General features: G+C 45.2%; 1 protein-coding gene and 1 non-coding gene across 14 annotated transcripts; both read right to left on the minus strand.

Annotated features, from left to right (window-relative positions):
* Positions 1-3,252: 3,252 nt before the first annotated feature.
* RALGAPA2 (Ral GTPase activating protein catalytic subunit alpha 2) lies at positions 3,253-283,821 on the minus strand. 13 transcript variants are annotated; one of them, XR_011466481.1, is made up of 43 exons: positions 283,349-283,820; positions 257,069-257,179; positions 254,571-254,623; positions 236,619-236,676; positions 231,221-231,264; positions 228,213-228,390; positions 225,438-225,553; positions 221,647-221,785; positions 220,769-220,968; positions 209,712-209,942; positions 205,165-205,332; positions 203,803-203,940; positions 198,896-199,044; positions 193,999-194,110; positions 191,635-191,872; positions 188,086-188,256; positions 184,041-184,181; positions 174,993-175,121; positions 173,207-173,304; positions 167,868-167,958; positions 166,463-166,639; positions 155,325-155,518; positions 154,124-154,222; positions 153,737-153,892; positions 132,517-132,645; positions 126,866-126,994; positions 125,739-125,797; positions 119,502-119,610; positions 117,310-117,420; positions 115,772-115,840; positions 115,376-115,513; positions 111,768-111,951; positions 107,716-108,490; positions 106,532-106,603; positions 101,617-101,740; positions 99,462-99,617; positions 93,060-93,218; positions 81,394-81,521; positions 24,875-24,996; positions 22,385-22,437; positions 19,866-21,220; positions 9,586-9,625; positions 3,253-6,405 (listed from the first exon to the last, which is right to left on the minus strand). XR_011466481.1 is itself a non-coding variant. In XM_070381165.1 (42 exons), exons 1-40 carry the CDS (start codon positions 283,452-283,454, stop codon positions 22,394-22,396), a joined length of 5,805 nt encoding a protein of 1,934 aa, XP_070237266.1. In that variant the 5' UTR covers positions 283,455-283,820; the 3' UTR covers positions 3,253-6,405; positions 9,586-9,625; positions 22,385-22,393. The 13 variants fall into 13 exon arrangements, 6 of the variants coding, with proteins under 6 accessions (XP_070237266.1, XP_070237265.1, XP_070237269.1 ...); XR_011466480.1 differs by having other exon boundaries at positions 3,253-6,428; XR_011466482.1 differs by having other exon boundaries at positions 3,253-6,428; positions 107,716-108,487; positions 283,349-283,818.
* A 265,292-nt stretch (positions 283,822-549,113) lies between these two features.
* LOC138990615 (small nucleolar RNA SNORA70) lies at positions 549,114-549,248 on the minus strand. Its single transcript, XR_011466738.1, has one exon. It is a non-coding gene; the product is annotated as a small nucleolar RNA SNORA70 (small nucleolar RNA).
* Between the last annotated feature and the right edge of the window lie 27,468 nt (positions 549,249-576,716).

Genomic DNA, 576,716 nt, shown 5'->3' on the forward strand with positions numbered 1-576,716 from the left:
TCTCTGTTCATGGGGATTCTCCAGGCAAGAATACTGGATTGGGCATAGCAACTATAGTTCAGTTTAAAAAAAAAAAAGACAAAGAGAAAACACCAAGGCTTCCTTTCCTTAAGTAGGTGGGTAATATAGGAAGACGTTGGTCTTAGTTTTGGTTTTTTTAAAGACCCCCAAAGCTGATGTTATAGATTTCTAATAGTCTATTAGGGCTAAAGTTACATCTGCTTTCTTTAATTTTTGGCATACTTTACATTTTTTACTTGAAAAAATAGTGAACCTTAAGAGTTATGAAAGATGTGTTTCACTGTAAACTTAATTACATAAAAAAAATTGAGAAGAAAAATATGAAGATCATTAACAGAGGAGATAAACACACAATTCACAAATATAGATCTATAGTTAGTAAAGAAACATGAGAAAAGATTGAGCTCCACTAAAAATGAATAGGAAGCTAAAGGTAAAAGACTTTTATAAAATTCACAAAGAAATTATATCTATACTCTGCCTTGGTAGTTTCACATTTGGGAATTTATCTTACAGATATAAAAGCAGAGCTATATATCAATCTGTAAGATGAGATGGTGTTGACCACTGGTGCGTTTGTTATAACAAACATTGGAGACCAGCTGCGTGTTCACAGATGGTTGAATAAATAAACTGCGGCTACATGAAGGAATAATACGCACCTATTAGAAGGATTAATTAAGGGAGGGGTGCCCATGACATCTTTCAAAACTTTGGAAGTTACTGAATGATGTGTGTTGTTGGATGCTATTTCTATAAAAAAGGAAAGCTCATGTCTTTGTATGAGTTTGCATTAATCTGCAGAGAATCTGTTTATTGATCAGGGGTGTGACGTGGGGGGCAGATAATTAGTTTTAGAAGGGAAAAAGTACAGAACACACAGTGTAAAGTACAAATCTATACTTTGGCTATTTCATTAAAGTCTCAATGCTGATCAGTAAGCATCTTCCTTAAGAGAGGCCACTGTTTTTTTTTGTTTTGGCCTTATCACTCAACATGTGGAATCTTAGTTCCCCAACCAGGGGTCGAACTCATGCCCCCTGCAGTGGAAATGTGGGGTCTTCACCACTGGACCCCCAGGGAAGTCCTAAGAGGCCACTGTTTTGCATTTTCTTCCTGGCCCCTGCCGTCCCCTTCGAGTGGACAGTGCCAAGCCTTCCTTCTCCCCGTACCGAAAATGAGGATGCTGAGATTTCCCTGCAGGAAAGTGATGCTGGTAGCTGTTTCCAGTGTCCCATAATCAGCCATCAACATGGAGGACAAGACAAGGTGATACTTTTTAAAGGGAGAGGGAGGTGATACCATTCACATGCCATCCTTGCTGGTTCCAAGTGCGGGGGGCGGGGTGGGGTGGGGAAGAGCTTTGTTGTGGGTGCGCTGTGCCCTCTTGGAGGGAGGGAGGCATCCAGCCCTTTGCCTGCACTTAGCCTGGTAGCCTTTTCTGAAGAATATTGATCAAAAGTGCTAACCTCTGCTATTGTAACAGCAGAATGCAGTCCGCGAGTATTTACGGAAAAAGCTTTTCTTCACCAGACTATTTTCTGAAGTCAGAAAGATCCTTTCAGAAGCTCTAATAGCAAACCCCTGCCCACTTCACGCCCGCCTGAGAGCCACACTCCAATTTTCAGGCCCCCAGGACCCCGTGTTGATCTGGAAGCTGGAGAGCATGACCTATTTATAGAAAAGATGCTCTGTCCAACCCGACACGCGTCTTGCTGGAGGGTGAGGTGGGATATGTAAGTGGAAGACTGAAATTATACTAAGACACACAGGGAACCGTATTCTTGTCCCCGAGAGAATTTATTCATTTATTCTTCATTTCTTAAGTTAGTGTTTTAGGCAGAATTTGGGAGACTTCCCTGGTGGTTCAGTGGTTAGTCTGTGCTTCCACTGCAGGAGGTGCTTGTTTGATCCCTGGTCAAGTAACTAAGATCCTACAGCCTCCACAGCATAGCTAAAAATAAATAAAAATTTTAAAATGTTTAAAGAGAATTTTGATCACATAATGTCATCTGATATTTGTGATAGCAATATGTTTGCTTGAATGAATCTAGTCAGTGTTTTTCATGTCTGACATGGTCCAGAAGGGAGGTTACTAAGAATTCCTATATATATATATATATATTTTTTTTTTTTTTTTTTGCTGTGCTGCATGGCTTGTGGGATCTTAGTTCCCCAGCCATAGATCAAATCCACACCCTTGGCAGTGAAAGTGTGAGGTCCTAACCACTGAGAATTCCTAATTTCTCCTTTGTTCTATAAGGAGAAGAATTCTTAGGGGGGAGGTTGAAAAAAACAGATGATGGGCTCCCACCACACCTACTGGTAAGAATCTAGGTGGTGGGGGGCTGGGTAGGACTCAGAATCTTATGAAGGCTCCCTAACAAATAAAATCACCCAGCTCCCTCTTATGAGGAATCAAGCATTAAAGGTGAAGTATACCTTCAAAGTGAGCTCCTGCTAATAGTCAAAAGCAAAAGTCAAAAAAAAAAAAAAAAAAAAAAAAAAAAAGGATTCAGGCTCTACTTGGTTCCCAGGACAGCAGCTCCCCATGGAGGTCACTAAATGTCTTGTAAGTAACAGGGACTCGGCAAATATTTGCAGATGGACGAATGGATGCTTTTTGCAAACCTTGATTGTCTAATGTCCTGGAAGTTCCCTGCTGTCCAGGGTATGGAAGTAGCCCAGGATGCTGGTAGGGGCCACCTGGCCAGGTTGTCTGAATGTGACGGTTGATGGCTGGAGTCCTGAGGTGAGGCCACAGGTGGGCTTCAGCTGCACCACAGGGGGTATCATTACACCCCATCTATCACTTCTTCACAAGACAAAGCCTCCAAGCTGGACCCTTGCTCATTAGGGTCAGGGGCTCCAGACCCCTGGAAGAGTGACTGGTACAGAGGGCTGCTCTGGAGAGATGGGCTCCAAAGCCAGGGCTCACTGTGGGCCTTGATGCAGAAGGGAGGAGCAGGGGGGCATTGGGACATAGGAGAGCGATGACGCTTGATCTTGGCTTCCAGGTTATGAACCAAGAAGTCATTTTTTTACACAACACATCAGCAAACCTCCCTGTATCCATCCTGGCTACTATTTTGGATACTTATTAAGATTTTGGTTTAAAAACATGCTTTTGAACAACTTCATCTGATAAAAATGTAAACCATCTTTTGTTAGATGCCAGGATAAACTTTATTTTCCTTTCAACTATAATGAAAACACGAGGAACATATGGCATGTGAGTGCTGTGTTTCTACTTTATTGAGTCGTCACAGTAAATCAGAATTAAGGAGGGAGGGCAAACTGGGGAGTCAGGAAGTGGCCATTGCTGAGCCGTGTGCTCCTTGGGGGCGGGGCGCCCCTCACCGAGGGGCACTGTGCCAGCCAAGTGGCTCACAGGCACGGTCTACACCAACGTAGGCACAAACCAGGTATGGAGCATCAGGAACATTAAATAACGTGAGACAGCAAAAGAGAAATCAAATGACACCTTATAACTTAATTTACCATATTTATCAAATTCTATCATTTACATGGACTAAATATTGTAGACCTGGAAAACCCAAGAAAACATTCACTTAACATGTATGTCATACATAGGTACTGAGTGCAATGAAGACATGGTTGTTTCCTGTGGAATTTTCCACTGGGTGTGGACATTCCCCTTCAGTCGCTATAAGGGTTACACAGTTACATCTAAGACGTCACAGTCATCGTAAAAGCACCCCTCCCACCTGCAGATATGACAGTAGATAAAGTGTGGGTGGTCACTCCCAAGGAAGGTCAGGAACATGTGACCTGCACTGTCTAAGGATCCGAAGGATCTCGTGGTAAGGATGAGGGTCCCACCAGCCAGCCTCTCTCAGAGTCAAGGCTGAAGCCCCCTTCCTTCCCTGTGGCAGCTGGGAAGCCCTTTCCTTAACCACAGGAAGACACCGTGACAGTCCCTTCTTCACGCTACAAGTCCTCACTGCTGACTAATTAAGGTTTTACTACTTAAAATGTCATCATTTTGTGGAATTACTATTTTTTTTTTTAAGTACAAACACCTACTCAGTGAGACTAGGGATCACCATCTTTGCTTCAGATGGAAATCAATGTGCAGAGAGGTGGGCGGAAGACCTGGGCCTGCCTGGAAGCCCTCGAGTCTTCTCCATTTGGGGCCAGCAAGGGCCACTTGTGTTTACAGATGGCTGACCTACTTAGTAATGTCATGAGTCAGCACGGTGACTCAGGTGGGTGCCCACCAGATAAGTGACCCTTGGAAATTTTGCTGAAAGGCATTTATTACAGAAGCTCAATATTTGCTTTTCTAAGTGAAAAAAAAGAAAAAAACTTGATCATTTCAATTTTCCACCCCAAATAACAAAAGTGATTCAAGTGCACGTGATTGCAAGCAAAAAACCTGGTCACTAGAGTCCCTGTGTTTCTAAACCAAAGCTGTTACTGAGAAGAGCCATCACACTGCTAGCTGTCCTCTGGGGTCGTAGGGTGGTCAGAATCTTTTGGGATTATAGGAAAGTCTATGTATTTGCTACCTACAACCACCTTTCCCACTCCGGGTCAGGAGGGCTGGAATCATGGGGCAGGAGTCCAGGGAGGTGGGCTTCAATATGAGTCCTGAAACCAAGTTTAAGAATTCTGATACAGGGGTTGTCTGGAGCCTGAAGGTGACATGGTCTCCCAAAAGCTAGAGCTTATGTGGGACTCAGGAGCACGTGATGTCCCGCCTGTAGGATCGAGGAACCCACAAGGAGCAGAACCTGACTCTGGGGCCATGTGGGCCAAACCACACCGAGCAGAAACCCAAAGTCACTCAAAGCTGGGGTTGGGGGGCGGTGGGGGGAGTGCCCGGGAGGACAAGAGTTGTGACATTTGCTGATACAACAGAGAAGGCGGTCACTTCCGGTCACCCTTGACGTTGCTATCAAGCCTGCAATCGGTGGACAAACCATTGACAGACCAGCCGGGAGAGCTGCTTCTGTTGGGACGAACTGGGTTCTCTCAGGTCCCAGCAGTGCTTGAGCCGCCCCTGCCTGTGGGCCTGGCCTCAAGTCCTACCCGCCATTCTCTGTAAAGCAGAGAAACAAGCTCCCTGGAGAATCAGAAGTCCCCTCTTTCTAACAGGAAAGCCCTTCTGAATCCCATCTCACAGTCTCCAGGGTCTGCCTGCTCCCCCTGCCATTGTTAGGCACCAGCCCACTGGGCGGTGGGTGGTCAGGGAAGATGGTGACTCTGCGGGGCAAGGGGCTCGGTGGGCAAGGGGTAGGCTGGGGGCACCCGCGGGTGGGTGCAGGAGTGGAGAAGCGACGGCAGGCTGGGCGGGAAGCACCTGCATGGTGCTTCTGGGCCCTTAGCTGGTGGCTCCCCTGTTCCAGGCTCAGGGCTCACTCTGGAGATGGTCCGAGGGCCTTGGTGACTAGCAGAGGGCCAGCCCCCAACACCCCAACCCCAGCAAGGGCACCTGGCAAGCACAAATGGAAAGTGGGGCTGTCCTTCTTCCCTTTCTGAAGAAAAAAAAAAAAGACACAAGAGGCCCCTCTTGGGCAGCCAAATGGATACAAAGTAGGGATCACACCCTTCGCTCGAGTTCAGTCCCCCTAAAGCTCTGTGTGTCGGGAAAAGTGTGGAAGGCCCCTCCCAGCAGGAGGCAGGGGTGCCTACCACAGGGTGAGGCCAGGAAGGAGCTTTTGCAGGGACAGGACTCTGTGTTTCTAGAATCACCCGAGCACCCTGAGATAGGAGCTTCACCATCATCACGTAGAGGGCCTCCAGCAAGGATAGGGTCAGGGTCAGGGTCAGGAACGCTCTCCCTGGTTAGCGGGCATTGGGGACCAGGTGGAAAACACAGCAACAGAGGCACAACTTCTACCGGGCTCGAGGCCCAGGGGAAAGCCAATTTCCATGATGATGAAATTTTGGGCTAGCCGTGAATCCTAACAGAAGGAGAAGCAAAACCAATGCAGGAAGCCCTCCTCCAAGAGCGGGACAGGGAAACATCGGACAGTTTACAAAGCAAAGGAGACTCCTGGGGGACAGAGCCAGCTGCCCCCCGCCCTCCCGGGGAGCCCGGAACCTCCTCCTGTTCCCTCTGCTGGGGGAGCCCCACCGGCGGGTGCGTCTCTGGTTGTTGGCGACTTTTCTTCTTTCACAGTCCAAGGTTCCTGAGATGCTACCTCCTAGTTTGAGAGTCTGATCCGCAGCATTTTGGTGGGATTCCTCCTCAAGTTCAGAAGCCCGTGAGCACGGAGACTTGCCGAGGAAACAGGCAGAGCAGCGAGGTTCCCGGAGTCTGGGTTTGGGGGTTCGGATGGGGAAGTGGGGGAGTCTCCTCCATCTCCTCCTCCCCAAGAGGCACCATAGAGGGGAGCTCAGCCCGGCAGCCAGGACCTGGAAGGAAGCAGAGGGAGGCCCTTGTGGGCACAGGGTGGAGGGGGAGGATGTGTCATGTCCCCAGGAAGAGGGCTGGACCCCTGCCTGGTCCCACATGTGTGCAGGGACGTTTGCTGGATGAACCCACAGACCTCCCAGCCTTTACTCTAGACCTTCCTGCAGCGCAAAAGGAGCTGTGAATCTTTTTGAAATTTATTGGGCCTTACATCCAATCCTCAAGTAAAGAAGGAAGAGAAAAGGCACCATTAACACTGTGGGTGTGGGGCAAGGGCAACAGAGCAGAGCTGCCCCAGAATCAGTGAAAGAACAAGACAAAAAGTCAGGGGCGGCTTGTGGCTCCATCGAGTTATTATTTACATGGATTTACATGTTGATACTTTACACCAGGCTTACAGCTCGATTATTCCCCAAGGGGTCTGAGACGGGAGGTCAGGACTAATTGAACGAGTCCAGAAGTGCCTACAGCTGTTGGGTCCCAGAGAGAAAAAGGAACGAAGCTGAAGCCTGCGCACGCCCCATCCCCAGGGCTGCTCCAGGAACCCAGGCGCCCGCTGCTGCAACACACGGCCGTTGTTGCTGAGGTGGGTCCCCCTGGGCCCAGCTTCGAGGGAGGACCATTTCATCACCCTTCTAATAACCTATTTTTAAACCCTGCTGGGTTTCGCCCCAGCTTCCTCAAAAGCAGGCTCTCTAGCCTTCTCCCAGCATGCTTCACTTCCGGGCTTTGGCCTGACATTTCTCTCATTACCGGCCTTTGAAATTAATTTACGTAAGTGGCCTTATTCACAGACAGCATCTCCTTTCATTTTGGGACCTGACCTTCTTGTTTCTAGGGAAAGCCTCTGGAATCAACACCTGTGAACACGCTTGGACCCAAGGAGACTGCCTACCCCAGGCTTGTTCCCCAAATGGCTCCTTAAGATGTCCCAAGCCTGGCCTCTTCTGTCGCCTCCTTCCAGGCCCAGGAAGGTCGGGCAGAGAGAGTTGTGAGTCTCTCTTCTGCTGTTTTTGTCTTTGAAAACAGGCTGATTTTTGGTAAAAGCAGCATAGCTATACTGTCATCCAAGGTGGAGATGGCACTGGTTACGGACATCACCCCAGGCCCCTGGAGGACGTCGGCGTGTGGTTCATCAGGGCGGGCAGCAGGGAGAACACCCCTGACTCAATCCCAGATACGATTCCAGCTTGAACACCTTCACTTTAAATTGTATAAAATTTCACATCATTAATTAGGAACCAGGGCTTCCCTCATAGCCCAGTCGGTAAAGAATCTGTCTGCAATGCAAGAGACCCAGGTTCGATCCCTGGGTTGGGAAGATCCCCCTGGAGAAGAAAATGGCAACCCACTCCAGTATTCTTGCCTGGAGAATCCCCATGGACAGAGAAGCCTGGTGGGTTACAGTCCATGGGGTCACGGGAGTAGGACACACCTTAGTGACTAAACCACCACCAACTAGGAACCAACCCCACCCACACTGATTTCAGATCCATTGGGAGAGGGAAGCATGGGGGAAAAAAAAGCAAGTAAAAATGCAGGAGATAAAGCGATGCTCAAAGATGTGATATCAGGTGTGAGTATTGCTGGATCAGAAGGGAAATATTTACTCCCCTACTCCAGCCAGGAAGGCCCAGGGGGCTGGCCCTCACAGTCCTGCACTGCAGCATGGCAGGTGGGTAGGGCAATGCCAACTTGGACCAGCGTGAAACTCTCAGTGCAAAGTGGCCTTCAGGCATCTCAGGGCAGTGACCCCACCACTGGCGCCCCAGCAAGGTCATGCCAGAGCAGGAGACCGCACCACAAGTCCCCTGCATACCTCCAGTCCCCACCTTGCCTTTGGCATGTCCCTGGCCTGCGCTGGCTCCCACTGTGTCCCCCATGACTGATGGGGAGGTGGCCACCACGGACAGAGCAGGCTGGCCACAAAGGGGGGTGATCCCTTTCCTGGCCGCTGACAGCCGCTGCCTCCACCCGGCCTTTCCTCGTGCTAGAAGCCAGTGTTCAAAGGACCCTGGAGCCCCACTTGGCCACCTTAGGAGATACAGGGTCACAGCAAAAAAAAAAAAAAAAAAAAGGCTTTTGTGTGAATCCCCACGACTAGGGAAGAGTGTATACTGTTCTGCCTGGCCGACATGGGCTTTGTGGCTCGTGTCACCTTGGGGGCTGGCACCAGTGAGCCCAGGTTGGGACAATTCTGTGGCTGGGGGTCAAGAAAAAGCAGCTGGGTTGGAGGGTCAGCTCCCTGTGCTGTGGGCCTGCCGGGGGGAGGAGGGCAGCGCATGGGATAAACCCAAAAATCCAGACCCTCACCTCCCTGTTCACATAGATCCAGAAGGGAGGGTGTCTGTTCCCCCGGCTCCATTGGGTGATGTGGTTGATAAATGACAGCTCGCTCCCTGATCCGCCTGTCTGAATCCTCATCACCCTCAGGTTCCTGGTCACCCTCAGCATCGGGTCTCCCTTCCACCCATGACTCCAGGAGGAGGTACAGCCTGGGCCACCCCGAGAGGCTCTGCTGCGAGGTGTCTGCTGTCCATCAGGGTACTGGGCAGGGTCCAGGCCCCAGACCCAGGCCGAAAGAGGCCCACAGAGGTCACACCTGCCGTGGCCAGCCTGCCCTCTGGGTCCTAAACCACAGCGATGCCAGGGTTCCCTGCCCTCTGCGCCCCGCAGCTTTTGTCTGCTCTTCCTTTCCCAGCTGTCCCATTCAGCAGCCCCAGGACGACCTGCCCTCCCCAGCCCAGGCCCCCAAGGCCCCATTAAGGCCAGCGGTCAAAGGCCGGCCCGAACGTGCTGCATCTTATCGGCCCATCTCAAGACCCCCACTCCTCCAGGCTTGGCAACAAAAAAAAGGGGGCGGCCCCGGGCCTACTGGCTCCCTGAGGCCCCCCCGCACACAAAAGGGCGGGTGACAAAGACATTTTCTGGGATGGCAGGTGTTGGTGTCGGATTCCACCCGGAGCACGGGGAGCTGGAGAAAGGCTGGGGTGGGTTTCCTGGGCAGGCGGGCAGTGCAGACACGCAGGACAGAGCCCCTCAGGGCTGAGGGGGAGGCGGCAGGAACCCCTAGCCCCGGAGGGAGGTGAGTCAGTGAGTGAACTCTCCCCCACTCCCCCAAGAGCAGGGCGCTGGGCAACTCCACTGACGTGTCAGTTCAAACACTTGTTCTTTGAACTTACCTTGTTCAAACACTGCAGTGAGACCTTGATGCATTTTAATCTGAAGGGAAAGAACATAAAATGGAGTGAATACAGGCCCTGCACACGCACAGCCCAACTCGATAATGAACACGGTGCTAAAAACACATCTGTTCCTGGGCTGCCTGAGTGTTCCTGCAGCTTCCGAGATCATCACCAACTGAAAATTCACCTGAAATTCCACTTGGCAGGACAAAATTCTGGCTGTTGTCACCTGTACAGGTGTGAAACGAAGGCGACATTAGCTTTCCCAGGACGTGTGACAGTTGCTGTGGGAGCCCTGCAGACGCTGGGAGCTCTGACCCAGCGCGTGCGGGTCGGCCTTTGACTGCTGGCCTTAATGGGGCCTTGGGGGGGTCTCAGTGTCCCGTTCCTGCTGCACGAGGGTTCCTAATGTTTTTTCTTAGGTATAGTCAAAGCTAAGAGTTTTCACGACAAGCATTTGGAATTCTCTGGAGGCCCTGAAAAAATAACTGATACCCACTAACTGTATAAGTTCACACATCTCTAAGTTTCATTTTACAGGTTTTTGAGGGGCACGCAGTGTGCTAATGTGGTACGGGCGTCACCTTCTATGTCACGTTTGCCAGGGAGGAAGAGTGAGGTGTACTGTGCAGAGGGCAGCTTCAAAGGGGACCCTTCAGAGGCAAAACTGGACACTCACTCACAGAGCAGCAGGACCCCAGCAGTACTGTCGGACCCAGAGACGCTCTGAGCTCCACCGCACGGACGGTTTTTCTCAACCACTCACTCCTCCACGGCCGTCCTATTTCCCACGTGGTTTGCCACATTGCCAATGCAACGACTTCTTTCTGAGTCAGGCGACAGCTCCTCACCCCGACCCCCACAACACTCCTAGTTCAGTGTCACTAGACCACCATCACTGTGCCGACTAAGGTCTGTCTAGTCTGAGCTATGGTTTTTCTAGTAGTCACGTGCAGATGTGAGAGTTGGACCATCAGATCAGATCAGATCAGTCGCTCAGTCGTGTCCGACTCTTTGCGACCCCATGAATCGCAGCACGCCAGGCCTCCCTGTCCATCACCAACTCCCGGAGTTCACTCAGACTCACATCTATCGAGTCAGTGATGCCATCCAGCCATCTCATCCTCTGTCGTCCCCTTCTCCTCCTGCCCCCAATCCCTCCCAGCATCAGAGTCTTTTCCAATGAGTCAACTCTTCCCATGAGGTGGCCAAAGTACTGGAGTTTCAGCTTTAGCATCATTCCTTCCAAAGAAATCCCAGGGCTGATCTCCGTCAGAATGGACTGGTTGGATCTCCTTGCAGTCCAAGGGACTCTCAAGAGTCTTCTCCAACACCACAGTTCAAAAGCATCAATTCTTCGGCGCTCAGCCTTCTTCACAGTCCAACTCTCACATCCATACATGACCACAGGAAAAACCATAGCCTTGACTAGACGAACCTTTGTTGGCAAAGTAATGTCTCTGCTTTGAATATGCTATCTAGGTTGTTCATAACTTTCCTTCCAAGGAGTAAGCGTCTTTTAATTTCATGGCTGCAGTCACCATCTACAGTGATTTTGGAGCCCAGAAAAATAAAGTCTGCCACTGTTTCCCCATCTATTTCCCATGAAGTGATGGGACCGGATGCCATGATCTTCGTTTTCTGAATGTTGAGCTTTAAGCCAACTTTTTCACTCTCCTCTTTCACTTTCATCAAGAGGCTTTTTGGACCATAAAGAAGGCCAAGTGCCAAAGAATTGATGCTTTCAAATTGTGGTGCTGCAGAAGACTCTTGAGAGTCCCTTGGACAGCAAGGAGATCAAACCAGTCAATCCTAAAGAAAATCAAACCTGAAGATTCACTGGAAGAACTGATGCTGAAGATGAATCTCCAATACTTTGGCCCCCTAATGCGAGGAGCCGACTCATTGGAAAAGACCCTGATGCTGGGAAAGATTGAAGGCAGGAGAAAAAGGGGGTGACGGAGGATGAGATGGTTGGATGATATCACTAACTCAATGGACATGAATTTGAGCAAACTCTGGGAGATGGTGAAGGACAGGGAAGCCTGGCGTGCTGCAGTCCATGGGGTTGCAAAGACTTGGACACGACCGATCAATTGAAAAACAACCATGCCACCATCAAATCTGGACAAAGGACTTTTCTATCAGTGACATGGACTGCTGTCTGCCTGACCACTGTGGTGAATCTGGATAGTCTGCTGACCTTGCCTGCAAGGCTGGTGCAGTGACCACGGCCAATTTCTAAGACGGATGCCGCTGGAGGAGGGACCAGTGACAGATCTTAGGTGGGGCTTTTTGGAAGGAATGTGGGTTTCTCTGAAGCCATATTTTCTAATCTGTCGATGAAATTTCACTCCACCAGACCCCCTAAAGTTACGTGGGGTTGGGAACTCCAGGACAGAGAACAATAGTGACGATGCACTAGACTTGTCTGTCTTCCTTGATTTCCAGACACTGTGAACGGCTATCTTTACATGGAAAGTGAGCTCTAGCGGCACAGCGAGTTCTCGGGCAGTGTTGACTCTTGGCGCTGGACTGTTCTGCTTTCTGTGGGACCTCTAAACACTGCAACGATCAAGATTGCCCCTCTTCCTCGCAATGCACTGTGAGCTCCCGGAAGGTGGCAGTTGTGGAACATCTCCATGAGTCTTCCTCCAGCCAAGGGGCTCAGCTTCCATGCTGTCGATCCTCTCCACTGTGAGCAAAGGGTCTCCCCACGAAGGGCTCCATGGCCCCCTCCCCTGTAGCCCCTAGGCGCTGGCAATGCTGGGTGTACAGGCACCCGATTGGTGGGACTGAGCAAACAGATGGCGCGGCTGACAATGGAGGGCTTGTTTGTAATTGCTGATGAGGACAGGCGGCCCTTCTCCCGGTGCGTCCCCACATGCAGCCGGGTGTGCTGTGCTGGACTGGACAGAAAGTCTCAGGGACTGCCAATCCACTGGCGAGTTAAGGAGATGCAGAGACAGCGGCAGTTGGGGGCTGCCATAATTATTCGGTGGGGCTCAAATGTCACTCGCCCTGACACACAGACAGTGCTCCTGGAGGGCGGGGACCCCCTGCATGGAGCAGAGCAGCAGGCTGTCAGCTTCCTGATGCCTCCCCAGGGGGGGTCAGCATGAGATTCCGACTAACCTGGGCAATATTGGAAGCACCAGGAGACCACGGTGCTCGAAGCTGTGTGATGCCCAGGGACACGGGAGACATGAAGTCTAACCATGTCATTATCTCACTGGCTGGGCACCTGGTGTGTCCCAGGACATGTTCTAGGCTCTGGGTGACAGATGAAACCCCTGCTTTCAGAGGTTTGGGGGGAGGAGTTAATGGCGTGCTGTTGGGGGACAAAGGTGTCTTATTCTCTATTTGTACAAAGCCCCGATGTCAGCATGGAAAATATACAGGTAGACCATGTATCTGTGGTGTTTTGGGGGAGAGGACAAATTAGGAAATAAAAATGTGGGGCAAGAAGGATAAAAGGTTGAGAAGCACTGATTGTATGGTTAATATGCATGTTAAGGATGGAGTTTCCTTACAGGTGAATGGTGTGGGCAGTGGGGAGTTGGCCCCACTACGTCTGAGAGCAGCTGAGCGAGACCCCCGTGGGGAGAACTGGAGGGGACACGGGGGTAACGCGGAACACCAGTGGGCAACGTGCGGCCACTCAGTGGCTCAGACACCCCCAAGGTGGCTTTTAGAGAAGGATATCCTACTTCTCAGTTCTCGTATGACTCCTCTGACACCTGGATAATATCCACCAGGACTTCCAGGGATGAGGAGATCACCAACTTGGTTAGCGGCTCGTGGAGGCTTTTCAAGAGCCGGTGGGCCTTTCCATGGCCTGTTTTCTCTGGCTGCGCTCACTGGCAGAGCAGAAGAGCAAAGATTTGCACCGAGCGTCTTATCTCCAAGGCAAGGCTGCTGTCCAGGACTGCCCCCTGGGACATGCGCTGGGCAGGGTCGGACAAGAAGAGTGGCTGCTCTCCCTGGGTCCTAGTTACTGAGCAGTCAGCATGGGAGACGATTAGCTGTTCAGGATAATTAGAGAAGGGAATGGTTCTGAGAGCTGGCATGCTGAGGGACAGAAAGCAGTGGGCTGGCGTTCTGGCTTCGGGTGAGAGCTAAATATCCTTGAGGCAGGAAGGCGGGCTGAGTGGGAGATCGGAGGGCTGTCTGGGCTATTCAGACCCCTTGGAATGGCTCTGAGGATGCGAACAGGTGCAGCAGTGGATGGGGTGAGCCTACACTCTCAACACTGGCAACCCCAGACCAGTGGGCACTAGCCAGCCTAATTACCATCTCCAAATGGCCCAAGGAAGGCGTCCAGAATTTCCCATCCGGCCGCAGGGGCTGGGTCCTGGCCCCAGCCCTGGCTCTGGACTGGGCTTCCTCTTTTCAGTCATTGGTCTTGCCCATCAGCTTCGGTCCTGAAGCATAAAACTAGGACAGCTGGACTGAAAGACGGGCGGGCAGAGAGAGGGCATGCCCGGTAAGTCCATCCACCTGTGCAGGGACTCGGCCAGCAGGTGGAATGTTTCGAAAACAACTTGTCCAGCATTTTTCTCTTCCCCTTGCATGACTATAATGTATTCTTAAGGATCTATGACTGAATTTAGCTAAACTGAACATTGAACATTAATGTCTTGTTAGGCTGTGGTGGAGAAAGGTGCTTCCAGACCTGCTTACTGTCTCACAGGACATGAACACAGCGATCTCAGTTATATCCCAGCCATGGAGAGAGTGTTCATTTTACCAGTCTGAATGATTCATGTCTCCAAATAGAAAATCAGTACAGAAATGTTTATAGCAGCCATATTCATAATAGCTGAAAGACAGAAACAGTCCCAAATGTCCACCACCTGATGAATGGAAACAAAGCGTGGTCTGCCCTTACAATGGAATGTTATTTGGCAATAAAAACAAGTGAAATACGGATACAGATTACAATACAGATGACCCCTGAAGAGGTGCTAAGTGCATTAAGCCAGTCAGCAAAGATCACGTATCATCTGACTCCATTTATACGAAACGTTCAGAACAGGCAGGTCCAGAGAGACAGGAAGAGACTGGTGATTGCTTAGGGCTGGAAGGTAGGATGAGGATGGACTGCTAGTGGAATTTAGGTTTTTGTTTTTCAGGAGGGATTTTTAAAAAGTCTCTAAAATTAGATTGTGGTGATGGGTGCACAGCTTTGCAAATATAGGAAATGTCAACCTACTCTAGTATTCTTGCCTGGAAAATTCCATGGACACAGGAGCCTGGTGGGCTACAGTCCATAGGGATGTAAAGAATTGGGCACCATTGAGTGGCTGAGCTTTTTAGAAGTTTATTTCCTGGTTATCATTCATATATTCTTCTGGAAAAGGAGAATATAAAATATTCTTTCTTTTCACCATCCGCAGACTTCAGTGCTACTAAGAGAGGTCCCGTTTGGCCTCTGCTTTGGTTGCTGCTTAACAGAAATTCAGGCAAAACCATCAAGGCTTCCAGGAGCCTACCCTGGTGGCTGAAACTGTCCATGTGCCACCTTCTAGAGCCTTCTGGACATGAGGCTCCACTCACAGCTCACAAAGCATGTGAACCTGAAGAGTCAGGGGCTCTGGATTCTCCCAAAACAACTTCTCAAGGTTATTTTGAATAAGCTTCAAGAGTCACTTCCAAAAACTGTCTGGGAGAAAAATTCTTGGTATTTTCGGGCCATCTCTTGGCAACTGCTGTGTGTCCCTAGGGCCATAATTAACACGGAGGCAGGGGCAGGATGCCACTCACACTTAAAACCCTGCAGGACTGAGAACCCAGGGCAAACCTAAGGCAGCATTTCACAGAAAAAGCAGCAGCTTCGAGTTCTTCCAAAGGAACCGATTAAACGTCATGTCAATATTTTGAACAGTCTCAGGTCCTGTCTTTTCTGAGGAACGTGGGACCAGCCTCCACGTTTGCCTGGGGCAGGAGGGTCCCCATGCTGGCGGCTCTGAGGTGTGGGGTCTTCCTCTCTGCATCTCCTCTCATCCACGCCTCTGAGAGTCCCCATCTCAGCCAGCTTGGGAGAATTACAGACCGATGGGCAGGACACTTAGTGGGACAGCTACCACACATCAGGCCAAGTTTCTGTCCTTTCCCGGCTCACGAAGCAAACGGTATGGCCTGGCTCAAGGAAATCACAACCCAACTGACCCAAACCGCTGGCTAAATGTCTTTTTTGCCCCTTGATAAATCTTTTTTCATAGGTAGTTGTGGTTTGGAGCTGACTAATCTGGGTTTATGAAAAATAAGACAACGTTGGTGATTCCTGAGTATCTGCTCCCCAAGGAGACATGAAGCTCTGAGAGGGACAAGGAGAGACAGAACGCAAGGTGTCAGAGCCCCTCGTCCTCCCCTGAAATCCCCAGTACATCCTGCTCGGGGACAGCTCCCCAGGGAAGGCGGGGTTGGAGCAGCGGTGGGACATCTGACAGGCGGCACCATCATTTTCCTTCAGATCAGGTGGAGCAGATGTTCATCACATCCATCTCTTCCCTCTTCCAGAGCTGACACTGGGAGAGTAAGAGTTTTAGAGGGAAAAGGGGTGAATAAACATGAGGCAAGTTCAGTTCAGTTGCTCAGTCGTGTCCAACTCTTTGCAACCCCATGGACTGCAGCACGCCAGGCCTCCCTGTCCATCACCAACTCCCCGAGCTTGCTCAAACTCATGTCCATCGAGTCGGTGATGCCATCCAACCATCTTATCCTCTGTCGTCCCCTTCTCCTCCTGCCTTCAATCTTTCCTAGCATCAGGGTCTTTTCCAGTGAGTCAGTTCTTCGCATCAGGTGGCCAAAGGATTGGGAGTTTCAGCTTCAGCATCAGTCCTTCTAATGAATATTCAGGACTGATTTCCTTTAGGATGGACTGGTTGGATCTCCTTGCAGTCCAAGGGACAAAAGGTGGCGCAAAACAGGGTGACTGAAAATTCTCTTTAAAACCCTCCATACCACTCAGGAAAGCCCCCGACCAAGTCTCAGTTTCCCCGCCTGCATTGTCACTGGGCTCCGGCGGCCCCGCCTCCCCTACACCTGGCCGGGGTCCTGCTGCTCTTCATGGCTCCACTTTCACTGGGAGGACAGGAGGGGCCGGGGAGGATGAGACCCAATTATGGCGTTTGTTCTGGCTCTTGCCTCGGGCCCCACACACATCTGTGACCTGGAGACACACCTGGACCCCTTAAAGCAACAGTCAGCCTTCTTCCTGCCTGCACTGCTATTGTACTCCTGTTGTGTATAAGAAAGAAAGTGCTGTCATTCTTTAAAGAAATTACGGCCAAATATAGGTACAAGAAACTCACACACACAGGACAAAGCTTTCCCTCCATAGGCTGAGAAAAATCAAGGAGTAAGGGAGGTAAGTTAGAGGAAGCTGGACCAGGTCGCCTTTGTGAGACACAGTGGTTCTCAGCAACTGCCTACTTTTTGAAAGGCAGTCCCCATCTCCAGGCCACACCACAGACAAAAACCCCCAAGTCTTTGGTGGAGGGACTTGCAGCATCTGGGGAGTGACCCAGGGCACAGCGGAGCCAGCACCACCAAGTTCTGGCAAATGGATTATGGGTCAAAAAACCTCCTATGAATGCTTTAACATATTTCCAAGAGGAGGTGTGCGTGCTCAGTTGTGTTCGACCCTTCACACCCTAGATATGGCTTATATTTTGATGCCTTCCAAATGTTTGTTGTGTGGGTGGTTGTTCTTTAGTTGCTCAGCTGTGTCCTACTCTTTTATGACCCCATGGACTATAGCCTGCCAGGCTCCTCTGTCCATGGGATTTCCCAGGCAAGGATCTGGAGTGGGTTGCCATTTCCTTCTCCAGGGGATCTTCCTGACCCATGGATGAAACCTGAGTTTCCTGCATTGGCAGGCGGGTTCTTTACCACTCAACCACCTGGGAAGCCCTTCCAAGAGGATACATTTTGAGTTTTTAAAAGAAATGTCATATGCACAGGGGTTAGGCTGAACCGGTGACATTAGAGGGAGGGTGGAATTGGGTATGGGTTGGGGGGTGGTGACAGCTGGTGCAGGGCGATCAGTGGTTCTCAGGCCGGTTGCCAATGACACCCAGATGCAGCCCAGGGCATGTGCGGGCAGAGTGGGTGCCTCCAAGCCCTTGAATGGATGGTGACCTCAGATAACTTGTATTTGGGGGCCACTGTGGATGACCTGAGCAGAGTTCTGGGCTGTCATCCTGGCCTGCAGAGTGGGACCGTCCTCATAGGCGGGGCAACCGGCCAGCATCCCACGGGTGGCAGACCAGTTTGCAGCCCCTCTTCCACGAGACGGGCCAACACATGCAGAAGGGACTCCAGGAGGAGAGGAGAAACTGGGAGGCACAGGGCAAAGTGAGAAAAAACCCAGACGGGCAGGGTGGTGAGCAGAGCACTCAGGAACACTTGCGGAGGTCTCCAGAAGTGTCCTCAGCCCCGTATACATACTGACTCATTGGGCCTTTACCAGTGCCCTTTAGTGGGAACTATCGGGGCTCTACTGAGAAGGTATGCCAAAATGCTGGGCTGGATGAAGCACAAGCTGGAATCAAGATTGCCAGGAGAAATATCAATAACCTCAGATATGCAGATGACACCACCCATGTGGCAGAAAGCAAAGAACTAAAGAGCCTCTTGATGAAAGTGAGAGAGGAGAGTGAAAAAGTTGGCTTAAAGCTCAACATTCAGAAAACTAAGATCATGGCATCCAGTCCCATCACTTCATGGCAAATAGATGGGAAAACAATGGCCACAGTGACAGACTTTATTCTCTTGGACTCCAAAATCACTGCAGATGGTGACTGTAGCCATGAAATTAAAAAGGCACTTGCTCCTTGGAGGAAAAGTGATGACCAGCCTAGACAGCATATTAAAAAGCAGAGACATTACTTTGCCAATGAAGGTCCATCTAGTCAAAGCTATGGTTTTTCCAGTAGTCATGTATGGATGTGAGAGTTGGACTATAAAGAAAGTTGAGCGCCAAAGAATTGATGCTTTTGAACTGTGGTGTTGGAGAAGACTCTTGAGACTTCCTTGGACTGCAAGGAGATCCAACCAGTCTATCCTGAAGGAAATCAGTCCTGAATATTCATTGGAAGGACTGATGCTGAAGCTGAAACTCCAATACTTTGGCCACCGGATGCGAAGAGCTGACTCATTAGGAAAGACCCTGATGCTGGGAAAGATTGAAGGCAGGAGAAGGGGGTACAGAGGATGAGATGGTTGGATGGCATCACCGACTCTATGGACAGGAGTTTGAGTAAGCTCTGGGAGTTGGTGATGGACAGGGAGGCCTGGCGTGCTGCAGTCCATGGGGTTGCAAAGAGTTGGACACAACTGAGTGACTGAACTGAACTGAACTCAGAAGGTACTGCTGTTAGACTCATTTTACAGAACTGGACTCTGGGTGGCAGAGTGGTACTAACTTGACTGAGGCCACAGGCTAGAAAAAGAGGACACCAGAGTCTGGCCCTCTGATGGGACACGTCCCCCCTGCAGTTGGGGAGGCCGGCTCTGGTTGGAAGGTCCTGGCCAGTGCTGAGCACAGGGTTGAGGGGGGACAGGAAGACAGCAGGATCTGAGGATGGAGCCCGGCAGGTCAGTCCAATCCGTCTTCAGCGCCGAGAGAGGAAAATGTACAAAGTCCCGGACAGGAAGGGTGGCCCAAAGTTTGGTGACGGCTCCACCTTCTGCCTCCACACTAAGGCTCTGGGCCTGGTTCCTGCTGTACTCCTAGCACCCTGAAAATGTTAAAAGCCCCTCGAGCCCCACGGCCACATGGAGCCCTGGAGCCTGACCCACACAGGCACCTGGGAGCATCTGAGGCTTGTCTGTTGACCCAGCGCATCCTCTGGGCTTCATTCTCTGATCTGTTCCACATGGTTGGCTAGGAGGGTCTGCAGTTACAACTGCCAGATGACCCCACAGACTGTCACAGTCCCATGAGTGTAGTGGCCAACGAATGCACTGACTGCTGCCATGACAGGAGGTAGTAGAACCCCCAGCATCACACAGCCGTGCTAGGAACCCTGGTTCCTTCGGTCTGGGTTTCTGGTCATGTCAAGGTCTGTTCCCCAACTGAGTTGGCATCTCATGAAGACTTCTTGAAGGACCACAGTGAGGGGGGCAAGTTTTCCCAAGCAGGCTCGGTTCAAAGAGACACCTTGAGACAGAGAGTCTAGACGGTTTGTTTAGAACAACTCCCTTCTCATTGGCTCATCAGGAGCTCTGTGACCAAGGTCACCGACAATCAGGGTTAGGTGACAGCCTACCTGAGAGGACAGCAGTCACACTCTGAGCCTGGGATGCTGTCCAGCTGATCCCACTGTGACAAGGAGAAGGGGGTGGAGTGGCTGAGGCTGGCACCCTGGGGTGTCCCTCACGGCTGGTCCACAGCTTATCAGGATGATGTGAGAACCTGGACGTGGGGGCCTCCTGAAGCCCCTTCTGCCTCCATGGTCTACAGTGCTCTAGGCTGGTTTCAGCAAATGTATGAGGAAGGTGAATACATAAGAAGTGCTCTTTAGCAAAACCTTATTCAGACCACATTTATAGGGAGGGAGGGTGAGAAAGACGGAGGCATAACTGAATGAATCCCTAAAGTGACCACTCTGATTGAATGGGGAAAACCTTTCATCTTTGGACTGGCGGGGGAGCGGTTAGAGTCACTTCCACCTTGTGCTGTTTCTGGGATTGACTCAGTGGCTAACCACCCAGCGAATGTCCGTGGCAGGGTCACTGCGGAATATTAGCTGCCGTGTCCTGGTACGTGCAACCCCGAGTGGGGCTCAGGGGTCTTAGCAAGTGAGAGCTGGGGGCAGCTTCCTGCTCCAGGCGAAGGACCAAGGTGTAATATAGCACACTTGCAGTCTCAGTAGGGCCAGAATGACCCAGGGACCTCCAGGCTGGGTCTTCTGATAGCTTCTGCAAACTTGAAACAGTGATTTTGTGGTAAAAAAGAACGACACGAATTTTTTTATTAGGTAGGTGAGCCTCATAAGCCTTTCCGAGAGGGCACCCATGCTGTTCCAGGCGAGCAGATAAAAGTTCGCCATTTTGCCGGTAGCTGCAGCGGCGGTGGCAGAAGCATCCTCAGACAGACTCAGACTAATCTGCTTTAAGCTCCAAATATGACCTACATGAGACGCGGTGGAGTCTGATGGGGCCTGGCGAGGAATTCCCTTCCACTTGCTCTAAATCCCGAGCCTCTCCCCTCTGGCCTGTCATGAAGGAGGAAGCGCTCCTGGCCAGACCTTGGAGAAATCAGATGTGTCCATTCAGGGCTAACAGGAGAGACAGAGATCCGTGCTCCCTCTGCTGGCTCCAGACGGCAGCATTAAAGCAGAAAGGCTTCTTCTCCAAACTCTGGTCCATTCACGTTTCTGGACAAGGACCCCTCGTTTAACCTGGTTGGAGGTGTTCTTTCAGAAAAAAACCCACCTTTGTCAACTTCTGAACAAAGCACTTGGAAATGCTTCCCGTCAGATATCAAAGTACACATACCAACAGTCCTCCACTCTCAGATGGCTAGCTGTGACTGCAACCATGATTTTGGGATTCATTTATCAACAGACACAAGTGGATTCCTCCAAGATTTTAAGGTCCAGACATGACCTTTAAAGCAGTTCTGGAAAAAAAAAACAATCTGAAGTCCAAGCTAAAGTTTTTTTTTTTTTCTTTCTCTCTCCCTTAGGTAATAAGAACAGCTTCCAAAAAGTAAAGATTTGTACTATTTATAGCCTTTCTGATAATGTCAAGCATTAGACTTGATTTTCCAAATCATTAGCATGCAGAAGAATGACCTCATGGCGAACAGATGCACTTGGCTGTGAGCTGCAGTGATTACATCAGTCCCTCCCCTTCCAATTAACCCTTTAAAGGCCTCTCTGCTACACACACCCCCTTTCCTGGAGACAGTCTTGAACACACAAAATTAGTCCCTCACCCCAGTGTGTGCATGCACACACACGCACATGTGAAATGCGCATATAAATACATGCATAAAACATATATATGAACATGTGCGTGTGTGTTCACTGCAGCCAGTATTTAATCCCTGGCCACCCTATAGAACTTGCTGGTCAGTAAAGAAGGAATCTAAAGGGAAGTAGACTACAGAGCTCAGTGGAAGGCCAGCTCAGATACCTTTCACGCTCTGGACATTAGCAACGTGAGTAATGTGTGGAATAGATATGGGAGGGGGTGGCTTAAAATAACATTTTTTTTCTGACTCAGAAAGTAGTTGTTTTAAACCTCTTTTAATAAACTGAGGACTCACTTATGAGCCTAATAACAGAAGACTATGTCTTTACCTGTGGTCCTGGAAAGTGAGTCCAAATGCCCCCCTGTGCTGCCCTGGGTGACAAGTGCTGGGACAGGGAGCCTGGGAGCCTCAGGGGGGAGTGTTTCCCAGGGCGGCCTCCTTAGGCATAGGCCCCCACCACTGGGCACATCTCTTACTTACACCTAGGACTTAGGACTTAAAGGCTGACCTTGGAGGCCTTCCCTCTAGAGATGGGGCTGCCTGCTGCATAATGCATTGTGGGGCTAATGTGGGGTTCAGGCCACTGTCCCTGTGCTTGACCATAAGGCCCTGTGGCAAGAACACAAAGGAGATTGGAGCCCCAGGTTCCTTGGACTGCGAGCAAGCCTGTGGGCGGGGGCCTGAGGCCCTGCTCTGACGACACCGCTGCAGAGATGGTCTGAGCGAATCCTAAGAGCGCTGTGGGAGCTTAAGCCGCTCAGGGTCAATTTTTCCAGCTGGCTTGTCGCTGCGAAGAGCAGCCCTCACCTCGATTTCTCAGTTTAAGCTGCCTGGCTCGTCTGGGTTTGACTGTACTTGTCCTAGGATAAAACAAACAAACAAAAAAACACTGTGGATAGATGAAAAATGTTTTCATCCGTCAAAGTGGTTAACAGACGGGAACAGGGATTCCTCAGAAGCAAAACTGGTCTGTGAACGAGAGGAGGATGTGGTTCTGACAGAGGGCCTGTGTATGGGATGGAACTGTACCCCCAGATTCCCGGGCAAACCAAGTTGATTTCGAGCTTCTTCCTGATGATTGTCGTGGGCAGATATGCAAAACATTGAAAGAGAACATTATGCCTGGACTTAAAATCGCATCCATGGATTGGTGTGATGAGTGTAGAAAAATGTTCTCAGTCCACATGAAACACCCTGAAGCCTACGGGTTATGGCACGTGATGCTGATGTTAATAAACTGAAAAGAGGAAGGACCTGCATTTGGCTTGGTATCTCATCTTTGGTTTCTCCATCTTTTTGTGCACGTTCCAATACCAGGTCTTATCGAGCAGTCAGAGCCTTTATCAATTCAGTGACTTTGGCCAATGTGACACTCTTAAAGCAGCCAGTCTCCAAATGGTGGGTCTTAAAAAATCTACATCACTCATGGCAGCTCACTTAAGAAGTTACCTACACATGAACTGGTGTAAATAATTAGGAACTTTTGGGAAAGATCAAATTAATTTACATAGAGGCTAAAATATACATAGAAAATAAAGTTTATCAATACTTATTTCAGTATCATCTTAAGAGCCTTTAGAACATAACAGTTAAGAAATGGAAAAAAAAAGAAAGAAATGGAAGCATCTAGCTCTGATTTAATTCCTTTTAATTTTAGAAAACAAAAAGCTTTCTCAAGATTAACAAACAAAAAAAAAACCCTGCACTAAAAAATTCAATCCCAGGACTTTATGAGGGTGGGAAAAAGCTGAATGAGATCTTTACAAAACTAGCTTTGCCATAAATCTTTCGTGTTCTCTCACCTAAAAATTAGAGGTGATTTTCAATCTCTAGCCAGACTGGGTTTGAAATCTTCATTTCCCTTGAAACTGATTTTTTTTTTGCGGGGATTGGGGGGAGGGTGGTGGGGTAGGGCTGGGGGCGCGGGGGCTTTAGATTGAATGTTGGCAGAGTGTATAAAAGAATTCAATTCACAGCTGTTCTACTTTTTTAATGTAAGAAACATTAATCAAAGCTTTAAGTTATAAGCTTTTCTCATGTTGCTTAGTATTCCAGTTCAACAAAGATCAATAGAGGCCATCCCTGTATTTCTGGACGCCTCGCAGGGAAGCAGAGGCGCGATTATGTAAATTTCGCAGCTCCCCGCACCTCGGCGGCCTGCTTATCTCCCAGGCCTTCTGCCTGCTGCTCCTGGCTCCCAGTGCGGGGCCAGCCTCTCCCTCTTATCTCCTGACAAAGCTCGGGGAGGCCAGGCCGGCAGCCAGCGATGTTCAACAGTGATGCATGGCTGGTTTTATTTGTAAGTGATTTATTTCACCGAATTTAATTTTTTTCACTTTGTGTGTAAGATATTTGTTAACAAGTCAGGATGGGAGAAGCCAGGCGGTGATCAGAGGCAACTGACACAGGGTAGAAATCTATTAGGCCCCCCTAACAGTTGTGCCCACCCCAGCGGAGGAAGAGGAAGCCTCTCATGGAGGATTTCAACATGCATAGACTCAATATCCCACTTGCTTTCTGAAAGGCAATTAATCTGTAATTACATACAGAAATTTACCAAATCATTCTATTCTTTGGGGGAGAAAACCCCCACAGTAACCGTATCATCATGGTAAGTGCCAGCACACTTTTTTTTTTTCTAAATTGGAAATATAAAAAGAATAAAACCTAAAAACAATGTTTTTGAGATTTCCCACTGGCCTCATAAGTGGAAGTGCTTAGGAGCCAGTGTCTGAGCAGATCCACACCAGGTGCTGCTCTCGGCGGCTGGTCCCCAGGACGCGGGCCACTCCAGAGAGAAAGCCAGCCCGCCACACTGCTGTCACCATGGGCCAGGGGACACGGTCCTCCCGTTGCTCCCGCATTAATCCCTGACCCAAGCATCCCGGCGGCATAATCCCCATTTAGCATTAGCAGCAACGGCTTCGACTGGGAGGAACTCTTTCTTGATAAGTAGGCCCTGATGCGGGTACCACTCTTAAAACAACGTATTCCCAGCTCAGCAAGAAACTCACCCTTCCGAATGAACCAGAGCATAGGGCTGAGAACAAGTTCATTAACCTCGCTGGAGGCGGAGGTTAACGGGATGGTGGGAGGAAAGGACCAGGCGAACAGCTCGGATACAAAACAAATTAAAATAAATGTCATCACTCCTTTTGTTATTCATTAGTGCATTCAGGGGGGAGAATGCGCTTCTTAAATTTGCGGGCATTTATCTGTGAAAAACAGGTGTACATCTGCGGCTCGAGAATTTGAAGGGTCTTGGGCAGAGCTGAGGGGGAAAACGTGGCCACTCACCAGTTCCGCTGACCGAGTAGCTGGGAGATGGACAGAAGACCTGGGCTGTGAAATCCTCAAATGTCATGACTTCACGGTGGTTCTGAATTATTGCTTCCAGATAGAGAGCTCTCTCCTCGTAGCTGCAGGCGTCAGTTAAGGAAACAAGTGTCCATGCAGGACAAAATGCAGAGCAGTGACAGAGCAGCGAGTTTGTTTTAAACACAATCACACACCTTTTACACTCGGATGGGGAATGGGTACCTTGCAAGTGCATAAGCATCCTATCGGAGAATTAAAATAGGAGTCATAATTCATGAGAACATTCCAGTTTCAGAGGCCTGCGTTTCTTAGACTTCAACTGCACCCAAACCAGTATCGCTGAAAAAATATGTAAACTGATAGTCACAGAATCAGAGCAAAAGGCCATCAACTTGATAGGAACAAACAAAAAGAGAGATGTGGATGATGGCCACATCCCTTCCCATCCATGACTGTGGGACAACACTGGATCGCCCTTTCTAAGCTCCCTGGATGAGATGTTTTTCTTAGCCTACTGATAACGTGAATTGATACTCCAATACTCCAAGTGAGAACCGGTGATACACACTTGAAAATTTCAGTAAGACCATTGGGAAGAGGGAAGGCTAGAAAGGTCTGCTCTGAAGGGCTCCAGAGTCTCAGGCTAAAATAGGCCATGAGCATTAGAAAGTTATTAGTTATTAGTTCTAAATAACTAAATAATACTAGTTATTAGAAAGAACTAATAACTGGGAGACAGGGAGCACACAACACAATATTAAAAAAAAAAAGACTATTGGCTTTTAATTAAAACTGGAGCCCTGGAACACACGCATTCAAATGCGTAATCAAAAGCCAGTCACCAATAAAACTTACAAGCGTAACACGTTGAAGCAACTTTCCAGCTGTCTCAATAGGACCCCCGCGTGCGGCAGCCTTTCATGGGGCAGAAAGCAAATCTTCCCTTTTGTGTGTGGCTTCTGTTTCCTCGGAAGGTGAATCACGCCATCCAATAACAGGATAACGTCGACAATTCGGCAGCGGATGGAGGCGACGCACGGAGGACTCTATGAGTTAGCACTCGGGGGACTCGGCATGCTTGCTCTTCCCCCTGCTTCCCCGTGATCAACGCAGAAGTTAAGGGACGTGGTTCAGTCATTTTGAAAACCGTGCTAATTCTGCAGGAACATGGGGAATGTGGGTTACCACCCATTTATTATCTGCAGCTCCAGAAAGGCCAGAGTAATTCTAGCATTTCTCACTGAATTTTAAAACTATCTTTTCAAAATGGGCTCTTTTAATAATGCAAGTTGGGGGAAAATTATACCCTTCCAAATAGCTGTTCAATAGGCATATGTTTTGAAAGAGGAAGAGTTTTTTTCTACTCTCTTCTGGCAAAGGATGCTCACGAGTTTTCCTGCAAGGGGTCCTGCTACTCCTTTAATTACATTCAGGGAAAGGTTTTCAGCCCACGAGGAGCCCAGAGGCTTTTTGGGGCTGGCTGTGCAACACAGAACCATGGACTCTCAGTGCCTAGCTGCACTGAAGTTTAAATAAATAAAAAATGAATAAATAAGAAAAAGGGTTCTTGCGTCCCACGTGCCGTGTTTCAAGCACACACAGCCTGGACTGTGCAGATGCAGGGGACAGGACCATCACCAGGGAAATCTCTCCTGGGCTGGCCCATTCCAGAATCGCCTTTCAGGCTGGCTCTGGGCAACTTTTCAAAAGGAACAGGAGTTTCAAGACAATGACGGATGACAGTTTGCAGGGACGGTCGTCGCAGCAGCCTGAGGCCTGGGCCGCGTGAGTCTGCACTCCGGCTGAACTCCGGGTGACTCGCCTTCCTGGACAGGCTGCCAAGCGTTGCGGTGCGGGCCCTGTGGCCTGGGGGACCCACTAATGCTGTTCACGTCTCATTATGAACATGCGTCTTCCGCACAGCGCTCGGCTGTTACCGAGCGCGGCCCTCTGAGCCGCTGGGCCGCGAACAGCAGGATGCTGGGCCTGGGCGGCCGGCTGGCGGACAGGCACTGTGACACTGAGCTGGCACGTGCGGGCCCAGCAGGGGCCGAGCGAGGCGTGACAAATGACTCAAAGGGCTGAGCTCCACTTGCGGCTGACGACCACCTGAGCCTGGGCCCCGTCGGCGCCCCTTCCCTGCTTGCGGCCTCTGCAAGCCCATCCTGCTGGGTCCTGAGGCCCGGGCTGCGTCCGGACCCCCTGCACACGGGGCTTGGATGTGAGGACACGCCGTGCTAGAGACACGGTGGAGGCCACATGCCTAGAGGGGCGGCCCGGATGCTGAGCGAGCTTACCGGTCACTGCAGAGGGCTGCCGCATATGCCACCCGCTATGGTTACCCGCCGGGTGGCCGGCAGCCTTGTCCTGAGTGAGTGATGCTCTCCCGCTGTCATGAGCTTGTCTCTGTCAAGGCTGAGTGATCTGGGCTCCTAAGAGCACCTCCATCCAACACTGGACTCCCAGAGCAAAATAATCCAGCTTTGAGGTTCTTGGGTACAGTAAACACAATGGAGTAAATGTAAATATAATATAAATAGAACACAGTCACTCAGTCATATCCGACTCTTTGTGACTCCACGGACTGTGACCCACTAGGCTCTTCTGTCCATAGGATTCTCCAGGCAAGAATACCAGAGTGGGTAACCACTCCCTTCTCCAGGGGATCTTCCTGACCCAGGGATGGAACCTGGGTCTCCTGTACTGCAGGCAGATTCTTCACATCTGAGCCACTAGGGATGCCAAAGGCCTCAACAGAGGCACTCTAGTAGATGGGGTGCAAAGGTGCATCCAGCACGGGGCCCTGGAGCAGGAAGGTTTGCTTCCTAGAAGGTTCTCTGCTATCACGAGAGTAGACACTCCCCACGCCAGGCTGGGCTACACTGCGCTGAACTGGGTGCCGTCATTCAGACAAACACCTACCAGGGATGTGGTGAGACCAGAAGATCGTCAAGTATATTTTCACTTCAGGCCCAAGCCAGGACATGTACACACCATGACAAAGAGAAGACAGACACCACCCCAACCCTGGCACCGTTTAGAAACAGCGGAATACCAGACCACCTGACTTGCCTCCTGAGAAACCTGTATGCAGGTCAGGAAGCAACAGTTAAAACTGGACATGGAACAACAGACTGGTTCCAAATAGGAAAAGGAGTACATCAAGGCTGTATATTGTCACCCTGCTTATTTAACTTCTATGCAGAGTACATCATGAGAAACGCTGGGCTGGAAGAAGCACAGGCTGGAATCAAGATTGCTGGGAGAAATATCAATAACCTCAGATATGCAGATGACACCACCCTTATGGCAAAAAGTGAAGAAGAACTAAAGAGCCTTTCCATGAAAGTGAAAGAGGAGAGTGAAAAAGTTGGCTTAAAACTCAACATTAAGAAAACAAAGATCATGGCATCTGGTCCCATCACTTCATGGCAAAGAGATGGAGAAACAGTGGAAATAGGGGCTCCAGAATCACTGCAGATGGTGAGTGGAGCCATGAAATTAAAAGATGTTTACTCCTTGGAAGGAAAGTTATGACCAACCTAGACAGCATATTAAAAAGCAGAGACATTACCTTGCCAACAAAGGTCCATCTAGTCAAAGCTATGGTTTTTCCAGTGGTCAGGTATGGATGTGAGAGTTGGACTGTGAAGAAGGCTGAGTGCCAAAGAATTGATGCTTTTGAATTGTGGTGTGGAGAAGACTTGAGAGTCCCTTGGACTGCAACCAGTCCATCCTAAAGGAGATGGGTCCTGGGTGTTCATTGGAAGGACTGATGTTGAAGCTAAAACTCCAAAACTTTGGCTACCTGATGCCAAGAGCTGACTCACTGGAAAAGACTCTGATGCTGGGAGGGATTGGGGGCAGGAGGAGAAGGGGACGACAGAGGATGAGATGGTTGGATGGCACCACCAACTCAATGGACTGAGTTTGGGTGAACTCCAGGAGTTGGTGATGGACAGGGAGGCCTGGTATGCTGCGGTTCATGGGGTCACAAAGAGTCGGACACGACTGAGCGACTGAACTGAACTGAACTGAAGGAGCTCACATGTGTCAAGAATCTTCTTTTTTAATTTTTTAAGTAGCTTTAGAAAATGTAGCTGTGGAATCTTTGCTGAATTTGTTAAGAAGTACTAGCCAGGGCCACTAACTAAGAGCAGTGTCTTGAGACATTTTCATACCTAACATCCTTAGGACTTCAATGCTGGCTGCTTTCTATTCAAAAAGGCACTTATAATTTAGACATCAAAGAGTGTAAGCCATGTTAAGATATGAACTGAAGGCTGAAGTAATTCCAGGCAGTGGGTGATCAGTAACCTTTGACCAGAGGAAGCAGGTGGCTACGGAGACACCTGGTCACACAGCCAATACCTGTTTCAATGCCAGCTGTTGCCCTCTGGCTCTCAATAAGTCCACTGACGTGACATTGACATTCTGGCCTGAATTACTATCTCATTAAATACCACACATGGCAAAGCAGTTTTTAAAGAAAAAATTTCCCCTTGAGTACCCAATTCAAAGAACATTCAATTACTAACTAGCAACTCATCTTGGTTTCTGCCTAGTTTTGAGTCATTTAGTTGACCTACTACTCTGTCTACTCAGTATTCCTTCACCTGCATAAAGAAGTAATCAGAGTAAACTTGGGTGTTTACTGGTTACATATGTCTTCACTGGTTACATTTTCTCAAAAAACTCCAAGAGGGACTTCCCTGGCAGTCCAGCGGTTAACACTTCAACTTAGAATGCAGGGAGACATGGGTCCGATCCCTGGTCTGGGAGCTAGGGTCCCGCATGCCTAGGGGCCAAAAAACTAAAACACAGAACAGAAGCAGTACTGTAACAAATTTAATCGAGACTTTAAAAATGGTTCATAACAACAACAATAACAAACAAAACCTCGAAGAGAACTTTCTGAAACCCTCAAGATAAACTCTGCTGGGTTGCAAGAGCTTCAGAATTCAAACCCGAACCCCCAGGTTTACTCTGATTACTATTTGATGTTTAGCAGTGACAGAAGCAGCATGACGATCAGAAAGGAGCTTGCTCTTCTCAGGAAGACTGGCCTGCATTTGAATTCCAGCCACCCCTCTTCCCCTCGGTCTGGGCCCCAACCTAGGCTGCCTTCTGTGCCCGGTGGGGATGGTGATGTCAGCTCTTGGGGCTGTGGGAAGATCAGACAGAATCCTAGGAGGAAGCACTGACCAGGGTTCCAGCGCACAAGAGAAGCACCACGAATGTGGATTCCCTGTCCCTCCTCATCCCCAATGTGGGCGTAAGGCCTTGTCTTCCAGAAAGAACCTAGTGGATAATCTAAGGTGGTGGGGTGCTCTGCATCCAGCTTTAGGCAACAGTCTCCTCTATGCTGCACCCGCCTGAGCTAGGACGAGTCCTGTGGTTTCCATGTTACTAATAGGGAAACAGATGCTCAGAGTTCAGGGGAGTTTTCTTGGGTCACAGTTACTCAGGGGTGCAATTGGAACTAGAACCCTGGTCTTCTAACTTTACTACTTTCAGCTAATATCATAAATTCTGAAACACATGGGGTTAAGTTCATGATCTTGTGCAAGGTTGGGATTTATTTATTCTCTAAATGAGACTTAAACATATATGGGTATAAAAAGTCAACCTACAATGGAAATTTGAATACACAGGTTTAAGCTGCAGACTTTGATGACTTTATGATGGTGGTGGTTTAGTTGCTAAGTTGTGCTGAACTCTTGTGCCTCATGGACTGTAGCCCACCAGTCTTCTCTGTCCATGGGATTTCCCAGGCAAGAATACTGGAGTGGGTTGCCATTTCCTTCTCCAGGGGATATTCCTAGCCCAGAGAATCGAATCCGGGTCTCCTTCCTTGCAGGAGGATTCTTTACCACTGAGTCACCAGGGAAGCCCTGATGACTTTATAAATTCCTTAAATATAACAATGACTTCATTCTTTTTGCTTATTCAGGCTCTTTTTGCTTATTCAGGTCACAGGGACCCAGCGGGAAGAGGGGCTATCTTTGGGCCTGTGGTGGTGGGAGGAGCCCAAGGTCTCTCCAGCCCCTGGGAGAACCACTGCTGGGGGTTCTGAAACAGAAAACAGCCAGGTCTACACTGGGGGTTCTGAAACAGAAAACAGCCAGGTCTACACTGTACTCCTAAGATCATGGTTGGGGGGCAGGAGGGGCCTGTGTGGAAGGGCCCCAAGGAAGGGAAACTGGTCAGAAAGTGGGAGGAGATGCGGGCCTCCAGAGAGCAGAGGTGGAGGGCAGGAAAGTGGACTGCGGATGGCAGGATGCCTGGGGGACATGGGGGCACACGCTCTGGTCAGGCCCCAGGGTCATGCCTTAGGTGGCCTGGAGGGCATTGCAGAAGCTGATGCAGAGGATAGAGAAGCGAAGGGAGCCTGAGGGGCCTGCGTGGGCTCAGGGGAGCAGCGCTGGGGAGGAGGCGGCTGTTGTCACTCAGCAGAGCTCTGGGGGGAGATGAAGAACAGCTCTGAGTTTCCAGCTGAGACATGGTCCTGGAGGAGACCTGGAAGGGATGCACACTGGGAACAACCCCCTCTCCACTTTAGGGGGAGAGCAGAAGCCAGAGGGCAGGACAAGCCCTGGACCATGTGTTTCTAGAGGGCGGGGCCTCCGTTCATGTCTCAGGTCCGCTTCCTTAACCTCTTCTCTGGTTGGTACCTGCCGCTGGGGCCAGAGGGATGCTCCATAGGTGGGCTGGGCTGGCATTTGATAATCCGTAATAAATGGATGTAATTCCATAATAAATCAAGACAGGAGCAGATGCTCGTAACAGCCTAAAGCCATGCATCACTTTTACAAAGATTTTGTTTGTCTTTCAAATATAATGCAAATTTAAATTCTAGGACTGTTTAAGACTCCAAATAAATGAATCATTCAAAGTAAATGTCACCGCCTGGAAACGGATAAAGAGGACAACTTCACTGAACAATGTAACCAAAGAGATAGATGTTTGGGAAAAGGAAATTAAACACTATATAAGATATTAGATTAGTTTTCAGACTGTAATGGTACACTCCTGGAGAGGAGGAACCAGTGCACCACTGCTAAGAAAGGAGAAAAGACCCATGTAACCAAGTTTGAGAATAATTCACAGGAAATGACCAGAGTAAATAGAAATGGGGGAAAAACAGATTTCTTTTTCAGGCTATTAAATTATAGACTTTAGGAGAAGGTCTGTTCTCATCAGTAGAAAGGTCTCACTCTCAGGGTCCGAGGCGCTCCGAGGGTTTGAGGATTGATCTACAGTTTGATTGGAAATGTTCACGTCGGCTCTTCACAGGGATTGATGTGTAAGGAGCACACCCTCAATCATGGGCTTTCCATTTCCATCCTCCCCAGCTCCCTCGTCTCACCTTCTGTAAATCACCAGGCAAGAAAGGGCCCCGTAACACTGTCCCTCCGAGCCTCACATCAGTAAAAACCTAAGTGATGAGAAAATCATATCTAGAGGCTACAACATCCAGTGAGTGAGCTGAGACCCCACTGGCTACTTTGCTGATGCAACAATCCAAGAAGTGATGGATCAATGTGGACCACAGTCTGCCAGTAACTCGGTTTCTGGGAGGAAGGGAGTCAAGGTCACCAGCACTGTCTCTCTTTCAGATTTTCATTCATTCCAGAGAGCTGACAAGTATGCTCTCAATGTCAGTTATAGAAACGACCACTGCCGACAATTTGTTGGCGTTTAACATCGATGAAGTTACAACTGAACGAAACACAGAAATGTGGAACTGTCTCTAAAGGTCTTGAATTCTCTTTGTGGCAAGGAATAAAAAAGGGTCGACCATTAAATAGCAGTGCACCTGGATTTTAAACGCTGACTGTAAGAGGCAAATTATTATTAAATAACATACGTGACAGGTTTTAGTGCAACGTGATTTGAACTGAACCCTCCAATACTTAGTCCCCAACCACTCTCGCTTTGGAGAAGAAAGCAATTCATGTGACTTATGGATTGGTTTTTTATCCAGGTTGCTTCTAAAAATAAAATAGATTTGTGATGATACATGATAGATAAAAGAACAAAATCAAAAAGGACAAAAAAGTCTTCTTTGGCAGAAGTTCTGATTATAAGTTTCCTGAAATATTCTCAACTGTTGCTCCTCACCAACCCATTGGGCCCAGATGAAGTCAGGATGGGCTTAGAAAGAATTAAATTTTCCAGTCCTAGCGCTTCCTTGTGGTCCAGTGGTTAAGAATATGGCTGCCAATGTAAGGGACACGGGTTCGATCCCTGGTCGGGGAATATCCCACATTCCATGGAACAACTAAGCTCGTGGGCCACAGCTACTGAGCCTGTGCTCTGGAGCCCAGGAGCAGCAACTACTGAAGCCCGAGTGCCTGTACAACAAGACACGCTCCACAGTAACAGAAGCCAATGAAGTGAGAAGCCAGCACACTGCAACTAGAGAGCAGCCCTTGCTTGCCACAACCAGAGGAAGCCTGCAATGGAAAGAGCAATGAAGAGCCAGAGCAGTCACAAATAAATTAATATATTTTTTTTAATTAAAAGGATTTGTCCTAAGTATTTGCACCAAACTCTGTACAGATTTTCTTGACTTTTCCCCTCCATTTCTGAAAACAATTTGGGGGGAAATACTCCTTTTTATGATGTTTAAAAACTTTGAGCTGTATTTCAAAATGATAAATAAAGACTGTATCTGCAAACAAAAAATAGTATTTCTATAATTTTTATAAAATAATTATAGCTTAATGGCATCTGAGTTTTCCAGAAAGATACTCATCTTAACACCAAATTATCAAATGACAAGAAGAAACTCCAAGAAAAGTTAGGGGTTTACCAGATGCAAGTGACCTGGAGACTAGGACAGCTGCCCCTATGAGGGGGACTAAATGGCCCCCAGGGCCCATCCAGACCCGGTTCTAGGGGTAAGAGGGTGTCATTCAGAGCACACCTGATGACCACGGCTGCTGACCTGCGCTTGAAACTTGAGACAGCCACAGACTAATCAGTCAGTGAAAAAAATGCCGCCCCAGTGATCGAAACCTAACTGGAAATTTGGGGGAATTCTGCTAACACAAAGCTCCTCCATGAGTGATCAGAGGCAGCAAAACTGTGTTTGCCTCACAATGTTTAAGCGACTGAGTTCCAGCAATTAGAGACAGTGCATGATGCCAACGGCTCACAGAGGCCACACTGAGTGGGCATGAGGGTTGAGCTGTCCTGCGATGGGTCCAGGCAGGCTGGGTACAGACAGCCCTCTGAAGACCTGATTCATCTGTGGGTACAGCTGGGCCTGTCAGTAGATCTGGGTCCTGTGCTAACCAGAGAGGCCAGAGAAGCCCAGAGAACTCCAGCATCTTTTGCGCTGTGACCAGGAAAGGGATTTTGAACAACTGGTGGGCAAAAAGCATCTCCTTTACTCTTTTTACACCTGTCTCAGAATTAGGATCTGGAGAAGGCAATGGCACCCCACTCCAGTTACTCTTGCCTCGAAAATCCCATGGATGGAGGAGGCTGGTAGGCTGCAGTCCGTGGGATCGCTAAGAGTAGGACACGACTGAGCGACTTCACTTTCACTTTTCACTTTCCTGCATTGGAGAAGGAAATGGCAACCCACTCCAGTGTTCTTGCCTGGAGAATCCCAGGGACAGGGGAGCCTGGTGGGCTGCTGTCTATGGGGTCGCACAGAGTCGGACACGACTGAAGCGACTTGGCAGCAGTAGCAGCAGAATTAGGATCAGCGTCAGGTTAAAAACAAAGTGATGATCAAGAAGCATATGGAGTCAATGTAGTGGGAAATGGATATGTTTTGCTTTCAAGGTTGATCACAGAATTCCCAGGGCCTGCTAGAATGACTCTGGTTTCACAGGGACTCGACATGCGGTTCTATGCCCTCTGCTCATCTTAGTTCTAGGCTGTGCAGATAAACAAAAAATACCTACACACAGTTCTGTTACAAGCAATTTGTCTGGAAGTGGACCGCGTCCTCCAACAAAAGGAGGAAAAGGCATTTCCCCACAAGGAAAGCGTGAGTTCCCCCAAAACAGGCTCTGTGTAGACAGTGAGACCGCGGAAACGATCGAGTGCTTTGTGGAATCGGGCACTGTGCGAGGCCTTTCAGAAGCTGTATCTATCTCACTCACCCTCACGACTCTACGTATGGTCTGTACTGTTTCTCTCTTTACACACAGGAGCAACCTGGCAGAGGGAGGCGAGTGTCTGGCTCCAGACCCTGAGATGGTAAATGCCAGGACCTCAACCCTAATCCCAGCGTCTGGATCCCAACCCTAGCATACTGACTTAGGGCCCCAGCTCCAGCCATGGCCCTGCCTCTTCACATCAGAATTCTCCCCTGAAGGGAAAGGACTGGAGTAACCACAGCTAACAGAAGGCCTGGTTCGATCTATTCAGTGATGTTTTTATAGAGACCTGAAGGACAACAGAGTCAACATCTACACTACATGTAAGTAGATCCCTTTGAGTACCTAGAAACTTCCCATTTTTGAAGAGTAATGCAGGAGGAAATAAAGAAACAAGACTGTCCCGGTGGGAACAAACATCAGAATAAGACAGATCTCTCAACAATAACATGTGCTTTGAAAAGATGTGCAGATGAAAAATGATGGGTATTTACATCTTGATGTTATGTGGTTTTACATACTAGGATTATTCCACTTTATACTTTAAACGAAAACTGTCGGCTTTCATACTTTTACGCACAAAACTCCCTGTCAGGGAGTCTGTTCATTCTGACTAAAATACATTCGACACGTTACATGCAGAAACAACCCCAGAACGCCGTTAAAGATAAAATTCCCAACTCACACAATTCTCTGGGACTTTCCACATTTGAGCCTCATAGAGTCACTCAATATCATCTTCATGACTAAAAATAAAACTGCAGTATCACTTAAAATTATAATCAAATCATTCTCTTGCAAATTAAGACACTTACTCTTGGAAAAATAACAAAATTGAATTAGGTGTGTCTTTTTCTTGATAGATCAAAAGCAACTCCATTAAGCCAGCAGTTTTATATTAATGGCATTAGACATGGCCCAGATGAGGAAAATGTCCTTTGGAGCCATTTTATACTTTATTTAAAGAGAGAAGGAGCTGTCCCTCAGAATTCAGAGGTGAAGCAGATTGTATCTCAGGTCCCTGGACCAGGAGGCCAACACAACCCCTGTGAAGCAGTCATGCAGAGCAGAGAGTCTGGGTCTGTCTGCCTTCAATTTCTTATTTCTTCCAATTATCATGCCTTCCACTCACCAACCCATCCATTCATGCATCATCCATCCATCCATCCATCCACCCACTCATCCATCCATCCACTCATCCACCCATGCACCCATACAACCCCCCATACATCCACCCATCTATCCATCCACCCACCCATCTGTCTGTCCATCCACCTGATATTTACTGAGTGCCTCCTCTGTATCCATTATTCTTCCTTCAGCTATAAGAAAAGCACTTCCTTGCTACTCAACTCTCTTTTAAGTCTTGGCTTCAACAATACCTGACCATCACACTGAGTGTTCCAGTATTCTGGGGGGATTCTGAAACACATCGTGGTGAGGTTACATCATCATTAGCTTGAGTTCTGTTGGGATAACAGCTCTCTCAGAAGAAAAGATACAATCTTTACATAACAAGAACAGCCTACCCAGCATTGGTATAGCACTGCCCTTTTTGCAGCCATGAGCCCACTGGACCTTCTGGAAACTTCCAGCCACAGATGGTAAGGCAGAGAGCAGACATGCTTCTTCTGTGTCCATCCAGCTAGAAGTGAGCATGGCTCGAACTCAAGTCCAGGCCAGTCTGATTCCCAGTGCTGGTCTCTGCTTCTCTCTTACATTGTTTCAGTTTAGTATGAATATTAGTCAAGAGTTTGCAATGCTCATGCTAAGTCAACTCACAAATACTGTTGTTTGCTGCTGACAGGAAGGTGAGAAGAGACAAATCAGAGCCTTCTCTCTGTCTCCAGAACCAAGAATGGCACAAAATAAACTGGCAAGTATTACAGCTAATCTGGCATAAGAGGAGACTCCTAGCTGAATTATTATCTGTACGACTGATTTAGGAAGCCAGGATACAGAGTGATAAACTATATGAATTTATCTTCTCATTTAAGTGTCAGAGGTTGGGAAATTTAAGTGAGCCTGTTTAAGCCAGATTGATCATACTGTGCTTATTTCTGTTCACATTTTGAACAATAGAACACTCTAAAGTTTTATTAACTATTTGGAGTGGACATTTTTGTGGAGAGGATGGCTGAGCACTGTCGGGCAGGGATGATGAGGTCAGGGTGCTGGACACAGCAGAGCTGACCACTGGGTGCTCCACAATTGAAACACTGAGCAGGGACTTCCCTGGTGGTCCAGTGGCCAAGACCCCGTGCTCCCAGTGCAGGTGGCCCCAGGTTTGATCCCAGGTCAGGGAACTAGATCTCACATCCTGCAACCAGGAGGTCTCCTGACGCAACTAAAGATCCTGCATGCTGAGATTGACTGGCACAACCAAATACATAAATATTAAAAAACGAAAAAACACTGAACGGCAATGAGAATGGATGGCTCTTCTTCAACTGCTGTTTTCCAAGGGTCATAAAGCTTCTTGGAAAATCCTTATTTTTAATTATGTGCCCACTTGGTGTCACTCAAAAAAACACTGCAGAGGGTAAAAGCCTCTGTGCAATGACTCTGAGGGAGAGAGAGATGAGAAATGCCAGCCTGGTGTTCCGCACCCTGGTGGCCAGCGCGGTCAAGGTCAGCCCTGCCTGGGATGCAGCTCCGCTGAGTGTGGCCTCGTCGCCTAGGAAGTAGCCTGCCTCCTGGAATTTCAGTCCCTCATCTGGAAGAGGGGGCCTCATGGTGACCTGCAGGAGTACATGCCATGTGCATGGAGTCGGGGTGGGCAGAGTACCTGCCCACGAGGCCACTCAGCTCCTGCAACATTCACGAGTGGAATCTACCAGGATGTCCAGCAAAGCAGGACTGGGGTGTGTGGAGCCCACTGTCTCAGAGCCAGGAGTTCCAGGCAGGACAGGCTTCAGGGCCTGTGGGCCGATCCACTTACTGCCTGCTGGAACTCAGGCGACTGGCGCAGAGTCCTGGTCCTGATGAGGGCGGAGGCAGGGGGTCTCCCCTTGTCCTGGGCCTGAATCGCTTCCTCTAACAGGCGAGGGAATATTCCAGGGGACATGTTTTTCTTCATTAAAAACACAAACAGGAGGACCAGGAACTAAGAGAATAGTTATTATTATTATTATTTTTTAAAAGATTGATTTATTTATTGGTTGCTCTGGGTCTTCATTGCTGCATGCAGGCTTTCTCTAGTTGCAGTGAGTGGGTGCTACTCTCTCACTGTGGAACAAGGGCTCTAGGCGGGCAGGCTTCAGACGTTCTGTGCACGAGCTTAGCTGCTCCACGGCATGTGCAATATTCCCAGACCAGGGATCGAACCCAGGTCCCCTGCATTGGCAGGTAGAGCCTTAACCACTAGACAACCTGGGAAACCGGGGAATAGTCATTTCAATGAAGGGAAGTTGGGTCTCCCCTACAGTTGATCCTGAACCAGATCAAGTATGTTCTTTACTTCATAAACTGAGGTTTCTGATAATTTTCACGACAGAAGGTAATGCCTGGGTCATCTTCTATAGAGACAGCCCTATAGCAAATGTCCTCTTGAACCTGTTGCTGAGGGATTGCCTGGGCTCTCCAGTGGTGACAGAATTAATTAGCTGCCTGGTGTCACAAGCCAGGTGGTCAAGTGGGACCAAAACTAGGGGAAGGTGGGAAGTGACCCTGCGGTGGTCCCCTGAGCTTTGTGACAATGCTCATCTTATTAAAGGTGAGCGATGCCACCTAATAAGCTTTACTCTTGAGCTTTTGGAAGAAAAAATTAAAAGGCATCTACCTGGACTTTTTAATCATTTAGCAATGCCATCCAATTACCTTGATTGGAAAGAACTAAAAAACAAAGACCACAGTAAATCCTGTTGTTGACAATTTTATATATAGTGGCATGCATTCATGGGCTTCCCAGGTGGGAGAGTGGTAAAGAACCCTCCCGCCAATGCAGGGGACACAAGAGAAGCAGGTTTGATCCTGGGTTGGGAAGATCTCCTGGAGTAGGAACCCCTCCAGTATCCAGTGTGCAGTCATCAACCCCATCCTCCTAACTCCACTCCTCTTCCCCTTGGGTAACTGTGTTTGTTTTCTATGTCTGTGAGTCTGGTTTTGCTTTATAAATAAGTTCATTTGTACTATTTTTTTGTACTGATGCAAAGGATTGACTCATTGGAAAAGACCCTGATGCTGGGAAAGATTGAAGACAGGAGGAGAAGGGAACAACAGAGGATGAGATGGTTGAATGGCATCACTGACTCGATGGACATGAGTTTGAGCAAGATCTGGGGGTTGGTGATCAACAGGGAAGCCTGGAGTGCTGCAGTCCATGGGGTCGCAAAGAGTCGGACATGACTGAGTGACTGAACTGTACTATTTTTTAGATCCCACATATAAGTGAGATCATATAATATTTGTCTTCCTCTGGCTGACATACTTCACTTAGTGTGACAATCTCTAGGTCCATCCATGCTGCTACAAATGACGTTATTTCATTCTTTTTCATGGCTGAGTAATATTCCATTGTGTATATGGTTTATATACACACACAAACACAGCACATCTTTTACTGTATAAGCACAAAGAACTGTATTCAATATCCTATAATAGATGACAATGGAAAAGAAAAAAATATAGATATATACAAACATATATATATATATATAGTATAACCAAATTGCTTTGCTGTACACCTGAAACTAACACAATATTGTTAATCAATTATACTTCAGTTAAAAACTAAAAATAAAATAATAAGACCAAAATAAAGGCCACAGCGTATCTTTTGAAAACAGTTATGTAAAGTTAATTACTTAAGGGAAACCAGTTGACTAATTCAATGCCAGGAACACAGATTCTGCATGTTGTATGCATATAGGGAGACAAGTAATTATGTTTTACTAAAAATTATTTTGAAAGAACAAATTCTGATCTCCCCCCAAACATCTTTGTCCCTGGCTTTTGTTGTTTTAAAACTAGCTGGCCTCCTTTTTTGGCCAGGGAGATTCATCATTATTGTTAAATGCATAAAGTCCTGAAATTGCCCGTCTCAGAACTACCCATGTGAGAAACAGCTATTCTCTGTTGGCCTCTGCATCAGGGCAGGATCCAGCTCCCTGGGGCCCACATCTGGCTGGTTACTGTGCCCCCCAGATCTCCTAGATGGAGCCCACCCACATTAAAATTTTAAGAAAGACTATCCAAATTTAGGGACAATCCATTAGCCATTTTCAGTTCATGCCACAAACGCAAACATTTTTATCCATCCATCCATCTGCCCATATGTCCATATGCAAACATGATTATTAATCCTATTATGTGCCAACCATGAGCAAAGATTATTAGAATAATTCTTGGAAAATTCTAGGAAGAAAGTGTTAGTTGCTCAGTCGTGCCCGACTTTTTGCGATCCCATGAACTGCAGCCCACCAGGCTCCTCTGTCCATGAGATTTTCCAGGCAAGGATACTGGAGTGGGTTGCCAGTTCCTTCTCCAAAGGAATAAAAAGTATTGTGATTTTCATTTTAAAGCTGAAGAAACTGAGTCTCTAGTAAGTTACGTATTAGGTGAACATTGGTAATTTCATAGTTCAATGTAATAATCTGCCCAGAAATGGTGGGCGGTTGGGGGGAGCACAGCATTCCTCCCAGAAAATATTTGGGGAACGGTGGAAGAGACTAGGAGAGGGATCTAAACTCAGCCTGGGCTGTGGTGTTTGGAGAGGCTGGGCCATGCACCTCCAGGGGCCGCTCAACTGTGAGAAATCAGGAATAAGCTAAGGAATAAACACAGATGCAATTTAAAAATGGAGTCCATTTCTGAAAAACCGGACCACCAACAGTTTAACTTATATCACAAGATGGAAGTATTTCTCTGATGCGGTCTAACAATTGTGAATACTCATGCATCAGCCCACTAAGCTCCTTTAAAGCAAGCTCTCCTAATTAATCTAATCATTAATGTGTCCTTACTTCAGTCTGGCTGGAATCATGCACTTAAAGGACCACCGAGGTCGCCTGTCAGGTTTCCCAGCCTGGGATGTTTTCTTGAGAACGCAGACCACATTCATAGAGTCGCTCAGTCATGTCCGACTCTTTGCGACCCCCATGGACTGTAGTCCGCCAGGCTCCTCTGTCCAAGAGGATTCTCCAGGTAAGAATACTGGAGTGGGTTGCCATGCCCCCTCAGGCTGGGAACCTTGGCTTCAGAGCATCACTGATAAGGGCTAAGATGGCTTAGAAATGCAGTTCCCAGTGATGGAATTCTCACGCTTTCGAGAACAGAACAGAATGTAGATCAAACAAGAAATACAATATTCCGTAATGCGTATTTCATGTAGTGAAGAAAAGCCGAAGAGAAAAGTAGATAAAGATTTTGATGACATTTTTGCACCATCCTAAGCCCTCGGTTTTAACCATAGCATCTGAGACATAGCCGCGGAGCATCCGCAGTGGGAGGAAGTGAGGAGAAATCTGAGGAGTAGGGACACATGGGATGGCTGTGACTTGGTGTCCAAGGAAAGCCCTGAAGAATTGAGCCTTAGGTATTTGGCACATCAGGCAATGAAGAGTGAGGTGTACATAATCACAAGAAAAGCAAAAGGTAAAGCAAATTATAACACGATTAGCCACTCCCCCCGCACCACACACACACATGCACCCCTTCCCCACACACTGGCCTTTCCCAGGGCTTTGAGGGGGAGAAGTATCTGCAGCCGCTCTTAGTGATGCTTTTGGGGAAGCTGCTGTGTTGAGACTGACAGCTAAGGCACCTGGGCTCTGAAAGCAGCAGGTTCAAAGCCAGAGTAGATGGGGAAGGGTAAGAGCATCTTTGACATGAGCACAGATGCTCTCTGCCCCTCTAAGCTCTGCAGGCTCTGCTCCAGGGGCACCCTGAAACTGTAGAGGGCAAATGGAGGATGCCCCAATGCTGGAACAAAGGGATGCTTCTTGCCAAATGCTCAGAAGTGAAGACAAGGGAAGGGAAGGACCTCTCCCCGCTGGGGCACGCTCATTTTCAAGCGAAGCATCAGCACCTTTCATCCCTTTGAGTCAAGAGAACTGTATCTAAATTCCCTCTAGAGAGAGGCACTCAGAGTGAACTCAGGACAGACACACAGGACTGTCTATAAAACATAAACAACAAGGACCTGCTGTATAGCACGGGAAGTTATCAGTATACATAGTAGTGTGTGTCTGTCCTATTGAATGTATTAAATATTTTATAATAACCTACAATGGAAAAGAATCTGAAAAACATGTATGTGTAACTGAATCACTTTACTGTACACTTGAAACACTGTAAATCAACTATACTTCAATTTTAAAAATTAAGAAAAAAACAAGGTGAACTTAGGAACGACTACACAAGGTATCCTTAGGTGTTCCACTCTGACGCTCTGAAACCAACAGGATGTCTCAGGGAGGTGGCTCCCCTGGGGAGTCTCCACCTACTGGTCCCAGGATCCAAAGTGCCCCAACACTCCAGGTGTAAGGGGCTCACTCGATACCAGGAGCAGCAGACACCGAGGCCCCGTCCATGCAGGTGGCCCTGCCCAGCACCTTGCCTGCCTACGCCAGCTGCCGCACACCTGTGAGATGCTCTCCCTGCTGGTGGACTTGCCCAGTTCTCAGCTCAGCCCTGGGTGAGGGCACGGCCAGGGGAGGCAGCGGGAGGGAGAGAGGAAACAAGCAGAGATAGAAAACTTAATTTCACGATGGAGAGGCATCGGAATGACTGTCAATTTATCAGATTCTGTTGTCCCTGAGCTGCGGAGGGGAAAGAGGGGCTCACAGTGGCTCCCATAGCATAAAATACACACAGATGCAGCTGACGAGGAGCCAAAAAAAGAGGGTGAAGAATACTCTGCAGTCAAGTGCAAGCTCACTAAATGATATCTGAGAGGAGAGGGAATCAGGGCTGTCTTCTGACTGTAAAGGTCACTGGGGCAGGGCCAAGGATGCCCCCCAACTCAGAGCAGGGATGGGGAGGGCAGGGAGGTGAGGGGTGGGCATGGTTCTCAGCCAAGGAGTTGGGCCAGTGATGGGCTTGTGGGAGATGATCCTGGAATGCAGGTGGGGAAATGCGAGGACCTTGTTCTCTCCATTAGGGAATGGGGGACCCAGTGTGGGGACCAAGCGAAGCTGTGTTCCATTCCCTTTCCAAGACTGTTCTAGCTTGACCGAGACTGGACAGGATCAGTGAACGTTTTTGGAGATTCCTTGCTCCAAATTCCGTTGAACGATCCCAGAAATGTTGTAGCTGCTGAAAACGGGGTGAGTAATGCATTGGGTTGAATCATGCAAAACTGCTGGCTTCTGACCCACAAAAGTGGCAATTCCCTGTGGTCCAATCTGATTCAGAATCTGAGCACTTTGGGAAGCCCACAGCCTTCGACGCTCCCTCTCAGCTGGCCTGGCCACGGCCCCATCCGTGGCCACCGCTTCATTTTCAGGCCACAGGCCACTCGATCACTAGGGACCGTGGTGGCCTCTAGCACATACCGCTCTCAGAGCCCTTCAAACAGACCCCTACAAAGAACCACAGAACCACTGGAACCCCGTGGTGCCTTCCCGTTCGGCCCTCTCAATTCAAGGCCTTTACAGGCAGGATTTACGTGAGTTTTCCCAGAAGATGTCAGTGTATTTGTAGATATTCCTCCTGCTAAGCCAAACGACTGAATAAGATCCACATTTTCCTTGCTAGAAGGTGTCGTTTATTCCTTCTTCCAAAGCAGTTCCAAACAGGATGGAAGAACAGCCTGGGGGCTGAGGGACGAGGTAGACACAGATGCTGCAGCAATCAAAGAACGATGAGGCACATGTCCCTGCTGGGCAGCCAGGGTCAAGCCCGGCAAAGAGGTACGGAAACAACAGTGTGGGCAGGGAGGCAGACACAGGGATAGCTCTGCAAGGCGACAACGGGATGACATTGTGGACTTTGCTGCCATAAAACTGGAGGCAGAACCACCATCTAAACAGAAGGAAGAAAGCCCTGGCCTCGTCAGGGCCATTGGGTCCTAGGGGAGGAGACGCTGAGCTCAAGTACTGGGAGGGCAGGGGGCAGAGTTCCGTCTTGACGGCTCTGCCCCTCCTCCATCTTGCCAGGAGCCCGCGGCCTCAGAGCCTGTGCATCAGCTGGAGCTGGGCAGGGCCCTGCAGGTACCAGACCCCCAGGTAAGGGCTGACTGATGGGGTGAGGGTGGGGGGCTCCGAGATCTGATGTTGTGTGCCAGACCACGGCAAGTTCCTGTCCTCCCTGTGAAATGGGTATATAACAGAACCCATCCATTAGTTCATGTGTTAAATATAATAGGTCTGATGAAATGTTTGCTAAACAAAGGCTATTCTCCAACAACTGGATCCATACCTGTTTCCTTTGTCCCTGCAGGGTACTTATGTAAAGTGAGGCCTGGAGAATACATCCTTTGAGAAGAAAGGTATGATACGGAGTCATTTTCCATCAGAAAACACCCCATGAGTGGGCAGGAGAAACGGGATTACTTTTACGAAGCTAGCATCCACTGCAGACCCGCAATGGTAGCTTGTACGACCACTGCACTGACCATTCTTTTTCACAGATGTGGCAACTGAGGCCAGGACACGTGACCTGATGTGGTTCAAGCCCCTCTCCTGATTCATAACTCAGAGGCCTGACTTCCCCTGGATTACGAAACACAGAAAACACTGAAGAGCTGACAGCTGTCCTTCTAGGCAGTCCTGATGACTCTGTATGATTAGATGCCCCTGGACAGCCTAGATGCCTGACTGGAAACATTTTTCTTCTATTTTCTAATGATGGAGACTGACCTGGGCGGGGGATTAACCCACAGAAAAGCTACAGGCAACAGTTAAAATCCCTCTGAATCAACAGCCGCACAGAGCCATACAACACAGGTAATTTAATTTCATAAAAGGATCTTTCCAGAGTTTGCTTTTTTCCTCCCAGCCTATTGAAATGTGCACGCCACGAGTACAAAGTACAAGGCACTGTCAGGCTGTAATTTGACTTCTGCACATATTTAATGTGCTGCCGGGGATGAACCATTTCATGGTTCCTGTGCTTTAGTGAATGAAATAAATCAATGTGTTAAGAGAGCGATTTTTTTTTTTTTCCTCCCTGCCATTTGGGGGAAGCGCTCTTTACTTTTCTATTAACATGAACTTAATGAACCGTTTCACATTCAAAACCCCTTAGAAAGGTCGTAATGCCTATTTCTTAATTAAATTTTTTGAAGTCCAATAAGGCTAATTTTCTTTTATACCTCCGCACAGGGGAGCAGTGCTTTAGAGAAATGACTGAGAATAAACGACAGCACAGAGTGAAGACAACTTCAGGTGGTTAAGCACTGATACTTGTGGAGCATTATGAAGGAAGATAAAGAGAAATGGCCAGCAGTTTATGAAGGATGATCAACGAGGCAGGAATTTGGGGTTGCCATGGAATTCAGGCCTCAGTAAAACTTCTCGTGTGGTGACAGCTGGGTGTGAGGCTTGCAAACAGGCAGCATCATCAAGCCAAACGTGAGACAAGAAGCAGGGGTCACTCAGGATGAAGGTTTCTTTCTAGAATTTCTCCCACACATCGATGCTGAAACTTGCCAGCCTGCGTTGAAAGCCTGAGGCTCCCTACGATGCAGAGACAGGTACTTGAGGCTCACTGCTGCCTCGTTCTCAATGGTCTGATCTTTTTTTCCCCGTCCTAATTACAGCAGACAGCATCGCAGCTTTGTCAGCGTTACCTGCTCTCAATAAAGGCGCTCTTGGGGCCCTGGTTGCCGAGTCGGGAAGAAAGCAGGCTCCCTGGCTGGCAGCAGTCTTGGACCCTCGCCCCCGGCCACACTGTGCAATCACGCTGTTTATTCCCCTGTAACAATCAGACGGAGCGGGCAGAGCACCTGGTCCTCCCGGCCGGCCCTTCCTTGGCAGCTGACGGGCAACCTCCCAGCCAGGTGGTCGAGCTTCAATGACATGAGCTAGCCATTCTAGGGTTAACGAGGACTCACTTTCTTCAGAACGCCCCGGGAAAATCAGTTATTCATAAAGGACACTACGCCTTTTGTTGCTCACTGAACAATGTTGCTGAAAACCCATTAAATTAAATTCTCTTTATTGGACTGAATAATGCAATAGCGATAGCCCCAGCGAGAAGTTTGCCCATTTATTTACCAAATTTCTGAATAATTTATACATGGGATCCTGGCTCTTTTTCACTGAGTGGCCAAATGCTTCTTTGGGACAGAACAGCGTAGCCTTGCCTTCATTTTCATGTGGGTTAAGGCTCACACGCAAATGAAAAACAAACAAAAGCAGAACGTAATTGAGTGGCCGGAGAATGAAGTCTCATTTTAACTGAGAATTCACATTCCAATTTTCTTTTGCGGGAGCACTTTCAAATATATTGGCATGAATTTACACCAGAGGCTGTTTCTTTCTTTTCTTTTGTTTTTGGTATGTCTCATAGGACCACCGCTTTCATGATAGAAAATGAAGAGAAGGAAATAAGAGTAGGGCTTGTGAAGGGTCAAGAATCTCTAAACTGGGGAAGGGCTTGGGTGGGAGGTGGTTCTGAGGAGCTGAGTGTGGGCAGAATTTGATGGTGACTTAGACATCCGCTCCGGCTCAATGCAGAGATGCTCACAGAGGCCTCAGTGGGCGGCGGTGGGTCACGGCAGGACTGCGGTAGAAAGTAGACACCTTCCCTCCTCCTCCTCCACTTACCCCCTTCAGGGGTTGACATGGGGTCCCCGATGGGGCCCTCTCTTCCCCTCCTGAGAATGCTTGGTATCCCACAGTTAGATGTCCAGGCTGGCCTCATGGACTGAATGTGCAGAGAAAGATTGAAGTGGAGGAAATATAAGGGAAACCAAGGGGCATAGAGATCAAACCATCGTTTAAATAATGCTGTCCTAGGGATGCAGTCTTCGCTGTTTGGGAGGCCATTTTAAAATAAGATATATATGTATTTTGCATTTGGAGGTAGCATTAATAAAATGTTAGATTCTCCTAAAACACCGATTTGCCATCAAAAAGAACAAAAAGCCAAGCCAAGAAAAAAAAATTCTGTTGGATTTCACTTTCATTTAAGGAGAAAAACCCTGCCTTTTTTTTTTCAGAGATGAAGATGGTCTGAACAAACTTAGAAAGACAGGCGTAGTTTTAGTTGATAAGACAAACTCAGGGTCCTTTGTGAGAGTATTTTTAGCAGCTGGCAATGATGCAGCTAGGAAGTTGAAGATGCGGGCGAGCTCAGGGGTTAAGAGTGTAGATTCCTCTCTGCCGAGAGCCCGGAGGCTCAGCCAGGTGCCCCGGATTCCCTCTGTGCTTGAGATCCCCTTGGAGTAGAATAGGCACCAACCCTAGGACCCTTATCCCCAGGGTGAGTGCCCAGAAGATGCTTTATAGGAACTGCCCAGCTCCCATCATCTCCACTTTACTCCCTCAGTCCTGGCCTGACCTGGGCTGCGAGCATGTGCTTCAGCCCCCAGGCCCTGTTATGCAACCACTTCACAGGTTTCTGCTGCAGTAAAACCTCAAAGGCAGAATCAACTGGAACCCAGGCTCAGAACAAAGCCGGCGCCAAGCAGCAACTTTCTGTTATGTGGCTGATGAAATGCCGAGAGCCCGGGATTACAATCAGACGCTCAGAAATAAATGTTTTAGTTTTGTTTCCTGATCATTTTTGATAAGCGCTCTGGGCTTTGCCTTGGCATTTATCTTGCCGAGGCAGCCTGCCGTCTGGTCACAGTGTACACGCTCTCGTGACATTATCTCTGAATTACGAGACCCACCTGGAACAAGGCCCCCACACAAAGGTATGAGGATGCGCTGGTGACAAGCGGACGCTCTTTTGCGGCTCAGAAACAAAGGCTGACACTTCTGCGTGAATAGACAGAAAGCACATCAAAGGCGGCCTTTTGTAGAGAAAAATTGCGTGATGCCCACTTTAATCTCTCTGAAAAATCTATGCACACGCTGAACCCGATTTCATTTTTCACATAAATGCTGAGGCTTGATACAAGGACATTTTTTTCTTTACAGTTAAAAGACGAGGAGACAAAGACGTGCTAGCGTAGCCTTTGCACTTTCTAAAGCTATTTCAATGGGCCGGGACACTTAACCACTGATACAAGGGCAGGGACTCCACAATAGCTGCATTTGAAGCTCCCTGACTAAAACCAGTCATTGTTATAGATTAAAGAAACGCATTAAGATCGACATTTTCCTTAAAGCTGCATAGTTTTTATACTTTAACCCTTTGATCAATTAACAAAGGTCTGAGATGGTAAGATGCTAATAACACAAGGGCTTACACAAGTACAGTGGTCCAGGGATGTGATCTGAAGGGGATCAGATGCAGCTGCTCCTGGATGAGGAAGACTGCAGAAGAGCACCTCTCCAGGCAGGGATGGGAGGCAGTTCTCCAGCGAGCAGACACCTTGGATTGGACCTGAGGTCAACCAGGCTGTTATTTTTGGGGAGGGGGGGACTATGGATGCCTCCCACCCTCCACCTTCCTCTCCTTGTATATTTGGGTCCCTCTTCAGCCCTAGGTGCCCCAGAAGAGGGGCCCAAGTTCTGCAGCTGGAGCTGTTTGCCTTTCAGAGTTTTCAGCCAACATGCTGGTGGCCCCACCTTCGTCTTCCAGCTGGGCTGCTAGTTCTAGTCTTACGTGGGACATCCTCTCGTGATGGGGGTCTCTGTGGTCACACTGCACGTGCCCTGGGCCCACCCTTGCCATTCCTCCAGCTGTGTGCCCTCGAGGACGGCCTGTCTCCTCGTGGGGGAGCAGTGAACGCAGCGGTCCCACAGGAGGTGCTGAGTATATCACACAGCACAAACTGAGCCCCGAGTCCCAGAGAGATGGGAGCTCCAGGCCACCACTCCCAGCTCTGAAAGAAACCGGGGAGCTTCCTGACTCCATCTTCCACGGGCAGCACAAGCCTTAATCCACCTGCAAAGCGGGAGACACAGGAGACACGGGTTCAATCCCTGAGGTGGGAAGATCCCGTGGAGGAGGGCATGGCAACTCACTCAAGTGTTCTTGCCTGGAGAATCTCATGGACAGAGGAGCCTGGTGGACTACAGTCCATGGGGTTGCAAAGAGTCGGACATGCCTGAAGAGGCTTAACATGCACAGCATGCCCCACTCCAAACCCAGGGAACCAGAACCTGGGAAGTGGGTCCTGGGCCTCAGTGTCTGTGATAGTTCCCCAGGTGGTTGTAGGGTTGAGAACCCTGGCTGAAGGCAATACACACAAGGGTTTCCTGAGTCATCCCCTGGCAAAGGGGCACAGACTGGAGGGTGGGACCTCCAGGGGCCTGGAAGCTGGGCCTGAGAGGCCTGCAGGCAAAGCTGCTTATCTTAAAAATAATGCAAATTCATGGCTCATGTTTACTTTAATAAAAGATGTTGTGAATGATTAACCACCTAGTCCTGCTGATCTGCAAAGGAAGGTTAGGCGTCTATCCGGACTCGCTCACCATGGGGCCATCCCAGGAGTGTGTGAGTCTGGAAATCAGATCCCTAAAGGTAGAGAAGTCTGTTTCACCTGCAGGGCAGAAGTCCAGATGGTGGGGTGGGGGGTGGGGGGGAAGGCAGATGTCAGGACAAATATATGGGGCTGAGGTGGGCTCTGCGTATGAGGGCCACTGAGTGAGGTTCGCTGAGCCACTGGGCTCAGAAGCTTGGGGGAAACTTTATCTTTATCCTGGCTTTGGGTCAGCATGGGGCCTTGAGTGGCCAGCATCTCCTGGAAAGGACTGCTCCTGCAAAGTCTTGTTTTAAAAACAAACCAAAAGCAGAAAAGCCCAGTTGCCTCTTCCCCAAACCCCCCAGACAAGGCCATCTTCCTCAGGGCTACCTGGCTGGATCCTCTCAAACGTACCTCCCCTGCCCAGCACCAAATACTCACATTACCTTGAACTGTCAAGCAGGCCTTAAGACTCACCTTTCAATGTAATCTTTATTATAAATAGATTTTATCAGATTGTCCAGTGTGTTTACCCTTCTGAGAACCTGCCTATAAAGAAGTATACTCTTAATAAGAAAACTGATGAAATCCAGCAATTGCTCAGAAAGCACTCTAAGATCTAAACTTGTAAGCATTTTCCCAAAAAGCTGAAATCACGACCTAGCCAAAGCTAACATAGTCATTAGCATGGAATAATACCCACCTGTTTTGAAAAACCAAACTAATGACTGAATCTACAAATATAGTCTATTTTCTTCTTAGAAGCATCACCTCCCCTGTTGGATAACCTTCTCTCCTTACTCTAACAGAAGCTGTGGTCAGCAACATTTTATATTCTTTCTGAACTACCTGTTTTTTACAGAAATCAAACCTGTGACCACTCTGGATTGTCGAGTGAATGTATAACGCTTTCAGTTAGTAAGAATGCACACTTAAAAACTGAAAATTATAAGATAGAAATTTGGGATTGTTTTCCCCCTCTCAATTTCTCCATTTTCACTTAAAAAGAAGTGAAAATTATTTAGGGAAATAAAAAACAATTCTAAAGGAAACCTGCACTCATTAGCATCTCTTATTGGACTGGACTTACAAGTCCTGTGACTTGAAAATGTTTGGGCCAGGGCAAGGTGGGAACAAGTCACCAATCTGCTGGGCTGGTTGTGCCTGAATGCACACTCCAGGGCCGAATCTTGCCTCTGGCTGCCATGGCTCCGCTGGACTTTGGTTTGATGGCCCATTTGTCATGATTCAAAACCCACCCAAACTGCTCTCCCAACCGACTGGCAGCAACTGTATGGTCTCACTTGTAGATTTTTAATATTTTTAACAAAGAGACTTTTTTTTTCATTTACAATTTTTATTGCAATAATATACAAGTGGTATGAGCTCCCTTTTCATGGGTTGGTAAATAAAGGAGGACTATTCACTGGCCAGCACCAGAAGGGGGTCAGCTGCTGGGGTCTGTGTCAAGAGTTTGCTAACCCAGCAGGCCACGCAAAATTTTCCCAGGTAAAGACGTATTTCATTTGTTAACTGATTTTTCAAGCCCTTATCACAAAACAGGGCTGGAGGCACTGCATGCAAAAGCAATAATGAAATGCCAATCGTTGGGCACAGGGTCCAGAGAAACCAGCCACACAAATAGAAGGTTAAAGGAAAAAGAGGATCCCAGAGAAAGACTAAGATGGTTCAAGATGTAGTGACCTCAACAGCCAGGGGTTCCAGGACCAGCAGCCTCTGGGACACAGCCCTAGGCTCCATCTGGGAGGTGTCCCGGCAGGTGGTCCAATCCTCCTCACAGTCCCCTCCCCCCATGCACACAGATTTCTCTGCACAGTTTATGGAGTTGATGTTCATATATAATACACATTATGGGAATCCAAAAAACTAGGTTGAACTATATAAAAATGCCTTTTTTTTTAACTAGTTCAAACACTGTCAAATGTCAGCAATTTCATGACTGCCAACCCAATTTAAAACAGGCATGGAGAGACTTTCCTGGTGGTACAGTGGCTAAGACTCTGCCCTCCCAATGCAGGCGGCCCAGGTTCAATCCCTGGTCAGGGAACTAGCTCCCACATGCTGCAATTAAAAGATCCTGCATGCTGAAACAAAGACCAGGTGCAATAAACAAACAAAACACACAAAAAACAAGGCATGGAGCCTCATCTTGCAACCTGCCTCTAACTTTGTCTCATCATGAAGTATTTTTCTGAGCACCTTCAGAAGGGACAAGATGGGACAGTTCTGGATGGGGCCTTGGGATTCCCTACCCGTTATCAAGGACGTCTCCACTGAGGTGCCACGTCCCTGACCACATTCCACTTGACAAACGTTACAGAATGAAAAATAGGCGGGCCTCGTTCTAGGTGATAATCCCACTCGTCACCCTCGAGCATCTCCTAGCATCGCGCCACTTACTCTTCCAGCTTTTGATTCCTTTGGTTTTCATGCTCATGTACTGAAGCTCCAATACTTCATGGATCTTCTCATCAGCCACCTGATGCGAAGAGCTGACTCATTGGAAAAGACCCTGATGCTGGGAAAGATTGAAGGCAGGAGAAGGGGACAGCAGAGAATGAGATGGTTGGATGGCATCACCAACTTGATGGACACGAGTTTGAGCAAACTCTGGGAGATGGTGAAGGACAGGGAAGCCTGGCATGCTGTACTCCATGGGGTCGCAGAGAGTCAGACATGACAAAGTGACTGAGCAATACCACCACATGGGTATTTAGTTTGAAACAACGTTAAAGTTGATTTTCAAGTGTATTAGCTTTACAACAACTAAGCAAAAATACAACTGTAGTTTTTCCCTCTAATTCTGATGGAGGCAGCTAAAAATGTTTTTTGAAGAAATGACTTTTCAGACATGTTTTTTGCCATTACAGGAATAAGAGCTCATCCTATAAAGAAAACTGAATACAGTATGAATGTGGGACTCTTATCATATTTCAGGGTGGAAAGAAATGCTAGGATCTGAGAGCTCTTGACAGGGTAGAGAGGAGTTTAATTTCTATATTAAATAGACTTACAGAGAAGGCACGGGAATCATAGGTATGGCTTATCAGTATTAAACCCCAGGCCTTAGTTTGTAATAGATGTTTTAAATGAACATGATTAGTTTCTGACACCTTTTGTAATAGAGTATCAACTTTATCAGGTCTTTAAATAGATGCTAACAAAACACCTCTAAATCCAAACAGAATGTTATAAAACACTAAAAGTAAAAGGTAATGAAGTTTTAAAAATATTTTCCCAAAAGAAATGGATTCAGTTTTTATTGTTACTTTTAATTTTTATTGTTACTTTTATTGTTACTTTTAACTCTATGCTACAGAGTTTCTTAGGTAATTCTCTAAAACAGAGATACTGGAAAATAGTAATGATATTTTTGGCATTTGGGCATTTCTGTAACTTTAATCTCAGAAGGGAAAAATCTCAAAATAACAAGTATATTTTCACTGCACTGAAAGGAACTATAGCTTTTATGTGGGTTATTTTTTCACTCTCACCGAAGAGCAAGAAGTTATAAAAAATGATTAATAATTTACTTACTCAAAAAGCGACTGACTTTGGGTTTATGAATAAATAATGAAAGAAAAAGTAAATGTGCTTTCAAGTCCAGACTAACAGAAGTTAGTGAGTCCACAGCTAGTGCTGAGCACGTGGGCTTTCTAGGATCTTGACAGAGAAATCTGGAACGTGGGTCCCATTCAACAACCCGAGAAGACGGAGCTTTTCACAGGGAACGAGCACATGACCAAGTTCATTAATTAAACAGTGCGGGTGGAGCAGATGGATGCTACCTACGCTCCAGCGACGCTAAATTGGGACAGAGGTTGGTCCTTCCTTAATGAGGCTCCATAAAATGAATGATTACATAGTGATCACAAGTAAACAAGCCTGCCCAGGCACTAGATATCAGGCAACAAGTTCTGCAACATGGTAACGACAGGACCAGCGTGAGTGCAAGTATCTGACACACAAAACCTCTGAGGTCTTTGGAGCCCAGCTTGTCCCTCCCTGGAGGCTGAGGAAAGCGTTCCACTCCACAAAGGGTTAAGCACGAAACGACAGTTCCTGGGGGCAATAATACGAAAATGCCTGGCTGTGGAAATGAAGGGAACAGAACCCTTTTTGTCACATATTAAGTGCATTATTGAGAATGAGACACTCAAGTTTCCTTTTATCTTTATAGAAAAACAGAGATGCAAAATGTCAGGTGCTTGGGCTTTTTAAACTAAAAGGCTTAGCAAGAGCCGCCATACAGAAAATGTGGCCCTTAAGATGGTTTTTTAATGATACGTTTTCCCATATCACTAATTAATTCTTTACTTCTTCTGCTATGTCAAACCCTCAACTATTTTTTTTTTTTTCAGGTCTTAATTAGCCTTTGCTGCACATGGACTTGTGTATAAACTCAAAAGATATTTTTTGGACGCGGGTAGAACAGAAATTATTTTCATGTAGAAAATTTGCTCTAAATATATGTTACTGTCTGGAACATAAGATTCTGAAACTCAGAATATACTTCTTTAGAATGATCATTATGTTTTCCAATGTAGACAATTTAATCTCATGGACAGAAACTGCAAACTCTGAAACAAGGGTATTCGGAGGACACTTGGGTAGCTATACATTGTAGTGCAGCTGTGGAGGTCATAGCAGTTAACAGGGACCACTGCTCTGTTGCCACGGACCCACTGGGATGCCAGCCCTGACTTCCTTTGATTTTCTTTCTCAGTACTCATAACCTTTGGAAGAAAGTGAAAGTCGTTCAGTCGAGTCCAACTCTTTGCCACCCCATGGACTGTATAGCTCACGGAATTCTCCAGGTCAGAATACTGGAGTGGGGAGCTGTTCCCTTCTCCAGGGGATCTTCCCAACCTGCAAGTTAAAACCTACTTTTGAAAGAGGTAGAATATACATAGAGTCAACATGTACAAATAGATGACTTGCTTGCAAGACCCAGTGTCACCACGGGAGAACTGTCTTCTCAATCATTCATCAAGGCAAAAAGCACAACGAGTCATGCCAATCAGGTGCCCGTTTTGAGCTAGACTCTGTTGTGAAATAGGTCGTTAAGGATATTTACACTTAGAGTTTTCTTTGCCTTTTAATTTGGAAGCCACGTGTACTTAGGTATAAGAGATGCACATATTGGTATCAGAATGGGTTTCTTCAAATTTATGACAATTTTCTTGGCATCTTCATTCCATAAAATCAAGGTTTAAAGGGCTAAGATCCTCCTGTTAACAATAAGGATAAAACAGACTAAAACTGAGTGCGATTGCTTTGCTTTTTGACAGCTATATACTTTACCCCCATTTTACTGAGAAATTATTGGTACACATCACCGTGTAAGTTAAAACCATACAGTGTGACAGTTTGATTTACATGTACTTGTGAAATGACTGCCACAAAGGTACAGCTACTATCCATCTTTCCATACAGATACGATAAAAAGAAGAAAAAAGAAAGGAAAAAGTTTACTTCTTGTGATGAGAACTGCTACTCTCTGAACAACTTTCTCGTATACTGTACAATGGTGTTAACTATCAGCACCATGCTGTACATGACAAATGAAGATAAAGTCCCTCAGTCGTGTCCAATTCTTTTCGACCCCATGGACTAAACAGTCCATGGAATTCTCCAGGCCAGAATACTGGAGTGGGTAGTCTTTCCTTTCTCCAGGAGATCTTCCCAACCCAGGGATCGAACTCAGGTCTCCTGCATTGCAGGTGGATTCTTTACTAGCAGAGCCACGTACGTGACAACCCCAGCACTTATTTATCTTAAACTGGAAGTTTGTTCCTTTTGACCATTTTCCTCCAATCCCCCCCTCCCCCACCCTCTGTCTCTGCTAATAAGCCTGATTTCCTTTTTTTCTGTAGGAGTTTTTTTCTTTTTTAGATTCCATCTGAAAGTGGGCTCATACAGTATTTATCTTTCTCTACCTGCCATTTCACTCAACATAATGCTTTCAAAATCCATCCATGTTGTCATAAATGGCAGGATTTCCTCATTTCTAAAGGGCTAACATTCCATTGTATGTATATAAATATATATATATATATATATATATATACACATTAGTTGTTTCCATGTCTCAGCTTTTGTAAATAACGCTGCTATAAACAGGGGGAGGGCATGTATCTTTTTGAGTTACTGTTTTTATTTCCTTTGGATGTATTCCCAGAAGTGAAACTGCTAGATGATATAGTAGTCTTAGCTTTAATTTTTTTAATATACAATTAAAAATATTATTTTTTTAGCCAAGCAGCATATGCAATATTTGTTCCCCAACCAGGGATCGAAGCCGTGCCCCCTGCAGTGGAAGCATGGAGTCTTAACAACCGGACCGCCGGGTGAGTCTCTATTTTTAATTTTTTGAGCATCAAAGCTATGTAATTTTGATGGCCTCTTGTTCTTAGCTCAAAAGTGTGGGCCGCTGAGAAACAGCAGGGAGGCCTGAGAGTCAGGCTGGCCTGGGCTCCCATCCTGGCCCTGCCCGGGATGTGGGGCCTTGGCCAAGACCCCTGCATCTTCCAGCCTCACTCCCTCCATCTGTGGTGCTGGAAGAACAGGCCCTACTTTGCTGGGTTGTCACCAAGTGCGGTAACCGTGGACCAGGGGTCCTCGTGCTCCGTGCCTTTGAGCGGGCTGAGCTTTTGCATATCCTGCTCCCCAAACTGCTTTTTGGTTCTGCATGTAGACCTGGTCCCTCAGCTGACAGGAGAACATTTTATTAGTCACTTGCAGACACAAACTACCGACCAAGAGTTCAGTCTCAGCTGTGTCCCTGCTTCCATCCTTGTGCAATTCTCTGGATATTCCAATACATTGCACCCACCCACATTTCATAAACATGAGTAGAAATCGGAAAAAATACTAAACTGCTGGACATACTAACAAGAAATATAGCTCTCAAATTCCATGGAGCAGAAGCAAAACTGGAAATCTGTAACATGGTAAACTCAGGTAAGATATTTTTAAAACTTCAGTGCCTGTTTAGTTTTCATTTCACTGTTATGGTGAATTTTAGTGTTTAACGAATTTTGGGGCTTACAGAATACACACCGACTCATTTTCAATGGTGAGGGCAAGAATGCTAGAAAAGCAACATCAAATGCCAAGATCTAGGAAGTGAGGCACATTTAGGAAGTTTATACATTCTGTTTAATTTTCTGAAGACAGAATGCCTCTTAGAAGAAATCAGATGCACATTTGAATTCCTATCTGTAGAAAAGCAAGCAAAAACTTTGGATTTGACAATATAACCAGAAGAAAATATCAATTTGGTGAGTAAGTCTCCATTTCCCCCCCCCCCAAAGAAATCTTTGGGGGTTGCAAAAAGTAATCAATTAAAAAAAAAATCTGTATCATCCTCCTAGGGTGAAGTTGCTTTAAAAATTCACGCATTCGCCAAATTCTGATTGCAAAGGCTCTCATGTGCCAGACTGACTACAAAACACTCGGTGATTCAGTCCATAATTAGAAACTGTCTAATCATTCCTGTTGGCTATTCTTGACTCTGAAATGTTTAAATAAAATGTTCCATAAAGGATTATTTGTAAAAGAACCAATATTTTGATCATCAATTCAAAAGGAGGCCTGATTATATAAATGCAAATAACTGCCTTATTTCAGTGCATAAGATCTCAGATGACATTTAGACATCTATTAGCACAACTGGTCCTAAATAATTTAGTAGGGACATTTTTTAGAAGATCCCCATTTATTTATAGTTTCAAAAAATGTTCATTTCAATGTAAATTTATAATCTAAGTTTGTTTTGGTAGAATTCAATGATTTAAATAAGCTATGCATTTAGTATGCTAGAGACAAAAGAACCAACATTCTCTTGTAACTTAGAGATATTCTAAACATGGAATGCTCTATGTAGAGCTGATACAGCATCAACAGTAGTTTCTATGGATCTTTTAAATGAGAAAGTTAGTTTATAAACAGTTTCTAGTCTTCAACAAATATAGAGCCTCTGAATGGTTTTCTAATAAACAAGCAAACAAACAAAAAAATCAGTTGCCCAAACCTTTAAGACTCTTCCACTGTGAGAGAGGAACAGAGTTTAAACTTCAAAATTCCATTTTTCTGGAGGAAAGGGGGGAAAAAAAAGGTTCAGAAATTTAAAATTAACCTCAACCCAAAGCCTTTGGATGCTTTCGGTAAGTGTAACACATTTTACATAGTGGTCCGGAGGCCACTTTTCTGGAGCTCTGCAACTGAAGACTTTTCAGCTGCAGGGGTTAAAAGCGTGGGTGTGGAAGTCAGCTTTTGTCTGAAAAATTAGCAATGCTATGAGTCATCATGCATTAACGGCGGAGGAGTTTTGCATCTTGTACGAATCCAGACACCATATGCCATGCGAAGGCCTATTACTTTATTCGGTGCCACCGCTGACAGGCAGCCACGTGGGTATCCCCAGAGGAAGGACGGTCTCCTCCCGGCGGCGGGGACAGGAACCCAGTGGGTTGAACACATTCGACATTGTGCAGAGCAGCAGGAACAGCTGGTAAGCTAGCCAGCTCAACGGCCGGCCGCGCGCGCATGCTAATGAGCCGGCCACAATGCCGGCCTTGAGAGGGGCAGGGGGGTGGCCCGGGTCCCCACAACTGCCTCCAGAGCCGAGCTGCTCCCTCGTGCCTTCAGTCTCCTTCAAACAGAATCCTCTGTTTGCAGTTGATCAAAATTGGTTGTTAAGTCAAACTTAGAAACCCAACCCAACACGCCCGACGTCCTTTATTTACAAAATTGCCCTGAAATGTCTGCATCTTTAGAAGGGACCTTGGGATGGGAGAGTGGGGCTAGGTCCTGGCTCACCCCTCAGACAACTGTGTGGCCTCAGGCAAGTTATTTAATCTCTCTGGGCCATGGTGCCCTCTACTCTGTTTTCAGGGAAGATGAGATACACGGTAGATTGTGTTATAGGGGACACTGGACTAAGTTTGCAAAATATATAAAGGCAGGATGACAACTGTACCTTCCACACAGTATGCTGTAAGCATCAGATGGTTGCATGTACATGTGATGTTCAGAGTGTCTGGGACGGAGCAGGGTGGGCGGGAGCTCTCCCTGAACCCAAGGCAGCAAGTTGCTTCACCCTCTGGCCTGGCTTTTCCTGAAACCTAACGCAGCTGCACATTCCATTATAAGGGGTGGGAAGGAGACTGGCGGACGGGGCAAGTTGCGTTGGCCTTGATGAGGCCAGTGGGATGGAGACTGGAGGACCCAGGCGTGATGACCGGTGATGGGTATGACTGGTCTGGTATGTTCCCAGTGGCATCTGAGTCCCCAGACCATGAAGTTCCATGAAGGTCCCAGGTTTACTGAAGGCTCAGTTTAATCCTTCCTTTGGTCAAATCCTCTGACTCCCAGTCACCTACCAACAGCCAGGGCAGAGCCCCTCCTAGAGACGCCTTCCTTCCCTGGGCTGGAACTCCGTCACAGCCACTAAGAAGCTCTGTGGACCCCTCTTTTCCTTGATGTTTTCCACACTCGTCGAAGAGCCGGCAGAATGGTTATCGGTACCCTGCTTTCCACTCGGAACCTTCAGGAAGCACACAGTTCCTGGCACATAAGACATGGCCAGTGGATACTTTGTTGAATGAGTAAATTAGTGAAAACAACTGCTTTTTAGACTTGTCCTTCTCAGACTTGGGGACTGGAAGTGCGAATGAGATAACTAGAATCTGTTGATCACTTTTTCAGCAAGATTCTTTTTTTTTTAAGCTCAGAGAGTTCCAGAAAAACATCTATTTCTGCTTTATTGACTATGCCAAAGGCTTTGACTGTGTGGATCACAATAAACTGTAGAAAATTCTGAAAGAGATGGGAATACCAGACCACCTACCTGCCTCTTGAAAAATTTGTACACAGGTCAGGATGCAACAGTTAGAACTGGACATGGAACAACAGACTTGTTCCAAATAGGAAAAGGAGTACATCAAGTCTGTATACTGTCACCCTGCTTATTTAACTTATATGCAGAGTACATCATGAGAAACGCTGGACTGGAAGAAGCACAAGCTGGAATCAAGACTGCCGGGAGAAATATCAATAACCTCAGATATGCAGATGACACCACCCTTATGGCAGAAAGTGAAGAGGAACTCAAAAGCCTCTTGATGAAGGTGAAAGAGGAGAGTGAAAAAGTTGGCTTAAAACTCAACATTCAGAAAATGAAGATCATGGCATCTGGTCCCATTACTTCATGGGAAATAGATGGGGAAACAGTAGAAACAGTGCCAGACTTTATTTTTTGGGGCTCCAAAATCACTGCAGATGGTGACTGCAGCCATGAAATTAAAAGACACTTACTCCTTGGAAAGAAAGTTATGACCAACCTAGATAGCATATTCAAAAGCAGAGATATTACTTTGCCAACAAAGATCTGTCTAGTCAAGGCTATGGTTTTTCCAGTGGTTCTGTATGGATGTGAGAGTTGGACTGTGAAGAAGGCTGAGCGCCGAAGAATTGATGCTTTTGAACTGTGGTGTTGGAGAAGACTCTTGAGAGTCACTTGGATGGCAAGGAGATCCAACCAGTCCATTCTGAAGGAGATCAGCCCTGGGATTTCTTTGGAAGGAATGATGCAAAAGCAGAAACTCCAGTACTTTGGCCACCTCATGGGAAGAGTTGACTCATTGGAAAAGACTCTGATGCTGGGAGGGATTGGGGGCAGGAGGAGAAGGGGATGACAGAGGATGAGATGGCTGGATGGCATCACTGACTCGATGGACGTGAGTCTGAGTGAACTCTGGGAGTTGGTGCTGGACAGGGAGGCCTGGCGTGCTGCTATTCATGGGGTCGCAAGGAGTCGGACACGACTGAGTGACTGAACTGAACTGAACTGAAGGAAAAATTTGATAGAAAGACCAGCTCCAGAAGTGCACTTCATCTCTGTGTCCTAGGGTGGTTGTGCTGTGTGTGCTAAGTCGCTCAGTCGTGTCTGACTCTTATCACCTCCATAGACTGTAGCCCTCCAGGCTCCTCTGTCCATGTTGTGGGTGTGTAAAGGCAATGAAGGGACTGCCTGGTACTCGGGCCAAACCTGGTCTCCCCTGAGTCTTCCTGCAAGCTCAACCAGCCAAAGAGGCCAGGGGTCTCCCAAGGTGACGTCTGTACTTTCTGAAAGGTACTTTGCCTGTGGCGTGGACATCAGTGAGAACACCTGCTGCAGAGTCAGAGGCTGTCAAGACTGATGCAAAGATTATATCCCAAGAGAGTTAAAAACTCGAATTTACATAAGTACAATGATAAGGAACTTTGTGTAAAATACAGCGAGGTGTTGATCAACAAATTCAAGCATGTTTTCCTTTGGAAAGCTGTGATCGTGGAGGAAGGCTCTGTTCTCCTGAGTGGTGGTGGCAATGGACTCTGGGCTCTGCCAGCTGCAGAGGCTGCTCCTTGAAGGTCGGGCTGGCATCGTGGTCAGTGCTGACCGCACTCTGAATTTATCTCCTGTGTATCTGCTGTCTTTATATCCAGTCCTTAATTTCTGTAGCTTCCAGAACTCCAGACAAAATCAAGATAAAGAGATATGGAAGTGAGAGTTGAAAGGGGTACTTTCTGACTCCCTGCTGCTTACAGAGGATGCCCAGAGGCATAACATGCATCTGAGATTCACAAGCACAGGTCCCCAGAAGCCCACGATCCTGTTAAGTTTCAGGGAAACAGAGATCCACAGGGGAGATGATAAGGAGCTTCCATGCCACGTGGAGTGTGATCCTTAGGAAGGAGGCTGTGAATCTGAGCCGCAAGCTGTGGCCTACGTGGTCCCAGGACTGTCACCTGAGCACCCTCCTCGCATGACCTGCTGCAGGCCGCCTCTGATTAGAGCTATCGATCGCTCCTGCAGAAGGGTCTCCCTGGGCTCAAGGAAGGTGAGCGGCAGAGCAGAGAGCTCCAGTATTGATTGGTTGCGGTTGGTGTGGGGGGTGATGCTCACCTTCCAGACGAGGGTCAGCGCTCCTTCACGCCACCTGGAAGGGTTCCTGTGCCATGTACAGCAGGGCCTGGGGGCAGTGGGGGAGATGTGTGCATCCAGGGATGGTGAAGCGGGGGAGAAAGGCCAAATGCCAGAGCCTGGGGACCATCTCCTCTCGTGTGGGCGGTTACAGGGCCTCTCAGAGAAGCCAAGGGTGCCAAGTGAAACCTTGGGCTTTTATATGAAAAAAAAAAAAAACCAAAAAACAGGGCAATGGAAGCCTAGAAGGTGCATTCGTGCATTCCTTTGAGGCAGACGGACCGCGACACAGTGAACTGCCAGAGAGCCATGTGCGTGTGGAGAATGCTGCTCCAGAAAGTCCCTCCAGCATTTGAGGGGTTCGCCAGCCAAAAGGACGGCTCTTATTAGAAAACACAAAAACTATTTCCCACTCCAACTTGATCCTTCCCTCCACTCAAAGCAGAGCATTTAAAAACTGGCCCTAACTGACATCCTCCTTAAGGGCATCTCAATGATATAAAAGGCTTTCAAAAGATTTTTGTGAAGACAAACATCCACAGGCATAAACACATAAGATCATCTAAAAAAGCCAAGTAAAATTATGAAGTAGTGCACAATTCATGATTCTCAGAGGCAATATAAAATTAAATTACAGTATTAAAGAGAACAGACTAAAATGAAAATAAGAAACCCAAAGAAATTAAGATGAGGACAACATGCACCCTTTAAATATGTGCTTCTGTAGACACAGAAGCAAGTGAACTCAGTTTTACTGCTTTTATGATTAAATTCTTTGGATTAAGAAATCATTTATAATCATCTATTTCTCTTTGGTACCCATTATAAGTCATTTCCTCCTTGTCAGCATAAAAACATCTTGTGTCATTAAAAAGATGGTACTAGAGTCTGCTTTCTGCTCTTGGAAATTCCTTAAAGTGTTTGCATTTCGGATTTTAACTGAACTAACACCTCCTGAGTTCTTAGCAGGTCAGATGCTGGAGACTAAAAGATGAGGAAGCCAAGGAAGACGTGGTCTTTGTCCACCTGGGGGTGGGGGGTGGGCAGGTGCATCAGGACGTGCCCTGGCTCAGGGGGTCAGACCACATGGTCTGTGGAAGCCGGGCAGGGGTGCCTGCTGGTCACCCACCTTCCCTCACTCACAGCAGGCTGCCGCTGTCCTCAGCAGGTTGAGTGTGTGCCAGCCTGGGGACCTGCCTAGGCTAACAGCTCTAGGACTTCCAAGGTTAGACAGTGAAAAACCTCGAGCCTTTGGCCTGGGTTTATGTGAGCTCCAGGCAGCCATGTGTTCAGTCTGGTCGCTGGGAGGTCATTCTGCTATGAGGGGACCCCAGCTCTCCAAGTGAGAAGGTTGTCAGGGAGTGAGGATGCCTAGCCAGCCCGTGGCTGGTCCAACTGCACCAGGGCAGGCGCCAGACCTGCATGTGAACCACCCAGCTGAGCCCTGCCAGCCCTGAGGACGCACGAGGTCCCCTTCCACCACCACCTTCTCAAGCCTTTGCAGAGGGCTTGACTCTCACCCGCAGGCCTCCCGCAGTGAGAGGACAAGGCCAGGACTTGTAATAAGATTCTAAAATTCTGTTAAAATTAAAATAACTTTGATCTAAAATTGAGAAGCAGGGACTTCCCTGGCGGTCCAATGGCTAAGATGCCACACTCCAATGCAGGGGGCCCGGGTTCGATCTCTGGTCAGAGAATTAGATCCCACGTGCTGCAACTGAGAGCTTGCATGCCCCTACCAAAAAGATCCCTCATGCCACAACGAAGACTTGGTGCGGCCAAACAGACAAACGCCATTGAGAAGGAAATTAGGCTCGCCTGAGTGGGACACCCTTTCTGCCTTGTCACCTGCTATTGGCCAGATCAGAACCAGTCCTGAGGATGAGACGGGGTGGGGCTGAGCCTGGCTCTCTCATTCACCTCATGGGGATGTCTCGAGGGCCACCTGACGCTCTATGCTGAAATCTTGAATTTTATTCTTATAGAGTATTGTTCCTCTCGTCTACTGGATGAGGCAGGTCAGGACACACAAAGCTTTTGCACCATGTGAGGGCTTGATCTTGCTCTCCCAAGAAAGTTCTTATAAAAGCTTGTGGACATAAAGATGAATGACTCATCTTTTTTTTTTTTTTTTAGGAAGACAGATGCTCTCAATTTGATGACCTTTTCTGTGATGACAAGGGGCTGAATTTATGCATTTGCTCAACAACTATTTACCAAACAAAGTGTTGACTCTGTGGCAGGTGTGGAAGCCACACCCAGGGCTGGTATTCACCTGGGGAGTGCCAGCGTGGGCGGCACCCTGGCCAGCACCCCACTAGTGCCCTCGAGATCCCTGAGGTTGGCGATTTCAACTCTTGCTCTTGGAGGCATCAGTGAACCCCACAGACGAAACCCCTGCCCTGGGGCGGGGGGCATGATGTGAGTCCAGTGAATGGACTAGGTGGTAAATTCACACCGTAAATAGAGTGCAGGTGAGCAAGGAGATGGCAGAGGTGTGTGTGCAGGTGTGGGAGCTTGGTGGGGCTGTGCTGAGAGGCTGAGCCAGTGGACATCTGGAGAACAGAGCTTTAGGCTGAGAGCACGGGCACTCAGGCCTCCCAGGAGGACTCTGGCATTGATTCTCAGTGAGGGGGAGCCCTCTGGAGAGGGTGGGCTGGGTAAGCCCTGAAGTCTGACCCACATTTTAGCAGGCTGGCTCTGGCTGCTACAGCGAGTGTAGACTGGGCTGGACATGGGGCAGGAGCCAGAAACAGAGTCGGGAGGCCATGGTCAGCTGTACAGTCTTAGTTGTCACATCAGGGAGCGGGGAGGTAACTGGAGGCTTCTGAACTGGGACAAGCTCTCATTTCTACTTTAGAGGAGAAACTCTGGTTGCTGGTGAGTTTTCCAGGGAGACAGGCTCAGGGAGTGATGAGTGATGGGGCGTCCAGCCCAGAGCAGGGGTGATGGGTGGTGAGAAGCAGCTGGATGTGGGTTATGTTTTGTGGATTGATTCCTTTTATATGTTCTTCCTCCCATACATCCTTACAATGATCTGTCTGTGAGGAATCATTACCCTCATCGTACAGGTAAGGAAACAGATAGAGGTAAAGATGCTTGTTGAAAACCAAGGAAGGAGCCTTCCTGGTGGCTCCGGGGTAAGGAATCTCGCTGCCAATGCAGGAGACATGGGTTCAATCCCCAATCCAGGAAGATCTCATGCTGCAGAGCAACTAAGCTCGTGTGCCACAACTACTGAGCCAGGACTCTAGAGCCTGGGAGCTGCAACTATTAAGTCCATGTGCCACAACTGCTAAAGTCCGCAGGCCCTGGAGCCCGTGCTCCGCAACAAGAGCACACCACAATGAGAAGCCCATGCACGGCAACTAGAGAGTAGCCCCCGATTGCCACAATTAGAGCAAAGCAACGAAGACCCAGCACAGCCATAAATAAATAAATAAAATAATATACATATATATTTTTAAAAAGCTAAGGAGGGATCCCTGGTGGTCCAGTGGCTAAGAATCCACCTTGCAATTAAGGGGATGTAGGTTCGATCCTTGGCCAGAGAACTAAGATCCCACATGCATGGGGCCATGAAGCCCATGTGCCACAACTACCAAGCCTGCAAGCCACAACTACAAAGTCTGTGCACTGCAACTAAGACCCGACACAGCCAAATAAATAAATCGTAAAAATAAAAGCCAAGGAACTTTTTACGGAAACTGAAACCCCAGGTCTGTGTGAGGCCAGCCCTTGGGCATCACCTGCTGGTTTGAGGACCACATCAGAGTGACGCATCTGACAATTCATGCAGCCCTGGTAGGAAAACTGCTGCTAAGGATGGAAGACGGTGGAAGCTTCTTAGACAGAATCAAGCCTTGACCAGAAGAGTCCACTGTGACTGTCAGTGACATTGCCCAACATGAGAGCTAGAGACAGGTTTTAAACTGCTTTTATGCTAAAAAAAAAAAAAAAAAGATCTGCTTTCCTATTGAGTTGTCATCAGTGGAACTCTGGTTAAATAACTGGTTGAATGATAAACCCATTAAGGAAACCAGGGACCCCAGTGTGTGTACCTCACAATCACTCAGGGAACTTGGGGACCCTGAAGCACAGCTTGTCTGCCACCTATGTGTGTACTCTTTACAGCCCAAAGTGTGATAATTGGGGCACATGAATCTAGGAAAAGGAGTGTTTGAACAGGATGGACATTTATCTCAGAGAAAGCCAGTAAATTAAAAGGAGAGCACATCTCATTCTGACCTGAGTTTAAACCAACATTTAGCTCAGGAAATCAACCCCGAATATTCACTGGAATATGACTGTTGATGCAGCTCCAATACTTCGGCCACCTGATGTAAAGAGCCGACTCACTGGAAAAAGACGCTGATGCTGGAAAAGATTGAAGGCAGGAGAAGGAGATGACAGAGGATGAGATGGTTGGATAGCATCACCAACTCAACAGACAGGAATTTGAGCAAACTCTGGGAGACAGTGGAGGACAGAGGAACCTGGCGGGCTGCAGTCCATGGGGTTAAAAATAGTCGGACACGACTTAGCGATCGAACAACAACTAAAGAAGCCTGAGATTCCACAGAAGGTAGTGTATGTGAGGTGTGCGCGCCTGCTAAGGCACTGCGGTCATTTCTGACTCTGTGAGACCCTGCACACTGTGGCACGCCAGGCTCCTCTGTTCATGGGCTTCTCCAGGCAAGAATATTTCAGTGGGTTGCCATACCCTCCTCCAGGGGATCTTCCTGACTCCAGGATCAAACCTGCGTCTCTTATGTCTCCTGCACTGGCAGGCAGGTTTGCTACCACTAGTGCCACCTGGGAAGCCCAGTTTATGTGAGGTGTTTATGCACAAATGCATACGCATTGGGAGGGAGAATTTATAGCACATAAACACAGAAATAATTGGTTTTCCTCACTGAGATCATTTAAATGCTGTTTTCTTTTTTAAGTATTTAAAAATTGTGAACCATTTTTTTAACGTCTTTATTGAATTTGTTACAACGTTGCTTCTATTTTTTGTTTTGTTTTTTTGGTTGCAAGCCATGTGCGATAGCTCCTTGACCAGGGATCGAACCCACACTCCCTGCATTGGAAGGTGAAGTCTTAACCAGTAGACCCCCAGGGAAGCCCCTAAGTGCTGTTTTCTGATGAAGAAGACTTCTAATGTGCACATAGGTGGTTATGTGCAGAGAACATTCATCCTGTTGAGTTCAGTCGCTCCACCGTGTCTGACTCTTTGCGACCCCATGAATCGCAGCATGCCAGGCCTCCCTGTCCAGCACCAACTCCGGGAGTTCACTCAAATTCACGTCCATCGAGTCGGTGATGCCATCCAGCCATCTCATCCTCTGTCGTCCCCTTCTCCTCCTGCCCTCAATCCCTCCCAGCATCAGAGTCTTTTCCAATGAGTCAACTCTTCCCATGAGGTGGCCAAAGTACTGGAGTTTCAGCTTTAGCATCAGTCCTTCCAAAGAACACCCAGGACTCATCTCCTTTAGAATGGACTGGTTGGATCTCCTTACAGTCCAAGGGACTCTCAAGAGTCTTCTCCAACCCCACAGTTCAAAAGCATCAATTCTTCAGTGCTCAGCTTTCTTCACAGTCCAACTCTCACATCCATACATGACCACTGGAAAAACCATAGCCTTGACTAGATGGACCTTTGTTGGAAAAGTAATATCTCTGCTTTTTAATATGCTATCTAGGTTGGTCATAACTTTCCAAGGAGTAAGCATCTTTTCATTTCATGGCTGCAATCACCATTTGCAGTGATTTTGGAGCCCAGAAAAATAAAGTCTGACACTGTTTCCCCATCTATTTGCCATGAAGTGATGGGACCAGATGCCATGATCTTAGTTTTTGATCCTGTCAGAGAGGATATCAATTCTGCTTTCCCAAATTAATGAGTAGACAGTATTTCCAGGACATTAAAAAGATTTGATTTAAACAGGTCAAAAATCCTCTGAAAATATTCCTTAAAAGTAAAACTAATTTCCTTCTCTTCCTTGTATTAAAATTGAGTTCTTGAGAGTGTTCAAAGTATCTCAGTTCAGTTCATATCATTTTACAAATGTGAAGAAAACACACATCCTACTTCCTTTTCACCACCAAGCTAACCTCTCCTTGGGAGGACACAGTGTGATGGCAATTTTCATCTTTGGGGAGAAAGTTCTGGTTCTCGGGGCATTGAGGGCAGAGCACAGGGGTGAGCCATAGAGGCCCCCCTGCGAGGCTGCGCCTTCTTTAAATTCCACCAAGGACGGCAGTTTGGATGGAGACCCCAAAATCTATTCTGTCCATCTGTTTTATTATTCTTAGAACAACTGTCAAAAGTTGCCCAGGGATCAAGTTGCAAACATACTAATTTGCCTTTGAAAAGTAGGCCCTGGGGGAGTTCTGGAACTCTACTTATAAATTCAGAATCCCATCAGCGTGCCTGCTCGCCTTTGTGGAGGTATGAGCCTGCGCTTCCAGGCTCACATCTGCCTCCACGCCGGGATGCGCCCACAGACCCACATCCCACTTCATAGGCAAATGAAGGCAGGACCAAAGGGACTTGGCATCTTAAGGGCTGGCTTAAGATGACTAGCAGGGCCCATTTTTTTTTTTTTTTTTAGGAGGCAGTTCCTTCATGGATCACTGATGGATTAAGGACGAAAGCTTTGTGGTGGAGCGTTTAAATGGGTTGACACAGCGGAGGGACACATATTCAGTGCTCTTTAATGTCCCAGGACTGAATTAGGAAGGTTGGAGACGGGAATGAAGAAGCATTAGAAGAAATAAACTGAAGAGAACTATTAATATCATAAACCACTGTATACTGTATCGTTTCATTTTTTTATGATTCTGATGAAAATAATGAGAAGAGCATTTGGACACCTGTGATACCAGACATGGCTTTCTAAGTCATAATGAGCAACGTCCCAGGAGTCATCAGGTTAAAATAGTGTGCATTTTGGAAACATGCTGCTCTGTTGGAAACTGAGGCAGCTTGTACTTCTCAAGTTAAAGGCATGTGCACAATACAACATGAAGTCCACATGACTCCTGCATGGCTCCCATGCAGGACACATGATCGCATCTTGGGAGGGTAGATGGGGGCCCTGGCACTGATCCTCAGAGCTTCCAGCACCCCCCACCCCAGCCCCAGGGGTCTCTGTCAAGTCCCAGGGTATAAAGTCAAATGCTTTCATCCACGTCTCCTGCACTGCAGGCTGATCCTTTACCATCTGAGCCAGCAGGGAAGACCCTTCAAAGCACAGAACCCAGAAACATATTAGAAGTACAACTTTCAAAGTACTCATTTTAGAGTTTGGTAAAATGCCTCTGAGTAAACAAGAGAGGATACCCTTTCAAGGCCAACATGATGGCATGTGGATTGTTCTCACCTGCAGATGACCAAGGAAGCATTCCACTTTGATAAAAAAAAAAAAATTTACTTGTGTGTGCTGCAGATTGCTGCTGCAGCTAAGTCGCTTCAGTCGTGTCCGACTCTGTGCGACCCCATACACGGCAGCCCGCCAGGCTACACCATCCCTGGGATTCTCCAGGCAAGAACACTGGAGTGGGGTGTTGCAGATTACTCGGGTACAAAACCCGCTGGGAGCCCACTGCAGACACTGAAGTGGACGGGCCCAAAGGGGATCACCATGTGGATTGGTCTGCTTTGTCCCTCTTCGGCCTTGCCCAATCTCTTATTATCATAAGGCATGTATTACCCTTTTTGGAGATCTGAATAACAGAAAGTCTCACCTTCTAATATATTGACTCTAATTGCAGAGACTGCTAAATGCTCTGGGATGCTGTTTATGGTATCGTGTTCCTTTTAAAATGGGACCGATAATTAGTAAACTGAAATTTGATTAACGTTGGATTAAGAGGTTCTGATGTCTCGCTGCAATGTGTGTACTGGGAGAGATCAGCCGTAGGAAACTCGTGTCTTCCCCTCTCCAAGATGAGAGGATAAATTTAAAAGCCTGATTTTTTTTTTTTAAAAAGAGAGTTCAGTTGGTGTGCAACAGTTCATAATGTAGGATTCAGTTTTTTTCCTCACTCTTTTTTGTTTTCTCACTTTGAAGCTAGAGCCAATGAATTAATTATTTGAGAGAGGACAAAATAAACTAGAAATAAAAGTTCTCCTCCAAAAACGCTATGGGTGAGCCCCCTGGTTCTAACAGAGGGACCTGGGGTGTTAGATGGCTCAGGCCTCTCACCAAGCTCAACTGCAGAATTCCAAGACCATGAAGATCTCCTCTGAAAGGTATGCGTGTGTGTGTGCATGCTACGTCACTTCAGTCGTGTCTAACTCTTTGAGATCCTATGGACCATAGCCTGCCAGGCTCCTCTGTCCATGGGATTTCCCAGGCAAGAATTCTGGAGTGGGTTGCCATGTCCTCCTCCAGGGGATCTTCCTGAGCCAGGGATTGAACCCACATCTCTTATGTCTCCTGCATTGGCAGGCGTGTTCTTTACCAGTAGCACCACCTGGGAAGCTCTCTGAAAGGTATAAAGCCTGCAAAAACGACCACTAAATTTTAAATCAATACCACTTTGTGATCTTCAGACTTAAGGTTAGGGATGCCTCTTTATAGTTTCGCTAGGATTATAAAAAGGTGTGCAATGGCCAGAAATTTTTCCATGCTCCATGGCCAGGAGTCCATATTTCTTCCTTGCCTGCATCTTAAAATTCATACTCTTGTTTGCCTACTGCTGAAGAGTGTGGTAGAATCAGGAATAATGGCTCCCTGTGAAGCTGTGCCATTCCCAAAGTAACCACCTGAACTAGAAAGAAATGTGTCATTTATGGAATGACCTTTCACTCTTTGAATATTCCGACATTCATAGATGTTAAATGCCTAGAAATCCTAGCAGCGCTATGGAGAAAGGGGGGAAGGGTCAGCCAATACCCTCTTGCCTGCTCTTGACAGGATGACCGTCTCCACTTTTTTCAGCATCTTTCTAACAGCAATCTGTATCGGGGAACAACAATGGAATTTGTGTCATCATGACCAAACGATTACAGTGCAAACCGAGATTCTTTCGGGGCCCAGCAGGCTGCTGGTCCCTATGGAAACACAACCTCAGACAGTGTCCTCCACTGGGCTGGAGGAGGCGGCGAAGGCTTTTGTGCCTGGGGAGATTTCTTCCACAACCTTCCAGCACCAGACTCCAGAGCTTCCTCTCAACTCTCTTCTAATTGAGATGCAAATTAATCTCTCCGGCTGATTACCCTTCCCTTAAGGCTACCAACACGCGCAGCTGTAACCAGAGTTTGTGAACTCCCCAACAAGTGACTTCAGCTGACAGCCTTGCCCGTGCAGACTGGCCGGTGGCAGGAGCTGGGCAGCCAGGACTTCCCTATGGCGAGTTACTGGCAGTAGGAAATTTACATACAGTTATGAATGAAAATGACAACCCTATACGACCGTATCCCTAGGACTCAGAAACAGACTCTGAGGCCAGTGTCACTTGAGGTCTTAGACTGAAGGACCACACCACTCCTGTGGATCCTGGCTTTCACTGCTTCACCTCCCTACCTCCTTACTGGCTGCTCTTCTGTAACCTGAACACCATTCGAATCCATCTCTCTAACTATTAACAGCTCTAAGAATACAGGATGACTAAACAGCCATCACTTACTTTTCATGGCTCTCGATACACTTCTATTAATTAAAAACCAGTGGATAAGAATCCGTCTGCCAGTGCAGGGGACATGGGTTCAACGATGCCTGATCGGGAAAGATCCCACAAGTCTCGGAGCAACTAAACCCACTGGACATGCTACTATGCCCATGTTTTAGAGCCCTTGAGCTGCAGCTTCCGAAGCCTGTATGCCCTAGAGCCTGTGCTCCTCAATAAGAGAAGCCACCACCATGAGAAGCCCAGGTGACGCGAGGAAGAATAGCCCCTACTTGCAGCAACTAGAGAAAGCCCATGTGCAGCAACAGAGACCCAGCAAAGCCAAAAATAAGTAAATACATAAAAACATAAATAAATTAAAAAATTAAAAAAAATCAGATATAAAGTCACCATTCCAATTGTTGAGATTTCCACCTAAATGTCCTTCAATAACTTTTTGCGGTGGTGATGCACGCGTTATTATTTACAAAGCAACAGAAAAGCAATATGCACAAAACACTATGTTGGGGGATTCAGCTGCAAGGTAAACACTCAAAAATGGGGAAAGGACTTAAAGTGTGTCTTTCTGTACAGAGATATATACTCTATTCGTAGAGCTCTATTTCTTGGAAAATGAAGATTTTCAATTTTGAAAAAGAAATGCTGTTTTATAAAATATGAGTCATTTTTGTCTTGTTTTCCAAAACGTTTTCTTAAAAAAACTGAATGGATCTCTTCTCTCTGGCTCTCCCTTCACACATATGCATGTTTATAAAGTCCTAGGAGGAATGGACAGTGTCTAGTCAATTAGGAGACAGAAGAGGCTAGAGATGGCAGATCTGGCAGGTAGCATGGACAGCTGTGGAATGGGAGGCCCTTGGGTCACAGCAGACAGCCAACCACTGGTGGGGGCAATGGGCGTGACCTGGGAGGAATCCTGTGGGGGTCCACACACCCCCAGTGAGGAGGAACACCCCCTGTGAAGGTTGGGATGAGACAGGGTGGCCCAGCCATGGATCCAAGTGGGAAGTGAGGAGAAGGGGCGCTGCTAGTGCTATTTCACGAAGCAAGGTGTCAGCCTGGCTTCTGTGCACATTGTTAGAGTCACACTAGCTTTTTGTGGAGGGATGTGCTTCTGTCTAACCGTGATGGGTCATGAATCTTCAGCAAAACCAGCAAAGTGGTGTCTTCTTCTCCCTCCTTGAAGGTTCCCCTTGCCACCACCATGTGCCTCCCACAGGCTTGGTTCCTGGTTGGTATGCAGGGATGGAGGTAGTCTCTGCCCCCTTCTTGGGTACCAAGCTTTCACAGGGGGTGAGAGGAGGTGGACCTTCTACACAGAAGGGAGGAGTGGTCTCCAGCCTTCATCTGAGCATATCCGATGGTGAAAAGTACTTCTGAGACCTGATTCCATGGACAGGAGCTTCCACAATTCACAACAGAGATCTGAAACACTGGTATTTATGGGGCCAGGCTCACACTGAGGATGGTGACTGCAGTCATGAAATTCAAAGACACTTGCTCCTTGGTAGAAAAGCTATGTCAAACCCAGACTGTGTATTAAAACGCAGAGATATCACTTTGCCAACAAAGATCTGTCTTGTCAAAGCTAGTTTTCCCAGCAGTCACGTACTGATGTGAGAATTGAACCATAAGGAAGGTTGAGTTCCCAAGAATTGATGCTTTTGAACTGTGGTGCTGAAGAAGACTCTTAAGTCCCTTGGACTGCTAAGAGATCAAACCAGTTAATCCTAAAGGAAATCAACCCTGGATATTCACTGGAAAGACTGATGCTGAAGCTAAAGCTCCAATACTTTGGCCACTTGATGTGAAGAACTGACTCATTGGAAAAGACCCTGATGCTGGGAAAGACTGAAGGCAGGAGGAGAAGGGGACAACAGAGGGTGAGGTGGTTGGATGGCATCATCAACTCAATGGACATGAGTTTAAGCAAACCCCGGGAGATGGTGAAGGACAAGGAGGCCTGGCATGCTGCAGTCCATGGGGTGACAGAGTCAGACACGACTGAGCGACTGAACAAACAGGCTCGCAGTGTGATAAAGACCATGGTGACACTTACTGGGCTCTCACTTAGGACCAGGCTCTGTTTTACCTGTGTGGCCTTCTGACCATCTCATCTCCCCTAGGAGGGGTACAAATGGGGCTCTGGGTCTCAGTGTCAGGGAGACATGGCCCAGGGGTCTGCAGTGAACAGGGGGATAGGCAGGCAGCTGGTTAAGAGGCTGATTGCTGCCAATAACAGAGAAGGCCCTGTGGGGTCAGAGGTTTTGATTCTTCAACAAAAATCAGAAATCTAGATTTTGTAAAATGCACAATCTCCCAACTTCTCAACCTGCCTGACAAACTTAATTTTTACATGACGCTGGAGGCCACTACAGTTCAAACGAAGTCCATCTGAGGGGCTGGATTCAGTTGCAGGTGGCTGGTTTTCAGGCTCTTGGGTTTTGCATGTTTGCTCCAACATTGATCTAAAACCCGCTTCCTGGATGCCTCTGTTCACTGCTCCCTGTTCTGCAGCCCTTGCTCCTCTTTGACGCCCCAGGCTCCTGAGACCATTCCTCCTTGGTTTTGCTCCCTGAGCTGTATGGACCGGCTTCTCTGGACCTGCTCTGGGTTGGTTGGGCTCTTATGATGTGATCCCAGAGTGACACCCCTATTTGCCATGTGACCCAAGAGTGTAAGGGCGCAGGGACCATGCCTGTTCCTCCTGATGCGGTCTCACCCTCATGTCCTGGATCTCAAATCTGTGCTCAGTCACGATACTCGGGTTGCAGACACCACCTTTGGCCACGCGGAGTCACCCTTGGCCTCTAGGAACCCGGCTAAGCCCATGGGTGTGGCTTTTTGGGTTCCCCTTTTGGTCTCATCTGGATGGTTTCAGTTTGGTAGACTCATCTGTTGAGATGATTCTCATTTCTGATGTTGCCTTGGATCAAGTTAGTCCGCCCTCTCAGTTTCCCTTAAAAATGGTATTTACTTTGATAAACAGGTGTTCTAGACCTTTGTGAAAATTGCTGGATGGAAGCGGACTTGAGCAAAGCCTCGGCCCACATGGGACCAGACACTAAGGCCCCGGTTGGTCAGTGGCCACAAATGACTGCATTTATATTTAGCCACAGTAAAGTCACCCAGCTTCTGTAGGCCTGAACCCTCTCCCATTGGCTAGATGGCTATGATTCTTTATCTTGTGTTTAACCAAAATTAAGATGTATATTTACAAGCGTTCTCTAACTTCTGAAATGAGTAATCTTATCAAATATCATGCATGTGTTTGGGCTACTTCATTCTATGTGGACTCATCCTTTTCTGGAGGCTTACACACACAAGGGACTCTGCATTATGCCCCAATTCATCCTTTAATCCTATCTGAAAATGAAAATAGTTTCCTATTTTCAGTTCAGGGTGCATCCTCAATTTACATGACTTCTGAAAAAACAATTCTCCTGGTTCTGAGATCACTGTTGTAAATTTGTTCCACAACCCGATGTATGTGGCCTTGGAGGATGGATCTTACTGGCAGGGGCCAATTCTTTCTTTTTTCTTATTGTGTTCTCAGTGCTTTGAGTCTTCATTCATACACTAAGACACTTTTGCCAGCTCCTAGATGAAAAAGCTGGTGGAAGGTGGGATGGGGTTCACGGTGAAGACCACCCATGAGCACCGTGGAGAGCGACCCTCAGAACAGAGGCCCTGCAGACCCCACGCCATGTGGCTACAATGGGGGCTCCCTCTACCGCACCTCCCCTTTTTCTTTCTCAGAGAAAGTTTTCATTTTCTAATAAAATACCAAATCTCATTTCTTTTCCCCTCCACAGCATCAAGCCATCTCTGGAAACATGCCATTTCCTCACCCGATCTCTACCTTTTGAAATGTGCTTCTGGGGTATCAGAGCACAGATTTGCTTGTGGTTTATTCTGTTATTCTTACACAAACTCTGGGACAAACCGTTACTTTCTATAACATCCAAGTCAGCCTTTCACTGATGCTGAGCAAATGAATGCATCAAGATATAGCTCCCAGTGTCTGCTTCCGCTGTCTTCTGAAAGAGGGTGTGCTGGCCAGCAATTTGTCAAATGCGGACTTCCCTGGTGGTCCAGTGGTTAAGAATCCACCTGCCAATGCAGGCGACGGGTTTGATCCCTAGTCTGAGAAGATTCCAACTGCCATTGAGCAGCTAAGCCCATGTGTCCCAACTATTTTTAAGCCCACACATCCTAGAGCTCATGCTCTGCAACAAGAGAAGCCACTGCCATGAGAAGCCAGCGCACCACAGCCAGACAAAGCCTGTGTAGCCACAAGACCCAGTGAGGTCAAACATAAATAAATTTATCAGATGCTTGCTGCCCTTAGTAGAATGTACTCTGGAGTGGATGTCAAGCAGCTGAAGTCCCTATTGCAGCTCTACTTTGCCTTCAGGCAGCTCAGCAGGTGGACTAGAAAAACACTGTGCATGCCTCACCTCCTCGCCCCCACCCTGCACCGATGGACTGTGACCCCTCACCCCAAGCATGCTCCATCCTGGGCACTCTGACCCCAGCCAGGAGCGTCTCCTCTCCTTGCGGTGCTGGTATTATCTGGCATGTGTTTCTCTTCCCTGAAGCGGTTCAGCTCTAGGTTCCTGTTTCTCCCAGTTCTCCAGGTGAAGGCTGGGGCCTTGGTGCTGAGGCTGAACCCCTCAGGGATATGGATTCTGCTTGCCCGCCTGCCGAGGTGACCCTTCATTCCCCTCCTCCTTGCTCTCCTGGGAAACTGCTCTCTCCATTTCCTCCGCCCATTTCTCTCAGTCCCCCATTCCTCCCAAATCTACTCTTCAAGGGGATGCTCCAAGCAGTCTGGCCTTGATCCTCTTCCCGTCACCCTCCACACCCCTCACATCTAGCAGGCCACCTGCCTGCGGGAGGCGCCCCGTCTTCCCCTGCCGCAGACCAGACCCTCAGGTCTTTTCAGAGCCCCTCCTGTTACCCCTGCAATGCCTTTATCACCTCTGTCCTTCCAGACGTGTGTGTGCATGCATGTGCGTGCAAGTGAATGCGTGTGTGTGTGTCCGTCTGTCCTGCACTCTGCTGGACGGAAGCATCTGTGGGCCTCAAAAGCGATGCATTCTCTCGGAGCGCAGTCCAAAGCAGATGCTGTGCCCTCACTTGGAATATTTGTTCGTATTCCTGTTCTCAGCAGCTAGGACAGTGCCTGGCGCATGGCAGAACCCAGACCATGTTGACAAATGTGTCACTGGCCCCGCACCACCTGGCACCGTCTGCCTCCTCTTCCTACGCTACTCTCAAGTGTGTGAAGACAAATGGAGGGAGGTAAAGGTCTTCTGAGGGAGAGAACAGAGGTCCCGAGGGTGAGGGAAGGAAACAGAATGGTTACAGCTTTAGGAAGGGGGGCCATTTCTGAAAGTGCGTAAATTGAGAACACGACTGAGCAATGATAGGAAGAAGTTAGCAGTCTGAAAAGAGAGGCTCTGAAATCATCAAGTCTCCCTGCTGATGGAAAATGATGCTAAACTTCACTGGTGAAGGAGGGCCAACGTGATAGGTGTCCCCATCAACACTGACAGAGCCATGGGGGAGAGCGGGGGATGCCACTGAGACCATGCTCCCAGAGGGGGATGTGTACTTTAAGAGGCCACAGTCTGTGTGGTTCAGGGAGACCCCCTCCTAGCAGGCTCACTGCCTGCTGTGTGCAGCCTCTCCTAACATGAGTTCTCTGAGCAGGAGCAGAGACGCCCTGGCCTGATGCTTCCAGAAACCTGAGTTAACTGCAGTCTGGTTTGGGAACCTCGAGCTGGCCCAGAACCTGTAAATAAGACACGTGGCAGGTCCTGTACACAGCCCTCCAGGCACAGATCTGGGCCCCCTGATGGCCCACAAAGGATGGGAAAAGCAGAAGACTGGTGAGCTGGCCCACATCTCTCAGCAGGACAGTGGCTGCAGGACAAAGGCCCACGGAGGAAGTGACCAGAAACCCGGGAGGCGGGGGGGCCAGGATGAGACATCACTGAAGGTGCTTTGCCAAACACATCCCTGCCGAATTCACATTCTTTGGGGGAATCCTGGAAGACAGTGCTATTTTTCAGTCTCCTATGAGCCTTCAACACAGTTGCGACTGTTTGATTGCTCAGCGTATAACAGGGTACCCCAGACAGGAACTCCTCTAATGTTGAGTCTAAGCTGGGTTTATTGCTCAGAAAAGATCTCCAAAAGGCACATTCATTCCAACAATGCTCCCAGTCCTCAGTTTAGTAACAACTGTTATGTCTTTTTGAATGCTGTGCTGTGCTTAGTCACTCAGTTGTGTCAGACTCTTTATGACCTGAGGGACCGCAGCCCTCCAGGCTCCTCTCTTTTTCCAGGCAAGAACACTGGAGTGGGTTGACATGCCCTCCTTCAGGGAATCTTCCCAACCCAGGGAACAAACCCAGGTTTTCTGCATTGCAGATGGATTCTTTACTGTCTGAGCCATCAGGGAAGCCCAAGAGTACTGGAGTGGGTAGCCTATCCCTTCTCCAGGGAATCTTCCTGATCCAAGAATCGAATCGGGGTCTCCTGCATTGCAGGTGGATTCTTTACTAGCTAAGCTACCAGGGAATCCCTTTTTCTCGGATATTACTGAACAAAATTGATACAGAACTGCCCATATTTCTACTTCTGGTTAAATATCACCCAGAACTGAATCCCAGTGGACATATTTGAGTTGAGCACTGGTCACTAGCTGGGGTGGGGGCTGACTCCCTGGGGAAAACAGGCTCCCCATCTGAACCAGAACTCACTCTGAGAGAAACAAGCCTATGGTGTCCTAACAAACACAAACCACCAAGGAACCCTATGTGTCCTGAGTTGTGTTACTTCCTTGTGTTAGGCAACAATTTCCTCTAAAAATGATGACACAGAGGGAAAGGGGAAAATGGTGCCCATGGTTCCTTTTCTAGTCAGTCCCGACTCGTCTGTAAACTGAAGTTAAGTTTAGTACATAGGGAGAGTGAAATAAAACCAGATAAGTTTCTTTTGCGCAGTGTTTCCAGTCCTGGCATCTACGTACAAGTTATGAAATATGAACTGGGTAATTCCAGTGGTTCCATACCTGAGTTAGATGCTTTTATGTTTTGCATACTAAACTGATATTACACAATATAAAGAATGAAAAAGTAATGCTAATCATCTAAATTTTTAATATTCCTTTACCTAAAATGATGTTAAATAGCAAATTAAAAAACACCATGACAAGTTAGAGAAAAACTGCCAGAGAATGGAAAATGCTTTATATTTTAGCCTCTTTGAAGGCACTGTCTCTGCTTTTTAAGTAAGGGGCCCACATTTTCATTCTGCACTGGGACCTGGGTTACATAGTAAGCCCAGGTTTCAGAGATATCCAAGGCACTAAGGACCTTCTCAGCCCTTGGAAGGGTTTGAGGGGCTGGGATGGTGGACCCTACAAACTCCCCCCTACCTCTTGCCCTGGCATCGGGCGACCCTGATGCTGTACTAGGATCTGAATCTCCAAGGTGGCCATGAAGTGAGAGAGTTAGGATCCCCTCAGCTCCTTGGTCCTACTCAGAAGACCATCTCTGCTGGAAGCTCGCTCCTGTGTCTGTCACCAGGACCCCGCTGGACTTGACCATGCATACAGTCCTAAAGAGCCCTAGATGACCACTCAAGAACACTGTGAGTCCCTCCGTTTGCTCCGGTGTCCTCTGTCCTAGGACCCGGTCCTGCCACCTGGGGACAGTGCCCCTCACAACCCTCCAGCTCAGCCTACGGCTCTCTCCTTGGCATCTCAGCCCCACTCCCTGGCTGCCTTCGAACTTGGTTAGTTTGCCTGTCTCCTCCAGGCAGCATGGGGCAAGGGCTACACCTGCCTGCTCCCCCCTGGACCCCAAACCCCAGCTCTGGGCTGGGCAGATTCTGAGCCCACAGGGACTGACTGGAGACACCCATGCAAGGAGACACCCACGATTAGGATGTGTTTGGTTATTTGGTGTTTTTTAAACTTCAAACCTAAGGCTTATGTCAGTGAAGCAGTGGATTCCAGACTAGCGGCGACAGCAACTAGGTTAGATTTTTGTTAAAGCATGTGAATGAGAGCGCCAGGATGCTTTAACATAGTGTTAAAGGAGCAGTTCATTATTAATAGCCTAGGTAGATATCTATAAATATTTAAAAAATCTAAAAATTAGTCATTTTTTAAAGAACAAAAATACAAACACCCCCACTTTTCTTAACTTTTCTTCTTCTTATACCTTTGGTTTTTTACCTGAATACTAGCTTTTTTGCAGGCAGAAATTAGAGAATAGAGTAGTTAAGTGATTGCAAAGCTTTCCCTGTTGATTGTATCTCTATAAAGATTACTGATAATGTTTTAAATAATTTATTTGAATTGCACTAATTAAATCTTCTCCAGGTGTAAGGCAAAAGAAAAATGTTTAACATTTTATAATGATCAACATAATAAGTTTATTACTTTCTCTTTGCTAACTTCCATACTAAGCCATCCTCTGAGATGTACACCTACCTATTTTATGAGCAATTTGGGGAAAGAGCACTTCCTCACTCATGTGAGCATCAGTGGCCCTAAGCCCACATCCACTTCAGTTCAGTGTGGCTGCTTGAAGAATTTTTAAAATGATGCTGAATCCTATCCTTTGAACTTTTAAAAATAGTGTTTCCCCTTAAACCTGATTATTCTGAAGCTGCATTAACTCCGACTGGAGAAAGCAGTGTCCAACAACACAACAAAGTGTGGCTTTTGTAATGAGCAGCTCCATAAGTGGAGAAGGTGACGTGACAAAAATCACAATGGACCTCTAGCAAACGGAATCTTCCTGTTTGCAAATGACTTTTTCTTGCCTTGGCCCAACATCCTTGACTGATGAGTGTCCAGCTCATCATGCAAACCCGACCAGCCAATTGCTAAAAAGATCCTTCTCATTTCTGCCAAGAACCTTTCTCTAACAGCCTGTGAAATAAAAACTCCACCGCAGAAGGCTGAATCGGCACCAGCCATGAGATTAAGTCCAGAGTGCAGTGGAGGTCCCTGTTACAGAACGCCTGCTCTGAAACACCACCCCGGGCCGGACAAATCGGGAGGGGGCAGGCCAAGGGGGATAATGCCCCCCAGCCCCCCGGGGAGGGACCAGATGGGATCTAATAGCTCTTTTCTACTACTAATTTCTATGATAATTCTGAGTTGCCACATGGCATATGTATTTTTTTCTTAATCTAAAGACAGAATATCAGTCAATGAAGTGACCAGGATTTTAATGAAAGGTATTTTTCATGAACTGTATCTATTCACATGTGGTATTTCTCACCCACCCCTCGCCCCCACCCTCCAGCAGCGTGTCACTGATGGCAAGGTTGGGAGAAGCAGAGAGACAGAGGTCAAACACAATATGCTTATAATCATTATCAATACTAATTAGAAACAGAGAGATCCTGAGTTGTGTTAGGTCAGATGTGTTTCGAAGCAATTTTATGAAGTCGCCTTAATTTTCTTATCATCAGGGTAAAATGAAGCTTTAAATATGCGGTACCTCCAACACCAACCTGATCAAATGGCTGCTTTTCATGGTTCTTGGCTCCAAAAGATTTAAGATTTAAATTTGAAGATTACAGCAGGCCAACGAATGTTGGAGAAAAAAAAAAAGAATCACACTAGTGAAATTTCTTCTGCCTTTAGAAAGAAGATCAGAAATGAGAGAAGGAGGTATTCAGGATTTGGGGAAATGACTAAAGGATTTCTAGCCACTGTCACTGGCGAGTTCAAGCACAACTCTGTTGAGGGTGCCCTTCCTATCCTCCCAACCAGACACAATGTCCCCTTCCCCTGACCTCCTGGGACACCATTTGTGCTTCTCCAGTGGCACCTGTCACGTTCTCTGATTTATCAGCATCATTTCCTTCGTGGTTGCTTCTGGCAGGTGCTTGGACTGACGCCACTGCATCTTTTCAGCACCCCAACTTACATGCAACAGACTGCAGCAAACAGAGACAAGGAGGAGGGGGGAGGAGAATGAACCTGGGGAGAAACACCCCAGGAGAATGAGCATCTCATCACGGGTGCTGTTCTTAGCACAGACGTATGGGGCTTGATGATGAAAATCAACTCTTCCTAAGTTAGATGTGGCACAAAATTATATTATATAAAAGTATGATGTTTTACTTCAACCCAGACTGAAAAACATCCTTTCTCCCCTCTTGTGCCCAGCTGTTAAGACTTACCTCTTTGCCTGAAGTTGGATGCTGGGCAGGTTAACACGTTACACACTTAACTTAAAAAAGATACAAGCTCTGGTAGAGGGGGATGAGGCACTTGACGGCCCGGCTGGCGTTGATGCAGGTGGCACAGATAAGGCTTGGCAGTAGCTTCCCACTCACGATTGCTCCATCAAACAGAGGCCCAAAAAATGGAACCTGTCAATGCAAAACAGAACAAAACCAGAAGAACACTTAGTATGTTAAAAACAAACAAACAAACAGTAAAAGGTGAACCAAAGACATGAGAACAGCTGCTTGATACACCTCAAATCTGTCAGGACCACGCACACTGCCACCCACAGACTGGGCGCTGGATGTAGGGGACCCAGGTCCAGGGCTTTCGAATCAAGCCAAGCCGGGTTGTGCCACGATGCTCCTCTCCTGCAAACTTATCAGCTAAACTTCTCATGACAGATTGTGACCATGTTCTTCTTTTCTTTCTTGAGCTGTCATTTATGGAAGCAATATTACTCTTTCTGAGCGTTTCCACCGTGTGGATACACTCCAGAGCACACAGCCGGGCCTCAGGGTACACCCCCAGGCTGGCAACCTTCTGAAACTGATTTTAGAATTAGCAATATTTTCACATGGATCCCGATGTGTGTTGACTCTTAAAGGAGATGACACTGTCTCGGCTAACAACCACAAGGTCCTCCTTCTTGAACCTTCTTCCCTCTATTTCAGAGACATCACATCATTCACATTTCCTTCTAATTCTTTAACAGAGACTTGGCTTTCCTTCGCACCTGTGCCACCCAGGGTTTGGGTGCCTGTCTTTTTTTGGATTTCTTTTTCTCTCTTTCACTTTTTTTTTTCCCGTATTTGAATTTCATCAACTCAATTCACTACTATGGAGACTGTCAGCTCCATGAAGTCAAGAATAGGGTCTTCCTTATAACTCCTGTATTTATTCTTATCACTTACTTACTTATTTGTTCAAAAAATATTTATTATCTGACAGATACTGTCCTATTGACTTGGGACACAGCAGTGAATATAAAGAAAAAAATTCCCGATTTCATTGAGCTTAGAACTTATTGGAGGTTTTGGAGAAAAGAACAGTATAAAGACATCAAATATGTAACATGTTAAGCATTAAAGTGGGCTTCCCAGGTGGCACTAGTGGAAAAGAACCCACCTGCCAATGCAGGAGATGTAAGAGACACGAGTTCGATTCCTGGGTCAGGAAGATCCCCTGGAGGGTATGGCAACCCACTCCAATATTCTTGCCTGCAGAATCCCATGGACAGAGGAGCCTGGAGGGCTACTGTCCATGGGGTTGCAAAGAGTCACACATGACTGAAGCAACTTAGCACGCACACACAGGTAGTAAAGTGCTAAGGTGAAGCAGAAGGCAGGGAAGAGCAATAGGACTCTCTAGGGGAGAGTCCTTCAGTTAGAGGTCACACGACCAGGGGGACGAGGGAGGGCGGGCTGACTTCCAGTGTATGAGGACGGCTGATACGAGAGCATTCCAGGCAGAGCAGCAGCACACACGATGCCCTGGGTGGGGGGCGGAATCAGTGTGTTTCAGCAACAGTGAGGAAGCTTCAGTCTGGTTGGAGCTGACCTAACTTGGAGATGATCTTTGCAAATGAAGTGATCAGGAACCTAAATGCCCAAGTCAGACAGGGTAGGATGCATGTTTGTATACTTGGGGTGGGGGCAGGGATAGAGCATTGCAAAAAGATGGGGGTAAAGGGGGCGCCTGTGAAGAGTAATGGCAACCATGATCACAGTCTCTGTGAAAGGAACTTTGTCAAGTTACAAAATAATGTTAGAGTAAGATGTCAGGATGGAGAAGGTAATGGCAACCCACTCCAGTACTCTTGCCTGGAAAATCCCATGGATGGAGGAGCCTGGTAGGCTGCAGTCCATGGGGTTATGAAGAGTCGGACACGACTGAGAGACTTCACTTTCACTTTTCACTTTCATGCATTGGAGAAGGAAATGGCAACCCACTCCAGTGTTCTTGCCTGGAGAATCCCAGGGACGGGGGAGCCTGGTGGGCTGCCGTGTCTAGGGTCACACAGAGTCGGACATGACTGAAGCAACTTAGCAGCAGCAGCAGCAAGACATCAGGAAGAAAAGACAGGAGCGGAAAGCCTCTATGCATGGTGGAAAGGGCATGTGGGGAGACATCAGGGATCGGGGACCAGTGAGAGTTGGTTTTCCGTGACATTCCCCCCGAGAAGCTGGCTCGTTACCCTGAGGTCAGAACTGCCTCGGCACTGATGGACAGGACCGTCCCTGGAGACTTACCACTATGAACACCACTGGCTTCACCCTGAATCCTGCCCACAAACAGGAGAACGGACGTATTTGAGGGCATTTCATGAATACCCATCCCCCAATTAAAACTATCAAGAAAAGTTATCATGAACAATGAGAGGATCAAGTGCCAGACTGGAAATAACCAAGGGCCAAAATGAGAGGTCAAAAGGGAAAGCAGGGACCTCTGTGGTTATTCATAGGACTGTAGGCTCCAGGGATGCTGGTGCACAGACAGGCCGGGCCCTCTCGGGGACTTCTGCACATGAGCAAGGGCTTCCCTTACTAAACCGGTTTGCCACAACTACTGAGAAAGAGCTCTAGAGCCCGTGCTCCACAACAAGAGAAACCACTGCAATCAGAAGTCCAAATACCATTATTAGAGGATATGCCTCACTCACTGCAACTAGACAAAGCCCGTTTGCAGCAACTAAGACCCAGTGCAATCAATCAATAAATATAAAAAATAAAAGATTTCATTTGTTCCTCTCTAAAGCTCTTTCTTTCTAAACTAGATCTGTGTTTCTGATCCATATAATTTTCCTTCTTTTTTGATGAATTTATTGCAACATTTCTTATAAGGCAGGTCTACTGGTTACAAATTGCCTGACTTCTATGCCAAAGAATGCTCAAACTACTGCACGATTGCACTCATCTCACACGCTAGTAAAGTAATGCTCAAAATTCTCCAAGCCAGGCTTCAGCAATATGTGAATGGTGAACTTCCTGATGTTCAAGCTAGTTTTAGAAAAGGCAGAGGAACCAGAGATCAAATTGCCAACATCCGCTGGGTCATGGAAAAAGCAAGAGAGTTCCAGAAAAGCATCTATTTCTGCTTTATTGACTATGCCAAAGCCTTTGACTGTGTGGATCACAATAAACTGGAAAATTCTGAAAGAGATGGGAATACCAGACCACCTGATCTGCCTCTTGAGAAATCTGTATGCAGGTCAGGAAGCAACAGTTAGAACTGGACATGGAACAACAGACTGGTTCCAAATAGGAAAAGGAGTACGTCAAGGCTGTATATTGTCACCTTGCTTACTTAACGTTTATGCAGAGTACATCATGAGAAACGCTGGACTGGAAGAAACACAAGCTGGAATCAAGATTGCCGGGAGAAATATCAATAACCTCAGATATGCAGATGACACCACCCTTATGGCAGAAAGTGAAGAGGAACTAAAAAGCCTCTTGATGAAAGTGAAAGTGGAGAGTGAAAAAGTTGGCTTAAAGCTCAACATTCAGAAAACGAAGATCATGGCATCCGGTCCCATCACTTCATGGGAAATAGATGGGGAAACAGTGGAAACAGTGGCAGACTTTATTTTTCTGGGCTCCAAAATCACTACAGATGGTGACTGCAGCCATGAAATTAAAAGACGCTTACTCCTTGGAAGGAAAGTTATGACCAACTTAGATAGCATATTCAAAAGCAGAGACATTACTTTGCCAACAAAGGTTCGTCTAGTCAAGGCTATGATTTTTCCTGTGGTCATGTATGGATGTGAGAGTTGGACTGTGAAGAAGGCTGAGCGCCGAAGAATTGATGCTTTTGAACTGTGGTGTTGGAGAAGACTCTTGAGAGTCCCTTGGACTGCAAGGAGATCCAACCAGTCCATTGTGAAGGAGATCAGCCCTGGGATTTCTTTGGAAGGAATGATGCTAAAGCTGAAACTCCAGTACTTTGGCCACCTCATGCAGAGTTGACTCATTGGAAAAGACTCTGATGCTGGGAGGGATTGGGGGCAGGAGGAGAAAGGGACGACAGAGGATTAAATGGCTGGATGGCATCACCGACTCGATGGACGTGAGTTTGAGTGAACTCCGGGAGTTGGTGATGGACAGGGAGGCCTGGCGTGCTGCGATTCATGGGGTCACAAAGAGTCGGACACAACTGAGCGACTGATCTGATCTATTTGTCTGAGAAAGTATTTCTTCTTTCATTTCTGAAGAATACAGAATTCTATGTTGGTGGGTGTTTTTTTTTCTTTCAACACTTGAAATATTTTACTCCACTTGCTTCTAACTTGCATGATTTCTGGCTAGAAGTTCAATGTAATTCCTAGGCTGGAGCCTTTAGACTTATTTTTGTCCTCTGGCTTCTTTTAAGATCTTCCTGTTATTTTTAATTTTTGTCTGTTTGGGCTGCTTTAACAAAGTACCATAGACTGCTGCTGCTAAGTCGCTTTAGTCGTGTCCGATTCTGTGTGACCCCATAGACAGGGATTCTCCAGGCAAGAACACTGGAGTGGGTTGCCATTTCCTTCTCCAACCATAGACTGGGTGGCCTATAAACTCTCACAATTCTGGAGGCTGGAAAGTCTGAATCGGATGGCTAATAAATGGATGGCTGTCTTGTCTCTGTGTCCTCACATGCAAGAAGTGGTAAGGAAGCTCTCGGGTCCTCTTCCAAAAGGCCACCAATACCACTCCCAAGGGCCCCACTCTTATGACCTAATCACCTTTACCCCTACCCCTAAATACCATTACACTAGTGGTTAGATTTCAAAACATGAATTCTGGGGTGTGAGGGACACAAACATTCTGTCTACAACGTGTAGTCTGAATGTGACACATCTGGGTGTAGATGCTTTTGTACTTATTCTCCTTGGTGCTATCTGTGCTTCCTGGATCTGTGGTTTGGTATCTGTCTTCAATTTGGAAATTTTTCACATATTGTAAGTGAAGGGAAAGTCACTCAGTCGTGTTCGATTCTCTGTGATCCCCAGGACTGTAGCCCACCAGGCTTCTCTGTCCCATGGAATTCTCTAAGCAAGAATACTGGAGTGGGTTGCCATTCCCTTCTCCAGGGGATCTTCCCAACCCAGGGATCAAACCCAGGACTTCTGCATTGCAGACAGAGTCTTTACTAACTAAGCCACTAAAATACATGTAATATAAAAATGTATTTATGTTATCATTTCAAATATTTCTTCTGTCCTTTCTCTTTCTCTTCTGGTATTCCCACACTAGGTGTATATTACCCTTTGTAACTGGGGCTTTCCAGGTGGCTCAGTGGTAAAGAATCTGCCTGCTAATGCAGGAGACACAAGAGATGCGGGATTGATCCCTAGATTGGGAAGATCCCCTGGAATAGGAAATGGCAACTCACTCCAGTATTCTTGCCTAGAAAATTCCATGGACAGAGGAGCCTGGTGGGCTACAGTCCATGGAGTCGCAGAGTTGGACACGACTGAGCAACTAGGCATGCACACACTCTTTTTAATTATCCTGCAGATCTTGAACCCTGTTCAGTTTTTGTAATCCTTTTCCCCCTTGGCATTTCAGTTTTGATATTTCTACTAACATATTTTCAAGCTCTCCATTCCTTTCTTCACTCATTCCATTTACTGATAAAGCCATTAAAGACATTCTTCATTTCTGCAACCGTGCTTTTGATTTCTAGCATTTCCTTTTAATTCTTTCCTGGAGTTTGCATCTCTCCGCTTCCATTACTCATCTCTTCTTGCATGTTGTCCATCTTTAGAGCCTTTAGCATATTCTTTTAAATTCCTGATCTGATCATTTCAAAATCTTTGCCATATCTGAATCTGCTTTTGATGCTTGCTCTGTCTCTTCAAACTGCGGGTTTTTTGGTGGGTTTTTTTTGCCTTTTAGGATGCCTTGTGATTTTTTTGTTGTTGTTGAGATTGATTTACATGATATGCCAGATAAAAGAAACTGAAATAAATAGATGATTAGTGTAAGACTTGATGTTCGTCTGGCTAGTAGTTAGCCAGTGTTGATGACTGCTGTGTTTATGGTTTGCTGAAGCCATAGATGAAGGCATCAGACTCTAAAACTTGCTCGGATGCCTCTGTTTCCGACTTCCCTATTGTGTCTGAGCTTCCCCAGGGATTTTGCGGATAAGGTCTCAGATGTGCGGCTCTTTTGGATGCTTCCCATTACTATACAAAAGCCCAGCTGATGTTGTGATGAGGTGCGGGGGAGAAGTGTTCTACGGATCTGTCATAAGGTCCCAGCCCTAACCTTAAAAAGAATCCAGTAATCAGTGAGATGGAGCTGTGATTAAAAAAAAAAAATCATGAAGCTAACTAAACAATAAAAATCCAACCACAACGAACAATCAACTAATGAACTTCAAGTACAGCACAGAAAGTGCACGTCTAGTCCTGGGGGCAGTGGGCCTGTGTCCTGATCATGGAGATGTTCTCTATGCTCCTAGCGTCCCGGCCTGCCTTGCCCAGATTTAGCTGAGGGCACATGCAACCACACGCAGGAGCTTCAGCAGGCACTTGGGTGCATGCTGAGTGGTCAGAGAGGAAGGCCCTTCCTGCTGAGGTCAGCTGGGGCAGAGGATGAAAACTGCCCACTTTCTGACACACAGCAGGCTCTTCCAGTGGCTGCTCGCACATTTACACAGGCTGACTCTCGCCAAAGGAGGAGGAGAAGACAAAGGTGGGAAGATGTAAATATCAAAGACCAGCTGAAAAAATGGAAAACAATGCAACTTTTGGGGAAGATCAATTGAGAGGGAATTCTTAATAGCTAAATTGTTGTGAAAGATAAAACAGGAGCTAGGAGTTAATAATAGGCCATAGATTTTTTTTTCCATCTGTACTGAAGCTTATGTTATAAATAAATAAATGTTCATTATTATTCTTTGGCAGCAGTTTTTGGGTGACTCAGACAGTCTTTCAAAACTGGACAAAAGGAATAATATAGATCCTTCTATCCAGGGAATTCCTCTAATTAGGAGTGGCAATGAACTAGAGAAGAAATCTGATTTTGATGTAACATCTGCAAATGACAGCTGCCTTTTCACAAAGTTCCCAGTGTCATTCCTCCACCTAAAAACCTCCCAACAACAATAATAATAAATTACCAAACCAGAACATATTGCAGTTATCCATTTAATAACATATTTAGTGAATTCTAGTTGTTCAGTGTCTTTAATTATCTTTTCAAAACAAATAATTCTTTACATATTCAAAAATAAGCAACTCACCTTCCTTGAGAATGTCCCCAAATTATTTGAAAATGTATGACTTAATCTCAAAAAGGACATTTGGCTGGGGTTGAGAGAAATGTTTAAGAAATATTTGAAATATTCAAACTGCACATTTGAAACAAGAAGAAATTTACACAACCATGTTGTAGTCAAACACATCCCCTTTACAATAAAGTCACCCTAGGAAAATATTTCCTTCCAAAAACGGGTGCCAGCACTGGTTACTCAGGATCCCACATGTGCAAATGTTCCTGTGGCTTCTGGTGCCTGGACCCTAACCAGCATCCCGAGTACGTAACTTGCTCTCAGTGAAGGTCCTGGGTTAGCTGTCTTCCTGGAGACACACACACACACACACACAATAGCTGCTGAGCCTGCAGGAGAGCCACAAACTACAACAGCAGCCTCAGGGCAACTTAGGGAAAGGATGGGCATCTAGGAACAGGAGGTTCCAACAAGGGCCTCTCCTCTTAAAGGGGTGCTTAGAATCCATGGAAGATGGATGCTCCCCAACCTCAGTGTTACAACTGAGGAAGCTAAGGTCCAAAGATGTTGAGAGACTTGCCCAGGACACCCTTGCGGCGGAAGCACAAGGACTGGAACCTTGGGGTCCCAGCTCCTATCCTGTTACCCACCCCTGCCTGTGCTTCTCAGAAACGATGGAATCATCATATTTTCGTCCCAACCCCGTATCTACCAGGGCCAAGTAAGGAGATCCTAGAGAACACCAACGTGGTTTGCATTTACAAAATGGACAATCTGCTTGGGGTGACAAAAAGGACCCTTCCTCAAAGCCTCCTCTTGTCCTAAACTACTCCTGGTCAAGGCTGCTTCGGCTCATCCACCCTTTGGTCAGAGAGTCACCAGCCAATCACTAAGGTCCCTGGAGAGAAACAGCAAAAATGCTAAAATGTACCTTCACAAATTCATACAAGCAAATGAGCACCCACAGTGTTCTGAGTTCCCCTGTTTTTTCCAGTCACTTGAAGAAACAAAGTAGCACGGTATCCCCCTGCTGCAGGAGGTTTTATGAACCACTCTCCTGCGGGACAAATTGAGTGTTTTAACAAACCCTGTAAATCTCACATTCTGCCCTGGGTGTACGTCTTCCCTGACCACCAACTTAGAAAAAAAAAAACACCACCACAAGTCTGGCAATAGCGTATTTCTTTTCCGTGACTAAAGAGGCGATGTCCACAGTATGGGAAAACCTGAGCGAACTATTTGGCCAACCCAATATGTTGGTAAGCACACTGATTTTTCAGTAAATTTATATGTTTTAAAGTTGGATGAAAAGCTCAAGAAGGGAATAGACCCTCTCAGATCCCTGCCTCCCGTGAGCACAGCTACGCTCCTGCAACCTACTGTTTTGTAGAGGCTGTATTATGAAGGCAAGGCGGGTTCTGCCAGGCACATAATTTGTATATTTAAGGGAGGTGTATGGATGAAAAAGCGAAATATGTTCAATTTCAAAGGCCTTGGAAGCAGCGCTGTCTGTGAGCTTGTATTACAAACAGCCCCGCGTTATTACACAGGCCACTAATGAGGCCCAGTGAATGAAAGTACAATTTGAATATGCATGACTCTGTCCAGTGAGCAGGACTTTTGTGTACTGATGAGATTTTTTTTTTCTTTTTTCTTTTTCCCTCCTAAAAAAAACAAAAAGGATTAAAATTATTCTTAGGGAAGTATGGCTACCCGGAGGCCAGTATAGCGTACTCAGAACACAGTCACACCAAGTTCAGATGAAAGATACAAGTCCTCCACAGATGCTCTGATGTGGTCATTGTGGAAAGTTGTACACGTCCTTGTCCTTCAGAGAAGGATTGTTCTTAACTTTGAGCAGCTGCGTCATGACAATTTCTTAGCAAAAATATTGATTTTGGTGGCAATCCCTAAAAGTGGGCAAGGTTAAATAAACCTTTCGAGCACAAAGCCTCCCCTTCCGTGGTAAGGCATGCTGGTTAAAAGACTGAGGAATGGGTAAATTATTGCACCAAATGGCTGAGAATTAATCTCTGCTGACTAGCTGTAATCTAACGAGGCGTCTGTGTCCCCGGGAGCCCACAGAGCGTCCCTGGCGGTATGTGTAGTGTGTCGGGCCTGCCTGACACCCTTTGTCCCCGCTCCCAGGCGGCCTTTCCCCTCATTGTCCGTAATATCCTCATGCATCTGGGACACGTGGAATGCATTCATACTAACAGACTTACCATTGTTTTCTCTCAGAAGCTTTGTTGAGCAAAGACTGCATCGTGGTTACTGATAATTATATTGCTTAATTAATCAAGACAAAAAAAATTTGCAAATCATTGCCCGGTTGCCAAGCAGGGAGATAAAAAATGACAACAATACAAGCTGAAGCAATATAACAAAAGTAACAGCTATCTGATCAGAAATTCTTATATAATGAAGCTATTAATGCTAAATCGGTTAATGTTAACATTGCTCCAGGTGTCTCTACTTAGATGCAAACAAAAAGGCTAACATTATGGATATAAAAGGCCAAATGTTGCCATGGATTCTGTAACCTGATAGAGAGGACAGCCTTTTCATTTGATTAGGGAATGCAATTTAAATACCAGGGACCGAAGCCAAACAAACAGACTTTCCCTCCACAAGCCTCTCGCATTCACCCTGAGGTCAGTGGTTGGCGAACAAAAGGTCAGCCACACTTGCCCTGGAAATGTCTGGATTAATTTTATTACATTGTAATGGTTTGTCCTTTAAATGTGGGGATAGCACTAAATTTCCAGTTGGCCATTATTCTCTTCTTTCCTTTAGGCCTTTTGAACTAAAATATTAAGAAAGCGATTTGCTCGATTCATCTTGTCAGAATTTATGGCCAAATTTATAAAACTTACATATTTTTTAAAAGAAATTTTAAAAGGTATGATAATATTTGTTTTCATGCACTATCATACTTTTTAAAAATCACTTTGACACTATAAAGTGAACTGAAATACCTTTTATATTCTTAATTTGCTCTAAAAATAAAGGTGACATTTTTAAGACATTAAATGACATTTTAGAGGGCCATGTTGAAAATGAACTAATAGAGCCAGTTAATCCATACTAAATATTAAAGAAACACATTTGCCAGTTTGGAAAGCCACAGGATACTAAATTTATCAGTTGTCTAATATTAAAATTTTCAGTTTAATTTTTTAAATTAATGTCCTTGGACACACGCAAATGTTATTAGCAGTAAGAGCCATTTTCTTATACAAAACTTAACACTTCACACACACAGACTTGGACCAAAGATCACACAAATATTTAATATGAAAAACTTTTGGCATCTCCACTCCTTGAAAAGAAAAGAGGGTTCTCTTTATGTCAGGCTCCTCACCAGCCAGAGTGGGGACTTTTCTGAGTTTAGGAGTTGTCCCGCAGTCATTATTTATTCTATTTTCATGGTAGTAACTATAACAAAAAACAATAATAGCAATAATAATAAAAGCTATTATTATTATCATCATTATCAACTCTTAAGTAGCTTTTTCCTCTGGACCAGGCACTGATTTAAACACCTTTCATTTCTTAGCTCATTTAATCTTCACAACTTGAACACTTTTAGGTTATAAATCCCAGGAAAGTTTTGCCTCTTATTTTTAAAGCTGAAAAAGAGTATATTTAGAATAGTAACTTTTAGCTCCTGCAGGAGGACAATTTGGAATGGAAATGAAGGTTGTACTTAGTATCAAGCCAAGGCACGTGTCATTCCCTTGAGGAGAGACAATACACTAGAGGTTTACTGAAAAGACTACAAAGCCCACCTTGGATTAATAATTCCCAAACAAAATCAAGTCACTGTACACAGCGCTGTTAAATCACCACTAAAGGCAGGACAAGGGCGGAAACAGAAGCCAATCTAGGTCCTGCGCTCAGGACACCGAACGGTTCTGGCCGTTCCCATGATGGATACCCAGCTGAACCGATCGGGTGGGAAGACGCATCCATCTTTAGAGCCCCGACATAGACTGAGCCTCAGGGGGGCCCAGCTTTTTAGGACTTTTCCAAGATCCTTTAGGACTGACCCCCGTTAGCAGCGGCAGAGGCAAGGCTGGATCCTCTACCCACAGTCACCCATAAAATGCTAGATGTGACATGGTGCTCATTCAGATATTATTATTATTAATCAAGATGCCCCAGACTTTTAATCATTTCTTTATATTACAAAGTCTTAAACATGAAAAACATTTAAAAAACCATACTGTCTTTACAATATAATTTTCAAAGAATCTCAGCAATAAAATACAGAATTCTGTGCTCCTGATGAAAGAATGTTTGAAAAACCCCAATTCATATTTAATTCCTATACAGCACGTGTAATTCATGTACGTGTCAAGTGGCCCCTTTAACATATCGATTAACACTGTTTTTCAGTAACAGGGAATCATATGGCAAACCGCTGTACAAGTCACAAGGAGAGTGTGGTGAAAACATACCTCGGGTTTCTTGGTTATCGCGATAAAGAACATGTGATTCTTCATGGGGTAGATGATGATTGAAACGTCTCCGAAGGCGGTGGGGATGATCCCGCTGCGGTAGTCCCTGGAGTGCTCGGACCAGACGATGTGGACTTCGTCATTCCCCAAGTGACGGAGCTGCAAGGGCAAATTGGCTCCTTATTAATCAGAGTGATCACAGCACTTTATGAAGGGTCTCGGCTTACAAATTGAATTCTTATACTCAGAGGCAAAAATAATTCACCACCGAAAAAGGCTACAACACTGATGCCTTCTATGAGGATTTTTAAAAAAGCACAAATGCATGAACAAAAAAAACACACAGCTCGCCTTCCACGAAACACACTGGAACCAAGAGAGGCATGTGAGCATCACAGGTACATGTGGCTGCGTGGGGACAGGACCTTTTCCAGGATTTGTTAAAAATTTAATTTGATTCCTGCAGCAAAGCCTGATGCTTTATGTGGCTGAGTGTGTTTCTACACAATGGACAGTATGAGTCTTTTATTCCATATTACAAAAGAGCTTCATAAGGCTCTTAATTTGATACTGATTAAGAAAATAAGATGCATATAAGAGAATAGAAGCCATTATAACACAATCATTACCAAATGTATAAAAACCAGATTTAGGACAAACCTTTAAGAAAAAGTATATATAATATTACCTTTGTCTAAGAAACTAGGGTTGCTGCTGCTGCTAAGTCGCTTCAGCTGTGTTCGACTCTGTGAGACCCCATAGACGGCAGCCCACCAGGCTCCCCCCATCCCTGGGATTCTCCAGGCAAGAACACTAGAGTGGGTTGCCATTTCCTTCTCCAATAACTAGGGTTACTTAAATTTAATAAGAAACTAATATGAAGCACTAGTACCTAGCTTTGAAAGAGTGCCTTACTGCAGAGAAAAGTCTGTTCACACGTACATTTTGTTCTGTCTTTCCACTAATGCTCTGAGATCACCTTTATGTAGTCTAACAAGGAGGCGAGGGGCTCAGGAAGGCAAGCGCCCCACCCCCCACCACAGGTGCAGAAGCAGCGTGGAAGCTGGGCGGGGGCTTGTAATCCATGCACCTCCATTGCCCATGGCCATCTAGGCTGCGCCCCAGGGCAACAGCTCTGTGACAGCGCAACTCCCCTAGCCCTCCCATTTATACACAAGAGGCCATGCGGTCCAAAGCTGACGAGTCAGAGACTCCTGGCCTTTCTGGGGAGGGCTTCCGGTGCCTTCCCGGAAGGGACCCTCTGCGCATCCATCAGGGAACAGCTTGGGCCAATGCAAGAACACCCTCCCCGGAGTTCCTGCACAGTGACTGTGCATCTGGGGCTGGAGGAGTGCAAGTGAGTTCTTGGGGGCAGGCCTGGCTGTGAGTCAAGCAAACTCGATTATAAAAGCTAAAATGCTGGCTGAAATTGAAGTCCTAAACCCATAGGGACTGGCTGGTGAGACCCTAGGATGCCTACTGAGAATGTGAATCCTCGCCCCCGCACACCCGCCTATGCCCGTGACATAGCCTGTCTTGCTTGCGAACTTATTTAACAGGTGAGCCCTGAGCAGAACTAAATTTAGAGGTTCTTAATAAAATAGAGATGTCGTATCAAATCAAGCATTTTGTCTTACAGTATAAAAAAGGATGTTCTCAAATACCGTATATTTAAAACACACTAATATAAATGCAATTTCTTTATAGACTCTCTGACCACAAGGGGAAAACCTGAGGTCATCCCAGCAGGCCTCCCTTCTCTTCACGAGGTCGTAAGGGAGGCTGGTTTCCTGCAATGCCTGCTTCTTCCTTCCTCTGTCATACCTCTGGGGACCACTGTACCCTTGCACCTACAGTAAGGTGAGGTTCAAGCTCGGGCGGCCCCCACGTGAGGCACTTGATTCAGCTGCGTCTGAACCTGGGCTCTGGGACGCACTTTACTGCGAGTGCTGAACACGAGGTGTGATGGGTGTGGAAAAATTCAATGACATCCACAACTTTCTAAATGTAAAATAACCCAGCACATAAGTTTTTCCTTCTCCTCCTCTCTTACATATAAAGACTAGAAGGGTAGCAGGCAAAAGTTGAGGCTGATCCCTTACGTAAATAGTTTTAAAAAAAGACCCTGGGTTTTCACAGTAACATTAGGCATCTCTCTACTTCTAGATATCCATTTTCCTTTCTTTTTCCCTTTCAATAAAACATGCAAGGAGTTCATGACGCACTCCTAAAATTTACTCTTTTGGAGTCAAAACGCAGCAGTGGCTCACCAGCGGCACAATAAAGGCATGTTTTTGAGGGAAATCGGAGTGGTTTCAGATGGAAACTTTGGGAGGAATTTAGAGCAGGAGAAGGTAACTGAGGGCAGGGGCTGCCCGGGGGCACACATCTGCCCTGCTCGCCCCATAGAGAGAGACAACTTTCTGGGTAGTTCTGTGCCCCTCGCTGCAGGGTTGGCACATGCTTCTGAACAGGACCAACACACCCACTGAACAGCCTTCCTGCATGGCCGTCCCACCAAAGGTCGGCACCCCAGAACCTGCAACAGCTCCCTGTCCAGACTCGTGAGTCGCAAGGCATCAGCTCTGAGGTAATACAGTGAGGACTGAGATTTTTGTAGTTAGCCTCCCTTTTCTAAATTAGGTAACTTGATCACATAACCCACAGAAGTCTCCTGGAACTTCCCTGACAGTCCAGTGGTGAAGCTGCTCCCTGTCCAGACTCGTGAGTCACAAGGCATCAGCTCTGAGGTAATACAGTGAGGACTGAGATTTTTGCAGTTAGCCTCCCTTTTCTAAATTAGGTAACTTGATCACATAACCCACGGAAGTCTCCTGGAACTTCCCTGACAGTCCAGTGGTGAAGCCGCCCCCTTTCCAGGGCAGGAGGTGCAGGTTGGATCCCTGGTTGGGGAACTAAGATCCCACATACCCCACGGCCAAAAAAACAAACCAAAAGCAGATGCAATATTGTAACAAATAAAGACTTTAAAAATGGTCCACATCAAAAAAAAATTTTTTTTCTCCCAATTCTGTTTACAACTGTATCCTCAGGACGGACCAAGAAGGATGAGATCACAGGACCAGGTCCACACTTCTGGCGTGGTGACACTGCAAGTGGTCATGACACAACGTTCACCGCCTGAAAGCTGCCTTCATTGTCACTTGCCTCAGACCTCTGCACAAGTCATAGGTTAATTCGCCAATGCGCAGAATTTAGAGCTGAGGCCATGGAACCAGTTGCAGATACATCAGGCGTGAAGAGCAAGGACGCACCCTCTTCCGTCCATGACGAGAACATGGGAAGGAAGTGCAAGTAGGAGTCACCCGGCCAGACTGTCAACCACGTCAGAACACCCAGGAGTACCCCCAAAGCTTCAAAGCGCAACTCCGTCTAAAGGGGGTTTCATTACAGAGACGTCACTATGTGAGTTTTGGAGAATTCCAATGACGGGCCCTCCAGGGAGAAACTCGAGCCCACGGGTCAAGCTGATGGGAGTGGTGTGTCGTCTGCACGAGCCATCCTTCACGCCAGCTACTGCTTCAACTGCACAAGAGGCTCGACAAACGCTCGGGGCTTGAGCCTTCAGAAATCAGTGCCTGTCCTGCCACTTCTCACCCTGACAGGGCTGTGCAAACCCTCTGCCGGGGCCCCTCTGCCCGCTGCTGCCAGGCGGCGCCCACTGCTGACACTGGCCCTGGTACACACCTAATGGGCTGACCTCCTTTTCCGACTAATTGCATTACGTCGCCAGCTGGCTCCAGAAGGAGTCGTCTGTTTGATTGAAGAATTCCTGCTCCTCAGTGGGCCCGGCTGCTACTTTTACTAAGTAACAGGCAGCCCTGACATCCCCATTGTTCGGCCGACAGTATGCCCATCCTAAAATCTAAGTTTTATTTGTAAATTAACCAGGAAACTTCCTGCCAGAGCAGTGCTGCCTGGAGACTGATAATGTGGGCCTTTCATCCCCTCCACTCGTCCTGTATCACTGCCAATTTGTTTTTTATGCGCTGGCCAGCCTCGGGCTATAAAAGCCTTGTAAGACATAAGTGCAATTATAGTCCTGGAGTCAAATGAATTGGACAAATCCAATAGCACAGCTCTGTCCCCACTCTGCAAACCCCTACAGCAGTTAGATTAGCTGTGAAAAATCTAATCGGGCTGGAGCTAACGAATTTCTGCGGTGAAGGATCAAGAGTTCAGTATGGGGTTGCCACCAGATTGCAGGGTTGAAAAAGTGGCCCCGTGACGGGGGCAGAGGAGAGCATGAATCACTTTAGAATTCTGCAGCTCATTTTTAAGCTGTTAGGGACAATTCAGTCGGAATGAGACGAGGAACTGTGGGGCCGCTGTTCTTGTGACTGATTTCTGGTTGAGCTGTGAGACGTCCTGATAGAGAGAGTTTGTCACTAACGATGCTAAATCTTGGAGCAGCAAAAGGGATCAGCTGTGTTTGCCTGATTACAGTAGGGAACCTTACAGCCCAGCCAAGCCTCGGAACAGGATTTATAACAGGGTGTTTTTATCAAGAAAACAGTCTTTTCTCAAAAAAAAAAAAAAAAAAGGCAATCCTACTTAGGAAATAATTCTTTTAAAAGTTTAAAATATAAAGCAATCTTGTAACAAAACAGTTTTCAGTCATAAATAAGAAAATCATAGACTATGGTGACGCACTTGCAGAGTAGCAGCAATTTACATGGTAATAAAAAAAATGATGTGTGGGTCTTGCCTGAGGCTTCCCAGGTGGCTCAGTGGTAAAGAATCTGCCTGCCAAGCAGGGGATGTGGGTTCAATCCCTGGGTCAGGAAGATCCCCCGGAGGAGGGTATGGCAACCCATTCCAATATTCCTGCCTAGAGAATCCCATGGACAGAGGAGCCTGGTGGGCTACAGTCCATGGGGTTGCAGAGTCGGACTGGACTTAGTGACTGAGCATGCCTGAGAATCTTGCCTAGGGTCTGGGTAATCTGAGATCACGTCTCTGTGGGCAGGGTCCCCTCCACTAAGAACACCACCACCACCAAAACCTAAGATGTGGAGGCAGCTCCATAGGCCCTGAGGAGCCGGTATGTGGCCACTGAAGGAAAGTCAGTCAGGCTCTGCACATCCAAGACCCCTGGTCACTGTGGGAGGAGTCTGATCATACCCTGATCTGACCACTGAGGTCCCCTGGTCACTGTGGGAGGAGTCCGATCATGCCCTAACCTTACCACTGAGGTTCCATGAGTACGGCCACCTACTGTGTATGTGGTCCGGATGGCCACGGCTGCAGTGATGAAAGAGCAAAACCACAGAGAAGAGAAAAGAGGCAGGTAGAGGGAAGCCCGCAGGCCAGTATCAATCACCCACCTAACGGGCCAGGAAGAAGAGTCCATCCAACCAGTGGGCAAGGATGAGGGCTGCTGGGTACCAGCTTGGTGCTCAGCAATTTTGCAGGCGTTGCCCACCCACTGCCCAGCAACGCTGGGACATGAACTGTGTTTTTAATCCCATTTAATAGATGGGAAAACCGAGGGAACTGGCTGACGAAGGGAATGACTACACACTTGGAACCCTGGCTATAGACACTTCCCTGCCACCTGACACAACACCGAACTGCCAGTCTTAGCATCAGAATGGTCTGCTTTCCACCCTCCAGGGGATGCCTCAGTTCCTGGGATCCTTGTTGGAAGAGAGGGCTGTCAAGAGGGGGTTCTGGGCTCAGCCCCTGGCACCAGCATGTGAGGCCCAGTTGTTCTAATCTGGAAACACAGACATGGGTTAGATTTCTAGGCTTCCTCCCCAGAGTAAAATGTCCTCTTCTTTTAGGGGCCCCCTCACTTCCTGCTGGTCAGCTGAGGTGTTCAGCCTGCAGGTTAGAACGCACGGGGGGCCCTGGAATGCTGACTCCCAGCTGGAGGATGGAGGTCTCCTCTGAACTCGAGAGAAAACTGCCCGCAGGCCCCATGCTGATGGAGAACAGGAGTTGGGGCCGTGGGCAGTAGCCCACCTGCACTAGCCGTTTTGCAGATGGTCTGCCAAGTGACCCCCTCTGGCAGCCCTGGGGGGCACCAGCCTTCTCCAACCCCAGCCGTAGAGGGTCCTTACGTCAGATGAGCTTGGCCAGCCCGAGAGGTCAACAGCATAACTTTCTCTCAGTTAATAGTCACGGGAGAGAAGATCCAAAGTTAACAACATCGAAGATGCTTCCTTCATCTTCATCCCAGGATTTAAGACTTATACGACTGACCAATTTTCCTGTTATCTTTGTCTAGTTTGTGCCAAGCAGGATATTTCAGATTAATGACAATGGTAGCTTGAGGAGAGTGACCCCAGGGCTGTGTCCAGAGGAAGCCAAGTGACACATCACAGACTTTGCTCTGTCCCAGGACAGCCAAGCGTGGTCCCCAAGGAGGCTCCTTACCTTTTTGGTGAGCGAGTCGTCTGAGTCTGACGGCATCCGAGTTGAGACGTGGAAGATGACTTCCACGGTCGAGGTAGCGTAGTAGGGGGCGGTCTGGCCCGTGCTGCCATTGCGCTGAAGCCCGCCCATGAACCCACAGTGGGTTGACAGGTCCACCTGATGCAGGTCACAAGGGAAAAGAGTGAGGACCGAACAGGAGCTGTTCTTATTCACTAAGCAGGAATGTGCTTGTGAATTTTTTTTTAATCTATTTTCATTTTTATAACTTTCTGCTTATAAACAATTGTAATACAAAGTTAGATGAAATTAAAGATTAAATAAACATTAACTCAATAGTCTGTAATGACCTATATGGGAAAAGAATCTAAAAAGAGTGGATATGTGTATGTGCATGTGTGCATGCTAAGTCGCTTCAGTCATGTTCAACTCTTTGCGACCCCATGGACTGTAGCCCTCCAGGCTCCTCTGTCCATGGGATTCTCCAGGCAACAGTACTGGAGTGGGTTGCCATGTCCTTTTCCAAGAGATCTTCCCAACCCAGGAATCGAACTCGAGTCTCTTGTCTCCTGCACAGTGGCACTTGAGAAGCCACTAGTTCACTGTGCTGTACACACATTATACAAGCTAACATATATAATATATACACATTATATAAGCTAACGCAACGTTATAAATCAAGTATACGTCAATACAATTCTCTTTTAAAAGATAAAAAAATTAACAATGAAAGGGCTCCAAAATCCTACCTACTTTAAAAAAACCACTAGCAAAGGTTTGATGCATATTCCTTCAACTTTATTCCCCCAACACATAAATATGTCTGTATGTAGAGACATGCACAGAGCTCCCTTGTTGATGGATTTGTGGCATTTCTGCTTTCTCCAATAGTCCTGGTGTGGTCAAACTAGAAGGAGCATTCAAAGCAGTCTTTCAGGTCAAAGGGTACAAATGTTCCCAAATTTAATAACCACTCCTAAACTGCCTTTAAAAAGGGTTGTTCAATTTATACAGCTGCCCAAAGTCTCTGACTCATAATTCTTTTTCAGGCTAAGGTATGAATATTCTCTTCTTAGTACTTAGATTATCTTTCAATATTTTGTTTTTACTTTTCATAAACCTCTATTCCTTCAGAAAAGCACCTGTGGTAACACAACTGAAAAAAAAAATAAACAGAAGAATTTCTTCTGTGCCAAAGACAATCAATATATGCACTGAATTAATCTTATAGTCTTTTCTTAAAATGATAGTTAAGAAATGCTTAGTTTAGAAATGTGAGTTACATACTACATATATTCCATGACAAATAAGAAATCATTTTATTAGTAAGACGAACAATTTACTGAAAGTGTAATAACTATTTCAGACTAAAATCTTCTTGACGAGAAAGTACATGGTCTTGACCTTGATATGCTCTTGTCCTGTCTTCATCTCCTTATCAGCCCCTTTGCTAAATGCTCAGCTCTCAGAGGTAAGTCTCACTTAGGTACCCAGAGAGCTTCCCACAGCACAGATGATCAAGAAACCAAAACAAAAGTAATGAAAAGTAAGAAAATTATTTCAGATATGTTAATTTCTATTTTAACTATTCTGGATTCTTTTAGAATATGTTCTGGAGATGTATATGTGTATGTGTGTGTGTGTGTATAAATGTATGGATATCTTTCCGTCAGAAAATCATTTAGCCAAGAAGAAACAAAATTTTAAAATATCAACCACCCTGGGGTCTACCTGAAGGAAACAAGTTGGTAGCAAAACCATCACAGCTACTGTCAAGTCAACTTTTGACTCCATCCAACTCTTCATTTTTCACCCATAAGTCATTGATTTCTTCTCCAATTTCCATACGGGGACCACAGTCATTGCTTCCCTGCCCATGTCTGTCTTCTCTTACTACATACTGTCTACAGTTGGGAGAGCCAATCTGACTATTCAATTCACATAAAAAGCAAATGAAACAATATTAAGAGGAAAGTTAAGGGGGAACAAAAGTTTATGTATAAAGTATGAAAAAAGACTACCACAAGAGGTCAAATTCTATACACCCTTCAACTCCAGAACTATATATGAATGTAAAAACGCATACCATCAACATCTAGCTTACATACATCCTTAGACAGTGCTGATGGGCAAACACCTCCTAGATGAAATTAATTACCTCCCATCCAAGTCCAGCAACAAAGTCTTCATACGCTTGGCTTCCCCTTTCATTGGAAAGGATCGAACACTTGTCTTCTTGACCTTCGGCAATGTAAAACACTGCAATTTTGTGCGTTTCACGGCTGCGAATTTTTAGGTTGGAAGGAGTTAGAATTCTTATGTATAAAGTTTGGTTTTATTGCTGCCACATATATGTCTGCTATACAGCTGACGTTTACCAAGAACTTACAAGGGATCAGGCACTGTTCCAAGAAGGCTCAGCACACAATCTCATCTATCCTTGCAGGCGCCCTAAGAAGACAGGTCTTGTCACCACCTCCTGGTAGAGACAGTTGAAAGGAGGCGCAGCACGTGACACCGCAAACGGGAGGTCAGGAGCTGAGGCAGGGCAGTCTGGCTCCTGAGACCACCTCTTAGATGTGTGGTGTGTGAACAGCATGTAAGAGTGCACGGTTTGACAAACTCTCTCTAGCTTTGGTAAAAAAAAATACTGAGCCTTTCAGATAGATATCAGTGGTGGACAGATCCATGTGACCATGTATATTTCACTTCCCTCACCTTTAGATAAGGAAACTGGGGAGCTCCCTAATTGGGACTGTAACATAGGCCAAGACTACTTGAGAAATGAAAACTACTTCTTCGAAGCAGGACACATTTAGGTACCATCTTTGTGAGGGGCTGTACCCAGCCTGGGCTCTGACTGATCTGAGGGTGCCTGAGAAGTTGGACAGCTGTCCAGGGAAACTTCTTTGGAAGTATAAACTGTTTGTCCACTTCCTCCATGATGGATTTGGGGCACTCTGCTGTTGAATCAGGTAAACGCCAACACTCTGAAGAAAGGAGTTCTGGGTCAACTTTTGTGCGTCTGATATGGTCTTTGGCATGTAGAATTTGCTCAGCTAAATCTCTGTTGAATTGACCTGAGAAACAATGATATACTGGAATATGTCGATAGCCATTTCTATTAATATAAATTATACACTGGAGTACGTGTCAAGGTCACTAGATCTACAAGTGATATGTGCACAGTTTAGACAGGTGACGACATCACTCTCACTGGAATAGAGCTTTAACCAAGAACCACAGCTCCATCACCCAAGACTTGGATTCCAGTCCCTATGTTTTAGATTTTGGATTACCATTTCCAAAGAAGTTCCACTTTTCTCCCGATTTCTACCATATACTCTGGAAAAATCTGTTGGAAAAACTACTGAGCATTTAAGCAACATGGAAATGTTTCTGTTGTCTAATCATTTAACACCTCAAAATTATAATCTGATTAGACTCAATAGTGATAGAATCTGGGCTCCGTATTTTAACACATTCTTCAAGATCTTCTGTATGTGTGCTAAGTCACTTCAGTTGTGTCCGACTTTTTGCGACCCATCAGACTCTGATGGACTGTAGCCCATCAAACTCCTCTGTCCATGGGATTCTCCAGGCAAGAATACCAAAGTGGGTTGCCATGCCCTCCTCCGAGGGATCTTCCTGACCCAGGGATTTGTCTTGATAGCTTACTCCTCCTGCTTCCCCCATAGTTTACATTTAATGACCATACTCAGAGGAAAAATTAGAAAATATAGAAAGGAAAGAGAAGAATTAAAAAAAACCCACTCATGTTCTCTGCATATATGTTGAAATCACAACGGTTACTATCTCAGGATGCGTTTCTGCCTACAAAATGAGACGCCATCAATTTGTGTTTTGCCACTGTTTTTTTCACTTAAAATATTTGTGAACACTTTAAAAAAAATTGTGTAAAATATGCTTAACATAAAAATCATTATTTACACCGTCTCGGAGTGTGAACACTTTTACACCATATGCTTGTGTAACAAAGTTATTAATAATGATTGTGGAATATTCCATTCCATTATGTTACTATTCCATATCCCAAATCCTTGCTACTGGACATCTGGGTCACATCCATTTGAAAGGTGTTTTCACATCATCTTTGATAGTCCTTAAAATAAATTCATAGATGTGGAACTATGATCATTGTCTACTTTAAGGCTTTTGAAGTGAACTGTCATGCTGCCAGCAGGGGAGGTGGGTGTCCTGAAGACCCTGATGGAGCCTTGCTCTGTCATGTTCGTGGGGGTGCCGCTCTCCAGAGAATGGATGTGGGGGGTGGAGAGGGGATTCTGTGCTGATGAATGCTAGTGGGCGGTGCTCCAGCAGAGACCTTGGAAAGCTTGTCCTCAAGCACATGGGGCCCAAAATTGTGACATCATTTCCTCCTGAACTACAGGCAGGGTTGGCCAGCAGTCTGGACTCAGACAAGTTGATTCTAAGATCTGTAATCATGTAGGGGCTTGGATGGTAAGGGAGGTCATAAGCCACGAACTAAAAGACAGTCTCTTTCAACAAATGGAGAGCAAAGGAGAGTCAGTCCATTTCTCTGCAGCTCCATCTACATACTGATAAGTCCTCAGCATTTAATTTTTCTCTATTCTATATACTGGACGTACAAAAAACAATCTCAGGTTTACCTGAAATGTTTTTGTTTGTTCTCCTTAAAGTCCAAGCTTTTTACTTTGTAGTTGCTTAAGGGTCATGGGTCCTCATCAGCTCCTTGTGGAGCAGAGAGATGCTGGGTGACTGAATGACGGATGGAGGTGTGAGCCCAGGTGACCTTTAGCTGTAAACACTCATCAAATTTCACAGCTTCCAAAATGTTAGCACCGCAGAGAGCCTGGGAGGATGCAGACGCTGTGTCTGGCCTTATTAGAGTCAGGCTTCTGAAATGATAATTAGCAACATCAACAGCACTTCATGTCCAGAAGCAGCAGGCCCAGTGCACAGAGGAGCAGGTAGTCCAGAGCACATGGACAGAGCTAGAATTTGTTTTTGTTTTTTTTTCCTTATTAGGACTAGACCAGAATAGCTTGGTTTCCTTGTGTTGTCACATTAAAAAGCCAAAGAAACATGACTGTCACTTTTACTTTATCTTTTGGTGGGGAGAGGCATTAATATTGAAAGGGGGAGCTTTCTTTAATGTGTACATATGTTCATTATACTATTTACATCTTTGCTAGCTTCACAGCATATAGATCCTAGTTGTGAGATGGTCTCTACTTTTCTTGCGTGTATGCTCAGTTGTGTCCAACTCTTCGAGACGCCAAGGACTGTAGCCCACCAGGCTCCTCTGACCACGGGATTCTCCAGGCAACAACACTGGAGTGGGCTGCCATGCCCTCCTCCAGGGGATCTTCCTGACCCAGGGATCAAATCCACGTCTCATGTCTCTTGCATTGGCGGGTGGGTTCTTTACCACTAGCGCCATCTGGGAAGCCATACTTTTCCTAGGAACAGGTTAAGCAGAAACCCTGACTTGATAGCAGGGAGATAAATTGATACCAGAAATTAATAGAAACATCCTGATAAGAAGTTGAGGGACAAGATATGTTCTTATTTGCTAACTGATTGATAACAGGATCTCAAAGCTAAAGAACCCCCCAGCTTATTTCTGTTCTTTTAAAGAACCCTGAAAACATCCTTACTGTAAAATAAGTGGATACCTTTTTAGATGTCAAGAACAGTTCCCCAGGGAGCTATTTCCACTCTACCTCATGCAGTTAAAGTACATTAATTTAATGGGGTCCACTGGAGAAGGGAATGGCAAACCACTTCAGTATTCTTGCCTTGAGAACCCCATGAACAGTATGAAAAGGATACTGAAAGAACTCCCCGGATCAGTAGGTACCCAATATGCTACTGGAGATCAGTGGAGAAATAACTCCAGAAAGAATGAAGGGGTAGACCCAAAGCAAAAGACTCATTGGAAAAGACCCTGATGCTGGGAAGGATTGAGGGCAAGAGGAGAAGGGGACAACAGAGGATGAGATGGCGGGATGGCATCACCGACTCGATGGACATGAGTTTGAGTGAACTCTGGAGTTGGTGATGGACAGGGAGGCCTGGTGTGCTGCGATTCAAGGGGTCGCGAAGAGTCGGACACGACTGAGCGACTGAACTGAACTGAACACTCAACAAACTGGCCACAATCACAAGACACCAATGTTGTCACTCAATAGGAAGGAGCATGGAATAACTCAACCTACACTGGAAAAGATGAGTCTGGAACCCAAGTGACTGCTCATCTCCTACTAGACAGTGGGAGGGAGGGGGCAGTGAATCCACAAGCCCCTTCAGGAAACACCCCACCCTCCGCCCCCGCCCCAGAATTTCCTTCCTCTGGAGAAAAAGCAGCACAACGGCAACTGGGAAACGATGTGGGGAAGGATAGGCTGAGGAGCAACAGATGCAGGTTTTTCTCTCTAAGGAGACGCCCAGTGATGCTTCTGAAGGGAATACAATAGGAACAGAAAGCTGTTTGTAAGTGAGTTTTAAAAAACTCAAGATTAAGGAAGCAGTTTATTGACGACTTCCAAGCACCTGTTATGTGCCCAGCATGACACTTGCCCCAGGCTGAGATGTTTTTGGAAGCCCTTGTTTCCCCAGATTAAACACGGGTTAGAGCTCATCTTCAGAACTGCTTCTAAAATCATTCAGAAGAGAGGTCCATCTGAGATCTGACCTGCTTTGGAGAACGAAGCTCAGGGTCAGGGAGCCCCTGATTACAGCACCCAGGTCTTAACCTAGCCCATGGGATCCAAACCACGCTGCCGCATGATGTGGACTGGCGCCTGCCCCTCAGCAGAACCAGAGGCTTGGCAGAAAGATGACGAGAACCAGCGTCCACTGGCTGAAAGGTTCTTAATCAAGGGCAGAGATTAGAGGACTTCTTCATGTAGTAAACATGTAAGTTTACTCCTCAGGATCAAACTACCAAAGGTATAAACTGCCAGGCCCCTGCAGGGGTGTCACTCCTGCCACCTTATCTGGCACCCCTCCCCGCCAGCACACAAAAGACAGACAGGAACAAAGAGGTTTGATACACTTTCACTTACCACTGCCGGGAGTCCAGATTTTTTAGCTCTCTCAATAATTTTGAATTTTTCTTCAACAGATGGAAGTTCTTCCTATACAGAAAAAGGGTTAAGAGAAAAGTCATGTAATCACAGATCAATTTTGCCCTTCCCAATCAATGCACAAACCTACCGATTCATTCACCCATCCATCCATCCACCCCTCCACAGCCACTCCATTCACCAAAGATTTGCAGCCGAAGCCTAGAGAAGGAACTTCATTCTGAAGATGTTCAAAGGCGTCACAATTGCACTTGCCTCCCGTGACTGTCTGGGGACACTGGCTGGTCACTGAGTGTGTGACTGATGTGTGTGCACATCCTGCTGGTACCACTGTCACCTCTGTCATGAGACTCTTTTCTCACCTCTGCAGCTCAACCCCCCATCTGCAGTCTCCTCCACTGCCCCTCACCTCCCGATGGACCCGCTGTCCTTCCTGAGGTCCTGAGGCACACTGTCTTTTATCAGAGCCATAACAAGTCTTCCTCCCTCACCAGACCTAGGGAGAAACTGTGGCTTACTCGTCTCTGTAGTCCACTGGCATCTTTCATGAAGGCAGAAGCAACAATGGGCAGAGCAGTAATTAAAACACACACACAGAGTAAATGCTTGATACTCCTTAAAATACACAACAGATGTTTGGAATTCAATCTGTGCATCAGTAGAGTAAAATTAGTTCTGTTTTTAGTTTTAATTTAGGGTCTTCCCTGGTAGCTCAGCTGGTAAAGAATGTGCCTGCAACTCGGGGGACCCTGGTTCAATTCCTGGGCTGCGAATATCTGCTGGAGAAAGGAAAGGCTACCCACTACAGTATTCTGGCCTGGAGAATTCCATGGACTGTACAGTCCATGTGGTTGCAAAGCGTCAGACACGACTGAGTGATTTTCACTTTTAGCAGCAGAAAATAAGCTACGTGTGTGTGCTAAGTTGCTTCAGTCATACCTGACTCTTTGTAACCCAATGGCCTGTAACCCACTAGGCTCCTCTGTCCATGGGATTCTCCAGGCGAGAATACTGGAGTGGGTAGGCATGCCCTCCTCTAGCTATTAACGCTGAAACAGAGAAAAATCTCCATTTTCTGTTCTCTTTTTCCCAAACCCCAAACTGAGAAGAACAGTTGCACACACACAAAACAAGACAATTGACGGTCTAGAGAGGGTTGTTACCTTCTGTCCCAAGAATTCATTCCCAAGTCATCGAGCAGCAGCCTACAGAAGTAGAAGGCTCCCCGGGGCTCCACTGGGGATGGCGGCTCCTGGCTGGCGACCCTCATGGCCACATCCGAGTTGCACCTCTGGACATATTCGTCTTCTTGTGTGCTCTGGCGCAGCAGGACCTTGGTGATCTCCTTCTCCTGGTCCCAATTCATGCCACAAGGGGGTGGGGAAGGCTCATTCAGACGGAGCTGGGATGGCAAAAGGCATTCAGGACTCGTGTGGCCAAGGTTTTCAAGTAATTTGTCGAGGACATCCTCTCCCTCCTCAGTCTGAGAAGGAGCCCTCTGAGGTCCAGGGGTTGGGGGTTGACAGCTCGAGATGAGGAACGAGGGGCTTCTGCCCTTGGGGGCTAAGTGGCCTTCCAGGGGTCCGTAGAGCACCTTCCCGTCCCACGAGTACTTCCCTGAGATGTCCCTCACGATCACTCTCACGTCCGAGGGGGCGCCCACTGGCGACCCACTGGCAGGACCGGTCGCAGGCGTCTGCAGGTAGGAGATGAGGGTGCTGTCATTGAACACAAACAGCTGCAGGCTGGGGCTCCTGAACACGTCTGGGGAGAGCTCGGCAGCGTCGGCGTGCACGTTGTCGTGGTGCTCGCCCACCAGGCTGTGCAGCACGGCGGGGCCCCCGCAGAGCGGGAAGTGGCCCAGGTGGTTGACCAGGTGCGCCATCACCATGCGCGCTGTCAGCGGGATCAGCCCCAGGCTCCTTCTCCTCCTCTCTGCTGACAGTGAGATGGGGACACGGGGACACATTGGAGAAGGAAGGTGAGAAGCAGCCACCACCAGACCATGACCCATCCCCAGCAAGAAGGAAGCTATTTTTTTTTTTTTGAGTCTGGGGATTTTTTTTTTCCACCTGTTTTTCTTCTTTGGACATTGATTCTATTTGAATTTACAAGCACAATTTAAATAGATGACTAAAAGAACCAATTTACAGGAAGGTCTCATTCTGAAAGGGACATTTAAAAATGTTCCAGTACAGCTATAAACCAGAGACAGATCCTTTAGCACTGACGGCTCTAAGAGCTCAGGGAGGTAGACATCTGCCCTTGGAGAGCAGGGCAGCTTGGAGGGCTGGGGACCAGGGCTGGGGAGGTGGCCTCGCTCCCTTTGTTGGGTAAAGGGAGACACCGATAAGGGGATGAATCAAGCCTGGGATGGCTTACATATATTTGAAGCAATTTGCTTTAGGATTATTGTGACTATGTTTTGTTGTTAGGGCATTTTAAATATTTAACAGAATCTGATATATTAATAATTCATGGAATTACTTAGAAAGCTTTCACTGAATTTGTAGTTGATTAAATGCCCAGGAGCAACTAATTTATAAAATGTTTAAGACTTCAGATGTATAGAAGGACTTTGACAATAGCAATCAAGGGGGCTGTGTGAAATGCTTGCGATATGATGGGGAAGCAGGCAAAATCCACAAGTAAGGGCTGAAACGATTACTGAAACCTCAAAGCAGTTACAGAAATCTTAATCCACCACGTTTACAAAAGAACTGTGTGTCAACCTAAGAACAGGTCAAAATGAAAACTTTTAATTAAAAAAAAAATCTACTAGATATTTAAATAAACTAAGTTTTCTAATTTGGGCTTAAAGGCTTAATACATACTTAAGAAATACTTGGTTTTTAAATTCATGACATGAAAAACCAAATATTAAAAGTTATCACTAAGTATAAATATGCTTTTGTGTGCTAAACATCCTCCCCCTTAGACATTAGAAATCTAACTGACTTATTTATAAAACATCAATTTTATGATGTAAAAATTCTAGAAACAATCAAATCCTAGCATCTAGGAAATTGTACATGATGACTGAAATCGTCCTAACTTCTTTAGAACTTCTTAATATTTTAGAGGGGGTGGGTGGACAAGAAATTATCTGTATCCGACAATGCAAAATAAAATTTCATTTAAAACCTCAGGTTTCTTAGAAGCAGAGGAGGTCATCTGCATGTGTCCCTGAGATGAAATGTTTCTTCTGGACCCTCTGACGTGTGGACAATTTCCATACAGCTGAGAAATTTAAAACACCTCGACTCATTCCCTCAGAATCACAGTGATGAATGCCTCTGTTTTTGTGTACATATTAACTTTTTCAAAAGTTACAGATGCTTTTTATTCATGCTTATCATCCCATATGAATACACAACCCATCAGAAATGTTAATGCCTCTACAGCAGAGCTGCGGCCAGCTGGGGGCTCAGGAGTCCATAATGTAAGACACTGCATGACGATGACACGGAGGCACAGGCTTCGACACTAACAAGAAAAGTCCGACTGGAAGCAGGCCCACAGCAGAAAACAACTGGAAAAGCAACCCTCTCTACTTTTACTTACGTAGGTTGTACTTATAATCTGAGATAAATACGGATCTGTATTTTAATGAACATGCTTGAATTCTGCAAGGGGAAATTAACCTGGAGTCACATTACTCATCATAAACAATGATGCACCCCAAATATTTTTGGTACCGAAAAGTAAGGAAAGAGAATATTTGTGGAATAAGAACTGTTTCTCCCTGGCAGACTTCACCTGCATCAACTGCCCAGGGCTGCCCTGAAAAATCAAGAGGAAATCTAGACCCCATTAATGAAGAAACAAGCTTGTGACTTCTGCAGGCTATGTAAAATCATATTCCATATATTTATTTCATTTTTCTAAACTTAGAGAGGAAATATAAAAGCAGTAATTTTAGATTGTCCTTTAACTTTCTTTCTTTTTTTTAAGCTCCTCCCGTCTCTTCTTTTTAAGCAATTAGGTATTAAAGATGAGACGAGTGAGCAGGTATTGTACCACTGATGGCTCCTCTTCGAGCTGAGCCAACAGCCACTTAGGCTATAAGGTGGCTGGATCTCTCACTTGTAACTCTGTTTGAAAGTAGTCATTACATCAAATGGTCTATGAAAGAATCATTTTAAAATAATAGACAAAAATATAACATTGCTTATCAGAAACATTTTCTAACTGGAAACAGTTTGGTTATAAATGATGAATTAATAACACTGAATGGTTCTTCGTCCATTTCCCTCACTCTGCCCTCACTCTTTTTTCTTGGAGGATGTTTTTTCCTTCCAGGTTCGTTCTCAGCCCTAGGTTTTTAACTTGCAAGGTCCATAAAATTATCATGGATGATCTAACGCTCTACATCCACATTTTTTTTTAACTTTTACTTTTTGAGACAACTGAAGATACACCTTTACTTGTAAGAAATAACACGGAGAAATTCCAAACATCCTTCACCTGAACGGTAAACATCTTGAGCGGCAACAGGACAATATCAGCATGGTCACCAAGACCGTGCATCACTGTTCAGAGTTTACTAGTTTCACAGGCACTCAATTGTGTGTGTGTATGTGTGCACGCACGTGATTCTATGCAATGTTATCACACATACAGATGACACTCCCCCATATTCTGACTATATTCCAAAGCATAGAGATGGGCTCCCGTCATTTTGGGGAGAAGCATGGTAGAGGAGGACATGCACAGCCTACGTTTTGACCACACCCACATCTATGACAAGCCCTCTGCTGGGAGTAGAACTATCCTGCCTCCATCTGTCTTGGTGACTCCCATCTGGTCCCTCTCTACCAGCTCCTCGAAAAGGCTGCCCTTCCTCCCAAGTCTGACTTAGGCACTTCTCCATGGGAAACTCGTACAGGGCTCCCAGGCCACACACAATGAATCCTTCTGCCTGATTCCTATCTCTGCATGTGATGAAAAACTCCTTGGGGACAGAAAGTGGACTGTGTGTGGGGATTTGTGCCTCTCTCAGGTCCTCGAGCATACAAAACTCAACTCCGATGGGAGAAGAAAGGGGAGGACAGAGAAAGAGGAAACGAGGAAGGAAGGACTTGATATCACAGAGCACTGCAGAAACCCAGATTGCAACCACTAGCTTCTTAGAAAATAACACAGCGAGTACTCACAAACGGCTACCATTTTCCCTTCTGCTGCCCACAGCAATGAATAGCCTGAAGAGCCTTACCCTCTTCAACAGTGAGCAGGTTGCCCAGTTCTGCTGATGAATGAAATTGGACCGGCTCAGAATTCTTCACGTTCGCCAGCGGCAGGAAGGGGTCGTAATCCGAGGACGACAGGTCCGCCAGGGTCAAGGTGTAGCGGCTCTGCTGGCTGTACGTGCTTGAGCCACAGATGCAGCAGTGCAGAACCTGCGTGCACAGGAGGGAGTGTGTGCTGGGAATGCCACCCACCGCCTGCCCCCTGACGGGCTGTCAAACGACAGCAGCCCCTGGGAGGCAGGATTCCTGCTTGATAATTCCTGAGAACATCAAATCCTTTCCGTCCTAAAACACCTTCTTGCTATGAACATGCTTATCTCGCTCCTGTTGTATCGATGGCAAAAGGAAAGCAAAAGTCAGCAAGCGGGCTTTTTGGCACTCTATGTGGTTGCACACGCCTGATGCTGCTCCCATCCACGAAGGCACGAGAGAGGTGACGACGAGGCACGCGATGGGCCACAGGTGCCCCACCACCCACAGTGGCAATCAGAATGAAAGCCATCAGCAGAAACCGCTGACCTAGTGCATAAACGTTCACAGATTTGAATTCATGTAACTCATGACACGAATGAGGACTTGGAAGGGCCAATCTGATATGCTTTTTAAAAGGTATAACTGATGAAGTAAATCTAACACAAATTCTAAAAGTATCCTTACTTTCTTAAGATGAGTTTCCTGAAAGCTCACTGGCTGTTTACAAACTGCCATTGACTGAAGCTGACGCTGTGCCCACAACCGTCTTGAGGATGTCAATGTGTATAGGTGAGCTAATCGCTATACTAAAGTTTCCTTTCAGATCATAAATGTAAAAAACTGAGTTTGAAGAAAATGAAGGTGATACTTTTAAAAACTAAGGAAGGATTGCTTTTAGATGATGAGCTCTGAGGTCAGGCTGGATGTGTCTCGATTCAGTTCCTTCCAACTGTGTTGCCTCCTGGGGACTGGAGGAGGCTGGCGGTAACTGCAACTTTTGTCCATGGCTACAAAGGATCAAGAACAGCAGGGGAGGCCCATCCGAATATGCCCTCTTCCTAGCGAAAGAGCAGTACAGGAAAATGAGGGTAGCTCCCTCGTTAATATAAAAAATTTGAGCTTCTGTCATCGGAAGAGCTAATTTCTATTAGTCAGATGCCATAAATGTATGAAATACAAATGATTAATAAAACCACAACATGATACCATTGCCTACCTAGCAGAGACAAAGTGTCAGCCAGGGTGTAGAGCAGCTGCAGTTCTCAGCACAGTCACCCTGGAAAATTACTGCGTGTTCACTCCTAAGCACAACACACGTGTTCCAGCAACTCCATCACTAGGTGTACATCCAACAGAACGGCATACATATGAGAACCAGAAGGACACGCTGGGCGATTCTGTACACTATAAAGTCCAACAGCCAAAAACAAGTGTCTGCTGTGACAAGACAGTGGTCACCCCCGGATCTGTGTGGGGGCTACACGCATGGGGGCTCCTGGAATGCCAGGATGTTCCGTTTCTAGAATCGGGAGCCCATTTCACCGGTGTGCCCACTTGGTGAAACTCCAAAATTCACTTAGGATTGATGGATGCAGTTTTTTGGATGCATAGGATACTTTAGCAGAAAAAGTTTCCTTTAAAAAAAAAATAAAGGATTATCCAGTAAATGTATGTATCACGTTAACTACAAAGTGATTTTTATGTTGGTGAAGCAATTTTGAGAGAGATGGTTTAAGAAAAGGAATGCTAAACATGAATTTAAATGACTGCAGCTACTTTAGTGCCTTAAGCCAAGCCTCGTCTAGGTTTATAAGTCATAGTGATGACAGAAATATCTACTTCATCTGAACATAGTTACTAAAATCTTTGACCATTCAAGAAACCATTTAAAAGTACAAAATACTTTTTTAGCAGAATTTCAACTATGGTTAAGTGGCTTTTTTGGTTTTAACTGAATGCATTTTAAAATAAGGCAACAAAGCAATCTGTTAATGACTTAAGAAATCTTCTTCATTTTTTGATGTGGGCCTTTTTTAAAAAAAGTCTTTACTGAATTTGTTATATTGCTGTTTTATGGGTTGGTATGTTTCTTTGGCCCCTAAGACAGGAGGCATCTTAGCTGCCCAGAACAGGGATTGAACCTGCACCCTCTGCATTGAGAGGCAAAGTCTTAACCACTGGACTGCCAGGGAAATGCCTAGAAATTTTTTTTTAATTATTTTTAAGTTTAATTACTACAAAAATAAGCAAAGGAATTGCCCCTACCTCACAGTAATCATTCAATTGTGTGTGTGTGTGCTAAGTCATTTCAGTCGTGTCTAGCTCTTTGTGATTCCATGGACTGTGGCCCACCAGGCTCCTCTGTCCATGGGATTCTCCAGACAAAGAATACTGGAGTGGGTTGCCATATCCTCCTCCAGGGGATCTTCTTGACCCAGGGATTGAACCTGTATCTCTTAGGTCCCCTGCACTGGCAGGCGAGTTCTTTACCATTAGCGCCACCTGCGGAGCCCTATTCAATGGACACACAAGTAATAGATGGATGGATATAATAGACAGATGGATAGATAAGGCTTCCATAGGGAGAGCTGTAAGGCCTGTTTGGAAGGAGAGTACCAAGGGTCCAGAGTAAATACCACACCTAGTCAGTGGTAGGGGGTGAAATTCCACTGTCTTAGGTATCATAAAAATGATGCTGCTGATTAATTTGATGTAATATATTGTTGCCTTAATTTATTTCTGAAGATCTTTGAAACCAAAGAGAAGACTGGTATCCTTGTACTTTTTCTTCCCCTGATAAATAGATTTTGGCCAACTAAGGCTGTAGATATTCCTACAATAAAGATTCTTTTCAAAACGAAGCAGGTATGGACCATGTTCCATAAATACTGGGGGAGCCTGAGCAAACTGCAGTTGTTTAACGCTGACAATCAGGTAAAATGCCTGCATTGTGCCTGGGATAATCACTGCCTGTCTGCCAAGACGTTTCAGTCGTGTCTGACTCTTTGTGACCCTATGGACTGTAGCTGGCCAGGCTCCTCTGTCCATGTGATTCTCCAGGCAAGAATACTAGAGCGAGTAGCCATGCCCTCCTCCAGGGGATCTTCCTGACCCAGGGATCGAATCCAGGTCTCCCGCACTGCAGGCGGATTCTTTACTGTCTGAGCCACCAGGGAAGCCCAGGTAATCACAGCTTCTCTGTAATTACAATTATTCTGTGAACATTCCTGAAGTCATTCATTTCTTTTAAAATGTTGAACCCCCATAAATCCTTGTCCAAAGGGCACAAATAAGTACAGGAATGCCTAAGAAGAGCCAACTCATTAGAAAAGACCCTGATGCTGGGAAAGACTGAAGGCAGGAGGAGAAGGGGACAACAGAGGAAGAGATGGTAGGATGGCATCACCAACTTGATGGACACGAGTTTGAGCAAACTCCAGGAGCTGGTGAAGGACAGGGAAGCCTGGCATGGTGCAGTCCATGGGGTCCCAAAGAGTCAGACACGACTGAGCAACTGAACAACAGCAACCTGTTTGGAGGACTGTCTGAGTCTCCAGTCCAGACCCTGTACCCCAAGGCCCAGGGTGGCGGGGGGACTCACCCTGTAGATGTAATCCAGTAAGGGGGCCCGGGCCGGGGCCTGTTCGTCCAGGGCCGCCGTGGACACGGGGTGGAGGAGGGTTCCTGCCGGCAGCGCCATGCACCAGTCCAGGAGGCAGAGCAACAAGGACACGAGGAACTGGAGGAGGAAGCAAACCAGAGCCTCACCCTGCAGCCTCACAGATTCCACCACTGTGTGTCGTTACAGGAAACAGAACCTTCCAGCACCACGGCCGTTCTTCAGGGACATAGGGGTGAAGGAGGCTTTCACATAGAGAGGCCAGGGCCGGTCCGAACAGGGGAGGTTATAAAGCCCTGCGTGTGACAGCATCTGCCACCTGAGTCACGTCTTTAAAAAAACAAATTCTGGGGAGAACCTAGCAGATGGGCCACTTACCTTCTTGTCTGTCTCCACCGAGGAGTACTCTGCACTTGGTAACAGAAAAGCAATTGTGGCCACAAGGATCTGCAGAGAAGACAAATTCCCAATCAGACAGACCATGGTATGGCCCTGGGAGCCGCCAGGTAAGAGGTCCGGGATGGCCTTGCCACCACACCCAGCCAAGGGGCCAGCTCCTGGAGGAAGATGACACAGGTCAAGAGTCACCTCAGTGACCTGCATGACCTGAAGACAGGAGAGGGTGATGGCTGCATTGTCTCCCCTCTGCTGGCGGGGAGATCAGGGCCCAGAGGAAGGAGTGGTTCTGTCTGTGGTCACATGATTTCCAGCATCAGCCTCCACCCTTCTCGTGATGAAAGCAATAAATACTTCCAAAGGTAATTATGAACATCCGCCCATTTACTTTTCTTATAACATACCCCAGATTTCCACCGACCTGCGCTGCTGGGGTGAGTGAGTGAAAGTCGCTCAGTTGTGTCCAACTTTTTGTGATCCCATGGACTGTATAGTCTATGGGATTCTCCAGGCCAGAATACTGGAGTGGGTAGCCCTTCCCTTCTCCAGGGGATCTTCCCAACCCAGGGATCGAACCTAGGTCTTTCACCTTGCAGGCAGATTCTTTATCAGCTGAGCCACGGTAGTAGCACCTATTTCATTTTCAAAGGCATCCCCATTTAGATGATAAATTACACGGTTGTTCTAAAGCCCAACTTTACATATGGCAGCATCTCACATTCCTAAAATCCAAAGCTCTGTTTCACTCTGGGTCCCCTGAGGTCAAAGATCACCTTTGATTTCTGATGTATCTGAGAGAACAAAGTGACCTCATGGGTGACATTTGTTCAGGGTTAAGAAAAAGTAAATCACCTTACTTCCTTTCTCTCCACCGGGTGTGTATGGAACAAGGGCTTATTTAAAGAAGGGATGAGCCTTAGCACCCAGCTCGTGCAGGGTGAGGGTACCTACTTCCTGCAAGATAGCACCCTCTCATGCCACTGACCTCCAGGGTCTCATTGTTGAAGGCATTCTTCCTGTTCCTTCTGCCCCTCTCCTCCACCAATGACCCACTCCCCCCATCCCACCCCAAGGGTACGACAGTGGTAAGCTCATTACAGCTGGGCAATCACGCTGGTGGCAGAACGCACAGCCCAGGCCTTCACTCTGGGAAAGCCCCCCTCCCCCAGCCCCCGCACACAGGGCATCACGACCAGCTGCCTACTCCTTGTTGGCACCATCCAAATTACTCTGGATGAATGAAGCCCAGTCGACAAAAGGTCTCTTTGTTGTGGTCGTGTCTGCCTTTCAAACTCCCCAAGTGTGAGCCTGCCCTGGAACACTGGTGGCTTCTTACTCGGTGCCTGAAATCGCAGCTGAGAAGGGCCAGCGTAATTTACTCTGAAAATGGGTGACTCACATGGCAGTTTAACAGTCGGTGCTCCAACAATTATTGGAGTATCTAGAATTCATTAAATATCAAATATAATAAAAAGAGGAAACGCTGATGTTTGAGCATTATGGCGGAAGAAAAGACTTACTTCTGCAATTTTCCGAGGCAAGGAGGTTTCAAACATCTGAAGCTTTTCCCAGTAGGAGACTAGCAGCTGAAGCACGTCACAGGCTACCTGGGCCACAATTTTGTTAGGAAACTAGAAAAGGAAACAAAACCCCACACTAAATAACCTCACTTCACACGTGCGGCATTCCTAAAGGAGGACACGACGAGGATTTCTTTTCAGTTCCCTCTGGGGACCCACGTCCTTGTTCTGCATTAAATATCTGAAAAGTGTATCTTATCACCAGTTTGTACATGGTCACCACCCTGTTAACTGCCTTCTGTCTACACGAGTTGTGTTAATCTACATAACACTCTGCAGAAACGTTTAATCATTTGGAAATTAAAACCATAAATTCAACTGCCTTATCCAGATCACACAAACGATAGTTTTGACGACTGGAGGAAATTGAAATGTAGTACGTTATTGAGTAGCCCCGGTGTGCTGAACCTCTTACAAGAATTTTTCTCATTTTCACCTTGATAACTCTTCATTAACAACTCCGTAAGGTGGATGTTATCTTCATTTTACACTTGGAGAAACAAGGATTGATCAAAAGACTTTCTGTCCTATGAAATTAAGCTTAACCTGCACAGATAGCATTCTAAGAAATGTGAAAAATGTGGAAGTAGGAGGACGTAATCCAAAGTTATGGCAAATTCAATTATTGAGTCTGTTTTCTGTGTCTGGCAGGTGTTCACAGTTCTCTAGATATCTCAGTCTCTCAGGAGATGGCAGAGTGAAGGGGCAATTCCTGCAGGGCCCATGGACTGGGGGTGCGTGGGAGGTATGAGGACCCCTATTGCTCCTTCCCTGGTCAGACCCTGGGCTGCACGGTAGCCACACCCCATGAGCCAGGGCAGAAAGATTCGTCACTAAATCTGTGTCCTGTCCAGGGAGACCTTTGGATTTGCCTCTCAGCTACTTCCAAGCCAGGAGTGCCCGGCTGCACAAAGCAGACATCAGCTGACCAGAGGGCCACAGAAATAACCAGAGAAGTCAAGCACCTCAGTGACAAAGCACAGGATGAGAAGGGAAAGGTGACCGGCTCAGCTTCTGCACAACAGGTACTGACTGCCCTCTCCTGACAGGCACAAGAAAACTTGGTTGAGAGCACCTGGCCCCAAGTGGCTCCATGGCCTCCTCTGGCCACCCAGGCCTCCCGCCACCTGACCCTCACGGCCTCTGTCCACTCCTCAGATACTCTGGCTTATTTCTGCCCCAGGGCCTTTGCACCTGCTCCTTGCTCTGTCCAGGACACTGGGCCCCCAGGTCTGCATTTGGCAGGTGCTGCCATGTCTTGCAGGTCACAGCCAGAGATGTCATCTCCCCACGAGGCCACCAAGCCCACCCCTTCCAGCTCTTCTGTTTCCTCTTCCTCCCCCACAGAAACTTCTATACAGCCTTAAGGGCTAAGAGCCAATCCTTTCTGTGTGTTTGCTAGTTCTTCTGTGTGTCTATCGTCCTGCATCTTGGTCTCCATCATATTCCTAATGCGCCACACAGCCCCATGCGGGGTCTGAGGGCGCAATGGAACATGGGGAGAGTAGGCCCTGGGGCGGCCCTGTTGCCTCCCACTGGGCAAGTCACACGGTAGAAACACAACGCAGGCATGGCTGTCATCTCAGCCAGAGACAGATAAGGTGACGACGGCGAAGTGAGGGACATAGCAGACAAGACAAGCTACGAGTGCAAAGAAGTGTGAGAGACGGGGGGCGGACAGCAGAGAGAAGCCGCTGAGGGGTGCTCTGCTGAGCTGAGCAGGGATAAGCGGGACAGTTTCCTTCCAGGCGGCAGGCCCAGGATGCCAGGCACTAAGGTTACGGGGGCCTTCGAGGGGGATGGTGTTGCCAGTAGGCGGAGGGCGGTGGGACATGGGGATGAAACGCATCCCTGACCCTCTCATCAGCACGTGGTCACGGGTGCCCAGCCCTGGGCCAGTTTTCCCGAAGCTCAGGCGGCGGATGGCCAGAAGGCAGCCACCTGAGGGAAGCAGCCATTGGCAGCCCCGCCCAGGACCCTCACAGAATGTTCCACGTGGATTTCAGAGAAAGAATTTTTGCATCAAAACTCTCTGTATCATAGAGGGAAATAGGGATGGTGCTAATTCAACCTACAACAGGTTGACTATCTGAGGCACTCGATGTCAAATACACACGATGAACTGGCAGTACCTTCAAAGTGACACCAATGACGTTGACGGCCTCTTGCAGCTGAGGGTGGCCAGTGCCTTGTGCCAGCTCCTCACAGATCCAGATCCCGAGGGAGCAGATGGCAACGCACCTTTTGGAAAAGATGAAAAAGGAAGAAAACCCTTGTGAAGAGATGCATTTTCTTGGTATTTGTCAATGACAAGATATTTTAAACCTTGTTTACAAAGTCACAAAAGTTGTAGCTACATTAACAAAAGGTCTTCTTGAGAAAAAAAGATAAGGTACCCTCAACAGACTGGTTTTCCGGTTAGTAATTAAATACTTAATGAAATACACGGTGTATTTTCTGTGAATTGTCACAGCACTTTACCACTTATTTTTGCTGAAACTAATTTTTTATCACATTTTATTGTAACAGAATATTTTTGAGGAAGAATCAAAAACATGAATCTTAGAAAACTGATGGAAATTGAGTTTATAATTACTTTCCATACAATAAAATACACAACACCTACCACAAACAGGAGACAAATCCTGTATTTCATCGTAAAGAATACCTGAGCACAACTTTCAAAGTTAAGTTTCACTGTTACTTCTCTTAAACAATGTGTTAAGACACTATATTCTTTAAGTTGCATAGTCCTTTAAAAATTACCTTTCTCAATTATAAACAAGACTGGGCAATAATTCTCTTTGGAATTGATACGGGCCACTCTCTTGGGTGCCCACGAGGCCGACAACTCTTTTGGGGCTTCCCTGGTGGCTCAGAGGTTAAAGCATCTGCCTGCAATGCGGGAGACCTGGGTTCGATCCCTGAGTCGGGAAGATGTTCTGGAGAAGGAAATGGCAATCCACTCCAGTATTCTTGCCTGGAGAATCCCATGGGCGGAGGAGCCTGGTGGGCTACAGTCATGGGGTCACAGAGTCGGACACGACTTCATTTTCACTATCTTTTACAATGATCAAAAAGCCATATTTCTCTTAATGTTTCCTGAAGGCACATATATGAAATTTAAATGCTTGAGCCAACACCCGCCCCCCGCCCCCCGCCCAACCTGCTCACTTTCTGAACAAAAAGGGGCTCCAAACCTCTACTTGGAACCAGAAGCTTGCTGGAATGCATGTATGCTGCTCTCTGCAGTAAGAGGCCACACCCAGTGCCAATCAAATCCGACACAGTACCTGGCCCTGCATACTGAGTGCTCTTGAGTGCTCAAAATAATTCAGCAATTAAAATCCATCTATTTTGATGTTTTAAAACCACTGCACTTCACTAGCTTCTCACCTCTTCCGATCAGAATGACTAAGTGCTTCAGAACAAATGAATTAAAATATCCCTTGACAAACATGTCACCTTCTGCCGCTGGGTAACAGCTGTGCTTTTCCGTTGGTTACAAGGTGTGTGCTGGGCCTTTCTTGGTTCTCAGGTGCCAGCATTAGACAGGAGCTCCATGCTTTCCTGATGATCTAGAACTGTCTACATCTCTTTCTCCTCCTGCCTAATTCCTACACCTATTCTCAGTCTGGAAACTGTACTTTGCATCTCACTTTGCAGCCTTCCCCAGGTATTCTACATTTACCCCAAGCCTCTTTATCTTCCCTTGGCCTAACTCAGACTCTGATTGTTCAACTCCCTACAATCTATACAACTTGGAATTATGCCCCACATCATATTTTTACCCTTTTAAGAGCTGTTTTTCCTTTGCATGCATGTGTGTACATATATATGTGTGTGTGTGTGTGTATTCTTTTTTTTAATGACCCATTAACCTACTTGTTAAATGTAATTTGCTAAGAGCAGAGATCTCTCATTTCTAGGAACACCTGCATTTCTCTGTAACTATTAGCCTTGCACCATGGAGAACATAGTGACCCGTAAAATGGTTTTATAACCTAAGCAACACTCACCTGCCTTGAGTTCTAAGCCACACTCATTTTTAACAGCTCTTTCTGATCTTTTCTTGCTTTGAGATCCATCATTTAGCATCCCCATTTAGCATCTTCCTGTTCTTTTACACTCGTAGTGACTCCGCATGTTCTCTGTATCCTGAGGATGTCCTTTGTGATTGTGAAGATTTGTCTACCGAGACTTTTTTTAAGCTAACGGCAGTATCATCTTACTCACAATCTGTATTCCAATACACTCTCTTAATACTGTTTGCTATCATGCCATCTCATCCCACTCCGATTTATATAATGAAACTTACTATTTTTCTTAACTTTTCTGAATTACTATCACCCACAATTACAACTGTATTTTCTCTTAATTCTCCTCCATTTATTTGAAATCTTGCTCATATTTTTAGTCTGCTTCCTTCTCTACACTTATATGACTCTAATTTCACTGCCTAACTCCTTTTACACACAACTAAGAAAGACTGGAGATGGCAAGAGTGAATATCAACATTTTAGGAATCAGTGAACTAAAATGGATTGGAATGGGTGAATTTAACTCAGATGACCATTATATCTACTACTGTGGGCAAGAATCCCTTAGAAGAAATGGAGTAGCCATAATAGTCAACAAAATGGTCCAAAATGCAGTACTGGATGCAATGTCAAAAACGACAGAATGATCTCTGTTCGTTTCCAAGGTAAACCGTTCAACATCAGAGTAATCCAAGTCTATGCCCCAACCAGTAATGCTGAAGAAGCTGAAGTTGAATAGTTGTATAAAGACCTACAAGATCTTCTAGAACTAACACCCAAAAAAGATGTCCTTTTCATTATAGGGGACTACAATGCAACTGGAGAAGGCAATAGCACCCCACTCCAGTACTCTTGCCTGGAAAATCCCATGGACAGAGGAGCCTGGTAGGCTGCAGTCCATGGGGTTGCTAAGAGTAGGACATGACTGAGAGACTTCACTTTCACTTTTCACTTTCATGCATTGGAGAAGGAAATGGCAACCCACTCCAGTGTTCTTGCCTAGAGAATCCTAGGGACAGGGGAGCCTGGTGGGCTGCCGTCTATGGGGTCGCACAGAGTTGGACACGACTGAAGCGACTTAGCAGCAGCAGCAGCACAATGCAAAAGTAGTAAGTCAAGAAACACCTGGAGTAACAGGCAAATTTGGCCTTGGAGTACAAAATGAAGCAGGGCAAAGGCTAACAGAGTTTTGCCAAGAGAACGCACTGGTCATAGCAAACACCCTTTTCCAACAACACAAGAGAAGACTCTACACATGGATATCACCAGATGGCCAATACCAAAATCAGATTGATTATATTCTTTGTAGCCAAAGATGGAGAAGCTCTATACAGTCAGCAAAAATAAGACTGGGAGCCAACTGTGGCTCAGATCATGAACTCCTATTGCCAAATTCATACTTAAATTGAAGAAAGTAGAGAAAAACCATTAGACCATTCAGGTTTGACCTAAATCAAATCCCTTATGATTATACAGTGGAAGTGAGAAATAGATTCAAGGGATTAGATCTGATAGAGTGCCTGAAGAACTATGGACAGAGATTCATGACATTGTACAGGAGGCAGTAATCAAGACCATCCCCAAGAAAAACAAATGCAAAAAGGCAAAATGGTTGTCTGAGAAGGCCTTACAAATAGCTGAGAAAAGAAGAGAAGCAAAAGGCAAAGGAAAAAAGGAAAGATATACCCATTTGAATGCAGAGTTCCAGAGAATAGCAAGGAGAGGTAAGAAAGCCTTCTTCAGTGAAAGAAATAGAGGAAAACAACAGAATGGGAAAGACTAGGGAGCTCTTCAAGAAAATTAGAGATACCAGGGAAACATTTCATGCAAAGATGGGCACAATAAAGCACAGAAATGATATGGACCTAACAGAAGCAGAAGATATTAAGAAGAGGAGGCAAGAATACACAGAAGAACTATACAAAAAAGATCTTCATGACCCAGATAACCATGATGGTGTTATCAGTCACCTAGAGCCAGACATCCTGGAATGTGAAGTCAAGTGGGCCTTAGGAAGCATTACTACGAACAAAGCTAGTGGAGGTGAAGGAATTCCAGTTGAGCTATTTCAAATCCTAAAAGCTGATGCTGTGAAAGTGCTGCACTCAATATGTCAGCAAATTTGAAAAAACTCAGCAGTGGCCACAGGACTGGAAAAGGTCAGTTTTCATTTCAATCCCAAAGAAAAGCAATGCCAAAGAATGTTTAAACTACTGCATAATTGCACTCATCTCACATGCTAGAAAGCAATGTTCAAAATTCTCCAAGCCAGCTTCAGCAGTACAAGAACCGTGAACTTCCAGATGTTCAAGCTTGATTTAGAAAAGGCAGAGGAACCAGAGTTCAAATTGCCAACATCCGTCAGATCATCGAAAAAGCAAGAGTTACAGAAAAACATCTACTTCTGCTTTATTGACTAAGCCAAAACCTTTGGATGTGTGAATCACAACAAATTGTGGAAAATTCTTCAAGAGATGGGAATACCAGACCACCTGACCTGCCTCCTGAGAAATCTGTATGCAGGTCAGGAAGCAACAGTTAGAACTGGATATGGAACAACAGACTGGTTCCAAATTGGGAAAGGCATACGTCAAGGCTGTATATTATCATCTTGCCCATTTAACTTACATGCAGAGTAGATTAACTGAAATGCCGGGCTGGATGAAGCACAACCTGGAATCAAGATTGCCAGGAGAAATATCAATAATCTCAGATATGCAGATGACAATACCCTCATGGCAGAAAGCGAAGAAGAACTAAAGAACCTCTTGACGAAAGTGAATGAGGAGAGTGAAAAAGTTGGCTTAAAACTCAACATTCAGAAAACGAAGATCACAGCATCCAGACCCAGGTCTCCCACATTGTAGACAGATGCTTTACTGTCTGAGCCATCAGGGAAGTCAGCCAGTCCCATCACTTCATGCCAAATAGATGGGGAAAAAATGGAAACAGTGAGAGACTTTATTTTTAGGGGCTCCCAAAACACTGCAGATGGTGACTGCAGCCGTGAAATTAAAAGATGCTTACTCCTTGGAAGACAAGCTATGACCAACCTATACAGCATGTTAAAAAGCAGAGACATTACTTTGCTGACAAAGGTTCATCTAATCAAAGCTATGGTTTTTCCAGTAGTTATGGATGGATGTGAAAGTTGGACTATAAAGAAAGCTGCGCACCGAAGAATTGATGCTTTTGAACTGTGGTGTTGGAGAAGACTCTTGAGAGTCCCTTGGATTGCAAGGAGATCCAGCCAGTCAATCCTAAAGGAAATCAGTCCTGAATATTCATTGGAAGGACTGATGCTGAAGCTAAGGCTCCAATACTTTGGCCACCTGATGTGAAGAACTGACTCATTTGAAAAGACCCTGATGCTGGGAAAGATTGAAGACGGGAGGAGAAGAGGACTATAGAAGATGAGATGGTTGGATGGCATTACCAATTCGATGGACATGAGTTTGAGTAAGCTCTGGTAGTTGGTGATGGACAGGGAAGCCTGGCATGCTGTAGTCCATGGGGTTGCAAAGAGTAGGACACAACTGAGCAACTGAACTGAACTGAAGAAAGACTGACCATATTATTCACATTTCTCTTCCACATTTAGCTTGACAGAAATTTGCCTTTCTATACTAAAGGGAAAGAGGGAAAGATGGTATTGTCAAGACTTGCTGAAGGTTTGAATGTAGCAGGTAAAGGAGAAATCAAGGATTTTCCCAAGCTTCTGGGCAGATGATGGTGACAAATACTGAGATGAAGCCTGAGACAGTGAGGCTCTGGTGAAGACAGCAGACTCAAGGCTTCAGTTATGGCTGTGTTCAGTTTAGATGTATTGGGACACCCAAGTTGAGGTTCAAGCAGGCAGTTTCATACATAAACCTGAATATATAAGAGGCTAGAAGAAGGAGCCAGGAAAATGAATTCAGTATCATCGGCAAGCAGATGGTGAATGATGTTGGTGAATGATGTTGCTGAATGTCTCCTGGGACACAAAACCACTGCCAAGTAAGAATCGCTACCCTATACATACATTGTTTTTATAAGCTTTGGTTTTATTTTTCCATTTTCTTCCGTGTTAAAAATATCTGGGAATATACCCACATATTCACAATCTTGCTTTTTATTACACAGCAGGTGGCATAATCTTCTGTACTTTACACTTTTCACTTAATAATGGCACCTCTTAAAAAAAGTAATAAATGATTCCCCCCACATAATTCGTACTGTACTTCTTAGTCTAACAGTAAAATGGAAAGACAGTATTTTTTAACACTGAGTTCGCGTGAATGTGTAACTTAAAATTCTGAACGAGTTCACCTTTTCCGCAACATTTACCTTGCACACTCACTCGGTTCCTCTGTGGCATTCTTCAGTAAGATACTTATGAGGCAGTGCTAAAAACACAAAATGAAGGAAAGTAAAAACCTTGCTTAGTAGTTGACTTCCCACATGTTCTGCCCATATTTTAAGGCAGTCTGGGGCCATTAAAGGACTGAGGTGGGCAGAGACCCCAGTCAAGGAAACCTGGGGAAGGACACAGAGGGCCTGGGGAAGCGGCATGGTGGTCTCAGATCGGGGAGGGGCTCCCCGGGATCTAAAGCCCACTAAAGAAGAGCGTTTCTGTGTGCACAACAAAAACTGAGCAGAGCAAATGATTCTTTCTGGGCTTCCCCAGTGGCTCAGAGGTAAAGATTCTGCCTGGAATGCAAGAGATCCAGGTTTGATCCCTAGGTCAGGAAGATCCCCTGGAGGAGGACATGGCAACCCACTCCAGCATTCTTGCCTGGAGAGTCCCATGGACAGAGGAGCCCTGAGGGCTGTAGTCCATGGGGTCGCAAAAGGTTGGACATGGCTAAAGTGACTGAGCACGCACACACGCATAGGAAAAAAAAAAATCTCAGTTTTCTTTTTACCTGGATTATATACTGTACACTGAACTACATATTATTCATGTGTACTATAGATACACAAATTGATTGATTTGAAAGCCATCTTTGATTGCCCCAAAGTCAGCTGAGGAAAAAAAACAGCTTTATTCTCCAAGGAATAATTTAGAACTTCAAATATTAGTAGTATTTAATCAGGCCAATAATGGGATTGAATATTTCAATTATTTCTTATAAATTCATTTGATGCACAAATACAGCCTAATTAAACTAATAAAATTATTAGAAAGAATGGTTCATTACAAAATTATGATCCACAGGGATGATAAACAGATCTAAGAAAAAATACCCACAGAACCTAACTCTCAGTTACAACTGTAGCACACTCTGCATCTAGCTCATTCAATCCCACAAAACTAGTATTCTAAAAAAAAAAACAACTATTGATACATATAAAGGACTGACAAAACTTTCAGGGATAAGCAGCAAGAGCTTAATAGTAGAAGAGGGAACCACAGAACCACACAGCTCGAGTGAGAAGACGCTAACCTGAGATTCCGTCACGGCATCACGTACCTTGACATCTTCTGCTCCCGTGGCGACTTCAGCAACTTCAGGTACTGGCTGCCGTAGAGGAATCTCGCGGTAGGTGTTCGGAAAGCAGACCAGAGACCCGAGAATGGTGAGGGCTTCCGAACGAGGTGCCTGCACACAGGAAAGGGGAATGAGACACACACTGGCCTTTTTGTTAGAAACGTTAGATAAGCGACAACATGTTTTACTTTTCCACGACTTACAGACAGCTCTGCTGGGACAATGGTCTCGGGGATGAAGTCACTATATGTTTACTGTTTTACTGCATGTTTTAAATACAAAGATTTTAAACGACTACCAGCAAAATGTTCAGATTTGCTGAAGTCGGTCAGAGAGCTCACAGCTTCTTGTTACACGACCTCCAGAAGGCAAGACCCACACCAGTCACCATCCAGGCCTGGTATCACCTGACCCCTCACGGCAGGGGATGTGGCCAACAGCTCCCGTGCTCCCGAGAGCCCTTCCATCACTCAGACACCTTAGTGGATTGCAGAGGGGGCCTGACAGTCCCTGTGCTCGAACCCCTCATTTCTCAGGATCTGGACTCTGGAGTGCTGAGCCCAGTTCTTGGCCGTCTCCCTTCCTAGATCTACACTCACTTCTCCAGGACATACAGACCTGAGGCTTTAAATGCCTCCTCCATGTGGCTAACTCTCCACCACCACCTCTCTGTAGCCCAGGCTTCCTTCCTGAGTCCACATCTGTACACCCGACGACGTGTCTGCCGTCTCTGCTCAGGGTCCAGAAGGCACCTCACCCCAACAGGCTCGGCCTCACCATGGGGTCCTGTGACTGCGTGACGCCACCTGCCTCCAGTACTGCCCTCTCCTCTGCTGCTCTTACTTTTCTCTTTTTTCATGTTAACAAAATTTCTAAATGCAAAAGTGGAAAAAAATGTGATATCCATGGACCCAACACCTAGACTCAAGATGTTACTACTCTTGCCTCATTCATTTCTTTTTCATTTTTCCATTTCAATATTTAAAATTTGTTAAAACTTTCCACTTTTGGGACTTCCCTAGCTGTCCAGTGGTAAAGAATCTGCCTTCCACATAGAAGGAACATACCTCAACATAATAAAAGCCAAAATTATGATAAATCCAAAGAAAACACTATCCTCAATGGTGAAAAATGGAAAGCATTTCCCCTAAAGTCAGGAACAAAACAAGGGTGCCCACTCTCCCCACTACTATTCAACATAATTTTGGAATTTTTAGCCACAGCAATCAGAGAAGAAAAAGAAATAAAAGGAATCCAGATGGAAAAGAAGAAGTAAAACTCTCACTGTTTGCAGATGACATGATCCTTTACATAGAAAACCCGAAAGAAACCACCAGAAAATTACTAAAGCTAATCAATGAACATAGTAAAGTTACAGGTTATAAAATTAATACACAGATATCCCTTGCATTCCTATACACTAACAATGAGAAAACAGAAAGAGAAATTAAGGAGACAATCCCATCCACCATTGCAATGAAAAGAATAAAATACTTAGGAATAAATTTACCTAAAGAAACAAAAGACCTATATATAGAAAACTATAAAACATTGATGAAAGATATCAAAGATGACACAAATAGAAGGAAAAATATACCATGTTCATGTATCAGAAGAATTCAATATAGTGAAAATGAGTATACTACCCAAAGCAATCTATAGATTCAATGCAATCCCTATCAAGCTACCAATGGTATTTTTTATAGAACTAGAACAAATAATTTCACAGTTTGTATGGAAACACAAAAAAACCTCGAATAGCCAAAACAATCTTGAGAAAGAAGAATGGAACTGCAGGAATCAACCTGCCTGACCTCAGACTATACTACAAAGCTACAGTCATCAGGATAGTACAGTACTGACACAAAGACAAAAATATGGATCAATGGAAGAAAATAGAAAGCCCAGAGATAAATCCACGCACCTATGGACACCTTATCTTTGACAAAGGGGGCAAAAATATACAATGGAGAAAAGACAATCTCTTTAACAAGTGGTGCTGGGAAAACTGGTCAACCACTTGTAAAAGAATGAGACTAGAACACTTTCTAACACCATACACAAAAATAAACTCAAAATGGATTAAAGATCTAAATGTAAGACCAGAAACTATAAAACTCCTAGAGGAAAACACAGGCAGAACACTCTGACATAAATCAGAGCAAGATCCTCTATGACCCACCTCCCAGAGTAATGGAAATAAAAGCAAAAATAAACAAATGGGACCCAATTAAAATTAAAAACTTTGATACAATGAAGGAAACTATAAGCAAGGTGAAAAGAAAGCCTTCAGAATGGGAGAAAATAATAGCAAACGAAGCAACTGACAAACAATTAACCTCAAAAATATACAAGCAGCTCATGCAGCTCAATATCAGAAAAATAAACGACCCAATCAAAAAATGGGCCAAAGAACTAAACAGACATTTCTCCAAAGAAGACATACAGATGGCTAACAAACACATGAAAAGATGCTCAACATCACTCATTATCAGAGAAATGCAAATCAAAACCACAATGAGGTACCATCTCATGCAGTCAGAATGGCTGCGATCCAAAAGTCTACAAACAATAAATGATGGAGAGGATGTGGAGAAAAGGGAACCCTCTTACACTGTTGGTAGGAATGCAAACTAGTACAGCCTCTATGGAGAACAGTGTGGAGATTCCTTAAAAGACTGGAAATAGAACTTCCATATGACTTAGCAATCCCACTGCTGGGCATACACACTGAGGAAACCAGAATTGAAAGAGACCCATGTACCCCAGTGTTCATCACAGCACTGTTTACAATAGCTAGAGCATGGAAACAACCTAGATGTCCATCGGCAGACAAATGGATAAGAAAGTTGTGGTACATATAAACAATGGAATATTACTCAGCTATTAAGAAGAACACATTTGAGTCAGTTTTAATTAAGTGGATGAAACTGGAGCCTATTATGCAGAGTGAAGTAAGTCAGAAAGAAAAAAAACCAATACAGTATATTAACACATGTATATGGAATTTAGAAAGATGGTAACAACGACCCTATATTCGGGACAGCAAAAGAGACACAGATATAAAGAACAGACTTTTGGACTCTGTAGGAGAAGGTGACGGTGGGATGATTTGAGAGAATAGCATTGAAACAAGTATATTACCATATGTGAAACGGATGACCAGTCCAAGTTCGATGCATGAAACAGGGCACTCAAAGCCAGTGCACTGGACAACCCAGAGGGATGGGATAGGGAGAGGGGTTTGGGACCAGGGGACACATGTACACCCATGGCTGATTCATGTCAATGTATGGCAAAAATCACCACAATACTGTAAAGTAATTAGCCTCCATTGAAATAAATAAATTAATTATAAAGAAGGAATCTGCCTTCCAAATCAGGGGGTGCAGGTTCGATCCCTGGTCAGGGAGCTAAGACCCCACATGCCTTGTGGCCCAAAATACCAAAACAGAAGCAATATTGTAACAAATTCAATAAAGGCTTAAAAAATGGCCCATTTTAAAAATAAAATAAAAAAAAACTTTAAAAGAAGGTTCTACTTTCAATAAAGCAAATTCAAGACACTGTGTCATTGCACCTCTGTGCCCTCCAGAGGGAACAGCTGACTTGTGTTAACTCAAAATTTTGACTGAGAAGCTGTGGCCCCATCCAAACACCTCTCACTGGTTCCCTTATGATTTTAAACCTCAAGTTTAAACTAAGGCTGTGGTGGTGGTGGTTTAGCTGTTAAGTCATGTTCAATTCTTTGCTATCCCATGGACTGTAGCCCACCAGGCTCCTCTGTCCATGAGATTTTACAGGCAAGAATACTGGAGTGGGGTGCCATTTCCTTCTTCAGGGCACCTTCCCAAGCCAGGGATCAAACTTGCATCTCCTGAATTGCAGGAGGTTTCCTGCATTGCATGTGGATTCTTTACCGACTGAGTCACCATCTTAGCTGTTATTAATAAGCTGCAGTGATTCAAAGCAATTTGAAGAGGTACTGTCTCTTTATGCAATGCAACTCTTACATTCACATTCTCCTATTTTCTCTCTTTCTCTTTAAAAAATGTTTTGGAAGGCTACTTTAATAACTCATCTAGCCAAAAGATAAATTTTCACTGAGAATGACCGTCATGCATGAAATTATCACTAGAAAGGGCACCTGCATTTTCACAGGAAACTCTCAGAGCAAGTAAATAAAATTTCAATAATGTATGATTTTCCTTCCTCTATCCTCTTTTTCCAATGCTTTTTTTTTTCTGAAGTTTTTCCATTTTTTCCCAAAGATTTTTCAATGCTGATTTGAATGATTAAAAATAAATTAGGAGATTCTTAGTGAATGATTACCCTATAATCTTTTTCAGAAATAAGTATGAAAAGTTGTCAGAATCTTTACAAAAAAAGTTAAATTCAACATTTTCCTTCCATTTTCCACTCATCCTTCCCTTTTGCTCTCATCTCTCTTCCCTTCCCTTTGCTTTTTAATTTATCCTTATAAGAAAAATTGCATGAAAGTGCCAGCATGAAACACCAGTGATACAAAGTATTAAGAAACAATTTAATTTAAAATCCAGGGCTGGAGTTTGAATTTGCCCTGAGAAAAAGAAATAAGGAGAATGAAAAAGTAACAATGTGTTAAAAAAAAAAAAACAACTTAGGTAGCTGGATACTCACATTGATTTTAATACCAGTTCATGACAAACATTAAAACTAATTTATTTACACCATCTGAACTGAATTCATGTCCAACTCTGGAACCCCATGGACTGTAGCCTAGAGGGCTCCTCTGTCCATTGGATTTTCCAGGCAAGGGTATGGAGTGGGTTGCCATTTCCTTCTCCAGGGGATCTTCCTGACCTAGCGATCGAACTCAGGTCTCCCGCATTGCAGGCAGACACTTTACCACCTGAGCCACCAGGAAAGCCGTTTGAAGAGGGGAAAAGTGGGTCTGGACAGGTAACAGCCGTACAGAACACAGATGTGTACAGAGTACAGATGTGAAAGCCTTTAAAACACTCAAAGGCATTAATACCTTGCCCTAATAATAACAGTATTAGGAGGTAAACATTGAGGTTACAAATAAATTCTTTCTGTAGCCCTTAATGCTCATTTAGTCCACTAGCTTCTAATTTTTTACTATACGAATTCTGCCCAAGTTTTAAGCCATATGAATAAAAAGATAAATATCAATTTTTTGCTTAAATATTTTACAGTTCTAAGCTTATATTTTAAGAACATATTTTCTATTAGATTTATAATAACTAAGACTTAATAACAAAAAAAAGCTTCATTGAGTGTGTATACTCAAGATTCTCCCTTGACCACAGACGTCCATGTCTGTGCCACCATTTACTGAAAAATGCTAATGAGATTCTAGGAGGTGAGTCCTGCTTCTCACCGCGCAAATGTGCTGAGATATTAGTGAGGATATGATTTCTCACACTCTGGCCTTTTGATGAAACGCCTTTGCACCACCAGCGTGTCATCTTATCCTACAATTTCACACATCAGCTGCCAGGGAATCTACCCGAGAGCCCAGTTTCACGTTGCACTAATGAGTCAACACCTGTTAGGAGTGGAGAAATCTGAACCTTGTTAGCCACCGGGAAGCCTCCTGGGAGCCGGGTGTTGAGCATTGTCACACTCACCGCCAGCGTGTCTGCACTGAGGACCTTGCCAGCAGCCATGATGAAGTCCCCCACCAGCATGGAGAAGCCAGGCAAGCCCAGGGAGAAGAAGCGGGGCGGGCAGTACCTTATGATGGTATTCAGGATATCCTAGAAGGGGAGAGAAGAAAACACCACTGTAACTTTCAAGACCACAGTTCCAAAGTCATCAGTTCATCTGTACATATGACGGCTCAGTTTCAGTTGTGTCTGACCCTTTACAACACTACAGACTGCAGCCCGCCAGGCCACTCTGTCCATGGCATTTTTCCAGCAAGAATACTGGAGTGGGCTACCTTGCCCTCCACCAGGGGATCTCCGTGACCCAGGGACTTAATCTGTGTCTCCTGTGACTTCTGCATTGGAGGTGGAGTCTTTACGGCTGAGCCACAAGGGAAGCCTGGTACATAAGGCTACTGTGTGATTATCTAAGAGAACACAGACTCATGGGACTTTTTCAGTGAGAAAGGTTCTAGGAGATGAGTTAGTCCAGAGCTACTATATTCGCTTTATGGGTAAGAGAATGGAGATGCTAAACCATTCGTAGGATGACTTGTCTAAGATCTAAATCGTGGCATTAGGACCAGACGCTTCTGCCTTTTTCATGCAGAGGCAAGCTCCGTGGACGAGCTACAGGAGTCTTTGTGTGTGCTGTGTGTTAGTTGCTCAGTCGTGTCTGACTCTATGCGACCCCATGGACTGTAGCCCCCCAGTCTTCTCTGTCCATGGGATTCACCAGGCAAGAATACTAGAGTGGATTGCCATGCCCTCCTCCAGGGGATCTTCCTGACCCAGGGATTGAACCCAGGTCTCCTGCATTGCAGGCGGACTCTTTACCATCTGAGGAGTGTGGAAGTAGATAAATATATGAAACCTGCAAGCAGCTGTCAATTCTCAACTTCTTCAGTTCATGAAAGTCAAAGCACACTATTCTATGACAAACTCCTCAAGTCGACAGAGATGGAAACTTCACTCCTTGGGTGACTGCAAGAGTGAAACAGTGGGAGTGGAGCGGGTATGAGGGCCTGCTGGGATGGATCACATGGTGGGCAGTGCTCTGGGTAGAAGTGGATGGTGAGACAGCTGTGCCCGGTACAGCGAGTGGACGATCTCCCCCGGACACCAGGCTTCTCACTGGTGGGTGGCCAGCTGGCCCCTGCCTGCCAGCTCTGTTCTAAGACTGACACCCCATTCCAGCCCATGGCAGACCGCCGCTCCCCTTCTGGATGGCATTCCTGCCATCCATGGCTGGGCCACATCTCTGAAGCCATCTGTGTGAGTGTTTGTGTGCAAAGAGGATTAGTAAGAAAACCACAAACTGTTTTCATGTTGTTCTAGGCCAAGTGCATTCATCAAATGTACTGAAGTGCTACAGGTATGTGACTTGCAGTTACATAACCTAGAATTAGTCCCAAAAAGTAGGAGTAAGAAGAAAAACACACCAAAAAACATCCCCCAAACCTTACTCAAATTTCAGGGTGGACATTTGAAAATCCTTAAGATAATCCCGATTTAACTCGATTAAATTAGAGTAAAGGAGTAGTAATGTGCTACATCCTAACAGGTTAAGTCCTTTATAATAAAAATAACCTCAGTGAAAAACTTGTAAAAGAAAATTTTCCTGTGTTCACAAAACATTTTTCTATGGTTTCTTCCTTACACAGTCGGCTCACTCAGTGTCTACAAATCATTATGTTTATGTCCTTAAAAAATGACTGCGCAGTGCCTACTCTATTAAAACTCTTATATGGCAAATTACTTCACAACTACTAATGCAAGGTTTTAGCATTTCAGCAGACATTTTCCGATACTGAAAAACAGAGAGATCAAATAGATAAATAAGCAGATAAAAGGGAGGAAGGAAGGAGGAAAGGAAAGAAAAACCCGAACCACGCTTCTCCAGGGTTAATGTTTAAACCTGCTGTAATCACGTCCTTTGATACATTTCAGTGTCCACATCAGCCAAGGCAAACATTCTAGGAGCTGAGCAGATGGACACTGCAGTTTAGAAAGTGTGTGGTCAACTCTCGCTCCAGGAGCGGAACAAAAGATCCACCTTTTTCATAATGAAGCCTCTGATTAATGCCCTGGGCTCCTCACCACACACCTGTAATTACTCACAGAGGTACACTCTGCGCTGGGCCTCGTCGAGGGGTATCAGGCATCAAGGTCTCAGGCAGCAGATGGAAGTGCTCTTCTGTTGACATCTGCTGCCACGAAAGGATTCGTGCAAACCTGGCTTGCAAGGTAGCAGAATGCCATGCATGGGAAGATTAATAATGCAAACAACCATGATGTTAACTTGGTTAGGTTTGCCTTCATTCCATCTGTTGAGAAGAGGAACTGAGCCTTGATCCCTGTGGATTTTTAACATCTTTAGCACATACTTAAATCACAGATTTTTTTTTTAAACCACTGGAATTGAGAGGTTTAATTTTAAAAAAGGGTTTTCTGGGATGAGTTTATGGGAATTAGGAACAAAATCCTTTAACAAGCTAAAGCCAGAATTTATACATGAAATCCATTTTCGCTTCACAAGTTTCACACGTGTCAGGGCAACGAGCTGCAAATGGGGCGTTCCAAAAACTAAGTTGCCACCAGTGCTGAAGACAGCAGAAGTGCGGGCAGCAAGATCAAGTCCCAGGCTCCCCACCCCCTGGACTGCAGCCAGGCTCTTCAACGGAACCTGTTTCTATGGGCAAGAAGATTGGAAAGAGAGGGCAAGATGACAGATGGCTGGCCTGGCCTGCCCGCCACCCATGGAAGGCGGCTCCCAGGAGAAGCGGAGCCGCCAGATACAGCAGCGCTGGGCTGGGGTTAACGTGGGGGTTAAAGGGGGGGGGACTGTGTGGCCAGTTGGCCAACTTAGGGCCATATGCTGGCTTATTCCGCTTACCCACACTGAAATGGAACAGCCTGAAGACTACATCTTAGTGACGACATTTTTTGAAATCAGGAACAACTTGGGGGCTAGAAGGACAGCAGCTGTACCTTCCCAGAAGAGTGGGGTCCACCCAGTGCTCGGCCATTTCCGGGAGGAGCCCTCTCTTGCCTTTCTCTCCACACATCCCGAGCACAGTCATGGCTGCAGCCTTGGCAAAGATGGAAATCCTGAGACTGAAACTTTCCGCTCAGTCAGCAGGCCCTTGCAGAGACCAGACAGGACAGTGCTTCTCAAAAACCAATTATACACATACAACCCTCATGGTTTTTTTTGTCATATTCAAGTCCAAAGGGAACACTCTATCATTTTTTAAAAAGTAACTCACTTTTTTTTCCCCATGTAAATAAGAATGTTCTGGAAAACCAGTATTCTGTGTCATGCATGTGTGTGTGTGCATGCTCAGTCGCTCAGTTGTCTGACTCTTTAAGACCCCATGGAGCTCACCAGCCTCCTCTTTCCATGGGATTTCCCAGGCCAAAATAGTGGAGTGGGTTGCCATTTCCTACTCCAAGGTATATTCCCGACCCAGGAATCAAACCCGTGTCTCCTGCGACTCCTGCATTGGCAGGCAGATTCTTTACCAATGCGCCATCCATGGGAAACCCCAGCCTATGTCATAGATAGGAAATAATCCTTAAATCAGTACAATTATAGTGAACCAAGGACACTGAATTTTTGCTAAAGGTTCCAGTCAGATGCAGGCTCTCCCTGTTAAAAGCGTAGTTTGCATCCTGGGTGGAGAGAGAATTCTGTCCCTGATCCAGCCGCCTGCTGGATCACAGTCACAGAGCTGGCAAAGCCGGGACAACAGCTCCTAGGGTACAACTCAGGGCTATTCCGTGCCTCCTCCTTTGTGGGAAATGGCCCTGTTCTGCAGTCAGACTCTGGCAGTGTAAAAAGAGTCCCAGGTCTGGGGGTCAAGGCCCCCTGCACGTGGTCGTGGACAGATCACACTGTGCTGAGAACTTCTGGTTTCTCTTCCAAGCAGGGGCTGATTTCCCCTGGACTTGAATGTATCAGGAAAGATGTGAACACACGCCTTTGTAAACTGGAAAGGGTCACACAGAAGTAAGTGGAATAAAAACATAAGGGAAGGACTGTGAAGGATTTTTGACTTTCTGTAATTTACTTTGTAGAATTCAGTGAATTACTATTTTGCTGATGCTCAGAAAGAGCTTTTTAAAACATTTCAAAGGTGGCCCCCAAAGCCTCTTAGATTACATTCTCCCAGAAGTTAAAACAAATACAAATGAATGCTCTTAAATAATATCCTTAGCAAAGCGTTACAGCAACCAGCCAAAGTGTATATAATTCACAGGGCAAATGATGAAATAAAAATGGGAAAAGCTCTTTTTTAGATTTGCTAGAGCCTGCTCTTCTAAGGAGTTCTAGAGTTTACCCCAATCAAGTGAGTCTGATAGCAAAAATTAGTTTCTTTTCCACATTTTAAATGGACTGAAAATAATAAGCAAAACAATAAGCTGAATGAAAAATGGACTCTAAAATAGGAATGAAGATTATTCTTGAAAACTGACCAGCAAGAAACTCTTTCATGTGCTTTTGTTCAAGGGAAATCAAATTCAATCTGCGAAAAGCTGTAGGAGGAAGAACAGACCCCCAAACTAGTATTTTCCTCTCGTTTTTGGTTAAAAGTCCACACACATGCTACACTGAGTATGAAAACTAGATTGTAAGACGATAATTATGGATGTACAGCTTATCCACAGATTTGGGTTTATGGGAAAGGAGCTGGTAGGAGCATCTGTCTCTTATCGCTGATCTTACAAAAAATCAGGTAATTCAAACAGAGGCGTGTTGCTTCCTCCCCTCCAAAGCACAGTTCTATAAACACGAACCGCATTCAGCCTAGTAAATGAATCGCTTTAATTGAATGCTATGTACACAGCAACTGGAAAAACCATAAGTGATAAGAAAAACATATGGTGATAGCAACAGAAATTGGTTTATTCATTTTGCATAGTGCTGTTTCTTTAGTTCTCTTATAATTGACCTTTAGAACGATAAATGTGTAAAATAATTTTGTTTATTATGGCTCCAAACCTTCCAACAATTACACAAAATGAAAATTTAAAAGGAAGGATTCATTCTGGAAGCATTTCTATTGTTTACATAATTGCACAGCTATAATTTAGTGCTCGTGTTGTTATGGAAAATAAAAAAGGGCTATTATAGGCCATTTCAATTCAAAATATTGCACAGTGGTGTCAAAAAATGGGGGAAAAACGTTCACTATAAAGCAGTTTAAAATGGATTAACCCTGTAAACAGAAACATTTCAATATAACATTCGATGAAATACAAGTATTCAAGAAGCAGCCATCCTTCACATGGAATTAGAAATGTTGCAACTGTACTTTCACACCAATTACATATATATTATTCACTTAATATTTGCTCATGGCCCAGCAGATGATGGTGGTAACACAATAGCTGGCCATCTGTCTCCCTGCTTCCTTGGCGGCCTCGCGCCCGCTTCTCGGAGCAAATAGATCCGGTTATTCCCCCGAAAGTCACTCAGACCTTCCAGGAGGCCAAACGGAATTGTTCAGAAATAGAATCCATGTGTGCGAAGTCGCTGGAGTCCTCCTTTCACATCTGAGGGAAAATGCTAAACCACTGAATGATTTCCTCACTAGTTTTCAGAAGACACCTTTTCTCTATAATAGTCTATGGAAAGTTCTTCTGTTTGGGAAGATGTGGACTGTTGGGATCCAGGTTATCCCATTAATCTGGTTAACAGATCCCGTCCGTGGAATTACTAATTAGCAGAAGAAGTGAATGCAGAGGGTTACTTGGAACACTACCCCTGGACATAATATAAGCTTTCTTTAACAATTAAAGAGGCAGGCACAATCCTTAAGTGCCTCGACAACAAATTTCTAAGTATCAATGATCACCTTATTGGTGAGGCTGATATGCTGAGTGACAGAAAAGTCTTGGCTTCTGAAGAACCGCCCCCACCAAAGTTCAATCCCTAGGTCCCCTCACTACTGCTGCAGAGTCTCTACTCCTCTACACACCACAAACTGCGACCTGGCCCCACCAGGCTCTACACTGGTTCAGGAAGGGCTTTTGCTGATAAGAAGGCTTTATGACTATGGCCTGTAAGTCGATTTATGTTGATGTATGGCAAAAACCATCACAATATTGTAAAGTAATTATCCTCCAATTAAAATAAATTCATTAATCTAAAAAAAAAAAGAAGGAAAGAAAACATAACAGGGACTTCTGGTGGCCCAGTGGCTAAGACTCAGAGTTCCCAATGCAGGGGTTCGGTCCCCCGTAGGGGAACTAGATCCTACATGCCTCAACTAAGAGCCAGTGCAGTCAAATAAATGAATAAAAATATATATTAAGAAAAAGAAAGTTGTAACAGATCATGTCATAAGCACTGCCCTTACAGAAAGTCACTGGAAATAAACACAGAGGACAAAGCTTAAAAATTACTTTCAAGATCTGGGCCAAGGAATACGCAGTACAAGCAATTCGTTCTCTGCTCAAAAGGCCAAGTGTGGTGTAATCTGTTTGGAGGAAAGGCAGAGATTTTTATGCGTGCTGGACAAATGTGACTTCTCCAGGTGTAACTATGTTACCAAGGCCAGGAGAAATATGACAGGATAGAGTAATTGGGTTCTGCCACTGGAGAAATAAAATCACCTCCTACTTCTCACCGTGAAAAGTGCTTTGGAGAAGACACAGCAAAGGAGAGAGTTACAAACACAAAACAAACTTCTAAGGGTCACAGGCATTGCTGCTTAAACCATATGCATAGGACCAGGGACAGAATTAGAAGGCAGATGGCAGAGAAAGCCACTGCAAACCACAAGCCCTACAGGAGAGACTCAGATTTTTTTTTTTTTTTTTAATGATTGCTTAACAATGAATCCCTCATCTGAGAAGAAACACTCAGCTCGCCTTTAAACTGATGAAGATAGGATGATTGCTCCAGGAAAAGGGAGAGACTGATTGGTTAACTGATTTTAAGAAACACTATATGAATTCTGATACCGGAGTTGACAATGTCACCAGCCTGTCTTACCTGCCTCTTTTTCTGTTTGTTGTCTATAAAAGCTTTAAATATAATTTACCCAGAATAAAAATTCACGCTTTGGAGAGTACAACTCAGTGGTTTTTAATATATTCATGGAATCGTGCACTGTCACCACTAACTTGCGAGGCTGAGAAGGGAGGCTGCAAACCCACCAGGAAGTCCTGGCACATTTACGACTTCAGAAGATGAGGGACGCTGTCGAGAGTCACAGAGAGAAGGGACTTGCCAGCTGCCCCCACCCCCGCCCCCTGGCCCTGGAGATGCCTTGGTCTGCCTCTGTAAGGACTGTCTTAGCCGTGACCCTGATAAGCCTCAAATCCACAAGATGACAGTTTGCACAACAGGCTGGCCTAATGAGGGTGATGCAGGTGCTTCGGAGAGGTGATTAACCCCTCGTGACGAGACTTTAGCAAGTGAGGGCTTCAAGGAGCTGCTGCTGGTAAATGGGGGGAGGGGAGCACGGAGGCTGTGTCGGGCTTCCCTAGTGGCTCAGATGGTAAAGAATCTGCTTGCAATGCGGGAGACCCAGGTTCGATCCCTGGGTCAGGAAGGCATGACAATCCACTCCAGTATCCTTGCCTGGAGGGTTCCATGGACAGAGGAGCCTGGTAGGCTAGAGTCTATGCAGTTGCAAAGAGTTGGACATGATTGAGGTGACTTTCACTTTCACTTGGAGGCTGCGCCAGTCTTGCATGTACAGATTGAGCACTCAGCTCACTGGTCACAGACACCTCGTTCTGGAAGAGGACTGCCCTGGTAGTCAGATCTGTGCAGAAAGGCATCTGTGCATCCCTAGAATCTACCAGGGCCTAGGGGGTGGGGGAGTAGGTCGGAGGATGCTAAATTCTGCTTTCTCTGCGGCTACCACTTGCTTGTTGCAGAAGAGGCTGAACTGAGTCAAGTCTCTCTATGTTCTCCTCCACCCCATCCTTTGACTGTGTTCTGCAGCAGAAGCGGGGCGTCACAGCCTCACTGAGAACAGGCTCAGAAACACACTCAGTTCAGTTCAGTTCAGTTCAGTCACTCAGTTGTGTCTGACTCTTTGTGACCCCACAGCCTGTAGCCCACTGGGCTCTTCTGTCTATGGGATTTCATAGGCAGGAATCCTGGAGTGGGTTGCCATTTCCTTCTCCAGAGTATCTTCCCAACTCAGGGATGGAACCTGTATCTCCTGCGTTGGAAGGCGGATCTCCTTTATTGCCTGAAGATGCCAGGGAAGCCCCAGGGAGTGAAGCACGCACGCATATGTAGGTACCAGCCAGCCAGTCACACTGTCTGCAGGTTCACTGTTTGTCCTGTCTCAGCAATACCTCGCTAGAAACAGACGCTCCTCATGACAGTGAACCAGTCCAACCAGTCCATCCTAAAGGAAATTAGTCTGAATATTCATTGGAAGGACTGATGCTGAAGCTGAAACTCCAATACTTTGGTCACTTGATGAAAAGAACTGACTCACTTGAAAAGACCCTGATGCTGGGGAAGATTGAAGGCGGGAGGAGAAAGGAACAACAGAGGATGAGATGGTTGGATGGCATCACTGACTCAATGGACATAAGTTTGAGTAAACTCTGGGAGTTGTTGATGGACAGGGAGGCCTGGCGTGCTGCAGTCCATGGGGTCACAAAGAGCGGGACACAACTGAGTGACTGACTGAACATGATACTGAAAAGAAATTCTTAGAGAAAACCATAAGCTGAACACACTCAGGTGCCGCCCAAGGCCATGGCCAATGTGCAGGGCAGGTATAATTGTCATCACTACTGATGCCAAGCAGAACAGTTCCTCACCCTCACGCAAAGACCCAGATTAGGCTCCAACACACACGCCTGTTCTCTCAGAAAGAAGTACCGAAATCCACTGCGGGGAAGATTCACTAAGTCTGCGTGACAGTGTATTTAGTGTTCCTTGGGACCACAAAACCTTAGAGAAGGAAGATCTGAAAGGTCATCATTTGGCCTTTCCATTTTATACACAGGGAGTAAGAGGTCAATCAAGGCCAGAAAGAGACCAAGGTGTGGACACAAATCCGAGCATCAGAAGAGAAACCATCAACAGGGACTCCCTGGACATCTGTGAGCAGACAGCCTTGAACATATGACACCACGCTGAGGGCGACATTTAGCTTTCAAGGGCAAAATATTCTTTCACCTTGATCACTCTGCTTAAGAATGCAAATATATTTTTAAAGCTATACTTTCAAGTGAAGTCAACAAGTGGCTGCCGTGGCTTAAAAATGTGCTTCTGGAATGTATACACTAGACATGCAGCCCTGATGCCCATGAAGGTGCGATCGCAGGAGGGAGGCTCCTCTAAGCAGTGACCTCTAAGGGGCAGGGGGCAGCTCCATACAGTTGAGAGCGAGGCCCAGAGCGTAGGGACCCACTGGGGACCAGCCAGCCCTCCAGGGGGACCCAGGGAAGGAAGCAACAGGTGATGGGTCTTCACAGAAGCACCATTCTGCACATGCTCACCCAAGAGTTTAAAAAAAAAGGTATTTTATTTTAACATCTTATTACTAAAAGGTTCTCTTTTGCTAACATCTCTCAAGCCCACAAATACCTACCAAAGGATATTTTTCCAAGGAAGAACAAAAGAAAACTGTTGTTTATTCTTTCTTTAGAAAACAATGTTCTCTCTGAACTGTGTTCCAGTAAATAGCATTAATAGCTGAACAATCTGCAATTACCACCCTGTCACTTATTGTTACATGTTAAAAAGAAATCAATGCACAAAAAGAGATTAATCCCCACAAGGAGAGCACTTCCTCCTAGAAACAAAACTTCCATTTTCAATGCTCTTCTTGACATTGTTTCCCTGTATCCAAGGCCAATCTTGATGGACCATAACTCACAATCATGATTTAAAAATCTCTTATATTAAAAAAAAAAATCCCTCCCTTCCAAATGTAGTTGAAGCAGCCTCCTCCCCCAAGTAACTGTTTAGGATTTGAAACGGGAGAAGCCATCTCATTTCTTCTCTGCCTAAATGAAACATGAATTTTCCCAAGAATCTTCATCGAGTTCTAAATGGTTAAAGAGGATCTCATAGGTCAACAGGCGATATTCTGGTCACAGGGAATCCCTTCTGCTATCTGGCACTGGGGTTTCACTGTGCTCACCTTTCCAAGGCCCCCAAGACAGCCACTAGGACCCTACTTCTTGGGACAAGAACCTGAAGCCAGACAAGCCCGTATGGTCATCCACATGCAAGGTCAGGGCTCAAGCCCCACAGTGGATGCCCCTTTCCTTAGTCTGCTTGTGTGGGGGCCAGGCCAGGTGGCCTAGGACAGATACCCCCAGAGTGTGAGAGGCTGCACATCCCAAATTGGTCACGTGCCTGGTGTGAACTGGACACTGGTGTGAACCAGACACTGGTGTGAACCAGACACCGGGCTGGGAAGTCCCCCAGCCTGATCTCTCACCAGACAGGGCTCTGGACCTCTGATGAAAGCCACCATCTGTGCCCATGGGCTGACCTGCCACCACACAGGCTGTGCTCTGCTCACCTTCTCCCTGTCAGCTCCCCTGGTGGCCTGCATGGGGGAACAGAACCCCCCTGAGCCCCTCCCCACTGTACTCACACCTACAGCCGCATCCTCACAGACAGATTGGGCTCCAGACAAGATACATCTCGGATATTTTTCATGTTGATTCTGAATCAATCAGTTCACTTCATGTGTTACTTCTTCAATTGATTTTTTTTTTTTTTTTTAATTTATTGGCTGTGCTGGGTCTTCGTGGCTGTGTGGGCTACTCTCTGGTTGTGGTACAAGGGCTTCTCATTGTGATGGCTTCTCTTATTGCAGAGCGCGGGCTCTAGGTGCACAGGCTTCAGTACTTGGGGCTCCCAGGCTCTGGAGCACAGGTTCAGGAGCTGTGGCACACAGGCATAGTTGCTCCAAGGCAGGTGGGATCTTCCTGGACCAGGGATTAAACTGTTGGCAGGCAGATTCTTTACCACTGAGCCACCAGGGAAGCCCTCACTTTACAAGCTGAACCATAGGAACTGTACCTCCCTCCTCTTTTTTTGGAAAACCAGTCCCATGTTGGCAATTTCCATGCAGTTCACCTAAAACACCTGCCTCCCCTGCTTCAATCTCCCTGGTTAAACCTTCACGTGTTTTCCTGTTCTTGGTTAAGCTGGGAGCTTCCTTTCATCCTCTGATGGCTGCCAAAATGCATGGATTAATTCACAGGGCCTGGCCCTTCCCCTGCCCCGGCGTCCCTGCACAGCTTCTCTTTGCTGACTCTCCGGGTTGTAGTCTTTGCTGGAGTCCTAGGCACTGTAAGGTGTGACATGCCTGGCCTCTACTCACTAGATGCCAGCATGCCCCACTCCCCACTGTGACAACCAGAACGTCTCCAGACACGCCCAACATCCCTGGAGCTCCTCCACGGCCCAGGAATCCCTGTTCTTCCGTCAAAGGGGGTGAGCTTGCCACCGAAGAAGGTCAATGCCTGCTCTGAAACTGACGAAGCCAAAAGCTCAACCAGAAGGTCCAGCTCAGAGGCCACGGTCACCTGCTCCTCTCCAGGATGCACGTGGGTTCAGGGAGCTCTCCTGTGATTCCTTTGATAATCTATCAATTGACACATTGATGGGAGTGTCGACTCCCCCTGAGAGCCTGCTAAAGAAGATTCTGGAGACCTGGGCTTCGAGAGACCATGGACCTTCCAGAGAGAGACCGCGGGGTAAAAGAACATTTTCTCTGCTGCAAACTGTAGGCCAGCTCATACACTGCATGGTGAGCATATTCAGTAGGAATACAAGCTTTCAATTTTCCACATATATTGAGTTGCTATATTGCATTTTTATTTAATGTATGTCATGCAGATGCTTATTAGACCCTGATGGCTAAACAGATGTAGTTAGTATCCTTCACTGGTAGCATGTACTTGAAAGTCTTGACATTTTCAGCTCAGGAAGGGAAGTCCGACGAAAGCGTAACGCTGGCCTCTCAGGTGGACCGTTCCTCTCAGGACCACCCCCTAGGCGATCACCTTACACCTTTTGAAGCCGTGGAACAAGTTGGCAGCCCACTTGTCACCCTCATCACTGAAGCCTCCACCATCTGCTACCTTTCACATAGCTCTACTTTCCTTAGGTGTCAAGGGGCTTGGACTGCAGCTTAATGAAAATAATTACTGGTTTTTACAGCTGAAAAGAGAAGGAAAAAGCCCCGCAGTCTGTTGTTTTGGTGCAGTTATCTATCTTAAGTCTCCATGGCCATTGAGAAGCTGAACCAAGTTATAACAGAATGTTCTTTGATGAAACTTGACTAATCTATGGCTTGTCCATTCTCACGAAACCCTATGGGAAACACTCAGGAACCAGTGGATGCCACCTAATACAAGACTGACTCTGTGATACAGACATTTCATCATTTGGGGTCTGGACAACAAACACAAAGTAGGAATTATTATTAACTTAAGGATACACGTCAGGAGACGACAGACACACACCAACTATCCTTGTAAATATTTACTCTTCCGTCAAACCTACAACTTGAAGGTTTTGTTTATTGCTACAGCAAACCCTTTTTCCAGTAAAATACCACTCAATTTGACTAATGTAAATTCAAACTAACAGGAATTATATTTTTAGGAAAGTAGAAGTTTGCTTTTAAGCATCTAATTACTTTCCAAAAACAAACAGTAACAAAATGGGCTAAGGCAACATAAAATAACTGAGACTTTTAGAAGTTCTAGCTTAATAACTGTAAATAAATCTACAATTTGCTTGAATTCCGACAGGATTAGAGAACACCTTCTCTCACATGGAGAGAAAATGTGCCTGGAAGCCTTTCCCGTACATTTCTACTTCCCAACAGGTGAGAATTCTTTGGGGACACCCCTGGGTGTACCCTCTGACACATCTGCTGAGTCTGTCCTGGTGCTGCAGTGTGCATGGTGAGGAGGGGGTCCCATCCTGCCCTGCTCCCACTTTTTCTCAATCCATCACCTTGTTTTCCTGAACCAATGCTTGCTTTGAGAAAAAAAATGAACACAGTGCCAGGAGATCCTGCCTTCTCAGGGCACTTAGCATTCAGCCCTACACCCCACTGGGCTGCGATATTCCACACACAAAACACAGAACATACATGCACACAGGTATATAAATACACAGGGCTTCCCCCGGTGGCTCAGTGGTAAAGAATCTGCCTGCCAATGCAGGAGACACAGGTTCAATCCCTGTGAAGGGAAGATCCCCTGGAGAGGAAATGGTAACGCACTTCAGTATTCTTATAGGGATAATCCCATGGACAGAGGAGTCTGGTAGGCTATGGTCCATGGGGTTGCAAAAGAGATGGACATGATTTAGTGATTAAAACAGCAACAACAAACAATATAAATACACACATACATGTATACACACATATAAATAAACTCACACACACACATAAATCCTGACCAGGTCCTCATCCCCTCGCCTGTTTCTGTGCCTCTTGTCATCAGCCCTCCTGGCCATGGTCCACCCCACACAACCACTGAACCCTAAGCTTCCTAACACGCTTGTGCTCAGCTCCCCATTATCCGTTGGATGAACTTGGCTTGGAACAAGGCTCTCTCCAGTGCTGCCTGGAGCCACGTCCACATGTCATGTCCACGCACACATCGGGCACTAGATCAAAACCACCCTGGCTGTTGCTCCTTCAACATGCCCTGAGAAATCCCATCCTGCTTGTCCTCCCACCATCCTTGGAAGTCCTGCCGGATGCCCATTCCCCGTGAGCTGTTTCCAAACCAGCCGATGTCTAGGGGTGTTCAGCACGGTTCCATCTCTGCAGTGTGGGCATAGCTCAGGCAGCCCTTTGCATAAGAGGATGGATGTTACAGACACTCATTGTCTGTGGGTCTCGTACCACCAGATACACCCTCAGAACCACGCTGGTCTTTACTATGGTGGGGAAAAGTGCTCAACGGGAAAAGGTCATTGAAGCTTTTACTGTATTGAGGAAAGGACGACATGGCCCTAATAATAAACTGCCCAATTATAAATCAGAGGACCCAGTAATGCTCAAGGAAGGGCCTCTGAAGTCCTGGGGCCCCCTCATCCACTTGACTGCCTGTGGTCGGCAAGGTCCCCATGGCCAGTGGGGGACAGAGCTCAATCTAGAGCCCAGGTCTGGGAGTTCCCAGTATGAGGCTTGGCATCTATTAAAGTCAAATGCTGAATATAATCTAAAGCCATCTGAAATCCTGGAGTCTTGGAATATACATTTTCCCATTCTTAAAAACCTTAGGAAGAAGGCCTCCAATTCATCTTATTTCACTCATTGTAACAAACCTACAATTTAAAAAAATTGTTTTCTGATGAAGCTTTTAAGATAGCCTTCTAAAGTTCCTCTACTGACACACATCAAGGTTATTATTTAACCTTCCCAACATTAGCTGGACCTTTAACTTTATAAATATGCACTTTATCCTGCTGGCACCAAGTTAAAATCCCATAAATTCAAACCTGGGTAACAATCAATCCCTGTACAGAATAAGAACTTTAGAGATGTATTAGAACTATTTCCTTGGATAGGAGATAAATTAGGTCTCCAATCTGACATGTTAATTCTTCACTTTTTCTAAAACTGAACATTCACTGATGTTTTGCTGTAAATATATTTATAAATTTATGTATAGCTCACATACACAGTTCTAGTTATGTCTAAATTTCCAGCGAAGAACGGTTCTTTGTCTGAGAAAAGGTGATGCAATCATTACGTATCGCTGCATGATACAGGCTGTCTGGGGTTATTAGAAGAAGCAGGTATGGCCAATTTACAAATATCACCCCTGCACCTTGCTTTCAGGGCTCACTGCTGAGCCTCATGCTCACCGAGGGGCCCCTTGGGATCTCCTTACAAATGACTGTTTATTATTATATTATTCCATCATGTATCTCATGAGAGGAGGCTGTAACATCCGTTAAGAAAATCAGGAACTGTTGTGACTTCCATGATAGAATATTCCTTTGTGCGTGATGTTTAAAACTATGTTTTCTTTAGCACTGGTAAGGAAAACATGCACTAAAACGTTCCTAAAACAAGTTAAATACTCTTGGCTACAAAACAAATTAGCGGGGGGCGAGGTGGGGGTGAAGGAAATGCTTCCAGTGCTTTTAGCACCTGAAACACCGAGCCACGTGGATCCCACACCACTGGTGCCTCCCAGGACCTCACTGGGGGAGCCAGGTTCTTACAAACAAAAGATTTCCTATGCTGAGTCTGAGACAACAGGGGTTTCTATCAGGGCATTAGCGGGCTCACAGACTGGCTAGAGGACCCAGGGGGCAACTCTGCCCAGCCAGGCACCCAGCCACTGGGGTGCGGCCCCAGCAGGGTCTGGCTGCCAGCGATGGAGGGGCCGGAGCGATGCAGGCTGCCCCACCTGCCATCTAGAGCCACACGGGGCCCCTGCTGGGCTGGAACATGGCTGGATGTCAACTGGCCGCCAGGGTGTCCAGCCCTCTAGCAGCAATCCCACAGCGGGCACGTGCTGCCTGGGGTGAGAAGTGCCTGGAAAGGGAGCCAATGGCCAGGACACATGAGAAACATCCAGGTCACAAAGGTCAGTGGACACGTCATTTCTCATATCTGACCCACAGCAGGGGAAGTGATTGTTTCTCAGTTCAGTCGCTCAGTCATGTCCGAATCTTTGCGACTCCATGGACTGCAGCACGCCAGGCCTCCTTGTCCATCAATAACTCCTAGAGCTTACTCAAACGCATGTCCATTGAGTTGGTGATGCCATCCAACCATCTCATTCTCTGTTGTCCCCTTCTCCTCCTGCCTTCAATCTTTCCCAGCACCAGGGTCTTTTCTAATGAGTCAGTTCTTCACATCAGGTGGCCAAAGTATTGGAGTTTCAGCTTCAACATCAGTCCTTCCAAAGAATATTCAGGACTTATTTCCTTTAGGATTGACTGCTTGGATCTCCTTGCAGTCCAAGTGACTTGCAAGAGTCTTCTCCAACACCACAGTTCAAGAGCATCAATTCTTTGGCACTCAGCTTTCTTTATAGTCCAACTCTCACATCCATACTACATTCTGAAATTCCAGGATGCCTAGTGACAGGTTTTAGTCAAATGGTTATGTTCCAAAGTAAGAGAATATATGGGTGAGGGGAAAAAAAAAACAAAAAACAACCCAATACCTAACACATCAGAAAAATAAAATGGGCTCATCTGGCCGAGGGGCTGCCCTGCCTTCCTCGGTATCCTTGGTGTCACCGCGAGGGTCTGTGCTCACCAAGTGCAGTGGCGGCCTCGAACTGAGTGCCTTCCTCAGTCTACCCCCTCAAAGTCTCCCAGGGGCCCCCTCAGGGCGGCGCTACAATCATATGCAGGTTAGGGGGCCAAGGTGCAAGGAGGTCGGATCACTTGTCTACTCAGAGGGACGCCAAGCCTGGAGCACAGAAGGCTGGGAGCCCAGGCTCCTAACTGTCACCCCTTATACTGCATCCTGACTTCACATAGCGAGGGCCCAGAGCTGCAGCAGACTTTGCTAAATCTATTTCCCCACCTGGGAGTGGCCTCGTGCTTTTTGGTTTGTTACCAAATATGATAACACGACTTCCCTGGTGGCTCAGTGGTAAAGAATCTGCCTGCAAATGCAGGTTTGATCCCTGGCTCAGGAATATCCCCTGGAGGAGGGCATGGAGGCCCATTCTAGTATTCTTGCCTGGAGAACCCCACAGACAAAGGAGCCTGGTGGGCTATAGTCCATGGGGTTGCAAAGAGTTGGACACGACTGAGTGACTGAGCACACATGCACAGTAAAGCAATATCATAGATGAAAACGACAAAGACCCTCATTTCCCAAAATTTCTATATGCAAATTTGCAACCATAATTGCACTGATGTAAGCTCCACATTTAAAGGCGAATTTAACTTTGATGTATTTAACAGACAAATTGCATTAAGACCTTCAATCTGTAAGTCATTGTTAAAAAATAGTTTACTTAAATTTTAAGCAAAGAAAACTTTCCAGTCTTTGATATATGTTCTTAGAAACATAAAAATAACATTCCTTTCCTCAACTGTCCTTTTTCATTTCACACATATTGATCTGTCCATCTGTTTTAAATAATGATGAAATTAATAGGAACTGTTTTTAATAAATCCAAACCCTAGCTCCTTTCATGTCCACATATTCAGAGGGGGAGACTGAGGTGAAAAAGCTGCTTAAGTATTAGGACAGACGAAGCAGAACCGGGAACAGCTTTGGAAGAGAAGCTGGTGAGGGACCGGGTGGGAGCAAGGGAGGGTATTGCAGGCGGGGATGGGAGTAGGGGTCCCAGGGAGGAGACTCTGAGTGGCAGGCAGGACTGAGGGCAAAGCCCAGGTGAAACAAGACAGGAGGAGGGACGTGGTCGAGGCCCGTTTGTTTGCCCAGCGTGTGCGGCGTTGAATCCATGGGAGAGACAGACCCTGCTGAATAAGCCAGGCTTCCCGAGAGCTCTCACAGCCCTTCTTATGTGTGGCGTTGGGCAAATGCCCTCAATATCTTTTGAGCCTTAGCTATTTATACAGTGGGTCATGATATTTGTCTAACTGAACTGCAGAGAAGAATCGATGGACAACATCACGAGTTCCCAGTCCCGGGTCTGGCACTGCAGTGGTGTGGAGATGGCGACCCTCCACCTCCCTCAGCCCAGAGCAGCAGGCCAGAGGGAAGCCAGCGAGAAGACCCCCTGCACAACCAGTCCAGGCAGTCCCAGAGCCTCCCTGAATCTTACTCTTAATGTATAGTCATTTTTGAAAGTCTTTACCATCTTAATTATTTTCTAAATCAGCAACAGGATCCATTTTTTCTTAAAAAATTCATAGTCAAGGAAAAACAAAGCTATTTCAAAGCATTTTCTCCATCACACCAATAAACCATAAACTCCAGCTACACACATCTTACTGTGGGACATGTCACTCGACAAGGCCATGGTTTTATCTACGTAACTGTTGAGTAACTGGTCCAAACAATATTAAAAGCAGTTGGTTTGGAATGTGCTACATTTTGAATTCTGGCTGTTTGGTATATGTATTCCAATTACTTTTTTAGAATACAGAAATGACTGTATTTGTTTATGTAACTAATTTGCTATTACATTACATGAAACTGCTATTTTATATGGCTGTGACACAGCACATCATCAGAGAGATATTTTACAATTTTTTTTAACAAAAGAAATCTTCCATTTCTGTAAGTGCTCTTATGTTTGGAAACAAAAAAAGATTTTTTAACATTTTAGACCTTATTTCTAATTCCACACTTTCTGTCACTACTGACATGGTTTTGCTACTCTCCGATATGGGAAAGCATCTGTAACTTGGGCCAGGCCATAGCACCAAGCTCCCCAGGGAACTGGGTCTCCCAGGAAACTTCCAAGGCTCTGGTTGGCTGGTGAACCACCATCGTGCAGACAAGAGTGCCACCCAGAGGTGAGAGGAAGAAATTCACCTTGGATTTTATTTGGAAGACAAAACTAACCTGTTAAAAATCTAAAAATGATTAGCTAGTACTTATTTCATTAAAAACTAAGGAATATTTTTTTACAAGGTTCTCTCTGCAAGAAAGAAGCTGTCTAGTGCCAGGCTACATAAAAGCATAGCACTTTGAAAACTCTTACAAGACAGAAAGTCCAAGTCACAGGTGCACAGTTAGTCAATTAAGAAATTGAATTTAACTGTATTCTTTATAGTAAATGCCTTATTTGCTTTTTATAATTAATATAACATGTGTTTCCAGAAGTCATAGAAGTTCTGGAGCAACCACCATGACCTATTTAGACATGTGGACCAAAAGTTAAACTAATTACTGGAGACATTTCTTACTTAAATGAGAAAAGTTTCCTTCATTAGAAAGCCTTCTGCATAACGTACTTCTGGCAAAGGAATAAAGTTTATTTAGAGTAATTCTGTTTGGCAGACAGTCATCACTTCTCAAACATATATACCAATAATTGTTAAGGTTACAGCAAAATAGTCAATTCTATGAAACATAAAAACATGAGCTTCTAACGGTGGAAACAAAAGGCTGATTATAAAATAGAGATTTACGATATCCCTGTTCTCTCTTAGAAGTCTGGATGGTGGGATTACTACTAGCAGTGGGCCATCATTTAAGATTTATGTATTTTAAAATGAACTACAAAAGATCAAACTTGACCAAAAATAAGGCATATATTAAAGTGTTAAAATTTTACATATAAACTTTGAAAACTCTTTTTTCTACCCTGCAAAATCCCATTTTTGAAATAATGTTAGGGGTTCTCAAATGTTATACAGATCTCATCTCATTTTACTGTTTCATTTTTACTCCAACACGCTTTAAAATAGAAAGGATTCTAAACACACCTATTTACATGACTTTCTGGAAAACTCATTCTAGAAATACTAAGTGTTTACAGCTGACTTCAAAGTTATTTGTATTAAATTCTACAAAGAATTCTACAGAGACTGTACAGCTGATTATCATTTCCAAGTAGATGTTTTTCCTGCAAAGCTTAGCAAAATACGGCTTTAAGGTACAGGGTTGTTAACTGCACCTTGCTCTCTTGGTTCTGTCACTGAGGGATCTCATTAATATCTGTGAGTTAATTTTCTTTCCTATTTTTACCCTTTATCTTCCACATGCCCTGAGTTGCATCATTCTATAAAACATGCTTTCATCCGCAATGATGGCTGCAACATATCTGAGCAAAGAGTACAAACAAGTCTACTTACACATCCCTATTTCTACGTGCACCTAAGTCCAACCTGCTCTACAGATGTCCAGTGCACGCTGCTGGAAATGCAGTGAATATGACAGAGACAACACAGTAGGACAGTATGGCTGTTTATTACTTTGGGGGGAGAAGCTTAGTGACTAAAGCTCGAAGAGTTTAGCAGGGAATGTTTCACAAGGGTTTTAAACAGGGCCCAAGGCAAGGCTGGCAAATTTGGAGAAGGACCTCTTACATGTATCAAAAGGTTTGTGTGTCTGCATCATATATTCAAAGCATCACATAAAGACAGAAAGGATGGCTACTCGGTAGTTCACAAATGACTCTAGTTCACTGATAAGTATTATCAGTTTAAAGGGTAAATTCTGAAACATTCCCAAACCTATAATCAGTCAAGAGGAAGTGAAGTAAAAGTCGCTCAGTTATGTCTGACTGTTTGCAACCCCATGGACTATACAGTCCATGGAATTCTCTAGGCCAGAATACTGGAGTGGGTAGCCTATCCCTTCTCCAGCAGATCTTCCTGACCCAGGACTTGAACCAGGGTCTCCTGCATTGCAGGCAGATTCTTTATCAACTGAGTCATCAGGGAAGCCCAGTCAAGCTATCAGTCAAGAGGACCTGGTGCTAAAATTAAATGCCTTCACATTTCTTAAACTATTCCCTTTCCTTTTCGCCACCTCCAATGCTACCATCTTAGTTCTTGCCATTAAAAAAAAAAAAAAAAGCTATATTTGTTTAATCACTTCCTCATTAATCGCCAGGCCCAATGTCCTATTCTGTCTTAGCACTGTCACATTTCTAACCCATCCTCCAAGTAAAGTCCAGGACAACCTCAAGCTTCACACATCAATCACGTCATCTGCCTGCTTGATATTCAGATAGTAGGTCGAGAGTCAGTGGTCCCACCCTCTTCCCTGTCCTCCGCCCACAAGCAGGGGGCTTCTAAAAGGAGGAAGGCCAGAGGCTACAGCCTGGTGACTGGTGGCTCCTTTGGCCCTTCTGTTTCAACTTAACCACCAATCACATTTCTTTAAGGGGAATTACTTCCCCTTCAAGAGATGTCAGAAACCATAATTTAAGGTGAGGTCATTCTCGAGAACATCCTAACTCCTAAAACAGTAGCTTTCAAACATTTTTAAATGACCAAAGTCATTTTCTTCATAACAATATCTAATGTAGAACCCCAGCAAAAAGATGACTGAGATGAGTATTTCTGAGGCTGACGACAGGCAGAGATTAGATCACACAGAACTGGACAGGCCACAGAGTTCAAATTCGGCTGGTGAAATACAGAGTCAGTGGGGAGAAGCAGCAGCCTGGATGAGACACGTCGGACTCATTCCTGAAAGGCCACTGGTGCTGCTGCATGTGACAGACTTGAAACTACGGAGCATTTCAACCCTCAGGGGTACTCTGACAAACCCCAGTTTCACCTGCAGAAACACAGCACGTCGATGGGAGGCCTCACAGATACCTGGTCCTCGCTGGTCAGTCCCAGGTGCATGACGAGGTAAAAATGCACCAGGAAGTCTGAGTTGGGCAGGACGTCCTGGCGCCGGGTCATCATGGAGCAGATCAGCTTATAGGCTTGCAGTTTGCCTTCCTTATAATCGTCAGGCAGCGTCGTCGCCTGCCAAGGAGACGTTCAGAGATTTAATCAACCCCAGATGCAGATGCATTTTGTCCTTTCATTTACTTCTCCGTTGTCCACAAAGTTGTTTATGGAGATGTGGGAAGCGCTGGCTTGAGTAAGACCCAGCCTGTCTTCAAAACATGCAGTCTTGGGCAATTACATTTTTTAAACTCAATTTCAGAAAGGAAGGGGAAATTACAATAAAGGAATAAACACATATTCACTTGCCTTAAATAGCCATGATGCAAACATTCTGAGCGGTGGGATCAAGGCAGGAGGAGATGGAGAAGACTGGTTATCCAGGCTTATTGCCAGGTTATCCCGTATCTATGATTCGAAATGAGGAGAATTTTAGGCAAGATAATACATGGTTTATCCCAATGACACGTCAATATCATGCTCCACGGTCAAACAGCTGCTGTCAATTAAATTTCTGTAAGTTGAGTGAAAAGCTACAGCATTTACAAGTATTTCTTTTATCATGAGATCTACTGTCTTTTTGAATTGTGTGCTGGCTTTAGATCTAATGCAAAACTAGGGCATTGTTCGGAGAAGGCAATGGCACCCCACTCCAGTACTCTTGCCTGGAAAATCCCATGGACGGAGGAGCCTGGAAGGCTGCAGTCCATGGGGTCGCTAAGAGTCGGACACGACTGAGCAACTTCACTTTCTCTTTTCACTTTCATGCATTGGAGAAGGAAATGGCAACCCACTCCAGTGTTCTTGCCTGGAGAATCCCAGGGACGGGGAAGCCTGGTGGGCTGCCGTCTCTGGGGTCACACACAGTCGGACACGACTGAAGTGACTTAGCATAGGGCATTGTTATTCCTTCAATCTTAATGCTTGCAGAGGTCATCCTGAACTTCAAGTGATAAGGAATGGTTTCATGAGTTATACTCTATAAACACAAATCACATTTTTGAAAAAAGAAAAAAAGTACTAACATGGGGAAAACGTATATTGTAAACAAAAACCAACCCTAGAATGAAAATTGTATGTATTCTTTTACAAACAAAGGACAAGAGATTGTACTGTTACAAAAATTATCCTCAGAAATAAGATTATATACTGATAATGGCTTTCCATGTGGACGGTGAGGTTAAATTTCTTAGCATTTCTCTACATTCAAATTCTGTACAATAAGAGCAGTACTGCTTTTATAAAGAGAGTAACTACAACTATTGTATAATATCCCATTCTTTGATATCCTATAGTACTAGTTTATTTATGCATTAAATAGCTTTTAGACATATATAAAATGACCAAACTATAAGTATTTTTTATTTTTTGATCACCAAACATACTTTGTCTCAGTATCTAAATTCTTGGTCCAGAATGTGTTCAAAAGTTACATGCAACACAGTTTTTAGGTTAAGTGACAAATCAATGTTACCATACTAGAATGAAAGGTAACAGTAGCAGGACATACCTTTGCTAGCTTGTACCAGAGTTCATAGAGATAGCCAAACACCCTGGCATGGATTTTGGGTGACTGGATATTATTCACATCTCCAAGGATCCCCAAGATTCTTCGCCACAACACAGCGGCTGAGTCTGGGTGCCAACCAGTGAGGGTCCCCCCAGCAATTATACTGCAGTCGTCAGCAAGGCATTCGCTGCTGTCTATGAGGTAAAACGTGTGTTAACACAATTTTTCTTTCATTGTTACAGCCTTTTATCTTTAATGCAAATGACCTATGCTTGAACATGTATGCAAATTCAGAGTAAAACAATTCGGAATAAAAGAATTGAGACGAGGTGTGAAATGGCTGACAACTTGGAAGGACAGGAAAGTGAGATTGATGAGGAAATGTCAGATGACTCTGATTCTTCCAACTAAAAGGGTGACAACCCAGAGATGACGAGACAGTTCCTGGAGACCCTGAGAAGGTCTTCATAAGCAGTGGAGAGGAAGGAGAACTTGAGTAGGATGCGGCAGGAGCATGGTCATGAGAAAAAGTGGCCAAGACTGCCTCGAGGCAGGAGTGACATCTGTGGTGTTTGTCACTGTTAACTCAGGTGTGTGGGATGTATAATTTGCTTATAACAAGTTTTATCCTTCTTGGATTCAAGGAGCTGTAAGAAATGTGTACGATCATGTAGCTGTCACATACACCACCTCCATAACTGACATGAAACTTCCTCTTCATTCCACCAGGGCCCCTGTGCAGTTGGTCCCCTCCCCGAACCTCTGTTCCAGACAACCACTGCCATTTCCTATCCTTACAGCATTGCCTTTTCCAGAATGTCAGATAAATGGAGTCCTTTAGTAAGTAACTTTTCCATCTGGTTTCTTTCACTTAGCATAAGGCATTTATTTGAGAGATTCATCCATGGGGTTGTGTATCCATAGGTGTCATAGTTTATCCATTCACCTGATGAAGGACACTGGATAGTTTCTGGTTTTGGTTTGATTAGGCCTAAAGCTACAAATGTGTACAGGCTTTTGTGTGAACATATATTTATCCTTCTCACCTGAATCACAAAATGGTATGTGATATTTCTTCTCCTTTAAGTGGACTGCATGTTCCTCAATGCCTGAGAAAGGAGTGTGTCCTCATATGTCTGAAAGTCTTGGTTCCCTGACTGGTAAATTCATAGCTTGGCTGGGTATAGAATTCTGTGTTGGAAAAGCTTTGCTTATTTTCCTACAGTTCCCTTTTTAATCTTAGATTCAAAAATAATTCTGATAATTGAAACATTCGTGTGAAAAATTATTGACTCTGGAGAGCTTCAACATATCTGGAACAGGTTGAAAAAGACAGCTTCTCTTTTATTTGAAGCTTTAGTAAAGCTAGGAATTGTCCTCTACTTTTATAAATCTATTAGAATTAACCTGTTGAATTGTTTTTAATTTTTATGTTGTTTTTATTGCTTCATTCCCTTTTTCACTCCCAGTATTTCTTCCTCGATCAATCTTGCCTATTTGCCTATTTTATTAGTGTTTTTAAAGAGTGCTCTTTGCTTTTTCTATTGCTTTGTAGTACATGTACAGAAGCGGATTTAAAAAAAGATACTAACAAACATCCACCACCATAGAGCATCATTCCAGGTGCATGTGTTGTTGGGGTTTTTCAGGTCTAACCACAGAAACGGAAGCACAGTCTACGGATGTGAGGAATTCAAGGGGAGGAAGGCCCGGGCAAATCCACGGCCAGCTCTAGATGCTTCCTGCACTGTGCCCGAGAGAGCCGCTAACAGCTTATTATCTTTATTATGCAAAGAGCACAAGACCCTGAGGCACAAGATTTCATAAGGATGGTATGTGTGTCATGGAAAGGCCTTCCCAAAACCAGGAGCACTGTTTCTTCTTAGAGCAAAACATCAGTATTTCCCACATCAGTATCATAAATATACTCAGACATCCTGGAATGTGAAATCAAGTGGGCCTTAGGAAGCATCACTACGAACAAAGCTAGTAGAGGTGATGGAATTCCAGTTGAGCTATTTCAAATCCTGAAAGATGATGCTGTGAAAGTGCTGCACTCAATATGCCAGCAAATTTGGAAAACTCAGCAGTGGCCACAGGACTGGAAAAGGTCAGTTTTCATCCCAATCCCTAAGAAAGGCAATGCCAAAGAATGCTCAAACTATGGCACAATTGCACTCATCTCACACGCTAGTAAAGTAATGCTTAAAATACTCCAAGCCAGGCTTCAGCAATACATGAACCGTGAACTTCCAGATGTTCAAGCTGGTTTTAGAAAAGACAGAGGAACCAGAGATCAAATTGCCAACATTTGCTGGATCATGGAAAAAGCAAGAGAGTTCCAGAAAAACATCTATTTCTGCCTTATTGACTATGCCAAAGCCTTTGATTGTGTGGATCACAATAAACTGTGGAAAATTCTTCAAGAGATGGGAAAAACAGACCACCTGACCTGCCTCTTGAGAAACCTGTATGCAGGTCAGGAAGCAACAGTTAGAACTGGACATGGAACAACAGACTGGTCCCAAATAGGAAAAGGAGTACATCAAGGCTGTATATTGTCACCCTGCTTATTTAACTTCTATGCAGAGTATATCATGAGAAATGCTGGGCTGGAAGAAGCATAAGCTGGAATCAAGATTGCTGGGAGAAATATCAATAACCTCAGATATTCAGATGATACCACTCTTATGGCATAAAGTGAAGAAGAACTAAAGAGCCTCTTGATGAAAGTGAAAGAGGAGAGTGAAAAAGTTGGCTTAAAACTCAACATTCAGAAAACGAAGATCATGGCATCCAATCCCATCACTTCATGGGAAATAGATGGGGAAACAGTAGAAACAGTGGCTGACTTTATTTTTCTGGGCTCCAAAATCACTGCAGATGGTGATTGCAGCCATGAAATTAAAAGATGCTTACTCCTTAGAAGGAAAGTTATGACCAACCTAGACAGCATATTCAAAAGCAGAGACATTACTTTGCCAACAAAGGTCCATCTAGTCAAGACTATGGTTTTTCCAGTGGTCATGTATGGATGTGAGAGTTGGACTGTGAAGAAAGCTGAGTGCCAAAGAATTGATGCTTTTGAACTGTGGTGTTGGAGAAGACTCTTGAGAGTCCCTTGGACAGCAAGGAGATTCAACCAGTCCATCCTAAAGGAGATCAGCCCTGGGTGTTCACTGGAAGGACTGATGTTGAAGCTGAAACTCCAATACTTTGGCCACCTGATGCGAAGAGCTCACTCATTGGAAAAGACCCTGATGCTGGGAAAGATTGAGGGCAGGAGAAGAAGGGGACAACAGAAGATGAGATGGTTGGATGGCATCACTGACTTGATGGACATGGGTTTGGCTGGACTCCGGGAGTTGGTGATGGAAAGGGAGGCCTGGCGTGCTGTGGTTCATGGGGTCGCAAAGAGTTGGACACGACTGAGCGACTGAACTGAACTGAAGAGACACATATAATCCGTGCTTGAATCCCACACACTGCGCCTGTATAGATAGCAAAAGCCAAATTGTGGACCTTCTGGACTCTCAGGTTGACTTTTACAAAACCTCAGGCTCATCCTCCTGATGTTTAGTCTGTCAAATGAGCACGGTATCAAGCATCTGTCGGTCTGAGAAGGTCTGGTGAAGCTTCAACGAACCTTACAAATAAACCTAAGCTCCCAAGTGAACAAACAGCATCATATGGCATATAGTTTTCTCATGAAGAAAGCGAAGAGTCTTTAACCCCCTAAGGGGTTAAAAAAGAGTCAGGAGATTTGACGACTTAGACTTTTGCTCCATCCCCAAGCATCACCCCCACAATGCAGCCATCTGAGGTGGAGATCAGCCTTCAGCCTTCCAGTCATGCCAGGATTTCCCTTGAGTGATGGCTCCAAGTAAACAGAGGTCAGATACCTTACCACCTGCATCTCCCTGCAACCTGCCAACGATTATTCTCTCTTGTGGAAAGATCCCCCTTCTGCACCAAAAATTTATTCCTCAGTGATAAAATTCTAGGTAACATCCTCCATCACATTATAAAAATACAGGGAGTCTTTTCGAGGTATTTGAAATGACTGCATGTTCAACATTACCGTGAAAAAAAATTTTTAATGAGTTGAAATGTTTTTGCCCAAAATGATTCCACTTGTGGCATAAGCAACAGAACAGATGCTGACATTTCACATGTAGATGGTTCCTCAGTGAAGCGGCGCTTAATTAAAAATTGGGATTTGAGAGATTTCTGAAAATTTCACGTTCACCTTAAAAATACCAAACAGTTCATTTTCTTTTTCATGAGCAAGCTAGTATGCTAGCCTGCTGCTGCTGCTGCTAAGTCGCTTCAGTCATGTCCAACTCTGTGGGACTCCATAGACGGCAGCCCACCAGGCTCCTCTGTCCCTGGGATTCTCCAGGCAAGAACACTGGAGTGGGTTGCCATTTCCTTCTCCAGTGCATGAAAGTGAAAAGTGAAAATGAAGTCGCTCAGTCATGTCCGACTCTTAGTGACCCCATGGACTGCAGCCCACCAGGCTTCTCCATCCATGGGATTTTCCAGGCAAGAGTACTGGAGTCGGGTGCCATTGCCTTCTCCAGTATGCTAGCCTAAGAGCACCTTTTTATTTCATACTTACTAAATGTTTCAGAGACATTAAATACTTTTTATTAAAGTAGGAAGTCTTGCAAACAAAATTATATCATCTTTCCCCAAACACATACAGGCACAATACACAATGCTCACATACAGGAGCAATCTGAAGTTTAGAACTTAGCAAATGTACAAAGGATTTTAGTCATGAAATAAGTCTCGGTGATTGGTAAAATAAGGCAGCCAACCAAATGGCGACTTCACATGGCAGCAATTTTGTGTAGGTTTGGTGGAGTATAGATGAAGCATGGCCAGTGCTTTGAAAATGATTTTCCCATTTGAGTTGAAAAGGCACAAAGCCAAAAGCTCAACTGAAACACCTTAATTCTGGGACCAGAAAAATTAGGCCTAGACTTTGATGATTAAAAAGTGGAGAAACAGGGGACTTTCCTGGTGGTCCAGTGGCTAGGACTCCATGCTCCCAATGCAGGGAGCCCAGGTTCAATCCCTAGTCAGGGAACTAGATCCCGCATGCCACAACTAAGACCTGGCACAGCCAAATACATAAATACTTTTTTTTAAGTGGAGAAACAGCAGGTTGGCACTCTGTTGACCACCACTGTGGCCTTTCTCATCTGCTTCCCAGACATGTAACATTCACTTAAAGATCTCCAAGGTGAGCAACCAATCTCTTGGTACTTATCATCATGATTTTTCTTTAGAACATTTGACACTTTCAAAACAGATCAAAGCCTGGTGGAGATTCCAAAAATGTGTGCAGTGACAGATGCTGACAAACCATTCATGCAAAAACAGTTTTGGTGGCAGGTAACAGGGATAATTAAAAGCAGAAGCTATAATTCAAAGCAGAAGTGGTCAAAGGATTTCAGTAACAACATTGAGAGGCAGGGTTGGGATAAATATACTAACAGAGATTTTGAAACTCAACCATACATATTTTTTACTATCAAAACAAGGTTAAAATGTGTTGTTTTTAGCTAAATCAAACAAGAGCCTGCAGCTGAAAGCTGATTCTTCCCCTAACTGAAGTACTTACTGACTGATCCTCTCCTGTCATGCACTGTCCTGGAGTCAAAAACCAGCTGTGAACAACCAATCGCCAATGGCAATCCCATCCCTGAAGCGGGGCAACATGACTGACCCTTCCTCCACTAAAGTGAAGTGTTGAAAACTTCTAACTGAATCTTAAGATGTAGCACTAGACTTCCAGTGCTTGAGAATCCTCCTGCTAATGCAGGAGACACAGGTTCAATTCCTGGTCTGGGAGGATCCCAGGTGTGCAAGGACAACTAAGCCTGTGGGCCATAACTACTGAGCCTGCACTCTAGACCCTGTGCTCCAGAACGAGAGAAGCCACTGCAATGAGAAACCTGCACACTCCAACGAAGAGTAGCCCTCACTCGCTGCAACTAGAGAATGCCTGAGAGCAGCAATGAAGACCCAGAGCAGCCAAAAATGTTAAAAAAAAAAAATGTATCTTCAATCTAATAGGTACCTGGAAAAGAAGAGGCACCGAAGCTGGCCCTTAACCTTCAAGGTTCTGCTAACTCTCAGTTCTTAAAAGTCTCTCTGACAACGAAAAGAAAGTTTTATTTATGCTGGAGTTGAATTAATGACAGCACCTTCTTATGATCAGTCGTTTGTTTCATCTCATTTTAAGAAAGTCTTCCCTCCCCCAAGGTCTTAGATTTTTAGAAAATATTTTCTTTCAAAAGTTTAAAATTTTCCTTTTTACATTTGAGTTATTTATCCATTGGAACTCAGCTGCAGGCAGGGTGTAGGGTAGGGATCCTGCCCCCTTTTCTGCCCACTGGCTAAATGTTCTGCGTGCTTGACTGGGCAGCCCATCCTTCTCTTGTCAGATGTGGAAGGCTACCTCTTTCATGTACCACGACTCCATGTCCTTATGTATCCAGTATATGTTTTATATTCCATTCTTTTAGTCCATATGTCTATCTCTGTGATTAAAACTCTCTTTAAATAAGTCTCATCACACTTATCCCATTATTTGTCCTTATCAGGATAAATGTCTTATTTTTTCTGTCCTCTCAGTAAGTTCTTCAGTTGGTTGTGCCTATGGCTTAGTAATCTTTTTATTTCTTATAGCATAAAAAGCAGTATTTCTAGACTATAAGCTTATTTGCTAAATAAGAGATGAGGTCAGCAGCAATATCAATACTTAGCTATTGTTGTTCACTCATTCAGTCGTGTCTGACTCTGCGACCCCATGGACTACAGCATGCCAGGCCTCCCTGTCCTTCACCAGGTCCTGGAGTTTGTTCAAACTCATGTCCATTGAGTTGGTGATGCCATCCAACCATCTCATCCTCTGTCGTCCCCTTCTCCTCCTGCCCTCAATCTTTCCCAACATCAGGGTCTTTTCCAATGAGTTGGCTCTTCACATCAGATGGCCAAAGTATTGGAGCTTCAGCTTCAATATCAGTCCTTCCAATGAATATTCAGGACTGATTTCCTTTAGGATGGACTGGTTAAATCTCCTTGCTGTCCAAGGGACTCTCAAGAGTCTTCTCCAAGACCACAGTTCAAAAGCATCAATTCTTTGGCACTCAGCCTTCTTTATGGTCCAACTCTCACATTTGTACATGACCACTGGAAAAACCATAGCTTTGATTATACTGACCTTTGTCGGCAAAGTAATATCTCTGCTTTTTAATACGCTGTCTAGGTTTGTCATAGCTTTTCTATAGAGTTATAAATACCCACTTCTTGAAAATCATAAGCTCAACTGAACAAAACTTACATGTGAGTCAATTCTACTTTCTTATTTTTGGATTCTTGATACTCTGGCATCTGGGGCCTCCCTGGCCAGGAGGGGCTGCCACTTCCAGGGCTGACAATTCCTAGAGATGACAAACAACTCACCAGGGAGTATGTCGTTCACCTGTAAACCTCACAATCCCAAACCAAGCATCCTAACCACCTTCCTCTGTCTAGCTCTCACCAACAAGGGGATGCCCCGGTGCCCTCATCACTCCAGGGTCTGGCACCTGGCAGCCTGGGCCAGTGTCTGTGCTTCAGACTCGGCTGAAATGATCTGAACCAGCTGACCCCCAGTCTGCTTAGTCCGCCCTGCCCTCCCTTCCCTGTGCAAATGGCGATAAAGGACGTTGCCCATGTTTTCCTCTCTTCCTACTTACCCACCAACCTAGGCGACCGACCCCCATGTGCCCTCCTATGGGGCATGCTGTGTCCATATTTCTTTTTTCAAAAATTTCTTATTTATTTTTGGCTGCGCTGGATCTTCATTGGGAACAATGAAAATTTTCTAGTTAAGCCACAGTGGGGGCTCCTCTCTAGTTGTGGTGCACAGGACTTCTCATCGCAGCAGCTTCTCACTGTTGCAGAGCACAGGCTCAGTAGTTGTGGCACACAGACTTAGTTGCCCTGCAACATGTGGGATCATCCCAGGTCAAGGATCGAACCTGTGTCCCCCGCATTGCAAGGCAGACTCTTAAACCCTGGACCACCAGGGAAGTCCCCGTGCCTATTTCTAAAATCTTCTTCCTCATGACAGTCACCTCCATGTCTCCATATCTTGCCATACAAATCCCAGACACGTTTTGAAGCAGTCCACTATAAATTTAACTGTCATTTCCAGAAAGCATGAAATGATTTAAATAAGAAAGCAAATACAAAACTAAACTGCTAGCTGGCCAATGATAAAGGAATTTAAGATTTTAGAGGCAGTTTATTATTCCAAGCATTTAATAACTGGTAGGATTATTCAGTGAGAAATGGAGATACATTCAAATTGTTGGATTGCTCGCTTTGCATGTCCTAGAGATCAGGGTAATATGAGTTTGCTTTGTTCATTTAACAAAGAAGTTTTTCTCCTAAGAACAGAAAGTTAAATTCAGAACGGTGATAATCCATAAACCTTATCATATTACGGTTTGTCCTTTTCACACATGACAAGATGAACTATTGAACTGAGTGTACTGATTCTCAATATTAGGATTTCAAAGAAGAGCTGAGTATCTGGAGGAGTTAATCACAGCAGAGAGAGCATCATATGAAATTACCTCACACAAGTGTATTAGACCGAGCGCACCAGGCACACTCTGAGATGGGATCAGAGCTAAGCCTTCCAGAAGGCAGACAAAAGAGGTAATCACCCAATTTTCTCTCTCTTCAATAAAAGTAATTAAAGCTGGTCCTTGTTTAGGCAAATTCAGCTTACTGAAAATGTACTAAAGTCTTCGGCAGTACCATGATGATGATTCCCCTTGGATAATCTGAATATTGGACCCAAAGAAACCACTGATTCCATAAGTGTATCGATAATTCTCAAATAGTTTGAATGGGGTTGGCAGTTGTAATTTGAACAGCAGCGTAGAAGAAAGGAGTGGGCATAACTTTGCAAATGGAGTCAAAACATTCTGGAAGCCAGTTCCAATGCTGGGGCCTACTTTCCAGTGAGATGACATGATTTCTCTGGGTCTCAGCTTCTCCACCCCTCAAACAGAATTTGTATAACCTGACCTGCTTACCATAAAAATCAAAAAGGATGTCTGAAAGTTCTTTGTAAACTGTTAAAACCTTTGTAAATTTATGATATTATTATTCACAATTATTATATTTATTTTCTATACATAATGATTTTGTATTACATGTATTATAGAAATTATCATTATATATATTATAGAAATGATTTTCATCATTTCTATAATGAAAGAATCACAAATTTGAGAAGCACCAATTACTACCCAATAAGTTATAAAAGTAAGCACATTGGTTTTGCCAACTGTTTTCTCATTGACTTTACAAGGCTTCTTTCATGGGCAGAGGTGAACATTTAGACCAAAAATGTCCACTGTCTGTTGAGAATGGCACATACAGCATTATAAGGCAATGTGTTGTTCACAGTTGTTACAGTTAACTGGTTTGTTTTTCCAGTCTTAATTAAGATAAACATTAAGTGCACATTAAGATCATTCTTCTTGGTCTTCTCTATCTCATAGATAAAAGATTTTTATCTAACACCATTTTTCTATGTAAATTTTATGAAGGTGTTATGCTACTTTATTAGAAATTTCCCAAAACACAGAGACTGGTTAAAATGTATACTGTAATTTATGAAAACCAATTTGCTTAGTTAAAAAAAAAAAAGGCTAAGTTAAAAGTTTAGCCTTTACTTCTAATTTTAAAATGATTTTTAGTGGTTTAATACCACTTTTTACTCAACACGCGCTTTGTGGTTTGTTGTTGCGGTTCTCATCAAGGATGTCTATGGACCTGGGAACGTGGTGGGCCAGGAGGGATGTGGCCGTGGTGGGCACCTCCCATGCTGAGCTCCTCAGAACACTGGCCTCTCCCAGCAATTTCTCACCAAAACCAAGCAAAACAAAAACCCAGCTTCTCTTGGTGCCCTCTGTGTGACAGGCCAGGGAACTGAACCTGAAGTGAAAGAGGCTCACTTTCCCAGGGTCACACGATATGCGTATATGCATGGGCGTGCATGCGTGTGTGCGTGCATATGAAGAGCTAAATCTGCTCTATGCGCTTGACGTAGAGGCTCACTCACTGATTCCTCCAACAACTCTATAACATGGACTATTAGTATCCCCACTTTACTGTAAAGAGAAACTAAAGGACAGAGAGCCCAAAGCCAGCTCTCTGTCAAAGCCACCTGGCTCAAAGCCACCCAGCAACTCCTTGGCAGAGCCTGGATGCCATCCCAGAAAGTTCGGCTCTGTAACCTATTCATGAATCTTAGAACTACGAATACTCAAGGGAAAAATGTTGCAAAAAAAAAAAAAATACAGAATATGACGACATTTTTAAAAAGCTTAAAACCAAAATTAAATGATATGTTGTTTGAATAGACAGATACTGTGGTTAACACTTTATAAAGAAGTGGGAATGGTTATTAAAAACCCCAAGAAAACTTAAATAATTGCAAAAAATAAATTATTTAATTTAAAAAAAACCACTGTGGACAGGGTCACAGTATTCACATGAGATGACAAGAGAAGGAAAGGACTTGAGAAGGGGGCCCCCCTGTTGGGGGGTCTCACTGGTGGGGGAGCTATTCTACTTCTTACGCTCGGGGCAGGCTCACCGGTCCATAACATGTGTCACAACTTATCTTGCATGCATCAAAGATTCCACACCAAAGTTAAAGAAAGCAGCAATAGGTAAGTATTCAAATTCTTTAACTTCTCCTGGATTTGTGGCACATGTAAGTTGGAGAAATCACTTTTCTCTGTTTTCAGAGTAAAGCAAATCTGGTCAGGAATGGCAAAGCATTGGCCTAAATATCAGCCACCTCCTCCCGTGTTGGACAGCGAGTGTGGGCACGATGGGCTTCCTCCCCGTCCTTCCACTGTTTCAGAACCCTCTGCACACAGGACACCGAGACTCCGCCGCTGATTATGACCAGTGGGGGTGGGGGGACTGGGGTGGGCACGCCCATGTGGGAGGGGGCAGCCCCCATCATCACTGTGCCAAAGGATGCCCTAGCGTCCTCACACCTGGGAAACCCTGTGAATGCTGCTGCCTCGTCTTAAGGATGCGCTTACCTGTTAGGTTTGAAGCATCCGTGGGCCGGAGCTGTAACCAGTGGCGGGCGTCAGCGTCAGTCACAGTATCTGCAGGCGGGCTCAGATCTGGGTCTTCCTCGCAGGTCTGCCAGTGGCTCAGGGACAGCTCTGCCTCAGTGCTGCAGCCCAGAGTGGGGTCACTGCTCACACTGTCACCTGGAATGACGGAAGACACAGCCCAAGATGGCCAAGGGCAGGGCACGAGCATGTCCATGGTCCCGGCACACAAGGACCTAAGCAGCTGCCCCTGGGGACAGGGGCCTGCGTGGGGCCCCTGGTCAACGACACACAGCTCCCATGTGTGGATGTGAGTTCTCTTTATGGGCTCCGACTCTTCACAGGTCTTAACTGAGTTCCCCTGGTACCCACAAGAGCACATCCTCACACCTTGTACCCTGACTTACTCAACTACAAAACAGAGGTGGCTGGAGGAGGTGGATGGGAATTGATCCCACTACAAAGGCAGGTTCATGCTTCCAGGCTGAAGAATCTATGTCTAGACATGAACCTAGGCGAGTCACCTAGGATCACTGGGGGATGAGGCATCCCACCAATAGAGAATCTCCTCCACTAAGCACTGAAATGCTCCGATGTCATGGTACCGTGATGCTGTCAAAGGCTATGAAGCCCCACCTGGCTATTCAGTCTGACACAGAACCGCTTCTATCGGCCTGCCCCTTAAGTCCCCTGTCTGGTGCACACAGACTCGGGGTGCCCACCCTTTCTGCCTGTAGCCCTCCTGGCTGCCCTTTGTGTCAGCCACTGACAGTCCCCCAGCCCTGCTGCTTGTAATCTACCATCAGGTATTCACATGCAGAGAACTGACAACTGCCCCAGTCACCTGCGAGGTCCCTCACTTCGCCTGTCCCGGGACTCCAGAAGGTGGAGCCTGAGAGTTCCTGCTCTGCCCTCCACCAGGAACGACCAAGAAGGAGGGGGCATGACAGAGGACCTCAGGGAAGCAGAGTATTAGGGCCGCATATTACAGTACCTAATGGTACATCTCAGCATCCCAGTCAAATTTTAAATACTTATACCACTGATGTTAAGGTACTGCAGAAGCTTTGTGTTCCGAACCTGGGGGAACGTCCAAAAGGAAGACCATTCTTCCTTCTGGGCCTGTCTCCTCACCAGCCATCAGCCTTCATTGTGCTTTTCACCTGGAGACCCAGGGCTGGAAAGACAATTCTCGAAGGTAACTGGGTAATGTTTAATGTTTGACTGGTACTAACCACCCATCTATCCTGGGATTCCAGGAATAAAAATGTCCTGTATCGCAACATTGTGTCTTCAGATGATATCATTTGAGTTAGAAGGTCAAAAGGAAACAAAGTCTATCCATGTTGAAGCTGGAGGAACACAGACCACATCTCCTGGTACTTACTCTTCTGTCTCTCCCTACATTTTCCTTGCATCTGCTGTGAGTCATCTTTCAAATCCAGTTCAATGGGGCTGCTGCTTCTTCGAACTAAGATCTTCAGACAGAAAGAAAGATTGCGCTGGTTACAGAAAAGTTTTAATTTTTACAAGACTGTTAAGTTTCTAGTCCATATGTCTAAAGAAAAAGAAACAAACAAACAGTAAGAATAGTAACAAAAAACTGAATGACGTTCTTCACTGGAAGGATATGGGTTCACTAATTACTGTGACCAAGTTATAAATTACCCAAGATCTGAAATTTAAGGCTTCTGCTTTATCAGTTGGCATCCAATTAACATGGTCTATGGAGGAGGGATGCTAAGTTACATGGAAATCGTTTATGTTGAGGTTCTATTTGTACCTCTGCTTGGGTACACATGCATAATGGATATCATCCTCCAGGAGGTATAAGTCACCAGCATGTTGGCAGGGAGGGCGTAAACCCCACCCAGACCCATTCAATGCCTCCCTTGTTACAGGTGCAGCAGGCTTCCCTAAGCACTGCTCAGCACTGGACCGTGGGTTAAACATGGGACTAGAACACTGGGAGGCAATCTGCACCCTACATTTTACATAACCGGTGTGGGAAGACAAAACATACACAAATTACACAAAATGATCACAATGTACATTAGCAAAATATGCAAGTCAACTCTCTCTAAAAGGTATGCAGAAGAAAGTGTTACCTTGATCGGCTCACAGTGACAGGAGAGCTGCTCAACAAGGCTACAGACATGAGGTGGTAGAGAGTAGGCAGGAAGGGGCTCAGGGCAGGAAGCACTGAGAAATCAGCAAGTTCTACGTGCAGGAAAAGAAGCCGATTACAGCAGGCCATGCAGGGCAGTCAGGTGGAGAGGGAAACGGTAAGAAGGAAACATGACCACCTTCTACAAGCAGCACACCTGCCAGGGCGCCTCCAACATCAGGCTTAGGAATTTCAACCCAGTATTGACAAAATGAGCAACCATATGTTCCAGACAGTAGCTGATTGTGATTAAAAACATAATCAAAATGGTTAAGTTGACTTACTATCTGTGGAATAGAGTTAAGAAGAAAGTTGCTATGGAATTATGATGGTAATTCAGGAATGAGCAAATAAGGCTTTTGATGATAGAAAAGGAGAAGAAAAGATAAATTTTAAAAATGCTGCAGAATGACAGATAAGAGCTTATATAAGTGTTGTCCATGGGAATGGAACTTAAATTACATAAGGATATGAATCTAGGGGACCATGAGAAAGACGGTGACAAAAGAAGGAAGGGAGGTAGGGAGGAAAGGCAGATGGATGGACAATGGACGGAGGAATTTGAGGAAGTTTCTGATATTTTAATATCCATTTTTGGGCTGAATATCTAAAGAGAATGTACCATAAGTGTGCAACAAAAATCCATGACTGGCAAGATGGAGAACAGAGCCAGAAATGAAGATAGTATATTTAAGGCTCTCCAGCTTAGAGTGTACAAAAATCACAGGATTCAATAAGCCAACTAAAGGAATGAATACTAAATAAGCAAACACATGAAAAGGAGGGACTAAGATGTAAAATTAAAGGACAGAATAATCATTAAGCTAAAACACATAAGTAGGTCATGAATGAAATATTTAGAAGATTAACAGTATGTAAAAAAATGCTACTCAGCTTTAAAGAAGGATGATATGTACCTAATATTGTTGTTGTTGTTTAGTTGCTCAGTTGTGTCTGACTCTTTTGTAACCCCATGGACTGTTGCCCACCAGGCTCCTCTATCCATAGGACTTCCCAGGCGAGAATACTGGAGAGGGTTGCCATACCCTTCTCCAGGGATCTTCCTGACCCAGGAACTGAATCTGTGTCTACTGCATTGTAGGCAGATTCTTTATCACTGAGCCACCTGGGAAGCATATATTTCTAATATGATAATGGAATATACACAGGCTATCTCCTTAATTGAAAAGCAGATTATAGGCTCTTCTGCTTCTGACTCTCTGGAAGATGAAATATCCTCCAACTATAGAACCTACATAAAAATCTGGGGCTTACAGGAAGTAAAACAAACCTTCAAGGGACCCAGCCCCTCTTCCCACTCCCACCCAAAGCACACGGAAATCAGGGCAGTGAAATGGGGCTACCTTGGGCATTAATCTAATATTACCACTGCCAGTGGCAAAAGGAACCAGAGTCCCAAATTAAAGTAGCACTCCCTGTTTTGTGAAACTTCATCACATCAGAAATCCAGGTTTTCTGCAGATTCAGATTAGCCAGCTAGGAACTCACAATCAAAAGTTACCAAACACCAAAGGAAATTAAAAACCCACCAAGCACAAATCTTAGAAACAACAAACATCAGATTTAGATTCCCCACCCACCCCTCAAGGATTTCAGATAATCAGATAAAGAATTCAGAACTGTAATCTGTGACTAGTTTAAAGGAATAAAAGGTGGGAATCACAAAAAAATGCACAAACTATAAGAGATCATGAGAGATTACAAGATATACTTGAAAAGTGTTAACCTGAACTTTCAGAAGCAAAACATAAAATTGTTGAACCAAAAAAACTCAATGGGACCATTAAACAGCAGACTATAAATGCATAAGAAGAGAATTATTGAACTGAATGAAAGATTTGATGAATCACCCAGAACGCACCCACATAGCCAAGGAGAATGGAAAATATGAAAGAGGGCTTAAGAGATACAGAACACAGAATAAGAAAGTCTAAATATATTTCTACCCAGAACTCCAGAAGGAAAGGGTGAGAGAACAAAGAATGGGCAATATTTGATGAACGGATTACCAAGAATTTTCCAGAAGCGATGGAAGAACAATTATTCACAGATGCCTGACACATATAGCATATCCAAAATAGGACAAATTGTACAGACCAAGAGAAAATGCGCCTAAATATTCTGTAGTGAAACTGGAGGACAAGGATTAAGAACAGTGAGGAACAACAAACAGGATGGACAGAAGACCTCTCAACAGCAACAACAAGAGACAGAAGATAGTAGAAAAAAAAGCTTCCATTAGATGGGGGTGAGGAGGAAGTCGTGGAACTACTGAATTAAGACAGACAAAGTAACCAATGACTTAAGAAGCACCAAAACAAAGCCTCACACATCTGGGATGCAGTATCTATGAGTATGAGAGACAGGTAGCATTTTCAGATCAATAAAGGAAAATGAATTCAGTATAGGGGACCCAGGATAAGTGGCTATCCATGTAGGGGAAAAAAATGAAATTGGATCCCTACTGCCATCCCATAAACATCAGCTCCAGGCAGATGCAAGAGTTAAATGTATAAAGCACAAAACTGAAACATTTATAAACATAAGGCAAATATTCTTATCCCTTTCAAGTTGATATTTTAAATTTTTCAGGGCTTCCCTGGTGGCTCAGTCATGAAGAATCTGCCTGCTAATGCAGAAGAAATGGGTTGGACCCCTGAACCAGGAAGATCCAACATGCTGCAGAGCAACTAAGCCCATGGACCACAATTACTAAGTCCATGTGCCCTAGAACCGGTCCTCTGGAATAAGAGAAGCCACCGCAGTGAGAAGCCTGTGCACTGCAAGTACAGAGTAGCCCCCACCCCCCACCATAACTAGATAAAAGCCTACACAACAACAAAGATCCAGCACAGCCAAAAGCAAACACAGAAATAAATTTTTTTTTAATTTTCATAAAATTTAATAACAAAAAACAATAACCAAGAATATCAAAATTAAGAGCTTCTATTCATCAAAAGACAACATAGAGAATGTGAAAATATAAGCCACACATTGGAAGAAGAAATTCACCAGAAACATAACCAATACAGGATCCGTATTCAGACTACATGAAGAATCGGTACAAGTAACAAAGACACATCAACAGGAAAATGGAAAAGACATCAGTAGGCACTCCACAGATGAAACACATATGGCCAATCAACATAAGCAAAGACTTTATCGGCAACTTGAGAAATGCAAAACAAAATGAGACCCCATTTCACCCACTCGACTCCCAGATTTTAAATCTGACAGCAGTAAGTGTTGGCAGGAATGTGGATGAACAGAAACTTTTTACACACTGCTGGCCAAAACAGAAGTGGTACAACCACTCTGGAGAAAGACACATTCTCTTGTAAAAAAGAGCGTCCTTTTTCCCTGGGACTCATCAGTTCCACTCTAAGACAACACCGTTGAGAAAATCTTACAGGTAGATCTTGAAACACATACAAGAATGTGCACAGCTTCATTTCTCATTAAAAAAAAAGCGGGGGGGAACAAGCTAAACGTTAACAAGAGAGTGGAAAAGTGAACTGTGGTGTACTCACGGTGGAATATCAAACAGCAGAGAAAGCAATGAGCTAGGGCAGCGTGCCACCATGTAAATACATGGTAATGAGTGAACAAAGTAATCACACCGCCTTTATAAAGCTTAAAAATGAGGGAAACTAAAGGATGCATTGTTTAGAGGGACATACATTTCAAGCAAAACTACAAAGGAAAGCAAAGACACGATCAACACAGAGCCAGCACAGAGCTGTTCTCTGAGGGACCAAGACGACGCCCACAAGGCACAGCAACAGCTATGAAGATGCTCTGGTTTCTGTGCCGGCGGTGAGTCTCTGGGTGTTTATCTGACTGTTGAAATACACACTCAGAATATACATACAAATGGAATGTACGTATAAAGCTGGTATATGCCCGTTAAAAAAGAACCGAGGAACACTCATATCTTCCAGGCAGGGAAGAGTAGGGAGTGACTTTCTGTGTGTATTTTGTACCTTTCTGGGATGTCTGAGTGTTCTATTCATAGATACTACGTTTTTGTTTTTTTTTTTAATGAATAAATAGGAATTATCTGCATGAATGAGTTAGGGCTACTTTTTAATTTTCTTCTTTAAACTTTTTATTTGTGTTTTAAGAAACCTATAAATGCCATTTTACGTTTTTTTAAAAAGAAAGAAACCATAACATCTCATTTATCTGTGAACTCGGGTCAGATGAAGGCTACAACCTACAGTGATACCAGGAATAGGGAGTCTGAGCATCTGCTTGACAGGCAAGGATGTCCTTAAAAAGAGAAAGTGCACATATAGACCAAGTGCGAAATTCTGTTTTCATGCTTACTGCGTTCTATTTTTGTAATGTGACTATAATTTTACATAGAAAGTGAGCAAGTCTTTCAAACGTCTCAAGGTCACCTGGCCCTAAAACACATCTAAGTGGAAAAAAACTTTAAAAGATAGTGTCACGGCCACTAGTAAATGTGCGTATCGTGCCAGTGGTCGGTACGTTTATTTTTAATGACACACGTGTGTATTCTGAAAAGATCTTACTGTTATTCCTTCATGCTCTTTCTTCTCATGTCCTTTGCTCTCCTGAGCAAGTCTGGGCTCTGAAGAACTCACGTTCTGTGCATTTTCTAGCTTTTGGCCTAGAGAGTTGGGGGTGGGAAAGGGGGAAATCAACAAAAGAAATATTTCAGATGGTAAAACTGGGAAAAGATTTTTATACACAGGCAATGATTAAATTTAGATATTTTAAGACATGTAAAAACAAGAGTGCAGGGCCCAGCACGTGAGCAGCCTATGGATCACGACTGCCCCACAGACCTGGTCTCTGATGAACAGAGAACTTTATTGTCGAGTGTTAATGTTACACATGGTGAGGGGAGGGGGAGCAATAAGCCCTGTCTGGGGGCCTTGGAGAAGGGGTCTCAGCCAAGAGCTGCCTGAGTCAGCCAGGCTGGGGAAGGGAGGAAGGGAATGGGGAAGGGAGCATGAGGTGGCTCAGCATTGCTAGTGAGAGAAGTAACTGACAACCACTGTCCGTAACAGAGAATGGGATATCTCCACCGAGCCTGCCACCGTTAATTAAAAATATCAGATTCTATGTGTAGTCTGGGGCCAATAAATCTTCTTTAAAAAATAAATGAACAAATTCCTAGGGAAAAAAACCACAAAATTTATGCAAATTAAAACAAGAAAAGGAAAATATGAAGTCTTAGAATGATTTAAAAATCTGAATAGTACTTTAAAATCTTCCGACAAGAAAACTCGAGGCAACTGATGGATTCCACCAAATATTCAAGGGAAAAAGATCACAACAATCTTACACAAAGACTTGTGGAGAACAGAAAATCTTCCAGGTAACACATTTCTCAAGTTGTCTTTATTGTATATTTATTATTTTTCTTCCGAGAGAATTTCTAAGAGGGGCTATACCCTGCTCATTTGACGAGGATGGCATGACCCTGACACAGGCCTACAGGACGGCTTGGTTGATTACCTAACTCATGAAACTAAGTACGTATGCTCACTGTCACCAGACACACTTAAACATGCATTTTCACTGTAAAACACATTTGTCAAAGCTCACAGGTCTAACCACCTGCCTTGCCACCTTTCACCCTGGTTGCTGCTGAAAGCTGCTGGAGAAACTGTGTGGATTAATGCTAGTTGGTGTGCATGCCTGCTCAGTCGCTCAGTTGTGTCCGACTCTGCAACCCTATGGACTGTAGCCTGCAAGGCTCCTCTGTCCATGGGATTTCCCAGGCAAGAATACTGGAGTGGGTCACCATTTCCTCCTCCAAGGGATCTTCCCGACCCAGGGATTGAACCTGGGTCTCCTGCATTGCAGGCAGATTCTTTACCGCTTAGCCACCAGGGAAGCCCATAACGCTAATAATACAAGTTATCATTTTTCAACCTCGGCAGATCTACATGCTGCTAATAAGCTTCACAAGTCTGGTCAGCCATCCACCTCTCATCCCTCACCCCATGACCCCTCTCCTCCTGGCCTCTGCCCTAACCTGCTGCCGTTCCTCGCCTGGGGTGAACATCCTCTTCCTCCCACCTCCTCCAGCCACTCTGGATTTCTTTTTAGTCCTCAAACACGCTACACTTGAAAAAAGGACACACACACACACACACAATTCAGATAATTAGATAAAAATAAGTAGTGAAAATATTTCATGTGATTCAAGAAATCACATCCTTGCAATCAAACTCTAAAGTAAATTCCCTTGAAATAAACAGAACTAGGATTAAAGTAGAAAGCCCCACGACACGCAGCCTCTCCCCAGACAGAAGCTAGGGTCTTGCGTGCGTAAGATGCTGATACCTGGGGGGGGCTCAGGACACAGCGGCTCGGTGACCTCAGGGCTGCTGCCGCTCCGAACCATCGGCTGCTGCCCCAGGGGCCCAGATTCGGTGGCAGGTGTGTTTTCTGGCTGCAGGTATTCTTCCACTTCTGTGGGCATTAACACAGAACACACAGGGATGGATTTCAAAACATTTTAAAATAATTCACTACTTCACTGACTCTACAAAATGTCGTTTTAGATACTTTTTCCCCACAAAAATTGTGCAGTAGGATTAGTGGCTTTCACAATAAAGTTTTCTATGCTTGTTAGAAGTTCTACTTCACTCCAAGGGTACATTTGCCTTCTAAGTTCTACAAAGTGTTTTAATTCAAAGTGAAGAAGTAAAAAAAAAAAAAAAAAAAAACAGAAAGCGCAAGCAGAATGGTTGACAACTGTAAGTCATAGGAGCTTTAGGGACAGGCATGCCCAGGGGAGGGGGAGCCAGGAGATGCAGGGACAGGGCATTTCCACTTGAGAGAGCAGAATATCACATACACACACACACGCATGCACTCGCACACACACACCACACCCGGAAGGAAGATGAAAGAAAGCGGGAATTTTAACTTTATCATTTCTTTTAACAGATAACTATACAACTGTCCAACGTAAAATACTGCAATTATTTAATGACATCACCAAATGCAAGCGTGAATTTATCACTCAGGTACAAAAACGATCCACTGGTATTTTTAGAGAATCGATAAATGTACATCATAAAATAGAAAACCACAGCTGAGTACTGACCACTGGGTGATCCCAGCTAGGATCAAGATAAACCATGTTCCCCTAGAGAAGTCCCTCCTAGCTCATTTCTAAATGTCATGGTTCATTTTAATCTCCCAAGACAACGCAAGGCGCTGGAAGGGTCACCCCACCTCCTGTCTGCAGCATGGAGGCTCCAAGGTGACATAATCCCTGACCTCCGGCTTTATCCTTATCAGCCTCCTCCGTGCCCTCCTCCCCATGGCCTCAGGAAGCCCCCCTACAACTGAGATCTAACAGTACCACCCCTGCTGTGGACATCCGAGGCCCCTATCACTGTCCACTCAAGCTCACGCTCCTCACGGTGAACAAGGGCCCCTTGATATCACCCCAGAGGCTTGACCCCCACTAGGAGTCCTTGTGCTCTTCAGTCTCGAGCAGGCCCAGCCCACCTGATCCTGCTGCTCCCCCCACCCCTGGGTTGACCTCCACCCCCCACCATGCTGCCCAGGCTCCCCTCCTGCAGGACTTGCCATGTGGTCCAGCCTGTGACCCCACCACTGCTTCCCCTCCAGACTTCATCCTCCTTTGTGCAGCCTCGGAACTCTACATCCATAACCCTAGGATCATGTTTTCTCCAAATTTTCATTAGTCACAGTTTCAGTCCTTCTGACAAACTATGACGAACCCAGACAGCAAAGACATCACTTTGCCAACAAAAGTCTAACTAGTCAAATCTATGGTTTTCCAGTAGTCATGGACAGATGTGAGTTGGACCATAAAGAAGGCTGAGCGCCGAAGAATTGATGCTTTTAAACGGTGGTGTCGGAGAAGACTCTTGAGAGTCTCTTGGACAGCAAGGAGATCAAACCAGTATCCTAACGGAAATCAACCCTGACTGTTCATTGGAAGCACTGATGCTGAAGCTGAAGCTCCAATACTTCCACCTGATGTGAAGAAAAGACTCATTGTTAAAGCCCCTGATGCTGGGAAAGATTGAGGGCAGGAGGAGAAGAGGGCAGCAGAGGATGAGATGGTGACTCAATGGACAGGAGTCTGAGCAAACTTTGGGAGACGGTGAAGGACAGGGAAGCCTGGTGTGCTGCAGTCCACGGGGTCACAGAGTTGGACATGACTGAGCGACTGAACAACAACAATCAGTCCTTCTAAGAAGGGAGTGATCAAAACTCAGCCTGTACTGTCCTCCCTGGACCTGTCACCTGATTCATCCCCTGAAATGCAGCCAAGGTGTCCTCTTCTGTGTAACCTTCAACCAGAGCCACAAGCCAAAGGACTGGTTCACCCCAACCAAGAGCTGTATGTAGGAAAATTCTAAATATAATAGAGGATTTCACTGAAGGGCTGTCGCTTTATTTTTACTATCCACACAAAAACTCTATTTTTAAGTACATGGATGCAAGTTACCAGACCTCAAAGCCAAAGTCCAGGTGTGAAAGTAAAAGTGTGAGTCGCTCACTTTTCGATCCCATGGTCTGTCAATGGAATTCTCCAGGCAAGAAAACTGGAGTGCGTTGCCATTCCCTTTTTCAGGGAATCTTTCCAACCCAGGGATTAAACCCGGGTCTCCTGCACTGCAGGCAGATTCTTTACCGTCTGAGCTACCAGGGAAGCAGGGCCATGGTCTAAATCCAGATACTGTCAAGAAGCTGGACTCAGGGAACAAGCAAAGGAAGGCAGGGTAGAAAGAGCAGACAGATCCACCACAGCCTCGTCTTTCCACGTTGTCTCTGCCCTTCTCTGATCCTGAAGAGCCAAGAGCTGTTCACTTCCCTACAAGAAACATGAGACATCCATAAACACCATGCTCCATCCAGCATCCCAGAGACAGACCAGGCCCCCTACAGCTCTGCTCTCAGACTCCTCAGTATCAGGCAGAGGAAGCCAGATGACACCACCAGCTGTCCTTCCCACTGTTTTCTTTCCTTGTTCGTTCTAATTATGCAAGACACTGACACCTTCTGAGAAGGGCTTCTATTTGTTAATGAACCTACTTGTAAATCCAGTGTCAGCAGAGGGAGCCCAAGAGCTGCCTGCTTCTATCAGAAACAATTGGCACATGCCAGTCTTTATAGACAGTGGGAAGAGTGGGCTTTATTCCCTTGAACGTGATGCCAAGAGCTGGTAGATGTTGGTTTCTGGGCTCTGAGCAGAAACAAATAAGGACTGGGCCAACGCTGGCAGCATCTTTTTCAGGATACAGAATATCGCCATCTGGTGGGATGAAGCCCAGCCTTGACTACAGCTTCCAAACACGAGTGTCCCCACCGGTCCTCAGACAACAGACGGATAAAGAGCCTGCAGGGCCAGCTGTTCTGCCTTCCCAACAGGCTGGCCTGATGTGGCTTTAAGGCTCTGCTTTTGTAAAAGGCTGATCAAGCCTTCTTAGGTGAAGGACAGCCAAGCATACAGAAACCACGGGAACAGGTGGGATAGGAGACCTGTGAAGAGGGGGAGGGTGGAGGGCGAATCCCGGTCACAGGAACTGCCAGGCTGTGGGGCGGGTGCCCTGAGCTACTCCTGGACTCGGCTGTCACATGAAAGAGGGTGAAGGGAAAAAAAAAGCACGCAAATTCTCTTTATCTCGCAAGTTAAACCCAATTTCCCGATTTGGAACTGTACATTTTCGGGCCTTTTCTCATATTTTGTTCTATGCTATGCTAAGCTAAGCTAAGTCGCTTCAGTCGTGTCCGACTCTGTGCGACCACATAGACGGCAGCCCACCAGGCTCCGCCATCTCTGGGATCCTCCAGGCAAGAACACTGGAGTGGGTTGCCATTTCCTTCTCCAATGCATGAAAGTGAACAGTGAAAGTGAAGTCGCTCAGTCGTGTCCTACTCCTAGCGACCCCATGGACTGCAGCCCACCAGGCTTCTCTGTCCATGGGACTTTCCAGGCAAGAGTGCTGGAGTGGGGTGCCATTGTCTATACTTAATATTTGTTCTGTACAGATGAACAAATGACTACCAGAAACATTTTCTTGGTACTTTTTTTCTTTCTTTTTAAAACAGTTCTTGAGCTCCCCCTGCTGGCTTTTTATTTCGGTTAAGGCTGTCGCTCTTCTCCAGGGTCAGATGTAGCAACTGCTCTTTTCTAACAAACTAAAACCATTTAACATTGATACCGAAAACTAAGATCATGGCATCTGGTCCCATCACTTCATGGCAAATAGATGGGGAAACAGTGGAAACAGTGTCAGACTTTATTTTTGGGGGCTCCAAAATCACTGCAGATGGTGATTGCAGCCATGAAATTAAAAGACGCTTACTCCTTGGAAGGAAAGTTATGACCAACCTAGACAGCATAATTAAAAAGCAGAGATATTACTTTGCCAACAAAGGTCCATCTAGTCAAGGCTATGGTTTTTCCAGTGGTCATGTTTGGATGTGAGAGTTGGACTATGAAGAAAGCTGAGCGCCAAAGAATTGATGCTTTTGAACTGTGGTGTTGGAGAAGACTCTTGAGAGTCCCTTGGACTGCAAGGAGGTCCAACCAGTCCATCCTAAAGGAGATCAGTCCTGGGTGTTCATTGGAAGGACTGATGCTGAAACTCCAATACTCTGGCCACCTCATGCGAAGAGTTGACTCATTGGAAAAGACCCTGACGCTGGGAGGGATTGGGGGCAGGAGGAGGAGGGGACAACAGAGGATGAGATGGCTGGATGGCATCACCAACTCGATGCACATGAGTTTGAGTGAACTCCGGGAGTTGGTGATGGACAAGGAGGCCTGGTGTGCTGCAATTCATGGGATCGCAAAGAGTCGGACACGACTGAGTGACTGAACTGAACTGAACATTGATACCATGGGGTCACAAAGTGTCAGACATGATTGAGTAACTAACACTACTACTACTGCTGAAACTCAACATTCATAAAACGAATATCATGGCATCGGATCCCATCACTTCATGGCAAGTAGAAGGAGAAAAAATGGAAACAGTGGCAGATTGTATTATCTTGGGCTTCAAAATCACTGTGGATGGTGACTGCAGCCATGAAAGTAAAAGATGCTTGCTCCTTAGAAGAAAAGCTATGACAAATCTAGACAGCATATTTAAAAGCAGAAACATCACTTTGCCAACAAAGGTCCATATAGTCAAAGCTATGGTTTTCCCAGTAGTCATGAATGGATGTGAGAGGTGGACCATAAAGTATGCTGAGCACTGAGGAATTGATGCTTTTGAACTGTGGTGTTTGAGATGACTCGAGAGTCCCTTGGACTGCAAGGATATCAAACCAGTCCATCCTAAAGGAAATCAACCCTGAATACTCACTGGAAGGACTGATGCTGAAGCTGAAACTCCAATACTTTGGTCACCTGATGTGAAGAGCTGACTCACTAGAAAAACCCTGATGCTGGGAAAGATTGAGGACAGGAGGAGAAGGGGGCAGGAGAGGATAAGATGGTTAAACAGCATCACTGACTCAATGGACACGAAGTTTGAGCAAACTTTGAGAGATAGTGAAGGACAAGGAAGCCTGGTGAGCTGTAGTCCATGGGATTGCAAAGAGTTGGACATGACTTAGTCATTAAATAACAACACTGATAGGCAAATATCAAGGTAGAGGATTATCTGATGTGCAAAACAGAAATAGGACAGTCTAAGTTACATAAAAAGGACATTATAAATGCTGGGAGGTCTAATGCAGTCTCTGTTTTGAATATTACACCATTCAAATCACTTCAAAGCACTGAATCCTATCTCAGAATCACCAGATTACGCACATTCTCTCAAGCAGGGCTAACCTAGTAACCCAAACTCTAAAAGCACCAACTTTTTAGCTTCTTGAGAGGCTACATTACGCAATGCCCATTACTAAATCACCGCTTTCTAAAGCTCATTCAAAGCACTAAAAAATGATCAAATAAAGGCTGATTTCATTTTTCCCCATTGAAAGAAGAGTTAGTGTGATTAAATTAAGTGTGCAAACTCTTCAGAAACTTCAATTTACCCCAAACGTCTGACTACTTTTCAAAGACATTTCATTCACTCTCTAATTTGAGGCTTCCTTAATCCATCTTACTAAACAGACTGAGACTCATTCTTCAATTACCAAAATTTCGGGTTCTGTTTACTCCTCATACGAGGTTGCACAAGCAAAATTAATCATGTAGTTTCCTAACTTCTAAAACACTGGCCACAAACCAACTTGACCCTATAAAAAGCACAAGAGACATAAATCAATTCAACATCTTGACGTGTCCCACAAGGACGCTGGGGACCCTGTTCATAAGCACGTCCCGACAACCCGGCTACCTGGAAGCCATAAAGCCAGATGCAGGGGCAGCAAAGTGAGGCTTTCAATCAGGCCCCATTAAGCCTCCTTTGGAACAAAAGAAGATCATGACCCTCTAATTACAACCATTATAATATTCTCCAAAGAAACATAAAGCCTACCATCTGCATGGCCTGTGCTACAGATTGATAAATGTCTGAACATAAAAGCAGTTAAAAGTGCAAAACAGCTGGAAAGAACTGTTTCCATCGAAGAGAATAAAAAAAGGAAGTCACTGAAACTGCCAGTTTCACCCTCAACGTGTTCTTTTATGCAGCTATTCATATGAATTAACAGGATACAGGTGGTCGTGACTGTCCCAGAATTCTGCTGTGATCAAATAAGGCATCCCAAAGGGATCAGAATAAGACATCAGAGTGGATGAAGGTAAGAAATTGTCTACTGGTTATATTATTAAAACACATGTTGGTGAGACAAGAAACAAAACCAAGAAACGTTAACCTAAAAGAACACAAAGTTAGCCGATTGTCATCTATAGTAAAGAGGGGCAACTTTAAAAGTGTCTGTAGGACTTCCCCGGTGGTCCAGTGGTTGGGAATCTGCCTGCCAGTGCAGGGAACACAGGAACAACAAGGGAAGCCTCCCAATGAGAAGCCCTCACACTGCAAGTGAAGAGGAGCCCCTGCTCGCTGCAGGAGAAAGCCTGAGTACAGCAATGAAGACCCAGCACAGCCAAACATAAAAAAGTGTCTGTGTATTATGCACACACGGATGTATGCCTAGCCGACTATATCTGTATTTAGCAACAGGTTAGCAAGATAAGCCAGCACCAGAGTTTAAAATGGAGCACACATTTAATCCTCTCGTGGGCCAACCCACGGGGGACATAAAATCTCCTACTGAGGACTGACACACGTCGTTTCTGGGCCCAGGCCTTTAATACAACAGTCACCCATGACCGTGGATCACTTTACTAGTACAGCAGACATGGCATCAGACGAGGGAAGAGCTTGCAAACTGTGGTTTGCAGATGAAACATCAGCAAATCATCCTCAAAGTCACTGTACCGCTAGGTCCTTTTCGCCCTAAAACCAGGAGGAGGATGGTGAAGGCACAGAAACATAGACCAAGCACGGCCTGCTTCATTCCACCCTAAATCGAGATCTCTCAAGCCTCAGTACCATTGATATTTTGGGTCAGACGGCTCTCTGCAGCAGCCTTGTCCATTGTAAGATGGTTAGCGGCATCCATTTCCTGGACACAGGGAGCAGGACCCTGGCTTGATGACTACCAAAGTCACCAGACACTGCTAAATGTTCTTGGGGGGCAAATGGTCCCCAGTTGAGAATCCCTGCTTGAAATCTTATTCAACTTCTGTTGGAACTGTGTACATACATATGGGAATTGAGAACCTGAGTCAACTAACATATAATAATGATTGAGGAAAAAAAACCTCCAAAATGAGATTACTAACAGGAAGAGATTTCTTGTGAGAACATATTCTGGGCAAACTATTTTAAAAAACTTAAACAAAATGGAGTGGGGGAAAAAATGGGATGTGAAAAAGGAACACTTTTCACCTTATGGGCATATATCAGCCACATAGAAAGCAAAACTAATTAAAATACTTTTTTAATCATCTCCAGGTTGGAGTATTTTTTTTTTTAAACCAAATTGTGAAGCAGTTAAATGTTCATCAGTGATTTAACTGACTGGTGACCATCTTCTCATGTACCATTCTTACTATTTTCCACCTTCAATATTTACTAGACAAAAAGAGCTTTCTAAGAAACGCAGTTCTTATTCTTCTATCATATTCTAGAAGTAAGTAACATGACATTTTATGTATTCATCAAGGGTATGTTGCTATGCTAAACCAGAGTATGACATGATTTATTGCCACTCAAAGCCACAATTAAGCTATCTCCAATATTAAATAGATACTAATCTATAATACTATCTTTCTGAGACCAAAAGGACATGAAAACACTTCCCTCTTCAGTAAGAAGATTCATTTTGGGATCACAGAGAAATAAGTAGACACAGACCTAATTATTCACCATAAATCCTTTTGTTGAGGTGTCCATGCTAATAATTACTTTTGATGCGACAACATCTTAATAAACCAGAAAGGGCAACTATATAAACAATATGTAGCTGAACTCAATTTTAACTGGCTAAAGGCCGGGAATAACATTTCTTTTGAAAATTAGCAATTTTCACCATTGTTATTTTTTTTACTCAAATTGTTTTTACTACTCATTGTTATTTTTCATACTCAATAATCAGTATGAATCTGTGTAAACTGATCATTATTTTATACATGAATATGATTTATTCACTCCAAGGAACTCTAGCCTGCATAACTTTTCCAGTTCATTCATTCTGAGGGAGGCCCAGCAAACACACTAACATTGGCAGGCTCAGAACCACTGTAGAATTTTACGAAGATTCCCTTCCACTCTATAGGCTCCATATACAAGGCACACAAGGCTGGCATCACTGTTTTCCCCTCTTAAAACTATGGTTCTCTGGACATGTGGACACAAGGGGAGAAGGGGAGGGTGGGATGAATTGAGAGAGTAGCATTGACATATATATACCACTGTGTGTAAAACAGCTAGTGGGAACCTGGTGTATAAAATAAGGAACTCAGCTTGGTGCTCTGTGATGACATAGAGCAGTGGGATGGGGGGGCAGGAGGAAGTCCAATAGGGAGGGGATATATGTATATACAGAGCCGATTCACTTCATTGTACAGCAGAAACTAACACAACATTGTAAATCAATTATATTCCAATAAAAAAAGAAAAAAAGTATGGTTCTCAGCTCAGAATGCAAAGCCCAGATGCAGAGATTCTGCTTGACTATTTAATTGCTACTGAGCATCTAACTACCTAGAAACAATTGACATTCTTTGAAAATAAACGCCAAGTGCAATGGCCAGGCACACATGCGTGAGGCGGGGATATTAACAAAGGAAGGCAGACCCAGGGGTGAGCGAGCAAGCAAGCGGGAGCAGCCCAGGGACACAGTGGGACAGAAGAGACAGTATTACAGTACCTGACAGCCTGTGGGAGCAAGAAGAGTAAGAGAGACCAGGGAAGAGAGCGCTCACGGTGTGGAGGAGGAGTGGGACGCTTTTAGTAGCGGGCAAAGCCTCAGAGAGGTGGGCACAGTTGCTGATAGACTGGCTTCGCTTAGCTTCCAGGAGAGACAAAGCAACAGAGTCAAGTGTCAGAAGAACATCAAGATCTTTCACTTCTTCCTTTTCCTTATTATTACTATTTTTCTGGGCTCGCTTTAAATATTCAAAGGAGGTCACTTCAGACTTTAAAGGAAGTTGGCACAACACACAGGATTTAATGATAAGTCTCTAAATACAGCCAACTTTCAGTCACGCTGATGGCGAGGAGAACGGGCCATTCACAAATGATTGATCTCCGTTTTGGAATGCCTTGTGTGTTGAGCCTTTCCTTTTTTTTTCTGCTGTGTATCAGATTTGCGTTTGGGTCGTCTGTTTACTTGGGCAGACGTTATAACCAGTTTTCTCTTCTAAAAGGACCCAAACAAAAAGACCATGGTGAGGGAGGGAAGAATCTAACTTAAGATAAAAACTGTTTCATAAATAATCAGGCTTACTGAGAGACGACTGCATTTAAAAGCAAATCACTTCAATTATTCTAAAGCTCAAGAACACATAAAAGTCAACTTGCAGACTCAAGGATCTGACATTTGGGAAAAAAAGTTAAAATCTTCATGAAACACAGCCTTTGAAATCACACTTTATGCTGATTAAGTCCATAATTTCTTACTACAAACTTTAGGATGTTCTTAACTTTTCTATATACTATATATTGCTACTGAAAACCATTTGAGGAAATGAATGGACGTAAGGAGAGAATACGCCTCATACATATGAAACCATCATCAGGAAAACCAGTTTAGTCTTTAAAACACAACTAGGAAGGTTCACTTACTGTATTATTTCCACATGATTTTATTTAACATTAATGAAATAGACCTACAAATGGTAGTGAGGCTTTTGCAAAAAGCAAACTTCTTACTTTTCCTGTCTTTTCCCCACTCTCTGACTACCAGAATTCCCAGCTCTAGAGAACTGTCTGCAATGCATAATCATAAACATGTTAGATACTATTTAGGTGAAGACAACTTCTGTGTAAACATCAAACTAACTTGACTTCAAATTTCCTGAAAGATGTGTCCATGTCTCAATGTCAGGGATGCTTCATTTAAAAAGTTTTCCTTTTATAAATCAAATAATTGTGCATTTTTCCAAAATTGATCACTAGATATTTTAGAAATAATAAAATATAGGTTATTTTGTGTGAAAATCTGCTTTAACCATTCACTTTAGACATGTAAGGTTTTAGCATCATTCACACTCAGGAAAACAAGGTCAACTTTTTAATTCTCTAAGATTCTCCCTGCCTGTCCTTTTAAGGTGCAAAAGAGTTAATTCTCTGTTAAATTAATCATCATTTCCTCACTCCACAATTGCTGATTTTATATTTCCCTCTCGCCACTATCACTGACATTTTCTCAGTCTAAGTATAGTCTGTGGGGCAAACTAGAATAATCTTATAATATTCTCTTACTGGGATTAGAAAAAAAGACACTTTCAAATAGGTCTTCCATAATAAACATCTTCATGCTAACAGTGCAAAACCTAATGTCATGAGCTGCTGTTCCCTCATTAAAAGGGGGCCTCTACACAACCAAAATCTACCATGAGAATATTCTGGGCCTCCTCAGAAGACTAAAGATAAGTAAAAAAAAAAAAACTGAAGTGAGTAAAAATTCTAATATGTAGTCTAGATAGATTACTTTTATAAAACAGTATGATATAGTAAAATCTTCAAAAATCATTGTCTTCACAGGCAACAAAAAAAGTCATAATATTTTAAAATTTTAAAAATATAAAATAGGAAATACACATATATTCATTGTTGTTGTTCAGTCACTTTAGTTGTGTCTGACTCTTTGCTACCCTATGGGCTATATAGCCCATCAGGTTCCTCTGTCCATGGGATTTTCCAGGCAAGAATACTGGAGTGGGCTGCCATGTGTATAAAATATTGGGTTGGCAAAAAAGTTCATTTGTGCTTTTCTGTAAGATTCTATGGAAAATCCAAACAACCTTTTTGGCCAACCCGATACATGAAGATAATAGATCTGTCCAACTCAATAGCTCTCATCTTCACTATCTGTTAAAGGTTAGGGTTCTAAGTGTTTTTGACTGAATGACTCCTACAAAGGTCAGGTTTATGGTTTTGAAGTGACACACTCTACAAGCGCCTTTACTTGATTTTACTTGTTTTTGCATGGCTTCTCAGGCAATTGAGAACACTGCCAAACAGGCAAACAGGCACAGAGGATTTTCTAAAACCTACCAGCACCTCTACTGTATGGTTGGTCTAGTATACCTGTTGAAAAACGAAGGTGCAATCTCTCCTACGGCTGTGCTTTGGCCAAGTAGTGGCATATAGAACGTGCAACATAGAATCATTTGTCTATGTTAACATGTGAGAGGGTTTCCCTGGACGCTCAGCCAGTAAAGAATCCACCTGCAAGGCAGGAGACCCCAGTTCAATCCCTGGGAGAAGGGAATGGCTTACCCACTCTAGTATTCTTGGACTTCCCTGGTGGCTCAGACAGTAAAGAATCTGCCTGCGATTCGGGAGACCTGGGTTCAACCCCTGGGTCGGGAAGATGCCCTGGAGAAGGAATGGCAACCCGTGTTTTAAAAAGTGCTTTGAATGAGCACTTTTGTCCCCTCTGTAATTCAGGGGTTGAGAGGGGCAACAGGCAGTGTGGGAGGCTCAAGCATGGCATGAACTCCTATTCTGATCCCTTTCAAGGACCCAGTGGTGGAAGAGAGAGAAGAAACTCTTGGATGAGAAAGGAAATAGGTGAGTGAGCCTTCCCAAAGCTGCCTGTTTCCGGGAACTGGGTCTCTCCTCAGGGAGAGGATAAAGGAAGCAGTAAATGAGGGATAATGACCCACAAATATTATCGGAAAAACAATGAGGCAGTTAGGGTTAACGTGTAATATATTTTCATAAAAACAACAGGATTCTAAGGCATCTGTTGGAAGCCTTGACTGAGCACTGGAAATTATGCAGAGTGTCAATGAATCTTTGGTTTATGATCAGAGGAAATTGTGACTTTCTCTCTGTAGTCAACATGCTGAATATCAATTTCAATTGCATGGCATTATTGATGTGAAAAGCAAACCTACATGAATCTGTCTTAACTTTGGCTTTGTTTTTGATGTGGACCATTCTTAAAGTCTTTACTGAATTTGTTTCAATATTGCTTCTGTTTCATATTTTGGTTTTTCTTGGCTGTGAAGCACATGGGATCTTTAGCACAGGGACTGAACCTGCATCCCTCGCCCTGGAAGGTGACGTCTTAACCACTGGACTGCCACGTAAGTCCCAGACAGGAATCTGTCACTGGGAGGGCTTGCAGCTTTACTTGTTCTTATTAAATACTGTATACAAGCTCATACTAAAGAGTTCTCTCTTTTAAGAATAAAGTGTAGCAACGGTGTGATTAACGGGAGGTTCCCATTCAAGTTCTTATTCATTCTAACTGACTGTATGGTCGTGTAAACAAACATGTAAGGTGCCATTTTCCTAAGAAGCAGAAAACGTAGATTCTTCCTCCAGTCCTGAAAACTAAAGCCTTAATCTCCTTTTCTTTGGTGGACTAAGTTTCCACGCTGTCTTAAGATGAACACTGAACAACAACGCAGCCGGCTGTGCAATTACCAAGAATCCATCTTCCTCAAGGTTCAAACAAAACGCCAATTTTCTCTCTTTTGCACCAAACATCTCACTTGATATTCACATCTCAAGTTCTTTATCATGATGCAGAATTTAGAAATAAATAGTAAAAACCACGATTTGGAAAAGTAGACAGAAAGCTGAAAAGATATAGTGACATCTCAGTCAGTAAAAGGCCTCGTACTTTAAGTTCTGAGTGGAATTTTAAAGCTGTAAAAAAAATCCTTATAAATCCATTAAAATCCTATAATTCCTATACATCCATTCCATGGAGAAATACTAGGACTTGCGCTTACCGGTTGCCTTCTGGCGGACAACGTTTCTGGCTTTCTCGACCCCTGGCGCCCCGGACGTGGTGGCGCTCCTGAATCTCATGGGCTCGGCCACGGCCACGTCGGGGTGGCTCCGCCAGCTCAGAGAAAAGGACCTCCCCACGGTGCTTCCTTTCTGAGAATCTGGAACACAGCCTATGAGACGAGAAACACAATCCAGGGGCTGGTTTCTTCATGATTCCTCCCCTAGCCCGTGCCGCTCAGCAAACCCCCTACATAGAGTGACGTATAATCAGCAGGTTCTCCTGCAGCAGACTGGGTACCACTTCCTACACTGCAATTTAGGATGTGAGTCATCCATCAGGCAACTGAAAATTTCTGTTGCCAAAGTATTTTTCAAGCCCCTTCAGTGGCCTCAAGAAAATTCTCCTATCTTCACAGCACTCATTCCGGTGTACAAAAACATGAATACATCTTTCTCAATGTAAGAATAATGTCAAATGAACTATACCACTGCTCCCTGTGTGTGTTAGTCGCTCAGGCGTGTCTGACTCTTTTCAATCCCGTGGACTATAGCCCACCAGGCTTCTCTGTCCATGGAATTTTTCAGGCAAGAATACTGGAGTGGGTTGCCATTTCCTTCTCCAACTACTGCTCCTGGGACACTCCAAAAAATGCTTCTATAAACCAGAAAACGAGAGATCACTGATTTTAGAGCAGTATTCTGTCCTGCAGACGCAAACCTCTCCACAAATCCCCGAGAGAAATGCACGCCCATAAACTCTAATTATAGTCAAGTGAGCAAAGTCAATGAAATGCTAAAAACAATACAAAAATCCTTTTTAAGTGAAGCTCCGAAACAGTAAAATGTTGAAGATCTGGGATTCATCTTTTCTCCTCTCATACTGCTCTAGACAAATATATCAAGTGAGTGGTCAGGGATCAAACGGATACAGAAGAAAAGAGAAAGAGACACTTAGAGGGTTCTGGGCACATGGCTGGCGGATGCCACCTGTGGCTCATTTGCACACCCAGATTCTTCTGAGAGTGTACTTTGTTTCCGCAAGTCTACTGCTTATACAGCAAGGATTTCTACACTAAATATTTATATCCATTTTTGGAATAAAGCAACATGAATAAATCAGAAATATTTGTCATGGTCATTAAATAACCAAATTTGTTCTGTATCTGTCCATAAATAGCATTTTTTTTAAGTTGTTTACCTTCCCAAGACAAGCTTATCTCTGACAAGCCTAGGAATCTGTGTTCACACGGTGGAAGGGAAGAGAATATTCTGGGGGTTCAAAGGGAGGGAGGATTATAAGAATTTGAGGAGTTGGGGAATGTGCTGAGTTTTGAGAAGATCCTTACTTTGTCTCAGCCACTCCCTCTATCCTGAAAGGCATCCTCGTCAGGTAGACTCTGCTGGGCTGAGACCCACAGTCTTAGGAAACCAAGTTCTTGGATGGAAGCATCCTGACCCTCCTGGACTCTGGGTTTACACAGAGACCCTCAGAGCTGCTACAGAGGTCACTACAGAGGCCCAGGGCCCAGGCTCTGGGCTCCCTGCCCTGACTTCATCCCATATCTCCACTCTTGTATATTTTTTTTAAAGAAGGGGCTCTGTATAGCTTCAACGAGGGAGGAACAAAAAGGGATCTTCTGCCTAAAGTATGTAAAGACATCATTGCAGTAGACAGTCTAAACCTAAACTGGGATTGGACAGTTTCACTGGAATGCCCCAGACCTCAACTAGCTAGTTTTGGTTTCTCACTGACTTGCTCTTACTAACTGATGCCCCTGGGAGCTACTCACAGAGGGCAGTGGAGACATTCTAGGAACCAGTCATGTTAATTACATGTCTCTGCGGCTAACGAATCATTATAATTGGTTCGCACTTCCTGTATCCCACATCCTCTGTCATCCTCTCCCCCACTGACTCTGAGCTTCAACACATTACATACTTTGGCAGCAAACACTGGCCAAGCAGAGATCTGAAATGCACTTGAGAATGGGCTTGCCCTCCCGCTGCTCCTGGACCCCTAAGCCATTAGGTGAACAGCTTGAGCAAGCCTGCAGGGGTGAGGAAGCGTGTTCAGCCCCTTCACCTCCACTACTGCAGTTGACAGCTGGCCAGCCCGACAGCAGAGCTGTGAGCAGGTCACAGCCCAGCTGATGGCAGGTGCAGCTGTGAGGCCAGCAGATCCATCCCAGGGAGGCCAACCCCGACTGCCAATCCATAAAATCATAATTTAAATAAACAGCGCTATTTGAAGCCATTATATTTTGGGGTTCTTTGTCACATGGCAAAGCTAACTGACACAACCTACGCTAAGACCATTGTGGAGGTTGCAGTTGACCACGCCAGATATCATACCCTTCGGGAGTCTTTGGAGGAAAAACTCCTCTCAGATCCTGGGACCTGGAAAAGCCAGGCAGGTAGGCTGTTCACACCTTCTGCCCTCAGTGATGCTCTGATGCTACCCTGTTGATGATCAGAGTCAAATCTGCCCCCTCCCTGCCTCCCCATGCAGCCCCGAGGCTCTTCACCTGCATCCTTGCATTTTATCCACCTGCTGCAGCTCCAACACTGTTCATTCTGTCCCAGCATCCTTACATACTTTATCTACTGCATTACGTGTATTTCTATGAGCAGACTCAAAATGGTTACATAATAAGCTGGAGGACAGGGAATTAACCCAAGGACTGTGTCACAGCCTTAAAAAACGTTAACAAGGATGGACTTTCAAAGTGTCATCTCAACAGACACCATCACTGATGTTCCCAGCTGGATCTGACTCCAGGTCTCACTATAGTTCTCACCCTGAAACAGAACAAAGCTAAACAACTCCATGGGAAGCACTGAATCCTCCACCTTCCCCATGAAGGTAGCAGAAAGATGACAAATATTGGCGTGTCTTGAGCGGGACTTGTCTGGCTTTGATTTCCAGCTTTACCACTTCTTAGCTGTGTGACCCCCCAAACAGGCCGATCACTATGGACTCTGTTCTTGAGTGTCTGATCTGTGATGTGGGGAGAGTGGCATGCATTTCACAGCCTCCTGTGAGGGTGACAGCAGAGAAGGTGTCCCCGCCTCCACTGCTATCACTACAGCTCTCAGTCCTCCTCCTCCCTCTTCCTTCCCCCACAGCCCCTGCATCCATCCATCATCCTTAGGAAGGGGACACAGAGCTAGGATATGTGACTGAATGCCACTGTTAAAAAGACACCATTGGTTCAGCTGATGCAATTCCATGCAATGACTGCCTGGAGTTTAATATACACTCCTACTCAGCCTCGGACTTCCCAGGTGGTGCTAGTGGTAAAGAACCCGCCTGGCAATGCAGGAGACATGGAGACGTGGGTTCGATCCCTTGGTCAGGAAGATCCCCTGGAGGAGGGCATGGCAACCCACATCAGTATTCTTGCCTGGGGAATCCCTTGGACAGAGGGGCCTGGCGGGCTACAGTCCATAGGGTCGGAAAGAGTAGGACACGACTGGAGCGACTTAGCATGCATGCATACACTCAGCTCAGACACCTGGGGTCACCAGAGGGGCCAGAGATGGAATACCTTTGCCTCGCTGTTTCTTTTCCTTCTGTTCACTTAACTTGTCCAGAGGTAGATTGGTCATCTCAACTCCGTACACGGTCCTGGCCAACACAGCCGTCAAGGAGTCCATGATGCTGGCCCATTCGTGGATCAGCTCCTCCCAGTCCGTGAGGGAGGAGAGCACCCCGAGAAAGTCGTCCCAGAGCTCCCGGGAGACGTACACACAGAGGTTTGCTCGGATCCAGGCCACTATGAGCGTCTGAAAACGATGGATCGATGAAAGAATTCAATTGTCACTTGGAAGAAGTGTGCTTTTGACAAAATACTTAAAATTACTATTAGTATGGTGAAAGTGAAAGAGGAGAGTGAAGAAGTTGGCTTAAAGCTCAACATTCAGAAAACAAAGATCATGGCATCCGGTCCCATCACTTCATGGCAAATAGATGGGGAAACAGTGGAAACAGTGGCAGACTTTATTATTTTGGGTTCCAAAATCACTGCAGATGGTGACTGCAGCCATGAAATTAAAAGACGCTTACTCCTTGGAAGGAAAGTTATGACCAACCTAGACAGCATATTCAAAAGCAGAGACATTACTTTGCCAACAAAGGTCCATCTAGTCAAGGCTATGGTTTTTCCAGTGGTCATGTATGGATGTGAGAGTTGGACTGTGAAGAAAGCCGAGCGCCAAAGAATTGATGCTTTTGAACTGTGGTGCAGGAGAAGACTCTTGAGAATCCCTTGGAGTGCAAGGAGATCCAATCAGTCCATTCTAAAGGAGATCAGTCCTGGGTGTTCATTGGAAGGACTAGTGCTAAAGCTGAAACTCCAGTACTTTGGCCACCTCATGCGAAGAGTCGACTCATTGGAAAAGACTCTGATGCTGGGAGGGATTGGGGGCAGAAGGAGAAGGGGACAACAGAGGATGAGATGGCATCACCGACTCGATGGACATGAGTTTGAATAAACTCCAGGAGTTGGTGATGGACAGGGAGGCCTGGCGTGCTGCGATTCATGGGGTCACAAAGAGTCAGACACGACTGAGCGACTAAACTGAACTGACGTAGAATTTTAAAGTAAAAAGTGTTTTGGGTATTGAGTTTAATTTCTGAAAATGCATCTGGTCAATGGCAATCAAGACTTGAGCTACTGTGAAATCAGTTATCATTTTGAACAAAGATACTGATTCAAAACGATGCTAGTATCTGAGGCTGGTCCTGGCGGGACCTGGGGAGCCTGTTCTGTCTTCTGAGACACTCTTGCCCCCATCTCTGCAGGGACCTCTCCCACAGGTAAACCTCCACCTGCCCCAGCTCCTGCCTGACTTGCAGCAGATGACTCATGCAGACCCTCTGCCCACCAGGCCCCAGTCTTCTCAGCTCCTCCCCTGGATGCTGGACGGGCACCAAGGGGGCCCTGCTCTACCAGCATGCCCCCCACCCTGCTCCCAGCCTCCTCCTCAACCTCTGTACTTCTGTTAACCCCACGTTACCTTGACCCCCTGCCCATCCAACTTCCCCAGCTCCTACCCATAAGCATGGAAACATGATCCAATCCTTACTTATCGCAAAAAAAAAAAAAAAAACCTCACAAAGTTACCTTGAATCCTGTGAACCCTGATGCCCCCTCGAGCTACAGCCCTTTCTTCCCCTTTTGAAGCAAATTTATTAAAAGAACTGTCTGCACTCATCTATCTTCCACACTCATCCATGTTCCACACTCACTCCACCCTCTGCCAGCCCACCTTCCACCTGGGTCTTGGTCCCCATTCTCGTGGCTCCAGGGCCACCTGCTCACTGTTTAGCCCAGACATCTCTGCTGGCTTCCAGACCTTTCTATCTGCTCCCTGGCGGCCCACGTGCACGTCCTGTGGGCACCATCCTTCACCTCCACCATCAGGGAGATGGCCTTCTTTCTCTGACACATCCCCTCTTCCCAGGTGATCCCACTCAGTCCTGAGGCTTTAAACACAATCGCTAAGCACACCGACAGCCCTCACAACTGCTTTCCTATCTTAACATCTCCCATCCTATCCACACACCCGTGCTCTGTCCATCCTGCACCTCTTCAAATCTACCTGGCCTGAGACCAAGACCATCAGCACTTGTTGTCTTCCTAACTTCTAGTAACCTTAAGGAAATCAAAAGAGGAAGCAGATGGCAGAGAGGTGGGAAGGCCTAAAGGCCCAGCACTAACCATAAAGACTGATTACAACCCTCAAGAGAACATTCAAGAAGGAAATTTTCTAGTTAAATTTCTAGAAACTTTTTAAAGGCAGTCCAATTTTACTCTTGAAACTCTCAATGATTAAAACTGATTTGCTGAAAAAATCCGATTCATTTCTTACATTTGCAGTGTTTTAATTAAAAAAACAAAAAGACTTACCCTAAACAGTAACCCTGCCAAGCTCTGGGCAAACAAGTCCTTGATTTGTTTATCCTTTGGCTTCTGCATGACAGCTTCGGTTATCCTGAGCAGTATTTGCAACATCTGTTCCCTGGGGCACCCAAAATAAAAACTCATGTTATTAATCACACCTCCAAAGCACTTACACGTATAGGTACAAGAAATTCTTGTAAGAATTCAGCAAAATGGATAATCACGTGTTATTCAAAAGTATAAAAAACGCTGAGCACTGAAGAATTGATGCTTTTGAATTGTGGTGTTGGAGAAGACTCTTGAGAGTCCCTTGGACTGCAAGGAGATCCAACCAGTCCATCCTAAATGATATCAGTCCTGAATATTCATTGGAAGGACTGATGCTGAAGCTGAAACTCCAATACTTCGGCCACTTGATGCAAAGAACCAACTCATTGGAAAAGACCCTGATTCTGGGAAAGGTTAAAGGCAGGAGGAAAAGGGGATGACAGAGGATGAGATGGTTGGATAGCATCACCAACACGATGGACATGAGTCTGAATAGGCTCCAGGAGTTGGTGATGGACAGGGAAGCCTGGCATGCTGCAGTCCATGGGGTCGCAAAGAATTGGACATGACTGAGAGACTGAACTCAACTGAAGTGAATTCAAAAGTATCTGAATGCCAATTACAGAATGAACACCATACTTATCAAAATAAACTACTTTATGTTACCATGGTTCAACAAGTATATCTCCTATGCCCAAATCAACAGACAGGACCACAAGGGTCTCACCCCAGCCTGACTCCCTCCCCTTGTAAAAACGGGGGTGAGGCTGTTTCTCCAGCTGTATCGGCCCCTTGAAGGCACTCAGCAGAGAGCTGTGCTTAGGTGAACTTAAGCAGCACTCTTACATTTTCACATCCATGATTTTACCTAACCTGAGAAGTCTGACTATTGTGATGGAAAATAATGTGGACTTTCTGGGGAGGTCTGCAGCTGGCAGTGTCAGGTGGCCAAGCCCCACAGCACTCCCACAAGTAGGAAGGAGGGTTGGGAAGGGTCATCACTAGGTGCTCAGGCCATGGAGCTTTCTGCCTCGAAGACCCCAACTCTGTGCACAGTGCTGCCCCCCTCTACCGCTGAAGACTGTGGTCACCACACCTCCATCACAGCGCTCTATGGAGAAGGGGTTTTATGTGAAAGGTCTTTAAAGAGTATAAAACACTAGGGACAGGAAATAACACCTCCCATTGTGATTGCTGTTGTTCAGTCACTAAGTCGTGTTTTCCTGATCCCATGGACTACAGCCTGCCAGGCTTCCCAAGATAGAACTCTGCATAGACAGCAGTCTTCAGGGAAGAAAGCCCATATATTTCCTTTCTATATCATGGAGTCATTTATCCTGAGCCCTTTGTTGTTGTTCAGTCACTCATTTGTGTCTTCACGACCCCGTGGACTGCAGCACACCAGGCTTGCCGGTCCTTCACCAACTCCCAGAGTTTGCTCAAACTCACGTCCATTGAGTCCGTGATGCCATCCAACCATCTCATCCTTTGCCGTCCCCTTCTCCTCCTGCCCTCAATCTTTCCCAGCATCAGGGTCTTTTCCAACGAGTCAATTCTTCGCATCAGGTTGCCAAAGTATTGGAGCTTCAGCTTCAGCATCAGTCCTTCCAATGAATATTCAGGGTTGATTTTCTTCAGGATTTACTGGTTGGATCTCCTTGCAGTCCAAGGGACTCTCAAGAGTCTTCTCCAGCACCAGAGTTCAAAAGCATCAATTCTTTGGCACTCAGCTTTCTTTATGGCTCAACTCTGTGATATGGTGACAAATTCTCTCGCACAGCCAGAGGGCGTTTTTCTCTTACAGCTGAGTTACATCCTTCATGTGTTTCCCCAGATGCCATGGAAACAGAGAACAGGTTATCTTCTGCATAAGGGACAGAAATCACCAGGTCCCTTTAACTACTTGTTCAAGGTCTTGTGCATGAATCACTTGTTCATCCTTGGAACTTTGTGCTCATCAGCAATAAAACCAAGAATCGGTCCAGGTCGGATAATGAGATCTCAAATCTCGGTTCCTTTAGACCGCTCTCACGTTCCTGCATGTCGAAACAGTGTTTTCTATGAACACCGTGCTGGATCCCATTCTGCTACTCTAGGGTCTCCTGCCCTCCTGTGGGTGACCCTGTCTGACTCCCATCCCAGTCTCTGGAGGCACCCCCACTGAGCCTGCCCACCAGGCCCCTAATCCAGGTATCTTGCAAGCTCGGGAGAAGAGCTCTGGGGTCAGGCGGGCCTATGCACACATGCCTGGAACAGCTGGCAACTTTGAGGAGGACGAGGGAAGAAACGCTGCAGGGCTGGGGACAGCCGGTGGCCCACCCTGTCCAGGGTCCCCACGGCCTTGTCACAGCTGGAGGGCTGTGTGTCTTCTGTGATGCTCAAGTGAAAGAAAAAGAGCCCCATCCATACCATCCGGCAAACTGAGAACAAGAAAAATAGTAACTTTCCAATAAAACCCCAGTCCCAGTCACTGCTATCAACAACAGAGTCCTGACGGAGGCTTAGGGGGACACGGACAAGGGGACAGGTTTAACCTCTGAACCTGAGAAAACTTGGGAACCACAACATTCCCACACAGAGTCTCCTGGAAGAGAATGGGGGTGCAAAACGACCTCTGGTTTGGCAAATTCTTTGGTCACAGCTCTGACTTTCGCTTGCTCCTCTGTGTTTTGTGAAACACTGGCAGAGGTGGGCTGGGGAGGGTGGCGGTGGGGGGACAGCTCGTCCTGTCTCTTCATTTTCTACTTCATCCTCATCTCTTTGCACACCTGCCCAGCCCCATACAAGCTGTCCCCTCTTTCGGAGTCACTTCTCAGCACCTCCCAGGCTACAGCCTGCTCTGGGCCACAGAGGCTGGGCTCCCCGCGCTGTCTCTCCTTCCTGTGGCACACACGTACATTGGGTGGCGTCACATTCTCACATACAAGCAGAGGTGGCAGGAGCCTCCCTGCAGCCCGAGGGCCCTGGGCACTGGCTGCTCCCTCCCACCCACCTACTGCCCAGCATCCACCTCACCACACTGGCTGCTGTCTCGTCCTGCCTGGATCCACCAGGCCTGCGACCTGCAGTTCCTCCCCGTGGGGATGCTCTTCCTTCCTGGCCCCACTCAGAGAGGCCTCCCCAGCCTCCAGGCTGCCCACCCCAGCTCCACTACTGGACCTGCCTGACCTGGCCCCTGGGTTCCTCACACCTCTCAGGCCCATGAGGACCGAGGCCCCTCAAAGGGCAGGGACCCGGTTCGTCGAGTTCACCCTCCATCCTCAGAGGAGAAAGCACCCAAGTTATTTAACGGATGAAAGAAGGGAGGAGGGAATTCAGGGCTTGTCTGGTGCTTCAACACACAGGAGGGTCTGCTGCTGGGGGAATCAATCACGTTCCAGGCTATGCTCTGAGGACTTTTTTCTTGGTGAGTATTTTAATCTATACCAATATTTTGATTTTTTAAATACTTTTACCTGGAAATCTCTGAATTATTAAACAAACAGAGAGTTGTTTCATTTTCTAGAATTTTCACCCTCAAAAAGATGGTCAAAAATACCAAAATATTACTGACACTGGTACACAGAACTCATAAGAGTTTTCAAAGGAAAGAAAGGCATCAGAAACACTTGATACAGTTGGTGGAAGGGGCAGGCATTTCAGCCAAAAGCTGTCAGCGTCGCTCATACATTCATCACTGACACAGCTGTGAACTCTTGTTAAAATCGCCTTGCTCACCCCTGTAATGTTTTAATGATGGCTTCTCGGTTTAAAAGTCTGGGAAAGATGACCCCAGAAGGTACAGCTTCGAATGATCCTTTTTTGATGCTGGGGGTTCCTGAATTTGTGAATGTTCTGCCCAATCTGCTTCCTCCGGGCCCACCCCCTCCTCACCTGAGAAAGAGAAGGGCCAGACCTGATACCCCGGACGTGCTGCTGGCTCAGTCCTGCTGCATCCCTGTGATTTCCCCAGACAGACCCTCCCATGGCTCCCTGAGCGCCAGCTCCACCATCCAGACCATAGGCTGGAAATGGGGACCCCGAGCACTTCTCGGGGGCAGGTGCCCCCGAGGGTCTGACTGTAGGGAGGATGCTGACAGCGGCCAGGCAGGTGGGGGGGGGCACTGCTTGGGTGGGAGGGACTTGCAAGGACTGGACTGGAGAAGCAGAAGTATTACTACGAGGCTACCCTCCTCACACAGGAGGGAAGAGGAAGGGGTGATGGGCTCCGAGGCTATTGTCTGAACTGAGAACCCTGGGAGCACCCCATGGGCTGGAGGGATGCACAGACGCCCATCACAGGAAACTCTCATGCACTGCTTACCTCTGGGGTATCATCAACACAAAGACACCAAACAAAAAACCAGCAAGCAGGAAGGAAACACTTCACGTGAGCACATTTCACGACACCACTGCATTTCAGTGCCCTCTGACGATGGATCACTTAAAACAATCATTTTCCCAAAATGAATTTAGAACTTCAACTTTACAGCAATAAAATCAGCTTAAAAGCGTTTTGGAGTGATTAGCCAACGCTCCCGGGATTATGGATTATGATATCATTAACCACCAGTTACCGCTTTTGGACAAAACTTGCTTGATGACAGGTTAAAATGCAAGAATCTACTACTATGTCATAGGATTGCTTACTCTTAATTTGAGATTAAAAAAAAAAACCAATAATGAAAACAAATGAACTACCAAAGTACTGGATACTTACCTTCATAATTCACTGAAATGTTACAGAAGACTGATTATCATCTCATGGTTCACTTTGTAAACCTATTTAATACGTGGAGGCTTTCACATTTTTAATCATTACGTTGAAAACAGAAACATCTGTTTTACGATATTAATTAATTGAAAATACACTCACCAGGTTGTTTTATTCATTGTCAGCTCCATTATCATGCGCCTAAAGATAATCAGAACAGCTTTGCAGGCATCAACTTGCTCCTTCAAGAGCATGGGAACCTCCACACAAGGCTCCAGCAAAAAGACGTTTGCAGCATTTGTCAGAAATACCTTAAAACCAACAAGCGTTATGTGAGAAAATACAAGTAAACAGATTTTGGTGTGTGTGTGCTCAGTAGTGTCTGACTCTTGCAACTCCATGGACTGTAACCCCCCCAGGCTCCTCTGTCCATGGAATTTCCCAGGCAAGAACACTGGCGTGGGTTGTCATTTCTTTCTCTAAGGGATCTTACTGACCCAGGGATCAAACTCACGTCTCTTGTATCTAGTGCATTGACAGGTGGATGGATTCTTTACCACTGTGCCACCCGGAAAGCCTCAGTTCACCCCTTAGAACACACAGTTCACCCCTTAGAATCGATTTAATACTGACATCTGAAAGACCAGAAAAATAACAGCTATCACTTAGGGCCTTCCCAGGTGGCTCAGCAGCAGAGAATCCACCTGCCAATGCAGGAGACACAGGTTTGATCCTTGGGTGTGGAATTTCCCCTGAAGAAGAGAATGGCTACCCACTCCAGTATTCGTGCCTGGGAAATCCCACGGATAGAGGAGCCTGGCGGGCTACAGTCCATGGGTCACAAAGAGTTGTACACAACTAAGCACACACACACATTAATATTGCAACTTTGGAAACATTTGAGGTAGAAAGGCTTCTGGAGATTTCTTTTTGACATCCTCTAAGACAGGTCCCATCACTTCATGGGAAATAGATGGGGAAACAGTGGAAACAGTGTCAGACTTTATTTTTTTGGGCTCCAAAATCACTGCAGATGGTGACTGCAGCCATGAAACTAAAAGATGCTTACTCCTTGGAAGGAAAGTTATGACCAACCTAGATAGCATATTCAAAAGCAGAGACATTACTTTGCCAACAAAGGTCTGTCTAGTCAAGGCTATGGTTTTTCTAGTGGTCATGTATGGATGTGAGAGTTGGACTGTGAAGAAAGCCGAGCACTGAAGAATTGATGCTTTTGAACTGTGGCGTTGGAGAAGACTCTTGAGAGTCCCTCGGACTGCAAGGAGATCCAACCAGTCCATTCTGAAGAAGATCAGCCCTGGGATTTCTTTGGAAGGAATGATGCTAAAGCTGAAACTCCACTACTTTGGCCACCTTATGCGAAGAGTTGACTCATTGGAAAAGACCCTGATGCTGGGAGGGATTGGGGGCAGGAGGAGAAGGGGATGACAGAGGATGAGATGGCTGGATAGCATCACTGACTCGATGGACGTGAGTCTGAGTGAACTCAGAGTTGGTGATGGACAGGGAGGCCTGGCGTGCTGCGATTCATGGGGTCGCAAAGAGTCGGACACAACTGAGCGACTGAACTGAACTGAACTGAAGACAGGAACATCATCTGTGGGTAAGTATTCCTGGTGGAGTATGGGTGGGTAGGGGGGCGGGTGGGCAGGGAAGGCAGGGGCACAGTGGTCAGACAGTGGCTGGAAAAAATGACCTGATTCTTGCTGAGTCTCCACCTTTGCTGACTTGAAGGCCTTGCTGACAGGAGGCAGCCAGTGCCACCCAAGGGGCAGCCAGCAAGTGGGCAAAAGCACATGGCCAACACTGCCCATCTTCCAGGAACATGTATTTCCAATATGAGAAACACGTAATGCCACAGAATACAAAACTCAAGGGAATCTAAGGATAAAAACTGAGACATCAAAAAAATATAGGTAGTCCACCAAGCACCCTGTGCTCTGCCTCATACCTTTAGGAAACAAGTTTCCTGTCCTATACCAACAGTGATGCGAAGAGCTGACTCATTTGAAAAGACCCTGATGCTGGGAAAGATTGAAGGCAGGAGGAGAAGGGAATGACAGAGGATGAGATGGTTGAATGGCATCACCAACTCAATGGACATGAGTTTGAGCAAGCTCCAGGAGTTGGTGATGGACAGGGAGGCTTGGCATACTGCGGTCTGTGGGGTTTCAAAGAGTCAGACACAACTGAGCAACTGAACTGAACCATCAGTAGAGAACTGGGAGAAGCAGGGGTCCAGGCTGCCCTGTAGGGAGCCACTGCTCTGCTGCAACAGAGCAATGTGCTATCGTTTACGTGGATGACACCCTGAACCCTCGAGTCAGGACATTCTGAGCTGTCAACTCGGTGACGAGGATGGATCCTCTCTCCCTTCTAGAGCTACAGTCCCTCTTGATTCTTTCTGTTCAACAGCACAAACACCAAGGATCTGGGGACAAGCAGAGCTGGCTCACTTTGGATGAAATCCATTTAATACGACATCTCAAAACAGATGCACAAACTAACCAGAGGAAATGAACACACTCAAAAGTCAAGAGGGCAAATTAAAATGTTGGCAGCCTCTGTGACTATTTTATGTGAGATTAAAAATGTATCATGTCTCAATCTTCTAGGAAGAATCACAAAATAAGCACTATAACAGCTGATAACAGATGATAGCAGCAATTGTGAAGAATTTACTAGCCTTCAAGTTAAGAAAAAAGAAAGCAAAGAACCTTTAGACTAACAAACTATAGCAGTTTGAGTGACAATGTTTTTTTTTTTAAGTGTACCATAGATGGTATATTGCAATACAGATCCTTTTTAATTCATGTACTTGGCTTCTTGATTGAATTTTAAACCTTTGCAAATTCCAAAGTGAGGAGTCTTCATATAGTATACTTCTTTCATTTTATTTTTTAAAAAAATATCAAAAATGCAAGCTAGGGACTTCCATGGTAGTCTACTAGTTAAGACTTCGCTTTCTAATGCAGGGGGTGTGGGTTCAATCCCTGGTTGGGGAGCTAAGATCCCACATGCCTTGAGGTAAAAAAAAAACAAAATATATTTAAAAAGAGGCAATATTATAACAAATTCAATAAAGACTTTTTAAAAAATGGTCCACATAAAAAAAAGTCTTTTAAAAAAATGCCAGCTCCTTGAGTATTTATTACCATGTTAGTATCAGTTAGAAAAAAAAAAATCAACAAAACTAATATATCCAAATTGTACTTGTCAAAGCAACTATAAAACAGTCTCATCTTATCAAACCTCCATTTGGCTGCTTTTTGCTAATTAACCAAGTCAAGGACCAAAGTACTTGATGAAATGAGAACAAAAACAGCTGTTTAAATCCAAACTGAAAAAAATTTTAAAGCTGTAGAGCTATATAATCAAGTCAAAATATTTTTCCTGGTTCATATAAATAGATATAACTTCTTCTAGAAAACAAATAACTCACCTGAACTCAGGGTAAAAATAGGCACTTGCAACCCTATGGGCTGACTGCGGGATGGCTAACCATGGCAACTGGGCAGTGAGCTGGAAGGAAGGGGCAGGACAGGGACTTCTGAGAGCGTCCTCTAATGGGTGCACAGGTGACGCTGATGAGCTGAGCCAACGTTCTCTGAAGCTATTCAAGTAAAATCATCTTGATTTTTTAAAAGCGAATTTCAGATTATTTGCCAAATTTCAATGAAAAAGGAGAAAATTCATTAGTTACAGTATGTGCTGTATGCTGTGCTTAGTCACTCAGTCGTGTCCAGCTCTTTGTGACCCCACGGACTGTAGGCTGCCAGGCTCCTCTGTCCACAGGATTCTCCAGGCAAGAACACTGGAGTGGGTTGCCATGCCCTCCTCCAGGGGATCTTCCCAACCCAGGGATCGAACCCAGGTCTCCTGCATTGCAGACGGATTCTTTACCATCTGAGCCACCAGGGAAGCCCAAGAATACTGGTGTAGGTAGCTTATCCCTTCTGTGGGGGATCTTCCAGACCCAGGAACTAAACCAGGTCTACTGCACTGCAGGCAAATTCTTTACCAGCTGAGCTACCAGGGAAGGCCCATAATTACAGTATATGAAACTGCTAATTAACTTGAAAACCAAAAGGATCCCATGATAAGGAATCCTCTCAAGAGACAGATGATAAACACAGCATCACTGAAAACTGGGTACCATGCACGCCACACCCACGAGTGCCTTCCCCAGACCCTAAGCCTGGCCTTTGCGTGGGAGGCTTAACTGGACAGCTGAATGTAGATATGGGAAGGAGGGTGGAAGGCCAGGGAGCGGGGGAAAGAGAGTGACCCTGTGTTTTCACTTATACTTCTGACAACCTTCAAACTGGATGGGACCCGAGAGATAAAGCCCCAATCCCTATTTTTGAGATAAAGTCTCCAAGTCTGGGGAGACTGAGTGATAGGCAAAGTTGCTCTTTCCAATGTTCCCAAATAGCATTGGTGCTACTTCATATATTTATTCAGATAAATGTTTAAAAATCACTGCATTAATCAGTATTCTTCATAAACAGGCAATTTTTAAGATGCATATAACTTATTACATAATCACCAAGCTTCTCTTACAAATTAGAATCCAGGAAACTCTGTGCTCAGTTGTGTCTAACTCCTTGCAACCCCATGGACCGTAGCCTGCCAGGCTCCTCTGTCCATGGGATTCTCCAGGCAAGAATACTGGAGTGGGTCGCCATTCCCTTCTCTAAGGTAGGGCTTCCCTTGTGGCTCAGCTGGTAACTCTCTACTTTTTTATCTCAGTCATTTTTTTTTTAATCTGTCATTGAGCTTAAATCTCAGTCATTTTGCATTCACTGTATAACAACCCCTTTCAGAAAACTGTAACCAGTTCAGATGTCTCCTTTGACTAAAAAAAAAAAAAAACTTTACAAATTGAAGGTGGGTAATCAGGAAGTAAATTAAGGATGAGAATTTAAGGGCTGTTTACTCATGCATAGCTAAGAAGATCACCAAGCTTTATAATGACATTACCCCAATAAACAAAACATTCAAACTGAAATCTGCTGGGGGCCCTCCCATCTGCGGCCTGCATGTACCTGCAGCATTGCCTGGGCCCCAGCCTTCACGTTCTTATTCTCCTCTTCCATCACACACCCTCTGCTCATGGCACTGGTGAAGGAGTAAGACCGTCCCCAACTGGAAGACCGCTTGTGACCGGAACCTTCAGAAGAGGTCTTTGGGAGACAACAGTCAGTCAGCAGAGTGGGAGAAGAACAGGTCACGTATTTAATTCCTTACGCTCATGAGAATTCATGAGATTACACGTTTTACATCCACGCCTCTTTTCCACTGTGTTCACCATCGTACATCCATCACCTAAAATAGTACTGAGTGCTCAGTACGTGCTAAAGAAATAGATACTGCTTGTCCAGTGACTGAATGAACAGGACTGTTGATTTGCTTTGACCTCATGACTAGTTGTTAAAATGATTTCACCAATATTGAAAAAAATCAAATTGTGGAATTAATATAGATATTGAAAAGTGATATACCTTTGGTTATAAGTATTTTTTTAATGTTTGGTGTCAATTGCCATGACAACATTCACTTTTAGAAATAAATCTCAGACTGGATGTCAAAATAACACGCCAGAATCTATGTACAACCTAAGTTTCTTCCGTGCGTCAAGCAGGGGCCCACCCTGTCGTTTTGGACTTATCCCATCTGTATCTTTATCTAACGTGGAATGAAAGGTCCACCTTGCCAGCACCCCTGTCCAAGGACACCACCTAGCCCTGCAACAAGGCTCCCGGTGGAGGCTGCACATTGGGTTTGTCCTTTCAAATGTGTCGTGTTAGACTGCTGCTGGTACGGACTGCCGCACAAGGAAAGTCTGCCCAAACGTTCTAAATTTAGTTTAACAAATGCCTGCATGCGTGCTCAGTCACTTCAGTCGTGTCTGATTCTTTGCAACCCCATGGACTGTAACCCTCCAGGCTCCTCTGTCCATGGGATTCACCAGGCAAGAATACTGGAGTGGGTTGCCGTGCCCTTCTCCAGGGGATCTCCCCAATGCAGGGATCGAACCCGGGTCTCTTACGCTTCCTCCATTGGCCGGTAGGTTCTTTACCACTAGCACCACTTGGGAAGCCCAGTTTAGTGAATACTATTTATTTAAGCATGTCAGTAGTAAGGCAGTGACACTTTTAGTCTTCAATAGAGACATGCAAAGTATACTGGCTTTTTCAAAGACTCTTCTGTGATATGTGGCCGAGCCTGAGGTTAGGTGGTGGCAGAGGACCCTGGAGACAGCACAGAAGCAGCCTCCCTGAGCGCATCAGAGTTGACAACAAAGAAACAGTCTGCCTGTGTCACACTGACTATGGCCCCTGACTGAGCAGGAAGATTTTGCTAAAATAAGATGCTGCCAACTCAGACCACAAGTGATGAAATATTACCTGCTTGTTATCAGTCTCTGAATATCCTAATTTTTCAGCATCTTCTTGGGCAGCTTCTTTTATGTCTGGTTCCTCCATGAACACAGGTTTGTCCTGCAGGATCCACTTTCTGTACACTTGAACTACTTTTCTGGTTACGGCTATGTCGCACGAAGGCAACAAAAATGCCTAAAATGATAAGAGAAACTCCCTTTAGCACAAGTTCGGGTCAACAATGAGTCCAACAGACATTTCCATGGGCTATCACCAATCTCAGACTTTCTTCTGAAACAGATTACACAGGGCCACATGTTTTTGTGCACACCAAACTGGGGAGGAAAATAGACAATGTATAACTGGGCCAGAAAACATAGTGCAATGTTAAAATAACTTCTATATTCTGAACAATTATTGCATAAAATAACTAAAATGCATACCAATGAATCAGCAACAGATGACACAATAATACACATAATAGTATAGCCAGTTGTCATGTCTCTTCCCGAGTTCACATTCAATGACATCATCTTGGTGACTTGAGTCCACCACAGTGGGAGCAGTGACACCACAGAAGTTTGCAAATTTAACTTTAACCAGGGCTTTTTTTTTTTTGTGTGTTTTGTTTTGTTTTTTTGCTTTCTCTTTCTTTTTCTTTTTCCCTTTTCCTTCCTTCCCTCCTTCCTCTCTCCCTCTCTTCCTTTTTTGAGAGTCAGTTGTCCAACTGGCTGGTTGTAGCACTGTACACACTTTTGCAAACTTTTTCTTTTTGGCTGCAGGGCACAACTTGTGGGATTTTATTTCCCCAACCAAAGATCAAACCCATGCCCCCTACAGAGGAAGAGTAGAGTCCTGACCACTGGATGGCCAGGGAATTCCCTCTGTGAACTTAACAACATTAAAGAATCCCCTTACACATTTGCATATAAGAATCCTGATTTAATGCGATCAGAATCCAAATGTAGACAACTATGTAACTAAAATTCAATATCAAGTTATACAACATTACCTTTCTCCCAGAAAGCAAGTATTAATACAAATTCTTTCTGGAGGAAAACAAAATTATAGATCATAGTACCACCAAAATTATTCACATGGTCTAGTTAATACGATATGCAGCATATTAATTAAAAAGTCAGAAGCATGCAAAAAGAAGTCAACATTAGCAAAACCACAATAAAAATAAATAATAATTTAAACATATAGGAGAGCTAAAGCATCAGAAAAAGATCCACGTGAAATTGAAAAATAAAATAAGCAAAATTAAAAATCCAGTGAAAATGGCTGACAATAAGCTGGATGTAGCTGAAGAGAAAACTGGAAGAAAAATCAGATGAAAATATCCAGAATGAAGCACACTGAGACAAGAAACACACTGGTTCCACTGTAAGACAAGTAAGACAGAAAACGCAAGGAAAAGGTTCTTTTCCATGCCCAGAGATACAGAAGGAAAGAATTAGTAAAAAGTGGCAGAAACAATATTTGAAGAAAGAATTACTAAGAATTTTGCCAAAACTGATAAAACGTATCAATTCACAGATTCAAGAATCACAAAGAAACACAAGCAGAATACTTTCAAAGTATATTACACTAAGACTGCTGAGAACCAAAGACAACCTGAAAATCTTAAAAGGAGCCAGAGGGGAAAAGACACATTTCCGCCAAAAGAATAACCACATGACTTGACATAACTTCTCAAAGAAACAATGAAAGCCAAGAAACAATGGAACAAAATATTTAATGTACAGAAAGAAAACAGCTGCTAAAGTAGAATTTGACACCCATAAAAATGTACTTCAGAAATAAAAGCAAAACAAAGGCATTTTCAGGTAAGAGTCACCCAGCCCACAGTGGTCCTCATGGGTGTCTGTTCCACATCATGTGTCTGGACATCTGACCTACCCCTTGCACTGTTCTCTGTTAAACACACACACATACACACATACATATTAACTCCATACTGAGAATGTGCACTTCTTGAATGAATGTACATTTTTAAACTTTAATAGTTTAAAATAGTTTAGGCTTAGTCTCTAAATAATTTAAAATTGAAAAAGGAATTATTATGAAAGAAGTCACATTTTGTCTTGTGTAAAAAAAAAAAAAAAATCATCACTGACCAAGAGAGGGCAACAGAATGCAAAGTGAAAACCCAGGCCCCTTTTCCCAAATGTCTCTATTTCAGTATTTTAACAATGCATAATAACCATACTTGAAATTTCACATAGAAGTTTCCAAATTAAATTTAAGAACAATTATAAAATGTAAATATTTTTAAGTTTCATGACACAAAGATGTCTCATTACTTTAGTCATAAGTAATCTGCTGCTTCTGCTGCTGCTAAGTCGTTTCAGTCGTGTCTGACTCTGTGCGACCACATAGACGGCAGCCCACCAGGCTCTGCCATCCCTGGGGTTCTCCAGGCAAGAACACTGGAGTGGGTTGCCATTTCCTTCTCCAGTGCATGAAAGTGAAAAGTGAAAGTGAAGTCGCTCAGTCATGTCCGACTCTTAGCGATCCCATGGACTGCAGCCCACCAGGCTCCTCTGTCCATGGGATTTTCCAGGCAAGAGTACTGGAGTGGGGTGCCATTGCCTTCTCTGTAAGTAGTCTGCAGTTAACCTCAATGACTCAAGCTACTTCAAAAGTGAATTTAGATTGAATTTGGGATTTGTATTAAATTGAGAACTTAGAACACATTATTTCCAGGGGTGGAATGCCAATAATGGATGTGGATGAAACTATGTGTATGGTAAATAAGTAAATACACAATACAGGTAAAACCACATCAATTTAGCTCTTATCTCTAGGGCAATATTTAAAAGCTTTGTCGATGATATCTGATATTATGTATTTGCACCCAAGGGTTTCAAACACTGCTATAGATCACGATCAGCTGTGGAACTATGATACACTACCTAAATCCCCTCTGCCACTTGATTTTTGTGAATAAGGTTTTACAGGAACACGGGCTTGTTCCTGTACGAGCTTGTTCCGTGCTATCCCTGGCTGCTTTCTCACTACAAAGCAGAGCTTCTGTGATCAACAAAGGCGAAGATGCTTACTATTTGGTCCTTTACTCTATTAAAATGTGCTGACCTCTGCTCTCAATCATATGCCTTCTGGGACTGACCGCATCAATTCAGCTTGCCCCAAAGTTCTGTTATTTCAACATCTCGACCTCTGCTCCTTTCTTTCCTCTTAATCCCCTCCCTAGTCTCCTTTTTCCTCTTACGACATAAACACTCCTATCAGAGGTGCTGAAAGAGGCCTTTGCAGGCAAAGTCCAACTGTCTGCAGGAGCTTGCAGCCTGAGTGCCTCCAGCCACCCAACAATTCTTGTATGCTCACATGCTGCCAGGGGTTCAGAAGCAATTTTCCTGCTGCCTCCCTCTGGGCTTAAAATTTGCTATGGAAACACAGGGTATTTGAGGCGATGATTTTGTTCAAATATAGAATTGTTCCACCCCGTGTAGGAATTTTCCAAAATCAAATCATGAAAACAACATTGTTGTTGTTCAGTCGTGTCCAACTCTTTGTGACCCCATGGAGTGCACCACGCCAAGCCTCCCTGTCCTTCACTATCTCTCGGAGTTTGCTCAAACTCATGTCCACTGAATCGATGATACCATCCAACCATCTCATCCTCTGTCATCCCTTTCTCCTCCCGCCTTCAATCTTTCCCAGCATCAGGGTCTTTTCCAGTGAGTCGGCTCTTCACATCAGGTGGGCAAAGTATTGGAGATTCAGCATCAGTCCTTCCAATGAAAATTCAGGGTTGATTTCCTTTAGGATTGACTGGTTGGATCTCCTTGCAGTCCAAGGGATTCTCAAGAGTCTTCTCCAGCACCACAATTTGAAAGCATTTAATCTTCATCACTCAGCCTTCTTTATGATCCAACTGTCACATCCGTACGTGACTATTGGAGAAATCATAGCTTCGACTATACAGACCTTTGTTGGCAAAGTGATGTCTCTGCTTCTAATAATATGCGATCTAGGTTTGTCATAGCTTTTCTTCCAAGGAACAAGTGTCTTTTAATTTCATGACTGCAGTCACCAACTGCAGTGATTTTGGAGCCCAAAATCTGTCACTGTTTCCATTGTTTCCCCATCTATTTGCCATGAAGTGATGGGACCGGATTCCAGGATCTTAGTTTTTTGAATGTGGAGCTTTAAGCCAGCTTTTCCACTCTTATCTTTCACCTTCATCAAGAGGCTCTTTAGTTCCTTTTCACTTTCTGCCATTAGGGTGGTGTCATCTGCATATCTGAGGTTATTGATATTTCTCCTGGAAATCTTGGAAACATTAAAAATGAACAAAATGTTCAAATTCCAACCCTCCATGTGAGACCTTAAAAGTGGGATGAAAGAAATCATTATGGAGTTGTGTAACTCAGCCCAACTTGGCGATTGTATTCCTTGGAGTATTATGAGTAACAGAACAAAGACAGAAACCTCTTCAGCTTTGCGACCTGCCCCTGCACAACCCCTCCCACTCCCACCCCCTCCCCCAAACACACAAACGCACGCATACACACACACACACACACGCATGCGCACGCTCTCACCTGGCGGAACACCTCGTTCACGAAGTTGACATAGCCGCGGGTGGACAGCAGGATGCGCTGGACCATGTCGTAAACCGCACGGTGCTCCTCCTCAATGCCGCACAGGCTGCAGCCGCTGAGCCGGCGCTCGCACAGGGTGCTCCCATCCGTGAGGCCTCGGTCCTGCTCCGCCGCCCCGCCAGCGTCTGGCTCCGGCACCCGCTCGGGCACTGCAGTGCCTCCCCCGACGGTCTGCAAGAAAACGCCCCCCGCTCCTGAGCGATCCTCCAAGACACCCGGCCAGGCTGAAGACTCACCTTGTTTTCGGCGAACTCCGGGTATGGTGCGCTCATTTCCCCCAGAATTAAAGATCTCCTCCGAACACAACATACGTGAAATTTTGCTTCATTTTAGTAAATTACACTATTATTCTTTTATGTCAAAAATATGTAACCCAAATACCACTAAAATTCTACCAACTGTGAATATTTTTTACAAGAAGTGACAAAAAACAAGTAGTGCAAAATTATTATTTCAGCAACTACCAAGGAGAGTTTAAAAACAAAGAGGATATTCAAATAGTAATCTCTAGAGAAAATGAGTAGATAATTATATTGATAGCAATTTTTCTCTTCATGCCTGGGCTATTAAGCTTGTGTGGTTTATCAAAGGCCCTGCCACACTGTGCAACAAGCAACTCTATAGAAATTATTTCATCTTTTTGATGGGTCAACCCATAGAAAATAAAAATTTGCAGAGAAAAATAAAAATTTCCTCATTTTTACTGATATACATATATTTTTGATCTGTAAAGCATAGTGGCTAGATTAAGTCTAATGTCTCTTATGGATCAATAACCTGTGACTTTTTGATCAATAACTTTCATTTCCCCCACAGGCTACAAATTTCTCTGACACACCCTCTGCAGAGATGGGAAGGCTGTGTCCCCTCGATCCCCATGGGCTGGAGGGCTAAGTCAGCCAGCAGAGGGGAAGGGTGGAGGGGACCCAGGAGGCTGAGGGCTTCCATGTAGCATCTCCGAGAACATTTGCTCTCAGAGCCCTGAGCGGCCAGGAAAGAAGTCCGACTGCCTTGCAAGAAGGGTTATATAGAAAGGGAGACCCAGCGGAGCCCAACCTGCCCCCTGCACCCACCAGAGTAGCAGGCTCTGAAGTCATTCTGGAGCCTCCTGACCAACCAGCCACCAGCTGAAGACCACCACCCACTGACTTCAGCTAACGCCACATGAATCCCCAAAATTGTCCAAGCAAATCTCACCCAAATTCCTGACCCAAAAAGGGAAATAAATAATATGGTGAAAGGGTTCTTTGAAGCCACACGTTTTGAGGTCATTAGATAACAGATTCTATGACAATTAGAGAACAAAATAGTGTACTAAAGAATTATGTTCAAAGGCACCAAATTGTTTTTGAAAACTGAGCTCCGTGATCCAAATAAAACATAATGATAACACAGATGAATTTCCCATTATGCCATTAACTGAAAACTACTTCTCTTGATAAAACAATGCTTTTCCCAGCCTCCTTTAGCCCACACCAGCAAAATGCTGCTTTCCAAAATCTGTATGTTGTTAAGACATTTATAATGATAGTAAGTGATGAGAGTGAAAACAAACTAGTAATTTCAAGGCTATTCATTTCTTGACTCTTTCATGAAGATCAACAGTAAGAGCATGAATAAAAATTAACTAGAGAGAGAGGTCCATTTTCTGCCCACTGGAATTCCAGCTGGAATTCTCAGCTATTATTTAATATTAGTTGATTCCAGTGGTAAATGCAAAGATGATTTTTGCTTCTTTGGCATATGATGGAAGGCTTAACCAGTGAAACAGGCATATGGTCTGCCTGGACCAGGCCTGTGCGGCCAGGGTTCAGGAAAATGCATGATACAGGCTGCCACTCAATCTTTCCCCTCCCCACCCTGGTTTCCTCTCAACCCACAGTTCATTCTGAGAGTTGCTCACCCTCAGGGTCAGACTAGATGAGGACACCCACAATGCAGGTATGAAATGAGGATGCACCTGCCATCCTGCTGGTGAAAACTGATGCCACTCAATTCCCCATCACAGTCGGCCCACCTGGCTGAGGGAAGCCCACTCCTGCCTTGGTAGAAACAAGAACACAGAGCACCAGCGTGTGGCCGTCAACAGACATTTGGGTCTGCATGGTACACGGACTCCCACAGGGGTGTTGATTTGTGTGATTCATTTTTTTAACTGTTCACCCCATGAGATACAAGTTTCAGGAAACCCACAGCCCATGAATCATTATGGAAGGCCCAGGTCAGAATTCAAGTGGCACTTTAACAGTGTAACTAAAGATAAAGAATTAGCATACAAATAAGTATGATCAACTGTCTTAGCATCTCAAACTTTTTTTTTTCTTCATTCCCTCATAAACTTCTTTGGGTTTATTTTAATTAATTAATTAATTTTGATTGTGTCAGATCTTTGTTGCTACGCACTGGCTTTCTCTAGTTGTGGCGACCAGGAGCTACTCTTTGTTGTGGCAGGCAGGCTTCTCATTGTGGGGGCTTCTCTTGTTGCAGAGCATGGGCTCTAGGGCCTGTGAGGTTCAACAATTGAGGGCTCAGTAGCTGTGGCTTCTGGACTTAGAGCCTGGGCTCAGTAGTGGTGGTGCACAGGCTTAATTACTCCGAGACATGTGGAATCTTCCCGGGCCAGGGATCGAACCCATGTCCCTCGCATTGGCAGGCAGATTTCTATCCACTGTACCACCAAGGAAATCCTCCTTTTAATGTTTTGATGTTTAATTAATGTGCTAAGTAATTTTAAAATTACTACTCTGCTTTCTCTAATGACAGAAGGTTGAAGCACTTCTATCTCACACTAACATGATACACCAAGGAATAAATAATAGTTCACTGGAAACACTTCTGGCTGAGGTGACACAGCAAGACATTGAAATTTGAAAGGGGGATCAGTGGTCATGGCTGCCAGTGTGGCATGGGACTTCCAGGCAACCATATTCTCTCTCTCCCATGAATGATGCCACCAAACAAGAACACTGGTCAAACCAGATTCTCCGAGGGGTAAGTGAGTTAGTCTCTTCCCTCTCCAGTGAAAAATACTGTCAAGGATATTAGTTTCTGATCAAAAGGAAGTAAATTCACTTTGGGGAAAAACACACACACACACACAAAAACATCTCATACATGACTTTTAACGTAGTAGTAGTGGAAAGTGTGAGCCCTATTTGGAAGCAGAATTTAAAATACTGTTTTAAAGGGATTTGATAAGAGCAGTATATTCTTTGAAAAGAGGCTCTGGATCAGCTCACTGAGACAGTGATGTTCACTTTACATAGGTAAAATTACATGAAATTTGAAATTCCAAACAAATATTTTTAGGAGATAAATACAATTATAGGTGCTTTTATTCCTTCAACTCCATTTCCAGAATTTAATGTTTGGTTGTTTAAACTGCTTTCTCTCCTGTATAATGTAAATGGGGAGCGGAACACATGGTAGACGCACAAGAGATGAGATGGAAGCACAGCAGTAAGGCAGAGACGAGGACACAGGAGACAGGTAAGCTGAATGACCACCCTCCCCAAGAAGTCCACACCCGAGTTCCTGGAACCCAGGACTGTGCTGCCGTCCATGGCAAAAGGGACTGAGCAGATTGATTAAATTCGGGATGTTGAGATGGGGAGGGTACCCTGGATTACCTGGGTAGACCCAAGGTAACCACAGGACCCACAAGGAGGCAGAAGGAGCAGACACAGAGAAGATGATGCACAGATGGAAATAGATGGAGAAATGATGTGATGAGGAGCCACAGGCCAGGGGACACAGGCAGCCTGTGGAGGCCAGATAGGGAAGACACTGACCCTCCCCTAGAGCATCCGACACCCTGACTTTAGCCACTGAGACCGATTTGGGCCCTCTGACTTCCTGAGTTGTAAGAAAATGCATTTGTAGAAATTAGCTACAGCGGCAACAGGAAACTGATATAACAACTGACTGTGAAGTGTATGAGCAGCCTGGACCACGGCAGTGGCCATGTCTGGGCATGGCCATGTGCAGGGCACAGGAGCCGTACACCTGCATGGTGCCTGCTCTGTATCCCTTTCCCCCTCATGGAACCTCTAGATCTCTGCCCCCACCCCCACTCCACTCTGGTCTGCAGCCGCACGTGCCTCAGAGGAAGCTGACCCACCCCTAACACCAGGGGAGCCTTCCGCTTCCTGGAAGCTGGTCACTACCACCCCCACCCAGACCTATTCACAGCTCCAGACCTGAGTCAGCGCCTTGCTCTTTCCTAAGAGCACACAGGTAACCTAAATAGTTCCGCTCACACAAAAGGGAAGGGCTCTGTGTTTCTGGCTTGTCTCTATACGTGAACTAGGAAGGAGGGCCCCAGCTGCTGCCGCTAACATCAGGGAGAAACCAGAGGGAAAGGGCGGAGGAGAGAAACAGGGCACATGTGGCCACAGCCATGGCTGTAACAGCCTCATCTCCAGCTGCTCTTGTAGGAGAGTGAAACATTTCTCTTATGGATAAGACAATTTGAACTCTGGCACCTTTTTTTCTGTTAGGGTGATAAAACCCTCCTAACGGATTCTGGAGGTCAGAACCTTGTGACACTTTAGCTACAGAGTAAAAGGAAATGACTCACAAGTGTGAAGAGTCAACAGGGAAAAAATTAGAACCTGGAAGTGGTGGTTAATATGCTAGTCGTGCGACTTCTCATAATCCAAATGTATTTTTTTAAGAAGGAGCAACTTATTTTCAATAAGCACAGGTGATAGTTTTCTGAAACTTTGAAAATGGGTGGGGGAGAAAGGTTACATCCTTTCTCTGATAGTATTTTGTTTTTGTTTTTTTTTAACTTTACAATATTGTATTGGTTTTGAATTGCCTGAACAACTGCTTTAGATGCCATGAACGAAAAGTTTATCAGAGTGTCACTGAATTTCTTATGTTTCCTACAAATTTTTGTCTACTTGCAATTTTCTGATATTATCTACCTGATAGGTGAAAAGAGGGCTCTCATAGCTGCTCAGAACTGTTTCCCTGACTGCTGGGGAGGTCCAGGGCCATGCTTATTTCCTCTTCTCTGACCTGTCTTTCACCTCCTTCGTTCATTTTTCAATCAGCTTGTTTGTCTTCATGTCTATTCATAGGTGCTCTTCATACAGCAGAGATATGAACACTTTAACAACTGTATAAATAAATCTTTTTCCTGTTTTTCAAAATAAAGTCGAACCTCATTTAGTCTTTGGTTTGTGGGTTTCATCTCTTCTGAAGGTGGTCTACCACTTCCCAAGTTTATACGTCTCCCCTAGATTTTTTCCTAAATTCTTGATCACTTTGTTTGTATACTTAGACTTTAAATCAACTTAGGCCTTAAACCAATGTGACTGTGTGCTGATGTACGTGATATGAAGTGAGATTTTGAGAAAGGGACAAACAGACAGGTTGCTCTGGCTTCCAGGGCTGTAGATTAGATTAGGTATTCGGTGCTAATCTCAGCGTCATTCCTTTGACATAGCTGTGGTTTCTGTTTGGAAGTCTGTATCATTTTCCCTTTAACCCCTGAAGGTAAAATGTCTGTTTAGTTTGGTGTCTGTTTTGCTAATTCTTCCTGGGGCTCACAGGCCCTTTCAGTCTGAGGCATGACTTTTTTTTTAGCTCAGGTAAGCTTTCCTTACTCTTGGTTTAATTGTATGTCCTGTTCTTTTTTCCTTCTGCCCTCACAATGTCTGCAAAGTAGGTCTGCACCTATGGTCTTATCTATTAATATTAGTTTCTGAGTTCCATCTCTGATGTTTTTTTTAATCAGTGTTGTGCGACAGATCCTCAGGAAACCAATTTTGTCCTCAGCAGTGACTATTACCATTTTGAGTTTACCTACTAAATTTGTAAATTCATGCCGGAATTTGGAAAGAAAGAGGGATGCTCAGTGCTTGAAGCTCTCCTATTAAACACAAAGAGCTCTTTCTCAGGCTCCTGGAGGCAGTCAAACTTCCTGCAAAATTAGCTGTCATCCACTGTAAAGGTCACCAAAAGGGGCAAGAAGAGGAGGCCCAGGGAAATAGAAAAGCTGATCAGGAGGCAAAACGAGCTGCTAGGGAAGCTACCCCTGTCACTGATATCTGCCTCCTTTTCCCCAAGGAAACCCTGTCTCCAGATTATACCCCAGAGGAACATTCCCGATATGCTAAGCGGGGCTGGGAGACTGGGTCACATGGGTGGTTTCAGACTGATCAGGCCCAAGTAATACTCCCTGACTCTCAGGTTTGGAAAATTATTAACTCCTTACATAAAAGTACCCATTTTGGAAGAGATAATCTGGAAATCTTGCTCAAGGCTATTCTCTACCATCCCCAGTTGGCTAAGGTTGTTAGGTCACACAGAATTGTGGTACCTGTCTAAGAAATAATTCAAAAACCAGACCCTTGTCATCTCCTCTAATTAAACCTGTCCAACGTCGGGGATCATACCCAGGAGAGGACTGGCAGGTGGATTTTACAGCCATGCCAAAGACAGACCAACGGTTTTCTTATTTGCTAGTCTTTATTGACTTTATTGACACGTTCACAGGATGGATTGAAGCATTCCCTACTAAGATAGAGAGAGCCACAGAAGTCTGTAAAGCTCTGCTGAAGGAGATAGTACCTAGGTTTGGGTTGCCTCGATCACTTCAGAGTGACGGTGGGCCCTCATTTACAGCCACGATATCCCAGAACCTGGCCGCATGCTTAGGCATAAAATACCGCCTCCACTCATCCTGGAGGTCTCAAGCTTTGGGAAAGGTAGAGAGAGCCAACCAGACTCTTAAAAGGGCTCTGGCCAAGCTATATCAAGAAACACATAATAAGTGGATCCATACGTTACCCATAGCCCTCATGAGGGTATGGACAGCCCCCAAACGGCCACTATTATTAAGTCCTTATGAAATGATGTATGGATGTCCATTCTTAACTTCGGATTTGTTTTCTTATGAGGACACCAATACTCTCTTAAAACATATAATTGACCTGGGAAGGTTTCAACAAGAACTCCAACGATATGGAGAACAGATCCTCCCTAGACCACAGGAAAACTTGAAAAATCCCCAGGTAGAGCCGGGGGACCTAGTAAAGACCTGGCAAGAAAAAGGGAGTCCAAGCCAGCTGTCCAAGAAATGGACAGGACCATATCAGGCTGTCCTAGTAACTTCAACTGCTATTAAAGTGAGGGGTCTATCTGCCTGGGTCCACAATTCTAGAATAAACCCATATGGCCTACAGGAGGGGGAGACAGGGACTAAGACTCCAAAACCAGAGGACGACTATTCCTGTGAACCTGCTGAGGATCTCAGACTCTTGTTCAGGCGGAACCCCATCAAATAAGTCAATCATCCTATGATGTTCTTCCTCATTCTAATCATGTCTCCCTGTGTGGCTATTAATCTCTCCCGAAACGAGGCATATATGCTTGCAACACTGCTTCTCGACTCAACCTAACCAGTCCCTGCTGGATCTGCATTAATGGCAGAAGTTGGGGGTATGTCCAACCTATCCCAGGGTATCAGTGGCCCACCCTTCCAACCGAGCTACATGCTGTTACCCAGTGCACTCCATCTGGTCACAGTATGGCCTTTTGGGAAAAAGGGGGAAAAAACTTCATGCCTCAGTATCAGCAACAACTGTCTATATTTACCCCCTCAATAACATCTGCAATCCCACCTGAGCCCTTATTTTCTCTCTTGACTAACATTCCCCAAGTGACCTTCCCTATCTGTCTAAAAAGCGACTCCCTGACAGGGGTGTCAGTGGGAAATCTAGGCAACTCACAATGTGCGGTGACCTTCACGGTTGAAACTGATGGGAAAAACCGGGACCTAGAAATTTCACTAGGGTATTATGATTTAGCCCAACGTCTGGGAACTAGAGGTTCTGGCAGAACTAATACACTATACCTATCCCCAAACATGAGGCTCTCCTCGGATGCTATTAACCAGTCTCGAAAATCCATGTTCTGTTCTGGACGACCAAAGAGCCACACCCATTCATCCTGGTTTCTAAATTGGGCAGGCAACTCTGACCCGTTATTCCCTGTAGGGGTATGCTAAGTCACTTCAATCGTTTCCAACTCTGTGCGACCCCATAGACGGCAGCCCACCAGGCTCCCCCGTCCCTGGGATTCTCCAGGCAAGAACACTGGAGTGGGCTGCCATTTCCTTCTCCAATGCATGAAAGTGAAAAGTGAAAGTGAAGTCACTCAGTCGTGTCCGACTCTTAGCGACCCCATGGATTGCAGCCTAACAGGCTCCTCCATCCATGGGATTTTCCAAGCAAGAGTACTGGAGTGGGGTGCCATTGCCTTGGGTACCCACCCCTGAAAACCTAACCCTATGGTGGGAGCCTAAACAAAATACTCTCTACCTCGAGGACAAAACCCAGGATGCCTCACAACACTTAAATCCCTTCCTAAATGCCCTCACTGCTGCTGGTTTTGCAGCAAGTGGAGTGACGGTCTCCTCCCAGCTACTAAGAGACTGCCTCTGTTCCATTATGCCATGCTCCAGTTGTAAGGCAGATGGAAATCCTTTTCCTCTTTGGTAAACCTGTTTTGCTGCCCAGCTTAAACCCAGTCGTGGTGTCTATTTCATATGTGGGGATAAAGCTTATTTATCCCTACCACCTTTTTGGTCAGGAACTTGCTCCCTAGGGCATGTTACACCCCACACAGATCTGGCCTGGAGTAATACTTCCTTGCCTTTACCAGTATATACCAACCAGAGGATACGTCATGCAGTAATACTTACCCCTCTTTTCCTGGCATTAGTACTGACTGCTGGTTTGACAGGAGTTGCCATGGGGGGAACTTCTTTACATAAATTTCAGCAGCTTTCTACCAACACTGCTGTATCCATAGAAAAAACGGTGAGGACCTCCAACGCCTACAATCCCAGTTAGACTCCCTAGCCGCAATGGTCCTACAAAATCGTCAGGCCCTAGATTTACTGACTGCAGGACAGGGGGGCACTTGTCTCTATCTAAAGGAAGAATGCTGTTTTTATTACAACCAGTCTGGGCAGGTCCAAGAAGATATCAAGGGGCTTTTGGAACAGGCCACAAAGATCCAGGATTTGAGTTCAACAAGTGCATGCAGTTCTCTTTCTCTCCCTTCTTGGCTCCTACCGTTCATGGGTCCAGTGACAACTGTCTTATTAGGCCTCCTATTTGGCCCCTGTATACTCCAGCTCCTTACAAAGTTTATTTCCAGCAGACTCCAGCAGTTCCAAGCCAAATTGATGTTACTACAAGGGTGGAAGCTGGTTTCAGATGTGGAACATCCCAACTTAGATCAGGTAGAGAGAGACCTCTGCTCTGCTAGACAGGCCTATGCCCATGCACAGCAGGAAGAAGTTACAGAAGAAAGAGACCTCTGCCCCAATTCCCAAGAAGTATCTTTAGTATGAAGTCTCTCAGGGACGAGTTGTTAGGGGAAGCACACTGAAACCATCCACCCTGGCCAGGCACCATAGTAACCATTTGCATGAGTTGTTTTATGACAGGAGATCCTGATAAGGAGGAACTAATAAGCCACCACCAACCAGAAGAGTTCGGGAAAGGTTGAAAGGAGACACCGCATGTCCGTCCACTTGCCAGAATCCCTCTTGCTAGCATCCATCTTGGCTGAGCGATGCATGCGCCACCAAGAAAGACTCTGAATTAGAATGATTGGCCAAAGACCACCTGGAAACTAATCCTATCACCATAAAACACCACGTTGAGAGCCACGCGGCAGAGCAGCTCTCCTGAGTTCCCTTACCCTACTGCTCTCCACCCGGGTGCCCTTCCCAATAAAATCTCTTGCTTTGTCAGCACGTGTCTCCTCCGACAATTCTTTTCCGAGTGTTAGACAAGAGCCCACTCTTGGGGCCCTGTAGGGGGCCCTCCCCCTTCCTACAACAGTTATGTCCTGTTCTTTTTTCCTTCTGCCCTCACAATGTCTGCAAAGTAGGTCTGCACCTATGGTCTTATCTATTAATATTAGTTTCTGAGTTCCATCTCTGATTTTTTTTTTTAATCAGTGCTGTGCGACAGTTCTTCAGAAAACCAAGTTTGTCCTCAGCAGTGACTATTACCATTTTGAGTTTACCTACTAAATTTGTAAATTCAGAAATTAAAGTTTTGTTTTTTTTTTTAACTTTTAGCAAGTCTTTTGTTGCTCTTATTATGGACCCTGTGTTCTGGACCTGCTGGGTGCTCCACCATGAGGGGACTGAGGACCCCTCGGCAAGGGCAGGGGTGGTGCACCCTCCAGCCTGGGACGGACGTCACACGTCTAGGAACTGCAGGGCATCGGCCAGCCTGCACTAAGTGGACCACACTTCCTGGCTCTGTCCTTGGAGCCAATAAATAAGAGCACACAAAACCGTGACTCCTCCAAGCAACGGCCACTCTGACTGGTGTCCTGCTCTGCCTGCACAAAAGCCTGAAGACACATCCCCTGCCGGGAAAGCCCCATGCATCTGACCAAGGCCAGGGAGAGAGTGAGGCCCCACAGGCCCCACATGAGAAGAGGGCTTCACCCAGGCCTCAGAAAGCGCTGCCTTCTGTTCCGGGGACCCCATCATGGCTCAACGACCACCTGAAATCCAGAGGTGCTGACCCACCCCTTCCCCGAGAGCCCCGGGGGCACCTGGCAGGCTCAGGTGACCTGTCCGTGACCACCTCATGATTGCTGGGGACCTTCCCTGGACTGGAGTGAGCAAGGCCAGGGAGGCCCTCTGTCTCATGCTCAGAGGTCACTGGGGGCTGAGTGAAGGAGGGGAGGTAAGAGGGAGCCAGGAGCACACACGTCAGCCATCTGCTCAAAAGGCCACAAGGTTGCCTCGTCATGGCAAGGCCAAGAGAACCCAGCAAGTGCTAACTTACACTTCCTCTGAAACCTCAGCATCACAGAGCGTGGAGCCAGTGAAACCGAGTCCCCATAGCCAACAACCTCTGAGAGCCAACAGCCTTGACAGTCCATTACTTTGGGGTTAGTAGGGCTTAAGACACCAGAATTAAAAGGTAAAAAAGTGACGAATGACATACCTGAATGATTTTAGGCAATACATCAACTCCATTCTTAGTGTTCTGTGTTGCAGTTAGATACTTTTTTTCCAAAAAGAAAGTCACCATCCACTTAATGAAGACGACACGAGCTGCCATGTATGGGATCTTTGTGCTGTAAATGCTCTCATTGTCTCGAGTGGTAGTGACATACACAGGCTTTGGTCTCAGGTGGGGGATGTCTGCAGGACAAGAGAACACATGATCAGGTTAGCGAATCTTTTTTTTTTTTTTAATGTGGACCATTTCTAAAGTCTTTATGGAATCTGTTACAATATTGCTTCTGCTCTATGTTTCGATTTTTTAGCCATGAGGCATGTGGGATCTCAGTTCCCCAACCAGGGATTGAACCTGCACCCTCCACTTTGGAAGGTGAGATCCTAACCACTGGACCACAGGGAAGTCCCCAGGTTCATGACTCTTAACATCATATAACCCCTAAGAATGTTTCCATTTCTAATTAAATAGACATACATCTGGTTGCTTAAATGCTGCTGTTTAGTTGCTGAGTCGTGTCTGCCTCTTTTGTGACCCCACAGACTGTAGTCCACTAGGCTTCTCTGTCTGCGGGGATTCTCCAGGCAAGAATACTGGAGTGGGTTGCCATGCCCTCCTCCAGGGGATCTTCCCGACCTCAGGGATCAATATACCATGATCCGTATCAAATTACTCCTGAGTTACAGGACCCACAGATGGCCTTTATTGCTCAGGACTCAGGCAAATCTCAGTCTGTACAAATAGTTCAAATCATTTATTAAGAAACTGGAAAACCCTTACAACAAAGTGACTATTAAATATGAAAAAAAAATTATTTTACTTAATCATTGTAAGAGACTGCACACACAGCTATCAGTACTCACCCAGCACAGGCTTGTAGATGTTGGTTGACTTGGTAAACGAGGGAAACAGATGAGGAAGGTAATACTTTCGAAACAACGTAAACAGAAATTTAAACCCAGTCTCCTGATTCTCCTTATGCTTCCACTCCAAGCTTGCGGCCTTCAGATAATAGTCATGGGGGGCGGGGGAGAACATACATATAGTTACACTTCACATTAATGAATATCAGCTGAAATGCTGATACACTGTTAAAACCCCCATCCTAAATGAAACACTTGACAAATAGCATTGACCATCATGTAATAACATCTTAATACTCAAATGAGTCCAAGAATGAATACTTCAAAACAAAACAGTAACTACATAAAAAACAGCATTTTTACTGGATATTCAAGAAAGAAAACAATCAAAGCTGATGGTATCTTTTAAACTTGCCCCACTACATCATTCCTGTATTTTTTTCTCCATGTTCCTTGTGATGATTTAACACTCTTTGTGCCCTTAAAATGTTTATCCAGAAGTAGTGCAAAAGATGCAGAAGACAATGGCACCCCACTCTAGTACTCTTGCCTGGAAAATCCCATGGACAGAGGAGCCTGGAAGGCTGAAGTCCATGGGGTTGCTAAGAGTCGGACACGACTGAGCGACTTCACTTTCACTTTTCACTTTCATGCATTGGAGAAGGAAATGGCAACCCACTCCAGTGTTCTTGCCTGGAGAATCCCAGGGACAAGGGAGCCTGCTGGGCTGCTGTCTATGGGGTCGCACAGAGTTGGACACGACTGAAGTGACTTAGCAGCAGCAGCAGCAGCAGTGCAAAAGAGGCCATTTATAATACACAAGAATTAAAGAAACAATCTCTTGCAAGAATTTCATACCATGTTACCTACATGAAAAAAAAAATCATTATCAAAAGGCAAAGCTACAGAATCTTGCAAAGCACACAAAAAAGCAATCCAAAGGCTACATGTGTAACTGAATCACTGCTCAATGCACCTGAAACTGACATGACATTGTAAATCAACTATTTTTCAATTAAAAAAAACAACACAATCTGCAGGCTGGGATAAGCCATTAAGTTTAAAACTCCCATGTGTGAAGACACTGCTTCCCTGTCAAATAGCCAGCTCTGTGTAGGCCCGGCAGGAACGTTGCAAACACTTCCTCTGCAGGGAGCGACCCGCACAGGTCAGGAATCCAAACAGGTGATCGAGAGCCATCTCCTACCACCCAGGGAAACGCGGTGTGAACAGGCCCTTCGAAGAGTGCCTACTGGTGGCTGTCATGCTTGTGAGACCACCGAGCTCCAGAGCAAAGCATCCCAACATCCTCCTGACCAGCCCACCTGGAGCACCTGCAGTCCAGGGACGAGGGGCCCAGTGTCCATCACCTGTCAGAATCCCTCCAGGTAAGGCAAGGAGGAAGCTCTGCTCGGAGGACCCACCTGCCCGACAGACCGGGGAAGGAGGGGCAAGTGGACACCGCATACAACCCTGCACACAGCAGAGAGGGCTCACCACCACCCTCTACCAGTCCTCCTCTGCTGGGATCTGGGGTGTTATGGGATCAGCGTGTCACACAGCTCGTTAGTGACACGTCTGGAATGAAACCCAAGTCCCCCAGCACACCCGGATTCTGGCTACTCTGCTGTTTTTCTGCAATGGATAGAAGGCCGGACCCAACCACTCCTGGACAGATGGGACTGAGATGTGGGCAGCAGGGGCCCACACGGCCAAGACCCAGGGCTTCCCAGAGGTGAGAGGACCCAGGTTGGCACCCAGGATGCAGGAGTCCTGAACTTGTGGTGCTGCTAGAGGAACCGGGGAGAAGAGCAGACGGGGTCACCCTGAGGGACACGGTGGGCAGAGGGGGCAGAGCAAACACAGCCTTTAGAGAAAACTGGAAAAGAGGAGGAGTAGGGGGTCATCCCAGGAGGAGAGACCCTGAGGAAGGAGGGGTCCCTGAGTTGTCCAGAGGTCCAGGATGGCCAACACTCGTGTCCTTCTCTGGACCTGACACACCAGACCCTGGTCACCCTGGGCCCTGATTTCACAGTGACAGGACAAAAAAAGGCAGGTGACAGCGATGTCATGGGCCCAGTGGGTGAGGAACTGGATGGGCAGAGGTTACACATCAACTGAAGCTGAAGCTCCAATACTTGGGCCACGTGGTGCAAAGAGTTGACTCACTGGAAAAGACCCTGATGCTGGGAAAGACTAAGGGCTAGAGAGAAGGTGGCGACAGAGGATGAGATGGTTGCATGGCATCACCAACTCAACGCACATGAGTTTGAGTAAATTCTGGGAGTTGATGATGGACAGGGAGGCCTGGTGTGCTGCAGTCCATGGGGTCACAAAGAATCGGACACAACTTGGTCACTGAACAACAACAACACACCAGGTTGTGAGAGGAAGGACAGAGCCTGAACATATGCCCTGGAGAAGCTCAGGGACCAGGGATGTGTTTGCTGAGAGAAAAGAAACAGTAGCATTTCCCAAGCCACATCAATGTCCAGAAATACTGACCGAGAGACACAAATTCCCTGGTGAAATCAGAAGTGAATGATTTGTTAAGAGAAAGGATCATCTGACATAAAGGAGGCTGTGCTAGTAACAGGAAGAGATAATCCACAGATTTCCTTCAGGCCCCTGCCCTTTGCCCATCACTCGGGACCTACCCAGTCAGCCCTGGGGCCTGCTCCTCCCCCATCCATTCTCCTCAGAACAGAGAATGGGGCAGGGGAAGAGCAAACAGGCAAAAACAGAGACACAGGGAGATAACAGAAACTGCTACACTAGTCTCTGCCCTCAGTTCCTGGCACAGAGGCCCTAGCTCCCTGCTCACTTCTTTGTGACCAGAGCTCTGGGCAACTCTGAAGGGGCTCCCAGATGGGGCTGGTCACCAGCAGGACCAAGCCATGGTTGGAAGCTCAGAATTTTCAGTTCTCACCCTGCCGCCTGCACCACTGTTCCAAGAGGAGAGAAGGGCTGGAAATGGAGTTGATAACTGATCATCTCTCCTGCAAAGAAGCCACCATAAAAATCCCAACAGCCCCAGGTTTCAGGCAGTGTCCGGGTTGAACACATGGACACTCCGGGAGGGTGACGCACCCCCATCCACAACGACAGAAGCCCCCACACTCAGAACCCCCCTCACCACAGACCTCACCCCGTGTGTGTCTTCATCCAGCTGTCACCTGTGTCCTTTGCCACACCCTTTCCTAAATGGGCAACTGAACCAATGCTTCCCCCAGTTCTGTGAGCTACTCTAAAATTCACTGAACCTGAGGAGGGAGTCATGGGACCCTCTGATTTGTAGCCAAACTGGATGGAAGCTGTGGGCAACCTGGGGACCGGCTACCTGTGACTGGCACTGAGTGGGGGCGGGAGGGATACAGGCCAGAGAACTTGCCTGTGAGATCTGAGACCACCTCGGGGAGGCAGGGTTGGAAGTGAGTGAAACTGTGGCACTGGTATTGCAGAGAATGACTTGGTGATTCAGATGCCCACGCATTTGGTGAGAAGTGTCATATATGGACTGAATAATATGAGATTGTATGAAAGTAAAGGAGGCAGATGGAGGACGGAACTGCTTCCTTTACACACACACACACACACACACACAGTAGCATGCAGGCCTGGTCTTTGCTGAAGCATCCTAGCATACATTCTACATTTAGTGAAATATCACATAAAATCACCAAGAAAAAACAAAAGTAAAAAATACGGACAAACAGGAAGAGAAGAGGCCGTGTTTTCTCTTCCCTATGAGGATGTGAACACCACTGAATCATCCGTGGTTCCGCTCATACCTGAGTAACCATGTATTTCAACAGCACTTGAAGAAAAAAGCACGTTTGGTCCTCGGCGATCTTCTCCCCTGATACGGCTGGCAGCAGTGGAGTGATTTCTTCCGGATGGATCTTCGCTGCAGAGTGGGAAACAAGGAAAGCTCCTTCACCAAAGTTAAATTTCAAATAGGGCTTTAAAAATGGCCTCTATTAAAATACATGTGCCTATATGGACTGCAGACAAATGGTACTGATTAACCTATTTGCAAGGCCCAAATAGATGCAGATGTAGAGAAGGGACAGGTGGACACATGGGGAAGGAGAAGGTGGGACCAACTGAGAGAGCAGGACTGACGCATTTATGCTACCTTGTGTAAAACAGACAGGTAGTGGGATGCTGCTGTAAAGCACAGGGAGCTCAGCTCGGTGCTCTGACATGACCAAGAGGGGTGGGATGGCGGGTGGAGTGGGAGAGAGGCTCAAAAGGGAGGGGATATATGTATACTTGTAGCTGATGCACATTGTTGTATGGCAGAAACCAATACAACATTGTAAAGCAATTATCCTCCAATTAAATAATTTTTTTAAAGTGCCTCACTTCACTGTATAGCAGAAACTAGCACAACATTGTAAATCAACTATACTCTGATAAAAATTTTAAAAGGTAAAGCAACATAAAATAACCAAATACAATACAGGTACCAAGCACTGGAACTGCTCACACCGCAGGTCAGGCCACATGACCAGGGGACAGATGCCCACAAAGCCACCTCCCTCACTGGACCATTCCTCACCCTTGCACCTTCTGCTCTGACCAGCCCAAGGTCAAATACCTGTCACTGGGCAATACAGTGATCCGCAGTGACAAAACTTGCCCATTAGGCAAGTTCCTTGAAAACTCCCTGGGCTCAAAAGATGGCATTACTAGTCCCATGAGGCCACCACTGCTCTTCATGAAAACTGCATGAAAATACACATCTGGTGATAAAGAGCCTGGAGCATCAGGGATTTCCCTGGTGGTCCGGTAGTTAAGAATCTGCCTTCCAATGCAGGGAACATGGGTTCAGCTCCTGGTTGGGGAGGTAAGATCACACATGCCACGAGGCAACTAAGCCCAAGCAATGCAACTACTGAGCCCAAGTGCTGCAATGAAGAGAGGGCATGCCAAAACGGAGATTCCGTGCGCCACAAGTAAGATCCTATGCAGCTGGACCATAAAGAAAGCTAAGCACTGAGGAACTGATGCTTTTGAACTGTGGTGTTGGAGAAGACTCTTGAGAGTCCCTTGGACTGCAAGGAGATCAAACCAGTCAATCCTAAAGGAAATCAACCCTGAACACATTGGAAGGACTGATGCTAAAGCTGAAGCCCCATTACTTTGGCCACTTGATGTGAAGAGCTAACTCATTGGAAAAGACCCTGATGCTGGGAAAGATTGAAGGCAGGAGAAGGGGATGACAGAGGATGAGACGGTTGACTGGCGTCACTGACTCGATGGACATGAGTCTGAGCAAACTCCAGGAGGCAGTGAAGGACAGGGAAGCCTGGCGTGCTGCAGTCCATGGGGTCGCAGAGTCGAGCACGACTTCATCAATTGAACAACAATAACAAGCCAAATAAATAAATATTTTTTTAAAAAGAGCCAGGGGAACAAATGAACACCCACTTATAAAACAATCGCTGTACAGAAAACAGGCAGCAGTTTGGATGCAGATTTAAATCTCATGAACAGCAACAAAAGCACTTGCTCCAGCCAGACACACCATGTGTCTCTGCTCCTGCCAACAGCTGTCCCCTTCCTTCCCCTCCAGTTTCCTCCACTCCAGTAAATCTCTCCTGTCATCATTTCATATAAAACAGGCTCCAGTTCTGTCAGTTCAAATGTCTGTAAAACAGGAGTATGCAGATGACACCACTCTAACGGCAGAAAGCGAATAAGAACTAAAGAGCCTCTTAATGAGGGTGAACGGGGAGAGTGAAAAGGCTGGCTTAAAGCTCAACATTCAAAATACTAAGATCCTGGAATCCGTCCCATCACTTCATGGCAAATAGATGGGGAAAAAATGGAAACAGTGGCAGAGCTTATCTTCTTGGGCTCCAAAATCACTGTGAAGAGTGGCTGCTGCCACAAAATTAAAGACGCTTGCTCCTTGGAAGAAAAGCTATGACAAACCTAGATGGCATATTAAAAAGGAGAGACATCACTTCGCTGACAAAGGTCTGTATAGTTAAAGCTATGGTTTTTCCAGTGGTCATGTATGGCTGTGAGAGTTGGACCATATAGAAGGGTGAGCACTGAAGAACTGATGCTTTTGAACTGTGGTGCTAGAGAAGACTTGAGGGTCCCTTGGACATCAAGGAGATCAAACCAGTCAGTCCTAAAGGAAATCAACCCTGAATATTCACTGGAAGGACTGATGCTGAAGCTGAAGCTCCAATACTTTGGCCACCTGTTTCAAAAAGCTGACTCACTGGAAAAGACCCTGATGCTGGGAAAGATTGAGGGAAGAAGGAAAAGAGGGTGACAGAGGATGAGACGGTTGGATGGCATCATAGACTCAACAGACGTGAGTTTGGGCAAACTCAGGGAGATAGTGAAGGACAGGGAAGCCTGGCGTGCTGTAGTCCTTGGGGTTGCAAAGAGTTGGACAGGACTTAGAGACTGAACAACAACAATTCCTCTTCAGAATCCATCCATGAAACCGAGGTTTCTGTTAGGAAAAGGACAGAATGAGGGATTCCTTATCGCAACGTGGAGGGTAGTTTCTGCCTGTTGGATGGGCCAGTATCACTCACCATCAGCCATGTTGGGGCCAGGGTTGATGAGCGTGTCCAGTGTACAGGGCCCCCTGGACGACATGATGGCAGGGAATCCTGGCACCAGGCTAGCAAAAATCAGCACCTGCTCTTCTGCACAGTTCGTCTGAAGTGCTTGAAGCCACAGAAGAAACAGCCGGATTCCTTCACATCTTATCTAAAAACAAAACGAAAGGCAGCAAAATGAAACAGGCAGTCATACTTGTATGAGTGTACTACAGTGCAGCATTGGTTCTGAGGGACAGATCTAGAAGCTCAAAGCATCACTGAAGTCCTGCACCAAGTCCTCCCCTGTGTGACCAGGAAGCAAGGACACTGCAGCCCAGCACAAGGGCCGGAGGAGCTGGGCTCCAGTGCAGCCTCAGCCACTTTCTAGCTGAGCTGTGAGTGTGGAGGACCACTTAACTTCTCCGTGCCTCACCTCCCCAGCAGTGAAGCAGGGGTGATAACAAAGTTTATCACCAAGTGCTCGTATACGGTGAAGTGGACTGGAACTGCCTGGCTCACAGTAACTGCTACCTAAGCATTTCCTAGTAGTTGCATTTTATTCCTTACAGCAATGGTGTCATCAACGCTCGATTACTCATGAAAACCATGCAAAGAGAATCTTGCTCCGGATTTACACCGTGCTTTGGATAGAACCTGTCAGGTCGCTGCATTATACACAGGTACCATGTTCTTGAAAATCACAACACTTAGACCTAAAAGGGCCCCACGGACCTGGCTGAGGGGGACAGGCAGCCTCTGGCTTCCCTATCCTGTTCTCCTGATGCCCTCCCCTGGCTCCAAATAGTCGGCATCACCCATAGAAAAACATCAATACAGGCAGATGTGACCTTTTTCCTTCTCTGCACTTAAAACTTTCAGCTTCATCCCATTCCTAGAATTCATAAACACAGGTAACTCCATTTTTATATCCCTAAATGGCTGGAAAGATGATGTCAATAAAAGAGATTAAATAAGCAAAAGAGATGGGAAAAAAAATCAGACGCAGCTGAAAGATGTAGTGAGCTCCGAAAGCAGGCAACTGAGGGGCTGCCTGGTGCCTCTTCAGTGACACCAAAATAGTGCTAATTTCTAAAGAGCCAGGGTTCAAACCAGGCCCAGGGTCTGCAGGAAAGTAAGAGGGGAGGAGAGATGGAGGGAAGGAAGGAGAGGAGGGAAGAAAGGAAAGAAGGGAGGAAGGGAAGGAGAGGAGGGAAGGAAGGGGGAAAGGGGATGGATGGAATGAAAGGAAGGTGGGAAGGACAGAAGGAGGAAGGAAGAAAGAGAGAGGGGGAAGATGGGGGGGAAGATGGAGGGAGGGGAGGGAGGGAAAGCTTGGTTGACTCCCCAGAGAAGTCAAATACACCAAGACAGACACCCCATCAACTGTGATCCCCGGGAGCCCCTCTAGACAAGCCCTGGACTCACCACTGCCCTACCCTGCTCACACCTGCCCAGCAGATAAGTGGTGACTTTGCTGAATACATAATGCGATTCACCGCCAGACAAAAAATATATATATATATCAGGGCTAGATCCCCTGGAGAAGGAAATGGCAATCCACTCCTGGACTCTTGCCTGGAAAATCCCATGGACGGAGGAGCCTGATAGGCTACAGTCCATGGGGTCGCAAAAGAGTCAGACACGACTGAGCTACTTCATTTTCACTTTCTATGTATATCTAACCAAATTATATCAAATTTAACAACAGCAAAGTTTCTAGACACTTTGATAAAGTCTCCAATTTTTTAGGTTAACTGTATTTAAAGTAAAGTGAAGTGAAGTCAAAGTCGCTCAGTCGTGTCTGACTCTTTGCAACTCTGTGGACTATACAGTCCATGGAATTCTCCAGGCCAGAATACCAGAGTGGGTAGCCATTCCCTCCTCCAGGGGATCTTCCCAACCCAGGGTTCAAATCCAGGTCTCCCACATTGCAGGCGGATTCTTTACCAGCTAAGCCACAAGGGAAGCCCAAGAATATTGGAGTGGGTAGCCCATCCCTTCTCCAGGGGATCTTCCCGATCCAGGAATTGAACTGGGGTCTCCTGCATTGCAGCTGGATTATTTACCAACTGAGCTATTAAGATAATTAAATATAAATAAGGTCAATAATAAACAGAAGATAACAACCTGGTAAGTTTTAGCTATAAGACCATTAATTAAAATAGAAAGGAGAAAATACAGAAAAATTATGAAACTATAGACAGTTCGTCTCTTTTTTTTCCAACAAGTAAGAGAGCATGAACCTATACAGTTTGAGTGGTTAGGGGCTGTTTAAGCTAATATAAACACCAAAATATATTAGCTTATTAAAGGCACACACGTAAATTAAATAGCTATGAGTGAATTATCTTCCATAAAATATACATCCTGGTTTCTCTTGCTACTTATGTTTCAGGGTCATAAGTATTATTCAGGTATTAAACAGTATACTGTCATTTTAAAAGGCACAGTCATTTAAAATTAGCCAATTTTAACCTAAATTATAAGATCAATCTGCTGCTGCTGCAAAAAAAAAGAATAATAAACATTCGAGAGTAAGGTTCTGCTGCCCTTTTTCTCCACAAGCATTCTCAAAAATAGCAAAAAGTGATTCTGAGACAACTATAGTTTTTAACAAGATTACTGGGGTGTACAGAATCAGAAACATTAGCTCTGAGGCTTAGGCAGGACCTGGGTCAACCCCTTCTCTTTCCAACAATGAAGCTGAAGCAGTCAGCACCTCAGCTGAATAGCAGAATCAAAATCAGAATGCAGGATTCCAAATTCCCAGTCCCAAGCCACTTTCTCCTGAGAAGGTTGAAAATGTCTATCACAGTAAATTATGATGTAAGAGCAAAAACTCCAACAGTATTTGTCATATCATTTCTCAATAAAAAACTAAAACTAAGTTAAATGGATTTTAAAGAATTTTTTTTAACGGCTTAATGCTGCCATTTTATGGTATGAATAAGTTTAAAAGTAATGAAAAAAGCCATTACATTTGCATCTAAAATAAATACCTTAATAGAATTTCCAGTGTGTAGAAGCTTCTTTAAAGTTGAGCCTGAAAGTTTAAAAAAATGAATTAGAAATGGAATATATGAATGCATATTTAAGATCTATTTTTAGTTTTAGAAAGAAAAAATGTGCTTATACCACTTTTCAAACATAAAAGGAAGAAGGCTGACCTTCAGAAGCAAAGCAATGTCACAGAAGGAGAGATGTTTTCAGGATAAAAGCATTCTAAGTATGAACTTCTACAAATTCTTTTAAAAGAGTCAAAATGATTGATAGTAAGGTAACCTAAATGCCCACAGTGGATTGATTATGCGAAAATGTTTCTGTCAGGCACAAAATGAATGACTTTTTTAAATCTCTAAAGGAAAACATAATATAAAACTACCGCTCACAAAACATTTTTACAAGAACGTTTTACGAATATTCAGGACAGCATGCCGCTCTGCTTGCAATGACAACCACATTTATGGTTTCAGTCCATCTATAAATCACCTTGCAGAGCACTTGGGTCACTGTCGAGGAGAGGGACTCAAAAGTTTGGTCAGAACTACTTCAGCCAAGAGCAAAACCATGGAGTACAGCCTATGGGGTGAGAAGGCTCCTCAGGAGGATGGAGACGTGTACCTGTGACCCTCTGGATGTGTCCATGCCTTTAGCATGGAGACAGCTTGGCAACCCCACCTCAGTATCACATGTGGCCCCTAAATGAGGTCTCAACCTCACAAAGGATATAATCTTTAAAAATGAGAGTATACTGGAAGTCTTAAGCTTTTCTTCCAATTTTTTGAGAAAAAAAAATATTATTTAGATTTCCTGATGGAGAGTTTTGTGCAATGTTTTAAAACTGGATATCACTTTCCAACACCAACGTAGTTTGAAGAAACAGAGTCAGTGCCTTGACAATTGCTGCAGGTTGTATCTATGTGGACATGCATGTGCACTAAGTCACTTTGGTCGTATCCGACTCTTTGCAACCCCATGGATTGTAGCCCACCAGGCTCCCCCATCCATGAGATTCTCCAGGAAAGAATACTGGAGTCGGTTGCCATGCTGTCCTCTGGGAGATCTTCCCGACCCAGGGATCGAACCTGCGTCTCTTACATCTCCTGCATTGGCAGGTGGGTTTTTCATCACTAGCACCACCTGGGAAGCCCCATCTATGTGGACAGATACACAAATATCAGCTAAATGCATGCACTTTAGGAATTCATTAGCCAGCTAGTTTTCTGAAGGAACTTTGTATGACTGCTGTTACACCTAATGCTGGGCTCAGAGGAAACTCACCACTATCATGACTAGGCTGCAGCACTAGATTACCAATGTGATTAAATGAGGAAGTGCCTGCTTCCCTCTACTCCTATCACCAAAGCATGTCCAGTGATTTGGGGTTCAGGGTCAGCACTGCCTGGGCGGGGCTCTTAGAGCTGAGGCTCAAGTGCCTATGCTAACGGACTATCTCTCCCACACCCACCCGCCAACTGGTCCTTATCCCTCGCCTCCCTGTTCATCCGTTTTTGGACAAAGTCCATTCTGCCCCCGTTTAGTTTTTGTTTCATGATGCCTTGGGGGACCTGGTGACGCTTGCCAGGTCCAGCAGACACCTCACCTCCCAGGAGACTGGGGATGAAGTCTGCACAGACAGCTCTCTTCCAAGACATCTGAAAAATCCACCGTCTTACAACACATCCTCGAAAACACTTTCTCCAGTCATTGTGTGTGACCACCGGGGATTGTCAGTCCTTCCCCATTTTGAAATGAGCCCAGCGTTTTTATTTTAAACTTTCAGCCTACCCATAATTGCCTGTATCCACTCTTCCCTGCACAGGGAGGAGTAAATACATATAAAAAGGACAGACTTTACAAACAGACGCAGGGAATCTGCTCCATTATCTGTCAATAGTCCCCTGCTTTTTAAAATCCTCCTGTTAATTTGTTATAGCCCAAAAGAAAACTAATATATATTTGATCTATTCCATCCTGTTGTATTCAGAAACTCTCAGAACACTTTTAAAATAAGAATATTATAAAGAAAAATGTGTGCAATGCAGGCACATATCAGAGGGTTTCAACATGAGAACCGGGGAAGAGGATCCAAGATCCTTCCCTGGCCACATTAGGTACTTCTTTGTTTGTTATTTATTTGGCTGCACCAGTCTTAGCTGTGGCATGCAGGAACTATAGTTGAATCATTAGAAGTCTTGGTTGCAGCTTGTGGGATAGTTCCCTGACCAGGGATTGAACCTGGGCCCCCTGCAGTGGGAGTTCAGAGTCTCAGCCACTGGACTACCAGGGAAGTTCCCACATTATGTATTAAAGGCCCTAAGTTCACAGAGATATTTCTACTTTTACTTTACCATTACGAAATCCATTTCATTCTAACTTCAAAAAGTTTCTGTCTACGTATCATTCCTATTTGGATGTTTAAACTCCTCATTCAAACTATAATTATCCCCAACCCCATCACTGCATGTGTCTTTTCAACCCTAACGATTGCCACTAGATTGACACACGTGTAAAAACAACAAATAAGTACACTAAAGTAGTTGAAAAATACTTAAAAATTAGAAAGCTCAATATCGAAAGATGAAAAAGTATTAAAACTCACGTTAGCTTAAATGTTTATCACACAGAATGTATTGTAATTTTACTTTCCTGACTTTAATGGAAGCAAATTAATCACTGCTTTCAAAAATCTACTTCTTGGCTTATCTCATTTTCGACTGCAAGACTTTCAATGCTTCAAAATCTCTTCCAATGAAGTGGAATCCTTTAAAGGTCTTTAAAAGATTTTTAAAAGATAACAAAGACATTTTGAATCTAACATTGACATTATAAAATTCTTCTTTATTTTTAAAAAAAAAAAAACCTCCCCTGTGTGTGTGTGTGCATCATGCCTCAAACCAATGAATAAGCAATGGCAGTATGACACCAGAGGAGCGATAAGAACGTGGAGAAATGCCAAAAGGGTGGTGCACAAGCTCTGCTGAAAGTGCCAGTGGAGCAAGGGCACAGGACCTCCCGGCACTGAAACATCGGAGAACAGGGGAGCAGCAGTCCATTGGAGGAAACTGACATTAACAATTTTCTCAGAATGAATCAAGGGCCTAAATGTGAAACATACAACTACACAATCTCTAGGAGAAAACACAGATCTTTTGCGATCTTGGGTTAGGCAAAGATTCATCAGACAAGACACCAAAAGCAAAATTCATAAAAGTAAGATTGATACCCTGGACTTCATCAAAATTAATAACATCTACTCCCTGAAGTAAACTATTATGACTGAAAAGACAAACCAGAGATGGGAAGAAAATATTTCCAAATCATATGTTTGATTAAAACACTTACAACCAAAATATGTGAAGAGCTCTTAGAATTCAGTATTAGGATGAAAAAACATCCTAAACTTGAAAAACAGGCAACAGATTCATAGATACACTTCACCAAGACATACAGGTGGCAAATGGCACATGAAAAGACGCTAAAGATCACGTAGTCATTAGAGAAATGCAAATTACAACCACAATGAGATACCACTACCACTAAAATTAAAACTCAGATCATACGAAGTGTTGATGAGAATGTGGTGTAACCGGAACTCTCACACTGCTAGCAGGAATGTAAAATGGTACAAACACTTTGTTAAACATATGTCTTTATACGATGCAGCCACTTCATTCTCAAAGATTGGAAAACACGTGTCCACACAAAGACTTGCATGCAAATGTTTACAGTAGCTTTATTTGTAGCCAAATACTATTAATAGAAACAACCCAAAGGCCCATCATCAAATGATGAACTATGGTATCTCCATGCAATGGAATACAGTACAACTCAGAAGTTAAAAAGAACGAACTGTTAATATCTGCACCAACACAGATGCACCTCAAAATAATTATATTGAGTGAAAGAAGCCAAACAAAACGGGAATATACTGCATGATTCTATTTCCATAAGACTCTAAAAAATCAAGCTATAAGGCCAAAAAGCAGACTGGTGTTTGCAGATCAGGGGACTAAGGGGTGAGCTGGGGAAGGGGGCAGGGGTGGTCAGGAGGAAATTCTTGGGAGTGATGGCTATATTCATCATCGTGATGGTATCCATGGCTGCACAGGTGTAGACCTGTGATTAAACTTATCAAATAATATATATTAAGCATGTACAATTTGTTGTATGTCAATGATAGTCCAGAAAAAGGTTTTCTTTTAAAAAGTAAAAAAAAAAACCCAGCAGGTAGCCTGGAAATGATTGAATGACAGATCAGCGGGACGGAGGTTGTGGTTAAACAGAGATGTGTGTCATGACAAGGGTCGGAGGAGAATCAGGAAGCCACGGAGGGTGAGGGGTCATGGGGCTGATGGGTAACTTGCCAGGAAGGAAAAGGACTGGGAGAGAGTGAAGCCATTTAAAAGAAAGCAAGTGGGCAAAAGATAGAGGACACGCCGGCAACAAGGAGGGACAACGCAGCATCGTCAAGAGACAGAGATTTCCATAGAGGGGGTGGTGGATAAGGTCAGGACTTGGTCTTGCAGGAAAATAAAAAGGCCACAATCTCATCCCCATCCTCTGAGGGAGACAGAGAATAGTCAGAGAAAACCTGGGTTTCAGCAGTGTAGGAGACTGCAGGGCTGTTCCTTAACCCAAGAAGAGGGCTTCCAGACAACAGAGGGGTGATGGGTGAAAGACACTGGGAGGGCACAGCGTGAGCTGACATGGCATCAGGCCCAGCCAGCCCTTGGCGGGCAGGCCGCACACAGGTCCCCGGAGTTGGCTCAGCCTGGCCGCAATGCACCCTGAGAGGGTCCTGGTGTGAAGTCCACGGGGAGCTACTGATCCCTCAGGAAGACTGGGCTCTGGGTGACCTGACTGGGGTTGGGGGAACCAGGAGGGCTTGTCAGACTCAGACTCCTGAGGAGTGAGCCATAGAAACTATGAGAGATGAGTCTCAGAGGGTGTGTTCCCAATCCCAGGCAAATGTGGGGCCACTGGGTAGCCCGGGGGCATGACCAACACGGATACTCTTAAAAAGTCATCAGCCGATTTGCAGTTTATTTATGTACCTGGTTTTTATACTATCTACAAGAAAAATCTAGTTGAACAAACTAGATTTAACGACTCATATATAAAATCCCCGCACAAATTTTGGCCATGTGTGAACATTCACTGATTGAGCCTATACCTTTAAAGCCCAAAGTGTATTTTTTTTAATATTTATTTATTTTTGGCTGTGCTAGGCCTTCATTATGGTGGGCAAGAGGTACAGAGAGGTGTAAAAATATGCTACATATATATATATATATATATATATATATATATATGTAAATTCAAATCCACAATCATTTATTGGCGATTTTACTAGAAGAAATACACATTAATTAAAATTTTTGTAATTGTTCTTACCTATACTCTGGTAATGCCATCGAAAGAAAATTCGTTCAGGTAGAAACTGCAATATTTTCTATTAAAAAAAAAACAACGAAAATTAATAAGATGCAAAAAGAAAATAAACAACAAATGAATGAAGTTACACATTTTCATGACAGCCCATAGTACATGCTATAGATCTATATATCTCTACATAGAGGGCTTCCCTGATAGCTCAAGTGGTAAAGAATCCATCTGTGATGCAGGAGATGCAAGTGATGTCGGTTGGATCTCTGGGTCGGAAAGATCCCCTAGAGAAGGAAATGGCAACCTGCTCCAATATTCTTGCCTGGGAAATGCCTTGGACAGAGGAGCCTGGCGGGCTACAGTCCCTGGGGTTGCAAAGAGTCAGACATGACTGAGCAGGCAAGCATGCAGCATCTCTATACAGATGTATTTCAGAAAAGGAAAAAAAAAAACACTTTGCAATAGCATAAATTTCACTTTATCTTGGACCCCTATGAAACAGTCTCTTTCACTTGCCCCAAGCAAGCTTCCTCCCCTGAATGTTTTAAAGAGATTACTAGCCCAACTTTAATTCTCCGTAAAAGAAAGAAAAGGGAAAAAAATAACAGAAGGGATCACTGTAATTATATCACAGCCATTGCTTAAATAGAACAAAAATAACCTGTCAAATGCCAGATTCTCTAGGTTTTCTCTTTTTCCCCTTCTACTTCCCATTTCCATTAAAAGCATCACCTGTCTCCAGACAAGAAACAGAACTGGGAAGAAAGATGAACAAAGAGGGTGAGACCTTACTCCGTGGAATAAGGAAATGAAACTGGCGGCAAGGATTTCTTGAAATTAAGAGCTAAAAATTAGTTTTAGGATAGTAGTTATGACCCTCTCTCCTCCCACCATCCCTGGTAGATATAACAAAGAACCTTTACTTCTTCTGATTCTGATTTAATTAAATTCTATAGTACCCCACAATTTTCAAAAGTTTCACACACAGGATTTCACATAATCCCATAATAACTCTTCCCCCTCACCTCAACTCCCATATTGCAACCTGCCCTCTTCCCTTTCCCCACTGGCAACCACTAATTTGTTCAATATATCTATGAGTCTGCTTCTTTTTTCATTCACTAGCTTATTATATTTTTTAGATTTCACATATAAGTGATGTCACACAGTATGTGCCTTGTCTGACTTATTTCACTTAGCATAATGTTCCCCAAGTTCATTCTTTTTATGGCTGAGTAGTATTCCACTGTGTTTGATGGGAGGGTGTGTGTGTGTGTGTGTGTGTGTGTATATATACACCTTCTTTACCCACCATCTGTCAGTGGACATTTAGGTTGCTTCCATACATTGGGAATTATAAATAGTGCTGTTGCCTTTTGTGATTCTTTAACTCATACTTTCTCTTTTACTGAAAAATTTACTACAGTACATGTGCTCAGTCATGTCTGACTTTTTGCGACCCCAAGGACCATAGCCTGCCAGGTCCCTCTGTCCGTGGAATTCTCCAGGCAAGAACACTGGAGTGGGCTGCCACTTCCTATTCCATCTACAGAGGCGAGGTTCAATGTGTTTGATAACAAATGAATAATGATCCCTGTAGGCTGAGTTCTCTGGGGAACAGACCCTGCATGCAGTTAGGAGTGCCAGTGGTTTACTGGGGAGCAGCCTCTGTGAAAGAGAAATGAGGAAACAGAGGAGCCCCAGACCCCTACTCGGAGTGTATGGCCCCACAGGAGTCCGGGAGCAGATGGCCTGCTGGAGGAGCCCGGGTGCCTGAGGACGGCCAGGCCCCCTCACTGCAACCTCAGTGGGTCACTGGCTGGGGACATGATGGGAAGAGCGTGGTGGTGGCTGGAAGCTGAGGATGGCAGCCTTGCAGCCAGGCTGGAGGGGACATGAGCTGTGCATCTGTCTGTCTGCTACAGCCATCTTCCAGTGACTACTTGGAATATTCTCATCGTATCGAGAGGCTGAAGGCCTAACAGAAATGACCCTACTACTTCTGCTGGCTTTGTTTCTCATCAGCTGGCTGAGGCTTCATAGGCAGTGGAGCCCAGCATTGTCTCCTCCTCCCATCTAGTCCTCTCTCCCCAGCTGAGGGAACAGCAGCAACTGGGTGTCCTCTTGGGTCAGGCTTTCTCCTCCAAGGGCATTTGGCATCCCACCTACATTCCTGACCAGGGATCAAACCCGTGCTCCTTTCACCGGAAGTGCAGAGTCTTAGCCACTAGACCACCAGGGAAGTCCCTCCAGGATTCTCTTCTGGTCCCATCTTGCCACTTAATCTAAAAATTTCATACAGCAGATGCTGAGAAAATTAGTCTCAAGAGTCAGGGTAGAGCTTATCTCAGACAAGACGAATGCGTGACATGCCCACGGGCTCCTCAGAACTCTCTGTTGTCGGGAAACCATCTGGCACTGAATTGTGCTTTTCAACCTTTCAAAATACAGATAGATCGCTCTTCTTGATTTAGATTTCCTTTCTTAGTAGGCAACAAAGAAAAAAAATGTCTTTATTTTTGCTGCTGCTGTTAACTTTATTTTTTCCCCTTTATGTTTTTAAATTTTAATTGGAGGATAATTGCTTTCAATATTGTGTTGGCTTCTGCCATACATCAAAATATAAAGAAAGACAGCGACTACAGCAAAACGGTGGGCGAGGACTGCTAGGATGCTGCTGGTGGGCCACAAGTAGCCTCCAACTTGTTCCGAGGTCAGGCCTGACATCGTCACCACTTCCAGACAAAAGTTTTCAGATTTCCAAAATGGATGGACTTTAAAGATACTCAAAAATCAACTCAGTAAGGTTTGGATAAGAAATACCATGCACAAATATCTGAGCTACTAAGAATATTCCCAAACAGACATAATATTACACAACTCAAAGCTGAACTCACCCACAGAGATGCTTTTTGCACTCAAATATAGCAAGAGTCATTTTTTATACATTGAAGCCTACGAGGTCAATAAAAACAAAGCCCCACACAACTATCTGTGCCTAAAGGCTAAGCCTGTCCCTCTGAAAGCCCCAGATGAAGCCTACCTCTGTGGAGGCCAATACAACATGGCATTGCTGCTGCAGCCAATATTCTAAGCTCCACGACTGTGGATGCCACAGAAGCTATTGACATCTTGTTTGCAGTTTCACTGGAGAGTAAAATTTTAAAAAATGCAGGAAAGCCACACAGCGTGAATAAATATTACTTTTCTGAAAGGCACATGGCTGTAGTTAATGCTTGGTGCTCAGCTGCATCTGTATGGTAATCCAACACAGCACACTCGAAATAGAAATTAGGTCTTACTACTGATCGGCACCTCGGGGAATCTGTCATTCTTTTAAGTGATTATCCACAGTCCCTTTTTTCTTCAGAACCTACTGCATGACCAGGAATAATGTGAAATGGAAGCTGCAGTTTATACAAGATGCTATCGTGTACTTTAAAACTGCTGATCTTCGTTTAATTTGTATGGGAAACTCCTTTTTTTCTTTCAAATCATTCCTAGATGATTGCAATGTATCCCAGTAGATTCACACCCAATTTTGATTCCACTTAGAAAAGGAGGTCAGTGAAGAAGGAGGAAATGTCACATAATCACCGATGCAATAACGTGACCAGTTAACCGGTCAACAATGACCAGTGAAACCTGCTCTGTGCACACAAACAGAACATGGGAACCACTCTCCCTGAAACCAGCCGCGAGGCCCAGGGTGCAAGGTGAAGAAAACACTGACCAGAAAACACAAAGTTCAGTGTGGAGGAACAGAAGTCTTATTTAGTCACGTGGCCTTTTGAGTTCAGAAAACTTAGGAAGAGACAGAGCAGGTGGCTTTATAGGACATATCCTGTGAACGCCACACGTGCTTTGGTCTCAACAGGACCCCATGGGCAGGAGCCAGATGGCCTGGAGAGTCCCAGGGTGATCTACGGAGACAGTGCCGTGTTCAACCACTCAGGGCCTGGTCACCGCTCATCTCTCACTAAAAATGACTATCCAGTGCAGACAAAATAGTCTCATCGAATTTTGGGTGTCAACATTTGGGACTTTGAAATTTAAGAGAAATGGAGCTAAAATTAGGAACAACAGAATCTTAAAAATAAGGTACCTATATTTTGAGTTTAAAAAGTCATGCTTTTCTTCTTATCCATGTACCCTTCTAGCTAGTCACTCACCCTGCTGTTAACTGAGCCAGGAAAGCACAGCTCTGTCTTCTTACAGCCTTTTCCGTCTTTAAGACCCAACTCAAACATCACCTCTTGAGAAGGGCTCACCTCAACCACCTCTCCACCACATCCCTCCCCAACACGACAGGCACCAGCCACTCCTCCAGCAGCTGCTGCATTCCTAGAGAGAAGACCTCCTATGAGCCATCTTAAGGACCCCTATGAGTGATTTAGCACGCACGCAGGCACATACAACAGATACAAAGAAATGCCCAAGTTTAAGGTAGGTGCTGATACGCAGACATCGCAGAAACTCAGAACCCTGACAGCAGGCGTTTGACAAAGAGAATAGAACTGGCTTTCCCAACGTTATGTGTGTACATGCATGCTAAGTTACTTCAGTTGTGTCCCACTCTGTGCGACCCCATGGACTGTAGCCTGCTGGGTTCCTCTGTCCATGGGATTCTCCAGGCAAGAATACTGGAGTGGGTTGCTATGCCCTCCTCCAGGGGATCTTCCTGACCCAGGAATAGAACCTGCTTCTCTTACATCTCCTGCATTGGCAGTCGGGTTCTTTACCACTAGGGCTGCCTGGGAAGCCCCTGCCCAGTGTTATAGTAAATCTTAATACTTGATTAGATTATCACTCAAAAGGCAATACTTTTCTTGGCTAATGAGAAAAAGAAAAAAATATTGCCAAACACTTAAAACACAAGGCAAAAACATCTAAAGGAAATAGGGAATGCATAAAAAAAAAGAGGATGGAATCTGATTTCTCCCTCCTGTATTTTAGAAATTGATCAATATAAAAATGTGGGAAAATCTCTTTAAGCAATGAAAACTCAGAAAGGGTAAAGGATCCCATCTACGAGCAAAACACTCAGAGGAATCACTGCTTAAAGCACAGACGAACCTGTGAAGAGGAGTAGGGGTTGTGGCCCCCTCCTGAGAAAGCAGGATATCCATAGAATATGCAGCAAAGGAGGGACCATCCTCAAAAGAAATGGATTCTTCCTTCTGAAATAGATTTGCTGAAAGAATAGGGTACTTTTTAAAGCAATTTTCACTCACAGTCTTAAGAGACCCACGAGGACACTGAGTCTTTTTTAAGATCTGCATAAATAAAAACAGTAGATGCACAGGTAATGTTTGAAATCAGAAAATACTGCATGGAGATGAAAACCCAGAAAGCATGAATCTAGAGTCACCACAGAGCTTCCCACATAACCTCATGCATCCCGAGACCTCCCTAGCACTAATCAAGCTGAACAGAGAGATAAGGGTCCAGACGTAGCACATTCAAAGCTGCAAATTCAACATACAGTTAAAAGTCCTACAGAAAATCTGAGAAGAACAAATGGATTATCCACAAAGGAACAAAACTGAGGTTGACCTCGGTCTTTCTGCAAATATTAAGCTCCAGAAGGCAGCATGGTCAGCTGCTCACAGCAGGCCACTCTGAGAAGGGGCAGCAGAACAGAGACATACAGAAGAACAGATGTCCCACAGCAAGCCAGGTCTTGCATGTGAATCTGGCGTGTAACACAGATGGCTAGAGAAGGTGGCACTAGTGGTAAAGAACCTGCCACCAATGCAGAAGACATAAGAGATGCAGGTTTGATCCCTGGATCAGGAAGAACCCCTAGGAGAGAGCTCTGCAACCCACTCCAGTATTCTGGCCTGGAGAATCCCATGGACAGAGGAGCTTGGCAGGCTACAGTCCATGGGGTTACAAAGAGTCAAACATGACTGAATTGACTTAGCACTCCTACACACACACACACGCACACACACACACACACACACACACACACACACAGAGTACAATATAGCTCTTTTGCAAAGCAAACAAAATTCAGAGTATTGAGAAAAAGAGATTATTTGAAAAGCATAGAGCCAGCTATATTTGTCTGAAGTTTTTGTTTTTTTTCTAAAAAAAGGTATTCTAGAGCTGGGAATTTTTCAGCCCCATACCTCACCCTCCTCAACATACTAAATGATTCATATTCCAGCAAATACAGAGATTAGTTTTAAATAATCCAAAAACAAGGGTGCAGGTGCATAAACAGCATGAACAACAATCTGTATTTATATAACTGGAATTAATACGGGCATAAAAATAGAGCAAATCCTCAAAACCATTAACATAAGAGAAATAAATGTTAAAAATATTACAATAAAATAATCTGGATAAAAAGTGCTTAAAATAGCTAAAAAGTAAGATGGACAAAAGATATATGGGGGTAAAGTAAAAGTAACGCCAAACACTGCTTTAGTCTTGATCAGTTGTCAGTTATCTCAGTCGCCCAATTGTGTCCGACTCTTTGCGACCCCATGGACTGCAATCCACCAGGCTCCTCTCCATGGGATTCTCCAGGTAAGAATACTGGAGTGGGTTGCCAGGCCCTCCTCCAGGGGACCTTCCTGATCCAGGGATCAAACCTGGGCCTCCTGAACCTCAGACAGATTCCTTACCGTCTGAGCCACCAGGGATAATAAAAAGAAATTTTTAATAGCAATTTTTAAATTTAAACAATGATAGAAATGATAGAAAATCGAAAGTATATCTCCCAAATCCCAAAGCATAAAGAGTCAGTAACCTCTCCCCAAAAAAACAAGAGTAGAAGAAAAAAAGTTAATGCTAATTATTACACACAAAAATAATAAATATAAATAAGTTAAATTTCTCTACCAAAGACCAAGTCACTCAGAACTGGTTTCCAAACACACAAAGACAAACAACAAGAAATACAGAAAGTGACATAGTAGCACATAATTCGACCCACAAGATGTGGTTTTGCTCTGAGTAACCCACTGGCTGGAACACCCCCAAGAGGAGTCTTCTTTACACCCGAGGTTCTGACGCAGGAAACCTCAGTCACAACCAAACTTGCCACCTCTTCTTCAATTCAAGCTTCTATTTCCTGGCTAGAAACTGCATTTTTCAGATCTCTTCAAGTTTGATACCAACACAACCAGCTGTTTGTTTTTTCTGTGCCATTTTTCACAGAACAAGAAGAAAAAAAAATTTTTACATCCAGAGAGTTTCCAGGCAGAGAAATAACCACTCCCCCAGGAGATGCTAGCACCTGGTTCCTGTACCCCTAGAACCTACAAGGATTTAAACGCATTTAAACACCCGCTTCCACACAGTTAGAACGTGTCACAGAACCGCAGTCAGCTCACGGCGAGCTCCTCTGCCAAGTTCACCCAGGGAACACCAGGTCTGCAGGAGCAGCTGATGCCAGCAGGCTTTTCAGCCTGTCCTGCATGGCGAGCATCTCACACACTGGGTGTCAGTGTAGCAGCCACCACACTGCATCCAAGCAAAACACGCCACAGAAAAATGACCATCGGATGACAGCAAACGCACGTACAACTGTCTCCTAAACTGATACATGAAGAAACCAACTCGTCCAAACTGTGGTCACCTATGCATTCCAATCAGTTTAAAGGGAGAGAAAAGGGTCTTTGTGTATCTCCTGCTGTTCTAACAGTGACTACAACGTGCTCGAGTTTTAGTGTGACGTTTCCTTATATGTGGTCCTGACGCAGACTCTACCCTCTGCCCTTGTGGGGTTCCTGGGAGCATCTGTGGGTGCTACCTCCGGTGGACCCACTCCTGGAGGTGTCAGCCACCCAGGGCCATGGTGCACACCACGGGAGAAGGCCGCGGCACCCCAGCTGTGGCAGAGGGCCACTGGAGTGTAATTTCACACGGCCGCAGGCTTCTCTAACAGCTTCAGTATCCCCTTCCTCCCAGGTAAACTGAGTAATTTAGTATATTCTGTTGGGTCAGTCCCAAGTTTCTCACCTAGAAGTCACAAGGCATAAGGAAAACTGTAGTCTTGGTATTAAATTTAGAAGTTAAAATGTCCAGTGAAAATGGCTCCTTTCAACTCAGACACTGTCATCTAAGTCAAATTGTTATTAGTAATATGTAAAAAGATTGCTGAATTATAACCACAATTAGAATTCTAGAAGCGATTAGATGTTTACCCTGCTTCCATCTTCCCGTCTGCAGAGATCATAAAGATTTCATGATCAGAAGCAGATACGTGCTCCAGAAACAGAAGACCCGGCCCCGGGTTGCGTTATCTCCCCAACATCTTGTGCAGGGCCCGGTGCTAGGGAGCGATCACTGAGCTGACTCACGACCCCTGCTGACACTTGAGACCACGGAGAAAGGGCACAGCTGGACCCCAGCCTCCCCTGTAACCCCGCTTGAGGAAGTCTCAGTGGTGCTGGGGAGCAGATCACACATGGTTGTGACACGCATGTGCCCACCTGCAGTTGCCCCCAAACAAGGGCCCAACATTAATAAAAACAGCAAGCATGACTAACGTTACGAAGAAAACCAGGTCAATTCTACGTCTCTATGATTACAGAGGATGAGATGGCTGGGTGGCATCACTGACTCGATGGACGTGAGTCTGAGTTAACTCTGGGAGTTGGTGATGGACAGGGAGGCCTGGCGTGTTGCGATTCATGGGGTCGCAAAGAGTCGGACACGACTGAGCGACTGAACTGAACTGATGATTACTTTAAATATACATAATACCCTTATGGTTGCTGAGGGGAAGGGATGGTTGGAGAGTTTGGGAAGGTCATGCACACACTGCTATAATCAGGATGGATGACCACCAAGGACCTATTGTATAGCACATAGAACTCAACTCAATGTTATATGCCAGCCTGGCTGGGAGTGGGTTTAGAGGAGAGTGGACATGCATACGTATGGCTGAGTACCTTCGCTATTCACCTGAAACTACCACAACATTGTCAATCAGCTATACCCCGATACAAAATAAAAAGTTTAAAGTCTGAAATAAATAAATAAGTGAATATACATACCATTGTAACTGGTGTTACAATAAACACCAGTGTCATAACAATGACCCAGTACCCTGGTCATGATAATCCGGGGCATTGACTCCGCTGGCCGACTAGAACTCAGGATGGGTTGCAGGGTGGAGAGGAATTTCTGCTGGCTCTGTTCTCTGGGGACCCTGACTTTTCTCAACTGCAATCAGTCATTTAGAATTATGGCAGTGACCAAGGAGCTGCACTCAAAGTTGGAACCAGTCTTTTAAGAGAAAAAAAAAAACAAAAAAAAAATCCATAGAAGCATCCAAATATTTGAAATCCTCAACAAGAACTTAGATTTCAAGGAATTAAGAAGAATCTGCTTTTCGTGTTCATTTTATTCTTCTTGTCCATTCTCCACTCAATAGCAGGAAACTGGTCCTTACAGGAAAAAGAAATAAAAAGCACTAACAGTGTGAGATACCCTCGGTGTGGAGTGGGGAGCCGCCCAGGAGGGCTGCTGTATGGTGGACAGTCTGGAATAAATAATGACAAATAAAGCGGAGGAGACCAGGGGCTGTGGAAATTCATTAACTGTGAAAATACAATTCTGTGGCCTTGCTCTGTGTTTTCTGTTCAGAAGAGACAAAGGCCCGTGACTTAATCCTACCGATCACCTGCCCTGAATGCACAGACCTGGTCGTGATTCAGCCTAAGCACTTCCCCCGAACCTCTGCAGGAGCTTCAAACTGGTCTTCATTTTCAAAGAGTTATAAAGGATACACAGATCCACCAAAAGAAGAATGGTGGGGGTGAGGGAGAGAGGTGGAGAGGGGGCAAACGTGTCAGAATGGCTTATAATCCTATTATAGCCATGATTCTAGTTTCACTTCAGGCAAGTCTTCATTATTAATATCTGAGGTAGAACGGGACTATTAAGTGTGAAAATATATAAATAAATGCATGTATGGTAAATACAGTCAATACTGAACCGGCACAGGGAAAGCAACTGGACAGAGCGAAAACCAGCCCATCGTCTCCTCTTCTCCCGCACAGCCTGGGGCTCTGCATTGGTCCAGCTGACTTATTATCATCTGGAAGCCTACTGAAAGTCCTTTCCCCCTATTTTGAGGAAAAGAATTTGAGGCTAAACCCACTATCGATATAAGCTCCCATGGAACACTGAAAAACAAGAGAGCCCAGACTGAATTCCATTAGAGTAAAGAGAGAAAGCCCACTAGGGTCCTGGCTCCCAGCTGGTCATTATGACTCCCAGACACCAGTGTGCCCAGCAAGGCTGCCCAGGAAGGGCCCCTTCGAGCCAGCATCACCCCCACAGATGCCAAGGAGGAGGCTGATGTCCACATCAAAGTCATCCTCGTTAGCAAAGGAAAAACAAAACCTACGGGCCCCAGTAACACCCTGCTCTTCTGTCAGCCTCTGAAGAAGCCTCTGGTCATCCGTGCTCTCCAGGCGACTCACCACTGGCTCTGAGGTCCAGGCTTCTCCCACCAGAACCCCCCACCAACATAGGGGTGGGGAGGACACCAGGCAGCACCCTGGGAGGAAGGACACTGACGCTGCTTTCTTTATCAGGGGGATGGACAGAAGGGGGCAGATGAAATCTGACCTCGTTTGACAGCCCCTGATTTAGAATGTTCATTTCATCTTAACATAAGCACGAAAAGAGAAGAAGGAAATTGTTTTCTGACTTTTCAACTCTGCATCTGTAGAAGGCCACTTCCCCAACCAAGAGGCAGGGGCATGTTCCCTTCAGCCAAAGCCTCCTTCCAGCAAAACCCTAAACCTGTGGTGAAGTCTGCTCCCCACGAGGACAGGGAAGGGTCACAGGCTGAGGACTTGACCAGGTGCCTGAGGAAGAAGAAACAAGTCTCCCAGACGAGGCGGCCAGGCTGTACGGGAACACGCCATAGCCTCACAGTCCAACTGGCAGCCACTAACACCCGTGTGGCCACCTAAGTTTAAAACTTACATCAAATAAAATGACGTACAATTAAAATTTACGTTGCTCAGTCATGCTAGCCACGTTCCAAGCACAAAGTGGCCCAGTGGTGGCCTAACTGCATATGGAACAGTCCCATCATCCCAGAAAGTTCTGGTGAACAGGGCTGCTCCAGAGAAGAAAGCAACAGGGATGTTTAGAGACTCAAAGGCTAACCAGAGGTAAACGGATTAAATATTAAAACTAAATAGAAGCATGAAGCTAAATTTCAGGCTAAAAAAAGACTTCTCTGCAAACTTCTTATTTTGAAGATGTCTCGTTTGGAGACTTCGGTCAGAACTACTTTGTGCAACCCTCGGCTGGTAGAACTGAGGTGCCCCCAGAACTCAGCTGGTCCCACCCCTGCCACAGAGGCATAGGCTCTAAGACAAAGGAAGGCTCAGGGCCTTGGTCAAGGCCACGCGGCTCGCTGTACCAAAGCCGGATCCAAACCTCGCCGGCCCTTCTGCTACCTTTCTCCTATCTCTTTTGTCCAGGGAGTTTCAAGTGAGGAAAGAAAATACTTTTTTAGCATAAAAATACCACATGATCCCAAGGGAGATAAATGGAGAATTTAAGAGGCTTTAATCCAACAACAAATATTATCAAGTGCGAGGCGCTGTGGGGGCCCAAAGGATGCTCTCTCATGGCAGCAGGGCCAGCCCAGGAGCTTCCTGTCTGGTTAGGAAGCTAAGAGAGGGCCACCTTCAGGGAAAACTAGGAACAACCAGCTGGGACAAGCCGGAGTGCATTCTAGGAGCTCACAGAGGACAGTGGGCACCTTCAGCTGCAGATGCCAGGAGAAACGGGTGGGTCTGAACAGAGCCTGAAAAATGGGCCAGATGAAGAGACGCATAATGGACAGGCCCTGAAAAGAGAACTCTGTAAACCAAGAGGCAGGAGGGAAGCTGTGCAGAAAGAGGCCTGGGTGGGGAGGCGCGGCGGGGGGAGGGGGCAGGTGGTGGGAAGCAGGGTGGCAGGTGACAAGCCCAGGGGGGTGACAGCACTTTCACAGAGTGGCCCCGACAGCCAAGCCAGACGGGAGCCTGCACAGGAGACCCAGGGATCCCGAGTGTGAGACCAGCTCCGACAACACTTCACAGGAGGTAAAGACCCCATTCAGTCTCTGGGGAGGACAAACACAGGGTTTATTTAGTCTCCTGGGGTAAGCTGGATAAATTCAAAACTAACAGATCCAGGAATCAAATGTCCTGTAGATCTGTGATTGCTAACTGTGTGATATTGGAAAAACAAATGAATAAGTAGCATCTGAGGCCAAAATACAGGTAAGTTTGATATGAAACCTCTTCTGCAGATGTGCATTTTAATTGGGGAGTGGGAGGCTGGGGAAACACCTTGCTGTCAAACAATCCAGACACCCTGTCTCTCTGCTAAAGGAAGGATAATGTATAGCGTGGCAGATAGCTAGAAACGCATCTCTTTAACAACTGTGGCTTCTCGTTTTCTCGATTCCTGGTGCTCTGACGCCTGGAGCCCTGCTGGGCTGGCAGAGACCACCCTCCCCAGGGTTAGCGGATTCCTGGATAGTACCTGCCAGCGCACCTTCGATATGCAAACCAGTCAAGCCCAAATCCGCACACGGCCACCTCCGTTACTGGGTTCTCACTGCCTGGGACACAATCTCCTGCCCAGATCACCTGGGGACCAGGTCCTGGACAGCCAGGGACCACCCCCATGGCCCACAGCCCACTGACAGGATTCAAATTATCTGACCCTAAATCTGCTCTGCCTGCTCATGACCTTGCCTGGCCCTTTCCTTCCCACAGAAGCCACCTCCATTCCTCTCTCTCCTGCTCTCGTCACCTTGGAGCTTCTCTTCAGGGCCCACCTGACATCCCACACCTCCTGCTTCTGGCACTGTACGTACTGTAACAACCTCTGCCTTCATGCCAATCATCTTCAGGTCTGTGAGTCTTCCCACACCTGATTAAAACAGATTCCAGGAAGGGTTAAAAACCTCTCAACTGCTGAATCCAGAAGGATCTCAAAGTCAAGTCAGTTATTTGACCTTGAAAGCCATTCACCAGGTGCCTGACATTCCCACATCAACCCTCCTTTGACCTATGTAGGTAGCCACCTCAAGGGCCACCGTCACTTCTGAGAAGGGCCGTTCAGAATTTCCTGACTCAGAAGGTGGTTACTGGCGCTCTGATGTACCCGTTCTCACCAGGGACTCTTCAGTTTACCACGAAATGTAACACATGCTCCATAAGGGCAGGGGATTCTGTCCATCTCACTGCTGTACCTCCAGCATCTAGAAGGGCACCTGACACATAGTAGATATGCGATAAACACATCTAATGAATGAATGGCCTGCACAAGAATAGGCGTATGCTGGTATCACAGCCCTTGGAGCACAGCTTGATCATTGAGACTCCTAAGTGGTGCACAGCCTGGTGCTGAGTTCAGGAATGGGTTCCAGAGTGAGACCAGAGGTTCAGCCTCTATCTACCACTGGACAGATATGCAACCTTGGGCAAGTCACCTGACACAATGAAGCCCTCATCCTTCCATCCATAAAAAACTGAAAAGACTGTATCTACCTCCAATTTCCTGAAAGGATTAAACAGGATGGCACAATGGAGACTCATGGCATGGGGCCCCACACCATCAACTCCACACGCCCGTTTGAAACACACAGCAATGATAGATGATTTTTTTTTTTTTTTGGCTGCACTGGGTCTGTGTTGCTGCACGTGGGCTACTCTGGTTGCAGTGCTTGGGCTTTGCATTGCTGTGACCTCTGTTGTTGCAGAGCACTGGCTCTAGGCATTCAGGCTTCAATATTCATGGCCATGGGCTTAGTTACTCCACCACATGTGAGACCCTCTCAGACCAGGAATTGAACCTGTGTCCCCTGCCTTGGTGGGCAGATTCCTAAACGCTGGACTACCAGGGAAGTGCCATGAAATATGTTTTTAGAAGAAGAGTAAAACTAAGGAGTCATAACCTCAATTAGTTGTGAAAAACGTCCCTGTGAACCAGCAACAAGAGAAACTCCAAGTGGTACAGAAGTTTGAAACTAAGGGCAGGGGTGGCTGAGGTCAGCTTCTGAGGGGTACCGTCCTCCACTGAACACAAAGGCAGATGTAACAGTCCGCCGGCTGCCTAAAGGAGACTCAGCCTGGACTGACACCATTGCTTCATCAAGCAGGGTGATGTGGTTGGTGGTTCACTACATTGAAAAAAATGACTGCTTCCTTCCTCAAAGGTTTCCGTCTAGACAGCCCTGACTTACAGAGCAAGCAGTAGCTCCCCTAACAGGCTCCTCTTTCTTGCCTTCTTAACTCCCTTACCTCCGTGCTTTTTTCCAATCTATTTCTTATTTATTGACAATCTTTACACAGTAGCCCTTCTGCAATTTAACACGTCTTAATAATTCCACTTCTTCTGAAGGAAGCCTTTCCCAATTATTTATACCTTGATAAGTATTTACCTTCAAATCCTCATAAACCACCTCTTTTTAAGTGGCACTAATTTGTAGACGGTGGCGACAAAGTGACACAACCCTCAGAACAAACCATGCAAATTATAACCCACCTTCTGAGGATGGAGACAGAGACAACATAAACAAAAACAGAAGTGGTGCAGGTTCATTTTTCACTCATGTTTATGGCACCAGATGAAGGTTTTATGAAGCTGTGAATAAGATATATTTGTTCTCTTACATGAGCAACAAACCCCCTACAGATGGTAATGTATGGGGAGTAACACCTTCCTTAATCTAAACTTTCTGAGCACAAGGAGGAAGTGTTGAAACCAGCCCCCCACCCCAAAGGGGTACAAGGCTACAGGCTCTGATGGGCTTTCCTGTTGTGGGACAGTGACAGCAAAAGTTAACTGTCATTTCCACACTTCAGGGACACAGGGAAACCAGCAAGGACTTAAAACACAGCCAGAGAGGAAGCAGGAGGGGAGCAAATGCCAAATCCAAGGAGGACCCAAGGACATCTTCAAGTTCTAGATCTCAAGCCCACCTCAACGTGGGTGTGAGAAACTGAGCCTAGGATGCCAGTAAGGAACCAGGACCCTCAAGTGGAGCCAAAGGGACTCCAAACAAGCACACTCTCAGACCCCAAGCAAAAGCAAAAACAAACCCTTTGAGGAAAAAAAAAAAGGATTCAAACAAATTAAATATGCATCCCATGAGTTTTGATCTCCAAGTGGTATCACAAAATGTACAAGAGAAGAAGCTACTCTGAGAGATTGAAGAAATAACCAATAGCTTTTGACAACCAAAGACAGACTTCAGATAGGAGAATGATCAGATACAGTGTCAAATCTTCTGTTTCAGAAAGTAAAAGATGTCTAATAATGAACAAGGATCAAGAGACAATCAAATGAAACCAGCCACATAGGAATACCAAACCAAAAGAAGTTAAAACATGAAAAGGAAAAAAAAAAAGCAAAAACACACAGAGGGACTTCTCTGGTGGTCCACTGGTTAAGACTCCGAGCTTCCAGTGCAAGCAGCGTGGGTTTGATCTCTGGGTTAAGTTCCAGGATACGGTGCAGTGAGTTCAAAATTGGTAAAGCTATGGAGACAACTGGCAACATCAACAACGTAACTGGCCCAGGAACTGCTAATGGATGTACAGGACAGTGCTGATTCAAGAAGTTTTGCAAAGGAGACAAGAGCCTTGAAGATGAAGAACATAGTGGCCAGCCATTGGAAGTTGACAAGGACCAACTGAAAGCCATCATGGAAGCTGATCCTGGTACAACTATACGAGAAGATGCCCAGGAACTCAACATCGACTGTTCTATGGTCACTTGGTATTTGAAGCAAACTGAAATGGTGAAAAAGCTCAATAAATGGGTGCCTCATGAGCTGACCACAAATCAAAAAAAAACTGTCATTTTGAAGCATCATCATCTCTCATTCTGTGCAACAGCAATGAACAATTTCTCAATCAGATTGTGACAGTGAATTTTATACAACAACAACTGATAACCACCTCAGCAGCTGGATGGAAAAGAAGCTCCAAGGCTCTCCCCAAAGCCAAAATTGCACCAAAAAAGGGGTCACGGTCACTGTTGGGTGGTCTGATCCACTACAGCTTTCTGAATCCCGGTGAAACCATTACATCTGAGAAGTATACTCAGCAAATCGATGCGATGTGCTGAAAACTGCAAGGCCTGTAATGGGCAACGGTCCACAGAAAGGGCCAAATTCTTCACCACGACAACGCCCAACGCTTCAGAAGTTGAACGAATTGGGCTACAAAGTTTTGCCATATTCACCTGACCTCTCACCAACCAACCACCACTTCTTCAAGCATCTCAACAATTTTTTGCAGGGACAACACTTCCATAACCAGCAGGATGCAGAAAATGCTTCCCAAGAGCGTGTTGAATCCTGAAGCACAGATTTTTATGCTACAAGAATAAACAAACTTGTCGCTTGTTGGCAAAAATGTGTTGACTGTAATGGTTCCTATTTTGATTAATAAGGATGTGTTTGAACCTAGTTATAATGATTTAAAACTCTGGGTTCAAAACCGCAATTATTTTTGCACCAACCTTAACAATGCAACTACTTCCCCTAATAATAAGCAACAGTTTGGAGATAATGAAGATTAATCCAAAGCAGATAAAACTGAAGGGATTATGAACCTTAAAGGAAGGACTGGGCCATAAGTTTTAAAACTGGGGATAGGACCAAATTTTTTGAATTCTTAGAAAAATAAGCAATTAACCAAATCAGAATTTTTTTACAAAAAATCTGAATAATCATAAAGTAATCTGCAAGGAGATCAAACCAGAGCGGGGATGCGGTCAGGGAGGAGGTACACTGCAGTTTCTGGACCTTAAACTTAGTGGCAGGGTGGGGGTGCGGGGCAGGTGGCGATGGTGGGTGTGGCAAGCCTGTGAGCTTTATCCTCATGCTTTACCTATGTGTGGTGGGTTCTTTAGCAAATGCATTAACCTTCTACATAAATAATATAAACTAACAGAAGAGTTCAACCGGCAATGGTCAGTAGAAACCTGTTTAAATGACAGACATAATTAAAGCTCCTGTTAAAAACAGCTCCTCTGCGCCAGCTTCATTCACAGCAGGGTAACCACAAGAAACACAGAGAAACACCACAAAACATGCCCTGAATCAATGTCTGGGACTCTGAGGAAGGAGCATGGCCCTCAGAAGAGATGGGTGACCAGTGACGGATTGCCAGCCGCGAACCCGTACCAGGCTGGAGGTTTCTGCATCTGTTTTATTTCACGAACCCAGACAGCCTTCCCCCCCAGCCACCCCTTCAGCCAGCTCTGCAGCAAACACATATACGACTTTCCTCAGCAGTCACGGAGCTGGTCTCCCACCAAGCTCAGCACATGTCTTTTCAAAGCATGAATCATTTCTAGACAACCAACAATTAACGTTCAGAACCTATAATCTGGTTCCAGTGTAGTTCTCAAGGCATCAGTAATCTGATCACTTGTCTAATACATCTAGACAAGAAAGACTTTACTCTTAATAGATCAAAAGCCACAGCCATTGTTCCACCTTTGGACAGAACATATGATCAACACTCGTGAACACAGAGACACATAGGTGGCAACCTCAAAAGCAGTCAGGGAAATATATGTGAAAAACTGCGAGTTTTTACATGTCAATTCGTATATATTAAAAAGAAAAAAATTATCTGCAGAGTTGGTTGGGGAAATTTACAGAAGACTTACGTGGAAGTTTACATATAGATTTATACGACCTTTTTGAAGAGCAATTTGGCAATATCGATGTTTAAAATGTACAAACATTTCCATCTAATAACTTCCCATCTAGATCCCCACAGAGGAAAAATTCTCCCACAAGGGGAAAAAAAAAATCACAAGAACATTCTTAGCATCTTGTTTGTAAAAGGATACACATGCCCATCATTTTTACTTGTCTTCAAGTAACATTAAAGATCTAAAATACCTTGTTTTTGACGAGAATCTTAAAAGCTAAATGAATTAATAAAAACTTACTTCAAAAAGAAAGAGAATGGAGTCCAGCTCCTCCCTTTGTGACTTATTATTCCCTGGAATAGATAAAAAAAGAATTCATTATTATGACAATGTGCCAATTTTAAGATATTAAAAATTAGGTTAAAATTACATTCCTGACCCTGGATCTGAACCCCCACAGCTCTGTGAAGTGGCTGTCACTCATTCACTCAACAAACTCCGAGGATGGCCTCCGTGTCAGGGATTCTTCTGGGATCTGAGGGCCCATGAGTTCACAGGTGTAAACCCCTGCCCTGGGGAGGCTTACATTCCGGCAGGAGAAGGCTCTCCAGAAATGAGTGAGGAAACCAAGAAGCAGATGGGAATGCCCCAAAGGGCAGTTTGGGGTTGACTAGGGAAGTTGGGGATACCCTGCTGATAAGGGGATACCTGAGCAAAGACCTCAAAGAGGTGAGGGAGCAGCCACAGGGAGACCCGGGGTATGGAAATGGGGGGGTGGCTATGTTTCAGGTGGAGGGACTGGACAGTGCAGGGTCCCCGTGGGGGAGCGGGTCTGCATGGGGAGGATACAACGAGGAGGTCCTTGTGTCTGGAGCGAGGGGAAGAGTCATGGGGGTGAGGCGGGTGGGCAGGCAGGGCGTGAGGGGACCAGGAGGCCACTGGAGGGTCTGCAGCGTGGAGCTCATGACCGACAGACACAGAGGGTACCAAAGCAACCCTCCAGCTGGTCTTTCCCAGAGACTTTGGCGGGGGTGGGGTGGGGTGGGGTGGGGTCGCGTGGACGGTGTGGCAGGGAGGCCAGTTTTGAGCTGGCTGTGGTAACCCAGGTGAGGACAACGGGAGGAGGCCAGGAGGAGAGGTCAGGAGGAGAAGCCGGGGGGAGAGGCTGGCGATTCTGGATACGTTTTGAAGGCAGAACCAACAACGCAGGTTTGGCTGAATAACTGGAGGGCTGAAGGGATCACAAGATGATTTTGTTATTCCTAGCAAGCATTTTCCTTTCTTCTTTTGTTTTGGTAACTTCCTCCCCTGGGCTCCAGTCAACACACAGACTGTACTAAAAGCAAGAAACTGTAAAGCCTCTCCCTCTTTTCATCGGTCCTTCGTCGTGACTCTGCAGGAGATACAAGGCAACAGAGTGGCCGAGTCTTCTCCCCATCAAGAAGGGTCTATTTCTCTCCAGCCCCAGAATCCGAGAGGTCACGTGACCTGCTCCAACCATGGTGACGACAGCAGACGTGAGGTGAGCTCAAAAAGCCGTACTCGCCAGCAGGTCATGGAGCCTGAGGCCACAAGTGCAGGAGCCCAAGGAACCCTGCCAGCTGGGCAAGAGGGCCCAGGTGAAGGACCATTAAGGCACCCTGGGCAGCAGCTTCACAATCAGGACATGTGTGAATGAGGCTACTCGCCACTAGCCAGTCAGAGGCAGGAGCCAACCCAAACCAGAGGAACTGCCCAACAGATTCAGAAAAATCACAAATTAAATGACTAGTGGTTATTTGAAGGCACTCAGTGTTGGGATGGTTTGTTGTGCAATTTGTTACGCAGCACAAACTGACTGATAGTCTTGAACCACCAAATTTTCCTAAAGGATAGAGGGAGGAAAAGGAGAACAGGGATGGAGGAAGGGCCTATTAAAAAATGAGGTTTGTAGATTGTAATGTTGTTTTCTTAGATACCAGGTTTTAATTTTTTTTCTTTGCTATTTTAATTGAATATATTATCACACTACTATGAAGTGGAACAGAGCTAGGAGGCAAGATAAAAATCACATCATTCCATATTTGAGATATCTACCAATTTGGCAGAAAAAAAATTTAAGTTCAAGATGTGTACCAATTTATAAATCACGAGGGGGAAAAGCTAAGAAATTCATTTAAAAAGAATAGGTGCTGGCATTCTGGGCCCAGGTCCACGTGTGCCCTGACGTAACAGAGGCTGGAGCAGTATCCCCTGAAGGGCCTAAGTGGCAGCTGTGTGGCCTCCATGCTCCTCTCTATGGCCTCTTCTTTCCATGTGACCCTGTCTCAGCCCACCGCAACGCCCCCCACCAACCTCTGGAATGGAACTCACACTTTCTGTGGTTTTCCTTCTATTTTTATAGATATATATTTGTGTGTATGTGCAGAGTCTTAGTTGCAGCATGTGCGTTCTGGTTCCCTGTTGCTGCTGCTAAGTCGCTTCCCGAGCAGGGATCAAATCCAGGCCCCCAGCATTGGGAGTGCAGAGTCTTAGCCACTGGGGCAACCAGGGGAAGTCCCCTTCCGTGGATCTCTTGTCTTTCTATTTTCCCCTTGGCTGTTTGTTGTTCAGTTAACGTCTGTACGAGAGAAAGTTCAAGGGAAAGACGCAACCGCTGTGAGTTCACAGCTCTGCTAAGTGTTTGGAAAGAGAGGAAGCTTAAAGGCATGTAACTTGTAGCACGTGACACACACAACCTCCAAGAACTTCCTGTATTTTTATTAAAAAAAAAAAACAGAACTTTGTATATCAAAAAAAAAATTTGTAGAAATTCTTACCTTTTAATTTCAAACTATTTTCCAGTGTTATAAAATTTTCATAGAAGATGAAATATATCTGAGAATAGTTGGTCTCAAAAAACTGCTTAAGATCACTGGCATCCACATTGTCTGAAAAGAAAAAGTTCCCATTTACAACCATAAACTTACATGATCATCAGCATTCATGAACAATCTTTTCAGAAACAAAGGAATGCAAAAACCAGTCATGTCTCCTTATAAGACAAAACAATGCAGTAAAGTACATTTCCGTCCACTTCTTTCTCCACTTAAGGGGAGCTCTGAGGTGACCTGGGGCATGTCCCCTCCCCAACCCCCAGACCTCAAGGTCACAGCCAAGGTCACAACTGCTATACAGCAGCTGGAAGGCCAGGAGTTAGTGAGGGTCCTGGGAGGGACAAGATGATTTCCAGTTGGGGTGGGGAAGTAAAAGGTGAGATGGTTTAGACCCAGACCAGGAGGCTTCCAGGTGGCACTAGAGGTAAAGAACCCACCCGCCAATGCAGGAGACATTAAGAGACTCAGGTCAATCCTTGGGTCAGGAAGATCCCCTAGAGTAGGAAATGGCAACCCACCCCAGCATTCTTGCCTGGAGAATCCCATGGGCAGAGGAGCCTGGCAGGCTACACAGTCCATGGGGTCGCAGAGTCAGACACAACCGAGTGACTTAGCACACATACAGAAGGATGAGTCTAACTCTGCCAGGAGTGCCCCACGGCCCAGTCTCTCCTCCCTCCCTCCAGCTACCACATCAGGCCCTCCCAACCTGCCCATATCCACCCGGGCCACTGGTCACCGCATCCCTCCGTTTCTACTTGACCCATCCGGCCCCCACATGGACACAGTGGGTCCTGTGTTCCTAGCATCATTCCAGCCGTGTGTCTCCCATGTGTTTAGTGTTGATAAACCAGGCCTGCAGGTAGATTGACTTAACGTGCAGGGAATTCAGCCCAGGAATATGTTGCCCCCACCCCACCCTGGCCCCTGCAGGGGCCAAGCCAACAATACAGCCAGCGTCCCTTTCGGCTCAGGTCAGAAAAGTCACCCACTGTCAACACACCTCTGCACAGGTTCCTCAGGAAACAAGGTTGTTTGTGCCCTTCCAGCAGTGTCCTGACAAGGTGTCAGCTCTTTGGGCATTCTTATAATTCGACAAGATTACTCAAGGGGGAAAAAAAAAAAAACATGTTGCTATTCAATCTATAACAGAGTCCTATCAGCTTTGGGGTCCTAAGTCTGTGAATATGTGAGAACATATACCCACTGCCATGTCTGCATTCTATAAAGTTAACATTCACACCGATGAATCTAAAGAGCTGTTTTCCTCTGGTAACTACATAGCCCCTTTCATGGAAAAATCTGCACTGGTTCTTTGAAACAATGTCCCTAAGATGTTGGAAAGATCATAGGAACGGCCAAGTTCACATTCCCTTTCTTGTCTGAAAATCACAGGGAGCACAGAGCAGTGCAAGTTCCCGATAACTCACAAGTTTACCTGCGTGCCAGCAGGTAACGACACCAGGATCCTTAATCCACACAAGCACTACCGTTCTCATGAGTGACACAGCCTTGCTGTGGAGTTCTCCAGTGCCTTCCTCGAGTGTGCCAGTTCCAAGGGCTTTGTTAAACATTTACTCCAACAACAACTGCTCAGAGGGCCTCTGAAACCTCCCCAGCCCCCAGGCCAGGTCAGGGCCTCCACTCTGCAGCCCACCATCCTCTTCCTCCTGGTCACAGACTGTGTCACACTGCGCTCGATTTCCTGGTGCAACCCCGGGCTCAATTCTGATGGAATGATCTGTCTCCTCCATTAGAGACACTGCCCACCTCACAGACCCCTAGGTGGTCTCAGCACCATTATGTGCCCTGCAGGGAGCACAAATATTTAGCTCAATATTTTCTTGAATGCACTAAATGAGACAAACAGCCTCTAATACACAATCACGGGGCAGTGACCACAACGTGTAAGCCATCAAATCTCATGCGGACACGAAAGAGGCAGCCTGACCCTTGGGTTATCAGGAATGAAACGTCACCCCTCTGTGGAGGGGGTCCCTCCTGCTCTGCAGTCTCAGATCTCATGGTCCGCTGCCGGCTCCAGGGAGAGTCCGGAGGCTTCTCCCCTCACCTTCTGCTCTTCCTGCAGCCGCTCGAGCTGAACCCCAATCCCCATCCTGAGTCCTCCCAGCTGCTTCCCAGCCCGCCTCTAGGGTGTTGGGTCCTCCACCACCCTGCCAGGCATTGAGCCCCTATCCCCACCCAGGGGTCCCTGCCTCCCTGCTTCCTCTCCGTGGTCCCCTCTCCACGCTGCAGTCAATAGGATAACAGAATAAACCAAATCAGTAGCACTGAAAATAAAACCCAACCCTTTACCACTACTCCACAGCCTTTCCTCTGCTCAAGGGCAAGTCCACCCGATGCCACACTCTCCATGCTGCCCTGCACTCTGGCCGCCACAGCTTCTTTCCATCTCCCGAGCTTCCCACACGTGTTCCCCACCCCCAATCTTCATCCAGCTCATTCCTTCCTATCCTTCAGCGCTAAGGCCGTGCTCAACCTCTGCAGGGAAACCTCAGGGGTCCCTGTGGGCCACAGGTCACCTGCCTTCTCCAGCATGGAGTCTGGTGGGCAGCCAGCCATGAGTGGACTGAAGCTGCAAGACGCACAGAGAGGTTGTGGGCCACCAAGAGTCCATCTTCCCTGGGTTCCCCTGGTCCCTCAGAAACACGCCAGGGTCAGCGACCTGAGCACAGCGGCTCCTTGTCAAAGCTGAGGGCCTCACACAGACAGGAACACCCTCCAGAAGCCAGAGCCCAGCCACCTCCTCCCTACCACTCCCTGCCTGTTCTGTTGATGAAGGGCGGCCAGATGGAGCTTGACGTCCTCACAAGACACTGTGATGCCCTCAAGGTCACTCCACACACAGCGAAACCAAGAGCATAACATCAGTAACTACGCGCTTTTTTTACCCGGGTGAGGACTCCTTGGAGGTCTGGGAGTCCCCCTCACATGATCCCTCGCCATGGTACACCTCATCAGTCAAGACTGATTCATTCCTTTCTACCCTTATTCCACTCCACTAGAATGGAAGCCTCAGACAGGCAGGAATGCCATCCGCCTGGGATTTGGTTACCACTGTATTCCCAGACCCAGGAACAGAGCGGGGTGCCCGACAGGCACTCAACACATATTTGTCAAATGAACAAAAAAATTAATGCCACATTTTTTTTTAATCTCTAGTCTTCAAAATTCAGAACGATTCCTTTAGCTGTCTTATTCTTTTTATAAAACACAAGACTCATGAGATGACTATTTAGAAAGCACAGATCTTGGAGAAGGTGGCCTCAGGTATGGGGAGTTAGTGCCCGGTGGCAGGGCACACAGATAAGATCACAGAGCTGCCTTTTTTTTTTTTTTTAATAATTTTTAAAATTTATTTGGCTGCACCAGGTCTTAGTTGGGGCACACAGGACCCTCAGTTGTGGCATGTGGGATCCAGTTCCCTGACCAGGGAGTGAATCCGGGTCCCCTGCACTGGGAGAGCAGACTCTTAGCCACTGGACCACCAGGACAGTCTGCTTTTTAACTTCAAGATGCATAGATATTATAATAAGAGGACTGTTCAGGGAAAAAAAATGACCATAGACTTCCTTTAGAAAGATGCTCTTCACCTGCTTGTTCACACACGACTGGGCCCCTCCCCCTGCAAACTAGGCCTGTGTCAAGTGCTAGAAAATTTGAACAGAATAAGGGGCAGGGGCCCCCCAGAGCCAGGGACACAATCAAGTAGCAGAAATGACACCGGGATCAAAGTCCAGGCTGGGCCTCAAAGCAGGGAGTGAAGGCCAACTGGGAAGGTTGGAACTACTAATAATACTGTATATTCACTCTTTAAAATACACTTTCATGGATTTACTATATTTGACCCTAACCACAACCCTGTACTTGCTCCTTGGAAGAAAAGCTACAACAAACCTAGTCAGCGTAATAAAAATCAAAGACATCACTTTGCCAACAAAAGTCCATATAATCAAAGCTATGGCTTTTCTAGTAGTCATATATGGATGTAAGAGTTGGATCATAAAGAAGGCTGAGCACCGAAGAATTGATGCTTTTGAACTGCAGGTGCTGGAGAAGACTCTTGAGAGTCCCCTGGACAGCAAGGAGATCAAACCAGCCAATCCTAAAGGAAATCAACCCTGAATATTCATTGGAAGGACTGATCCTGAAGCTGAAGCTCCAATACTCTGGCCACCTGATACAAAGAGTTGACTCACTGGAAAAAAGCCCTGATGCTGAGAAAGATTGAGGGCAGGAGGAAAAGAGGGAGACAGAGGATGAGATGGTAGGATGGCATCATCAACTCAAGGGACATGAGTTTGAGCAAACCCTAGGAGATGGTAAAGGATAGGGAAGCCTGGCATGCTGCAGTCCATGGGGTCACAAAGGGTGGGACACAACTTAGTGACTGAACAACAACAACCCCATGAGGGAGATGAGGGAGGCGTGGTCAAGTAAAAAAAAAAAAAGAAAACCTTCAGATTCTGGATCACCCGTAACCTGCCCAAGGTACCAGGCCAGTCAGAAACGTGGGGAAGACTCCCCTCTGGGGCTCCAGACGGAACGTGAGCTGCACAAAGGCCTCGGAGACACGTGGGAATAAGTCAAACCCAGAAATCGGATCAGGAACATAGAGAAATGTCATCTCCTTGGGGAAGGGATAGACAGGAGAGCAGATGGAGAGAAGCAGGAGGGAGAGAAGACCCTAAGACATGGGGGGAGAGCGTGGCCCTGAGAATGGGCACTGCTTGGCTCCCCGGGAGGGACCTCAGCAACCTCCCCACCGCCTTGTGGAGCCAGTAAGGAAGCGGGAAAGAGGAGAAGTCCCGGTATGTCTGACACGGACGCTAGCATGTGGCCTTGTTGGCCTCACAAAGCCCAGGCAAGTGCATTCACACTGACCACAGAGGAGCAACCAGCGGACAGCTTCACAGAGCTGGGGGTCATTCCGGGATTCGTAAATTTAATTTCTCATTCTCCTTGACCATCATCCAACAGCCAATTAACTGTGTCTATTATATTCCCATTATATCTGAAAAATAATCTAAATTCCACACCAAAGCTACCCTCCCCTGTCCAGCTAAGCCTCCCGCTTACAATTATTTCCCCATATTTAGTTGGAAGACAGTAGCAAAGCTAGAGCGCAAAAACCTTTGGAGCAGGCAGGCCACCTGGTTTCAAGTACAAAAGCCACAGGACCTGGGCAAGTTACTTAAACACGCTGTTCCTCAAATTCCTCACCTGAGAAATGGGGGCCAACAATAGTTCCTGTGTGATAAAATGAACACAGGTAAGGTGCCTCTAAACGCAGAGTCAGCATTATTTAAATAAATGTTAGTTGTCTTACAATTGCCTAGCTCCAGGCAAAGGCCACCTAACTAGCCAAGAACAACCCAGCTTCACCTATGAAGTCATAAAACTCAATGACTCGTGAAACTCAACCACTTAATGAGAACTTTGGTAAGGGACAGCACTTCATCCCAGTTCAGCAGCAGATGCTCCAAAGCCAGGGGGATTATCCCTCCACTTCCTCCTACATATGGTCCTTTTCAGTAGCAATCTTACTCCTTTTAGGATCTGATCACTATAACCCAGATCACTAAAACCAGCTTCAGCACACCCAGAAGCACCAAGGGAAGAGGGAACACTCTTCTCAGACTCAGGGGCCCTGGTGGACACTGTCAAAGAGGAAGTATGGGCTCAGAACAGCTCCTCCCAAGTAGGGAGTGACCCCCGATCCTCCAGCCCTCCCTCCCCCACCTGCCCCAGGGCTCAGAGCCACCCCAGAGCTGCCCACAAGGCAGCGTGTGGATGCAGACGGTGTCATTCACTCACATTCCCTAGATGCTGGCACCCAAATACGATGCTCAACATCACACGCTGGTGAGAGGGAAGGGGACTGAGTGGATGTTGAAAAAAACTCAGGGTGGATGTGGCGACTTCATAAAACATAATTCAGGAACAATGAGAACAAGGAAAATTAAGTCAGACACGAGACAGGAAACACCGACCGGGATGAACATCATGAGTAATGTGCCCTTACATAAGGGCTAATGAGAGCCTACTGATTTCAACCTTTTCACAGCTGCCTAGGTGTCTGCCTTCTCTCCCTCTCTCCCTAAAAAATGCCACAAATTATTCCCACCCTCCATCCACACCTTTAGAAAACGCCCACCCACACTGATCTGGACTGAGCTCCCGACCTGCTGTGAACCACCAATCACCTCCTAGGAGCCTGATTCAGCAGTGGCTGCAGAGCCTCAGGTAGTGTCTGGTCCAAGGAAGTTGGGGTAAACATATACACATAGATAAAATGGATAACTAAGAAGGACCTACTGTACAGCATGGGGAACTCTACTCAATATTCTGTTAATGACCTACATGGGAAGAATCTAAAAAGAGTGGACATATATGTATAACTGATTCACTTTGCTGTACACCCAAAACTAACACATTGTAAATCAACTATACTCCAATTAATATTTAAACAAAAAAGAAATGAGAAAACTCATGGAGCAGAGCCACCTGCAGCCAGGGCAGAACCATGCAGCAATGCAGACAGGTAAGGGAATAAAAGAGACGCTTGCTGCCGTAAGGTCTCTGTAAGCCTGAGATTTGGGATGGGTTGTCTTACTTGTTATAGAAATGTTGATGGGGAAAGAAAAAGAAACTCACCACCAAGAAGCGTCACAGGCCATGGCGAGCCCATGAAGAGCTGCCTCCAAGGACAACACATCGTCTCCTTGTCCAGTAAGGAAAAGCAGAAAAAATGGGTCCAGATAGCAGGGGTTCCCCCATGATACAAACCATCTTCCACAGAAGTTTCAGCAACACTAGCCAGAATGTCGGGACAGTCTAGGCAGGCAGGGATGCCCTCTCCTGACACCAGCTGGGAGGGTTTAGAACCCCCTGAGTGCGCAGGACCATGCCAAGGGCAGGTAACCAACCTGGAACTCATCTGGGGAGGATGCAAAGTCTTCATAACAAAGCCTTTTCAAGACTCAAGAGGGAATCAGTTATAAGACAGCAGGCATGCTGACTGTGCTTCAGTGGTAACTCAACACTTTTCCCATCATCATTACCATCAAAGAGAAATTCACATCTGAAAATGCATCTATGTATATGCAGACCTAAAAAAATGTCCTTGGACTGATTATATGCAAATACAAAACCTTTGTATGCACAGAGACACTCAGGGGCTGCACAAGCCACCCTCCACCGCCCGCCCCCCACCCCCACACACTCTCCGGAAGATTTTAGGGTCTGGCTCAGTCTTTGCCCCCACACTCAGCACTGATCTCCACACACACACAACCTCGTCCTCCACTCCCTCTGCCACCCAGGCATCCTTCCAACCTCCACTCCTTACCTCTCCTGCTCACTCCTTCTGGAAACCCAACTCCGACAACTCTTCAACCTTCCTGGGCCCTTGAAGCTAATGACCCTACCACCCTGATCAATAATCCCTCTGAAGTCTTCACTTCTTTGTTTATCTAATTTGGCTTCCACAGTCCATCTTTTTAAATTTTAATTGGAGTATAGTTGCTTTGCAATGTTGTGTTAGTTTCCACTGTACAGCAAAGTGTGTTGGCTCTATGTATGCAAATATCCCCCTTTTTTTTTTAAGATTTCCTCCCCATTTAGGTCATCACAGAACATCCACGGTCCATCTTTTTAATCACCCCCCCTCCCTGATCATACTCACTCAATAAAACCCCAGTCTCAGTTTCACCCTTAATTCAACTGAAAGTATTTATTTGTGCACAGCCATGTGACAGATACCAAATACTTTTTAAAGTGCTGAGTATATGTGAAAGACGGAGAAGGCAATGGCACTTCACTCTAGTACTCTTGCCTGGAAAATCCCATGGACGGAGGAGCCTGGTGGGCTGCAGTCCATGGGGTCGCTGAGAGTCGGACACGACTGAGCGACTTCACTTTCACTTTTCACTTTCATGCATTGGAGAAGGAAATGGCAACCCACTCCAGTGTTCTTGCCTGGAGAATCCCAGGGATGGCAGAGCCTGGTGGGCTGCCGTCTATGGGGTCGCACAGAGTGGGACACGACTGAAACGACTTAGCAGCAGCAGCAGCAGCATATGTGAAAGAAGGCTTCCCAGGTGGCTCAGTGGTAAAGAATCTACCTGCCAAGGCAGGATACTCAGGTTTGATCCCTGGGTCGGGAGGGGCATGGCAACCCCCCTCCCTGGAGGAGGGGCATGGCAACCCACTCCAGTATTCTTGCCTAGAGACTCCTATGGACAGAGGCGCCTGGCGGGCTACAGTCCACGGGGTCGCAAAGAGTCGGACACAACTGAAGCAACTTAGCACACATGCACATACGTGAAAGAATGTTTTGTACATGTATAACAAAAAGTCGGACACAACTGAAGCAACTTAGCACACATGCACATACGTGAAAGAATGTTTTGTACATGTATAACAAAACAAGTACTTTACACGCACCCACTCAAGCACCCCCCGCAAAGGTTCCACACCACTCACCCAATTCTCAGATGTCTCAGGGCCAACAGCTGTTGTGCTAGTAACCCAGTGCCCAAGCACCACGAGCCAAGCCCAGCAGAAGGAAGAGCCTAGAACACTGACATAACATTGATACTTCTGGAAGCATGCAGGGACCTAAACTACATATTCCTGTTTGCAGGAATTGAAACGAAAACTCAAACCCTCACTTTCGCTCTGCTGATGGTTTTGTTATTATTACACATTATTATAGCTATGTTGGGCTGTTTTAAATTTTTAAGAAATTCCCCCTGAAAACAGACATATATTCAAATTTGTATCATAATGGACGATTTCCATAGGTGTTCTCTGTAGAATTTAAACTGAAAGCGAGAGTGGCCTGGAGCAGGCACTCTGGTTTTCCCTCTGGGCCCAGTCAGGCCCATGGCAGACCCTTGTCTTCCTAACAGACCCATTTGTTCAGGGACCATCCACCCCACAAAACTGTGTGCTCTTGGGGCAGGGGTGGGTGACCCGATGCTGCGGAATCAATTACAGTGGGAACAGCCCCCCGCCCCCCACAACCATGAGTTTAGGCTCAAGACTGTGACCCTACGAGCACTGGGAAGAATTCTGGTGGAGATGCTGGGAAAGGGTCACGGTTCATAAAGGGGCACAAAGCGCAAGTGCTTCTCTGGACGTTCTGTCCGGGCGCGATGCCCGAGCTGCATTTTGCCACTCAGAGGACAGACCTGCCACATGGAGGAGGACACTAGGGAGGGCAGAGCAGGGAGGGGGAGCCTGTGGACGGTCACATCGCTAAGCTGCCGTGCCAGCTGGCTTGCGGTCACATGCTTTGGGACCGATTTTTAAAGGAGAAAAAAAATTCTTCTTTGTTTATGCTTACACTTGGGTTTTCTGTTACCTGTATCCAAAAACATCTTTGCAGATTCTGACAGTAGAAACAAATCCTAGTACAACTGAAAGGTTGCAAAAGCTATATTCACCCCACTTCATTTCCTAAGGTGTCTTATTTTCATTTCTTTATACCTATATGGTAAGATAGGTGAAGAAAGTAAAAGTCTAGAGGTCGAAAAGATGTTAAAACTCTGTTACTCTAGATTGATAGTCCCCATGTAAAGGTGATTCTGATAAAGATATACTCCATGTACCTAGAGCTAAAGTTTTTAAAAGTAGAGTTATTTTTAAACATTTCTGACACACCTCTCTCAAATGCAGGCTTCTAAAACTTTATTATTAACAGGTATCAAGTGCCAACACAATAAAACAAAATATATACACCAATGAAATATAATGTTTAAATCTAATGTGTTTTATATACATTCACTTTTTATGAAGTATAGTTGATATACAATAAGTTACAGGTGTACAATATAGTGATTCACAATTTTTAAAGATTATACTTCATGCTTATTATAAAATATTGGTACATTCCAATATTTATACCAATATTCTGGTATAAAATATTGGTATAATGTTGTACAATATATCCTTCTAGTTTAATTTATACATAATAGTTTATACATTTTCATATATCTCTTCTTTTGTAGGCAGCAAGTTTCATCTGATTTTTTTAAGGCAACGCATAACTGTTTCTACTTTTCTTTCTCTTTCTTTAAAATCAGAATATAGTTTCTTTACAATGTTGTGTTAACTTCTGCTGTACAGCAAAGTGTTATCAGCTATATGTACATATACAACCCCTCTTTCTCGCATTTCCTTCCCATTTAGGTCACCACAGAGTATTCAATAGAGTTCCCTGACTATATAGTAGGTTCTCATTAGTTATCTATTTTATACATAATAATGTACTACACTTTTCTTGATCTGAATTGGCCTATCAAGAAAATCAGAGATACCAAAGGAACATTTCATGCAAAGATGGGCTCGATAAAGGACAGAAATGGTACGGACCTAACAGAAGCAGAAGATATTAAGAAGAGATGGCAAGAATACACAGAAGAACTGTACAAAAAAGATCTTCACGACCCAGATAATCACAATGGTGTGATCACTCAGCTAGAGCCAGACATCCTGGAATGTGAAGTCAAGTGGGCCTTAGAAAGCATCACTACGAACAAAGCTAGTGGAGGTGATAGAATTCCAGTTGAGCTATTCCAAATCCTGAAAGATGATGCTGTGAAAGTGCTGCACTCAATATGCCAGCAAATTTGGAAAACTCAGCAGTGGCCACAGGACTGGAAAAGGTCAATTTTCATTCCAGTCCCAAAGAAAGGCAATGCCAAAGAATGCTCAAACTACCGCACAATTGCACTCATCTCACACGCTAGTAAAGTAATGCTCAAAATTCTCCAAGCCAGGCTTCAGCAATATGTGAACCGTGAACTTCCAGATGTTCAAGCTGGTTTTAGAAAAGGCAGAAGAACCAGAGATCAAATTGCCAACATCCGCTGCATCATCGAAAAAGCAAGAGAGTTCCAGAAAAACATCTATTTCTGCTTTATTGACTATGCCAAAGCCTTTGATTGTGTGGATCACAATAAACTGTGGAAAATTCTTCAAGAGATGGGAATACCAGACCACCCGATCTGCCTCTTGAGAAATCTGTATGCAGGTCAGGAAGCAACAGTTAGAACTGGACATGGAACAACAGACTGCTTCCAAATAGGAAAAGGAGTACATCAAGGCTGTATATTGTCACCCTGTTTATTTAACTTATATGCAGAGTACATCATGAGAAATGCTAGACTGGAAGAGAAACAAGCTAGAATCAAGATTGCTGGGAGAAATATCAATAACCTCAGATATGCAGATGACACCACCCTTATGGCAGAAAGTGAAGAGGAACTAAAAAGCCTCTTGATGAAAGTGAAAGTGGAGAGTGAAAAAGTTGGCTTAAAGTTCAACATTTAGAAAATGAAGATCATGGTATCCGGTCCCATCACTTCATGGGAGATAGATGAGGAAACAGTGGAAATAGTGTCAGACTTTATTTTTCTGGGCTCCAAAATCACTACAGATGGTGACTGCAGCCATAAATTAAAAGACGCTTACTCCTTGGAAGGAAAGTTATGACCAACCTAGATAGCATATTCAAAAGCAGAGACATTACTTTGCCAACAAAGATCCGTCTAGTCAAGGCTATGGTTTTTCCTGTGGTCATGTATGGACGTAAGAGTTGGACTATGAAGAAGGCTGAGCGTCGAAGAATTGATGCTTTTGAACTGTGGTGTTGGAGAAGACTCCTGAGAGTCCCTTGGACTGCAAGGAGATCCAACCAGTCCATTCTGAAGGAGATCAGCCCTGGGATTTCTTTGGAAGGAATGATGCTAAAGCTGAAACTCCAGCACTTTGGCCACCTCATGAGAAGAGTTGACTCATTGGAAAAGACTCTGATGCTGGGAGGAATTGGGGGCAAGAGGAGAAGGGGACAACAGAGGATGAGATGGCTGAATGGCATCACTGACTCGATGAACGTGAGTCTGAGTGAACTCTGGGAGTTGGTGCTGGACGGGGAGGCCTGGCGTGCTTCGATTCATGGGGTCGCAAAGAGTCGGACACGACTGAGCAACTGATCTGATCTGATCTGATTTGATATTACAGTCAGATTCACTCAGGAGGGAAAGAGTTAGAGATAAAAATAAATAAAACAGGAGCTAAATGGGAACGGCTCCAGCTCTCTCACTTCTAACAACTAAGGAGCAGAAGAGAGGTGCTGAGGGCAGAGAGAGGCATCTTACTTATGTCAAACAATCATTATTAATAAGCATAATAACAGCTTACAAAAGGGATTTGTATATATTAACTCAAACCTCCAACAGCCCTAGGAAGTAGGCAGGGGAGGGTCAGCGGGGTCAGGTCCCGCTGGAACCCAGGCAGCAGTCTGGCTCTCCCTCACTGCTTACCTGAGTGAGCCTAACATTAACAGAAAATGATGGAGGAAGTGCAGGGAAGTACATCTGGAAACACCGTTTTTTTGAAGTACATAAGAGAGAGTTGGTAGAAAGCCTGGAAGTAAACCGTTACTAAACTCCAAAGAGAACCCAGAAGTTGGTATATTTAGGACACCAGAGCCAGCTTGCAAGGGGAATGACCTTCACTCCAAGACAGGTTAAAAGGGTGGCCTTTCTGTGAAATTAATTCAGCAGAGACTGAGACAGCCTTTCGCAAGGGATTCTCTTTACTTCCAGAAACTCGCCCCGCCGTCCCCTGCCCCATCATCAGCCAGGACACTGTCCGAACTGTCTCGTCCCTCATATGAGAAACCAAAGGCAGCCACCCTTCTCCCGCCAGCCTGGGTCTGCTGACAGCGCAGAGCGCCTGGACTCCCAACCTGAAATGGGTGGTGGATAATTTTCTGTGTGAGTCCCATGGGACACAACAGGGCCATTTAAGTATCAGGTAAGTCTTCACTTACTGATGTGAAAAACGTCCAAGGCAGGTCAGATCAGAAACAGAGTGTCAGCCGTGCATAATGACTACTCGTGTAAAACTGCGTTTCTGTGTGCATGCGCAACACATAGAGATCACATATCAGCAACAGCAAGCACAGAAACACGCCTACCAAAATTTTAACACTGGTTATCTGGGGACTGAAGAATGTGAAGAGCTTTTTCACACTTAAATGATTTTTTGCTTATTCATATAAGTCAAATGTTTATAATGAGTATGTAAAATTTTACAACCAGAAAAAACCACAAAACTATTACTCATTTCAGAAACAAACAAAAAAAAGCTGCCAGAGTGTTTCAGAGATTTTCTTTCAATGTCTGATTATTTATCGTAAAAAAGAAAAGCACAGCAGACATGACATTGACCATAATTTCCTCCAAACAGGTCTGACTCTTCAAGCTTGAAGAACATTCAAGACCCAAGCAATACAGAAAAGTAGTATCTTTACCAGGACGAAAATGCCCTAAAAACAGAAAATAATTTAAACTTTCTCTGCCCAACATTGTGAGTAGACCTCTTCTGTAATAACAGAGAAATTTTTTGTACATAAATGCCTTGTGATGATTCAGGTCTAGAGGACTTTTCTGCTGTCTTTAGGGAAAGCTGCTTCTCTAATCGTCATTCACCGCAAAAGGTAGAAAAATGATACAGTCCGGCAGGAAGAAATGATCTCTGTCCAGCCATTTGGTAGCTTGTACTGCACAGGAACAAACAATGGTGTGACACCCCTGAATGCAAAAAGGTGATGAAATTGCCAATCACGGTCAGATTCACTTGGATGGGACAGCCTCAGCACATGTTAAGTTTTGGTCAATCCAGGGCTCATCACCAACTGTGGAGCCGAATTCCCCTTCGATTCAGCAGCAACACCGGGTCGTAGAAACCACATATCTCTTCAATTATCACTGAGCTGAAGACCAAGACTCCCTCAGGCCTTTCCACTAAGAAACACAACCTAGAGGGAGTTCCCTGGTGGCCTAGTGGTTAAGATGTGGGCTTCGGCTCCCGTGGGCCTCGGTTCGACCCCTGCTCAGGGAGCTTGCATAGCTGCAAGCTATGCAGCACAGCCAAAACAAAACTTCTTTTAATGGCTCAAGTTCTTTAAATAAAAAAAGTAACACAATCTAGAGCACAAACAGGGTCCTAATTTAGCAGGTACATGAAACCCAGTCCATCTGCTGCCTTTCACTACCATTCATGGAATAAATTAACACTGCATGGACCCATCGATGTTTTCCTGTGTTCATTCATTTCCAGCCACTGGCTAGTCTCCATGTCTTGTCCACATCGGAGCACTTCCTAAGGTACCTACTCTCTGACTCTTACAAGAATTCAGGGTGATATAGCAAGTGCACTCCACGCTGTCACAAGCTCGGGCTGATGCGTAGTCCAATCTCACGGCCCAGGGCAGTCGAGCATTCCTGCCTCACTGGCCACGGTGGTCCCAGCCTGTCTCCTCATCATGACCCACTGCAACAGCAAGAAAGACCGGCCACATGTGCTGGACATGGCTCCCTCCAGGTAAAGAATCTGCCTGCAGTGCAGGAGACGTGGGTCGATCCCTGGGTTGGGAAGATCCCCTGAAGAAGGAAATAGGAACCTATTCCAGTCTTCTTGCCTGGGAAATTCCATGAACAGAGGAGCCTGGTGGGCTACAATCCACGGGGCCACAGAGTCAGACATGACTGAGCAACTGAACAACAATAACACTCCCCTGGGGCCCCAGGAGTGGGTCTGTTCACACACACACGAGGAGAGAGGTTTCTTTCAGGAGAACTTTATTCATGGTCTTGACTCACTTTTTGGCCATGCCACACAGTATGCTGGATCTTAGTTCCACGGCCAGGGACTGAACCCGTGCCCCCTGCAGCGGAAGCATGGAGTCTTTACCACCCACCTGCCAGGGCAGTCCCTTGAATTATTACTTTATTGATGGGGACTTCTGGCTAGTGAAAACAATCTCTGTCTGGGGCAGGAAGGCTCTTAGAAATGTTTCTGAACATCCGTATAGATGGCTGATCCTCTCCCACAGACTCAGATCCAGGTACGTGGAAATCGCATTTTTGGTTTTTCTGAATGCAAGCTCAGACATGCCCAGGGCTGAGTATAATGCCTGGAACGTGGTTGGTGCTGGATAAAAAATAACATGGGATTCTGGAGCCAGCTGCCTGGGTTCAATCCTGATGCTACCACTCACTAGCTGGGCAATGTTAGGCAATGTTCTTAATTTCTCTGGGTTTTATCAGGAAGACAGAGATAATGATATTCCCCACCGCACAGGGGAGAGGATTAAAAGTACATGTAAAGTATTTCTGGTGGTCCTTGGCACAGGGAAAATGCCGATTAAATGCTACTTGTTATTACAAATATGGAAGCAAGTCACCAAAAGGAATCAAGATGTACAAAAAGCTGTTGGTGTTCTTGGTGTCATTTAGCATCAGTATCATTTAGTGAGCGAGATCAGGCAGAACACAGAGGAGCAGAATATAAAACCAAAGGCTACAAATGCCAATGGAAGACACACAGAGCTGTGGGAATTCTGAGGAAAGAGCGTTTCAGGGAAGAGGGGTGAAGGCACTTTGTGTGAAAATGTGACGTGACTCTGTCGGCTCCTGGAAGAATTCTGCGGTGCGGGATGGGCAGCACCTTCTAGGAGAAGGGACCGGGTATTCGTTTGGGTTCTCTGGGAAATGGATATTAAAACAGGACTGTTCACGCAGGAGGTTTATTGAGGGAGATGCTGTGAAGGACGAAGAGGAGGACCTGAGAAGGGCGGACTGAGCCCTGCACAGAGGAGGGGAGGGAGGGGGGCTGAGAGGCAGCAAAGGTCTAAGGAGCTGCTGGCCCAGGCATCTGGGTCTCCAAGGAATGACCACGTGAGCAGCCCACGTGCTCAGTAACTGGTTGGAGGAAGCCCAGGAGGAGCCCGGCTCTGGCTACCCAGTGGAGGTGGGTCCAAGGGCAGCACCAGAAGCATCAGTCAGTGGGGCCCTGCAGTGGAGCTGATCTGAGCACAGCCTCTCACGGCTCCCACGGCTGGCACAAGCCGAGGTCCTGGTACCTCCTGTGTCCTTGAAAGTATGGTTGAGCCTCAGCAAATACGTGCCATCGCTGAAAGTCAAACACAAGACAATATCCTTATCTTTTTCAAAAGGGTTTTTTTTTTTTTTAACTAAACTGCAACTGCAAAAGCAAAATCAAAGTACATATCTACTGTACAGATGACAATTACTTTTAAAATAGCATTCTGTGTCTTTCAGATGTGGTCTCAGTTTCTGAAACAACATATAAGACGTAAAGTGGTTATGAAACATCTCTTTTCTAAAAATCAAAGTTGAAGCCCTCAGAGCAAGATTCAGAACAAAGAAAAAAGGCTCTACTAAGGATCTAGAAGGAAAATTCCTTTATAAACCAGTTGCTTGAGGCCGCAATTTGATCAAATGAGAAAATAGTTTGCAGAAGTGTGAAGAGCTACACGAATATGAGATATCAATACAGTCAAGTGACGTCTCAGGTGGTGTGAAGTCACCTGAAAAATAAAAATGGAGAAAATCCCGATTACCCTGAAACACAGGAGCCACACCCCTCAGGGAAGGTGCTCCCACAGTGAGGGACATGAAGGAAAGAGGACCTCTGGGGACACAGCCATATCCTCCTCACGCCACCTCTCGGGAAGGGCAGGCAACATCCGTACCACTTAAACTGTCCCCATTTTATTTATTTATATATATATACATATATATACACACATCATATTTATACATATTTACACATATACATTTATATATATAGTCCATCCTAAAGGAAATCAGTCCTGAATATTCATTGGAAGGACTGATGTTGAAGCTGAAACTCCAAGACTTTGGCCACCTGATGTGAAGAACTGACTCATTTGAAAAGACCCCGATGCTGGGAAAGATTAAAGGCGGGAGGAAAAGGGGACAACAGAAGATGAGATGGTTGGATGGCATCACTGACTCAATGGACATGAGTTTGGGTAAACTCTGGGAGTTGGTGATGGATGGGGAGGCCTGGTATGCTGCGGTCCATGGGGTCGCAAAGGATCAGACACAACTAAGCGACTGAACTGAACTGACCCATACATATACATTTCCCCCTTCTGGCCAAGCATTTAATTACATAAGTTAAACTGCATTTATGAGATCATCCCCATCCCCCGCAATGAACAAAAACAAAGCCTCTCCGATTACAGTGTTTATTTTGTGAAGATACATGGCAGAGAAAAAGGAGTAAGACACCTTCAGTTCCTGTCACTACACAAGCGAGAAAACTAGTCAGCAGTTGACTTGCCCCCGTACCTTCACAGAAAAAGCAGAAGCCATGGTCCGAGAGGTCCCTGCACCACCCTGTCACCCCGCAACCGGTTCCTGCTTCTTCCAAGCGGCTTCAGACAGAGAGGAGCCCCTGTGTCAAGCCTGTTCTGACCCACCCTCTGGATCCCACAGCAGATCACAACTTTCATCATTTTAGCCCCTTTCTCTCTACTATTTCTTCAATTTTGCTCTTTTATTATTTCTTTCTCCTACATGTACAGAAACTCAAATTCTCCCAGGTCTTAAAAAATGTAAAAACTATATCTACACACACACACTGACCCATCCATCCTTGATCTGGGATTTCCCAGTCTCTTCCTGGCATATGAATGTGTGCTCTCCCCATGGCAAAACCCAGAAATAGGACTCAAGCTGTCTAGAGCGAAAAACCAGGGTGTTCTGTGCTCCTACAGCTGAGAAGCTCGGGGTGGGGATGGTGCAGATGGGGCTGAGCTCCTCGGTTCACACAGGATCCATGGACCCTCTTCAGTCTCCATCTCTCCGCTCTGCTTCCTTCTCATGGTGAATTCGATTCAAGGCAGGTGCTCCCCCCATTAAGGGCAAGGCAGCACAGGCTACATCCTCTTGGATTGTAATCTCAAAGGAGAGGAGCTCTCACCCTCCAGGCATCCATGTTTCAAACCTCAGGGAGACTGGGGCTCCTGGACCATTCACGGGGGAAGACACTGGATTTGGCTCCTCCTCTGTTTAAAACTCTTGCCTGGATTCCCAACATCCACCCACAGCACAGGGTGAAAAACCGTGCACTCAGCCACAGGGTGGCCATGCCGTCACCTCCGCACCAGCTCCTCTTTTCTGCAGTCTCCTCACCCCCAACACGCCCACCTGGGAAACTTCTGCATTCACAAGTCCAGACCCACCTCAGCCCCGCCTGCCCTCAGGAAGCACTGCTGGGCTCTCCAAGGGGCTTTCTGAAGTGCCTCCTCTCCACCTGCAGCCCCCCATACATTTCCATGCACCCCACCCAGGCACCAACACCCTCGTGGAAATGCAGCCATTTACTTGTCTGTCTCCCCTAGCAAACTGCAAATTCCGTGCTTATGCCTTATTAATCTCTGAAGACACAGCCCTGCCAAGCAGACACACACACACACACACACACATCCACACGCACACACACACACACACACAAACTCAAAAAAAGTATGGGAAACCAAGTTTTTTAAAAAAACCCAAAAACAAGATAGTGGCTTACTACATTTATACTTTAACTATGCTTAATTTTACAGTAAAATAACATATTGCTTCTTTTAAAGATAATTTTAAAGTTTGAATTGAATCGATTTGCTATTTTGAAAGTCAATTTTTTAAAGACAATAAGCAGTTCTCTACAGTTTTATCTCTGGTACTTAGTTTGGAGACTAAAGATTAGTACGCTAAAACAACTAGTAGAAGTTATGCATGTCCATCAGCAAATAAAGCATTTACAAGCAAAATAAAAATTATAAAAGTTTTCATTAAAATACTCTGGACCTACCAATTACCCTTCTTCCCAGAATAAAAGGTCAAAGGCAAAATAAAAATTATAAAAGGTTTTATCCAAAATACTCTGGACCTACCAATTACCCCTCTTCCCAGAATAAAAGGTCAAAGGCAGCCTTTCTCAGTTATCTCAAAGAAAACATCTGAGCTCTCAGACTTTCATCCTAGGTCCATCTTTCTCACATCAGAGAATCTCCAGCCTGAGGAGCAGGGGTGGGGTATCTGTGTGACATATTTGTGTTCAAAGTTCACTTTATACTCCAGAAGTTACAGGTATATGAGCAACTGATGAAAAATGAAGGAAGGGAGCATTAGGGCAAAATCACTTGGCTTCAAACGAGGTCACCGGAGAGAAGCCATCCCAAGACTGCCTGAAGGGCCTGGAGTTATACGCCCCGGCTTCGTGCTGGCTGCAGAGTGTCCGTGTGGCACTAATGTCCAAAGAAATATTTTACCACCTGTGATGGCTGCCAAGGACACGGAGAGGCCAGCGAACACGAAAACACAGGAGGAGTCTTTTTATCTTCTGTCATGTTCATATCAAATACAGCCTCAAGGTCTGCCTAGAACAATACAGTAAAAACAGACTAGGAAGAGGGCATCAAAACTCAAAGCAGCATGTCTAGGAGACATGCGAAAACTGAGGGCCTTTGGTTTACATGTTAACATTCATTCTTGTGGGGAAATATATTCTCTGGTATGTAAATATGCTTTTGAGTCAGGATAACTAGCAAAAGCACGACATGAGCTGAACAATCCTATGACTCCCAGCCCTACTCCTTATGGGCAGGAGTCCACCTCTGGGAGCCTCAGTTTCCCCATTTTCAGGTTGGGTGTGGGGACACCACCATCATCAGAAATTGGGGGACAACCCAGTGAGATCACGACACTGATAAACAACCATGTCACAGCCTCCTAATCCCTCATTAAGCTCCAGACCCCACATCTAACAATTTCCCCAATGGTCCCATTTGGATGTCGCCTTTTTCTCAAACTCAGTACAGTTCAGTTCAGTCACTCAGTCGTGTCCAACTCTTTGCGACCCCATAGACTGCAACATGCCAGGCTTCCCTGTCCACACCAACTCCCGGAGCTTGCTCAAACTCATGTCCATCGTGTCAGTGAGGCCATCCAACCATCTCCTCCTCTCATCTCAAACTCAACACACATCACAACAAACTCACCTTGCTCTGTTATTAGCTCGGGTCTCCTCCCAACCCTTCTGGCTCTATCCGTGGCACCCCCACTCTCCCATATACCTAACATCAATGATCAAATTCTAACAAGGTGTTCGCTGCTGCTGCTGCTGCTGCTGCTGCTGCTGCTGCTAAGTCACTTCAGTCAAGTTCGACTCTGTGCGACCCTAGGGACAGCAGCCCGCCAGGCTCCTCTGTCCACCGGATTCTCCAGGCAAGAATACTGGAGTGGGTTTCCATTTCCTTCTTCCAACAAGGTGTTTACTGCTGGTCAGATTACAAAGGATTTGACTGTTTCACCCTTGCTGCCAGAGAGCACATGAACACCACTGAGGAGAGCATAGTGAATCAAGGCATAGACACACTCAACCCAGCAACCTGACTTCAGTGAATCTATTCTAAGGAAACAATGCAAAATGAAGAATGCAAAATGCCATTTCCCAAGATGTTTAGAGTAGTAGTATTTACACCCGATAAAGAAAGAAAGAGTTAAAAAAAAAAAAAGAGGAAAAAAGGATTGATGAAGAAAGGAAACTATTTAATCACCAGAGGATAGTCTCAACGAATACCTGTCATTAATAAAAATAAAAGTAACACAGGTAAAAGCTAACAGGAAATTTAAAAGGCAATATTTACAACTTGTGAATAAGTGAACTTGTCCCTACTTAAAGCAACAGATGCACAGAAGGAAACATCAAAATATTCAATTCTGTTCTACGGGCATTAAGAGCATCAGTGAACAGCTATTCTCTCCTCTCTGGTTCCAAATTATTTGGTCTGAATCTTGGGGTCACTAGAGTTGACTGGGCTGTGGCCCCTGACCCCAAACCTCTTCTCCTTCAGATTCATCACTCCTCGTCCAGCTTCTGCAAACCACACTTGAATCTAGAATCACTAGTTTCTGGTCCTTCATGACTCCACCCTCCTCTCCAGTTGTCACCTGTCAGCTCCTCCATTGCCTACCTTCCCAAGGTCTCCCCGCCCTCCCACCAGCCCAGTTCTATCCTGGCCCTGCTGGCAGGGAGGCAGTTCTCAAATCTTATCATTTGACCTGCTAAGAATTCTCCAAGGGCACCCTCTCACCTGCAGGATAAAATCAAAGCTTCCAACCCCTTGAGATCTGGCCCCAACTGCCTCAGCTTCTACCCGGTCAGGCTACCCCTCCTCGTCTCCTCCAAGACCTCATAGTCCACCTCCCCATCCTGCCTCACCCCTGGCCTATACATAGCCACTCCAGCCACTGCTCTGACACTGCAGACGCCCTCAGGGCCAGGGTTTCAGCACCCAGTCCTCCATGCCCGAGGTTCTTTGCTCTCATGCATCATCTCCCAGGTGCATCTCCACCACCAGCTCCTCCCCTTCTCGGCTGGAAAAGCCCTCCCCACCCTTGCTGCTGCTGCTGCTGCTGCTGCTGCTGCTAAGTCGCTTCAGTCGTGTCCGACTCTTAGCGTCCCCATGGACTGCAGCCTACCAGGGTCCTCCGCCCATGGGATTCTCCAGACGAGAGTACTGGAGTAGGTTGCGATTGCCTTCTCCTCGACCCTTGACTTTCCCCAAATCTAACCCTGCTCTGCCCAGCAGGCCGTGCTGGCCATGAGTGGCTCCCCAGCACTGGAAATGTGGCTGGTCTGATTGGAGACATGCTGGACATGAACAGTACATGCACGACTTCCAAGACGTGCTATGTGAAGATAATGGGAAAACTGAAGATTTTACTTGGACTACCTGTCGACAAAACAGATGTATCAGGTTAAATAAAAGGTATTACTAAAATTAATGTCACCTGTTTCTTTCTGTAATATTTTTATTTTTTAATATTTATTTTATTCATTTATTTATTTGACTGCACTGGGTCTTTGGTTATAGCATGTGGGATCTAGTTCCCTGACCGGGGATCAAACCCAGGGTCCCTGCACAGGGTGTGTGGAGTCTTAGCCACTGGACCACAAGGGAGGTTCCTTACCTTTCTTTTTTTACCTTTTTAGATGTGGCTACCAGAGCAGTTTAAATTACAGCTATGGCTCACATATATTTCTACTGGACAAAGTGAGTCTAATCTTTAGTCATTCTTTAGGTCCTGGTATGAGTAAAACCTCTTTCAAGACGCCCTATCTTTGGTCTTTCTAGTGTTTTGGAGGGGTTTTTTTTGCCACATTACTCAGCATATGGGACCTTAGTTCCCCATCCAGGAATCGAACCCAAACACTCTGCATTGGAAATGTGGAGTCTTCACCACTAGACCACCAGGGAAGTCCCCCTATCTTTGTTATTAATGATCTTTTCTGCACCTTGAAATCCTATAATGGAGTCCACCATATAAGCCACTATCTAATTACATAACACATTATATGCTTACTAGTAAATATTTTATATCTATTATTCTTGCCACATCAATGCCATGTCTAAACCCTATTTAATAGTAGGCACTCAACTTGTTATTAGGCATGGAATCTCTGCAGCAGTAAGAGAGCAATACACAGTATTTTAGTTTTGTTTTGTTTACTTATTTTCTTTCCTGAGGACGATTTCAACAACGTAAGGAGACCTGGGAGTCGGGAATCGAAGAGCTCTTTGTTCTTCCTCCAACTTAGATAATATATTCACAACATTTAGTGCCTGGTTTGGCCCCCAACAAGCCCCGCCTGGCCTCAGTTCTCCCCCATCCTTTAATATAAAGTTAATAATATCAGGCCAATCTACAATATACAGCCAAGTCAAAGTAGCTACATTAAGTTCTAACTGGAGTCATTACCGTGATACAAAGAAATACTCTCCTCTTCACAGCTAACTGTATCTTTCTCAGCCAGTCGTCTTAAACATGGACTACTTTTTATGAAGAGGGAAAGGATCGATCACAATTACTGAAACAAGAAAGGAAAAGGGACAGCCTATCAAAAGGCTCGTCCTAGCCTATTAATGACAGGAAAGAAGTGATGAGAGAGGAAACTGTAAAATGTCTATTCGGAGCTGAAGTAGCTCATACAGTACACTCACAATAACCTTTACGAGGCAGACATTACCACACCCATTTCACAGAGTGAAGAAACTGAGGTTCACAGATGGGCTGGGAAACTGGCCCAAGGTCGTGCAGCCGCAGGCTACAGATCCAGGTCAGCAGTATCAACTTGGTATTTAAAAACTAATGTGGTCTTATAACTTAAAAATATGTGAAAAGCAAGAGAATTATCTAAATATACAGATAAAAATACAACAATAATTTCAATTCATTTCCTTCAAATGATTTTTTCTTTGCAAATATATCTATTTTGTTTCCTGTTAGTTTATTGAGACATAACTGACATACTGGAGAAGGCAATGGCACCCCACTCCAGTACTCTTGCCTGGAAAATCCCATTGACGGAGGAGCCTGGTAGGCTACAGTCCATGGGGTCACTAAGAGTTGGACATGACTGAGCGACTTCACTTTGACTCACTCCAGTATTCCTGCCTAGAGAATTCCAGGGATGGGGGAGCCTGGTGGGCTGCTGTCTATGGGGTCGCACAGAGTCAGACACGACTGAAGCAACTTAGCAGCAGCAGCAACTGACATATAGCACTGTGTAAGTTTAAAGTGTACAACATAATGATTCGACTTACATATACCACGAAATGATTATCACAGAAAGTTCAGTGAACACCCATCATCTCAGAGAGATAAAAAGTAATGAAATAGGAAAAATGTTCTTTCTTCTGATGAGAATTCTTAAGACTTACTCTTTTAACAACTTTCATATATAACATACACCAGTGTTAACGACATTTACCACATTGTATGTTACATTCCTAGTATTTATTTATTTTATTACTGGAAGTTCATACTTTCTGACTGCATTCATTCAATTATCTCCCCCCACCCCCCTACATCCTGCCTCTGGTAACTACACATCTGGTCTCTTTCTCTTTTTCTATTTTTTTTTTAATTTTTAATTTTTATTGGAATATAGTTGATTTACAGTGTTGTGTTAGTTTCTGCTATACAGCAAACTGAATCAGCTATACATATACATATATCCACTCTCTTTAAAATTCTTTTCCCATATAGGACATTACAGTGTACTGAGTAGAGTTGCCTGGGCTATACAGTAGGTCCTTATTAGTTAATCTATCTTACACATGCGTGCATGTCTGCTCAGTTGTGTCTGACTCTTTGCAAACCCACGGACTGTACCTCGCCAGGGTCCTCTATCCATGGGATTTTCCAGGCAAGAATACTGGAGTGGGTTGCCATTTCCTGCTCCAGAGGATCTTCACAACCCAGGGATCAAACCTGCATCTCTTGTGTCTCCGGCATTGGCAGGCAGATTCTTTACCACTGAGCCACCTGGGTGTGTGTATGTCAATCCTGATTCAAATAGTTTCTTGATCTTGGCTAAGTCCTAGCTTTTAGATCAGAAGGTCTTTTTTTCTAAGTAGACTTTTCCATAAAGTAGCAAATCAATAGGGTATGTGATGTGGTGGGACCACTACATTGCTGTACTATTTGTCTTTAAAGCCTTTAAACCCACAGTTGTAAGCAAGAGTTTACACTAAACAGTATGAATCAGAATGCCTCAGACATGTTTACAAAAATCTAGTCCCTACAGATAAAGACTACAATAATAAACGAAGTAAACCGAGCCAATCCACAACAACAACAACAAAAACACTATACATAAGGAATATGAAAGAGCCCCTCCAGGCTACAAAACTGAGGTCAGATGTGTTAATGAAAGGACAAAACAAAGTTCCTCAAAATGAGACAAACACTTTCAAGTAAACCACAGGGCCTTGAAAATTAATTACTTTCTCAGAACTGCTCAGAACGGTAACAAAGTACTATATGTCTCTAAGAAACCCAACGTCTAGGTTTAATGGATTCTGCCTTTGCAAAATGTAGCCAACTTAATCCTGTAGGCTTGGACTGAACACAAGTTCAAGTTCTCTACCACAGAGTAAGTCCCCAAGCATCAGCTACTTTAAAAAACCTCTCTGCTCTGCCCTCCATTATCAAAAATGTCCCTACAGTAGGTGTTAATCAGTCACTAAAGAGCCCCACACAATACAACCTGTGTGAGCCTGGTATTTCAGTACAGGAAGTAGAAAGCTCAGTTTACCAAGAAGACTGCATTTCACTTTCAAAAGTCTTGAAAGCTAATCCCTCTAACAGTACCTAATTTACATTTCATTCCAAACTGACCAAGCCGGCAGTGGCATCTCAAGGAATCCGAGAATGTGAAAAACGTCACTTGGCAAAACTAGGTGTGTGGATTTTTCTTCCTTAGAGGTATTTCACAGTATAAATAGAAATCATTTGCAAATTTTAACCTCATGAACAAGAGCTTTATTTAAAATTCTCACACGTACAATGAATTCTGTTATGCCCTCTTTCCTCAAGTGACAGACACATGCAGACTTTGTGCCCTAAATCAGGCAATTTTGCTCCTTTCAAGAAGAAAAAAAGACATCTAGAAGACACATAAAGTATCTTTTTCATAGCCCCCAAATACACAAAGACAAGTCTGTATATTGACAGTAAAGGTGTTTACATTCTAAACAAAGATTAAGACTCAAGGAGGTAGGAAGAGAAAACAAATAGCAGAGCAAACTGGCTGCAGATCACAGGTGGCAGGTGAACGGAGGCCTTGGGAACACTTGACACCCACGGGAGTGAGCTTCATCCCAGGTCAAGTGCAGGCCCACCTGGGGTCTGCAGTTCCTCCACACAATGGGCTCACAAAGACGCAAGAAGCCACAAAACTGTCAGTCATCTTGACAATAAAGCATAAGCAGCCTCCTGGAACCCAGGAAAGTCACCCCTCCCTCCCAGCAAACACGAGGAGCCCCCCTCACACCAAGGACACAAAGAAACCGAGTCAGCCAGATCCATGGGAAGAGAAGTGACACTTAAATGTATCCCGAGGCCATTCGGAGGCTCAGTCTACTGGGGGATCAGACTCAAAAAAAAGTAAAATTAAAAGTGGCGGGGCGGGGCTGGGGGTGGGGGGAGATGACAGTTCAATTCAGTCTGCGATGGGACCCCACTTAGGGTCTCGGACTCAAACATTAAAATTAAGAACTAGGAGGGGAGATGACAGTTCGATGGGTGCGTGCGACGACCCCCAGGGTTTGCTGGGGAGGGGACCGTCCCGCCGCAGTCCGGCTCCGAGGCCACCCGGGGGAGGGGGTAAGTTTACAACTCAGGGGGCCTCCGGGCAACACGCGGAGGGTCTGCGTCCCCAGCCCGGCATCGCAGCCCGACGATCCCCGCCCGATCCCCGCAGGAGCGCGCCCTCGGCCGCGCCGCGCCTCACCCAGCAGCGCCCGCAGGTGCTTCAGGCGGGTCAGCACGTCCTTCTTGGGGTCCAGCACCTTCTGGGTGGACTTCTTCACATCCCCGTGGCTCCTCCGGGAGAACATCCCGCCGCGGGGAGCCAGACCCCGCCGGCGGGGCAGGAGGCGCCTGCGCCGCGCGGGTCACAGCAGAGGGTCGGGCCGGCGCGTGTCGCGCGGGCCGCTCGCCGCCCCCCCTGCCCGGCAGCAGCCGCCAGCGCCGCCGCCGCCGCCGCCGCTCCAGCCTCGGCTCCAGGAAGGAGGGGCGGGGGCCGGGCCGGCGCGGGGCGGGGCAGGAAGGCGGTGTCGACGCGAATCCCGCCGCCCCGCCCCCGCGGGAGGTGCCGGCCGCCACCACCACCCCCCGCCCCCGCCACGGGCGGGGCGCACGGGCGCGCGGTCCGGTGGGGGACGGGCCCCAGCGGCGCCGCGAGTCACAAAGAAGGTGGCCTCCGCGCGCACGCTGTCCTCTGAGCCCCGGGATGCTCTGTGACAGCGACCTCCAATCAGGCTGGCGTGTTTTCCGCGCGATTGGTGTCAGTGCGCCCGCTCAGGGCACGTGCCTCGCTCGCCAGGCCACCAGTGCTCCTGGGAAATGTAGTTCTCCAGGAGGCCAGCCCCTGAGACCGCCTCTCCAGATGGGTGCAGCATCTGCCCGACCCCCTACCTACCCCTGGAGGCCCAGGTTTCTGTACCTACAGTCCGGCCTGTGCGCCCACCCCAGTTCTCTCTACTGCAACGTGAATCAAGAAACATTCAGTTCAGTTCAGTTCAGTTCAGTCGCTCAGTCGTGTCCGATTCTTTGCGACCCCAGGAATCGCAGCACGCCAGGCCTCCCTGTCCATCACCAATGCCCGAAGTTCACTCAGACTCATGTCCATCGAGTCGGTGATGCCATCCAGCCATCTCATCCTTTGTCGTCCCCTTCTCCTCCCGCCCCCAATCCCTCCCAGCATCATAGTCTTTTCCAATGAGTCAGCTCTTCGCATGAGGTGGCCAAAGTACTGGAGTTTCAGTTTTAGCATCAGTCCTTCCAAAGAACACCCAGGACTGATCTCCTTTAGAATGGACTGGTTGGATCTCCTTGCAGTCCAAGGGAGTCTCAAGAGTCTTCTCCAACACCACAGTTCAAAAGCATCAATTCTTCAGCGCTCAGCTTTCTTCACAGTGCAACTCTTACATCCATACATGACCACTAGAAAAACCATAGCCTTGACTAGATGGACCTTTGTTGGCAAAATAATGTCTCTGCTTTTGAATATGCTATTTAGGTTAGTCATAACTTTCCTTCCAAGGAGTAAGCGTCTTTTAATTTCATGGCTGCAGAAACATTACAGTAGGACAACTTTCAAAGCTTTTACAATGTAAACCATCTAAGTTTTGACTTCTGAATTCACACCAGGTAGTGAGATTTCATGGCAACCCACTCCAGTACTCTTGCCTGGAAAATCCCATGGGTGGAGGAGCCTAGTGGGCTGCAGTCCATGGGGTCCCTAAGAGTCGGACACGACTGAGCAACTTCACTTTCACTTTTCACTTTCATGCATTGGAGAAAGAAATGGCAACCCACTCCAGTGTTCTTGCCTGGAGAATCCCAGGGACAGGGGAGCCTGGTGGGCTGCCGTCTATGGGGTCGCACAGAGTCGGACACGGCTGAAGCGGCTTAGCAGCAGCAGTGAGATATCACTTGTGGCTCAATAGTATAAAAAATCTGCCTGCAATGCAGGAGACCTGGGTTCTGTCCCTGGGTCGGAAAGATCCCCTGGAGGAGGGCATGGCTATCCAATCCAGTATTCTTGCTTGGAGAATCTCATGGTCAGAGAAACCTAGTGGGCTACAGTCCATGGGGTCCCATAGAGTTGGACCTGCCTGTGTGACTAACACACAGTGAGGGAAGGAGTGGCAAACTCTTTGGCCATATCAAAATCAGAGCTCCAATTATGCACTAAAATGAACAGCTTTGGCAGTAGGGAAAGGAATGCTTAGACTCTGGGAGAGGAGGCCTTTGGTTCCTGGGACCCATCCTCACTTGGAATATGAGAGGGCTTCACCAGGAGGGCTCCTCAACTTCTCGCCTCTTGCTTTGTAGGAAGTGCACGTTCTCTGTGTTGTGCAAGGCTACCTAGCAAAACAGTAGCAGAACCAGAAATAGAACCTGAGGGACCTGACTCTCAGGCTGAGATGCTTTTTAAAGCCAGGTGCCTGTAACCTGGGGCAAGACTTTGAGATGCAAGATGGTCTGGAGATTTCTTTTAGCAGATCTGTAGGGATATTTACTGCCATCTGGATCCTTTGATGCTTCAAATTTTGACAATATTTTAGCAGGCATAAGCTGTTCAAACTTAAGCTGTTTAAAATCACGTGGTTTCCATCAGGTTGGGATAACACAACTGTCTTTTCCTCAGTCAGCTAAACTAACCGGGGGGAAGAGCCAACGATTTACACAGCCTTGTATCCTCATTCCTGAACACAGTATTTGATCCTGAAAGTACTCAATAAAAGCTTATTAAGGAAAATGGGATAAAAAACTAAAATAGTCTTACATGTTTAATCAAGGTATGCCAAAAATATCTCCTAGTTGTTAGAACCTCTATTTTTCAAGTTGTCAAATAGCACTGATAGAACTGGGATATTTTCATACAAAGGAATATTACTTAGGAATAAAAAGAAATAGACAACCAATAAACCCAATAGCACGAATCTCAGACCCAGAGATGGAGGCCCCACACTCAGGATGATGACAGAGTGGATCCCCCGGTGTCATCTCCATCAGGACCACAAACCTTCCATGACTGTCACAAGAGACAAATAACCTTCCCTCTTGAGTGAAGACATTCTGGGTGCTTTTGCTACAGAAATTTAGCCTGACCCTGGCTACACATTGTAAGTCACAATATTCACCACAGTATTCCTTTAAGAAGATACCTTTCATTGTACTGATGGAAAAAATAGGATGCTCTTGCCTTAGGGAATTCAATTTTTCTGTCGCAAAGCAACCTGTTATCAAAATCAAACTGTTGTTGAGCACCTGCTGTGTGCAAGGCATGAGTGTAAACCTTGGGGATAAAAAGCTGCATAAGATGCAGCCTCCTGACCTCGAAAGCTTCCAATTTAGTTGAGAGACAGAGCAACTAGAAAACTGAGGAGACAAACAACAGTGTTCCGCGCACACGTGACAAGGTTCAAACTTGGTGGTACCATAAACAGACATTCATGTGCGTGTAGATTCATCTGATCCATCATATCTAGCCTTTACTTACTGATGAAAATATAGAACTCTGAGTCGTCTCTAAAAAGCCAATTATTAAGTTATTATTTTGGGCTTTTCACCCACCCACCATGAATATTCCAAGTGAAATACAAATAAATAAAAATATTCTTCTTATTTTCTGTTGCACTGAAAAATAATTCCTGCTGGACTTGAGCAAATCACCTGCTTTGCAATTAATGTTTATCCCTGGAGATTCAGAGTGCCAAGTATTTTGTAGACCCTTGAATGCTGTTGAAGAAGTAGCCTGCTGACACCAATAAATACAGATAATGAAATCAAGAGTTAAACACTTACAATGCAAATTAAGACTAGACTACCTTGAAATGCCATTTTGATTAGCAAAATAGAAACATGATTTGACAACATACTCTGGTAGTAGAGCTGTGCGTGCATGAGTGCTAATTCCCTTCAGTCATGTCCAACTCTTTGTGACCCTATAGACTGTAGCCCACAAGTTCCTCTGTCCATGAGACTCTCCAGGCAAGAATACTGGAGTGGGTTGCCATGTCCTCCTCCAGGGGATCTTCCTGACGCAGGGATAGAACCTGGGGCTCCTGCATTGCAGGTGGATTCTTTACCACTGAGCCACAGGGGAAGCTCAGCAGAGCTGTAGAGAAGCATAACTGATAGGAGTGCAAAATGATACCATTCCTATAGGGGAGAATTTGGCTAAATTACAGAAATTTGTCCATTGACACCAAAATCGTACTTCTAAGAGTCTACTATGAAGTAGAGTCTATACCTGCACACATATAAAACCATTTGTGGACGTTTACTCCTTTGGCATTATTTGCAATAATCAATATAGTAGATTGAAAAGATATGTCCATGTCTTAATTCCCCAGAACCTGTGGTTGTGACTTTTTGGAAAAAGAATCCCTGCATATGGTAGTCAGGTTAAGGATCTCAAGGTAAAATCATCTTGGATTACGTAGGTGGTCCCTGAGTCTGGTGAGTGTCTTTGTAAGACATGGGAGACTTTGTTAAGTACACAAACAAAGAAGAAGGTGAAACAGGCAGATTGGTGTTATGAGACCACAAGCCAAGTGACCCCTGCAGTCACCAGAAGCCAGGATCCAGGAAGGAGTCTCCCTGGGGGTCTTCCAAAAGGAGCCTGACCCTGACCTTGATTCCAGATTTCTGGATTCCAGAATTGGGTGAAAATTAATTTCTGTACATGCACACACACCTGAACCCAGTCCATCCACATACGGCAGTGCCGTGCAACCATAAGAAGTAATGAAAAAATTTCCTGTGTTCTCACTTTGCTTCTTTCATTCACTCACACATTCGTTAATATCTCAGCATAATTAGGGAATGTTGTTCAGTAGGATGGTTTTGCTTTAATGAACATGTACCCATATTTTAAAATTCTAGGCTTCTTTTCTCAGAAGTCTTTCTAAAATATACCTCAGGCTTCCCCATCTTCCATGTTATTGAGTTATAATTAGCACACAATATTATATTAGTTTCAGGTGTACAACATAGTGAGTCAATATTTTTATGCATTACAAAATGATCACCACAATAAGTCTAGTCACCATCTGTCATCAGACATAGTATTCTTAGTATTACTGGCTGTATTCTCTATGCTGTACATTAATCCCCATCTTCTTAAACAGACTATTCATTGTTTCTGAAACCATAATTTATTTCCCCCCCACCTCTGTGGCCCCCTGCATCTCCTCCTAAATTGGCATTGCTACTAGCAGCAAAGGAGAAACACCCCATAGACTTTCTGTATCTAATTTTGACCACATCTTGCCCCTAAACTGACTCATGGCTATCAGAGACAATTTGTGTTCATCTTCTTAACTTCCACAGTTGGGATCATTCCAGGTACTTAGACTTGCCAGCTCTGTGGTTTCCAGGTAACCAACTTGTTAATGTATTTTATTTCCAAATTTTTCTTTCATCAGAATTTTTCAGATTGGAAGAATTTTTTTTTTAGATTGACTAAAATACCTCAAGCCTGAATGTTAATCCTGATTGTCATGACTGTTATGTTAATTTTAATATCAGGAAAAATTCAACTTTTATCCACAAATATTCCTGTCAGATAAATTCATTGTACCTTTCCTCTGGATTACAATTCAGTGGGTCAGACATACTGGATCTTCAAAGAGCCTCCCCCAGTTGTCTGTTTTTTGTTGATCATGGGACTCCTTGCACTCTTATCTTCTTAAAAAAGATACAACGTATTAAATTCAAGTTTTTTTTTTTTGCATCAGCTTTCACCCTAAAATGCTGACTTAATATCATTTAATATGTATCTTGTGCTCCTGAGAATCTACACCTAAAATTCCCCCAAAAGAATGGCTGACAACCCTTTATAAGAATGAAATGCAATGCCCAATGCTTAAGAAACAAGAAACCCAATCTCTGTTTTCCAGATGATATATTACTGTATACCCTAAAAACATATATTATTTTCTCCTCCAAAAATATTTCCTATTAGTTTATTTTCTTTCCAAATCTCTGTCAAGAAAGGAGATTTAATACTTAACTTTAAACTTGACTATAAATCATTTTATATGAGAATTTCAATTCAGAAAAGGCTCAAAAATTTTTTGAAAATGTTCTATTCATTTTGATATGTCTGATGGATGCCTGATAACAGAGTAATGCCCAAAGGGAAAGAAACCTAATCGTTTTTCTAAATGTATTCAAGCAGATGTTTTCACAGCTGTGCATTTCAACCACGATGTCATCTTCTGGGGGCATATTTTCTTTTTTTTATCATCAAAACATTAATAACATTTCGGTATTAAATCATGGGTTTAGATCAACAGTGGAAAAAATAAGCACAGAAGTAAGCACATGAGAATGTATATAGTAAAAAAAAAAAAAGTCTTTGCATGATAATGCTTAAAAAAATCAAGAATAGTGAAAACTATGTCAATAGGAAATAAAAATTGAATAAAAGATGACGTATGAAGACCAGAGAGACAGATTTACATAAGACAAGATGTCTGCAAAAATTTGATCGTCACCTTCACCTCTGTCCCCAATAAACAAAGTGTCATCATTAGATTTACTATTAGATCAGATACACACTTTAATTTTCAACTGGGTGTTAAATTTTTTAAAAATGAATGCAGAGTATGAAATGTCAACAGAGTGTATTTACTCAAAATGGAGAACACCATCATACAGCTTGTTTTCCTTGCAGATTCCTGCAATTTTCTAGGGAAAAAAATGAATCTCAAAATAATTATTGGAGAACATAACCTTTCTTGGGAAAAATAACACAACAGTTTAAATTCTTTTCCTGATCTACACATAGACCTATGTCTTAAGTTTATAGAGTTTTTACTTGGTATTTCAGACAGGATTCTTAGTTGCAAGCAACAGACATTGGCTGCTTAAGCAAAAGATAATTGATTTAAAGAATGTTGGCTGTCAAAATCAATGGGAGACTGGAAAAACAGGCTTAGAAAATAATTACGAAAATAGGTACTGATGCAGCTGAGAGTTACAATGAGGATGAAGCTTCAACCCCCTTAGAAGTCACCATCTAATGGAGGAGACAGACACCTACCTAACTAGGCAGTAGTAATTCCCAGCAGTGATACCTGCAACGCATTACGCAAGATGGCAGGGAAGATTGCAGAATGACAATGAAAAGAGGATTCAGAGAAGGCTTCCTGGAGGAGGTGATACCTGGAACTGGGAAAGGATGAACACGCCCAAGGCAAGGCTAGGAGGCAAAGGCTATGCAAAGGGCTGTGTGAAGAATATCAGAAGCAGTTTGATTTTGTGTGGTTCTACCCAGCTTTGTGCTGTGAAATCAGTTCTGAATATTGGAAGGACTGATGCTGAAGCTGAAACTCCAATACTTTGGCCACCTGATGCAAAGAACTGACTCACTGGAAAAGACCATCATGCTGGGAGAGATTGAAGGTCCATCATGATGGGAGAGATTGAAGGTGGAAGGAGAAGGGGACAACAGAGGATGAGATGACTGGATGGCATCACCGCTTCCATGGACATGAGTTTGAGCAAGCTCTGGAAGTTGGTGATAGACAAGGAAGCCTGGTGTTCTTCCCTGGGATCACAAAGAGTTGGACTGAGCTCAGCTCAGACTGAGCACCTGAACTTTGTGCTGTGATAGTATTCGGCATACCACTGGGGTTGCAGAAATGAGTGTGTATTCTTGTAGCCTTGTGAAAACAGCAGGGCCTAATGAGAGTGAGGGTGGTGATGCCAAAGTGAGAGGAGACAAATGGACTTCCTATGGATCTGTGGGAGGCTGGCTGAGATGACAGCAAAGGCAAATGCCCTGACTTTCAGTCCTCCCCACTTACTAGCTTTGTAATCTTAAGTGGGTGACAATTCTCCAAGCTTCAGTTTTCCACATCTAGAAAATAGAGACAAACTTACACTGGGCTCTTTATTCTAAAGAGTGGGTGGATGCTAAGTCCCTCCAGTCATGCCCTACTCTTTGCAGAGGACCACTCCAGTATTCTTGCCTGGAGAATCCCAGGGACAGAGGAGCCTGTTGGGCTGCCATTTACGGGGTCACACAGAGTTGGACGTGACTGACGCGACTTAGCAGCAGCAGCAGCAGCCTATAGCCCACCAGGCTTCTCTGTCCATGGGGATTCTCCAGGCAAGATTCCTGGAGTGGGTTGTCATGCCCTCCTTCAGGGGATCTTCCCAGCCCAGAGATTGAACCTGTGTCTCATTATGTCTCCTGCATTGGCAGGTGGGTTCTTTACTGCTAGCATCACCTGAGAAACCCTATTCTAAAGAGTAAATCAGCATGGAAAGAATGAGTACAATGCCTGGTACCAAAATGTTCAATAAATGTTACTTTGTTTCTCCCACCTCTCCCACTCCTAGAAAATGCAAACAACGAAATTTTGTTTGCTCAGACTGTCAATTTGTGTACACACTTGATTTCTAAATGTGTTTAATAGGAGGAGTTTACACAGCTATATGGACCTCCCTGGTGGCTCAGACCATAAAGAATCCGCCTGCAATGGGGAGACCTGGATTTGACCCCTGGGTTGGGAAGATCCCCTGGAGGAGGGCATGGCAATCCACTCCAGTATTCTTGCCTGGAGAATTCCATGGACAGAGGAATCTGGTGGACTACAGTCCACGGAGTCACAAAGAATCTGACACAACTGAGTAATTAAGCAGAGCAGAACGCACAGCTGTAGTTTTCCATAGTTTTCCATAAGTGTACACTGAACACTGTCACAATAGGTCAAGCAATGTCCTAAAATCTTTTATACCCACTTTTGTAATGTGTACCCCTTGGCAAGTAGGGATGTTTTCATTGCTGCCCCCATCACACTAGGTGAAATAGCTGTATCTTTTTGGACCTTAAATGATGCTGGATCAAGAATGCTGGTCAAAAGCTCATGGACCTAAATTTGTGACCCAGCAGTTTGTTCCAGGTATATTTTACTTCTCTGGCGTGCCACAAAACCAAACCCAAGTGTGGTTTATAGGTCTTTACAAAGTTAAAGTAATAATTCAGGTTATTATAAGTGAGATTAATAACTTAAACTGTACCAGTCATAAAGATGACAAAGTAACACCTCTGATACTAAAAAGTTCAACTTGAATAATTTATCCAAAAGATGCCAAGAGATACTTCTCTCCATCAGAGCTGAGATGAATTGTCCCAGTCAAGCCTATCCCAAACTACAGGGTTATAAGCAAATAAAATGCTGGTTGCGTTCAGCCACTGAGTTTGGAGATTGTTGTTATGGAGCAAAAACCAGAGAGGGTATCTGTTGTGGCCTCAAGGATCTGAAACTACAAATCTCAAAGACTGGTCTTCTCTGCTGGACAAAGCCAGACATCTCCAATGGCTTATCTCCAGTAACCTTCTTGTTTTGCAAATTCTTTGAGAGTCTATGACTCTCTGCTTGACTCATCTCATGACCTCAGACTAGTCTAGTGTCCACATGATAATTTAGATTTTTGTTCCCAGAAAGTGACTGACTTGACTGGGATTACTTTTCCCAAAAAGAAAGCAGTAATGTAGGGGCAAGAAGGTAGGAAGAAAAGTCTTCCAGAGGGAGAGACAGACATAAGAAACAGCTTCAAGAATTTGAGCGCTGGTACTTCCCTGGCAATCCAGTGGTTAAGACTCCTTGCTCCCAACGCAGGCGGCACAAGTTCAACCCCCGGTGAGGGAACTAAGATCTCGAATAATGCATAGCATGCCCTCCCCCAACCCCCACCCACCAAAAAAGAAAAACGAATTTAGGTGCTGGCAGCAAGGAAAAAACCCAAAGTTTGTCTCCAAAGAGGATATTAGGTATTTGCAAAATAATTAGTAGAATATTCATAGGAAAAGCATGAGGCATACCTGAAAGAAGCAGGGGAATAGAAATTGACTTGATCCTTCCAGTGTTACAGGAAGTATTTAAAAATGTGCTGGGTTTGTAACTAGTTCCTTGAAGTAGATGGATGGGCAGACAAGAACATAGATGAAATTTTCAGAAGAGTTGGGTAAAGGGTATATCAATTATCTTTGCCATTAAAATGCTGTATAGAGACCAACCACAAACTTCAGCAGCTACACTGGTGTTTGTCCAGCTCCAGGGTGTGTGGGACTCACCTGATCTGGGTTGAACTTGGCTCATCTTGGCTGAGACTGCTTCCATATCTGGCAGTCCACTAGCTACTGGTTGATCCAGAGTGGCCTTGGTTGGGAGGACTGGGGTACCCTGGCTCTGGTCCATATTTCATCCCCTTGGGACCAGTGGAGCAGCTTGGGAGTGTGCTTCTCATGATAATGACCAAGGGCAGGCATGAGCAAGCCCAATTGCACAGCATTTATGAGCCTCTAATTGTGACATATTTGCTGTTATCCTACTGGCCAAAGCAACTTACATGGCTGAACTGAGCATCAGGGGAGGAGGGCAAAGGGAATGAATGGAGAGAGAGAGGAATTAAGAATTATGACCATTCCCAATTGAAGAAGCTGGGCTCAATCCAAATTTCCCTAGAATCCCAGATCCTAGAATCCTAGGATCCCTGTGGCCTGAGGTTAAACTGAGGAGGAAGCAAGAGTGCAGCTAATGAGCACTAAGCTTGCTGTTAAACAATTCATGTTTGTCTACATATTTCTAATATACATCTGGAGATATATTACAGAAAATGAAGAATGACAGTGAACTTTAGGTTCTGAATGACCGGAAGCAGGGACCTCCCTGGTGGTCCAGTGGTGAAGACTCTGCACTTCCAACGCAGGGGGCCCAGATTCCATCCCTGGTCAGGGAACCAGGATCCCATATACTGTTGTGGCTCGGCCAAAAAAAATAGTAGGATTTTTCAGTGTGATCAGTTCTTCCATATACTGTGACCTATGTGGGGAATGACGGTAACATAAAGGTAGTTGTAATGCCCCTAGAACCATATTCCACTTGCTTTAGGTTACTTTTTCACTAACATGCACACATCATACAGGCAAACATCTTACTTCATTATGTTTCACAGATACTGCGATTTTTGCGAATTGAAGGTTTGTGGCAACCCTGGGTTGTCAGATAGCCAGCATCTTTTAGCAATAAAGTATTAAAGTACCAAAAAAGAAAAGAATTATGATCATTCATCAATTTGTTAGGGAAGTGATCTCGTAAAAATCAACCTTGAAAATGGACAAAGGGAGATTTCGGACCGATATACCAGGACCTTTTGTTTGTTAGGTGACATTCCTAGCCCTGGAGACTTGAAACAAAGGAAACTTCCCCCTTCATCCTGTGTCTGCTAGGAACACACAGTCTTTTATCCATGCTGAAGGAGCTCATATTTCTGCCTGGCCATTCGTGTCACTATCTTTTTATGTTTGGTTCTTCAAAACCCCCCACCAGACAGACTGCTGGACTTTGGAGCCAGAGAAGGAGGCTCTCCTGATAGAAAGGAGCTGGAGTCCATGGGGTCTTCCTCGGACAAACCCGTCCCCGAATCGCCTGCTTGAGCTCCTCGGTGAAGCACCTAGATAACAGTATCTGATGCACACTTCTTGAGTTGATTTACAAATGCTAATACCACCGCCGGATGGAAGATTTCCCTGAACACCTTGCCCCAGCTTACTGGAGCCTAAGGATGGATAGTGTTAACCCCTGTGACCTCACCATCAACCAATCAGGAAATTGTGCATGAGCAAGATGCCCTTCCCTCACCTGGCCTTTAAAAACGCTTTGCTGAAACCCACTGGGGAGCTCGCATGTTTGGAGCACTCGAAGTCCCAGGTTCTTTGTATGGCGCCTTAGAGTAAACACTAAACTTTCCTTCACCACAGCCCAGTGTCAGTAGGTTACCTTTACTGCAAGTGGGCAAGTGGACCTGAGTTTGGTTCAGTAATACAAGAACTGCATTCACTGTGATACTAGTGGACTTTCCCAGTGTCTGTTAAGAGCCCCAGGTGTAATCTCAGGAAGGAACTGCTAAAATGAGAAGGACACAACAGATTGTTATACTCTTGTGATGACACAGGAAAGGTGACTTGGATGATTGATTAGAAGGCAGTTTAGGTCATAAGACCTTGCCAGTGTTTACCAAGAACTCCCAGGGGAGAGACAGTGCTAACTTTAGTGGAAACTGCTGCAAGGCGGGAAGTATTGTTCAAGAACTGCTGGCCCACCAGGGCTCTGACTCTGCCTGACTTGATAAAATCTTTTACGGATTGGCTTGTTTGGCCTGGACTAGTCACTCAGAGCTTAAAAGCCACGAGCAGGTATTGCCAACACTGAGCTTCTGAACCTGGATCACCATACTTCAGGCACGGATTCATGGTGATGCTACCGAGACCTCTGGGGCCCTTGAGAACACTCACTCTCCTCCCGCTGACAATTCTCCAACTACAGGACCTACATGAGGTCCTGCAAGTCTGTAATGATAGATCCCCATCTTCTAGAAGCCCTGACCCTTGGAAGTATATTCAGAGTCTTGACACAAAGGAATTTGTTTTAAAGTGTGGCATTCAATACACTGTTTATATGGTTTATATGTCTCTTACTTTGGAAAGTGAAATCCTAGCAAAGAACAATTCGTATTTAACTGGGTCTGGTATATCACAAGATAAGTTGAACTTGATTGGAAAACACTGGCAGATGTAAAACTTACCCTGCTGACATTCACCCAAGAAGCTGAGCAGAAATTCTTTTTTTTTTTTCAGATATTTTCCAATTTTACTGAGATGTAAGGTCCAAAACTCCAGTACTTTGGCCACCTCATGAGAAGAGTTGACTCGTTGGAAAAGACTCTGATGCTGGAAGGGATTGGGGGCAGGAGGAGAAGGGGACGACAGAGGATGAAATGGCTGGATGGCATCACTGACTTGATGGACGTGAGTCTGAGTGAACTCCGGGAGTTGGTGATGGACAGGCGGGCCTGGTATGCCACGATTCATGGGGTCGCAAAGAATCAGACACGACTGAGCGACTGAACTGAACTGAACTGAATTAACACACCAATGTAAGTTTAAGGTGTACAGCGTATTGATTGACTTAAAGGGTAAAGTAACTATCACAATAAATTTGGTTAATATCCATCATCTCATATAGATACAAAAGAATGAAAAAGAAAAACAGTTTTCCCTTTGTAGTGAGAATTCTTATACTCTCATAACTTTCAAATATACTTACAGCAATTTATTTACTATAGCCATCGTGTTGTATATCATATCCCTATAGCAGTGTATACTACAGCCATTGTGTTATGTATTGTATCCCTACAGCAGTGTTTACTGTAGTGTTTATTATAGCCGCCATATTGTATATTATATCTCTGGTATTTATTTATCTGATAGCTAGAAGTTTGTTCTTTTTGACCACCTTCATCCAATTCTTCCTGCTCACCCCCCAATTTGTCCCATCTCTGGTAACCACAAATCGGATCTCTTTTCCTGCAAGTTTGTTTTATGGGAGTTCTTTGTTTCTTTAGGTTCCACATATAAGAGAGATCATACAACATTTGTCTTTTTCTGTCTTGACTTACTTCACTTATCACAATGCCATTGAGGTCAAGGTCCAAGAATGAACAGACATTCTTGGTGTTCCATCCAGTGTCATCTGTCCTCACCTCGGCCTGGAGGCCACGTGCCAAGAAAACTTGTGACTCTTGTCCAAAGGTTTTTTTCTTCTTGTGGGAGCATACTTGGTCCATGCACAGGGCATGGTGAACACATCGGAATCACTGCTCTCAGAAGCTGCCCTCACCAACACCAGACAGGCAGGTGATGGATAAGGAGCCCAGCTCCCTCATCTTGGTAGTGGAATAACTCAGGAATGCCGTACTTACCTGCTCGATCGTGAACCCTCCCCTCTCTGTCTCCCTTCTTCACCACCGTGGCCCCAGTGTTTCCTGGGATCCTCTCTCAAATCAACTACTTGCTCTCAAATCTGTTTCAACCCTAGAGAGCACTCAGTCTTACAAGAGAATACAGTCAAAATAATAAGCAGAGGTTGTTAACAGAATAGTACATAAGATTTTCAGTGTTTCTTTGCCAGCATTGAGTTCAGCAAACAAGGAACTGATGTTGTAAGTTAAATCAAAGTGAATTAAGTTGATGAAAAGTCCAGCAAGACAAACCTCAGGGCTTCTAGGTGGATGACAGACAAGACAGAGAAAGGATGGCTCCAGCCATCTACGTGACCGGTCAGTCTAGACCTTAGCCTGGGGCAAAGTAAGGTGAACTGTAAAACATCTCCACCCTTTCTCACCCAACTCAGAAACTCCACGAAGCCTGATAGAAAGACAGCATCATTCTTTGTGGCTCCTCCTGCAACTTGTTCAGCTGGCACAATATTATATTTCTGAGATTTTTTTTATCAGTTCTGATATATATCCTATTATTTTAATTGCTTCATCATAGTCTGAGGGCATGAATCCTGTACAATGCATTGCTTCATTCTCCTGTAGATGGATATTGAGATTGTTCTAAAATTTCACGATTGCAGCCCGTGCTGTGACAAACACTCCTGTCTATGTCCCAGTGCACGTGTGCCTCTATGTGTGTGTATGTATGTATAGGTGCGTGCAAGGTTGCTAGGTTATATACACGGGTGGAAAACACTGAATCTGCAGCAGTGGTCGCCTCTGGTGGTGAGTTTAGCAAGAGTGGCCCTTGGAAGGAATGTGATTGTTTGATGGGCGTTGGTCTCATCATTCCTGACTGAAATACACGGCTCATGATTTAAAAATACACAGTTACTCTGGTTTTGAACTGACCCAGAGACAACTCTTTTCTGGCTTTAACTTGTTATCTTTCCTTGTTAAAACTTCCTCTCAAGCTCTGATGTCTCCAAGAAGCCTGTGCTCAAGAAACAGAACCAGGTCTGTGCAAAGTTAGTAAAACACTCATGTAGAAAAGGAATTTTTCGATCAGTGTTTAATAGAAAACGTTTCTCTGACTCTTAACTTCTTCCCCCAACTTTATAAAAATCTATTTTCAGAGTATTGACTTATGTAAACAGTCCTCACCTCTCAGAGAATTCCAGGATAGCTTTATCCATCAGGCTCTGAAGCGGGGCAGCTCAGTGATAAAAGCCATGTAGGTCATTTCAGGCTTTCAGCCTTTGTTATTTCAAGTCAATAAAAATAGTTGGCCAGGAAGGTGACTCAGGAGTTGCGTGCTCTGGCTTACTTGATTAAGATAATGGCAGGTTGATTTGGCTGTTTTCATTCCTCTTCACCGCTTTATTCTTGCTAGAAATGACATAAAATGGTCATTCTTCCTTCCCCATCTCCAGTTAGTTAATCAAAAAATTATTTTCACCACATTGATGTGATTGCCCACAAGATTTCTGAATTAGATAGCCCAGGTTTTCCCTAACTTCCTCACCAAAAATTCCATCCATGAAGGTATAGTTCAGAAATAGAACATGAGTACTATGACCATGTGAGTTTCCATCAGGAGGGAGGGAAGCTGTGATTCAGCTGTTTTGCAGACACTGATTACCTAATCAAGGCAGCAACGACTCTGCTACTATTTAGAGGTGACACCCTGGATCATGAAATCTTTCTCATTTTGAGTGTTCCCTTTAGTTTAGAGAGCGTGGAGTGTTTTAAAATATTAATGAGACTCCAAGGCCCTTCTGTGTTAGCAGATCAGGCTATCAAGAACTTACCTTAACTAGTCAATAGAAATAATACTTCAAAATATTAGTAACTAAAATTCATAAAGCTCCTGATACATGTGAGACACTGTAACTTTTTTGTTTTTGATCAGTTTTTATTGGAGTATAGTTGTTTTACAGTGTTGTGTTAATCTCTGCTATACAGCAAAGCGAATCAGCTATACGTACACATATATCCCCTCTTTTTTGGATTTCCTTCCCATTTAGGTCACCATAGAGCATTGAGTAGAGTTCCCTAAGCTATACAGTAGGTTCTCTGTAACAGGTTTTTTCTTCACACACTATCTTTATCCACACAGTATCTTTATGAGATAGAGATTACTACTATCCTCATTGTACAGATGCAGGGGCTGAGGTTGTTGCTGTTTAGTCCCTCAGTCATGTCTGACTCTTTGCAACCCCAAGGACTGTAGCCCACCGGGCTCCTCTGTCCATAGGATTTCCCAGGCAAGAATACTGGAGTGGGTTGCCATTTCCTTCTCCAGGGGATCTTCCTGACCCAGGGGTCGAACCTGAGTCTCCTGCATTGGCAGGCGATTCTTTACCACTGAGCCACCATGGAAGCCAAACACCCAAAAAAAGCTCCGTGAGGAGCTCTGGAGAGGATACTGTAAATAAGATGCTGTAAAAGCGCAAATTTTCAAATTTTCTTTCTTCTCTAAAAATATCACCAGCTCTCCTGAACATGACCCATTGTGATTCAGAGCAAAGGATGAGTCCTGGGCAAAATCCAATGTGGGGCAACAAACAAGAAACTGGCCTGGGGATGAGACGCTTGGGCCATGAGATTCCAGGGCCCTCATTCTCAGGGATGTGCAGTGCTGGCCTGCACAGAACCCAGGTTGCATAATTGTTCCAAGTCTGAGCTTTGAGTTCAGGCTAAGGGCAGTTTCCCTGAGTACTCAGCCTGGGGTCAGCAGGAGCAAAGAGAAGGGAAATGGAGAGAAGCTGAATGCCCAGTGAGGGCGTCAGTACAAGGCTTACCAGCATCCTCTGTTCACCCCAAATCGGCCTGCATGGAAGATGCCTTAGGGGGAGGAGGGGAAGTGGAGGGGACCAGCAGTGGGCTGCACATCTCCAGTGTGTTCTGCTCATGACCAGCTTCTAAGCAAGCAGCACCACAAGTGGGCCTGCACAGCCTCACCCATCTGGCCTGCCCTAACTGCCCAGACCCCCGTTCCCCTGCTCTCTCCTTCATGATCCCTCTCAGTCACTCTGGTTCTCTTTCCCTCGTCTGTTCCCACCTCTTGGTTTTACACTTGCTGTCTGCTTTGGATGGAAACTGACTTTATCTCTGCTCATGGTGCCCGGTTGACCAGGCCTCACCCCAACATCACCCCCAGGGGGGCCTTTACTGTTCTGACCCCAGATGAAAGCAAGGCTCATCCCTCCTGCACACCCTTGACATCACCCGGTTTGATTTTCCCCAGGACACTTTTCATAATCCGAAATCATCTTGATCAAGTGTGTGCAGACAGCTCTGCATGGTGAAAGCTTCCTCTATAATGGGAGCTCCATGCCAGCCAGGATTCTGCTATTACTGCCCCTAAGAGTGCCTGACAGACAAATACAAATACCATATGGTATCACTTATATGTGGAATCTAAAATAACAATACAGACAAATTTATTTAAAAAACAGAAAGAGACTCACAGACATAAAAATCAAAGTTATGGTTTCCAAAGGAGAAGGAGGTCAGGAAAGAATAAATTAGGAGTTTGGGACCAACAGATACATTTGTTGCTGTTCAGTCACTCGGTTGTCTGACTCTTTGTGACGCCATGGACTTTAGCCCACCCAGTTCCTCTGTCCATGGGATTCTTCAGGCAAGAATACTGGAGTGGGTTGCCATTCCCCTCTCAAGGGGATCTTCCTAACCTAGGGATAAAACCCAGGTCTCCCACATTACAGGCAGGTTCTATATTCAATATCCTATGATAAACCATAATGGAGAAGAATATGAAAATGAGTATTCTTTTTCATATTCTTCTGTATGTATAGAGGAATATATATGTTCTTCTATATATATATTTTTATATACATATGTGTGTTATACATATGGATATAAAACTGAGTTACTCTGCCGTACACCAGTAACTAACACACTAATGAGCTATACTTTAATTTTTTTTTAAAGGAGTGCCTGGCGTACAACAAGCACTTGATAAATGTATGTTGAGTGGATGAACTCTGTCTGCCTGTTTCAGGCAGAGAAGGCCATTATCTTGACAATTCCTATATTTCTCCCATCCACCCTCTCTGATATACATCAAGTTGAGAAACCAGATCTTGGCAAGTGAGTTTTCATGTCTGTAATATTCTGGAGGCCATACTGGGCTCCTGAGTTTTGTATCACATGAATATGAAACAACAACTGATCTCTGAAACAATGCAAATATCCAAAGGGAAAAAAAACTAGACAAATTACCTGTCGATACTGCAGAACATGACCCAACAATAAAGAGGAAAGAATCAGTGATTCAGGCAACCAGTTGTGTCCAACTCTTTGGGACCCCATGGACTGTATAGTCCGTGAAATTCTCCAGGCCAGAATGTTGGAGTGGGTAGCCTTTACCTTCTCCAGGGGATCTTCCCAAAACCAGGGATTGAACCCAGGTCTCTCGCATTACAGGCAGATTCTTTACCAGCTGAGCCACCAGGGAAGCCCAAGAATACTGGAGTGGGTAGCCTATCCCTTCTCCAGAGGGTCTTCCTGACCCAGGAATTGAACTGGGGTCTCCTGCATTGCAGGCAGATTCTTTACCACCTGAGCTATAAGGGAAGCCCGTTCAGGCAACAGTATTCGTGAATCTCTAAAACATGATGAGTGACAGATGCAGACACAAAAGAACACATCTATTCCACTCACATAAAATTCTAGAACAGGCAAAGTTATTGTCTAGTTATAGAAATCAGAACATGGCTTCTTCATGTAGAGACTGACTAGAAAGACAATGAGAGAACTTTGAGGTGAGACGGGAAAAAGCATTCATTTTGTTTGGGACAGTTATTACACAGATGGGTACCTTTGTCAAGAATTATCGAACTGGACATTTCAAAACTGTATTTTGTCATATGTAAAAAAAAGAAAATGTTACTGAAAAAATCCCTCTCTCGACCATCCCAAGGTGAAACAGGGAGATAAAAGCTGTGTGATTAACTGTAAGGAGAAATTAAAACTGCCAGAATATGGAGTAAAATGGTGAAACAATATAAGAGAAGACTTCTCTGATATAACTCTGAGGAAGCCCAACTCAAGCTGAGAGAAGAAAGACAAGGGTATTTGTTGTTTCATGCAAGTGAGATGTCAGACATGGAGTTGGCTTCAGGGTTCAAGGTTCACAAGGAACTGGGGCTCTGTCTGTCATCCCCTTCGTCTGGCTCCTTTCCACCCCACTCCCTGATAACAGGATGGCCGCTGCAGAATGGGGGCTGGATTGGCCCTCCCTGGGCCCCTGCCTATCACTGAGGCTGGAGGATGGAGGAAAAGCCAAGTTACCTGGGAGAGAATGAGGGAGGAAAGCTTCCCAGAGAAAATGGGGAATTGTCACGTGACATATGGTGAATGGCCGTGGAAGGGGAGTCAAACTCCCAACAGAGGCCACTACCGCATTAGTACAAATGATGGGGAGAGTCCAGCAATCCATGAATAATCTAAACGTCACCCCTCACTCAGCAATATGCCAAGAAGACAAACGTACCGGCTACAGCTAATGACCTCCAACTTGGTGGGTGGGGACTTGCATGTGTGAGGAATGTTTTTCATTTTATTTTCTTGCTGAAACTAAATCTAAAACCTGCAGGTAGCAAATATGAGATCACTGTGCCTGGTGCTTCCTCGTTCACACAAATCTATCATCACTTCACTCCATGAAGGGCAAACACCTCTATATTAGACAATTGTCAGGTAACAAGGGGCTTCCTCCAGTCCCTAACCTGCTGGCAGAATTATAACTGAACATGACCTTTGTACGGAAAGGAAGCTGAAGAAGCAGCATTTGAATGCCTGCCTGAGTGTTTTCCCTCATTCAGAAAATCCAAAGCTTTGCTTGGATTGGCTCTGCTTTCCTGATACGCAAACAAGCCTTTCCATCTCCCCCTCATAGTTTTTTAGAAATGTTTAAGCCTTCCAAAACACTTCTCTGGTCATTCATTTCCCAACATTTGAATCTACAGTTCCAAGAAGTAAAGAACATTTGCAGATTTTTTTTTCTTTTCTGGTTCACAGTGATAGGATACAACACAATGTACCAAGAGAAGCCCAACTGAGATCATTAAAACTTCACCTTTTATGAGACAGCTAACAGTGATTTTGTCTTTTTACGCTAGAAATCCAGCAGAAACTCACGAGGTTGTGCCTTCTGCTCCCCCGAATACACAACACATAAGTCATACCTTGCATGATCGCAAGATCAACTTGGCATCCCAGAACCAGTCTGGGGAGCTGGTCCTATAGCCACGGGAGTGACACAGACAAGCTGTGGGTCAGCTTTGTGAATGGTGGACTCAGAAAAACATCCTCACGGGGTAACCTTGCTGCAGTCATTTGTATTTTTTTCACTCCTTGGTATAGAACTGTGTGTATCTTTGCAGTATGATTGCCCTGTGAGACAAATTGATATGATAGAACCCAAATGGCAGGTACCATCTGTAGTGTTTGAAGTATAATCTGAACTGGCTAATTTAAACAGTTTTAAAATGGATGCAGACAATTGAGTGTTCGCTAAACTTGGATGGGATGTGGAGGAGAAGGTGCACTCAACAGAACTCCTTCATGACCTCATTTCTCAGCAGTGTGTGGACCTGAGAGGTAAGACAAAACATTCTAGGAAGAAAGATTCAGACTCTCAGAGACTTCAAGGAAAGGTTGTGTGCTCCTCTGCCAGTGCAAGGGGAACATGGGACTGTGCATAGGTTCTACCAAAAAAGTCACATACATAAAGGTGAAAACTTTCAGCCACCCACCCCGCTTACCTTGCATCCAGCAGGAAACCAAACCCAGGGCAGGTGATCAACTCCCAGTTTTCTAAGCCAGTACAGAATTTTGAAATACTCTTCTATCTTTAAAGTCCTGAGTGAAGTTACTTGATTTTTGACCTTTGAGGGGGAAAATTTCCAACAATACATCTCATTGTTTGATTTGTAAAACCAAAGGGTTTGAAGATAATTTCATAGAAAGAAAAAGGATGAGAGAGATAGAGACAAAGACTGAAAATGACATACGGGCAAAAGGCAGTTTAGTGACTAGACCTGGATTGCAATGTTGCTTCATCACTTAGCAGTTGTAGGGTTAAAATCTGAGACAGATTCCTTCTCGGAGCCCCAGTTTCCTCAAGTGTAACATGGAGACAGTGACCAAGAAGGGTAGCTCTGGAGCAGAGAGGATGCCTCCGGTGGTTGAGATGCAGAGGGGCTCAAGACAGAATTGCTCCTATTGGTGGCTCTTGCTGTTGCTATGGTTACCCCGCCCTGCCCCGCCCCCCATGTTAGCTGCAGACAGGCCTCTGGCCCTTACATTTGGAGTTTGTCCTCCTGAAAAGTCACTGTTCTGCCAGTAAAGGAAATGGCCTGGAGCCCTATTCTCAGATACTGTCCAGGGCAGAGGAACCAGTGCTCACAGTGTGTTTACTCAAGCCAGAGGGTTCAAACTGCTTCCTCAAATGGTCCCAGGGAAGCTTTGTCAGCTGAGTGCTTATGATCGGCTGCCTGGGAAGGAATAATTAAACTCCTGCCAACACAAAGCGCCCTGTACACACCTCGGAGCAGCCTCCTTGTTTTTTTCTAAAGGGCATGGCCTCCCGGCCCCCAGAGATAATCACATCTGTGTTGTGATTTAGCCAGAAGTTTTAAGGCTTCAATGTTTCTCTTGCCCTCATGGGCACTTTGTTAGGAGCAGTTCAGGGTCTGTCTCGCCAGGAAGTCCATGGTCCCCCTTAGCCCTCGCTGGAAGGGGCTGGAGTGGGTCCCCCACAGCTAAGGGAGACCAGCTCCCATCTCAGTAGAAGGTGCGACTTCAATGGATATGGAATACGAAACAGAGGGCCAACAAGTGCCAGAAGGGCATGCCTTTCCAATGCCTTTCCAGAAGGGCATCTCAATGCCCTTCTGGAAAGGGAGCCTAATTGCACAACATCCTCGTCCCGGAGGGTCAGAACTCCCGGTGGAGAGGGGCTCTAATGTTAATAAAAAGGGCCCCTGAAAGGGACAGATTCATACCTGTACGTGCTCAGAAGAGATGATGAAGGGAACTTCCTGGTGGTTCCGTGGTTGAGACTCTGTGCTCTTACGGCCCATCACTGGGGGCACATGACATTTCTCCAAGATATTTGAACCCTGAGGGGACTGGCTCCCAACATGGACGCCCCCAGCTCAGCCCCAGGGACCCACCAGCTGCACCAGGGGACTCACACACTTGAACACACTGCACTGGTCAGATGTGCAGAGAAAAGGGATCTCCTCCTGTGGTCTGCCCTTGGTCCTGATCCTCCCCTACCAAAGAGGGAGAGAAAACAGCTGACTCTTAATTCTGACCATTTGATCCGTTCACTGTCCTCTGAAGCGAAGCTCGGCCTTGCCGATTTCTGTCTCTTCTGCTTCTTTCACAGAGTCTTTTGCAAAATGGCTTTTTGGATGTTTGGGAGGAAGGTTTAGGGTCCTGGGGGATGATGTCTTCTGGCTCCTTCCCAGGAGGGATGGCATTTGTGTCCCTGGTTCTTGAACACCTGACTGGCCTTTGGGGCACAAAATGTGTGACTGGGGGTCTCCAGGTCTATCCCAGGCCCACAGGGACCACCAGCCATCGTCCTCTGGCTGGTTAGCATCATCTTCGTGGTCCCTGACTCAGATGCTCAAACCATGCGGAGGCCCCCAGCTGCTGAGCACCCACCTGGCTTCTGCAGACCCGTTACTTCCCCCCCATAACTGGTCCCCAGCGAATGCACTCAGAGCTCTCAGTGCATCAGCCCACGAAGGCCTGGGAAAGCTTCATCTCAGGCCTGTTACCCACAGCGACTCAGCCGAGCCCTGACATAAGCATGTGAGTGCAAATAGCTCATTCGGGAGATGACACTGGGAAACACTGGTAGGGAGGAAAGGAAGTAAACAGGAAAAAGAGAAACCAAGAAAGCGTGCATCATTTTAAAAAATATATTTGTTTCTTTATTTGACTGTGCCGGGTCTTAGTTATGGCATGCGAACTGTTAGATGTGGCATGTGGGATCTGGTTCCCTGACTGGGGATTGGACCTGGGTCCCCTGCATTGGAAGCATGGAGTCTTAGACACTGGGCCACCAGGGAAGTCCCAAGGTTGCATTATTAAGCACATTGCCACTGTGGACAACTGGGGTTTAATTCCCCCAGGGAAGCTGAGAAACAGGGCAGAACAAGCCTCAGAGTTAATAATTCATAAAGCGAACTGTGAAGATGACACAGAATATGCATGCAAGGCAGTGCAGCACCCAGCACTTGATAAAGGCTCAGTAGACCTGAACACAGGCTGCTTCGCCACCAGCGCTCAGGCCCCAACTGCTGCTGGCCAGCTCTTGCCAGGGCTTTTTCAGCTGTTGGTTTTTTAGGATGTCTTTGATCTCTTCTTTCTGATCCTCGCCCTCTTTTATTTTCACTCCCTGAACTGAAGCATGTATTTCCCAAGGTCCAGTCTGAGTTTTCCACTGTCTTCCTGCTGAATGACTTCATCCACACCCAAAGTTAATGGGAAAAAAATCGTCAATTCCCTGCAAACACTGATCCATAGAGACCCGCCTGGGTCTCCATTCTGTCTTACTCCAGTGAAGGGACTGCAGCAGTCCCTTGTCATTGCCTTGTCATTGCCAGTGTGTTAGAAGGTGTAGTAAAAGCAGCTGAGTGAATGTTTGTTTGATGATGTGAAATGTTGTAAGGTTTTGGGGGAGATGGGTCTTTTCATACCACTTTGCTGGGAGTCCAACTTTATATGGCTTTCTCAGAGGGCATCTTAACAGTAATTGTTGAAACTTAAAATACATACTTTTTACCACCCAATAAGGCTACTTTTTGCATATCCATCCTAGAGAAACTCATTCAAATGTGTGCAGTGGAATTCATTCCTATTAGTTATATTAGCCACATATTGTTAAATGTCCATAGATAAATGAAAAATGATGTATTTATATGATAGAATAACTCTATGGCAGTTAAAAAGAAATGAATGAGAACTCTGGGTCGGGAAGATCCCCTGGAGAAGGAAATGGCAACCCACTCCAGTACTCTTGCCTGGAGAATCCCATGGAGGGAGGAGCCTGGTAGGCTACAGTCCATGGGGTCGCACAGAGTTGGACACGACTGAGCGACTTCACGCACTCACTCACTCACATATCAATCTGGATAGATCTAAAATAGTTGGGGAAAAAAAGCAGCTAGCAAGCACTGGTAACTTTTCTATCCCAATAGTTTTGCCTTTTCCAAAATGTTTTATGAATGAAACCAAACCATATGCAATCTTTTGAGACTGGGTTCTTTCACTGAGTGTAATACATTTGAGATTTGTCCATCAGTAGTTCCTTTATATTGTTCAAATGTGTTGCCTTTTTATCAGGCTGATGGAAACCAAACTCACAACAATGGTGAACTCTGGGAGGATGGAGGGAGCCAGGGTTGGAGATGGAGAGCATTAAAGATTTGACTTTATTGGTAATGCTATCACTGAAAAGAAATCAGTGGATTTCTGTGTACTTGAAAATTATGTTTACAAAGGCAGTAGATGAAGCTGATAATTGCCCTGGTCATTGAGAGAACACCTCTGTTCTTAGATAATATACAATGGAGTCTTTAGGAGGAAAAGCTATGACGTATTCAACTCACCTGCAGAAGAGAAAGAGAAGATATAGGAAATTCCTGATATCAGCTGAAGAGGAAAGGAATTTCATCAAGTAGGGAAAGAGACAAGCTGGGGGAAGCGTCTACCTTCCAAGTCAAAAGCAGAAAAGAGAAGGTGGGGAAAGGGCGCACTCTTCCCAGGCATCTTGGGAGGCAGATGTGAGATGAGAGGAAGCAGGAGGATGAACAGGCACCTCAGGGCTCAGGTCCAGGGCAATCAGAGCATGTTTGCATAAGGAGTTGTGAGGTTTGTCAGCCTGGTCCTCCACGTGTTACTAGGGCTGGGATCCATGGCTTCAAATTCATTTGCTGCTGAGGATCGTGAACAGTACTTGGGGGACACCTTGGTGACACACGCATCTCTCCTCAGACCTGGTGAGCTGAACAGCTGATGTCGGGTGATGGAGGTCAGGTGTGCAGCAGGGGAGCCCAATGGAGAACTAAAGGCGAGAGCTGGAATCTCGGGGCTCCTGTCCCATCCCTGTACACCTGCCTTCCTATGTGCCATCTTAGCCTTGACTTATGATGGTGAAGGGCAAACCCAAGGTGGCCCAGAAATATAGGTGGGTGCCACAGCCACACTGGTACTGGGTCTCAACTTCAAACAAGGGACTTACTCTTCAATGTCACCTAACTTCTCACCCCACCTCTTGGCCTTTCTAGATACTGCTACTAGAGTACCAAGTGCTACCTTCCACTTACCTCTTGGGATATTCACCTTCCTTCCCAACTAAACTTCCTTTACCATGTCCCTCTTTCTGGCAGTGGCTCCAAAATTTTCAGCATCCAGACAGGTCACTCTCACCCTGTCCTTTTTCCTTTTCTTCTCAATTAAAACTTTGCCTGAAGAACATCTCTTCTGCCTTTGACATTTCCTGACTCATTCCTTCTTCATTGCCGTGTTCATCAGCCCCGATGAGCAGTCATTCCTGTTTAACCAATCTTTCTTTCACTCTGATCTCTCCCTGTTCATTGCTTTCTTCACGCTGCTGTCAATCATTCCAATCCCTCCCCCACCCCACAGCAGCCTCCCATTGTCCATTTCTTTAGTCACTTCCTGGTCATCTTTAGTTTAATTTCCCATGTCCAAGAAGTCACTGCCCTATACATTGTTTCCTTCAAATTGTCTCATATTCATCTTTTTTCATCATTTCCATTGCAGCCTCCTAGTTCTATAACTCATCACCCAAGAACCCAGTAACCATTGGCCTTCTTGACTTCAGTTTCTCCACCCTCCCCTACATTCCACCACTGGACTAATCTTCAGCATCATTTCCCTAGACCACACCTTTGCTCAAGAATGAACAGTGGCTTACTGCTCTTTATTATGTCAAATTTAAACTTCTCTTCCTGACTGTCATCATTTGGCCCTACACCCCAATTTTCCCACCCACCCCACATTTTTTCCCATTCCAAACTAAGTTTCCTCCACCCTGTCTGTTCTGTAAACACTCTATGCTTAGTCCTAAGCATAGAGATTTGCTCAGACTTTCCATTCTCTGTTCAATCAAAACCTGTTTAACTTGTTAACATCTATGGGATCTTTCATGGCCTTTCATCCACATCTCATGTTCTATCAATACTAAAACCAGAATGTTGGGAGCAAGAGATCAGATTTGACCAAGGCAAGCTGAGACTAAGAGTTTACGGAACTCCCACTAGGTGACAATCAGGCATTAGGGCCATAAGCAGAGGTCTGAGAGAGAACCCATCACACTAAGGATAGTTCTGTGGGTGCAGGAGGTGGTGTCAATCCTGGGACGTGAGTCTATGACAGAAGTATGAAAGAAGACTTTCAATTCGCAGAAAAGGGCAGGCATCTGCGTTTGGAATGCACTCAGAAGTCACAGACTCAGTTCACTCAAGGGAAGAAAGGTGTAAAGAAGAGGAAGGCAGGAGGCTGGTGGTGGAATTGGTGGCAGTGGATGATTCTGGCAGGCTGACCAATGAAAAGTTCTGGCCTTCACCGTGAACATCTTGTGTGCTTGCTTGAGCTCTATAGTGCGTAGTCTCCAAGGAAATTCTTTCCTTCACCTTTATGTAGAAGTCATTCTGCCATTGACAAGGGGCATTTATTTCACCTCTCCTTGCTTCTGGGTTGGTCTCGTGACTGCTTTGGTCAGTAGACTATATGGCATGTGATGTTATGGAACTTCTGTCCTGAACCTGAAGAAGCCTGGCAGCTTCCACTCCTTGGAACACAGTTGCCATGCTGGAAGGAGCCCAAGGGACATGGAGGAGAACCGGACACTCAGTGTTCAGCCCCAGCTCAGCTCCCAGCCAACAGCCAGAGTCAACCAGCCACGTGAGTTCTCCATTGGGATGTCTGGTTCAGAAAAGCCCCCACATTGTCGACTGGAGACACCACACAGAACAGAAAAACATCCAATAGGGCCCAAGTCAAACCACAGAATTGGAAAGATAATAAAAATGATTGCTGTTTCTAAGCTTCTAAGTTTGGGAGTGTTTTTCTGCAATATAAAGCCAAAACAGACTCAATGAATGTCTTGGCTTCTAATGGGTACTTTCCTTAGCCATCATTCATGACATTCATGCCATCATTCATGACATGCTGAGAATCCAGAAGGCAAGGTGCCTGGCATGCCTGGGGGAACCAATTCATTAATGACTTGGGTCCGTCTTGATAATTCTCTTTTCTTCCAGGTGTAGCACAGATAATCTCATCTATCTTTTGTTTAGATTCCATTTTAGCATTTTATTTTAAGTTATTTGTATTATTTCTCCGATTTTTAAAAAACTTATTTATTTGTTTTTGGCTGTGCTGGGTCTTCGTTGCTGAGCACCAGCTTTAGTAATTGCGGCACACAGGATTATTTGCCCCTCAGCATGTGGAGTCTTCCCAGACCAGGAATCAAACCTTTGTCCCCTGCATTGGCAGGTGGATGCTTTACCACTGGACCACTAAGGAAGTCCTCTCCAATTATTTGTACTGACTAATCTCATGTACTCCAAAACCAAACCCGTATTTAAATCTTTTCTTTCCTTCCCTGTTGCTTATTGCAAAGTAAACACACAATACACATTGCTGAATTGAAAATTCATTTCCAAATATTCCTTTATTCCTATAGGATTGCCTTTTAAGTCTAGCTCAAGAGACCAAGAAATAATATCCACCTTAATTCACATCTTATGTGTAATGGTTTAATCATATAAAGCTTCCTTGGAAAACAGAAAACCACAGATATATACTCAAAATAATAAAAATTTGCCAAGATAAATTTGAAAGAAAATAAAGTAAAAAATGGGTAATTGCCAGTGACATTTGGGTCCAAAGCTGGATCAGAAAGGAATCAGAAACATTTTATAATGCCAGCACATTCATTTTAAAAACTCCAAACATTGAATGTATTTCCCAGCATTGTGTTTAAATCCTTGGCTCACATGCCTCATGGTAGGGTTCAAGTCTGAAATGGGGCCGAACACAACACAAATGAGGTGAGCGAGATTCCACAAGTCAAGTCCCCTGGAACACAGCGTCTTCTGGAATCAAAATAAAATTAGAAGGTTATTCTATTGTCAATATGGGCGTGTTCGGATTTTTGGTTTATGGGAATGTATATGGCGACTAGGCAGCCTAAGGACTGAGACATAAAGAGCAATCATCGACTTAATCTAAACACACGGCAACTGCTTATGAGATAAGCGATAAACAGGTTCTGCAACAATAAAACTCAGCATACTTTTGAACTTATGAATTATAGTTAGGAATGGCTAAACCTGTTTGGTCAAATACGTGACAAATCTTGAAGCCTGATACTTTGTTGGGAATCTTCTCTCCTTACCATCAGGATGAAGATATTGCTTCTGATGGTCCTAAACTGTTAGAAAATCAAAACCAAAGTCTATCTCAGCACTTAAGAAAATCTCAGATTAAAGAAAAAGCCAGATCATATGTAATATTAAAGGCACTTCAAATAGGTCCTTTTGCAACCTGGAAAAAATGACTGGAGTACACAAACACCCCTATTCCTGAGGCTCTGCAGCCAGAGAATTCCACTGATGGAGTTAGGGTCACATACAGCGTAAGAGACATTGGTTCGATCCCTGGTGTGGGAAGATTTCACATGCTGTAGATTACACATACAAGCAGGAGGTGGCTTGTGAAGGTCATGTGACTGCCTTGAATCAAGATAACAACAATGAGCTTCTGGAAACTATAGTTCCGCTCTTGGGGGGTGGTGGTAGACAAGCTACCTTCTCTGCTCAGCCTGTTTCTAAACTCATCAACATAAAAATCGATAATATTGATATCTGTCTTGCTTGCCTCACAGGATGTTATAAAGCTCAACTGAGATAATATATGAAAAAACATGCTGGAAACAAAGAATGAAACACTATAAAAATATAAGATGTCAGATATGATATCAACACGGGAGGCATAAACAAGAAAGGAAGCATTGACCCAGCTTGCAAATCAGATGATGGGATGAATGAACACGACTGATACCATGGTGAGCCACGTGAGTCGTGGATATTTTCATGCGGTGGCAAGGGAAACATGATATGTAAACTATGGCTTCTCATAGTTGGAAAGGCTTTATCGGACAACTGGAATGTGGCGGGCTCAAAGGAAGGAAGGAAGGATGAGCGGGTGAAAGAAGGAAAGGGGGAACACCATATTTGCTGGGATGTAGGCGACATTTCAAGCTCTGTATACCTTGGTCAGGACTAGATGACGGGAAGAATTGAAGGACAGCCCGAGGAGAAGAAGGCCCGAGGAGAAGAAGGCAGGAGACGTGCCAGTCATGAGCAACCAAATGTTTTCATACTTCCTGTTATTTTTGTTTTGTTTTTTGTTTCTTTTTCATACTTTGTCTCATTTAAGCCTCACAAACCACCTTACAAAGTAACATTATCATCCCCGCTTTACAGAGGACAGAACTGAGGCTCAAAAAGCTTTATCTAACTCAAGGCTACTCATTCACAGATGGAGTTTAGATAAAAACTCAGGTATTTCTAAGGCTAAAACTTAATGTGTTGGGTTTTTTTCCCCTGTGCCTTGTGTCATTATTTACAAAGTAACAGGAGGTCCCAAAAGTCCCAGTGTGGGTAAGATTGGAGAAGGGTGTTGGGGTGAAGTGAGAAAAATGTGGTCCAAGCAATGGGCAGAGAAAATTCTTCCCTCCCTACAAACTTCATGTTTTAAATGACCTAATTTTCTTCCAACTATTTTAATATGCTCATCTTTTAAATCATAGAACTTAGCCATGTTTTATTTTCTTTTTTTCCTCTCTCTCTCTCCCTACAGGCAAAAAGAAAGAGAAGATAATTACCTTGGGGCTGACCTGCCCTTTTTAAACACACAAGGACAACCTGTCTGCCATCTCGTGATCCCCACCCAAACCACCCGCTCTGGAAATAAACACATTACCCGCGCCGGAGTTGCTGCAAGACCAGAATTACAGGACAATCAACTATAGGAAATGCTATTGCAAATACAATGGCGGGCAGAATACACATGAGAGCCTTGTCAAATTCCTCTTACAAAACTTCCTCTTGCAAACATCCTCTTATAACCGTGGTGTGATAACCACTCGCCAAAGGACAAGGGACAAGATGGAGAGCCCCCTGTTCTCATTATAATTAATTGGTTGTAAGACAGACTTGAAACAATCGGGATCGTGATGCAATTCCAACACAGGCTTCCTCTGATGAAATCTTCCCTGGGCTGCAGGAAATACCTCAGTGGGGAAGGATGCATGCACCAGTCACACAAGATAGACCGAAATGACGAGTTTGTAGTTTCTACACCCCATGCCAACTTTTTCTGCTGCATTCCCATTCTAAAGGGAATTAACAACTGATTTCCATGAAAAATAAGCACAAATCTTTTTTAATTGCGAACGTTTTGTTTTATAGACCCCTGTCTGATAGGGTAGAACCAAGACTTTCTGGTCCAGGTATCCTTTCAGAGAAAACTCAGCTGCCTGCCAACTCTTCCTGTGCTGTGTTTCTGTGCTGCTTTATTTGAGGTTGCAAGTACCTGGAAAAGAGAAGCAGATGTTTTTCTTTTTTTTTTTAATCCGAGCCCGCCAGGCACTCCCCATGCTCATCTTCTTCCTGCTGCTGCTGCTGCTGCCCAGGCTGGGCGCGAGGGTCCTCGACGGCGCCGCGGCGCCGGGGGCGACCCGCATAGTGCTGCTGCTGCTGCTGCTCCTCCTCCACTTCGGGGTGCTCCAGGTCGGCCTCCACCGACTAGTTCACCTCCCCGCCTGCCGCCTCGTCCGTCACCTCCACCTCCGCTGCCCCCTCCAAGTGGTTCATGGTGGGCGTTGGGGACGGCTGGGAGAGAGGCTGGGCCGGCTCACTGCGCTCTCATTTTGCTCCACCCGGCTGGAAAAACAAGAAGGGGGAGGGGCTATTACGTGGTTCAGACTGTAGGGAGAAGCCGAGTCAGATGTTTTTCAAGAATGTTTATGAAACTTCTGTTTTTAAGGTGCACATTAACGGGACCCAAACTCTCTTGCATTTGCAGCTCACTTCTTGAAATTACGTACATGTCCTCTAGAATTTGCTTGGGCAAATCTTTATCCAATGGGCATTGGAAACCCTTTGGTTTCTGCATTGAAGCCGTTCCTGTTTTGTCAATGGCACCCCACTCCAGTACTCTTGCCTGGAAAATCCCACAGACGGAGGAGCCTGGTAGGCTGCAGTCCGTGGGGTTGCCAAGAGTCTGACACGACTGAGCGACTTCACTTTCACTTCCTATAGCCATTTAACAATGCTGTGATAGTTTCAGGTGGACAACAAAGGGACTCAGCCATATGTATACATGTATCCATTCTCCCCCAAAGTCTCCTCCCATCCAGGCTGGCACATGACATTGAGCAGAGTTTCCTAAAGCACAGATCTTTTCAAAAGCACATAACATGATTTCACTCAGGACTTAAAGCCAAGCTTCCAGGATCCCAGGGACCTCTCCCAGAAACTGTTTCAGATCTGGTGTTTGGAGCCCTTGGTGACCATCAACACTGGTTGCTCTTTTTTTTCTCTCCTTTCTTTGTGACCAGCAGTTGGGGTTTGAAAAATGTTCTCACTATCGCAGGAGCCGGACAGTCTGGGTTTGAAGCCAGCTTGGCCACTTTCTGGCCACTTCACATGTGAGGTAATTTCACCCCTCTAAGAAGAAGCTCTTCATCCTCAGAATGGGGGTAATTAAAATGTCTGGGTTCAAGCAGTCCTTGAACTCCACTGCGACCTGCCGTCCACGGATGCTACCGCGTTTTTGCTGCCCCTCAACCCCACGCAGCTCTCCTTTCCTCTTTACGCAGCTTGAATCCCGCAGCCAGTCTATATCATCTCTCCCTTGCAGAGACCCTTGGCTTCCTTGTTCCTTTCTCACTGGTTTTGTCTAAGTCTGATGCCCCTTCTCTGTGTTTGTACCCAGGCCACTGAATGTGGCTGGACAAGATCACGGCCACACTAACTGTCCTCCCTTTCAGTTCACGATGAGGGGTCTCATCGTGCTGCTCTATGGGCCCACGCACTGTCTCGGCCCTCTGACTCTCCCGCTAAGAAAGTGGAAGTAAGCAGACAAGTACTGACTCATCTTTCCCTCAGTGATGTTTCCATCCTTGCCTTCTGCGACTAGGAATAAACTGCCCACAGTCGAGTTAATGCCACCGTCTGCAGCTATGTCACAGAATCATTGACCCCCAGACTTCTTGTCTCTTGTGGAATGGTCTCCAGCCATGTTCTCCTTTTGCTTTTACAGTGTTCATTTCCCCCCTTTTACTGGGTGATTCCCACTGTACCAGTGTATCTCCTATACAAAGCCTCTCTCCTCACCCCATGTTTTTCTCCAGCCACTGCCCCATTTTTCAAATCTGCTGCTGCTGCTGCTGCTAAGTCACTTCAGTCGTGTCCGACTCTGTGCGATCCCATAGATGGCAGCCCACCAGGCTCCCCCATCCCTGGGATTCTCCAGGCAAGAACACTGGAGTGGGTTGCCATTTCCTTCTCCAATGCATGAGAGTGAAAAGTGAAAGTGAAGTCGCTCAGTCGTGTCCGACTCTTCGTGACCCCATGGACTGCAGCCTACCAGGCTCCTCCCTCCATGGGATTCTCAAGCAAGAGTACTGGAGTGGGGTGCCATTGCCTTCTCCAAATCTACTTTGTAGCAAAACTCCCTTGAATGTTGCCATCACCAGCTGTTTACAATTTCATTCCAATTCTTTCTTAAACCCACTCCATTCCAGCTCTGCCCTCACCCGCCTCTCCCACCCCATGTTCCCGGTGCCTTTTACACAATCAACCCGGTGGTCAGCTCTCAGGCATCACTTTTTTTTTTGGCTTATTTTTATTTATTTGGCTGCACCAGGTCTTAGCTGCAACATGTGGGATCTTTAGTTGTGGCAGGAAAACTCTCAGTTGCAGCCTGTGGGATCTAGTTCCCTGACGGGGGATCAAACCCAAGCCCTTTGCATGGGGAGCATGGAGTCTTAGCCACTGGACCACCAGGGAAGTCCCCTTCAGCCATCGTCTTATTTTGCCACCAGCAGCCTTTGACACGAGGGAGAACTTGCTTCTCTCGGAAACTCTGTCTTCACTTGGTGTACCTGTTGCTAGGACAGCATAAAAAATTTATCTCCAAATTTAATAACTTAAAACAATGAACACAATTATTTTGCTCAGAGATCTGCAAACTGGACAGGGCTTGGTGGGGGCAACTCATTTCTGCTTCATTCTGTATCAGAGTGGACACTTGAAAGCCAAGGACATTTGGCGATACTTGAAGGCCAAGGGCTGGAATTTGTTCACTCACATGCCTGATGCCTGGGCTGCAAAGACTCAGACACAAGGGGCTGGTGCCCTTGGGCTTCTGGGGCGTCTCTTTGTTTCTATTCCTCTATCTGATCTCCCCAGCATGGTGGCATCTGCATCAGAGTAGCCAGATGGCTTACATCCTTGGGCCTCACAAGTGTTGAGAGAGAGAGAAAGAGACTGGAAGTCAGTTTCCCAGGTCCCACCTCCTGACCTAGCAGTGTTAGCAGCACGTGGTCAAGGGAGAGAGTGAGTGGCTTGATAAAATCCAACAGAGTAGGCTAATGAATTGGAAGTGGGTATGAGAGAAGCGACATCAAAGATTGGGTTGAGCATGGTCACCTGGCAGGATGGAGCTGCCACTGAGTGGGGGAAGAGAGTGGTGGAGTGCCATTGAGTGGTCTCCTTTATGGCTGACACCATCTTTGGAAATGATAATCTGCCGCACTTGGCTTCTGGAATCCTACATTCTCCTGGACTTTCTCCTGTCTCAGCAGCAGCTCTTCCTCCCCCCGTTTCACGTATTCCTCTTCTCCACTCCTCAAACTTCAGGTCCCCAGGACTCTGTCCTTGGACTTCTTCTATTTTTTATTTTCTTCTCTTTCTTGGTGATCTCAAAGCATTTCATGGCTTTCCATGTCACCTATATTCTTTTTGTTGTTATTATTCATGAAGATTAAAAAAAAATTTTTTTTTTATTGGAGTATAGTTGATTTACAATGTTGCGCTAGCTTTAGCAATCCCACTCCTGGGCATATAACTGGAGACAACCACAATCCAAAAAGATACATGCGTACATGCACCCCAATGTTCATTGCAGCACTGTTTACAATAGCCAGGGCATGGAAGCAACGTGGATGGCCATTGACAGATAAATGGATAAAGAAAGTATGGTACATATATACAATGGAATATCACTCAGCCATAAAAAGGAAAGAAGTAATCCTTTTCACTTGCAACAACATGGATGGACCTAGAGATTGTCACACTAAGTGAAGCTTGTCATCTATATTCTAATGACTCAAATGTGTATGTCCAGATTGGACATCGCCCATGAACTGCCTACTCGATAACTCTTCTTAGATGGCTCATTGGCCTCTCAAATCTAACGTATCAAAGACAGAACCCCAGGTTGCTCCACCCAATGCTCCTCCAGTAGATTCCCCCCATCAATAGAAGCTCCATCCTGCCAGACGATCACGCTCAACCCAATTTTTGACATCCCTTCTTCTGTAATACCATACTCTAACTCATTAGCAGACTCTGTTGGCTTTGCTTTCAAAAACACATTCAAGATCTAACCACTTTCTAATCTTACTTCTACTCTCCTCTTTCAAGTCACCCATTCTCACTGTTGCAAATACTTTGTCTTGATGCTAGAACTCTCTCTTTGTTACTGATGTGCATTCTGCCAAAATTTCTAGTCGAGAACAACTTGGAAAGCGTGATGGTGTGGTATATGTTTCAAAACTGTTCCAGTTGCCTTGTTTTTCCTCACCTTTCCAGGCCCTAAGCTGCCTCTGATGCCTTGTGGCAAGGTGAATGATAGCATGCCTCATCTCATATCTTTAGGCTGGTGTGGCTAGAGGCTAGATCAGAGCGGGAGATCAAAGTTGTATACTGTGTGAGCAACACTGGGACATTCTGTTGCAGGGGTTTTTCAGATTTCATGATGAACATGAACCCATTTAAGAATCTGGTAGAAGCCACAAACTCTCCCACAAAAGGCATGTACAGCAAAGAAAAAGAACTTGAGATCCACAGTGGGGCTCTGACAGCTGTTCCCAAATTCCTGAGTCCAAGGGTCTTGGGTAAAGACCCAGTTCCATAAAGACTAAGAACCAGGTGCCACTTAAATTGGATCAATCATTTTCATGCTTTGACATCACTGTGGCCCTACTTTTCATGGCCAGTGTTGGGGAATAGGGGACAAGAACTATCCCCTAAATTATTCAGAACTCACTCTTCAGAAAAAGTTTGTAACAGTGATTAATAACCCAACTAACTAGCTATTTTAATCCTTGAGTTGTGAGAAAAAAGTATTATATTAAGAAGAGTGGCTCTGTTCTTGTGTCCTATTTTTAGGCAGGCTACATCTGCTGCCACTTCAGAGACTTAACAATTACTTGATTGGTTGATTATTTTAAAACATATTGACAAAAATAGACACTGAGTTATTTACACTAACACATCCAATTACTCCCCTCTATTATTAATATTCCAGGGAGATTTTAAAAGTAGCTAGAAAAGGAAGAATTCTATTTGATGTTAGAAATCACAAACAAGATTACTGAATAAGGTCTCCTGGGTTTCCTAAAGTACAAACTGGTAGTCAGTATTCCAGTAAGAAATATTGGGAACTCATGATCAGTCCTTATGAGAGAATGTTTGACTCTCTTGTTTGTGGTTCTTCCAAAGAGTTGAAGTATTTTTCACTATTACATTTACAATCATGAATATGGAGTGGAAAATGGGTAGCCAATCTTGTTCATTTCTTTACTGCGTATGTCTTAATATTTCTATTTATTTATTTGGCTGTGTTGGGTCTTAGCTGTGCCACCTGGGGTCTTCACTACCATATGGGAAGTTTTCCTTGCAGCATGCAAGATCTAGTTCCCTGACTGAGGATCGAACCCTGACCTCCTGCATTGGGAGCACAGAGTCTTAACTGCTGGACACCAGGTAAGTCCCTCCATATATTTTACATGCATGAATCATGAGGATTTGTCTTACATTTCAACTATGTATGCTGCTTTGTAATAACAATGCTTCATAATAACACTGGACTTGTAAGACCTTGATTGGAAGGATTTCTGTTTTTGCCCCCAATCTACCAGAGGTAATTTAGGAAAGTAGCTGATAGTTCCAACTTTGCACTCAAGGCAGTTTAGAAGTTATGTACAATCAACCCTGCCATTGCATAGAGTTTGGTGGTAACGTTGAGTTGACATCCCAAAGGTGCTGAATGTATAAAAGGGAATGGCATGTGCGTGCTCAGCTGCTCAATCATGTCCAGCTCTTTGTGATTCCATGGGCTGTAGCCCACCAGGTATCTCTATCCACGGAATTCTTCAAGAAAGAATCCTGGAGTGGGTTGCCATTTCCTACTCCAGGGGATCTTCCTGACCCAGGGATGGACCCCACGTCTCCTGGGTCTCCTACGCTGGCAGACAGATTCTTTTACCACTGTGCCATCTGGGAAGCTCAAAAAAAGTGAGTGAGAACTGAATTCTTACAAGAGTAAAAAGAGAGCAGAGGAAAAAAAATAGTCATGGTGAGCAGTCTTCACCTCCTGAACCCCTTCCAGTCTCAGTAATGATGCAGTATTTGTGAAACCCAAGTTGCTGATGACAGATGAGGGTCTGGGTCATGACTTAGTTCAGGTACCCTAGAAGCAAACCTTAAGATGAAGATTTATGTGAGAGTGACTGATTAAGGAAGTACCCCCAAGGGGAGTTGCTAAGGAAGTGGGGACATAGTCAGGGGAGCAGAGGAGGAAGGAAGGACATCAAACAGGGATGCAAGTTCTGGCAGAGTCTTGTAGAAGCAGACTTCAACTTGACCCCATGAGGAATGCTGGACGGAAAGTTATATCTGAGAATTTGACCTAACCTGAGACAAGGGAGCTGGGTTTTCAAAGTCCTGTACCTAACAGTCACTGGAGAGGAGTAACTTCCGAGCTCTCCTGGCCATCTGCACATTTGGGCAACATGGTAGCTAGAGAATATGCCTCAGGTTGTTAGAAGAAAAAATATACTGAAGTCTAAGGGGTCAGTGAGGACTGGGAAAGGTTGCATGTAAACACAGTGAGAAGCATGCCAAGAAATATGGGCAGTGCCAGCAGTGTCCGTTTGCAATAAGTCATTTCAGCCCCTGGGAGCCCAACTTTGTGGCTTAGTAACATGGGACTTCCAACTCCTGTGGTGGAATTCATCCAAAAATGACCACAAGTAAGAATTTTTATGATCTCTATGGACAGAATAAACTGTTTAGTTCTAGACTCCATGTTATGATTTTTATCAGTCACTTCCTTGTTTTTTTTTTTTTTTTTGTATGTCTGAGCTTTATCGAGTGCCAGGTCTCTAGGGCAGAAGTTTAAAAAAATAACCTGGAAACAATCCTTGTGCAATTGAAAATAAACACAAAACTGTCCAGCACACTCTGTGTAGAGGATTGATTAACAAGTGTTCTTGGCTCACTAGTAATTTGGGGGCTTGATACTTCTTTTATTTCAGACAGATCACTGCGAAAGAAATGACAACAATTACAACTTCAAGATTAATAATTTGTCAACACTATTTTCCATCCAACAACTAGCAGCAGAACACAACAGAGAGATTCATTTTTAGCCACACAACTGATGTTTTGCAGAAAACTGTAAAAATCTGAAAACATATTAAAGGAAAAATGTTCGTCACCCTGCTCCTCACAAGATATTATCTGAGCAAATACATAAAAGCAAGTATTATAGGAAAATCCATTGTAATTAGATATGAACATTATGGACAATAAGGAACTAAAATATATTATATCATAGAACATTCTATGTGACCCAGTGCATTGGCATCAGATGACTTGGGCATGACATTGCTGAGAAATTAATCAGGCTTAGTAAAGATGACGCCTCTTCATTCTGAGAGATTCATGTAAAACAAATTGATTTATTAATTACCTATATCAATTGTTTTCTAAATATAGATCAAAGGTGGATTGTCTTTATTCGTTTTCATAGTTTCTTAAAATAGTACCAGAATAATCCCAGACTATAGACAGACAATTTGCAAAATACTCATCTTAAGCTACCACTGTGTTCCATGTGTTTTTTTTTTTTTGCTCAGTTCTTTAAAAACTATTTTAATTAATTTATCTTTTAGTTATATATAACAAAGGACAAAAATAGCAAGGATACAGCTTGATAAATTTTACATATGTCAATAACAGTGAAACCACCAAAATACAGACTATTTCGAGCACTCAGAAGACAGTCTCATGTCCCAGAAGTAACCACGACTCTGACAGTATGGACCAGTTTGGTCTGCTTGTGAGCTTCACACATGTGGAAACCTATAGTATATTGCCTTCTATGTTTGATTTCTTTGGCCCAACAATATTTCCATGAAATCCATATTGTTGTATTCCTTATTTTTTTAACTATACAATTTCCTCTTAACTCAAAAAATCTTGATCATTAAGGCTCATCTTCTGTAGCAGACAAAGCTGAAGAGTCGAAACTAATCTAAAATGCCATACCTTCATTGACCCAAAAAATCCCACCATCTCACATCATCAGAGGAAACGTAAAGATTTGCAATACCACGTAAATTTTGAGTAATTCGACTCATAATATCAATAGGGTTCTTTATTCATTGACTAATAAATTCAGTGGCATGTCTACTTCTAAACTAGAAGACAGATGAATTTAACCTGGCTGATAAAATTTTCATTGAATAAGTTCACTGACTTCTTGAGGCTGTAAATGCCAATTTAAATTTAGTCTCGTTTAATAAATGACGTCCACAGCTTGATGTCTGAATAGCTATTTTTTACATCAACAACTCAAATGCAGATGATAAAAGGATGTGCTCAGTCACTTCAGTCGTGTCTCACTCTTTGCAACCCTATGAACTGTAGCCCCCCTGACTCCTCTGTTCATGGAATTCTCCAGGCAAGAATACTGAAGTGGGTAGCCATGCCCTCCTCCAGGGGATCTTCCCAACTCAGGGATCGAACTTGAGTCTTCTGTATCTCTTGCATTGCAGGTGGATTCTTCAACACTGAGCCACGAGGGAAACCTGATAAACTGACAGGCATCTGGAAATTCCCTGGTGGTCCAGGGGTCTCAGTGCTGAGGGTCCAGGTTCAATCCCTGATCAGGGAACTAAGATCCCACAAGCTGTGAGGCACAGCAGAAAAGGAAGAAACAAACAGACAAAAAAGACAAGCATCTACCTTAGACGGTGGCAGAGGTATTCTTTGTTGTGAAGCAGAGAAAGACTTGAAGTTTTCATGAGATGCTTGATTAAGGAAAGTGAACCCAAGATCTGAGGCAAAGACCTGTTGGGGCAGATAAAGGGAAGAAGAACCATGAGCAAGGTCACCCAAGGTCAGTCAGCAATTGCAGAGCACCTGGCAGGGGCTGCTGACCTCTGGCTTTCCCCTCAGCCCTCTATCTGTTGGGCAGCACTTCCTGGCATTGAATTTCTCTGGATGGCATGACTTTTAATGAAAACACTCCCACAGATGGCAGAAACCAAGCCTATAACTGAAGTTCAAAGAACAGCCTCCACAAACACAATGTCAAGGTAAATTATTAGTCAGTTAATACACTCTGATCATATAGACTTGGGGATAGAACCCCAATTCAAGTTAGTTCATTAACATGAAGCCTAAACCATGCTTGAGATGTCTTTAGGAGAGATAAGTGAAGTGAAGTCAAAGTTGCTCAGTCATGTCCGACTCTTTGCCTCCCCATGAACTATATAAGTCCATGGAATTCTCCAGGCCAGAATACTAGAGGGGGTAGCCTTTCCCTTCTCCAGGGGATCTTCCCAGCCCAGGGATTGAGCCCAGGTCTCCAGTGTTGCAGGCGGATTCTTTACCAGCTGAGCCACAAGGGAAGCCCAAGAATACTGGAGTGGGTAGCCCATTCCTTTTCCAGCAGATCTTCTGGACTCAGGAATCAAACCGGAGTCTCCAGCATTGCAGGTGGATTCTTTACCAACTGAGCTATTAGGGAAGCCCTAAGGGGAGATATCCAGAAGTGAAATTGCTGGAACATAAGGAGTTTGATTTTTTAGATTTTAAGAGATATTGGTACCTTTTGCAGGGATGCTTTTGATAGCTTCTGTTCTCCCTCCTTTCATGTGTGGTTAGCATATGGTGTGGGGCCTGTTTGCTCAAACTAGTCAATCCTAAAGGAAATCAATCCTGAATATTCATTGGAAGGACTGATGCTGAAGCTTGAAGCACCACTACTTTGGCCACCTGATGTGAAAAGCTGACTCTGGAAGAGACACTGATGCTGGGGAAGATAGAAAGCAAAAGGAGAAGGGGATGACAGAGGATGAGATGGTTGGATGGCATCACTGACTCGATGGACATGAGTCTGAGCAAGCTCCAGGGGATGGTAAAGGACAGGGAAGCCTGGCATGCTGCAGTGCATGGGGTTGGAAGGAGTCAGATATGACTGAGCTACTGAACAGCAACAACTCTATTTTACCCTATGCTGGTAACTTTAGCACCACCCTGTGCTTTATGCCACGCCATCCTCCCCAGTGGGACTGCCCTGCATCTAGGCTCCTCTCTGCTGGAGAAGGATGGAGTATCTGATACCCAGATGAGTTGATCATTTCTTATGTAGCAGGTAAATGTTTATAGGTGGCAATATAAGATTTATGCAGGAGCTGATTTTTTTCTTTAACAACATCACATGGCATATTGGATCTTATTTCCCTGACCAGGGATCAAACCCATACTTCCTGCACTGGCAACACAGAGTCTTAACCACCAGATCACCAGAGAAGTCTCCCAGGAACAGATTTTAACTGAGATCTTATTCCACCTGGAAACTTTAGGCCATAGTTTGTAAACCCAGAAGCCAGTGGGGGCTGTATAGGCCCATAGGAAAGGATAGAGACCTCGGGAACTTGGCTAGTCCATCCTGATGAAGATGGCAATAGCTACTCAGTGTGACTCACCAATTTTTGAAAACCAAAATCAGGGGACAGAAAGGAACTTCACAGACTGTTTGGATAAAACTTTCTTTTACAGTTGAGGATAGTGAGGCTCTGAAAGACTGTGTATTTTCTCAGTGACCCAGCAGTGAGTTCCAAGAGTCCAGAGCTTCAGGTACTGAGGTCTTTCTACTATACCGCTGCGCCTGCGGGTGCTGGTTAATCTCTATGCTTCACTACCATCCCTTGCAGGGCCGTTTCACCTTCCTGTTCCCCTGCTCTGAGCCCTGAGGTACCTCTTCCAGGCTCCCTTGTTCCTTGGACATCAGTTGGATTTGACCAATGGTTGGCATGAACCAGGGAGTGGAAAGCAGGGGGAAAATGGATGAAGGTATGTCTTCCCCTAGTCCCCTCTGTTCCGGGCAGTGTTTCCTGGCACTGTCTGTGCCCCTTCACAACTATGGCTTCTGCCAGGAGATCCTCCTCCCTGGAGCAGTTCTCATCATGCTCCTGAGATCTTCCCTTTGCACCTTTAGGTCTGGGGTGCTGATGGCTCCCATTTCTGTGGGCTCCTGGTTGCATTTTGCTCTCCTGTGAATCCTGCCTGTACCACTGTGGAAGTCTCTTCAGTGACCCATCTAAGTTAAATGGTTTCCAGCCAGGAAAGTGATGTCCACTTGTGTTTGCATTCCTGGATGACAGGCTAAGTGAGGGTGAAAAGTTAGTTTTGCGTTTTTATTTTTTCCTCAACTTCATTTTGTATGGCACAAGCAAACCCTCTTTGGAAATAGCAGAAGTCTATTCCCCAGGGTATATCTGGACGGTCAATGATGTGCCCAGTTTAATTAGCCATTAGGGAAATGCAAATTACAGCCACCCTCAGAGTGGCTAAAATGAAGAACACAGATAATGGCAAGTGTGGGTGAGGAATGGAATAACTCGAACATTCTCATACTGTTGATGAAAGTGTGAACTGACACACCACCACCCTGGAAGACAGTGTCAAATAAAGCTGCCATGTCCATGCTCTGTGATCCAGCAATGTCACTTTGGTGTACTCGTTAGAAATGAGCTCCTGCGTGCACCACAAAACATATGTCAGGATGTTCATTTACAGCAGAGCTCTTTGTAATGGCTGTAACTGGACAACCAAATGCCCAGCAGCAGTGGAATGAACTGTGGTTTACCCACATCATGGAAATGCAAGAAAAATGAATGAATTACAACTACATGCAACCACGGAAATATCACACATATGATGTGGACTGAAAGAAGCCATGCTCAAGAAGTACAAAAATAGAAAAATTCACCTATGCTGTTAGAAGTCAGGGTATGGCTACCCTGGCTGGACAGTCAGGTCTGGGGACTGGGAGGGTATCTGGGTCCTGGTTACAGGGGAGTGTTCAGTTTGAAGGATATACTCTTGATATGCATATCTTTTTCACATACTTCAATAAAGCCCTCTTTCCACTTCAAATCTATACTCTGGCAACCACCTAGATCAACCTAACATGCAAGTTCTAACTGGAGATGCTGCTTGGCTCCTGCAGATGTCACCTTAAATAGTTTTAAGCAACATGCCAAGTCAAAAACTGATATTTTAAAAATCATTGCTGTGCTTTGATGGGGTTTGGGACAGGCCTTCCACAATAGGGCACCTTGACATACTGAATATTTTGAGATGTAGGAGTTTGAGAAAATGGCAAAACCAAGAAAGTCACTCTGACCTTCTCCCCACACAAAACCTTCCTGTGAGAGGAACCCCCATATTCAAAGGAAAGCAACATCTTTTTCTCCACAAATAAAGGGACACTGAAAAGAATCCTTAGCAAACAGGACTTGCTAATTTCCTGCAGTTTTCCACCATTCCTCACATTCTTTAACCTGTCATATTCCTCCATGCATGTCCATTCTTCATCCAACCCAGCACAAAAGTACATAGATCTGGGACTTCCATGGTGGTTGAGTGATTAAGACTCCATGCTTTCATTTCAGGGTGCATGGGTCCACTGGTCAGGGAAATAAGATCTCACACGCTGCATGGCCATAAAGTAAAAAAAATAAATAAATTGGGCCAAGATATATTTAAAAACACAAAAAAATATAGAGCTCTGTTTCTTTGGAGCTTCATTTCCTTATGAAGTTTTCCATGTCATGTAAAACCTATGTTAAATAAGCATGTCTACTTTTCTCCTGTTCATCTTTGTCAATCTAGTCCTCAGACCCAGCTGGGGACCCTAAGAAGGTTGCTGCTGCTGCTGCTGCTGCTAAGTCACTTCAGTCATGTCCGACTCTGTGTGACCACATAGATAGCAGCCCACCAGGCTCCCCCGTCCCTGGGATTCTCCAGGCAAGAACATTGGAGTGGGTTGCCATTTCCTTCTCCAATGCATGAAAGTGAAAAGTGAAAGTGAAGTCGCTCAGTCGTGTCCAACTCTTCATGACCCCATGGACTGCAGCCCACCAGGCTCCTCCATCCATGGGATTTTCCAGGCAAGAGTACTGGAGTGGAGAGCCATTGCCTTCTCCACCTAATAGGGTTGACATGTACAAACTCTATGACCTAGCAACTTCTCTGTGCTGGCAAACTACCCAAAACCAGAGGCACCAGATTGTTTCTCTCACAAATATCTGGGTATTTCAAATCCTGTAGTAGACGCTGCTGCAGATAAGTGACTATACTGGAACCTGTATGCTATTGGGAGCAAATCCAGGTATAGCATGTGTGCAGTATGTGTAAATTCTGAATGTTGACCACAAGAATCAATGGAGTCATTAGTTGGGCCTATAGAATTCCTGCTGTGCTTACTGTATACACAGTAATGTATAATGGAGGAGGAAATGGCCACCCACTCCTGTATTCTTGCCTAGAAATCCCATAGACCGAGAAGTCTGGTAGGCTACAGTCTATGGGGTTGCAAAGAGTCAGACACGACTGAATACACACTTGTGTTACTGGATATAAAGTAGACCCAGAGAGCTATTTTTAGAAGAAGTGTTAAGAGTTCGGGTGTAAATATCTGGACTTTCTTCAGCAGATCTGAGTCATTGCTTTAACAGGAGGAAGTCCGAGAGCAGTGTTGGAGCTGAGAGAAAAGGCAGGGAAGCCAGGGTGCTGGGGTAGCCACTGAGACACAACTTGCCCAAGACAGCTCTTAGAAACGTTTACTCCAAATCACAGTCATCTACAAGCCAGCCACGTCCAACCACAGAACCAGGAAACAAAGAGGGAAGACAAGCCAGCTTGGCTCAGAGAAGAACGGGAACCATGCAGCTTCTGGTGGAAGGCCAGAAGATGATTGCAACTGCACACATGTGCCAATTGATGCTGGGGTCTGCTTTTTACAGCTGAGATTGGAAGCAGAGCCATGCAATGGCTACATCAAAGAGTAAGGTCACAGCTGAGGAGTTGCGATGCAGAGGTTTATTAGCCGAGCCCTGCCAACTCCCACTTTAATTAGCACATGGACCAGCGATGGAGCCTCATTACATTTCCCCCCAAATCTTGATGTGGCTTTCTCACATTCCCATTTGCAAGAGGACAAAGGCAAAGTAAGAAAAGCAAGGCAGGAGAGGAGTGTATGAGGAAATACAGCGGCAAGGGTCACTAATTGCATTTTCATCTACTAAAAACTTTTTTTAAAGTTTACCAGTTAAATACACTTAATAATTTAAGGGTTATGAGAAATACAGCCATTGGAGCACAAGTGACAAAAAGGAGAGGAGGGAGGAAAGAAAGGTGAGGGGGTGGGTGCAGGGAAGAAAAAGAAATAGCTATAAAAATACACGACTGTTACATGGGAGCGTCTTCAGTTCAGTTCAGTCGCTCAGTCATGTCCGACTCTTTGCGACCCCATGAATTGCAGGGGGTCATGAACGCCAGGCCTCCCTGTCCATCACCAACTCCTGGAGTTCACCCAGACTCATGTCCGTCGAGTCGGTGATGCCATCCAGCCATCTCATCTTCTGTCGTCCCCTTCTCTTCCTGCCCCCAATCCCTCCCAGCATCAGAGTCTTTTCCAATGAGTCAGTTCTTCACATGAGGTGGCCAAAGTACTGGAGTTTCAGCCTCAGCATGGTTCCTTCCAAAGAAATCCAGGGCTGATGCTGATGTCCTTCAGAATGGACTGGTTGGATCTCCTTGCAGTCCAAGGGACTCTCAAGAGTCTTCTCCAACACCACAGTTCAAAAGCATCAGTTCTTTGGCACTCAGCTTTCTTCACAGTCCAACTCTTACATCCATACATGACCACAGGAAAAACCATAGCCTTGACTAGACGGACCTTTGTTAGCAAAGTGATGTCTCTGCTTTTGAATACGCTATCTAGGTTGGACATAACTTCCAAGGAGTAAGCGTCTTTTAATTTCATGGCTGCAATCACCATCTGCAGTGATTTTGGAGCCCCAAAAAATAAAGTCTGGCACTGTTTCCACTGTTTCCCCATCTATTTCCCATGAAGTGATGGGACCAGATGCCATGATCTTCATTTTCTGAATGTTGAGCTTTTTTTTTTTTCCCTCTTTTTTTTAAAAATTTTATTTTATTTTTAAACTTTACATAATTGTATTGGTTTTGCCAAATATCAAAATGAATCCACCACAGGTATACATGTGTTCCCCATCCTGAACCCTCCTCCCTCCTCCCTCCCCATACCATCCCTCTGGGTCGTCCCAGTGCACTAGCCCCAAGCATCCAGTATTGTGCTGTTTATAATAGCCGGGACATGGAAGCAACCTAGATGTCCATCAGCAGATGAATGGATAAGAAAGCTGTGGTACATATACACAATGGAGTACTACTCAGCCATTAAAAAGAATATATTTGAATCAGTTCTAATGAGGTGGATGAAACTGGAGCCTATTATACAGAGTGAAGTAAGCCAGAAGGAAAAACACCAATACAGTATACTAACGCATATATATGAATGTTGAGCTTTAAGCCAACTTTTTCACTCTCCACTTTCACTTTCATCAAGAGGCTTTTTAGTTCCTCTTCACTTTCTGCCATAAGGGTGGTGTCATCTGCATATCTGAGGTTATTGATATTTCTCCCGGCAATCTTGATTCTAGCTTGTGTTTCTTCTAGTCCAGCGTTTCTCATGATGTACTCTGCATATAAGTTAAATAAGCAGGGTGACAATATACTAGATGTTAATCTACAAAGTAGAGATTTCATAAATTGAATGCTTTTTAAATGCATTTGGGACAGTGTGGCAACTTGTTTTGTAGATCAAAAGTCCTTGGTTTGTATAAATACTCAATGATTATCAATGTAGTACAACCAGTGGGCTTTTGGACAGCAAGTTTCAAAAACTTCCCATATAAGGAAGAATTAAGCTCCTGAGCAATTCTATAAATTGCTTTACACAGACACAATATACATTGATAAAAGTAAATGGCAGCCTTCCTATAGGCATTAACATGTGGACTTAATATCTTCAAGCTTTTATTCTGAACATTTTAGTCTGAACAGACTTCTTTGTAAATCCTATGTTTGCCCCCCTTTCTAGTTAAAGCTCAAAGTTGAATTTCCTCCTTTGACATTTGTTAACAGGGCTTGTTCATTCATTAACACTGCAGCAAAGTGTCTGAGGTTGTTGGAAGGATTTTAAAGTCACATGGCAAGAAAGGTGACCTGGGAAATTCCTGCTGGACTAAATTTCTGAAAAGAAAGAAGGAAGGAGGAAAGACAGTATCAGGTCTCCTTGTTCGTTTAATTTGCTGACGACTAGTGATTACTGCCAGGAAATTGTTATATTGTTCCCGAACCCTGAAAGGGATATAGAGTGATTAAAAGGTTGGCCTCCCAAGTGGGCACAGAAGCCTTTGGGATAACATTGACTCTAAGTTTCCAGATACAGGAAGAGGAGAGACCCGGCCCAGTTGGCTGTCCACAGTCTGACATTCAAACTGTAGTTGGCTCTTTAAAACTGTCAGTTCACAGAAATCAAACTTTCTCTGGGAGCAAAGGAAAAATCAGGGAGCAAGGAGTTCAAAACAGTTTCAAAAAAAAATTGCACCCTTAGGGATGACAGCCTCTGAGGTTTTAGTCATGTGACCTTGTGGGACTTCGCTCACATGCATGGTCCTCCTGTTCCCCCCCTTTTTTTGTCAATTTCCTTAAAATGTATACTGGCAATGTTGATACAAATTCAGTTTTGTATTTTGTTTTACTTTTCCCCCAAAGGTTTCTTATATTGTCGCAAAGTTCTCAGAGTCATTATCTTAAACAGCTGTGAAAACCTCCACTGAGTGGATACCAGCATGCTGCATTTTGGGCATATATTTCTATCTACCTAGGTCTCCAGCAGAGAACTTGGCTCAAGACAGCCAAACTCTTGGAATTAAAGTCCACAGAAAAGTTCCCATTGGAACCAGCTGGAATTACATCCCCTTGCCCCATACTCTCCAAGGACTGGAGAGTGCTAGGTGGAGTTGGTAGAAATGAATTATAGAGGATCTTAAGGTTTACATCCCACCCTGAAGGGCTTTGGTGACAATGAAACAGCAGATGTGTGCCCAGCCCCAGGGCAGGTCTTCAAATGCTAATTAATGAGAACAATTTATATGCAACAACTTTATATCAGCCCACTTTATTCATTTATTTTATAGACTTTCACATTTAGAGCAGTTGTAAGGTCACAATAAAGATGAGCAGAAGGTACACAAATGCAAAGGATGAGATGGTTGGATGGCATCATCAACTTAACAGACCTGAGTTTGAGCAAACTCCGGGAAATCGTGGACAGGGAAGCCTGGCATGCTGCAATCCATGGGGTTGCAAAGAATCCGACATGACTAAGCCACTGTGCATGCACATCTTTTCATACGCTTATTTGCCATTTATACCTTTTCTTTGGCAAGTTGTCTGTTAAGGTCTTCGAGTCATTTTTAAACCAGGTTCAGCCTGCCTTTTAAAGTTAGTGTCTTTCTCTGGCCGCGTGTGTGGACTAGAATCACCAAGTGTAAATGAGTTTTTTGTGGGAAATGTTTCTGGCATAAAGGAGCCCTTGAATCTTTCCAAATTGCTCCTCTGCCAGCTGTCAGAAGTTCCTTTCGTATCACCCTTAAACTGAGCACTGAGCACGGTCAAACACTGACACCAAGGATGGAGATTTTAAGTTCTTCCCACTTTCACCTCGCCCTCCACCCTCCCGGCACCTACTACTTGTTCTCTCTTCAGCTGCCCAAGCGAATCATGCTATACCACTCCCTGTCCCTCAGTGGCCTCTCCCGGCCACCCCAGCTTCTAACTGCACCTCTAACCCATCAGGCAGGCTCCCAGCTCAGGGCTTCACACCTGAGGTTCCCTCTGCCTGGAGGCCCTTCCCCAGAGGTGCCAGTGGCTCCCTCCCTCCTCCCTGAGCTCAGGTACTGCCCACCCACTCTGTTTAAGGCTGCAGCTCCCAACTTCCCCCCCACCTCACACTCTTTGCCTTGCTTTGTCCTTTTCCATTGCGTTTATCACCATCTGACATCCTCTGTATTTTGTTTACTTGTTCATTGACTGTTTTGTGCAAGAAGTTCCCCTGGGAAGGGGTCTTTGCGAGTGTGGTTCACCACTGTTCTCCCAGCACAGAGAGCAGAGTCCAGCTCTTACTGGATTCTCAACAAGTATTTGTTAAGTGAATATTTTAAACAAGTATTTGGGTCATCATTTTGAGACCCCCATTGGGCCAGGTGTTACTTAGAGACACAGTAAACACACTGCCCTTGAAATCCACACCATCAAACCTCTTTTAAGTGAAAACACCATACAAGATACTCTGATTATTTTACTAAAGGAAGTTTGTTGGCTGTGATCCAAAAGGACTTTTCTAAAGCTCTCATTCTCTGTTCTTCTCTTATTTGCTTAAGACACCTGTGACTGCCTGCTGTGAGTCACCTCAAGCAATGAGAAATTTTCCTGTAAGACTTTTATATATAAAGTCCATGTCTTTGTTTTTCCTTTTCTCTAGAATTGGAAGCAGACTAATTTCCCAGAAGTCAGGAGACGTCCGCAGAGTTGTCCCTCCCACCTCTGCTCTCCCGAGGCGGGTTGGGGGCGGGGGTATAGCGTCCCTGGGGGAGGATTCTCCAGGTCCCCTCCATCTGGGATATTGAAACAAAGTGTTGGAGTCAAATTCAAGTCAAGCAGAGATAGTATCACTGTGTTCCTTTGAAATGTCAATGACAGAGGTTTATAAGAGAAGTTTCCAGAAACTGGGTAAAAAGCTGTGGCCCGCATTGGCTGCCTGGCCCTCTGTCCTCTCATCCTTCCTGCTGCGCCCATGGGTGTCTCACCCACTGCGTCGTCACCGAGCACTTCCTGTGACCAGCTGGAAGATCCAGAGAATCGAGATCCCTCGGGAGCAGCCCTCAAACCATGGCTTCCATAGACTGATGTATACATGTGATAACTCCTCCCTTTGCGGTGTCTCTTGGGGGGTGTCTTCCACACTGGGGCTTATCACAGATGCTGGCTTGATCACAGTATTGATGGGCAGCCTCTGCCCAGGTTCCCTTCCCTGATGTCTCACTCCTCCAGTCCCCTTATTTAATTTTACTTATTTCCTTTTTAAGATTTAAAAAAAAATTTTTAATAGGGACCATTCATAAACTCTGTATTGAATTTGTTACAATATCGTTTCTGTTTTATGGTTTGGTTTTGTGGCCACGAGGCGTGTGGGCTCTTAGCTCTACCTAATCAGGGACTGAACCCACACCCCCTGCATTGGAAGGCAAAGTCTTAACCACTGGAACGTCAGGGAAGTCCTTGTTCCTTTCTTTCAATCTGCTTCTTTCTTTCTCTGTCTCCATTTTCTTTCTTCTCTCCAGCTCTTTAAATCCCCACACTCTTCTCCCCTCTACTTCCCTCGCCTGTCTCTTTCATGTTCTGAGATGACAGCTCAGCAAGGTGATCACAATCCCCATGTTACTGCTGGGGATTATTTTTACTGGAGGGCATCCCAGGCCATCCAGAGGCCTTGGAAGCATCCAGACATTATTAACAGGGTCAGACAAGTAAAATGTGATCTCCTTGTCTGCAGAAGACTCAGCTCACTAAGAACCAGGCAGAGTGGCCTCCGGAAACAGCACAACTGCCTTTCAGGCACATGGATGGTCTTGGGAAGGCAGAGCACACGGGGCTCAGTTAGAAAGCCCGTGAACACAGGACCAGACCCCTCCACTGACGGAGTAACCACCCTCTGTACGTTGTCTTTGATCCAGGTGATCCTTGCTCTGGAGGCTTCAGTTTTCAGCTAGTGCCCAAGAAACTAGGATTGCCCAACTAGGAAGTTTGACACTAAAACAGGAAGCTGTGTGCGACCCCATAGACGGCGGCCCACCAGGCTCTCCCGCTGGGATTCTTCAGGCAAGAACACTGGAGTGGGTTGCCATTTCCTTCTCCAATGCATGAAAGTGAAAAGTGAAAGTGAAGTTGCTCATTCGTGTCCAACTCTTAGCGACCCCATGGACTGCAGCCTTCCGTGCTCCTCTGTCCAATAGAACTCTGTATTATCGATCAAGAATGAAGTCATTTCAGCCTAAAGCAAACCTATCTCGGCTTCCGTTCACTGCCTGCAGGGCTTTGCTGTTACAGCCACTTTGGTCATTTGTGTTTTCTGAGACTCAGAGTTGGGAAGGATGGAAATCAATGGAAAGAAATTCTTGGAAGGTGATGGTATTTGTCAAAAGCGAGGATTTGATCTTTCATATGTGGAGTTCATGGAGAAGGCAATGGCACCCCACTCCAGTACTCTTGCCTGTAAAACCCCATGGACGGAGGAAACTGGTAGGCTGCAGTCCATGGGGTCGCTAAGTTGGACACGACTGAGCAACTTCACTTTCACTTTTCACTTTCGTGCATTGGAGAAGGAAATGGCAACCCACTCCAGTGTTCTTGCCTGGAGAATCCCAGGGATGGGGGAGCTTGGTGGGCTGCAGTCCATGGGGTCGCACAGAGTCGGACACGACTGAAGCGACGCAGCAGCAGCAGCAGCAGCAGCAGCATTTTGAGTTCATGGGCTTCCCAGGTGGTGCTAGTGATAACGAATCTGCCCACCAATGCAGGAAATGCAAGAGACAAAGGTTTGATCCCTGAGTTGGGAAGATCCCCTGGAGGAGGGCCTGGCAACCCACTCCAGTATTTTCGTCTAGAGAATCCTATGGACAGAGGAGCCTGGGGGACTATAGTCTATGGGGTCACAAAGAGTCAGACACGGCTGGAGCAACTTAGCATGTATGCAGGCACACACGCATGTTGATTTTATAAACTGTTTCTAAAGACAACAGTTTATAGATGTTGGATGGTCTCTAAAGCAATAGCCAATACCCCCCATCCTACCATATCCCCCATTTGAGAGCATGCCACCCATCGACTTCCAGCTATGAGCTCTCAGGACCTCCTGGGACTCAGGAGCTCCTTGGTCCTCGGGAGTAACGGTCCCACCCATGGCTGGTGGGAATTGCTTAATAAAGATGAATATCAGATGATATCACTTATATGTGGAATCTAAAAAAAAAGATACCAATGAACTTAGCTTACAAAGCAGAAATAGACTCATAGACTTAAAAAACAAACAAACAAATTTACGGTTACCAAGGGGGAAAGGTGGGAGGCATAAATTAGGAGTTTGGGATTAACATATACACAGGACTATATATAAAATAGATAATCAACAAGGACCTAGGGTACAGCCCAGGGAGCTCTACTCAGTATTCTGTAATAACTATATGGGAAAAAATCTGAAAAAGAGTGGATATATGTGTATGCATAACTAATTCACTTTGCTAGACACCTGAAACTAACACAGCATTGTAGATCGACTATAAGTGAATATAAAATAAAAATTTAAATGTCAATGTATGGCAAAAAAAACCCCACTACAATATTGTAAAGTAATTAGCCTCCAATTAAAATGAATTAATTAATTTAAAAAAAAGAAACCATAAAAGTTATAAGCATAAAAAAATTTTTTTAAAGGTCCTAGCAACCTTGCAAATCCCTCTGAGGTGGGCCCCCTGAAGTGCCCCAAAGTTACCTGGCAGGAGCGCCCCTGGGAAGCCTCTGGTAAACTATCGACCACACGGCCTTGCTGTCTGGTTCCCCTCCGTGTCTTCCGCCCCCTCTCCCCACCAGAACTTCCTTTAGTCACCTCAAAAATAAACATCAGCACCCTCGTCATTATCTTAGTCTCTTCTGGGGGAGCAGAGACTCAGACACAAACCCCAGAAATCTCTGTTAACACTGAAATCACGTGAACAAGTGAAAGTCTGATAATGAAACAAATTATAGAATGTTTCGTTTCTGCTTGTCTTTAGGCACATCACGCCTCTGCCTCCATGTGGGGTTCTCCTGGGTCTCTTCACACCGTAACCCCTCCGGGAATGTCTATCCACATGTCCAGATTTTTCCTCTTCTGCAAGGACACCAGTCAGACAGAGTAGGGTCCGCCCTAATGACCTCATCCTAATTTGATTACCTCTGTAAAGACCCTATTGGCAAATAAGGAGACATTTTCAGGTACAGAGGGTCAAGGTTCTAACATAACTTTTGAGTTGCTGCACTGGTGGGCAGCTCAGCTCATAACATAGTTTGAGAAACATTTGGAAACAGGAAACTGTTTGACAAAACTTTCGTAAAAACTGGATTGGAATAATTGCTTTCATTTCCTTTTTTTTTTTTAATGTCTGGTTAAGCTATAAAACACAATCTTTCACCAAATTTTCAACTTAAAAATATTTTTCATGAATGAGAAATAAACGATTTATTGAAAAACTCCTATTTGTGAATGCAGGCTGTATTTGTTCACTAATAGTGAGCATGGCACAATAGAGGATACTGGAAATGATGCTGAAGAAAACGTACAAATTTGTATTTTCTAAATCAAGTAGTAGTGTTAGTCACTCAGTTGTGTCTGACTCTGCAACCCCATGGACTATAGCCCACCAGGCTCCTCTGTCCATGGGATTCTCCAGGCACGAATATCAGAGTGGGTTGCCATTCCCTTTTCCAGTGGCATAGTTTGAACAGTCAGCCAAGGTGGTACTTTTGATATCTAATAAGTTTGATTAACCACAGATGAAGAGGAATTATCTCTCAGAATTTTACTTAGCAAAAAATTCAGTTTATGTGAATTCAAACTGAGTCACAGTGACAGTAATTTATTTTGTTCTTAAGCTACAAAACAGCTTCCAATAGAATAATGTCTTTGTGCCAAAGCTAAAGTGCTGTGATTAAGTAGAAGGTGAAAGAATGGGAATTTTCCAGAATTTATAAAGAGAAAGAAAGTGTCATTGGGATGGTTAATCAACACAACCTGACTTTGCATGCATACCTGATGCAATGTTGAAATATATTTTTTAAATTGACATAATTCACATACCATAAAAGGTACCCTTTTTGAAATGTATGATTCAGTGCTTTGTAGTATATTCACAAAGTTGTGCAACTATCACCAGTACCTAGTTCCAGAACATTCCTATCACCCCATAAAGAAACCCTGTATGAATCAGTCCTTGCTCCTCCACTGTATGTCTCCAAAACCTGGAAAACACAATCTACTTATGTTTCAGTGGTCTTCCCTCACACCTCAGTTGTTAAGGAATCCACCTGCAATGTAGGAGACACTGATTTGAGACACTGATAGGAGACATTGACCCAGTTTGACTCCCGGGTCGGGAAGATTCCCTGGAGAAGGGATAGGCTACACAGTGCAGTATTCTTGGGCTTCCCTTGTGGCTCAGCTGGTAAAGAATCTGCCCGCAATGCGGGAGACCTGGGTTTGATCTCTGGGTTGGGAAGATCCCCTGGAGAAGGGAAAAGGCTACCCACTCCAGTATTCTGGCCTAGAGAATCCTATGGATTGTATAGTCCTTGGGGTCGTAAAGAGTTGGACATGACTGAGCGACTTTCACTTCACCTCACTTCACTACACTTCCCTATATTTCAGTGGATTTGCCTAGTCTGGTCATTTCATATAAATGGAATTGTATAATACGTGACCTTTGTGTCTGGCTTCATTTACTTAGCATAGTGTTTTTAAGGTTCATTCAAGCTGTAGCACGTATCAGTACTTGGCTGAATAATATTCCATTGTATCTATGTGCCACATTTTGTTTATCCATTCATCCGTTGATAGACACTTGGATTGTCTCCACTTTTTGGCTATTATGAATAATGCTGCTCTCAACATTTATGTACAAGTTTTTGTGTGGACCTATTGTTTAAGTTTTCTTGGGGTTCTTCCTGGGAGTAGAATTACTGGTAACTCTATTTAACTTTTAAATGAACTGTCAAACTGCTTTCCAAAGTGAGCTCACCATTGTACAGTCCCATCAACTAAATATGAGGGTTCCAATTTTTTCATACCCTCATGAACACTTTCTATTGTTGGTCTTTTGAGTGTAGCCATCCTAGTGGGTATGAAGTGGCATCTCAGTGTGGTTTTGATTTGCCTATCTCTATTATTAAAGGTGTTAAGCATCTTTTCATATATTTATTGGCTACTTGTATATTTTATTTGGAGAAATATCTATTCAAACTCCTTGCTCATTTTTAAAATTGGGCTATTTGGTTTTTTATTGTTGAGTTGTGGAAGTTTTTGTGTATATTCTGGAGGCAAGGAAATAGTGAAAAAGATGACTTTAAAAAAGCAATGTTGACAAAGACCCGCAGGAACTGTTCCACAGACACTGATGGTGAAAGTAAACATTACTGAAGCCGTTTAAGAAAATTATTTGGTAGCATCTACTAAAACTGATCATCGAAGCAACAATTCAGCTTCTAGATATATACTCAGCAGAATTCCAAACATGTACTCATCTAAAGAAATACACTAAAATATTCATAGTAGCACTACTCATATTAGCCCCAAATTTGGAACAATCCAAATGCCCAGACAAAAATAGATGGATAAATAAATTATGCTGTAGTCATAGAGACAAGTAATATACAAAAATGGGAGTCAACATCTATGACAGTGAGTAAAAATGCAGGTAAATTTTGCAAACATAATTTTGAGCCAAATAGCTAAACACAAAGGAATTCATCTCATAAGAGTCAGTTTATATGAAGTCAAGATGAGGTAAAGCTATTTGATGCTGCTAGAAGCCTGGTAGAGGTTATCTTTGGGGGACAGGGAGGAGGAGACAGGGAGGTGGCATGAGGGGCCTTCCATTTGAGGGTGATTTTCTCTGTCTCGATCCAATGCCGACCCAGGCATTTGCCATTTGTGATCATTCCTGGAGCTGTTCCTTTATTATTGGTGCACTTTGTGGGCTGGATCTCAATCCAAGGTTTGTAAGAAGGAGCAGCTGGTGAAAATCTCTTTCTCTGCTTTTTAATCATGTTTTTTTTTTTTCCAACTTTGACTGTGTCTTTGAACTCTACTCTTCTGATTTAGCAGCAATATATTGGTTTCATCTACCCTTGCTGACCTCATCATTTAAAATGAAGCCACTGTGAATGAAGCCAGGCCCTGGGCACCATCTGGGCTAATCCCTTCTGGATGCTAACAGGATTCATTCCAGGTTATGCTGAAATCAACACCACCTCATAAATCCGTATTGATGGGGCAGATATCAAAGCTGCATGCCAAGGTGGAAACTTAGAATTCTGAGGAAACTTGGTTCTGGAACAAAATGGGTGTGTGAACAAATGCAGGACTCAGACCAGAGGGTCTTTTCTTGCACTTCCTGAGTCAGAAGTTTGGGGAACACCGTGAAAGCTGAACTCCTGTCATCAGCAAGTCAGTCATGCATTTCTCAGTGCACCCAGCCCTTCCCGACTGGCTTCACGGTCCGCCAGTCCGAGAAGGTGGGACTCGCACTTTTAGGTCACACAAGGAAGTGTCCGCAGAGCCTTCACTAAAGCGTGGCCTAAGCCTTCAGGCTTCATTGTCACCCTCCAAGGCGTCAAATATCTGGAAACTGACTTCATAAAATGGCTTTTAAAAACAACCACTTTTTTTTTTTTGGAAGTTATTATTTAGTTTTGATTTAATACAATAAATAGCATCCATATTGCAAAGGATTTAATGGGTTTTTGAAAGATAAGTGTGCTCACGACATCACAACCACCATCAAAATATTTTCTTCCTCCTCGTTCACTGCTGCCCATTCCTCCCATGCCCCTGCCCCCGCCCCCATCTCATTGCCACAGCAGACTCAATTGCATTTTCTAGAGTAAACTGGCTTTTGAACAAATGAGCACAGCCATAGGTCAAATCTAAGCATGCTTCATACACATACATACAGGCACACACATGCACACGTGTATATACACATGCACACACACTCCTTTCTAAGGGCAGTCTCTTCCCACAGCCTCACACCAAGGCAGACAGCCTTAGGTCTCTTCCAAGCATACCAGAGATCTCCTAGCCACAGAGTTGGAAGTGGGCAGCAAACTTGACCCAGCAGGCTGAGAGCAGGACTGGTCTAAGTGCTGTGTCCAAGAGGAGGAGCCACGAGGACACAGCAGCGCTCCGGAAGCAGAAGCTTTGGGTCAGTGCAGGCCACTGCCTCGGATACTCAGGGGTAAGATGGCGGCCACAGCACCCAGGGGCCGGAGCAGCCAACCCCTGCAGATGGGTCCACGACAGTGGACTACAGGATGGAGCCTTCAACAACAGAAATGTGTTTCCTCACCACTCTGGAAGCTGGAAGACCAACAGGATCAAGGTGTCAGTGGGCTGGTTTCTTCTAAGGCTCTTTCCTTGGCTTGCAGGTGGCTGTGTCCTTTGTGGGTATCAATGTCCTACTCCCTGTTCTAATAAAGACATCAGTCCTATTGGATCAAGGCCCACCCTAATGACCTCATGTTCACTTGGTTCACCTCTTTAAAGTCCTTTGTCTAAACAAGGTCATGTTCTGAGGTACTCAGGGATAGGACTGCCACATATGAATCTGGGGAGGGACCCAATTTCATCCGTAATACCCCATAAAGGGGAGGGATTGGCAGACTCCTCCTATGGGCTGGGGCTCAAGTGCCCTATCTATGGAGCTGAAGCCCTGGGATCAGGAACCCCTCTAGGCTTCTGATACAAGCCTGAATTTCAGTCCCTGTGAGTCCCCAGCTCTGCAAAATTGTCTGTGAATTCCAGAAAGATCCCCGTGGCCTGGCTTCTCACCTCTCTTTGGAGTCAACCCCTGTTCCTTGAGATTAACCCATCTAAGTAGTTTCTCCTTGAAGCTAGAAGTATAAAGTGTGTTGAACCGTAAAACCTGCTGTCTGCTCCCAAGGAGGTGAAGGCAGGCAAAGGACTTCAGAAGTGAACTCTTGGCCTGATGGGGGAGGTGGAGGAGGGGGCGGGTGGTGAACTCTTCCTTCTCAAGAACCTTTCTTTTTAAAATACTGGCATTTCAGGTAACAATAACATCAGGGCAATTCCACTGATTGGAAGGAAGTAGTTAACCCTTTAAAATCTGTGCTTATTATAAACTTCTCTCAGGCATATGAGCCAGAGGTACCCAATTCTGTGTTTAACAACAAGTACTCTGGGGAACAGGCAGACAGAGCGGATTGCAGACCCTGCTCCTTCAGGGTCATGGGTTTTGGAGCAGCTGATAGGAAAATGTGCTTGGCTCTACAATTTTTAAAATATAATCTCCTGCCAAGTTTTCTCAGCAAAGTAGCATGTTGCCTGAAGGAACGAAATCAAGGGATGTTCTTAAAGGAAAAGGATTCATCAGCCTAAGAATCAGCAACAAAATAAGAAAAATGTTCCTATCTATCTTCCTGGGAAGTGAAAGGTCATCTGTCCAGAAGCATTTTTATCAAAGTGAACACAAAGTGAAGAATTGGGAAAGTGCTCTTGCCAAAGAGTGACATTTTTAAGAGGCAAGAAAGAAGGTCAAGGGTCAACTTACCCACCATGAGCTCCTGCCAGAAGCCACACCCTGCTGGCCAGTAAGCCAGAGCCCAGTCATGGGCAGGTTTTGTTAGCTTGTGCTACACTATGTTAAAAAAATACATGAATTGGAATAAAGTGACAAAATTTAAAACTTGGGAGATTTCATGCTAACATCTACATTGCTGGCTTTTCTTTGGCAACTGGAAGTCTTGGCAATGTTGGGTCTCAGATGGCTGTAACCCATGGAAACAGCTGTGAAAACATCGTGGAGACTGATGGAGACTCTGTCCTTTACCAGATCCTGGCTGGGCTCCTCTGAGCCTCTTCTCTACTAGGCCTGAACCTTGACCTTGAAAGGCTTGAACAAATACCAACAGTCCCTACCAGCTCAAGGCCACATCCCTAGGATGACCCAAGACCCCCTTCAATTGCCTGCCTAAGAAAGCTCAGGCTGCCAGGAGAATTCCCTGCTTGTTGCAGTCCATGCCTGAGGCTACCTCATCTCCTAGCCTCTGTAGAAGGTCAGGAGCCTCACTTGCATAAGTGCCAGTGAGCAGACCCAGATGGATCTCACAGGGACCAACACTCCTTTCTCTGCTTTATAACTTTTCACTCCTCTCGCTCTCCCAGGACCCTGATCATCCCCTCTCGCAATTCCCTCATTCTCCCTTTAAAACCCCTAGTCACCTCTGTTCAATTCAAAGCTGGACACAGTTCACACTGGACTCTTCCCTGAAACAGTAGTTATTACTGATTAGAAATTGTCCTTATCACTTTAACCAGCGGCCCGCTGTGTTTATCTTTGATAAGATGTAGTAAACTGTCCCCACTTTATCTCAGCCCCTACCCAATTTCACCCCCTCCCGTGCATCTAAGCTGAATATACATACATAGTCAATGATCAGCTGACTTGCTTTGGTATTTCACAAGCAGGGAAGAGGGAAATAAAATCATTTTTATACCCATGTCTCTCCCAGAGAGGGAAAATGATAGATAACAGAAAGCCTTGTGGTTCAAGAAAATGGAAGAATGCATGATTCTTTTAGAAGAATGTTTTAGAATTAAAAGGCCATGCCTAATTAATATGAAATACATGGATCTGGCCACTTACCGCCAGATATTTAGTTCAGTTCAGTTCAGTAGCTCAGTCGTGTCCGACTCTTTGCAACCCCATGAATCACAGCACACCAGGCCTCCCCGTCCATCACCAACTCCCGGAGTTCACTCAGACTCATGTTCATCGAGTCAGTGATGCCATCCAGCCATCTCATCCTCTGTCGTCCCCTTCTCCTCCTGCCTCCAATCCCTCCCAGCATCAGAGTCTTTTCCAATGAGTCAACTCTTCCCATGAGGTGGCCAAAGTACTGGAGTTTCAGCTTTAGCATCATTCCTTCCAAAGAAATCCCAGGGCTGATCTCCTTCACAATGGACTGGTTGGATCTCCTTGCAGTCCAAGGGACTCTCAAGAGTCTTCTCCAACACCACAGTTCAAAAGCATCAATTCTTCGGCGCTCAGCCTTCTTCACAGTCCAACTCTCACATCCATACATGACCATAGGAAAAACCATAGCCTTGACTAGACAGACCTTTGTTGGCAAAGTAATGTCTCTGTTTTTCAATATGCTATCTAGGTTGGTCATAACTTTCCTTCAAGGAGTAAGCGTCTTTTAATTTCAGGGCTGCAGTCACCATCTGCAGTGATTTTGGAGCCCAGAAAAATAAAGTCTGACACTGTTTCCACTGTTTCCCCATCTATTTCCCATGAAGTGATGGGACCAGATGCCATGATCTTCGTTTTCTGAATGTTGAGTTTTAAGCCAACTTTTTCACTGTCTCACTTTCATCAAGAGGCTTTTTAGTTCCTCTTCACTTTCTGCCATAAGGGTGGTGTCATCTGCATATCTGAGGTTATTGATATTTCTCCCGGCAATCTTGATTCCAGCTTGTGTCTCTTCCAGTCCAGCGTTTCTCATGATGTACTCTGCATATAAGTTAAATAAGCAGGGTGACGATATACAGCCTTGACGAACTCCTTTTCCTATTTGGAACCAGTCTGTTGTTCCATGTCCAGTTCTAACTGTTGCTTCCTGACCTGCATACAGATTTCTCAAGAGGCAGGTCAGGTGGTCTGGTATTCCCATCTCTTTCAGAATTGTCCACAGTTTATTGTGATGCACACAGTCAAAGGCTTTGGCATAGTCAATAAAGCAGAAATAGATGTTTTTTCTGGAACTCTCTTGCTTTTTCCATGATCCGACGGATGTTGGCAATTTGATCTCTGGATCCTCTGCCTTGTCTAAAACCAGCTTGAACATCAGGAAGTTCATGGTTCACATATTGCTGAAGCCTGGCTTGGAGAATTTTGAGCATTACTTTACTAACATGTGAGATTACCTGCCTGCTTCTGGAGACACCTGAGTTTGTATCCCAGAATCTGAAGTCTAGGTCCTGCACTAACCACTCAAGCCTCTGTTGAAGACCTCTGTGACTAGCCTCTGGACAAGGGCAATGTGACTATAGGCTTCAAAGCTCCCTTCAGTACCTCCTCTACCCTTCAGCCTCCACCTGACACTCTCCTCGGCCTCCAGACTGAGTTCCATGTGAGACCATCTGCAGCTTTCTCATTCCCCCCAAAGCTGAACTCACATGCTTGTCAGGAAGAGGCATTTAGAAAACTAGGTGGTAGGCAAGGAAGTCACCTTGCAAGAAAGGATGGTTCATCGTTCTCTGTGTTGCTTCATCCATAGGGTCAGCAGTTAGGTCAGGACTCATGTCCTGAGGCTTTGTGTCAAACAAGATGAAGTTTCATAATGGCTACTAGCATCAGAGACACTGTAAAAGTCCTCATTTCTGGGGTTTCCCATAATGAGCGCTGTTGTTTTCCCTCCAGCCTGGCTCCGAGGCGAAAGCATGTTGGGACCTCTCTGGTGGTCCAGTGGCACCAAGTCAGGTGCCCAGGTTTAGTCCTGAGTCAGGGAACTGGATCTTGCATGCCACAACTAAGAGTTCGCATGCCGTAACTAAAGATCCCTCATGCTGCTATAAAGATCAAAGATCCCGCATGTCTCAACTAAGACGTGGCACAGCCAAATAAACAAAAATAAATATTTAAAAAGTTCCTCTGAGAAAGGCTGGGTCTTCTGAAGTCCCAGCCGGCATGAAACAGTTCTCTGTTCATCACCCTCAGCTCTTTGACAGAGAAATTGTGTTCTGGTTAAGAAGGTAGGTTCTGGAAGCAACCCACTCATGTAAAGATGCTGGCTCTGCCACTGACCACCTGGGTGGCCTCAGGCAAAGTGTTCCTCTCCAAGTCTCAGCTTCCGCCTCTGTTGACTGGGGGATGATAATGGTAATGATTTAATGATAGTGAAAGTGAAAGTATTAGCTGCTCAGTTGTGTCCGACTCTTTGCGACCCCATGGGCTGCAGCCCACCAGGATCCTCTGTCCATGGAATTCTCCAGGCAAGAATACTTAACTGGGTAGCCATTCCCTTCTCCAGGGGATCTTCCTGATCTGGGGATCAAACCCATGTCTCTTGCACTACAGGCAGATTCTTTACCATCTGAGCCAACAGGGAAGCCCATCATGATAATAGTAGCCCTCAAATCTTTTGGAAAAAGTGCATGAGTTGCTGGAAAGAAGATGGAAAGCACCTAGAGCGATGCCTGGGATGGATTCAGCATTTAATAAACATAATGGGAGATTCTTATGAAATCCTTTGTGTCTTCCATAAGGAAGGAGAAAGATGGCTCTGTCTGGGCAGAGCAGAGGGAAACAACTCTTGGTGGGATCAACACAGAGTGGCCATGGAATGTGGTTGGACCAGGAGCTGCCTGAGCAAGGTTTATCCAAGAAGCAGGCAACACCTTGGGCCGGGCCCATCTCTACCATGGGATTGTTCCTTCCACTGTGAGATGTTTGGGAGCCTGGCCTCTGCCCACCAGATGCCAACAGCACCTCTTCTTCCCTAGCTGTGACAACCTGAAATGTCCCCCACCATCGCCAAATGTCTGCTGGGGGACAAAATCCCCATCAGCTGAGAAACCCTAGTCCAGAGGAAACAAGCTGATGCAGAGGAAAGAAAACTGCAGGGCAGTGGCAATAACCTGACTTTTCCTGGACAGCAATTGAGTTCAGCAAAGACACCTTTTGCCCTTCTATTTTTCCAGTGGTTAAACATATTTATTTGGATACAAGTGTGGTGTGTGTTATGGAAAATAGATCTAAAAAGAGAAGGAACTGACATTACCTCCACAAAAGGGCAACACTGAAATAGAAACGCTTTCATGGCATGTGATGGAGGTTTCTGAAGACTGGTAAAAATAGCTGTCACCTGTGGGGGTTGTATGAACTGGTGAACCCAGAGTGGCTGCTAAGTAAGGCCCTGGTGGGATTATGTCTCCCATGGCTTTCTCTGTGCCCCGTGTGTGTGTGTGTGTGTATGTGTGTGTATGTGTGTGTGTGAGTCACTCCGTCGTGTCTGACTCTTTGAGACCCCGTGGACTATGGCCTGTTAAACTCCTCTGTCCATGGGATTTCCCAAGCATGAATACTAGAGTGCATAGCTATTCTTTTCCTGAGCCAACTCAGGGATTGAACCCGGGTCTCCTGCATTGCAGGCAGATTCTTTACTGTCTGAGCCACCAGAGAAGCCCCCTGTGCCTACTACCTCACCCCAAATACATACTTTATGTCCCATCCTGGGCCGTGTTCTTGATTTTCTTCCAGAAGTATTCCCACCAGCACCTCTGGGGAATCAACATTTTGGGGAATTCACGATTGCTGGAAATTGCCCCAAAGACCTGGGAAACAAGCACCTTTTCTCCATCTTTTATCGAGGGGGCTGACGAACTTTCTCTTTAGAATGTTCATTCACCCGTGGTTTTTGGAGAAGGTCTCCTCCATTCTGATGACCTGGGGATCTCATGAAAGTATAGGTTCTGATTCAGTAAAACTGGAAGAAAGTCAGCATTTCCCACAGTTCCCTGGAGATGCTGGCTCTGCTGGTCCACGGACCACACTGAGAGTCCAGGTGTCAGCAGACAATCCTGGAAAAGGGAGTCTTTCTCAACACCTAAAATCAAAGATTTCTAGCCGCCATTTGGAAGCAGCCAAGAGTCATTTTTACCACTGGAATAAGTCCTCAGGAAGTGTTTTTGTCCACACAGACAGGCACCTCCTCCAGGGTGTACAGACGTAGGACGAGATGAGTTTTGTTTGCCCACTGGCATTTCTTTCTTGTGCCCTCCTGCATCTCTGTTGTGTGTACGGAGCACAAGCTTCTTTCAGGAGGGATGGCAGAGGCTGAAAGGGGAATGCCGGAGCCTGGTGGAGGGGACCAGGAGGCCTTCTCCGGCCGGCACGCAGCCCTGGGTGGAGCCCGAGTGGTCTTGGCACGTGGGCGAGGGCGGGTGGGCGGCCACTCTGTGTGTGGTGCCCGGGGCCCTTGGAAATCCCCCCTGAATGGCCAGGAGGAGCTTGGGAGACGAGTGGCAGGAGACGCGGCTGTCAACCGCACCGGTTTCCCAAAGGATTTTGCAAGTGCTCACAAAAGTAGAAAGGCTAGCCTGAACCCTGGGGGGTCCTTTCTGAACAGGGAGATTACGGCGGGGCCTGGCTGCAGCCTGAGTGTGAGGAACAACAGGGCCATTGTGGGGCAGGGCATTCATATTGAAGATAAAATATGAGCTGGGTGGTCCAGATAATGAAGGCATTTATGACTCTGGCTAAGCATATGTATGTCGCACTGGGCCACAGATTACCCTGGCGGAGGCTGGGCCCATGCGGGGTCTGGAGGGGTGAGGCCGGCCGGGTGCAGATCAGGGATAAAGGCCCTGATGATCAAAGCCACCCAGGGGGACTAAAGAGCTGTTTATCTGTGACCTGGGGACACAATGGATTGAGAAATGCCATTTTGCTTGAAGACCGAGACTGGTTTCCAAGAGCGCCCTTAAAAACTCTGAACTTCGGAGAAAAATGCTCTCGGTCCACCACTCAGAGAGAAAACATAGACCAGAGACACAAAGGGTGGCTGCCAAGGGCTTGGGAAGCTGGCTGACCCGGTGACCTGAGCTCAGGTTCACAGCTGGGATGTGGGGGGACAGACCGCTGGCTTGGCTGTGACTTGATAAATGACCTTGGACCAGTTACACAGGTTTCACATTCCTTGTCTGCTGAGGACAGAGCGAAGTGAAGACTGAGCTCGGAAGTGACCAGGCCCCCTGCAGAATGTGGCAGACACCACGCCCTGTTCCATTTTGCCTATTAATTTTTCAGGCAAGGAGCACCACATGTGCCAGGTGTTACGTGCCTTTGTCTGCCTTAAGATTTCTTCTCGATGTTTTTTAACATATACAATTTAATGAGCTCTGACATAGGCATACACCCTCAAAAATATCACACTTATGACAATGGACAGACATTGTTCCCAAAAGTTCCTTTAAGACTTTATAGTCCTTCCCTCCCCTCAATCCTCCAAACACCAGGTAAGATCTGCCTTCTGTGACTTTATTTATTTTTTAAAAATATGTATTTATTTATTTGACTGTGCCGGGTCTTAGCTGTGGGTTGTGGGATCTAGTTCCCTGACCAGGGATGGAACCCAGGCCCCATGCATTGGTATCAGGAAGTCTTAGCCACTGGACCACCAGGCAAATCCCTGTCTTCTGTGACTTCAGATTAATTTTGTATCCCCCTAGAATTTTATATATGTGGAAACAGAATACACACATAGAGTATGGCCTCTTTCACTCACCACAGTGATTGTCAGATTCATTCCTGTTGTGTGATCAGTAGTTTGCTCCTTTTGATTGCAGAGTAGTGCTCCACTGTATGGACGCACTGCTCTCTGTCCATATTCCCTTGTTGATGAACATTTGGGCTTTGCCCAACTTACAGTTCTTCCACATAAAGATTCTATGATCATTCATGTTCATGTCTTTACCAGGACAACTGCTTTCGTTTCTCCAGGAATGGAACACCTAGTTCATGTCAGAAATATACATAACTTTTTAAAGAAACTGCCAAGTCATTTTCCAAAGAGGGTGCAGCATTTTATTATCCGTCAGCAGAGTGGTTCTAATTGCTTCACATCCTTTTCAACACATGGTATGGTCAGTTTTTTATTTATTTTTAAATTTTATTTATTTATTTTTTGTTGTGCTGCAAGTGGGCTTTCTCTAGTTGTGGTGAGAGGGGGCTATTCTTTGTTGCCTGCTCTGGCTTCTTATTTCAGTGGTTTCTCTTGTTACAAAGGATGACCTCTTGGTTGCTGGGGCTTCAGCAGTTATAATATGTGGGCTTAGAAGTTGGAACTCCCAGGCTCTAGAGCATGGGCCCAGTAGTTATGGCACATGGGTTTTGTTTGCCACAGCATGTGGGATCTTAGTTCTAGGACAAGGGATTGAACCCATGTCCCCTGCATTGACAGGTGGGTTCTTAACCACTGGACCACCAGGTAAGTCCAGTCAGTTTTAAATTTTAGCTGTTGTAGTAGATCTGTAGTGGTGTCTCAGTAAGATTTTAACTTGCATTTCCCTAATGACATGAAACACCTTTGCATGAATATATTTGACATTTTAAAATCTCCTTTGGTGGAAGTACTTGTTTAAATCTTTTGCCCATTAAAAAAAAAATGAGTTGTCTTAATATTGACTTGCAAGAATTGTTTATATATTCTAGATACAAGTCCTTTTTGAATATATGTTTTGCAAATATTTTCTCCCATTTTTACGCTCTGTGGAGGTATTTTGAGAACTGAGAGGTTACAGCTGAGAAGGGCAGGGGGTGCTCCTAGGCTGGAGTCTTTCATTCTGAAATCCCTGGTGTTTCAGGAGCCGCTTCTCCTTCCTGACCTGCCTTGGGCTCTTTCCCACTCCAAAGAGATGGAAACATCTCAGTGGAGTCTCACTGCCCGGGTCTTAGGGCCTTTATATGTCACACCATGCAGTGCCAAGCATCACCTGGCTACTATACACACTTTCTCATCCTCTCCATAAAAGTAGGTGTCAGTTATCCGAAGAGCCCCAGCCCCTAGAACAAATATTTGGGGTGGATGACAGAGGAGACACCTATAGTTCAGTCTCTGCCAGTATGACCAACAACACCTTAAAGGAAGGAAGTATGTGGTGTCACTTGTTAAAAATTGCAGATTAGCTATGGTCTCCAACCCTACTCTCTACCTCATTGGAGGAAATACATTGGAGGTAATCCCCTGTAATTTTCTTCCTTACTTGGTAACAGCAGGAACAATTTTTTCCTTTGCATATCAGATAATCACATTGTACCCTTTAAATACATACAATGTATTTATCAATTATATACCTCAACGTCATGTAGCAGTTACCATTGCTGCATAACAAAGTACCCCAAACATTAAGGATTTAAAAAAATCCCTATTTGATCTTACTCAGAAGCAGACAGTTCTGCTGATGCAAGCCAAGCTTGGCTGGGCTCACCCTCAGACCCATATCACAGGGAAGGAATCCCAGTTTCTGCCTGCGTCGTCTCTACAGAATTCGGCCCTTGTGTTCCCACTGGCCCTGCTGCTCCATCTCCATGGTTCTCGATCAACTCCTCGCAGCAGTAACACTGCCTATGACACAACTCTGGTAAGAGTCTGGATTCTTTTCCACATTCTGCTGAGCTCAGAGGGGTCTGTGGGCCTCTGGGGCTGTCCTGATTTGGTTTCCCAGGAGGCAGGCTTTGAGGAAAACACTGCTGTATTAGCAGCTCATCCCAGGGAGTTGAGAAGTGGGGAAGGACAGAGAGGCAGCCAACACAGGTTGTGTTTATGATGAGGCCACCATTACGGGAAACGGCACAGTCCACCTGGGGACGAACCTCATGTTGCCCCATCCAAGGGACAAAGAGTGGAACCTTTGCTAATACAAGGGTCCCCTGGGTGACTTCTGGGTGAGACCCCTTCCTCCCACATAAGGTCTTTGCTCTGGGGTTTCTACCTCCAGGCTTCGCTGCAGAGGGACTGCTAACCCCAGGTTAGGTTTAGTCCAGTCATCTAGGTTCCCATTTACCCTTTTCAAGTCCACAACAAGTAAGCGCTGTTCACCATGTCGGGGACCCGCACAGACTACAGATGGACTCAGACAGTACCAGAAGTCAGTCTTATCTGTTTTCTCCCAGGGCATCATCCCCTAAAGATCATCATCATCCCCCGGGCATTTCTCCCAGGGGCTTCATCCCCTGAAGCCACTTTTGAGGGGCCGAGGGAGCTGGGATCTTGCACTGAAGGGCTCAGTCATGCCAATCAGGGCTGCGGCTGCACCTGTTTCAGCTTTGTTGTGGGTCAGTGGGGGAGAGGGGATGCCCAGCCCAAACCACCTCCTCTTCAGCCCGTGTTTGCATCACCAAACAGATCTGCTTTTCAAGCTGCAGCAGATATTTTTAGTGATTTATCATGAAATGTTTTGTTACATGGAATGACGGATTACCGCAGAACATTAGAGTAATCCCTTGCAGGCTCATGATTTGAAAGTCCACAAAGGAATGTAAGCAGTTGGAGGCAAGCTAGCTTAACAGTAGGAAGAGCTTTCAGTGGTCCGATTTCTCAGAAGATATCAAACCTTTCACATAGTGGCTGTTGGGCTTGTTCTGCTCCGGAAGTGAAGTGTGCTTTGTGACAAGTCTTTGTTTCAGATCCTCAGATTCTTCCCTTGACCCTGGCTGAGTGATTCTGGACCTGCATGTTTTTCTGCTCTTCATATTTTCACCATCTGGCAAGGTTGAGTCAGACCACTTTTCTCTTGCTTTGTTTCCCCTCCTGTCTATAACCAGCAATGCTTGTGATCCATGTATAGAATTATTTATTTTTTAAAATTTTATTTTATACTAGACTATAGTTGATTTATAATGTTGTGTTAGTTTCAGGCATACAGCAAAGTGATTTAGTCATACACACACACATATCTAATCTTTTTCAAGTTCTTTTCCCATTTAGGTCATTAAAGAATATTGAGCAGAGTTCCCTGTGCTATACCATAGGTCATTGTTGGTTATTTAAGTATAGTAGTATGTATATGTCAACCCCAAACTTCCAATTTTTCATTTTTCATTTCATTTTCAACTATTCATTTACCATCTCATCAAAAAGAATAAAATACCTAGGGATAAACCCACCTAAGGAGGCAAAAGACCTGTACTCTGAAAACTATAACATGGTGATGAAAGAAATCAAAGAAGACACAAACAGAAAGATAGACCACATTCTTGGATTTAAAAGTCAATCTTGTCAAAATGACTACACTACCCCAGATAAACTACAAATTCAAAGGAATCAGTATCAGATTATCAATGACATTTTTCACAGAAATGGAATGAAAAAAATTATAAATGTGTATGGAGACACAAAAGACTCTGAATAACCATTGTGTAACTTCATACCAGCCTGTGTATTTTCTTCTTTTTACAGACTGAATAACCTCTGCAGTGTCAACCTTCATGTGTGGGTTAATTGATTGACATATTCATTTATTCAGGAAGCGTTGCTGAGTGTATCTGTGGGACCAGTATCAGGAGGTTCAGCAACCATGAAGTGATGTTTACTTGCACTGTGTGATGTCAAACACTCCAGTCCAAAGGCAGGAAAAGACTGATGTCCCAACTCGAAGGCTATCAGACAGGAAGGCCTCTCTCTTACTCGGATGAGGGTCAGCTTTTTTGTTCTGTTCAAGCCTTCAACTGATTGGATGTGGCCCACACACAGTGGAAAGGACCATCTGCTTCCTTCAGCGCTCAGTCTACCAATTTAAACATTAATCTCACCCAGAAACATCCTCCCAGACATACCCACAATAGTGTCTGACCAACTATCCAGGCATCCTAGAGCTCAATAACGTCAATCCATAAAATGAACCATCACAATATTCCTCACACCTTTTAACAGCTCCATTGTATGGGTGAGCCTTAGTTTTATTCAATCAGTCTCTTGCTGATGGACATTTGATTATTTCCGATCTTTTGTCATTACAAATAGCTCTGTGGTTAATAAGTTTGTGTGCACATATTACATTTGTTTGCCAACTGCATTGGTGGGACAGCTTCCTGGAGATGGGATTTCTGGGTCAAAGGGTCAGTGTACATTGACCCTTTGGTACAATTGCCCCTCCTGGGGAGCTGTACCATTTCATCTTCTACCAGTAATGTGTGGAAGCACTTGTTTCATGGGGAAACAAGTGCCCACGTTGGTGAAGAAAAACAGAGCTGCCCTTGACTGCAGAGATTGGTTCAGGACCAAGCTGGCCGATGGATGTGATTGGTGAGAGTTTTTGTGAAAGCGTCAGGACAGAGAAGCTGTCCTCCCTGAAAACTGCTCAGTTAGTTATAAACCTCAAACCTCTAGGGGTTGCCATATAGAGAAAGCCTGGTCAAGAAGGAGCAGCACCCAGAGACACAGAGAGCTCTAACATAGAACCTTGATGCACTGATGGAGCCCCTGGATCCAGCTGGTCCTGAATCAGGGTTTGTTCCTGCACTTTTCAGTTAGAAGACCCTAAATTCAATTTTTAAAAGTTGAATATGAATCCATTTTTCCTGTAGCTGAAAAAGTCCTGCTAAATGCAGTGTGGTACATAAAATATGATTGCTGCCTTCAAGGATTTTTAAAATTGAAATGAAAGATTCATGCATGAAAACCATGAGAGAACAATATAAGCTAAGGTAGTATCAAGAGCTATATTTTATGCTATAGACTATGGGTCCTCGGAGTCCTTCAGAAGTCAGAGAAGGGGTCACAGAAGAGGAGGGACAGGTGACAGGCCCCAAGGTGACAGAACTTGGGTGAGTAGGATATGAAACAGCCTCACCGTCTCATGCTTGGAATTTGAAATCTGAAATGTTCTGAGAATCAAAAGTTTCTGTAGGGTTGGGGTAAACTCATATTCAACACAGAGATGCAGAAATTTTAAACTGTTTGATCAGGAGATGTGGTCTCAGACTCCCAGAGGTAAGATGTCATATATGGTATAAGTAGTGTTTTATCCTTCCAGCATCTGAACCATTCAAATGCTAAAACACATCTGGCCCTAAGAAATTTTCCTGAGAGACAGTGCACCTGTGCTTCCTGTTTCAGGAAAAGGAGGGCCTGTATTTTCTGAGGCCTGGACATTGGGAAGGGGAGGGGTGACACATGACCTCATGGGCATCACTTGAAAAGTATCCATCACATGGGGAACTGGGAAGAGATGAGCCATCTTAAGTGTTTCAGATGTGCTAACTTTCCAAATCCTTTATAAACCCTCTTGGAGTCACCTCAGGAGGATGGCTGCATAAAACTGGTCAGACTGTGTACACACAAAGTTGCTTGGTCATAAGAACAGGTGAGACTTTATTCAAGGTGGGCCACTCTGCCCGACCGAGTGTGAACCTGGGGCTGACTGCCTCCTCCCTCCTCCACAGGAGAGTCAAAATGGTATCAGGTGTTATTTCAGATCCTTAGCCTGTATCCCCCATAAAGGCAGAGTCTGAGGCAAAGATTTGAGCCAAGGGGCTAACTGGGAGGTAGCCTAGAAGGCTCTGTAAGGGAGGGGGAAGTCCAGGCAGGGAAGTTGACAAAGTTCTGTGTCAGTGTGCGGGCTGAGCTGTGGGTGACCGGGGCTCCCTCTGAGGCAGGTCCCTGGGTGAGGGGTGAGGTCTGTCTCAGCCTTGCCCTAGGTCCATGGAGGAGGCTTGGAAGAGAAACCAGGATCCCAGCTGATTGATTGTCACCCTAGGGACATCAGGGGGGTGACACCTCCTGACTGCCCTCAGCCCCAGGTAGAGAAGAGAGAGAGGCAGGCGTGTGCTGGAGGTGGGATTAAGTTGGTGATCCGGGAAACTGCCCGCAGCTGCAGATAAGCACAAGGATGTGGTCTACGGTGTTATCTTAGAGCCCCACTAAGACTCCCACAAGACCCGGGCTCATTTCTGTCAACCCTCCTCTCTTCTTCATTTCTTCAGAAAATGCTGAGGTGCTCCCTGGGGAGAGGCACTGTTCCCACTCCTGGCTGGGTCCCCAGCGTCTCGCTTGATGCCTGGGCCAGATGGACGTGCAGTTGGAATTTACTAGGTGAGCAGATCCCACCATCCTCATTCAGGTTCTCCCTGTAGGCTTTATGTCCATCGTTCTCCAAAGGCAAGACAATAGCTGACCTTGGGGGCAAAGGAGGTTGGCCAGTGGTACCCATGGCAAGCATGCCTAGGTCCCTCTCTGGATGCTGATGAAGGAGGTCCAGAGGCTGGGTTGGGCAACCCTCTGCTCTGTGCCCACTCCTGGAGGGGAAACAATCCTTCAGTTCAGGTGTCAGAGTTAGCAAGGGCCTCACGCTCCAGACAACAGCTCTCTTGATCTTCCCATCGTGAAGGTCTCAAAGGCTGGCTGGATCTCTCTGGGTTTCCAAAGATGAGCGGACTCACTACTGTGCAGATGTCTGGCTGGTGGCTGGTCCTCGGATAGGTTCATTCACCAGCTTTGCAGTGACGTAGAGAGAAGCCTCTTTTGTCAGCTTGGGATAAGCTAAATCCTCTAAGCAGAGACTGATCCAAAATGTCCATACCAGCAGGGCTTAGGAGCAGCTGTCTGGTTGGAAGAGGGGTTAGGGTGCTTGCATTAGAGCTACTGCAGTGTGGCAAAAGTACCTCGACACCACGTCTATGTGCATTTGGGATGCCTTTGTGGAGGGATTGGTAGGTATTAGGAACTAAAGGGTACCATCCGTTGGTCCCGGGTTCTTTATGAACAAGGTTACCCCACAGGTAGCATACGGCAGGAACATGATGAGAGAGTGGCAGCAAACCAGAGAAGGAGACCTGGACCTTCAGCCACCAAAAGCTCACCTGGCCTCTGCTAGTTTTGCTCTTTTTTTTTTTTTTTTTTTTCTTATTAATACATGTGTTTTTGTAGGCAAATCAGGTTATAGCTCTGTTAGAAAGAATAGCTCACTCTTGAACTCAGCTGAAGATCTGCTGTTTGACTGTAATAACTTTTGATAAATTCCATGGCCTGTGCCCTGTGAGGCAGGCCCTGCCTCCATCTGTGTAGTTGTGAAGCTGTGTTTATCACATCGTTGACCAATCTGCCCAGATTTCGAATTTATAATTCTCAGTAGTTCACTGAATGAAAACAGAAGTTTTTCCAGAAATCCATTATCAAAGATAAACATTGAATGCTGCTGATTAGCCAAAACACGAGGTCAAAGTGCCCAGCTCAAACCAGAACTCTTTCCTGCACAATGAACTCAATTTGGTGACATAACGAATGGAATTATTTCTACTTCTGCATCTGCATTTTGGAAACAGCGCCATGTTCATTCACAAGAGACCTAGGTTTTAAAACACAAATGTAAATGTACCTTTATGAAGTTCAAAGCATGTAGGTCTTACTAAGGTGAGGGAATGAGTCTGGAGCAAACCCAGTGGATTGATTTGTTTTTTGCCGGTCAGCCAGCAGCTGACCTGGAGATGCTTGTTTTTAACACAGCTCAGTCCCAGAAAGTCCTCAAAGAACTTTGTGGCCTGAAAACTGGCCGTTTCACACCATTCCTTGCACTGGCGCCAGTCTTTTGACTTTCAGTGCTGACGACAGTGAACTACATCCTGCCATTCATGTGTTCCTTTTTTTTTAACTTTTTATTTATTTATTTATTTTATTTTTTAACTTTACAATATTGTATTGGTTTTGCCATGTGTTCCTTTAGCAAAGAAAATGCAGTTCAAACCTAAGCCCTACTGTTTTGAAGAGGCACCATGTGGAAGACCAAGGCAGGAAGCCAAGGCTGCATACAGAACAATTCCAACTTCGAATACCTCATCCCTCTGTCCCCATAAATCATGGAAAATCTCAGTAATCCCAATATTCGCAATTCAGGTGGTACACTATTGAAAGAAGGCCATAAGCATGGCGATGACTGAATTCAAAGTCCCCTCAGATTGATAGTGGATTCTACTACAATTTATTATAAAACCTGTGCACACCAGACCAGACTCTGTATTTATAACTGCTGTTGTTTGTTTTGTGTATCTGTGCTTTGTTTTTGGAATCATAAAGCTCCTGAACCTCCCCCTGATATAAATGCCTATTCAACTGTGACTACATAGTTGATGAATAGGTGCTAAGGTGATGATAAAAATTCCCAAGGACAAAAATTCTAAGGGCAGTTGAACCTAGTTCAAAAGGAACAGGGTTTGAAATGTTATTCAGTCATGAAACACGGCATTCATGTCAGAATGAGCTCAAAAGATAGATTGAAAGTGTTTGGGGAGTGGCTTTCTAAAAGTAAAAGAGAGGTGTGACATCCAGTGTGAGATGAGATAAAGTCACTAATCACGTGACAGTTGACTCTACTTCTCATCATTCAGTTTTAGGACCATCAGGCCGGTTCCTTAAAGGGTTGCCCGAGCCGCACATGTGAAAGCAGCTCAGTACTGCTGCCTGAGTTTCTCGGGATGTCCAGAGATGTCCTTGGGGGTGTCCTCTTCCCTTGAGGGAAACGCCACCAGCACAAGCCTCTGCTCACCCCCTGTTTCTCCCACAGTTCTGCCGAGTTCTTCTCCTCAATCCAATCACCTCACTCCTCAGACTCCTCCGATGATGCCCAAGGACTAAGTCAATCACCTGCTGAGGTTTGTGATGGCCACTCACCCACTATGACTACCCAGGATCCATTTTCACTTAGGACTTACAACGCTGATATCATTAAAGGAAGCGATGGTCATTAAAAGGTGACAATGCTTCCTGACATAGTCACCTACCTATACCATCAAGAGCACTTGTTAGTATCCCCAAAAAGTTTATGGCCTGAACATTTATTCACTTCAAAATCAAAGAATTACCCTCATACATATAGATTCCCTGATGGGGTCTCTCTCTTTTTTTTAAGAAATAAATGTCTAATTTCTCTTTAAAAATGAAAGTAAATTGATTTGTTAAATGAAAGGATTAACATATAAAGAAAAGATGACAATGCCATTTGCAACAACATGGGCAGACCTAGAGATAATCAAAGTAAGTGAAGCAAGTCAGACAAAGACAAATATCAAAAAATATCACTCCTAGAGATGATTTGCCATTGAGGAATGATTGTTTCTCCAAGCTGTCAGCAGTTAAGGATGTAGGTTCAGGAGTCCCGGTGTCTGGTTCTACCTCTCACTACCTGAGACATCCTGGGCAATGAAACTATCAAACTGACTGCGAAGAAAGAAATCCCATGACCCTGATGTGGAGGGTAGACAGTGGTCTGGGCTGAGTAATTCAGGCTCAATATGACCTCATTTCCACAAATGTGACTCTGTTTAAAAGTTTTAGGAGACACACTCCATTTTTCCTCTGAGGGTTTCCTTTCCACAAAGCAGTGAGCTGTGGTTTATTAAGATTTGGGAATGATGGGAGAGGAAAAAAAGAGCATTTTAATCATTAGAAATGTTTGTTTCAGCCCAACAGCGTATATGGTGATGAATGCACTGAAAACCATCCAGGAACTAAGCGAACATAAACTCAGATGCTGTCATAGATGCTAGCCTATAATTTTCCTGTTAAAATGAATAGCTGGCTCCCTCCTGCCTGGATGGAAAGAATAACTCTACCTTTGTGTCCAATGCCAGCATCTGGCTAATTGATTGCCCTTTGGAATACCCAGATTCAAGGTCTCAATTTGCCATAAAATAAGAGCAGATAAATAAGAGAGCAACAATAGATTTTCATTTGCTGGCTTTTCAAACACTCTGCAAAGTCCAGACCCCAGGTGGTGGAGGGTGGACAGGCACTGAGCCAAGATGGGAGACCAGGTCTTGCCTCAGCTGCCGCTGGATGCCCGCAAGTCACTCCAAGGCTCTGAGCCTAGGTAATGGAGCCCTTGGATGAGGTGGACATGTCTGCTTCCTTCTAGACATAGGAACTTTATTTTACAGACAGGATAACTTAATGATATGACCTCAGCTCCCAGAAAGAGGAAGACCTTCCCCAAACACTGCAGTGATCAGAGTGATTCCTCTAGGAATCACCTAGGAGTGAGGCTCTTCCACCTCCTCTTGGTCTCTCTGTGCTCCTGTCTACTGAGAAAACCCATCTCCTCCAGACAGCATCTGACATGGAAAAGATGCCAAACAACTGAGGGGCCAGAAGGGCTCTGGTGGGTGTTAACATGTGATGCAAAGATCTTCACACTTGGAGGCACTCTACCTCCAGGTCTCTTCCCCAGATCTTTCTGTGCCCACCTTCCTCCTCTAGCCCCCTGACCAACCCGCCAGGATTCTTCTATCCAGGATGAGCTGGTGGAGAGGGGCTGGTGTGGCAGCAGTGGGTGACGTGGGCTTGGTGCACCACACTTGACAGTTTGCAATGACCCCATCCTACGCATAGGAGGGTCCCACCTCACAATCACCCTACCTTGTGATTCAGTGGGTTCCACAGACTCCAGCTCACACCAAGGAGCTAAGGCTACCTGTCACCCAGGTTTCAACCAGGGCCATCGATCACCAAAGATCTCTACTTGAACGGTGTGTGGGTCTCTGTTGCAGGTGAAACGGCCTTGCTCCAGAACATTAAGGTCTACATTGTGATCATCCTATTGGGTTTTCGTGTGAATATTTCACAGCATCTTTCTCATCACCAATGTGGGTTTGTACGGCCCACACTGCAGAGCTGTGGGCTTTGCAGACCGACCTTCCTCTTCTGTGTCACAGGCAAAGGGCGGATCTTTTCATGTCCCTCTATAAACGGATCGGAGAAAGATACCAGTTGTGGAATATACTGCCTCCAGGATCCAAAGAAGCCTACGGGGTATTGTGATTTTTATCTTAGTGGTGGGGGCTGTAAGAGGTAATAGTTCGTCTTTTGTTTTGGAGGGTTGTCCAGGCATGTCCCAGACCACTGGCCGTGAACAGTTTTACTGATGCGCTAGGATCCTGACTCTTCACATGGTTTGTCTACCACCCCCTGGAGTGTGCCTGCCTTACCAATACCTCTGACATTCTTGCTTAACTGGTCTGATTCATATCATCAATATTATACCCAAAGGGGATATTCTGCAGATTGTCTGGATTTCCCATGTCCTTCAGAAGACAATCATGACACAGAGCAGGAGAATTAATACAACGCTCCAGGGCAAGGTTGTTAACTGTTTAGGATTGTCGGTCCCCTGGGAATACAATGAGTTTCTGACCCTTCTAAGAACAGGAGTGAAGAAGAACATGCCCCAGATCAAAGGTGGATACCTCCCACCTTAGGCTGGATTAATCTGCTCTAGGAAGATACTACACATGGCACAGAACTCTATTTGGTTAGTTTTACATTATTCCTGCAGACCTGGTGTGCTGCAGTCCAAGGGGTCGCAAAGAGTCAGACACGGCTGGGTGACTGAACAACAACAATGTTATTCCACAGTCATCCTCTAAGACCTGTCATCTTTTGTAAGGGACAGGCCAAGGAATTAAATGGGGATGTCATTGGGGCCATCAACTTTGCATCTTTTTTAATCTCTAAGAATGGCATGAATCTCTGCCATTATCCCTTAATGTCACATTCTAAAATTGAAGTAAGGGTGCCCACTCTCACCACTACTATTCAACATAGTTTTGGAAGTTTTGGCCACAGCAATCAGCAGAAAAAGAAATAAAAGGAATCCAGATTGGAAAAGAAGAAGTAAAACTCTCACTGTTTGCAGATGACATGATCCTCTATATAGGAAACCCTAAAGACTCCACCAGAAAATTATTAGAGCTAATCAATGAATATAGTAAAGTTCCAGGATATAAAATCAACACACAGAAATCCCTTGCATTCCTATACACTAACAATGAGAAAACAGAAAGATAAATTATGGAAACAATTCCATTCACCATTGCAACGAAAAGAATAAAATACTTAGGAATATATCTACCTTTTCTGGGCTCCAAAATCACTGCAGATGGTGACTGCAGCCATAAAATTAAAAGACGCTTACTCCTTGGAAGGAAAGTTATGACCAACCTAGATAGCATATTCAAAAGCAGAGACATTACTTTGCCAACAAAGGTTTGTCTAGTCAAGGCTATGGTTTTTCCTGTGATCATGTATGGATGTGAGCGTTGGACTGTGAAGAAGGCTGAGCGCCAAAGAATTGATGCTTTTGAACTGTGGTGTTGGAGAAGACTCTTGAGAGTCCCTTGGACTGCAAGGAGATCCAACCAGTCCATTCTGAAGGAGATCAGCCCTGGGATTTCTTTGGAAGGAATGATGCTAAAGCTGAAACTCCAGTACTTTGGGCACCTCATGCGAAGAGTTGACTCATTGGAAAAGACTCTGATGCTGGGAGGGATAGGGGGCAAGAGGAGAAGGGGACGACAGAGGATGAGATGGCTGAATGGCATCACTGACTCAATAGACATGAGTCTGGGTGAACTCCGGGAGTTGGTGATGGACAGGGAGGCCTGGCGTGCGATGGGGTCGCAAAGAGTCGGACACAACTGAGCGACTGATCTGATCTGATCTGAAAGAAACAAAAGACCTATATATAGAAAACTATAAAACAGTGGTGAAAGAAATCAAAGAGGACACAAATAGATGGAGAAATATACTGTGTTCATGGATCGGAAGAATCAATATAGTGAAAATGAGTATACTACACAAAGCAATCTACAGATTGAATGCAATCCCTATCAAGCTACCAACGGTATTTTTCACTGAACTAGGACAAAAAATTTCACAGTTTGTATGGAAATACAAAAAAACCTTGAATATCCAAAGCAATCTTGAGAAAGAAGAATGGAACTGGAGGAATCAACCTGCCTGACTTCAGGCTCTACTACAAAGCCACAATCATCAGGACAGTATGGTACTGGCACAAAGACAGAAATATAGATCAATGGAACAAAATAGAAAGCCCAGAGATAAATCTACATACCTATGGACACCTTATCTTTGACAAAGGAGGCAAGAATATACAATGGAGAAAAGACAATCTCTTTAACAAGTGATGCTGGGAAAACTGGTCAACCACTTGTAAAAGAATGAAACTAGAACACTTTCTAACATCATACACAAAATAAACTCAAAATGGATTAAAGATCTAAATGTAAGACCAGAAACTATAAAACTCCTAGAGGAAAACATAGGCAAAACACTCTCGACATAAATCACAGCAGGATCCTCTATGACCCATCTCCCAGAATATTGGAAATAAAAGCAAAAATAAACAAATGGGACATAATTAAAATTAAAAGCTTTTGCATAACAAAGGAAACTATAAGCAAGGTGAAAAGACAGCCTTCAGAATGGGAGAAAATAATAGCAAACAAAGCAACTGACAAAGAATTAATCTCAAAAATATACAAGCAACTCCTGCAGCTCAATTCCAGAAAAATAAATGACCCAATCAAAACATTGGCCAAAGAACTAAATAGACATTTCTCCAAAGAGGACATACAGATGGCTAACACATGAAAAGATGCTCCACATCACTCATTATCAGAGAACTGTGAATTAAAACCATAATGAGGTACCATTTCATGCCAGTCAGAATGGCTGCTATCCAAAAATCTACAAGCAATAAATGCTGGAGAGGGTGTGGAGAAAAGGGAACCCTCTTACACTGTTGGTGGGAATGCAAACTAGTACAGCCACTATGGAGAACAGTGTGGAGATTTCTTAAAAAACTGGAAATAGAACTGCCATATGACCCAGCAATCCCACTGCTGGACATACACACTGAGGAAACCAAAATTGAAAGAGACACCCCAATGTTCATCGCAGCACTGTTTATAATAGTCAGGACATGGAAGCAACCTAGATGTCCATCAACAGATGAATGGATAAGAAAGCTGTGGTATATATACACAATGGAGTATTACTCAGCCATTAAAAATAATACATTTGAATCAGTTCTAATGAGGTGGATGAAACTGGAACCTATTATACAGAGTGAAGTAAGCCAGAAAGAAAAACACCAATACAGTATACTAACGCATATATATGGAATTTAGAAAGATGATAATGATAACCCTGTATGCGAGACAGCAAAAGAGACACAGATGTATAGAACAGTATTTTGGACTCTGTGGGTGAGGGCGAGGGTGCGATGATATGGGAGAATGGCATTGAAACATGTATATTATCGTATGTGAAATGAATTACCAGTCCAGGTTCAATGCATGATACAGGATGCTTGGGGCTGGTGCACTGGGCTGACCCAGAGGGATGGGATGAGGAGGGAGGAGGGAGGGGGTTCAGGATGGGGAACATGTGTACAGCCATGGCAGATTCATGTTGATGTATGGCAAAACCAATACAATATTGTAAAGTAATTAGCCTCCAATTAAAATAAATAAATTTATATTAAAAATAAAATAAAATTGAAGTATAGTTGGTGTACAATGTTATATGTTACAACTGTTATAATAGAGTGATTGACTTTTTTTTTTTTTTTTTTGGAAGGGGAGAAAAAAGAACTGATTACTTGCAGCCAGTAAGGAGAACAGGGATGGGGGAATCTTTTCCCAGGGTCTCTCAGAGCAGCAAACTTGGGAAATTTTAACCTAGACGTACGTGCATACTCATAAGGAGGCTTGAGCAGAGGAGAATTCAGCAAAGAATTGGGGCAAAGGTCAACAGAGTCCAAGTTTTAGTTGACTGAAGTCAGGGAGAGTCATCATTCCATCCTCTTCCTGGGTCAGGCCTTAGTTCCTGGTATCAGGATGCAGTGATACTTGGGCTCTCTGTGTCCATCCAGAAAGAATTCAATGATAAACAAAATGATAGGTAAAAAGTGGATTATAAAATTTTTTTTAAATAAAAGGGACATAATTACCAATACCTCTGACATTCTTGCTCACTTGGTCTGATTAATATCATCAATATTATACCCAAAGGAGATATTCTACAGAATATCCAGATTTCCCATGTTCTTCAGAGAGCAGGAGAATTTTTTTTTTATTTTATTTTAGAATAGTGTTAACAATGTTGTGTTAGTTTCAGGTGTACATAAAAGTAATTCAGTTATACATATACATGTATCTGTATCTATACTTTTTCCCTGGTAGCTCAGATGGTAAAGAATCTGCCTGCAATGCAGGAGACCTGGGTTTGATCCCTTAGTTGGGAAGATCCTCTGAAGGAGGGCGTGGCAACCCACTCCAGTATTTTGCAGAAGGCATGGCAATCCACTCAAGTATTCTTGCTAGAAGAATCCCATGGACAGAGGAGCCTGGTGGGCTACAGTCCGCAGGGTCTCACAGAGTCGAACATGTCTGAAGCAACTTAGCATCAGCACACTTTTTCAAATTCTTTTCCCAATTAGATTATTATAGAATATTGAGCAGAGTTCCCTGTGCTGTACAGTAGGTCCTTGTTGGTTATCTATTTTAAATATAGCAGCATGTTGAATGTGACTTTTAAAAGTATATTTTAGCAGCCTGAAAGGGGGCATTTCCAGGGCTCGTTTTTGGTCTTCCCAGCATAGTTCCTGCCCCGCAGGTCAAGGAAGAATTGTGAGAACTCCAGCAACTATCAAATGTGTGCTCCAATGATACTTTCAGAGACTTGAAAATGAGCACCACCTGGGTCAATGGCCCTGTGGGCTCGCTAGGAGCTGGACTGACCCAGGACACCCTCAGCTGCCTGGTCCCGTGTGCACCCTCTCTGTCCAGGGGCCAGAAGGCTGTTTTGTCCTCAGGGATCAGTGTCAGCTCAGTGCATGTGCTTAATAGTCCCTGAAGAGCTTGTGTGTCCTCTTGTCCTCAGTGCTCAGTGACCTAAGTGGAAGGTCTGGGGGCCAGTGTCCACCATATACTTGGCCACAGCGGGGAGGGTCCTCCTTCTCAGGGGCTGGGTCCCTCCTTTCCTCCAGGTGCTCCAGGACTCAGAACTGCAAGTCCTGTAACTGGGCAAGGAATTGGGACCCTTTTGGAGGGAACAACACTCAAACTCCTGATCATCCATCCTTGATTTCTTTTCTTTACAAAAAAAAGCAAGATTCCTGTTGGCTGATGTGCAGTATTGGATGGGGTGTTCAAACCATGCATGGTCCAAAGAAACTGGCTCTTTACTGGCTAGTAGGAGATAACCTCTAAGCCCTCAGAATATCCTGACTGATCAGAGTGTCTTTGTACCTGGGGCCTTGGAACACAGATAGGTAACACTATCACTGTCACTTATGGGGGGAGCTTTACGTCACACTGTGTCAGTTTGAAACCTGAAGGGGCTGGGGACTGAGCCACAAAGGTCAGGCATATGAGAACTTCGTGTCTATATGACCAACCCCAAGCTTAGATTAGAAGGCTCAGCTAAGCTTCTCTGGTTGTCAAAACGCCACCTGTGGTCACACACCGTTGCTGGGAGACTGAAGCACCTCCTGTGACTCCCCTGGGAGAGGACAGCTGGACACTCACACCTAGTTTCTCCCACCCTCTTTCCAGGTGCCTTTTGCCTTTGCTGATTTTAAGCTGTATCTTTTTCCTGCAATAAATTGTAACCATGAGAACAACAGCTCTTCCGCGTTCTGCAAGTCCTAGTGAATCACCAAGGGTTGTTTGTGTACCATGATACAACTGACCACCCATTTGGCCCTCAGAGCAACATATTTTACTGGTCACCCTTTTATCTCTCTATTGGTCAGGGGACACTGGCTGCCCTTCCAGCCATGCCACTTATTATAACAATTGTGCCCACCTGGCTTCTAACAAGGGCTCCCATCTGAGTTCTGGCTCCTCTCACCCTCTTTGCTGCAAGGATCCCAGCTCTATAACACTATTTCCTACCACCAGCGCTGTCCTACAGGGAAGAGCCAACACTAAACTTCTCGAAGACAGTGGGTCCTTCTCTTCTCTGTACACTCCTCCTTGCTTTGGTCAACGAAGTGTCTTCTGGGATGATCCATGGCCCCAAGTCACCTAGTGGGTTTTTTGCCTTTATATAGTACATACAATTGAGCATGATTTGACCTTGAACCTTTGATCCTGTTCCAGCATTTCTACAGCTCTCAGTGTGGCCACAAGACTCTTGAGAGTCCCTTGGACAGTGAGATCAAACCAGTCCATCCTGAAGGAAATCAGTTCTGAATATTCATTGGAAGGACTGATGCTGAAGCAGAAGCACCAATACTTTGGCCACCTGCTATGAAGATCTGACTCACTGGAAAAGACCCTGCTGCTGAGAAAAATTGAGGGTAAGAGGAGAAGGGGATGACAGAGGATGAGATGGTGGAATGGCATCACCAACTCGATGGACATGAGTTTGAGCAAACTCCAGAAGATGGTGAAGGACAGGAGAGCCTGGTGTGCTACAGTCCATGTCGCAAAGAATTGGACACGACGTAGTGACTGAATAACAATGTGGCCACCACTTTTTATAGGCTTCCAAATCACCCTACTAGGGGATAGCACCTCCTTTTGAGATCCTTGCTAAATTCCCCCATCATGAGTGACTGTGTTAGTCACTCAGTCAGGTCTTACTCTTTGTGACCCCGTGGACTGTAACCCACCAGGCTCCTCTGTCCATGGAATTGTGCAGGCAAGAATACTGGAATGGGTAGCCATTCCCTTCTCCAGGAGATCTTCCTGACCCAGAGATCAAACCTGGGTCTCCTGCATTGCAGGCAGATTCTTTACCGTCTGAGCCACCAGGGAAGCCTATCATGAGTGAGTGTTCCCATATTAATAGCGTCTCCACTATCCAACTTCTTGTTCTATGCTTTGGTCCAGCACCCTCAGGGCACAGCCCTGAAACCAGCCTCCTGGCTCCTATTGTACATGATGGCTGGGCCCTGCAGCTCCATCACCAGATGGCCCTCGTCCTCATCTGGCAGACCCAGCCCTTCCCTCACTGGGGTATATTGTGACGACCTTAGTTCTTGTTCTAGAGGCCAGGCAGGAAGCAGGGGGGCAAGTGTTGTCTGGCAAACCAGAGTCTCAGCTAATCTTCTAGGTAGCTCTGGAGCCAGAATGTCCCTTTAACATAGTCTTCAACTGAGCCAAGGGGACTCAGCCTTGTACCTCCATATTGCCCAGACATTGGATGCACGTGGCTGCAAGATCACTCCGTTTGGTTAAAGTCAATTCCAGAGAAGGTCTCACCTGCAAGTACCAACTCTCCCAGTGCTTCGCTCCCAAAGGGGATTTGGGTGATGCACCCCCCCCACCCCATATTCCCTCCAACCACCAAGGAGAGAGAGAAGATTCCACAGGCCTCCAGAGAGAAAAAGACAGGTCATAAAAAATAAAATTAGAAAACAGTGGTTAATTTCTTTAAAATTCCTACTTTTTGTAAATGTTTGCTAAATCATTTAGATATCAATAAGTTTAGATATTATGCAATCAGATATTAATGCATTTAGGTTAAGAAATGCATTCAAAGAATAAGACTTCTTGAGATAATAGTAATAATGGCTATCTGGAGATGTCAGCGGAGAAGGCAATGGCTCCCCACTCCAGTACTCTTGCCTGGAAAATCCCATGGACGGAGGAGCCTGGTAGGCTGCAGTCCATGGGGTCGCAAAGAGTCGGTCACGACTGAGCAACTTCACTTTCTCTTTTCACTTTCATGCATTGGAGAAGGGAATGGCAACCCACTCCAGTGTTCTTGCCTGGAGAATCCCAGGGACGGGGGAGCCTGGTGGGCTGCCGTCTATGGGGTCGCACAGAGACGGACACGACTGAAGTGACTTAGCAGTAGCAGCAGGAGATGTCAAAACAACTCAGTTTATTAAGTGAAGGTCCGAGTAATCCTCCTAGTGTTTGCCTTTTGGGTTGTGCTGCACAACCACCCTCTCCTTGACCCCCTATTTCTCCTCAAAGGAGAAAAAAAGGCTAAATTGGTAAAGGAGGAGGCTCCCTCTGAAATCTGCAGAGAAATGTGTGCCCCCAGGGATCACCAAGCATCCTGACATCTTACCCACAAGACAATGACCATCACTTGCAAACAACTCTCACTTTTCTGATTAGGAAGACGTCCCAAGGTCTGTTTCCTGCTCTGTCAGCAGAAGTGCTTGAGAGCCGGGTGGTGGCTGTATTCTGAAGAGGAAGTTGGGAATGGGGGTGAGTGGGTGGAGAGAATCCTTAAGGAGGCCAGACTGAAGGGCTATTTTTTCGTTAATTTTTATTTTATACTGCAGTATAGTTGATTTACAATGTTGTGTTAGTTTCAGGCGCATGGCAAAGTGATTCAGTTATACACATATCCATTCTTTTCCCAAATATTACGGAATACAGAGTGGAGTTCCTTGTGCTCTACAGTAGGTCCTTGTGGATTATCTATTTTATATATAGTAGTGCATATATGGAGAAGGCAATGGCACCCCACTCCAGTACTCTTGCCTGGAAAATCCCATGGATGGAGGAGCCTGATAGGCTGCGGTCCATGGGGTTGCTAAGAGTCAGACACGACTGAGCGACTTCACTTTCACTTATCACTTTCATGCATTGGAGAAGGGAATGGCAACCCACTCCAGTGTTCTTGCCTGGAGAATCCCAGGGATGGGGGAGCCTGGTGGGCTGCCCTCTATGGGGTCGCACAGAGTCAGACACGACTGAAGCAACTTAGCAGCAGCAGCAGCAGCAGCAGTGCGTGTATGTCAATCCCAAACTCCTGAACTGGCTGTTTGTTAAATATGACTGTGGTCAGTGTTCCTCAGGCTTGGCCAGCTCCTCTCTAGTGCCCTCTGCTGGATAATAAATAGAACTGGTTATTGAAGCTATGTCATAAGTGAAGAACTGAAGTCGCTTAGTCGTGTCCGACTCTTTGTGAGCCCGTGGACTGTAGCCTACCAGGCTCCTCTGTCCATGGGATTCTCCAGGCAAGAATACTGGAGTGGGTTGCCATTTCCTTCTCCAGGGGATCTTCCAGACCCAGGGATCGAACCCAGGTCTCCCACACTGGAGGCAGACGCTTTAAGCTCTGAGCTACCAGGAAAGTTTTCAGTTTTTGGTCTTTCCTGGTAGTGAATCTTTTCATACTGTTCATGGGGTTCTCCTTGGAAGAAACGCTATGACCAACCTAGACGACGTAGTAAAAAGCAGAGACATTACTTTGCCAACAAAGGTCTGTCTAGTCAAAGCCATGGTTTTTCCCGTGGTCATGTATGGATGTGAGAGTGGGACCATAAAGAAAGCTGAGCACCAAAGAATTGATGCTTCTGAACTGTGGTGTTAGAGAAGACTCTTGAGACTCCCTCGGACTGCAAGGAGATCCAACTAGTCCACCTAAAGGAAATCAGTCCTGAGTGTTCATTGGAAGGACTGATGCTGAAGCTGAAACCCTAATACTTTGGCCACCTGATGCCAAGAACTGACTCCTTAGAAAAGACCCTGACATTGGGAAAGATGGAAGGCACGAGGAGTAGGAGATTACAGAGGATGAGATGGCTGGATGGCATCACTGACTCGATGGACATGAGTTTGAGCAAGCTCCAGGAGATGGTGAAGGACAGGGAAGCTTGGCATGCTGCAGTCAATGGGGCTGCAAAGAATCGGACCCAACTGAGCAACTGAAATGAACTGGTAGTGAATCTATAGGTATCTCTCCAAAGCCCAGCATGTCCTCCCAAGAAGCAGGCTGTGAGCTGTCAGGAGACATCCTGTGGGGGAGGGGAACTCTGTCTCCAGTGTAGAGTCAGGAAAGGCACAAGATAAGAATCACCCAGACTGACAAGAGAGCAAAGGGAAGCCAGGTGCTGGGCTCTGCCTGCCTGGAGGGTTGAGTTGTCACAGATGATAAATTAGTCACCAATTACAGCTCCTGCCACTGTTTGGGGTATCTGCCTCTCCAGTCGAATCTTTCTGAAGGCGTGGTAAAGACATTTATTCTTGCAGTTGAAGGGGTTAAGAATGTTCCATCAAATGCAGAATTTATTTTTATACTTCGCTTCTCAAGTGACAAAGAAGTGTTATTCTCCAGCATCTTCACTCATTATTACACATATGGAAACTTTTCCCCTGAACAAAATATTTCCACATTAAAACAGAACCCTGCTACAGTTTTTACTTTCCTTTCTCACTCACAAGACAGTAATTTTCTTGAGGTAGGGAGGGAGACCCATGCCTCCTGGGAACTCAGATTTAATTATTTGATGGATGGAAGGATAGACAGATAAACAAACCAATGATACAATATCCCCCACCCTCCACCCCGCACTGTATCTTTTGAAAATATTTTAAGTCTTCATCTACAGAAATGTGAAAAAGTAATCATTGGGGCTTCCCAGGGGGCGCTAATGGTAGAAGAATCTGCCTGCCAGTGCAGAAGACGCCAAAGATGCGGGTTTGATCCCTGGGTCGGGATGATTCCCTGGAGAAGGAAATGGCAACCCACTCCATTATTCTGGCCATGAAAATTCCATGGGCAGGGAAGTATGGTGAGCTACAATCCATTGGGTTACAAAGAGTTGGATATGACTGAGCACCCACTCACAGGCTTGATGGATTTTCTCAAATTAAACCCACCTTTGTAAACAGCACCCAGATCTACAAGCAGAACATTTCCAGATGCCTTTCTTGTACCTCCAGGAGTCACTACCTGCCCCTAAAGCTGACCACTGACAGCATGGTTTCACTGGCCTTTTGTGCTGAAAGTGGAATCTTTCCTTGTGTTCTGTGTGTGTTTTGATTGTTTTAGAATTATTATGTATTTACATTTCTGCCTCCTCCTTTTGTCAGTGGGCCTTCCTTCCCGTGGGAGGGTCCCTTTGCATCTGGCCTCACTCTCTCTGTATCACATGTGTGTGATCCACCCAATGGTGGCATGCAGTTGTGGACCATTCATTCTCATTGCAACATGGTGTCTCATGGTATCAATGCAACATGGTGTCTCATGGTATCAGTGCACCGCTCATGGTATCAATGCAACATGGTGTCTCATGGTATCAGTGCACGCGATTCAGTCTCCCAGCATGGGCCCTAATCAAGGATTTGAGTATAAGTAACATATTTGGGAGATGAGGGGTGAATGAGCAAATGAACCCAGGAAAGGCAGGTAGCCAGTGATGGGTGTGTTATCAAGCAGGTTATCACCATAGGCCACTGGCAATCAAATCCACTGGTACCTATGGGAGCCAGTGGAGAGATTCCCCAGGAAGGATGAGGGACCCAGGGTCTCTTTAGTCATTGGCTGCTGGTCGTTCCCAGGCTCTCCTGGCCTGCAGAGGGACAGGTAATTGTGTGCCAGAGAAAGCTTTGAGACAAAGAAGAGCAGGGGAGCGGTGAGGGAACTTGGGCAGGGCACTGCCAGACTCTGCGGCAGATATGTGGAGCTCGGCTCTATGGTGACACTTTAGGACTCAGCAGAGAACATCCTGGACTATGCATGGTCGTCCTTGTTCATCCCACTGCCGTTCCTTCTTTTCCACTTCTCCTTAGGGGGCTATGCTTTCCTGTTACAGACAGTCTTGGAGGGCCTGGCAAACCAGACAAGTGTGGGTTCGTGACCTACGTCAGGTCATACGTATGTGAGGTCAGTCAGTTCCCGTTCTGAGGCAGAAAGGGACTGGGACATGTTCATGCTGATGATGGGGCCTTGACTGACCATCCACTAGTTTTCAGTGCTTAGATTACTGGACACTGACTGGGGTTTTCCTTACAGCTTGCGGGCTGCCGCATGTTCTTCTAACAAATTCCTCCTCCCAAATGTATGAGTCCAGGCCCTCCAAGCAGCAGGTGCCAAGATAAGGGGAGGTCCGTGGAGTGTGGTCTTGTTCATGGGCATTTCCCTCTAGTAAAAGTTGTTTACACATCCTCCTGTAAAGAACAAATGTGGATGACTGTTAGGGAAGATTGAGTCCTACAGAGGAGAGCCTGGACTTGAGAAAACCCTGGAGAGCTGTGATCCAGTGGGGCACAGTGGAGGGGCCCCAGGAAATGCCCCAAAGTGGGGCGCTCAGCCCATCCTAGGTGCTGCGGAAGTGGGGGTATGGAAATGGGAACTGGGGCCCAGTGAGTGGACAGCTGAGTCACAGTCTGCCTTGAGCCGGGAGGACCTTTGTCTCAGCCAGGGATGCACACTCCATGCTGTGTCTCCTGCACACACCCTGTCCATCACATGCTGTGTGCCTCCTCTCTGAAGCCTGCTCCCTTGAACCTCCAGGAACACACACTGTGTTCCATATCCACCATTCTTTTAAATTCATGGACTTTTACTTAACTAGGATGCCTGTGTCTCTAGGAGAAACCCAGATATCCTCCCAGAAAAACTGGCAGGGCCACTTGCTTGTCAGAATTTGCCACGAAGGAGTCCTTTCAAAAACCTCTAGGAAAAGTACTGGATTTACAAGAATTCTATTTACAGAGAAAAGTCTCAGGACCCTCAGATTATACAGAGAGGTCTACTTCATTGATCTGTGGGAAAAGCAGAGCGATACCGTGTTGCTGACCTGTTTTTCTTCAGGTGGGGATGGTTTTACACTTAGGAAGTCACTCTTATTTCAGAACTTCAGGGTGGCCTGTTGATCATCTTAATAGAAGTAAAGGAGGCTCCAGTTCCAGAAGCAATCACATTCGGGGCAGTCCATATAGAACCAGCTTTCTCCCTTAAGATCTGTTTTCTGACTATTTCAGAGCCTGTGACTCAGTCAAATCTCCATCCCATCTCTTCTTTAGAAAACCCCCCATTTCATTTTACATATGTTATTCACCAGAAAATATCAGAAGCTCCAGGGACTTCCTTGGCCATCCAACAGTTAAGATTTTGCCTTCGAATGCAGGGCGTGCAGGTTCAATCCCTGGTCTGGGAGTGAGTAGCCCATGTGCCTCGGGGCCAAAACTGTGAGTACCAAGTCTCCCAGTGCCTCGCATATGTGTTCCCATATTAACAGAGTCTCCACTCTCCAACATAAAAAGAACAGAAGCAATAATATAATAAATTCAATAACGACTTTAAAAATGAAATGGTCCAAATAGAAAAAATGTTTAAAAATTAGAAAAAGAAAACATCAGAAGCTGTCTATTTATTGCAAACAGCTGTCTATTTATTGTCTGTTTATTTATTTCCTATGGCTTTTCTTTTGGTTAGAAGAGCAAACACAGGCTTCTCCTTTTGTCTTGGAATTTTTTATAGCGGGAGTAGCAGTTTTACCTACATGTATCAGATGTATAACAGTTCCCTGGGAACTTTCTTTGTGTTTTTCTTCCTCCCCTTTTCTCTCTTCTTCCTCATTTTCCTTTCCTTTTATTTATGTGTCAGTGAGAGGTGATGCTCCCAGGTGGCACCAGTGGTAAAGAACCTGCCTGCCAATGCAGGGGTCATAAGAGATGTGGGTTTGATCCTTGGGTCGGGAGGATCCCACTCCAGTGTTCTTGCCTGGAGAATCTCCATGGACAGAGGTGGGCTACAGTCCATGGGGTCTCAAAAGAGTTAGACAAGACTGAAGTGACTCAGCATGCACAAGAGGTGATGAGAAGAGAAGAAAATTCAGGCTTATAGGGGAAGACAAAAGTGATTAACCTTTGACGGTCTGCAAATCTGTTATGTGTGTGACAGCTATTAATAAATGAACATCCCGGTTCCGAAGGCCCCTCTGATATGGTGTTCAAAATACACGTTGACAGTTTTCTGCCTACTGCATCACTGAAGTCTCCAAAGTAGTCCACACTGGTAACAAATCACCGCTTCCCCTGAACCTGCTGTCTGTCTTCTAGAGACATTTTCCTGTTAAATATTTATTTGCATATATAAAAACCCTGTAACAGCCCACTAATTGCCATGGGGCTCCGACTGCATACCAAGATATTTCATCAACAGCCTTTGTGGGGCTATCAGATTTACCTGTTTAACATAGGCTGTAATTACCAGGCAATCTAACCACTGACATGTGTAGGTACTAATTATCCAAATGAGACAGGGAAGCTCAGAGACACTGAGTTACTTTTAGCTTCTTGACTTCTTTCCCTTCACGTAGTAGTCAACATGAGTTGACTTGTGTTTGATGAGTTGGTTTATTAACTGTTTCCCTAAAGTGTGTTGGAAATAGAGTGAAGTCACATGTCAAGTATGTGAATTTTTAAAATATTTATTTATTTTTATTTGTCTGGCTTCGCCAGGTCTTAGCTGCAGCACGTGAGCTCTTAGTTGTGGCTTGTGGGAGCTAGATCCCTGACCAAGGATATAACCTGGGCCCCAGCATTGGGAGCTCTGAGTCTTAGCCACTGGACCACCAGGGAAGTCACAAGTATATGAATCTTAGTTCAGTTCAGTTCAGTCGCTCAGTCATGTTATGAATCTTAGAATAAAATATTAATACTGAATCCACTGGAAACAGCAAATGCTTAATATAGTGAGATGGTTAGACCAGCAGGTGGCAGTGTGGACCAGAAAATAAATGTGTCTTTTCAGAGCAGGCTTCTACTGTCAATCCTAAAGGAAATCACTCCTGAATACTAATTGGAAGAACTGATGCTGAAGCTGAAGCTCCAATACTTTGGCCACCTGATGCAAAGAACTGACTCACTGGAAAAGATCCTGATGCTGGGAAAGATTGAGAGCAGGAGGAGAAGGGGACGACAGAGGATGAGATGGTTGGATGGCATCGCTGACTTGATGGACATGAGTTTGAGCAAGCTCCAGGAGTTGGTGACGGACAGGGAGGCCTGGCGTGCTGCAGTCCACAGGGTCACAAAGAGTCCGACAGCGGTAAAACATCTTCCAGTCGTCCTTGAAGAATGCCTCTGACCCAAGAGAGTCACGTTGTATGTGAGGCTCTTCCATCTGGAAAGACTCCCCAGCCCGGCAGCTCCAAGGGAATAAATACTCTGCCCAGAAGGCCTAGAGTCACCAGAGTGGTTTCCCCAAGTTCCTTAACTTCACTGTGTGTGCTCAGTCACTCAGTCGTATCCAACTCTTTGCGACCCCATAGGCTGTAGTCGGCTAGGTTCCTCTGTCTGTAGGATTTTTCCAGGCAAGAATACTAGAGTTGGTTGCCATTTCCTCCCCCAGGGGATCTTCCTGACGCAGGGATCGAACCCTAGTCTCTTGTGTCTCCTGCATTGGCAGGCAGGTTCTTTACCACAGAGCCACCTGTGAAGCCCCCTTAACTTCACTGGACTTAGGTGATTTGCTCTGGGTTCTGCTTCTCCCTCCTGACAACTTTGCTATACTTTGTTTCAACTGAAAGATTTTTGGCAATTTTATTGTAACCCCATGGGGGAAAGTTCTTCAATTTAAAAGCAGTTTACATAATTTTTCTTTAAACATTTGTTTCTAAATCTTGTTTCCCAGGATGGTTAAAAAAAAAAAGTCATACTGTTTTTTTTAAAATATTCATCTTTGACTCCTTGTTCTTGGCAAACTGCTGACTTAGATGTAAGTAAAAGATGATTGATATCAGGGGATCAGGAAGAATTGATGCTTTAGAACTGTGTTGCTGGAGAAGATTCTTGAGAGTCCCTTGGACTACAAGGAGATCAAACCAGTCAATCCTCAAGGAAATCAGCCCTGACTATTTATTGGAAGGACTGATGCTGAAGCTGAAACTCCAATACTTTGGCCACTGAATGTGAAGAGCTGACTCATTGGAAAAGACCCTGATGCTGGGAAAGATTGAAGCCTGGAGGAGAAGTGGGCAACAGAGGAAAAGACAGTTGGATGGCATCACTGACTCAATGGGCATGAGTTTGAGCAAGCGCCGGGAGATGGTAAAGGATGGGCAAGCCTGGTTTGCTGCAGTCCACGGTCTCGCAGAGTCAGACACAACTGAGCAACTGAATGACAACAGCTGCCAGCCAGGGCCCAGGTACTCAGAGGTTTTAGTTTGAATGACTTTCAGTGCAGTATGAGAATGTACATTTATAGTTTTTTAAATGTAAAATACCTTGACAGCTCGAGCCTCCTGCCCTGGTGGGGGTGACATCCTTGGTTCATGGCCATTGTATTCCGTGGCCTCCTGTCCTCGGGTGGAGGAAGGAGACAGGCAGGAGACCCCCCGTGTCCTGACGGGCAGAGGCTCCTCCTCTCCGTTTCCCACTGCAGTTCCTCCCTCTCCTCCAGGTCTTCAGCTGTCGACATCACCTGGCTTCCTTTCTCCTCCCCAAAGAAGTCACTTCTTTCTGAGGCAAGTGACCCAATCATGCATCGTTGTTGGGGACCCAAACTGCTCCTTTTCATAGTGAAGATAAAGTGTGGATTTCCAGGATTCTGTAGAAACCTCAAACCATCAACTTCAGGAAACAGCTCAAATTCACAGACACAGACTCACAAACCAGGTGTTTTCTGATAGAAGCTATTGAAAGCTTTGTTTTTCTATTTTGTAAGTACCTATTTTGCATATGCTTTTCCTCCAGTCAAAGTTCATTTTTAGTGGCTAGTTTCTGTTTTGTGACGTGAGATAATTTTGGTACTGAGGGTTATTTCCTTGAACACTCTTTGATTTTATATTTTTAAAAAACTTTTTTGTGTATGTGTGGACCATTTTTAACGTCCTTATTAAATCTGTTACTATACTGTTTCTGTTTTATGGGTTTTTTTTTGGCCACAAGGCACACGGAATATTAACTCCACAGTCAGGGATCGAACCTGTACCCCCTGCATTGACTGGCATGCGCAGTCTTAACTATTGGACCACCAGGGAAGTGTCTAGACTGATGTTAAAATATGCTCTTCATTGGCTTAGCTAACATGTCAGAATCCTTTTTATTTCCTAGGAAACTCCCTGTGTCACATCCACTTGGTGGGCTGAGGCCTGTGAGCTCTGATGTAGGTGGACGTAGGGACAAGAACACAAATTTGCAAAAGGAGATCGAGAGGCTCCTTCCGTGACCCATTTCTCAGTGGTGGTGTCACTTGGTTCAAATAATATGGCAGTGTTTTTTATCCATAGCTGAGCCGGTTGTTACAATGGATTGTTTTATTGCTCTTTAAGAATTTAATCTGCTAACTTGGATGGATGCTGGAATGGGGGTAGAGGTGTCTGGGAGACGGAGCCTGGTGGACCACGTGTGGAAGGGTAGTAATAGACCCAGATCCCCAGTGACAGAAAGCCCATCTGACTGATAAAATACAATGCTAAGCAACCAGGGGTCACCCAGGCAACTGGTGGGGGTGGGGGACATCCACCTAGGGGTGACTGAGAGCGAGACTGATATGCACACGAGGCAGGCCAGGCCAGCAGGCTCTATTCAGACCCCGATGCAGGGCGGGGCGAGGGTTCGGCACTGGGGCCTCCGCCAGCTGCAGAGACCAGGCGCCATGGCAGAGCAAGAATGAGAAGCGTCCCTGGGACTCAAAAGTTATTATGAAGGAAGCAGACACAGGGGAAGCAGTATAGGTGCAAGGGTGCGAACTGGGGCCTGAACTTGGGCTACAGGGGGCGCAAGACTCTTGAGGACAAACAGAAGCCAGAGTAGCTTAAGGGTTGCAGAACTGTGGAGTTGTTTCAGAGTTTTCTTGGGCCTCTTAAGTTTCCATCCTAGGAGGGCCTAGCGTGTGGTTCTAAATATGAAAATGGCAGACCCTAGACGAGAAGAACCAGATGGGGCATTTTTGTGCTGGGGTCCCAAGTTGGACGTTATTGGATTTGAAAGCATGAAGTGGTTCTTACTCCACAGTGTGTGTGTAAAAGTGTAAAGGAGGTGTGTGTGCAGGGCTGCAGGTGTGTGTGAGCGGCTTGGATGTCCCTCTTTGGAGCAATAACCCCATGTGTGACACGTAGCCGTGGCCTGTGCTTATCAGCGAGGGATTGGAAGCCACTTTCATTTTCTCAGAAGATGCTGCCCATCTTTAATTTCCACCTGCCAGATGGCAAACTGATAGGTGAGCTTTGACAAAAATAACTTTCTTCGTCCTGAACAGGATGCTCCAGAGAGGGAAACCGGAAGAGGTTTTGTGTTTGTTTTCATCCTTCTGGGGCTTCCGAGTTTTCAAGGCCCTGGGAGAGCGAGGGTCCCCATCCTTCAGGAAGCAAGGCTGTGCAGTGGAAGGAAACAGGGCCACGACCATCAAGGGGTCAGGCTCAAGAATCAAGCCAGAGCTTGGAGTGACTGCAGACTCAGGAGTATGGTTTCTGCATCCTAGAGAGATGAATCCACAGTGGGTACCAGAGGAGGGTACACCCTCCAGTTCTTATGTCTTCTACCTGGTACCCTCACCCCAGCAGTGAGAAAACAGCCTCTAGCAGCCAGGGAGCTTTAGCACAAATTGCTGGGCTGGACAGGATGGCAGCAGGTCTATTCCAATGAATTGAGCCCTTGACATCTCTGTCCACGCTTCTTTTGTCTGTCTCTCTTTAGCGCTCTGTTTCATAAACATCTGGAAGGCTTTATAGCATCTGAGCCATAGTAGAGAGCTTGAAGGAAGAAGGCGTCTTATATATCCCCACAAAGAGGCACGATGGTGCCAGGGCTGCACCCTCAGAGGACCTGGAGTGTCTCTGTGCAGAGTGGATCTGCTGGAGAGTCACCCTTGGTCTATGGATCACTTTCCTCCTCCTCCTCTTTTATCATCTGTGTAGCAATGAAATAACATGTGTGAAGAAGCAAGATTCCTCCCAGATCCATCTGAGTATATTTGTTTTACATCAGTGGTCATAAAGAAATCAGTTAAAATATCTAATGGGAATGAAACTACTTCCATGTAATTTTTCAAATCTGATTTTTCTTCCCCAGTGTATTAAGTAGCCTGCCAACTGCTAAGCTGCTTATTTCCCTATTTGGAATAATTCTGTTGTGATAATATATGTGTGTACTTTCTAGAGTTAGGGTCTCTGGCAAAAAGAACAAAAACAAAGAGGAAAAAAAAAACCCTTTATCTGGTCAGTGTTCTGTCCTCAAGACAAAATAGAGTTCGCTTATTTTCTTTGGTTATTTACTACATCACCACTCCACATGTGGTCCACAGACCAGCAGTAACAGCATACCCAACCTTGTTGGAAATGCAGATGGGGGCAATTCCCCTGGGCACCTCTTGAGTCCGAATCTGCATTCAAGCAAGAGTTCCAGGGGATTCTGGTTTGAGAAACACTGGCTTTGTCTGGATGGGTGGGTTTCTTTGACACTGACTAACTTTGCTTAACACCATAGCTGCACAGATTTGTAAGTCTCAACTTCCCTCATATTCTTCTTCCTCCTTCCTCTCTATTCTTTTAAATTTAATTCAACCATTTTGCTCAGCTCCACATCTTGTATAAAAATATCAGGGGAAAAAATGAGTGCTTTCTTACTTTGACCACCATCAACCGGCAAGTATTTATCGGGCACCTGCTGTGTGCCAGGCATTCTTCTAGGCGCAGTGGCTGAAACAGAGTCCTGCTTTCATGGAGTTTAAGTGCTAGAAGATGAAGACGTCCAACAAGCAAGTACCAAGGTTTCACAAGGCCTCAGATCAGAAATAGGACAAAACAGGCTGTAGAAATCAGACAAAGCAAACCATAGGGGAAAGTCGAAGTTGGTGTCTATGGAGACCTTTCAAAGCTGCCCACAGAACCCGCTGTGGGACGGATTGAGAGGGTTGGACCAAGGGGCAAGGAGTGAACTAAGAAATCCCTGAGTTTTCGTCTTGCCCAGGAGTTTTTAAATTAGTGGAAATCTTAGTTGAAATTTCTGGTGCAGGAAAACCAAGGAGGAAGTAAGGGATGGAGAGAAAACAAAAATTCATTTCCTTGTGTTTAAACTGAATGTCCATCAACCTTCAGATCAGGAGAGTCTGGGAGGTTGACTTCCACATCAGAACCCCCTCCAAGTGGGCTCTTGACATAGGTGTGTATCGAAAACCCTGTAGGACATAATGGTAGAATAGTCGCCTTTCTGAAGAAAGAGTAGCTATTGATTCAAGCACCACATTTAAAATTGGGTTCTGTTGAACCTTAGCTAGTTGTCTCCAACTGATGAAAGGATTCATGAAAATCAGTGTTAATGGCAACAAAAATGGGAACTGAGAGTCAAGGCAACAGCTCTCATATATACAGAGGGTTTTTTTTTTTTTTCCAGAAAACTATGTCAGGAAAAAAGATTTCCTGCTGCAAAAATATCTGCTCTGAATTCTAGTTTCTGGCTGTTTGTTAGCATCATTTTTTTTTTAACTCAAAAGAATAAAAGTCAAGTATTTGCCTGAAGTAAAAGCAGGTAATGTCCACAAAAGGGATTTGAATAAGAACTTTCTGAAATAGGAGGAATAATTATTACATGAAGGTAGTCAGTGTTCTTCCCACCTGCGCTTCCTGTTGGCTCCGAGCAAGGCAAACTATACCTCTTCTTCAGGAGCTTAGAAAACTACTTGTTCTCATCCTTGGCCTTTGTCACTTAGTTTCCTGGATGGGCGAAAAAATAAGAAAAGAAACATGTCTTTTCAATTTTCCGGTCAGATAACTGTTGTTCAGTGCAGGAGGGCATTTGTGAATTAAACTGTTTCCCTGCCTTTGTGCAGAAGGCATTGCCGTTTGGAAGTGTCTGCTTTAGGGGTGAAAGAAGAACACTCAAACCAGAGAGCATCACTGACTGACTATTCTTCCTTTCAGCAAAAGATCATTGAGACAGTGAGTGACTCCCAAGTAAGATGCTACGGGGGAGGCATGGGAATATATGAAAACGTGGCCCCTAATCTTAAAAAGCTTCCATGATTGCTCAGTGGGTAAAGAAACTGCCTGCAGTGGAGGATACATAGGAGATTTGGGTTTGACCCCTGGGCTGGGAAGATCTCCCGGAGGAGGAAATGGCAGTCCACTCCAGGAATCTTGCCTGGAGAATCCCATGGACAGAACAGCCCGGTGGGCTACAGTCCAAAGGGTCACAAAGAGTCGGACATGATTGAACGACTCAGCACACACACACGAGCTTGAAGGTGGTGCCTCTCTAAGGCAGGTACACAAAGACCATCAGAAAGCACTGTGGAGGAGTTGGGGGGAAACCAAAGAGAATAATTCACGCTGAGACGTGGTTACTCGGAGGAATGATGACTTTCTCTGAGTTGAAAGAACTTCCTGGGCAGGAGTACACAGAGGTGCTCAAGAATAGTGCCTGCAGTTATACTGTGATGTCCACCATCAGAGCAGATGAGACTGCAGAGGAAGGGGATACAGATGGGAAGTATGAGACTTGTTTAGCGGGTGGGGATCAGAAAGTCAGACAGAGGAGTCTGGTGGGCTGTGGTCCATGGGATTCCAAAGAGTCGCACACGACTGAGCGACTAACACTTTCTTCACTTTTCAAGTACATATGTGTTTATGTACCTGCCTCAGCTACTGGAGGGGCCTTCAAATTGTTCCTCTTTTGTTTCTCTTTCTGTTTTTCTTAGTTTAGTTGGATTGCTGCAAAAGACCAGACTGTCATGATCATCTCGAGTTTTCTCCAGGGGCAGGTAACTGGACCTTTGGCGCCCAGACCACACTTGGGCTAATTTAGAAGATGTCTGGAGTTGGAGGCAGAGTAAGAGGGATGGCTACTGTCTCTAGGAGGGGATGATGAGGGCCCAATGGGCCCTGTTCCCAGGGGTTCACCCAGGGATGTTTTAGGAGCAAAGACCAGGTATGGTCCATTGTCTGCACTGGTGGTGTTAGGAGCAAACCAGTTGGAGAAATCCAGATCACCTTCCTTCTGTTGTCTCTGACTGTGTCACCACCAGCTAGCTTACACAGGCACAGCAGTGCTTGGAAGTTCCTTTGTATCCATGCTCCCACTAACAGTTGCTATCCTGTGTGTTAGTCACTCAGTTATGTCCCTAGTATTTGCAGCCCTGTGGACTGTAGCCCAGCAGGCTCCTCTATCCATGGGATTTCCCAGGCAAGAATACTGGAGTGGGTAGCCCTTCCCTTCTCTAGGGGATCTTCCCAACCCGGGGATCGAACCCAGGTCTCCTGCATTGCAGGCAGACTCTTTACCATCTGGGAGAGAGTCACAGAGAATCTCAGTAAGCCCGGGAATCTGAGTGAGATTCATGGGATTTGACGGTGGACACGCGACTTTCACAAGGTTCCTAAGGGGCACGAGTGTCTTGTTGCTGCCACGATACATGTGAAGTGAATTCAGAGGCCTCCCCACCCTCCAGGGTCGACGTGACTGTAAAGTAACACAAGATCTCTAGGAAAACGCATTTAAAAGACCCTGTCATATGCCACAAACAGAAGTTTGTAAAGCGCGCTGAGACACATTTAGATCATATTTTGAAATTGTAAGCCTTCTTATGTCCCTGATACATGGTCAGAGGAAGTGCAATCAATGAGACAACATCTCAGTGATCAAAATGGGCTTCTGGGGTGGAATCCTGTGGGTCAGGGTTGGCTGAAACCCTTGAAGTTCATTGAGTCTGGGTTGCTCTTTCTTTGAATGGGCTCTATTCCTCTCCTTCGGTCCCAGAACTAGAAAGATACCTGTTGCTGGGTAACTTGATATTCCTACTCCTGAAATCTTGGCAAGTGATATGAGAAGAAAAGGCGTATTTCTTAGAGCTCAGGCCCTTGCCAGGGAAGTTTCTGGAACCCTGGTCCTTGCAACATTTATTTGCCAGCACTTGGCCAGAAGGTGCCTCAGCTCTGGGCCCCATCAGATTCTCCCCATGAAGGCGTGGGGCCCACCATCATCCTTCCTGTCTGCTCTGACCCCTCTTGGCGATGTCTGGAGTTGATTACTGTGTGGTCAGTGAAGCCATGAGAGTGGGAAGGATGGCGGCTGTCACCAATATTCCTGCCAAGGGAGCTCTTCCCAAAGGGGCTGGTACTCTCATTCTTGGCACTGAAGAAGCTACCCAGGCCATCGCGTACATTGTGTATTCATTGGTTTATTCAGCAAATAGTTATAATCACGGATGACTTGCTGAATACCAGACTCCGTGTGGTGACTGATTGGAACCGTGGCTCTCACCTCGCCCTTACGGAGCTTAGGCTCTGATATTAGATGTACTCCTACAATATACAATGCAAACAAAGGAGGCTTTTTGGACTCAGGATTGATGGGAAGGTTAGATAAGGGGTCCCATAAGCTGGGATTTTAGTCTTTATCCTAAAAAGCTGTGGAAATTTTTGGAAAGTTTTAATCCAGAGGGTGCAAGGATCACTTTGGGATTTGGGGATGAACTCTCTGGCATGACATTTAAATGGCATTCTGACTCAGAGTGGAGTGGCAGGTTACAAGAGAGACAAGTGGAAGTGGAAAGAGCAGTAGGGAGGCTATTGTCAGGGCGCAGCGGACACAGTGGTGGCAGGGACTGGGGAGTGAGCGTGGTGGAGAGGTGGGAGGCCGCCACAGCCCTGGCCTGTCCTGCTGGGGCAGTGGGCACTTCACTGGAGCCTGTGTTCGCCATGTACCAGAAGCCACACTGGTTCTGTCCCAATCCAAGGAACTTCTGTCGTCATAATGTTGTTAGGCTTTTGTTGCCTGAGGCCTCAGCCCCAAAGGAGCACCGAGCACCACTGCTAGCATCTCATCTCAGCGCGTGCCTTCCAGGTCAGTCCTCCACCCTCCGGAGGTGCCCAGGAAGTTGGAATCCAGACATGACTACAGCCCCTCCATACCCAAGGATTTGGTTGGTCGCCCAAGAATGACTGGGAAGGAAAGCAAGCCATGTTTCAGGGGCACAAGAGAAGTTCAGAATCACCATCTGGTAAATCTCCACTACGTATAACTGGACAGCTGAGCAGATACATTGTGTGTGTGTGTGTGTGTGTACACACTCAATTGCTCAGTCATATCTAAACTCTTTGCAACCCCATGGACTGTAGCCTGCTGGGCTTCTCTGTCCATGGGATTCTCCAGGCCTGAATACAGGAGTGGATAGCCTATCCCTTCTCCAGGGGATCTTCCCGACCCAGAAATTGAACCGGGTCTCCTGCATTGCAGGCGGATTCCTTACCGGTTGAGCTGCCAGATGCATTGCAGTACATGACAGATAAGGTGGCAGCCTGCATTTTGTCTCTAGAAGCAGTTATCTGGCTGGACCTGGAAGCAGTGAAGGGGGGACTTTGAAGGTACATTTGTGTAACACCTTATGAATAAGTTTGAGGAAATGCCAGCTGCCCATTTATATATTTATATATATATATATATATATATATTTTTTATTTTTAATGGAGAAGCTTATGGAAATGCCAGAGCTGGACCACCTTCCTCCCCCAAGCATCCTGCTTGGGACCCTACCATGATAAACGTTAATATATCATTCTGGACTGTTGCTTTAAAAGCATGGGAAGTTAACTTCCAGGGACAGTTCATTGCAAGTTTCTAAGAATATTCTTATCCATTTGAGGGAGGGTCTGTAGAAGACATTTTAGTCATCTTCATTTTCTTCTACTTTTCTACCTAAACATGCGTGAGTGCTCAGTCATGTCCAAGTCTTTGTGACCCCATAAACAGGGGCCTGCCAGGCTCCACTGTTCATGGATTTTCCCAGCAAGAATACTCAGGGGAGTTGCCATTTCCTTCTCCATGGGATCTTCCCAACTCAGGGATCAAGCCCTTGTCTCCCGGGTCTCCTGCAAGGCAGGCAGATTCTTTACTGCAGAGCCATTGGGGAAGCAGTCTTCCTAAACACCTGTTTCCAAAGACCAGTTTCCCCGACAGCTGTTGCCATAAACTAGGCCAGCAGAGAGCGCACAAGTGCAGTCATCGTGGAGGTAAACCTTCCCCTTGCAATTCCACCTTTGGCCACAATTCTCTCCCATCTCTTCGAGATACAAATTCAGGAGAATAGTGGGCTTAGGTTCTACCTGGACTTAGAGAGATGAGCAGAATCTTAAAAAGCAATACAAATTCTTTTTCCTGTTGGAACTGAAGGCAGTACTGTAGTACCACTTAATTGTTTTTTTTAAAAAATCAGAGTTCAGCTAAAACTTCCCGAACGATTGTTTTACAAATTGAACGGCAATAACCTTAGAAAAGGAGGAAAAAAAAGAATGAATGAAAAAACTTGCTATGGTTCCCAGCAGACTCAAAGAGCACACATTTGGGAGAAATGATAAAAATCATCGTAAACACCAGATTCCCTTCTGAACACTGGAAAAGGCTATGTAAGAGATGAAGGCAGAAACGACACTTTAAGCAATAAACACATTCAAGTTGATGTATCTGGTTCCATACACACTCCATTCCCTGTTGGCATCTGAGCATGGATCTTAATTCAAGAGGTTTAACCTACTCCAGGGAAAACAAACCAAAAAAAAAAAAATGCAGCACAATGCTTGAAGATCTTCACATTTATAGACTGGTGTGAACTCTCCCCCCTACACACTGTAATTTGGGTGGCTTTCCTTCAAAACAACGAAGGCATCTTCATGGAGCCAGGGTAATTCTCAGCAATACTAATGGTGCACTCGACATTACTGTAAATAAGATAAATGGAAGCAAGCTAGTCTGAGCAGATGCAGCTAATGACAGAAGTATGGAAGTGTAACAGGCAAGAACAGAAACGTTCAGCAGCAGAAAACAGGAGCCCAGGGCATCTTGATGAGCAGTTGGCATGTGGTCACGCAGGGAAAGGATGCACTGGGCTGACCACATCTCCATATCCGATGGAGCCAACACTTCCAAAGGTCAGAGTCCCAACCAGTGAGAGATAAACCCTCTTGGGTCTCAAGTGTCCACTTCCAGAAAAAACCAAGAAATTTCTAGTGGAGGCGTAAAGAGAATGTCTTTGAATTCTAGGGCACTAAATGGGAGGTTTAGTGGAGATTGAGGCCCTAGAATCCACCCACGTTCAAGGGAAGTGACCCATTTATCAATTGCAGCCTCAATTCCTAGTGAAAGTTTCTCAGTCATGTCCAACTTTTTGTGACTTCATGGACTATACAGTCCATGGAATTCTCCAGGCCAGAACACTGGAGTGGGTAGCCCTTCCCTTCTCCAGGGGATCTTTCCCAACCCAGGGATTGAACCCAGGTCTCGAACCCAGGTCTCCTGCAATACAGGCAGATTCTTTACCAGCTGAACCACAAGGAAAGCCCTAGAGACCAAAGAAAATCTACAACACATAGGTGTGGCTTACAGCAACACCTCATCCACAAAGCGTGTGTGCCCTTCCCCCTCCGCTGATGTGGTTGGGGTCATACATTCTTCCCTCTCCACACCTGTGAGAGAAAATGCTGGAAAACCCAGCTTACCCCTCCCTCCAGAGAGTTCTTCAAGAGGAAGGGGAAGAAGAAGCCAGCCAATAATTTGACCAGATATTTTAGTTTGGGATATAGAAATAGAATAGGAAGGAAGCGGGGAAAGGCAATAGAAAAACGAAAACATCAGGTTTTGAGAACATCTAGTTCTCAAAATGTTAAGATATTGTCTGCAAATCTCATCACAGAAACAAACTTCAGTGAGGGTACCAGTCTGTGTGGGCAGGTTTTTGCACCCCAGAATCCTGACTGGAATACCTGGGCTGGGTCCATTCAGTCTTGGCGGCCACACCTAGCCCGCTTCTGCAAGACTGATTAGCTTGGAGTCTCTGTGAAGTTGACAAATGGACTCCTACTTCACTGGATCCACACCCAGCATGTTTGAGCCATGTGCATTTTACCACGTGGAACTTAAACTGCAAATATAAGCAACTCAAAGATGCTGATATACAGCTTGTTCCTCCTCATAAGAGGACTGGAGGGATTGTAGAGGCTTGGAGGAATTCTTCTTCCCCTGATGTCTTCCATGGGCCTGTGTGATTCTCTTCTGTCCCACAGTGTTCTTGGCCTCCTCTGCACAGCTGGCTCCCTGCTCCATTCAAATCCCTAGGAATGGCGACCAGTGTGGCAGCTGGCTTTCCAGCACCTTCCACCCCAGGTGAGAATCTGCTTGTGCTCCCTGGTGGTCTCTGCAGCATTTGTTGCCACCCTTCCACAGAAGAAGCATTTCAAAATCCTTCAGTTCAGTCACTCAGTCATGTCCAACTCTTTTCGATCCCATGGACTGCAGCGCAACAGGCCTCCCTGTCCATCACCAACTCCCAGAGTTTACTCAAACTCGTATCCATTGAGTCGGTGGTGCCATCCAAGCATCTCATCCTCTGTTGTCTCCTCCTCCCACCTTCAATCTTTCCCAGCATCAGCGTCATTTCTAGTGAGTCAGTTCTTTGCGTCAGGTGGCCAAAGTATTGGAGTTTCAGCTTCAGCATCAGTGCTTCCAATGAATATTCAGTACTGATTTCCTTTAGGATGGACTGATTGGATCTCCTTGCAGTCCAAGGGACTCTCAAGCGTCTTCTCCAACACCACAGTTCAAAAGCATCAATTCTTCAGTGCTCAGCTTTCTTTATATTCCAATTCTCATACCCTTAGGGGTGAAAGAGCTTCCTGATAAGAGTTTAGGCTGAACATGGTTTTCTTCCCTGAAGTCACAACATTTTCAGTGTAACACCATTGAAATTCCCTTCTGCTCTTCCCATGACTGGACTCACTGGGGGATGGAATGGAAAGGACATTGCCATTGAAGCTTTCCTCCCCAGAGTGGACAGGCCACGACGTCCCCAGAGCTGCCCAGGTACTAGTGTCTGCTTACTCTGTGCTGGAGAGCTCATCAAATTGAAAGGCGGGGGATCCACCTCTGCCTAGTCTGACTCTTCGGGTTTGAGAGGGGCCCTGGAAAATTCCCAGGAGGAGCTTATGGGGAATTCTACCATCAGGCTGTTTGGAAGCCACAGGAAGAGGTTGTTACCACATCACCCCCCAAAGGACTCTGGGCTGCAACTGTGGATGGAGCATCTGCAGCTCTGGAAGTCCTTCTGCCTGGAAGTAGAGGCCCACGTGACAAATTACATCACAGAGTACTTATCTAGCTTGACTCTAGTTAGAGACTCTGGAAGGCATGGAAACAAGTGTAACTTCTGAGAAAAAAAATAAAAACAAAACTTTAATTGAAAAGCCAAAGATTCTGCCTGGGATGTTTGCCCACTTTTCTGCTTGAGACCTTTTTTTTTTTTTTTAGCAAGGGAATGGTTTTAAAGGATGGCTATGTGGCCATGTGGGAAAATGAAAATCAGAAAGGGACCCATGTATGGAAGCAGAGAGAAAGCGTGGGTTCGAGACACAGCTGGTAGAAACCATCTCCAGCTTCACGCTGACAAACTCTAGACTTGGCATAGAGTATTTTAACCCAGATGCTAACAGCTGGTCACAGGTGGCTATTGAAATTAAAATTAATTAAAATGATAGGAAACATACACATTTGGCTGCTCAGTCCCACTCACCACATTTGAAGAGTGCCCAGAGCCACGTCATCCATGGCTACTGAAGTGGACAGAGCAGGAAGAAAGGACATGTTCACCATGGCAGGAAGGTCTTTTGGATGGCGCTGACTGGCCTAGATGTAACTGCCGGGAGGAAGAACAGGACCCCTTGAGCAGTGTGACATCTCTGAAGTGATGGTTGTTCCTGATCTTGGTGGGCCTTAGTGTCAGGGGAGACTCACCCTCTGGGCCCAGCTGAAGCTAACAGCCCTTGATTAAGGGACAGAAAGAAGCATGAGTCATTGGACCACCTCTGCTGGCCTGCACTCTCCCATTGCTCTGTGGGTAACCTCCCAACTCTTGGAAACTGTAGCCAATACTTTCTATACCATCAGAGAAATGTCTGGAATCTTTGAATCTTTTCTTTTTTTCTATTTTATTGGAGTATAGTTACTTTACAATGTCATGTTAGTTTCTACTGTCCAGCAAAGTGAATCAGCTGTATGTATACATGTATTTCCCTTTTTTGGATTTCCTTCCCATTTAGGTCACTACAGAGCATTGAGTGGAGTTCCCTGAGCGATACAGTATGTTCTCCTTAGCTATCTATTTTAAACATAGTATCAACAATATATATATATCGATCTTAATCTCCCAGTTCATCCCACACCCCCGTCCCCCATTGGTGTCCACGTTTGTTCCTATGTCTCTATTTCCAGTTTGCAAATAAGATCATCTGTACCATTTTTCTAGTGTAATCTTTGGATCTTTTTTTCTGTTCTGCTTTTCCTCCAGAACCATGGTTGGAGGAATGTCTCTGATTTAGGCATTGACTGTCTGCTGAGTTGTCAGAAAGGACCCTTGAAGAGGCCTGCTGTACAGACGAGGAGAAGGAGGGACATTCCGTTTCACCCACCGTCTTCTCATGAGAGGGAAGGGGGAAGCAGATGTCTGAGATCAGCCTTAAGAATCAGGGTGTTTTATGAGGAGAGAGGTGGAGGGTTGGGATTAGAAAAGAGGAAAAAAAGAAATGCAGATGATGTTGCTGTAGGGTGTACAGCTTGATCCTATATCCAAAAAGAACTGGGTACCGAGGTGAGTTTTACATTGTCTCCTGAAGGTGGAGATGTTGGAGCTTGGATGGGCTCAGTGGCTGTGAGCAGGAGAAGCCCCGCCTTTCCATAAATTCAGTCTCCAAGTAAAGATAGAAGGGCCCTGTGTTGTTGGCTGTATCATGAGATAATGATGGGTATCACTTTTTTGTTAAGATCACTTTTTTTTTTTGAGTACTCATTCAAATTCCTAGAATGGATAAACTGGATTCCACAGTGATGTTGACATTGCTCTGGGGGGAAGAGTTGTGAGGAAACTATTTGGCAAAAATCTATGTAATAAACCATTTACACCTCCTGATGCATTGCATTTAGAATGTCACGAGTGATTTTAAGGCCAAAACTTCCTCTGGCCTCTGTTTAAATGAGCTAGCTCTTTCAGTTTGCCTTGTGGACTCTGGTTCAGCTTCGTAGTTCATCAGTTCCCCTTTACTGAGTGCCCAGGAGATACCAAATAGAACCAACATTTCTCAGCTCAGGATATCATTGGTATAAAATCTCCAATTGCCTGAATGCTGATTCTTCCTCGTGCTTCAAAAAGCTCGTCTCTGCTTCTCTCCTTTCCCCAAGGTGTCTGCTGGTTCCTAGTTCAGGAATGTGGTACCTCGTGCCAGCGTGGTATCTGGCATTTGAGTGTGTGTTCAAGGAGTGAATGAGTTAGAAAATCTCACTTACTCAGGGAGATGTCCCAGATTATAGCCAGCAAAACGCACCTGGAGTGTGGCAGTCCACACATTAGGGAGTACTGGCCTTCTTCATATTCGCCTTATAGTTGGCAGTGTTCTCCAACCACGGACATGAGTTTGAGCAAACTCCAGAAGATAGTGAAGAACAGGGAAGCCTGGCATGCTGCAGTCCATGGGGTCGCAAAGAGTCAGACATGACTGAGCGACTCAACAACTCCATCCAACAGACACTTTCACACCTATGTCATTTCACTTGATTTGCTGTTAAACCTCAGATTATGTGATTACCCCTTGCTGCTGCTGCTGCTAAGTCACTTCAGTCGTGTCCGACTCTGTGCGACCCCATAGACAGCAGCCCACCAGGTTCCCCCATCCCTGGGATTCTCCAGGCAAGAACACTGGAGTGGGTTGCCATTTCCTTCTCCAATGCATGAAAATGAACAGTGAAAGTGAAGTCACTCAGTCGTGTCCGACTTGTAGCGACCCCATGGACTACAGCCCACCAGGCTCCCCCGTCCATAGGATTTTCCAGGCAAGAGTACTGGAGTGGGACGCCATCCCTTAGATACCTTAATTTTTCATCCCCACCCCCCCACAAAATAGACAATGGATATACTGTTATCTTTTCATCAAGATGCTGTAAGAGTTATTACTAATTCCCCAGAATATTGTTCAAAGTCAATCTGAATATAAAAGGAGAGCCATTACTTTGGGAGTTTTTTACAGCCTATGTGTTATGATCTAAATGGGAAAAGCCATCCCAATAAATTAGTGTATTTCTAATGTGAATGTCAAGTTGCCGCTGATGGGGACTTGGCAGAATGTGAGACACTGGGGTTTACAATACTACTGAGATAGTTCTGGAAGGCAAACCATGTAACAGGTCTGCCTATTTTGTAGTCAGCTGACCGCCTTTTCCTCCAGACCTCTGCCTGAGTCTGGACACGTGAGTTTTATTCCTAGGCTGCGTATATATGTCTTCAGGGCAGAAGTTACGGGAGGCCCAGAGGTCAAGGGCGTGGATTCAAACCACTTACAGGCTGTGGAAACTTGGAAATTCACTCACTTCTCTGATGCAAAGTTTCCTCATGTCTCAAATGGAAATTATTACGCTTATCTTCCCAAGGAGGGGTGAGAATAAAATCAATATCTGTGCAAAACAAGGTGAGCAGTACAGTGCCTGGCATGTAATAAGTACTCAGTGAATGGTAACTAGGAATTTCCTTTCTCATTCATTCTTCACTGCCTGTAGAAACATTAGGAACTTGGAAGGTAGCCAGCCATGCTGAGCCATTTGAATAGACTGGTCCTTTCATGGTGTTAACCATCTTCAACTTTCCTTCATTGATTCTTATGCCCATTTCTGTAAAGTAAGGTGGTTGAAACTCTGTGTAGAATAAAAATGTGTAGTTTTCCCTGATGGGTTGGAAAGATTCTTGGTAAATTAAATATTAAACTTTGCCCTCTTCATGGTTAACATCACCAAGTGGAAAAAGAAGGCAATGGGGGTGGAGTGTTGATTTAAAACTCTTCAGTTTCATTGACTTACAAAACAAAGCCTGATTAAATCCAAAGGGGGGGGGGCGGTGAGAAATGTCCTGAAAGCTTCATCTCAGCAAATAGAGACGATTTTTACAATAAAACTCTTACTCTCAATAATCTAGAGGAGAAACCTCTATTTGGTAGCATTGTAGGGCAAGCACCTTGCCTCATGCTGAGAATGCCAGGATTTCAAAGCTATATTTTTCATTTGAGACTAGCATTTCTACAAGGAAAGCTGCGAACCAGATCGCATGTCAGGGTGGGGCTGGCGGGGGGCGGGGGCGGGATGGGGGTGGTCTGGCAGGCAGAGTAAAGAGCTCCAGAAACTCAGCTTCTCTGGAAAAAATACTCTCACTCCATTCAAGTCAACTCTCTGACAATGCTGGTTACTTTGTGTCTTTTCCAAAAGTCTCTGTGGCAGTGCTCACACCACTCACAGCAAACATTTTGAAGAGTAAGATGATTTAGCCTCCTCTCAGTGTTCCTAGGAGAAAGCAATGGCAGCCTACTCCAGTACTCTCGCCTGGAAAATCCCAAGCAGCAGTGTTCCTAAGGAAGAGAGTAGGTGTCCAATATTAACACATGGGTTTTCCCTCCACCCCATGCCCTGGTCCCTAGGTAGCCACTGACCTCAGAAGGGCAGGGATAGCATGGAGCCTTCATCTTCTGGGTTTGTTTGGCAAATTCCGATGGCAGAACTTCCAGTTCTTGGACTGAAGTTTCCCACGCAAAGATTGTCAGCTAATTGTCAGCTGATGGATCACTCCATTTTGAGGGAGTCTGTACTCTTGCCTGGAAAATCCCATGGATGGAGGAGGCTGGTGGGCTGCAGCCCATGGGGTTGCTGAGTCGGATACGACTGAATGGCTTCACTTTCACTTTTCACTTTCATGCATTGGAGAAGAAAATGGCAACTCACTCCAGTGTTCTTGCCTGGAGAATCCCAGGGACAGGGGAGCCTGGTGGGCTGCCGTCTATGGGGTCGCACAGAGTCAGACACCACTGAAGCGGCTTAGCAGCAGCAGCAGCGGCAGTTTCTTTAAAGAAGAGCTGTGATACACTGACTTGGCGGTGCAAGAATAAGCATGTCTTGAATGGTCTTGCCCACGGACACCCTGCATGGATACATTAGCTTTCCCTTCTGCGCTAGCTGCACCTCCGTAAACCAGCTTCAGATCTGTAAAACGGGATGCGAATGAGACCTACCTGCTAGGGTTTTGTGTGGAGGAAAAATGAGGTCGTTCATGTGACCAGCATGTAGTTAGTGAATGCTCAAGAAATGCTGGTTGTTGTCATTATTACTGATTTAAAGGTGTATGAGACTGAATGACAGTTGGAGGAAAGAAGTATCTTCTTCGATGGAGGTTGCTTTTTGTTGCTTACTTTATAGATGATCACCTTACGTTTCAGTTCTCATTCGTCTAACCTAAATTTCCTAAATGGACCTGTGAAATAGCAAGAGCAACACGTGACGTGAGACTCTTTCTGTCTCTAACCAACATCAGTCCTTTTAGGTTATATTTTGTGTGTGTGCATACTCACTTGCTTCAGTCACGTCCAACTCTGCGGCTCTATGGACTGTAGCCTGCCAGGCTCCTCCATCCATGGGATTCTCCAGGCAAGAATACTGGAGTGGGTTGCCATGCCCTCCTTCAGGGGATCGTCCCATCCCGGGGATCAAACCCGTGTCTCATGTCTCCTGCATCCGCAGGGAAGTTCTTTAACCACTAGTGCCATCTGGGAAGCCCAAGTTATATTTCAATCATGTGCTCAAATAGGTACCAAAAAACGAATTTTAAAAAATTCAGAGAGCTTAAAATAGCTGATTGCATTCAAATTGACTCCTCCCATGGATTTGAGGCAATGTTTAAAGGAATCGATTTTGCCAGATTAAAAATCAAAAAGATCCTTGTTATTGATTTGAATCAATGGCACTGTTCCCATGAAAAACTGAATCATTACCTTTTAGTCTGAAGTTTGGAACCTAATTTCAGTTCAGTTGCTCAGTTGTGTCTGACTGTTTGTGACGCCATGGACTGAAGCACACCAGGCCGCCCTGTCCATCACCAACTCCCAGAGTTTACTCAAACTCATGTCCATTGAGTTGGTGATGCCATCCAACCATCTCGTCCTCTGTCATCCCCTTCTCCTCCCGCCTTCAATCTTTCCCAGTATCAGGGTCTTTTCAAATGATGAACCTAATTTACCTCCTTGCAGTTTTGTTGTTGGACTATTCATATGATACTTCTGTTTTTTGACAATTTCTTGCTCTGATTCCTCTCCCACCCCTCTATTTGCAATTATTTCTCTGTGCCAGAAACTTAGCAAGTATTCCTGATAGGGGAGTTGGCATGTTCTATAAAAATGTGTTTCTCCAATTAACCTTTTCATAAGAAGTCTCGAGAGTAGAGCACCGCATGTTTCTGATGAGGAAACTGACATCTATACCGTTCCTAGAAGGAGCCACGCAACAGAAAGGGGAGTGGAAGGAGTGACTGTGTTTCCAGAGAGCAGGGACCACATTTGCTTTACGGACCTCAGGATTTCGGGCTCTGTCCTAAGCGCCCGCACATATCTCACTACCTCCTTTCGTGCTCCCACTGCTTCTCTGGGATGTGTGCGGCTCTCTACAGTTTACATCTATGGAAACTGAAGCTGGGGGAGATTAAATACTCAGGGTCATATTTATTAAACATCTGGCTGGAGTTTGAACCCAGATCAGTTTGACTCTGGAGACACATCACCATGTTACACTGCCTCTCAGAACAGTCTGACTTGGGTTTAATTGGCTATTTGCTGGATGTTATTAGATGGTTTAATTAATGCTACTAACTATAACATTTTTAAATCAAAGACATTTTGAGGAAGAAAATATTCCTTCCTTTCTTTTTTCAGAAGCTCAGCAGCCAAGAAGTCTTTTCTGTTGGAGCTTCTGATCAACAGTGGCGAAACTGTGGAATTTCCAGGCTCAACAGTTATTCCGGAAGAAATTATGGATGTGAACAAGGATTCACTTCACAACTGCAGTGAAATGATGAAACATTTGAGATTTCCAGTTGGTAAGACAGCTGTGACCTGAAGAAGAGTCTCAGGGTCTGAGATCAGACACTGCGGGCCCGTGATGAGGAAGGGTGATGTTTCCATAATGACGTCCACAGGTATTCGAGGGCACGGCTTGGGCTTGTGCTGGATCAGGAGAGGGGCAGGGTCTTCCTTAAAAAAGCCAGACCTCTGGGACTTCCTTGGAGGTCCAGTGGATAAGCTCACAGTGTAGAGGGGTGGAGGTTTGATCTTTGGTTGGGGAACTAAGATCCAAATAAGTAAATAAAAAGCCAGACCCTGAACACAGTATGTGATGTAACTTCTGTGAACTATGTCGGTTCTCCATTGGAGTCTGTGGACCCCCATGAAGTCCATGGCCGGTGTTTAGAGTATCTGGGAACCTGAATGAGAAATGAGAAAAAAAAATTCTATCATTTTCTCAAATCTCTGGCTGAACTTTGGCATTTCCTTTCATTATCAATATGGTCAACAAACCACTCTAGTATCAACAGTACCTGTGACTTGGTCATCAGTAGAAATCAGATATTTTCACATCACATTGCAGTTGTTGCAGAGATAACAAACCACCATGTATGCTCATCACTACCTTAAAGTTAGAGGGATAACAACTCACCCCGGATTCTGTGAAGCAATGAACTAACAAGTTCATGCATGCTCATATCACACATTAGTGTTTTAATATTTTAATAAATGTATTTCAAAGTATTGGATCCCTTTTGTAATCCTCTAAATTTTATTCTATACATGTAAAATGTTATTCTGAGATGATTTTCAATAGAAAGCAATCGAGACCTCAGCTTTAGAAACTAATAACAAAAATAACACATTTAAAATGATAACAGGGGCTTCCTAGGTGCCTCAGTGGTAAAGAATCTGCCTGCAATGTGGGAGACATGAGTTCAGTCCCTGGGTCAGGAAGATCCCCTGGAGAAGGAAATGACAACCTACTCCAGTACTCTTGTCAGGGGAATGCCATGGACAGGGAAGCCTGGGGGCTACAGTCCATGGCGCCGCAAGAGTCAGACATGATTTAGAGAGTAAACAATAAAAACAAAATGATAACTCCCTTGACACAGTTTGTTTGGTGATCTTTGAACTTCCTTCACTTTAACTCAGTATTTCTTCAAGTTCTACCCATGTACCCGTTTTAACTAACGTCTCTAACAAATTTTAGAATCTGTATCTATTATTTTATTAATCACTATTTTGTAGTGTGATGATTAAATAAACTACATTTGACATTTGCATCTAACTTATAGAAAAAGGCTTTTATCGCGGTGAGCTTTCCACATCTCCAGGTCTTCTGAGTAGGGAACTGGGGTGGGAGGAACGTGTGAAAGACAGAGCTATGCTTAAGCAGAATTGCCCGGTGCTGGTCTTCAAGTGATTGCCTTCCTGGAGAGCCAGCAGTCTTCTTTATTTTTTTTAAGGAAAGATTTTTTTTTTTTAATTTTACTTTATTTTTATTTATTTAGCAGTGTCATTTCTTAGCTACAGTGTGTGGGCTTAGTTGCCCTGAGACATGTGAGATCTTAGTTCCCAGACTAGGGATCGAACCCATGTCCCCTGCATTCGAAGGCAGTTCTTAACCACAGGATAGCCAGGGAGGTCCCCTAGCAGCCTTCTTTAGAGTCCTTTAAACTAATAGCAAATGACCCCCTGCCCCTGAGTAGCCTCCCCACCAGACTGACACAGTGCCTGAAACCTCACTATCAATCGGATGTGGGATTTGGGTATTGTGGTTTTAGAGTCTCTGCTCTAAAAAAAACGATGCAGGAAAGATGCACTTTCTCGTATTTTCATAGATTATAAAATGCCTCTTCAACCCTTCTCTCTTCCTTCCCCATTTCACCCACTGAGTAAGACATATTCCTGTGGAAGAGTTCAATTGGTCTTGTTATGAAGAGCAAGAAAAAGAAAATATCACAGCTTCTCTGTGCTTCTTCAGGTGAAGATGTTGTGATGTGTGTGTGGTTTGTTTGTTTGTTTTTTTTTTTTCCCTCCTTTGCAGAAACCCTGATCCTGTGGGTCTATCCAGGGCCCAGCTGATGAACTCCTGGTGGTGGTTGTCAGTCTTCTTACAGATTTCCACTTTTTTATTGGGTGAGCGTTGATGTCACTCTGATCATAAAAGGAAGATGTCTGTTGGTTTCTCCTACCAGCATTTCTTAGCCCAGCAGAGATTCCTGGACTAACATGGAGGGCTGGGTTATAATGGAAATATCTCTCCTGAGAGGGGCAGTTATATGGACACTTGTTGACCCCTTACTGATAGGATGACTGGCAGTCACAGCCCACCTTGATGTCCCTATGTCATGTGCAGTTCTTGGTAATAATCGTCATATAAGCCAGTTTAGGCGTGGGAAGAAGAGGTGGAGACAATGATGGAAATTTACAGTACACAGAGAAAAGGGCAGGAAAGACTTGACTGCAATTAGAAATATCACTGATTAGAAGACACTTGATAAAAACACAGGGTGCCCTCGGATAGGGGCCCTACAGTTGAGAACAGAGAACAAAAAAACAAAAAGGAGGGGCCAAGACTAACTGGAGCCCCTTCCAGGTTCCTTGACAGCCCAGACCATCTTGATGATTGAAATATACAAATTCAGATTTTAAGATGCCCTCCATACTGGAGTCAGATTTGCAAAGCTTCTTCTGTGAGCAGGCTTGGAAGTGAGGCAAAACACTCTCTGACATACATCACAGCAGGATCCTCTATGACCCACCTCCCAGAATATCGGAAATAAAAGCAAAAATAAACAAATGGGACCTAATTAACCTTAAAAGCTTCTGCACATCAAAGGAAACTATCAGCAAGGTGAAAAGACAGCCTTCAGAATGGGAGAAAATAATAGCAAATGAAGCAACTGACAAACAACTAATCTCAAAAATATACAAGCAACTCCTACAGCTCAACTCCAGAAAAATAAATGACCCAATCAAAAAATGGGCCAAAGAACTAAATAGACATTTCTCCAAAGAAGACATACAGATGGCTAACAAACACATGAAAAGATGCTCAACATCACTCATTATCAGAGAAATGCAAATCAAGACCACTATGAGGTACCATTTCACACCAGTCAGAATGGCTGTGATCCAAAAGTCTACAAATAATAAATGTTAGAGAGGGTGTGGAGAAAAGGGAACCCTCTTACACTGTTGGTGGGAATGCAAACTAGTACAGCCACTATGGAGAACAGTGTGGAGATTCCTTAAAAAACTGGAAATAGAACTGCCTTATGATCCAGCAATCCCACTGCTGGGCATACACACTGAGGAAACCAGAAGGGAAAGAGACACGTGTACCCCAATGTTCATCGCAGCACTGTTTATAATAGCCAGGACATGGAAGCAACCTAGATGTCCATCAACAGATGAATGGATAAGAAAGCTGTGGTACATATACACAATGGAGTATTACTCAGCCATTAAAAAGAATTCATTTGAATCAGTTCTAATGAGGTGGATGAAACTGGAGCCTATTATACAGAGTGAAGTAAGCCAGAAGGAAAAACACCAATACAGTATACTAACGCATATAGATGGAATTTAGAAAGATGGTAACAATAACCCTGTGTACGAGACAGCAAAAGAGACACTGATGTATGGAACAGTCTTATGGACTCTGTGGGAGAGGGAGAGGGTGGGAAGATTTGGGAGAATGGCATTGAAACATGTAAAATATCATGTATGAAACGAGATGCCAGTCCAGGTTCAATGCATGATACTGGATGCTTGGGGCTAGTGCACGGGGACGACCCAGAGGGATGGTATGGGGAGGGAGGAGGGAGGAGGGTTCAGGATGGGGAGCACATGTATACCTGTGATGGATTCATTTTGATATTTGGCAAAACTAATACAATTATGTAAAGTTTAAAAATAAAATAAAATTAAAAAAAAAAAAAAGACATTACTCCTGCAGGAGATGGTGGAACTCTTCAATCCAGAATTTTCATTTCTGTCCACCCTCCCTCTCTTCCCTGTGTTCGGTTTCTCATCCTGCCATCCACATTTGTGCAGCTCTGGGAAACCCAGGGCTGGATTGGGGGTGCTTTCTCATTAAAAAGAAGCCCCCAGACCATGTATCACCAAGAAGAATGAAAAAACTGAAGCCATTAGTGGTTCGGTAATCCACACTTATTGTGACTTTGTATTTTGAGCATCACCTTTTCCACTTACAAACAGTTATATTATTAAAAAGATATTTTCCGAAGATAGTAACCTTGGCAGTAGTTGTCAAGGCTAATAGTTTGACATTTCAGATCACCCACAACTAATCAACTGAACATGGCAACACATTTGAAAAACCCATTATAGGCAGAAGGCCCTGAAGTAATATGTCAACTCTCGCACTAACAGCTGTTATGTAAACGGGCTGATTTTTCTCTGCTGAATGGTCACATGGTTGAAGAAAGAGTGGCTTTGAAGGACGAGTGCATAGAGCTGGGGAAGGAGATTGTGTTATTGAATGCCATATATTTATGGGGGAAAAGTCCGTATCGCTGATGATAAAAACACTCAGTCATCTCTCACAAATGCTTTTAGGGATGTTTTTCTCTTCTAAACAGAACACTCCCTGAAGGGCGTGGAGAGCTGTTACACCATTATTGCCTTCCTAGTGGGGAAATGATCTCTAGGATTCAGCATCCCAGAGCTGTTGTCCAAGATTTCCCTGAAAGATAAGAAGAAGAAGAAAAAAAAAGCCTGCAGCCTCAGGTTTCAAAAACTCCCGAGTCCAGATGGGCAAATAAAGAAGGGAACTAATTTTGTTTCTGTAATTCCTATAGATTTTCAAGTTGTTTTTAAGTATTTGAAGAACCTCATTGTGAGGACAGTTCTTTTTATCTCCAAGCCTTAAGCTAGATTTATCACTGAGTGATCTTAAAGCTCCTTGTGTTTTTTGAAAAACAAAGTAAGTCCAAGAGTACTTACAAATTGCTCCAAAATGACACAGAAAGATTGAAAATAAAGGGCTGGAAAAGATATTCCGGATAAGTACTAAGCCAAAGAGAGCTGGTAGCTGTATTCAGAGCAGACAATAGTAGAATTTAGGGTAAAAAGTGGTAATACGGGAAAAGAGACAGGACAGGTTTTTTAAAGGAAATATCCTTAAGTAAGATAAAGCATTCATAAACCTAACTATTTCACCTCGAAGTGTATAAAGCAGAGGCTGACCAAGAAGCACGGGTAAATAAAGTTACAAATTTAATGGGAGAGTGTAACCCAAGATTCAGAAGCAGAGAAATTAAAGCAGACTGAAAATTAATGCAAACAAACAGTGCCAATCCACTCAATCTAAGACATGTGCTTAGAAGTCTTGACCTTACAGGGAATATGTTTTCTTGTTTAAAACACATAATATTTAAATGAAGAAATTCTTAACAAACCTCAAAGAATTGAGAGGTTAGAAGCTTGTTCTCTGACTAAAATGGACCTTAATTAGAAATTAGGGACTTCTCCTGAGGTCCTGTGGTTAAGACTCTGCCTTCCCTTGCAGGGGGTGTAGGTTTGATCCCTGACTGGGGAACTAAGACCTCACATGCTGCAGGGTGCAGCCAAAAAATTAAATACAGAACTTGCTTTTCTTAAAAAAAAAACCAAAAAACTAAAAAGACAGCCAAAGCCCCTTCTGCTTTTTGGAAACTGAAAACACCCACCTGAAAAATTCATGGGTTAAAGAACAACAGTGGAAGTTGCCCCAAAATATTTAGAGCCAAATGACTGAAACACTAGAGATCAACATACGTGTGACAGAGCTGAGTTATGCAGAGGAGGAGATTTTAATCTTCAGTGCAGTGATTGGGAAATGAGGAAGTTAGTGCAAGCACGGGAGGACACAGCGGAAGCCATCAGCTGCGCTGGGTAAAGGGCTCTTAGCAGAGCACGGCTGTGCTGACGCCCGGCTCTTGGACTTCCCAGCCTCCAGAACTGTGAGAGAGAAAATGGTTGTTTATAGGCTAAGAAGGAAGGAAGGAAGGCAAGGAGGGAGGGAAGGGGGATGAAAGGGAGGAAAGAAGGGAAGTAGGGGTGGGCGGAAGGAAGCCGTAAGTCGTACGAGAAAGAACAGCATGAAGGAAAAGAGTCTCAGGAGAAACAGTTAATAAAACAGAAGAAAACAGAAAACGACTCATCTTTCTATGGGAACTTTGGTTTCTGACCAATGGTTTACAATGATTATTATTTAAAAGCACATATCCCCTTTCTGACTTACTTCACTCTGTATGACAGACTCTATACATACATCACCTATCAGGCCTGTATGTGGGATCTAGGAAAATGGTACAGATGAACCTAGGTCCAGGGCAAGAACAGAGATGCAGACGTAGAGACTGGATATGTGGACACAGCGGGGGAAGGGGTGTTGGGTGGGATGAACTGGGAGATTTGGATTGACATATACACACTACCCTGTGTAAACAGAGAGCTAGTGGGAAGCTGCTGTATGCACAGGGCGTGCAGCTTGGTGCTCTGTGATGGCCCAGAGGGCTGGGACGGCGTGGGCTGGTGGGGGAGGTGCAAGAGGAAGCAGGTATATATATACATATAGCTGGTTCACTTCGTTGTACAGTGGAAAGTAACACAATGTTGAAAAGCAATTATACTACAGTAAAAAAAAAAACCCACATATATTCAAACCACTAATGGTGTGTTTTTGCCAAATGGACAGCATTTCAGTTTGTTCAATCAGAAATAAGTTGTGCTGAGCCCACACTGTAGGCACACCGCCTCTCACCTATCATGATGTCAGGATCTCAGATAAAGGCAGAGGGAGAGGAGGCTCACTGGGCAGTTTTGCTCATCTGGGTCCAGCCGGGAAAGCCCTAGTAGCCGTATTTGGTGGCCTGGGATGTGACAGCCATCACCAGCGTCAGCATCGGAAAGTTCCTTGTTCATCACCCAACATTCTTCATGCCAGCGAGGCACTCAGTCCGATCAAGACAATCTCGCACGGTTTTCTGGTCCTTGGAAACAGACTTTAACGTCACAGACTTCACTTGAGGACTTCCTTGGTGCTGTTGAACCAAAGGTGGGAGTTCTTTGCCATGCCATTCGTCTGACCACTATTTTGATTATTCTGGCCAGCCCCCGTGCTCAATCTGAGAGCCTGAATTTTGTGCCCAATTAAACAGGTAATTAAGAGCTCAGAAAGGCACATCCATTATCAAATTGGGCCTTTTCACACCCTATGCTCGCTTAGAAAACCTCTCCAAGCTGATGAACGAACCTCAGCCCGGTTGTCATTCCAGCGGTGCTCTGGGGCTCTGTTTGCAGCGAAAAGGTTTACAAGTCTGAACAGAATCCAAATTAGCTCAGTTCCTACGGACTGATTGAAAAACCAGGGAAGTCAGGACTGATTTTCTGAATTAATAGCCTTTCTTACAGCTTTGGAAATCTCCTTAAATTCAAGTCAGGTCAGAAGTGCCTCTTGGGTCGGGAGGAGAAAATAAAGACAAGACACAAAGTAGAATCTTCTCCAGCGCCACGATTTTTTCCTTGGTTGCCATTTTCCTATTTAAATATGTTCTACTTTGTAATATATAGAATATAGAGTGAAATGAATTGAACTTTCACATTTGGTCACAGTAAAAAGGTGTTCCTTAAAAAATCTGGCAGAGAAATTAGTAAAGCTCAAAGAGTTAGAAAAAGATCGTCCAAGCTACCTGTTATTTTTGCAAACACGACGACGAAGATCTGACTATATGATAAGCAAATTGGGGTAGGAAGAGACCATGTCATCTGTATCCAAAATAAGATGTATACATCTCTGGATATAGAGATGCTGGAAAAATTTAGAGACTCGTATTTATGCTGGAAGTTCTGGGTCACCTGGGGCTCAGCACTGGTGTCTCTAGTCCCTCCTCTCAAACTCGATCACCTTTATTAAGTATTTTACATCCTGTGTTTTGGTGGAGGGTTGAGGGTCCATGGTAAGAAGCAGCTGAGTATGGAAAAGTCCTGTTCTCTGCCCTCTAGGCATAGGAAACTGACAATGTCCCAGAGAAACAAGCTGCCATGTTCCTTGGTAGGTCAAGATTGGTCTGCTTCCAAAACCCAAACAAGGAAATCCAAGCTCATTCTGTTTGGAAAACAGAGGCTCTGGGTGTCTCTTACTAGAAAAACTGTAATCAAGGAGCCTGAGAATTTGAAGCCATTCTACATCATCTTCTCTTAGCCATTCTTTTTTTTTTTTGAGGATTTTTTTTTTCCTAGTTCTTTTTTGTTTTGTTTGTTTTTTGGCCACTCCTTATGACTTGGAGAAGGAAATGGCAACCCACTCCAGTGTTCTTGCCTGGAGAATCCCATGGACAGGGGAGCCTGTTGGGCTGCTGTCTATGGGGTCACACAGAATCAGACACGACTGAAGTGACTTAGCAGTAGCAGTATGACATGTGGAATCGTAGTTCCCGACCAGGGATTGAACATGCATCTGCTGCATTGCAAGACAGATTCTTAACTGCTGGACCACCAGGGAAGTCCCTGAACAACCATCTTAAGGATAAACTGAGGAGCAAATATATTATTGGCAAAGAGGACAGTTAGGGAGAAACCATGATAACCTAGCACACAATGTGATGTGCTGATCTAAGAAAGTGACTGGGGTGTAAACGACAGGGCAGAATCAGGGGATCTGGGAAGTTCAAGTCCCGAATCCTGAGTAGCTTTGAAGCTGAAGGAGAGGGCTCTTGCATCACCCTAAGGTTCTGGCATTCATGCTGGCTGGTAACCTCACAATGTCAGGTCAGATCAATACTCATTTCCTGACCAATAAAGGCAAAACTCAGACCTTCTCAAATCATCTTCCACTTGGTCCCTTTCCAGTCTAGCTTTTGTCCAGTACATTTGGTCCCTGGTATGAGACATGTTTGGGTCCCATTTCCCACTGAACTAACAGGAACTCCTTGGCTTATAGGAAATGGTTATTTATAATAGACTAAATCAAGGACCAGTTGTTTTGGGGTCTCTGTGTGTGTGTGTTCATAGCAGGCTTAATTGTAATAACATTTATACCACATAATATAGTGCACAGAGGTTGTAATTTTCCTATCATCTAAATTGCAGGCTGAAATTGTGTTAAGGAAGGACCGTAGAGAGTGAATTACTGCTTTCAAAATGACTACTTTTAACCGACAATATGACCGGCAGATGAATGCCCAGGATGGGAGGACATTCTGTATTTGACATTAGTTGGTCATACCCCAGGACTTTTAAGTGTAGCTAGCGCAGATCATTTGCATTTAAAATTTATAACTGGCACCTGGTGTCCCCAGAAAATCATTCTTTCTACTTAATATTGTATCACCTTTGGAAAACACTTAGTGATTTTGAAGATGTCATTCAGACAGTTCGACCTGTCAATTTCTTTTAGACTATCCTGCTGGCTGGGCCCTGGGGTTGGTTGTAACAACCCAGAACTGGAATGCAAATTAAAAAGGACACAATTGACTTCTTGCACATAGTGAAATGAGCAAGTGAAAATTCAGCATCTTAAACTCCTGAGATGTTTTTGTGCTTATTAAACACGATGACGATGAGAAACTGGTCTCCCTGGGACTAGGCTTGGGCTTTGCAAAGGTGGGAGCTGGATTCAAATCCTGCTTCCCTGTCAATTTTACCAGCCACTGAATGACCTCAGCAAGAAGGCAACCTGTCCGAGCCTCAGTTTCTCCCTCTGCAGCATGGGTATAATAATAACTCTAACCTTGGAGGTTTGTGGGAAGACCTAGGAGGTGGTATCTAAAAATGAGGCCAGGGCAAGTCTTCAGGACAAGGGGATGCTCTCAGCCTGTATTGTTCTGGGGGATGGTTCAGTTTGGAACGGGAAGCTAGATAACCATAACATCTCAGGAAACCTTCGCTGTCAGAGACTTTCAGAGACTTCTCCGCCAAAATGGATCAGAAAAAGAGAGGAGACACCAGAAATAACAAGAGGCCCAGTGCCTGTTACCACCTCTTAGCTGGCTCCGTGTTATCATCCCCAGGCTTCCACCTCAGAACCTGGGAGCCAGTGGGCCTTTTCTGACACTTCCAACTGTGTTGGGAAAAGTGGTGACCAGCTGTGGCCAGCAGATCAGACGTACAGGCTCTGACAGACCGGACGTAACAGAGTCTGCAGGAAACTCTGTCATTTCTGAGCCACACGCCAGGCCTCCCCTCCCCACAAACAACTAGACACTTGAACTTGGCTTTTAGCCACCAGGTCCTGGATTTAAGCTCAGGCCTGAGTAGGAACAGCGTAGTGGTGAGGGCCAAGCCCACAGGTCCCTTGGAAATTGGACACAGCCTTGCTGGGTGTGCTGGACACTGGGTTTGTGTGTGATGAGGAAGGTGCAGAAGAAAGCTGCCAAGTTTTGTCTCCCTGTACCTCGCTGCCTTCCTTTCTCTTACCCATCCTGGCTCCAAAGAGTCCTTCTCAAGATGAAACTTTTAATCAGTGATGCTCCGAAAACTGAATAGTTTGGGGAAAAATTAAAATTAGATTCATACTTCGCACTATGCACAAGAAAAATATCCCAAAGCATTAGAGATCTGAATGTAAAAAAAAAAAAAAAGCTATACAAGCATTCAGAGAAAATTCGGTGAATTCCTGTATAATCTGCAATTTTATTTCTTTTGTTATTGGAGTATAATCGCGTTACAATGCTGTGTTAGTTTCTGCTGTACAACAAAGGGAACCACTTCCCACTGCCCACCCCTGCCACTGCATTCCTCCAGGTCATCGCAGAGCACCGAACTGAACTCCCTGTGCTATACAGCAGCTTCCCACTAGCTGTCTATTAACCTGCAATTTTAAAAAGGCTAATTGTGGTTCATAATCCAAAGGTGATAAAGGAAAAGACTGACAAGTGTGACTGCGTAAAGGAAATGCTTACGTTTACCTTCTGCCTAACAGAATGCCCCAGGAGCAAAATCAAAAGACACGTGATAAACCGGGAGAAAATATTTTCAACATGTATCACAGACGAAGGGCTGATATCTCTAATAGAGGGAGGCTTCTTCACACATGGAGGGAAAAAGAGCAGAAATTGAATAGAAAAATGGACAAAAGACATGAACAGACAACTCACAACAAGAGGATATAAAAACAGCCCTTAAATGTGAGAGGAGATGCTCAACATTATTCATACAAAGAGAAACGCAAGTTAAAATGACGCTGACCCTGTTTCTCATCTATGAAATTGGAAAGCATTAAAAAGCTCCATGGCGTGCTTTGTTAATGAGACTGTGGGGGAAATCGATGCTCTTAGACACACCAGGGAGAATCCAAATAGCTGCCACTGTGGAGAAAGGGAACGTGCCCACAGCAAACAGAACTACACAGGCACCTGCCTTGGACCCAGCAACGCCAGTTCAAGGGACTTCCGCTACAGGTACACTGTGAACAATGCAAAAACGCACGTGCATGAGATTATTCATTGCAGCTTTGTCTGTCATTGCAAAGTGCTGAAACCTTCCTGGGGGCCCCCGTCACACGAGAGTATTTGAATACAGGATGTACATGGAGTGCACAGTGGAGCAGCTATAAAAAACGTGGAGGAAGAAGCCTGTGACCTGCCAAGGAGGGATTTCCAGGATATGCTGTCAAGTGAAGAAATGAGGAACGAAAGCGCCTGAGTGCCTGCAGCCTCACTCCTTCATTGTAAGAAAGAGCAGAAAATAAGAAAACGTGCATTTATGGGCAAATAAATGCCCCCCCCTTTTTTCCCCCACAAAAAGAAACATAGGGAGGGTAAACCAGAAACTAACAAGATTAATTACTAGAGGGAACAGGTTAGAATAGGGTGGAGAGACGGTAGGATGAGATTGGACAGGTGAGGATGGGGGCAGGGCGGGGGGAGAACCACGTTTCCTAGAACACCTTTGGGTGTAGATTTGACTTTTGAACCATGTGGATTTTCTTTTTAAAAAAATTTATTTTTGTTGAAGTGTAGTTGATTTATAATGTGTGCATTTCTGCTATACATTAAAGTGTTCAGGTTTGTGTATATACATGCATTTGTTTTCATATTCTCTTCCATTATGATTTATCCCAGGATATTGAATATGGTTCCCTGTGCTCTTCAATAGGGCCTTGTTTACCCATCCTGTATATAATGGTTTGCATCTGCTAACCCCAAACTCCTACTCCTTCCCTCTCCTAACCCCTGGCCCCCTTGACAACCAAAAGTCTTGAATCATGTTAATTTTCACACTCGGGAAAAAAAAAATTAAGTGAACAATATGGAAAAACTGTAAAATGAAATTGTAGGGGAGGAAAATGTTTTTTCATTCCTTCTAGGTTCTTTGGCCTAATGATTAAGTTGACACAAGACAGAGTAACAGGCAAAGGAAAGTCATGTTAATTTCACATGTATAGGCATCCATAGAAATAAGAGACTCAAAGAAGTGATCCATGAAGGCAGCTTTTATATCTTGCAGACATAGAAACAATACATTTGTGAGGAACTGACCAGGCAGAGACGCGCAGGTTCGAGTAGTAAATTAGTGAAGCAGTAACAAGGTTAGTTTCTGTAGCCCTCTGGCCCCTGCATTCCCATCTCTGGCGATAAGCATGTCTCTCCACCTCCTGCTGCAGGGAGGGAACCTGTCACCTGGGAGAGCTGTTTCCCACTTTCAAGGGACAGAGGAGGCTCAGTGTGTCCTTCCCGCACCAGCTGCTTCATAAGTAACTTTAATTCAAAGTAATCAACATGCCAATGTGGCCTGCCCTGGACCCCATCAAAATATAAACAGAAATGAGTGAACTTAACAGTATTTCATGAGCAGCGTAACCACAGTGAAGGAGGAAAGTGTTGGTCCAAACCTCTCATGGCCTGAATTGCATTCTTTTCGAGAAGCCTCCACAGCCCAGGAGATGCTTCTGTGTAGAAAGAGCTCTGGTGGAGAGGAGGGGACACAGTAGAATGGATGTTTGAAGTGATCCTTCAAAGCTCTTGTAGCACATGTTTTCGTGGGTTCTCCATGTAGGAGCAATCTGAAATGAATTTAGTTTTATGGATAATGACCATGAGGGTAAAGATCACAGCCGATATTTGGTGGCTAAAGGTGAATGATATCCCTGGTGGCTCAGATGGTAAAGAATCTATCTGCAGTGCAGGAGACCTGGGTTCTATCTCTGGTTTGGGAAGATCCTTTGGAGAAGGGAATGACTACCCACTCCAGTATTCTAGCCTGAAGAATTCCATGGACAGAGGAGCCTGGTGGGCTATAGTCCATGGGGTAACAAAGGGTCAGACAGGACTGAGCACAAGCATGGCCTTGGAGACTAGCAGATACACACTACTACATGTGAAATAGATAAATAACAAGCACCTACTATATAACACAGGGAACTATATTCAATTTCTTGTAATAACCTGTAATGGAAAAGAATCTGAAAAAGAATGCGTATCTATTTGTATAGCAGAATCACTTTGCTATACCCCTAAAACATTGTAAATCAACTATACTTCAATTAAATGAATAAATAAAATGTTTAAATAAAAAAAAATACATAAGAGAAGCAAAAAATATCCAAACGGGCACTGGAGTATCATGTGGCTTTCCCTTATCTTCTGAGCAGAATTCCTCCCACAGACATGTATTGAGTGCCTCCTGTGTACCAGGCATTTTGTTTTAGAAGAACAAGGGACAAGACCCACCTACAGGCAGACAGTGAATCAGAAGCCAATCAGATAATATAAATCCAAAGAGGAAAAGATGCCTCTAGGACCACAAAGTGGGTTAGGAACTAACTACTTGTACCAAGACAGTCAGAAGTCCTCTTCAAAGAAAAGGCATTTGAGTTGAGATCTGAGCTAGCAGAGGAGGAGGCACCATGCAATGAAGGGAGGAAAAGAGCCAGCTGAGGAAGCAGCCTGTACAAGGGTCCTGGGGCAGGACCAGGCCTGGAGGGTTTAAGAACCGGAAGGAGGGCTGTGCGGCCAGAGCAAAATGAACACGGAGGAGTGAGCACTGAGCAGGTACATCATCACCAAACAGTGAAGCCGCGCTCTTCAGAGATAACCAAATTATATTCCAGCTCCCTGGACCTGAAAATGGTGTTTCAAGAAAATTCCTGCTCCTAAGATAAAGGTTGAAAGAGATTTAATGAAAAACTTTACTCCTCTCCTTATCTGTCAGGGTTTAGCTGAGTCCTCGGAGTTGTCAGGCAAGAAGGGGAAGTGAACCTAATGTTCTAAAGTCACCAGGGCTCTGTGAAGGGGGATGTGGCTTTGCTGAGTCACAGGAAGGCTGTTCCTGGTTCATGAAAATCTCAACATTTCCTTACGAAATAATGATGTAAAGCACAGGTGGCTCTCTGCTGGGAGAAGCTTCCTGCGACCCCACACAGCAGAGCGAAGAGGTCCAGGCAACAGGCCAATTTCATGGTCTGAGCCACTGAGAAGACCCTGTCCTAACCTGGGAGAGTGAGGCTCTTTTGCGCAAGTTCAGGGGCGGAAGGGTTTCACTTTTAGGTTCTGTCCAGTTGGATCATCCAAATGAGGACAGTGTGACTGGGCAGGGTGGGGACGAGCTCGGTCCCATCCACCACCATCCGATGCCCCAGGTGGGAGGGCTGGGCCCTCTGCTGTTCTCCTCCTTGAGGCTGGACCAGAGCTATCAGACCCCAGGGTTAATTCCAACGTCTTCTCTTTCTTACCATCAGAACCTGTGTGGGCCCTGAGATGCTCAAAGGACGTGGGATTAAGTTCACAGAGGGCGAGAAGGTGAGATGGATGGGTGGCCGTCAGGTTCCCTAACCTGCTGCCCAGCAGCTTCCCAAGCAATTGAGGCTGCAGAAGGGTTCTGACTCAGGTGTCTGAGGCTTGGGGACAGGGAGGCCAAGCAGGTTTAGAGGCCTTTGACCACCTGCTTCTGGGGTGGGAGGGCAGCGGAGCAGGGCTGAGGGCCGATACTGGTATCCTGCACGGGTGTCATTCTGCAGAGGGTCACGAGGCTGGGCTTGTATGTAGTGATGGGCAATGATCCCGTTAGGTGTGTGAAAGGACCATAGCCAAGACATTCAGCCCTACCAGGTGATGTCCCCCAAGCCCAGCCTCCTGTGTGTGGCCTTACACGGGCCGTGAACTCGATAAGCAGACATCAGTGCCCACAATACACAAAACAACATTAAACACAGGCCTCTCTGGACCATGGGAATGGATGTGGCTGGGGGGAGCTGGTCGCCAATAGAGCCAGGACAATCCGCAGGCAGGGCCCTCACACAGCTGGCCGGCCACAATATCACAGCTGGCTGCTGGCACCTCCCACCCAGCCAGGTGGTCAGGATGAGCTGGCCTTTTAACTTCCTAGGTTTTTAAAAGGGAAGAGAGAGATTAAAAAAAAATAAAAAGTCCTCCTATTTCTTCAGTAGGAGAGAAAGTAAGAAGATGCCATTGAGCTACAGAAAGAAAGAGATTAAGTAGCAAAGAAAGTGACAAGCTGATCACAGAAAACCCTTTCAGGGGTGGTAATCCTCGATGTACCAGAACAAATATGAAGGCTTTTGTTCTGGAATTTAGATTAATATGGTATCAGGCAGGAAACCAAAATGGAAGATGGTCTGGCCGTGTGTTTAGGGATGCTCAGAGACAGTGAATTGATTGGGTTCCTTGAGGCCCCAGGAAAACTGCAGCTTTCAGGAATGTCTATGAAAAACAGCCATGGCCTCTGTATTCAGAGACCACTGCGGTTGGAGGCTGAATGGGGAAATTATTCAATATCAGAGACGTGAGGCCGTCTGCCCTGTATTTCTTCTCACTGTATCACATACCTCAGGGTCACCTTGGTTCCGTGGACGCTGTTTAACATTCAAACATCATAAAAGTTTAGTATTTTTAATATCCATCACATTCGGAAACTCTGATTTTTATCAGCGTGTATTCAGACTTCCTTTTATGGGGCCATTGTCCACCATTCTCAGAGCAACAGGAAGTTGGCTCTATGGGGCCATCATAATGGGTAGACTTGTTTGATTTGGACAAACTTAATGACTTATTAAGACCCAAGGAAAGGACGAGATAAATCAAGAATTGCCTGGGTGGGATGCATTCCCAGCCACTTGTAAGCTGTGTTTCTGAATCTGCCTCTCCCAGTGCAGCTGTTGTTTAGCCCATGCCAATTTTGCCCCGATTGAATCAGTTTAGAAATCTCAACACCCCTTCCCAGCACCCCTCCCTTCACTACTGCGACAATCAGTAGTGCTGCTTCCGACCCAGACAGCCCACAGAATTTCCTCTGGCAAATGTCTTTACCACTTTACAAATGCTGTGCTTAGTTATGTCTGACCCTTTGCGACCCCGTGGACTGTAACCCGCCAGGCTTCTCTGTCCATGGGATTCTCCAGGCAAGAATACTGCAGTGGGTTGCCATGCCCTCCTCCAGGGGGTCTTCCCAACCCAGGGATCAAAACCAGGTCTCCCACATAGCAGGGGAATTCTTTACTGTCTGAGCCACCTCAGAAGCCCAAGAATACTGGAGTGGGTAGCTTATCCCTTCTCCAGGGGAATTCCCAACCCAGGAATCAAACCAGGGTCTCTTGCATTGCAGGAAGATACTTTCCCAGCTGAGCTACCAGGGAAGCCCTAGAGCCCCGCAAATTTCCTCCCAGGAGTCTGCAAAATGGGTGTGGAGTTCATAGAGCATGTCTGCAGTGAAACTGTGGAGAGGGAGGGACCTGCTCTCGGCAAGGTGGGGCGTGTTCTGATAAGGAGATGCGGGTCAGAGAGCAATTATCAAGCACACTGTTCCTTATGTGATGTGTCTTTAAAAGAATGGCACCCACACCTTGGCAGAGACCAGAGCGGTGCTGGTGACGGGGGAGCCTGAGGGGGCGTGGGGGCTTGGCAGGGGCTTGGCTGGAGTTATCGGCCATGGTGCAGTGACATGTCTCCAATGTTGTACTTTCGGGGCCACATGTCATCCAGTCAGGATGACTGACAGCCTTATTCTATGATTCACATGGCGGCTGGGTATTTGTCCTGACAGACAGTGGATGGTCCCCCTCCAAGACTGGCAGCTGCCAGGAGCCCAGGGGCCCCACGGTGCTCTGAGTGTCACCATGTCACTTCAGAAACACCTAGCTCCAGGTCTTACTTTGGGTCCCCAAGAATTCTGGTTCAAAAAGAAAAACAGAATGTGCAGGGTCACCCCTCTCCCCTAGTTTTGTTTTTTTTTTATTATCAAAGATTAAAATTGTACAATACAGAGAAGTATAGAACAGATTACAATTATTGGAGGACAGTTGCTCTACAATATTGTGTTGGCCTCTGCCACACATCAGCATGAATCAGCTGCAGGTATATATGTGACCTCTCCCTTCTGAACACCCCTCCCATCTCCTACCCCATCCTGCCCCTCCAGGTCATCACAGAGCACTGGGTTGAGCTCCCTGTTTTACACCGCAAATTCTCGCTTGCTGTCTGTTTTGCATATAGTAATGTATATATTTCCATGCTATTCTCTCAATTCATCCCACTCTCTCCGTCCGTGTCCACTGGTCTGTTCTTTGTGTCTGAACCCAGAGCTTGCTACACAAAGTGAAGTAAGTCAGAAAGAGAAAAACAAGTATTGTATATTAATGCATGCGTATGGAATCTAGATCTCTTCAAGAAAATCAGAGATACCAAAGGAACATTTCATGCAAAGATGGGCTTGATAAAGGACAGAAATGGTATGGACCTAACAGAAGCAGAAGATATTAAGAAGAGATGGCAAGAATACACAGAAGAACTGTACAAAAAAGATCTTCATGACCCAGATAATCACGATGATGTGGTCACTCACCTAGAGCCAGACATCCTGGAATGTGAAGTCAAGTGGGCCTTAGAAAGCATCACTACGAACAAAGTAGTGGAGGTGATGGAATTCCAGTTGAGCTATTCCAAATCCTGAAAGATGATGCTGTGAAAGTGCTGCACTCAATATGCCAGCAAATTTGGAAAACTCAGCAGTGGCCATAGGACTGGAAAAGGTCAGTTTTCATTCCAATCCCAAAGAAAGGCAATGCCAAAGAATGCTCAAACTACCACACAATTGCACTCATCTCACACGCTAGTAAAGTAATGCTCAAAATTCTTCAAGCCAGGCTTCAGCAATATGTGAACCGTGAACTTCCTGATGTTCAAGCTGGTTTTAGAAAAGGCAGAGGAACCAGAGATCAAATTGCCAACATTCGCTGGATCATGGAAAAAGCAAGAGAGTTCCAGAAAAGCATCTATTTCTGCCTTATTGACTACGCCAAAGCCTTTGACTGTGTGGATCACAATAAACTGTGGAAAATTCTGAAAGAGATGGGAATACCAGACCACCTGATCTGCCTCTTGAGAAATTTGTATGCAGGTCAGGAAGCACCAGTTAGAACTGGACATGGAACAACAGACTGGTTCCAAATAGGAAAAGGCGTACGTCAAGGCTGTATATTGTCACCCTGCTTATTTAACTTCTATGCGGAGTACATCATGAGAAACGCTGGGCTGGAAGAAACACAAGCTGGAATCAAGATTGCCAGGAGAAATATCAATAACCTCAGATATGCAGATAACACCACCCTTATGGCAGAAAGTGAAGAGGAACTCAAAAGCCTCTTGATGAAAGTGAAAGTGGAGAGTGAAAAAGTTGGCTTAAAGCTCAACATTCAGAAAACGAATCATGGCATCTGGTCCCATCACTTCATGGGAAATAGATGGGGAAACAGTGGAAACAGTGTCAGACTTAATTTTGGGGGGCTCCACAATCACTGCAGATGGTGACTGCAGCCATGAAATTAAAAGATGCTTACTCCTTGGAAGGAAAATTATGACCAACCTAGATAGCATATTCAAAAGCAGAGACATTACTTTGCCAACAAAGGTTCGTCTAGTCAAGGCTATGGTTTTTCCTGTGGTCATGTATGGATGTGAGTGTTGGACTGTGAAGAAGGCTGAGTGCTGAAGAATTGATGCTTTTGAACTGTGGTGTTGGAGAAGGCTCTTGAGAGTCCCTTGGACTGCAAGGAGATCCAACCAGTCCATTCTGAAGGAGATCAGCCCTGGGATTTCTTTGGAAGGAATGATGCTAAAGCTGAAACTCCAGTACTTTGGCCACCTCACGCGAAGAGTTGACTCATTGGAAAAGACTCTGATGCTGGGAGGGATTGGGGGCAGGAGGAGAAGGGGACGACAGAGGATGAGATGGCTGGATGGCATCACTGACTCGATGGACGTGAGTCTGAGTGAACTCTGGGAGTTGGTGATGGACAGGGAGGCCTGGCATGCTGGGATTCATGGGGTCGCAAAGATTCAGACACAACTGAGCGACTGATCTGATCTGATCTGATTTGATGGAATCTAGAAAGATGGTACTGATGATCTCTTCTAGTTTTGCTTCGAGTTCTTTTTTCCCAAAGCTCGGGCTGGTGAAACAACAGAAATGAATCTTCTCACAGCTCTGGAGGCTGGATGTCCAAGATCAAAGTATCAGCAAGGTTGGCAGCTCAGGTGTGTCCAACGCTTTGTGAGTCTTTAATCTGTAGCCCTCTGGGCTCCTCTGTCCATGGGATTCTTCAGGCAAGAATACTGGAGCGTTGCTATACCCTTCTCCAGGATATCTCCCCGACCCAGGGATCGAACCTGTGTCTCTTATGTCTCCTGCACTAGCAGGAGGTTTCTTTACCACTAGCGCCACCTGGGAAGGGCTTCAATACATACATCTGGGCCGAGGGTGGGGGTGAGGGGACAGACACAGTTCCATGTGTAACAGACCTTCTTCAACATAGGTTTGGAGCAGGCATACCCTGGCAATTCTGGAAGAATTAAGGGTAGTTTCCTCTTCTTCAATCAAAATAATTGCCTCATTGGTTTCTGCTTTGACAAATCAGAATTGAATGTATAATAAGGCTTTCAAATTTGCTGGGGATATTGCTGCATGAACTGCTAAAAATGGCAGGTTTTTGAAAAGCACTGGGGACTCTGTAGGGACAGTCATGATGGGTGTGGATTTTTCTACATTTGTCAAAATCCACAGGATGTACAACCCAAAGAGTGAGCCCTAATGCAAATACAGACTTTAGTTAATAGTATTGGAGAAGGAAATGGCAACCCACTCCAGTACTCTTGCCTGGAAAATCCCATGGACGGAGGAGCCTGGTAGGCTACAGTCTGCCCTCCATTGGATTGCAAATACTCAGACACGACTGAGCAACTTCACTTTCACTTTTCATTGGATCATCACACAAGTTATAATAATAGGAGAAATGATGGAAGGGAGAGGACTACTGGAACTCTGTGCTTTCAGAAGTATATATATGTATATATATATATATTATTATTTTTTTTTCTGTAAGCTTGCTAAATTTCTGTAAAGATTCTGTAAACCTGTCTGTAAAAGTCTCTTTAAAATTAAATCTATTAATTTTAAGAATAATTTTATTTATTTATTTATGGCTGTGCTGAGTCTTCATTGCTGTGTGGGTTTTTCTTTTAGTTGCACTGAGCAGAGAACTACTCTCATATTGCATTGTTCAGGCTTCTCTTGTTTCGGAGCACAGGCTCCAGGCTCTCAGGCTTCAGCAGTTGCCTTCTGGCATATGGGATCTTCCCTGATCAGGGATGGAACCCATGTCTCCAGCATTAACAGGCGGATTCTTTACCACTGAGCCACCAGGGAAGCCCCTAAAAATAAACCTATTAATTTAAAAGCACTGGACCTAATGGGCCATTGGTTAAGACTGAATTTCCATTGGAAGGGGCACAGGTTCAGTCCCTGGTTGGGGAACTAAGATCCTGCATGTTACACAGCGATGCCAAAAATTAAAAAGTTCATTCATTAAAAAATAAAAGCAAAGAAACAAAGAGCATGGGGTTGAACTGCAGCCCAGGTGGAGCATTTTTTGGAATTTGTATCCACAAGTATGGTGCACACCATTCTGAACTGCCCGTAATCTTCCCCCACCCCTCACATTCTCCATGCCTCACCTGCCCACCCTGTGACCTCTCCTCTTTGCTGGGGCTTTCTCTGACCCACAGTGAGGGACAAACAGAAGAACTGGGGAGCCAGTGCCCTTTCTCTGGGAGCAGCCCTCAAGTAATGGCTGAGAGATGTTGGTGGAGGGATGCCAACTACCTGTCCTCCGGTCAGGGGTTCTGTGTGCTCTGCTCTGTCCCCCAGGGCCCTGGGGGATGAAGTCCCATTGCCACCATGGGGACCTGCTCATTAAAGCCCCTCCCTTTTGTTGACTCCTTCCCTTTCCTTGATTGTCATCCTCACGATCTCCTGATGTTTTGTGAGTTCGCTGGTGATGGGGCTTTCCTACTCCTATCAGCATCTACGAGCAAGGCTGACCCAGGTGAGCACTTCTGATCCTTGGATCCCATCTCCCATCATATGTGATGGAGACGAAAAGCTGACTCAGATGCGCTTCTCGACTGGTATCCTCAGACACAGGGCACCCATCCTCCTCCTATCACATACTCATTTACTGGGTTGGTCTTCACAGGTGGCTCAGTTGGCTCAGCACTCTCTGCAGTGCAAGAGACCCAGGTGCAATCTCTGGGTCAGGAAGGTCCCCTGGAGAAGGAAATGGCAACCCACTCCAGTATTCTTGCCTGGCAAATCCCATGGACAGAGGAGCCTGGGGGGCTACGGTCCATGGGATCACAAAGAGTAGAACACGACTGAGCGACTAAACCACCACCACGGGTTTTTTAGGGCAGAGTTGTTAAAAATCCTTGTTTCTTAAGAGTGATCAGGTTTACAATGTAGGAAAACTGCACTCCTACTTTATAGGCTATTTTTGAGCTACAGAAAGAAAGACACTCAAGGGTTGCATTACCTGCATGCCCATGTTCTTTTCAGCAAACCATTGGTTAAGACCAGAGGTGAAACTGAATAAGCAGCAGAGCATCGTCAGGACACAAATTTCCAAAGGGCACAACAGTTGGCAAAAAGGACTTCAAACTTTAAAATAGACACTAGGAAAATAACTAGAGGAGACAGTAAGCGTCTAGGAAGACAGTGTTCACGATGAGGCCCTGATCATCTAAGGTGTTTCCTAGCCAGCTTCGGGGAACTGAGAAATCGAAAAGTGAAAGTGTTAGTCACTTGGTCAAGTCTGACTCTTTGTGACCCCTCTGGACTGTAGCCTGCCAGGCTCCTCTGTCCATGGAATTCTCCAGGCAAAAATACTGGAGTGAGTAGTCATTCTCTTCTCCAGGGGATCTTCCCAACTCAGGGATTGAACCCAGGGCTCCTACACTGCAGGCAAATTCTTCACCGTCTGAGCCACCAGGGAGTCCCCTTTGGGGAGCTGAGGGACGTGGGCATATAAGTTGTTCCTTATTTTACTACTTTGGTTGGTATTGGAAGCTCCACTGGATTAAGCTGCTGAAATACGAGGATGGTTTGTTGCAGCAGAGAGACTCCCCTAACTGAGACAGGGCTATGGGTCTACTTTCAAAAAGGACCCTGTGCTTCGTAAGAGGAATCACACCAGGATGGCCTTTCACAAGTGTGACATGATGTCATTTATTACAAACTGACTTCAGAGCCACATCAGTGGTGACAGCACATCAGGGCCACACTCATATTGGGTCCTCAGCAAAATGCATGTACTAAAGTCCAAGGTTAAAACCTGCAAGGTGATCCTTGTAGGTAATTCTGATGGCTCTCAGAATCTCCCAACATTAGTTGCAAATAAATGTTAAGTCTGTTTTGTTTTCCTGTATATGTTGAGTCCACTTTGTTCTCTTAGATGAAATACAGTTCTGTTTGTCACTTTGTCACTGGACTCCCCCCATAAGCAGTCTTTGAACTCAACACAAAGCAATAAAATGAATCCCATGCTAATTCTATTTTCTTCATGACAATAAACACACTTCAAGAAAGTCCATCTTTGAGTGGCTTCCGTTGAATTCAGAGCAGTTGACATTTTGACCAATGAAGTACTTTTAACTTCAATTTTTTTTTCTGGATGGATAGTTTCCACTCAACAGGATTCTTGAGGTTTATACCCACTTTTCTGTTAGACTGTGAGCTCTGGGAGGCCAGAGACCATGGTCTTCTCTGCTTCAGCCCTAGCTTGTGGCTCAGAGCCCCAAGTAATTGATGGTCTATAAATTGCCATTGAATATAAGAATACTTCAACCAGAGGACTCTTTCCATTTTACTTTGGTGTGTGTGTGTGTGTGTGTATAAATGACACATATATATGCTAGTTCAGCTCACCTGTGGAGTATATCTTTAAGCAACATATGTCAGACATAGTAAAGATTCAGTTGAGCATCCTGGTTTGACAGAGTTGCTATTCTGGTTCAATGATTCATCTTTGCTCTCAGGTCATGGAATGAGGATTGGTTGCACAAAGCCTGGCTTTAGAGCCTGAAAGAATCAATCAGCTCCCCTTGGGGACAAGGGGAGATCTCGAAGCTTTGGAGAAAGTGAGAGGCTACCACCTGGGAGCAGGAAATACTAGCCTTGAAGATACATGTTGCCTGAAGCCAGTCTTTCCAAGAAGTTGCTTTTGGCAGCTACAAGAATCCACTGGACTAGACAATCCAGAAAAGGAAAGATCCACATTCCAAGAACAAGCTTGGGGAAGCTACGAATGCTGCCGCTTCTCTCCAATTAGGAAAAGAAGCAACAAAACGTGATTGGCTCAGCAGGGGAAGAAGAAGAGGAGAGAGATCTGTCACCGTCTCATTGTGAGGGGGTCAGAGAAGCACAGATGTGGCCATGTGGCCCTCGCCTCCATTTTAATTCCATTTGAGCCTCGTGGCTCGGACTTCTGGGAGCTCAGGCCCTCTGTGTGCGGCTCACAGCCACATAGGAAACCTGAGTGGGATGAGCACTTAGATTAATTAGGTTTTGATGAGGATATACTTTTGCAGACTTCAAGGGGAAGAGAGACTAGGGGAGGCCATATAACAGAAAATCTCAGATGATATCGGCATGAAGCGTATGGAACTGCATTCACGGATATCTTCATGTGGGTTGAACCCAATGCTGAACCATTTGGCACTTTTTTGTGTGCAAAATTAAGGAACAGGATGAGCTAAAGATTCCCTTCCCACTTATAAATTTTTTATTTTAGCAAATCTGGAAGCATGGATAATCCACTCAAAGAAATCTTAAATATTCTGAAGTTTCTTTTTTACAATGCTGTAAGTGGAAAAGGGGTTTTCCCCAGGCAGCACAGGGGTAAAGAATCTGCCTGTCAATGCAGGAAACGCAAGAGAAGTGTTCTATTCCTGGGTAGCAAAGATCCCCTGAAGTAGGAAATGGCAACCGGCTCTAGTAGTCTTGCGTAGGAAATCCCTGGGACAGAGGAGCCTGGAAGGCTACAGTCCAAGGGGCCGCAAAGAGTTAGACACAACTGAGCAACCAAGCATGCACATACACACAAGCTGAAAGGTAAGACACGGGTCTATTCTCATGAAAAGACTTCTGCACGTTTCCACAGCCAGAAGCTCATTCCGGGGACCAAGGTCCACTCCTCACAACTCACTTTGGAAATCTGGCAACGGCTTTGGTTCTAAATCCAGACCAATGTCTCTTGAAAGAGAAGCCTATCCTGGAAAAGCCAATGCACCTCATGACATTGTAGTACAACAAGGATTCCTATTGGGTACAGGTGTGACCATCAGAGGCAAGGGTACCTGAGAAAGCCAGTTACAAAGACGTGGCACCACTGAAGCTGAGGAATAGACAGTGCCTGGGAGAGGGGAGAGGTGAACTTGGCAGAGGCGACACAAGCAGGACTGGTGATTTGTCTCTATCGCTGCTGCTGCTGCTGCTGCTGCTGCTAAGTCGCTTCAGTCGTGTCCGACTCTGTGCGACTCCATAGACGGCAGCCCACCAGGCTCCCCCATCCCTGGGATTCTCCAGGCAAGAGTACTGGAGTGGGTTGCCATTTCCTTCTCCAATGCATGAAAGTGGAAAGTGAAAGTGAAGTCGCTCAGTCATGTCCGACTCTTTGCGACCCCATGGACTGCAGACTCCCCCATCCATGGATTTTCCAGACAAGAGTACTGGAGTGGGGTGCCATCGCCTTCTCCATCACTGCTGCTGCTGCTGCTACTTTGAGGCAACTGCCATTGGCTGAACATCCAACTATATCCTTCCATTTCCCCCATATATATAGATAGATGATGACTTTTGATATTAGTTAAAAAAGAATAATGTTAGAAAGTTAGAAAAGAGTGATGGAAGAAAGTTCAAGTGATAAAATAAAAGAAACAAAGCGAGATAATTAAAAATCAAGTTAGAACTCATGGCCCTCCTCTTAGACAGACTGTTAGCATATGCATGCAAATGCCAGCCTCCACTCTGTACGAGGGTATCCATGTGTTCATTAGATGTTTGTTGAACTTAGTTCAGTATAACTATTTATTAAATATCAATGCTCCCGAACATTTTCTTAGCATAAAAGAGCACTTTCTTTTTGGTAGGAAAACTACTTTAATAAATGATTGCAGTATTTCTCCCTCTTAAATCCCATGAATTAAAAAAAATGTTGAACATCAAATAGCACAAGTCTGAATTTTAATAGCCTTTACATCATGAATTAACTACAATAGAAAATAAACTCATCACTAGATCCCAATTTACTTACAAAAGATCCCAGCTGTCACCCAAAGCCGAAATGGGTAGAGACATTTTGCTTCCTGGGAGCGGATCCCTGGCTATTGACAAAAGCATTTACAGGCATTATTAGCAGGAAGAATCAGCCTAGTGAATAATACAATTATGGGCTATGGTTCAGATATTCAAGTGCAAGTGTCCAGAAGGTGATGTAGCAGCTAATCTCTGAGGGTAGTTTTGAAAATAATGACATTTAACCTATCATAGCAATTGTTCTCATAAAAGACATGAACCACTGTAATGAATAATAAAATTCAGCATAAAAATTACATCCTGGTGCTAGAAATTGTGAAAATGAACACTGTTGGTCTTACCAAATGAAGTCGCCTACATGGGAAGAAAAAACAATGCCTTTAAAAATGCTTAAGAAATGTATTTAGAGAGCAAAAATACTAGAGAAACAGCATTTCTTCACTTCATTTCTAGACGAGGTAAGACACACCAAATTCACTAAGAATAGCGGTAATGATTATTCAAAGCATAACATGAAGGACAGCAGTTAATCTGATTAGAGTAATGACATTTCTAATGTATTTATTTGGGGTAGCGATTGCTGAATTGCACTGTTATTAGCAAGCTTACCCTGTTTACTGGAATGCTGATACATATTAAGTCTGTCTTTGAATAATGCAGGCTGAGCATGTGGACAATAGAAAGGGTCATCTGCTTTCCTCTCCCCCTCCTTGCACTATCTGATCTGTCTGCCTTGATTTGGAACAGGTCTCTGGGCTTTGTTATTGTGGACGCTCAGCTCTCCCACCCCTCCCAGCTTTGGGCTCCTTGAGTTCCAATGTCAGATACACTTTCGACATCTCCACTGAGAATTCATTGTCCCTGAGCTTTCCAAACATCCTTATGAACTCTCTTTCTCTTTTTATGTCCAACTAAGAACCGATTCTCATGCTTGATTAGTTGATCCACCAACCTTAAAATTATTGCATCTAATTTGTGAGTAGGATCAATTACCAAAAACATTCAGCTCATGGAGCTACTGGCTACATTTGAGATGAGCTAAGACCCAGACCCTCCTAACCTGCAGTTCTCTAAGATTATGCTCTCTGATGGGGAGAGGGGGAGGAAATATTTGTATCAAATCCATATCTCAGCTCCATTCCTTTCTGAATTGTGAGCTTACAATTGTGAGCTGTATTACTTCCTTTTAGTCTGCATCTCTGGAGCCCTCAATGAAACTTGAAAGTTTTAATCCATCAAACACAAGATTTTTTTTTTTTTTTAAAGAGGAGGATAGAGATTCAAAAGGGGAAAAGAGAAGTATAATCCAAACCACTGAGGACTGGCAGCCTCGTGTATGAAGGCCTTTTATTTATATTCCCAGAGCCGGGTGATCTTGAGGGTGTGGCAGACCCGTAGCTAAATCATCCTTGTGATTCCATTGAATCGATGGGGTGAGAGTTGTGTCAATCAGTCAAGACCTGTTGAACACCAGCTCCATGCCAGGCAGCGGGAATCAGGGCAACTCAACAAATGAGGTCCATCCTGACTCTTTCTACTGGGATTTTTATCCTAGGAAAGTCAGAGGTCAGTAACCATCTGGCATCATGTGAAGTCCAGGTGTGAATGCAAGATGAGATTGTCTAAGCACTGCACTGCCTGGACTAACAGCTCCTGAAATATTTCCAAATATGTTTTGGAAATAAGCATAGCTAGACTTGGGCATGGAGAGAGGTAGTAAGATCTGAGAACAGGGTCGTTGTAGAAGTAGGTGGTCCCGGCCAGCTCTGTCCAGACCAAGGTGAGGTAGCTTCGGGGCGACAGGGCCTAGGCAGTCCCGTCAATCACCCTGGGGCAGGTCAGCATGGAGGGGACCACAGAGCAGGCTGCAGGACAGGCACACACGTGGCCTTGTCGTCAGGAGCTGAGGCTCCAGGTCCTGGCCACGATGCATATGTAGGCCACGATGCATACGTAGGCTACAATGCAAGGTTCCTTGTAGCTGAAAAAACAACCCAGGAGCTGGGAACCTAATGACCTTCCAACTTAGTAAGGGAGAGTTTGATGAGCTTTCTGTGTTAAATCATGAAGTCAAGGCATCATTTAGTTAGTGACAGCTGAGTTAAATTAACAATTTCCAAAATTATTCAAAAATTATTAGAATGACTTGATTAACTACAATTATATTACTTGGTGAGCAATTTTATTATAAGATATAGACTATATTATACAATCATATCTCATACATAAGGTGTATATATATATATGTATCTTATTTGGGCTTCCCTGAAAGCAAGAGAGTTCCAGAAAAACATCTATTTCTGCCTTCTTGACTATGCCAAAGCCTTTGACTGTGTGGATCACAATAAACTGTAGAAAATTCTGAAAGAGATGGGAATACCAGACTACCTGACCTGCCTCTTGAGAAATCTGTATGCAGGTCAGGAAGCAACAGTTAGAACTGGACTTGGAACAACAGACTGGTTCCAAATAGGAAAAGGAATTTGTCAAGGCTGTATATTGTCATCCTGCTTATTTAACTTATATGCAGAGTACATCATGAGAAACGCTGGACTGGAAGAAACACAAGCTGGAATCAAGATTGCCGGGAGAAATATCAATAACCTCAGATATGCAGATGACACCACCCTTATGGCAGAAAGTGAAGAGGAACTAAAAAGCCTCTTGATGAAAGTGAAAGAGGAGAGCGCAAAAGTTGGCTTAAAGCTCAACATTCAAAAAATGAAGATCATGGCATCCGGTCCCATCACTTCATGGCAAATAGATGAGGAAACAGTGGAAACAGTGTCAGACTTTATTTTTCTGGGCTCCAAAATCACTGCAGATGGTGACTGCAGCCATGAAATTAAAAGACTCTTGCTCCTTGGAAGGAAAGTAATGACCAACCTAGATAGCATATTCAAAAGCAGAGACATTACTTTGCCAACAAAGGTCCGTCTAGTCAAAGCTATGGTTATTCCTGTGGTCATGTATGGATGTGAGTGTTGGATTGTGAAGAAGGCTGAGCGCCGAAGAATTGATGCTTTTGAACTGTGGTGTTGGAGAAGACTCTTGAGAGTCCCTTGGACTGCAAGGAGATCCCACCAGTCCATTCTGAAGGAGATCAGCCCTGGGATTTCTTTAGAAGGAATGATGCTAAAGCTGAAACTCCAGTACTTTGGGCACCTCATGGGAAGAGTTGACTCATTGGAAAAGACTCTGATGCTGGGAGGGATTGGGGGCAGGAGGAGAAGGGGACGACAGAGGATGAGATGGCTGGATGGCATCACTGACTCGATGAACGTGAGTCTGAGTGAACTCTGGGAGTTGGTGATGGACAGGGAGGGCTGGCGTGCTGCGATTCATGGGGTCGCAGAGAGCTGGACACGACTGAGCGACTGAACTGAACTGATTGAACTGATAGCTTAGCTGGTAAAGAATCTGCCTGCAGTGCAAGACACCTGGGTTCAGTTCCTGGATTGGGAAGATGCCCTGAAGAAGGGCATGGCAACCCACTCCAGTATTCTTGCCAGAAGAATCCCCATGGACAGAGAAACCTGGGGGGCTACAGTCCATGGGATAAGGCATGATTGAGCAATTAAGCACAGCACAGCATATATATCTTATCTAGAAGTTTAAAAAGATGTATATGTATTATATATATGTATATATAAACTTATATTACTTGCCAGTTCTTAAAATTCTTTTGTCTTTTGAATGTCATCTTCTGTCAATATATGGATTTTTCAGGGAAATATAGCCAAGGCTTCCCTTATGTGGTTCTAACAGGCATGGCCAAGTTCAAGGTATAGATGAAGGCCCCCATGTCATTGTCTAAATACTTAAAACATCCATCAAGCTTTTGATAAAACGTGTTTATCCTCCTACCTGAAAATATTCTTTGTGAAATGGCCTGAAAGGCCAGGTTTTCCTGTGGGATCCTGGGCCCTCTGAGTCCCCAGGGCACACTGGGATGCAGGGGGGCTAATCCCCTGCACAGGGCCCATCACCTCTTCCCGCTGCCTCCAGCTCCCTCTTTACTGAGAAATACCCAGATGTGGACCTAGAAACACCCCCAGCCCAACCCCTCCCAACACCTCCTGCAAACAGCAGTTCTTTGGTGACCTCTGGAGCCTGGGTTGTGTATCACAGCCCAGTGTCCCCTCAGCAGGGCAGACCTGGGCAGTGGGCCTGTGCAGACCTTGGAAGCAGACTCAGGGCTGCATGGACAGCAAATTCTGGGATCCTGTTGTCCTGAGCATGGTGCGGGAGGAAGGCTTCAGGTATGTCCCCCAAACACCATGCTTCTCAGGGCTACTCCTAAAGACTGATTGATCAGGCTCATTCCAGTGGAGATGGGGCTCCTTTCAGGGGTAACTGGTTCAAGGGGTAATGTTGACTCAAGGCCTTTCTGTGGGCCTGGCTGACATTTCCTGAGCCGCTTGCTTGCAGTTTGATCATCTCCCTCCCTTGCCTTCATTCACCAGTCAAGTCTGTTTAGGGATCTGAATACGCTCTCTACGTTCTGGGCTCCCTTCACCATTCACAGGTGTTCTCCTCAAATGCTCTGCCCATCTCATCTCCTCTTGACATCCACTTTTTGGAGGGCCTGAGCTCACACAGACCAGAGTTAGTATGAATCTACATTTCTGGGTTTTCCAGGATGAAGTAAATTTGAAGTCTTTTATCACATGATCCCTTCTTTATTTATCCCTAAGGAATCTTATCTGGCCCCGTGGATTTTTTTTTTTTAACTTTTAATTTTGAAATAATTATAGAGTCACAGGCAGTTGCAAAATCAGTTGTGAATCCCATAGACTCTTAACCCTGTTTCCGTCAATGGTGACACATAATATAGCTTTAGTAGAATAGCACCCACGAATCCCAAAACCAAGTACATGCTGATGCTCCCCCTGTTTTGTTTCCAGCTCAAACAGACCCTTCTTCCTGGAGCTCTAAATACATCTATCCTTACCCACTCAACATGTCCAGCAAGAAACTTTAATCTCTGACTTCCTTAATTTGATAATTTCCAGGTCTTTTTAGTCTTAGTAAATGGTGCTGCCAGCCACCAAGTTGCTGAAACCAACAAGAATCTTGTGACTGATGTACTTGTGTGTCTATTGTCAACCCATCCCCATGAGCGTGTGATTTCTATGAGGTCAAGGGACTTTGTCTTCTTAGAGGTGAAATTCCAGCACCTAGCACAACACCCACAGTGGAGAAGGTACTCAATAATATTCCTGAAATTAACAATATAATCCACAGAAAAAATATATATCTGTTAAATGAATAGATGGTTTCAGTAGAGAGAATAGGGTCACAGATGATACCAAGCACCAGAATTTGGTTTCTTGAGTCACGGTTTACATGCTCAAGTGATAGTTGTCTAGAAAGAAAGAAAGTTGGTAAGTAATTGATATTGACCTGGCGGAGAAAGCTGCTTCAATCTGAGAATATAGTCACAGGTAAAGCTCAAACCCACCAGCTTCCCTCCCTTCTTTCCTTTTCTCTCTTGGTTTCCAAGAACACATTTTTTATCAAGCAGTCTTTGGAAAAGAGGACATTGGACTTATCTTTCCACATGTGATGGACAGTCCTTTTCTTTGACTTCCCCTATAAAGGAAGATGAGACTGAATCTCAGCTTATTCCCTCAACCTTTGGTAGAACCTCCCTGGTACATGGCATGGTCAGGCAGTGAGGTTAGTGCTGTGCCTTCTTCTTTTGCTCCTTGTCTGGATGCTTGAAGATCACAAAGGGGCTAACATCATGGGTTCTGGAAATATCAATAGGTCTGATTCTAACTGTGACTTCTGACCTCTGGAAAGTTACTTCAATTCTCCAAGGCTCAGTGATTTTATATGTAAATCTGCTTCACGTGGTCTCTGCAACAATTAAACAATGAAAGTGCCTGCCTGTAGCACAGGCTCACCGACAACAGCAACTTCCTTTTCCTGTGGTCCAAAACACTTGCCATTTTGGAGGCCAGATGTTTGTAATGTAGATTTCTGCATAGTATACAACATGACCACTCAGGTTTTGTCTTATTTGGTTCCTGCCCTTGTTTCTCGGCATATAGAATCCTCTGATTCAAGCAGTGAGCCTGCATCAGGTCTGGGTCTTTCAGGGGCCGCTTGTAGCTGGACTCCCAGCCGCCACTGCCTTTGTTGGGGCAGCAGTCCAGTAAGCTGAAGGCTCGATGTCTACTTGTGCTATTTTCTGTTTCTGACGGTCCCTTTCTGAGCCTGGTCAATGGCTTGTTTCTTCCTCCTTTGTGCCTCACCACCATGTACATCCAAAAGCAGGGATCACTGAAGCCAGGAATCCGTGCCTAACTTGAGCAGAAGCTTCACCTGCATTGTCAACCTCTCTTCACCTCCATTGGTGCCTGTTCTTCATCCAGTTGCCCATTCCTGGGTTGCTTGAGTCTCCTTCTGCCTCAAGGACTCTCACAGGATTTATTCTCAGCCTCAAATGCCCTCACCCCACCCCCACCCCCAGCCTCCAGCATCGCCTCATCTGGTTGATTCCCGTCACCTTCAGATCCCGGGGTGGATGCAGTCAGCACTCAGAACAGATCCACTTCAGCCCTGTCCCTCCCCAGCTTGGGTGACCTCTACCTCCCACGGCTCACACCTTGGACTCTTCTTCAGAGGATAACCATCAAACTACTGGAGCTACTTTGTCCCCTGAGAGCCAGCATGCCTGGAGTTGATATCACCATAGGTGCCTGTGAAAGCCCAGCCCCTCTCCTTGGGCAACACAAACCCCAGCCACAACTGACTCCAGAGTTCCCAGCAGGATTGGACACAGCCATCCTCCCCGAGACTCTGATGGCCCTGGGGGCAGCTCCCTCAACCTCCCTCCCCTGCTCCTTTCATCTTTCCTGATTTCTTCAGAAACCACCCCCCTCACAAATCACTCTCTTCACAATCAGTAATTAGATATTCATGTGTTTGTTTACTAGTTTATGTCAGTCCCCATTTCCAAACTGTAAGTCCCATGAGGCAGAAATCAACATTTGAATAAGCATTTTCCCCCATTTTTAAAGTCTTTATTGAATTCGTTGCAATATTGTTTCTGTCTTATGTTTCGGTTTTTTGGCCACGAGGATTCTGGGATCTTATCTCCCTGACCAGGGATTGAACCTGCACCCCCTGCATTGGAAGTTGAGGTCTTAACCACTGGGCCACCAGGGAAGTCTGCTTGAATCAGCGGTAGGTGTTAAGACTTGGCATCCAGTGAATACATATTTAGTAAATTAATGAACAAACTCATGAGAGTGACACCATGAAGGTGCATACACAGTTGGGCTGCATCAGAGTTTGGGGGTCCAACCTCCCTCCAAAGCTTTCAACCGTTATGTCCACAGAAGCTTGCTGAAAGACATAAATAGCCTTCAATATCAAGGTGACATCACAAATACTCAAGCCTTCCTCTCTCTTGGTTTATAAGTCTGGCTGAACCCTTCACTGCATTTAATTCCCCATTACTTACTAGTTCTTTATGACCTCCATATGCATTGTGTGAGTTTGTGTATGTATATTTATATAAATTCTTATTATTCAGGTTCATAAAATATCCTTTATGAGAGGATGTGTCCATGGCTGACCCAGATGCACAAGAGGAAATGTTTCATTTCTCAAGAAGAGCCTTCTGTGCCTGCCAACACCTCCCTCCACCGTGTGCTTCACCCGGGGGACCTAATGGCTCTGAAAATAGAAGCAGCTGTTTGGCTCATAATTTATTGACCTACTGTGTGCGTAACAAGTGGGACTGAGCTGTGATCAGCCCAGGCTATTTTTGTTGATACCAGATATTGAATCTTGCACTTGGGAAAGGCTTCTGGGAAGATTTTTGGACACTCACCATTGTATGTGTACCTGTCTGTCTGTGAATAAAAAGAGAGGAAAGGAGAGGAACGTGGGGAGAAACTCAAGTAAGTGCACTTCATAGTCTTTATTCATCACAAACAAAACATATTTTCTTCTCTAGCAAAGCCCAGCTGGCTGATTCAACACTGTCTGAAAAAAAAAATAGTCTATATTAAATCCCGATTGCAAAGTCAAAAGAGCCTGAACCTACAAAAGACTAGGCTTGGGAGACAAATCTGTTGAAGACTGAGCAAGGAGATGGATTTACTCAGCTGTAAAACTATAATTAGCACATATGTCTTTCTACCCTTTTAAAATAAGTATTAAATGGTTTTATTGAAATCATTCATCTCACCAGATTCATATTTAGGGGAATATGACCATGCGCTTTCCACAGCCCCTCTGATGTTTATAAACAACAAGCTGTAAAGCGTGGTCACTAACTTTTGATGGGGGGGGTGTGAAGTCCTTGGGCTTCCCATGTGGCTCAGTGGTAAAGAATCTATCTGCCAGTGCAGAAGATGCAAGAGACAAGGGTTTGATCCCTGGGTCGGGAAGATCCCCTGGAAGAAGAAATTGCAACCCACTTCAGTATTCTTGCCTGGAAAATTCCACGGACAGAGGAGCCTGATGGGGTACAGTTCATGGGGTCATAAAAAGTCAGACATGACTGAGCTACTGAGCGCACATGCATCAAGTCTTCAGAAATTTAATAAAAACTGTGAACTCTTTCCCCAGGGGGGAAAAAAAATCACATCCACAATTTCGCATACAACTTTCAAGGGTTCACTGACCACCTGAATGTCATGCATGAGTCCCGAATTAAGACTTTCCCTAGAGGAAATATCATACAGAAACACAATTTAAAGGAAATCATGGTGTTTTAATTCTTTAAAGGTCCTTAGAAATAACTTAATCCTTACTCTCATTTTCTAGATGTGGGCAGAGGTCAGGAGAGAGTGTATGACTTGCTGAAACCAGGCAATAAATTCGTAACGGATATAGGGATCTGGATGCTATATAAGGCCCACTTCCTCAGGGCTTCCCCAGTGGTTCAGATGGTAAAGAATCTGCCTGCAATGCAGGAGACCCAGGTTCAGTCCCTGGGTCAGGAAGATCCCCTGGAGAAGGGAATGGCAACCCACTCCAGTACTCTTGCCTGGAGAATTCCATAGACAGAGGAGTCTGGTGGGCCATAGTCTATGGAACTGGACATAGCTGAGCAACTAACACAATGCTTCCCTAGAAGCAGACCCTCAGGGGAGATCAAAGGCTGGTGGAGGGACAGAGGATGAGGTCAGGCAGAGTTCCCTGGAGCAGCTCAGTGGTTTGCATATCTGCATATCCTTCACCTCTAAAGGGATGGGGAACTGCAGATGCCCATCAAAGGGGCCTTTCTAGGCCACCAGGTGGAAGGCAGATGATGTCATGGATCTAACCTTTCTTCACCTCATGCTGATGCCCCCCCACCCCGAAAGAGATGCATGTAGACTTTTCAGTGAGTGACTCAATGCTCTCTCTCCAAGATGGAAGATTGATGGATGTGAAATATTTATGTTCATCTCTAGCCTGAGAGCAGGATGAGGGTTCCCAGACCTCCAACTCTGGGCCTTGTGCACAGCAGCACCAGTGATAAGAAAGGCCGAGTGGCATCTTCCCCCCAAAGGTACCACAATGCACAGTGTCCTGGAGATTCCTGTCCCACTTTGTGATGCCCCCATAAACCATCCTGAACAGCACACCCCATCCCAACCTTATACATGCCTCCTACAAGAACCAGGCAGCTTTGCTTGGTTTCTGCAGAGCATTTCATCTTGCAGAACTGAAATTCGCCTTTTCCTCCTGAGTAATGGAAAACTGCATTGAAGGAGAGACATGTACACACATGCTGCCTCCTCCTGAAATGTCTCCCTCAAGCCCAACAGAAATGAGTTTCATGTGAATTACACCAGGAAATTGCTAAAAAGCCACACTAGGGTGCCTCCTCCAAACCCTCAAACTGCCAGGAAGAAAGATCAACAGCCCAAAAGAAAAGGAAAAAGCAGTTGAGAGACTGGATATACTAATGGATTATGGCTCGACCATCCATAAAAATACAACTATCTCCCACAGTCTGCAGCAGCTGGTCCAGGGAGCCAAATAACACCCTCTGTGGCAATCACTTCCCAAAACCAAGATGTATTCAATCACTGACAGCTTCCCTGACTTAGGCCCCTGAATCAACTTGGGACCAAGCAGAGAAGCCACACTCTGGGACCAGCCACAGGGGATGCTCATGGCTGGTCAGCTGCCTCTAGCCTCCCCAGTTCAGAAGCCCTGGTCTTGGCACACCTGACCTGAAGCTGCCTCTTTTCTCTGCTGTAAAGCTTTCCGGCCCACCTATCTGCCTTCAAGTCTCCGCCAAATACAAATAATGATGGCTGATGCCCTTGCTATTGAAAGCTCTGAATAAGTCGCCTTTACTTGTTCTCATTCAGCTAGTCTTTGTTTATTTCCACATAATTCACAGAGAAAATGCAAATGATCAATAGATGTGGTGGTAAGGGGAGCTTAACTGTAACTGCTGCTGCCAAGTCGCTTCAGTCGTGTCCAATTCTGTGTGACCCCATAGATGGCAGCCCACCAGGCTCCTCCGTCCCTGGGACTCTCCAGGCAAGAATACTGGAGTGGGTTGCCATTTCCTTCTCCATAACTGTAATTAATTCTAAAAGAAATGCAAATGAAAACAACAATGAAATACATTTTTTCGGCTTGATTCAGAGGGCAGGTAAAAATATGCATGCCCTTGAACCTGGTCATTCTGATTCTAGCAATTCATTCTAGCCGAGATTGTCTCATAAATGCACACTTATGTACACAGATGTCCACTGTTTAAATATTTGTACAAGCTAACTCTCCAAAAGGGGAATGGATCACATACAAGACATCCACACAATGGAATTCTGTGCGACCATCCAAAGAATAGAATGTTGATGACAGGGAGAGGGCAGGGGTAGATGGGAGGGTAGCAAAGGCAAAACCAAATGCACACGTCTCATCTTTACACACGTGAGTGTACCTGGGTACATCTCTCCCGCTGTTCCACACCATGAGATTGTGGCTCATCCCAGAAGTGGGGCTGGAGACGGGAGAGGGTCTGTCACCTGATACATTTCTCACTGTTGACAGTAATAAGATGATTAAGTATTACCTTGGTAATGAAAATATCAAAATAAAAAGAGTCAGCTGAGAAATACAGTGGTTCACAGGAAATGCGATCCTGACAATGTGTTATTCACTCCATCACCTATTTTCTCACTTGTCCCCTTATTGTGGCTGAGTTATGCAGGATGAGGCATGGGCGCTGAGAATAGCTTTGATTCCTGGAACAACAGCCAAGATAATGAGGCGCCCACTTCATCAATGATGCCTCCTCACAGCGTCCTAGACTAGACATACATCATGCAGGTGCTGAAACAATTCCAGCTCATTTATCTGCCATTGTCCAGAAAGGAGCCGGGCCACACGGGTGAGTTTTTCCACAATAATAGAAGCTCACCATCTGCTTAAAGAGCCAACTTTTTGAATTAAAAAAAAAAAACATTTTTGAGGGAACACTTTCCTGTATGGATTTCACAAATTCCTCCTCCTCAAAGAAAGTACAGTGATCACAATACAAGCAATTCCTGATGACTTGGAGTGCAGCTCTGGCAAGAGTTCTGGATACAGTTCTGTGACTTATTTCCAGCCTCACCTAGGGAGCTGGCCTCCGCTTTGAATCTTCACCAATCTCGGTGATTCTGAATTCCTTTCTCACTTGCAAATTTCTGCCACTTCTCTCACTTCGGCCATGCTTTATAGATGATATGCCTATCGACTCTTGCCCTGTCTCCTAAATACTGTTCATCAATAGTTCCAGCTGACATTCCAACCCGGCATAAGCTCTCAAACTTGTAGGTAACCAGGCTCGAGGGGATTTCCTCCCCAGCTGTTATTAGGTCACCCTTGGTCATTAGGTCTTCGCAGGTGGAACTCCAAACACTGTGGAGCAAAGACAAGACACATCCTCTAGGCCTTGACCCTGGGCATCATTGAATTATTTCATGACACTAAGTTTGGGGGTGGTTTGTTATACAGAAATAGCAACCAGGATAATGGGCCAGCAGGAAGAGTAGTAAATAGATATTCCTAAAAGTGCTGAGAGGGGTGGGGCTGAGCCTGGGGTGGAGAGGGATGGGGAGGGTATCAGTCAGTTCAGTTCAGTCGCTCAGTCGTGTCCGACTCTTTGCGACCCCATGAATCGCAGCATGCCAGGCCTCCCTGTCCATCACCAACTCCCGGAGTTCACCCAGACTCACATCCATCGAGTCAGTGATGCCATCCAGCCATCTCATCCTCTGTCGTCCCCTTCTCCTCCTGCCCCCAATCCCTCCCAGCATCAGAGTCTTTTCCAATGAGTCAACTCTTCGCATGAGGTGGCCAAAGTACTGGAGTTTCAGCTTTAGCATCAGTCCTTCCAAAGAAATCCCAGGGCTGATCTCCTTCAGAATGGACTGGCTGGATCATACCAGCAAGCTAATTAACTCCATGGGGAGCTGAAGAGCACCCAGACAGAGATTAGGAATCTACTATTCTGTGACCCCCTGCCTCCTTCCCTAGGCCACTTTCTGTGCTGGACAATACTCCAGGTACATTTAATCAGGGACCCTGGTGCTCAGAAAATCTAAGGAGGAGCTGGAGGTATGGGAGTCAGGGGCCACTGCTGGACGACACCACTGCAGCAGCAGATCAGGGAGTCTTTTCAGCTCTGACCTCACCAGTGCCACCAGCACAGTGCCCTCAGACCCATCACTGCAAACACAGGGGCCAACCGGAGGCTGCCTGTGCCTGTGCAGAAAGGCGATCTATACTTCCCTTCCATCCTCCAAATTCTGCATGAACATATCTGACTGGTAATACCTGAATCCAGGATCCTAGCTGCAAGGGCGCCTGGGGAAGCTAGGGAGTCTAGTCTCTATACTTCCAATTCTATAATACAGTGGAAGGTGGGTTGCAGAATTAGTCAAAAACCTGGAGGACTCTTAGAGGAAAACACAGGCAGAACACTCGATGACATAACTCAAAGCAAGATCTTCTATGACCTACCTCCTAGAGTAATGGAAATAAAAGCAAAAATAAACAAGTGGGACCTAATTAAACTTAAAAGCTTTTGCACAGCAAAGGAAACTACAAACAAGGTGAAAAGACAACCCTCAGAATGGGAGAAAATAACAGCAAAGGAAACAAGTGACAAAGGATTAATTTCCAAAATACACAAGCAGCTCATACAACCAGAAAAACAAACAACCCAATCAAAAAGTGGGGAAAAGACCTAAACAGACATTTCTCCAAAGAAGACATCCAGATGGCTAACAACACTCGAAAAGATGCTCAACATAGCTCAGTATTAGAGAAATGCACCTCATTTCTGAGGCTGAGGTGACGTACCATCTCACACCAGTCAGGATGACCATTATAAAAAGTTTATAAACAATAAATGCTGGAGAGGGTGTGGAGAAAAGGGAACCCTCTTTCACTGCCGGTAGAAAAGGTAAGTTGATTCAGCCACTATGGAAGATGGTATGGAAATTCCCTAAAAAAAAAACAGGAATAAAACCACCATATGACCCAGTAATCCCCCTCCTAGGCATATACCCTGAGGAAACCAAAATTGAAAAAGATACATGTACCCCAGTGTTCATTGCAGTACTATTGACAATAGCTAGAACATGGAAGCAACCTAGATGCCCATCAACAGATGAATGGATAAAGAAGATGTGGTACATATACACAATGGAATATTACTCAGCCATAAAAGGAACACATTTGAGTCAGTTCTAATGAGTTGGGTGAACCTAGAGCCTATTACACAGAGTGAAGTAAGTCAGAAAGAGAAATATAAATATCATATACTAATGCATATGTATGGAATCTAGAAAGATGGTAGTGATGAAATGATTTTCAGGGCAGCAATGGAGAAACACACATAGAGAACAGACCTATGGACATGGGGAGAGTGGAGGAGAAGGTGGGAAGAATAACATGGAAACTTACTTACCATATGTAAAATAGACAGCCAATGGGAATCTGTTGTATGACCCAGGGAACTCAAACAGGGTCTCTGTGACAATCTAGAGGGGTGATGGGGAGGGAGATGGGAGGGAGGTTCGGGAGGGAGGGAACACCAGTATACTTATGGCTGATTCTTGTTGATGTTTGACAGAAAACAACAAAACTCTGTAAGGCAATTACTCTTCAATTAAAAAATAAATTAATTAAAAATAAATAAATAAATATAGTGGCAAAACACCCCAAAAAACCTGGAGGAAGGGAGTTCCTTCTCCTCCGGAGGTGGGAGGAAGACCAAGATTAATTCAGGTTTTCCATTTTCATATCTACAAATTGAAACCATTTGTTCTAAATCTCCTTTAGAAAATAACCAAATTATCATTTTAGAGGAGATGGCAGTAAAACAGGGCATGAAGGTCAATCTTCGTTCTGAGAACACAGGCAGAACCAGAACTGGGTGAGATGGTTGAGCTGTAAAGGAGACCAGGAGCCCCAACTGACAGGAGGGCTCAGCGCCGGAGAGGGCAGAGCAGGGCTGGCCTCCAGCAGCAGCAGCACACCTGTGAAGTCACTCTCTCCCTAACAGGCCCGTGTCTTCTTGCTGTGTTAGGAAATTTCAAGCTCTGGGGAATAATAGTCCACCTTAAGGACTGAATGTGACCTAAATCAAATCCCTTAAGATTATACAGTGGAAGTGACAAATAGATTCAAGGGATTAGATCTGATAGACCTGATCAGTACCTGAAGAACTATGGACAGAGGTTCTTGACATGGTACAGGAGGCAGTGATAAAGACCACCCCCAAGAATAAGAAATGCAAAATGGCAAAATGGTTGTCTGAGGAGGCCTTAAAAATAGGCACGAAAGGAAGAGAAGCTAAAAGCAATGAGAAAAAGAAAGATATACCTATTTGAATGCAGAGTTTCAAAGAATAGCAAGGAACAAGAAAGCCTTTCTCAGCGATCAATGCAAAGAAACAGAGGAAAACAACAGATTGGGAGAGACTAGAGATCTCTTCAAGAAAATTAGAGATACCAAGGGAACATTTCATGCAAAGATGGGCTCGATAAAGGACAGAAATTGTATGGACCTAACAGAAGCAGAAGATATTAAGAAGAGGTGGCAAGAATACACAGAAGAACTGTACAAAAAAGATCTTCATGACCCAGATAATCACGACGGTGTGATCACTCAGCTAGAGCCTAGACATCCTGGAATGTGAAGTCAAGTGGGCCTTAGAAAGCATCACTACGAACAAAGCTAGTGGGGGTGATGGAATTCCAGTTGAGCTATTTCAAATCCTGAAAGATGATGCTGTGAAAGTGCTGCACTCAATATGCCAGCAAATTTGGAAAACTCAGCAGTGGCCACAGGACTGGAAAAGGTCAGTTTTCATTCCAATCCCAAAGAAAGGCAATGCCAAAGAATGCTCAAACTACCACACAATTGCACTCATCTCACACGCTAGTAATGCTCAAAATTCTTCAAGCCAGGCTTCAGCAATATGTGAACCGTGAACTTTCAGATGTTCAAGCTGGTTTTACAAAAGGCAGAGGAACCAGAGATCAAATTGCCAACATCCGCTGGATCACTGAAAAAGCAAGAGAGTTCCAGAAAAACTTCTATTTCTGCTTTATTGACTATGCCAAAGCCTTTGACTGTGTGGATCACAATAAACTGTGGAAAATTATGAAAGAGATGGGAATCCCAGACCACCTGACCTGCCTCCTGAGAAACCTGTATGCAGGTCAAGAAGCACCAGTTAGAACTGGACATGGAACAACAGACTGGTTCCAAACTGGGAAAGGAGTCCATCAAGGCTGTATATTGTCATCCTCTTATTTAACTTATATTCAGAGTACATCATGAGAAATGCCGGGCTGGAAGAAGCACAAGCTGGACTCAAGATTGCTGGGAGAAATATCAATAACCTCAGAAATGCAGATGACACTATCCTTATGGCAGAAACTGAAGAGGAATTGAAGAACCTCCTGATGAAAGTGAAAGAGGAGAATGAAAGGGTTGGCTTAAAATTCAACAAGTCCAGGTTCGATGCACGATACTGGATGCTTGGGGCTAGTGCACTGGGACGACCCAGAGGGATGGTATGGGGAGGGAGGAGGGAGGAGGGTTCAGGATGGGGAACACATGTATACCTGTGGTGGATTCATTTTGATATTTGGCAAAACTAATACAATTATGTAAAGTTTAAAAATAAAATAAATTAAAAAAAAGAAAAAGAAAACTAAGATCATGGCATTTGGTCCCATCACTTCATGGCAAATAGATGGGGAAACAAAGGAAACAATGACAGACTTTATTTTGGGGGGCTCCAAAATCACTGCAGATGGTGACTGCAGCCATGAAATTAAAAGACGCTTACTCCTTGGAAGGAAAGTTATGACCAACCTAGACAGCATATTAAAAAGACATTACTTTGCCAACAAAGGTCTGTCTAGTCAAAGCTATGGTTTTTCCAGTAGTCATGTATAGATGTTAGAGTTGTACTCAGAAAGCTGGGTGCTGAAGAATTGAAGCTTTTGAACTGTGGTGTTGAAGAAGACTCTTGAGAGTCCCTTGGAAAGCAAGGAGATCAATCAGTCTTGAATATTCATTGGAAGGACTGATGCCGAAGCTGATACTCCAATACTTTGGCCACTTGATGTGAAGAACTGACTCATTTGAAAACACCCTGATGCTAGGAAAGATTGAAGGCAGGAGGATAAGGGGAAGACAGAGGATGAGATGGTTGGATGACATCACTGACTCAATAGACATGAGTTTGAGTAGACTCCAGGAATTGGTGATAGACAGGGATGACTTGCATGCTGCAGTCTATGGGGTTGCAAAGAATTGGACATGACTGAGTGACTGAACAACAACAAATGTATTTCTCTATTTCTTGGACAGGAGTGGTAGCACTTTAGTGCCTTTCCTCTCTTCAATCCTACCCGTGGTTTCTTGTCTATAAACACCAGCAGGCACTTGCAGAACCTCTCCTTTGAAGACCATATAAAAGATCTGAGTACATAATCGAATCAGTAACTTCCCATTTGCCCTTCCAAGAGTGTATCTGAGGACCTGGATCATTTTCTCCAAAGTGTCTCTAACTCTGTAGCAGCTGGTGCTCGTTATAACCCCATTAACTACCTGGATGGACACCCACAATACTCTTCCCTCTTCAACTACATAATCAGCCATTGTGTTCAAGGGGGCACCCTCCACCAGCCTTACAATTCATCAAGATGGTAGGAGTTGTTCTCATCATCATCTTCCAAACTTCAAGTTCTTACAAAAACATGAGGACTCTTCAGTGGCTGTTGACTTGACTGCAATAATAATTGGCTCAGGGGTTGTTGGATCACATCAGTGTCCCTTCTGTTGCCCTAAAAGGACATACATATTTTTCCTTTGTACAGTAGAGTCTTTGCATGACACTGACATGCCTGTAGTTCATGCCTTGTGGAAACTTCCTGACAAGCTCTGATGAGATGCAGTTCTCTCCTGGTAAGATCTTAGTGACCCCAGGAGGCAGTTAGAGTTCAACCTTGGTCCCCTGAGTTCTCTCCAAACTTCATGGTGTCTCCCCAACTCAGTCTCCTACTAGAATGTGGGACATCCCTGGCAGAGGTGTATCTGGACAAAGGAGTAACCACAGCCTCCTTTTATCCACCATGGCTCTCTCACCAGGCGTCAGTTCTTCAGTGACTCTGAGTGAAGCCATTTGTCCAACTGTCTTGGTTTGCGTTCTTCCAAAAGGCAGCCCTGAGACAAGAAATACTGTGAACCATCAAGAAAGGAAGGGGCGGGAAAGCCCCAATTCAGGATGTTTATGAGAAGGCTAATGCTGTGAACAACGGGGGTTCAGTCCTGCTGGGAGACTGTCTCCAACACATACTTCAGAGGGGTCCCATCAGAGGAAGCTGGGACACTTTTTCATCTCCCTCCATCTATCACTGGTTAAGGCTGCTCCCGGGAGGATTCACTCCCCAGCACTTCCAGATGACCATCTGTCTGGTAGCCAAGAATATCCTATGACCAGACAGAGTCCTCAGGAAGACAGAAACTAATGTTTGAGGTAGAGCCTTCAGCCTGGACAGGAAGAATTTATTCAAGATACAGGTGACTTCAGTTGTGGGCCCAGGGGGATGTGACGTTACATGCTACACAGACCAATGGCCAATGCTGAGATAAATCGTTCACTTTGCCTCTCATGTGGCCCTTCTGATAACGGTTTGATTGTGAAAGATTGGATGAGTCAAGCGATAGACTTAGGCCCTGAAAACAGCAGTGGATGTTACTCTCAGGACAGAATATCTAGAAAAGCTAGGACATAATGCCAAGTCGTGAGGAATCACCAACCGTTTGGAGAGTCGGGAGACCTCCTGAATCAAAGAGCAAGGCAAGACACAAAGCAGATGGGAGTGAAGGTGTAACAGCTCCCAAAGATCAAGACAACCTCAGGGAAGAACCATGGCCATGTCTAAGCCACCTGGTCTTCCAGCCCAGACCCAGATGGCTGGTGCAGGGAGCATCATTCTGCTGGCCGTTGGATCTAATCATATTTTCCCTCATTGGAAATTGAACTAAGAGACTCAGAGAGTCCAGTTAAGGAACTATTGGCCCAAGAATTAGAAAATTATTACCGTAATGTGGGTACATAGACTAGGAAGGCAGACAGATGTATAACGAGAAGCGGAGACAAAGATGACATCAGTGGTACAGTTCTGGGTATATGAGTTGATAATATGTTGCTGAGAATATTGCATCTGCATTTATGAGGAATACTGGTCTATACTCTCCCTCCCTCTCTTCCTTCTGGTATGGTTTTCGGCTGGATTTGTTATCAAGGCAATTCTGGCCAGATAAAATAAGATGGATTAAAAAAAGAAGAAGAAGAATGACATCAGTGAAAACGGGAGTAAGGACCTCTGAAAGTGCAGCCCTTCATAAAAGCAGTGGAAAATGGCCAAAACAGTCAGAATCAACTTGTTTCAGAACTCTGAAACTTAACCAAATGCTTCTAGCATTCTGGGGTGCATTTAGAAATATGACTGAATCTTGGTAAGAACAGAAATCTTGTGGCATTTTGATCTACTTTAGACCCATTCCCTGCTCTCCAGCTCAGTGGTAGCCTTGAAAAACCAGTCTGTAGTCCTGGCACCAGAAGGAGCAGAATGGGCTTCAGTTCCAAATAACTGTCATCATTTGTCCTGGTGTTTCCTTGGGAGGCTCTGCTCCAAAGACTGGTCTTTGTTTGACCTCCCTGAGTTTCCAGTGATGAAAGGCCTCTGAGATAAAAGCAGAGAAGGGTAGTATTTCCCAAATGTTCTAACATCACAACTGACTGGGGTGATGGATAACAGTGGAAACAAACAATAGACTAACCAAAAAAGGTAAGAAAAGGCTGAGGATTCCACCAAGCCAACATTTTGTTCGATACCATGGGCCAGCTAAATCATGGTGTTTCATCCACAGTGTCCTCAGTCAAGACAAGCTCTCTAAATGCCCATTTCTCATTCCCATGATGCTCTGGGCTTTCTAAGCCCACTGACAACTTCCCTGGACCACTTAATGTGTCCCTTCAGGTTTAAGGAAACTATCCCATAACTTCAGCCTTTCCCAGAGAAACTCTGTCTCCCAATCCAAGCCCACCCCCACCTCCCGCCTAAACAGATAATTGCTACTCTTCCAAAGATAACACCTGCCACCAAGTTTTCTCCCCACATACCCAGGCTGGGACCTGGGAGGTGGCTTGGGCTTTACCCAGCTCTCTGCTGCCACTTCCAGATGGCTTTGTTTTTACTCTTATGTAGAACTCTTTAGCAGATGATATTACCATTTCCCTAAAGGGCGTAAGGAGATCAAACCAGTCAATCCTAAAGAAAATCAGTCCTGAATATTCATTGGAAGGACTGACGCTGAAACTGAAACTCCAATACTTTGGCCAGCTGATGAGAAGAACTGACTCATTGGAAAAGACCCTGATGTTGGGAAAGATTGAGGGCAGGAGGAGAAGGGGATGACAGAGAATAAGATGGTTGGATGGCATCACCAACTTGATGAACATGAGTCTGAGCAAGCTCCAGGAGTTGGCGATGGACAGGGAGGCCTGGCGTGCTGCAGTCCATGGGGTCGCAAAAAGTCGGACACAAATGAGTGACTAAACTGAACTGAAAGGACTTAAGAGAACCACTTGAAAAACTAAAACAAACAATGCAAAAATTCAGCAAAGGAGTGCTGATACAAAATTGATACATAGGAAAAAGCAACTTTCATAAATACAAACAATAACCAGAGGGAAGATATAGCAACAGGTGGTGCTTGTGAAAACATTATAACAGATGAAGCACTTACACAGGAGTTGTACAAGGCCCATATGAAGAAAACTCTAAAATATCACTGTAGAAAACTTAAAGAAAGACACACTGTATTATTGGGCAGAACATGGCAGTATTATAAAGACATTGCTTCTGTTGAAATTAATTTAGAAATTTAACCCAAAACAAATCAAAATGTTCAGGTTTTAGAATCTGGATTATCCAGTGAATTGTTAAGTCTACATGGAAAGACTGTTTCAAAATAGGAAGAGTCTTAAAAAGTACTGTATTAGTGGGGGGATTAGAGCCAAATGTGTCTGCTATCTTAGGAAGCCTCAATAATTAAAGTTGTGTGACACTGGCAATAGACCAATAGAACCTAATATAAAATCCAGTAGTCGACCCCAAAATGTAAAAGAGAGCAGTATATAATAAGTCTCGTGTGTATGCTTAGTCACTCATCGAGTCTGACTCTTGTGACCCCATGGACTGTTGTCCACCAGGCTCTTCTGTCCATGGGATTCTCCAGGCAAGAATACTGGAGTAGGTTGCCATTCCCTTCTCTAGGGGATCTTCCTGACCCCAAGGATGCAACCCAGATCTCCTACATTGCAGGCAGATTCTTTATCATCTGAGCCATCAGGGAAGTCCAGATAATAAGGGAGGTACTTCAGATCAGTCAGGAATGGATTATTCAAAAACTGGGATATTCAATCAGCCACCTGAAAATAAATAAATCTTGATCCATCCCTTACCCTGCATACCACAGAATCCATTCCAAATGGGTCAAAGATTTAAATGTTTTTTAAAAATCTTTTAATTTCAAAAAGTTAAGGATTTAACTTTAAACAAAGAAGGATTTTTTATAACCTTGGAAGAGGTGAGATGTTTCTAATAGCAACTCAAAATCCAGACGCTTTAAAGGAAAAGATAAAATGAAAAACATATGTGTGACAAAACAAGTCAAAAGGAAAAAAAAATTGCAGCTCATATCGGAGTTTAAACTTAAAAAAATAGTGGAAAAAATGTGAATAATACAGATGAAAGTTTTGTGTCTGTGGCCATGACATTGTATAAAAAATTGAGGCTGTATTCGTCCATCATTCAAAAACTAGTGTCTGGGGACTTCCCTGGTGGTGCGGTGGTTAGGACTTCTCTTTCCAATGCAGGGGGTGTGAATTTGATCCCTGGCTGGTCATGGAGCTGAGATCCCACATGCCTCAGGGTCAAAAAAACCAAAACATAAACAACAGAAGCAATATTGTAACAAACTCAATAAATACTTTTTAAAAGTGGTCCACACCAAAAAAACCCTCAAAAACAAAAAAACTAGTGTCTGATTCAGAGAGAAGTTGCTCACGTCACTGATGAATGAGCAAAGTCCCAGCATACCTTTCTGTGGCTTCACTTTCATCTTGGCTTATCCCCAACTATCAACACTTTCATCCACAACAGTGGATGGTGGTACCAAAGGCGGTGGTGTCAGGCACTGGCCGTAAGTCAGAGTGAACAGAGACAGCTGGAGTTTTTAACAAGCACGTGTAAGACCCCCTCTGGGAGTCCCCAGAAACAACTGAGCCTGGCAGAGAGGGGTGAGGAGTGCCGTTAAAGACTCGGGCCTAACAAGCTGCCTTAATTGGCTGTTAATGTCAGTGTGATCTCATTTGTACCTTCAGCCCAGTGAGACCCAGGGACATTGGGTTACAGTTAATGATGGATGGAGGGTGACATTTTGCATCACAAATACCAAACTAGCTTGGCAATGCATACGAGCAGAAGGATGAGGCTGTGTTTTCAGAATGAGTGAGGCCAGCTGACAGATCCACAGCCTGGTGGTGCTCTTGTGGGAAGAGCAGCGTAATGCAGCATGAATCTGAAGCCAGGGCTCCTGTCTCAGACTCTGGGAGTTACTAACCTTGCCATCGAAACAGTCCTTGCTTTTGATTTGTTGTCAGCTAAACAGGCTTGTGTGGTAGATGAAATTCCAGTACCAGCAACCCTCAGAGCTATTGGAAGTGGGGACTGCTGATTGCACAACTGCTGCTTTTCTTGGGACCTTCCTTCGGCTATGGGTCTGCCTCACCTGGCAGATACAGCCCCCTTTGCCCACCCCAGGCAGCTGCAGCTAACGGCAGACCACCACAGAAAAGGCTAGATTTCCCCCAAGGTGGGATTCAGTTCGGTTCAGTTCAGTTGCTCAGTTGTGTCCAATTCTTTGTGACCCCATGAACTGCAGCATGCCATGCCTCCCTGTCCATCACCAACTCCCGGAGCTTACTCAAACTCATGTCCGTTGAGTCAGTGATGCCATCCAACCATCTTCTGTCGTTCCCTTTTCCTCCCACCTTCAATCTTTCCCAGCATCAGGGTCTTTTCCCATGAGTCAGTTCTTTGCATCAGGTGGCTTCAGCTTCAGCATCAGTCCTTCCAGTGAATATTCAGGACTGATTTCATTTAGGGTGGACTGGTTGGATCTCCTTGCAGTCCAAGGGACTCTCAAGAGTCTTCTCCAACACCACAGCTCAAAAGTATCAATTCTTCAGCATTCAGCTTTCTTTATGGTCCAACTCTCACATCCTTACATGACTACTGGAAAAACCACAGCTTTGACTAGACGGACCTTTGTTGGCAAAGTAATGTCTCTGATTTTTAATATGCTGTCTAGGTTGGTCATAGCTTTTCTTTCAAGGAGCAAACATCTTTTAATTTTATGGCTGGAGTCACCATCTACAGTGACTTTGGAGCCCAAGAAAATAGTCTGTCACTGTTTCCATTGCTTCCCCCTCTATTAGCCATGAAGTGATGGAACCAAATGCCATGATCTTAGTTTTTTGAATGTTGAGTTTTAAGCCAGCTTTTTCACTCTCCTCTTTCATTTTCATCAGGAGGCTCTTCAGTTTCTCTTTGTTTTCTGCTGTAAGGGTGGTGTCATCTGCATATCTGAGGTTATTGATATTTCTCCCAGCAATCTTGATTTCAGCCTGTGCTTCATCCAGTCTGGCATTTCTCATGAAATATTCTGCATATAAGTTAAATAAGCAGGGTGACAATATACAGCCTTGATGTACTCCTTTCCCAATTTGGAACCAGTCTGTTGTTTCATGTCTGGTTCTAACTGTTGCTTCTTGACCTGCATACTGATTTCTCAGCAGGCAGGTAACTCTAAAGCCTAGCTCAGTGTTCAAAGCTCCCTATGGATTAGGCCACAGCTGGGAACACATCAAAGAGATCAAACCAGTCATTCTAAAGGAAATCAACCCCAAATATTCATTGGAAAACCTGAATCTCCAATACTTTGGCCACCTGATGTGAAAAGCCAACTCATTGGCAAAGATCCTGATGCTGGGAAAGATTGAAGGCAGGAGGAGAAGGGGATGACAGAGGAAGACATGGTTAGATAGCATCACTGTCTCAATGGAGGTGAATTTGAGCAAACTCCAGGAGATAGTAGAAGAAAGAGAAGCCTGGTGTGCTACAGTTCATGAGGTCGAAAAGAATCAGACATGACTTAGCTCCTGAACAACAACAACAAAGGAACCATATTACTGGGGCCTCCTTCCTCTTCTGCTTCACCCCCTCCCTTATGGAGAGCCCTCCCTCAACAGCTCAGGTGCACCAGGGACCCTGTCCCAGGCTCTACCTCTAGAAGACAAAGTTTAAAAGAGTTTTCCTTCCTGGTCTGTTGGTTTTATAGGGTTACCATTCTTTGAGACCAACTAGCGAGACCAGGTTAAACTGAGTCTTGCTGTAAGCATAGGAACCTTTGCAGTGTCTGGGCTGTGGGGGGGCTAGCAAGGCCAGGCAGGATATCGAAAAGGTGGTCGGAGGGAGCAGTCATATCAAGTATCTTCACCTGGATTGTTGCCAGGGTAGGAAGTCAAGAGTTCTAGGTGGAGATGAGGCCACGACCCAGAGCCTCTTGAGGAAAGTGAAAGAGGAGAGTGAAAAAGTTGTCTTAAAACTCAACATTCAGAAAACTAAGATCATGGCATCTGGTCCCATCACTTCATGGCAAATAGATGGGGAAACAGTGGAAACAGTGGCCGACTTTATTTTTCTGGGCTCCAAAATCACTGCAGATGTGACTGCAGCCATGAAATTAAAAGACGCTTACTCCTTGAAAGGAAAGCTATGACCAACCTAGACAGCATATTAAAAAGCAGAGACATTACTTTGTCAACAAAGGTCCATCTAGTCAAGGCTATGGTTTTTCCAGTGGTCGTGTATGGCTGTGAGAGTTGGACTATAAAGAAAGCTGAGCACCAAAGAATTGATGCTTTTGAACTGTGGTATTGGAGAAGACTCTTGAGAGTCCCTTGGACTGCAAGGAGATCCAACCAGTCCATCCTAAAGGAGATCAGTTCTGGGTGTTCATTGGAAGGACTGATGTTGAAGCTGAAACTCCAATACTTTGGCCACCTGATGCAAAGAGCTGACTCATTTGAAAAGACCCTGATGCTGGGAAAGATTGAGGGCAGGAGGAGAAGGGGTCGACAGAGGATAAGATGGTTGGATGGCATCACCGACTCAATGGACATGGGTTTGAGTGGACTCCAGGAGTTGGTATGGACAGGGAGGCCTGGCGTACTGCATTTCATGGGGTTGCAGAGTCGGACACGACTGAGTGACTAAACTGAACTGAGCTGAAGATAAACCAAGAAATATCAAACTTGTAGGATGCAGGCGAAGCTTTTAATTCATGTATTAAACAAGAAGAAAGGCGTTTGAAAGTCAATGATTTAAAGCTATCATGTCTGGAAGCCAGAAGAACCACAAAGTAGAGAAAAAGACATAAAAGAGTAGAGACAGAATGAGACAGAAAATAAATGTACAGTAGAGAAAATCCATAAAGCCAAAAGTGGGCTGTTTGAAGACTAATAAAATTCATTAACCTCTAGCAAAAGTAATCAAGAAAAAGAGAAGTAAGGATGAATTGCCACCATCAGGAAGTTAGACTCACTCTGTTAAATGCTCTTGGAAGGTGAGCTGCCTTCGAGAGACATTCCAGGTAGGTCAATAGTCAAGAGTCCAGAGGTGACCTGTTATCCAGCCAGCCTCCTGGTGGGTAGAGTCGTATGACTGTTCCTAGCAAATTCTCCACATTAGCGATCTGACATCATGCGAGAATCAGTTCTTAATACAAGTGCATACTTCTAAGGCTGCGGTTAAAGATGCAAAACAAAGACAAGATCAAAAACCAATACTGGGCTGCCTTCGGTTGGGCTCCCTAGAAGCAGACCCCAAGACAAGGTTTTTAGTGGACTGGGGAGGCAGCCTCAAGAAGTGCCAGTGGAGGAGTGGGGGTGGTGGGGCCTTTGTGTCATCTCCAAGGATGGCCACCTCCATGCTCCCTGCCCTGGGCAGCACACTGCTCCATTCACTAGTGGGATCTGTGCCCCTGACTTGGACCTGGCAGGGTCTGTAACTGGCCACTGGCTGTGGCAGGAATGCCATCCTGGGATGCCCCCCCTCCAAGCCCAGGGTGTAGGGGGCTGGCAGCATCTGCCTCCACCCAGGGAGTCTCACCCCCCAGCTCTAAGACTGCTCAGGTTGGACCACTGACGATGCAGCATTGCAGGGACGAGAGGACTCGGGGGGCTGCTGCCTCAAGGAGCAGGGCAGGAACAAAGCCACCTGGACCTTCTCACCCAGCAGAGCACAGTTGTGATGACCCTGGTCAACCCCACCGGGCTGCAGAAACAGCGGCTGAGTCCACACATTCCTGAGCTCAGAATCGGGAGACACGGTGCCTTAGTGTCATCGGAAGCCTGGCGTTTTGGGGGCGGGGAGTTGCTGGCTGAAGGATTCAGTGCCCAATACACAGAAGGGCAGATTCTGTTTGGGCACCTGGGCTCAGTCAGATGGTGGCTTCTGGGAGGTGGTAGAACTTGCCCAGGAGTGGTCTGACTAGAGAGGTGTTTATTCACTCACAGCCATCGTCCTGGGTGGAAGGCGGCTCCCCGGGGTGTGAACTCCATCTGCGTGAAAGCAGTGCTGCCCCCACCACGCTGGAGGCAGGTGCTTGTCAGAGGAAGCTGTCACCAGCACAGCAACGGAGGCACCCCGGGCTCTGAGCAGGGCAGTGAGAGCCACAGGCTGTGTGATCCAGCCCTGGTGTGCAGCTCTTAATGCTTCTCTCCAGTCAAAGCCATATCAGATTTCTTGGCTTTTCCCTTTTCTCCAGGCATAGTGTTGCATTTTCTTGGGACATGACTTCTCCTTTCAGCATTCTAAGTCCTATATTACCTTCTAACTTCAGCTTGAACATTACCTCTTACTGGAAACTGTTGGTATCAGTTACTAATAAACCCTTTTCAGTTATGTAATAAAACACATGCACACACACACAAGACTCAACTCAAATGGGCTTGAAGAGAGAAAATTTTGACTGAGTAAACTGCAAAGTCCTATAGTCTTGGGCTTCAGGCTCAGCTTGATCAAGACTCAGTTGATATCACCAGAACATTACTTCTTCAGCCCTGGATTCAGCCCTGCTTATCTCCATGTAGTGACTTCATTCTCAGACCCCAGATAATGCCACAGTGGCTGCTGCTGCTCTAATCTACCCTCTTTCAGCTTCAAGAGAGAAGAAAGATTTATTTTTTACTGCAGCCCTTATACAGTTCCTGCAATTTGCTAGGGCTTCCCTGGTAGCTCAGCTGGTAAAGAATCCATCTGCAGTGCAGGAGACCCCAGTTTGATTCCTGGGTTGGGAAGATCCACTGGAGAAGGGACAGGATACTCACTTCAGTATTCTCGGTCTTAGCAGACCAGCTTAGGTTACATGCTCATCTCTGAACCAGTCAATGTAGCCAGAAGGAATATGCTGTTGCCTTTTGCCTGGGTCTTATACCCTGGCCCTGGAGCCAGGGGCTTTGGCTTCATTTGAACCAATGGGTGATAGATTGGTTCACAATAAAACTCACAGTTGCTGCCTAAAGAGAGTGAGGGGATGAAGGCAGAAACATCCTCTACTCCTTTCTGAGACATCTCACCTACAGCTACCTAGCTTGAACTAAACGCCCTTCCCCTGTGACCTTAGCATTACCACGTTGTGCTGTGATACTTGATTGGGTGATTCTGTCCATCAGTGCCTTGTAAAAAACCTTGAGGAGAGAGACCATGATTGATGTGTTTTTATTTCTTCACACGTAATCCCACCAGCAGTACAAACTAATTATTTCATCAGTACTTGTGGAATGAATGAGTGAATAATCAGACTTAAAATACCACGTAGTCACTTATATGAGACAAGCACAAACACACGAAAACAAAGGCCAGTCTCTAGCTAATGAGTTGACTTTTCATTTGTTTTATAAATTGTATTAAAACATAACATGTGTAAAACTTCATCCATCATAATCAATGAATTTTCACAAACTGGATTTTCACACTTACTTAACCAGAACCAGATGGAAACATTACCAGACCCCCAAATCTCCGTTTACTCCCCACTCCAAGGACAGCTGCTCTCCTGACTTCCAGTACCATGCATTAGTTCTGCTTGTCTCTGAGCTTTGTAGATGGCTCCTTCTCCTTGCTATATGGTACACTCTTCCTTTATGGGAATATGCCATCATTTATTTTCCCATTCTACCAGTGGTGGGTATTTTGGTAGTTTCCAGTTTGGGGCTATTACAAATAGTGCTGCAACCAGCATGCTAATAAGTGTCTTGTGGGTGAACACGTGTGCATGTTTCTGTGTATACTTAGCAGTAAAAATGCTGTCATAAGGTAGGAGTGTATTCAGCTTTAGAGAAAGACTTCAGTTTTCCAAAATGGGTTTGCCAATTTCCAGTGCAGCCAGACTCAGACGGTAAAGCGTCTGCCTACAATGCGGGAGACCCAGGCTCAATCCCTGGGTCGGGAAGATCTCCTGGAGAAGGCAATGGCAACCCACTCCAGTAATCTTGACTGGAAAATCCCATGGACGGAGGAACCTGGTAGGCTACAGTCCATGGAGTTGCAAAGAGTAGTACATGACTTCACTAATGCAGCCAGAAGTGTAAGTTTGACTGATTGAGCTTTTTGGTTTCCATCTGTACACTGCATGGACATATCTTGGGTACATTACCAGAGCTATGTGCACAATAGATGCTTGATAAATACTAAGTGGAGGAAGGAAGGAAGGTAGGTAGGAAGGAAAGAAAAGAAAGGAAGAAGGGAAGGAGGTAGGAAAGAAGGACCACACTGAAGGTCCCAGAAGAGCCACGGAATTTGCTGAAGGCAAACTTTCCCCTTCCTTGGCTACAATGTGAATTAAACGATAGAGTTTGTGGAGGATTTCATTCATAATCCCTTCAAAATGAGTTAGTCCTGCTATGTACTAAATGGATTATGCATGAATCCCAAAACAAATCCAACTGCAATTAATGTTTTAATAAACTGGTTGCTAGTGTATGCAATACCCACAACTCGTCAGGAGGGATTGTATTATATTTATAAACATTAATTAGGTATTTGTTATTGTCTAACTAAATGTAAAATAAATCCACAGCATCACTGGCCACTTGGGTGAAAAAATCTCGGTGGAGACTGTAATTAGAAAATAGATGTAAGGGAAGAGCATTAATTAGTTAGCTAATGGTAAGCTTTCCACTAATTGAAATGAGGAGCCCTTATCTTGCAGGATGATAAAATATCTTAGGTGTGAGAGAGAGTGAGTTCCTTTGGGAATTAATAATAAGCCAAAATATTCATTCAACCCTTCCCTTAGGGTATTTTCCTACAAACTCACAATGAAGTCGATATTCACTGCCAAATAAAATACAAAGTTATGTAAAAAAAGTTTTTTTTTTTTTTTTAAGTAAAAGAACAGGAGGAGTTGGGCAGAATGAAAGGAAATCTATTCTTGCCAAAATAGGGAAAAGGTTCCTGAAGTCCAGATTTAATTTTGGTCCTTGTCTTTCTGAAATGCCTCTGAGACAGGTGACTCCTGTTTCCCTGAGGTTCTCGGGTCTATGGAGCTCCAGGAGGGAAAGGACCTGGAACACCTTCTAACTGATGCAAACACCCTCCATTGAGCTGTGACATGAGTAAGAAGGACGCCGTCATGGTTCAAAGCCCACTGGAACTTGGGGGATTGTTTGCCATGACTGCCACTGGGCCCTTGACTGTTACCCAGATCCTGTGGGGCTCACCTCTGCTATTATGGCTTTAGCTCCTGACCTGGTCTCTATCCCTCCAGATCCCTCACCAATCTGTTCAGCCAAACATAGTCACCTAACAGATGTGCAAGCCCAATTGGGCACCTCCTTTGCTCTTTAAACCTCTTGATCCATCCCACGTCCTGTTAAGTACAGAATAAAGGTCAAGTTCCCTGGCATCATAAGAGATCCCCATGACTGTTTTTTTAAGACTTTTTTTTTTAATGTGGACCATTTTAAAGTCTTTATTCAATTTGTTACAGTATTGCTTCTGTTTTATACTTTGGTGTTTTGGCAGTGAGGCATGTGGAATCTTAGCTCCCCTCTCAGGAATCAAATTCACATCCCCTGCACTAGAAGGCGAAGACCAGCCACTGAACTGCTAGGGAAGTCCCAAGCCCCCCGTGATGGTTCATTCTCTCCCACTACTCTTGGCCTTGTGATGTTCACCCCAGCAGTGCCTGCCTACTTACAGCTCCATGAAAGATCCTTCTCTTTTACTCATGCCTGCCCAGTCCTTCCTTGCATTCGCTTGATCGGTTCCTATTGGTCCTTGAAGACTTAACTTGGATAAGAAGGCACCTTGGGACCCCTAAGGAGGCTGCAGAACCTTCCTCAGGGGCTTTTCTCCACGATTCATAAAACTACCCACTTCCTGATCCCTCTCTCCAACCATCTTCTTTCCTGAAAGCAGAGATGTCTGCTTTATATTCCAGAACCTACTCTGTCCCTCCTGTCAATTAAAAGGTTGTTGAACCAACTTTGCAAAGTGATTCCTAAGTTCTGAGATCATTTCCAAGTTCAGGAAGTAAACAAGACAGGTAGAGCAGGGAAAAAACCTCACAACTTGTCATTTACTTGACATGACTGGGGTGCTTTGAGGCTTTGGCAGTTATGTTGGGGTGGGGGACAGCAAGAGGGGTGTGGTGGGGATGACAGCTGGAGGGAGAAGAGAAATCAAGAGTATAGGGTAGGACTGTGGACCTCAGGTTGGGAATCCTGTTTTGAATCCAGAAGGAGATGTCACAGCTCAGTTGGTCCAGGTGTTAATTGCACGTTGAGAACTTGAAAAGCCTGCACTGATTGGTTCCTGGCCCGAGTGCATCCACCTATCAGTGGTCCATCCAGGTTAGAGCCCTGATCAACAACACCCAGTTCTCCTTCATCCTTTCTTCAAGCTGCCTTCAAGAGATAAGCTTAGTCCAAATGAAACCAGAAACCTCCACCCATTAATAACAACTTGTTTTTGGCCAGAACTTTAGAGACCAAAGAACCTTAGAGACCAAAGAAAACCTGAGCTGGAGAGAAGAGTAAGTCTGAAACAAAGCCATTCTTTTTCAGCCCTGTTAAAAATTATATTCACTGTGGGTCTGACAGATTTCATGAGAAATCCCTCCATCTGTAGGTCTTAAAGAAATAAGCATTTAAAGAAAAATGTGTTCAAACTAAGACAGCATGGAACTAATGAAAATAATATGAATTTTCAAATAGGGATACAAAAATGTCATTTTCCCTGAATAAACTATATCACAAAAAAGAAAATGTATTTGACTTCTAATTTTCTGTACTTATAAATAGTTCAAATAAATAAAACATGAAAGTGAAAGTGTTAGTCACTCAGTCGTGTCTGACTCTTTCCGACCCCACGGACTATAGCTTGCAAGGCTCCTCTGTCCATGGAATTCTCCAGGTAAGAATACTGGAGTGGGTAACCATTCCCTTCTCCAGGGGATTTGCACAACCTAGGACTCGAACCTGGGTCTCCTGCATTGCAAGGAGATTCTTTACCAAGTGAGCTACCAGGGAAGCCCATAGATAATTCTGAAATCTTCATTTATATCAGCACTATCAATCACTATTCTTTTTAAAAAAAATAATTTTATAAAAAAGGTAATAAAAAGTGTTTGTTGCATACTTTAATATAAAGGTTGCTAAACAACAAGAAGGAAAATATGTCACTGGAAAGAGTCAATAGCTAGAGCTGCTGACTTAGCTCAGTTTGCCAGTGCAGGAGGAGGGCTGTGTGGCTTCATGAAATGTAGCAGACAAGGAAATTTCTGTAGAGGCCCCTAAATCATTTAACAGTGAAAAGGATTCCCAGATGGCCTTATTGGCGTCTACGTCAAATTGTTAGGTATCAGTACCAACTAATAAATTTGCTTTGGGGCTTGGTTTTCTGACATTTGCTCAAATCCTCAGAGAACCGTAGTTACTGTATATCCTTGTACAGTATTTGAATTCTGAATCACTCTGCCTGGTCGGCTGCCCACTGGGACAGGAAATAAAACTCCATAATAGAATGTCATTTTTTAAAAGTCTAAGCATTATGAGTTGCAGTGATATTGTATGACAAACTCATGTTTCTCTTTTGTCTCAAATGTTTTATTCTCCAGGAAAGCTCATTTGCATTGTTGTCCCATATGGGGATTTGCACATCCTGGTACGATAAAGATGCAGAAGGGAATTAGGTCACTAGGCATCCTCTTTTTTCTGTTAATAACCCTGTCCAACCTCTTCCTTCTTAATCCCATGCAGACAAAAGCAATAGAAGCTAAACCGTCCAGAGTCGTGATAGGAAAGGCGGACAAGTAAATCCACCAACATGAGTCCATTCACTCGCTGTGGATGTATTTAATTAATCCCATGTGGACTGGTCTTATTCAAATAAAAGTATATATTAGAAGACGGCTGCCTTGTTCTCTGGTCTGTGTGGTGACCCCTGATGGAGGCAGCTGGGCTGGTTTAATCAGTCAGTTATTAACAGGTCTGGCTTGCTTTCTGCTAATGGCGTCATGCCGGAAAGAATCTGTATTCTAGGCAGAGTGGAAACATCCCCAGTGGGTAAGGAATTAGGAGAACATTAGAAGGGTACCAGGCAGCAGCAGCAGGCAGCGGAGGGGAGCGGGAGGTTGCAGGGTCCCAGATGCAACCCCAGGCAGGCGGCGAGCAGGGAGCTTGGATGACTTCCACAGGCTGGCGCCCACATGGCGAACTCCTGTGGTGCCCGGCCCAGTTCTGAGATGAAGTTTGCTACTGGGGTCCTTTCCAATCCTCTTACTTCATATGACTTCCTGCCCAGGCCAATCCCACATTGGTATATTAGAGGTCAAGTTGTATTATCCTCAAGCATGAGGATAATATTAGAAAACTCTCAATTGGTGCTTACGACGTGTCCAGCTTTCTCTGGTACTGACACCCCATACTCACCAAAACCCTATGAGCTGCTGTTGTTATTATGCCCTCTTACAGACATGCAGATGGAGGCATGGGATGGGTATGTGAAATGGCCAGTATCACTCGGGCAGCAGACAGCACATCAGGAGTCCAGTGAAACCAGCTGGGCTCAGAAATTACATCCTTGACCACTCCAAACTCAGTCTCCCAGGAGCCTTGATTTCAGGCCAGCCAAGATTGGAACATTCAGGACCCGCTTTTCAGAAAGAAGCAAGCCGTACCCCAGATGGTCAGTAACAGCAGTGCTGTTCCATAAGTCCCAAACTGGAACTCACCCACGTGCATATCAACTGGGAAGTAAACAGGTAGAGGCATATTCAACAGTAGGAGACTCGATTAACTGGACTCATGTCCGGGGTGAACCACACATCAGATGTGGAGAGAAGGATGGCCGATAGAAGGGAGCGTGCGTGCTGCACCTGTCCGCCAGAAGGTCAAGAACAGGAGTGCTGTCTTTGGTGTCAGAACTCAGGACAGTGGCTCCCCTGGGCAGGGGCTGATGACTGCGAGGGGGCACAAGAGGGTGCTTTTATTTCTTGAGCTGGAAGCTGCCTTCATGGCAGCCTTCGTTTTGTACGGATTCATCAGATCCGTACAGGGCTGTGTGCTCTTTTCTGTAGGTAGGTTCTCCTTGACTAAGAAAAAAGATTTTTTGAAACCGTGATCAAAGAAAGTGTCTGATTAAACTCTCAGAATGGATGGCCAAGCACCATTTGTAAGAGAAATCCAATTCCTCACCAGGGACCAACTTAGGGCCACTCGTTGAAGGACATTGACAGTGGAAGGTGACAGAGGAGGGTGAAAGGAACATTCCTTAGACATCACTCCACGCTCTGCTGAGCTGCCAGCTACCTGTGTGGTCCTGGCTGGGCAGGTCACCTGGCTGAATGAGATCAGTGCAGGTGGTTTAGAAGTTCTGCTAAGGTCAGCTCCCTGGGGGAGGAGCTCTGACCATGACGACACCAAAGAACACAGGGAGGAAAAATGCCCTTTGGACCAAACATCCCATTAAGAAGTTTGGCACCACCACCAGCTTCACCAGCTATCACAATCCTCATCAAAAGAATGAGTATAAAACTCCTTTTTGCTTTTATGGTAATTTTATGGTACTGCTCTATACACCTCCAGGATAATATCAGATAATACCAAACTCTTAAGAAAGTCAATCTGTGATTCCACTCTGGTTCAGTTTTTCTAAATATTCTTAAATGATAAAGGCGGAAATTTTTCTGCTGCTTCTGTTTTGGAAGTGATTTTTAAGTGGAGACAAAGGTCATCTACTGGGAGAAAAAAGTCAACCAGATTATTCTGAGGCTTGGTACTGAATCAGAGTGTAATGTAACAGATGAATCTTGAATACAGGTGTATTTCATAACACATTTGTAATTCTATTGTGAAAGATATGAGGTTAGAAGATATTAACTTACAGTCTTTATTCTTTTTAATGATTTCCAGCATGTTTTACAGCCGTATAAAGATGTGTGTGTGTTCAAAAGTCAGATAAAGAAATTCCACTTGCTTTTCAGGGAAACTTTTAATTGATTTCACAGATAAGGAGAAAAGTGTACACATTACAGTTTTATGGCTCAGCAAATTTTTACAAAGCGAATACACCAGAGGGTGCCCCAAGTTTACCAGCAGCAAATCAGCCCCCACAGTATCTGACTGTGGAAGACACTCTGGGTGACTCACATCCCATCCACTCAATCTTCCTCCGTGTCAGCTGCAGCCAAGCTGGACTGTCCCCGTGTGAGCTCCGAGTCATCTTGAACCGACAGCATCTCACCTCCAAGAACGTGCTCCCTGATGGTCTGGTTTGGGTCTTGGATCCTAAAGCAGCACAAAAGCTCAGCCCAAATCCATGAGTGCAGCCTGGAGGAGCCCTCCAACCAGCGCAGACAGGAGTTGGGGAGAGACCCCCAGGTGCTCTCCCTTTCTGGACAGTTCTGGTAGGAACTCTGTGTCCTGAGAGCTCCTGAGGCAATCCGGCCCGGCCACCTCCAGCGTGGTCTCTCTGGGCAGGGGGGCCTTCTGCCCCGACTCACTCTCCCTGGGCATACCTCCCAGATAAACCACCTTGCCAATGTCTACTTACTTGCCAGTATGTGGTTTTATCAGCCTTTGTCATTTCGGCCACTCTCATCAGGGTGAACAAATTGCTTTTCAAGGAGAAGAGGATGGTTTGGATTATTGCCTGGGATGACCATTGCTTACTCCCCCCTCCCCCAGTGTCCATACTACATACTCCTGCCCATCCACCAGGCGAACTGGATGGACGAATGGAGGTTAATGAATGTAACAGAAGCCAAAGTGTGTAATGTCCTTGTGCCCTGAGCCTTGCCTTCCAAGCACTTCTGCCAACAGAAGAACATGTCTTGGCTGACCCACTGATGTATTCAGGAGGGGAGAGAGCGAGACCCAAACTGCTTTCAGAGCTGGCCACAGTGGGAACCAGCCACCCGGGACATTTGGAGGATAAATGAGTGCCACTTTAGGCCACTGGATTGGGGGATGCCGGTTTCCATGGCACTACCATGACAACGATCATCAGTTGCCACTTTAGAGACGGGTGTCCTTGTGAAGTTCATCAAACTAGCCAGAAGCATAGCTGTCCCACTCGCAGCTAAACTTACTACTAAAGTCTGCATCGATCCAAGCTAGTGAGAAGCTGCCTTCTCACTATTTCGGGCAACCTTGAACTCCCTCCACTCAATATTTAACAAAGGCTTGATTAAAAGAGACAATATTTACAGAGAAAGTTAGGCCACCCATCCATTGCTGGAGTTCTCTAAGTTACCTCTGCTTTTATCCCAGGTGGCAAAGCTGTGCCCTGAGACTGAATTGTTCTGATTCTCCCAGGGCAGTTGCTACAAAGTGGTGCTTTGACATTACTCCCACCAACGCATCTTGGAAGACATTACATGTTAAAGTTTTGTGATAGATGTGCTTGGATCTGCTGTAAGGACATGGTTGGGGGCGCTGTATGAAATGCCAGGGGTGAGGAATCATTTCAAGTTTCAATATCTGGGACAATTGGAACCTCCTGAAAATGAGTTTGTATTACATCATGAATCATGCTTTCCTTGAAAGTCAGATGCTTTCTTTGCATTGGCCAGCACAAAACTCAGGTCAAATTTTTGGCCTACTGCATTTAACTGTTGAACATGCATTTAAAAAACAATCTTCATTCTTGGCTACTCCCTGATTCTCTCACTCAAGTAATTTGAACTGTTTTTAGTCTTCTTGTTTCAAGGTTTTGTGGGGATCTGGTTAAAACATCTTGGTGAGTTTATGCCCAGAATAGTCCTTTCCCTGCCCATGTGTACGGGACAGTTCAACAGAGGAATTTAGCATCTGTATTCTGACACCAGACTTTCCAGATTGGAATTCCACTTCTACCACTTATCTTCAACAAACTACCTTATCCTTCTCTGCCACTGGCTCCTCAGCTTTAGCATGGGGGTCTCCCAAGATACTCAGGTGGGTCTCAGCTCAAGACAGTTGGTGAGCATTACAGGTGAGTTGCAAGACCGTGATGTAGGTTTTGCAAAAGAAGTGGTCAGAACTGGTTATGTGACTCTTAATTGTTCACTTAATCATTTAAGTGGAATAAAAGAGTTGGAGGCTCTTAAGAAGGAAGGAGGGAAATTTCGAAGAGTCATTGCTGCTCTGAGTCCTGCATTTCCACAGCGGAGAAAGAGCTGGGTGCCCCCTCCAGAGAGGTGAGAGGGCATGACGAGTCTCCTGCAGCATTTCCACAGCACCATCGATACTCAGCTCTCTGAGATCGTTATTTGAATGTGTCTTATCTCCTCTAGACAATAAGAAACAGGAGGGCAGAGAATGTCCTTTTTTTCAAGGTGTTGGACATTTACTTGCCAACATTTGCTCACACACACTGCCAGCGTGTATGCCCAGTCGCTTCAGTCGCGTCTAACTCTGTGCAACCCTATGGACTAGAGCCCACTAGGCTCCTCTGTCTATGGATTCTCCAGGTAAGAATACTGGAATGGGCTGCCATGCCCTCCTCTAGGGGATCACACACACTAGATGGGCAGAGCAATGAGACTATTAAATAAGAAATACACACACTTCACCACAAGTTTCCCCTTTCTGGAATGGGATTATATCCACTGACACTAGGCTTGATCCATTAACTTGATTAGTATATCAGTTTGTTCCTGCAGCTTAACAAGTAACTCCAAATTCTTGTGGCTTAAGACAGGAGTCACGTATCAGCTCTTGGCTCTGTGGGTTGGGGCTCTGAGCTGAGCTCAGCCATGTGGCTCTCCAGCTATTTCCACCTGGGTGGAATATGAACAGACAGAAACCACTGAGATTGAGAAAAATATAGAGAAAATAAACAAGTAGCAACAACCACCAGAAGAAAATCAGAGGAGAGATAAAGAAAGGACCTGGGATTCCAAGCGAGTTCAAGAATCCCTGACAGCTTTCAGTATCATTCCAAGTTCAACTTTATAATCAATTATGGTAAATTCCCTTAATCCTAGTTCATTCAAGAGAAGCTCTGTTCCCTGTAACCAAAGAGACTTGCTAGGACAAGAATTAGTGCCTTGGGACTTCCCCTGATGGTCCAGTGGCTAAGACTCTGTGCTCTCAATGCCGAGGGCCCAGGTTCAATCCCTAGTTGGGGAACTAGATCCCACATGCCTCAACTAAATTTCACATGCCGCAACTAAAGATCTTGCATGCTGCAAGAACTGGCACAGCCAAATAAATGGATTAAAAAAAAAAGAATTAGTGCCAGACACTCACAGGAAATGCAGGGTGTTTGAAACAGGCAATTGGGGCTGGGTGAAAGGGGAAGATGCCACTTATTCGTGCAGTGGTATGTCAGGCTACTGTTTGCGGTTTCTTATGACTCAGACTATCTTGCAGGTGAGGCTTTTGGGGTTTGGGGATAGGCTATAGGGAGTTGCAGCTGTCAGAGGAGTGCTCAAAACAACAGTGAGGTATTGCCAGTCACTGAAGAGTGAGTTCTGTATCCAGGTTGTGCAGCTGGAGGCAGATGTTCGGGAACATGATGCGACCCTTCTGAACAATGTCCTTCTCTCCTGGAGCTGACACAATGATGGGTCCATTGAAGAGTAAGTCTGAATATGTCGTATGCATTTCTGAACTATAGCATGGGTCAAATTCCCAGTATTAACATTTTCTATGACCTAGGTTAAGTATCTGATTGGTAGAGACTGAGAATTTGCCAGGAGATGAGATATCTGGAAAACACCCAAAGACTTGGAGATTCCCCTGCACCCTACACTCTTCCTGAAGACTCCCCACTTTGGTGATCTCCCCCCACATCCTCACATGATCTTCTCACTCTCCAATGAGAATGGGTGGATGGTGGCAACCCTGGTGCATCCCCCAGGCCCCCTCAGATCCCTTTTTACCATTTGGTGGGAGATAGTCCCTGGCTTTGATGTGCCTTTACTTACAAGAGCCTGTACCCTTGTCTCCTTTTCAGAGAACTGCCCTCAGGTTACTGGAGCCTCACTTAGGGAGTACCTAGAAATGGGCCTGAAATTTTGCGCCCAGTTCCAAACTGTGTGTGTGTATATTTGTATGTATGTGTGTGTATGTGTGTATATATGTGTGGGAGTGGGTGGGTGTATAGGTGTAATGTATATATATGTATGTGTGTGTATGCGTGTGTGGTGTGTGTGTGCGTGTGTGCATGCATATGTGTGTGGATGTGGGTGTATGTATATATGTGTGTGCATGTGGGTGCATATGTGTGTGGGTGTGGATGTATGTATATGTGTGTGTGTGGATGTGTGTGTGGATGTGGGTATATGTATGTATGTGTGTATATATGTGTATGTGTGTATGTGGGTGTGTATTGTGTGTATATGTATGTGTGTATGTGGGGAGCTATGTATGTATGTATGTGTGTTGGGAGGGGAAATTAACTGGGTGTCCTTCCATCAAACTCTATTCTGACCATGTCTACCTGGAGATGATGTCAGATCTCTGTGGTTGGGGTCTCAGGGCTATAAGACTTCCCAACCCACCGCCTCAGACATCATTCACAAGTCCAGGGGGTCACTTGTGCTTCCACCAACTGGCTGTGGACTGAAAGTACCAATGACCCCTCCCTGGGTTCTATTAATTTACTAGAGTGGTTCACAGAACTCAGAGATAACACTTTACTGACTAGATGATCTGTTTATTATGAAAGGATAAAACTTAGGAACAGCTGGATGGAGGAGATGCATGGGGCAGGGTGTGGGGAAAGGGCATGAAGATTTCATGCTTCCCTGAGCACACCTGTTCCCAGAACAGCACATGTTCATCAACCCAGAACTTTGGGGGTTTATGGAGGATTGATTCCATAACTCTAATTGATTCAATCATTAGCCATTGTTGACTGAATTTTTTAATACACTTAAAATGCTTTAAAACTTTCCTCTTATTAAATTAAAAATGTGTTTTAAGAGTGTTTTCATTTATGTTTGGTAAAAAGATCCCTGTCTGAAATATCAGAAAATCACTCACAGCTGCTTTATACCCATCAGATATGGGGATCTCCAAAGTCTGGTCCTCTCAGAACAAGGACAGGCAGGTGGTGTGCAGTGTTAGGGGAACCACCAGCACAGAGAGAGGTGAGCTATCATTTTTTAAACAAAATTCTCTTTCATTCTTGAAATGAAACAAATTCTTGAATCCCACTGTGATTAAGCTGAATGGCACAGGTTTAGCTTCAAGCAGCAAGTTCTACTGGAAGGACCTTTCTTGATGAAATCACTGTATAGACTGGGGGGAGGGTGTGAGACACCCGCATCACAATATGACTTTCCCCAACGTCTTGTCTTTTTATCACCAACAACAAACAGGCATCGAGCGTGTGTTATGTGTCTCACTGAATTGCGTGCCGGACGTGGCTTTTAATGTCTATTGAAGGAGGAATTTACCAATAAGTGGTTTTCAAGGCCATTGAGAGAATGGTAGTTGAGCTGCCTAGGACGTGCGAATCTGAAGAAGAAAGGCATGTGGACCGAGCAACATGCGTGGAGGACTGGATGCGTCCAGCTGGGTGTGGGAGTCAGGCCGGAGGCATTCCAGGCAGCCGTGGGTACCAACCCAGCCAGAGTTCTTGTACCGATGGCCGGGAGATGAGCAGGCATCCCTTAATGAGGAATTGCCCACGAAATTTACGTGAAATAAACACACTCATGGACTGCACAGTCAAAGCCTTTGGCTCCAAAACTCCTCCTCCTCCTCCTCCTCCTCCTCCTCCTCCTCCTCAGTGGGCAGTGAGGGTCCACAGGGCCCCTTTTCTCGACTCAGCACCCATTTCTCTTTTTGCTGTGAGGACCTCCCTGGACTTTCCTTTGGGGAATTGAAGCTACAAGCAACATTATAGCTACAAGGACTGGGAGAGGCTGTGAGTCTAGGAGATGAAGTTTCTGTGTTTGAGCCCTGATGATACCACCTCCCAGCTGAGTGGTCTTGGCAAAGCTGCTTACCCTTTCTGAGCTGGGATTGCCTTATCTATGAGATAAGGATAATGAGAGAACCTGTCTGCTGCTGCGTGTGAAGTGACGGAGTCTATGTGCCTGGCACACACTGGGGGCTGAATCGGGGAGAGGGCTGAGCAATATCACCCTCCCCGTCCTTGTGGTCCCCATAAGAATATCCATGTGTCTTGACCATGCCTTGGGGTCAGCGTGTGACCCACATTTGGTCAATCAGGCCATTTCTCCTGGGAATTTGATTCTTGAACTAAGTGAAAGGACAGAGAAATTCAAGTCAATAATTTACGCAAGGATGTGTAAGGGTGTTGTCCACATGCGTTTACCTCCCAGCTCCCTCGGCACCTGGATCCCCCTCCTTCCAAGACTGAGCTATGTGCTTCCCTGTGTGGGTCCTGGAAGCTGCCCCATGGCCTTCCAGCATATCCCTGTTTGTTGCTATATTCAGATGTGTTTCCATTGTTTGAAAACAAAGCAGCCTGGTCAACCCACAAGAGTGGGGACGTTACAGTCTTTGTATCTTTGATTCTTTGTGACCCCATGAATCGCAGCACGCCAGGCCTTCCTGTCCATCACCAACTCCCAGAGTTCACTCAAACTCATGTCCATCGAGTTGGTGATGCCATCCAGCCATCTCATCCTCTGTCGTCCCCTTCTCCTCCTGCCCCCAATCCCTCCCAGCATCAGAGTCTTTTCCAATGAGTCAACTCTTCGCATGAGGTGCCCAAAGTACTGGAGTTTCAGCTTTAGTATCATTCCTTCCAAAGAAATTCCAGGGCTGATCTCCTTCAGAATGGACTGGTTGGATCTCCTTGCAGTCCAAGGGACTCTCAAGAGTCTTCTCCAACACCACAGTTCAAAAGCATCAATTCTTCGGCGCTCAGCTTTCTACACAGTCCAACTCTCACATCCATACATGACCACTGGAAAAACCATAGCCTTGACTAGACGAACCTTTGTTGGCAAAGTAATATCTCTGCTTATTAATATGCTAACTAGGTTGGTAATAACTTTCCTTCCAAGGAGTAAACGTCTTTTAATTTCATGGCTGCAATCACCATCTGCAGTGATTTTGGAGCCCAGAAAAATAAAGTCTGACACTGTTTCCACTGTTTCCCCATCTATTTCCCATGAAGTGATGGAACCAGATGCCATGATCTTCATTTACTGAATGTTGAGCTTTAAGCCAACTTTTTCACTCTCCTCTTTCACTTTCATCAAGAGGCTTTTTAGTTCCTCTTCACTTTCTGCCCTAAGGGTGGTGTCATCTGTATATCTGAGGTTATTGATATTTCTCCCGGCAATCTTGATTCTAGCTTGTGTTTCTTCCAGCCCAGCATTTCTCATGATGTGCTCTGCATAGAAGTTAAATCAGCAGGGTGACAATATACAGCCTTGATGTACTCCTTTTACTATTTGGAACCAGTCTGTTGTTTCATGTCCAGTTCTAACTGTTGCTTCCTGTCCTGCATATAGGTTTCTCAAGAGGTAGGTCAGGTGGTCTGGTATTCCCATCTCTTTCAGAATTTTCCACAGTTTATTGTGATCCACACAGTCAAAGGCATTGGCATAGTCAAGAAAGCAGAAATAGATGTTTTTCTGGAACTCTCTTGCTTTTTCGATGATCCAGCGGATGTTGGCAATTTGATCTCTGGTTCCTTTGCCCTCTAATCACTCTATATAAAAGGCTCTAAGTTCATCAACAGATGACTGGATAAAGATGTGGTATGTATATACAGTGGAATATTACTCAGCCATAAAAAGGAATGAATTTGAGTCAGTTCCATGAGCTTTTTATTCATTGGCACCCTACTTATCTTTCCAATCCATCCACTTTCCTCCATTTCCATTGCTAATTCTTTCTCCTGCCCAGGCCACCCCCATGACTTCAGTCACAATTAGAAGACAGGAATTTCACTTAACATTTTAATAGAAATGAAATGAAATATTTATAAATCCTTTAAATGAAATGATAAAAAATACACTTTAAGATGTCTCTGAAGTAGAAGCTGCAGGAAATCACTACCATTGTAGGGCTGAGGGATGCAAGAGAAGAGGTTGGAACTACTGGACTTAGGAATTTGGAGAAGGGACTCCATGGGGCAGCATGAGCTGGTGTCTCCCAGCAGAAGCAATGAGCTGCCTCTGCAAATGTCACATCATCAGCTGCAAATTGCTCAAGTGGAAGGTGAGCAATCACTGCTGGGATGATTCAAGACTGGGAGATGCTATCAAGAACAGGAAGTAATCAAATAAGTTTCTACCCAGGGAACTCTATTCAATATCCTGGGAGAAGATAGAAAAGAATGTGTATTTGTATAACTGAGTCATTTTGCTGTACAGCAGAAATTAATAAAAAATTGTAAATCAACTCTATTTCAATTAAAAAAGAAAAAGGACAGGAAGTAATCAGGCATGAAAGACAGCAAGTATGGCAAGGATGCTATTCTTGTGAGGACCTGGAAGAAGCAAGCACTTTCTCTTTGCCTTCCAGGCTCCTCCAAGCACCCTAAATTGTCAGAGTCCAGGAGCAGGAGAAATTAGATTTGCAATTCTCAGCCCGCAGCATCAGAGCAGGATGGAAAGGAACAGCATGGAGCTGAGAAACCTGATCTATATCACTGGCTTCCTTCACAGTCCCTATGCATTCTTCATTTTCCAATGTTTCCTTCTTCCTTGCTGCCCTAAGTGACACCAAGATGTGGGACTGATGAAGGCCTGAGAGTAGTTCCACTGAGAAAGAGTGTAGGGTGGAGGAGAAATTGCAGCCATGCTGGAAATGGAAGAAGGAATGTTCTAGCCACCAGGACACCACTCACACTGTGAGTGGAAATTTTGATTTCTGCAGAACAGTCCTTGATGTGAAATTAGCCTTGACAGTTTGAATGTTCTTGGCTTTGCAGGGTTTCTTTTGCTTTGAATTTGTGAAATATTTAGTAGTTTCACAAGAGCTATAATCTAAGAAGGTTGATTAATATGTATCTGTGCCTACTTAAGTAGCAGTTTTATTGCAATGACAATAAGCTAATTCTGAGGGTCCTCAAGATATGTTTCCCTTTAAAATGGGTTCAAGCAGGGGCTTTCCTGGTAGTCCAGTGGTTAAGACTTCACCTTCCAGTGCAGGGGGTATGGATTCGATCCCAGGTTGGGAAGCTAAGATCCCACAAGCCTCGCAGTCAAAAACCGAAAACGTAAAATAGGAACAATATTGTAACAAATTCAATAAAGACTTTTTAAATGGTCCAGATTTTTTTAAAAAGCATTTTAAATAAAATAGATTTATGCATTACTCCAAGTGATGAAAAGGAAGATGTGATCTGGCTTCTGGCCAGGGTATGCAGTAGTCCTGACCCCACTGTCCCCAAGCCTACAAGACGAGGGTGGGAGATGGGACAGAAATACCACCACACGTTTTGGTTGTGTCCAGAGCTGGAGCAGGTTGGAAGGTATAACAAAGACGTGGGGGCAAGCAGGTGATGGTGCTGATGGATGATTCAAGGACAGGCGGAGATACATCTGACACTATTAAATGGCACTCTTGGTGTTTCTGAAGGAGAAAAGAGAACAGGCTCTATCTTGAAAGCAGAACTCTATCCGAACTGTGGACTTTGAGCTATATGCCCAGTATCTATGGAAACGACATACCAACTGGAAAACCAGGTCTCTGGGAGGAAAAGCTCCAGGGCTCATACCTAGACTCTCCATCCTAAAAGACTATCCTAATTATCTGTGTAACCGAATAGAATCATATATTCTATTATGCTTATTGGGGTATGACCACAGGCCTATTGATAATTGTCCACTGTTAACTACCTAGGCTTAAGGCATATTAATCACGGGTTAACTTTGATTGTATCTTTCTTTTCCTTTGTTCAGACTAGTTTCAGGGAATTTGGGGAGGCAGGTTTGTGCACTTACACTTAGAGTATATAAGGTTTTCACAAAAACTGGTCGGGACCCTTGGCTAAGAGGAGACTCTGCCTTGGGCCTGCCAGTGTAATAAACTGCACTCCACTATCTGCATTGTCCTTCTGAGTGAGTTTGTTTCCTGGAACGCTTGGCTACATTTCCAAAAGTGGCTGCTGATTCATCTTCCATCTGTATTGGTTCCACATAGGTACACATGTACTCGGGGACAGAGGAAAATGACAAGGACCCATCAGAGAAGAGGAAGGACGAGGTATTCGAGTTGGGCCTTAAAAGATTAGGGTGATCTTAAGAGAGATGGAACAGGAGTGAGGGCCTGCCGGGTCAAGGGCACAGCAGAAGCCCAGGTGAGGAAATGGCCAGCCTGCAATGCTGGAGCAAGGGGGAAAGTGTGCGGAAGACTGTAGCCACCGGATCACGACAAGGCCTTGAATCCTAGGGAAGGGAGCTGGGGTTTCATTCTTTTTTTAACTTTTTATTTTGTATTGGAGTATAGCCGATTAACAATGTTGTGATGGTTTCAGGTAGACAGCAAAGGGGCTCAGCCGTGCAATCACATGTACCCATTCTCCCCCAAAACTCCCCTCCCATCCAGGCTGCCACTTAACACTGAGCAGGGTTCCCTGTGTGGTACAGTAGGTCCTTGTTGGTTATCCATTTAAATATAGCAGTGGGTACATGTGATCAGGGAGGTGGGGTTTTATTCTGATGCAGAGTGGGATCTACCCTCTGCTCTTTAAGGAGAGGGGAAGGGGGAGGGCAAAGTCCAAATTTATTACCATGGTTCTTGTTTTCCCATTAAGGAAGGGGAAATTCAGAGACAGCAGTGACACCCAAGACCACAGGCACTTGAAAACCAGTGTGGAGGAGCCGTCCCTGCTTCCGACCCCCTTGGGCACGAAGGGACCTCTCCTCTGTTCCTGATGGGTGGGTTGCTGGGGAAGAGAGGACCCAGCACCACATACTGCCAGAATCCCAAGACCAAGGCTCTTTCGTGCTTCTCTCTGGCTGGCTCTGAAAGAAGTGACCACATCACCCACACCCTCGTCTCTACAGAGTCGGGACTGGGGAGCTCAGGGACGCCCGGGTCCATCAGGAAATGTACAACCACGCAACTCTCCCTCGATTGCCATTAGTGCTGTATTGGAAACACCAAACAGCTCCTGCCCCGAAAATTGTATCTCATTTCTTTAAAAAATGTGTGTGGATGGAAACAGAGCAGACAGATGCCCAGGAGGAGACCAGGAAAGGGGGGCAGAGAGGAAGGGTAACTAGATAAAATAAATGGGCTTGGCGCATGCCTTTTGACCATTTTGCTGAAGTCTATTGATTTGGATTTCTTCCCCCTACCCTGGGAGTAATCAATTTTTCGGTGGATGGGCAGAGTACAATAATTGCAAGCAAACTCTTCAAATGGGTTGTCATTAATTTGCCTTTTGCCGGTCCTTGTATCACTCAGAGAAAGATGCGTTTAGCTTTCTCCAGACACTATTGGAGGGATGCTCTGGGGATTTTTATGGGGCTGATTGGCATGGGGCAGGGAATGTGGGCTTGGGAGGGGCACGCGGAGCTCGGACGGACTAATGAAGCCGCTGTGTTGGCTCATCTTTACAGAGTCACTTATTACCGCTAATTGGGAGGGACAGTTCAAATAAGCACAGAGGAGCAGTGATCACACGAGCGTGACGTGGTTTCAAAGAGGCCTCTGCAACTCCCCGAACCCCTGCGGCTGGCTGGCTGGACACTGGGGTCTGGAGGCGTCCACAGAGCTGAGGCTTTGTCAGGGTGTCCCGTAGAAGCCAGCAGACTCAAGAAAGCGAGGTTTGCCAGTCATCACAGGGAGCCCTAGACAGACATGCAGCTGCCTGGGACACTTAGAAAGTCAACAGCTGACGGAAGGGAAGGACTCTGAGCTGGGCTGTAAATGGACCTCAAGATGTGATCGGAATTAATTTGCAGAACATAGTTAGAGGTTGTTGTCTGTAAAGGGCCCAGTTGGTTTTAAAGAACAATTATTTGTGTGAGTGTTCCAATATTAATAACCTGGCAAATGCTAGGGTCCTGCCGCTTTATCTTTTGAGGATGTCCTTTGCAAGAAGACATTAATTTCTTATCCAGTCCATTAAATAGATATGAGTGAAAGCACTACATCCATACCAATATATTATGGCGACTATTTCCAAATATTTGGTTGCATTTGTGCCAACAAGTAGTCACTAGCCGATGCTGGGTTTTCCAGATGTCCACAAGGAAGGGGTCAGACCCGCCCCCATCCATTTATTCTGCAAAGGTATAAAAGTGCCTGCAGTGGGCCAGAAACCACTCCAGCTAAGAAAAATAAGACCTTGCTGTCCCAGTTTCTAATCCCATGGAAGGTGGGGACACAGAATAAAGAAGCGCTGAACAAGGTCATTTCAGAACAGGAGCTGGTGGTGAGGACCACAGAGAGGGCTGTGCTCCAGCCACTATTTCACTTCGCTTCCTGTCCTCCCGCCCTTTTTCTGGAGGAAGACAGGATCCAGCAGTGCTGCCCACAGGCACACAAACCACCTCTGACTTTGGAGGGGACCCCAGATAAGGCCAAGTTCAGGTGCCTGGTTTAGAGACAGGAAATTCAAACCCTTCAGGATCTAATTATCACCCCACCCTGAGGAAGTGTGTGTAAGAGAGTCTGGTGCTATCGTGCTCTCAATGGAGAAAATTGATCCCAAGCTAAGTTGCTATTCAGTCGTGTCCGACTCTTTTTCACCCCAAGGACGGCAGCACGCTAGACTTCCCTGTCCTTCACTATCTCCCAGAGTTACTCAAACTCAAGTCCATGGAGTCGGTGATGCCATCCAACCATCTCATCCTCTGTCACCCCCTTCTCCTCTTGCCCTCCATCTTTCTCAGCATCAGGGTCTTTTCCGATGAGTCAGCTCTTCACATCAGGTGGCCAACATATTGAAGCTGCAGTTTCAGCATCAGTCCTTCCAATGAATATTCAGGATTGATTTCCTTTAGGACTGACAGTTTTGGGTACAAAGTCATGGTACCTTGTCTTGGGCCTGGCTTCATCCTCACTGTTGCTCTCCTGATTTCGACTGTAAAAATACACATCCATGATCATCATCACACAAACACACATCTCCAAATGAAAACTTAGAGATGGTAGCACTCTGGGAGAAAAAAAATGTCATTCCTTTTCTCCCAAACACTGAAAATTACATTATCTATTTATGACACCAGCAGATGGTGTGTATCTGAGCTTCCACTTTGAAAGTATTTTCAAGAGGGTGACAGACCTTGCTTTGTGAAGAGAGCAGACCTAAAACGGAATATGAGTTTATGAAATTCATATAAAGCCATTCCCACCAACCTTTGCATTTGTTTTGAAATTTAAATTGGAATAATGAGCTGTTAAATCAGACTAGTGGGTAAGTAGTGAGATGCTTTCTGGGAGAATGTAAGTCTTAGTACTTCACAAGAAATTAGGTTTGGGTTTCTCAGCATGGAAAATAGGAACTTATTTCCTGGGTAACGCATTCCATTTTAGATTTCCTGTGATATATTAAGAATGAATTGGTTGTTCATTGATACCTTCCAAGAGACCCCAACATGGGCAACACAATGCCCTATTCACTTCTGCATGAATGCTTCTAGTTCTTTTCTTCACATCTGGAAGTCATTTATTTTGCCCCCAGACAGCTGCAGGGGCTGCCGACATACGATGGAGGCAGGGGCGCTGGCGAGCCTAGGGAGATACGTCCTGGCTTTGTCGGAGGCAAGAGCAGAACCCGCTTTCTTACTGGGTGTTGAGCGCAAGTTGACCAATTAAGGAGCCAGTCGAATAGCCTTAAAATGCCTTCATGGGGGAAAAAGGAATTTATGTTGCTAAAATGAATCCTTCCTTTTGAGACCTAAAAGGAAAACGCCTGGCTCAGCTCTCTGTGGGATTTCTTCCTAATGGGCCTGAGCACACAATGCCCTTTTGTAGGCGAGGATGTAGATATGGTACAGATCCTGACAAATGTATTGTTTTAAAACGACCCCATGTGAAGGCTGCTCACCCCTTTGTACTCACTGGTCAGCGGAAGTCCTTGGGAATCTACCTCCAGCACACCTTCTGGGGATTGGATCAGGAGTGTGGAGCAAGGTGCTTTGGGGAAGCAAAGAGCGGCTGTAAGTGATGCCAACTTCTTCAACAGAGGAGCTTCTTCCTCTGTTTTTACAGGGCGTCTGACATCAGCTCATGCCCCTGGGTTACAGGCTAAACTGTTGCCCAGTGCCATGTTGAGAATGGACACCGAGGCTCCAAATACAGAATGAAGGATGCAAGAAAGTTCCCCTGCCCCCAGCAGCATCCCACCACCTGGGATGCCATTTAGAACTTTACGGGGCTGGGACTTCCCCAGCGGTCCAGTGATGAAGAATCCACCTGCTCATGCAGGGGACACAGTTTTGATCCCAGGTCCAGGAAGATTCCTCTTGCTGCCGAGCAACTAACCCCCTGAACCACTGAAGGAGGAAACAGACAGAACAGGCTCCATCTTGAAAGCAGGACTCTATCTTGGGCTGGACTATAGAATTTGAGCTATATGCCCAGTATCTATGGAAACGACATACCAACTGGAAAACCAGGTCCCCGGAAGGAAGAGCCCCATGGCTCCTACCTAGACTCTAGTCACCTAAAAGAATACCCTAATTATCTGTGTAACCGAATAGAATCATACATTCTATTCTATTATGCTTATTGGGGTATGACCACAGGCTTATTGATTTTCCACTGTTAACTACCTAGGCCTAAGGCATATGAATCACGGGTTAACTTTGATTGTATCTTTCTTTTCCTTTGTTCAGACTAGTTTCAGGGAATTTGGGGAGGTGGGTCTGGGCATGTACACTTAGGGTATATAAAGTTTTCACAAAAACTGGTTGGGATCTGTGGCTAAGAGGAGACTCTGCCTTAGGCCTGCCGGTGTAATAAACTGCACTCCACTATGGGCATTGTCCTTCTGAGTCAGTTTGTTTCCTGGAACGCGTGGCTACAACACCACAACTACTGAGCCCGAGCTCTAGAGTCCTCAAGTCGCAACTACTGAGCCCACGCACAGCAACTAACTGAAACCCATGAACCCTAGAGCCTGCGCTCTGAAACAAGAGAATCCACCGCAATGAGAAGCTCGAACACCACAACTTAGAGTAGAACAACCTGCTTGCTGCTACTAGAGAAAGCCCAGTATAGTGATGAAGACTCAGCACAGACAAAATAAATTAATTAAAAAAAAATTTTTTTAAAAGAACTTTATGGGGGTGGTGTGAGCAAAGCACTTTTCCCAGCAGTCTTACTGAGCATCCAAATGGATGGAGTTGCTAAGAGTTCAGAGGTCATCTCTAGTCAGGACAGTAGCTTGATAGGAAGGAAGGAAGGAATACAGAGGGTGGGAATGTCACTTAGGGCTGGATCTTGGGAAGAGAATTGCAAAGCCTGGGGCGGCCTCCTGTGTAATAGCAACAGAGGCCATCCGGAAGAGGTTCCAGGGAAGGTGTCTGCATGGCTGAGGAGGAAGAACCAGAGTGTGGCCTGGAAATCATTCCCAACAGAGCCAGGTCCGTTCAGGCTTTTACCGAGAATGCTCAAGGTGGGCGGGTGGGGGCGAACAGGAAACCGGCCTGTTGAAATATGCAGTAGGGATGCAATGATGATGGTGGGTGGAGGAGGATTATAATGGGGATAAAGGGAGACCAACCAGGAGAAGGCAGCAGCCTGAGGGGGCCAATGCACGAGACTCTGAGCCTGGTCTGCACAGCAAAGAGCAGGTCTTGACCTAAAGCTACTGCAATGAAATCATAATCCACAGAGAATCCCATGAACAGAGTAGCATCATGGGCTACAATCCGTGGTGTTGCATGGAGTCAAACACAACTGAAGTGACTTAGCAGTCGTGCAAATCAGCTCCAGGTAACAGTGTTTTCTGGAACGTGAGGTTTGCTCCTTGAACCACCATACTGTTCTTTTTCTATGGGCTTCCCTGGTGGCTAAGAAGGTAAAGAATCTGCCTGCAGTGCAGGAGACCTGGGTTCAATCCTTGGGTCAGGAAGATCCCCTGGAGAAGGGAATGGCTACCCACTCTAGTATTCTTGCCTGGAGAATTCTATGGACAGAAGAGCCTGGTGGACTATAGTCCATGGGATTTAAGAGTTGGACATGACTGAAGTGACTTATCAAGCAAGCACTGTCCATAACATCAATAGATGAAATCTTTTACTTGAAACCCAGGGGTATTTTCCAACAGAGGATAAGCCTCATGTCTTTCCAAGTCAGAAACTAGGTCTACAAATATTACCTCCTGAGTAAGAGGAAGGAAGGGAGAGAGAAGAGCTGCAGTAGAATGGTTCAGAGGCATAGATCGAGAGTTTTTGTGTTCTGGGAGAGAAGGTGAAAGTTGCCCTGATCTGATCACACAAGGAAGAGAAGGAAGCCACAGGATGAGAAATGGTGAAGCCCAGAAGTGGAGAGAGAACTCTGGAACAGACCCATTGTCCACAGCCGCACCAGGGAGTTACAAGGAATCCATTCATCCATTCATTCCACAGATAGTGACTGAGAGCCTAAGATACACCAGCTACTGTTCTAGGCACTTAGCATGTCTCTATGAACCAAACAGAAAACAATCTCTGCCCCCATAGAGCTTCCATCCCAGCAGGGAAGACAGACTGTAAACAATAAACAAAAATAAATAAACCACATAGTCCCTTAGAGGGTAAGACATGCCAAGAATAAAAGAAAAGTAGAAGGAGTGAATGGATCAGGAGTGGGTTGGGGAGTCACGTTTGGCACGGTGGCAGGGGACCTCACATGAAAGAGCTGGGGGATAGGCCAGGAGTGGCCTTTGTGGCTCTTCACTGCTGTCCAGTGATGCCCCTGTTTCTAGCAGACAGGCATCCATGGCCTACTTTGTTTGTTTACGATTTGTTTATGTGTTTAGGCTGTGCTGGGTCTTCACTGCTGTGCAGGCTTTCTCTAGTTGCGGTGCAGGGCATTCTTGCCGTGGCTTCTCTCGTTGCAGAGCACGGGCTCAGTAGTTGTGCCACACGGACTTAGTTGCCCATGACAGGTGGAATCTACCCAGAGCAGGGATTGAACTTGTGTTCCCTGCGTTGGCAAGCAGATTTTTAACCCCTGGACCATCACAGATGCCCTGTTTTGCTTTTTATTAAAAAAAAAAAAAAAAGATTTTTTTGTGTGTGGACTTTTTAAAAGTCTTTGTTGAATTTGTTACAACATTGCTTCTTTTATGTTTGGGTTTTTAGCCTCGAAGCATGTGGGATCTTAGCTCCCCAGCCAGGGATAGAACCTGCAATGCCTACATTGGAAGGCGGCGTCTTAACCACTGGATCACCAAAGAAGTTCCTCACATCTACTTTGGAGTGAAACTTGCCTGTGTGCCCTCCACTCTCTTCAACCCTCTAGGACCCATTTTGTGAAAGCCACCCCCTCAGAGAACCCAGCACTCAGCCAGAGTGTAGCTGAGGAAGCCCTGATGGTGATCAAAGCAGAATGAGATCGAGAAGCGTATGACAAGGTGACAAGGACAAGGGTGGGACCCTCAACCAAAGCGGAATCCTTCCACTTCAGAACGTCACCCAAGTCAATCCCCAAAGGAGTCTTTGCACTCTGGGGTCTTTTGTTTCTATTTCTCACTGATTGGGTTACATTTTACGGCCGCCTGTCTTCAAGACTCCACTCTACCCCTTGTGACACCTTTTTAATTTTATTTTTCTTTTTTCAGGATTATTTCATTTTGACCATTGGGTCATTACACACTTTGTATTAACTATACTGCTTATGGGGCTTCACAAGTGGTGCTAGTGGTAAAGAACATGCCTGCCGATGCAGGAGATACAAGAGATGCAGGTTCGATCCCTGGGTCGGGAAGATCCCCTGGAGTGGGGCGTGGCAACCCACTCCAGTATTCTTGCCTGGACAGAAGAGCCTGACGGGCTATAGTCCATGGGGTCGCAAAGAGTCTGAAACGACTAAAGCAACTTAGCACAGATACATACTGCTTCTGAATATTTTTTTCTTGCCAAAATCTGTGTCAATCATTCTATTTATGAGTCACAAGTTCATTAGAATTAAAGCAGGGCATAAATAAATCTCCAAATGGATGGGATCTACAAAATCCATGAATCCACAATTTTTGGGATCACCTTGATTTAAAAATTATGCTCCCAACAACATTACCACAACCTAGAAATTCAAACTTCATCTCCCGGCTTGTCACTCAAGCAGCCTAGAAATTGGTTGCTGACCAGGTGTGACCAGGTGTCCTAATTTGGGACTTAAAACATGTGGCCATAGAGAGATATGCTTGTCCATTTATACCTTGTCCTCTTTACAAGTCTTTAAGAATATTCCAGCTCCTACTTCCCTTACTTGAAAACAGTCCCAAAGGTTAATATCCCCAGGAGCTGAGACTCAGTCCCCAGAATCATGAATTCCTGCAAGCCCTTGTCCTTTGCTGATAGAATCTTCCCTTTGAGTACAAATAGAAAGCAATCCTTGGTAACTTGTACTACAATTCATTCCACAACCTATCCATAGCTATATATTTAGTTCACATCTCTCCAAAAGGCCAGCTCATTGGTCAAGATTGTGGGTTGAGATGCTCAAGACTTTAGAATCCTAATTCTACATGGGTTCCTACCCTATTTTGCACCCCCGCCCCGAATCCTATAACCATTGCCTTGCAGGGTACCGAGGACAAGGTGCAGAAAACAGAGACTGGCCGGAATCCAGTTTGCAAGAATGCCTTTCTGCAGGAGGCAGTGTGGGCAGCTTGAGCCTGGCTCAAAGGGAACACATTTTGCCCAGGGTTGCATAAACCAAAGGCGCTCCTCCCTTTGCCAGGGCCGCTCTCCCCACTCAGGGTCAAACCAGAGGATGCAGTCTTTCCCATCTACCCGCCTCCCCCCACTCCTGTGCTCTGAGCATCACTCTGCACACACCACCCTCATGACCTTGAAGAGTCCCGATGAAAACGCATTCTCTTCTCTTTTTTTTTTTTCAATGAATTTATTCAGGAATAGTGGAGGAACTGTCATTCAGGACAAACAAGCCACAGTGAGTCCACTGAGGGTTTGGGGCAGGTTGTATTTAAAGGAATTAAAAATCTCCACCCAATCTTGACACCAGAAGGACTATTTTGTCTGTCCACACACCCAACATCAGGAGGACTGGTGACACCCTAACATAGACCTGTCTGTGAGCGGAAAGGAAGACAAGACATTATCCGAAGGTGAGAGGATTGAAAAATCTCAACTGGAGTGAATCTGACTGCAGACCCTTGGCACTCCTCCTGGTCCAAGTCCCTGTGCCCTTCTAGGTGCTTCCTTGCATCTCACTCCTCTCTCCTTACAGTCTCCACTTCCTCAGGGGTAAATCTGGGAAAACGTTATCTATATGACTGGACTATTGTCAGGATTAATGCAAAAACATGTGTAAATCCCCACATGGTGCTCACCACACAGTCAAATTTAATACGTGGTGGAGGTGATGATGATAATGAATCAGTGGAAAACAAATTTTAATTTTTTTTATGATGCTATTGCTTCATTCAACTCATGAAACATGCATTAAAGGCCTTCCCCAAACTTCCGTGGAGGCTGCAGTAATTAAGGATGCTCTGGAGGAAGCATGGGCCCCACAAAGCTCACCTTCTCCTGGTGGGCAGAGGGGGTGATGTTAACATGGAACCCTTGACCCCACCTAAAAATGGAATCTGACCCTAAAAACCTACAAGAAGAAATGGAAAAGGAAATTGAGTGGTCCTTCCTAATCTAAAAAAAACAAAGCGAGGTCATGAAGCAGGCATCTCCCTTCACTGATGGAATATATGGAATTATACAGGACAACATGGGAAGAGCTTGCTGACAATTTCCTCACTCATTATAAGCACATGACCATGGAGGGAAGGTATCAGACATCCCTTACCCCTGGAAATAGCCTTTTCTAGACCTTAGATTCAATTTCACCAAATATGTAATAAGTGCCTGCAATGTGCCAAGCACTGTTAGACCAGCACAGTCCAATAGAATTGTGAACAATGGGCATGCTCTATATCTGCATTAAACATGCATTAAATGTTGAGTGCGTTAAACGTGGCTAGTGTGACTGAGAACTGAATTTTAATTTTGTTTAATACTAGTGAATTTCACACTAAATTTAAATGACTAAGGGGGAAATGGATGAAGTTGGTCAAAAAGTACAAACTCCCAGTTATAGGCGCTGGGGATGTAATGTACAATAAGTATAATTAACACTGATGTATATTATATATGAAAATTGTTAAGTAAATCTTAAGAGCTATCAGAAGAAAAAAATTTTTAATGCTGTATCTATATGAGATGATAGATGTTCATTAAACTTAGCGTGGTCATCATTTACGATGTATATAAGTCAAATCATTATGTTATACACCTTAAACTTATACAGTGCTGGATGTCAGTGATATCAATATCTCAATAAGACTGGAAGAAAAATGGCAGCATGTGACCAGTAACTATTGTATTGGACAAGGCAAGTCCAGACACTGAAGAGTCAGCAATGGACAGGATAGTGCAAAGTCCTTGCTTTCTTGATGCTTATACTCTAGTGAGTGGAGTGAAAATGGACAAAAAGATAAACAAGCAAAACCCATAGTAAGTCAGATAGTGAAAAGTGCTGTAGAAAAAAAAAAAATTAAAGCCAAAATGCAGTTAAGAAAGGTCAGAATTCTAAAAAGAGTAACTCACTTAACATTTTTTCATGTCCAGTGAATGTCCCATAAAGGCTAACGCCTCAGATTTTATTTTAGGTCCCACCTAAACCAAACTGTACAGTCCAGACCACAAAGTTGTGGGGGTTTTATTTTTAAATACATCCATGAATTAAGTGTCTGATTTGGACGGCAGCTTTTATCCTTCTCAACTCTGTACTCAAAATACACTACTTCTCACTTGGTACAATAATCAGAAATAATGTGTAGCTTAATGGAACTTCTCCATTAAAAGGTTTTGGAAATAATATAGGAAATTAATGGTTTACAAGAATAGTTTTAGACACTTGAAAACATAGCTAACCTAAAGACCCTGAATGCACCATGAATACATTCATTCCCCAGCTAAAAATGAATCCTAAAATTGGTTTTGATTTTTATTTAAAATTCAAACGTCTGATGTCCTTAAATTGAACAAATGATATTTTAAAATATCTATATCAGCCTCCAACATCTGCAGATTGCGATTTGCATTTTGAAATTGACTGCTTGAAATGAACACTGCTTTCTCCCTTCCTCTCTCAGTCAGTTAATGAAATGGGAGAGGTCAACCCTTTGTCCTTAAATTAGTTCCCATAAAAATCTTTTCCTACTTTGCAGCTTGTTATGATGTCTTCGGACTGAAGGAAACGTTGCCATTAATTATGTCTTTGTTGAATATGGATCTCTATTCAGAGTGAGTTGAACAGTTTCAAACAAAATTAGCATGTGGCGACCCTCGGGCCAGCTTTGGGTTGGTTATCAAGAATATTTCTCTCTCTCCTTTCTTCCTTTTCTTTTTTTTCCTTAAAAAAATTTTTTTTAATCGTGAAGAGAATGCTCTTCGGCAAGTGTGTATTATCTAATATATTCAGCTTTCAGTTGCGACTTTTTCCCCAATGAAGATGAGCTTAATTGAGGTTGTGCTTTTAAGTCTGTAGAGCCCCTTCAACACCTCACACAAAAGCATCTCGAGGCTTTTCATTTGTCTTGAGTATTTTTCAGATGTACAAATATTATTTACTTTAAACTGCAAATCAAAAGGTGCACTATAACAATTTTCAATAAAATATTAGTCAGGACTGAAATATATATAAATTCAAAGCAGGTCTTTTTTTCTTTCCCCCATTATCAAATCATTTATGGACAGGGAGTCCAGTTAGCAAATTTTAGGATACATATTGGAGGAACCATTTAGGCACACACTTGAAATAAGCACTTAATAAAGGACTTTATTTTCAGTCCTCCGAAGATAAATATTACAAATCCACTCGACACTTAAGTAGCAAAACGATGAAGTTCATTTTCTATTTCAGACACTCCTAAGTTTTCATGACTAAGACAGGGGGAAAGCTTGATTTTGAAGAAGTGAAGTTGATCAGAGACAGGCACCCAGTGTGTTCATCTGTGGGAAGAGTTTGAAGAAATAAAGAAAAGCTTTCAGCTCTGGGCTCAGCACCATAAAACCCAGTTTATAGTATGAGGGTCTGATGACTGGGACTCCAGCCCTGGGATGGAAATCCTATTTTGTGGGCATTTAAATCAATACATCCTAGGGAACATGGAAGGAACTATGAAAAAAAAAAAGAGAGAGATCTCTTTTTATTTTGAATAAAAGAAAAAAATAAAGTCCCAGACATTACACTAACAAAGTAGATTAAGAACAACATACCCAAATGACCCAGTGAAAAATTCCCAAATGTAAGAAAAACAAAGGGTGTGAGTCTTTTTCTTTCCCTCAAGAAGGGGCCTATGTCATAGCTTTAAAATATTTTGTAGTGATTTCTGAATTTCTTTCATTTTTTTTTTCCTTCAGTTCCTTTCCTGAGGACCGAACCAGAGGGTCCCTTGTCATTAAGCATCTCCGGGAAAGAGGCGCTTACCTTGTGTGGCTTTTAAGTGTAATATACATTTTTCGTTTTAAATGGGAGCTCCCAGCGACATTGTATAGAAGGGATTCCAGGGCCCCCTGATTATCACCACGTCTCCTTGAGCTGAACCTCCGGGGTGAAAAAAAATGTGAAGGGGGTGGCCTTCTGGAATGAATAAATTCTGTTGCTGCCTGTAATTATTTATTAAAATAGATTAAAGAAATAGGGTAAAAAGGAATCCGCCACCCATGTTAGACATCGCATAATAAGAGTACATAGAAAGGGAAAATTAACACCAGGGAAGAAAGAATGTCAGATATGCGTGTTCAAGAATACAGCCAGCCCCGCATTGTTGGCTCCCACGAAGACACACTCCCGGGCTTTCATTCTGCAGGGTGGGCTGTGCTGCTGAAAACAGGGGTTACTAATACGGATGTGTGTCTCTCTAATTAACATTAGAATCGAGTGGTAAACACAACCAGGGGAGGATTGGAGGAATAGAGAGGGGCTACGAGAGAAGCGAGTGTGTATGGGGGAGGGCAGCGAGGCAGGTTCCAGCGAAGAAACCAGCCAGCCCTTGTTCAGATGCGTTTAATTTTGTCACTTGAGTCAAAATTGGAAACCCGTTTTCTAGGACAATTGCCTCTGTGTTTAGTGGGCACTGTACTTATAGGCTGCTTTTATTGTGAGTGAATTTTATAAACTGAGCACACCATCATCAAACCATCTTGGGGGTCAACTTTCCACTTGTGCCTTTAGCTCTTATGAAAGTACTTTTATAGTGTCTTCTAATATATAGGATTTATCTGCAGTTCTGAGAAGAGCTTTTACACTTAATCCCTCACTGGAGCACTAATTTGTTTCTTCGCCCTTAAAACAGTACTCGCGATTAATTTTCATCAGATTCAGTAGGTTTTTTTTTTAGTACAGCACCTCAAGAAATGTAGGTTTGTGTTCATGTCGTGTTTTGTTTGTGGCTGTTGCTGGAGGTGGTGATGACTGGGGGTGGAGATGGTGGCTGAGGAGGGGGGAGAAATTTAGATTATAGATGCCAATATCATTAATGTGTTTCTTCTTTTTTTAAGTCCAAAAATTATAACTGGAAAAGATATTTTTGAACAGTTACCTGAAAATATTTTGAATCATATTTGACTAAAGAAAAAAACTACCAATTTTTTTAGAAGAGAATACTTGAAAAATACGCGTTAATTTATGACACTTTATTTTCAGTTTTTTTATTCTGGCTTTTCCCATGATATTTGTGTGGAATATTGTGCCATGGTGTTTAAGTGTGAAAACCAGAATACACTGGTGTATGTTATATGGAAGAAGCCTTTTTTTTAAGAAAATGAATATTTTCCTGAAAACATAACAAAACTATGTCTTAGAATTGGTTTATCAAGATAATAAAATGAAAATTTTCCTTCATTGGAAAAGCTGCATCATCTGTAAAAACCGTGTTTTACTTCCTTTCATACTTAGAAGGCAAAATATTACAGAGACAAAAAAATTCACTAGAATCCTTTTAACCATATGAATACTTCTGAATTTGAGTGAAGCTGGTATATAACCACTTTATTTAACCAATTTAATAAAGTGTGTGTTTTTTCTTACTACTTAACGCTCAGTCCCCCAAAAAAACCTTGTCCAAAGAAAAAACAGTTCCGGCTGAATATCTGCCTTTTCTTGTATCTGTTAGGAAAAAAACACATAAACCTACCCAGAGAAACGCTTTGGATTTATTCTCCTAAAAGTCATCCATGTTACATGTAGAGAGCATCAGGACTTTGTTTACATGCGAACAGAAAGAAGAGACTTCTGGAGTCTCAGTTCAGAAAAATGAAGACAAAGTATAAAAATGTCCAGCTGGAAATGTCATTCGTGGGATCTCCTCAACCTAGCGATTACTGTGTGAACATTGTCCATTAGCTTTACCAATATTGTGCTTCTGTTTATTGGCCCATTACCATCTTAACAAAAGTAAATCAATCCGATTCTGCCCAGATCGCATCCCTCCCCGCCAACCCCCCCAACACCCTCTGAAAAGCAACATTTGTTACCCGTAGATGGGGGACACTCACTCACTGAAATGGAACTTCCCTCCAAATGATTTAGTGAATACTAGGACACATTTTTACTTTGTTGTTTAGACTCAAGAAGGCATAAAATCTCTGCCATCTATTTATCATGGAGTTATTTTAATGTAAACATGTGTCTATGTAGATGAAGTGTTTTCATTATTAAGTTAATTCCGACGTGTCTCAGATAGACCAGAAGAAGGGAACACAGCTCGTGCTGATGGGGAGCTGAAATCTGCCTGGGCTCGGCCTGCTGTCAGAAACGTCTTCATTAGTTTTTTGTCACTCACCGGTGGCAAATGCCACGTAAATGGAATGACGATCAGGTCCGCCTTGATAACTTGTCTTATCTCATTAGTTCTCACATCAAAGTTAATCAGCAATGTGAATTGTAATTGCTAGAGGAGACAATGCATAGATCACTGGTTGGGGTTTTTTTCTCCCCCCTGTATGGCATCTTGAAACATCAGCGGGCTGGTTGGAGCAGATAGGCTCGGGAGGAAAATGATGTGGAAGGCATAATAAGCAAGCTGCTCAGAATTAATGAGCTAACCCAATAAGAAAAGAATGGCCAATCAATGTGAGTTGGGCAAATATAATTTAGAAATAATTGCTTGATTGGTTGCCTATAGTAGACTGATTTGACCACACACAAGGATTAGGAATTAAGATGTCAAGGCAAAAAAATAATTTGGCAACTGAGGGCATGTAATTTTTTGTTTCCTTCCCTTTATGATGGAAAGAGATGAGCATTTGATATGCTATGCGCCAGAATGAAAACATTAGACACACTCCTTCTCTTCTGTTCCCCTCACAATGCAGACTCATTCAGAATACAATCGTGATATTCCTGCACAGGCATGAAAAAGGTGCAGATTAAGAGACAGCCCATGGTCCCGAGTACAGCAGTGATGCCTGAAGGAAGACTGGTTGGTCCAAGCTGGCATCTTCACTGAGCTGCAGCATCCTTCGGAGGCTTGGCAAAGGGATAAGTGCCGGGATGCTTGCAAAATACGTCAGGTTGTCTGTCCCAGGCCGGAAGCTTTCAGCTCACATCCTCCACGTTCCCGGTGCACTTTTCCCTACGGCTATTCACCAATTAGTAAAGGACTCTTGCTACATTCTTCTGTCTAAACTATTGGGAAGGTTCAGCCAGAAGGTAAATTTGCTTTGATCTACATTACACCTAATTGAGTCACCAGCAATGTGTCTATCCCAACATCAAGAAATGTGAAAATGTTAGATTATTTCACTGGGGATTAAACCTAATTTTCGCGTGCTCTGCATTAACCTATTAGACTGCCTAATCTGCATTGCTAATACGACTGAGGCAGCTGTCACAGCTAAAGAAAAACATGATCACGCAATCCTTGAATGAATGATTCCTGGCCTGATTAGTCTTAGTGAAGTTAGCTGAGCCCTGGTGATAAGGAAGGAAAATTCCCAGGTTGCCAATAGCTTTGAAAATTATCAGACTGTAGGCAAAAATATACCTCATGATTCACGGGCTTCGGTCCAATTGCCGTGTTGAGTGACATTATTTAAGACTGACGAAGGCTAACTTGAATTGTCACTCGCATAAATGTTTGTGTTTATTTTAAGGGACTAACATAACGGATGCAGATTTAAATGCTAATAGAAGCCAGCCAGACACATAAAACTCCAGGCGTTGTTACTCCGTTGGTCTTTTATTAACACAGATTAAATTGTAATATTTTCTAGATAAATTGGCAAAATCAGAAAGATGCATTGCCCCCTAGAAGGCGGGATCAGAACAACTCTTGCAAGACTTCTTCTTTTCTTGTAGATGCACAGACTGTATTCCCTCCTCTCCTTCCTGTTGGTTTTTTGTTTTTTTTTTAAAGAAAATTAGAAAAACAATGTTTTTTTAATGAGAATGAAAGTGATTTCTGCTCATTGGCCAGACCCACTCTCTCAGTTGCATGGCCTAAGTAAGTATATTTCCTCAGCTCAGCACTTTATTTGCCTAGAGATGGGCTCTGCTGCCATTTGGAGTCTTTGCTTCATCCTCTACATTTGATCTCAAAGGCAAGACAGCCGCCATAGGTAGGTGCAGGCAGACATTCCAAGGAGTTTGGTGGCTGCAAGCAGTCCCTTTAATCCGATTAGCGGTTCTGCACAATGGGCCTGCCCAGCCCCACTGTGGACAGAAGCCTTTACTTTATTTGTTTCTATCAGCCAAGAATCAGTTATCAGAAAAGTGGAATTTTTCCCCATCAGATAGCCCAGACAATCAACAGAAAATAAACGAGGAAATAGTCTAATGTGTCAATATTTATCCTTTGGCCCTAATAGTCCACAGGGAGGACTTGTTGAGCCTGCAGAGTTGGCATCCTGGTTCGCCTGTGAGCTCTTGGCTGCTTCTCCGCAAGCGTAGGCGTCGTGGCCACTGTTGGCGGGAGACTTGGCTTCTTGGAGGCTAGAGCACTGGCTAGAGTCAAAGCGTTTGAAAGGTCTAACGACACGGGACAGGAGAGCCAAGGAGAACCCTCAGTGGCCAAGGAGGAAACCCAGCAAATCACAAGGTGTTAGGGAGCCGGTTTCAAACGTGGGAAATGGTAGAACAAAAGGATGGAAAGATAGACCTTTCTTTCCACCCAGGTTCCCAGGGCCTTCCTCCTCCGCTTTCCCAGGACGCTCCATGAGTGACAATGTGCGGGTGGGGTGGAGGAGGAGGGGGCCGTGTTCTCCTGTTTTAGTTGCCTCTCATTGGTGGCAAAGGTTTGATGTCTAAAACACTCTCAAACAACTCTGAATGATCATGATCATCCAAGTCATTGCAGCTCACTGGATGTGAGCAGTGCTACACCCCAGATATTGTTCTAAAGCTCCTAACATTTCACTTTCCCCAGATCCCCTGATATGGCTTGCTCTCAGGGGCAAGCCTAAGAGCAAGAGCTTGCCTGAGGTCTCTCAGACTGCAGCTTCAGAGCCCAGCCTCTTCACCTTCTGCATCACCACTAGGCCCCAGAGTTCAGGCCCAAGGCAGACAACGGACCAGTGCAATGTCTCCTGAAATGTGGCCTCACACACATCTCCTTGCCTAAGTTCCGACTAGAGCCTCATTCCTCAAGTCCTTCTTTCCATGGGATGATTGATCTCCTCCCGGCCCTCCCAAAAAGCCCACGACGAGACAGATGGGCTGTGTGCCTCCTCAGCTCACGGCCCACTTACCTAGTGTTTTTCAACAGCATGATCCACTCTGTCCTCACAGCAGCTCTTCATGGATGGAGGGATGGAAATTTCTATCATCCAATCCTCCTTCAGGCCTCTCGAGCCACTGCAACCCTTGAGCCTCGAGTCCCGTAAGGGTCACCCCCCAGGAGTCAGGTCCCTGAAAAATATCTGGAGGTCAGACAGTTCTCGTGAACTGACTTCTCTGCCCCTGTTCCTCTGGGTCCCCGAGATGAACTGTGTCTCCTGAATCATTCCAGAAGGAGCAGATGGATCCAATCACAGAGTACAGCTCACACCATATTGGCTGCGGACCCACAGCTGTCCTCCTCCGGAACTCCAGCCCATGGCAGAATCATCGGGTCCCTTCCTTCTCCTGAGGGATCTGGCAGCTACACAGGAGTCTTTGTGTCACTTCATGTCACAGGACCACTGTACCTGTGTGGAAGTATTAATAAACATACAGCTATGAGTTCCTGATATTATCTTTTAGTAAATTAAAACTACCTCCCCCATGAATAGCAGAGTTAAAGCTGCAACGGATTCTTTTTTTAAAAAAATATTTCTTTGAATTCTATATTACTCACTAATAGATAGTCATCTCTTTCCAGCAATTCTATCGGGCTCATTGTTTCTCTAATAATGTGATATGTCATCACGATGCCAAACATATTTTTTTTACCTCCATTAAGAGCGTCTCTAAGAAACAAGTGAGGGTCATTAACTTCAGCATCTATCGCAATATCTGTGAACCCCTGGGAGATGCCCAGTTATATTTGACATGTGGATTCCTTCCTATTGCTGCCATAACTGATGACCACAAACTTAGTGGCTTAAAATGATACAAATTCATTTTTCTTTTTGCAGTTCTAGAGGTCAGAAGTCCAAAATGAATCTTTTCAGGGATAAAATCAAGGGATGAATTGAGCTGGCTCCTTCTGGAGGCTCCAGGGGAGAAGCCAGCTTGTGCCTCTTGAGGTTTCTTAGTGACCATGGCATCCTTGGCTCCTGACTGTGTCACTCCCCTCACTCTGATTCTGTCCTTACGTCCCCTTCTCTCCCTCTTACAAAGATCCTTGGGAATACACAGGACCCACCCAGGCAATCCATGCAATCTCCCCATCTCAAGATCCTTAACTTGATCCCATCTAAAAAAGTCCCTTTTGTCATAGAAAGTAACACTGACAGGTTTTGGGGATTAAGACTCAGGTGTCAGCAGAGGAGCAGTGATTCAGCTTCCACAACATGCAGAACAGTCTGGCAAAGTGCTTGTCAATCACTCATCTGTTCACATGTTTGTCCATTGGCCAATCTTGAATCGTGGGCACCGTGCTGTGCACCAGGGCTGCAGCGTGGGCAAGACCAGGCTCACTGTTGGAGCCTAAGATCTCGAGAGTGAGCTCACCATCCACAGAATGATCACTCTGAATGGTAGTTTATTACTGTTGGGGCGTGACCGAGAAAGGAACAATTCAGGAGTCAGGTGATGGGGCAGCGAGAGCTGATCCAGCTGGAGTGGGGCCCAATATCCAGTAAGTCAACCCTGAAAGAAATGACGTTTAAGCCAGGAGCTGAGGGAAGTGGAGAAATTCACCAGGGAAAGGGAAAGGGCTGGGGAAGGTGAGAAAACCGCAGAGACTAAAGAACCATCCAAGCCTTGAATAATGGTCAGTGTAGACGAGAAGCATTTAATTGCAGTGACAACAACTTTCTTTCTGCTGGAGTCAAACTTCGGGTCCCTATTCTGGGTGTGCATAAGTGTTTGTGTTATTTCCTAAAATGGGCAAGGGACTTCTTGCAAAATAGCTCATCTGCATCCTTCAAAAATATTACTATCATAAAAGATAAATCTGCTTTTTGTCTCTGTAGAGTTTTGTCTCTGCTGATTCTGGATATTTGATGTAAATGGAATCACACAATATGTAGTCTATTGGGACTGGCCTCTGTCCTTAGCACCATGTTTTCAAGACTTAAAACACATACTAGTTCTTCATTTCTTTTTATTGCCAAACACTATCCTGTTGCATGAACAGATCATGCTTTGTTTAGCCATTCATCATTTGATGGGCATTTGGATTATTTCCACTTTTTGGCTATTATGACTTAATATGACTGCTATGAACATTCATACACAAGTTTTGGCATGCACAAAGCTTTCATTCCTCCTGGATATCTACCTAGGAGTGGAATTGCTGGGTCATATGCTAACTCTGTGTTTAACCTTTTGAGGTGCTATTGACCCGTCTTCTGAAATGGCTGCACCATTTCCTATTCCCACCAATAGTGTATGAGGCTTCCAACTTCTCCTCATCCTTACCAACACTAGTTATTTTCTACCCTTTTTATCTCAGCCATCCTGGCAGATGTGACGTGGTAGCTCATTGCAGTTTTGCTTCTTTGCATTAATCTTAAAACTTTCCTATAAGTCTGAAATCACATCAAAATAAATTGAAAGAAAAATGTTCTGTACCATAATTTCTCAGTAATGAAAGGACTCTGGGGAGAAGTCCTATGTTTCTCTTTAAGTGTGCTAGTGAACCAGGAAATAGATCCTAAGAATAAGAGCAGACCCACTGATCTGAGTTTTAGAAGTTTGGATATTTCCTTGGTTCAGTATTTCCATTCATTCTCTCAAAAGACATTTATCCAGTCCCAGTGGTAGTAAGTTTGTAAGATGGATACAAGGAAATGTGTGCTGTTGTCCTTCCCATGTAAAAGTGAACAGTTTTTGAAGCCCCTTCTTGATGGGGATTGAAAATAACACATTCACAAGTGCAATCAATGCATACCAAGTACCAAAGGCCATGTTTATATGTTCCCATAGATACTACATTCAGCACTGCAACTGTGATTAGAGCCATTATTTGGTTAAGTTCACCGTATTCATTATCATCTTCCATAATCCATCTGGTCTTTGCAGAAGCTCTAACTGGTAAATTAGACAAAGATTTCGTGGGGAGGGACCACCACCCCCACATTCTTAAGTCTTTGAGAGTTGATGTAATTCCTCTAGGGTGTGTTTTGATTCACTATCCTGGCCAGGACAAGAGAGGTATGATTTCAGGGCTTAGTCCAGCCATTCATAATATCTCCATCCACAAAATAGAGACTCAGAGTAAGGATTCTGCCAGCTGTTAAGGACCTCCATCCTGATTATGCATGCAAGTGCTGGGAAAGTAACCTTAAGATGGGTATGAGGACTGGTTGGAAACATCATGAGATGGATGTGGGGCAAAATTCAATTCATCACCTGATCTGTATCTCCAATTGGGGGCACAGTGCTGTTTTAGGTCCCTTGATGTTCATGTTGGCTCATAACTCTATCAATCAGCTCTCTAAAGTTCTGGATATTTCCTTTTCTCTAGCACACATTATTATGCCAAGTGGCCAATATGGTCTAACTGACTGAAAACCAAATAGGGCATAGGAAAACCTGGCAGAAGAATGTGGAGGAACTAACAAATTACAGATGCATAGAAAGGATATGGACTTTGGATCCACCCATCTCTGGGTTGGGTAAGGCTCAACACCATCTGTGGGGTGGGATTGTTAACATCTACCTTGCGAGAATATTCCAAAGAAATACACAGAGCGTAAGGGAATGACACAGAGCAAGCTGTCATTAAATAAGTCACTGTTTTTATCAATATTAATGTTGTCAGTGGGAAGTCCCATTGGCTGTGGTTCATGGTTCATAGGGTCCATGAATATCCTTATGGCACAATCTTAGCAACTTGGATTTTGAGAGTTTTATGAGAATGGAACACTTTCACCTGAAACTCTGGGATAGAACAGTGAGCACTAGCATATGATGAAGAACAGTGAGCACCAACATATAATGAAGACCCCTTGTCTTTGGGGCAGCTAGATTTTACCAAGGAGCAGGATATTAGTCTGAGACATTATGGTATTGAAAACAAGGAGATAGACTTATGCATTGCCTTAGTTTGGATCCTGCAAAAGCAGAGCCTGAGTTAGGGATTTGAGTGCTGGGAGTTTATTTGAGAGGTGATTTCAAGAAGGGAAAGGAGAGAGTCTTTTTTATTAAATAATTTTTATTGGAGTATAGTTGCTTTACAATGTTGCATTAGCTTCTACTGCACAGGAAACTGAATCAGCCATACATGCGAGGGAGTCTCACAGGAGAGAAAAATCCAGTGAAATGTGTGTTAAGATTATTACTGCTATGGGCACCTGAGGCTCAGTTACTGCAGACTGTACCTCTGTATTGCCTTTTTCTCAAGACTAGAACTTGAGAAATTTATCTTTTAACTCCTATCAGTCACTGTTGGATGGTCACCCTTGGAGGCATTGGTTGTGGCCTGCTTGGGGTTGCCCATGGCTGAGCCAGCTTCCATGGCTCCAAGAACCCAACAAGACACATAGAGCCAAGTGATGGGTCCTTGAGGCAGGACATTGAAATGTGCGTAAGAGAAACCTATTCAGCTACAGTGAGAGGCAGGCTTAGGGCATGTGGTTCAGGACAGAAAAAGAAAAAAAGAGGCTCAAGCATGCTATAGCTTCAGGGTGCTCTATTATTCTTTGGCTAAGCCACTAAAATGTTCTGTTTTGTTTTTCATTAACTTCAGTTTACCCATCTGCAGTGGTCTCATAGAAGACCATAATGATTTTGCCTGTGTTATATGTTGTTTATTTCTGAGGATGCTGACCTCAGAAGTAAAAGGATAGAAAAAAATTCCTCAAACGTCATTTAACATTATGACCTTTCCTGATGCACAGTCACTGTATGTGTGTGTTAGTTGCTCAGTTGTGTCCGACTCTTTGCGGCCCCATGGACTGTAGCCCATGGCTCCTCTGTCTATGGGATTCTCCAGGCAAGAATACTAGAGTGGGTTAGGGAATGTTAACCATTCCCTAACAGGTCCAACACAGGTATCAGAAGCAAGAACATCATTCTTGGATTTGTAAGAGTGTCTAAAGGACTTGGATTTTACAAACATAGTGTTTTGGCATCTTAGGCTGCTGTAATCCGTGTCCACAAATTTCTCTTTATATTAAAAGGAGATGTACCTACTTTCCTGTAGCTGGTAAGAAGCCACCTTGCATTGTATATTGTTGTTCAGTCTCTAAGTCGTGTTTCACTCTTTGCACCCCCATGGACTGCAGCACACCAGGCTTGTTGTCCTTCACCATCTCTCGAAGTTTGCTCAAACTCATGTCCATTGAGTTGGTGATGTCATCCAACCGTCTCATCCTCTGTCACCCCCTTTTCCCCTGCCCTCAATATTTCCCAACATCAGGGTCTTTTCCAATGAGTTGGCTCTTTGCATCAGATGGCCAAAGTATTGGAGTTTCAGCTTCAGCATCAGTTCTTCCAGTGAATATTCAGGGTTGATTTCCTTTAGGATTGACTGATTGGATCTCCTTGCTGTCCAAGGGACTCTCAAGAGTCTTCTCCAGCACCATGCAGACCGAAGTGGTATAAAACTGAATACTATGTCATTTCTACATTCATGGACCTCAGTTCTTTACATTTTGTCTCAGTCAATTCAGGCTGTTGTGACAAAATATCCTAGACTTGGGGCCTTACCTAATGAATGTTTATTTCTCAGAGTTTCTGGAGGCTAAAAGTTTGAGATGAGGGTGCCAGCATAGTTAGGAGTTAAGTTCTCGCTAGAGCCCTCTTCCTTCTCTTGGGAGAGAGGGCAGGGTTGGGGAGAGCGAGAGAGAGAGAAATCTCATGTTTCTTCTTAAAAAAACACTAATCCCATCACATGGGATCCACCTTCATGACCAAGTTACCTCCCAAGGGCCCCTTCCACAAATACCATCACACTGGGTATTAGAGTTTTAATATATACATTTTGGGAAGACACATATGGCTCGTCATTAGAGAAACAGGTGTAGGCTAGTATTGATACTTGTATGTAATAGTATATTAAAGATGTAAAAATAGAGTGATCAGCAAAAAAAAAAAAGAAGAAGAAGAAGAAGAGAATTGTTAACTATACTGAAAATAAGGGAGGAGAAGTTTCAGAAAAAAAAATTCCTAAGGGAAATGATTCTTGAAACAGTTCTATAGGAATAAGGAGTTTCTTGGGTAACACAGAAGAAGAGATATACCCAAACAGATCCTATTAAAGGGGTTTTCTAAAAAGCAGAGGGCTTCCCTGGTGGCTCATGGTAAAGAATCTGTCCACGGTGCAGGAGACCTGGGTTCAACCCCTGGGTTGGGAAGATCCCCTGGAGAAGGGAAAGGCAGAGGCACCACACCAAGGACAACATCGAATGAGTTGCCTGGTGAGGAATCCTGCCACAGGTAATCATGCATGTCTCCTGTCAGATTTTAATTACCCTAGCAACTTCCCTTACTGTTTTAGTTGGGGTACACCAAACTGCTATAGCACACACACACTCCAAAAACATGTCAGGACTGAAATGCAATAGGAGACTATTTCTCATTCATGAGAAGATTGACTGAGACCTCGACTCCATGCCATATGTTAGAGCCTCAGATTCCTTCCACCAGTGGCCCCACCATCTCCTGAGTCCTCATCTGTGTTTACTCAGACAACAGCAGGAGAGAGAGAGAGAGAGCATAGTGGAAGCATTCCCCTGTCTGAACAGCCTTAGTGGAGGAACTTGCCCATATCCCTCCACTCACATCCCCATTGGTGAGAGCCAGTCACCTGCTCACATTTGTTCGAAAGGAAAGCTGGGAAATGTAGTCCCTTCCTGGGCAGCCACTTCCCAACTAGAACAATATCTTATGGGCAGAAAGTAATGATTTTGGTCTACCTCTGCCACACTTACAAAGGATATAAACCACATATAAACACAGTGCTACTTGCTCAGTCGTGTCTGACTCTTTGGCAATCCCAAGGACTGTAGCCCACCAGGGTCTTCTGTCCATGAAATTCTCCAGGCAAGAATACTGGAGTGAGTAGCCATTCCTTTTCCTAGGGGATCTCCCCGACCCAGTGATTGTACCCAGGTCTCCTGCTTTGCAGGCAGATTCTTTACTATCTGAGCCACCAGGAAATCTCCTATAAAACATACATACCCTTTAAACTATGACACATCAACAAGCCACAATAAGGACTGAAAACAGAGAGAAGGAAAAAAGAGGTCAAACTTTTAAAAAAATATTTATTTTTAATTGGAATATAATTCATTTACAACATTGTGTTAGTTTCCACTGTGCAAACCTTTAAGTTCCTGCTTAAAAATATTTAAGAAGGCAATTTCATTTACTTTCAAATATGCATTTTTTAAATAAATTTTAAAATAAAGAAGTTAGCAATTTTAAAGTGATCTTGAGCTGTATGATATCTTCAATATTCTCTAAAAGCATGAAAAGCAAGTCTTTTGTCTAAAGTGATGTCTCAGCCATGTGTCAGCAGCAGTACTCAGTTTGGCTTCCCCCAGAAGTAAACCCCAAGACAAGGCAAGCACCAGAGATTATGTGGGAGTTGATGCCAGGCAGGGCTGTGGGGGGACGAAGGAAGTGAGGCCTGTGGGTGATCTCAGGTGTGTTCAGTCCACCTGGCCTGACATGGAAGGCGATGTCAACCTTCTCATCCCTTTCTGGGCAGGCACCATACTGGATGGTGGTGGTGGACTCTGAAGTTTCCTCTGTTACCTTATTCCTGAAGAAGTTGATTTGTGACTTGGGAAACTGAACATCAGATTCTACTGGATACCACCTGCCCATGGTAGGCCCACCAGGCTTGGCTAAAGTCTCTTTAACAGCCTTAGTGGGGAAGTTGCACGTGTCACATCCACTCACATCCCATTGGTGAGAGCTAGTCACCTGTTCACATCTGTTTGCAAGGAAAGTTGGGGAATGTAGTCCCTTCCTGGGCAGCCATTCCCAACTACAGTAAGTCACCTACCTATGAACGAGTTCCATTATGAGAGCGCATTCCAAGACCAATTTGACCTACAAAGTTAGCCTAGGTACTCAACTAACACAACTGACTACATAGTACTGTAATAGGTTTATAATACTTCTCACACAAATAACACATTAAAAAAACAAACAAAAATAAAGAAAACATTTTTAATCTTAACAGTGGTGTTGGAGAAGACTCTTGAGAGTCCCTTGGACTGCAAGGAGATACAACCAGTCTATTCTAAAGGAGATCAGCCCTGGGTATTCTTTGGAAGCAATGATGCTAAAGCTGAAATTCCAGTACTTTGGCTACCTCATGCGAAGAGTTGACTCACTGGAAAAGACTCTGATGCTAGGAGGGATTGGGGGCAGGAGGAAAAGGGGATGACAGAGGATGAGATGGCTGATGGCATCACGGATTCAATGCACGTGAGTTTGAGTGAACTCCGGGAGTTGGTGATGGACAGGGAGGCCTGGCATGCTGCAGTTCATGGCGTCACAAAGAGTCGGACATGACTGAGCGACTGAACTGAACTGAACTGAACTGAACAGTACCTTGAGAAGTACAGTAGTACTTCTTAGAAGTACCAGCTACATCACTGCTGTTTTTTCCTTGCTTCCAACTTCCTGCCTGTGGAGAGCCAAGCAGGATAGCTTTTGGCCAAGGTGAGGACTTGTGAGAACTTGGCCATATCTGCCTGCAAAGCCACAGGAGATTCCAGAAGCACAAGAGAGCACAGCCAGGCTTGGAGGCTCCTGCGTGGCCCCCAAGTTATGTTGGAGGGAAAGCAAGATGCATCCTCCTCTCAGAGATGTTTAAACCATATCCAGAAAGTCTGGGGCTACAACTCTTCCTCCCCACATTTCTCCTTCCTCCTACAGAAAAACAAGATAGGAAAGATACCCAGCCTAGTCTTCCCTTTTGCCTCCTCTGGTGAACTTGGGAGATCAGATTCCATAACTCAGGATGGAAGCAGGTGGTCACTTGCATTTTTAGAGTTTGATGCCGCTCTGAGAAGGAGGGATTCTCAGAGTGGGCACTTAGCCCTGTCCACTGATTTGGATGGGTACCTAAACCATCTTCTATATGGTTCATCTCCAGGACTCGATGAAGAAACAGAGACAGAGATGGCTAGACAGAGTGATTTACAACTTTTTTATTAAAGGAGGGCAAGGGAGGAAAAACAGACTTGAAAATTTATTAACATCTAATCCTGTTAAGATTTTCTCCACCATATGCCAGCACAACAGCACGCTGGAAATGTGTACTAATTATCCCTGACGTATCATGTGTATACGCTTTCTATGCAGCCTCTGACCTTTTTGTTAATAACTTTGCGTTATATTCATTGACCTGAAACAAATTGAATTCGGTGGCACTCACTCAAGAATTGAATTACATAGTCTTCTTAATTGGTCTCTTACTTATTTAAATATGAAAAAGGAATGGCTTGCCACCTGTAATATTTTTTTTCCAACAGAATAAAATTAGAATTCAAATATTTTCCTCCGAGCTAGATGTTTTCAATCCTCCAGCCATGAACACATACTAGCCATGAAACTCAAGTTCTGGTTTCATCAACAAAAAGAATCTGTTAATTTTCTCTTTCACTGCCAAAGGCCTGAAAAATGCTGATACATAAAAGAGTTAATTAGAGGAGATTTATGGACTTTAGGGGCTTCCCTCATAGCTCAGTGGGTAAAGAATCTGCCTATAGTACAGGAGACCTGGATCTGGAGAAGGAAATGGCAACTCACTCCAGTATTCTTGCCTGGAGAATCCCACGAACAGAGGAGCCTCTGACCCCATAGTCCATGGGGTCGCGTGAGTTGGACACAACTTAGCAACTAAACCACCAGGAAGACTTTTCTGGAAAGTGAGCCTCAGAACAGGCGATACTGCACAGTCACCAGTAGTTATACTGTCTACCTGCCCAGCTCTTTGGAGCCTCCTTAATGACTTAATATAGCTCCGGATGACAAAATCGGGAGCATTAAGACAGGAGAATGTTGAGCATGAGAAGATATCTTCCGCTGCATTTGTTAGTTTCTCAGCCCTTAAGCTGCATTGTCTGTTGACTGGAAGAGGGGGCAGATATTTAATTTCAGGAGTCTGATGATGCACACATATCCATCGTTTCATAGGCAACAGACACCGCCAGTAACATTGTTCTCAGCACGGTCTCTTTCCTTGGAGGATTCCTGCAAGTGATGGAAGAGATAGAAGCCGCTGGAAATTTTTCGGCTTTGCTTTCTAATTCCAGTGTGAAATTAATTGTCCCAACGGCAAAGAACGACTTACTCCTTTACTTACTATATTGAACTTAAAAATGCAAATGTTATTAGTGGACTGATGGCTGATAAAGGTGCCTCTGTGGCTGGCTTTAACCTCTATTAGTGAGGATTACTTGGATGTGGGCACACTGGCATTTTCTAAGTGTCACAATGACAGCACTTGCCGCACAAATGCCTGGCTGTCACCGTGAGTTTTATCACTTGGTTTTTCCCTCCGAATGTAGACTAATAAGCCCAGAAATTACAATTGCCTCCCTGCCGAATCTGTGATAGGCGGAAATAATGATATCAGTGCCCTGCTAATCTTCTTGCCTCTGCGCTTGGCACTGTCCTATTGAGTCACCTGTCACACTCCGCTTTGATGAGACGAATTCAATCTCCTTGCCGTAATGACAATGGGGCCATTTTAATGTTTGGAAATGATTATGTGGACTCTTCGCTGTGTTCCACCTTGGCAAGCGAGTCAGGGTGCAGAGCCCGCCAGGAGAGCGGCTCTGGCTGTCGGGCAGGTAGTGGAGATGCTGAGTTACTGGGAGAGAGGCGTAGTCACGGCTTCCTTGAGAGCCTTCTGGGCTGGCCTTGCAAGACAGAAGGGTGGGGAGGGGAAGAGGTGGGACCACTCTGGCAGAAACATAGCCATTGGCTAATCTCTCAGTTATCTGCACACAGTTGCCTCTAGAAGGATTTCCCAGACCCTCTGTGTTGTTCAAGGAAGCAAGGATGGCTGGGGCTTAGAAATCAAGATTGTCACACTGCCAGCATCACTGGCCGGGCTGGGGCAGTGCAGCCAAGATGGGCTGTAGAGTACTTCTCCAGGACACTTGTGTGTGTGTACACTCAGTCATGTCTGACTTTTTGCGACTCCATGGACTATCAGGCTCCTCTGTCCATGAAATTTACCAGGCAAGAATACTGGAGCAGGTTGCCATTTCCTACTCCAGGGGATCTTCCTGACCCAGGGATTGAACCCATGTCTCCAGCATCTCCTGCATTGGCAGGTGGATTCTTTACCACTATGCCATTTGGGGATATTAGCCAAATCAAATTATTCTTACCCCAGGCCTTGTTCTTAGAGAACAAACAGCCTTACTCTTTGAAAGTAATTCTGCTGTAGGGCCAAAAGATATAATTTGCAAAATACCAGGTGTTAATGAAATCTAAAGTAACCAGTATCCTTAATCACTGCTGGTGTAAATTTCTAAAACCACTTTGGAAGACCAGACATATACAAACCAGCAATTTTACCCCCAGGTAGATACTTAACAGATGTGCAGGTATGTGTTTAACAAAAGATGTGAACTAGAACATTCATTCATAACATCATCCGTTCTGAATGGTACCCAGGTGAAAACCATCAAATGCCCATCAACAGTAGAATGGATTAAACTGGCTAGAAATTGGTTTACAGTGGAATAGTACATAGCCATCACAACAACTGAACTACAACCACATGGATAAATCTCACAACCATGACACTGAATGAAAGAAAGCAAAACTTAAAAGGGTCAGTATTAGGTTGGTGCAAAAGTAATTGCTGTTTTGCATTGTTGAGTTTTGCGATTTGATACTGGAATACATTCCTAAATAAATGTGGTTATGTTATACCTCATTTTAATGAACATTTCTCACTTTATGTTTTTTTCTAAAGACATTACTTGCTGTTTATTTTATATTTCTTTTAGACTAGGGAAATGATGTTAAACAAAAACAATTTTCTTATTTGAGTTCAAAATGGGTAGTAAAGCAGTGGAGACAATTCACACCATTAACAACACATTTGGCCCAGGAACTGCTAATGAATGTATGGTGCAGTGGTGGTTTAAGAAGGTGTGCAAGGGAGAGCCTTGAAGATGAGAAGTGCCGTAGCTGGCCATTGAAAGTTGACAATGACCAAGTGAGAGGATCATCAAAACTCTTCCTCTTACAACTACATGAGAAGTGCCAAGGAACTTAACATCAACCATTCTGTGGTTGTTCAGCATTTGAAGCAAACTGGAAAGGTAAAAAAGCCCAATAAGTGGGTGCCTCGTGAGCTGATGGCAAATCAAAAAAAAATCCTTTTAAAGTGTTATCTTCTCTTACTTTACACAACAACAAACCTTTCTCAATCAGCTTGTGATGTGAAATGAAAAGTGGATTTTAGATCACAACAGGCAACAACTAGCTTAGTGGTTGGACTGAGAAGAAGCTCCAAAGCACTTCTCCAAGCCAAACTTGCACCAAAAACAGGTCATGGTCACTGCTTGGTGGTCTGCTGCCTGTCTGATCCACCACAGCTTTCTGAATCCCAGCAAAAGCATTACATCTGAGAAGTACGCTCAGCAAATTGATGAGATGCACTGAAAACTGCGACACCTGCAGCCGGCATTGGTCCACAGAAAGGGTCAACACCTGCAGTGTGATACCTTGGGAAAAGTCTTTTTCCTCACTTGTATATGGGATCAGAAAAGCACCTGCTCCACAAGGTTATGATGAGGATCAAATGAGATAATGCATGTAGATGGTGCATGTAGATCACACACTTGGCATGGTACCCAGTATATTGCACACTCTGGATAGTGTTATGCCCCATAACAACCATGATTAGGATGCTATTTCCTTGAGCAAAGCTGATCAACAAGCTTCCATTGCTGGAAAACAAAATCTACAGTTGACTCATCAGAAGCCCTTCACAACCCGACTCCAACCTGCTACTCAGCCCTGATGTCTCTATAGATTGAATCCCTCTCCATTTCCAAAACTGGCTATGTGCCTCTTTTATTTTTTCTTTAACTGAGACATAAGTGAATAAGTTGGCTTATTGAATAAGTTTGCTTAAAACTCAACATTCTAAAAATTAAGATCATGGCATCTGGTCCCATCACTTCATGGCAAATAGATGGGGAAACAATGGAAACAGTGACAGACTTTATGTTGGGGGCTCCAAAATCACTGCAGATGGTGACTGCAGCCATGAAATTAAAAGACACTTGCTCCTTGGAAGAAAAGCTATGACCAAACTAGACAGCATATTAAAAAGCAGAGACATTACTTGGCTGACAAAGGTCCATCTAATCAAAGCTATGGTTTTTCCAGTAGTCATGTATGGATGTGAGAGTTGGACTATAAAGAAAGCTGAGCACCGAAGAACTGATGCTTTTGAACTGTGGTATTGGAGAAGACTCTTGAGAGTCCCTTGGACTGCAAGGAGATCCAACCAGTCCATCCTAAAGGAAATCAGTCCTGAATATTCACTGGAAGGACTGATGCTAAAGCTGAAGCTCCAATACTTTGGCCACCTGATAAGAATAACTGACTCATTGGGAAAGACCCTGATACTGGGAAAGATTGAAGGCAGGAGGATAAGATGGTTGGATGGCATCACTGACTCAATGGACTGAGTTTGAGCAAGCTCTGGGAGTTGGTGATGGACAGGGAAGCCTGGTGTGCTGCAGCCCATGGGGTCACAGAGTTGGACCTGACTGAGCGACTGAACTGAACCGAATTGACATATAACATTATTAGTCTCAGGTGGTGTTGTTGTTCAGTCTCTAAGTCATGCGCGACTCTTTGTGACCCCATGGATGGCAGCATGCCAGGCTTCCCTATTCTTCACTATCTCCAGGAGTTTGCTCAACCTCATGTCCATTGAGTCAGTGATTGTTATCTAACCATCTCATCCTCTGCTGCCCCCCTTTCTCCTCTTGCCCTTAATTTTTCTGCAATAGGGTCTTTTCCAATGAGTCAGTTCTTCACATCAGGTGGCCAAAGTATTGAAGTTTCAGCTTCAGCATCAGTCCTTCCAATGAATATTCAGGGTTGATTACCTTAAGGATTGACTGGTTTGATCTCCTTGCTGTCCAAGGGACTCTCAAGAGTCTTCTCCAGCACCACAGTTTGAAAGCATCAGTTCTTCAGTGCTCAGCCTTCTTGTCTCAGGTGTATAACATAATAATTCAATATTTATGTATATTTTTCAAAAAGATCACCACAATAAATCTAGTTCACATCCATCACCACACACAGTTAAAATAATTTTTTTCTCGTGATGAGGACTTTTAAGATATGCCATGAGCAAACTATTAAATTTAGACTGGATAAACAACAAAGTCCTACTGGAAAATACAGGGAACTATACTCAATATCCTATGATAAACCATAATAAAAAAAGAATATTTTTAATTGAGGAAAATAATACTTTTAAAAAAGAATGTATAAAAAATGTATATACTCCTGCAAATCTTGTTATAAATAATTTCAGACATAATATTCACCCACAGAACTGTCTTTTGTTACAGATTAAATATTTGGAAAGAAACGTAATAATGGAACTGAAAAATACCTTGGTCTAATACATTGATCATTTTATATTTTGTATTTACTATTATCTACTGAAAAAATAAAGATGTACTGTGAGAAAATTTCAATTCTCCAGTATATAGTAGAGTTAATGATAGTCACATGTTGTACAGCCATTCCCAGGACTGCCCTGTCTTATCACTGGGACGTCTGCACTTTTTGCTGCTCTGTTCTTTCTTTCTTTCCAGTCCTTCCATCACAGGCATCTGTGATAGAGTTTCTTCCCTTCTCTTTATTTATTTCTTCCCTTTTCTTTATTTATTTCTTCCAATTTAGAACCTACTATTTTTTCAGGGCACAGACAAGAAGCACTTTCCTTCATTAATCTTTTGCTCCCTTAGGTAGAACCTTAGGTACTTTGCTGGGACCCGGGGGCAGACACACAGCAGCACCTCATGGGTTTTAGTCTGGAGGTAGAACAGTTGTCACTCTGCTGTCACCCACATGATCCTTGTCACTCCTCAGCCTCCCTTGCAATGTACCTGTTCTGATAATGAAGTGGGAACACGAGTGATGTGGACATTCCCAGGAAGAGCTCAGCCCTTGAACCCTCCCCTCCACCCATCATGGCAGCCTCAGGAGCCACGTGACCCAGTGAAGGCAGATACAGAACCGCCATGCTTCCATCAGCCTGGCCCCTGATGAGTGATGACAGCCCTGCCCACCAGGACCCAGGATGGGATATCCAGACCTTTGTCACGTGAACCGCTGAACAGCCTAAGGGTTTTGCTACTGTGTCTTCCTTCTGTGTGCACTCAGACCCTCAGAACTGTATCTTAACAGGCATTGTATGGTACTCTGTGTGTGTTTTCTGTACATGAGTACATGTGTGCACTTTCTTCCTGGAAGGCAGTGCCCTCCTAGAATTCAGAGGTCAAGTCAGCTTCATCTTTGACTTTCCTATGGCCCCTACCAGGTGCTGGAACATAGAAGACATTCAGAGATATTTGTTGACTTAATCATGCTTCCCTTTTATTTCTGAATTAAGAGAAGTCCAAATGGGTCAAGGTGCAGCTTTAAGTGAGAACATTTTTCCCGAACCATAGTAGTGAATGATCATTCTCCCACTTGAGGAACACCTTCCTTTTCAATAAAAGGATACCCCACTAAGAGAGCACGAAGCCATTTGGCTGTGCAAGTGTTAGTCTCTCAGTCATGTCTGACTTTCTGTGACCCCATGGACTGTTGTTCCCCAGGCTCCTCTGTCCATGGAATTTTCCAGGCAAGAATTCTGGAGTGGGTTGCCATTTCCTATTCCAGGGGATCTTCCCCACCCAGGGATTGAACTCAGGTCTCCTGCATTGCAGGCCAAGTCTTTACTGTCTGAGCCACCAGGGAAGCCCTTGGGCTATGATGCACTATCACAATTCCACCAGGTGCCCATCTACTCCTCCTCGTCAGAGACTGTCCCCAGCTTCACTGATTGAGCTGTAAGTCACCAAGGACAATGATTTATGTTTGTGAATGTAAATAGGCAAATTGTGGTGTGATTTTTTGAAATTTGCAGCCCTCCTTGGAATAACTGTGTGTGTGTGTGTGTGTGTGTGTGTGTGTGTGTGTAATTCCCTTCATTACTGAATCAATATGTATCTTGGTTAAATGGGTAGAAATGATGGATTTCTAGCAGAGCCAAGCCCATAGCATCCTGGCGCCCTGATGCTGGGGCCATGGAGCTACCACCTCCTTATGCAGATGATTCATAGAGAGGGAAATTCCTACAACATCAGAGACACTTGTTTTATTTAAATCTGTTCTTTACAGCCCACAACTACTGGCCTATTTATCATAAAATACCTACAATGATAGGTAGCCTTTATTTAAATTTCAAAATAATCCAGGGAGAATGTTTCAGCATCTTCAGAAAGCCCTACTCTAGTCTGATCATTCTGTCTTACTTGACAAAGGCAAAAATGAAAATTAGAACAGAAAATGCCTTGGTTTGACTGAATTGACTGTAAACTTATTTATTTTATGGACAAACTGTGGATCCAGGCAAAATCTTGGTCTAAGAATCTCCTAAAGAAAACAAGGCTTTAATTTGGTGAAATTCAAAGAGATTCTATTTGAACAAGATACTAAGCAATAATCAGTATCTTAGGGGAAAAAAGAGATGGAACCAATGTAAATGGATGCTGGGCCTGGGAACTTAATAAATTTCCAGATGTCACCAAGCATCAAAACAGAAGAAATAAGCATTCGTGAGGATTGCTTGCATCCTGACATTTACTGTGAAAGCTGGGAAACGGGATTCAAGAGAGAGGGGAGAACAGTTCAGGGTCAGTTCTGAGGGAGGAGAAAAGTACGTAGGTTTGCATAAAGGGGTTTCCCCAGCAGGGCTGCCTACAAGCCTGTTGCTTCCAGGCTTCTCAATACTTTTGCAGAGTAGAGCTGCCCTGGAAATAATGATGCCAAGGTCCTGGGCGACTGTTCCTCCAGACATGCGGTCCAGGCAACCTCATTTCTGGGGGATGTTCCCCAACTTGGGGTTGTAAATGGGTCCCAAAAGGGGTTCTAGAGAGTCCAATGGAGAAAATATGACTCCCAGGACAAACCTCAAGCTTAAGAAATACATGCAACAAAGTCCACAGAGTCCACAGGACTCGAATCTTCAAAGACTAGAAATGGCTGTAAACCAACTGGGGGGCCGGGTCAGCAGGTCAGGCTGGTGACCAGCATGTACGACGTCTCTGCTCCTAACACAGCTCACAAATGACTCAGGGTCATGATAGAAACGCCAGAACTTGCAGGTATCTGAAGAGGGAAAAGCATTCGGTTCTACTCCATTTCTGAGTTAAGGAGTGTGTCTTCTGAGCCTTACCTTGTGCCTCAGATGACAAGCTGGACTCTTAATATCAACAGGTGCCAGATAACCAAGTCTCCTCCATTGTCAACCAAACACATGGCCATTCTCGGAGGCAGTGGTTTTGACCTCATCACATTTCCAGAGACTTGGGAGCAGCCAAGAGGCTCCTAGAGAAAGGTTTGAAGTGAGCTTGATAGCTCCTTTCTGCAGAGTGGGTTCTGCACGTGCCCTTCAAAAGCTCCTGTCCTACAGCTCATGTCTTTAGCACAGAGTATCAGGCTCTCTGACCCTCTGGATTCTCTGGGTGACCCAAGACACACGAGTTCTCTCTCGGGCCACCTGCTCTGGGGGAAGCCAGCAGCCATGCTGAAGAACTCAGGTAGCCCTGTGGGGAAGCCATGTGAGGAAACTGTTGGAAGGACATCCCATCCCCGTCAAGCCATCATGTGGCTGCAGCTCCTGCCAACATCTGGACTGCAGTCTCAGGCCTTGAGCCAGAACCACCCAGCTCAGCCATTCCAGAGTCCCTGGCCCTCAGAAACTGCACAAGATAGTAAGTGTTTGCTGTTTTAAACTGCTACGTCTGGGAGTAATTTGTTACAGCATTAGACAACTAACACGTAAGGCATATATTCAAAGCATGTTCTGTGCCCTTGGGTGGGTACCAAATGCAAACAATTGCAAACCAAACCAAGAGGAGAGTCCAGAACCAGGCCAGGGTAAAAAGCAGGGGTCCCCATGGATGGCAGTGACCACAGAACAGCTTTGGGGGGACAAGGAGCGTTTCCCATGCTGGTGACAAATCACTGCTCCAAAATTGAATGAGGATGTAGCAAGTTCCACATAGTTAACAAAGCCAGAAGGAAATGTATAAGGAATATTTTAGAACGATTTTCATCATGATTAAAATAAAACTTTTCTACCCAGCAAGGAACTTCAGTTCTATGGAAACTCATTTTTAGAGAACACTTTTAACAATTAAAAAATCTAGTCAGTGACCACCCCAACCCTCTTTTCCATGGTGGTGGAGCCCACTCCCTACTCTAGAGGCTACGAGGATGATAAATTGACTTTCCCAGCCTCCCTGGCAGCTGGGTCCCAAACATGGTGCCCAAGGGCATTCTGCAGAAGGAATTTTTAGAGGTCTTCAATAAAAAGAAAGACAGAAGGCAAAATGCCCTTCCTGCCCACCTTTAGATCTTGTGTGAGAATCTATTACCTGGATCTGCAGCCACAGTATTGCTGTCCTCCAGAGAAAGTCAAAGTGTTCACGGAGAAACTCACTCTGGTCCCTGACCTCACCAGGCACCTGAACGAATGAGCCCCAGAATCACCTGCCTGTACACCTCTTGTCAGTGAGAACCAGAGGTTCCATATTTTAGTTGGATATTCTTCTACTTGCCCCTACATCGATCTGTTGTTGTATAGCAAAGACATCCACAAATTGTGACTTAAAAGAAAAATAAGCATTTATTTGGCTCGCGGATCTGATGGTTTTGTTGGTTCAGCTGGGTGGTTCTGGGAAAAGGAGGAGGTGATCTTTCATATACTGCAGTCAGATGGGGGCTGTGGCTGGGGTCATTTTGAAGGTATTTTTGCTTCTGTATCTGGCCCCTCAGCTCAAAGACTCAACAGCTAGGGGTTAGCAGAGCTGAGGCTCCCCAAGCATCACCCCCCTTCTCTCTCCCTCCCTCTCCCTCCATCTCTCTCTCTCTCTCTGGTGGCCTCAGGGGTGTCAGGTCAAATCTCTTACATGGTAAGCTAAGGCCCATAGAGAATTTTCCAAGAAAAACTAAGAGAAAAATAAAACCTTTTCTAATGCAGCCTCGTAGCTCACACAGTCTCACATGCTACTCACTACTTTGTCACAAAGGTGGTTCCTTAATTCAAGGGGAGGAGACACAGATGCCACCTTCTGATAGGAAGAGCTTCAAATAACTCTCAGATATGCTTTCAAACTGCCTAAAACACCCTCCCTGGTCCATGCAGGCTCCACTGACAACTCGAAAGAAATACAGTATCTCTGTTCATCCCCCTATGGGACCACCAGGGAGGGAGCCTCCCAAGACTTCTCCCACCATCCTTGTTAGGAAACCTGGTCCCTCAGAGCCCTTATCAACCATTCTATTCTTAATGCCCATTATTAAGCTCCTCCAGAGCCAAGACGGGGCCAATGCTGGGGTGACTCACTCCAGGAAGAAAGGTAGGGCTTCCCAGACAGTCACCTGGAGGAGGGGTGGGCGGTCCCTACAATATCAACATGATGAAAAGGCAGTCTCTATAATACCTTGTGATGATAACTTGGTTCTGTTATGGAGTAGGCTTTCTGTTTTTCTTAACCTTACTCGCTAAGAAGCTAAAATTTGTATTGACTATGTTGACTAAAGAAATGTACAACCTTAAAGTTGAGATGTGAGAAGACTGCATGGCAGACATGAATTTAAGCAAACTCCAGAAGATAGTAAAGGACAGGGAAGGCTGGCGTGCTGCAGTCCATGGGGTCACAAAGAGTCGGACATGACTTGGCAACTGAACAGCAACAACAGAAGTTGAGAGTTATGTTTTATTTAGCAGACATTCTGAGGACTTCAAATCCTGGAGACAGGACTGTCAGATCACTCTGAGGGACTTCCCCAAAGAGGCAAGGGAGGAGTCAGGATACCTGGGAGTTTTTACAATAAAGAGGATTAGTCAAGGCATCAAAAGATTACTGTTAATTAAGGAAAATCAAACATATCAAGTTAAGGAATTTAGCACATTTCTATGTATGAGAAGATGCAAGAGTCTGGGCTTACTGAAATTATCCCTTTGATAGGCACCTCGGCTACTTGGGGCCAGTATTCTGAGTTTTCTCATCCTGAGTTTCCTCAGGGCTTACCACAGGGATGGCTATAACATGATGGCTTGATGGCTGCAGCATCCTTTTTTTTTTTTCTTTTAACTAATGGCACACATGTTTTTCATTCACAAATACTAGCTGTGGTGACTCTGTTGCATTCGGGTTCCCACTCCAGAAAGCAGATACTGAAACAAGGAACTGGGTGCATGTGTGCTAAGTCGCTTCAGTCATGTCCAACTCTGTGCGACCCCGTGGACGGTAGCCCACCAGGCTCCTCTGTCCATGGGGATTCTCCAGGCAAAAATACTGGAGTGGGTTGCCATGCCCTTTTCTAAGGGATCTTCCCAACTCAGGGGTCGAATCCGCATCTGTATGTCTCCTGCATTGGCAGATGGGTTCTTTAACCACTAGTACCACCCAGGAAGCCCAACAAATTGGGTGCAGTGCCTTATTTGTGACCCTAGGAGGCCCCGTAAGGGAGACAGGGAAGGGAGAAAAGCCAACAGAAAGTATGGCAATGGGATTGGTTATCACCAAGGGCAGCTGGGGGCCACCAAGGGAACTTGTAGAATCTTGACCAGCTGCCCCACTAAGGGCCGAGGAACTTGGGTCTTTGTCCCCCATCTCCTGCCCCTCCAGGGTTGGAGGTGACTCCTGGGGGGTCTCACTTGTGAGCTGCCCACCCTGTGGAGCCACAGGAAGCCACAGGTCGGTCCAGGCATTGTGACCAGGAGCCCTCCACGGCAGGCCAGGAGAACCGCAGCCTCCCAGCAGCCCAACCACCAGCTCCTGATACAAACACAGCAGACTTTTCACCACATCAAATTCTCTTTTAGAAGGAGGCCGAGTGTGCATTATTTTTCAAACAAGAGATTCATGCATCAGGGTCGGTCACCTATTACTCTTGAGTGTGGGGACAGCGCATCACTGAGGAGCCTTGGCGAGGCCCTGCTGATTAGGATTCTCTGCTGATCAAAAGAGCACAGAGAGAAAAGTGCTCACCTACGCAGACCCCTGGGGCGGCGGACTCATTACCAGAAGCTGATTACCCAGATCCCCGTCTCTCCCCCACCCCCAGCTGCCTGCCTGGTTACCTTTCAGGGCTCATTAGCGTCTGGCTGCAGACGAGCTGTGGGTGAGATCAGAACCACAGGAGGCCCCCTTTTTTTCCCCCTTGATTCTGGCCAGGATGAAGAACAAAGTTGAAACCAGTAACAGATGCTATCATTTCTTTTCATTGTTTTTTAAATGCGGTAAAATACACAGAACATAAACTTTGCCACTTCAGCCACTTTTAAGTGTACAGCTCAGTGGCACTGAGTACATTCACATGGTTGTGCAACCATCCCCACCACCGTCTCCAGAACCTCATCAGCACATAATAGGATTTGGGGCTGTCTGTGAGTTGGGCTTTTCCATCATGTCGCTGTTAGTTGCTCTGTCATGGCCAACTCTGTGCGACCCCATGGACTGTAACCTACCAGGCTCCTCTGTCCATGGGATTCTCCAGGCAAGAGTACTGGAGTGGGTAGCCATTCCCTTCTCCAGGGGCTCTTCCTGACCCAGAAATTGAACCCAGGTCTCCTGCTTTGCAGACAGATTCTTTACTACCAATTTGGACATTCAAGAGTTGGCTGGATTAAGTAAAACATCACTTCTGGGAAGACAAAAAGAAGTCAGTTTTTTAGTATGTTTTGTATCAAATATTTTTCTTAGTGGAACTTGCTATACCATAAACTATCCCAGAATATGGTGGCTTAAAACAACCACCACGCATTTATTTAGTTGTTATTCTAAAGAATGGTGGTAGGGCCTGGGTTCAGCCGGATGACTGCCTCTTTGGACTGGATGCACTCGACACTGTCTGGGCATGGCCCTGTGTCTGCTGTCCACTGCTGGGTCTGCTGGGGTCCACCTGGCGGGAGGTGGCTCAGCTGGGAGTGGTCATCTTGGGCCCATGCGGTCTCTCAATCTAGGGCAGATTCAACACGGAAGCTCAGCTAGACCTCAGAAGCAGCACAAGGCCCCAACAAAAAATTGAATTATCATATCATTGAATCTAATACATCTTTTTCACATAAATGAGAACATAAAAAACATACTGGTCTGCATCTTGGTTTTTTTAGGTGTGTTTATTTATGTATTTATTTTAATTTATCTATTTTTAATCAAAGGATAATTGCTTTGCAGTATTATGTTGGTTTCTACCAAATATCAGCATGCATCAGCCATAGGTTTACCCATGTCCCCTCCCACTTAAACCTGGTGTTTTTTATTTACCTGTGTCCTGGAGATCAGGCTTCCTAGGTGGTACTCGTGGTAAAGAATCTGCCTGCAATGCAGGAGACATGAGAAACTCCGGTTCGATCCCTGAGTCGGGAAAATCCCCTGGAGGAGAGCAAGGCAACCCACTCCAGTATTCTTGTCTGGAGAATCCCTTGGACATAGGAGCCTGGCAGGCTACAGTCCACAGGGTCACAAAGAGTCAGACATGACTGAGCAACTCAGCCACGTGCCCTAGAGCTCATTCTACATTAGAACCTAGGGCCTGCTATCACTCTTTTCCCTGACAGCATAGGTATGGCTGTAGCTTATTTCACCATTCCCTCTCCAAGGCACACTTAGTCTTGCTTCTAGTTTTTATTATTACAAATGCTACCTGGATATCCACTCAGCATCTGAATCTGGAAATCTGCAGAAAGACAGTTGGGGATACACCATGCCAGCCCCTGTCTTCCTATCTCATGGTCCTCTGGCTCCCAGCAAACTGATTCAAGCCATGATGAAATCTCTCAATCATTGGCTCCTGTGTCACAAGATATGTCCTCTGATGTTATAAGCGATGCTGGAAACACCAACCAGGAGTTTCCTTTCCTCTCCTGTAGCTCTTAAATTGTTTGGACTCATAAAATCAGGACTTGAATGCCTAGCAAACTCTTACCTCTGTGTGCAGGAGTCTTTCTTATCTGGAAGCCCTTCAGTGAAGAGATTTTAGTTTCCCAGACAGACCAGTTTAGGTTCTTGATCCTGCCACTCAATAGCTGTGTGATCTTGGGCAGCTTACTTGTCTTCTCCGAACTTCCATTTCCTCAAATAAAATAATATACCCAGGCAATATGTTCCTGATGAGAATTAAATGAAATAACGTACCTGTCACAGAGCAGGCAGTCAACAAATTGGCTCCTTAAACCAAGTTCCAAAGCCAAGACACTTGGTGTTTTCCTAGCACATTTAAGATGATGGTATTTTAAAGGAACTATTAAAAGTCTTCTTCAAGCCCTTCTTACTGACTGGTGTGAGGTAGGTAGTACTTGTTTTCTGATCTCAGAGATATCACTGGATTGTGATTCTTAACCCCTGAATGCTAGCCACATCCTTGGCACAGAGAACTGGGTCCCAAAGATCTTTTTCCCAAGAATTAAAAGTTGGGAGAGCAGTCAAGAAAGCATATTCTTCTCAGCATCCTTACAACATCACTGGATGACCTGTCTCATCTCCTGGCCTCTAGTTCAGTCCAGTCTGTCTGTAGACGTGTAAATTACCCACCATCCACACCAAGCCACCTTGACGAGCAGAGGAGGAAAAGCAGGTTGGGAGTGGAAGGTCAACTGACTTCATCACTCTGTTTCTGCTTATTAATTTCAGAATAAGGTTTTCACTTAGACTTTTTAAGCACATGTTCATTTTCATGTCATCTATAATAATAAAAAAAAAGAAAGAAAAAGCAAACCTTTCTACCAAGAAATCACTATTTTCAACATTCGGTATGCACCATCCTGGACATCTCTTCAAACATTTATGCAGCTCAAATATTCAAAATAGAAGAGGTGGTCTTATTTGGGGGAAAAGATTATATGAACTATCCTACTTGTTTACCTATTTATTTTCCGTTTTCTAACCCTCCCACCCTGTAGCCTAGATTGGAAAGATCCATGAGGATGGGAAATTTGATTATCTTTTTCACCATGGAATCCTCAAAACACAGTGTCTGACACATGGTGGGTTCTCAAAATATATGTTGAATATTGACATATTTCAATATTGTTGGATGTCTTCATGATTCTTTTACCTTGGAGGTCAGTGGCTTCCCCAGGGTATATCTTGGGTTGATCACTGCACATCCTTTATTCTGGGACATTTTGTTCTATTAACATTTTCTTATCTTAATAAAGTTTTTTTTTCTATTATATCCTTGAGTCTATTGTTTCATTTTCCTATTTTCTTCTTCAGAAACAGTGATTGTGAGTATGTGGGTCTCCTTTGTCTCCATGTCTATCATCTTATTTGTAATCATTATTTAGAATTCATTTTTCCATTTCATTTTGTGCAGTGATCTCAAGCATACTATCTGTTTATTTTCTAGTATATTTCCCTGTACATTTACTTTCCTTACTTTAAAGGCACATCTTTCCTTAAGTCTGTGTTGTTGGGCTGGCATTGCTCAGGCAAGCTCTTTAGGGCATCTGCTCTCCAGGTTGTGATAAGATTCTGGCTGTCCGATCCCCATCCCTCCCCAGCTTTCTCTCTGGGGGTTTTCCTTGGATAGAATCAGGTTTCCAGATCGGTTTCCAGATCACAGGCAACAGAAATAGACTACCAGAATATCAATTTATCTTTCAGCTACCCCTTCACCCCAACCTTGCTGTAAGCAGTGGATAACTTCCGGTAGAAATAAAGGCATTTCCAACCTGGGCTGCCCATGGATCTCAACTCTCTAAGAATCCTTGAGTGTGCTCTTCTTGGTGTTAACAGATACTTTTAAAGAAACACAAACTGTTATGAGAGGTGGAGGCTGCAAGTGTCCACGGCTGGCTCACTTCCTGATCTCAATCTAGATTTCCTAACATTAGTCAGGAATATTTCATAGTTTGCAGTGTGATGCTGTGACAGTTTCCTATTTCATTGACAAAGGATTGTGTTCCTTCTATTTTCCCCTTTGCTAGTTTAGATGGAGTTGAAACAAGGGAGAGAACAAAGATGCTACCAGTTCTACAGCAGTACCAGGTTGATCAGAGGGGTCACAGATGGACCAGGTGAAAGAGATTTCTGCAACTGCAAATCATGGGTCTAAAGCCAGCTGAATGCCTATGATGCTCTTGGCTCTCTAGGTTGGCCTTCCAATCACCTGTCTCTATGGTGAAGAGGCTGCTTCATGCACACACCATGTGCCCCACTAATGATGCTTTCCCTGGTCATGCTACCGTCTCCTCCCTGTTACAGTAGGTGCCACGTGGCCCTCAGTGCCTGGGCCACACACCTGTTAATATTTAAGCTTCCTGAGAGTAGTGGAAGCCTGGCATGCTGCAGGCCATGGGGTCGCAAAGAGTCGGACACAACTGAGCGACTAAACTGAGCTGAGAGTAGTGGGATGTCCCAGTGATTTGCAGGCATGAGCAGGTGCCCCAGATGGATGACTAAGTAGGAGACCTCTCTTGGGAAACAGCAGCTTTTAGTCTTCCTGTTGCAGAAAAGAAGAATTTGCGTTGGTGAGGGAAACAGCCACAGCCTTCCCAGGGAAATCTTCAACTATTAGCCCAAGTGGCTAACTTGGGCTATTCTTGTGGGCAAAACTAAAGAAATGATGGGAACGTAGCTCGTACTCCCAGTGAGGGAGAAGAGAGCTCCCATTTCCTTCTGCAGCTGGAAGCTTCCCTATTGCTGTGAAATCAGAAACAGATATCCTTCCAGTGGCATGTTGTACAAACCCCAGGCATTTTCAGTTGGCCTCCTTGCCCAACCAGTTTCCATTCTTCTGCCCCTGACATGTCTCCTACTCATAAACTTTTCTTCAATGCATAGAACCTTAGTAAAAATATCCTGAGTCATCCGTTTTGAATATAAAATGCCACATCTACTTATTATCTACTATCTAACTTAGTTATCAAGCTATGACAGCAGAAATAAACAACCAGTCCCCTAGGGTGGGGTGAGGGTACTGCCAATTTCTGGCTACATTTCCCACGATCCTTTAGTTCAAGTTCAGTTCAGTCGCTCAGCCGTGTCCATATCTCTGTGCCCTCATGGACTGCAGCATGCCAGGCTTCCCTGTCTGTCACCAACTCCCAGAGCTTGCTCAAACGCATGTCCATCAAGTTGGTGATGCCATCCAACCATCTCATCCTTTGTCATCCCCTTCTCTTCCCACCTTCAATCTTTCCCAGCATCAGGGTCTTTTCAAATGAGTCAGTTCTTCGCATCAGGTGGCCAAAGTATTGGAGTTTCAGCTTCAGCATCAGTTCTTCCAATGAATATTCAGGACTGATTTCCTTTAGGATTGGTTGAATCTCTGTGCAGTCCAAGGGACTCTCAAGAGTCTTCTCCAACACCACAGTTCATAGGAATGCACACTTACAACAGGACAGGGTGGGGTAGCTTCTATTCAATGAGTGGACAGTGCTGAGGTTTTTGTGTTTTCTGCAGTTGGTATGTGCTTTAAATGTCTGGCAATGTCCAATTCAATGAATTCTGTTGACCACATACAGTGACACCCCAACGCACACAATTTGACTGCGTCATTTCTGCAAACTGTTCTCATGTGAATGCAACAGGACAAATTCAGAGCCCAAGCTGGGGGGACTCGGTCTGCTGAGGCCCCTGTTCAGACAAGGATGTTGCTTTTCTGAACAAGGATGTTCAGACAAGGTTTGTCTGATGTGATCTAAAATACGTCTGCAAATGTTTTGACTCTCATCTCCCCAAAAGGTAGGGAGTCTAGATCTTCTTCCGTGGAATATGAGCTGGGGTTCATGACTCACTTCTAATGAAAGAATGCAGCAGACATGTCTGTGAGTGACATCTGAGCTAGGTCATGAAAGGTGGAGCCTCCACCTGGCTGGTTGCACTCTCAGAACTGAGACACCAGGTTGTGAAAAAGCCTGGGGAGGCAGGGAAGCCGCGTGAGAGTGTCACAGCCACAGCCACAGCTGACCGGCCAACAACCAGCATCAATCATCAGCCGTAAGGGTGAGGAGCCTTGGGTGAATCCAGCCCCCAGGCTTCAAGATACCAGTCAACACCACCTAGAGCATGGATGGGTGACTCCTCCCCTATTTGTCTGCTTGGTGGTCAGAACAAGGTACCACAGGCCAGGCAGCTTAAATAACAGATTCATTTTCTCTTAGTTCTGGAGAATGGAGGTCCATGATCAAGGCAACAGCAGGGTTGGTTCTCTCTGAGGGCTGGAGGGAAAGGCCTCCCCCCATGGCCTAAGATGATGTTTTCTCTGCTGGGCCTCCCCACCATCCCTCCTCTGTCCATATCTGCATCTAAATTTCCTCTTCTTATAACAACACCAGTCATATGAGACAAGGGCCCACCCTAATGACCTTGTTTTGACTTAATCATCACTGAAAAGAACCTATCTCCAAATACAGTCCCAATTTGAAGGACTGGAGGTAAGACTTCAACATGAATTTACTTGGGGGAGACACCATTCAGCCCACAAGACCCGCCACATCTGTTCAAAATGCAGATTTTCAAGCAAAACAAATATCATCACTCTTTGGAGTCACTAAGACTTGCAATAGTGTGATTTGTAGCAGAAAGTAACCAGCTACAGTAACCAGTTACTTATTGACTCTCACCAGAGTCAATAAGTAACTGTGTTCCTGGTGACTGTTTCAGAATACATCAAGCAAATGCCCTCAGACATCTGGGGATGGTACCCACACGGTCAGGGACAGACCACAGGCAAACACGTGGAAGAAGGTTGCAGGGACTGCATATTAGTGCGTGCTCCATCCCTCAGTCATGTCTGACTCTTTGCAATCCCATGGACTGAAGCTGGCCAAGCTCCTCTGTCCATGGGATTTCCCAGGCAAGAATACTGGAGCGGGTTGCCATTTTCTTCTCCAGGGGACCCTCCTGCACCTCCTGCATTGGCAGGAGCACATTTCCCCTGCTTCTTGGCTCAGATCCTTAAAAGAAGCATTTTTATTGGCCCAGCTTGTCTTTTTAAGTCAAGCCACAAAATGTTTCTAAGCAGTTTTCTGATTGGTTGCCTAGGACCAGGTGGCCACTCTAACCCAATCAATTATACTTTAGAGTAGAAGATGGACATGAAGTCCAGGACATTGCCCCACTAGTCAGCCCTGGGACCATCACTGTGGTGGGCAGCTCTGGTAGGAGTCCTTAGGGCAATACAAAGGATGAGGGAGACCACCATGGGCCCCTACTGGATTTTGCTGTCCCTAAGGAGTCCTGTGGTCAGTTTCACCCAATTCAGGAGGCTTTATGCTTCAGGCTTCAGGCACAGCCTGTTAATGACAGAATCAGACTTGGAGCCAAGCCTCTGGACTAGCACCATGGCATATGACTTCAGCCTCCTTTTGTAGCAAAAAACAGCTAGTGTTCAGTCCATCTCTTCTGGGCAATCACCATTCCCGTGCAAGTCAGTGACTTCACGGGGATCTTTACCAGGCAAATGGGTATCCTTGGCTCCTCAACCAATGCCAAACCTGAGCTGGCAGATACACACTCCAGCTCCCCTGCCCCTTGGGTAGGACAACTCTGAGCTGCACTCCATATCACCTTCTAGAGGTCACCGGCAGGACTGAAGCCCTGTTGCCCACACCCATGACCTGCTTATTAATGCCAACAGGCTGATGTCACCTGTATCCTTTTCCTCCTGCACTTCCTGGAGTCACCCCTCAAATGAACCACTTGCACTTATAATTCCTCTGAGGGTGTGCTTCTGGGGAACTGAAAACAAACATGCCTTTCAAGGAAAACAAGTGGTGGGCCCACGTTCATAAGAGAGAAGCCTGAAATCAAGGTGTGGACAGAGAGATACTGAGCTCCAGACCGGGGGTGTGGGATCACTCAAACCATCAACTACAAAGGTGGCTCGCCAGGTCCAGTGCCACAGAGACAAGCAGGCTACAGGTGGAGAGGCACAACCATCAGGAAACGGGCTACTTACAACCTGGATGCCCTGTCACCATCCTTCAATGTTTCATTTTTCCATTTTTAACCTCTCTCATTATTGACTCATTAATAATGATTTCTACCACATTGACTTTTCTCCAAAATCTTGACTAACTCTTTGACGAGAGATTAATAAAGAGTGAGACTTCAGATGTCAAGATTTTTTCTGAGCAAAAGTGTCCAAGGCCTTCTCTATCTCTAGATGGGTATTCTTGGCTGCATTCACCACACTCTTCAGACACTGAAAAGAAATTGTTTAGCTGGGCAGATATAGCAGAATTAAATTGACCCGTGTGATACAGAAAGTACACTGAGCACATTTAAGGAAGGGGGTCTCTGAAAGAAATATGTCTTATTTGTAGCTGAGTGCTGAAATTATTTTAAGGAAATGACAATTAAGCTAAGCATTTAAAACATAGGAATGGATGACAGCGTCTAAAATTCAGACAGACTAGGAGAACCACACACTTGGCATTAAATAAAAGGCTAAATGCACTCTCTTTTTTCTGTGATTTCTTTCTTTTCACAAACATAAATCTGACCCTGTTCAAAAGCCAATGCTTATGCCTACATTCTGGAGGGAGAGAGGACATTTCTATCTGTAGAATATCAGCACCTCATTTAATCCAGATACACACGCACACCTAAAAGTACTTTTCTTTCAAATATAAGTATTACTCCACAAAAACACCTGGTACAAGTCTCTTGATTTGGTGGAGTTTTAAGTCTGTCTTTAATTTCAAATAATTTTATCAGAGATGAGAGCACACGCAGTAGGGAAACGCAGTTCTCAAGTTAAGAAAAGGTAGGGCAGGCTGAAATTCTTTCAAGGCAGGCTTCTGGCTGGAGTTATTAACTCCGATGCGAAGTTTGAGCCCTTGTGCCTCTTAGGCAGTGAATGAAAAAACGTGTGTTTGCAAAACCTCTGCAGCCTTTAAGGTCTGCCCTTGTGCACACGTGTGACTGTCAGAGCATCCTGGTCAGGGTCAAAGCAAAGCTGGGCCCTCCCGTGGAAAGGTTTCCTCTCAGGGGGCTGCTCCCAAAGTCAATGTTTGCTAGAAAGGCAGCAAGTTTTCTCCCTTCAAAGGAACCTTTACGTATTAACTCACTCCCACCCACTGTGCATGTAAATTATTCCTCCAGTGATATGGCCTCTATTTACAACTTTGATCCTTTCCTTCCCCTGGGTGCCACAAGGAGCATGATAAGGCCTGTGAGTTGGCAGAGGGGCTTTGATCTTCCAGAAAATGACACTTTGTGCTGGAACATCTGGGCCCCCTCCATCACTGCGGCAGGGATGCAAAGGGAGCAGGGTTTGGGGTTCTGCCATCTCCTGGCATTAGACCATCTTTAAGGCACAATGGAGCAGGGACAGACATGGGCACACTTCCCCCCCTCACCAGGAACTGTTCACAACAACGATGAACAGGCGCCCAGGGGCTGGGTGGTGTGACGATGACTCGAAGGTAGAATTTTCCAGAACTCATTGTGGAGAGGTGATACAGGCCAGGTCATGTGCACAGACATGGGATTTCAGAACAAATCTAAATTATTTAGGAGAGAAAACGATGGATGAATGAGAGACAGCCCTCCCCCAAAAAAACCGTTTTCGCCTTCTCATAAGGTAAAAATGAGGTTTTCCTTGTAAAAGGGAATGAAATGTAGGGATTTCAGCATTCAGAGGAAATGCTGAAAAGAAGAGGGGAAGGTCTGCCTTCTCCCAGCTCCAAGCTGATCCCTCGCTGCGGTGTGTCATGCAACCGTCAATGGTGGCCTCTGTGCCTGGTATTGAATCCTCCAAGTGTTCACAGTTTAGAGACCAAGGACGTGGGCTCCCTTTCATAATGGTGGTATAAACCACTTTGCATTAAGTAGGAATAATAACCTTTTTAAAAAGAATGTGTCAAAATAATTACATTTCTTGTTGCTTTCCTTTCTTCCACATCACATGGACAAGTACATTAGCCTCACTTGAATGGATGAAAGGAGGACTTTTTTTTTTCTTCCCTGGGAGGGCTGTTCTGAGAGCAAAACACACCCAAGCAAGGGATCCTTCCTCCTAACTCAGCACGAGCTGATTCTATGCAGTGTTTGGGATCTGTTTGTGCCTCTTCTTTCTCAGTGGATAGGGAACCTTACTGGCAGGAATATTAACTACACAAATGTCCTAGTTTTAGAATTTATTTGGCTGTGCTGAGTCTTAGTTGCGGTGTGTGGGATCTAGTTCCCTGATCAGGGATCGAACCTGGCCCCATACATTGGGAGCATGGAGTCTTAACCACTGGACCATCAGGGAAGTCTCCAAATGTCTTATTTTATGCTGAAGAGCGTGATACCTCCACCGTTCTCTTTACTCATTTCTTTTTATGTAACCAAAGGTGATGTCCACTGCAATGTTAATTCTTTAACTGGGAGCTGGAGTTGGTGATGGACAGGGAAGCCTGGCGTGCTGCAGTCCATGGGGTCGCAAAGAGTCCACGGGGTCGAAAAGAGTCGGACACAACTGAACTGAAACTTTACAAGGCAATTTAGTAGTAGCTCCCGTGTGGATTTCACCATTCAGCAAGGAGGTCTTTTCCAAGGCTTTTGAAATCCATTTTTAGAATTTCAAAATAAAGTCCCTTAAAGCTTTTCAAAGGTCCATTAACAATTCAGCAGCAGCACACCCTCAGCCTGGCCTGTCTTGAGTCAAGTTACCTGCTTGGCTGGATTTAAAATTGATATCATGAGTGACGTGAGGCACATTTCACCAAATGTTTGTATCTAATGAGATATTTAGATATATTCAAGATATCATTTTCGATATCTTGAATGGTTGGATGCTTGAATCACCTCCTCTCTCTATAAAGCAGAGAGAACCGTTTTAATTTTTTCAAGTGGAAACAGATTATTGGAATCTTCTCATGTTTTCTGATCATATGTCAAAAAATAAATAGCCTTAATGTCCCAGAAAGCAAACATCACTGAGCTACTACACACACACACACACACACACACACACACACACACACACACACTCGCATACATCTTATCCTCTGTGTGGGAGAAAGGTGAGATGTCTCCCAACGGGGAGGACAGTGAGCAAACAAGTGCCGCCCTGGTGACCGTTACCCCTCCTTTCTCCTCTGCCCTCTGTGGTCCTGAGGATGGAAAGGTTCCCTCTGGTGCTGGGGAGGTGCCTCCCAGATGTGTGTGGTCCCAAGACCCAGCCTCCTGTCATCCCTCTGCCATCCCGGGCAGCCTAATTCTAGTGAACAGGGCCAGTGCTTCCAAGTTCACTTGAAAGCTCTGACTGATAGGATTGAACAATGAAGACCTTGGTTCCTACAGAGCTCAGTGCTGGCTCGGGATGCTTGAATTATGTGCTGGGGGAGGGGCCCTCGAATGAGAGCAACACCGTGCGTGGTCCACCGTCCCCAGCCTCCTCCCGGTCTCCAGAAATGCCTCCCAGCGCCAGTTTCCACCGGGTGACCACGTCTGAGGTTTTCCTCCTGTGTGCCTTATCAGAGCTGGAGCGGGGCTGGAGGGGACCAGACGAGCGTGACTGCGGTGGTTCAGGCGAGGCTGCTGCAGCGGGTGGGGGCGGGTCTCTGTACTACCGCCCTGAATGCTCAGAGCCCACGGGGCCGCTTTGGAGCCCCGACGCCCCCCGAGGGCGCTCACAGCGGGCAGAGCTTTGTGCTACGGCCTCCCAGGGGGAGGCTGCCAACCTTCAGATCCCCGCGCAGACCCTCCGGCTTCCCTCTGCTCGCAAAGTTCTCCTAATTAAGCCAGTCCATCTAATTACGGGGCGTTCCAACAAATATCTCTCCAGATGCTTCCGATGCAGCCTGTGGGCGCTGGTCAAAGCTGCCGAGGCTTCTGATCAGGGATGCCAGCCCCGCAGCGCGGGCGCCCGCTCCCCGCTCGCCAGGGCTCGGCTGGCTCCCGGGACCGCGATGCGCCCTCGCTCATTCGCTGAGCGCCGGGCGCAGGCACAGAACGTAATTACCAAAGTTAAGAAAAACGTTTCCCTGTAATTAGCCAGGCTACTCTAAGCACAAGACATGGAAATTAGTCATCGCATCATAAATTAGTCTGTGCATACATTACATTCCAGGACGGCCCCGGGGGCCCCCGACGTTTGCAGGGTTTGGCCAGCAACGCCCTGAGTCTCCTTAAAGCCTTCCTCCCCAGCGAGCTTGGCGCAGAAAGGGGAGTCTTGCTCGAATTACATTTTTTTAAAAATTCTTTTGTAGATGGCAACCAGAATCAAGTCATTTTTCGGGCCGAGGAAAGGGAGACAAGGACACAGTGATTTTCCTGTTTTTATTTCCCTTTGTGGGCATTTAGGCACCTGGGGCCATCAAGATGTTTCCAGACACTGGCTCATCAGTGGTCTTGTCTTACTCATTAGGCGCAGTAGTTATAAACTCTTTAAACCACCCTGATTTTGAACTGTTCTCGCAGGCACTCCTCTTCCTGGCAAAAGCCAGGAAATTGGACCCCAGCGCACACAACAGACATTTGCATCAAAATAATCCGCCGGGCGGCAGCCAGCCACAGTCGCATCAGTCAGAAGGAAGGAATAGAATACAAATTAAAGGAAGAATGTAAATTTTTTGCCATTAAGCTTCAATGACCATTTGAAATGGTGCAAGGCACAGAGGTTCTTGATGAGCGTCATCTAGTTTGATTATTCATACTTGTGTTTCTGCTTGAATTAAAGCAGGAGTGCGAGAGCCTGTTACGGGGAAAATATTTGAATTGATAGTGAACTCTCACCTTGCCGAGCAGCCATTTACTTTTCAAATGAATACTAGATAAGTTAGTGCATTTTCTAATCGGCCTGTTTTCCAGTGAGTGCTGTCATTACATACCAATTTCTTTCAGAAGTGCTTGCTAAGAAACATTAACTACTTACAAATAAGGAGCTGTCTGTCACGGCTGCAGTCTCCACCAGCAGCTCGGCTAGGACAGCTGAGGGCGATCCTGTCCACGTTCCTCGAGGCCTCATGGCTTCAAGGCTTTTGCTGACTTTCAAGTGAGGCCTTCAGTACAGACAGGGCTCCCACATCAGGTCATCTTTCCAGAACCAGGTGGAGTCCTGCTCCAGGCAGAGAAAAACTGGGGTAACCATATCCCTGGGCGCAGGTGGCCTGGACGCCCCCAATTTTTCTAACTGCTGAGGCTGGGCCACCAGAATTGGTTCTGACAGAGGTTGGCTGAGGATCCCCGCGGGGTGTCAACCCTTCCTGGGCACAGGTTCCACTGCTGGCATGTGACTAGGCTCAACACAGAGAAAGAAAATGGAAAAAGGGAGATTCTGAGGTTTGGGGGTGGGGGAACAAGGGGAACTAGCTAGAAATGATTGCTCCCAGCATGAAGAAACTGCCAGAACCTTGCTAGGCCTCAAGAGGAGACTTGAAAAATATCCATGCTTAATAAGGGAGATGAAAGAAAGATGGTTATCACTGGGGCTCTGCATCTGGCATCACAAAGAGCTTTGGGGGGCATCACTTTTCTAATGGGGCTTCCCAGGTGGCTCTACTAGTAAAGAACCTGCCTGCCAACACAGAGATGTGGGTTCAGTTCCTAGGTCGGGAGGATCCCTTGGAGGAGGGAAATGGCAACCCACTCCAGTATTTTTGCCTGGAGAATCTCATGGACAGAGGTGCATGGTGAGCAGTCCATAGGGTCACCCAGAGTCGGACACGACTGAAGCAACTTCGCACGCACACACACACTTTTCTCTTGAATGTTGCTGGTCACACATTTGTTGAAATGTATACGTTATTTTTTAATCAAAACAATTTTAGGGGAAATATAGGGGGCACCCAAGTAAGTGACGTACCACACCCAAATGCTGATGATCTTATACCGAAAGATTTTGTTTTGCAGTCTGTAGGTTCCCTCATTGACAGAAGAACTCGGATTTGCCACTACAATGAGCAAAGCTCTGAAAGGTGATTGTTTCACACGTCACTAGGCAAGGAAGACAGAAAGGAAATGCTTCTTATATGAGGTCCCTCAGTTCAATCGCTCAGTCATGTCTGACTCTTTGTGACCCCATGGACTGCAAGATGCCAGGCTTCCCTGTCCATCACCAACTCCCGGAGCTTGCTCAAACTCATGTCCGTTGAGTGATACCATCCAACCATCTCATTCTCTGTTGTCCCCTTTTCCTCCCACCTTCAATCTTTCCCTAGAGTAGTCTGATTCATAGAGACAGAAAGTAGATGGTGAGTGCCAGGGGCTACGGGGAGGGGGAAATGCCATAGGAAAATAACTGATTTAGAGATTATATATCTACCCCTAGTCTGTGTCCAGGACTCCCCTCCTAACCACTCAGATCCAATCCATCAAGCTGATCTGTTACAGTCTTTCAAACATGAAGGAGCATGAGAATTCCCCAGGGTTCTTGTTAACACAGATTTCTTGGCCCTACCACTAGGATTTCTAATTCAGTAGGTAGATTTATACTTCTGCCAGGTTCCCAGGAGATGCTCATGTTGCTCGCTGGCCTGGAAACACTCTTTGGAGACCACTGACCTATCGCTCTACTCTTTAAACTCTGTCTAGAGTTAGACCTCTTCTTTTCTTTCTCCTGCCATCTGACCCCCACCTGTCTCACCCGACTCCCCTCTCCCCCACCTCCTCAGTCTGTCCCACCATCTTTGCCAGATTCTAAAGCAACTACTGCTCCACCTAAAAATAAGAGTTATCAAGCACTTGAGATCCTCTATGAGTGGCTGTAGCCTTCTCTGGTGCAACAAAATGTGTTCAGGCTGGTTTTTTGGCCATGCTATGCAGTGTTCAGTATCTTAGTGTCCTGACCAGGGATCAAACCCATATATCCCCTGCACTGGAAGCACAGAATCTTAACCAGTGGACTACCAGGGAAGTCCTGAATTCAGGCTTTGATATCAAATGTTCTGGTGCCCACACTGAACCCACCATGTAGTCTGGAGTCAGCTACCTCCTCTTTAGGCACTGGTCGTTCTCACCAGTGGGCTTCCCTGGTGGCTCAGTCAGTAAAGAATCTGCCTGAAATGTGGGAGACCTGAGTTTGATCCCTGGGTCAGGAAGATTCTCTGGAGGAGGGCATGGCAACCCACTCCAGTATTCTTGCTTGGAGAATCCCATGGACAGAGGAGCCTGGCGGGCCGCAGTCCATGGGGTCACAAAGAGTCAGACACAACTGAGTGACTAAGCACAGCATAGTAGAGTGCTCACCAGGAAAGTGGTGATACTCATATCCATCTTGTAGGTGATTTTAGGATGAAATGAGGTAAGGTGTGTCAAGATTCTTGGCACACAGTAGGTCTGCCCCACAGGCCCCAGCATGGTTCATTCCCTCTTCGTTTTCCATCCATACTGCCAGCTCTTCACCCACAGGGAACATATGTTCCCCTTTCCCCAACCCTGCCATCCCTGGAAACATCTGCTCACCATTGCATGTGTGTAGACTTTGTCTGATGAACATTTTTAAGGTACAGAAATCCACTTTGGGGACTTTCCTAGTGGTTCCATAGTTAAGACTCCAAGCTCCCAATGCAAGGGGTCTGGGTTCCATCCCTGGTCAGGGAACTGGATCCCACATGCCAAAAGTAAGATCAAAGATCCCGAGTGCTGCAACTCAGCACAGCCAAACAAATAGATAAATACTTAAAAAGAAACCCACTTTTTTGGGTCAGGTGATCCCTGTTTGGTAACTTAAGGCCATACAGTACAAAACTCCAGTCCTGAGCGTTGTGACACATCCTCAGTTACAGGAGGCAGCTCCCGGCCTGAATGTTCACCCCAGCAATTGTCTCCCTCCAGCGAATGCCCTCCCTTTTCCAGCCCCTGGCCTCCACCTGATGAAATCCCTCTTACCTTTCCAAGTCTCACTGAACCACCACCTCTTCCTTGAAGCCCGACTGGATGCTTCACCAAGTGTGACCTCCCTTCTCAACCAGCAGTGTACTCAATGCATGTGTATCCAGCAGGCTCTGCCACAGCCTGCCTAGCATTTGTGGACGCGCGTTTACATCTCCAATTCTGCTGCCTGCTTACTCTGTACCCTTGGGCAAGGCACCACTCTAGGCCTCATCTTCCCCATCTCAGAAATGGAATCAGCAACAGTGTCTGCCTCAGAGGCTTGCTGTGAGAATCAGCTGAAGTAAAACATATGAAGTGGTTCAAACCACACTCCATTTATGAATGATCAATAATTGTTCTATGTGATGACGAAGTGGCACAGCGATAAAGAATCTGCCTGCCAGTGCAGGAGACGCAGGAGACGCGAGTTCAATCCCTGAGTTGGGAAGATCCCCTGGAGAAGGAAATGGCAACCCACTCAAATATCCTTGCCTGGAAAATCCCATGCACAGAGGAGCCTAGCTGGCTACTGTCCATGGGGTCGCCACAAAGAATCAGACACGACCGAGTATGCTCACATACGTGATGACAATGATTAATTTTCTATTCTTACTTACGAGCCCAGATCACCAAAGCCATGCTCTTAATCTGGGTATCCCATGATACCTTATGCCACGTGGTAAACCCTCAGAAAAGCAAGAAAATAATAAATTAAATTGTATTTCATGCCACAACTTTTTCAACGACCATTTTGTGTCTGAAGGCAAGCAGTGTTCACCCTCGGGCAGAGGGAGACAGACCCTCTCCTGCACCCCACGCTAGTTTGGTGGGCAGCCAGGTTTTTCTCCAATTAAATCTTCCTCTCAAGTCACCTTATCCTATTTCATGAAATGCTTGGCACATTGGCCTAGTTCTAAGGATGCTCCACTAATGATTCTTTGAGCTGAGGCGTTTGTTCACACCAGCTTGTGAGCTTCTTTGTGACTCAGAATTTTTTAATAAGAACCGGAAGCCACCCATCCGACATTTCAGACACAGAAGAACCAGCATCCGACATGTTCTTAGAGATGATGTTTTAACAGTGCAACCGGCTAACATTTTCCCCCGCTAATTGGGCGAACCTTATGCAGGGTCAAACTGTCTTTTCCTGCTGTTCAGCCACTAACCTGGCATGCAGTGTGGTGGTGTCTCCAACTGCCTCTGAATACTTTTTCTTTTTCATCCTTGAAACGCAGGCCCTGAAGTTATCCTCACAAACTTGAGCCACTGTGGGGAGCGTGAAGCCAGCAGACTGCCCGAGCAGCATTTTGGGGGATTTTCTACCCCATCTTTCCACACCCACCGGATGCGGATGCGGGTGGGAGAAGTACCCGGGAAGATACTCTTCTGCAATTGTTGGAAACTTTGTAACAGTGTCGTACCTGCTGTACCACTTATTCCAGTGTGCCTGGTGGACAATCCTTAGTCACCAAAGCGGAAAATCAAGCTTGTCTTTTCAAAAGCAGGGAAGCTCCCCTGCCATCTGGAGTCTCTGATGGCCCAGCAGGAGCCTACGGGGACCACAAAACAGCCTCCTGGGCCACAAAGGAGATGCTGCCTTTCTCACAATGGAAGGGTGTTTGTTATAATTAAGTGGAAATCCTGGGGTTTAAACAGAGGTAGATGCCCAAGTAGCTCGAAGTTTGTTTCCCTGTGATTTCAGTGCAGACACGACACAGCTTGTGTTTACACTCAGGTATTTGCATGCCTCAGTGGTGCCCAGGAGTAAAAAACACTAACTGCTTTGGGCCAGTTCACCTGTATCTGTTAAATCAAGGGAAGAAAGTACCTTTTTCTAGGAAGTAGAAATTTTACCCAGTCCAAGATGAACTTGAAGATGTCACAGTGGAGAGTGACTACATGATTAAAATGACGAGATCTGAAAACTCTCACTCATTTATTTGTCCTTTTATTTGTCCTCCTGATGATCTTTTTAAATTTGCACAGATAAATGTTTTTAGAATCACTTGAATGTGCCCGCTGCCCAGAGCGGTGCTGTGAACATCAGAAAGGATGTTTAATGATGACAAATTTAGGTTTCACTTTTGAAACAAGAAAAAAAATACAGCTGGGAGTGGGGTGTGTGTGGAGTGTGGGTTTAAGAAAGGTTAATGAGAAAGTGGCAAAATCCCACCTCACAGTCTAAAGTTCCCTAAAGAACTTTCTCCTCTCTCTGCCCACCCACTCCCCTTCACTATTTTCAATTTAATCTTTGGAAGGGGGAGGGCAGGGGTATAGGGTGTTAAAAATTAACTCATTGTGCTCTCTAGAACTCCATGTGCAAATGAAATGTGTTTGTTTTCCTAAATCGGCTCTGTTTTCTGCCTTCCCTGCAGCCATCTCTCAATAACTAAATTTCCTCTGCCACTGGATCTGAGAATTAGAATTTGGGAGGGGAGGGATGCCTTGGGGTTTGCCAGGCTCCACATGCTTCTCCACCCTGTGACCCAAATGTTGGATTAACAAGGACATGTGGCCTGATCCTGCTAAGAAGGCCTTTGGGGTCAGCCCTGGAGGCCAGGACTGCCCGTCTCCCTGGTGATCCCTGTTGTGTAGCCCCGGGGCAGGGAGATTATCAAGCCCTGACTCTCAGGTACTGGTGTGTCTGATCTTGTGTGGGGCACAGTAGGCCGATGGGGAAGAAGTCAGACCTTTGCAGGGAGCAAGGCGGGCTGCCTCTGTGGGTCCCCAAAGCCAGCTAGCCGGGGCTCCAGGTGATCAGCTGTCCTGCAGTGTGGCGACAGCCCCGCAGGCCCCCAGGGCAGCTGCAGGCCTCCCTCCCGTTTCCTGTTGATTTTCTGGACCCAGAACCCCCAGCCACAATCCCCAAGAAGACAGGCTTCATTTACCGCTGCCTGAGAGACAAATGGACCATGTAGACCGGGGGAGGGAGGGAGGGGAAAGAGTCCTTCCCTGATTCCTTCTCTTCGTTGCTTCTTTCAGCAATCTGGGGTTTCTCTGAAGGGATGCTGGGGCCCTGGGCAAATCACCTCCATCCCTCAGCTCCTTCCTTCCTGAAGAGGGAAAAGCTTCTCAGGTGTGTAAGAGGCGTCCTTGTTTATACGATACATTCACATCCATGAACTCACCCGTGCTGTCGACAGCGTGCCCATTTCTCTCTCTCACGGATGAGAGACTGGAAATCAGAGGGTCCACGTGGTTTGTCAAACATCCACCGCTTCTACGTGGTGGAATGTAGTCTGGTCCACAGGTGTGCTTGTCCAGACCTCCTCCTCCTCTTCCTGGCTCCATCCTGCTCCCAATTTAAGACAGCCTGCATCCTGCCCAGTGAATGGTCTTGGGCAGCCAGCCCCTGTCCTGGCTTTCAGAGCACAGCATCTCATCATCACCTCATTGCCTCTCTGAGGTCCTGATCCCACTGACGGCATCTCCTCTGAGAATCCCTGTTGCCTTCACAACAAACGCTGAGTGATGGTGAAGAGGTGACTCTTTCCGAGTCCCAGAGCATCAGAATGACAGGAAAATAACTTCTGCTTCCTATCACGATGGAGTACTAAGATCCAGACTAACCCTCCTCCTATAAATCACTGTGAAACTGCCAAGAACTGTTTTCAGACATTGGAATTCGGCACAAGACTGTGGCTCTGGAAGAAAGGAAAACATGCGCAAAGGAAGACCCATGATGGCGCTAGCCGTCTTCCTGGAGAGCACTGTCCAGACCACACTACAGAGAACTGGAGACCAAACAGGCCATAGAGGTGAGGGGTCAGAGATCAGAGTTTGGGTCTGCTGAGGTGGCTGGAGCATAGAGGCGGGATGCAAAGAAGACTGGCTTGTGCAGAGAAAGAGGTCCAGAAAGCTACATAAAATTCCCCTTGAGCCTTGGGCCAAATACTAAGCTGCACATGTGCAGAGCAAGAACGTACGAGGTCTGGGAGCATGCAGGACCTGGGGGGCTGTGAACTAAGTGGGAATTCTGGAGTTTGCATAGGATGAGGAGGCATTGGAGTTCTAAGAGTCAGAGTGGAAAATCATAATTGAATGTTCCAGGCAAGGGGTCAAGACCCCTGCAAAACCAACCCTTGTGAGTAGAGCCAAGCAGGCTCTAAAATAAAGGCTACTCTAGATCCACCTACCCAAGCTGACAAATAAGCTTCCAAGGGACCAACCAGATCTGCAAGTCAGCTGACTGCCTCCCAAACACCTGGCACTCAATAGAACCCAGAACTCAACAGCACATGATCAAAAAGTAGGAAAATATGACCCATCGCCAGAAGAAAAACCAATCAAAAGAAATAGACCCAGAGCTGACAGCACTGTTGCAATCAACAGGCAAGGACTTTAAAGCAGCTACTTCAAATCTGTTTAGACATCTAAAGGAAAACTCACCATAATTAGGAGCAGATGGGAGATCTCAGTAAAGAGATGGAAGCTATTTTTATAAAGCCATTTCAGCTCTGTGACCCACCAGGTGTCCAGCTGAGCTGCAAATGGCCCCAGCACTTAGCTCCTTCCTTCTTTCCTGACCACACAGTCCACCTCAGTTCCCTGTCTGCTCCCCTTTTCTCTCTCCAAATTCCCAATGCCCCTTCCCATTTCTGCATCTGTTCATGCCCACAGCTGATGGTTCTTCCACCAAAATAAAGATCAGGTGAATCTCTGAAGTGTGCCAAGAATGAGAGTAAGAAGATTTAAGAAAGACCTTGGTCATGTTCTCCCTTGTGTCTCACTGTGTATGGGTGGCTCAGCAATGCAGCCAGTTCACAGACTCTGCACAGGGCATCCTGGCTCCACCTCATGGATGCTTGCTGTCTTTGGGAGTGAGGGAGTGTGTGCTGCTATTACAGATCCGCATCTTCATACGGTAAGAGTTGGTTTCTTGCTCACACAAAATCCCAAGTGCATGGCTCTAGTCAGGAGGTGCTTCCCACATGATCATTCAGGAATCCAGTTTCCTCCCAGCTTGTGCTCCACCATCACCCAGGGTCTCAGAGTCCTCTGCTGGGTCCTCAGGGCTCAGCTGCCAGATAGGGGAGGAGACAGCACAGGATCGTGTACATTTTTATGGCCTCGTCCACATGCAATCTATTGGTCAGAACTCACTCACATGGCCACACCCATCTACAGGGGCAATTGAGATATCTATTCTAGTTAGACACGAAGGAGGGAGAAAGGCGGGGGCGGCGTTGGTGACCCCATAGCAGTGTCTGCCTCACTGTGACACCTTGGGGCTCTTACCTCTGAACTTCGCTTTGCTTGTTTGAGTAAACTCTGGGAGTTGGTGATGGACAGGGAGGCCTGGCGTACTATAGTCCATGGGGTCGCAGCGAGTCGGACACGACCAAGTGACTGAACTGAACTGAACTGAAACAAGCACCAGTATCATGCCTTCTTCGTGGGATCATTGTGAGGGTTAAAGGGGAGAGGCCTTGGGAAACCATAGCCACAGACCTGGAATACGGTGAGTGTTTGAGAAATGCATCCTGTTACAATTATTACAACATCTGCATTTAATTCATCCTGTATGACCCATAAGGTAGCTTCTAACCTTGTGGGTTGTGGCTGGGGTGCTTTCTACTTTTTCCTCATTTTATTATTTTTCAGTTAATAAATAGATTTTTAAAAAGAAGAAGGAGAAGAAGAAGGATGATGGTTACCAAAGGGGAAATGTGGGCGGTAGGGATAAAATAGGAGTTTGGGATTAACCACACTACACAGGTGCACACAGCCCAGAGGGGCCTGCCCGGACTAAAACCAACATTTGTTTCTCCCAAGGTTTGGGGCCCAAACACTATGCAGTGCTACCAGGCAGCAAAAAGAGGAAGGAGGGGACCAAAGTAGGAAAAGTAAAGTTTGGGCTGTCTGCGTAAGCCCTGACCCCTGCCTCACTGTCCCCGCTAGACAGCCCTTGCTACAAGAATAGACAGATGCCAAATTGCTAAGGTTGAAATCTCAGCCTTAATTTTTCCCATGAAACTGTCACTGTTCTCATCAATGTATCACCAAGGGGCAGCAGCCGAGTCCTCATGCAATATGGAAGTCAGTTAGAAATCCCCTGAAGTTTGCTTCGAGCCTTTTCTTTGTAATAATGTGTGATCGGAGAGAGAATGCTTTAGAATAGCTGAAAACCAAATAATAGAAGAAGCCACATATGCCGCAGATAACCAAGAAGGTAAAAAACATCTGCTCAGGTTTGCCCGTGAAGGAAAGAAATCACATTGCTAACAAAATTGGTGCATGACCAAGCATACCTTAAAACAGGAGAGGGCTGTTTGGATCCTCCCATGAAGAAATAACAACTTCTTCTTACATTTGCATCTGCCCATTAAAGGCCTTTGAAAGATGCAGATGGCTTCCTGCATGGTATACCTAGCATCATCACAGAATAAAATAGGGAGACATCTGACTTAAGCAGAAAGTCTAGATCCCCTTGTACAATCCCAGGGGCAGTTTCAATGTAGGAAGGAAAATAACCTGCATCAGGCACTGTACCAGGAATATCCACATGGGAGATAAAATTAAATTCTCACACCAGCCCTGCAAGGCAAGTGTAATTATCTCTAGTTTAGAGAGGATGCAAGTGAACCTTGGAAAAACTAGATAAGGAATCCACATCTATGTGATTCCAAGACCATAGTCTTACTTACTACTGCACCTTGTGATTAAATAACCACTTAATCCATTGGGTAGATAGCAGGTACCATCAGCAAATTTTTCAAGAAATCCATTGTAAGATTGGCAGTTGCCAGAAGGAGGGAATAGAAGGTGGATGAATAGAGTAAAGGTGACCAAAAGGCTCAAACTTGTAGTTAAGCCCTGGGAATGTAATATACAGCATGATGACTAGAGTTAACAATCCTGTGTTGTAGATTTGAAAGTTGCTGAGTAGATCCTGAAAGTTCTCACCACAAGAAAAAAAATTTGTAACCATGAGAGGTGATGGATATTAACTTATTGTGGTGCTCACTTTGCAATATGTACAAATATCAAATCTGTGTGTTATACACCTTGAAGTGAAGTATTAGTTGCTCAGTAGTGTCCAACTTTTTGTGACCCTATGGACCGTAGCCTGCCAGGCTCCTCTGTCCATGGGATTCTCCAGGCAAGAATACTGATGTAGGTAGCCATTCCTGTCTCCAGGGAATCTTCCTGACCCAGGAGTCAAACCTACATCTCTTGTGTCTCCTGAATTGGCAGGTGGATTCTTTACCATCTGAGCTACCAAGGAAGCCAGTTAGATAAGTTGTACACCTTAAACTTACACAGTGTTTATGTTAAATATTGTTTTTATTCAGTCACTCAGTCATGTCCAACTTTTTGTGACCCTGTGGACTGTAGCACCCCAGGCTTCCCTGTCCCTCACCATCTGGCAGAGCTTGCTCAAACTCATGTCCATTGAGTCAGTGATGCTATCCAACCATCTCATCCTCTGTCATCCCCTTCTCCTCTTGCCTTCAGTCTTTGCCAGCATCAAGGTCTTCTCTAATGAGTCAGCTCTTCGCATCAGATGGCCAGAGTATTGGAGCTTCAGCTTCAGCACTGTTCCTTTGAATGAATATTCAGGATTGGTTTCTTTTAGAATTGACTGGTTTGATCTCCTTGCAGTCCAAGGGACTCTCACAAGTCTTCTCCAACTTGATCAAATTGATCAAGTTGATCAATTGATCAACTTGATCAAAAGGATCAATTCTTCGGTGCTCAACCTTCCTCATGGTCCAGCTCTCACATCCATACATGACTACTAGAAACACCATAGTGAAGGGGAAAGTCACTTAGTTGTGTCCGACTCTGTGACCCCATGGACCAGTACAGTCCATGGAATTCTCCAGGCCAAAATCCTGGAGTGGGTAGCCTTTCCCTTCTCCAAGGGATCTTCCCAACCCAGGGATCGAACCCAGGTCTCCCACATTACAAGCGGATTCTTTTTACCAGCTGAGCCACCAGGAAAGCCCATAGAAACACCATAGCTTTGACTATATGGATCTTTGTCAGCAAAGTAATGTCTCTGCATTTTAATATGCTATCCAGGTTTGTCATAGTTTTTCTTCCAAGGAACAAGTGTCTTTTAATTTCATGGCTGCAGTCACCATCTGCAGTGATTTTGGAGCCCAGGAAAATAAAGTCTGTCACTGTTTCCATTGTTTCCCCATCTATTTGCCCGGAAGTGATGGGACTGGATGCCATTATATTCGTTTTTTGAATGTTGAGTTTTATGCCAGCTTTTTCACTCTCCTCTTTCACCTTCATCAAGAGGCTCTTTAGTTTCTCTTCACTTTCTGCCATGAGGGTGGTGTCATCTGCATAACCAAGGTTATTGATATGTCAAATATACCTCAATATAATTGGGGTTTAAAAAAATTAATTGTATCCATTGTTCCCTCATGGGTACAAGCGTGCTCATGGCTGTTCATTTCTATCATGTAGACAGTTTAAAAAACAAAAACAAAATAGAATCTATTAAAAATATTTTTAAATATCTTGGGCTTTTGAAGTTCAAGATAGTGAATTGAGCACATACTTTTTATCTCTGAGATTTTGTTGAAACCGTAATAAGGGATTTAAAAATATAAAACCCAGTAAAAGCAAAACAAATGGGATAAAGGAGGCATTTTCAGCCAGTGAGATTTCAACACGTTTCCAGGAGGCAGGAACAGGTGGGAATGGGTTAGAGAAAGAAAGGAAGCAGGCAAAAATGCTGCTGGTGGGGCTGAGGCGGAGGGGCCTCCGCCTGCCTAGCAGACAAGGCTGGGGCAGGAGATGGTGGGCCTGGCACGGTGGGGGTGAGAAGCCGTTGAGCATCGAAGGATGGAAGCTGCGGTTCTTAGCCTGGGCTACACAGTGGGTGATTAATAATGCTTAATGAGCAATTGTTGAGTGAATAGAAAAATAAATAAATGAGTGGATGCATGACAACCAAATGAAAACACTGGAAGAGATAGCATGTAATGCCTATTTTCAGTGGCTGGTTGTATTAGTCAGAGCTCCCCAGAGAAACAAAACCTATAGACCCTTCATACACAAATCCCTTGGTATCTGTAGGGGATTGGTTCCAGGAACCCCTGAGGACACCAAAATCCCCAGAAGCTCAAATCTCATTTAAAATAGTGAAACATTTGCATGTAAGCTAGGCACATCCTCCCATATACTTTGGCGGAGTGGTAATGGGGAGGGGGGTGTTCCAGGCAGCCTATGGGATCTGAGTTCCCCAAGCAAGGGTCAAACCCATGCGCCTTGTGGTGGAAGAGCAGAGTTTTAACCACTGGACTACCCAGGAATTCCCCACATCCTTCCACATACATTAAATCGCCTCTAGATTTCTTACAACAACTAATACAATGTAAGTTGTAAATATAATGTAAATGCTATTTTCAGTTCATTCAGTTCAGTCACTCAGTCATGTCCGGCTCTTTGCGACCCCATGGATTGCAGCATGCCAGGCCTCCCTGTCCATCACTAACTCCCGGAGTTTACTCAAACTCATGTCCAAATGCTATGTATGCACAGCAAATTCAAGTTTTGCTTTTTGTAAATTTCTGGGATTTCTTCTCAAATATTTTTGTTTCTGCAGATGCAGAACCTACAGGTAGGGAAAAGCAACGGTATACACAGGAATAGCTCATTTTATTGCACTTTGCAGAAACTGTGTCTTTTACAAATTGAAGGTTTGTAGCAATCCTGCATTGAGCAAATATACCAGTGCCGGTTTTCCAACAGCTGTCACTTGTTTCATGTCTCTGTATCGTATTTTTGGTAATTCTCGCAATATTTGAAACTTTCCCATTATTATTACACTTGTTATGATGATCTGTAATCAGAGATCTTTGTTGCTACTACTGGGACTTGCTAAAGGCTCAGACAATCGTTAACATCATCTGAGCCTTTAATACTTATTTTTAGCAATAAAGTACTTTTAAAGATTATTTTTATCAGAGTATAGTTGATTGACAATGTTGTATTAATTTCAGGTACACAGCAAAATGAATCAGTTATACATATACCAATATCCACTCTTTTTCTAGATTTTTTTCCCTATATAGGTCATTACAGAGTATTGAGTTCCCTGTGTTATACAATAGGTCCTTCTCGGCTATCTGTTTTATACACAGTAGTATGTCTATGTCAATCCCAATCTCCCAGTCTACCCCTCTCCCCACCCCACCCCTGATGACCATAAGTTTGCTTCCTACATCTTTGACTCTATTTTTGTTTTGTGACTAACTCCATTTGTACCAACAATAAAGTATTTTTTGGTTAAGGTATGGTTAACGTATGGCTCCACTGGTTAAGAATCTGCCTGCAATGTGGGAGACCTGGGTTTGATCTCCAGGTTGGGAAGATTCCCTGGAAAAGGGAAAGGCTACCTACTCCAGTATTCTGGCCTGGAGAATTCCATGGACTGTATAGTCCATGGGGTTGCAAAGAGTCAGCACGACTGAGCGACTTTCACTTCTTTTCACTTTCATGCATATTGGTTTTTCAGACAGAATGCTGTTGCACAATTAATAGACTGCAGTATAGCATAACCATAACTTTAAATGCCTCGGGAACCAAAAAAATCACGGGACTCACTTTATTATGATATTTGCTTTTTTCCAGTAGTCTGGAACTAAACCCACAATATCTCTGGGGTATGTCTGTATAAAGAAGTTTATAATTAGGAACTGGCTCATACAATTACAGAGGCTGGCAAGTCCCAAATCTTGCAGGTGAGTCAGGAAGCTCGAGGCCCAGGGCAGCCGATGGTCTAGTTCCAGTCTGAGTCCAAAGTCCTAAGAACCAGGAACCTCAGCAGTGTAGTTCCAGCCCAAAGGCCCCAAGTCTTGAGACTCATGAAAAGCCAATGCTTTCCGTTTCAGTCCAAAGGCAGGAAAAGCTAATGTCCCAGTTCAAAGGCCGTTGGGCAGGAAGAATTCTCTCTTAATCGGAGGAGGGTCAGCCTTTTTGTTTTATTTAAGCCTTCAACGGATTGGATAAGCCCACGCACCCTGAGAAGGGCCATCTGCTTAATGCAATCTACCGACTTCCATGTTAAGCTCATCCAAAGTAACACTCTCACAGAAACATTTAGATCAATTTTTTACCAAATACCTGTGGCCCAGTCAAGTCGACACATAACACTAGCACATCTTTTTAAAATTTATTTTTGGCTGTTCTGGTTCTTTGTTGTTGCACAATGGCTTTCTCTAGCTCTGGTGAGTGGGGACTACTCGTCCTTGTGGTGCCTGGGCTTCTCGTAGCAATGACTTCTCTTGTTGCAGAGCACGGGTTCTAGGCACAAGGGCTTCAGTGGTTGCAGCACATTGGCTCAATAGTTGCAACTCATGGCCTTAGTTGCCTCACAGCATGTGGGAACCTCCCAAACTAGGGATTGAACTGGTGTATTGCAAGGTGGATTTTTAACCATTGAGTGAGACCACCAGGGAAGCCCCTACATTGGTTTTATGCCCATCAACGTGCTCTTAAAGTGCTCATTTCATGTGATGAATCCCCAGGACAGAGATTACTCATTCACCAACCATCATTTTCCAGGACAGCCTTGGCAATGCTGCTGCTGCTGTTAAGTCGCAATGGGTAAACACAAAACCATCAGCATGAACTGCTCTAGAGTGTGGCATCTTTGCCCTGTGGCTGCTGATCAGGGTCCACTCTCCTCCATAAACAAGGAGGTAGGGGGCAAGAGCTGGAGGAGAGGGTGGCTGGCACCCAACACCAGCACTGAATTCCAGAAATGTCTCATGCAGGCTTTGTTAAAGGCTGGCTTCTCCATCATATGTTTTGATGGGTTTGAAATTGGCCTGATACAGGCCAACAATAAGGAGAGCTGAGCTCACAGAGCAGAAAATCTATACTCTAGACACCGGCTTACTGCAGGAGAATCCAAGGTATTGACCTTCAATTCAAGGCCGAGATAAGAGGCACTAATCTCTCCAGCCTCCCAGACACTTCCAGGCTGACACCAGTCTCAGCCACTTCGTGAGTTGCTAAAATGTTACTCGCTCTAACTCTTTTAGTCGTGTCTGACTCTTTGTGACCCGATGGCTGTAGCCCACCAGGCTCCTCTGCCCACAGAATTTCCCAAGCAGGAATACTGGAGTGGGTTGCCATCCCCTTCTCCAAGGAATCTTCCCAACCCAGGGATCGAACTCAGGCCTCCTGCATTGCAGGTAGATTCTTTACCGTCTGAACCAAGCTTTACCCTCAGGAAGCCCAAAACGGCCTTTACTGACTCAAGCTGGATTGCATGCCCAGGACCAAGTCAAGGTCCCCACCAAAGGGGCCCAAATTCCTCCTCCTCCTCCCTTCTGCAGTGGTGCTTGAAATTTCTTTAACAGAGGCTTAGAAATACAAATGATCTTGGGAAAGGGAATTCATGAATTTACATTCATTGAACTCTCTAAAGATGGGGATTTTTCACCCCAATCCCTCCTGGCTTTACACCTTCCCTTCCTCCCCACAAAGGAAGGATCCCACTAAGCTTGGTCAGTTTCCAAGACATCAGTTAGGACATGTTTATTTGTGTGGTCCCCTTTCAGCCAGAAACTGGCCTAAGCCCTCATTCACAAGGCAGATCCCGATCCTCTTACTTCCTTTTGCTGGTCTGTCTCTCATTCCATCTCTCTCTCTCTCTCTCTTTCTGTGCTTCCTCCTTCTGGTTCTTTTACAGAACCAGCACAGGAATGGGCCAAGAGAAAACTTGTAGTTGGAGAAGATTTTTAAGTTAGAACACCTTTCCAATGGGTAATTTTTCCAAATTATGCTCCCACCAAATTGTAAACACAGTTAGAAACATTTTAGAAGATGAACTTGCAACTAGGGAGAGACATTCTAACAGATGATCAGACAAAGCTTTTTCCTCTTAAGGTACACTAAACAGCCTGTCACTCTACAACTCAGCATTGGCAGATGCCAAGCTCCAGAATTCAGGCATTTTACGCCACAGTTCAGTTCAGTCGCTTAGTTGTGTCTGACTCTTTATGACCCCATGGACTGCAGCTTGCCAGGCTTCCCTGTGCATTACCAACTCCCAGAGCTTGCTCAAACTCATGTCCATTGAGTCAGTGATGCCATCCAACCATCTCATCCTGTGTCACAGAGGTATCCTGAATCAAAAGTCATGGTTCATGTGGATTCTACCTTAACACAGAGACAGAGAAATAGATGATAAACTTCTAAACTACGTGCAGAAGTACACTCTACAAAGTGAACTAGACCTAACAACTTATTGACCAGAGATGTGTTAATACATCCTTTATTACCCAAACATTATGGAAGTGTTTCAATAATCAGTTACATAACAGATTGCCGGCCACAGACACACGTTTGTGCAAAAATCCCCTGGTCAATAATGTGCTAATAGTAATGAAAACAGTAGTAGCGGCAAGAATAGTTCTCTGATAGTTAACATTTTCTTTTAAGTGTTATACAGCATTTTCTGTGTGCTGGGTATTAGCCCAAACCCTTGATGATGTTCTTCATTCATTCCGTACAACAACCCTCTGATATGAGAATTAGTTTGATCTGCAGTCCTAGATGAGGAAGCTGGAACCAGAGAGGATGAGTTACTCGGCAATAGGTAGCTGGGGCTAGCACACACCCTTCAGAGTCTGGACTCTCGGACACAGAGGAAGTGGGTGGGTTCCGTACACCATGGGGAGTGAAAGACCAGGAAACGCATGGTCAACCCCAGTCAGTGCCTTGTGGACCGGCCTCACCTGTGTTCCTTGTAAGCACCGAATTCATGTTAGACTTCACTGCCCTCGCTGATGGAATCAGGCTGCGGTACCCCAAACAGACCCCAAGATAGGAATCTAGGGGTGAGTAGCTTATGTGGGCAGAGATTTCAGAAAGGATAGTGGGGGGATGGGGAAGTAAGACAGGGAAGCCAATCCGAGCTGAGCGAGTCATCACGGTGGGCAACTGGGACCCAGTTGCACTGGCGACATCTGAGTGGCCGTGTGGAACATGCTCCAGACTTGTCCCACCGGGGACCAAGGAGGCTGAACTCTGTATCCACCAACTCCCAACTGTCCATGGTGGAAGGCTCCTCTGGTAGCATCCTTTTCTGGGCAGTTTGGCTCATGTTTCGCCTGGGTTGTGCAGGCTCTCAACCTGATCCAGGCCCAGACAGAGTGCAGAGGGCCAAGGAAAGGGGACGTGGGTGACCATGACAGTGTTTGCTTCATACATGTGTCTCCAGTCAAGGATAATCTTGGCTGAAGCTTGACAATCGCTTCTTCTTATGGGAGCACCATGCTAAGAAAATTGTTCTGGCCCAGGGGGGCTTGGAATTATGACCACTGAGGATAGAACATTCGTCTCCTAGACCCTTTCAGGTTTTCACCGTGAGAGGGAGGATATTAGACCTCCTCTGTCCCTGTATGAGACATTATTTGGCACAAAGAATGGGCTAGAGAATTTCCAAGACACCAACTTCTGCCTGCTTCTTGGCCTAAAGGGCTGGGGCTTTGAGTAAAACAAACCAGGGGCACTGTTAAACTCTTGTATGCCTCTTGCCTAAGAGAGAATGGATTTTAAAATCAGTAGTGAAAGAATAAAAGTGGTAACAGTATAGTCAAGAACAGTGAAGCCTTAGAAATCAGACATGAGACACCGTGAATATTTTTGCTACATTGATTTGGTCCAATTTTGAGGGTTGAAAAGGCAAAGATGACTGACCCTGTTAATGTACCATATTCTACCTGACCATGTGTGTGAAGGGGTATTTGTGCATACGTATGTAAGTGTGTAGTGCATATAATCTAGAAAGATTTGAGAGCTTACAAAGAACAAAGGGACAGGCTTGAAATATGCCACAGACAGGTTGAAAGTGTGACATTTGCTACCAAACTTGTTGAAAGCCAAATTGACTTTGGAGCCAAATTTGAGTTCTGATTTTTGGCCCTTTTATCTGAAATTAAAACTTTTCAACAAGGAAAGCTTTAATGGAATTTCCATAGAAAGAACATACATGAAACCATATATAATTCTTGATTTTCTTTTAAAATCTAAATTGGGCGCTATATTGCAAAGATGTGTTCTATAAAGTAATATTTGATTGCCAAGTCACCCAGGCAGATGGGGGAAAGATGATCTTCTAAAGGTTTGGGGTTTTTTATTTCCTCCTGGAGCACTTAGTCTAGATATGGTTGATTTCCGCTTTCTATGACTATGATTTGAAATATGACTTTTCTGAACTTTGTAACCTTATTTGAAGGAAAGCATTTTAAGAGCAAGGGATAAAATTCAATTAACTGAGATGACAGAAAATAATCTACTAAGTGAACATATCAGGCAACTGGAAGCTTTCATACCTTTCAAAAAGGAAATAACTTATTTCTTGCCTTGTTATCTAATGACACAGGAGTTTATTTCTCTTGAAGCTGTTACAAATCTACCTAATGAAGCCTAAACGCTGTTGCCAAGCAATTAGAGTTTTTATTGTGTCACCGATTTCCTTCATTTCCACAGTTGCTGATAATCACTAGCCAATACCGTCTCATCTAAGAATGCACGCACACACACACACACACAAACAGACACGCTCCAGTTGGCTGCGAAACGTAACAGCTCCACTGACAGCTCAGGACACTTCTGTGAGTGTACTGCTGCAGACAGACACCAAACTTGGACGGTTCTGCATAGATCATTCGTCAAGGCACTTGTGCTGATTCAGGCTGATTTGCTATTCTCTGGGTACTGGTGGTCCTAGTAGTGAAGAACACGCCTGCCAATGCATGTAAGAGACCTGGGTTCAATCCCTGGGATGGGAGGATCCCCTAGAGAAGGGTGTGGCAACCCACTCCAATATTCTTGCCTGGAGAATCCCAAGGACAGAGGAGCCTGGCGGCTAACAGTCCACAAGGTCACAGAGGCTTGGACACTACTAAAGTGACTTAGCATGCACACACAGGTACTATTTATTTCATAGATGTTGAAATTTACTCATGCACACACATGCACACAGCAAGCTGTATTCTCTAAATGGCCACTTCGCTATTACCTGTCCTACATGCTCTTCTAGAACCTTGCCACTCCCTCGTCAGGAAGTCGGATCTAATCCATTGGCCCTTCCGTTTTTTAAAAAAGATTTTTTTGATGTGGATCATTTTTTAAAGTCTCTATTGAATTTGTTACAATAGTGCTGCTGTATTATGTTTTGGTTTTTTGGCTGCAAGACATGTAGGATCTTAGCTCCCCAATCAGGGATTGAACCTGCATCACCCCTTGCACTGGAAGATGATGTCTTAACCACTGGACCATTGGGAAAGTCCCTCCACTGGCCCTTGATCATGAGCTGTCTAGTAACATACCTTTACCTTCAGGGGCCGCCATGCTGTGGGGAAGCCCCAACAAGCCCATGCAGACAGAACACCAGGAAAGAAAAGGAGATTTGATCCATTTCCAGCCGCATCAGACATCTATCAGCTCTGCCTGCTCCAGCCACCCATTGATGGCAACTGCATGAAAAATGTGTCCAGCAAAGCCTTCCTGAACTCTTGACCACAGAAACTACGAGTGGTAACAAAACAGTACTTGGAGATTAAGCCAGTCATTTTGGCATATTACCCAGCAGTGTGCAACCAGAGCTGGGCATCCTGAGACTGTGAGTGTAGTTAGAACATTGCTGCATATACACTCCTCTCCTGAATGGACAGAGCAGACGGTACTGGCACTCTGTCCACACCAGCTGTCGACTTCTTATTAAAAGCCACCATCACTCTCTGCCTGGGGACTTTCCTGGCTGCAGTGGCCAGTAAGGAGCAGACCGGGAAGTACTAGGAAGGAATTATCTCTCTACTGTTAGTCACTCAGTCATGTCCGACTCTGTGACCCTATGGTCTGTAGCCTACTCTGTCCATGGAATTCTCCAGGCAAGAATACTAGAGTGGGTTGCCATTCCCTTCTCCAGGGGATCTTCCCAACCCAAGTATCAAACCCGGGTCTGCTGCATTGCAGGTGGATTCTTTACCGTCTGAGCCACCAGGGAACCCCAATTACCTCCAAGGAAGCCCTAAGGAATGGAAAATGGAAGTTATCTGGGAAAATGGCCCAACTCTTTGCCCTTCAGATGGGGAACACTCCAAAGCACATACTACCCCAGCCTCCCAGGTGCTCACAGTGGCCGTGGACTTGACATCACTCTTCAGGCTACCTTTCCCCACCTGCCTCACTCCCCTGCCCCCCCACCTACGGGTGCTTCACGGGATCACACCAAACACTTGCCCACAAATCCTCACCTCAGAGTCAGCTTCTGTGGGAACCCAGCCAAAGACGATGGGGAATCAGGCTGAAGGGCTGCAGGGGGTGGTGTCAACTGAGACCCCAGCTCTTCAGCTGCTGCTTCAGATCCAATGAAGCCCTGAGGTGCCTGTGCTCCTTCTGAGAGTAGATCAGGAAGGGAAATAGATCGTCCACATTCACGCTCCATATCAGATAGCCAATAGATGTGCATGTGAACATCCACACAAATTTACAAATAAGACGTGTGTCCTGAGTGTGCAATTTTATCAAAAACAGACTTTACACTTTCCGATCGAAATTTGGAAATGTTTAAGTCGTTAAAAGGTATTGCATATTAACTGTATGCCCAGTGCTCTGACAGCCAATGCAATACTGGCAAAAGAAAAATCACCCCCAAAGTCACAGCACTTGGAATATGGCCAGACATGTAACAAGGATCCACAGCAAAAACGCAGGCATCGTGCATGGAGGGGAAGGAAACTCCACACCAGGCAATGACATCAGTGCAGTGATATCACTCACCCTTCTATTCCCGGGGAGTCCCTGCAGGCTGGTGGAAAGAGGAATTGGGCACAGCTAAGCTCATGGGAGCCCAAGTGCTTTACTCAGTAGCTGACTGAAGACCACACCTCCACAATAATTGCCATTCAAGTGCCTCCTCCACGTCAGACAGCCTTCAAGGACTTTGTATCTGCAAGGTGCTAGCACCTGATGAAGCATGCATGAATGAATGAATTATGCAACTGCATGATGCAAAGCTGCATAATTCAATGCTAATCCCAAGACAGAGGTGTTTCTGATTACCAGTTACATGGCTACAGTATAAACCAGCCTACAATCCGCCAAACCCATCAGCTTTGAAATGACACCATTCTGATTAATTTTTATTTCAGGGAGACTTGCCTTATTTCAAACTGGGGGCAAATATACAAAACAACTAATATTTTATATTCTAAGTTAAACTCATAAAAATGTGTTCTCAGTACTTGTCATCCTCTTCATTTTATGCTAATAATTAATTTATATTAATAGAAATATAGAAAACAAATTTATGGTTACCAGGGGAGAAGGATGAAAGGGATAAAGTGGGAGATTGGGACTGACATATGCATACAACTATATATAAAACAGTCAACTAATAAATAGCCTGCTGTATAGCACAATACTTTGTAATGATCTACATGGGAAAAGAATCTTTTTTTAAAAAAGAGTGGATATATGTATAACTGATTCACTTTGCTGAACACCTGAAACTAACACAACTTTGTTAATCAACTATATGCCACTAAAAATTTTTAAATAGTAATATAATTCTTCTATAATACTTAAAAAGAGCTTCCTGTTTATTGTGTTTACCATAGTGTGTTTAGCAGAGATGTTAACTCATTTAATGTACTACAAAGTAGATGTTACTATCATCCCAGTTTATAGATGGAAAATACCGAAATCAGATTGATTATATTCTTTCCAGCCAAAGATGAAGAAGCTCTATACAGTCAGCAAAAACAAGATCAGGAGCTGACTGTGGCTCAGATCATGAACTCCTTATTGGAAAATTCAGACTTAAATTGAAGAAAGTATGGGAAAACACTAGACCATTCAGATATGACTTAAATCAAATCCCTCACGATTGTACAGTGGAAGTGAGAAATAGATTCAAAGGATTAGATCTGATAGACAGAGTGCCTGAAGAACTATGGACGAAGGTTAGTGACATTGTGCAGGAGGCAATGATCAAGACCATCCCCAAGAAAAAGAAATGCAAAAAGGCCAAATGGCTGTCTGGGGAGGCCTTACAAATAGCTGAGAAAAGAAGAGAAGCGAAAGGCAAAGGAGAAAAGGAAAGATATACCCATTTGAATGCAGAGTTCCAAAGAATAGCAGGAAAGATAAGAAAGCCTTCCTCAGTGACTGATGCAAAGAAATAGAGGAAAACAGTAGAATGGGAAAGACTAGAGATCTCTTCAAGAAAATTAGAGATACCAAGGGAACATTTCATGCAAAAATGGGCACAATAAAGGACAGAAATGGTATGAACCTAACAGAAGCAGAAGATATTAAGAAGAGGTGGCAAGAATACACAAAAGAACTATAAAAAAAGATCTTCACGACCCAGATAACCACGATGGTATGATCACTCACCTAGAGCCAGACATCCTGGAATGCGAAGTCAAGTGGGACTTAGGAAGCATCACTATGAACAAAGCTGGTGGAGGTGATGGAATTCCAGTTAAGCTATTTCAAATCCTGAAAGATGATGCTGTGAAAGTGCTGCACTCAGTATGTCAGCAAAATTGGAAAACTCAGCAGTGGCCACAGGACTGGAAAAAGTCAGTTTTCCTCCCTATCCCAAAGAAAGGTAATGCCAAAGAATGCTCAAACTACCATACAATTGCACTCACCTCACACATTAGCAAAGTAATGCTCAAAATTCTCCAAGCCAGGCTTCAATAGTACGTGAACCATGAACTTCCATGAGTTCAAGCTGGATTTAGAAAAGGCAGAGGAACCAGAGATCAAATTACCAATTTCCACTGGATCATCAAAAAAGCCAGTTCCAGAAAAACATCTACTTCTGCTTTATTGACTACACCAAAGCTTCTGACAGTGTGATCACAACAAACTGTGGGAAAATTCTTCAAGAGATGGGAATACCAGACCACCTGACATATCTCTTGAGAAATCTGTATGCAGGTCAGGAAGCAACAGTTAGAACTGGACATGGAACAACAGACTGGTTCCAAATTGAGAAAGGAGTACATCAAGGCTGTATATTGTTACCCTGCTTATTAAACTTGTATGCAGAGTACATCATGTGAAATACCAGACTGGAAGAAGCACAAGCTGCAATCAAGATTGCCGGGAGAAATATAAATAACCTTAGATATGCAGATGACACCACCCTTATGGCAGAAAGTGAAGAACTAAAGAGCCTCTTAATGAAAGTAAAAGAGGCGAGTGAAAAAGTTGACTTAATATTCAACATTCAGAAAACTAAGATCATGGCATCATTCCCACCACCTCATGGCAAATAGATGGGGAAACAATGAAAACAGTGAGAAACTTTTATTTTGGGGGGGCTCCAAAATCACTGCAGACGGCGACTGCAGCCATGAAATTAAAAGGCTCTTGCTCCTTGGAAGAAAAGCTATGACCAGCCTAGACAGCATATTAAAAAGCAGAGACATTACTTTGCCACTGAAGGTCCATCTAGTCAAAGCTATGGTTTTTCCAATAGTCATGTATGGATGTGAGTTGGACCATAGAGAAAGCTGAGCACCGAAGAATTCTTGAGAGTCCCTTGGACTGCACAGAGATCCAACCAGTCCATACTAAAGGAGATCAGTCCTGAATATTCATTGGAAGGACTAATGTTGAAGCTGAAACTCCAATACTTTGGCCACCTGATGTGAAGAACTGACTCATTTGAAAAGACCCTGATGCTGGGAAAGATTGAAGGCGGGAGGAGAAGGGGATGACAGAGAATGAGATGGTTGGATGACATCATCAACTCAATGGACATGAGTTTGAGCAACCTCCAGGAGTTGATGAAGGACAGGGAAGCCTGGCATGCTGCAGTCCATGGGTCACAAAGAGTCAGACATGACTGAGTGACTGAACTGAACTGATAGATGGAAAAAAATGAGGCAAAAAGAGGTGAAGAAGCTTGCAAACAGTTACACACTGACAGGCGGTGATTGTACAACTATGTACAGCCAAGCAGTCTAGCCCTAGAACCTACTACATTCTCAACCACCAGGCTCTGCTTCCTCATTTCATCTGCAAAAAGACCTTGTGATGGAGGCACTGCTTTCCCATTTTACTTACGAGAAAACCAAGTTTCAGTCAAGTTAGTCAGAAACCCAACCCACTTTTTGCCTCAAGCTCTGCTGCATCGTAGCTGCTATCTTCCAGCTGTATCTGCACTGAGACAGACCTGGTCCAGCCCTCACCAAGGCTGCCAAACACTTTTAATTCAACCCAGACATGGACAAATGAAAAAAATCCATCTTTACTTTGAAATGTGATGAGACACAGAAAAGCTAATTGGGTTCGCGTGAGTATGATAAGTCACTTCAGTCATGTCCAATGCTTTGGTACCCTATGGACTGTGGCCTGCCAGGCTCCTCTTTCCACAGGATTCTCCAGGCAAGAATACTGGAGTGGGCTGCCATGGCTTCCTCCAGAGGATCTTCCCAACCCAGGGATTGAGCCCACCTCTCTTACCTGTTCTGCATTTGCAGGCGTGTTCTTTACCACTAGGGCCATCTGGGAAGCAGTTGCGTGACCTTATGCCAGTAAGAGCAAGCATATATTAAGTCCCTGCACAGACCAGGCAGTGTTCTGGGCACCTTCCACCTGTCAGCTCCTTGAAGTCTTCTAATGCCAAATGATGTGGGCACACTGCCCGTCCTCCCACCGGACAGTTGTCTCAGAGAGGCCGACAGGTGGGATGGAGGTGAGGCTGCTCCTTGGTAGGAGATGGGGACAGGCTCTCGGGGGACTCCCTCAGAGCTGCTGATGTGCTGGGGTGCGTGGAGTAGGAGGAAAACCGAGGCCAGGTAGGCAGGTGGTCAGAGGAGAACAGCAGCGACCTGAGGATGCCCAGAGGTGAAAAAGCAGGGCGAAGGCTTCCTTCACTGTTTTGCAGATAATCTGGGACACAGGGTCAGAACCACCTGTGAGCATCCTTCCCAAGGACCAGCAGGCTAACTCCAGGGCGCCAGGCGGAGCGGCCTCTAGAGGGCGGGGGTGAGCAGATCCCGGGGACTAGGAAGTGTGTGGCCCCGGGAGCCAGGGGTGGGATGTGGATCACAGCCGCCAAGGAGGCTGGGGTGGGACAAACGGCACCGTCAGGAGTTGCCTCGTGGGATCTTCACTCCCTTCTGCCTCCAGTGAACACCCGTACCAGGATGGTCACGAGGGCTCCACCTGCAAGGGATTAGCTGGGGTTAAAAGGTGGGCCATGGTAGGCTTCCCTGGTGGCCCAGCTGGTAAAAGAATCCGCCTGCAATGCAGGAGACCTAGGTTTGATCCTGGGTCAGGAAGATCCCCTGGAGAAGGAAATGGCTACCCACTCCAGTATTCTTGCCTGGAAAATTCCACGGACAAAGGAGCCTGACAGGCTATGGTCCATGGGGTCACAGAGTCAGGCACGACCGAGTGACTATCACTCGTTCATCACTCATGGGCTTTGAGGAGGGCACAACCCACGTAAAGAAGAGTGAGAAAGGAGATTTACCAAATTGTTCTTGGCAGTCGTCTCTGGGGAGCAAAAGATTTTATTTTTCTTCCAGCATTGTTTAGCTTTTTTTTTTTTTTTTTTGTAACAATTATGTGATTTTTTTGCAAAAAAAAAAACAAAACAGGAAAGCTATATCAAAAGAAGAAATTGCCACACTTGACTCCTTCATTTCACAAATGAGGCTTCGGTCAGTGCTCATGGATGGGGGCTCAGAAACCCGTGTTCAGTGTGAGCACAGGACTTGGCACCACCCAGCCCTGGGGATGTAATGGATGTCACCTACAGGCTGGGCTCAGAGAAGGTGAGGGACACACCGGGCGAGGGAGCCCCCATGAGGGGCAACAAAGAGGAGCCTGTTGTCCGGATCCATTGACTTAACTTCTATGTTTGAAAGAACAAGGGTTTCCATGGTTTTGAAATGAACAACTGCCAGTCTGAACATGTTTTCTAAACAATCCAATCACTTCTCTTGAATCTATGCTTGGGAGTGAAATTGCTGGTATCTACGTGTTTAGTTTCAATAGAAAAACTGCCCAATAGTTTACAGGAGTTATTAATTTTTAATAACCTGTGAACATGAGTTGATACCAGTCAATTTAGTGAAAATCAAGTGAGCAGCTGTACAGTACTGTAGATGTTTTTATGTTAGGATGGTAGGAGGCGATCTTAGTCCGTGTTTCCCTTGGAGGCAGTGACCTCTGGGAGGCAGGGTCCTCCAGGAACAGGGCCTCCAACTGTGTTGGGACCTCTCCCTGGTTCGCACAGACCATCTTCCTCAAGAAGACAGGGAGCAGAGGGACTTCCCTGGTAGTCCAGTAGTTAAGACTCCAGACTTCCAATGCAGGAGTGTGGGTTCAATCCCTGGTCAGGGAACTACATATGATCCCGCATGCTGGGGAGTGTGGCCAAAAATAAATAAAACAAAACACTGTTTTATCAGCAATCAGAAATAGAAATTTTTTAAATTACAGATAAAGAAGTCAAAATTTTAAATTAAGAAAAAAACAAAAAGACAGGGACCAGAGGAAAGGCCACAGTTGGCAACCCAAATGGTGATTTTCTGTTGGCCAGGGTGGCTAGACTTAGAGCATCTTTGGGCAAATAAGAAAAGTCACCGCATGGGGAGATGACTGGGGTCCCTTCTGGGTACCCCCATTAGCAAAAGGCCCCCCTTCTCTGCTGCTTCAGCCCCCTGCCAATGCTCAGGGTTGGGAAACAGACCAGGCAGGCCCAGAACTCAGCTTCCACTGGCCCCTCTCCTGAGTGGGAGCCCTGTGCCCCACAACACTCAGGGACCCCTCTGGACACTGTTCTGCTCAGACCAGGGTGTGTGTCAATGAAGGGCAAGAATCATCTTAAAATGGGACGGGACCTGGTAAACAACCCCCAGAAGCTGGGCAGCTGTAACAGACAAGGTTGCCTCTCCTACCCACTGCTTCTCAGGCCTGCCCTTGACCTGTGGCCAGTGGTCCAGGCCATCTGCCTTAGTTTGCAGTTCCCCTCCAGAGCCTGAAACAAGGACTTGGGTTCTGACTGTTTGTTTTGGGAACTGATCAGCCCTGTGAGGAAGTGATGACAATCAGGCTTCAGGGAAGGTATCACCCAGGCCTCCATCGCCCCAAGGCCTTCAGTGGGGCCAAGACACTGGAAGGTTTTTTCCCTAGTTCCTACTGCTCATTGGTCGATGGTGGCTCCTGGTGTGTTAACTCACTGGCACTGGTGATCTGCGCATGGAAGGAAGTTTAGTGCATGCAGAAGCAGCCTGCAGGCCACCTCTAGGGTAGGCTGAGCAAGCGTGGGCAGGGTACCAACAGCATCTGAATTCTCATGGGTGACTTCCTTGGTGATCCAGTGGTTAAGACTTCATCTTCCAATGCAGGGGGTGCGAGTTCAATCCCTGGTTGGGGAGCTAAGATCCTACAAAACCCAAGGCCAAAAAAGCCAAAACATAAACAACAGAAGCAATATTGTCACAACTTCAATAAAAACTTCAAAAATGGTCCTTATCAAAAAAAACTTCCTGAGTGTCAATGAGCTGAGCCAATTCAGTTTGGCTCAGAAAATCATGCAGAGATGCTGAGATCAACAGTCTCTCATCTGAGAGGCAGGAAAACTAGGAATGAGCTAATGGCCCCTGTTTTTTTGCATGAGGAAAGGAAACTAAGCCAAGTACCCATGTAGAAAAAGTGGAGGATGTTTTGCAGATCCTCTCAGAAACATACTTGAAGGTCCATTTAAAATCCTAAATAAATATCCTTAAAAACATGTTCAAGTTTCTCAGTAGTTAACCATTTTCTCAAGTCTGTGGTTTGAATACATATCCTAAAGCTAAGATTTAATCTATCCAGGATGCCAAGCTGGTATTTCAGCTGGCATTCTGATCACCTATTGGGAAACTGCTACTGAACCTGCCTGCCAAGCAGGAGACTCAGGTTCAATTCCTGGATCAAGAAGATCCCCTGCAGAAGGGAATAGCAACCCAATCCAGTATTCTTGCCTGGGAAATCCCATGGATAGAGGAGCCAGGTAGGCTACAGTCCATGTGGCTACAGAAGAGTCGGACACGACTTAGCAGCTCAGCACACACATGCGGTGTACTAGCAGTTCATCTACCTTCTTATTTTATATTTCCTGTTTGGTCCATTTTCTTTTCTTTTTTTCCCTTCTTTTCAATAGACTAAATTAACTCCTATTTAAAATGAAGTCCCTTCATTCTTTTTTATGATTGCCTATTATTCCATTGTATGAATATTCTGTAATTTATTCAATTCATCCATTATCGATAGACATTCGAGTCTTTTCGAACTGTATCCGATCATATTTTATTTTATATAATGAGAAACCTTGTTCGTACTTCACAATTCAAATTTGTCTTGCAGGTTTACCTTTCTGGATGATGTTGGCTTCAAGAACTGATAGACTCTTTCATAAGTTCTGTCTTAGCCTCTGTTCTCCAAATGTGGTCCCTGAGATGAGCATTCCTGTGAACGTGGCTTTCTAAGCCCTGAGCCCAGGAAAAACCAGTGTGAGAGCCAGACAGGAAAGGAGGCCAGGCCAGGTGCAGCATCTAGCAAATCACCTGGGAAAGGACCTTGCTGTTGTCCCACAGGGGAGCTGTTGGGGACAGTACAGAACCTCCTCTACATGTCCTGATGAGGGCAAGATGCTGCTCCCATCTAACACTGCATGGGCCACCCAAGGAGACATAAATCCATAACGTCTCTTCCCAAGGAGTCAGAAGTCCCAGCCACCTCTGCTGACCATCAGAGTAGAGGAACCCTGAGGGAGCTTTCTAACCTCTTTGATTTTCAGTCTGAAAACAAATGATGGGCTTTAAGGTAAGCAGGGCTTGCACGCATGTTAAGTCTCTTTAGTCATGTTCAACTCTGCAGCCCCATGGACTGTAGCCTGCCAGGCGTCTCTGTCCATGGGATTCTCCAGGCAAGAATATTGGAGAGGGTTGCTTTTCCCTCCTCCAGGAGATCTTCCCAACCCAGGGATTGAACCTGCATCTCTTATGTCTCCTGCACTGGAAGGCAGGTTCTTTATGACGAGTACCACCTGGGAAGCTCTAAGGTAAGGAGAGTCTATGCCAGCTCTTGCCTGCACCATATATAAGTCATGTGGCTTTAGGCAAGACATCACTTAACCTTTCTTCTCTCTCTCTCTCTCTTTTTTTTTTTGTCATATGGAAACTTACCTCCCCGACCAGGGACTGAACCCATGCCCTCTGCAGTATAAGTGTGGATTCTTAACCCCTGGACTCCTAGGGAAGTACCCAGTTAATCTTCTTAAGTCACGTTTTTCCTCACCTGTAACCGGGGATAATAGTAATAGTTCTTACAGCAGAAATCTTAGCACAGTGACTGGCACAGAGTAAGTGGCACTCCAAGTTCCTGTCCTTATATATGACTCAGCAGAACTTTTCTAAAACAAAATCTGAAAGACTTTGAGCTCCTTAAGCAACCACCAGAAAGCACCTTACAAAACAAAGACGCCAGTGTATTTATTATTTTTATAAAACACCTAAATGGGAGAAAAGTCTCATAAATCATGAGTTGCTGTTTTCCTCGGCCTCTATACAATAGTCATATTCTTTTATGAAACACTGGACCATATTAAACTGCTCGGGTCTCTGAAATTTGTAAATCTGTACAAATTTCACTTTGGAAACAGCCCTTTATGTGTACTGTCACTTAAATCACAAATTATGGTTGGTAAAAAAGATTTTAATTCACATAAATTCACTGGTAAAATCCTCACACCAAGAGGATTTGCACACCCACAGTGAGGCCACTGGAAGTTATTCCAGGTGGTTACATCTTCTTAGGGTGATGAAGTATTAGGACTGAGTGGAAGGTGAGTGTTAGTTGCTCAGTCGTGTCTGAATCTTTGTGACCCCAAGGACTGTAGCCCATCAAGCTCCTCTGTCCATGGAATTCTCCAGGCAAGAATACTGGAGTGGATTGCCATTCCCTTCTCCAGGGTGGAAGGTAAGAAGAGAAGAGTAGTTCAGTTCAGTTCAGTTCAGTCACTCAGTCATGTCTGACTCTTTGCAACCCCATGGACTGCAGCACACCAGGCTCCTCTGTCCATCACCAATTCCTAGAGTTTACTCAAACTCATGTCCATTGAGTCTGTGATGCCATCCAACCATCTCAGCCTCGTGTCGTCCCCTTCTCCTCCCACCTTCAATCTTTCCCAGCATCAGGGTCTTTTCAAATGAGTCAGTTCTTCACATCAAGTGGCCAAAGTACTGGAGTTTCAGCTTCAGCATCAGCCCTTCCAATGAATATTCAGGATTGATTTCCTCTAGGATGGACCGGTTTGATCTCCTTGCAGTCCAAGGGACTCTCAAGAGTCTTCTCCAATACCACAGTTCAAAAGCATCAATTCCTCGGTGCTCAGCTTTCTTTATAGTCCAGATCTCACATCCAGACATGACTACTCGAAAAACCATAGCCTTGACTAGATGGACCTTTGTTGGCAAAGTAATGTCTCTGCTTTTTAATATGCTGTCTAGGTTGGTCATAACTTTTCTTCCAAGGAGTAAGAATCCTTTAATTTAGTTTAGTTGGGTTTCTTCAAAAGCAGACCCAAGGGATTTCCCTGTGGTCCAGTGATTAGGAATCCACCTTGCAATACAGGGGACACGGGTTTGATCCCTAGTCAGGAACTAAGATCCCACATGCCACAGAGCAACTAAGCCCATGTGCCACAATTAGAGAGTCTCCAAGGTGCAACCAAAGACCCCAAGTAATGCAACAAGGATCCCGCAGGCCAGACCTAAGGCAGTCAAATAAATAAATATTCAAACAAGCAAACAAAGCAGATCCTGGGCAAGGACTTGAGTGCATGTAGTTTATCTGGGAGGTGGTTTACTCAAGGATCTCCAGAGAAATGTATCAATAGGAAATTACATATAATGAGGAACTGGTTCCCACCATTGTGGAGTCTGAGAATTCCCATGATCCTGTCTCCTTCCTGGAGACCAGGAAGGCCAGTGGTGTGATTCAGGAGACGTAGGCAGGAGAGGATGAGACAGTGTCCAAGCTCAACAGTGAGGCAGGAAAAAAAAGGGGGGTGGCACATTTCTTCTGCATTTTGTTCTCTCCAGGCCCTCTCTGGATTGGATGATGCCCACCCACTCTAGGAAAGGCAGCCTACTGAGTCTATCTGTTCAAATGCTAATCCTCTCTGGAACCACCCTCACAGATCACCCAGAAGTAATGTTTAATCTGGGTACCACATGGCCAGTCAAGCTGACATATAAAATTAACCATCACGGGAGATGACCACAGGAAACACAAGGAAGGGAGTCAGGAAGTGAGAGAGAGAAGGAGAATAGTATTAATGAGCAGGCTAAGGAAGACCCTCTAAGAAACCTTGGAGAACACATCTTCAGAGAGGGAAGCTGGGGTATTGATTCACCAGCTCCCAGCCTCCTTTTGTTGAGACTTACCCCAGAGTTGTTGAATCCTTGACACTCACAGTTTGCCGTACAAGTGGGTTGACCAAGCTCATGGGGTGCTGAAGAAGGCCTCTGAGAAGAAAAGCAGGGAGATAAAGATGCCTGAGGTGGGAAGTTCACAGTATACACAGGACCTGTCCAATGCGGCTGCAGGTGAACTCATGGATTGAGGGAACATGGGGTCGGATACCCAGAGTTCCTGCTACAAATGCCTTGAAAACCTATCATGACTTCAGGACCCAGAGAAATGTAATATCTCATGAACCCAACTTTTACTCATTATAGGAAGCAAAATATCACTCTAACGTTGTCACTTCTAAAATTTTATTCCATGAAACAATGCTTCAGAAGTATGCTCTAAGAAGGCCATTATGAATAGTCATTTTTCCTCTTGCAAAGAACAATTTCTTAATCCTGTTCTCCTTAGCCACATGACAAAAAAACCATTGTAACTTCAGCAGATAATACACCCCGAGTCAATATCAGATGTGTCATAAATTAATACCAGCACCAGTACAACATTTCGGTCACCATATCTGTTACAGAAAAATCTAAATGTGTTAACATCATCCAATAACTCTGCCCTCAAGTTTTCCAGGCCATTTAATTATTAAATTCCTCTTTGGAAAGGGATCTCTATTGTAAGCAATTCAGACTTTGGTGGATGGCAGGGTTTTTTCTGAGGTCACCAGAGCTTTTAATCGCTGCCTAAAGTGCATCCCGTGTTGATTAAGATACCCCAGATTAACTAGATTTAGCCCAGGCAATCACACTCCATTCAGTAGGGCTCATCTCTGGTGAGTCGTGGACATTAATGACAGTTGCAAGAGCTCAAATATTATATAATCACTAATTACATTCTGTGCAATTAGTGGCAGCTCATCAGTGTGAATCACTAATGGCTGATCACCCTGTTCTCTGTGGGAAGGGAGAGATGGACTGCCTCGTTTCCTGATTGTATTAGCATAGACACAGACGCTGTTAATGAACGTGGGTGACGGTGAAGAGGCACCACTTCTGCGCTGTGATGGACAAAGGCACGAGGAGGGCTTGATGGCCATCGACACTTCATACTGAACCTCAAAGCTGCATGTTTGTGGTTTGTCACTGTGACTCATTCACTCCCCACCTTCCAAATGGAAAAGACACACAACATTCTGGCCAAACAGCTGATAAAACACTTGCAAACAAAGCCAGCTAAAGAAACACACACACACACACACACACACACACACACTTGCGTGTTTATTTTTCTTTTTTTTTTTAAAGACTCTTTTTACATGGACCACTTTTAAAGGCTTTTATTGAATTTGTCACAACACTGCTTCTGTTTTATGTTCTGGTTTTGTGGCCACCCGCAAGGCATGTGAGATCTTAGTTCCCCTACCATGGATCAAACCTGCACCCCTTGCCTTGAAAGGCAAAGTCTTAAGTCTAAACCACTGGACCTCCAGAGATCCAAGCTCCGAGGATCATTCAGGCATGAAGCCTGTGACACAGTGGGAAGAGCACCTCTGAAATGGTGATGCACTGCTCTGATTTTTTTTAACCCTGTCTATGTCAGGCGTTATTAGCTGCTCGAGCCCCCATAACAAAATAGCACAGCCCGGGTTGCTTCAACAGCAGAGTTTTCTTCTCTCATATTTCTGGAATCTGGAAGTCCAAGATCAGTCTGTCTGTAGGGGTAGTTTTTCTGAAGCCCATCTCCCTTGTTAACAGAAAACACCTTCTCACCGAGTCCTCACACGGCCTTTCCTCTGTGTGCATGCTGGTCTCAGGTCTCTCCTTGTGCCCACATTTATTCGCTTATAAGGACACAGGTCATGCTGGATTAGGGCCCACTTTAGTGACCTCACTGTAACATCATTACCTCTTTAAAGGCCCTGCCTCCATGTACAATCAGATGCTGAGTTGCTGCGGAGTAAGGGTTTCAACACAGGAATGCAGGGGCACACAATTCAGCCAATGAAGCCATTATGTGCATGAACTAAGTCTATGCTAACCCAAGAAATTCTTGCTGGAAGATGGGCACCAGGCTCGGATTGCCTGAACCCTACATTGGAAGGCAAGTCTTAACGACTGGACCTCCAGAGATTCAAACTCTGAGGGTCTGTGGGACATTCAAGCATAAAGCCTGTGACAAAGTAGGAAGGGCACCTCTGAAATGGTGATACACTTCTCTGATTTTTTAACCCTCTCTGTGTTGGCCTTAGGTGAGAGGCTAACCCTTAATGAGAGCTGTCCTGTCCAGAACAGCTGCCCATGGTCATGTGATTGCTCAGTGCTTGAAATAGGGCTAATGTCACTGAGGAACTGAATTCTTCATTTCATTTTAAATCATTTGTCTTCAAACTGAAGTGTAAAACATGTTTTCCTGTGAAATGCAATTTTATAGTTTTGATAGATATCCATTTTACTTTAACTATTTTGGGGGAACACAAGAAAATAGGACTTATTGGTGGTCGTGAGTAAGGAGGCTGGCGCCAAGGCTCTTGTGAGCAAAAGACCAACCATCCGTCCAGGGGAACATTATTAGGGATGTATTTGGCCCCACAGCCATCCAGGGTAAGCTGCTTTTCTGCCACCATATCTTCATTTTTTAATTTAATTTTATTTTATTTTTAAACTTTACATAATTGTATTAGTTTTGCCAAATGCCACCATATCTTCAAATTCATCTGCTTTAAACTTAGTAAATACCCACTCCTTGGAGATGTGGGTTTTCTGGAGGCCAGGCCCCCCTATTGAGGGCTTCAATCACATGCTCTTTGTTCTGCAGCTTGGACATTATGACTTGACCAATGTGGACCCTGGCCACTGTGCCCTGGGGCTTTCCAAAAGCACCACACATATCTGTCTGGAGCTAGACTGGGGGCAGCATGCCAGTCATGAATGTCCACTGGAAAGGGCTGTCTCCAAGGTCCCTTAGGGCAACCCATACAGGCAACAGGCTGAATACATTGTCAAGGAGGTTGCTTTCTGTAGCCATCGCACACCAGGCTCCTACGGGGAAGAGAGCACAGTCGGTTTAATTGCCTGCAAATTACTTAAACTATTAAAAATGGTGTGTCTCAATTATGATGCCCAATCAATAAGGAAAATACACTGACATTCAAAAGTTAGAATGAAAAACATGTACACTATCTCATTAATAATTTTTATGTTGATTATGTTTGAAATGAACATTTTCAATATGTTGGATTAAATGAAATACATGATTAAAATTAATTTACCTGTTTCAGAAACAGGTATAGATACAGAGAACAAACAGATCATTGCCAGAGGGGAAAGGTTGGGAGAACAAAGAAATAGGTGAGGGAGATTAAGAGCTACAAACTTTCAGCTGCAAAATAAATGAATCATGGGGGTGACCTGTCCAGTGTGGGGAATACAGTCAATAAATAGGTAATGTCTTTACATTGACATATTGTAACTAGTTTTACCCTGGTGATCATTTTGAAATTTATCAGTTCAGTTCAGTTCAGTCGCTCAGTCGTGTCTGACTCTTTGTGACCCCATGAATCGCAGCACGCCAGGCCTCCCTGTCCATCACCAACTCCCAGAGTTCACCCAGACTCACGTCCATCGAGTCAGTGATGCCATCCAGCCATCTCATCCTCTGTCGTCCCCTTCTCCTCCTGCCCCTAATCCCTCCCAGCATCAGAGTCTTTTCCAATGAGTCAGCTCTTCGCATGAGGTGGCCAAAGTACTGAAGTTTCAACTTTAGTATCATTCCTTCCAAAGAAATCCCAGGGCTGATCTTCAGAATGGACTGGTGGGATCTCCTTGCAGTCCAAGGGACTCTCAGGAGTCTTCTCCAACACCACAGTTCAAAAGCATCAATTCTTCGGCACTCAGCCTTCTTCACAGTCCAACTCTCACATCCATACATGACCACAGGAAAAATCACAGCCTTGACTAGATGAACCTTTGTTAGCAAAGTAATGTCTCTGCTTTTGAATATGCTATCTAGGTTAGTCATAACTTTCCTTCCAAGGAGTAAGCGTCTTTTAATTTCATGGCTGCAGTCACCATCTGCAGTGATTTTGGAGCCCAGAAAAAATAAAGTCTGACATTGTTTCCACTGTTTCCCCATCTATTTGCCATGAAGTGGTGGGACCGGATGCCATGATCTTCATTTTCTGAATGTTGAGCTTTAAGCCAACTTTTTCACTCTCCATTTTCACTTTCATCAAGAGGCTTTTTAGTTCCTCTTTACTTTCTGCCCTAAGGGTGGTGTCATCTGTATATCTGAGGTTATTGATATTTCTCCCGGCAATCTTGATTCCAGCTTGTGCTTCTTCCAGTTCAGCGTTTCTCATGATGTACTCTGCATATAAATTAAATAAGCACTTGAAATGTATAGAAATATCAAATCCCTGTCTTGTGTAATGGGAACTAACAGCGTTGAAGGTCAACTATACTTCAGAAACAAACAGAATAAGAGATCAGATTTGTGGTCAGTGAAGGTGGGTATAGGGTGGCGAATCAGAAGAAAGGGGTCAAAAGTTACAAATTTCCAGTTATAAGATAAATGAGTTTTAGGGATATAATGTACAATATGACACATATAATTAACACTGCTCTATGCCATATATGAAAGTTGTTCAGAGAATAAAACCTGAGAGTTCTCATCACAAGGAAAAGTATTTTTTTCTATTTCCTTAATTTTCTATGCATGTGAGACAATGGATGTTTATTAAACTCATTGCAATAATAATTTCATGATGTATGTAAGTCTAATCATTATGCTATACACCTTAAACTATTCAGATATATGTATATATGTATGTATTTACATATATGTCAGTTATACTTCAATAAAACTGGAAGAAAAAGTTTAAATTAAAACTTTAAAAATTAATTTTACCTGTTTCTTTTCTACTTTTTATAATGTGGGCACAAGAAAATCTTAAATTATGTGTCTGGTTTGCACTATATTTCTATCAGGCAGGTTAAAATTTTCATCCTCCAAAATCTCATTGCTCACCAAAGACAAGACACTGGGTAAACAAAAAGATTAATTCCTTCTTCCAAAATTATTAAAGTTCCAGGTCCCTTGTGTCTTCTTTTACTAAGATTAAGATAAGCAAAACCAATCATTTCTTCCTGTATAATATATTATTAAATCTCCCATTACTAGACATATTTGTAAGTTCTTTCAATAGTATTTTCAACATTAAAATCCTATTAAATCGTACCTACATTTAGGAGTCAGGAATACTTTTCTTCATAATGAAAAGATGCTTCCTTGTGAGGTCGTCCTGCTCTCCTGGCGCCTCTGGCTTTTTCCCAGGACATCTTGACCTCATTTGTCCCCCGATTGCTCTCACTCTTTTTTTCTCTCCTCCTCCCTCAGTTACCTGGAAATTCTTGGATAAGACATCTGATATTCTTTCTTTATTTCTGCCTAACATGAGCTGAAAACTTAGTCTCATTTCTTCATCTGAAGTATGGGAGAGACACACTGCATCTCACAGCATTAAAAGTTAAAGAACTACAAGCTAAAAATTCAAACAAAATAAATGTTTGATAGGAGGTCAACATAACTGGGTTGGTTGTCTCTAACCCATTTTAAGCAACATAATTACCAAATGTCAAAAACAACTAAAAAGTTCTAGGCAGAACTTCTGGACATCTGACTCCATGGTTCAATTTCTTCTTACTCCAATCACTGCATGCCTCACACCCAATAAAAACCGTCTAAAATTTGCTAAATGATCACAGAATCCATCCAATGTCACATCCTCATCCTGAAATACAGGACAAGGGGTAATAAAAGAGATGGGTTTTGCTTTATCTTTTTTTTCTTCTTGGCATCAATCTGCCTTTAGAAATAATGAAATCATTTGTTGGAAGGATGTCCACTTTGAAGATCACTTGCTACCGAACTGTCTTGGTCATTTACATAGATCTCAAAGAGGATTTAAAGAGTTTCTCACCCTTGTTACTCAGATAAAAGGAAGAAGCAGGTGCTGAATTTGGTTTTGTGTGTGTGTGTGGTTTAATATTTGATGAAGCTTCCATTTCATGGACACAAGGGTTGCCATGTGAGTTTTATTTTTCGTCTTTTAATTGAAGTGATGCAGATTGAATCAAAGATAAAAATACATTCAGATACAAAAGGGAGAAAATATTTACACCCAGAAAAGTAACATACAAGTGTCTGGCCTCATGTACCTCAAGAAACATTTTTTCACGTATGTAGGAAAAGCAATGCATAGCATAGTGGCTTAAATTAAAAAGCACAAGGGAAAGAAAAATTGGTAAAGACAATCAGCAGAAAAATACAAAAAATCAACCTACCAAAACTGAGGAGGGGAAAATAGGAAAGGATATACATGAATCAAATCCTCATATGACATAGAAGTTCAGTAGAAAATGTAGGAAGATTAAGAAATCAAGAACTCTGGGAGGCCAAGTTAATTAGTTATGAAGGCAATTACTCAGTTCAGTTCAGTTGCTCAGTCATGTCCGACTCTTTGAGACCCCATGAATTGTAGCATACCAGGCCTCCCTTTCCATCACCAACTCCCAGAGTTCACTCAAACTCAGGTCCATCGAGTCGGTAATGCCATCCAGCCATCTCATCCTCTGTCGTCTCCTTGTCCTCCTGCCCCCAATCCCTCCCAGCATCAGAGTCTTTTCCAATGAGTCAACTCTTTGCATGAGGTGGCCAAAGTATTGGAGTTTCAGCTTTAGCATCAGTCCTTCCAAAGAACACCCAGGGCTGATCTCCTTCAGAATGGACTGGTTGGATCTCCCTGCAGTCTAAGGGACTCTCAAGAGTCTTCTCCAACACCACAGTTCAAAAGCAGAAGGCAATTACTAGAAGACAGAAAATTGTTTTAAAATCTTTGACCTATTGGTTATTCAAGAGTATGTTGTTTAGTATCCACATATTTGAGAATTTTACAGTTTTCCTCCTGTTCTTGATCTCTAATTTCATGCCATTGTGATCAGAAAAGATACTCGGTATCTTTTTAATCTTAAACTTGCTGAAACTTCTTTTGTAATCTAACATATAATCTATCCTAGAGAATGTCCCATGTGCACATAAAAGGAATATGGGCAAAACTAACAGTCCATGCTGTAGGATAGAAGTGTGTTACCTTTGGGAAGGTATTGATTGAAGGGAACAGCAAGAATACTCTATGAGTGACGTGTACGATATCATGGGCTTCCTAGGTGGCTCAGTGGTAAAGAACTGCCTGCTAATGCAGGAGATGTAGGTTCAGTCCTTGGGTTGGGAAGATCCCCTGGAGAAGGGAATGGCAACCCACTCTAGTATTCTTGTCTGAAGAATTCCATGGACAGAGGAGCCTGTTGGGCTACAGTCCATGGGGTTGCAAAGAGTCCGACACAGCTGAGTGACTAAACCACCACCACCGGCACGTACATCATAGCCTATGTCTCATTCTTCAACTTGCTGTTTTCACTTAAGAAATGTTTGATACATCTCCCCTTCTTTCTTTTTAAAAAAATATGTATTTATTTGGCTGTGTCCCAGTCTTAGGTGGGGCACCCAGGATCTTCAGTCTCTGTTGAGGCACATGGGATCTTTTAGCTGTGGCATATGGGAACTAGTTCCCTGACCAAGGATCAATCCTGGGCCCTCTGCATTGGGAGTGTAGGATCTCAGCTGCTGGACCACCAGGGAGGTCCCTCCCCTTCTTTCTTATCAGTGCAGACATATGAATCTTCTTCCTTATAATCTTCTGCATAGCCATCCATGGCACAGATGGTCTACAGTTCAGTTAGACATTCTTCTTTTGACTGTTCAGTTTCTGTTGTATTTTATGTTTGAAGTCTTTTGGTTTGGGGTTTTCTTGGTATTGTTGTTTGGCTATTACAAATAGTGCTTCAGTGACCATTTTCAGACAGATCTCATTACGCATGTGTGAGTGCTAAGTTACTTCAGCCATGTCCGACTCTTTGCGACCCTGTGGACTTTAGCCTGCCAGGCTCCTCTGCCTACAGGATTCTCCAGGCAAGAACACTGGAGGGGGTTGCTGTGCCCTCCTCCAGGGGACCTTCTTGCCCCAGGTATTGAACCCACATCTCTCATATCTCCTGCTTGGGCAGGCAGGGTCTTTACCACTTAGAGCCACCTGCGGAGCCCAGGTTTGGACAGCAAGGAGATCAAACCAGTCAGTCTTAAGGTCTCTTTATACATTTGTGCAAGTATTTCTCTAGCATGCATTCCAAGAAGAAGGATTCTTATTGCCAGATTGCCCTCCAGAAACACGGTCCCAGTTACCTGCTAGGTAGTTTCTGAAGGTGCCAACACCCTCCTGTTGTAGTATTCAGTTGTACTTCCCCAATCACTAGTAAGGTGAGCATGTTTTCACACCTCATTTCCTAGGTCATCATATCTCACATTTTTGTGCTGGGACAGCACCATATGTGAACCATTTCATTTTAGTCTCACAACCCATTCATGGTGCGCTAATAAGAAAAGTTCACTATTTCTTCCCAAGTGACAAGATGAGGAAACTGAGACTTAAAGAAGTTCAGTAACTAGCTTGAATTCACATGGCTCCTAAGTGTTTGTGGCAACAAAGTCTTCCTTCAGTCATTACATGATCTCTGTTCACTTCTTCCCAAGTAAGAGGACTCCAGCTATGGAGGGAGCAGTGAAATGTCAGCTTCAAAACTGCACCATCCAACCTTCTTTGTAGGTAGAAATAGCCTGGTGAAAGTTCTTACCAAAGAGCTACAAACGCAAGTCGGGGGTGGAACTGCCTCCGTAAAGCTCCTTGGAAGGACATACTGATCCGGCTCTTTGCCTGGCCCTCTTCCTTTCCTCCTCCTTCAGATGAGAGGGCTGCATCTGTGCAGTCATAATGTGAGCATGAGGCATCCTGGAGAAGGAAATGACATTCTAAAATAGGTGATGTAGGAAGACAAAATGAACCTGGGACATTGATAGCATCACTGAGCCCATTTTCTTCCACCCTAGACTACCCACTTCTGCAGTTCCCGTTCCATGAGCAAAAGATGTCCCATTGCTTTTCTGCAGTTACTGAGACCTTGATGGAGCCAGGATTTGAACCAAAGCCAAACCTATGTTCTTGATCCTCGAACAATGTTGAATCACTCCTTATCCACTCGAAAGGGATGCTCTTGCTGTAGTAGCCACCACCAGTGACCAGAAAAGACTGAAAAAATCTTGCCCTTGTTCTTCTTCCTCGGAGCAATCAGAGTTGCCCATCCTGCTTCCAAGTCACAATTTCAGTCTCATAGCACCAACCGAAGATGTGGCGCTTGTGAGGATAGAAGCAGAAATAGCCTAACACTGCATCACCTTCTTTATTGAGAATACCTACACAGGGGAGCACAGATTTCTAGAAAAGAATGAAGCAAGTGTTTGAAATGGAAAGTTTCAATTCTGGCTTCACTAGTGGATTTGCTATGTGACCTTAGAAAAATCACATCATTTCTCTCTTCCCTTTTCTTACATGTTAATAAAATGGACTTTAGTGCCATAGGCTTGTGTTAAGAGTCCAGTGAAGAAGTACACATAAAAGCTTTTCAAAAAAATGCTTCTCTGGACACAGAAATAACTGTATAAATATTGGATTCCCAGCACATGTGTGCACCAAGCACAGACAGCTTTGCAGTTATCATCATTGCATAGTAGTAACCCCAATTTTCTCCCTCTCTTTTAGCCATTATGCCAAGGGAGACCCCATGAGACACAGACATAATGACAGAATGGGGGTGACATTGTCACAATGAGGGGTGGGTGTGCCTGCATGCATGTGCGCATGTGTGTGTCTGTGTGTGTTGAAGATTTATCCTTTTTCTTGTTTCATACATTTCATGCAAAGGATTGCTGAATATTCATTGATCTATCCCGGATCCACAAGTACGCTATTAGAAATGCATTGCTTATCTATATTTTTGAAATGCTGAAGTAATTCAGTGTTGATCCTTTGCAAGATAGGTTTGCTACCTTTAAACTGAAGTGACAATAACACCCCAGCCGCCTTCAGTTTCTCTTGAGCTGTGCTGATATCCTTGATGCTGCTAACAAACCAGGGACTGCTTGCGAGAATCCTGCATGTCACCATTAAATTGAAAAAGGCCCGAAATCGCGAATTCTCACTTCTGGTGGTGGAGAGAAACGAGAAAAGGGCAAAGCGATGGTTATTCATGAATCACTCAGGCCTGCCATGATAAATACCACTGGCCTTGTTCTCCTCTCCTGCAGGCTCGTAATTTTCTCCTGAAGGTGTTTCACCTGCACAGGAAGAATTGGGCTGCGGTGGCAGGGCTGGGGGGAGGCATGTCTAATAAACACAGTTTTTAAAGCATCTTAAACCACAGAAGTCTGTGTGTAGGTTACGAACCCTTCTTCTCACAAACAGCCACAACTACTCAGGGTCCAGATTATCTCAGCAGACTGGGGACGAGGACGCCAGCACAGTATGTCACGTTTGGTCCAAGCCTCTGTGACAATCTAGTCATGTTAAAAGAAGGTGAAACAAACACTGGACGAAAGAACTTCTTTTAAATATTACATATGAGCAGGTCCAGATTTGAGCTTCTGTGGCAACATTAAGTACACAGAATCACTCTCCAAGCAGAGATTCTGCCTTTCAGGTGGGGAATGTTCATGTCATTTCCGCATAAAAGGCTAGCATAGTATGTTATTTGGAAAGAAATACATCAGAGCAGAAATAACCAGGAAAAGTGTGGTTTCTGAGTGTTTTATGGCAGACTTCCGAGCATCCTTTCATTGTTTGAACAGGGAGGTGCCGTTTCGCCAGCGTTGACAGGCGATGTGATGTGACATGTTGGCAAACAATTTGACTGTTTTCCTCTCTCTCCTTATGAATGATATTTATAGACTAAGGCTTGCATTTGGTTCCGCTTTCCGACACAGTTATCTTCCTGGGCGTGGATTAAATGTAGATCTGGGTGTTGAAAGACATTTACATAAGTGCTATTTGTGAACCGGGGAGGCCAGCTCTTCTATTATCGCCAGAACATTTAAATCTTAATGACTGGCATTGTTGTCTAAAAGACGGTGTTTTTCCTGCTGAGAAACTGCATTAGATTCAAGAAACGGAGCTCATTTCCATTCGCTCAGCAGTCTCTCTAGAAATGACATGCAGTGCTTGAAACTGTTTATTTCCAAATTCAGGCCTCCCTCGCATCACTCATCAGCTTCAATTACCAGTTTTCCGGAGCTGAGCCGTCAGGCAGTCTGACACCGGGGTCCGGCCTAATTCCCACCTTCTCCAGAGTCAAGAGCATAATGTGCGGATGAAAAGGTGCAAAATAGCCTGGACGTCATTAGCATGCAGGGCCCGGCTGTTCATTTGCTGGCTGCGAATGGAAGTTCTGACACTCGGAGCCGCTGCAAAATGAGAAAAGTCCTCTTCAGGGGAGCCGAGGTCCTCGGCGGTGAGGAAAGGTCATCAAAAAGACAGCCACTGCCCCTGCTCCCTGCTCTCCAGGACTGCTTATTGATTCCAGGGACACCTCATTACACGCCGGATCAACATATTATTGCCATGTTCTGGGACTGAATTGTTTACAAGTGTCTTTATCAGCGGCAAAGGCCGGCCCGGCGATGCGTGACTACACTCATTTGGCTGTGACCTGCCAATTATGTGTTATCCGATACGCTGGGGGTATCTTGATCTTTGCCCGGGTCTTCTCCCGGCATCAACACAGTCCCATTTACTACTTCTTTCTAACCACTCTTTGGGAAAGTAGCCATTAGCCTGTCAGTGTATAACAGTGAGTGTATGTGTGTGCATGCGCGCTCTGCTATAGGAAACCTGAGCATCATTTCTCCAATGGTTGCTATGCATGAGGTTCATAATCAACTGGGAGAAATTCTCTCTTCCTCTCTCTCTCTTTCTAATACACACACACACACATGCACACACACACCTTTTTCTTACGGAGTGGAGGATAGCCCACACGATTTGCAATCAGTATGCACGACAGAGAGCGATGCGGTTTGTTACTAAGCTCCCTCTGCTTCCATCCAGGCCCTATGAGAGAGCTGTCATATTTTCTTTGGGCACAACCTCTGCACATTGCCACTGTCATCTTTCATTACAGACATTTCTATGGCTCCATAAACGAAAGAGGGGAATAGCAACTCGATTAAAAACTCAGTAAGAAGACCATGCAACCTCCCTCCTCCCCCCAAACTAGAGATGGATTCCTCATTTGGAACAGGGGGATGCAGTGATGCAAACTTAATTTCCATTTTCCTAGATGGCTTATCCCTTATCCTCGATGCTTTGTTGTTGTTTAGTCGCTCAGTTGTGTCTGACTCTCTGTGACCCAGTGGACTGTAGCCCACCAGGCTCTTCTGTCCATGGGATTTCCCAGGCAAGAAAACTGGAGTGGGTTGCCATTTCCTTCTCCAGAGGATTTTCCCGACCCAGGGATTGAACCCACATCTCCTATATTAGCAGGCAGATTCTTTACCACTGAGCCACCTGGGAAACCCGAATATTGCTGAGGGAAGATTTAATGACTGCCACAAACATTTGGACCATCTCAAGCAAATACTAATGTGAGCAGAGAGGCCATTTCGTTTCCATCTCCATCCATTCCATCAGGAATGGCTCCTTAATGAGATTTCCAGTCTGGGGAATATAGTGAAGAAAATGCCAAGAAATGTGCCTTCACATTTCCTGGAAGAAGATATGCTTGTCAAGGGGCACAGATGACAATGAGGGAAATGAAACTCAAGCATCCAAGTGCCTTCAGAAAGGTGACATCTCTAAATTCACTGCTTTCCAGCCTTTTCTCAGATGTGTGTGGTGTTTTTGCTGCTGTCGTTGTTTTGTTTCATTTAATACTTATTTATTTGGCTGTGTCAGGTCTTGGATGAGGCATGCAGGATTTTCGTTGAGTAATACAAGATCGTTCATTGCCAGGTCCAAGTTTAGTTGCTCTGCAGCATGTGGGATCTTAGTTGCCTCACCAGGGATGGAACCCATGTCCCCTGCATTGCAAGGTGGATTCTTCATCACTGGACCACCAGGGAAGTCCAGGGTATTTGTTTTTTTTTAATTTATTTTCTACAGACATGTCCCCCCCTCCCCTTTCAAATCTGTGGACAGGAGTTTGGTAAAGCTACCAAGTTCTCTTTATTCTTTCTGAAACTGCTGGGTCCAGGCTTCCTGACAAATGACTAACTGAAAAGGCTGAACAAAGCCCCTTGTTCAGAGTGCTTTAGTTCAGTTAAAGAGTCAGTGGAGAGATGTTTGCTCCACCAAGTGTTTAAGGACACTGCAAACTCTAGTGACATCAACCAACAAATAGCCTATGGAAGAGAAGATGATGGGAAAGATTATTCTGGATTTATTTTTGGAAACATGATTGTATGTGGAAGAATTTGGTCAAAGTATAAAGACAGAACAAACAGGACTGTTTACCAAGGTTCCCATCTGAAGGGGCTTCCCTAGTGGCTCAGACGGTAAAGCATCTGCCTGGAAGGCAGGAGACCCAGGTTCAATCCCTGGGTCAGGAAGTTCCCCTGGAGAAGGAAATGGCAACCCACTCCAGTACTGTTGCCAGAAAAATCCCATGGACAGAGGAGCCTCGTAGGCTATAGTCCATGGGGTCGCAAAGAGTCAGACACCGCTGAGCAACTTCACTTTCACATTCCCATCTGAAGAGCAAATCTCAATGTGGCTGGGATTCAGAGAATGTCAGAAAAGGATGGCTCTTAATAACCAGGGTTATCCACCAGGAAAGGGTTTCTTTGCTCACTTAGAAGAGGTTGTAACAGTGAAGCAGTGTGAGTGACCAGTCAATGCGCGACTGGGAGTTAAATGTTCTAGACAGGTGGAACAGCTCCATCCAGGGGCTTCTACTAATTTTCATAACCAGCTCATTTCTTATTTCCACCATAAAAATAATTCCTTTCTGTTATGGCTTTAACCCCTCATCCTCTCTGTGAATCCCCCAAATGGGCATCAAAATATTCCCTTCAATTAACAGGATGACCAGAAATCCTAGATCCTTTGAATTTCTCCCCCATCTTTAGGAATCACACATGCCTACACATTAACCATTTTCTGATCGTTAACAGAAAATGCAGACACAGGCTGCCAGCACATGTGGCATGGTGAATGATGAGATGGTAAATAACACAAAAAAAACCTTGCTTTAAAAGTCATTTATTAACTATAGCTTTGAGCCAGGGAAAGTTCTAGAAACTTAACATACACTTACTTATTACTCACAACAACCCTGTGACTTGGGTGTGGCTATTCCCATTTTCCCAGATGAGGAAACCTTTTCCCACATTTCAAGTTTCCAAATGTCCCAAGGTCATCAGGCTAGTGACAGAGGCAGAACTGAAACTTAGGTGTGACCCAAGTCCATGCTGTACTGCTCTGCCTGTCCCAGAGCCAGTGTCCACGACAAAGTCACCAGGCCCATGAAAGTACATTTTCTGCATGTCCTCCAACATCAACACACAAAAAACTACTAGGCATGATAATGTGCAGACACATCTGATATCCTTAGCCATGAGGTGGGCTGCAGCAAGCCTTCTTTAATTGACAGAACAGAGAAAGTTTTGATCCAAAAAGGCAATTCAGAGCATTTATTAAAAAGTGACTTGGGGTTGCATATAGGAGCAAACATGAGAGTCTCATCAATTTTTAGCCCTGGTGCCCACCCACCCCGGTGGTCTGCTGACCTTCCATTAGTGGTTCTACTAAAGGCCCAACTAACACACAACGTTTATCTCACTTACTGCAGACACCCTGAGTCAGTTTTCCCACAGGCTTCCCCTGCCTTTGGAAACCTAGTGACTAAGGGTCCAGTCACATCGTAGAAGACTGGATCCCAGAAATGGAGGGGTTGTCCACATAGCCAGGTTCACAGGTTCTGGGATCTTCCTCCCACTCATATTCCCATTTTTCTCAGTTGTCCATGAGACCACTAGCCACTTTTGAATGCCCAGAAAGATGAATTATTCAGAATGTCTCCCGCACACCTGGCCTGGCTGATATGAGCAAGGTGACTTGTCTGCAGGAAGCTCCCTCCCTCTTTTCTCCTTTTTTCAGCATCAGTGGCCTCCAATCTTCCAACACATTCATGCTGCTGCCCCAGCTTCTTCTGCAACAGAAAAATAAACACTGATTTTATCAGATATTTTTCACTAAGACATCAGAGATTCAAATTTTCATCCCACTTCCCACTATTTCCCATCCATCTTCAACAGGTCATACTTGTATGTTTACAAGAGGACAATGCTTCCCTGGTGGCTCAGTGGTAAAGAATCCGCCTGCAAAGCAGGAGATGCAGGCTCGATTCCTGGATCGAGAAGATCCCCTGGAGAAAGAAATGGCAACACACTCCAATATCTTGCCTGGGAAATCCCACAAACAGAGGAACCTGGCGGGTTACAATCTGTGAGTTAACAAAGAGTTGGACACAACTTAGTAACTAAATGACAACAGCAATGCTTGGGGCTTCCCTGGTGGTCCAGTGGCTCAGACTCCACGTTCCCAATGCAGGAGGCCTGGGTTCCCTCCCTGGTCAGGGAACTAGATCCCACGAGCCACAACTGGAAGACCCCTCATGCCTCAGTGAAGATCAAAGATCCTGCGTGCGCCAACTAAGACCCGGTACAGCCCAATAAGGATAATTTTTTTTTAAATGAGTGGGGTGTGGAGGGGTGGGAATCTTGACACAGGAAATATTGCCTCCCAGGGAGGGAAGTCTTCTAGGTACCTTCCACATGATCCCATCCAGTTACAGACCTGGTGATTTCTGCCTGCAGTCTGTGTCACCAAAACCTCCTGTAAGCTGGGAGGAATTCAGAATGATTAGGTTTTCAGAATAAGCAGCTGAAGACTCTAGATTAATCGACTAGAAATGAGCGCTAATGATCAAGTACACATCACTGCCTTCATCCAGCCCCTACTTCTCCGTCCTCCCTTTGTCTTTGTACAAACGCACATTGAAAGCCCATTGTGTGCTTCCAACACTATAAAGTTGGGACTTTATACTGGAACTCTAACCTGATTTCTCTGTCCTCAAAGAGCCCACGATAAATAGTGACAAAGTCTCACAAGACAGTAAACAATTAAGGACAAAATAAAAAGTGTGTCTAACAAGAGGTGCCTTTAGTTGTTCAGAGAGGGCTGGGAGACCCGGGTGGACTAGCGTGATGGGAAAGGCTTCCTCCGTGAGGCAGGACAGGAGTCTGACTTGGGGATCTGAGTAAGTAGAAGAGGGAGCAGGGCAGGGTAGACCATATCCAGTTGCGGCCAGGTCAGTTCCTCCCACTCCCTAGAGGAGAAGCCTATCTCCCACCTTCTTGAATCTGGACATACCATGTGAACTGCTTTAACCAACAGAATGAGACGGGAGTAACATCTGTAGACCTGCAGTGCACAGGTCTTTCAAGGAGCAGCTTGCATCTCCTCCCCTGGGAGCCCAGCTGCCTGCTGTGGGCAAGTCCAGGCAGAGCTACTGAACAATTTGGGACCATATGAAGAGAGTCCTGGAAGATAGAGGACACCTGGGTCATTCCACGGGAATAAGCCCAGCTGGCATTTCATGGAGACGTGCCCAGCAAGCCCTGCCTGAATTCTTGACTCACAAAGTTGTGAAAAAAAAAAAAATTGCTGTTGTGTTAAGCCCCTAAGTTTGGGGTGGTTGGTTAAGCAGCAATAAATAATGGATACAGGGACTTCTGTATCCATTCTGTATTTACTATTGGTGGTTCAGTGGTTAAGACTCCTTGCTTTCAATGCAGGAGGCGTGGGTTTGATCCCTGATCAGAGAATGAAGATTCTGCATGCCCGTGCAGTGCGGCCAAGAAAATTATTTTAATAAATAACTAACAGATAAAGTTTGGTAAAAGGGAAGGACACAGTGCTGAGCTGTTTTCCATATATGAAGACAGCACAAATAAAATGAGAATGAATGCACAGTGTTTGGGGGGCACCCTAAATTGAGTAAACCAATCTGGCTAAAGCAGCCATTTCAGATTAGCAATTAGGAGAACGCAGATCCAGAAACTGGGCCTGGGTAACTTTAATGTGGGAGGAGGATCTTCTAGGCCCTTCATCAATGCCCTCTGTAACAGATGCTGTCGATGCCCCATCAGCAGACCCCTGCCCTTATGCTTCATTGTGCTCCAGCTCAACATTCAGCCACCAGTACAGGCATTTCATTACTTGTGTGTCTTTTTGTTGTTTGGCCCCTGAACCCCACCTGCCTGTGCAACAGGCCAGAAATGCTGGGGAAAAGAGACCCTGTGTGATGAATGACTGATGGGAGTTGATACATACATACATCTCAGCTCAGGTGGACTCACTCTAAGGCAGGTATTCTACACTGGGTCCCAGAGTTCCCTTGGTAGAATTAAATCTCAGTTGCCCACAGTGGTAGCTTGGTTTATAATATACTCTAAGGGTTGTCTTTCCTTCCCTGTCATTCAACCCTGCTTCCTACTAGTATTTCCTGAGATCATCTCCCAGTAAACTGCTTGCCTTTGGAGAAACCCAAATGAAGATACTCTCATTTTACAGTTAGGAAAAATAAAGCCAGGATGCAGATTCCTCTGAGTGAGTGCTATAACAAAGTGAACCAAAATATGCAGTTTTTCAAACAAAATAGAAATTTATTTCTTTCCAAGTAATGGTCCAGGGTGAGAGAGCTCACTCTGCTCTACAAAGTCATCTTATAAACCCAGGCCATTGGCGGAGCTTGGTCACTCTCGATATGTAGCTTCCATTAGCATCATTCCCAGCCAGCCGGACAGAACAGGAAGGTGCAAGTATGAGACGATGACTATGCCCATCACTTCCGCTTGCCTTCCATTGGTGAGAACTTAGTCACATGGGCCAAGTGCAGCTGCAAGGGAGGCTGGGAAATGTAGTCCAGATGAGCAGCCATATGCCCAGCAAGAAAAGAATAAATTTGCGGTTTGTGGCACACAGGAATCTCTGACATGAGGGTATTGGGTGATTGCCCAAGTGCCTGAAGCTAGTTAGTGGACAACTAGAACTACAAGCCTCTGCCCTCCATTTTTTTTTTCCCTTCTGCCCCCACACTGATTCCAGCCCTTACTGTGGCTGGTCTCAAATGTTATGCTTAAGAGTCTGACATGCTGCAGGGTCCACCTCCCCGTGTCACAGAGTCAGTAAAGCAGAATAAGCTTTTGGAACCCCTCTCAAGTTCAGTCCACATTAGATTGAACTTTCAAGACAAGTCAAATGGCATAGGGCCCACAGTCTCTACTGCCTGTGACCCTCTCTTCTAAGCAGAGACAACCAGCCTCACTGTTAGTCCATGCTGGCCCTTAGTACAAGTTTTTTAAAATTAATTTTTATTGGAGTATAGTTGATTTAAATGTTGTGTTAGTTTCAGGTGTGCAGCAAAGTGAATCAGTTATGCATATGCAAATATCTACTCTTCTTTAGATTATTTCCCATAGAGATCATTACAGAGCACTGAGTCGAGTCCCCTGTGCTATACAGTAGATTGCTCTTCATTATCTATTTTATATATAGTAGTGTGTATATGTCAATCCCAATCTCCCAATTTACCCGCCCCAAATTTCTAAAAGTAATAACAATGGTCCTCCCTCTTCCTCAAGGAAATTGACTGCCTGCCATTCAGCATAACAGTGTCTTTAAAATCCATATAAGTCTGAAATGGCAGTGATGTGAAGAGCACCCCTGGAGTTAGGTGAGGTTTTTCAAACTGTCAGTTGTATCACAAGTCCAGGCTAGGGAGAAAAAAGAAAGAACCGTGGGGCTGGCTGACATCTGTGATGATCAGGGACATTTTACAGTCATCACTGAAGAACTCAGACTTGTTCTTGGTTTGCCATTATCCACACACAAGCTAAGTGGTGAAACTCTTTCCTCTTGAGCATAGTATCAGCTCATTGCAGCCCACCCAGCATCAACACCTAGCACTGGTCATTGAAATACTAAAACAAGAAAAATGAGAGCAGACAGGACTAAGTGAATGCTGTTCACATTTTTTACATGCTAACCTGTATATTTTGAAATTCAGTTTTTCACTAGATTTGGATCATATATGTAAAAATTGTCTCTTTTTTTAAGGGCAGTGGAAGCAAATGACTTGAAAGAATTTGTTTGATGGCTCCACACTGTTCTTATCCCTCAAATTTAAAAAGTAATCTTTTTATCCTTGATAGAGATAGCACTGAGTTTTTAAATCAGTAATCTGCCCTTTAGTCATTCTTTAACTTCTCTTAAGAATATATATATATATATATATATATATATATATATAATAGTTAGGTTGGAAATAACCAGGGTGCATGTTGTTTAAGTTATTGACTGTCACCTGTTACTGTACATCCAATATTTTCAGTACAAGAATACATGGGTGCAGTTACCTTTGCATTGAACTCTACAAAGTCAGGTGGTACTCTGGATTTTTTCCCCCTAAATTTCCCATGATGCTCAGCAAAAGCCCCTCCAAATGCAAACCCCAGTCTCATTTGTGTTGAAAGTATGTGTCTAATCACCAAGAAGCCAAGCATTTATCAGGATAATCCTTCCAAACTCATCAACTTTAATGGTATACAGACGGCTTTTCTGGAGAGGGCTCATTAGTTAAAAAAAAAAAAAAAATTCTCAAAATGTCAGTGTTCTGTGGCTTTACTTAGAGAGTTTAAAACATAATCAGAGTTCCCTGCCTTCCTCTTTAATAGCCAGTTTCTGCCTATATACTGCTTTGAAAAATAGTCAAACAAATGTAAAAAAGATAAATATCAGGCATAAACGAACTACTGCCAAAGGGGATAGGTTGGATGCATAAAAATGAGTAACATCAGAGCTACAGATTAAGAAACTGAATATGTTGGTGTTTAAAATTAGAATGGTTCCCCAAAGAATTGATAATGTTCCATTTAAGAAAAGAAATGTTTTCAAATCACCCCGCTGACTAGAGAAGTCTGAATCAAAGTCAGAAATTAATAAAAAAGATGCAGACAGAGACCCCCTAGTCATAAATAACAGAGCCGATTTGTATGCTTATAAAAAGCCTGCAAGGCCTGGCGGTGTCTATAGTTCTAAGGGGGAAAAAATTAATGAAATGCAAGAAGAAAACGGTAAAAGAAGAAATGAAGGTACTTGGTAGTAATGCTATTGTATTCTTGTGACACAATGACTTGTTTTCTTGGAAAGTAATTCCTTCATTGAGCCCAGGCAAGCACTGTATTCATTGTAAAGTTGTATATTTAGACCTATAATCTGGAGGGCTTGCCTGTGTTTAAAGCTCAGTGCTACCCCAGGGTCATTAGAGTACAAGGACAAAGCTCTATCATATTACTGCTTTGACACCAACTCAGAACTTTAGGGTAGTTTTCAGTGGCTTCAAGTACTTATATGGTCAGCAATGCAGGAAATAGAAAGTAGAATACTGAATGGGTGCGGTGTATACATCAAACGTGTAGGAATGTATAGACAGAGATAAGGACCCTGGCCGAACACCCTGTTACAGTGAAGTCAGCGCAGAACAATTCCAGGATATAGACAGACATGGAGTAAATTGAGCTGCAATGCACAGCTTGCAAAAATTAGAGTTGTCTGGGTCCCATTCAAGATCAAAGGGTTCCTTTCCAGACCCTATATCAGGAACAGGGCTCTGTGATGGGTGGCAGAAAGATAAAGGGACATAATCACAGCCGTGAAATCTTTAGTGTAGAGACAGGGGAAGCGGAGACAATGTGTCAGTTCAGGTCTGTTTCAATAAGATGGCATCATTCTGCAAGTGTTCTTTTTGTTGTTGTTTGTTTTTTAATTATGGGCCAACTCAGTGTTTTGGCTGACATGCTTGTGCTTTGTGGAAGACTGGTTGGTGGGTGGGGTGGGATTGGATGTGGATGAAGGTAGGAAGAAGACAGTGTGGTCAGGAGGAGAAATGGAAAGAAGTCAGGTAAGGACTTTGTCCAGTAGAATCAACTCACTCCTGCTGTGATAACTCAATTTGTGGCTTATGTATTTTATTTTTGGAATAAATAATATGCATAGATAAGGAGACCATTGAAAGGTACAAGAAGCAATATGGTGAAAACTTGTCCCCTTCCCACCCACCTTCCTGGTTCCCCACTATGACTCTCCCCTGCCTTGTAAATATTTCCATGTACAAATCCAATTGCTCAGTTTCAATCCCAATATTAAAGGAAAACAGTCTCCACCACAACAGCCTCCTCTCCCCCCAGTCCAACACTCACATCCTCCCTTCACTCTATCCACCTTCCCAGGACGTCTATCCATCTGAGGGTCTTTAATACACGACCTACGGGCACCCTGACAACCCAGGCGTTTTTATTTTTTATTTTTTTTTAAGGGGCAGGGTTATTACTTAATGATAATGACTTATTTTACACATTGTCCTCTGCTGATGTTTGAAAGATAAGACATTTGTCTGGGCAGACGCCTGAAGCCCTCGGAGAACGCAGGGAGACTCTGCCAAAACGTTTCCAAACAATAGTCACTGGACTGCCAGATAATTCAGAAACTATTTGTATGAGCTGTTTATCAAATTATTAACCGCACAGATGTTGTTTGGCTGAAGACCAGCTGAATCCCCTCTCTGGCAGCCGCGGAGACAAAGGTCTCCAGGAATAATTGGAGATGTGCATGGAATATTAAATTAATTTACTGCTCTTAATTCTTATGCAAATTCTGACCTCCGATGGCGCCTATCAATTACCCTGCGCGCAGTGAAAGCGAAGGCGACAGTTTCTTTTCTTCTCTTTGCTTTTTTTTTTTAAGAACTCGAAAAAAGGAAATATTTGCAATAAGCAGGCGGTAGGAGCACCGCGTAACTGGAATTATTTAATTGAATCTCCAAGTTTTCAGGGTTGTCCGTAGAGAATAAAATCTCAGGACTCGGAGGAGAGGGACGGGAGGGATGCGAAGGGCGCAGGAATTTGTGGGTTTGGCTGCACACCTGCGAATGGCGGGAAACACGGCCATGGGTAGAGACGGGTGCTGGCAGATGAAACACGCGCCTGCAGCCGGACGCAGACCTTAGCGATTCTGCGGTTTCAGCGCTGGTGCGCGATTCCGCGTGACCCCCACGCACTTGGCAAACCCGGGTCAGACATGGAAGCGCCTTTACGTCGGTGGACCGGGGGCTGCAAGGTCTCCATCTGAGCTCCGGCTTCCTTTTACTTATCTTGTAAAGGTTTTAACCTGTGTCTAACCCCCAACCAAAAAATAAACAGACAAGCAAAACCAACCAACTAACCAAAAGCAAACAAAATCAGATTTTATTCTTTGCTTGAAAAACCAAACCACCACGCGAAGCGCGCCCGTCCAACTCCTACTGAAATCCCGGGTGGGCCGAAACGCATTTAATTGTCTCCTGCGTGGAGAAGTGAGCTTACTTTTCTCTCTGAACTAAGCAAACGCCCAGGCTTTGTTTGCGCTTGCGGCTTCAGCTCTGTGCGGCTTCTCCGCCCCAGTGGTGGGTTGTAAACCTGGGGTCTCTGAGTCTTTCATCATCTTTCTAATAAGGAAAAGCAAATCGGGCGCATAATGTCATCGGCCCCGGCTCGACCTCGCCAGGACCTCGGCGGCCCGACGATGTCTCCAGCGGCCCCCCGGCGCAGTCACGACGCGCCGCCTTTCAGCTCCTCGCGGCCCCCACAAAAGCCAGACAACAATATCAATTAATCATGCAGCCGGCAAACAAGGAGATTTATCCCGCGACAAACAGCCCCACCGAGAGCCGCTGAATAGGCGTGATTAGCATGTGAAAAGACGAGCAAAACTCCGCGGTTCAACAGCTAAAGAGCAATTTGATGGGGCTGGGATGGGGAAATTACTTGATTAGCGTCCGTCGGAGGAGAGCACGGTGACAGCCCCTCGGCCCGGAATCCGAAAGGGAACAAAACGCGCTGGTAAACTCGGCGACGTGGAGGGATAGCACGCGAGGGAGGGGAGCGCGGGGCCCCGCACTGCGGCCGTGAACCGGGCCGGGGCGGGTAGGGCTAGCGAGGGGATGACCCGCAAGCCGCGGCCAGCGCCCGAGGCCGGAGCCGAAGCGAGCCACGCGACGACGGGGGTCTCATCAACCTTACCCCGGGCCCCCAAGCCGGCACAGGGTGGACTCCAGTAATCCCCACCCGGGGCTGGATGTCAACCGCGCTGCCTTGCTCGGGTCAGAAAGAGGTGCGCGCGGGGGGAAAGGCCCACCCACGCGGTCCCGGGGTCCCCTGGTCCCGGGAGTACCCTGCGGGGGCCTCAGGGACACAGCCCGCCGGGCAGCAGCCTCCGCCAACTCTAGGGCTCCGGCCCCGGGTCCGAGTGGCGCAGACCGTTCTGCTACCGTTCCCCGCGAGGCTCTGAGGTTCCATTCCCGCGGACAGCGAAGATGGGAGCCAGCCAAGACCTGTTTCCCGGCTGTTATGAATTTCATCACCTTGTTCCTGTTTACTCGAAAAGCTGTCTCGTTTGAGCAATTTCCCCCCCCCCGAGAAAAGGGTTCCTTGGCTGCATTCCTTCAGGGAGGAGGTGGGGAGCTGGGGCAGAGTGCCGCCCGCAGTGAGGACGCGAGGGCTCGGGGGAGGGACCTGAATGCAGCAGATCCGGGGGCTCTTCCTGGGCTCGGGTGGGCAGCCCCGTGCCTGCCTTGGATCCGCACATGCAGGGCCAGAGCTGGCGGCGTGGGAAGCAGCTTCTGCGCGGCCTCCTCCCAGGCCCCGAGTGCTGGTCGGGAGGCGCACGGCCCAATCGCGGCCCGGGATCTGGGCTGGGTACACTCGGGCCTTTGGGGAGGCGCTTTTATTTTCTGGGGAGATGGGTGGCTGGGTCACGCGCTAAGGAGCAGGGAGACTCAGGGTTCGCAGGACGAGGACCAGTGCCCGGTGCCGGCACACTCGGGCGCCCACACTTTCCCCTCAACCTCCCAGTCGGTTCCGGACCTAAAGTCTGCACCAATTACAGCGTTTCCACTTACTTTCCACTCTCTGGGCTCCCATAGCCTTCCCTCTAGACGCACGCCCACAACCCACTGCTCCTGGCTCCTCCCTGCGCCAGGGAAGGGAAAGAGTCCGACACCCCACCCCGGTCACCAGTCCCCAAAAGCCCAGACTAACTCCGTCTCCATCTCAGGACACCTTGAAAGGGTCCTTCCAGCTCACGGCCCAGATCTCAGTGTACCGCTGTCTCTGGGCAATCCTATGATGCGGCCTCCAATTTACCTGGGTGCGGGGAAATCTAATTCGGCCTTCGGTGAAGTACATTAACACAAAGGTATAAAGACTTCAATAGATTCTCCAAGGCCCCGGCCGTATTAAATTCACCCTGTCCCTTGGCACAAATGAACCGAGCAACGAGGAGTCAAATCCTGTTGTATATAAAAGGGTGGGGGCAGATCGCCCCCAACAAGCTGAACAATTGCCACCCAGTTGAACAGTGTCAATTAAACCGCAGCTCGTGGCCAACTTCAGAAAGCTCAATTCTTAATGAAACGTCTCCGGCGGCGGTGCGTGGGCAGCCAACTGGATCTCGCCCCCTTCTCCCATTTCCCTTCGTCCTCGCTCTCTCCCTCTCCACGCCGCGCTGAAGCCAAGTGAGGCCCCTTCTTCTTTCTGTCCCCAGTCGGACCCCGAAAATCAAGGCTCCTAACTGAGGACAGAGAGAGGCGCCGCGGCCCGCAGGCCTGGAGGGCGCTCTAGAGGCCAGGGCGCGGCGGCAGCGACACTCCAGCCAGGACCCCTAGACTCGCGAAGCTAAGGGCGCACATCAGCCGCGGAGCCCCAGACCCCCGGCGTTCTCCAAGCACGTCGGGCCGGGCGGACAGAGATCTGGGCGGTGCGCCTTTGCCACCTTTCTCCGCTCGACACTAAAGTGCCGCGTGGCCCGAAGCGCTTTCTGCGCGCCTCTAGGGCTGCGTATTTTAATTCCAAAGCTAAGAGGTTGAACCATCTCTAAGTTGGCGGGCGGAGGGAGCGGAGGCCGGAGACCGTTGGCTATTGAATGCCTTTGCCTGCGAGGTGGCAGAGCTGTTGCCACCAATAGCGATGGCTCTGGGCTGGCTCTATAGTTCTTTCTACGGGTTCTGCCCGGCGCCCAACATACTGCCCTGAAAAGCAAAAGAGGCCGCCGCAATTTATTCCAATGGGCGGCTTTTAAGAAGCTAGCAATTTGAACCGGCTGGGTGTTATTTAGTGCAATATGAAATCAAACGATCCTATTTCTCAAATAACAGTGTCTGTGTGGAGAAGCGAATCCTCTGAAAGGGTAATTGTCTGCTGATAGTGTGTCCCATTATACCCGATCTTGGCCTAAACGGTGGAGAGCCAGGGGTGAAATGAATGCGCAAACTCGGCCCGGAGAGGCCGCGAAGAGACCGCTGGACTCCCGTCCTGGCACGCTGGACCGACAACGGCCACCCGGTGCGCCACCAACTTAGACGTCATTTTGCAGGTGGCCGACATCACTAGACACGAGTGGTCTTGTGGATGAAAGAATAAAAGTAACTTCCTCCTCTCGAACCTTGGGGAGTCGTTTGAAATTGGAGATTGCCCTCGCCCTCACAGTGTCCTGGCGGCCTTTAGTCAGACAACAGATTGACTATAATCTGCGAAGGAGAACCTAGCTTGGCTCTCCTCACCACCACCACCAACCACCCCACGCCCCAGGTTAATATTAATATTGGGGATTCAGAGTCCTTCTTTCCAAGGACACACTTGCATCTAGGATCTTCTGAGTCTGGTTTCTTTAACTCGAATTTAATACCTGGGGAAGATGTGGGTGTCCGGGAAGTGCCCGTTATTCACTCGGCATGTGGCCTCTTTTGGGGGAAAAAGTCGGCCCCTAGCTTTTAAACCGTTCTCTGCGGGTCCAGCCACTGTGTTTGGTGGCAGCCGGATGCAGGGGTTCAGCATGTGTCTGAGAGAAGCACGGACGAGGAATAGATTTAAGGAGTGATTTTATGAAAAGAGACAAGGAGCAGCCCACAACCTCCACTTCTGAGCTTGGAGCAGGTGGGTGCCTGGGGTAGAGTGCCAGTGCTCACGCTCCTGGTACCCGAGGTCACCTCTCTGTGGAATCCATTGCTCACGCTGCTGGTACCCGAGGTCACCTCTCTGTGGAATGACTCCCGTTTTCAGAGGCAGGAGCCTTTTTTTACTCATTAAACCAGCCCTACGAAGGCAGCAGCCTCCTCTGTAGAGCCTGGGGGTCTGAAGAGAGAGGGTGCAAGTCTGGACCAGTCCCACCCCAGAGAAAGGCACCTCCAGTGCCATGCCCGTGACCAAGGAGGAGATAATGCTTCTGGTCTATTCCTCCACCCCACCCCACCCTTTGAAAATTTTTTCTTAAAGAATTTTTTTTTTTTTTTTTGTGTGTCCCAGATAACCAGGAATTGTAGGTACCCTGTGCTAATAGAGGCGTTTCAAGCTGAGCCTACCAGAACCAATTTGTGGACTGTTTCTGCTCTGTGCTGTGCTGTGCTTAGTCCTACAGTCCTGCCAGACTCTGCAACCCCAAGGACTGTAACCCGCCAGGCTCCTCTGTCCATGGGATTCTCCAAGCAAGAATCCTGGAGCAGGTTGCCACGCCCTCCTCCCGGGGATTTCCAACCCAGGGATCGAACCCAGGTCTCCCGTATTGCAGGCGGATTCTTTACTGTCTGAGCCATCAGGGAAACCCAAGAACGCTGGAGTGGGTAGCCTACCCCTTCTCCAGGGGAATTTCCCGATCCAGGAATGGAGCCGGGGTCTCCTGCCTTGCAGGTGGATTCTTTACTAGCTGAGCTACCCCGGAAGTTTTGTTCTTCTGTTTTTGTGTTTTAATATTCTTTGGGGGTGTTTTGAGACCAAATACGTATTTCCTTTCACCCATCCCGTCCTGTGATCTCTGTTTACAAGTCCATTTGGTTGTTCATCACTCCCTCCCTTTCTTGGCGCTGCCTCCGAGTATCCGAGAAGCTGAGGCCGGATGGAAATTCCGCAAGTCGGAGCAGCCACGCCAAGGAAGCTCCCCCTCTTTATGGGAGGCGGTTCTGCCACCGCACCTGGAGCCCAGGCCACCGGACACCAGACGGTCACTACTGGCGCAATCTCGGGGCTCTCCGGCAGAAGGAAAGCGGGAGCCTGGGTTCAGCCCGCGGCGTCCCCTCCAGGATTCGTCGTCAGGCTGAAAATACAGCCAGCACCGGTCCTCCGGCCAGGCCCCGGGCACGACCTGGACGCCCGGGCCCTTCGGAGCCGGATCGTGGCGCTTCCTCCTCGCTCTCCTGCTCAGCGTCTGTACCGCCCGGGGTGGAGTTTCCGAGGGGCTCCTGGGGACACACATCCCGCCTCTCGAGGGCCTCTCCCGGCTAAGCGTGAAGCCCCCACGACGCGATCGTGAAGTGATAGGCCACGCTTCCAATGCCTGTCAGTGGCCTCTCGGGTCCCCCTCCGAGACCGCGGTCCCCGCGCAGCCTCCGGGCGCTCAGCCCGCCTGCAGCACTAGCAGCGCCTGCCTGGCTCGGGGCAGGACCCTGCCTGGGCGCCGGCGACAGCGCGAGGACAACGGGCCCCTTCCCCGCGCAGGTCAACGCGGGCCTGTCGCCTCCAAATCTGCGCTCCCATTTCCCCTGCAGGAAGGGATGTCCACGCCCGAGCCTGGTCACAGGCCTTTAAGATGAAGGGAGTGACAGCAAGGCCCCTCCCCCCCACCGCCCCCAGTAACCTCGAAGGGGCTTAGATCGCATTTCCTTGCCTCCTCTCTAGTACATGAAGCCAGGAACCCCGAGATGTGCCCTGCGTTTTTTCGTCAGCCTGGAGGGGGTCTCCTGCAGCTGAGGGCTCCTGCGCAGCGTGAAAGCCCGTCTGTTCTCCTGGACGCGCCTGGACCTAGGGGTGCGCACCCCGCCCCGACCGCGCGGGACGGCGCTAGGGGCATCGGCAGGGGGAAGAGGAGGCTTGGATGGCTCAACCCGTCGTCCGCCACTGCCCCGCCGGCACGGAAACCCTCCCCAAACCCAGGAGCCGGGGGCGGGGGCGGGGGGGGCAGGAAGAGACCCCGCGGGGTCAGTCCCCACCCCCCATTTTCCCCAGTGGTCGCGGAGTCCCAGGGACTCCCCAGGCCCCTGGGGCCGAGGAGGCCGGGAGGTAAGAAACATCTCCGCTTGCCTGGGGCCATTTTCCGGCCCCTCCGCGCCTTTGCCCGGGGAAGAGCCGGCCGCTTGTCCAGCTCTCCGGCTCAGACCTGGGCAGCCCGGGGCGCACGCTCCCCTCCCCTCTCCGAGCCACCCTCCCCCGAACCCCGCCCCGCCGCGCTCCCCTCCCGAGACCCACTGACCTTGGGAAGGCGCGGACCAGCCTCTCGCCGAGCCTCGCCAGGCGCAGCGCCGAGGATGAGCGCGGCTTTGCGCTCAGCGGAGACCCGCTCACTCGGCGGCGTCGGCCTAGACTCCCCTCCCCCACGCCTTATAATTTAATCACACGCGATATTAAATGATCAAGCCGCTCATTAATCATCCTGCAAGTTATTGGGACCCAACACGCCGCCGCGTGTTTTGCCAGCCTAGAGATCCTTTCGCGGGGTCGGGGTGTGTCTGCGTTTGGGGGACGGGGGAGGGTGTTGAACCACTCGAGAAACACTGCGAGCCCCACGCAGGCTGGTGGGGTCTCTTGCCTGGAAAAAGGTTTGGAAAAGCACCGGCTGGGCTTCCGAGTTTGGTCGAGGGTTTGTTTAGAGCCCAAACGCAACCCTCCCGGGCCCCTTTCCTGACTATTTGGATTTTGATCACGGCGATTAAGACAGCCGATGGCGTTATCAATCAACACCATCTTAATTTGCAGTTTTTCCGGAGGGTGAATTTGACCTGAATCTGTGCATCTTCATTACCTACTGTGGACGGTCTGAAATTAATGCGTTTGAAATACAGATGAAATCATATCCCTGAAGTCATTTCAAAGAATAACTTTCTCCCCAACTCAAAGGGGGCTCTCTCTTGCCTTTTGCATGATTATAGTTGTGAAAAAAAGAAAATAAAGGTTTTTTTTTCAATTAAATCCTTAATTTGAGGTTTTCTTTTTAAAAATAATCCATGTGTTTCACGCTAAAGTTTTTAGAAACTGGTTTTATTTTCTAGTTTTCCTCCTTCTATTAGATGGATTTTTTTTTCAAAAAAATAAACCAATTAAATGAGTTCATATGATTTGATTCCATACAATGAAAGAAAAAAAAGGCTCATAAAAAGTTGGCCTAGTGGCACAAAGGAGGGTAATTAGTTCTCAGCATTCAGGATCAAAAACACCGCAGAACAAGAAACAAAAGAGCGCCCCCCTGCCTCTAGAGGTGGTGGTGTAGGTAGGAATCTGTCAACCAGCATTTAAAATTTTTTCAGTTTGAAACTAGTCTTTTAAAGAAAGGAAATTCCCAAATGAAGTCCTTCCCACTGTGTTAGCATCAGCTAAGGCAAGTGTGTATCAAGAGAAGGCCAGCTTCTGTAGGAAAAGGCTGTGAATATAGTTTAGTTGGCAGTTTTCTAAACAAATCTTAGATACATGAAATTATTTCCCTTTTAAAAATATGAAAACAAATATCAAACCCAGGGCATGTTCAAAATCCTTAGCAGGTAAATTGCTTTTCACCTTTTCTACCAGAAATTGTGATCAATTTAGTAAGCAAATATGTACATACATCTTGACCCTGCAGTTATGCTTTACCATAGAATATTATTGATATTATTAAATGTATCCAAGACCTTTCTTGAAATATTTTCTCTCCTGTTAATACGTTGTCTGAACATTTCTACCCTATGAACACAAAGAGATAGGTATCAAAAACTCAACACACACAAACACACACACACACACACACACTGCTGGGTGAAATTCATAAATCTTAAAAAAACTAGTAAAGAGAAAAATGCACCATAATATGGTGTGAATTTTTTTTTTTTAAATAAGCCAACAGAGGAAAAAAATTGTCTTGAATATCTTTATCCAGAGAGTTCATGCCTACCTATATATTCTGCTATTGAGACAATTATTGTCCAGAGTGAGAGTTGACCTTCTGTTTCAGGAGCTCTTTCTAGCTACAGTGGGCCATTGGCAACTGCCTGCTGAAAATAAAATCTGAAGACTTGGTTTTAAAACTGGAGACTTCAGTATAACCTGAAATGATCCTGACGGTGTGGACAGGTGGACTGGGCAATTGACTTACTTTTGAAACACAGCAGGAGGACAAAGAGTACATGGAAACTTGTGGGAAAAAAACTGAAACACAAGTATTTTCTTGAATGGATCCACTGGAAATGAGAAAAATGAATTCCTTCCATTCATTTGAGTATTTTTATTCACGAAAGCTAGTAGCTTGTCTGTAAGCAATCTGCCTGCAATGCAGGAGACTTGGGTTTGATTCCTGGGTCAGGAAGATCCCCTGGAGAAGGAAATGGCAACCCACTCCAGTATTCTTGCCTGGAGAATCCCATGGACAGAGGAGCCTGGCAGGCTTCAGTTCGTGGGGTCACAAGAGTTGGACACGACTTAAGGACTAGACCACCATT

This window comes from Bos mutus, chromosome 13 (genome assembly GCF_027580195.1).
Source record: "Bos mutus isolate GX-2022 chromosome 13, NWIPB_WYAK_1.1, whole genome shotgun sequence".
Lineage (NCBI taxonomy): Eukaryota > Metazoa > Chordata > Mammalia > Artiodactyla > Bovidae > Bos > Bos mutus.

Coding starts and splice junctions, on each gene's coding strand:
- RALGAPA2 (XM_070381165.1), bottom strand. CDS start 283,454: ATGTTCTCCCGGAGGAGCCACGGGGATGTGAAGAAGTCCACCCAGAAG. Junction 194,111..198,895: donor ACAATGAATAAAACAACCTG/GTGAGTGTATTT, acceptor TGGGTGCCCCAG/GGAACAGATGTTGCAAATAC. Junction 125,798..126,865: donor CGGGAGCAGAAGATGTCAAG/GTACGTGATGCC, acceptor TTGTGTTTTTAG/CACTGCCTCATAAGTATCTT.